This window comes from Chelmon rostratus, chromosome 3 (assembly GCF_017976325.1).
Source record: "Chelmon rostratus isolate fCheRos1 chromosome 3, fCheRos1.pri, whole genome shotgun sequence".
Lineage (NCBI taxonomy): Eukaryota > Metazoa > Chordata > Actinopteri > Chaetodontiformes > Chaetodontidae > Chelmon > Chelmon rostratus.
In genome coordinates, this window is record NC_055660.1 from 22,220,794 (window position 1) to 22,728,739 (window position 507,946).

The 507,946-nt window shown below is 43.0% G+C and overlaps 36 protein-coding genes across 59 annotated transcripts; 17 read left to right on the forward strand and 19 right to left on the reverse strand.

The window, feature by feature from the left end:
* Positions 1-12,815: 12,815 nt before the first annotated feature.
* On the reverse strand, positions 12,816-23,690 carry slc26a11 (solute carrier family 26 member 11). Its single transcript, XM_041933277.1, has 15 exons — positions 23,583-23,690; positions 22,800-22,919; positions 22,458-22,698; positions 21,302-21,494; positions 20,767-20,852; positions 19,886-20,108; positions 19,520-19,698; positions 19,303-19,375; positions 18,631-18,742; positions 18,492-18,547; positions 17,882-18,022; positions 17,663-17,790; positions 16,456-16,555; positions 16,199-16,332; positions 12,816-15,512 (listed from the first exon to the last, which is right to left on the reverse strand). Exons 3-15 carry the CDS (start codon positions 22,665-22,667, stop codon positions 15,393-15,395), a joined length of 1,755 nt encoding a protein of 584 aa, XP_041789211.1. The 5' UTR covers positions 22,668-22,698; positions 22,800-22,919; positions 23,583-23,690; the 3' UTR covers positions 12,816-15,392.
* Positions 23,691-23,786: 96 nt separating this feature from the next.
* On the forward strand, positions 23,787-30,557 carry sgsh (N-sulfoglucosamine sulfohydrolase (sulfamidase)). Its single transcript, XM_041933093.1, has 9 exons — positions 23,787-24,078; positions 25,056-25,216; positions 25,312-25,417; positions 26,441-26,808; positions 27,330-27,411; positions 27,498-27,701; positions 28,231-28,397; positions 28,507-28,724; positions 29,872-30,557. The coding sequence occupies exons 1-9, from the start codon at positions 24,000-24,002 to the stop codon at positions 30,053-30,055; spliced, it is 1,569 nt and encodes a 522-aa protein (XP_041789027.1). The 5' UTR covers positions 23,787-23,999; the 3' UTR covers positions 30,056-30,557.
* Positions 30,558-30,736: 179 nt separating this feature from the next.
* npb (neuropeptide B) lies at positions 30,737-32,850 on the forward strand. Of its 2 annotated transcripts, none has more exons than XM_041933095.1 (2): positions 30,737-31,556; positions 32,307-32,850. In XM_041933095.1, exons 1-2 carry the CDS (start codon positions 31,346-31,348, stop codon positions 32,522-32,524), a joined length of 429 nt encoding a protein of 142 aa, XP_041789029.1. In that variant the 5' UTR covers positions 30,737-31,345; the 3' UTR covers positions 32,525-32,850. The 2 variants fall into 2 exon arrangements, with proteins under 2 accessions (XP_041789029.1, XP_041789030.1); XM_041933096.1 differs by having other exon boundaries at positions 30,737-31,609; positions 32,307-32,520.
* A 141-nt stretch (positions 32,851-32,991) lies between these two features.
* Positions 32,992-59,681, reverse strand: gnav1 (guanine nucleotide binding protein (G protein) alpha v1). Of its 3 annotated transcripts, none has more exons than XM_041964533.1 (9): positions 59,210-59,681; positions 58,750-58,841; positions 51,020-51,112; positions 50,257-50,417; positions 47,693-47,821; positions 39,393-39,522; positions 39,119-39,190; positions 36,847-36,934; positions 32,992-34,416 (listed from the first exon to the last, which is right to left on the reverse strand). In XM_041964533.1, exons 1-9 carry the CDS (start codon positions 59,334-59,336, stop codon positions 34,226-34,228), a joined length of 1,083 nt encoding a protein of 360 aa, XP_041820467.1. In that variant the 5' UTR covers positions 59,337-59,681; the 3' UTR covers positions 32,992-34,225. The 3 variants fall into 3 exon arrangements, with proteins under 3 accessions (XP_041820467.1, XP_041820476.1, XP_041820457.1); XM_041964542.1 differs by having other exon boundaries at positions 50,284-50,417; positions 51,017-51,112; XM_041964523.1 differs by having other exon boundaries at positions 51,017-51,112.
* Positions 59,682-61,061: 1,380 nt separating this feature from the next.
* On the reverse strand, positions 61,062-71,397 carry pcyt2 (phosphate cytidylyltransferase 2, ethanolamine). Its single transcript, XM_041933127.1, has 12 exons — positions 71,115-71,397; positions 68,387-68,475; positions 67,292-67,453; positions 67,005-67,156; positions 66,629-66,670; positions 66,355-66,493; positions 66,166-66,248; positions 65,778-65,855; positions 65,195-65,260; positions 64,367-64,432; positions 62,553-62,641; positions 61,062-62,426 (listed from the first exon to the last, which is right to left on the reverse strand). Exons 1-12 carry the CDS (start codon positions 71,237-71,239, stop codon positions 62,309-62,311), a joined length of 1,209 nt encoding a protein of 402 aa, XP_041789061.1. The 5' UTR covers positions 71,240-71,397; the 3' UTR covers positions 61,062-62,308.
* A 695-nt stretch (positions 71,398-72,092) lies between these two features.
* On the reverse strand, positions 72,093-77,890 carry sirt7 (sirtuin 7). The gene is made up of 10 exons (XM_041933501.1): positions 77,751-77,890; positions 77,471-77,608; positions 76,675-76,779; positions 76,528-76,598; positions 76,350-76,422; positions 76,162-76,260; positions 75,179-75,415; positions 74,812-74,892; positions 74,614-74,720; positions 72,093-73,819 (listed from the first exon to the last, which is right to left on the reverse strand). The coding sequence occupies exons 1-10, from the start codon at positions 77,853-77,855 to the stop codon at positions 73,615-73,617; spliced, it is 1,221 nt and encodes a 406-aa protein (XP_041789435.1). The 5' UTR covers positions 77,856-77,890; the 3' UTR covers positions 72,093-73,614.
* Positions 77,891-78,044: 154 nt separating this feature from the next.
* Positions 78,045-88,612, reverse strand: si:ch73-100l22.3. Of its 2 annotated transcripts, XM_041933380.1 has the most exons (10): positions 88,158-88,612; positions 87,549-87,674; positions 84,651-87,294; positions 84,252-84,379; positions 81,314-81,415; positions 80,692-80,808; positions 80,472-80,573; positions 80,188-80,304; positions 79,620-79,702; positions 78,045-79,135 (listed from the first exon to the last, which is right to left on the reverse strand). In XM_041933380.1, exons 1-10 carry the CDS (start codon positions 88,284-88,286, stop codon positions 78,976-78,978), a joined length of 3,708 nt encoding a protein of 1,235 aa, XP_041789314.1. In that variant the 5' UTR covers positions 88,287-88,612; the 3' UTR covers positions 78,045-78,975. The 2 variants fall into 2 exon arrangements, with proteins under 2 accessions (XP_041789314.1, XP_041789315.1); XM_041933381.1 differs by lacking the exons at positions 78,045-79,135; positions 79,620-79,702; positions 80,188-80,304 and having other exon boundaries at positions 80,692-80,890.
* Positions 88,613-90,047: 1,435 nt separating this feature from the next.
* On the reverse strand, positions 90,048-108,460 carry mafgb (v-maf avian musculoaponeurotic fibrosarcoma oncogene homolog Gb). 3 transcript variants are annotated; one of them, XM_041934150.1, is made up of 3 exons: positions 108,295-108,460; positions 95,766-95,831; positions 90,048-95,677 (listed from the first exon to the last, which is right to left on the reverse strand). In XM_041934150.1, exons 2-3 carry the CDS (start codon positions 95,799-95,801, stop codon positions 95,192-95,194), a joined length of 522 nt encoding a protein of 173 aa, XP_041790084.1. In that variant the 5' UTR covers positions 95,802-95,831; positions 108,295-108,460; the 3' UTR covers positions 90,048-95,191. The 3 variants fall into 3 exon arrangements, with proteins under 3 accessions (XP_041790084.1, XP_041790086.1, XP_041790083.1); XM_041934152.1 differs by lacking the exon at positions 108,295-108,460 and adding an exon at positions 107,615-107,734; XM_041934149.1 differs by lacking the exon at positions 108,295-108,460 and adding an exon at positions 96,002-96,134.
* A 5,459-nt stretch (positions 108,461-113,919) lies between these two features.
* Positions 113,920-121,229, reverse strand: pycr1b (pyrroline-5-carboxylate reductase 1b). Its single transcript, XM_041933334.1, has 9 exons — positions 121,094-121,229; positions 120,268-120,361; positions 119,784-119,854; positions 119,398-119,577; positions 118,948-119,055; positions 118,741-118,854; positions 117,388-117,480; positions 116,259-116,422; positions 113,920-115,922 (listed from the first exon to the last, which is right to left on the reverse strand). Exons 2-9 carry the CDS (start codon positions 120,332-120,334, stop codon positions 115,748-115,750), a joined length of 972 nt encoding a protein of 323 aa, XP_041789268.1. The 5' UTR covers positions 120,335-120,361; positions 121,094-121,229; the 3' UTR covers positions 113,920-115,747.
* Positions 121,230-128,873: 7,644 nt separating this feature from the next.
* LOC121604671 (myeloid-associated differentiation marker-like protein 2) lies at positions 128,874-130,624 on the reverse strand. Its single transcript, XM_041934248.1, has 2 exons — positions 130,344-130,624; positions 128,874-129,525 (listed from the first exon to the last, which is right to left on the reverse strand). Exons 1-2 carry the CDS (start codon positions 130,622-130,624, stop codon positions 128,874-128,876), a joined length of 933 nt encoding a protein of 310 aa, XP_041790182.1.
* Positions 130,625-137,145: 6,521 nt separating this feature from the next.
* On the reverse strand, positions 137,146-156,968 carry aspscr1 (ASPSCR1 tether for SLC2A4, UBX domain containing). The gene is made up of 17 exons (XM_041934217.1): positions 156,868-156,968; positions 156,578-156,633; positions 155,916-156,030; positions 152,818-152,918; positions 151,005-151,062; positions 150,850-150,923; positions 150,156-150,723; positions 149,341-149,400; positions 149,075-149,214; positions 148,153-148,234; positions 147,968-148,034; positions 147,492-147,554; positions 145,899-145,951; positions 141,945-141,996; positions 141,704-141,773; positions 140,985-141,163; positions 137,146-137,480 (listed from the first exon to the last, which is right to left on the reverse strand). Exons 1-17 carry the CDS (start codon positions 156,955-156,957, stop codon positions 137,470-137,472), a joined length of 1,839 nt encoding a protein of 612 aa, XP_041790151.1. The 5' UTR covers positions 156,958-156,968; the 3' UTR covers positions 137,146-137,469.
* A 2,529-nt stretch (positions 156,969-159,497) lies between these two features.
* On the forward strand, positions 159,498-166,187 carry notum1b (notum, palmitoleoyl-protein carboxylesterase b). The gene is made up of 11 exons (XM_041933613.1): positions 159,498-160,209; positions 161,601-161,653; positions 161,777-161,872; positions 162,461-162,521; positions 163,060-163,118; positions 163,796-163,898; positions 164,021-164,212; positions 164,310-164,407; positions 164,527-164,674; positions 164,771-164,818; positions 165,342-166,187. The coding sequence occupies exons 1-11, from the start codon at positions 159,845-159,847 to the stop codon at positions 165,682-165,684; spliced, it is 1,566 nt and encodes a 521-aa protein (XP_041789547.1). The 5' UTR covers positions 159,498-159,844; the 3' UTR covers positions 165,685-166,187.
* Positions 166,188-167,053: 866 nt separating this feature from the next.
* Positions 167,054-182,060, reverse strand: tmc6b (transmembrane channel-like 6b). Of its 3 annotated transcripts, none has more exons than XM_041933891.1 (21): positions 182,042-182,060; positions 177,208-177,395; positions 176,163-176,293; positions 175,634-175,801; positions 174,732-174,887; positions 174,520-174,628; positions 174,336-174,420; positions 172,954-173,211; positions 172,027-172,241; positions 171,761-171,905; positions 171,376-171,531; positions 170,739-170,917; positions 170,539-170,629; positions 170,309-170,406; positions 169,973-170,068; positions 169,812-169,887; positions 169,001-169,134; positions 168,213-168,389; positions 167,987-168,065; positions 167,780-167,866; positions 167,054-167,681 (listed from the first exon to the last, which is right to left on the reverse strand). In XM_041933891.1, exons 2-21 carry the CDS (start codon positions 177,261-177,263, stop codon positions 167,667-167,669), a joined length of 2,511 nt encoding a protein of 836 aa, XP_041789825.1. In that variant the 5' UTR covers positions 177,264-177,395; positions 182,042-182,060; the 3' UTR covers positions 167,054-167,666. The 3 variants fall into 3 exon arrangements, with proteins under 3 accessions (XP_041789825.1, XP_041789823.1, XP_041789824.1); XM_041933889.1 differs by lacking the exon at positions 182,042-182,060 and adding an exon at positions 181,501-181,541; XM_041933890.1 differs by lacking the exon at positions 182,042-182,060 and adding an exon at positions 181,273-181,380.
* Positions 182,061-183,687: 1,627 nt separating this feature from the next.
* tmc8 (transmembrane channel-like 8) lies at positions 183,688-190,065 on the forward strand. Its single transcript, XM_041933392.1, has 16 exons — positions 183,688-183,989; positions 184,402-184,663; positions 184,943-185,091; positions 185,225-185,359; positions 185,456-185,508; positions 185,622-185,761; positions 185,853-186,000; positions 186,625-186,789; positions 186,884-187,035; positions 187,382-187,454; positions 187,591-187,688; positions 187,874-188,060; positions 188,884-189,041; positions 189,257-189,400; positions 189,654-189,732; positions 189,925-190,065. The coding sequence occupies exons 1-16, from the start codon at positions 183,947-183,949 to the stop codon at positions 190,045-190,047; spliced, it is 2,109 nt and encodes a 702-aa protein (XP_041789326.1). The 5' UTR covers positions 183,688-183,946; the 3' UTR covers positions 190,048-190,065.
* A 152-nt stretch (positions 190,066-190,217) lies between these two features.
* Positions 190,218-195,782, forward strand: LOC121604020 (Fc receptor-like protein 5). Of its 3 annotated transcripts, XM_041933395.1 has the most exons (12): positions 190,218-190,351; positions 190,557-190,691; positions 190,789-190,815; positions 191,091-191,366; positions 191,498-191,794; positions 192,063-192,335; positions 192,439-192,771; positions 193,168-193,221; positions 193,312-193,422; positions 193,513-193,537; positions 193,623-193,719; positions 195,573-195,782. In XM_041933395.1, exons 2-12 carry the CDS (start codon positions 190,652-190,654, stop codon positions 195,591-195,593), a joined length of 1,554 nt encoding a protein of 517 aa, XP_041789329.1. In that variant the 5' UTR covers positions 190,218-190,351; positions 190,557-190,651; the 3' UTR covers positions 195,594-195,782. The 3 variants fall into 3 exon arrangements, with proteins under 3 accessions (XP_041789329.1, XP_041789330.1, XP_041789331.1); XM_041933396.1 differs by lacking the exon at positions 190,218-190,351 and having other exon boundaries at positions 190,502-190,691; positions 192,105-192,335; XM_041933397.1 differs by lacking the exons at positions 190,218-190,351; positions 193,168-193,221 and having other exon boundaries at positions 190,502-190,691.
* Positions 195,783-196,074: 292 nt separating this feature from the next.
* si:dkey-93h22.7 (Fc receptor-like protein 5) lies at positions 196,075-200,758 on the forward strand. 3 transcript variants are annotated; one of them, XR_006006722.1, is made up of 13 exons: positions 196,075-196,203; positions 196,288-196,314; positions 196,400-196,526; positions 196,605-196,780; positions 197,271-197,448; positions 197,867-197,973; positions 198,077-198,349; positions 198,454-198,759; positions 198,856-198,957; positions 199,057-199,084; positions 199,670-199,977; positions 200,239-200,287; positions 200,383-200,448. XR_006006722.1 is itself a non-coding variant. In XM_041933393.1 (13 exons), exons 1-13 carry the CDS (start codon positions 196,173-196,175, stop codon positions 200,618-200,620), a joined length of 1,554 nt encoding a protein of 517 aa, XP_041789327.1. In that variant the 5' UTR covers positions 196,075-196,172; the 3' UTR covers positions 200,621-200,758. The 3 variants fall into 3 exon arrangements, 1 of the variants encoding a protein (XP_041789327.1); XR_006006723.1 differs by having other exon boundaries at positions 199,670-199,899; positions 200,383-200,440; XM_041933393.1 differs by lacking the exon at positions 199,670-199,977 and adding an exon at positions 200,537-200,758.
* Positions 200,759-200,828: 70 nt separating this feature from the next.
* Positions 200,829-208,826, forward strand: syngr2b (synaptogyrin 2b). The gene is made up of 4 exons (XM_041933401.1): positions 200,829-201,082; positions 203,735-203,972; positions 205,227-205,363; positions 206,291-208,826. Exons 1-4 carry the CDS (start codon positions 200,972-200,974, stop codon positions 206,549-206,551), a joined length of 747 nt encoding a protein of 248 aa, XP_041789335.1. The 5' UTR covers positions 200,829-200,971; the 3' UTR covers positions 206,552-208,826.
* Positions 208,827-209,077: 251 nt separating this feature from the next.
* On the reverse strand, positions 209,078-212,324 carry tk1 (thymidine kinase 1, soluble). Its single transcript, XM_041933402.1, has 7 exons — positions 212,128-212,324; positions 211,899-211,930; positions 211,338-211,451; positions 210,638-210,731; positions 210,371-210,460; positions 209,984-210,103; positions 209,078-209,638 (listed from the first exon to the last, which is right to left on the reverse strand). The coding sequence occupies exons 1-7, from the start codon at positions 212,191-212,193 to the stop codon at positions 209,459-209,461; spliced, it is 696 nt and encodes a 231-aa protein (XP_041789336.1). The 5' UTR covers positions 212,194-212,324; the 3' UTR covers positions 209,078-209,458.
* Positions 212,325-213,767: 1,443 nt separating this feature from the next.
* On the forward strand, positions 213,768-219,597 carry afmid (arylformamidase). Of its 3 annotated transcripts, none has more exons than XM_041933399.1 (11): positions 213,768-214,164; positions 214,475-214,562; positions 215,308-215,412; positions 215,528-215,576; positions 215,664-215,749; positions 215,866-215,938; positions 216,214-216,311; positions 216,485-216,563; positions 217,604-217,739; positions 218,135-218,239; positions 218,715-219,597. In XM_041933399.1, the coding sequence occupies exons 1-11, from the start codon at positions 214,135-214,137 to the stop codon at positions 218,742-218,744; spliced, it is 879 nt and encodes a 292-aa protein (XP_041789333.1). In that variant the 5' UTR covers positions 213,768-214,134; the 3' UTR covers positions 218,745-219,597. The 3 variants fall into 3 exon arrangements, with proteins under 3 accessions (XP_041789333.1, XP_041789334.1, XP_041789332.1); XM_041933400.1 differs by having other exon boundaries at positions 213,769-214,164; positions 214,435-214,562; XM_041933398.1 differs by having other exon boundaries at positions 213,769-214,164; positions 214,472-214,562.
* A 266-nt stretch (positions 219,598-219,863) lies between these two features.
* On the forward strand, positions 219,864-227,142 carry cant1b (calcium activated nucleotidase 1b). 3 transcript variants are annotated; one of them, XM_041933455.1, is made up of 5 exons: positions 219,864-219,942; positions 223,548-224,147; positions 224,252-224,392; positions 224,614-224,817; positions 225,446-227,142. In XM_041933455.1, exons 1-5 carry the CDS (start codon positions 219,936-219,938, stop codon positions 225,814-225,816), a joined length of 1,323 nt encoding a protein of 440 aa, XP_041789389.1. In that variant the 5' UTR covers positions 219,864-219,935; the 3' UTR covers positions 225,817-227,142. The 3 variants fall into 3 exon arrangements, with proteins under 3 accessions (XP_041789389.1, XP_041789390.1, XP_041789388.1); XM_041933456.1 differs by lacking the exon at positions 219,864-219,942 and adding an exon at positions 221,245-221,293; XM_041933454.1 differs by lacking the exon at positions 219,864-219,942 and adding an exon at positions 221,306-221,421.
* Positions 227,040-233,479, reverse strand: ogal (O-GlcNAcase like). The gene is made up of 17 exons (XM_041933453.1): positions 233,142-233,479; positions 232,890-232,941; positions 232,457-232,554; positions 231,536-231,666; positions 231,237-231,408; positions 230,994-231,092; positions 230,724-230,863; positions 230,474-230,618; positions 229,959-230,057; positions 229,596-229,840; positions 229,332-229,506; positions 229,091-229,176; positions 228,901-228,993; positions 228,727-228,815; positions 228,527-228,647; positions 228,302-228,431; positions 227,040-227,673 (listed from the first exon to the last, which is right to left on the reverse strand). The coding sequence occupies exons 1-17, from the start codon at positions 233,212-233,214 to the stop codon at positions 227,537-227,539; spliced, it is 2,085 nt and encodes a 694-aa protein (XP_041789387.1). The 5' UTR covers positions 233,215-233,479; the 3' UTR covers positions 227,040-227,536.
* A 1,003-nt stretch (positions 233,480-234,482) lies between these two features.
* si:dkey-93h22.8 (uncharacterized protein LOC449943 homolog) lies at positions 234,483-242,225 on the reverse strand. Of its 2 annotated transcripts, none has more exons than XM_041933419.1 (11): positions 242,123-242,225; positions 240,674-240,778; positions 240,316-240,471; positions 238,221-239,961; positions 238,063-238,116; positions 237,068-237,977; positions 236,774-236,983; positions 236,529-236,589; positions 236,312-236,433; positions 236,070-236,221; positions 234,483-235,261 (listed from the first exon to the last, which is right to left on the reverse strand). In XM_041933419.1, the coding sequence occupies exons 1-11, from the start codon at positions 242,216-242,218 to the stop codon at positions 235,161-235,163; spliced, it is 3,708 nt and encodes a 1,235-aa protein (XP_041789353.1). In that variant the 5' UTR covers positions 242,219-242,225; the 3' UTR covers positions 234,483-235,160. The 2 variants fall into 2 exon arrangements, with proteins under 2 accessions (XP_041789353.1, XP_041789352.1); XM_041933418.1 differs by having other exon boundaries at positions 236,529-236,592.
* Positions 242,226-252,104: 9,879 nt separating this feature from the next.
* ldb1b (LIM-domain binding 1b) lies at positions 252,105-271,491 on the forward strand. Of its 6 annotated transcripts, none has more exons than XM_041933187.1 (11): positions 259,000-259,173; positions 265,146-265,248; positions 266,282-266,326; positions 266,614-266,695; positions 266,784-266,886; positions 266,975-267,147; positions 267,717-267,839; positions 267,948-268,031; positions 269,234-269,357; positions 269,445-269,593; positions 270,494-271,491. In XM_041933187.1, exons 1-11 carry the CDS (start codon positions 259,140-259,142, stop codon positions 270,722-270,724), a joined length of 1,251 nt encoding a protein of 416 aa, XP_041789121.1. In that variant the 5' UTR covers positions 259,000-259,139; the 3' UTR covers positions 270,725-271,491. The 6 variants fall into 6 exon arrangements, with proteins under 6 accessions (XP_041789120.1, XP_041789118.1, XP_041789119.1 ...); XM_041933188.1 differs by having other exon boundaries at positions 259,003-259,173; positions 266,620-266,695; XM_041933186.1 differs by lacking the exon at positions 259,000-259,173 and adding an exon at positions 252,105-252,323 and having other exon boundaries at positions 269,234-269,593.
* A 5,611-nt stretch (positions 271,492-277,102) lies between these two features.
* Positions 277,103-300,105, forward strand: armh3 (armadillo like helical domain containing 3). The gene is made up of 26 exons (XM_041933905.1): positions 277,103-277,196; positions 278,591-278,700; positions 278,798-278,854; positions 279,443-279,589; positions 279,862-279,969; positions 280,061-280,153; positions 280,249-280,323; positions 280,438-280,524; positions 281,223-281,279; positions 281,406-281,449; positions 282,001-282,061; positions 282,227-282,273; positions 282,817-282,892; positions 284,131-284,221; positions 285,454-285,555; positions 285,799-285,857; positions 285,936-286,001; positions 286,542-286,611; positions 288,002-288,062; positions 288,158-288,246; positions 289,971-290,053; positions 290,430-290,556; positions 290,914-290,989; positions 293,996-294,074; positions 298,039-298,155; positions 298,992-300,105. Exons 2-26 carry the CDS (start codon positions 278,599-278,601, stop codon positions 299,082-299,084), a joined length of 2,067 nt encoding a protein of 688 aa, XP_041789839.1. The 5' UTR covers positions 277,103-277,196; positions 278,591-278,598; the 3' UTR covers positions 299,085-300,105.
* A 5,347-nt stretch (positions 300,106-305,452) lies between these two features.
* On the forward strand, positions 305,453-315,964 carry LOC121627801 (Kv channel-interacting protein 2-like). The gene is made up of 9 exons (XM_041966867.1): positions 305,453-305,698; positions 313,041-313,139; positions 313,332-313,456; positions 313,618-313,687; positions 314,013-314,083; positions 314,432-314,539; positions 314,643-314,747; positions 315,061-315,123; positions 315,233-315,964. The coding sequence occupies exons 1-9, from the start codon at positions 305,626-305,628 to the stop codon at positions 315,278-315,280; spliced, it is 762 nt and encodes a 253-aa protein (XP_041822801.1). The 5' UTR covers positions 305,453-305,625; the 3' UTR covers positions 315,281-315,964.
* Positions 315,965-317,607: 1,643 nt separating this feature from the next.
* jupa (junction plakoglobin a) lies at positions 317,608-336,813 on the reverse strand. The gene is made up of 16 exons (XM_041966847.1): positions 336,667-336,813; positions 326,396-326,437; positions 325,815-325,982; positions 325,458-325,708; positions 324,867-325,105; positions 324,237-324,438; positions 323,704-323,848; positions 322,725-322,828; positions 322,300-322,638; positions 321,628-321,780; positions 321,363-321,482; positions 321,118-321,268; positions 320,025-320,146; positions 319,705-319,744; positions 318,946-319,083; positions 317,608-318,023 (listed from the first exon to the last, which is right to left on the reverse strand). Exons 2-15 carry the CDS (start codon positions 326,406-326,408, stop codon positions 318,953-318,955), a joined length of 2,178 nt encoding a protein of 725 aa, XP_041822781.1. The 5' UTR covers positions 326,409-326,437; positions 336,667-336,813; the 3' UTR covers positions 317,608-318,023; positions 318,946-318,952.
* hap1 (huntingtin associated protein 1) lies at positions 332,774-371,694 on the forward strand. The gene is made up of 16 exons (XM_041934212.1): positions 332,774-332,907; positions 353,162-353,535; positions 353,849-354,037; positions 362,902-362,978; positions 363,155-363,271; positions 363,679-363,773; positions 364,158-364,266; positions 364,795-364,873; positions 364,960-365,090; positions 365,266-365,340; positions 365,625-365,836; positions 367,614-367,832; positions 368,058-368,389; positions 368,501-368,689; positions 368,924-369,026; positions 369,965-371,694. Exons 1-16 carry the CDS (start codon positions 332,774-332,776, stop codon positions 370,359-370,361), a joined length of 2,832 nt encoding a protein of 943 aa, XP_041790146.1. The 3' UTR covers positions 370,362-371,694.
* Positions 371,695-371,832: 138 nt separating this feature from the next.
* LOC121604683 (cholecystokinin) lies at positions 371,833-372,517 on the reverse strand. Its single transcript, XM_041934257.1, has 3 exons — positions 372,424-372,517; positions 372,102-372,341; positions 371,833-371,946 (listed from the first exon to the last, which is right to left on the reverse strand). The coding sequence occupies exons 2-3, from the start codon at positions 372,337-372,339 to the stop codon at positions 371,870-371,872; spliced, it is 315 nt and encodes a 104-aa protein (XP_041790191.1). The 5' UTR covers positions 372,340-372,341; positions 372,424-372,517; the 3' UTR covers positions 371,833-371,869.
* A 2,539-nt stretch (positions 372,518-375,056) lies between these two features.
* Positions 375,057-379,825, forward strand: LOC121625757 (keratin, type I cytoskeletal 19-like). Its single transcript, XM_041964004.1, has 9 exons — positions 375,057-375,473; positions 376,595-376,723; positions 376,883-376,965; positions 377,172-377,328; positions 377,504-377,665; positions 377,775-377,900; positions 378,772-379,004; positions 379,114-379,142; positions 379,232-379,825. Exons 1-9 carry the CDS (start codon positions 375,072-375,074, stop codon positions 379,336-379,338), a joined length of 1,428 nt encoding a protein of 475 aa, XP_041819938.1. The 5' UTR covers positions 375,057-375,071; the 3' UTR covers positions 379,339-379,825.
* A 5,807-nt stretch (positions 379,826-385,632) lies between these two features.
* On the forward strand, positions 385,633-387,941 carry LOC121625765 (keratin, type I cytoskeletal 13-like). The gene is made up of 7 exons (XM_041964016.1): positions 385,633-386,203; positions 386,457-386,539; positions 386,619-386,775; positions 386,858-387,019; positions 387,134-387,259; positions 387,389-387,606; positions 387,723-387,941. The coding sequence occupies exons 1-7, from the start codon at positions 385,700-385,702 to the stop codon at positions 387,823-387,825; spliced, it is 1,353 nt and encodes a 450-aa protein (XP_041819950.1). The 5' UTR covers positions 385,633-385,699; the 3' UTR covers positions 387,826-387,941.
* Positions 387,942-389,632: 1,691 nt separating this feature from the next.
* krt98 (keratin 98) lies at positions 389,633-392,705 on the reverse strand. Of its 2 annotated transcripts, XM_041964037.1 has the most exons (9): positions 392,303-392,705; positions 391,851-391,933; positions 391,542-391,698; positions 390,747-390,908; positions 390,527-390,652; positions 390,212-390,259; positions 390,039-390,169; positions 389,884-389,894; positions 389,633-389,775 (listed from the first exon to the last, which is right to left on the reverse strand). In XM_041964037.1, exons 1-9 carry the CDS (start codon positions 392,639-392,641, stop codon positions 389,675-389,677), a joined length of 1,158 nt encoding a protein of 385 aa, XP_041819971.1. In that variant the 5' UTR covers positions 392,642-392,705; the 3' UTR covers positions 389,633-389,674. The 2 variants fall into 2 exon arrangements, with proteins under 2 accessions (XP_041819971.1, XP_041819962.1); XM_041964028.1 differs by having other exon boundaries at positions 390,039-390,259.
* Positions 392,706-403,269: 10,564 nt separating this feature from the next.
* On the forward strand, positions 403,270-406,552 carry krt94 (keratin 94). Its single transcript, XM_041933605.1, has 8 exons — positions 403,270-403,780; positions 404,176-404,258; positions 404,376-404,532; positions 404,658-404,819; positions 404,988-405,113; positions 405,768-405,988; positions 406,125-406,138; positions 406,246-406,552. The coding sequence occupies exons 1-8, from the start codon at positions 403,355-403,357 to the stop codon at positions 406,293-406,295; spliced, it is 1,239 nt and encodes a 412-aa protein (XP_041789539.1). The 5' UTR covers positions 403,270-403,354; the 3' UTR covers positions 406,296-406,552.
* Positions 406,553-413,296: 6,744 nt separating this feature from the next.
* LOC121604166 (stromal membrane-associated protein 1-like) lies at positions 413,297-422,689 on the reverse strand. The gene is made up of 10 exons (XM_041933604.1): positions 422,426-422,689; positions 421,828-421,961; positions 420,926-421,011; positions 420,770-420,845; positions 419,857-419,919; positions 419,666-419,741; positions 417,977-418,107; positions 416,597-416,840; positions 414,295-414,632; positions 413,297-413,959 (listed from the first exon to the last, which is right to left on the reverse strand). Exons 1-10 carry the CDS (start codon positions 422,541-422,543, stop codon positions 413,825-413,827), a joined length of 1,401 nt encoding a protein of 466 aa, XP_041789538.1. The 5' UTR covers positions 422,544-422,689; the 3' UTR covers positions 413,297-413,824.
* A 221-nt stretch (positions 422,690-422,910) lies between these two features.
* Positions 422,911-429,418, reverse strand: cenpk (centromere protein K). The gene is made up of 10 exons (XM_041933913.1): positions 429,332-429,418; positions 428,943-429,044; positions 428,785-428,841; positions 427,585-427,648; positions 427,221-427,267; positions 427,029-427,111; positions 426,786-426,884; positions 425,574-425,709; positions 425,410-425,463; positions 422,911-423,624 (listed from the first exon to the last, which is right to left on the reverse strand). Exons 1-10 carry the CDS (start codon positions 429,332-429,334, stop codon positions 423,469-423,471), a joined length of 801 nt encoding a protein of 266 aa, XP_041789847.1. The 5' UTR covers positions 429,335-429,418; the 3' UTR covers positions 422,911-423,468.
* Positions 429,419-435,625: 6,207 nt separating this feature from the next.
* lbx1b (ladybird homeobox 1b) lies at positions 435,626-436,985 on the reverse strand. Its single transcript, XM_041934234.1, has 2 exons — positions 436,658-436,985; positions 435,626-436,113 (listed from the first exon to the last, which is right to left on the reverse strand). Exons 1-2 carry the CDS (start codon positions 436,983-436,985, stop codon positions 435,626-435,628), a joined length of 816 nt encoding a protein of 271 aa, XP_041790168.1.
* A 36,498-nt stretch (positions 436,986-473,483) lies between these two features.
* slc2a15b (solute carrier family 2 member 15b) lies at positions 473,484-489,009 on the forward strand. The gene is made up of 12 exons (XM_041934215.1): positions 473,484-473,528; positions 475,286-475,384; positions 479,779-479,939; positions 480,091-480,215; positions 480,837-480,982; positions 481,669-481,801; positions 481,910-482,097; positions 484,105-484,215; positions 484,730-484,831; positions 485,748-485,823; positions 487,111-487,238; positions 488,788-489,009. The coding sequence occupies exons 1-12, from the start codon at positions 473,484-473,486 to the stop codon at positions 489,007-489,009; spliced, it is 1,536 nt and encodes a 511-aa protein (XP_041790149.1).
* The last annotated feature ends 18,937 nt before the right edge of the window (positions 489,010-507,946 follow it).

Here is a 507,946-nt window from a genome sequence, read left to right on the forward strand (position 1 = left end):
GATGGGCCCTCTGCCCGCTCCAAACTGTAGAGATGTTGGTGCTGACAGGGCTCTGCCACATCCCAGCTGTCTACACACCACCTGAGCATCAACCAGGCCCCAGGAATCATCACACACCGTCCCCCACTGTCCATGGTGGAAGATCTCTACTCTACCAGAGCAGGAGCCGTTTCTTCCATTGGCCAGGCGGACCTGCCCCTCAACTGCTGTGTCATTCACATTTGGTGTGGGGGTGCTGATGACGTGAGCAGTAGTAAGGTCTGGTCTTGGATTAGGTGTGGTTGAAGAAACTGCAGGGTCTGGCTCTGTTTACAATGAAAAACAATGAGGTACTGTGCAAAACAAAACCTCCTACACTGGTTTAAAATAGTTAAATGTTGATTTTTGATTTTTGTTTGTTTTGTTGTGTACGTTTTTTTCAAATGGAACAATACCTGCACAGTATGCAAGGTCACATGCGGAAGGTCCCACTAGTTTGTAGACGTAGTAATTTCCATAGCAGAACTTGACATGGACGGTGTGTGGTTCAAAATAGCAGCAGCTGCCTGACCAGGTATTACAGACAGTGCGATTTACAATTTCATCTGACTGTGTGGGATGAGGCTCTGTCATCCACAGAGGAGCATGGGTTCCACACCTGTGTTCACCCACACACCACTCTGGAATATGAGCACTGGTTTGCCCCAGAACCAGCCGATACCAGCCTTGCCAGTCAATATATTGGTCACAGTGTGAGGTTGGACTCCATGTGGTATTTGTTGAACGCCAGTCATCACTTAGTACAGTGTACTGCTCACAGGGGTCAGCACAGCGGTGAGTCCCATTATTACTGATGCAGTCCATGCCTGAGGGGCAAACAGTATGTCCACAGGCGAACACTACGGACGAGGGGTCTAATTTGGCTGTGGAGGAAGGCTCCAAGCATTCGAAGGAACCTGGGGTGTTCCGGCAAACCTGAGATGGTGCGCAGGGTGAGTCTGGGAGGGAGCACTCGTCAGTATCCGTACAGCCCCTTTCTGGTGACCAGCGATACCCTTGGCTGCAGCAAGAAGAGTCACTGCAGAGTTTTGTATTGTAACAGTTGAGACCATTACCTACAAAACCTTCTTTGCAGACACAATAGAGCTTGTGGTTGATGAAAGAGTCGCCTCTTTCGCGTGACTCCAGGCAGGTGGCTTCATCATGGCATGAATCACAACTGGTGACAAGTGTCTCTGTATAAAGCATAGACGTTTTAATTATAGAAGCTTTTTTAAGTGAAACAGCAACGAGTTATTGTATGTAACTGACATAAATTAACTAAAATTTTCTAATTAAGGATAACTTGTGTTTAGGTATTCCTTTAGTGCAGTTACACAGAAAACTGCTCAAACTTCACTACACAGTGATACCTGCAGGATTGCTTCAAAGGTAAAAGATTGCCATCTTCTACATCGAAATCAGATATCTGCCTTTCCACAATATAACCAGTTTACCACCAGCCACAGCAGCTGCAGCTGTAATAGCACAGTTCACCTTCTGAGTCTCTGTGTGTGTGTATGTGTGTTATAATGGCAAATTGTTTTTCAGCAATTTAACAAGTGTTTATATGTCTGTATGCCTGTCTATGGAAAGATTTAAATGCGCCACAACTGTGCAGGACTTTACAGGTGTGTAGTTGAGTTCAAAATGAAGGCCAAGTTCGGAGATGCGTGTGGTCAGCCCCTTGAGTACTGAGTACTCATGTAATATTTTATATTATTATTATATTAAATTTTATATTTATGTTGTCAGGCATCGTGGCTGGTGGGAGCCCACTGCAAGATGGTATCTAGTTATAGGCTGATATTTATATTATTTTTCTGTGTTTGCCTGGGCATAAAATCACCACTGAATGTGACTTTTTAAGTTGTCTCCTAATTCTGCAACTGTGTCATGGTGGATTATCTTCACCAAGGCATGTTGAGTGGCAAAGCCTTGTTCAGGCTCACAGAACTTTATCTTATTGCCAGGATGTTTTCAAATTCATATCTAAAAATTCTAAAATAATGTAATATTGGTGTTATATTGTAAGTGGGAAATTATGTGCAAGACATACGTAAAGTAAAGATGGTATTGCTTCAATGAATATGCGACACTGATAGTGGCAAATGAAATAAAATCTCAAATCTGCTTGAGGGGAAATTTGAGTCAAGTAGTTCATATTTACAGGGATGTTATCTGTGTGATCCATCCCAGTGGGGCTCAGGAGGTAGTGCTCCTCCACTAATCAGAACGTCTGTGGTTGGATCCCTGGCCCCTGCATGTTGAAGTATATACTGAAGAACCTCAAATTGCTCCCAGTGCTGTGCCATCAGTGTGTGAGTGTGCATGAATGGTTGTCACTCCTGATGAGCAGGTGGCACCTTGCATGGCACCCTCGTACAGCAGGGTTTTTTTTCTGCATTTTCTAAAAAGCAGTCCAGTATTGTTGGTGCCAGCAGATATAATTTGCATGTTAATTTAATTTGAGCTTTTTAGTTGAAACATTGGACACAAATAGAGAGAAATATCTACAAAAAAATCTTGTTTGAATTATATTTTTTCCACAGTTACACAGCAGACATGCGTCATATTGCCTATCCCGAGATGATGGGATATCAGATGCCTTACCTGAAGTGCTTCCTGTCAAAATCTGCAAAATTAGGAGCAACAACAACCCCCCAGACACCTCCATTATCGTCCACATCCACGACACAAACTTCCTGAAGAAGGCAAAAGAGATATCTTAAAATCATATTTTCAAATTATGCTGCCGTGCATGAAATTTGTTGCGTTGCCAGTTTTACCTCAGACAGTCTGTGTGGGAACACAGGAGTTGGTGGAAAAGTCGATAGTAAAAATCTGTGAGAGTGAGAGAGAATTTATAGGTCTGGTTGTGTGTTCAAGGGACCATATGATGCAATCATTGATAAAGGACAATAACAGCGTTGAAACAATTCCATCAAAAGAGTTACTTATTGATCGAAATTAAAATAATAATGAAATTCAAGTTACTGGCACACACACACCCACACACACCCACACCCACACACAAAGACCTGGGTCAATATACAGTATTTTATGGTACCACAATCAATCTCAGGTCAGTGTTGAAACATAATGGCAACCTTGATCTTTGTAAGTTTGCACATTCCAGTGTCACTGTGTGTACCGACCGGTCCATTTATAACTGCAGCAGTGACTGAAATGCCACAGGACACAGTGAGGTTTTGAGCTTGAAAGTTTATTCTGGATGTGGGAAAAAGTAGTTTGGCCAAATAATCTTAACTCAAGGTCGCTGCTTTTTTCAGAGCCTTAGATCACATCTCACAGTTTTCATGTCAGATCTAAGTTTGCCTGAACAAATGCCACCGACATCCATTCCATGACCATGAGTCAAATTTTATTTTGTCAAATAAATGTTCGAAGAAGAAGTACAGAGAAGTTTGACATTTATTTCAAAAGATATCAAATGTTTGATGATCTCAACACTCGTCGCCATCCATTAATTAAAGTGGCACTGGACAACTCATCTAAGCTACAGTTTAGCATGTTGGGTCTCATCTTATGTTTCTGCATTATGGATTCAAATGTTGGGCTTTCAAAAGGTTGGTTTTTGTGCATCAAACAGGTGTCTTAAACTCACTTAAACTACATGGAACAAACAGTGAACCCTGGATGACCTTTCTCATTTCCTCCGTTTGATTCAGTGGGTTATCATCAGACTGGTGTGTAACTTCTTATCTTTACTGCCATCAGGACTTATGTAAGTTTATTTTTATTCATCTATCAGTGTTTTATTTTACTATTTAGTAGGAGTTTATCAACCAGCACTCAGCCTCAATATGCCTTATCAAGAGTGCTTGGGTGCACTGGATGTTTGGTTTGATCAGGCAAAGCTGACATGCTGGCGTTTAGCACGTATAACATTGACCATGGGTGCCAACTCAGTGGCGATGGGTTGGTGCATTAAAGATATCTGACATCACCTTTTTTTCCAGCTGAGCCTCGCCCACTTCAAACCAGTGGCAAAAGCAAGGATAAAAGAAGAAAATGGCAGAAACAATAGGACTAATAGAACAAAGTTGATTTTTCAGCGTCTTTCAGGTGTTTGACTCCTGGTGGCTTGATGCCTCTGTCTAGGTGCTCTTCTGGTGGTCCCTGTTGATTTAGCAGTGCTGGTCCTTTTGGTCTTCAGTCAAAATGGACAAAACTGGTGTAAGTGTCATGTCAGTGCCAGATATCAGGTAGAAAGCTGGGTAGAAACTGTTGGATGGATGATCCCATGGCTGTTCTTTTAGCCCCTTTGTTAAAACTGATTATTATTACTTCACTGAGAGCGATGAAGACGGCAGAATCATTGTTTAGTGGGCTGTATGGGAGACCCTAAAGTGCTCTGGTTTGTCCTGTTGAGTTTAGACAAATTTCCAGATACATTTTCAGTCCTTCATTATGGAGTCATGCTGTGCTGTGAAATGACATAATCTTTGACAACCCTGAGTTGTAATGCTAAGTAATGCTAAAATATATGCCAAATACAGACCACAGTTCAGATTATCACATCTACAATATGTGCTTTTTTAATACTTTATTTTTTCATTTTTTATTAACAACATCAAAAACAAAGAAAAAACAAACAAGAAACAATCTGGGTTGTTCTGTATACAATCTCTTAACAATCTCTTAACAGTCAACATTTCAGTCCTCATTCTGTCGTTGGCCAATAAACAGTGTCCATTTCTTCCATTTCTTCCATTTCTTTTGGCATTGTTGTTCCTGGGAACTTATCCTGTGAGTCAACAGTTCCATGTCATATATTCCTCCAACAATTTTCTGCCATTCATTCTGTGTTGGTGGGTCTGGCTTTGTACCAACCCTTTGTGATGGCTTTTTTACAAGCTGCTAACAAAATTTTCAGAAGGTACCTGTCTTCTCTCAACACATCATTTCCTGTCAAATTGCCAAAATACAGCATTCTACATGACTGAGGTATATTATAGCCCAGAATTCTGATAATAACCAAACGAACACTCAAAACTGAACCATCATAGGACAGAGCCAAAAGACATGTGAGTGATGTACATTCACTGCTCCACATTGCCTCCACCATTGCTGTGTCACAGCCAAATAATTACTCTTGATTTTGGGGGTAACAAAGAATCTTACAAAATTTTTCCAACGGTAGTCTTTCCAAACACGTGATGAAGTTGATGAATGTTGTATTCTGCAGATATGCAACCATTCTTCTTCACTGATATTAATTTCAGTTCTCTTTCCAATTTCTGTTTTATATATAGTGTAGTCTTTCCTCTTCTATTTTATTAGCTGTTGATATGGTGTGACGGCGGGTGCAGAGAGAGACCCAGGAGCGGAAACGGAGAAGGTTAACAAAAGTTTATTTTGCAACAACAGGCAATAACTGAAACAATCGCTGGCAGCGTGAGGTCCAAACAAAACACGAACTCAGAGAGGTCCAGAGAGTGCTGGGCTGTGTGGGCAAGGGAGGCACTGGAACAAAGAGAGAAGAGACAAACAATTAATCAAGAAAGTTCAGCAAGCTATCAAAACGTACTATACCACAGGAGACTGAGACCAACTGATACCACGGTACGTGGAAGTATACTCTGGCGTCGAGGAGTCACTCCGCAGAGGTTAAATAGGCGTCCTAATCTCCTGAAGTGAACTCAGGTGTGCCCAAACACTCCTCGACGCATCGGGGGGGAAGGGAGCCTCAGGAAAACAAAACGTAAAGTTACAGCCCACAAAACAGAACACAGGAAATGGACCTTCAAAATAACAGCACAGACAATACCAACCGCCACAGTACCCCCCCCTCAACGAACGCCTCCAGGCGTTCTACCCGGCTTGTCCGGGTGAGCGGCATAAAAGTCCCGAAGGAGAGAGTCATCCAGAATGAGTCCCCTGGAGACCCAGGAACGCTCCTCTGGACCGTAACCCTCCCAATCCACCAAGAACTGGAAACCACGGCCGCGTGGACGGACATCCAAGATCCGTGACACCGTGTAGGCGGGATGACCATCAATGAGGCGGGGGGGAGGTGGGGCGGCGGCCGGCGGGCTGAGCTCGCTGGAATGCACCGGCTTCAACAGGGAAACATGGAAGGTGGGGTGGACCTTCATAGAGTCTGGTAGCTTGAGCCTGACGGCAGACGGATTAATGATCTTCAACACCTCGAAAGGACCGACAAAACGGGGAGAGAGCTTACGTGACTCGACATCCAACGGAAGATCCCGTGACGACAACCACACCTGCTGACCCGGTCGGTACTCGGGGGCGGAGACGCGGCGAGCGTCGGCCAGCCGTCGGTTCCTCTCCGTGGAGCGGGTGAGAGCAGCTCTGGCAGACTGCCATACCTCCTTAATCCTCCGGAGGTGCTCCTTCACAGAAGGGACGGATACCGCAGTCTCCTGCTCGGGAAACAAGGGAGGTTGATAACCCAAACAGCACTGAAACGGTGACATACCTGTGGCCGAACAGGAGAGGGAGTTGTGGGCATATTCTATCCAAGGCAGGTGTGTACTCCAAGAGACGGGATGATGAGCAGCCACGCAGCGAAGAGCGGACTCCAGATGTTGGTTAGCTCGCTCTGTCTGGCCGTTACTCTGGGGATGGTAACCAGAGGACAGACTTGCCGTGGCCCCCACCGCCTTACAGAACTCCTGCCACACCTGGGAAGCGAACTGTGGACCCCGGTCCGAGACCACGTCGAGGGGAATCCCGTGAAGCTTGAACACATGAGTCACGAGTAGACTAGCAGTCTCGAGGGCAGAAGGCAGTTTAGGCAGGGGAACATAATGCACAGACTTGGAAAAGCGATCAATAATAGTTAAGATGACAGTGTTACCTTCAGATGGAGGAAGACCAGTAACAAAGTCCACGGCGATGTGAGACCATGGGCGGCTTGGGACGGGCAAGGGGTGCAGTAACCCCGCAGGGGGATGATGAGAAGCTTTTCCCCTGGCACAGACAGAGCAAGCGGCAATAAATGCACGGGTGTCGCGGTACATCCTCGGCCACCAGAAGCTCTGACGGAGGAACTGGAGGGTGCGGTGGAAACCAGGGTGACAGGTAAGTCTAGAGGAGTGAGCCCACTGGAGAACTTGCGACCGGACCGAATCCGGGACAAACTTGCGATCGGGGGGACCGGAACCAGGGTCCGGTTGTTGCTTCTGCGCCTGGAGCACGAGGGATTCGATCTCCCATGTAGCCATACCCACGATGCAAGCCGGCGGGAGGATGACATCCTGATGTTCCGAGTCCAGGGGAGGGGCATAGAGACGGGACAGGGCGTCGGGCTTAGTGTTACGGGAGCCGGGGCGATAGGAGAGGGTGAAATTGAACCGGCTCAAAAACAGAGCCCATCTGGCTTGGCGGGGATTAAGCCTCTTCGCGGTGCGTAAGTAGGCGAGGTTTTTGTGATCAGTCCAGATCAAAAAGGGAACCGTAGCGCCCTCCAGCCAGTGCCTCCATTCTTGAAGCGCCCAAACCACAGCCAGCAACTCTCTATTCCCGACGTCGTAATTCCGCTCGGCCTGGGATAAGCGGCGAGAAAAGAAAGCACAGGGATGCAGTTTATGAGTCTGAGGGTCTCTCTGGGAGAGGATGGCACCAGCACCGGAGTCGGAAGCGTCCACCTCGACCACGAACTGACGAGTGGGATCGGGGTGTTTGAGCACCGGGGCAGAGGTAAACAGTGCTTTAAGCTGGGCGAAAGCCTGTTGGGAATCGGGAGACCACTGGAAGGGAATTTTCACAGAAGTAAGTCTAGTGAGGGGAAGAGCTACCTTACTGTAGTCACGGATAAATCTGCGGTAGAAGTTAGCGAAGCCGAGAAACCTCTGCAACTCCTTCCGGGTGGTGGGAACGGGCCAATCCGTGACAGCTTGGATCTTGGCAGGATCGGGTCTTAGCTGACCCTTGGCGATGATATAGCCGAGGAAACCCACTGAGTCAGAGTGAAACTCGCACTTCTCCGCTTTAACAAACAATTTATTCTCAAGAAGTCTCTGAAGCACTAGTCTTACATGCTGTCTATGTTCCTCTAGATCTCGAGAGAAAATCAATATGTCATCTAAATAAACGAAAACAAACCGGTTTAACATGTCTCTGAGGACATCGTTAATGAGAGCCTGGAAGACAGCGGGGGCGTTGGTGAGACCAAAAGGCATGACTAAATATTCGAAATGACCTAACGGTGTGTTGAAAGCTGTCTTCCACTCATCACCCTCCTTTATCCGGACGAGGTGATAAGCGTTACGCAGATCAAGCTTGGAGAAGATGGTGGCGGAGCAGAGTGGTTCGAAGGAGGGGTCGATGAGAGGGAGAGCGTACCTGTTCTTAACGGTGATGTCGTTAAGTCCACGGAAGTCGATGCAGGGGCGAAGGGAGGCGTCCTTCTTCTTAACAAAAAAGAAGCCAGCCCCTAACGGAGAGGATGAGGGGCGGATGAGTCCAGAGGCTAGAGAATCCTGGATGTATGTCTCCATGGCTTCCCTCTCGGGGCGTGACAGGTTATACAGCCGACTAGAAGGGAGAGGAGCACCAGGGAGGAGGTCTATGGAGCAATCGTAGGGGCGATGAGGAGGCAGGGACAGGGCTAACTCTTTACTGAACACAGGGGCTAGGTCATGGTACTCGGGAGGCACGGAGGTAAGGACAGGGGGCGTGGGAGGTGGTGGAGAAACACGGGAAGAAAAGGGGTTGGCCGAACGAAGACAGTGGGCATGACAGAATGGGCTCCAGGTGGAGATACTAGCTGTAGTCCAGTCTATCTGGGGGTTATGTTTAAGCAACCAGGGGAGGCCCAACACCAGGGGAATCTGAGGGGAAGGAATGACGAAGAATTGGATGTCTTCTCTATGATTCCCAGAGATTATGAGCGTGACCGGGACCGTACGTTGAGTGACCTGAGCTATACGTCGGCCGTCTAAGGCGGTTACATTTCTGGGCACCGGGAGGGATTCAAGGGGGAGCTTAAGCTGGGTGGCTAGTTCGGTGTGGATGAAGCTCTCGTCTGCCCCTGAGTCAATCAGAACCCTCATGGGAAGCGACTCACGACCCCAAAGCAGACAGGAGGGCACGGTAATACGGGAGGGAGAGCTGGGATTAGGGGATGTCTGACTCACCAGTGCGCTCTCCGTCACGGGTGAGCCTGCCCTTTTGGCGTCTGAGGGCAGTTAGCGAGAAAATGACCTCCCTGGCCACAGTAGATACAGAGCCGCTGGCTGAAACGTCGCTGCCGCTCGCTGGGGTGGAGACGGGTCCGACCCAACTGCATGGGCTCCGAAGGGTGAGAGGAGGACGTGGAGGGAGCAGCGGAGTGGCCGGAGGATCCGCCACTGGCTGAAGGGGGAGCGAGGGAAGCTGGCTCGTGAACATGAGAGAGGCGAGTCTGGGCTTTCTCTCTCTGTCTTTCTCTCAAGCGGTTATCTATGCGTATGGCGAGGGAGATTAATGACTCTAAGGAATCGGGTTCATCTCTGGAAGCTAATTCGTCCTTTAACTCACTAGAAAGACTCCGTAAGAAAACACCTCGTAGCTCTAACTCCCCCCACCCGCTCTCTGAAGCTGCGATACGGAAGTCAATAGAGTAATCTGCCACTGATCTCGCTCCCTGCGCCAAGGAGAATAGGCGTTTAGCAGTTTCCTGCCCCTGTCGTGAATGATCAAAAATACGACTAAGTTCCCTCGAGAAACTGTCGAAAGACGAGAGAATGGGGGAGTGCTGTTCCCATAACGCTGTAGCCCACTGCGCTGCCCTGCCCCGTAACAAATTAACTGTATAAGCAATCTTAGCTCTATCAGAAGGATAACTAAGGGGTTGTTGATCAAATACTAGTGAACAGCGCAAGATAAACCCCCCAGCATTACCAACTTCACCTGAAAAGGGTTCGGGGGCCGGCACATACGGCTCACGCTGAGAGACAGACAGAGAGGTAGATTGGGCTGCAGCGGTTGCCGGTGGGGGTGGCGCTGGTGTGGGACTTGGGGAGGAAGGAGAGCCACGGGTGTCCGTGCGGCTGAGGTAAGCGGTGAGGTCACGGACTTGGACGCTGAGACCTTGTACTGCCTCCATTACTCCCCGCAGCATGTCCTCGTGCTGGCCGAGACGTAGTCCTTGATGGGCGAGCGCCGCTCGAAAGGGGTCCGAATCCGCTGGGTCCATGTTTGGCCAGAGTATTCTGTGACGGCGGGTGCAGAGAGAGACCCAGGAGCGGAAACGGAGAAGGTTAACAAAAGTTTATTTTGCAACAACAGGCAATAACTGAAACAATCGCTGGCAGCGTGAGGTCCAAACAAAACACGAACTCAGAGAGGTCCAGAGAGTGCTGGGCTGTGTGGGCAAGGGAGGCACTGGAACAAAGAGAGAAGAGACAAACAATTAATCAAGAAAGTTCAGCAAGCTATCAAAACGTACTATACCACAGGAGACTGAGACCAACTGATACCACGGTACGTGGAAGTATACTCTGGCGTCGAGGAGTCACTCCGCAGAGGTTAAATAGGCGTCCTAATCTCCTGAAGTGAACTCAGGTGTGCCCAAACACTCCTCGACGCATCGGGGGGGAAGGGAGCCTCAGGAAAACAAAACGTAAAGTTACAGCCCACAAAACAGAACACAGGAAATGGACCTTCAAAATAACAGCACAGACAATACCAACCGCCACATATGGAGTAGATATTACCCTATATTTCTTTGAATTGTAGGTACCTATTACAGTTCTAATTATTCCATTTTTGTCCAAATTTACTTTATTTTTTACTTTTCTTTCATAAAAATCCCTTAATTGTAAATATCTAAGGAGATCCTGGTAGCTAAGTGTGTATTTCTGCTTCATCTCCTGAAAACTCATATATTCACCATCTTTTATCTTTATACAGTTGATCAAATCCTTTTGTCAAGGTGACACCTAGATATTTAATTTGTGTTGCATTCCAATTTAGATTATATTTTTGTTGTATATTTTTGGACGGGGAGTAATTCAATGTTCAAATCCCAAACTTGTCAAGCTGATCAGTCAACACTGGGAGGCCCTTGTCTGGATCCCTTAAATAGCAGACCACATCGTCTGCAAAAAGCTTGACGACGTGCTCTTCGTTCCCAACCTTTATCCCTTTAAGATCCTCACACTGTCTGATGTCTGTCTTTTTGCAATGATAGAGGTGTAGATTTTATTGTCTATGTTAAGTATTGATATTGGTCTGTAACCTGAGCAAGTTTCATTGATTTTTCCCTTAGGAATCACTGATATAATTGCTTCCCTCCACGATGGTGGTAGTTCACCATATTCAAGTGTGTAATTAAATGATTATAAGTAGTGGTATAAGTTTTTCACTGAATGTTTTGTACCACTCAGATGGTAGTCCATCACTGCCAGGGCACTTGTTAACTTTTAATCCAGTCACTGCTTTCTCTATCTCTATTCTTGTAATGGGTGAGGTCAGGAGGTCATTCTGATTCTTCTCAATTGATGGTACATCAAGTGTTTCTAGAAATGTTCTCATTTGGTCTGTGTTGGCTGCCGGGGATTACATACATCGATACAAGTTCCTGTATTAGTTCATAAAGTTAGTTTCTATCTCCTTGGGTTCGTAAGTTATCTGGTTTGTAGTTATGTCTCGTGTCTTATGGATTGTCCTATCTGCCTGTTGTTTCTTTAGTCTTTTTGCAAGTAACCTAGTTGCCCTTGGTCCATAATAGGCTTGCTTCAAAAATCTTGTGTTCTTTTCAATTTCTGTGTCTAATATTTTGTCTATTTGAACCTTTATTTCTTTTATTTTTGGAATTAATGAGGAATCACATGTGCGCTTATGTTGTTGTTCAATTTCAAACAGTTTCTTATCTTATATGCTTCGTCTTTAGCTTTTTTAATAGCTGCTGTTTTAGCAATAAGCTTTCCTCTTATGACTGCTTTAAGAGCACCCAACAAAATAACAGGATTAACTTCTCCATTGTCATTTTCATTTTGATAAGTTGTAACTTCTTTCCCAATCTCTTCAACAACTGATTTATTATTCAAATTTTCCAATATTCAGTCTGCAGCTTCCTCTTTTCCTGCGGTTTCAAGTGGAGTTTAAGTGAAACTGCACAGTGATCTGAAACATGAGCCGTTTCAATTTCACACTTCCCAACTCGATATAGATCCGTTTTATTCATAAAGAAATAATCAGGCCTTGCATAGCTGTGAATATTGTGTATAGTCCCTCTTGGAAGGGTGTAGTTCTCTCCAAATGTCGATTATACCAAATTCCTTAAATGTTTTCTTAATCAGTCTAGTAACATGGTTGCTATTTTTCTTAGTGTTTGTTGTATCTAGATTACTATTCTTTCAAAATTAAAATCACCGCCACAAATTAGTATTCCATCCATTTTCAGAATTATGTTGTCAAGCAAGGTTTTAAAGAATAATCCGCTATTCTATTTCGTTCTCCAGTTTTCCTTTTACAATGATAAATCTTCCCTCTCTATCACTAATTTTACAATATGTGCTTTTAAAATGTTATTTAAGATGTTATCATACAGTCCTGATAAGAGCCAGAGGTGAATGGGATGTGAAGACATCTTTATTTTTCCACTGATCTCTGATCAGCAACGTTTCTATGTGGCGCAACAGCCTGGTAAATAATTACTAAAACTGTGAAAAGACAATGGATGGATGATGGAATACAGTTTCGGGTGACCCGCGGTTCACACATTTGACCCTTCTGTACGTGACACCACCCGTGGCTGGACTTTTGGCCTTTACAGTTCTCTCTGATAAATGGCCTGGATGACTTGTCCATCAAACACTGGGTGCAGTAAAAGCTTTTATTGTTGCTTTTTCAAAGTAACACGTAACATTTTGAGTGCTTTGAGGTGTTCAATAAATGCCACAGTTTGATAAAGGTAAAAGATTATGGCAGTGCCTATGAAAAGGATTCACCCCCCCTTGAATTTTTAGTTTTACAACATTGAATCAGAGATTTAAGATTAAAAACAAAGTGATCTAATTTTATTACAAATATAATACAAATAGAGCCTGAAAAATCTGCAGAGAACTATTCAGGCCTTGGATTGGTAGATGCTATCAGCTTTATGAACGTCTTGTCATTAGATTTTAAATTACAATCGATGTTACTCACTGTTTATGCATATGAAAAAAACGCCTGTGGATTTACAGTTTGTGATGTGGAAATCACCAAAAACCTCTGCTTACAAGAAAGTCTGTCCTTTTTGACACTCATACTGATCTCTGGCATAGTGTCAACATTTACTGAGAACTTCAAACATTAATGTTATCCCATGCCCAAAGGCTTTCCTTTGAATGTTCAATAGATCTGTCCAGTTTATTTTCCAACTCGCCCCATATTTGCTCAATAGGGTTAAGATCTGGACTTTGAGGGGGCCAGTCCATCATTTTTAATGTTCCAGCAGATTCCTTCTGTCGCAGGTAGCAAGAGTTAGAAGAATGTTTAGGGTCATTGTCCTCTTGAAAAATAAATCCAGGCCCAATAAGATGACTCCCAGATGGTACTCTGTGCCTCACCAGAAGGTTGTGGTATACTTTCTTATCCATGATGGCATCAGTTTTCACTAAGTCACCTGTTCCTGAGGCTGAAATGGTCCCCACACATTAATACTACCCCCTCAGTTTTCAACTGTTGTCATTTTTATATCTCTCCCCCTCCCTCCATCGAGCACACACTCTTCGCTTGTTGCCAAACTGTTTGAACTTGGACTTATCAGTCCACTTTAAACCAGTTTGTCCATTTCTTGTGTTCTTTTGCAAATTTCAGGCATTTCACAGTTTTCTTTCAGTAATGGTTTCTTTGCTGCTGTTCTGTCAACAAGTCCTTCTTCTCCCAGTTTCCAATGCTGTTTGTTCTTGAAGATACTGTTGCACCAGTAGTCATTGTAGTGTTGATCTCGTCACACAGTTCTCGTGAGGTCTTTCTTTGGTCCTTAAGACTGAGAATTTTTGAGATGCTTCACTTGTCTGTCTGAAAGCTTCTTTTTTCTACCTCTCGCCTTTTGGTCCTGGTGTGATTTGGTGGCATAACTGCAGTCTAAAGTGTACTTTGCAGTGCTTGGACTGCATCTCAAGTCCTTGGCTATAGCAGTGGTAACTCCAGCCAGCATCAAAAAAATCCTTCTTCACCTTAGCCATGTTCAAAGAGCAACATTTGCTTCAAGACTACTTCTAGAGGCTTTGAATTTATACCAATTGATGGTTTGGCCTCATTGACAAAACCCTGATGTTACCAATCACTTAATGAGCAGGACTGGCCTTGTACATTCAAAAGAATCACACCGCTTTGTCCTGAGGTTCTTGCATCACCATCAATTTAACCACAATCACACCTGATAATGATTACACAAGTAATTTGGTTTCTTCTGTGAAGGAACATGATTGTGTGGCATTGCCAGTGAAATAGGCTGACCTTGTGTTTCGTAAGGACAATGACGTAAATCTCCTTATGATGGCTGTCTTCTATGGTTTATAGAGCATAATGATGACTTTGTAGATATTTCATTCGTTTTATGAATATTTCAAATGGCCAATTCAACAAAAATAACTGAAACCTCTTAAATATGCCAAGTGTTCTAATAATTTTGGCCACCACTGTATGCATTTTGTATTTGATAACTTGACTAAATTACATTTTGCTATATTTTCTGTACCATGTGTGACTTTACTATAAAACAAACATGTCTGCATGCACAGACACAAACAGTACATATGAAAATGAAAATGTTAACTTTTTATTCAGTCCCAATCCCTGTTTAGATGTGGTGATTCTGATTAATAATTTAATTCAGCGCTGTTGTGAGCAGTCAAATCCTATTAACTGGCAACATTAAAATAAGAGAAATCAATCATTTCCTTTTACATGGATAAATAAAATGTCTCAATGATTGGTGGCATGTGTTAGCTTTGCTCTGTTCTCTTCACCATTCACACACACCTGTCGGCCCTGTTCTTAGTCTGCAAATTCAGATTTGGTCTCTGCGAGCTCACCCATCACCTTCAGGCTAAAACATAGAGGGGGATCTCTATTTGTTGATACATATTTTTCAGTAATATCATCTCTCTCTCATTATCTCCTCAGTCCTACAAAATACATAATGTCCCACAAAAGCATATAAAACATACTATTAGACTTCTGGTCCAACGTTGCTTCGCAACGGTGGTGTAGTGTAATCACAGACCTTCCCCAATCATTTCAAAGGTCAAGGTTAGCAGGTACAACTTTCAGTGCAACACTTTCCTTTCAGGGACATCCCTCGTCCACTGTCCGTGCACCAAACAGCCAGGAGATCAGTTTGGAGGTAGTTCATCACTTTTCAACTTCATAACAGCCCAATAATCACAGATCAGAAATGTCACTGATCAGTCAGAAGGAGCAGTGATTGAGGAGGTTCCCGGCTCCATCTGCAGCGCCGCCTCCACATTGTCTGTGTACCTGAGGCCCTGCAGGTCAGCTGCTAGCAGAACCTCCAGAACAGAGGGCTACAGGTGGGAGGAAGGCAGAGACAGAGTGGGTGAGAAAGAGAGGAGAAAACACAGGGAAGACACAGTGTAAGACATAAATAAAAACAGAATTCAATCATTATAAAACCAACTGTGTTTACCGACAGCAGTTTGAAGTGTTCCTGAGTCCATGTATTAATCTCCTTTATACAATCATGTGTTCACACATGAGTGGTGAACCTCGCTCCATCCTCGCTTGTGAATGAGTGAGCCTTTCCAGGATGCTCCTTTCATACCCAATCATGATACTATCACCTGTTACCAATCAACCTGTTTACCTGTGGAATGATCCAAACAGGTGTTTTTGGAGCATTCCACAACTTTCCCAGTCTTTAGTTGTTCCTGTCCCAACTTGTTTGAAACATGTCGCTGCATTAAGTTCAGAATAAGCAGATATTTGCAAAGAGGTAAAATAGGAGAAGTGGAACATTAATTTTTTTGTCTCTGTACTGTTTTCAATTGAGTATATGTCAAAAAGCATAATTTTTTTGTTTACCATTTTGTTATATTTATGTTTTACACAGTGTCCCAAGTATTTGGGAATCAGGGTTGCAAGAACTGAATTCTGACCTCGAACCTGAAAACATTATTTATTTTAAATTCTCAATGAACAAATGCACCATTCCTGTGGGAAGAGTCTGTGCTGTTGTGAGGGAAAGTCGTACCTGCAATCCAGAAAAGACCAGTTGCACTTCTCGCAGCTTGAACTGCCTCAGCAGGTCCCTGAGCTCGCTGACCACTGAGTAATCTATGATACTGACATGGTGGCAGTCCAGGACCACTGACCGCGGAGGAGACGCTGGCGGAGAGACGTTAAGGGGAGAGTAAATGAGAGGAAAAACTGAGAGAGAGGAGGTGGTTAAACAGATCACCACACACTACTGGTCCATGCACGTCTTAGCAAAAACAGATACGTCTTTACCCTGCAGAGCCTGAGTGTGTATGATGTGGCTGAGATACTCCGTGGCAGGAAAGCTGAGTCCACTTCCCAACTCCATCACCAGCACATCGTGATCAGACACCTGCACACGACAGGCACACATCCTTAACACAAACACAGGCTGCTACTTTTGCACTGTAAGAATGCAGTGATGTTCACAGTTTTCCTCAAACCTCTCATGTTATTCTAAGATAAGAAATTCACTGGTTACAATAGCAAGAATAAAAAGGAGATGTAGAAAAAAGAGCAAGTTCAACAAATAGACAATAAATATACAAAATAAAATCAACTATCGAGACGTAGCTTCTACATCTGATTTTACTTCTTCTTTTTTTTTTTTTTTTACATTAAATATTGTCTTGGAAGTTTCTTAGTGGAAACTGTGAATTCCTGGATTTCACAGAGGAAGAGTAAGGCCGAGTAAGACAATGTCCTGTTGAGTTTACACTGCTCTGGTTTACTGAAACTGCCAGTTTGAGCATTTAGAACAGGCATCTCAAACCGGTTCCATAAAGGGCCGCGTGGCTGCAGGTTTTCATTCCAACCCAGGAGGAGCACATCAGGCCAACCAATCAACATCAAGGGATCACTTAGTTATCAGCTGAAGACTGAGATCAGCTGATTAATTGATTCCAGCCTGGTGTGTTCCTCCTTGGTTGGAATGAAAACTTGCAGCCACGTGGCCCTTTATGGTACCGGTTTGAGATGCCTGATTTAGAAGGAGAATCATATTCGTTTGAACTCTGCCGTGCACTGGAAATAAGTCCATGTGATCATCAACTGAAGGTGGGGCATCTAGATAAAACATCATATCATGGTGTATGTCATTTTATTTGGTGATAAGGTTATTTATGGAAATTCAAGAGGGGAAAAGATTGTTTTGGCTAAGCCAGTAAATTAAATCCATGAAAAATCAACATACCTCATGAATTAAGGCAAATCCAATAAAACATTCAAACATGCCTGTGCATTAATTTGCAACATAGCTCACACAACCATAGATAGTTAAGGGAATATGTGCTAAAACAGTGTATGTCCAGTAATTACGCCACTAACACTGCAACTGACTATTGTGCCTTTACAGAAGACAAGCAACGTTTGTGTGCCGGCATTGATATGTTTCACAGTCCACTCTTCCTTTAAGTGTCAAACTCACTCACACACACTCCTGTACAGAAAATTATGGTACCTTTATCTGTGGTCTTGCTATGCTGTACAGGAGCAGGGCTCCGGATACAGCTACACCTCCTACGATGCCATACTGCACCTGCCAGAAACTCATCAGGAACGTCACAACAAAAGGCAGCAGGTCCAGCTCTGCGGAAGATACACAAGCCTGAGACCACACTCAAGACAACTAATACATGCGAGACACACATGTGAGGAAAAAAACTGAGCAGACACATACTGCGTATCCTCCACATGCTAACCACGACACGGTAATCCACCATGGGAGCGACCGCGCAGATGATAACAGCAGCGAGAGAAGCTTTGGGGATGTAGTAGAAGGCTGGCATGAGGAACGCCAGCGAAAGCAACACGATCACACCTGCAAGAACACACACAGAAGGTGACTTTTAGACATATTCCTCAAATGCACATACTCAGCAGAAAGTCCAGAAAAAGCAGCAGTTAAACAACTGACAAACTGAGATGTTTTATTATTTCTTTAGTTCCTTAGAGGAAGAGTATAGTTGGTGGAGAGTGGGTGACTGTACAAAAAGGCCACAATAATATTAATCTTCTACATTTGTGTTCTGTATTTTTTTAAATAAAAAAAAAAACTAATAAGTTGCTTATGTCTACATTCTGTGCTGCCTCTATTTGTAATCAATGTTGTCATGTTTTTTAAAGTCGTTTTTGGGTGTGTCCTGTCACACTTCTACCTCTGACCTCCACGACAACACTTCTCAACAGAGGAGTGGAGAAATGAAAGTACGAAGGAGAATATGTGATAACACAAACCACCACAAGAGGGCAGAAGAGACAGCGAGAAAGTTGAACTGGTCAGGACTCACCAGTGACGATCCCTCCAGCTGGAGTGCAAACACCAGTCTGACAGTTCACAGCTGTCCTGGATGTGAGGAGAAAACATGACCCCGTAAGTAAGCTATCTCTGTCTCTCACTCCCTCACACACACAGACAAGCACACAAACCTCCCAAAGCTGCCAGTGACAGGGTAGGCTGACACAAAGGAACCCATGATGTTAGTCACACCGATCGCCAGCAGCTCCTGGTTGGCATCAATTCTGTAGTCGTTCTGACTGGCTGAGAAGAAACAGGAAATCAATTAACAGTCTGATGAAACACTCATTTTTTAGCTGCCTTGATTATCTAATGCTGGTATAATGTGACGTGACACATACCAGAAACAGTTTACCTAAAGTCTATATGTGACAAAGGAGCCACGCGAGCAGCTCTGTGAGGCTGCGCTTCAGCACAGTGGTGCTTCCAGCAAAACAATACTTGTCTTGTCATAAAACAATTTGACAAATTACAATTTTGGCCTGATGATGGTGCTAGAGGAAAAGTTAATGGATCACCAAAGTTATCACAATTTGTCCAGAGGGGAACATGAATGTCTGTACCAAATGTGATGGCAATCCATCCACTAGTTGTCAAGACATTTCACAACCGCCAAACCAGCCAGCCTCATGGTGTTGCTTTGGGGATCACCAAAGCAATCAGGATTCATCCTCTGGGGAACATGAATGTCTGCACATGCTTCATGGAAATCCATCCAGTAGCTGCAGGCATATTTCAGTCTGGACCAAAGTGATAGACTGACCAACCTGCACTGATGTGCTAGTGTGGCTAAAAACACTTACCAAAAGCTTTAGCTATAGCAACGCTCTCCAACAGACCCATGAAGGGAATCACAGCAAGCCCTCCTCCAAAGCCCTGCACAAAACACACAGAGAAGAGGACTGACGATCAGCTGCTCCTCCTTCAAGCTGGAAAGATTTGGGGAAGTTAAAGCTGCACCTCCGACATTTAGCAAAAAGAATCGCTGCCGTGTGGCTCCCTCATCTGTCTGTTCCTCACCTCTACAATCTCCCCAAAGGAGACGACGGTGCCGTTGGCTGTGGTGTCTGAGGTGGGTGGGGGCCTGAACGGCGGGAGCCCCTTGGAAGTTTCCCCAGTGATGGTAAACACGTGATGACCGTAAGCATCCCAGGAAAATGCTACCAAGGATGCAGCCACGACCACCAGAGCGTTCCGCACTGACCAAGACAGAGAAGAAGTGAGGAAATTGGAGGAAAGAGGAAGAGTTTAGGAAAGTGGATCTAAAATATAAAGCAGACTGACAGTCTGTAAAATTCAGGTTTATACACTTGGACACTCGTAGTATACATGTATGTGACATATACCCACTCACACACACACAGACACAACCACACAGGTACTGACTGGTAGCAACAGCCCACACGAGCTTCCTGGCAGCTCTGGAGGTGCTGGAGTAGGGAGCGTCGTCAGGGCCCAGACTCGTCTTCATAAATATCAACATGACCAGCAGAGCGAGACAGAGCAGACCCAGTACCACATCACCTATCCTGGCTTCTGGGATCTTGTAGAAGGTGTAGTAAACCTCCAGGAAGAAGCCTTGGGGCACGCCCTGAAGTCCCAGGATATTCTAGAAACAGACACAACAGGACTGTCATCAGCTGAAACCACAGACACGAAGATGATCTGGTCAAATTATGAACATAGTGAATGAGTGGCTGTGATGGTGAAATATCAAAGTGCTGCTCTCAAATCAGATAATTACACATGCAGGGTTACCATCATGTGAATGAGACCTTGCTGTTCTCTAAACTGTACACTATTGAAGAGTCAGACCAAAACTGGCTAACTGACACTGATTTCATATTAATATTTGACAAACAACCTAATAGAGACACTGTTTCTAAATTACCTCAAACATTTGCTATTTCTGTTGGCTTTTCCTTTTCCTTATATGCCAGTGTATTCACGTCAGTCCATAATATTGTCTTCGCTGATGTGAAACTCCAGTATCCAGACAGCTGTTTTCAACAGTATGTGCATTTTATTGCTTTATTTTAATCACTTTTACTGTTGAAGAGTTAAGTTTTCTGTATTAGATGTGAAGAGATAACACTGTGTCTATAAATTCTAACTGTGGAACTGGAGTCACTGTATCATAAGATAAGGTACAGAAACAATGGCTTTGTAGATGCGTGTGTCATTTTTGTCGCTGTGTGTGTGTGTGTTTGTGTGTGTGTGTGTGTGTGTGTGTGTGTGACCATTGTGCGCACGTGGCTAACTCTCACCTTGACCTGGCCGAAGCCAATGGTTACCGCAGCAGCACAAGTGAAGCCTTTTATTACAGGGAAAGAGATGAAGTCCAGCAGGAAACCTGCAGAAGTTGCAAAGTAGTGAATGATTTCTGGAGCCATGAAATGGACCTTGAACCAAAAATAAAAGCATGGTTGAGACCCAAATATTTCATCAAATTTGCGCGTGGTTGAGCAGAGGAAGTCGTAGATTTGGTGGCAGGAAGTGGTTCTCCTGCACTTAGAAGTTAATTTCCTGTTTCCTCACAGTCTCTGCAGTGCAATCTCTAAACCTTTGTAAGTTTGTACATGACTCTTTCTCTCTTTCCTAAAAAATCCCAATCAATGTAACAGTAACATAATATTGCTATCGGGTGAAAATAATGTGTCACATTGTGAGCAAAAACTATTTTTAGCTAAAAGTGCCTTTTGTATGTTCATCCACCGCCACCAACCATCGCGAGTAAATTAAGAAATCCACCAAAACTGGTGTCACAAGGTTTTCACATGACCTCAGCAGCTCTCCTCTCACCCAGTCTCAGTAATGCCATTACAGCCTGGATGAGTCCACAGAGGAGGCTGAGCAGCACGGCTCGGTGCGGCTGCCCCCCCACCACAGAGAAACACAGGAGGGACATGATGGCCGTGGGACCCAGTGTCACGTCCTTAGAGGTCCCCAGGAGGGTGTAGACGAACCCCCCCATGAAGGCAGAGTAGAGTCCGTACTGTGGAGAGAAAAGCTTCGTATCAAATGATGAAGAGAGCTGCAACTAATGATGACTGTCACTACTGGCTGGAACCTCCTCCTCTCAAAAATGTGTGTTTCTTCTTGTTGTGTCACTTGCATGATTTTACTGTGCAGAATGACGTATGTGCAGAGTCTGTTTCACACTCATCTGCTGAGAAAGTTCCTCTACGTACATTAAAAGTACATCGTACCTTATGGTTCAATATGCAGCTCACACAAGTGTGATGTGTAAATCTGAAACCTCCAGGTCACTCTGAGAAGAGACTTTTTAGTGAAGTAGGAGACAGCTTGCATGTAATAGTTAAACTTTTAAATGAAAAGTATTTGCATATTCATTTTTACATGCTTTAAAACATGTCTTTAAGGCATCTTTCATCCATTAAAGATCATTTTCATTTTCTTAATTGATCCATTACTTTTTTGGCCAATAAAATGTCAGAATATAGTGAAAAATTAGCCTTACTAGTTTCCAGAATCAAAGGTCACATTTTCCAGTGTCTTGTTTTATACAACCAACATTTTAAAACCCAAACACATTCAATTTGCAATGATCTTTTTGCGTGAAAAATGCATGAACTGATTAAATCTGGCAATATTTTCGGATTAATATTCTGTCAATTGTTTCAGCTGTAATGATAAGTAATTTAGGATGATCTTTAAGTGAAAGCTAAAGCATGAGTAAAAAACAGAATGACACAGGATGCTGTTGACTGGAGACACCCTGATTTCAACTCTCTGCAGCTGATACGATGTTACAAAAATTAGGAGGAGATGCACGTTAGCAGACTAGCAAACACTTTGTGGAAGCTAATTGTGATTCAAATACAGAATGAAGAAAATGATTTTAACAAGTTGATGGTTAAATGCAGCACAGTAGCGATATCTGGAGAGATTTGAATCTAAAAGAAGAATGTTCACAGACAACCCAGCTGGGATTCACCTGCACAGGAAGGCCGGCGACTTCAGCATAAGCCAGCGACTGCGGTACAGTCGTCATCCCGACGGTGAGGCCCGCGAGAAGGTCCATCTGAAGCCACTGCAGCTTGTACCTGGGCAGCCAGGAGAGGATTGGCAGCCAGGCCTTCAGGGTGCTGTAGGAGCAGCAGCCACGGCTGACGGCTGACGCTCGTCCCAGCAGAGGCTGCTCCATCGCTCAAAGATTAGAGGTGAGGAAAGAGAACCTGGAGGGGAGGATTACAGTGGAAGTGACAAAGAGACTGCAGCAATTGCACAAAGATAAAATGCTTTGCATATTCAAAAGTGAGCGCGAGCACCCGCTTACACAAAGCTTTTAAGTTTCCTCCTCTGCTTTAGATGCCACTCATTGTCCGTGTGTTTCTCCAGACAAATACACAGCATATCAAAGAAAGTGCATGCCATGTCTTCAGATGCATGCTGCGACCTGTGTGTCATGGAAAAGAACAAAAAAGGTTTACCAGTTTGTAAGCTGCCAGGTCACACAGATTAGAGCCACTAACTCCACGTCTGTTTGCACGTTTCTTTAGTTTTTTAACACCTGCAGACAGACAGTTCCTGCATCCTTCTGTCAACCTTGATCTTAACAAGCTTTGGTCTTTTCAGAATCATATGACAATCATATGACAGGTCGGTGCTGTGCAGTGTTTTACAACAGCCAGCACCCTTTCTCCACAATCACCTACAAGTCTGAAAACTCCCTGACAGACAAATATTCACTCAGGTGAGTTACCAGCAGCCTCATCTTACAGCCTTTTTATCTCCCATGTCCTGTAATGAGTTGATGATATGTAGGCTATAATATTCTTCTGAAATTGATGGATAAAACAGAATGAGAGCAGACTAGATCAGAACATAACTAGATCAGAACATAAGAACAAAAGAGACATAATAGAATAATATTATGAACATAATGGAACATAAAAGGACACAACAGAACAGAACAGAAAAAGAAAACAATAGACTAGAATAGAAATACTATACAACGTGATAGAATGGAATGGGAAATAACAAAAAGACACTGTAAATGAGAAGAAACAACAGTATAGAAAATAATAGAAAAGCAACAGAATAAAAGAGAAACTCTTACCCATTTTGATGTCTTCTTCTTTCGCATTATTCGCTGGCTCAGCTGGGATTTCCAGCTTTTTTTCTGTTGTTCCTTTTACTAAAACCACTTCCCAAAATGTCATTTCGCTGACGAAGCGCGAAACCTGAAGTTCCTGTTGTCTCTACTCATGTGACCTCTGTCATGTGACCACGGGTGGGCGGGGCTTAAATTGTTTGCGGAAGACGTTGGATTGTGTCCGGCGCAGTTTCAGCAGCCAACACAGTCCTAGTTATCACTTTATTTCTTCATTTTGACGACTCCATCGATTTTATTTACCTGATGTAATTGTTTTGACTCACATGACATGTTTCAAAGCCAAGCCAGCAGACATTTTGAAAGTTAGCGGGTAACTTTTGGATTTTGGGGTAACAGTGAAGAGAGCTAATCACCATCATCATGCTACTTGAGTTGCTCCTGCTTTTGGCATCATGTTGCATCGGGGAGTCAAAGAGAAGAAACGTCCTTCTAATAATTGGTGGGTGAACTTTTACATTTCTATCCAGTGATAACATCAAGTTTGTCAGTTTGAAAGACTTGGAAAATTGGCTCAGTTGCCAGTTTATCAGGTGCACCTAGTTAAAACTAAAGTAGTCTGCACCAAGTTCCACTGCATTATACAGAGACGAGTTTCTGTTATTCAGCCTAACCGCACTGACATGACTAATAACAAGTATGACAGAAACAACCCTCTGTGTAAACATTACAGTTCAACCGCACCACAAACACCATCCTCCAAAGTGATAATCAAGCAACATCTCTGTAAAACAGTCTCAACAAAAACTGAGCATCCCAGCTGCCATGAAGGTTGCATTTATTACAGGACTGTTTTATTAGACTACATTAGTTTTAGCTGCTGTACCTAATAAACTGGCCAAAAAAGTATATCATGCTATATGTGGTGCTGTTTCATTGCTATGGATATAGATCACGCTGCCATAAATTTCTTGGAAATTCAATTCAGAAGCTGTTTATAGATAAAATAACCAGATGTTAGTGGTGTATTTCTGGCGAAAACCTGACAAATCAAAGGACTTCATCACATTAATGTTAAAAGCATTTTTATTGTATGTATGAGATCGGTTTTTTGGATCTTAAAATATGATTGAACATGGCTCAGCAGAATATCTGTTTGTGGCCATACCTACAGTACATGTTGCCTATCTGATGGTTTTTAGAAACTTTGTGCAGGGGAGACATAACAACAGAAATCAAAACATGTAGACACATGGCATGCATACCCATTGGAAATAATACAAATGAATAAAATGAATAAAATAAAAAATGAGCAGAATTCTTTTAATTTGTAATCATATCATATCAACCTTGTTTTCTAACAAAGTTCAAGCTGTTCGCTGATAATTGTTGTACTAACATGAAGAGTTGATTATCTCTCTACATTTTGATATGCAGTGTAGTGTACGAGCTAAGAAACGTGTCTTTACCCTCTTCCAGCTGATGATGCAGGTTTTGAGACGGAGGTGTATAACAACTCTGTGGTCCACACCCCCCACCTGCGCTCTCTGGCCCAGCGTAGCTTGGTGTTCAACAACGCCTTCACCTCTGTCAGCAGCTGCTCCCCCAGCCGCTCCACCATCCTCACAGGCCTGCCGCAGGTAAAAAAAAAAAAAAGCACACACACACACACACACACACACATATGAACGCCCTCGTATTTGTGCGTGAAGTCACAGTGTGTTTGTGTTTTCAGCACCAGAACGGCATGTACGGGCTTCATCAGGGTGTTCACCACTTCAACTCGTTTGAAGGAGTGCAAAGTCTGCCGCTGCTCCTCAGACAAGCCAACATACACACAGGTACATAACAAAGAGACCAGAGGGGTGGACTATGAAGGCAGATTAATGGGTTAGCGAGGTATGTTGAGCTGAAAACCAGAGTTTCTTTAATGTCACAAAGGTGGCTCTCTTTTAACCTGGCTAGGTCGCCATGGTTATTTACGCTGCACACCTAATCTGCTCTGGAGGAGGTTATGTTCAGAGTTTTGCATTTAAACCAGCTATAAAAAGCGCCCCTTTCCCTATTTCTTTTCCTGATCATATTCTCTATGAGAGATATAGATTCTCAGGTGAAGGAAGACATTATATGTGCAAACTTGCCGAGCAGTATGTTAATAATTACACTGAACAAAGCTGCGTAATTACAGAAGTGCAAACTGTATGTTTGATGCAGAAAATCATTTTTTTTCCATTAGTTTCAGGTGACATTGACACAAACTATACACAGAATATTTTACAAAATGATTGAGGCACTGTGACTGCACACCACTTTGGATTATGTTTTTATGCTTGGTCCTGATTTGCTGCCATGTCCATTTTACACTGCTGGTAGTGCAGCTGATAGAACACTGATGCACACATAGATAATATTCAATCCATATAATTAATTTAACTTTTATTCAGCCAAAGCTGAAGTGATTTCCATGTATCCTTCATTAGGGGTCACCTCTGTCAGACCTAAATGTAATACCTGTGTATAATGTTTAGATATGTTGTATTGAGTTTAAAGTTAAAGCATTGAGAGTGCCCTGAGTGGTAAAATACTTATTAACTTACACGTTTACACAATTAGTGATTGTGCCAGCATTCCTCTCTTGCCATATTTGCAGCATCAGTGTTGCTTTTTGCTGCAATATTTATTTTACATTCGTCATAGCTCTCCATTATAACAACCTGTTCTTCTTGACTGAAGTAGGCAGCAAATGATCTGTCCATTTGCTTTCATAGTACACCCATCAGGTTATTTCAAGTGCACTCTCACACACACTTTTTTTTTATCACTGTTTCTTCCCCTCTGTCTTTGTCACTCTCTCTTTCTCACAGGTATAATCGGGAAGAAGCATGTCGGTCCTGGATCTGTATACCCTTTTGATTTTGCATACACAGAGGAGAACAACTCTGTCCTCCAGGTGGGGAGGAACATCACTCGCATCAAACTCCTGGTCCGCAAGTTTTTCCAGACCCAAAAAGAAGAAGCCTATGAACGAAGGCAAAAGAAAGAAGAGAATAAAGACAGTCTAAAAGATGAAGAGAGGCCGTTTTTACTTTATGTTGCCTTCCACGACACTCACCGCTGTGGACACTCGCAGCCCCAGTACGGAGCGTTCTGTGAGAAGTTTGGGAACGGTGAAATGGGGATGGGCAGAATACCTGACTGGACACCAGAATATTACACACCAGACCAAGTGAAGGTCAGTGGTATAAAGATTTTATGTCACATTCTCAAACAAGGATTATTAGCTGTAAAAAAAAAGAAAAAAAAAAGAAAATTGTTGTAAAATGGCCATTTTCATCTTGGCATCATATAAATGAACATTTAAAAATATTTTCAAATATTTGTATCATAGCATCCCCACTGCAACAAAGTCTTTGCAAAACTTTCAGCCAGTAATAGTAACTACTCTCTGAAATACTTGACTTCAGAAAGTGATAGATTCTTCTCATCCTGTAGAATATCATCATTATTGTTTCATATAAGTAATATTTCCATCAGTGTCATTCCCATGTGTTACTGATGTTTATTTCCACTTCACGGTCATACTTCTACTGCTGCCGTTATACTGATATTAAACTTCATCACATTTGCACTGTAATCACAAATTGTAAGATTTTGCCTTATTGATTATTGTAATGAAAAGTTTGATCTGTGAAACAAAATCACAGAGCTCCTAACTCGTGTTAATCTGACCTGCCCTCATTGTGTCTACTTCAGGTTCCTGCCTTTGTGCCGGACACACCTGCAGCGCGAGCCGACTTGGCAGCACAGTACACCACGGTGAGCAGGCTGGACCAAGGTGGGTAACAACGCCTACACATGCACAAAAATAGGAGGGTGGGGAGAAGCCATTCTTGTAAAATGTGTTGTAAATTTCCTCCGCAGGTATCGGTTTGGTTCTTCAGGAGCTGAGGGACGCTGGTTATGAGAACGACACGCTTGTCATGTACAGCTCCGATAACGGCATCCCCTTCCCGAACGGCAGAACCAACCTGTATCGCTCCGGCACAGCAGAGCCCATGTTGGTGTCCTCTCCAGAGCACAGAGAGCGATGGGGAGACACCAGCCAGGCCTACGTCAGCCTGCTGGGTAAGAGATGGGTGGCAGGAAGAGGCTAGGAGGGCTGTTTATCTGATATGCTCTATTGGCCACAAGAGGGAGACTTATCAATGATGCATCAGCAGCAGAAAAGACAAGCTGAAATTGTCCCCCTGAGGGCGTAAGAATTAAATGCAGCGACGAAAACAAGTTAAACAATAGCAACAACAAATGGTAGAAACAGTTGTGATACACATGTCTGCAGCAGATAATTACAACACATTAAATAAAATGTAACTGTGGCAAGTGTAGGAGTGATGAACATTGAGTGTGTGGGACATTAACAGAGATATGCTGTGTGAAAACCACATATCTCCATAAGGTCAGCTTTGGAGATACATGGTTTTCATTGGACAGTGACATGTAACTATAAAGATGTGCCTCTGTTTATGAACTAATAGAAACGCTGTACTAATTATGAGCATGTGAGCAGTGTTTAAGCGTTACTATAATTATTTCTATATGAATATTAACATTAAATTGAAATAAATCTCTTCCTCTCCCTCTCTTTTCTCGGCAGACATCACTCCCACCATTCTGGACTGGTTTTCTGTTCCCTACCCGTCCTACAGCCTCCCCGGCAGCCCCGCCGCTCTGGTCCGCCTCACCGGCCGCTCCTTACTGCCAGCTCTGGTCACTGAGCCCAGCAGCTGGCACACCGTCTATGCCAGCCAGTCCCTCCACGAGGTCTGTGAGCTTTCAGACAGGACGTCATCGCCACTGACCGTCAGACCCAGACTTTCAGGAAGGAATCAAACGCAATACCCTGACTCCCCTTCTCTCGTTTTGGTTGCAGGTAACCATGTACTACCCAACCCGCTCTGTCCACCAGGGGGCGTACCACCTTCTCCACAACCTACACTACCGCATGCCCTTCCCCATCGACCAGGACCTTTACGTGTCACCCACCTTCCAGGACCTGCTGAACCGCACCAGGCTGAGCGAGCCCACTCACTGGTTCAAAAGCCTGGAGCAGTATTACTACAGAGAGCGCTGGGAGCTGTACGACACCAGGTCTGTTCCAGCTGCTCATGTTGTTCCAGCGTTCAGCTCAGGAGAACAAACTGACGATTCTCGGATGAATATCAGTCAGTTAAAAGGGCATATGATGAATGAGTTTGGAGATCAAAGCCCTGAGCAGAGTGATCACAACAATATTAATATTGTCAATATACTCAGTATTGTCAATTTAAAATATAATGTAAACATTTAATTATATATGTCACTACAAATGCCTGAAATTTGAGTTCCTATCATAAGAATACTACTTAAAATCTCATCAAAATAATATATTTGGTTTTAAACAGTATATGAAAATTTTGACCTTCAGTGGTCTAACTTCTTACCTTGCTGAAGCGATGTACAGGTGTACAGTGACAAAAACCTTTACTATTTATTGATATTTTCTACACTAAATGATGAATTATTTTATTCCAAAAGAACTTGTCCTATTAATTTGTAGTGAAAATAATGATTAACGCTAATCCCGCTTCCTTTGCTTGACTTTGATCTAACACAATGAAGTGCGAACACGAAGAGCTGAGTGCTAAAATGAGTCAGATCTGTGTGACTAGCAATCGGGGTGCTTGCTCACACTTACACTGTTTTTCTGTTCTAAAATACTAACAAATAGATACAAGGGGACTAGAATTGCAGACATTATGTTTAAATCCTAAATTAGCTTTAAAAAACCATATGACTTTTACATGAACCCAGTTTTCGACCACCGTCAGTCATCACAGTCACAGTAAGGCAGAGTTCTTTATCATTCAGGTTTCAAGGCCTGCTTGTGGTTGTCTCTGGACTTTTAAGAGCTGTAGCCACCATTGAGGAGTTTTAGGCTGATTCTAGTATTTTTAGACTCTAGGCCGAAAAAAATATATATATACATATCATATAAATATATAGAATTTAGTTTTTCTTCACCATATTTGTCCTCCTGGCAGCACGGAGAGCACAGCGTTCAGACCTGACGTGTTGAGAATTAAAACAGGTCAGCATTATTTTACTGTCAGTGTCATTTTCTAGAGATTTTCTTGGAAAGAAATTTGGACACCAATCATATGGAACATGGAGACGTCAGTATCTGTATAATCTTGGCTCTGGCACTAAGTTTTTCCTGATTGATGATTAAATTTGAACAAATGCTTCACCAACACAGGGCGGACCCACTGGAAAGCAGGAACCTGGTGCCAGACCCGTCCTACAGCGGCGTGCTGGAGAGCCTGAGGCAGAGTCTGCAGAAGTGGCAGTGGCAGACGGGGGACCCCTGGGTCTGTGGACCTGACTACGTCCTTGAGGACAAACTAGAGCCGCACTGCAGACCCCTCTACAATGGACTCTAATGGTACTTTTACTCATCTTGACTGACATGATGTCTGCATACACAAACACATTCCTCTGATAAAATAAATGACATTTGTATTTTTGTATGTGAGTGCTGCTTTTAGTGCTTAAAAATAAACTTGAATTGCCTTGATACCTAACATTGTTTCCGGTATAGTCTCATTCTTCTTTATGTCAGCAGATAATTTCATCATTCAGGTGAGTGGTCCTTCTTATCTCTTTCTATACATTTAAAAGTACATTTCCCGTCATCCAGACGTCCTCATAAACCTGTCTCATAGAGAGGCAACGTGGTTACACACCGACTGCTCTGTTATTATTTAATTGAAACAAATGTAGAAATGGACCCGTCTTTGTTTTACTCTCCGTCACTGTTGCTCTCCTACTGATCTGCTGTTTACACAGTTCATGACGCGTGACCGGAGAGGTCGACAAATCAGTCGGGAAAAGTTTTATTGATTCCTCAGAGCTCCACTTTGAAGTGACACAGATTCGCAATCAGCCATGTAGAAACCTTTCACCGCAATTTGGAGCAGTCAATTATTCATTCATGTTTATTGATCTGCTTTAATACTTTTCCTTTTTTTTTTTTACTCCTAATCTTTCTATTTTTACTCATGTCGAAGTCTTTTGAAGCCAGGCACGCAGACTCTTATTTGTACACCTGTTGTTGCATGCAGTTAGTCAGCACAGACCCAATTCAATGGCTTTCATGCATTTCATGTGTGATCTTTTTCTGACAAACTGAATCCGAATCTTTTGGTTTTGTCGGCTGACTTTGTGGTGTCAGACTTGGAGTTGTTTGGTGAAGGGACCAGTCTCCCTTTTTTAAGTTGGAGATGTTTTTAGACAGTCAGGATTCTTTTTAATCTAAATGTCACATTAGTGAAATACAGAAGCAGCTCCTGGTGAACTCATAAACTATGTGGACGTCTTTGAGTTTTGACCACTTATGTGTGTCTAATGTGGTCCGCTGATGTTAATCCATTTCACTTTTACCTCAACAAGCGTCAGAGAAGGGCTGACGTCCCTATACATCTCCAACCCCCTCATACTGTATACCACACACACACACACACACACACCATCATCATCATCATCATCATCCACCCACCTCAATTTTGATTTGACGAACGTCCGGGGTCACGATCACGTCGCCCAGTCAGCCTATAAAAGCAGCAGAAAGTTTTCCAAACACCCAGAGAAACGTGAAGTCAGCCTCTCACCAACAACAGACGACAAAACGCGCCGTTTTCATTTGCGTTCAAAGCTCCAAGGCGGTTCCAGACATGGAGAGGTCAGTCCGGTTTGCCGTGGTGTGTGTGGCGGTGTCTCTACTCGTCTCCTGCCATCCAGTCGAAGCCTGGTACAAGCAGTCAACCGGGCCCAGTTACTACTCGGTGGGTCGTGCCTCCGGTTTGCTGTCCGGTATCAGGAGGTCGCCGTACGTCCGGAGGTCCGAGTCCGAAGAGACGCTGATGGACAGCGGGGAGACAGCAGGTAACAACGTGATTCCAGAGACTAACAGGCAGATATCCATCCTCAAAAGCATGGTGAGTACAATTACTTCAAACTTTATTCCTGTTTGAGGGGCTTCTGTTTTTGTTTTTGTTTTTTTTATTATTGCACCGATGACGAAATGAAGAGACGCGCGTAAAAGTTGCTTTCCTTTCAGCACCAGAACAGCGATACTTCAATATTTTAAGTTAGAAATGTTTCAAGGAAACAAACCTTAGTCAGAGATTAGGCAGCAGTTTTGTTTTGCTTTCATCAAGACGACGAAACAAACAACTGAGATCAAAAATGGCAAAAGTTCAACAAATCGTGCGTAAAGGCGCAAACCAGCGAGCGCTGCAGGGCAAAGCGCAGCAGCAGCACTAAAAAGATGACGACAAAGTTAACTGAAGAAAATGTCAACATTTTAATAATTTACAGAAAAAAACCACGAATACAATCAAAAAATATAGAAAGAATTGAAATTATGGGGCTAATATCTAATAAGCGACCCAATATCCTGCTGTTACAACTGCAAAACCAATAGTCCGAATAGTAATAAGTAATAGTAGCCACTAGTAATACTACTAGTAATAGTAGCCACTAGTCTTAAAGATAAATGAAATACAAAGCTATAAAGTCAGTTTGAAGAGGCGTCTGTGTTCCTACAGAAATATGATGGAGGTAGAGAGGATGAACAGGATCACTAAAAGTTCATTTTATGTGATTTTCATCATTTACGTTCACTCCCTGCAGGCCATCTGCGTGAAGGACATCTCTCCCAACCTGAGGAGCTGCGAGCTGCTGCGGGACGGGACGGGCACCTTCCAGTGCAAGGCGGACGTCTTCCTCACCCTGGACTCCCTGGACTGCCTGTCCGCGTGAGTCCCGGTCAGACCGGCAGAGACAGTCCTGGTCCTCCACCGAGCCCCGGGAGCGCTTCTGTGGAGACGAAAAGTGGAGGAAAGGAGTGAGGGATGAATGAGTGTGTGAGGGATGGGGGGAGGGGGCGCGAAGGAAAACCCGATCATTGTCGATGATGGAGCGCTGCAGACTCTGAATGTTCTCTTATTTAATACAACACATTGTTCAGCTGTTGCTTTGGTTGCGTAGACAAGAATATTAAAGAAAAAAAAAATGAGTATGAGAGATGTTAGTTGAAACCATTTTCTTTCCACATGACTTCCCACCTTTACTGTTTTACCCTGACATGTACCCGCCGTTCCCAACGTGTATTAAATGTCCAGAAAGTTGACTGCAGAGCAGATTTCCTGGAAAGTACTTTTTATTTATTTTATCTATTAAAATGAACAAACACTGGTAACCTGTTGTGTGGCTTAAATATGTGTTGCAATACTCAACTAGTCACTCACAATAAGTGATCCAGATACTTTTATGCATTTCCATTAAAAGAAAACTGAAATATGATGCTAAATTAAGGTTGTCAGCCTGTAACATTTATTTTGTATTGCAGTTTCAGTACAATACAAAGCACAAACCATAAAATAACAGTCTGAGAACGTGGTGTATAAGACTTAGAGTAAAGATGCAGTATGAAATACAAAGGATTATTCTGAAAGTGGGGAAAAAAAGAAGGAAAAATACACAAAAAATTCACACACGTACGAAGCATTTAAATTACAAACCAGCGAAAGCACTTCATCAAAAGGCACTTGGGGGTGTTTTTGTCTTTTCTTTCACCTTCAGTATCCATATCAGTCATTGCCATATCTTGTTTATTACTGGAGTCAGAGAGGAGCTGCTGATAACACAGTCAGTTGCTCAGGGGAGCCTTCAAAACAGTCAGACCCCAGCAGAGTTAATGCCACACAAATTACATGTAGGAAGCATCATCCTGGTTGACAAATCAGTGTTTATGAGTGTGTGTCAGATACTGGAGCAATAATCATCATGAGATGAGAGGAAGGAAATTAAACAGAAGTTGGAGGCTTCAGGGATGTTTCTGTAGATACACTTTTCCTCATTTCAAATATTATGTTTTCCCTGCATCATGGCTGATTGTCAGGAGTCAAGGGACTGGGCAAAGGCACAGAATAAAATGAATGGAGTGTGTGTGTGTGTGTGTGTGTGTGTGTGTGTGTGTGTGTGTGTGTGTGTGACAGCTCAGGACGAGTAAACAAAAACTGTGGTGCTTTTACAGCGATCACCGGCTGATCATGAGCGTGTGACGCACAGGATGTGCACAGCCGAGGAGCAGTGATTGATGAGCGGAAAACACGAGATGGTATGCACGAGTGAACCCGGCGCCGAGGAAGTAACGGACAAACAGTAAATCCTCACGCCTTCTGTGTCCTGCCCACGGACACATGCGCAGAGGAAGAGATGGGCAAATAAATGGCATGTGCATATATCAAGTCCTCGAAAAGTAGCATCACCATTCATAGTCTGATTCTGTAGTACAGTACAAAAATAAAAATGCCCATTTCTTTTGAACACAAGGGTTCAAAAGGCAACATTTCAGGGCTCAACCCCGCAACTAAGGAGCAGCCAAGCGGTCCTTCTCCTTCAATGTGTTTTAAAACCATTTGTCCGTTACATGAAATCAAGCATCACGTAGCGTGAGATGCAACAGTGGCAAAGAGCACCAGAGACTGTAGGTGTGGAGCAGAGGGTCTTCAGGACTGTCCGGTGAAGCCCCGGACCTCTGCCGGCAGCTACAGGAGCGACACGGCCTCCAGGTTCTCTTTGATTATCGTGTCCATAACCACCTGGAAGACCACCTGGATGTTGGAGGTGTCGGTCGCTGTGGTGAAGTGGTGGTAGATGAGTTTGCTGGGCGTGCTGTTGAGCGAGACGAAGGTGGCGGCGATGAAGCGGGCGGCCGAGTCCACATCGCAGTCTGCGCCTGGAGGAGAGACGACGGGTATCAGACTCAACAGGTCAACATGTGGCAGCTCCTTCCCACAGATAAAGTGTGTCTACACCAGGGGGTACGTGGAAAGATTGTGAAGTAGCTCTGCTAACTTGAAAAATAGAAATTATGCTTTACATATTTGTATTTAGGAGGAAAATAACTTGTGTTACTAAGCAGTGGTGGAAGACGTTTTGAGATCCTCTTTAACTGCATTCAAAATCTTACTTAAGTACAAGTGCAGAAGTCAAAGTCATCAGTAAAATGTACTTAAAGTATCAAAGTAACTGAATAGCTGATATATTATAATAATAACATGACATTATTAGATTGTTAGTACAGATGCAACAATGTCGAAGTAACATTTTACTGTTACAGCTGGTCGAGGTGGAGCTACTTTTAACTTCTTCATATACAGGGTCACAGGATAAATCTGGAGGGTAGTGAGATGATAAAAATAGGAAAATAGGGAGCTAAAAGTAATGGATATATGGCTCAAACATCCAGCTTCTGGCACTGTGAGTGGCAGTAATGGGAATGCAAACCCAAGCCTAAACACTGACAATCTTAGGATCATCTTTTATTAAAAAAATATTCTAACAACATCCACTTGTATATAATTACTAGTGTTACATAGCCTCCAGCTTATAATGAATACATCTGGACGAAAATGGCCCAGCGCTGTGAAGGGGTAACAGTGGTCAATGAGGTCATTGTCTGCTGGCGGACCCATTCCCAAGACTTTTAGCATTTATATTGACATTTGCATGAGAGCAGAGTGGACACAGCCCCTGTTGAGCCCACTGAGACGTGGGGAGTGAAACGCTGTGCAGAGCGGATACAAAAATCCCTCAAAAATAACACATCACTGTGTGTGTGTGTGTGTGTGTGTGTGTGTGTGTGTGTCCATCTTTGTTGTGTTTAGAACTGTGCACACTCGTCCTTCCTGTTGATATTAATGGGTTTTACAGCTGAAAGTAATTCATTCTTCAAATTCAATAACCCACAAGATATTTTAGCTTAATAGTATTCCTGGATGTTAGAAACAGCCACAAATTTAACTTTTTGCGTGGACGTCTCTGGATTTGTGAGGGGAAATCTTTGTTTTGTCCTTTTTAAAACTTCGCTGCATTTGCCATTTGTGCTTTTGTTACAACTAATAGTAACAATAATAATACATTTTTTTATATAGCACATTTCTTAACAATGTATCAACAACTCAGCAGGCTACCAGTTGCAATTTATTCAGGAAACAGTCATTTTTGAGGAGCACGAGGAGAGAGCAAGTATGGGTGGACAGCACAGTCCCGTTGGGCTTTACGTGAAACACACAAGCCTCCTAGCAATAACCTTGTTGCACAGTGGCTGCTTGTAGCCTGATGCACAGCGGATATAACTCTTATTATTTCAGAGAAAGACTTGAGACTTGACTTAGACCTGAATAAATGACTTGTGAAGATCTCTGGCCCACACACACTGAACAATATGAAAACACAAAGTAACTTGTGGTTTGAGCAGTTCATTTGACTCATTTTTCTTTACTTGAGCATTTTTAATGGGGGTGATTGTACTTTTATTTGACCACTGCTGGTCCTTTTCTGATGAGTTCTTCCAGATGGATTATGAAGAACCTGAGCTATGTTTTAGGATGGAAATCTTTTTGTGTGTCTTTCTCACAAGACAAAGTCTTTTGTTTGCGATATCTGCAGCCACTTTGTGAGGTACACCTCCACATAGTAAATGGTGAATGGGCTGTATTTATACAGTCTGTGGTCTGATGACCACTCAAAGAGCTTTTCCAACACAAGGACTTGAAGTTGGCAGGGACAACTTACCCAATGATACTTTGACACGTAGGCTGCCGAGGCCAGGGATCGAACCACGGACCTTCTGATAAGCAGCCGAGTGCTCTAGACAGCCACAGTCGTATGTCATATGCAATACAATACGGCATCTCTGCCATAAATCCTACATTTAGGAGACTGTAATGTTCAGTTTTAGCTAAAACTTTCCAAGGCCTGTTAAATCATCTTTTCTATTGAGGTCCTTGTTAGTGCTGGTGTTGGACTGGACTGGACATTATACTGAACTGTGTTTCTAACATGGTGAGACATTCGAAACACATCTGAATATAAAACAGCCCAGTTTAACAGCACTCTAAACCACAACCTCAATAACAAATATATAGTTAAATGAATATTTCTCTGACAGTGTCAAAACTGAACATGATCGTCTTTGTGAAAGTACAATTCATGGCTTAACTGTTGAATTGCATTCGACAGGTGTACACATATTAAAGTGGCCGCTGAGAGCAATTTTAATGAAAGGAATCATGTTAATGTCTGACAATTGTTTGACCACACTATTTGTTGTGTCCTGGGGGTCCATGTGAGTGCTGACACAAGTAACTGCCATCGGCCCTACCTTTAAACTGAGGCAGGTATAACCGCAGGTGTCGCCCAGAGTGTAAAATCTTGTCCTGAAAAAGGTCGATCTTGTTCATGAACAAAATCTGCAATACAAACACACGCAGAAAACACAATCAGCCGCGAGCACGAGAAGCACATCGCATGTCAAAAGGCTTCCCCTCCGGCGGGAAAGGAAAATCAATCGGAAAGCAGAAGAAAATGTTGATTTGATTTGGTGACTCCCACCTGCAGCGCTGCAATAACGAACCCAACGATGAAACCAATAAATCAGATTCAAATACTTTAGTCACATTTGGTGTCACTTTCCAGATATTTAGGCAAAACGTGAAAATCGATAGCTGTGTTGATACCAGCAGGGGGGGATGCTGGCGGATCAATGATCTCGCTACAATCATCACCGTGCAATCGATCACTCATGCAGTCTCCAGTGCAGCCGCTCAACAAGCTCAGCTGCCACTTCCATAAATCTCTGTCTTTCTGCTGCTTCGTCTTCCTGCCTCTGCACTCAACTTCTGCTCGGCTAGAACCGCGTTGTGCCTTTAGCTTTGTAGTCAACCAATTAAAACCGCGGCGGAGCTCTCTCCTCTCTGGCCCGTTTGATTGCAAAAACCAAACACAGGAAGAAAAAGCCACTGCTTATAACGAGGGAGGGATGAGGTAGAGCAGGTTTTCAACGAACAGGATGCAGAGCAACACCTTGGTGTGTAATTATCACTGACCAGCCACAGCGAAGAGTTAATTGAGGTGGAGGTTACAAATTTCCCTCCCACGTACAAAAAGGTATCATTAAACACTTTTGTTTAATGAGCCTGTTAGCCGTGTTAACGTGCAGGCCCACACACAACCCTGCACATAAACACGTCACACACGGACATTTAATTGCCCATTTGGCTCTAACGAAGCCTTAAATAACATTTCTTCACGGTTAAAACAAAAGAATCATTTGCTTAAAGAGATACTTCATGTGTAAAACTGTAGTGTCTCCATATTATTAATGACACAAACTGTAGGCCTACTGACCCTCAGGATCTCAATATATCGAAACTGAAACACATATTTTGATTTCACCTTCACAAGTGCTATCATCAGGTCAGAGATTGGAGTTTTCTTTAAATACAGGCTTTGAACAGATGTTAAAACCAGCAGCTGACACTCGCATCAACATGCAGTGACTTATAGTCTAAGTGGGCTTTAAATACTAGTTAAGTGGAATAAATTGAGCAAGCTCGCTACACGCTTGTTTTAATGGGATCATTTACCGGAAACGGGAATGGAATAACACAGAGAGGGGAAAATGTCACCTCGGCAAAGCTCACCCTAATTACAACTTGCTGTTTAATTACCAGTGACAGAGGACTGGGTGACAAAGGACCTGTTTGTGTGTGCATGTGTGTGTGTGGAAACAGCATTTACAAAACACATTAGCGTTATTCTTGTCTCATGGTGTCGTAGAGAACAAATGGAGAGCTACAAAGAGGTTTTGCTTGCGTCTCCTCCACTCATCCATGTGCTCCGTCCTCCGGCTGAACTGTCAGACTGAACTGCAGTTTCCACCCACTTCGGCCGGAGCCTGTTGTCTCCGCCTTTTCTGTGATTTTTAAGTAAAGCTATTGATACTAGCTGGTCGATTAGGGAGAAACAAGACTAAGAGTCGGCTCTGAGGCTTTAATCATACTCAGAGCTGCTCTGAGCTGAATGCACCAGCATGCTGACACTGATGGTGACATGTGGACAGGAGGAGCTGCAGATCAAACCACTGAGCCTTCGATCAACAGCTGTCCCTCTACTAGAGCTGGGAAAGCAGCTTCGGTCAGTCGACCAGGTTGATATATCTCAACAGCTATTAGATCGATTCTAGAGAGATCTTGTATAGACATACATGGTCCACAGAGGATGAAACCCACTAATCTGACTTTTCCTCTAGAGCCACCGTTACGTTGACATATGTGGTTTTGATTGACATGTTCAACAACCACTGAATGGACTGCAATGAAATTTGGTGCAGCCATTCATGTGGCCCCTGACTTCTCATCCAGCGCCACTGTCAGGTCAAAAATGTCGGCTGACCAAATACCTGCAAAACTGACATCCCTATCACTCGCAGCTGTCGTTGGTTCGATCCCTGGTAGCTTCAGTGGTCGTTAAGATTAGAAAAAAGCTCTGTAAAATGAAGTCCATTTATCACTAACCATTACTTTGGGTTTAGCTCTAATTAGCTAGTCTTTCCTCCAGAGGTGGAGGAAGTGGCTGACTGATGAATTTCTCACCATGGATGTGCTGCGGAAGAAAACGTTGTTGCAGATGGCTGAGAAGAGCTTCATGCTCTCCTGAAGACGATTCTGCAGAGAGAAGACAGTAACACCATCAAAGACGGCTGCAGAGGAGCACAGGGAGTGTGTCACATCCTTTGGCACTGTTCAAATTTTATTATTTATGAGGGCAGAACATAATCTGATCGGGTGGGATTTAGCAAGTGGTCTCCGGTTGCTTTGACTGGTGAGCATGAGCATTTGTGAGGGAGGGACTGAGTGGAGGCCGTACCATGGAGGGGTCTTCCACCAGGGTCATGTCGTAACCGCTGAGCGACACCACGAACAGCACCGCCCTGACATCCTCGAAACAACCAATCCACTTCCTCCGCTCGGTTCTCTGGCCTCCAACATCGTACATCCTACACAGAGAGAGGAAAATGATTGGTTTCACATTTCTCGATTTACAAATATACGATTTAGGCTGCCTGGAACAAGCTGTAATCACAACATTGACGCAATGCATTATCACCTGACACAGTTGATACAGCAAACAAGTTTGGGGTTAGGGTTTAGAGTTTGTTTCTTCCTTCTCACCTACAGACGCCTACACATTTTCTAAGAGAGGCACCAGTGTTAAGTAGAGAGAAAAAAACGTTTATTTTAGGCAAAATATGTAAATTATTCATATTTAAAAGGGCCGTACAACAAATTCACCTTACACATCATCAGCCTGATGTCACATGCATGCTCCATCCACACAGGTGTTTTAACATACGTCACTGATGAGCGCTTCCCTCAGGAGTGTGTGCCGTGTACACACCATGCTTGACTGACATCTCCATCACTTATCGGCGCAGATATCACTCTCCTGACTCATTCACTAATCCTCATGCAACAGTTTGTAATAGTTTACTATAGCAGCAGTAAACTGAGACTTCAGCCGTTATGAGTCACTGTCATTTTGTGTCTGACTGCTGCAGAGTTGCACAGCGGTATTATATGAACTACACCAGTGCTTTTCCTGCTGTGGCGAGTCAAAATGCCGACCACGACAAAAGTGGGAGAAGAGAAATATCAACTGGACAAACTAACAAAAAAAACTGTGGCTGAGAAGGAAACCAAAGGCAGGCAGCAACCACGGCTGTATGTGTGTAGAGGAATACCAGAGATCCACACTGTGAGTCTGGGCACAGGTGCTCCTGATTTAGCCAACACGCTCCAATCAGGGATGTTCAAGAGAGTAAACACACACACACTCAGCAGCGACTCTCATATTACAGAGAAAAAGCCGGAGTTGAGGCCATTTTGTCCACACTGTGCTCTTAAATATTACAACTTATGACCTGTGTTTGCTGTTCAGATAACAAAATAATGGAGATCTTTTGTGTCTGATTCGGGAAACGTTAACGTTACATTGGACATAACATTATATATTAGACTTTTCAGTCCAGATCTCTGCCCTCTGCTGTGAAATTGTAAAAGACATCATCCCCTGTGTGATGTTACACGAATAAAGAGGAGAAATCTGTTTATCATTCATCAGACAGTGAAGGCAGTGCTGCATTTATGTTAAAAGTGTGTGTGTGTGTGTGTGTGTGTGTGTGTGTGTGTGTGTGTGTGTGTGTGGTGACATCTGTGACTGACATCCTTTATCCAGATTCAATTTCCAGTAGAAAAGTGTAGGTCTGTGCGTTGTGTGTGTTCATGACCTTGCATACTGATGGTGTTGCCTACTGTAGCACTGAGGGGTGACTCTGATCAATGATTGTATTAGTTTTGGATAAGGTCAGGTATTCCTAAAATATGGGATTTACACTCTCTTTCTCTCTCACACACACACACACATACAAAGAGTGTCCCTGCAGACCAGGCTCCCCCCTTTTTCAATTTTCACCAAGACAATCGCAATATTTTCCCCGAGACAATCACAACACGGCGGCACAAAGAGCGTAAAGGTCAATGTTCTCGAAGTGGACGAGAGAGACAAACACAACAGGAATAAGAGCAGAGAAACAGAGAGGAAGAGGCACAGATCAGGGCGTCCCACTTCACCCATTTTCAAAGCCAGATGTGCCCCCCCCCCCCCCCGCCCCCTTCCATTTGAGCATCCATCGTGTTGATGCAGCTCTTTATTGAGAGGGGAAATGAACGCGTGGAAACACAGACGCACAAAGAGGGAAGCGGACAGTGAAGGCGGTGCAGCGTGAGGATTTACGATGGAAATTTTCCCTGGAAATTGAAGCCCTGCACAGGACATGTCAGCGGAGCTTGTGCTTTATTACTCAAACATACTCACAAGCACACGTGCGCAACAACCATGTTCATAACAGACACTGTGACTGGTGGTGAGCGTGCTGCCAGCAAACGAGCCAGAAAGGCCAGAAATATTCCAAACTGAGCAACAGACTAAAAACACCCAGAGTGAACTGTACAAGTTTTTTAATTCAACCTTTACTGCTGGCACGACTGCAACTGCGACTCCACTTCCCTGCAGATGTTCCAGTCATGTAAAAGATGACTTTTACACGACTGTTGATAAATTCTCAAATTGACCATCATAATGTTATACTGGAAAATGTGACAAATATACAAACAGGGCCGACTATCAATTCACACAAAATTTCAAAGCAACCATTAAATAATTTTTGAGTTATTTCAGACTGGACCAAGGTGACAGACTGGCACACCAACACTGCAGTCCCTCAAGCCCAGCTTGGCTAAAAATGAACTTGCAGTTGGAATTTGGAACTATAATACTACTAATTCTTGTTCACACTTGGACATAATATGCCTCAAAGCTCCGTAGCTTCAAAGCTAGAGAGTGGACCTGGAGTTAAGATGCTCTCTTATTTAATTTGTTGCTCCAATGAGGCTGGGGGGTTTTAGCACTGGTCAGCTGCACATGTTTTAGTCTGTGTTGTACAGTTTTGAAAATGATTCTACATTAAGCATCACATTTAAATTACATTTGCTAAATGGCAGGTTCAGAATTGCAAAACAACGATTCTCTTTAAAAACGCTAAAAAGCTCAAGCTAATGTTTTTTAAATTGTTTTGTTTGTGACACGGTGGACGCAGACAGGGCTGACGAGAGCAACTGTACTCTACACAGACAGCAAACCTCCTCTTCAGTTTACATCACCCCTTCCAGTCTTGCCCCATAATGTTCACCCTCATCTGCGGTGTTGTAATTATAATTATCAGAGCGGCTGATGTTAATGATGCAGGAAAAGACCCAGATCCTTATTACGCCGAGGGGTCAGAGGTCGGACAGGATGTCTGTATGCAAACTAGGCTGTCTGGGTGTGAAGATGTCACACACACGCACGCATGCACGCACACACACACACACACACACACACAAGCACTACCACAGTTCTTATTTTCATGCCAACACACACACACACACAAGCCTGCACACAGAGACGCTGGAAAAATGACGGGTTGATGAAAGACCGTCATCGCTTGCACTGTTGATTAAGTGTTTCAATAAGGAGATGACGACACCTGGAGGGTCGCTCATCTATAGATGATTCTGGGTGTGAGATTTACCCTCTGCGGAGAGCAGAACTGCATTTGTTCCCTTTGTTTATTAATGTGATCCAAACTGACATGAAATCAGATTTTTTTCATGGTGGTAACAGAACAACTTTCCAACAGAGAATGACACATGACGATCAGTCAGACGCACTCAGTCCTGTCTACTTCACCGCCCCACGCAAGGAACACACACATGCACAAAGCACGTGTGACGGCAACGACAAACAGACGCATGGAAAGAAGAAGAGATGCAGGAGGGTAGAAAAGAGAGGTGGATAGATGGAGAGCCATTTTAGTGGTTCCATTACTGACAACAACATTTAGCACAATTTCCCATGTTACATCTACGCCACCTTACAAGAACAGGTCGACATTTTGGGAATTTTATTTATTAAACAAGCTTTATGTAAAAGTTGGATGAGCCGATTTACACCAGTCTCATGTCTACGCGTTCAGTATGTAACCAGAGCCGGCATGCAATTAGCATAGCTTAGCACAAAGACGCCACAACAGACGAGGAGAGGGACAGACAGAAGCCGGTAATGCAACACTTATGGATGGTGACCACCAGAACAGATGAAGAAGATGGGGCAAGGCTGGATGTTCGTGTTCGCTGCGGAAAACATCTCTTATTATTTTCAATCATTGTCCGGTGACAATGTTCTTGTGATGTATTTAATATTCAGCAAGTTTGCGAGACAAGTAACGTTTATTCCTGGTGTACTTGGATAAGAAATGCACATTCCATCTCATCTTGAACTTTCGGTGTATTCAGAAAGCAACTAGCTAATTCCAAGCTAGCTTGACCATTAACCTTGTGAGCCGCAGTAACTAGCGGAGCGATGCTGGATGCGCGTGTTTGAACGTCACTCGACAGAAACCTTTTCACTTCCAGAGAGCGTGGTTGCGACCGCATTTATTCATTTCTCTCTCATCCTCCACATGCTGATCTAAACGCAGGTGACGGAGGCGTGGGCGAAGCTGACAGGCCTCTTTTTATGCAGCAGCATTGAGGCAGACGACGCTCGAGACTGATATCACACCACTGCACTCTGTGGGACCATTATGTTTCCCGTGGAAGCGAATTATGCAAATCGTGAAAATTTGGTCGCATCCATTATTCAGAGTATCTCTGATGCACAGAAGGAACTTAAGTTTGATGTTAAACACTGTGAAGGTTTTTTGCATTGTTAATGTTTTAATGTTGAACAGTTTATTTCTCTGTGACAGATTCCTCAGATTCCTTTGTTTCAGAAATCTGCTTCAAAACCTCACAGACGTTTCTCAGATATGCAGAGAAATGCTTTATAGCACTGTTGCCTGAATTTCTATTAATTTTCTTTCTTTTCTATGAGGTTTTCCTGAAAAGAACTTGGTAATCTGGTGCAAATTGTACAACATGTAGGTCCTCCATGTAAACCCACGTAAATATCCATTCTTATGTTCAATTGCCTGTTTGCCGGTTTCACAATATGCACATTGACTAAATTACTCTCCATGTTACGCTAGCACATAATCTGAATTAACTGGAAGTGTATCATCAGAACACTGTCTTTAGTTACCCCAAAAATTAATTTAATTAATAAAACTGTTATTTTAAGGAAATGTCTCAGAAATAATTTGGAGTTATGTACCTGCAAAATGCAGCATCACCAAATTCAGCTTCACAAAGCTCGAGACGAGGCTTTGCTAATACAGTGTTTTCATTTGAAAACGACTCCACAGTCGATTTGCTGCATGTTTTAAAACAAGATGTATGGTATGTTGCTAAATTAGGCCTATAGGCCTCTGTGTTTAGATTACATGCATGTCATTTTAGCTTTGACGTTGGCAGAAAACAGTCTAAAGAGAGGGGGAACAAGTGAAGAGTGATGGACCCAACAGAGCTTAAGACCTGCATTCTTAAGACAATTTAATTGGTGACTTGAAATGAGCAGATTCAGCAGAGTAAACAAACCAATACTGAAAGAGCGAGAATCATTTAAAAAGAGTCAAGGTCAACATACAGCAGAGTTGTTCAACAACAGAATCCTTCAATGATTAAAGTAGGAGTGCAGGGCGCAGATGCTGCTTCAGATGAGAAACCCTGAGTATCAGCCGACAAGAGCGACAGAGAGTGACTGAAGTGAGGGAGACGCTCTCACACTGTGTTAGCTACGAGTGCAGCCTCTGTATTAACTCAGTGCAAGCTTTCTGAAACCTCTGCTGAATGAACACTGATATTATTCAAATGCTGAAAAGTAAAATTTTAAGACTTTCCGAATACAAAATCCGCTGTCCCTAGTTATAATTAAGGAAATCATTCATTTATTAGTTAGTACAACTACGTACTGCGTATGTCTAAATGGAAAAAACTCACGCTGTATACCTCATCTTTCTTTCTTCCTCTTTCTCACAAACACAAACCACCTACTTCTACAAATCCCTTTAATATCATTTTTGTTGTCAAGCTAGAAATAATTACATGAACTTATGCTAAGCTATTCATGAACCCCAAGGGCTTCATCTCTCCAAGTCACAGCCATGAGCCTACGCGCGCACACGCACACGCACGCGCACGCGCACGCACACGCACGCGCACACACACACACACACACACACACACACACACACACACACACACTCCTGGTGCTGTGTGTCGATTAACTATACCCAATTATTTATCTCCTCAAGAATTCAGGCAGATAAGAGAAAGGGTGTGTGTGTGAGAGTGGGGGCTGGTCTCCGCCCTGCAGCACCACCTGGGACCCTGCTCCCCCGACTCAGATCTGACACCGTCACCTTGTGGTGACGTCACCATCGCAATGTCTGACAAGGAAAAAAAAAAAAAAAGGCAAAAACAACTAGTGAGTGAGTGACTCAGTGACGCAAACAGTAAGACTGCAAGGAAAAAGCAGCATTTATCTTTACGGGACAACAGATACGACCATGATCAAAGCGTTTCTTTGCTAGTGAAACTTTTCCGGATGTAAATACTTCTACTGTCAAATCGAGTCAAATGTGTGTATGGCATTACAAGTGAACACACACACACACACACACACACACACAAGTCAGCAGCATCCAGAGACGCATAAGAAGTATTTAGATGTGACACAAATACCCCAGACTGAAGTCATCTGCTGACAAAGTGAGACGCTCTGCAGTGTTTATATGCTAAACAGAGATCTTATGAAAAGCTGAGGTAATGTGTTTTATTGTTACAATATGACCATATGAGATGTAATGTCGAGCATGGATGAAGGACAGGTTGTTATTGTGGTAGGATAACTGAAGAGGTGCTCCTCAGGTGGACCGTACTGAGAAAGAGGAAGAACGTAATCTGATTTTCTTTATATGATAGATGCACAACATACACACACACGCTTTAAATGAAATGTGTGTAGTGCTGAATGTATCCTTGTTAACCCTGCATGGCCCATTACCTTTCCAATAAAACCAAACTGAGCAAAAGCACCCACAATCCACAAGCTGCCGTTATGAGCCAACACGTGTGATGTGCACTTCTACGGCCCACAAATGTTCAGTGTCCACTGGAAACTCAATAAGAAATGATCGCCCAAGAGGAAAATCTTAATCATTTGTTGTAAAGTGCATGGGGCATGCTGCTGCTTTGCCGAAATGGTGGACTCATCGTTTATTCATTTGTAAAAGAAAACGTCTAACAGGTCTATTTGTCATAAAATACCATTAAGCCAGCTCAGTCCGACCAAGGCTGGGCAATCGCAGATGTCACCTGTTACTGAGGCATACTGTCTACAGACTGAAACATGAGATGAACTGTTTATGAAACTTTGTACACTCATGGTCCCCAGAGGATGACTTTTTCAGTCCACTGACTTTTCCTCCATCCTCAATATTTACGAGATGGACTGGCACATTCCTGAATAGATAAATCATTCCTGGATGTTGAGTCCTAATGACGTTGTTGGTCCCCTCACTTTTCTTCCAGAGCCGCTATGAGGTTCACATTTGTGGTTTTAAGTGAAACATCTATTGGACGGATTGTAATAAAATTTGATACAAACATTCATATTCTCCTCAGGCTGGATTGCAGTACCTTTGTTCATATCTTAACTTTTCATCTAACACCATCATCAGGTCAGATGTTTTCAGTAGTGCGATATTTTGGTTCATGACACCTGCACAACTGACATTCCCATCAGCCTCAACTGTACTTCCTGTTTAGTGCTAATTAGCAAATGTTAGCATGCTAATGTGGCAAATTGGGATGGCGCTTTAACTGAATCAGCCACCTTTAAAAACAGTTTCTCAATTGAATTTTCAGAAAATTTACAACATCACTCGACATATCCAGCTGTTTTCAGTGCTCACACCACAGTTGACATTCCCAGTTTAACCACTTCAGCTGACATTTCATCACACACAAAAATGACCAAAATTCAGAGGGTTTAAACTAAAAACACTTTGAAATGATAAAATGAGCCTTGAGCAACATCAGTAAGGATTACTGTTTTTCTTCTAACATAATTATTGTTTGAGCGTTGGCCTTGTCTTTGATGTTGGTCTGTTCTGCATCAGTCAGCCTGCAGAGAAATCCCATTCATTAATATCTATCGCCCTGTCATGACCGTCGGCTCCTTCAGGAAATGAGTTCAGCCATTCGAGGATGATAAAGAAGTTGGTATTATGTGACAGCGGCTCATTGATCAGAGATGAATATGGTCATCTGACATGAGTCTCCAGGGCTCAGGTACCTGCCCTCTGCTTCTCCACTGATAAGAATGAGCCACTGCTGCTTTTCAATGTGTGTGTGAGCGCAGAGGGTTGATGAGCGCAAAGCCAGCTGATAGACGCCCTATTGACGTATTGAATGAAGCTGCCGATACCCATCTCACGTCTCGGACCTATCACATGGCTGAAGACAGAGATAAGAATGTCGTGGGTTGTGAAGTGAAGTAAGTCGGTATGACATGCGGTCCAGGAGAGGTCCAGTGCAGACTTGATGGTAGCAGCTCTGAGTGAGTCAGTGGTCAAAAGCACATTTATTCCGTAGCATTATGTCTTAATAAAAAAGAAAGGTGTGTACCTGAAAACAAGGTGGTTGACTTTGAACTGGGTCTCTATCACGCCGGTCGTCCTCAGGCGTACTCGCAGAACATCAGTCTCTGTGGGCACGTAATCTGGAGAAGCAATGCGGGTCATGTTCTCAAAGAAACTACAAAATGAGGAAGAGGAGGAGGAAGCGAGGGAAAGAGAGAAAGCAGGGTGCAGAAAGGTGAAATGCAGAGGAGAAATGAGGGGGAAAAGAAAAAGAAGGATTTAATGAGCTGCAGACAAACTGGAGATCAAAAGAGAGTAAAATCAGGTATCAGTTGTGGGTGTGTAGACTTGTACATTGTGTGTGTGTGTGTGTGTATCGTGGCAGTGTCAGCTGCCAGGCAGTGGGTAGGGAGTGCAGCGATAAGACTGGAGCCCCAAGAGGCCCAGAGACTCATCACGATGAATATTCACACCATGGTTTACCATAATAACACACTGAGGCTAAGCCTTTAAAGACAGATTAGCTATTAACACAGTTAGTGTAATCAACTGTATCGTGTGTGTGTGTGTGCACTCAGTGAGATGTGATCTTTTTACACACACACACACACACACACACACACACACACACACACACACACACACACACACACAGTGACGTCTCCAGCTACCTGAACTGGCTGTGACATTCTCAACTAGTCATTTTGAATCAGGTTCTTGGACAGCGACACACATCCTGCTGCTCAAAAACACACACTGCCTGCCGGATGCCGCTCAGTGCAGGCAACATGCGGGTGTGTGTTTTGTCCTTCTGTCTTTGTGAGGACCACTATGGGTTTTAGAGAGAGAGGGGTCATTTTTCCAGTGAGGACGTTCGGACCAGTCCTTTGGGCACATGGGGGCAGTAGAACAAACTGTAAACTGAACATTGACATTATCTCTACATAAAGCTGATACGGCAAACGTGACAGATGCCTGTTTAGTTGGAGTCGTCTTTGTGGCCATCTGAGGAGTTTAAGTCCAACATTCACTCCATTTTAGCTCTGTTTTGGTCTCCACCAACTCCTGAGGAAATATTTGACTGCTGAGATTTTTCTCTGAAAACTGCTGCCTGCTGCACTGTAAACCCAAAACAATGTGCTGAAAGACACTGAAATGCTCCTAAGAGCTGAGGGAAAACGTACAGTCTGGTGATGACTCCCTGTGGGTTCATCACTACGCCCGACACCTTTCACATTACACATAGTCCATCCATTTTTTTAAAGAAAAAAGCTTTAAGGGCTGAGACTTGAGAGTTGTGTGTTTAAAGCGGCTAAAACTGATTTTTTTACAATAACGTGGTAGTATCAAGTGTGAAAGGGATTGCCCACAGTGAACCAACTGTACACTACCTGCTCTGCACATTAGTGACCAGCCGGTGAACACAGTGCAGCATTTAGCAGCTAAAGAGGCAGATATTCACCTCAGCAGTTGATGGAGATGGAGAAAAGAAACACAACTTCAAATGAGTGAATGTGTTGCTCCAGAATTGCTGGATGTGTAAATAAGCAACTGCTGGCTATCGAGTTTGTCTCATCAACTTGAACAGCAGTGATATGTCAATGCTGTGTTCACTGTTTCTGCCACTCCCGAGTGGACAAAAAAAACACCTATTGCAGATTTAAGTTGTAGTTTGGTTTAGTAAGACGACAACAACAAAACGTAATGGGCCAAAGAGGTTTTTAACCTGTTGACGGTTTAGCCAGATTAAATAAGACATTTCATTTAGGTGAGAAACCAAAAATTAGCACACGTAAAATTACACTAAGTAAGGTAAGCAGCTAACTTGGTGAATGCAGTCTGTTAATGATAAAGCTGATATTCTAGCCACACAAAATGAGGTGTACTAAACTGGAAATTCCCTTTAAGGTTAAAGTAAGGGTCTGGAAAATGCATTGTGTCAAAAAGGGTCCTCACAAGTATAGAAGCACAAACATCTGTGTGTGTGTGTGTGTGTGTGTGCGTGTGTGAGTGTGTCTAAGGAGAGCGGAGGGTGATGGTGATGTACGGCGGTTCTCAGTGGGAACCAGGGGGCCTGTCGGTGTAGATAACCCAGAGCCGAGGCCTCTCGCTGGGGTAGAGGATGAGAACAGACGGCCTCCTGGTGGGTCCCAGCTCTGCCTTACTTCTGCATCACACACGCCATCCCCACTACACTTCTTTATGTTCAGTCTTCATCCTCACTTCTTCAATTTCATTATTGCACCTGCACATGTTTGAATTTCATAATGTGCACATTTTTAAACATTCCCTTATTTATTTCTCTGTGTTTGAGCAGTCACGTTGCTTTGCTGTTGTATGCAAACAGTCAAAACCTACACAAAATTAACACACGCATGTACTTTAGAATGTTATATGGATGCATATAACAGCCATGGAGGTACAAACATGGAGCCACGTAGGTAATTACAGTCTACTTGGGTTTGCCTCCCTCCCTCTTTCCCTCCCACTCTCCAGACTTTGATTACCAGTGACAGCTAGCACACGGCCGAGCATCAGCTGCTAAGTCCAGCTAATTGGACCCCTGCATCTCCTCAGCGCAGCGTGAGTGTGTGCTGGTGGAGTACTCACTACAGTGCTGAGTCATTGAGCTCGTACTCGTATCCTCGGGCCGCCGCGGCCCTCACCCCCTGGTCGGCCCACAGACAGGACAGGGCGTGGCTCAGGAAAGGGAACAGCACCTGATCCTCGTCAAAGCACCGCCCACACGACAGGACAGAATGGGCGTGGACCTGCGCGGAGAGACGGAGACAGATATATGGATGGATGGACAGGGAGGAGCGGAGGTCAGATGGAAAAAGGATGTAATGACAGAGAAGTTTAGGAGACTGTCTCTGCTCTCTAGACTTGCTAATCATTACACATGCACAAATGAGTAGATATGCTCACAAACACACCCTGCTGGCATTTAATAGAGGAAATACTTTGGTCATCATTTCCCAGCAGGAAGTGCTGCGTGGGTGGATAGTGTGCAAGCTACATCTTTGACAATAAAGTTCAAATCAAATTGAAGCTCACAATCAAACCACCCACCAACCAACTTTTCTGCCCTGTCACATGAAAACAAACTGTTGCTGAATGTGTGTTTGTTTGTGTGTGTGTGTGTGAGATGCCAGATGCAGCAGCTGTGACTGCAGTGCTGAGATGCTGCTCTCTAGTGGAGATCTGGGTGCAGTGCAGGAGAAGAGGAAGCACAAAGCTCGGGATAAATATGAGAAAAGAGAAAGCTAGAGAAGAAAGAGGCTGATTTGAAGAAAATGTCTGATAGAAATAAAAAACACCAGATAGAAAGACAAGATGGACAGATTGACATACAGACAGGCAGACACACCACCTTGTTCCTGTTGTTGGCCAGGTTGATTCGGAGGACGCCCATGCCGTGGAGGACAAACTTCATGGAGGTCAGGAGGTTATCCAGCACTGCAGGCTGCCAAAGGTCAAAGTTCACAGGTTAAGTTCATGAATAGCTGTGGCAACGGGACAAAACAAAACTTTGCTACATGATACCAAAAAAACTGTGCAAAAACACGGACAAGGACAACTTTTGAAAAGAGTTTTAATGTTTTAAACTTATAATAGTATGGAATAGTTCCACATTTTCCGAAATGTGCTCATTTGTTGTTGTTGTTTTTTTTTTTGGCTGAGGAGAAGAGAAGATGATGATGATGATGATGATGATGATGATGATGATGATGATGATGATGATGAGAAGACCAAAACTACTCTTGTGTCTGCTGGTCGGAAATGAACCTAAAGTCAGCAGACAGTTAGCGTAGCTTAGCATAAAGACTGGAAAAGGGGGAAACAGCTCTCCTGCCCAAAGTTGGAAAAAAAAAACTGTCTCCTCGCACCTCTAAAGCTCACCAATTAACACGTTCTATCTCGTTTGTTTAATCCACACGGAGATGAGAGATGTGAGTGTACAAATGACACATTTGGTTTTACAGGGATTATGTGCCAGACTATCTTGTGACTGGGTGCAGTAACCACAGACTCCGAGGAAGTCTCTGCTTTCAGTTGATTTTAATCCTGCACTGAGGTGAATGGAAGCCAGTGCCTACCCGGAAGTTTTAATGCACGTGTTCATAACGTAAAAAGCTGTGGTCTTTGGATATGATCTGTGGCTGCTGCACTTAAAGCTGCAGCGATTGAAGTTTTGATGAGTGCAGCTTTAAAATGCCCAAAGTGTATCCAAACATGACCCTTTGTAGTTTAAGCTTTCACGGTTGTTGCAATGTGGACATTAATAATTAATTCATTATTCTTAATAATCAAATCTAAACCGGCTGGCCTTGAACACACCACCATGTTGGGTATTTTGTATTTTTGTGTGTTTGTATCCATCACACTCAATGGACCAGCAATAAAGCCTATTAAGAGTGTAAGAGACTGAAAGTACTGAAACTGGTGTGTGTGTGTGTGTGTGTGTGTGTTAGTTGGCAGTCTCTATATAGTCTCTATCAGTCTCCTGCCAGCTGAAGATAAGCTTCACATTCCATCACGATTCTGTCACAGTCTGGTCACTCTTCTCTGTGTGTGTGTTTCAAGTGTCCAGGCTGAGACGTGGTGAAACGTGTGAGGTGAGATAATTCGGGGAGGTGATCTTAAGACGTGAGCGGAGCTTACGACCGCTGACACCGCGGCATTAAGAACAAATGAGTCTCTTTCAGGAGAACCTTTGCTGACAGCGCTGCATTGATTTGAGACAGAAATAAGATGCTTTGCGCATTCGTCTCCTCACCATCAATGCAATCAGCTCACATATGCAATTTCAGAATAATTACTCATTCTTATGGTCTTAAGAGCAATGAACAGGATAATGGATCTTTATGGTGTATGTTTTATGACCATAAACATCATTAAAAATCAAGCAGTGGAGTTTGTCATACTAGGCGGGAGAAGGCAAAAATATTTGTTGTGATGCTGTGAGGCGTCCCTGTTTGTTGTCCACTATGACACACTACATGGGAGAAATCAATCATTGCCACGTCGACACCCATTTTCATGGCCGACGCCATGGGCTATTATTGGGCTGGACCCGGCATAGCAAAGCCTTTAGAGTATGAAAGTTGCAACTGTGTGAGAAGTAAGACGCTGTTGAAGACAGACTGAGAGTCTACGGCCATGGCAGCCATTCAAAGAGGCCATTCAGCAGAACAGTGCTTTGAGCTAAATGCTAATGTCAGCATGCTAACCTGTTCATGTTCACCATCTTGGTTAAGTGTGTTAGCAGGCTTACATCTGCACATTAGCACTAAACATGAAGTAATATATCCAGCGGCTGTTGAGATATTTCACTAAAAGCCAAACATGTTGACCTGCAGGTGGCACAAGAGGAAAAGTCATTCAGATTCTTCCTCTGAGGACCACGAATGTCGGCACAAAGTGTCATGTGGACGCCCCTGATAGCTGTTGAGTTCTTTCAGTCTGGACCAAAGTGGTGGAGTGATGGCCACTCTGCTAGCGTGGCTAAAAACACAACTTTCAGCATGTAAATAACGTCCAAGTAAATTCTTCTTTTTAAAACTTTATTGGTCTCAAATGCGCTCTTATCATAATGTATGGTTTCTAAATGAGTCATTGCCAGTAGTATTTGTTTCAGCTGTGCATGGGCACCAATGAGACAACATGATAGTTTAGTTAGCTATTGAATAGTGTTTTTCAGTTACCCTGGCTGACCTCTAATCAGATTGACAGTGGTTAACTGTGCTTAGAGGAACATTACGCCACAAAACTCTATAAACCAACAAAAGACTGATAAGAAGTAAATTTGTCCTGCCCTAGTGCAATAAAACTGACATGAGGATAAAGGGAATCAGGCATCACAAGTGAAAGCACCAGTGTGTGTGGACTTCAAGTGTGTGGGGGCTTTAAGGATCAGTGCGGTCACACACAAGACATATTTCACTGGGCCTCACGACACAGAGGCTGCACTTCCCTCTGTGTTATAAATGTATTTTTAAGAGGGCATTAGAGCTTTTTATGAGTCTTGTGCAATTTCACAGTGGATTTATCCAGGCCTGTTGCTAAGACCTGAATTTCTTCATTCAAAGTATAGCAACCTCTCAGCTGGATGTTGTTCTTCCGTCTTGAGACTAAGTCCTACCCTTTGTTACCAGGATCCCTCTGGAAGTTCAGTCTTTCAGTCCGATCCCGTTCACTAAGTGAGCCTGCTGCTGGTTTCATGCTATTCCATTTACCGACACTCGGCAGTAACATGTAAACAAATGTAGTAATGTGCCAACAAAGGCAGGAACAGGGGTGAAAATATTCAAGAATCAGCTTTGCCATGTTTCCATGTTTAATAAGGAAGGAAATACACTCAACACACACTCATAAGATCTCAAGGATACACACAATGGTGAGAAGCACTGCATGTAAATACGAGATTACGATTACGAGAAAACTCTACAGGACACCTTTAAAATCAATATAATGTAATACAAGCATTACACAACAGCCCCTAGAATTTTAATTCAAGTTGAATCAACAGGTTTTTTTGTACAAACTCAGCAAAATTAGAGCTTCACAAGCAGCACAAATGCAGCATTTACTGGATTTATTAAACTGCATTCTGCTGTACAGGTGTTGCTGCTAATCTGTCTACCCCCTGGACAAATGAAAGGGCCGCTCCTCTCATGTCTCTGACCCAGTTGCTGTACTCTCTCTGTCTTCAGTTGCTTCATTCTTCCTTCCTTCCCTCCCTCCACCTTTGTCTTCCTTATCAATTGTTCCCAAGTTCCTCCCTGTCTGACTCAAGGCTTACTTTAGTGTTGACAGCAAAGGTCGGAGGCACAGAGGGAGGAGGGAGGCCATGGCTAAACCCCCGACAACATCACACACTTCATGTTTATAGAAGGAAATGAAGCTGTAGCTCTAAATACACATTAATAGCAGCATATTTGGAGCAGCTGACCAACCAGCTTGTTGCAACGAAACCCACTTTCCTCTACATGGCTCCACCACCCCTAATACACAAGCACTGTGTCACACACACACACACACACACACACACACACACACACACACACACACACACACACACACACACACACACACACACACACACACACACACACACACACACACACACGGCCTGGGGCCACAGGTGTGTCATTGTATGGTAATCTGAATCCACCATCAGCTATACGTCATCTCTCCGGAAACTTATAGAGTAAAAAGACACCATGTTTTCACCAATTTGTGTGTGTGTGTGTGTGTGCTGGGGGTTGGGTGTCTGTTTGAAAGGAAGTCCAGCAGACAGAAATGTCAAACACCTTTCTAACCCTTTTTTTCCTGCTGCCTATTAATACTCCACCACTCCACTACCACCATCCCCACCACAGTTAGTGGGGACTGTGATGTCAGTGGAGATATTACAGCTCCCATTACAACAATCTCGAAATCCATCCAGATACACTGAACTATTGTTCTTGTCCAGCTTGCTGTTCTGATCGGCTCCCCAAACACAGAAAACTAACAGCCGTTAGCAGCTAAAAAAAAACTACAACAAAGAATGCGGCTGACCTGGCGGTGGCCTGATGTTTAATCTTTAACCACAGACTGTTCTGCTAATAATGTATAACTTGCATGTGTGTGTGTGTGTGTTTGTAGGTTTGAGGCTCTAAACCAAACCTCACAGCTGTTCCAGGTGAGAAAGCGTCCAGATTCAACGCATTTTTCAAGCTGAGACAAACACCTGAATCAACAAAGAGACTCCAGGTCAAAAAATACAAACGCAGCTCATGAATGTTACCCATTGCCACGCCGAATTGTGCACATACACACACACACACACACACACACACACACACACAAACACACACACACACACACACACACACACACACACACACACACACACACTTACAAAGCATTTCTTTTGTTGACACAGAGTTGTGAGTGTTGGAAGAGAATGAAGGGAAAATCTCAGTCCATCAGCCTGTCCACAGTAAAAACAAGACCACGGCCTCAGGCTGCAAATAAAGGAGGGATGAGACAAAGAGGAGCCCCCTTCCTACCTTTCCTCCCCTTATTCCTCTCGCACAGGCTGTCCTGTCACGGTCCTAATGCAATACAAACCTGACTGGCAGGGCCACAAAAAGCCAGACAGAAAAATAAAGAGATGGAGTTATCTATTTGTGCCTTCAGGGGAAATCTGAGAGGAGGGATAGTAGAGCAGAGGATAACCTGTTCAGTTCAAGGCAGGGTGGAGGTGTTTACTGCTGCACTGGTGGACAAACAGACACTCGTTGAAGATAGCAGGAAGGCCATGAGAGACAGAAAGAAACACATGTGGAGCAACACGCACACAAGCCTGATAAAGAACAATGAGCTCATATATATGAGACAGTGTGTGTGCGTGTGTGTGTGTGTTTGTGTGTGCAGGGGAGGGTGTGTCTGTGTTTGCTGTGGGAGGCCAGGGATGGTCAGGGAAGGGCATGTTCGTGAGTTAGTGTCATTTTTCCACTTGAAAATCAGGGTGTCACCTGAGAACAAAGACAAACCCAACTGACAGGGGAGACAACAAAAGGCATTAAACTGCTGGCATTAAACATGTGTCGATGCGTGTCTGCACGCTTGCACAGGGAAAATATCTTCGTGTGCTGATGACATAATGTGTTGATGCAACATGAGAAGGTTCTGAAATCTGCCGTGTGTAGATAAAGCAGGAAAAACCAGGTTGCTCTCCTGACATTACAATACATATTCATGATGTTTTTTTTTACTTGTTTATATAATTTCTTTTGTTGTGTGTGTGTGTGTGTGTGTGTGTGTAAGTACATTAACGCGATGCAGGAAATACTCTTTGTCACTCTTTGGTGCTTTGTATGCACCTTTCTGAACAATGGAAATGTGTAGTGACTCAAACTTGATATTTGAACTAAAAAGTTCAAATATTTTAACAATATTTGATGGATTACTATGAGAGAGAGAGAGATAAGACTTAATTGATCTCACAGTGGAGAAATTCATGAAACTTTGCAGGTGTTATTGGTCCCCAGAGGATGAATCCTACTGACTGTGTGATCACCTGACTTCCTCCTCTAGTGCCTACTGAGAGTTGGCATTTTTGTTTTTTAGTGAAAAATTTGCTACATTTGAGCATAAACCTGCAAAACTAACAGCATTCCCATCAGCCTCAGCTGTACTTTGTGTTTACTGCTTATTAGCCGATGTTAGCATGCTAACATGCTAGGCCAAGATGGGGAACACGGTTAGCATTATACCTGCTAAACATCAGCATGTTAGCATTGTAATTGTGAGCATGTTAGCATGCTAGCATTAGCATTTAGCTAATTGAGTACAGCCTCACAGAGGCGCAAGCACGGCTGTGGCCCCTCAGTCTCTTTTGATACTAATGGCAATATAGCCTGAGTTTCAATACTGATATCAAAACCTTTTTCGCTAACTTACTTTTTTGTTTTTACCAATTTAATTTAACAAAAAAAAGTCAAAGTTCTCAAATGTTGAATGTTGCCTGATCACAAGCAGTCATACAAGAACTTTTCCTAAATAAAATAAAGTATAAAGTACAAAGTGTATTTAAATTAGGAAGTATCTAATCAAAGACAAAGCTCACACGATTATGATTTAGACCAGACATTCAGCGCTAACTTTTAATACTCAACAATTCTCTACACACATTTCATTCAGCACCAAAGCCGTGTGGAGGTCTGATATCAGCCCTGTTCAGACTGAACTTCTTTCCTCCTGCACAGTCCAATAACAGAAAGTCTGACGCCTGTGTTGACAGGGCTGAACTGCAGATAAGGTGACTGTTAGGAGTCACAAGCAGCAGAGGAGAAGAAGGGAGTGCAGAGTAGGAGAGTGCAGAGAGCTGAGGCGTCTTTAATATCTAGGAATGCATTCAGACATCCCAGCTGCCTGTGCAAACAACTGGGACCTTCATATGTCATATCACTGTGAGTGTATAATCCTGGCCAGTGAGCAACTGCTGAAGTTTTAATGTATTTTGACAGTGGTTTGCATATTTCCAGGACATAGATATTATCTGTTACCCATAAGATGATCACACATACACAAACACCAACGTGCTGTGTAAATATAGCTTTTTTTTAGATAGAGTCATTTTGGGTTCAGTATGAAGTCTAGTTGCTTCATTTGGAGCCTGTTTTCAGGTTTATAGTCTGTTTCACAAACAAAAAAAATGTTTAGGTGAGTTCAAACTGCACCATCTTCATCTGACAGGGCTGTGATTATGGAGCAGGTATCTGAGGCACAGTGAAGACAGAGAATGGCCTTTTCTGTCATCACTTCCTCATTATGTATATGCATCAGAGAAGGAGAGAGAAAAGGTGGAAAAGATTCAGAATAGCAAAGGGGAAAGGGAGGAGAGTAAAAATATGGGAAGAGGTTAAAGGAGGGGGACGTGGACGAAGATATGGCTTCAGTGAAAACAAGCTGATGGGGTGAAACTGATGTGAGTATGTGTGTGTGTGTGTGTGTGTGTGTGTGTGTGTGTGTGTGTGTATGTGTGTTGAACCGTTTCCATTCTCCCCACCCCATCCCAACCCCTAATACAACAGAGGAATTTGGCTTTCAGTCGCTTACAGCACACACACACTCACACACTAACACCGAAGGAAGAGCAGATGCGAGCCAAACCACTACATACCAGCTTGGATCTGACCCCGGGTATCATGAGAAATCTCTGTCCCCCACAGGAACTAAGCATCGCCTCGTTTTCCATCTCATCTCCTGTTCACCTCTATCACCGCTGCCTCATCTTTAATGCCATCTAACTTTCATTTCAGTCATGCCTGCAGCAGACACTGAACTCTTGACTTCCTCTATTCCTCCATTCCAAACCATGATGACAACCTAAACCTAAACAAATGACGTATCGATCAGCTGAAGTCATTTAGAAGCTTTGTACCACTTCCCATTATAGCAGAGGACGCACGTGATTGTTATCCACCTCTCTTCTACTGGAATCCATAACAAAGCTCACAGTATGTTTACAGACTGCTATCTGATAAAAACACCAGGCGTGAACCAGGCTGTGGTCTGATCATGTGTGTGTGTGTGAGTGTTTCCAACCTTGAAGCTGGTGAGCTCTTGCTTGGTGAATCCATTACTGTGGATGATCTTCATCTGTTTGACCAAAGTGCTTTTCCCGCTCTCCGCTGCACCTGGAGGAGGTGTTTGAATGGTGGTTAAAGTGGGTCTTTTAAAAACTGTATTACAGATAAAACATAATAAACATGCGTGTGTTCAGCTGTGGTCAGGTGTTATCACTGAATCTGCAGTGGCTTCAATGAAACAGCGGCTCCTGAGGAGGATTTGTGAGCCTGTGTCAACCAAAGCTGCTGGTAAAGTTTGCAGCCTGCAGGGGGACCTTACTGTGTCATCCACTGGGAAATATTAGTTTATAGACACAAATGCAGTCTATACACCGTCTGGTGCATGTGCACACACCCAGGTAGCAGTCAGCCCCTGTGGACAAACTTCCACCAGGTGAGTTTAAGGTGAGTTCACATCAGTATCATGTCAGTCTCACCTAGTAGGAGTATTTTAACCACATTCATCTCCCGCTTGGCGTACTCGTACAGGTCTCTGTCTATCTTGGCGCTCTGTATCCTCGCCTTCTTCTCTTCTGTGATTTCGGTACCGAGGCACAGCCCCATCCTGAGCACTCATCTCCTCCTCGCCCTGGGCCTGAGAGGAAAAACAAAAGCAGGCAGTCCAGACTGGGATCAGCCCGAGTGTGTCCCTACAGGCTGCATGCTCCGAGCTCCGCTGCTACGCCGCAAATTGCAGGGTTACTGGCCAGAAAAGTCTCTTGAAGAAAAAAAAAAAAAGTTAAGGCCATGTCCGAAACATCCTTCAAACTTATTGTGCGTCAACGCGTCCGGACAGAACTGGTTTTACGCATCGCTCCAAGTGGCAGATTTTAACGGGTGGACACTTTTCAGCGACTGTCCTCCGCCGAGAAAACGCTAAACTATGAAGTCGGTGTGCGCCGCAGCGGTTCAAACTCCGCTCTGCCGCCTTAGCAAAGACCCCACATAATCCTTCTAGCGCCTCCTCCCGCTGCAGCTCCTGCCAGATGGAAACGTTTCTGGACTTCCCTGGGAAGTGACGTGCCGGGGACTGGAGTGCTGAGTGCGTGGATTTCACCTGTGCGCGCTCAGAAATCTAAACACACTGCTTCTGCTTCCATGCTGGCGCGGCAGGAGTGCGAAGTAACGGAGTACATTTACTCCGTTACGCACAGGTTTGTTGATCCTACTCACAAAACACATTCTCAGTTTCTAGAATACGGTGCAGCTATTTGGATTAGAGCTCCTGCAGACCTCCACGGGTTACAGCGGCTGATCTGAGCTGCTCTGGCTGCACTCTGTACAGTATGTGTTACAGTGTGTGATGTCACCAAAACCCACATCCAAACAAGAGTAGTTTGAACTTGTCCTGCAACAAAAGTCACACATTGTGAGACAGAAGGCAGTTAAGCCAGCAGCGTCTGTGCACTCCCACACAGTCCTGACAGGACGCCTGTGGTGGATGTGATTCAACCCGGGCTTATTTCTTCTGGGATTTGACTACTTTGAAGGATTTTTTTTAGAGGCTTTAAGTGTTGACAGTGATTCAAAAGAAAAAAAACAAACAAATCTGACAAGGTAAAAAAAAAAAAATTCTGCAATAGATTTCTTTCTTATCTTTTTAATCCTCTGGTGACTCCTTCAGGGCTCCTATGCTCAGTTTGGGAGCCACTGCTCTAAAGTAATCCTCAACAAATAAAATTTAAATGTCATTCATCACTTTCTGTCTGACATCTGAATGTCCAGTATCCACAGTTGGACAATAAAACAAACACAAAAAGATAAAGTGCTTAAACAGCCATTTCTATCCACTGCAGTGGTTTACAAATGGGTCTCTTCTGGGCCCTTGAGAGGCCCCTAAATGTTTCTCTTCACTATTCATTCCCTAAAAACCAGAGCAGTGTAAAACTGCTGAGAACTGCTTTGACCAAAGGTATGTGGAGAGTGAGATCTTGACATTTTTTAAGTGTTTGTCCAGGCGTCCCTAACAGGAAAAAGACTATGGTCTGTTATGTCCCTCAGCTGAGCGACAGGATCCTGCAGCAGCTCCTCGGGGCGCCCGGCTCGGCGGATTAAAGGCTCTTTGTGTTTGTAATGACGCTGTAATGACGGTTTGCAGTTTTTTGTTCCAATCTGAAAGCAGTGTGAATGAGACAGGACCGCTCGGATTTAGCAGGTTTCAGTGCGGCTGCGGCCTCATTTCAATGAGTCAGTGAACCGTGAATATGTGCTGACCCAACAAAGATCTCTGTCACCGGGCTGCACACATCACGCTGCTGCTGTGAAACAGACATCACATGACACTTTGCCATATTACCAATTTATTTATTAAAAAACGGGAATTTACACATTGCAATTATAGCGATTACAAGGTTGTGAAAATCTCCGGCATCTAATATTTAGAAATGTACTTATCTCTCAGCCTGCCACCATCCCACCTTCCAACCAATAGACACACTTTATAAACACAGTCTTGCATAATTAACAATTAACCTCCAAGTGGTATGCCTCAGTTTGCAGAAGCAGTTTGACAGTTTGAAGGAGAAAAGAGGACATTCTAGTCATCTAAAACGTTTCTCGAAAATAGAGGAGAGGAAAGAAGGACAACTTTACTGACCGATGCAGAAACAAACTGGTAGTTCAGAAATTTTTAGACAATTCACAGCCCTTAGATTAGTAGGTTAGTTACAATATAGCTCTGGGAATGAGGCACTACTTTTTATTTTCATGTACAGTGCAAACACTCACCAACTAACCTCATTCAACTCACTCTTTCTCTCACACACAGACACACGCGCACACACACGCACACACACGGTGCAAATTCAGGTAGTTAAAATCCACAGTTAAATTTTGAAGACTAGTTCACAGATGATTTAACATAGCAATAATGTTTTTTTTCAGGATGGACTAAAACATTAGAGAAATGAAAACAAAATCTACGATTTCTGAGTGTGTTAAAAAACAGATCACATTCAAGTTTACTGATGTCACTGCTAACACCGATCATTTAAAACTAATGTGATTTAAAATCTATAAACAAAAGTGACAATGACGTTAACATTTTGTCAATAAGTTATGGCTCACTAAAATTTAACATGCCTCTTCTACACCTACACAGCAGCATGTAGTGTGTGATTTCATTTGAAAAAACAGTACATGAGAGAAGATAACATTAAAAAGTTCCCTGTGGGGGACGAGGGGTTTAAAGGGACTTTGCAGGTGAAATCTTAGTATGTTACGTGTGTGGATTCTTTGTGTTCTTGTCAAGGCAGATCTATTCTAATCCCATTAGGCTGGAATAGTCTGTAGCTGAAGACAGAGCGGTGCAAACCCAGCAGCGTGTATGACACACTGCTTCACCAGATATTCAAAGCAAGATTCAGTACCCAGTAGTTGATAAGTAAAGACCGACTGGCCCTCTCCCAGATCATTTCACCCAGCCGGCCCCGTTTAGGACAACATGGACGGTGCGTCTGGATCAGGTGAGTCCACCCTCTTAAAGCTGTGTGTACCAGGATGAATAAGTCAGACACAGAACCAGGTCCGGGGTCTCACTAGTGAGCAGCCTGGGCTGCAGCTTCACTCTGGTCCTGCTGCTCTTTCCTCTTCAACGCCTCAATCACCGCGATCTCTTTGGCCTCCTTCTTTTGGTTCCTGGCTTCAAACTGCAGCCTGGGAACACGAAAGTTGACATGAGCAAACTTGAGATTAAAAAAAACAAAACTAAATAAAAAGAGTGAAAGTGATCTGCACAGAGAGTAATGAAACACAGATGAAGATGATCAGGAAGTCCCTGACCTGTTTTCAATGATCCTCTGGACAATGTCGTCAGTGGTGAGATTGTTGCCACTATCGATGGTCCTGAATATCCCCCTCTTCCTTGGCTCCTGAGGGCAGAGCAGAAATAGCTACGTCAATGTAAGGCAAGGCTAAAGTTTCCCTGTCGTCTCCACTGGATGATGAGGTCCACCCTTGAACCAATTAGAGCAATGCTGAAAAGCCAGCATGGAGCAATAAGACACATTTTGACACTACGGTGCCCCTCTGAGGCCGATCAGGATAGTTTTGTAAAACCAGATTGGAGCAATAATGCACACCACCTGATGCACTCTGGCCTCCTCTTTGTCCATAAATTCAGCTTATACCACGGTCAGTCGTCAAAGAAAAAAAAAAGTTTTTCACAAACCATAACTCAGTTTCCATGGTAACACCTGGTGGTTTGACTGATACCTTAAACAATCATTACCATCCCATAGGGTTGTAATGAAATGTATTTACCTCCAGTAAATAGGATGAACCTTAGATACGACTTGGCAACGAGAGATATTTTTAGTCCACTCAGCTCGAGAACCCTTTGACTCAGCTGTGAGCCACAAAGCTATCGTTATGCTCGCAAGATTCAGAGTCAGCAACATTGCGTACGGTTGACAAACAGTAAATATAATTTGGTGGTATGTTTAACATCCATGTCACGGTGTCCAAATCAATATCAAGATTTGTACAAACAAATGACAGGCCACGTGTACTGTCAGCTGCAGCCTGAAGCAGCAAGTTGAAGAGCTAATGGAACGTAAGATGATCGCTTATGTGATAGAAAGTATCAGCAAGTTCAGAGGGGCAGTGCACTGTTTTCAGACTCAGGTGGTGGCTGGTATCTTAACTGTGTTTCCTGTCACTCTCTGTATAGTTTTAAACAGTGCATTACTGGTCTTGGATCTGGTCCGTCATGACATTGAATTCAGTTAAATGACAGTTAATACTGGCCCTCAGATTCCTAAGGCTGGCAGGGCTGTGCTCCCCTCCTGCCATGGTGGATTGGACAGTGCCATAAAACTCCCGCAGGGTCTCATTCAGAGTATCTGTGGTAGTTTTTAAAGTTAGAGTGTAAACACAAGCTTTGACATTCCTGTTGCCGTGGTTACTCATTTTAGATACAGGCTGTGCATTGAATTAGAACAGTGATCAGACAGTTATTATAGTAGTATTCACCCAGACCATGGTGTAAGCGCTTGTGATGAAGATGAATGTGCTTAACAACGGCAGACCACAAGCTCACCAACAATAAAAGGCTTTACAGTTACACTTGTTTACCATCCCATAACCAACCCAAATCATAAATCTAATAAATATTTTACAACCCTGGCTTGTTGAGTGTAGGAGTTGAGGCTGGAGACTCCCATACAATAGTTTTTCAAGCCTTGTAAGCAAGTTTAACTATTTAAAGGCTTACTGATGCTGCAATTCCCAACTAATGTCACTGACTCACTAAAAGAGCAGAATCAATCTAATTTTACAGACAGCAAACTATGTTTGTGTTATTAAGATGGGACAGTTAAACTTATTGAGCTTTGAAAGCCAGGAATTGAAGCCGTTTCCTAACAAGGCTGCCTGCAGATGTGCCTGCAGACATGTTTTGTTTTAATTGGCCTCATGAGCACAGACATCGGAAGATGTCAAAATGCCAGAAAAATGGCCCAATTTATTGATCGATCACTAATGTTGACCTTAATCTCAAATATAAACACATACAACATCAAGTATAAATGCAGTACAACCATGCAGATGTTGCTGCAGTTTGATCAGAGGGGAAAAAAAGAGGACTCTGTACTCACAGCATAGGGGTCTGCACCATCCTTGTCTGGAAACACCTCCGTCTTGCCATGACACACCAGGTCCACCTGCACAGTTACACAACCACACACGGTTAAACCACCCATCATGTACAGAGATATACATGACATTCTTGCAGTATACAAGTTTAATTTAGTAACAGTGGCTGTCACTGAAGAGCGCAGTACTGGCAAATGGCTGCCTCTGTTCTGGCTGTCTCACAGTAACCACAACGGTGCTTATTACTTTGTATAAACTGGTGTGTACTCTTGGTTTGTTAACCATTCTACAGGGTACAGGGTACCAGACAGATCTCAATGTGTTCAAGATGCTTGCTTGCCACAAGGGGGCGCCACATGGTTCAGTATTGGGTCCTTTTTGTAATTTATAACTTACAGAAGTTAAATTAGGGAGATTCCTTCAAATGCAGCAGTCATACATTGATCTACTGTTCTGCCTACACTTTCAAAAGCATCAAAAATGATGGATGCCTCTAAATCCAAGACAGCCCAAAGTGGACCCAGTATGGTAACATGTGAAGTGTGAAGGTTGAAATATCGCCTTCCTGAAATACTTTTACGGTCATACTGTAACTTATTAAAACTGTGTTCTTACTTTAGGAACAAGTCCTCTTTTACATTTGTAGCCACAAAAAGACAAGCAGCTGGTATTTTTGGTATTATATTGTGAAGATGAACTAACGCCTCTGCCAATTTACAGCATATGTTGTACTTTGCTCACAATTGTGCCTTAAAAGTCACATTTCACTGGCTGTAATTTACATAAAAGCAACACATGACCAAAGGTAAAGTCACACAAACGCAACTCACCTTAAAATGATCCAACAGGTCTTTGCCCACTGCATATGGTGCACCAATCACCACCTCTGACACATACTATAGAGACACAGCAGAGGACAGTAAGAAAAAAAAAAAAACAGATTTATAGTGATAAATATATTTTTTCTATTGATTAAACTTGTCATGCCAATGCTTCACATCAGTTTATTTCACCTAAATGTTAAAGTTTAACTGACAAACGTCTTTTGGATATATGACAGCTCAAGGGTGAAGGTGTTTTTACTGTTCACTGCTTAAATTCTGGCTAATTCTGTACTGGATCATCATGCACTGTGTAAAACTGATGGCAGAGCTAAGTCATTTAGTGGTTTTAGGGTCGTGCAACATGTTTGGTTTGTGTAATGCGCTCATAAGTTGATTTAGCTTGAACACAAACACACACTGCAGATGGGGGCACAGAGACTCATTGTTCTAGACTGATAGCTGACCAGCAGGAATGGATGGAATGGAGCCAAGTTCAGCCTGCAGCACCCACTGTGCTGAACATTTAGAGGTCTGTGTGTGTGTGTGTGTGTGTGCGTGCATGCATGCGTGCGTGCATGTGTGAACTCACCCGACAGGCCAGGACACTCAGCGTTCTCTCATGGATGTTCATGATTGGATAGTTCTTCCCCTTGTAGCGATTTACTTCCTGAAGAGAATGAAGAGAACATTTAGTACTTTACATTTTACCTTGTAGATTTTTGGCCAACATACTCGAATGAAAAGGGATAGTCATAGAGTGGAGTACAGCAAGCAAGCAAGTAGCGTGACCACCATGGTTGAAAACAGTTAAAAGGGGCTTCTTTCTTCTCTAACCATAAAAGTCTGAGCTGCTCTTGTTAACTTGTTCCAAATGTTGCTCCTGAAAACCGCTGACACAGCAGGGACGGTTGAATTTCTCACCTTTTTGTGAATTTTTGCTGAGATGTGTGTAAATGGGTGTCTGTAATTAGGTGTACCTGGTCAAAGTGCAGCCCCACGATGACGTAGGGCTTCTCCGCCTGCTTGTAGACCATCTCTAAGAAGTCAACATGGCCAATGTCTGCAAGGAATTTGTGGTCAAGGCAATAACAATAGCGTGTACCACAGAAATGATCTCTTCCAGTGTTCATAACTCGGTTCTGGTTATTTCTGCACGATAAGGATACGGAAGAGGTCGAATGCCCCGGCCACATAGATGATGGTGTCTCCGGGCTGAGGCTCCGTTCCTGAGGCGAACTGGATGATCTTCTGGGACGTCTGGAGGAACTGAGACACTCCTGTCCATGGACTGTGGCCTTTAGGACCCTTGAACACAACAAAAGGCACAAGCATTTCACTGAGAAAATGTAATAAAGAAGAGATGATCCGCTGCTAACAGATAACCTTTAATCAGGATTAATTTATCTGAGGTTTGACTATAATAAAAACTGTGCTACTTACTTTGCCAAAGTTGTCTGTATGCTGCTGGTAATCTGGGTTATCCTGCAAAAATTATTAGAGAGGAAGAGATGAGACCAACACCAAACAAACAAACAAAGCATTGCTCATACACTTAATAATGAGTAACACACAAACAGACACTTTATAGTTGTGTGTTAAGGGGTCAAAGTGTAGCCATGAAGCCTATGCACATAACCACAGTAGCTGACATGCACCACCTTTAAAAAACTGACCACACATCAGGACCAGTTGTGTAAGCAGATGCATAGCCTGCCATCGCTCTGTGGGGAATGTTAATGTTAAATGTCACTGAACAGTGAACAAAAACCCAATGATGTAAACCCTTTGTGTCAAGTACAAACAAAGCTTTACTCACCATGTTGCTGTGATGGGCTTTGGTCATCAGAAGCATTCGTCCCACCAGGTCAGTGGTGGAGACGCCCTGTGTGCGTTTACATTCCCGGTAGCGGCCTGCACGCTTCACCTCCTCATATGTGTCTTTACCATCTACCGTCAGTGTGATGTCATCTGGGAAACAATAACATAAGTCCATCATCACATCTGGAGGCTTGTTCACATCATGTGCATCACTGTGAGAAGGACTCTTCCACAGAAATAATACACAACCAGCAGGATTCAAAAAGCAGCCGTCGACTGGCTCACCTCCGTGCACACAGAAGTCACAGTTGTACTTGTCCAGAGTCTCCAGGGTGGTGACGTAAGGTGCCCCTTCTACTATCTCATCCACCCACTTGATAGCTCTCACCATCTTGTAGCGTTCTTCCTGAGTGAAGACCGGAGGACCCTTGTGCTTGGAAATCTCAGCTTTGAGAGAAATAAGAGGTAATTTTTTTGTTACTTCTTGGCACATCACTAACATCTGTATTTGAACATAGATCCAAAAGCCCAGAGTGCACAATGGAGACTCTTCTGATTAGTTACTCTACTACACACAGTCCACTTTCCCATGGGCTTATTATTGTGTAACAGGGTAATTATTTCAAATTATATTATCAATAAAATACATATTGCATAGCAGGTTAAAAAGATGTGTTTTACTTCATGTTGACTAATAAGCCTCCAGCCAAAAAAAGTGAAAATTATCTGTTTGGTGATTGCTTTTGAGTAAAAGTAAGTAATGAATAATGTCAGTGGTGGTCATCACTCTCAACAGGACTCCTTTTACTTTAAACCATTTGTTCTTACGCAGCTACCTTACAATTATGCAGGTCATCTGGTATACCTTACTGTCATACTCAATATATACCATTACCAGATCCTCTGTCTGGAACAGTAACATCTCACTGACAGGGCATGACAGTTGTTTATTTCATTTCTTTATCCTCTCTTTAGTTTTGTTATTGTAAGTTCCCTTTTTATTTTTCTTTTAACTTCTCTTGCTATTCTTATTTGCTTTGTCTTATTGCCTGATGTTTATGTTTAATGTACTTAAATGAAATCTTTTTGCATTGGGGGAGGACTTTGTATAAGACTCTGAACATATCTAGTGAGCTTTATTTTGTCATGTCTTTTAACATGATGTTTTTATTAGGCCACAGAATGAGGTGTAAAGTGTAAAATCTTCATTTAAAATAAGCAAAATAGGCAGATTGACAATTAATACCAGAATTTTTTTTTCATCACTCTAATCCAAGTTAGCTCAGCTTTTGTCTGCAGTAACCAATGATAAATGTCTTTTTAATAAAGTTGATCAGAAACATCCATATCAGAATGTGTGTACGTGAGTGGCAGTCGTACCGTCTGTATGCACTCCGGCTATGAGGTAATCTCCCATGGCTTTGGCCTGCCGCAGCTGGTTGGAGTGACCGTAGTGCACCATGTCATAACTGAAGAAGAGACAACAATGTCATGAGCATGGAAAACAGATACGGTGAGCGCTCAAACAAAACATTACAGGACTAAATATATATAAACACACACAACAAGGCTTTAACAATGAGAACATCTACTGTTTTTTAAATGTCTTTCAAAGTCATCTTTGCAGGATAGACCTGACTGGCCCATTCTACTTGCTTTATTGTTTAACATTATGTTATCTTTATTCTCTTTTTATGGCGACCTTGCACAGTAGAGCGCAGTGTGTGGCCTTTGCTGTGAAAATGTGCTCTCTAAGTCAAGCAGTTTATATCACAAAACAGGGACTGATCGACATAGTGGGTAAAAATGCTAAAGGTTACTGGGAGAAAGGTCAGCGATGCCATGTGTACAATGTGCCAGTGTTTATTTGCTTTCTGCCATTCAGTAACTTCTACAATTACTGTTTTCTATTGATTTGCCTTTTTAAAACAGAAGTAAATGTGAGTTCTACTCCCTCATTGCACCATATTCAAAGCCTTATTTCAACCACATGAAAAAAGAAAGTAATAAGGGCATTTCTAGTTATATTTAAGAGCATTTTCATCTCTGAGTCCTGTAATTTGAGGATGTCGCACAGTTCCAGTTAAGATGTTTCTGTTTTCATGAGAAAGTGCTTTTGTTCAGCACCCTGCAGCTCCATATTTCTAGTATCAAAGCACTCATATGTCAGAACTGTCGGGTTCAACCACAGACTGAGCAGCTTCACAGGAGCATATAGTAACTCTTCAGTTTTAAAAAATGTTAACACATGTGCTAATTCAAGGTATCTCAAAGAACACTTAACTCACAGAGAACCCACTCACTTTCCTTTGTCCTGACTTCAGATCAGTGTTTGTTTGGCCTTTAACGATTTAGCAGTCCTGAGTAACACCATCATGACAGTTTCAGAGCTCAAAGAGAGAAATACATTAAGAAGTCCTGTGTGACTGTTTTCCTGATGATGTTTTACAGCTCTAAATCTCGAAAATGTAAGAAGAAAATATTAACAAAATGCCTTTTATAGCATTGAAAGGCCCATAAATTCACAAATATTGCATATTTGCCAAAATCAAAATCGAAAATTACCCTTGAACCGCCATCAGCAGTCAATTATTAGATTACTATGATGGGTTACACAGTCTAGACTTCCTCATGACAGAGTTAACTAAGTACAGACACTAAAGTATTTTTTTTCTAAATACATTAGTTGGAAATCCTCTGACTCTGTATTAAGGACCACCACGGCTCTGCTGAACCTGATATCTGGTACAGACAGCTGGGTATTTATTTGGGTTTGTCACATTTATACTTGACTGTGTTTCATATGTGCCCTTTGCCCCTGTCTGCTCCTCTTTCTCTCCCTCATCTTATAATATTTAATCTGTCATTACATATACACTATGCTTGAGGCATAGTGTATATGTAATGACAGATTAAACATGTCCCCTTTCTAACCCAACAAAAAGAGAGAAACGCTGTCAAACATGCCACACTGATCATGTCCACTATGTTAGTTATTTATAACTACCACATGAGATGGGCCATGTCAAACTAGCTATCAGCACTTCCTTGTGCAACAGATGTGCAGCAGTCCAGGAGGTCCAGTTGTCTCCTCATCTGCAGCTAAATCATGTGATCATGGCTTTTCCTCATTGCACAATGGTGTGACAGCAGAGTTAAAATAACAGTAACCAAAATGGTTATAGCGGTAATAGCAACAAAAAGTGGCTGTCTGGCACATGAGTGCCTTGAGTAAATAAACGTCCTTGAGTAATCTTAAGTTAATTTTTAAGTACCAACATTATCCAACCCAACAGGCATTGAACTAAAAACACTGGCATGATGTTACCTTAGACAACCTTGGAGGTATTAACAGCAGGCTTTCACACATAAAAAAGTGTAGTGTGAGGGACTCTGTCTGCAGACAGCAGACAGGGTTTTGGACATTTCCACCAGAGATGCTTTAAAAAGCAGCCTCACAATTCCTCCAGGCTGTAGGAAATCTGATGTCTTTTCAGTTACTGTCACATCTCTAACATCGGTGTAGGCAGCATTACGCTTCACAAGTTTTGGTCTTAAGGTCCTTTCTATCCTTGTACCTGGTTATAGTTACACACACATTTCAAAATATCATTCACTTCCACAACCTTACTATAAGGTTATGAGATTGTCTGAACAGAGAGGACCTTGTCCCTCACCAATGCTATAAAATCTGGTAATAAGTATATGATTACAATCAGAGTACTATGAAGAACGTTATGTAATTTGTTCTAAACTAAAGCTTATCAGTAAAACGCATCAACGTTAATAACTGTGTCACCTTTAAAATCCTTCAATCGTTTGGACTGGGATGCTAACATGAATTAAAAATGAGACTAGTGTTTGTATGAGAAAATAAAAACTATCCTCAGTGATTTTTCTGGATAATGGAATTGTGAACTCCTGTTACTAAGCTACTAATAGCTAATGTGAGTAGCTAGGTCAGCTAGCATTAGCATGCTAAAACCACCATTGGTCCTAGTTTAGTATTTAAGTTAGTACATAATGACCACATATTTGAAAACAAACTATGGAGATAGTTTAATAAATCAGCACCGATATTAAACCAGTGACAGATAGAGAAACTCACCAGCCGTCACACCACAACCGAACGACGCGCTTCCTTTTCTCCGGGCTGCACACGGAACCACCCGGCTTACTACACCCAGCTTCATCCCGCTGGTCGCTGGTGGCGTGGTGACCGTTTTTGATCATATCGACAGGTTCAGGCAAATTACTGAGTGCTAACTCAAATAAAAACAACAGGCTAAAGTGCTTCACTTGACCGAATCCGGTTTCGCTCAAAGATTATTTTAAAGGACGTCTTCTCCGTCTCAGGTTCACCAGAACAGACAGTGACACCGACCAACGCCTCCAAGACTACGTCACATCGAACGAATCCTCTCACGATGACGCGCTGGTTGCATAATCCCGCCTGTCACGTGATCGAATGCAACCTATAAACAAACTGACAGCAGTAGTGGAATGCACAACGCTGCAATTTCGAATTACTTGTTGACTATTTCTATTTCCTGCTACTATACACTCACTCCATTACATTTCAGAGGGATGTTGTTCTTTTTACTCCTCAACAATAATTTCACAGCTCTGCTTAAGTTATTCTGCAGATCAATATCTTGTATGATTGTTTTACAAGATATGGTGGCGAAACATACAGTATATAGCATTATATCTGGAGCAGTGTCTATTGTGCTGCATGACTACTTTTGAATATATTCTGATTGAAATACTTCTTTTTACTCAAGAAGAATTTTTTTTTTGTGATCAAGTTTGGCAGAAGTTAATTCCTAAACACACAGGCACAATACTTAAGTGGATTGTCATATGCTTCAATAATCCTAGATGCGTCTTATGTTTCAGTTGTCTACTCACCTAGTGTATATTACAGACAGAAATTTGGTGCAAATAAAAAACCAATTCCAGATACAACCATTAAAAAATATCAATACAAAGTGTTCTATATTATTACTAACATTAATTCACTATAAAGCAAGGGCCCGTATAATGGAAATGGAGATTATTAAGACACAAAACTTAAAATGAGGAACACTTTATTGTATCACATTGAGTCTTTTTTTGCAAAATACAATGAAAACCAAGGAGTCTTCACATCCAGTTTCACCACTGGTTTGACTTTTAGGAATGCTGAACATTAGCTTATCATGGTTAGTTTGGTCTTTTAAACCTTTTGACACTATATAGCACAGAGTGAGATTATCAATAATACTGCATCTTCCTGAGACAAATTAATAAAGACACATATTTGGTTGCTTCCAATCATTTAAGTAAACAGTAACTTACAGTACTTGACACTAATCAAAATTTAAGCACAAAAAACACCTTTCCTTACTCTGCTGTACACAAAGTAGTGACAGCAGCAGAGTCTGCAGGAAAGTTGAACTAAAAGTGTAAACATAGGCGAATTCAAACAATTCAGTAAACCAAGGTATAGTAGTAGCTGCACTACATAGCCTGCAAACCTGAGGATAAGTGACAGCAGAGTGAAGGTCGACTGTGAGTTCAGGAAATAATTTAAGTAAACCAAAATACCTTTAAAATAAACATCAACACAATTAAGCTACTATATGTTAAAAAGGTACATTCAACAATGCAGGTTTTTAAATGTCTGTTAAAAAAAAACTAGAAAAATAACATTTACTCTGAGCATGACATGTAGAAAATGTTTGACCTGTCTTTAAATCTCTCCTCAGTGAAAGCTGTGGCTGCACAGGAATCGAAAAGTGGTCATTGGCATACTGCTGTTGCTGCTCCTCCTCTGGCCTTTGCCACTTATAAACACCAAGCCACTTGTGTTCCACTGAAAGATACTTCAAATGAGCATATACTGCACAGTAACTTACACCTCAGATACCAGTATTATAGCATTTCCGTCTCCATCTAGGTAATGCTCAGACCAGTGGCATGTTGCACATTAAATTAGTTACTGCTCTGCACCAATTACCAACTTGGTAAAAGTACACGTTTAACAGAGGCTGAAGTGACACACCACCAAAGCTCTTACGTGTGAGGATGATTCACCACCTGAAGGCTTCATACTGTCAAAATGAGTCCTTTACTGAGCAGAGAGAGGGACAGCAGAGATATTGATAATGCTGCAACTTTCACTGGGCCTTTTGATGCCTTTTCATCAAAACCTGCCAGTCCTGGTATTCAGTGACTGATAAAAACTGACAGCATATGTCATCTGTCAACATGAAAATATTTTATCATTTTTTTAAGCCTACAGGGTATGTGGGCGTGTGTGTGTGTGTGTGTTTGAGATACTGAAAATAACCATTTGTTTCTTCATTCATTCAGCCTTTCTCTTGCAGACTTTGCTGGCTCTGCTAGCCGTTCTGGGCTAATATTTAGCTCTACTAACACAGCTTCCTTAGCTGCCGTAAAAGTAGCATAACCAACGCTACTGTTAGGTCTTGCCGTTGCGGAGCACGAAGCACCTGACTGATATCAATGCAGAACAGCACCATAAAGTTGAAAGTCCAACTCATCCTCATCAAGGGACTGGGACTGACACACGCACACTGTACGTGTTAATAAGGTTTCCTTGATTAAGCAGATTTTTTCTTCTTCCTTCCTTTTCCATAGCCTCGTCCAAACCAGCCACCCTGCACAGCTGTGGCTTCCTCTGCCTGCTCCCCAGGGTCACGTAAGGAGTCCTCCTGCTCGTGATAGGGAGCCAATACCTCACGAGTGTGGCTGTCCACCTCCTCTGGCTGCAGAGGTGTGGCTAGACTGAAGATGGGGTCCTTTGCCCTGATGACACAGAATAAAGAAAACTGAGTATGTGCGTGTGCGTATGTAAGAGCATGGTGGGGATATTCACAACCTCAGCACCCATTGGTTACCATCTGATGACAATTTAGTCCTAGGGGGCAAGTCGTCATCAGATGATGTTTCACCTCTGTTGTTCACCACCTCTGTTGTTCTCAACACGGACTGTTTACCTGCATGCTGCCAAAGACTGCCCAATTATGTCAATACTGCTAAGACTACAAGCAGAAACCAGAGCACACCAAATAGCCTATAGATTCTGTATTTGTATGCAGATATCCATTTTAGAGTTTAGGATGTTCCATAATCCAAGTATTGTATTTGACAAAGCATGAATAATGCATTTGAAATTAGTATCAGACCCTTGAAGGTCCAGATGAAACAGCATTTTAAAAGTATCTAGCGTGCTTATTGTGATGTATTTCAGAGTCAAACAGGATAGGCAGACAGGACATAACATTTGATTTGAGCATTGAAAAGTGTTTTTTACAGGAAGAAAACATGATTGGATTTTGATATAAGAATACAAAGAAACTGTTTTTTGGTCTTTTTTTGGTATATATATTATTAAAAACGTGCACTCTATGACCAGGGAAGTGATTAAAAAATAACTCAAAAAATGAATAAGATTCATTTCAAGGATTTTTTACTATTATCTCTAAAAGAAATCGGAGACTTACATGTATGTCTATTTAAATTGCTAATTTTACATCAATAAGGCCTATTTGGGGGGTTTTATGTGTATATTGGGTGTACCTGCTTCATATGGTCCTTACCTGTCATACACAGGAATCTGAATGTTCAGCTCCTCCATTAGGAGGCTCATGACATCATCACACTTGCCATGAATTTTCAGCACAGCCATATCATCTTTTGGTGTCCACTAGAACAAAAGCACAGCCACATAATCAGCTGCAGAGCAGTCAGAACACTATATGAACCTTATTGGCCTAAAATGTCAAATCTAAGTGTACCTGGAGGTTAACAATGTAGAGTTTGGGCCTTTTGCTTGCTGGTCTGTTCATGCACCATAGACAAGCATATTTCTTCAGCACCTAGAAGAGAGACAAACCAAGCCCACGAGAGTGAAGATGAAACAAGCAAATAAGCCATTAAATATGAATCATATAAAATCTATCAATTCACACGCCAATGAAGGTTTTTACATGATATTCATGGTATACATTACAGAATATGACTGTATCTCATCTATTATCAATCCATGTAAACCACAAAATTAATAGGACTTATTTAGAATAAAGTCAACCTAGTCAAACATCAGAATCTATGTTGGTAACCCACATTACTATTAACAGACACACTGTGGTTCACAAAAACTACCTTCAGACTGGAGCCTAAGCAGAGGATAACATCCGCCATCCTGGCAGCCTCTGCAGCTCCTTTCCAGTTGAGAGGTTGCTCCAGGGTCCCACGTTCCCCAAAGTGCACTATGGTATCCTTGAGTTCGGCGCCACAGTGGCTGCACCTGCGGCCTGTCCCGTGTCGGTGCAGCGAGGTCCGCTCTGTCACGTCAAACAAACGCACATACTCCCTGACCGGGGAACAGGATGTACACACCTGGAGATGGGATAAAAAGAACTTACTTTCATTGGGGTTTCCCATAATGTTTACAATCCGAAAACAGATCTGAAATTTTTTATAATTCTCTGGTAGCTGCTGTCCTGTCTGTCGCACTTGTTGCATTAACCGCAGCAGAAATGTGTTGCCACTCACTGCATTTTCTTTTGTTTGCAACTTCACTGCTTTAAACAACCACCAAACAATATTTCTGATCTCCCCCTCACCCACAAGCACTTGAGTTTCTGTGTTAGAGAAATTACATTTCATGGTCTTTCTCTTTAATGTTACCATGATTTACCGTAACAAACCCTAAATCAGCAGGCCGATTCTGTGCATCAGCATTCATGCGGTGCTTTGCATTGGTCATTTATGTTTGAATGTGGCTGTGCAGACAGCGGGATATGAGGCTGGTCCACGTGCACACATTTTCAGGTGGACTGTCATTTATAAAGACAACATTGCCTGCAGGAGTGTGTGAGCATGGGTTTCTTTAAAAAAAAAAAGAAAAAAAGTCACATTTATTTGAAATAATTTTTTTGGTGCACGCCATTTTCAGTTTTTGTGTTAACGTAACGTAACTTGTAGTATGGATCTTATGCACTGTTTAGAAATGAGACCCCTGAACTTGCCGGGATTGTATTCTTTGATTTTAGAGTGATTACAAGAATGGAAGCTGAGGACAACAGCTGTGTATGTGAGTTAGCGAATGAAAACATGAAAGACTGAGCAAGTGTTTGTCTCACCTCAATAAACATGTTTCCATGAAGCTCAGACAGGGCATGTCTGGGTAGACCACTACGCAAGTGAAGTCCATCACAGTTCTGAGAAACAACATGCTTTACCTGTATAGACAAACAAACACACACACACAGAATGTGTCAATATCAGAAGAACATCCACCAGTATAAGTTATTTATCTATTCTCACTTACCAGCTTTTGCTTATGTAGCATCCTAATGCACATGTGCGTGAGGGTTGGCTCAGCTTTACTCAGGTCAGATGAACTGTTTCCAAAGTCAAACAAGAACGATAACAGAAGAGGAGTTTAATTGACTACAAAAGTAAATACAGCTAATATCACATCAGAGATGAAAGACTACATATCTCACCTGACTGTGCGTCCCTTCTGTAGCTGTGTCCATACCCCATTAGGGCCCCTGTAGTCTGGGATAGAGGCTGCCTGAAAGGAAATACATCATCAATCCTGTGACAGTTTCAAAAGGAAAAGGAAACAGAAGGTGCAGAAGTTGGCGTACCGTGCTGATACCGGCTCCAGTGTAAACCACCAGGTGCTTTGCTTGTTTGACTGCCACAGCGAGCTGCCTGACTTTACTTTTCAGCTCATCAGCATCATCAAACACCTGCAGACAGTACAGGAAAAATAAGATGTTTAATGTTTGCAACCACACACTTCTGTTGTATCAAGCAAGCAGCAGGCTCTTGTGGATCAGTGGATATTTTAGTCTAATGGCAGCAAGAGGGGAAATGTCAGGATGTAAAAGTATGTGCTGAAATAATGATGCTTGATGAGCTTGGGAATAAACGGTGAGTTGAGAAATGTCTTTAGCCACTAGGGCCCCACAGTTCATGTTTGTCCCTAGGAGTCCAATCAGGTTAATCAGGCCATGCCTCTAATATACACATATATTGTGTGGTGTGAAAACATTTGGTCAGTGGTAGAAAGTAACTAAGCATATTCACACATGTTACTACCTCATACTTCTACTCCAAATGCAAATACTGTCTGGTTTACTCCACTGTGTTTATCTGTGCTGTAATGTAAGCACTTACACTACATTTCACCTGCTTATGAAACATGATTGCCTGCATATGGCTAATAAGACTTCGTAGTATAATGATTAGTACACGGTTGTTTCATATTATCTTTATATGGCACTCCTATAGACACCACTGACCTTACCTGTTAGGCATTTCTCATTTAATCTAAAACAGTCTTGGCGCTTATACCTTTTTATTATGACCCACTACAGCTGAAATCTCACATAAACAGTTAGCTAAATAGCTAACAATGACCGGGCCTGACAGTCTCACCTCCTCCTGCTTCCTCTTGATCACATTTCTGCGGACTTGTCTCTTGCAGAGCTCCTCCACAGTTTCTCTGTGCAGCAATAACACTGCTGCCTCCTCCTCCGACCGCTCAGCCTGCGGTTTCTTCAGGACCCGTCCAACCTTCAGTTAACAGGAGGAAAGAAACACCTGGTCAGCAAGAAACACTACATACACGGTGAACAATTGCTAGTTTAGCCAGCTAGCTATGTACATCCAGCTAGCTGGAGAAACAGGCTCCACATGTGCTGTCGCCTTGTCTTACCTGTCTAAATATCTTCCTCTCGCTTTCTCGTTGCAGTATTTTGGCCTTTTCCAACGCCTTCCTCTCGGCCCGTGAAGACAGACCGGTACCTGCCTCCTCTGCCATCCTGTTTAAAATCAGCTGAGCAGCAGCTATCTATTCAAAACACTTCTCACACACCAGCGAACAGCCGGGCCGGAAGTTGTTCGTGTAAACATGAGCGCAAACGACCAGCAGCGCCCCCTACTGCGGGGGTCTGGAAATGCCTCAAGTCTCAGCTTTCACAAACTTCAGAGCAAATTAAGCAAATGTGTTTAGAAACATTTATTACCAACCACATACAAATAAATAACACATAAAGCAGGTCCAAAGTAAATATTGTAAAGGTGTTTTGGCTGACATGTGACTGTGTCTAGGAAAAATATTTAAGGCAACACTTTGGAGTTACACACTGTCCAAATCCTAGCAGCACAGTAACACCAAGATCTGCAGCAAGCACACTGTCCTACAGTACTAATATTAACAGTTCAATATGTGCTAATACAGCTGAAGATGGTCTGTTTCAGGTGGTAATGACATAGGCACATAACTTTGATTAAACTGAATAATTAAATGTTGAAGTCTTTCCTAAAAAGTAGCAAGTGAACATTGGAAAAACACTAGCACCCAAAACCAACTGAACTTATTACCTGCTTAATAAGCCCTTTTCACAAGAGATATTTTGACCATACCACAGCACCATAAACACAGGTGTGACAAAAACATGGCTGCATTCCAGTTAGGTGTCTTAGTGTCCGGGTGTTATTCATGACAACTGAGCTTTTCCTTCCATACAAACATATTTCAGGCACAGTGCACAGAGGTTTAAAGGTTCAGGTTGAAAGGATGTCAAAGTGTTTTTTGCCAACATTTTGTCCCACTAACATCTTCAACATCAGTCCACTAAATACTGGAAGCAGAATTTCTGGTACTGACAGAGCAGTTGCAGTGATGTTTCAGTCCCTCCTGAGCATCCACTCAATGTCACTGTCTGACTGACAGTGGACCTGTAAATTACACCCTGGTTGTAGAGTGTAAAAAATGTCACAGCACACTACATGTGAAATACAATGATGTATTCGTCAGCAACAGACATCACTTTGTGTCAAATCTGGATTTGGAAACTCTCAAATGATTAGTCATACAATATTCATGTAATCGCTAGAGGCCTTATTAGGAGTCCTCACTGGGGCCAATTAAAAAAGTGTCATCGGGGTCTAGAGGAGTAAGTGCTCTTGGGGACCCTCTGAGGATTTGCTCCAAACTCTCCTCGTTTGGTTTCTTGCAGCTGCTTGCCAGAGAATCCAGTGTTGTGTCCAGTCGCCGTCACAACTCCCCTGTGCCTTCCTGCAGCCTTTTTCTGGATCCTGGAGGGAAGAGAAGACAGGTCTCAGCCACTGACAAAGGCTTGTGAGTGTGTGTGTGTGTGTGTGTGTGTTGTGTCTTAACCTGTGGTGCAAGATTTTCAATTAATTGAAAAAAGCTTCTTTTTTTTGGGCAGGCTGCGACATTCCTGTAACACTGAAAAATGTGTCATCTAGAGTTTTCATTGCATTATAAAAATATATATGAGGAAAAATCTACTAATAAACCTTGTGTTTTCATATGCTGGGTTAATACTGCATTGTGACAGTGGGATCTGGAGTACACAGTTACATTAAGAGCTTTGAATTAAGTGCAGTGACTAACTTTCATGATAAAGAATTGTCATCAGATCTGAGGCACAGCGCACCCCTTATTCCTTCATCCTGGATTGTGACTGTATTGGTAATTACTGTGTCGCACGCACAGCACAAAAGCAGCTATACAGAGACGTAAAGAAAACAGACAGCAGGACCACTGCAAGCTCACATCATTCCTCTCTTCCTCTCCAGCGATTTCTTTGTTGCAGCTGACAGAGAACTCTTTCCTCTGGGTCGGCCTATGTGCCCTCTCTGAACAAACACAAAACACATGTACAGAGTACATTATTACTCATAACATGTGTATCATGTGTTAATAGAAAGGAAATGTACAGCACAGAATCAATATTTCAGTCCTTTCTGCCTACTTTAAGAAGTTAGATCAACTGCACAGGACAAATAAAGCAGTTATTGCTATTATCCACCAGCCTCATCATGAAGCAGTGTGAAATGTTGGTACCCTGCGAGGTCTGGACAGCACTAAAAGCATAACAGTATTCGGAATTTGAATAATTATAACTGGATCAGAAGTACTGAGTTGTGTCACTTGGCTGTGATGCAAATGTTTCAATATAACAGCTCTAACCGAACCGCTGCAGGACTTCACATACTGTATAATTCTATTAGTGTCTTTGTTGGCATTGTTTGTAATTGCTTCACTATCTCTGGTGAGAAACCAACACTTCTCCAATGTATATGATTTTTTTCAGCTCACATAGAGCTTCTGGAAAGGTTACCTGTCGTCGGCGCTCCCTCTCCTGGGCCAGCTCTCTGTCCCAGCTGATCAGCTGTATCCTTTCTCCGGCTGACAGGCTGAAGAATATGTCGCTGACCTCGTAACGTGCAGCGCGCAGCTGGAGGGGGAAACAATTACAGAGCAGACGATGGCTTGAATGAATGTACGTAATCACACTATCTGTTGTGGTAACTGCTAATGGAGGGAATAAATGCTCAGTGGGCACTGTAGAGGAGACGAGGAGGGAGGTTAACAGATGTTTATGACACGTGTTTCCTTTAATACCTGCAGAGTGACTCTTTCCTGCAACAAAAGGTCCTGTCTGCTACAGAACTCTCCTCTGCCAGGGCTCTGCTGCTGGAGGGCCTGCAGGAACTGCTGTGTGTCCTACACACAAAAAAAACATACACACACACACACACAGCTGTAATCTGTGTACAAACAGTTTCTGGAAATAAGGCAAAGTGCTGCTTGAGACAGACGTAACAGTGTGCCTTCTACTCACCCTGATGGTGCGCACCAGCTGTGCCACTCTCTCAGTCTTGAGGAGCCTGCGAGTCAGAAAACCTTTGACAGCTGCTAACAGCAGGGGGCGGTAGCGCTCTGACAGTGTGCTGAAAGGCTGAGGAAGAGGAGGAAGAGGGGGGGAACGAGTAATGAGAGGGGTGAATAATGAGGGCCAGGGGGGAAGAGAGAGGAGAATGCTAATTCCATCAATGACAACCCATTAATTTCCCACGCAGATTCTCAAGGTCTTTTGGTTGGCATCTGTTTAGCGCATCAACGCAAGTGGACTCACAGCTCATCATTATAATAGGGAATAATAAGCAGAATAATAAGCAGCTGATGTGCTGTCACTCACTTGTTGATTCCAGAGCTGTTGCGTTAAAGGGACGTGTGTGTTCAGCAACTAGAGTCTAACTGAAGCTGAGCTGCCGTACTCGAATACATATTAGAGAGCAATAACTGATGATGGGGATATGGGTTAAGACATCAAGGGGGGAGTATCTGTTTCACCTGAGTTTGTCAGCTAACTGGTGATGAAGAAAAATCTTGTGTTCCTACAAGGAGAAGGGGAACAAGCTTTTCACATCACTGATGTTAGTGAACAAATGTGGTGGTAATACCTGAGAGGGTGTAGAAAAGGTCAACGTGTCCCCAAGATGTGAGCTTGACATGGAGCATGGGAAGGACACACTCTGGAGGAGACGGTAACGCACTGCCAATGCCTGAGAGAGAGACAGACAGAGAGACAGACAGAGAGACAGACAGAGAGACAGACAGACAGACAGGAGAAGGAGACATAAGGGTGGAGGGAAGGGATAAGAGAAGTGCGTGTGTATGCAGGCACGCATGCGTGCATTTGGGAGCAGGCAAGGTTGGAAAATATTGAATTGGAAAGGACAGCAAATGAGGCAGGAGGAAGAAATTAATTGAGGGTAGAGAGGATGAGACAGGAGGGGAGGGATGGGGCACAGAGGCAAGAGGGATGAGATGAAGGGAGGGAGCATAGGAGGAGGAGAGGGATGACGGGGATGATGAGACAGGCGAGACGGAGAAAATTAATACGGCCGGAGAGTAAAAACGACGTTGGAGGAGGCATGAAACAACACAAAGAGAGGGATGCGAGGAGAAGGGGGGAAAAAGAGGAGAAGGAGAAGGGACCATTAGTGGTGGCACTCGGTGGGACGATCTGGCACTTAACCACAGACGCTCATGAATTAAACAAATTATCCTTTCCTTTTCTGTGTCAATTCCCTCGGTCCCCTCCTCCCTCTACCAGAGTCCAGCCAACTCGCTCTCTCATCACACCACAAATGATGGAAGGACAGAGGGGAGTCGAAAAGAAGTCTTTCTTATTAAACAGCTTATGTTAATTATATTGTTGTTAAGGATACATAAATTAAACAGAGACTGAGATTAATAGGGCAAGGACACTGGCCAAGAACAAATACAGACACGAGCTGAAGAAACAAGAACTGGTTGCCAGAGAACAGCAGGCGTCCTTGAAGTCTTGCATGTGTGTGTGTGTATCTGCGTGCACGCGCACACACACGCACGCAGAAACAGGTGACCATGCCAGCCCGCCTCTTAGGGATGTAATGAAACATTTATGGTAGAATCCCTGTGTGTTTTTTTACTGGGGAGAGTCTGAAGGTCTCTTGTAATGAGCAGATGTCTGTAGTCTGCCCACGACCCAGGTCTCCAGAAGCACACTCTAACAGGTAGTGTGACAACATGTGTGTGCATGTGTGTGCGCACATATGGAACAGAGCCAGAGCCTTTCAAAGGGCTGCTTCTAGTTTCAAGATAGCATTAAGGGTCAATGTTATGCTATCACAGCTTTGTGAATTGGTTAGAAACTCTAGGAACCTATTCTCATTTTAAAAAGATGGAAATATTAATCTTAAATTCCCACAGCTGACTTTCAAAAACCTTGGTAGAGTGAATTATGGTTACTGTACAGGACTTGCTTAGTGCTCGATCTGTACAGCGATGTGTGACGCAATTTAATGTAACAAGTGGATCAAGTGAATGGAGTAAATATCAATATTGCAGTTTGAACCATATATATATAAATATTAATATAAAAGTCTGTCAAATGTCCAGTAGTTTTAGTTATTGTTGTTTGGAGGCTGAAGGAAGGCGATACTTCTGCATGATAAGTAAAGGGAAGTTTTAAAGGGTACAGCTGGTTATATATCTAATATCTTTTTCTTACTGTCTACAAATCCCACGGGGCTCCCCTGTATCTTTACAGGGATTAAGACCATGAACCGCAACCTCTGCAGATCAGCTGCGGCTGGGGACATTGTTGTATCTCTCCCTCCCTCATTTACTGTCACCTCTCTCACATAGCCTCCACAGCTGTAAACTTTGTTAATAACAAAGCCTTATTAACTTCCTAAAACAGCGGGGCACCCTAGTTTTAGCAAACATTGCTAAAACAGGAATAAATAGTGTGTTTGTTGGGGACTCTTTTCAAGGTTTTTGCAGTGTTGCTGTATTGATCAAATTGAATTTAAGTGAATCTAACACCAAATACATGGAATTGAATAGCATTTTCATGGTCAGAAAAGTCAAATAATGATAGAAAAAGGACAATAAGGCCTACAATTATTTCTGAAGTTATTAATTCATTGACATCTATATCTTATTTTTATTAGTACTTAGGAGTTATATGTAACAATACTTTCTAGTTATATAATAAACCAATTCAGACGACCTGAACCAAGAAAAGCCAAAATTCATGGACAGATTAGCCAATCAAAAAGTAATTAAGTTAATTTAAGATTATGCTAAAAATCAACACTTGCCCATCATGAGTGAACGAGGTCTTGTTACTTTGGCTGGCACAATCCAGTGTCGCAAAACGACTCACGTTACTGTCAACAGCAAGCAAGAAAAACTATTCAAGACCAGATGAAATTTAAGACTTTTTTTTCCAGACTTTTCAAGATCTGTTGATTTTTGCTCAGATTTGGTGCACTTAAGTATAGTAAGTAAGTATTTTTGGCAGGAAGACTGTGTGTGTGGGATTGACTAGCGTTTGGACACAGTTCAAGGTCAGTGGATTTGGTCCTTTTATGTTATTTTATATAAAATATTGATTGGACTCATTCTTTAACAGTCAAAATTGAAATGCAAGTGAAACTACATTTACAAAATGTTTGATTGGTTCTATAACAGAAGCACATATCTGTATACAGAGACAAAATACATTAACAAAGCCTGTTTATTCTTGTTGCACGTTGGCCTTGTGACAAAAGAGAAAGGGGCGACATGTCTGATGTCAACCAGTTATGTGTCATATTCAAATGTTCTTCTGCAAGACTGTCTTGTGAGCTGTTCTGGGTACAGTACAAAATGTACAAGACTGATTTGCACATAGCCTTAAGAGGTTAGGATTACATTTGTAGTATCACAGGAAAAGCAGCAATAGGCACCTGCCACTGATTTCATGTCACATATTTCAATCGGAATATTTTGTTCATTTTCAGATGTGTCTTATATACATCTAATTATTCACCCAATAATACCAATCATTTATCCCCATTGTCTCACCTGCAGTAGCTCTTCCTGTTGCCTCCTGTGCTCCTCCTGCAGGGCTCTGATCTGAGCAGTGTGGGCCTGTTTCAGTTGTTCCTGCTTGTCTTTTTGACTGCCATGGCCTTCGTATTGCCGCACTGCAGCTAAAGGCAGTAAATATGACAATAGGTGGTCACATGATGTATGAATAAGAACTCTTGGCAAGACAATATCTGGACCAATACAGCAAAGGTACTGCCACTAGGCTTATAACTGTGTGTCACAGAGGGTAAGGAATGTAATCCAAGCCCAATTCTATATGGATTTCTATTTGGTAATAAAAAGTCTGATTCAATTAATTTTCTATTCATTTTCATTTGATTTCTTGCTTGGCTCATATTTGACATCCCTGTCCCACTATGGACCTGGTCTTACCTCTAGGAGTGCTGGAGTTGGGTCTGACCGCAGAGCCTGCCCCTCTGCTGGTATCTGCACTCCTTTCCCGTGTCTCCTCCATTACGTGCATGAGCAGTCTTCGTTTGACCTTGGATACCCCGCCCTGACCGTCACCCTCACTCTCTGGGGTCAGATGTTTCTCCTGAACAAGATGACCTTTTGAGCTCAAATCAGACCCTGATCCTTCGAGGAACCACAGACCAGACGGTGCGTCTACATCATACGACTGGTTGAGCGATGGCAGGTGGGTAAAGTCGTGACCCTCTACAGCTGTCTCATCCTTCCTTTCCACTGGACAGATACTGGTATCTGAAAGCACTGAGACATTGTGCGGAGCTGTGGGTTCAGAAGGAACATTTCTGAATATGTCAGGAATTCGCAGCCGCTGTGTTAACGAGAGGATACATTTAGCTGGGGGCTGCTGCTTTCTACAGCCGCCATGCTGTCCATAACCCTTTGTAAGTCCTTCATTACATGTCGCTTTTTCCTTTGCTCTGTCTGTAGCTATGGTTTTGACTAGCCTGAGCTCGCTTAAGTTAACTGCCTCAGTGCCTTTCACCTGCTCTATGAGAGGAACATCATCCGTGTCATTGATGTCTGGTTCAGCTCTTGTATCTTTATCCATGGTCCTGAAATTGTCAAATGATTGTCTTCTCGGCCACTCTTTGTACCTTTGGTCTTGCTCTGCATCACTGCCACCATCCACCCCATACTCACAATCACTTTGACACAGCTGTGTATGTTGTTCATTTTTAATTTGTTCAGATTGCTTCATGTCTTCCAAACTAAACTCTCTTTGCGTGTTGCTCTCAGTTTGACTGTGATTCCCCAACTTTTCTGCCAGTGTGGACTCCAGATCTGATATCAGTAATTTCAGACCGGACAGGCTGGACTCAAGCTGATCTATGTGCTGTGAACTCTTGGCTGAAACACTTGTTACATCACCTTGACCGATGAGATTCACAGGATGAACTGCTGTGCGAGCGTTTTGACGTTGCAGGTTAACTTCTTCAACCTTGTGGTCTTCATTTAAACCAGTATTGACCAAAACTGTCCTCTTTAAGGTCTCGGCCCTGTCAGCAGTTTCTTCATCTTGCATACTGCCTTTGCTTTTGCAGCGAACAGGACTCCTACAGAATTTAGGGGCAGGAATAGTGTAGTAGTTCCCTACGCTTTTATGAAATGCTATGAGACAGTTGTTCAAGTAAAAAGGTTCCTGAGCAGGTGAGGTTTCTGTCGACATGGCCTGTTGCTGGGGGAAGGCGCTGATTTGTTTAGGCTCCGTTATGACCTCATGTGAAATGTTCAGCTTATTATTTTTCAAGGTTGTTTCTTCCTCGACATTAGTCATTTCCTTACCATTTCCATTTCCTGTTAAATGTGTGTTTTCACATTTAAAATCTGCCTTTTTCCCAAGAAACTCACTTTCAACCATCCTCTCATTTTCCCAGGATTTCTTTGGTGATGTTTCCACTGATGGGATAAAAGTGCCTCTCCTCTCTTTAGTTTTCTTCCCCTCTGTAGTCACGGTGCCCTTGTACGGGAACTCGTTATTCTCCTTATCAGAGAGGCTCTGCTCCTCCGCCCTTTCTCTTAGCTGTTCTTGGGTCCTCTCCTGGATTTTAGTGTTTTTGGCTTGGTTCCTAAGCATCCGCTGGCGCCGCCGATACTCCTGAGATTTCTTCAGCAAGGCCTGGAGGCTCAGACGATAAGGCTCCTCAGGTGGCTCTGCTTCATCTACATGGTTGCCTACTGGTTCTGTTTCTGTGGAGCAGTGCTGAATGTGCAGCTCTGCTGTTGGACAGCAATGGGTGGCCAATATCTGTGGCAACTCTGGATTGCCTGAAATGTGACTGTTTTCTGATGAAGAGACTGAGCCTTCAATTCTGTCCAAACTGTGATCTTTGTCAAGGTTAACTACTGTAGTAACTGGAAGGTTATCTTCACACCCTGTGCTGTCCACATGACTGCTTTTAGATTTCTCTACTGGTAAATGGTCACATATAATTGAGCCCTCTTGGAGTGAAGAGCAACAAATGTCTTTTACAACTATAAAGTCATTATTAAAGGATGATTCCAGTCCACTCCTCTCCAATTCCTCTCCATCTATGGGAGGGTGGCTGATAATATCTGGCATCTTGGCAATTGTGTTTGAGGTGTTGTGAAGGAAAAAGCCACCTGTATTACAAGCTCCTTCTGAGGAGCCAATGTCACGGCTCTCTCTCCCAGCATCAATCCCTCCAGAGACAGTGGTGGTGTTTTCAACATTCTCATAGGTCACGTAACCGGAGGATACTGACTGGTGACTCACACAGTTAAGGAAACTTGGCTGAGACCCCTGTTGGCTGCAATGTTGATCAATAAGGCATCCTTTCTGGTAACTTTGCTGAGGTGTCACATTAGAGGCGAAAAAGGCACTATGTGTGGTTGATGTCAGCAGAGGAAGAGAAACACCATTCTTCTGTTTCCTTTCAAGTGGTGGTGAGAGCAAAAGTCTATCCTTTGTTCCTATGAAATAACTGCTCTGTGACACTGATCCACCATCAGTGTTATGGGAATATGAAGATTTTGTGGTAACATCTGATTCTTGAAGCAACTCCTCCAGTGTTGGCGTCTTCCTCAGCTGCAAATCATAAGAGGAAATGATAACAAATATGAAGAAATCAGGGGAAAAAAGAGTTTGATCAAAACCAAGTGGGGCACGACAAAACTTTACATGAAAGAAAATAATGCCTGACAACGACTCTATTCATTCAAAACAAGTAGTATTATGTTTTTAGCGAAGATAGTCTTAAGCATAACTGCAGTAATGTACAAATACAAATACAGGAAGATAGGACCGCAAATAGGATGGCTGATAAGTCATGATTATATCACCTGAACACTGTGCAGGATAGTTTGCACAAAGGCCATTCTTGGATCACCCTTCAACTTTCTGTGGACAGCAGCTTTCTGCGCTGCATCTCTGTGGCGCTGCATCTCCTCCCTCTGCTCCCCTGAGAGCTGTTATCACCAGAAGGCAGACACGGGATGTTAGGTATGTTGAACAACAAGACTGGTGCTAATGATTAGTTTCATCATCCATTATGCTGTTCTTTATTTTCTGATTAACCCATTACTTGTTTAGATCATAAAATGTCCATTAGAAGTTCCCAAAGCAGGGGATTGGTCGGTTGTTTTGTCAGGCCAACAGTCAAAAACCCAAATAATGCTATACTAAATTTACAATGGTATAGAACAGCGCATGGCAGCAAACCCAACATCTGACATCTGGAAGAATCTGTGATTTTCTTGTTGTTGTTACTTCTGTCGATTGACTAATTGTTCCAGCAGCACCATGACAGCACAGAACAATCTACTCACACAAGAAAGACAGTAAAGTGGTGCATGCCTCCAGTGTTTTAACGCGTCTGCGTCATGCTAGCTAAGGTTAAAACTCTCGATCAAGATGATTTTAACAGAAATATCATCAAACTGAGTTTATACCAGGGGAGGCAGGATGGGCCGTCCATAGAAGCGGATGAGCGAGGATGCAGGTAAGGGTTTATGTTGTTCCTCCTCACTTTTCCTCAGACGGGAGAGACGATGCTGAACAAACTTGTCGTAGTCGTCCATCAAGTTGCATCAGGTGGATATGGTAGGTGGTAATGTCTGGTGGTTTGAGGGCTAACTAACGTTGATATGTTGACGTTATCTGTCTGTGTTGCTAGCTACTGAGCTGTAACGTTAACCCTTGCCTACTAGCCTGCTAGCTAACTGGCTAGCTGTCGCTGGTATGGTTACCGTTCAATAACAAACTCCCGGTAAAGTTAATAACGACTGTTAGAAGACATACGAGTAGAGAAAAGTAGAGCAGCTCTGCAGTATTAGCTGCGTCTGATTAAACAGCAACACAATAAAGTAGAGCAAGCTACCAAACAAAGCCGCTCCATCAGGATGGATCAGTGTTTACATTTTTACCCGCCTCTCCTCCCAGAGCGACAGTGACAGTTGGGAACGCTCCCAAAACCCGGACTGGATTAAAAGCACGAACACGGATTTACTGGAGCAAACAACAAAGATTTCTATTTAAAACGCAGCTCATGACTTTAATTCACAAAGAATAACACTACATTCATTACAATATGAACTCCGCGTCCGATTAGTCAACAATATCACTGCGACGCTCGTATTAATATCGATTACACCGCAGTGACGCTCCATGTTTTCACAGGATCCAGGCCTGTTTGAGAGGAAGGGAGCTGTTGACACCTTCACACTGCCACCTACAGACTGGACTGGCTGGACAGACACATAACAGATGTGCAGTCTTAAAATAACACAGAAGATAAAAATTTATACTACAAATTGTGCGGTCTTGAGTTTTAGTCCATTGGGACCCCACAAATTGAATGTGTCATATGCAACTTTGAATATGAATATGCCATGTTCTTTTCAACAACGATTTCCCCTCACAAATGACTGTTTTGTATTGTTTTTAGGTTTGTGATGACTGACTGGCTCCTGATGCACAGCAACAAAGATTAGCTTTGCTCATCTCTGACTTTCACTTCAAACAAAAGCTTGCAGTGAAGGCTTCAAACATGCGTGTATGTTTGAAATGAGTCAGTACATCCCAAAAGACCCTTTCACAGCAGGTAGAGCACACGCGACACCAGTCACATTAACGATGCCTCTATGTTCCAGCCACTACTGCAGTTCAGTGTAGCAATTAACAATCCCTGCTGTGAAAAACATCTATATGGTGTCTTTCTTCGAAACCGAGACACATATTTACAAGTCATTTTCTTATATAATGTTATATTTAAACATGTCCTGTCGATTCAGTATTCGACCTTTTTTCTTTTAATAGAACAGGAGCAAATAGAACAAACAGAAGATTGCAAAAAAAGATATTTGTGCTATTGTGGCTGTGAAATGCGTGCCAGTGCTAAATGAGTCATTCTTTATATTTTCATGCATAGGAAGGAGGACAGTTTGCTCAATGACTGTCGATTATTTGAATGTGAAAGTCTTATCTGGGGGGTACAGTTGTTTCTTTCATTCAAAGTATGACTGAAGGTATGTTTAGTGAACAGGATACATGTGCAACATCTACACTTAGTGTGTAGATGTTGCACATGTATCTACTGTAGATCTGTAGGGGAGTATATAGAGTAGATCTACTGTATATACTCCCCCATACTGTACAGCAACACTGTATAAAAATAACACAATATGGGTATGATGTCTCTCTCTCTTCAAATAATTAAAATTAATATTCTAGTATTAATATTTAATGTTTGGCAAAAAAAACCCTTACATGTTAAAAACTATTATTCCTATATAATATTAATATATTCTTCAATTGCATGAGACAAAAAACCTGTTCCATTTCAAAACATGTTTATTGGTCATATACAAAATAAAGTAAGCTGTTTATCAACAAACATACAGTATATACATCAATAAATTAAAAGATGCTTCAGACCGATGATGAAACAGTTAATTTCATGATTACCAATACCTTGTCATCATCACTTACGTATCTACAAATTGCAAAAAAAGTACAATAATTTAGTTGAAGATAAATACTTACAAAGACTGTCACGTTTTAAGTATTTTCCCATAGAAAGTACAGTCATAGAATAATTTATTACACCCCATACAGAAATATTACAAAACACAGAATCTTCTAGTACAAGGGCTTTTCTGAATAGGCTATGCCATATTCACACAAACTCACTACTTTTCTATAGCTTTAAACTGACCATTATATACTTTTAGAAACACAACGTTATCCCAGTTCCCATGAGTAACCTGGCCGAACGCTCACCAGCAGACACGTGTGGTTTGATGGGGGGAAAAAATGGTCAAAAAATCGAAATAAGTGTGATGTGATAGCTAAACCTGCGTAAGAATGTTATGTTAGAGGCTGAACAACTGAGAGTCAGAGCGAGCAGCAGAGGGAAGGTAACTTCGGAGGCAAAGCAAACATTGTTATTGACGAAAACATGAAACAAACGATCAAAGCAATCCTTGGTTCATTTACTCTCATCGATCGGGATTGGAGGTGGGTGAAAGGGCTTTTAGAGTGCGGTGGCGTGATTCACTCGACAGGAAAACAACTGAGTGACGACACACGCGGACTGACCGAGCAGCGAGATAAGGAGTTAATGATTTGCATCTTGGAAAAGAGGCGGATGTGATGAAGAAGGGCCTGGAAGCCTGCTGAGCTAACTCGCTGACACATTGTAAAAAGGGGATATGATACGTGGAGTGGGACATGGTTAAGAGTTTTATCAGATGCATCTCCACCACTCCTTCCTGCCTTTGTAAAATATTTATAGCTGTGGTTTAGGAGCAGTTGCTTGTGATGAAATGTCTTTTCATAAGGAGGGCATGACCCTTGTACAGGCAGCGGAAAATAAGGTCAGCGTGTCTTACGAGCTCTTAAACTCTGTTATGAAAAGCCCCTCAGCTGCCCTGTCTGATAACCACTAAAGGTCACTGTTGTCAGCTGATCATGTCTGCTGAGTGAAAGTGTGATGGTTCTGTTTAGGGACTTAACGCCCAGACTCTACTACAACCACAAAATATTCACGAAGTCAGGAGGATAAAAGTCATATTGTTCAGTTCAACAGCAGGCTCTGCGTGACAGCTACAGTATATTTTGCATTCAGTCTTTTTCTCAATTGGAAATGGGTAAAACATATTTGATTTCATGCTTTCACAGTTATTTGTTAAGCGACATTGAAAAAACAGTCTGATTTGAACAAAGACAGACAAACTGGCGCTGGCATTTATAATCAAGTACAAACTGCTGAACACTATGTATATAAGCTCTTAAACGGCGTCACATCACGCTGTACCTGCAATTATAAAACAGACAAGTTGACACAACGGCTACGATAGCATCACCGCTCCTGTGTGGTAGGAGGTCTAAGTTTGCCCTACACACTTTGCATAATTAGAGAGGTCTATTAAGACAGAAGCCACCATGTTAACACGTTTACACACTATGCATCATTTATAAACGAGAGGAGCATCAATACAGACTAGGTGGAGACACATTGTCTGACAGTGGCACATACAGCACGGACATTTTGACAAGCACTGAGAAGCTTCAAATTTTTCTTCAACTTGACGCAACCTCATCTTAGCAGGATTCGTGCGTTTCTTCTCATTTTATTCCACCGTAACCACACACACACACACACACTCACACACACACAACACAGGACTTGCCAGCAGAAAACACCATTCAAAAAGCAAATGTAAAGACAGACGGGAAGCAACACAATGACAGAGGAGAGAATATATATGCAAAAACAAAAAGCAGTGGAAAGTCAGATAATTCTGACCAAACAAAACAGGACATGGTTTTTAAAATATGGAGTATAAATATACTGAGTGTGACACCTAATACTTGCTTGTAGCTGAATACCACGGAGTCTTGTGGTAATGTATCAGACATTTTCATTTGACATTTGTTGCTCTCTGATTTCACAGTTGACTGAATGTGCGAATGGTTATCAGCGTAAAATAGATAATAGAGAAATAATATTTTAAAACCTCAAACCCTTCCAATGCCTTTGCTTTCATGCCTTGCTTGTCCTAATAACTGCATAGCAGTAGGCTCGCTAACCTCCTCGTCTTCACAGTGGAAAAGTAGCGGTTCAGGTGACAGGCTGCATGTATGTACCGTTTATTTTTTTTTTTTATCCTCGTAAATTGTTTCCTTTTCAGGAAATGACTCAATTCAAATCAGATTTTCCTTCCCTAAAAAAAACTGTTTGAGGCAATTGTACATTATAAGGTAAACCTAACTCTGACAGACAAACCATTAAATAGCAAATACGGGTTTTCACTTCTTAAAACACCAAATACATAAACAAATTTGCTTCACTTTCCTGACACTTAAAGGACAGTTCAAAAACAAAACAGGAACAATATCATATATACATAACAATATAAAATGCACACAGCAAAAACAAATACCTTCATTGCACGCTACAAAAATAACATAATAATAAGGAATAGGGGTGGTGCAGCCATGGAGGCCCTTTGTAGCTTTCACATCTCCGTTACCTCGCCTGATGACCTGAACGCCCAATATCATGAAGCTTGTGAGGTTTAACCGTAACACCTCGTCTCATCTGGCATGTTATCTGCAATGATGAGCTTTGAGCGCTTGCGCGGACCAAAACAAAGCCACAGAGGCCTGTTCAGAAATACGGAAAATGGGTCTGCCAAAGAAAGTACAACGTACAAATCATGAGTGCAAATAAGACTGTCTGCAGTGCTGGAGCTGAGTGACGGGGCCGGGAGGACAAAGATTTGATGATTAGAGGAAGAGTGCAGTTACCCACAGTGTCATCACCCGCTTCGGCCTGAAATTAAACAATGATCAAAGTCATATCCATGAAATAGTGAACGTTATAGTTACCTCGTCACATACCTACACAGCACACACCACACGCTAGTTCACGGTTACACACACGTGCCTAGTCACTAGAGAAAAACAAAGCTATTCAGTAGTTAAGCCACTTTTGGTACAATTGCAAAATAGAGAGATACTGTATATCAAACAGACTTTGTTATACCTTTTTTTCCTTTTTTTTTTTTTTTTTTTACATGTCGTTACAAACAATGCAAAGATAATTGTCTTTATAAAATTCCAGACTCTACCATACATAGACAAATATTCTTTGAGTATAGAACACCACATAAGACTACTTTTATGGTAAAACTCATGTGAAATGACATCCCATTTGTGTGACTGGAGGTTCAGAGACATATCGCTGCGAGCTGACTGCGCTGTCAGTAATCACGTCTGCACTCGCACAGTGAGCTTTGTGGTTGGAAGCAAGAGGAAGGGCAAATAAACCACTTTGATTTGGAGACATTTTGCTGTAGGTGTAATAACCTAGATTTCTGAGTCAGTAACCAATCAAATTCTAAAACATGTGAACCAAGGAGTTAACATAAGACAGATATGTGGACATTACCTTTCCAAAAAGCATATTCTGTGCAAAGAAAACTGGGATGAATACAGGCTCCTGTTCTGCAGACTCCTTTTGTTTGTTTTTTTCCTTTAAGTAAAAGAACCGGCAAGTCACATAAATGGGTGTTATTAGTATTATTAATCCTGATGGGCACTACACAGCTCATATAACAATGCACAGCGAGGGTTAAATGCTGCCACAACCTGATTCCTGATTGGTCAGTGTATCCCATTGAGCACAGGTATAAGCAAACACCCGCAATGAATCTCCACAGTTCTTCACGTCCTCTTGACTTCTTCGTGATGCATATCAGTAGGAGACCAAGGCACTTGCCCTTCCAATTATCGTCAATGTATTTTGAGAGGAATTCAAACAGATGACTTTATCTCGTCAGCTCTGCCGTTCATACTACCATTTCCCTGAAAAATCTTACAAACTGAGATAAGGTCAGCGGCTTTCGGTATCTTTACCTTCTTTCCTCTATGGCCTGGTGTGTTTGTTTTTTTGTTTTGTTTTGTATTTTGTTGGGAATTATCAATTGCTGCCCCTCTTTCTATCGGATCCAGGAAGTACTACCTGTGATAACTGGAAACCAGTTGGAATTGAAAAATGGAAGGACACAGAAAGAACAGGTAGAGAGAGAGAGCTGGACATAGAAAGTGAAGAGACCGTAGAAAAAGTACAGCTAACTAAATATAGCAATACCAAAACAAACACGCGCCACAGAATTTCACAGAATTCCTGATATATAACAATCGACACACAGAGAATACACTTTGGACCTCATGTGAATGACAACACAGTACAAAACAGTAGAAATACAGTTACCACCATTGTGTAATATATATTTTCTATAGTACTTTTCTGAAAAAGTTCTTGGCTGGGTGGAGCGAGATGGGACTTCTGTGCAGCTCACAAGAAATCTTGTGTATTCTTTTTGGAACTCAGGGACCCAACACTGTCTGTGTCAATGTAATCCAATGACTTTACCGTACTAATACAGTAATACCATCTTTCTGATTCTAATACATCTTGGTTCAGGCAAGATACCACTTTAAATCTAGTGTGGAAATGTGTGACGGGACTATTATGCACTCACAGATATCTAGAGATCTACCAGCAGCAAAACTCCACACTGAACACCTCACTGATGTAAATGGCAACTGAAAGATATTGCATGATTTTTCCAGAGTGTTTTGGGCATTTCTGTTATGGGGATTTTTTTTCTCCATGGCCTGGGATAAAACTAATCTCAAATTGTTTGTGACCGTAGGAACCCTGTGAATCTCTCCTGTGCTAAATGTTCATGCGCTGACCAAGGGCTACCTTTTTTATGGTCTCAGTGGTTCCTCTGCTTCCATGCTTTCCTACACCTGCACTGGTCTGAGAGACAGGTGACGGGAACACGCTGAGGCGATGCGATCAAGACTGCCCAGCTGTTTGAAGTCAGTGCAGGTGGAGGAGAGGTGGCCGGCAGAGAAGGGGAATTACTCTGCTGCAGCTGAACTCCACCCTCAACTATCTTTCCCTCCCTCAAGACCGTGCATCTGTTTTTGACTTCACTATTGTGATCACGCTCGTCGCTGTTGCCACCTTCCCCGGTATGAGTGGACCAATGACTGACGATGGCACCCCTCCCCCTCCTCCTCCCCCTCCACCCCGAACCCCAACCCCGACATTGGGGCTCCGTGCCACGGTCCTGGCGAACGTCTGTAACGCCTCGTACTTAGACCTCAGAGCATCCAGCTCAACGCGCATCGAAGCATTCTCATTGGCCAGTTTGTCCACCTCCTGCTGCAGCTGGGCCTTCTGCTTCTCCAGCTCCTCCTTCTGGGTAACTCGCTTCACCCGGCAGCTGGCGGCGTAGCCCCGGTTCTTCAAGGTACGCCGCCGTTGCTTCAGCTGCAGGATCTCCTCTTTAGAGAGCCCTCGGAGGTGCTGGTTCAGCTCCCGCACTGACATGGTCACCAGCTCCTCGTCTGTGAGGCTGGTGCCATTCTCCCCCGGCTCGCGCTTCACCTGGATGAAACAGCAGGAGGAAGGATGTGAGGCAGAGACAGAACCTACCAAATACAGAGAATTCAGAGTAAAACGTGCTCTCGCCTACCTTCAAGGCTTTATTTCCTTTGTTTGTCGTCGTCATGCCACAAGAGCCTTGCTCTTCTGAACAGACCTGCGGAGACACAAGAGAGGCATGAGGAAAGACTGATCATAAAAGATGGCCGAAGTTCTGTGGAAAGCCAGTTAACAAAGTAACAGCATTAAAAAAGACCATCATTGTGTTAAGGAACAGTAACGCTTCCCCTTTAGATCAATAAAAACATACTGTGTGTCAATACCCACCTGGGCCAGTGAAGACACACCGAATGCAAATCTACTGCTGGAGCACTGTTGTGTGAGCATGTTCAAGTATTATGCATCTGTGTCACAGTGCATGAGTGAAAGTGACAAACAAACTTTTCTTAGAATTTCCCTGACTTCCTGCTTCCTGGTGGTTACACTGACAGTGCCCACTACCTTTGTGTTGTTAAACTCTTATTGGTTGGGTTCAGGCCAATAGGAATGAAATGAATGTGAAACAAGAGGAAGTGGTAAAAATTTGTGGGAAGGACTCCAGGGGAAAACCAACTGTTAGAGCCCGACCACACACAAACACACACACACAAACACACACCTTACCCCAGGCTGTAGCACAGAGACTGGAGAGAAGTAGAAAAGCAGATAAGGCAAACCAAATCAAATGATGTATAAGCTTTTGTAGCCAAGTGGAATCAAGAGACAAAAGGATGGACACAAAACAGTGTGAATCAGAAGTCAACAAAGAGGGAGCCTGGAAGTGCAAAAGATGAGATCAGCCCTTAGAGCGCACAGCTCCACAGACGAGCATCTCCACAAGCTCTCAATGAGATGCTTTGTATGGTGCGTTGGTCTGGCTCTCATCTCTCAGACCTGTGTGTGTGTCTGTGTGTCTGTATGTGTGTGCGTTCGATAAAGTGCGGCTATTGTTGCTGCTGCTGAGCGATCATCATGAGACCAGTCATGATGACTCAGCAGATTCTCTCTCTCTCTCTCTCTCTCTCTGCCTCGCTCCCTCTCCTGCCGCGCAAATTTCTGCTCACAGTCACTTTTCACGAATCCCCCCACCATCTCTGGTTTTACACACCTTACAACCCTCCAAGTCCTTCTTTGAAAGGTGAGGGTTTGTCCAGAAATCAGCTGCAGTCTAAAGAAAGACTATAGGGGCATACTTTTGTGTGATTGGCTGTCCAATGGACAGTGACATGCAGTTGTCGCCACACCAGATACTCCTGAATCTGAAGTTCAGTCAAACCAACTTGCCGATTAAAGACAGCCTGCTGTCTTCCTGTATGTATTTCTACTCTCCTATATTTCACACCAGAGCCAGTTTAAAAAAGTAAGAAGTAGATTTGGAGGCGAGTTGTATTTCCTCAGTCATTCACAAGTTGTGTAATTTTTAAAGCTCCTTGTTGATGACATTTAAGTGACATGAGGCAACGCGTCTGTTCTCGCTTCATTCTTATTCTTTTCTGTGAAAAGGCCTAGCACTGAGTGTGCCAGTAAGCCTCCCCCACAATGCACCTCTGCCTGTCTGTCTGCGAGGGTGCGCAAGTGTTTGTGCGAGCGCTGCCAAAAAACCTACAGTTAAAAATAGCTGTAGATCAAAGAAAAGCGTACGCTACAAGCACATACACGTAAACGTGCATGCACACGGCGCACATGACACGCACAGCTACTCGGCACTCAAAAATTCAATGAAATGATGAAGAATATGAGAAAAAAAGCAATGATATACTTTGATGGAGCAACAGCTCTGCTTCATTCAGGGGGTTAGGGTCAGTCAATTACAAATTCTCTTTCAATCAGCTGTGTATATTCAGAGCCTCTACTCAAACAAATATCTTTCCTGCGTTTTGTTGGGATGCAGCCTCCCACAGCTGGAGGTGCATCATTGCACAATAGATGAATCAAAGACAAGAAGACTGAGGGCGGCTGTTGGGGGTGGGGGCGGTGAAGAGCGGGGGGAGGAGGGAAAACAGAGAGGGCAAAAAGGAGGCTGTTTTCCTGCCAGGCACTGGTTTATTTCCCCTGTGCCCAAAACCCAAAACCCCTTCCCCCCAACCACATCTACATACAAACAAAAAGCATGCCCACGAGCACATACACTCACACACACACACATTCCCCTGCCGCCATGCCAGTAGGGCACAATAAAACACACATGTAAAACGGTCGACTGCAAGTACACAAGCGGGCCAGTGTAGTTATGTTTCAAGTGCTAAACAATGCTTGATGCATGTGGAAATTGATAATACTGTCCATGCATGGGTCAGAGGTTTTATTCCTTACTTGACAACACTAAATTAAGATGTGAGGGATTTTTTTGTGTCTTAGATAAAAGCAACTGCAAATATTCCCTGTGTAGACATTTTTAGTTTTTGCAGATCTTAGTGCAGGTCTTATTTTCAAATATTTTGGCTTCCTTTGAATGGCATGTCCTTTGCTGTAATACTCATTCATCACTGTCTGTGGTTTGTGCATTTGTTCAGCAAAGATAAGAAATTTGAAGAATCCAAAATGTGCCAGATTTGTCTATAAACAAAAATGAACAGCAACTGATTAATCTGATCAACTAAGTTATACTGATGAAAAAGATATTTTTGCCACGGCTACAACCAATGACTATCTTTATTATCTATTAATCTGCAAATTATCAGGTCCTTGTAGGCGAATGGTTAGGACACATGACCCCAATGTCTATGTTCCAGTTTGGGATGGTTGTTGCCTTTCATACCACTCTCACTATTTCCCCGTTTCTCGTCTGTCTATATACTAGCCCCTGTCCAATAAAGGCAAAAAAGTCTCCCAATAAGTGTTTTAATTAAGCGAATAATTGTATAAAATGGTGTGGTGAATAACATCCAACTCAACTCCCCAGTGGGGTCCCAACTTGCTTGTTTTAAGATATTATTATATAAAAGAATATAAGTTTACTGTAATAGAGGACTTTTCAAATTTATAGCTGGGGTAGTGGTATTAGTGGTGTTAGTAGTGGACACTTGGGGAGCAGGACAGCACATTAAGTTGGGGCCTATTTCATCAAGGTTAGACAACAACAAACTTGACCTGCACCACAGCATTAAACTGTATTAAGCTGGTTTGTGTTTGTGTGTGTGTGTGTGTGTGTGTGTGTGTGTATGTGTTCAGGCCATGTGTAAGTCACCTGGGTTAAAGATCACCTGCTGAGCAAAGGCATCGGCATTCATCTTGGGCGTACGTACCCAGACACACACACAGAAGGTGCCGGAGGTGTCCTTCCCTTAATGCTTGTGGGGTGGTCGCTGCAGTGTGGTCAATGCCACAGTCACTGTTGCTACAACAGACAGCTTTTTTGCTGTGGCAGGCTGTATTTTTATGGAGCAACCAAAAGAACGCTGACAACTCAAGAGCAGAGCTGCTTACGGTTACAGTGGAGAGACAACACACAGACACACACACACGCACACACACACAGAGGACGGGACATGGGGGACAGGGATGGAAGAAGAGGTGAGACGTGGTGGAGCAAAATACAGTTAGAGGAGAAGAAAAGATAAGACAGTGAGGATAAAAGAGGGCGAGGATTTGGTAGGAAAGCAAGGTGAAGACAGACTAGGTAAGAAAAGGTGGAAGGGGGGGGGGGGGGGGGGGGGGTGAAGGAGGGCCAAAAGAATGCTGACGTCTCCAGAGCTGATTAGCGTTACAGCAGAGACATCACACCCACAACCGAGAAAAATGCTGAGTATGGAGGGAGGACGAGGTGGGGGTTGCAAATGACAAGGGAGAAAGAAGAGAGGAAAAAGAGAGAGGCAAGTGAGTGGGGTGGGGGGTGAGCAGAAGTGGGGATGGAGGGAGGAACACCGATGAGGAGGAACAGGACGGGGGGCAGAGAAGGAGGAAAGAAGAGGGGGTGGGAAAGCGTTTGGGTGAAAATGCATCCTCAACACATTTGTAAGAGCTTAGCTGTTGGGTGCGGAGGGGTGGGTGTGGGGGAGAGAGAGAGAGAGAGAGAGAGAGAGAGAGAGAGAGAGAGAGAGAGAGAGAGGAATGGATGGAGGGGGGATTGTGGTAGAAAAAAAACGTGAACTCAGCAACGACCACGACTAAAACCTCCAATTACAAAAGTTCTGAAGCTGATCCAGTGCAATGAAACTATTGCTGACCATCTCTCTCTCCCCAGACCTTCTGCTCTCTGTCTGACACGCACGCACGCACGCACGCACACACACACACACACACACACAGAAAAAAGCCTCTCATCCTGTCTTGTTGACAAATCAAGTCCTGGAGAAAGGATGAAAACGAGAGTAATAGTGTAGCAGAAGGTGAACACAGTGATCATGGGGCTTATAAAGACAGATTAAAGAGTACAAGAAACAGCACAGGACATGCAGCACAACTCTTTTCTCTTCATGTAGTGCAGACAAGCAGGACGATGTATGTTTGTGTGTGTGTGTGTGTGTGTGTGTGTGTGTGTAGCTGGCTTCAGACAGAGCTCTAATTAATCTTGTTTGAGAGAACCTTTTGCTCCAGCCACTACCGCCGCACAGAGAGGAATTTCTTAGAAAGAGACTTCCTACTTAAAAGCTGGTGGCATGCTGCACAGACACACAAACACACAGAGGAAAATAAATAGCCAGATTAAGCGCTTCAAAAACGACCTGGGGGCTGGTGTGTGTGGGTGTACGCGAGCATAAACAAGCTAGCATATAGAGAATGATCAAGAATAGATTGTAAGAGTCACAAGCCGTTTGTGATGCAGTCTGTCTTTATTGAATAATCCCAACATAACAACTGCCTTAACTGCGCCTCCTCCCTCAGGCAACTCTCTGAGCAATAACGGAGAACACAAAGGATGGCGAGTGAGGCAGTGAAGACACACTGTAAGACACAGAGAGGACACGATGGAAAGACATAAAGAGAGCAAAAGTGCAGGGAGCGTGAATTGAAACCTCAGAGCGCCACGAAACTCTCGCCACCTTGCCGTTTTTAAAGAAAGAGGGAGCAGTGCTCGCGCTCATTGATCTAGCGTGGGCCGAGGGTGTTGAGGGAGTTGGTAAATAATTAACGACGAGCACTGTGTGGAGGCTAATTGAGAATTAGGAATCAGATCTGCGATAACGGCAACCTGTGTATAGAGAGGGGGCAGGCTCACAGCGGCGATACAGGGCCGTGGAGACAGGGTGAGGAACTGAAGACAGAGGGGGAGAAAAGACACCGGTTTGAGGCATATGTGTGTGTGTGGAGAAGGAGCAGGAAGCTATTAACTGGGAGGTATGCAGAGCGTGAAATAAGCATGATAACACAGACAGAGAGGGGAGCAGAGGAGGAAAGTGAAGAAGACCTGCACAGGAGCAAGAGTCTGGCCCCTCATATACATATTATAATATATGGAGAGAGAAGGATGATCACTTTCACACTTTTCTGAGAGTTCAAAAAGGCTTTGTGTGTGTGTGTGTGTGTGTGTGTGTGTGTGTGTGTGTGTGTGTGTGTGTGTGTGTGTGTGTGTGTGTGTGTGGGCTGGTTAAGTGTGCGTGAGACAGTGTTTGTGCAAGTGTGTTATTAAAGGCGAGAAAAAGTCCTGGCGTCGACACGTTTTTCCCATTCCAGGTAGTAAGTCGGAGTGTGATGACAAATTTCCCAACACAAGCAAAAAAACTGCACTGTCAGGCAATTGAGCGCTGGCTCCTTCTTTTTTTTCTCATAAGTGCTTCTTTTTTTTCAAGAGGAGAGAAAGCGTGTTCCGTAGGTTAAATTGGTCGAGTCTTTGTGCATGGATAACAAACAGAGGGCTGGGAGGGAGTCGTCGATAAGTTAAACGACATGTTAGACGCTTGTACTAGCAATTCTAACGAGAGACAAAGAGGAAAGTTTCATGCAGCAGCAAAGCGGTGATGCATTCACAGTCACATTTAATGAGAAAAAATCATCAGAAACTTCTTCAAGACCAGATAAGAACACACACACACCTAACCCTAACCCTTACCCTAAACTTGACCAAAGTCTTCACGCTAAAATGTAATGATTTTTATTTATGGAGACCTGTATTTTGTTCCAATAAGAAAGCCGAGTCCTCACAATGTGATTGTGTAAACATATTTATGCCCCCAATGTCCTGCGACTTGGCTGGTGAAGAGCGGCTGGGGCTACCGCCATGACCGCCTACATCTCCGGTGCCGTGAGTAGGCCGATTCTTTCCCCTGGCCATCTTCTTCTCCTGGTTCTCCTTTTCCTGTAGCTCTGTGTCCTGTTTGTCTCCCATACCCCCCCCTCCCCACACACACAGGACAATAGCATGTGAGCATGTCCACAGTCTACTTTAGTAACGTCTCTCTTCCTCCTTACAGTAAGTTTTTTCTCTCCGCCTCATGCCAAACATTAGTTCATCCCCGAGAGGATCACAAAACCAGAAGAAAGAAATGATTAAAACCAGATTAAAACAAGAAGAAAGAAATGTTAAGAACCTAAAGTTTATCCTGATAAAAGGCTTTTTCCTCATCCCCAAGGCTCCCTCGAAGAAACCGGCTGACTTCAGTGTTTCGCATGTGAACAGCCAACTTAGTGTTTGTGCATCATCCAAATGTATTTCTGTTTTTATCTTGATAATATATTGCGCAGTTTCCAAATAGAAATCAAAAGGAAACTCATTTTCTACATCATAAAATCAGGTTTTCCTCATTGGGTTTTAGACAGTTGGTTGGACAAAACAAGATATTTTTCAGTATTTTCTGACACTTCGTAGACAAAAAGACTTATGGGTTAAATAAGAGAATTAGTTGACAGATTAATCAAATGGAATCAATGGATTTTGGAGGGGTATTTTCAACATTATTGGGCAGACTGAGAGTGAAGAGGCAGCCAGTAAATCAGGGAGAGAGACAACAGCTTTGACAACAAAGGTCAAACAGGTGGAGAGGGAGAATAAAAAGGCTCCTGCCATATCTGAGTTGTCAATTTTAGAAAAGTAAAAAGAATCCTCATCCAGAGAAGATCAACAGGCATAGTTCAAAATGGCTGGAAAGTTAAACCTGACTCCATATTATTTTGTTTGAGAACAGCTCTGATGAGGAGTTTCCAAACTAGGCTTCAATGAGAACAGGGAAATTAATCCCCTGTGGAGGACTGTAGCTGCATGGGAATAATTCAGTGCCACAGGTGAAGGCAAAGAGTCGGCGCCACATTTGAGGCACACACATATCTTTGTTCCCTCTCTTTGCTCCTTGGCATTGATCCACACTGTGTTTTTTATTTTATTTTTTTATTTAAGAGGTTCAGAAATTCATACCGTCATACAATTCTGGGATCGTCACACTGCAGTTAGAAAATGCGGCAATTTGGCGCATAGAGATGATGCAACTGGTAGACAACCGCTGGTACGGATACTCTTGTTACCACAGCCTTGCATCTCCACTGCTACATTCTCAATATCTCAACGCTGCATGCAAAACAAAACTACTGCTTTGCAATATGAAGTGTGTGTGTGTGTATGTCTATTTGTGTGTGTGTGTGTGTGTGGGAATGAGTAGCCTCCTTCAACTGGAGCTGTCTGAAAAAGCTCCAAAATAAACCCAGAGGTCCTCAGGAGGGACAATATGAGAACTGGACTCAAAGAGTGCTGATCACAGAGTGATTACTAACACAGAGAATCCGCTTTGTATTGTTGTTTGAACACACCACAACCATTTCAGGACAGGAGGTTTGATCGGTAAGTTCAGCCGCTTCAACTGAATTTTAACTTGCTTTCCATTTCTTATCCTTCTGACTTCTTGTGCGTGTTGCAATGGGATTTATCTTGATTTCATACATTTTTTTGGTTCTCAGGGAGGTTATGTAAATAAGGAGTAAAGACACTTGTGGAGGTCGGGCGCATTTGACACACATACACACAGAAACATACACACAAAGTCAAAAGAACACAAGGACAAGCAGCGCACTCACACGGAAGCAGGAAAAACAGTGGAGCACAGCAATGATTATGCACCAGATCTGCTTACACCATATTTCATCATTACTGTGGAGAAAAAACACTCAACTATTGATCTGCCCCACTGCTTCCCTTTCTCTCTGCTTCTCTCCCTCACCCACTCTCCAATTCCGTCTTTTATTCCTGCTTTTACTTCTCTCGTTTTACTTCTCTCTCACTCGCAGAAATTTGCAAGCATAACAAGACTTTTCTGAAATGGATCCCAGTAGTAAACAAGATCATAAACATGTCGGCGCTACTTTGAAATTATCTCCACAAACACCAAAACTCTCTCTCACATGCATACACAAACAAACACATACACAGGAGGTGGACACAATATTGTGAACACCTGCGCAATCTAGTGCAATCCAGTCCCGTAGCCCTGCAATAAGCCCCCACCTCAATATTACAGACTGGAGTGAACACCTTGCTGACAGTTAAAGCTGGGTAACCAAGTTGGTCCCAACCTCAGTGTGTCCGTAGCACTGTCACGTAGCAGAAGTTGGTTCTGAATTCTATTTATTATTATTATTATATATTATTCTTTAATTAGATATTTCCTAGGTGACTTCCCTTATTTTAGACTGTTTCATTCAGGCAAAGTTCTTGTACGGCTGCTCTGTGCTAAGGCAACACTAATGTATTTTAGATGTTTACGTTGTTTTGTTAACAGGAAAAAGGGAAGGTCTGCAGAAAAAAACACTAGTAGATTACCAGTAAATCACTTTCAGTAAGCTATCAAATAAAAATATTGTTTAGTACTAGTATAGGTATATTATTGGCACTGACGATACTCATCCATACTGGCATCACAAGGGTGACATTTATGACAAGGCTGTGCTATTTTACAACAAGTTTGCACCACTTGTAAACGTCTAATAAAACTAGAGCTGAAACGAAAAGTCGATTAATTGACTGACAGAAAAATAATCCAATGCTCTGATTCCAGCATCTCAGATGAGAGGATTCGCTGCTTTTCTATGTTATATATTATTGTAAACAGGATATTTTTGGACTTTTGGTCAAACAAAGCAAGACATGTGAAGTCATCGCCTTCAGTGATGGACATTTTGGACTGACGTTTCATACAATAAACGATGAATTGAAAAAATAATCAGCAGGTTACTCGATAATGAAAATGATAATCAGTTTGCTTCCAAATTAAATCATAAACCAGACAAAGTTTTTAAAGAAAATACTCATAAATAACATGAGTAGTTGCAACTAATGATTATTTCATTGCATTACTGATTAGCCAAAATGCCAAAAACATAAGTGGAAAATGTCCATCACAATGTCCTAAAGCCATTGCTGACACATTCAAAGCATCTAAAATCCAGAGACATTCAGTTTATTGTCTTAAGAGAGTAAAAAATGAAAATATTCGCATTTGAAAAGCTGGACCAGTGATTTCCTTGCATTTTTGCTATGAAAAAAGTTCTCAAATGTTTTGCGGAATAATTGACTAATCAATTAATCAATCAGTAGTTTCAGATCTCAACATGAGTGCATCTCTTCCTTCCAGAGGACTGGACAGAAGCTCCCGTCCCATCCGTCCTTCTTCACACACCAAGAGGAGGTTTTACACAGTGTTACATCAACTTGACCCCCGTGCACCAAACAGGTTTATATGATCACTGACACACAAGCACATTCCTCAGATGTGGTAAAAGAGAGATGTTACGCTCATTACTCTGGACTTCCTGCCAAAGAGAGAAGCGGCAGGTCAGACATTGTTAAAGGTGGAACGGAACCAACTGACAAGTGCAAAATGTTGTAATGGCCAACTGATAGTAAAAACACTTCCCATTGCTACATCTTCCTGCTACTTCTTGCAAGTGCAGCTAGGAACTCTCACACACATATTCACACTGTTTTTAACCTTGGTGCTCTCACACACACACACACACACGGCCCCTAGAGCGACGAGATCTTAGCATCTTATAGGCTTTTTATTATATCTCCTGCTCTCTTCACACGCTCTCTCACATGCACACACGCGCACATACACACACATGCGCACGACAAGGCAAAGAAACTAGCTGTGGTAAGTAACAAGTGAAAACGCCATCTGTCAAGCGAGAGCGCATTTGCTTCGCCTCAGCATTTTCAGGGGAATGCCTTGAAGACAAAAAGGTCCTTGTTCTCAATCTCTCCGCAAATCCCATCTCTCATTCTTCCTCCCTCTTCCTTCATCCCTCTTGCTCCGCGCGCCTTGCCGCTCCGCCACCATCAGCAAAGTTGCACACATAAGCATTGGTCAGCGTTCAATTACCGTGAACACCAGGGAAGGATGGGGAAAGCACTTGACAGAGAAATGCACTTCAAGCACTGATTAAATACTGATACCAAGTATAAAAAGTTTAGCCCCTTGGTTGTGTGTAAGTGTGTGTGCATGTACATGCAATGAGAAAAGTAAATGGGAAAAGTGTGTGTGTGTGAGAGAGAGAGAGAAAGAGAGAGAGAGAGAGTAAGGGGGGTTAGGGGGGCTCTTCTCTCTAATACTGATACAACTGTTTCATCATTATGACCCTCTATTACAGTACTTGCCAACTTGCTTACTACATACTTTTGATACACTCCGCAGAGTGCTGACTCTAACTAAAGCTGCTGATATGGAGTCATTAGGGGGTGAAGTTTCTGTTTTTCTTGAGCCCACAGAGCCTCCCTATTACTCTTCAGTGTTTAGGAGTTGCAACGCTCATAGGTTGGGACCAGGCAGCAGATAATGGCCCATCTAGAAGAGATCAATCAGAGGATATTCCATTGCAACGCATTACAGTTCACTGAGGTGCTTTCTTTTTTTAGTACAAGTGTCTGTGAGGGTTTATCAGCAATCAATGCTAAACAGTAACTGCCATTAAGATGTGTCCTCTCCTTCTGCTTCAATTTGTTTTTGTCCAAATATATTTCATGATATTTACACATGAGGCTAATGTCGGATTTGTAGCCTTTCAGACAAGCATCTCACAAAAAGAGTGAGGTCACTGCAAGGCATCAAGTATCACTGGTCGACTGCTTGGGACATGGAAAATGCTTTATTCAAGCCATCACCAAAAAGCAAAAAACAGGTTAAGCAACTAAATAATTTACAGAATGATATTAGTCATGTCTGTGTGCACATTCCTCCTATTTGCTTTAAATACACTTTCACTGGATATGTGTTTCAATCTGTTGAATAAACAAGCCTCACTAACAAAATGGATAAATTTAGCACCAACGTCCTTTAAAAACACCTATTCCTCAGCCCACATGAGCTCTAATTATCCCCCAAAAGACGTCAACATCCAATAAAAGACCGAGCCTATTTATTTCAGAGCCAAGCCCCCCATAATGTACCGAGCTCTTCCTTCCCTCGCGCCAGACCTTTGTCCGCCCGCCTGCCGCCGGTGCCATGTTGCCATGGCTCCCTCATGCCTCCGCTCTGCTCGCGCAAACGTTGAGAAATAACAACGTTGTGATGAATCAGCATCTCTGCCGCGAGCCCAGCCGGTGTGCAACCGGGCACGCCGGGAAATAGACCGTTTCTGTCCGTTTAAAACGGGCAGCGCAAGTCACTTAACTGTACAATTTATCAGCCAGTGTTAACACACACATGAGCTGAAGGCCTGTCGGAAGAACAGCGTCTGACACAAAGCAAATGTCAAAACAGTCGCGCCAGCAGAGTCACCGCTGCCCTCTCACTAACAGCTAGGATACACGACTCTCCGGCTAGCCGCTGGACGTTTGACAGTTAAACACACCGCGGTGACAGCTGCGGCTTGTTTATTGTTGTCGCCGCGGCTTTTATCCGTTATGTTCCACTTATGTCAACTGAGCAAGCGGCGAGCGGACAAAATGTTACCTCAAGAGTCAGCGAAAGCGTCGGCAAAAAAACAACAAAATAAAAGCCCGGCACAATTCAGAGCCGAACATCTGACTGGCCATCTTACCTGCGAAGGGGCAACAGACTAGCCGGTTTGTGAAGCGACAGCGGGTGGCTTCCTGTCCGTGTCCGCCGCTGCCGCTTCGGCACCCCGCAGCGAGAGGACGGTCGGGGAAGCTAACGTGGAGGTTAAGTGTTGTTATCGGGTTTTCCGCCGTCCTGAGTTAGTCTACGTTAGTGCTTTTCCCGTAGCTCGCCTTACTTTCTAAATATATAGCTATTTAGTAGTCACAACACAAGGGAATCCCCGTCCATACCAGCGGCACAGAAAGCCGACCTGCTCTCGAACTCCCCGCACGGTCCTCTAATTCCGACACATGGCTTCTTTTTTTAAGCTTGACAGGCGCCCCGTACACCCCCTTTGTCTGCGTTATTATGAAAGAGCCGGTTGGTCGGTCGGGCGACCGAGCCGGTCACGGAACAGCACGTATGAGTCCGGATGACGACTGGATCGTGATGATTCAGCACTACCAGCCTGCTGCCCTTTAAACGGCAGCCGCGTTGCCGTGAGTCCGGCGGAACAGGACAGCGCGGCGGCAGCGCTCGCCGGGACAAGCGTCGACATACGCGCGTCCGCACTGTAGCGGCATGGCAGCGGCGGTCACCGTGCACACTCAGCAAAACAACACCTCTACATTCAGCACTTTTTGAGGAATTTCAGGGTTGATTTCGATAAACCTGACTCACCAGAAGTCAAACCGGCGCCGTTCGCCCACCGCACCTTCTAAGGTTGGGGTTCGCCGATGGTCGGTCGGCCCGGTGTGGAGAGAGACAGTTGGAGAAATGTTTTTTTTTTCCTCTCACGCCTTCTCACGGCTCTCTAGATATATCCACTCCTTCCTCGCTTGTTTTAGTCTTTGGTCGGAGGCGCCAGACGTCAAATGATGTTTGGATCACATGGTTTCATTCATGAAGGATCAACGCAACCCACATTTAAAGAGACATGAGACACTACTACTGTGTGATGGACTGTCGTAACAACAGTGAGCGTGTGACAGGACAGCCCCTCCTCCATGCAAATGTCTAAACTTAGAGCTCACATTTGAAGCACTGATTGGCTCCAACAATAGCACAGAGTGAGGGAATAAAAACATCTGATGCTGTCATTCTTATTGATTACCATCAGCACGTCAGGGAGTTCAGGCATTTTTAAGTTATATATGACAGCAGAGCTGAAGATTTCATGACAAAAACATTACAGTTTTAAATTTGGGCTACATACTATTTGAAAGTGGCAAAACAGAGAAAACAACATTTTTGGAAAAAGTAACACAGAAATAAATACGCTGTACCAAATGTACATGAAATTTTTCTATTTTTCTAATTTTTTTATACGTGGCAGCAGTTTTACATTCAACAGCATGACACCAGGGGATTAATATCTCTTTCATAGGATTAATATCTGTTTTTTGTTGTTCGAATTTTGCAGCCGCCTCCAGTTTTAAATGTCTGCTTGGTTACATGACAACTTTAAAACCCACTTTTCCAATCTGTTTTTAATTCAGAAGTGAAAGAATGAAGAAAACAAAGAGTGCTATAAACCTCTGGAAGCTGATCATGGCCTACAACTATTAAGGCTTGCGTACAGCAGTTTATCAATATCTTATTTCCATTTCTGAGGAGCTAATGATTTTCAATACAAGACAGGAAAGCACTCAACCATTATTAGCAGCCTTGTTCCAGATAATGCTTCACACTGTATAAAAAACAGGCAGTTTAAGTAATAACTCCATTTAGCCCAAATGTAATCATAAAGTCTGTTAAGTCATTGCTAGGTGAGGTTTAAAATTGCGTTTTCAGGATCTTTTAGCAATTTTTCAAAGCATCTCAAAAAGCAATTTTTGCAATTTCTCTACCAAAGGAGCTCCAGACGTTTTATCAGTGAAGACTTGATAAGAGAGGAAGATGACACCCATGTCCACACTGCTGATGAATGAAGCCAGCAGCCCAGCATCACACTTTGACTATTTCCATTATATGCTAATTTATGCTCCACTACATTTCAGAGTGGTTATGGTACTTTTTACATTTATCTGACAGCTGTAGTATTGAGTGACTTTGGAGACTCAGATTATTGATAAAGAATATCATGATGATGAATATTTATAAATTAAGATGCACAATAGTACATAAAGTAGCTATTCCCACCTTCACCTGAAACATGAAAGTGATGCTTAATGCAGAAAAAAACATCATCTACTATTATTTTAATCTGAAATGAATCATTCTGCAAAATCTGCACTTTTACTTGCAGAGCTTTAACTGGTCACAGAGTATTTCTACACTGTGGTTTTACCACATTTACTAATGATTATCTGTCAGACACACAGAGGCAGTGCTGGAAAGCACTCAGTAAGTTTAGCACTGTGTTAAGTACTGCATTAAAATAAGATTATTAGATACTTTTGATGATTTTGAGCTGAGTACTTCCATTTTATGCCACATTTTTACTTCACTACATTTCAAATGACAATATTGTATTTTAACTCAACTACATTAAACATGTTAATTTGTAGAATTTGAGGATAGCTCGAGGATTTTATCCAAACACATTTCTTTTTTTTTTTTTTTTACAAATGAAACTGCCCAACAGCAGTATAAAGAAGTTCACCTCAACTGGAAACAACAGTAAAATGCTGCTTTTATGTTACCGCATCATTAAAAATAATCCAGTAATATAATATTTAATCAATTATACACTTGTGAATAGGCGATTCTGTTAAATGATTACTTTTACTTTTGATAAATCTAATAATAATAATACAATACTTCTTACCACTACTGTTTGCTTTTGATATTTTATTATTATGTATATAATTTTTTACTGCTTGCTATTTCGATATTTTATTATATATAGTTTGTTCTTACAGTCACGGTACACTTTATTTTCACTGCCATTTGCTTTTGATATTCTTATGTTGATTTTCATTTTGCATTTGATATTCTTTTTTGTGCAATACTTTTACTACTGTTTACTATTTGGCTATTTTATTGTTATGTATATAATCTTTTTACTGCTCGCTATTTTTATATTTTATTATGTATAGTTTGTTCTTTATAGTCTTATTTTCACTTATTTCACTGTGTGTAATGCTGCTGCTGCACTGCAATTTCCCAGCTTGGGATAAATAAAGTATATCTATCTATCTATCTATCTATACTTGAATATTGTAAATGATGCTGATGATACGTCTGTACTTTTACTTATGTAACATTCCAAAAGCACTTGTAATGGAGTACCTTTACAAACATGCATTGCAGCCTTTATGTGAGTAGAAGACCTGAATATTTGTTCCACCACTGCACAGGAGACAGATAATATTCAGCCACTCCCACACACCTCTGTGTCTGTCTGATCTCCGGATAAGCATCAGTACACCAAAGGTGCATCATCTCTGCAGGAATTCTCTGCACTCGTACGTTGCAAGTTGGTACGAGGGGGAAGCCCATACTGCAGATTCACTGAGTGTGTGGCAACTGTCACAGCTTCCTCTTTCCACGACCGTTTCACCAGACAGCTGCACCGAGCTGATACTGTATCAGCCCGGAGATCACACTTGTGCACGGGTGTCTCTCTCTCGCTCACACACACACACAGACAACAAACACACACAGTGGCGTACAAACAGTGAAACACGGAAGACTGACTGCCCACATATGCTTCTTTCTTAGCTCATCTGTCTGAGTTTTTAATTATACAGAGGATTTGGTGGATGTTTGTTGGTGGTGATAACGAGAAAGAAAGAAAAAGCTCTTCCATCCACTCACTCGTGTTGCTCCCTGGCACTCCCCCTGGCCTTGATACGATATGCAAACAACCATGTTCCTGCAAAGGTCAGTGATTACATTGATTGAATGGAGATGACAGGTAGCATCTGGCCTACCTGTGGATAGAAATCCCATGCTGGGGTGGAGCAAACACACACACATATACTCCCACACATACACACAGTCCAAACTTTCCACTCAGGATTATCTGCCATTGAACTGCCATCTTAGACCTTCTGCCGGTGTCGAGATGATTGACACAGAGCACATCCTCTTCACCTCAGGTGGAAGAGAGGTGTTCAAAGCTGCCCGACCGACGAAAGGTAACACAAGTCTAATAATGAGAGGCAAATGGAAGTCTGGCTAATCTTAACGGACAGAGGCAGGAGCAAGCAGAGAATAACCTTTTGGTATAAAAGGGGGATTACCAAGACACTTCAGCAGCGGAGGAAAAACCATTGCACGCACAAATAAACAGCCCGAGTGCCCTAAGAGCATACGGGCCTGCAATTTAATCAAGGGACACTGGTGTGTGTATTAGTTTAAGGAAAATAAACTAATCCTACAGCAGCTACAAATTGTTCAATTATAATGAGGACATGTCTCTTCACAAGCCATCACTTTTCTTCCATCGGTTTTACTTCACCATTATGCACCTGTGTATTGCCTGAATAGACCCGCAGGCCTATCTCATTCTGACACAAAGTGGCATCTGTTAATCCAAAATGCAGCAGCCAGGAGTGCAGGAATGGGCCCAAATATCTATAAAGTACTTCAGACTTCAGGTCTGCTGTAGCTACTGCAATCTCACGGCATCCCCAAATGTAACTACGCTGCTGTCCTCTATCACACTAATTCAGAACTCATTGATATTTAGTTTCTAAGCTTGCAGCACCCAGTGGTAGAAAGTAACATTTACTCAAAATACAAGTAAGTACCTCAGTATTGTTCTTCAGTGGAGTATTCTGAGGCACAATATTGAGGTACTTGTATTATACTTGACTTGTTTCTATTTTCTGATACTATATACTTCGACTGAGTTCTACTTATCTGACAGCTGTAGGCACTGGTTACGATTTGGCATAAAAAAAAAAAACCTACTATGATGATACAACACAATGCATGTATGCAAATACTAAACCAGTGGCTCCTAATCTGTCTGGCTTTCACTAAAGCTTGATATCCCATCCAAACTTCTCAGATGGTTTCACTTAATTAACTCTTTGAGGCCCAAAAAGGATACAAATTTGTGTAGAAGAACTTTGTTTTTCCTTTCTGTCCTCTCCCATGAATCATCCCACAGACCCCCAGGTTTATCTTGTGACCATCAGGAGGTCTCTGACCCCTTGTTTGAGACCCACTGGATGACCAAATTGCATACAAACTAGTTTAAATTTCACCTCAACCACCGGAAACAATTAAATGTTACATTTTTTTAACAGACTGTCAAAACAGTATTAACCATCCAATAATGTCATGTACAATCAGGGCTGTCACCAGACTTGCTGGGGCCCAGGGACAAGAGACCATCATAGGGCCCCCCCCAGCACCCCCCTCCCCTCCCTCCTTAAGTGCGCCAGAGCGGGGTCAAACCATTCTCTGCTAAGACGGGGGGGTAGGGGTGTTGTGCAAAAAAAAGGAAAATATATATATTTGAAATATTTAATATGTTGAAGTTTTTAAGTATATGTTGAGTAGAAAACAATATTTAATTCATTGGGCAATGATTTAATTAAAGAAAAATGTGAATGTAAAGTAAAATAAATTTAGGGTCATTCAGGGGCCCCTATGGTCCAGAGGCCCGGGACAACATACCTGGTTGTCCCCCCCTGTCAACGGGCTTGTATACAATTATATCTGTCACAGGGGACACATTGCCGTAGAGTGGGTGCTTTTACTTTTGACACTTTCAGCAGTACTTAACAATAGTTCTGGAGTATTTGGAGTATTTTTACTCTGTGGTATGGGTACTGCTGTAGAGTTAAAGGCTGGATTTGCAGATACATCCATGACCCCACATGTTCACATGTACAGATTCTGGGAGAAGAGGAACCTGACTGGAAAGAGACTCAACAGGCAATGACATACCAGAGGAGACAAAATAAGACATGGGGCGAGTGTTGGATGACAGGTGAGTGACACGTGTAACTGCAGCACTACAGCTAAGGCCATTTACCAACAAGTGAGGTGGTGCAGTTACATCTGATGTTAGTCCAGGGTTCACTTGAAGTCACTCTCAACTGGCAATGGTGTGAAGAGGATAATTTGATCTTCCATGATGTACAAATGGGTCATAGGACGCCATCTGCAGGCCAGGGTGGATGGACCACCCACTGATCGAGTGTGGTCGTCCTTGTCAAAGGGAAATCTCAAACTCTAACCGAACCAAAAACAAGCAAATATGCTACACAGAGCTGCGAAAAAAAGTGGAGCTGAAATAACAGACACAAAACAACTGGTTAAAACCAGTGCAGAGTATTTTCAGTCAAACCGGACTCTTATTCAATTAAGGGACAAACTAGCTATGGAACAAAAGTATTTCATTCTGATCCTTTAATATTGACTTTTTGACTGGCAAAGCAACTCGGCGGTCAATATGCTGAAAAAAACAATACATAACATGTAACATGGGAATAAAAATATATAGAATAGTACAAAATTAGGACGGATTGAAGGCTGATGTAATTCTTTTACATCAATCTACAGGAATATATTCTTGAGTGGGTGTTTCATTGTGTAGATGAATTTGTTGCAGCACTTCCAGGTAACAACGTCACATTGCCTTATGAGAAAAATGTAAAATGTGCCTTTGTGGTGGCAGGCGGTTCAAGATAACAATTTAAGATTTGCGGTTTAAGAAGCATAATGTCCTCAAGCAAAAACAAACACATGAACGGAGGGATCTGAGGAAAATGCTGACAGAGGTGTTTCAAAGCTTGGAATGACCTTTATATGAGAGAAATTATATTTTCTGGGCACAAAAGGCACAATGTTCTCAATGTGCTAGAAACCCCATTATAACACTGATAGAAAGGTATATTATCTGTGAAGACGGTGTTCACTGTAGTGTTCATATACAACAATCAAAACAACCAAAGACAGTTATTAATTTGTTTTGTTCAATCCATACTCAGTCTTTGTTAACAGTATAACACTGTTGGACTAACAAAAATAAGAATTTGCCCAAACAAAGGAGGGTTACATAAAGATTTACATTGTGGCTTCATTTTTTTTTTAAAAAGACATTAAAAGCATACACTAAGAGTTTGATGGTATCCCAGCAGCCATCTGCTGCCTGGTGTGTACCAGGATCCCATGATGGCCCACTGGGTCATTACCATTTAACAGCCTTACATAGTCTAGAGCCCAAACACAGACAGACAACAGATTGTAAATGCACTTTTGCTCTTCGGTGTGTATGTGTAGACAGTAATCCTGCATCACAACATAAGGCTATAACTGTGAGCAATGCACCCAGAATACACCTGTGCTTGTGTGCAATGTGGTGGCGACACCACCGGGTCCACGGTCCACATGTAACTCAAGTATGAATAAATAATCTGGCAATTATGCCAATTTGGATGTGAATTCAGACCAGTCCCGAGTCCATTTCTTGATTGATTGGCTGAACAGCTGCAGAATATGCAAGTGTGTCCACATGTGTACATGTTGGTACACTTAAAAGGTATATTATGCAGCAATTGTCACTTACTGTTTGTAAACACAACATTCAAACTTGGCTCAATGACACCAGAAACACACTTTTTGCATGTGCTGCAAGCTGCTATTGGTTGGAACATTGGAACATTACATTTGTTGTAATGGAAAAGCCGATACTTTAGCAAGCTAACAACCTGGCCAACAGAAAACAGGCCAACTCTGCGTCGCTCTTCCTCCCCATCCTCTACTTCAGTGCTAACCAGCGAGTGAAAGCCAACCCCAGATTCACTCTCGTTTTGGAACAAGCTTTGTCCACTTGGCGTTTTCCCCTCGCTTTACTTGCTTTTTTCCAGCACTGTGTCCGTCAGTTTCATAGCTTCCTCCTGGATACATGCTGCTTATGGCACCTGGTTGCTAAATTTGTATAAAGTCCTGACCTCCCCTATGCTCTGTCATTGGCTAGGGCCTACACACTCTCTGCCCAAAGGTTGGAGCGCAGAAATGTCCTGACGACAGCAAAATAAGAGCATACAGGCAGAGGGCAGGGTCTCTGCTGACACAGACACCACCACACACTCATAAGTGGCTCATAAGTGATGACTGAGAGGGATTACTTTTGTACTTCCGAGTCTACTGTTTTTTTTTAGGAAAATCTTGCATAGTATACCTTTAAACCTGTAATGTGTTTGTGTGTGTGCCTGGCTCCATGCACTCAGTTCTTCTTGATCCCAGGGCTGCGATTGTTAAACAGGTTGAGCCCCGATCTGCCGTTCCCATTAGCCACTCCGCTGACTGTGACTCCGGGCTGCTGGAGCACCTTGTCCAGTGTAGTTTTCTTAATGGCTGCTGGGGAGATGCGCTCCTGGTCTGCCAGAAACTGTAGCTCCCTGTTAGAGGACGGGACAGCCTAGCGTTAGATACACATAACACCTGTAGGTTTGTGTGTGTGTGTGTCATTCAGAAAAAGACTTATCTCAACGTCGAAGTTAGGAACCCAAGTGGGGTCACTTGACATATAAACAGGGTCAAGAGAGAACTGCATGCTTGAAATATTCATATTATTTTTGTATTTATCTTCATATAAAACAACAGGTGTATAATATAGAATCATTTCACTATAATCCACGTGTAGCAGGCCTTCAAAGCGGAATACAGAAATATTCAGATTTGTCTAGGTGATGGTGTAGGTGTGTGATTTGCGTTTACAGGTGCAACTGTCTCACCGTGTCCTAATGCATGAAGCCTCCACTGCATTGATCAGGAGGCTGCGGAAGCCACCACTCTCCAGGACGTGCAGGGCATGGATGGTGGCGCCCCCTGGGGAGCAAACATTGTCCTTCAGCTGGCCTGGGTGTTGCTCCGAGTCCAGCAGCATTTTAGCAGCTCCCTGAAGACGAACAGGAACATGATAATGAACTTAAGAAACAAAGGGAGATAGCTGATTCATATGAAGGACAACATATTGTTTATTCCTACCTAGTCATGGATTGCTGATATAGCATACCATCCTGAGCAGCAGAAATGCTTTTGTCATCAATATAATGCAAGTAGTGCACATATGCATTAGAATTTAGGATTAGTCACAAATACAGATTAAGTTCTTCTAGGAAATGAAATGTAATCTGATGTACAGCCAGTAAAATGTGTAAAAGATCCTCCAGGCAGCTTCCTGACTTACAACAGGCAAACATGACGATGCAACTATAGTGCCTTTGGTGAGTGTTACCCACAGACAAATGTGCAAACAAGAGGAGACACTCAGACCAAGAGTATTTACTGTCTACTACAAATAACAACATCTGAAAAGACTGAAGAAAAAAAAGGCTAAACACAGAACATTGCTCATAAAAATGCAGACAGGAGCTGAACACAGTGAGCGGTGAGCAGGAGACAGAGCTTGAAGCAGCTGCCATGATTAAAAAAACTGTTTCAGTGAATGATTTCCAGTAATCCATTTTGACAAATTGCCAAATTGTGATCAAAACATTAACAAAATCAAGCAATATCTATGTTTATTACTCATGTTGAATACAGCAGCAATTAAACATTCCTGTTCTTGCCTTTCTTCAATCATGCGCGTAGACCGTGCATGTCGAAAAATTTATCTTTTTAATCTTCAGTTTTTAGGCACATCAGAATACCCCACAGGGTTTTATTTTTCCGGAATTTCATCATTTTCTGTGAATTTACGTCAGCAGTTAGAAGTCATGCTTGGTACATTGAAAACAGCTACTCAATTCGACTGTGTTTTCCACCTCCAAACACACGGAGGACCAGTGGATCAAGGAGACTTAATATTGAGAACAGGCGCAGCAAAAGACACAAATAACACACAAACTAAACACAACTGACCAGTAGGGCCTGAGCTCCAAGTCTGACTGCCAGTCTCCTGGGCAGACCCATCTTCACTCCTCCATCTGCGAGAGCATCAAGGGCTGTGAACGCCTGTTTATACACACAGACACAGACACAAACACACACAGACACACACACAAGTTTTCCCTTTAGGGAGCAATGTCATCACATATTCAACAAATGTACAAACATCATATAAACAGTCTGCCTCATGAAGAATTTGAGTCAACAGATTAGTGGTTAGTCCAGCTTCCTTTGCTTCCTCCTTATTATTTAGCCTCCAGTCTGCAGAGTATAAGGCAGAACAGCAAGTTGACTCTTTAACACTGACATCCACTTAATTAAAAGTTACCTTGCTGCCTCTTCACAGTTAGGATGGGCAAAAATGTATTCAGAGACTTCCAAGCCTATATTCAAAAATACCTGCATAGAGCAGATAAAACCCACTGACAATTATTCTTCATTTCCTCAACCACTGCACACCTCTGTCTGCCAAGCAGTGAGTTTGACGTGACCATTTTACAAAGCGGGAATTATTAAGATTTGGAAATACACACATGACAATACAAGCCATTACCACAGCTGGGCACCTTCATATGTTTTCTGCTGGATTCATTCATTTGAAGAACTGACACAGAAAAACCCTGGCACACATTTGATCTCTACTCCCTGCTACAGTTTTCCTGTCTACAAGTCAAGCCTGAAAACATCGCATCAACACACAACCAACTAGACTTGCCGTTTAATCAGCTAAGTCAGTCAACACTCCAAAAATCCCATTTCATAATTCTTCAAGAAGATTTGCTGCTTACAGCTGTGAAGATTTGCTTATTTTTCTCACTTATCTCAGATAACACTCTTCAAGGTATGGTTATTTAAATGTGATTGTTTATGACATTTTAAGACTAAACAATTAATCAACAAACAAGTGTTAGATAATAAAAATAAACATCCTAAGTTTAGGACCTGGCTGTGAAGCCCAACACATGAAGATTCAGTAATAGCAAGAGGTCTTCCAAAAACACAGCACATCAGATCATTCCTACATCAATCCAATAGGTCTCTGAGTGCAAAAGGAGGAGTTTAAAAGAAAAAGGAATAATGATAGCTTTGCTGATACAGAAGTTGCAAGATCGTTGGTACAAAATTCAAATGAATCCTGTGACTGCTGACATAAGGTTTCATCACCATTGATTTTTTTGTTTTTATGATTTTTATTCCTCCCACACCAGACCACACAGCAATGGCGCAAACCTTTCTCTGTGACACCATTTGGTCTGATTCTGGGTGGATCCATCACACTTCACATACACCCCTTTGTGACAAACACACAGCTCTGAAGTCACTTACGTAGGCCGGTCCACTGCCACTCAGCCCAGTGACAGCGTCAATGAGGTCCTCCTCCACCTCAGTGCAGAAACCCACGCTGGCCATCAGCTGCTCCAGCAACTTGCCGTCCTCCACCTGAAAGAAGGAAGACATCGTGCTGGTAATGCTATGGCAAAATTAGTCAAAGAAACACATACTCCATCAACTCTTGCTTCACTTCCACTTTACCTCTGCATGTGTCCCAGTGGCGTACACTGTAGCTCCCTCTCTCACCACCACGGGAGTATTTGTCATACACCTCATGACTTTAGGAGCTGAACGGTACTGAAGCAACTTCTGTGGAATCACAAGAATAGGAACAAAGGATAGGCGTGTGTAGAGGAGGCAGGATGTAAAACAACTCTCTTTCACATGTTTGGAAGCATAACAAAACTTGATTGAACATAACTTAAGATAGGGAGGATAAGAGAGAACAAATAGGATAGAAATGCTTGAGGAGAAGAGGGGAAAGACTAGTGTGGCTGGGTTTCACACAAAACAGCTATGTAAATTCAGAAGAGGACTAAAACAATACCACAAACTGCACACTACAGATGGAGTCATCAAGAGCTTGTGAAACTTCAGCAAATTAACAATTCCGGATTTCAGTGTCAGAGAGAGATAGTGACAGAGGCCGACCTTCTCTATGGAGTTGATGGTGACGCCTGCCGCGCAGGAGACTATGAGATGGCGGTCTTCAATGTCTGGCCCGATCTCATCGAGAACGAAAGGGATGATGTGGGGTTTCACAGCCAGGAAGAGTACATCGCTCTTGTTGACGGCCTCTTTGTTGCTAGTTGTCAGGTTCACCCCCATTTTCTGCAGAAGAAAAAAGGAATTGGAGATGATGAAGAGAGGATGTTAAGAGGTACGGAAAAAACCAGGAAGAAGGCAAACAGGTGTTATTACAGCAACTTGCATCCTGTATGCACCTCTTGGGCAAGCCCACGCTCGCACACATGCAATCTCACACTGACTTTATTTCACTTCCCATCACACAAAAAAACAGAAGCTCATCTTCTCACCCTCAGCCCCGACACAGTGGGCAGGTCTGTGTCTGGGGAGCTGGCTGTAATCCTGTGGGTAGCAATCACACCTGGGGAGGGAGACAGGAGGGCGTGGAAAGTGAGGTATGAGGATGTGCAAGATGGGAAATGACACCCACAAGATAAGACCTTAGAGATCCCCACAAGGAAAACTGACATCATGCTGCTGCAGCTGGTAGGAAACAGATAAAGAACTATCGAACTTGAATAAATACAACAAAAGAAATGCAGGAAAAGCCATTAAAATGTAATAAATGACCAACACTCTGGCCATTAATATGATTTGTGAAAATAGCTCTGTGCACATAGTAATAAGTATAGTTGTGCAACTCTGCAGGCCAGGCAGATATGTGTTCATACAGTATACAGTTATCCTTATTTTACCCAAAATTGGTATGATTGGCATGATTTGACAGTGACTCTGGATTCGGCAAAGCTTACAAAATAAAGAAAGTTGCCTCACCTGCAGCTGTGAACCCTTTCACCAGTGCGTGAGCCAGCTGGCCCGCTCCAATGAATCCAACACTCATCCTGTTAGATGATGTGGCTTCTTTGGCCTAGAAAATCCAGACAGAAAGTGGCAGACTGTCATACATACCAGTGGATCAAATACCCCACACCTGTCTATACAAGATGATTTTCAGTTTTCTTCTGACCTAGGTTGTTGAATTGATAGTTTGTTAATTTTGTGAGGCCTTTCCTTAAAAATGAAAAGTACAGAGAGAGGCTTTGGTAATGATGTAATCTAGAGAAAAGTCCTGGAGCTGGCCCACAGACTGTGAATGATGATGAAACACCTCCTCTGACACTCTGGCAGCACCCATGAGTGATTTTACTGGGATATGGGCACACTTGCTGATTTACAGCTGCGAGCTCTGCATTCAAATCAAATTCAATTGCATGAAACAAAAAAATAACTTTCTGAGCCCACAGACTCAGTCTAGAGTTCAAGGTAAGAGCCATCTGGTGACATCTTCAAGGGTAACTTGATGCTTTGCTTTCCAGCTAAAGTTATAACGTTATTGTTCAAAATCACTGATTTACCACAAAGAAAATTCTTTCACTGTTACATTCGCCTTTTTTAACTCACTGTCTAACGTTTCCTAATCAGCCATTCATTTGTCCAGTGCTTACGTTAACGATGCAGTTGATGCTGATGGATAGCTATAGCATTTCCAAGCTAGTTAGCTGATGGCCACCTGTCCTCGGCTAGCTGCTCTGTTAGCTAGGCTTCACAACCAGAAATGAATGAGAAATACAGGAAATTCATGTAACGAGGAGACAGTTACCTTTCTATACGTTTCAATTGATGTTCCTGACTTGACGGATGTAACTTGACGACGTGACCGTTATTTCCCCGCGGCAGAAAAAAGTGAAAACACCACTTCGTGTCAACGTGGCTTCCTTTTTTTTACTTAACCTCAAAGTGCTCCATTGCTGTAACGGACAGCCACGCTAGCCAATCACGACAGAGACACCCTGAGCTTCTGGCCAATGAGAAACTACATCACAGCGTTTGGGCGGGACTTTTCCCTCCGTCACGCCCAGTTGCATCAGTCCTGTGTGTGGAAGCGCAGTGAAGCTGCCAGGGGAAAATGTAGGTCAAACATATGAACCGTAAGGTCTAAAGTGGGTTATGTTTATATTGGCTAAAGTCAGCACTGACAGTTTCTATTCAAACCGTGTATGATGAATTCTACACAGATAGATGGGACTTTAAGTGTGTGGGTGGAGGGGACAGCTAATCCTACAGTATAGAATCAGAGCATGCTGTACTTAGATTATGTAAATGTGCAGCACTGCCTTCTCTGGAAACTGCCTCTTTCAGTTACTATAGAGGCCCTACCTCACCACCTCAGTATTCAAACATGCATACATATACACACTCAGACCAAAGATCGATTCACGTCACATAGTAGATACATAGATAGATAGAAAGTCTATAACTCCTTTCATCATCTGATTCACATTTGCACAATCTAAAAAATCACACACCACCCAGAGCTGGCTCAAAATAGCCTGTTCCTGTCTGTGCTGTCTCTTTTCTAAAACCACCATCATATAAACTGTGTCTACAGCTGTGACAGATACACAGTCCACGTAATATCACTTGTACACCTCATTCAACCCAGCTGTTAATCCCAGGCCGAGCCCTTCCATCAGCTCCAAGTTCAGTTCAGTCAATCTCAGGAACTTGACCGACATTCCCCATACTGTACATTGACATACACTGTACTCGCTGTATATGTGTATAGGTTTCTGTATGTAGGTATATGTACATAAGTAGCTGTATAGATTGTGAATCATGGCTGTCTGTCTGCTTTTCCCCTGTTGCTAGGAAAAAAAATGGTTGACGCTACATTCCTTCCCTTGTTTTACAATGGTGATCTGTTGTTCATGCACACTTCTGCCCAATGCCTGCATCTGCTGCAGGCAGTGTAACACAGCTCTGAGGTTTGCAAAGCTCTTACTCACCATTGAACTCTATATGCCAGAGTTCAGTGTCCTTCACTGGCTTTGTGCAGAGTCATTCACTGGTACATATTTTTGCATATATCCATCCTTGAACTGCTCCCCTTCATCTTTGTGAGTATGTCTGAATTAAAACTAGTAATTGTTGTTTTAGCTTCAAATAGTACCATCTTACTGTCCTTTTCCCTAAGGTTTGCACTTAAATGGGCAAACAGGCCTTTATGTTCTCTGCCCCTGCAGCCTGGAAACACTTTCAGACGGACCCTGTCATCCAATTAGGGCATTTAAAATATAGTGAAGGGTTTGGTGGTAAATTAATTTGGAACTGCTTCTTTAGTTCGATCATCTTCCTCCTCTCTGTGTCTTTAGGCATATGATTCTCTGAGTTGATACTGTATGCTTTGTTTCTGTGCTTTTAATGTTTGTGTGTCTGTGGTTTGAAACACTGTAGTGCTGCTCTGGATCTCTGCCCCCTTGAAAAAGAGATTTTGTGACGTCAGTGGGATTTACCTGGTAAATAAAGGCTGAATAATGATTAAAAAAAAGCTGGAACCAGACACTATTTGCTATTTTTGCTTGAAAAATGGTTCAAGCCACTTATTAAAATGTGCTGACTCATCAATTGAATAATTATTTCAGCTCAAGTGTCCATACAAAAGTGGTCTTAGTTGTTACGGCACTTATCTGGATCTTAATTTAAAATTGATTTAATGATTTCCATATAAGAATACTCTAAAAAAAAACATGAGATTTCCGTACGGCAGATGCGTTTTTTGTGATACACCAGAAATCAGTGCCTCTTTTTTGAGATTTATTAGTGGAGACAACATGTCACCTTTTCACATGCCAACAGAAAAATCTTCCACCAGAATGATTTGGGCACATGTTCAGTGTTCATTATGTTGAATGCAAATGCGTTGCGATTTGAAGATGACTCACCAAAACACTTGAGGGTACCAGAAGTGGCTTGTGATATTTGAGGGACCTGAATTTGAATGAAGGGTTGTTATTCCAAGAGGAGACCGTGGACCAGTGCTTCTTCCTCTCCCCTTAGATTTGATAGAATCTAAAATAAAGCAGAATTGGATGGTGTGTACACTAATGAGCCACGGCGCTCGAATACAGTTTGGCTGCCTATCCCTTGGTGCTTCATCAATGCATATTCTGAAAATTAGCCATGAACTTGGCCTGTAACTGTCAGTTTGATGCCATACCATGCCATGCCAGACTAAATTTACACTTCACAAGAGGCGCTGTATGTCTCCTTTGAGGGACTTCATTCCATTTATTTTCTCACAGTGCTGTTGCACAGGAATGCAGACTGAGGGATTGTGTATGCTGCTGTCTATATATAAAGAAGAATGCATGGCGCTCCAACAGCACCAGCTGTTAGTATACTTCCTCTTCAGTCGGCTGGGCCGAGTGTCAGAGTGTCACTCTATTCTCTGACTTACAGGTGTTTCAGCCAACGCCTTGAAATAGTCATTTTTGTCAGATGCTCAGGGCCTTTGCTAGAATCTTTAAAATACTGTGAGTATAAGTACAAATATATTTACTGTTCAATCATATGTTCCATCAGTTTATATGGATATATACTGAATGTCTTGATTCTTGATTCTTTTTTGTACGGAATTTCAAATGATTTAATAAACCTAGTTTCATCAAATATCATCAGAAGAAGAGATTTTTCGTCTAGTGTGTGTGTGCTCTTTCTCAGAAGAAAACAGAACCTTTTTAGGGAATTAGGGAACAAAATGACAATTCATTCCCCTCTGATGTTACAAAGTGCATAATAATAACAGATGGAGCAGTGTATGAGGGGGCAGAGCACAGTGTCCCCTTCCCCTTGTTGCATCGGTTTGCAGGATAATTACCCACAAAACTGTTCTCTGAACCTAATCTCAAACAAGCTGAAAATTTCATTGATGTATCCCTGCAACTCTGCCTCTTGGTCACACACACACACGCACACACAACGCAAAGTCAATTTACCACTGCCTGCCTCTGTACTATCTATCACTCAGACTCGGCATGTGCGCTGAGGCGTGACAACACTCATTCGGTCTTTCTGTTTTTTGACAAAACCCCAAGAGATTTATCAAAAATACCACAGTGCACAAATCTCTTTTTTTTCTTTTCTTTTCGACACACAGCAACAAGCAGATCTAGGTGAAGCGTTCACAACAATTTGTTGCTTGCAGTGATTAGGGCCCAGAGCTGTGTGTGTGTGTGTACTTGTACGACTATCTTTATGAGAACCAACTTGAGTTTTAGACCTTGGGAGTGAGGACATTTTGGTCCTCACTTGCGGACAGACCTTAAAAACGGCTGTTTGAGGGTTAAGACTTGGTTTTAAAGGTAAGATTAGGATGAGGTTTAGGTAAGGGTTTGGGTTAGGCATTGAGTTGTGATGGTTAAGGTTGGAGTAAGGGACTAGGGAATACATTTTTGTTAATCAGGGTCCTCACAAGGATAGAAGTACAAATGTGTGTGTGCATGTGTACTTGACAACGTAAGAACAAGAGAACAGGACTGAGAAAATGTGAGAGAGACAGTGAAGCTTTGTAGAGTGAGAGATGTGCATATTTAATATCACAGAGAGAAAATCTTTCCCAAGTGTGCATGCCTCTCCCTCCTGCAGTCTGAGACGAGAATGAGTGACAAGAATGAGCCGGAGACGAGAAGGAATACAAATGAATACAAAAGGAATGACAGTGGAGATGTGAAGGCAGCCAGTGTAATGTCAGCTATCAACTTTATGCAAAACCCCAAAACTAATAAAGGATTTCCCAAAGTACATCACAAAATCTCACGGACAAATCAGAATGAGAATACCAGAGGAACACGAGGAGAACAGAAGCTGTTCAATATGACATGCTGCATTTGGATGTCTAGTCTCAGTTCAGCAGGCATTAGGGTGAGGATGAAATTATCCAGTTAGATAAAAGAGATTTTCTTCTTTGTTCCTGATGGGGTGGAGGTAGACAGAAGGTTGAAGAGGGCAAACTGTGGACAGAAGGTCACAGGAGGATATTTGATGATTGTGCTCTCTTTTGTTGGTTCACTTGTTTCCACCAACACAGTGGTGACACAGTACTAAAAGGTTGCCAGGTTGGTCGTCCCTGTACTTTGACCTTCTGGTGGAAATAAGTGTGTGTGTGTGTGTGGGGGGGGGGGGCTGGGTTTGTCCACTGCAAAAAAAACTTTGGAGGAAGACAATTCACCTTGTCTTCCTCCGTACCTCTATGGATCTGTTTATCAGTGTTTAGGAAAACAAAGTAATACTGACCATAGACTTTCAGTCAACATACAAACAGAGAAAGCCCTCACTTACATCAGAATAATACACACATAAATTATACTGTTTCAGTATATCACAGGATTATAGAAAGGGGTTCAAAGCTTAGCATAATCCAAAGAAAATTGCTTTAATTTTTTGATGATTTTGAGATATTTCTTTGTCAGATGAACCACAAAGTATAAATCCAAGCTTCTCTGCTGCACCAACTGCCTCAACCAGGGAGGTGTGACTGGGAGGTCACCGATTTACCGGTTTTGGTAAAAACTGAAACTCGTTGGATCCTATATTTACTTCATTTTCTGGACCTATATTCTTGTGAAAAATCAAACATTGCGATCAGTGAAACAGGTTGTATCAGATGCAAAAAATATCGGATAACATAACATAAAAATAAATCAACAGCTTGAGAGGAAAAACAATAGCCTGAACAGGTTAGAAATAGATGTCCACATAAGTAAGAGAGCAAGTCTAATAAAAATTGATACCACTAATTACATGTTTATCATATTGCGAGATGTTTCTGTTATTAGAAACCCAAGGTGTCATTCTACACTAGATTCAAACCCACTGGGACCAAAGATTCAGCCTTCAACAATGTTCCACCCAACATTTGGCAAAACAAGAGCCAAGAGCTACGGGGGGAAGCTGACATCAGCAACATGCGCCATCAGAGATTAGTCACGACAGCCAGCCAGCAGTCCCCTGTCCCTCCATGTCCCCCCGGCTGGAGAATCAGGAAGGGACAGTTATGATGGACACCTGTCGCAGCTCATCTCTGTCAGAAGAGTTCATGCACTGTAGGCTGTGTGTGTGTGTGTGTGTGTGTGTGTCTGGAAACACAGCTATGTTTAAGACAGAGGCCCGCAGGGAGTGAGAAGTGAAATGAGTGCCCAACATGGAACAGCTGCTAAATGGGGCTCTGCAGAGGAGCAGGGAGTACACAGGGCTTAATGGAGCTACAGATTGCTCTGTGGCAACACTGCCCGTCACTTTCAGTGGTGGCTTTCTCTGGGCTCTGACGTATCCCACTGATGTTATATTCCACTTCTGAAATATTAGTCAGGATAAGAGTGCAAGTGTACAGAGCGCTGCTTCCAGAGGGCCTCGTGTTAGAAATAATTCTGCAGGATTTATCAGAGGATGAAAATGCTTTCCTCAGCAACAAACACACACACACGGTATAAAAATGTCAGTTCAACAACACAACGGTATTTATTGCTGCAAAAATTACCACCAATTTACATAAACCCCCTTGATATCCACTGTTCATCTGCTCTTTCTGTCATGTTATTTGCTTGTATTTGCTTGCTAATTTGCAAAAATTGGCCCAGTGTCTGAAATAGCAAATCTCCAAGACACACAGTGACGTTTTCTGTGATCTTAGACAGATTTGGATACAAGAGCAGCCAACTGGTGTTGGATTTGCTGCTGAGCACCGAGACAGTTTTGCTTTACGTATGTGGCACAGTGGCTTCTCGAGGACTTAATGTAATACATCCATAGCACTCACAGATGTGACAGGGGAATACACTGAGCCTGGATTAGAGAGATGAGATTCACGAGGTGACCAAAGCAGAGAGGAGTGAAGGATGGCGAGCAGGAGGAGGAGGAGGAGGAGGAGGAGGAGGACGGGGTGACTGGGATGATGCGTGAGAGAGAAATGGAGGGAGGGAGGGTGAAAATCTGGAGAGACAGAGTGAAAAAAATCTTAATCAAGAGAAAAGGAAGGGGACAAGGAGAAACCGGTAAAGCTAAACTGTGGCCGCCAGACGTCCTCTCCTGTTTTATTCTTGTGGAACAAGAAGATAAAAGTGCTGACAGAGAGGACGGCAGCCAGAAAGGCCTCCGTCTCTCCTGCTTCACCCCCGGAGTCTGCAGGGATCACACAATCAAATGACTGAGGACTGGTCAAATACATGTCTGATGAACATCTGTTAGGTTAGGCACTCAGATTTAGATTTAGACATAAAAATTATGTCATGAACCTGTTCAAGTGATAGAGGTGACCAAAAGGAGATGATAATAAATGGAGGAGGGAGGCAAAGACATGACATATTATGTATCTGGCTCTTTAATGGCTAAATGCTGCACTATGTTCACCAGCTATTCGCTAACCTAGTCTGTCAGCTGTTTGGGGCTGAGCAGGTAGCGCTCAGTGGATTTCTCAGAGCTTTGTGGCTATAAAAGCAAACCGCAATGAGCTGCAAACACTCATATTCTCTGTGGGTTCATCCATATGCTCTACACATAATCATTTAACCTATTATGAGTATAAAAATATTGATTAAATCTGCGTTTAAGTCTATGTATAACTATGTACCGGTATCTATTATGAGACTTGCATCTAAAAGTAAGTTTATTTAGTGTCTCAATATGTACAAAACCCATCACATGACAAAGATGATTTGGAACTGCTAGTGTAAATGTAGTAAATGGAGAGTGGGGTTTGTTTTTTTAACATTTGACCTGTTTTTTAAGGTCACACGTTCCATCTTCTGTAAAAATGTGCAAACTCTGCTCGGTCACACTGACCCTGTTCAAATTGCGCAATTGTGTGTTTTCGGCAGATCAAACAGCGGGTCATCTCAGCAGCAGTCAGATGAAACTGGCTCTGCGTTTTCATCATACGCTGAAGGAAGCATTTCATAGAGAGGTTTTAAAGACACCAGCCTCTTATAAATGCCGTCTCACGGCTTCAGTATGAGTGCGGGCAGCTCGTGTTTATTTTTGGCAGCCGGGGTAATGCGCGTTGATCTCTGGTGTGGGGTTTGCAGATGACAGGGATGCCACGGATGCCAATGCCAGATTTACTGTTTATTTTCAAGACTTTTATGTATTATTCGAGCAGAAGTACAAGCGGAGAGCAAGTGTGTGTGTTACGCCGCAGGTCGAGAATAGTGGGAGCGTCTTGGTTTATGAGGATTTGGCAGGACATACCAGTGAGCCCTGGCTGCTTGGGTGAGGCTGGATGCCAAAAGCTCTGAGAGGGCAGGAGGGGTGAGTTAAAGAGATGGGGTGTCACCTCAGCGGGGTGTGGCAGAGGGGTCGTAGTGGTAAAATTTCTTGTTCACATTCCACAGTGCTTTCACGTTGAATTTGGGGTGTCTGGGTGCCTCAGCAGCACCAGCGATGTCCTGGACCTGTGATCTTTGACTTGCATCCACCCCTCCCTCTCAGTACTGTCTGCGTCTTTCAATATCAAATGAATGCACAAACAAAATCAACCACAGTGAATCAGATGCATAAATAACTTAAACCTGTTAAGCCAGCGGTGCAAAATATGCTTTGCTATGCTTCTACACTCTTGAGTTTGTGCGCATATGTGAGGAGACAAATCGCGTCCTCTGGGAGTAGATCAGGTCGGCCACATACAGTCCAAAGTTGACGACGGAGAACACCGCCACCACCACCTTACTGTCCCACGGACACTTCCCCTGAGGGCATGACGACGGCCTCCACGGAGAGCCATATTTTGTGTCAAAGCAGAACACCGGCCACACCACTGATGCACTCAGATAGAGCAGAACTTCCAGGAGGGTGCACACCACCACGAAGCGGTCAAAGGACATGCAGCGCACAGCCTTGGTCCGCCCACACACCGTCATTACGACCACGAGTGCAGTCAGGGCGAAGCAGAAAGCGTAGACAGCCACACAGTAGATTGTGGCAACATAACGAGAATACTCGCTCCTGTTGGCCAGAGCTCCAAAGATGATGCAGGCCACAAAGCCCTGAACCACTTTGAGGAGGCCAGAGACGGTGGCCATATAGCCCACCACCACCTGGCCCGGCCTGGCTCGGCACAGGGCCACTTCAGCCCCGTAAGCCAGAGTAGCCAGGATGGAACAGACAGTCACGGCGATGCGGAAATTTCGGACATCACAGCCGGCGTAGGGACACTCAGCTCGGACAAAGAAGAGCGGGTAGACCACAGATGCTGTCACATACCTGCAGGAGAAGACAGAAAAACATGAGGGCAATTTGATGTCATTAAACCAGGCAAAAAACTGGATAGTGGGGTGAATATAGTCACTCGCTGAAATATCTTGCTTTGTCAGAGCTTTCAACCTTTTAGTCAGTGGGCAACAGTTATACAGGGAGGAAGTCAAAGCTTTTTATAAGATGATCTGGTGCACATGTTGGCGAACAGTTGTGTATTTACACATCCAGCCGTTATGGAACAACATCATAATTTACTTAAGTGTGTGTTTTTGTCCAATTCTCCTTTTAGCTCCGCTGCTGGACACAAAGCTGTGAGAGTGACCCAAAACAGTAAAGCTGTGGTCCATAAAACCAAAACAACCTGCAAGACACCAAAGCGCTATGCAGACCAGATGGAAACTGCAGAATCAGGTGACATTTCTCTCTGGGCTCATCACTACAAGCGACCCCCTTCACCTGACACTTAGTCATTTGATCCATTATTAATGTTAAGATATGAATTATACATAGCAGATCTAAGTATTTTCTGGGTAGAGTACGTCTATAATGAAATTGCCCTCATTTGACAAATTTTGAAAGTAGACATTCAGTACTTTTAGGATGAACAAGTTAATTAAGAGTTGGGTAAGGTCAGTGTCCGGTGCTTAATGAGTCAATGAACCTTTGCAGCTTATTTGAATTGTGAACTGGTGGACACAGATTTGTTATATATGCAGTGATGGAAGTGCTGAGGGGTAAGGTGAAAGTGAACGTGTAACCTTGTTTGAACATAAGCACCACTAACCCAGCTGAGGATCAGAGTCACACCTGAACACGTGACTTACATGAGCGTCGCAAAGGCAGCACAGGTGACCGTGAGGTTGTCCCAGGATATGGGCAGGCAGCTGTAGAGACGAGTGGCGTCCAGGAAAAACACCACAACCGTCATGGCGAAGCAGAAGCACCACGCCGCCATACAGAACACACCGTGTGAACCGCTGAAGCCGGCGCTGTGGGTGACCATGGCAATCACAGCACAGCCCATGGCTAACTGGCAGAGGCGGGCAGCGCCCAGAGGCGAGCAGAGGGCCCTCTTGTTGAGGTACGGACCACCCTGTGAATCCATGACTGGGTGAGTGTAGGAGAGGCCGAGAAATTAATATTCAACAGCGAGATCCTCCAGAGGTAAGGCCTTCAGGACCTCACACAGATTCTGGATGTCCAGTAATTCAAGGCTTTAAATTTTAGCTCCAGTCCAACGAGTCCTGACAAAAACAAGAAATACGGAGCGTCCTGGTGCAAAAGACGTGATAGTGACACCCAGAGAAGTCCAGTCCAGTCTGGAGACTGTGTCTTTCCAGCGTGTTGACGAGGTCTATCAAGGAAAAGCAAAAGGGTTCAAACTCTGCTCTCCTGCTCAAACAGTGGGGAAACCTCCAGCGTCCTTGCTGAACATGGGTGAGGGTGTGCAGATGCTTAAGGTGCTATTGCTACCTTGTGTGGGATGGTATCTAGGTTTCGTGTGCATTATTCCGTCGCCAACCCTACAGGGTCGCACTACCCTGTTTCTGCTGCACTTACAGATTTGGTGGGGGACTTCCTGAAACTCTATTTCTGTGTTGATGAATCAGAGCATTTCACAAAGATAACTTATGACAAGTACTGGGGAAATCTCTCTTTGAGATCTTCTGGAAGACCTGAAGCTGGCCAAGCTGGCACACACACACACACACACTCACCTTTCTGTCTGTCTGTGATCGCTCAGATCACAGTGACTCATCAGTCAATCATGTCCAGTAAAACAGGAAAGATGGGTTGAAGGTCCTGCCTGAGTGTACTGTATGTTTTCATACAGAAAGTTATTTTCTCTGTCATGAGAACCTGTAGATCCTGTAAGTCAAGTTGAGTCTTCCATTAAATAGCTGCTACAGAGCCACAGCAGAACCTGGTCAAGTCCACCCCTCCAGCTGAAATGGTCCGGTCCGGACTCAGAATCTCTTCGGATCAATTATCCAGACACGTCGGTTTTGTTATCTGTTGTTGCACAAGCTCATAGTGTGAATCCACGTGGCCACATGAGTCAAAGACACCTCCAGCTCTCCTCAAATGTCAACTCTCATCTTCCTATGTTCTCTCTGTCACACACTCTTCCTCTCACACTTTCTCCTTCCTCACTGTCCCTCGCTGTGCTGCGAGGAGGGGGTGCTGCCGGTCAGTCAGACCAGAATGGAAGTTATTTAGGGTTGGGCCACCACCACATGAGTGTCGGAGGGATGTGTACATGTGGTTGGGCGTGGAGTTGGGGCACACACATACACACACACACACATTACCAGCCCACTGGAATTAGGTGAGATAACTGACCTATTGATGTTAGGAAATATACAGATCAGGGCCGATATGTGATAGTCAGGTGACACTTATTGAATTATATAGGTGGGAGTGTGGTAATGACATGGCCAGAGAGCGGTAGCATCTGAGCAATGAAAACACTATTTAAGACCCCCTTCAGTGAAAACCATGTTTTCAGCCTTGTTAAGACGTCAGTGAGGTGTTTTATATAGGCTACAAGACACATCATGAGCAATAATCAGCAGTCAACGCCACGGCTCAGCATTTCCACCTTGAACGTACAGCGTATCAATGACAGTGTCGGGTTCATATGGCCTTCATATGTAACATACTTGTGGAACCGATCCCGTCTTGGTGAGTGGAGCTATGGTTAAACGAGGGGTATCAGAGCAGAAGCCAGGTGTAGCCGTGTTTCTGTATTTTGCAAACTAAGTTTCACTTTTTTCAAATGGACGGCAGAGATGTGTTCTGATTTTGAAAGAAAAGTTGCTGACAGGGCATTTGACATGGCTCAGGGATGTTGACAGAGAAAGTTACAGCAGATGTTACTCAAAACAGTTTGTCAGATAGTCAAGCCGCTGAATTAGATGGCGGCGACATTCATTGTGGGAATCTTGACAGAAAACTTCTCCTGACTTTGCAGACGTGCACGAAGAAAGCATGTCATGACAGAGGTCATCCTCATGAGATGCTAGTAAAGCGTTATCAAGATAAAGTTAGGTAATTCAAGTGCGTACGGCAGGTGGGAGAAGTTTTCCTTCAGGGCTTTCTGCCAGGAAGTGCTGTTTGTGTGTTTGATGAGCAGAGTTGAAGGTGAGTAGGTACAGTGGAGCTGCAGGCGGTGGAGGGGTGGGTGGGGATGGAGGCGTATTCATAGATCCACTCATACTAAATGAAGGAAAAGGTGTACAGTTACATTAAAGCCATTTTAAGACACAGAGGGATTTTTTAATGGAAAAAAACCTCTGAATATGTAATTTTGATGAGCAGAGATGAGGTTTTAGATGTGTATTCACTGCCAGGAGAGGAAGGTTCTTAGGTCTGTAAATCACACTTTCCTCTCACCACACTCTTTTTTTCATCACCGCTTTGTGAGTCTTCTTAGGTTTGTCAGTGAGTTGCTGGAGGATATCAGCATCAATCCTGTTACCTTATGCCAAATGAACAGGATACAATTTCGGATGATCACAATGTATGTAACCGACACGACAGCCAATAGTTCATTCACATGCTGGCCTCTCATCTATGGAGCTCCAAAGTGCTCAATATTCCATCAATAAATATTTTATGCGTCATGAAATAAAAATGAACCAATGAATTGTGAAATGAAATTAAAACAGAGTTAAAGAAAATGTCATTTTGATGATAATATAAAAATGAAATCCTGTTTCTACTTTCGGTTATGTGCACATTTTATTCATGTCACTATTTATTTCATAATGTCACAATGTGAATCAGTCACTCTCCTATTCAGCTCTGTTTTGGTCTCCACCAACTCCTGAGACAAATTAGCTGCTATAGTTGCCAGCTGTGTCGGTGTGCGGTTTGCTTCTGGGCAGGTAGCGTCCAGGTTAACAGAGCGTTTTCACCGAAAACAGCTGCCTGCAGCTGGAGACGAGGCTGATGGAAATGAAGTTGATCTAATGATCTGAAATAGACTAAAAGGCTCCACAGAGATGAGGAGAACTGCGAAGCTGTGTGATAATTCTCATTAAAGCTAATCCTAAACTCCACAGACAGTTTAATACATTTTTTAATCTGTCACAGAAATGTCTTTTGTTTTTTTTATAGCAACTGGTGTGGCCTTTGAAATAAAAGCACCAGCTAACCCTGTAAAAACTCACATGTCCAAAATCACAACCTCAGTTATAACTCATTCACTTCACGCATGTGTAACTAATGTACCAGCTGCAGGCTTACAACAGCGGGTCCATGTGTGGAACAATCCTCCCCTCATGATCAGCAGCGGCCTCAGTGAGCGCGCCTCTGCACTCCTTAGGTCTCTGTCTCCACCTGCAGGCGTGCGACGGCCTCGCTGATCCTCCACAGTTAACACTCAAATCTAAAAGCGGACGCAGCTGCTGCATCGAAATCACATCTAAAGGTGACATGTAGTCATGCGACATGGTCCATAATTAAAGTGCAAGGTCTGCACTGTATGTATACACTAATATTTTAATGGAGAAATACATTTATGAATAGATAAATAAATGTGTGGATATACAGACATTAGAGTATATATATATATAATGAGGAAATATGCTGCTGTTTACCATTAAATACACCAGGCACCAGACATGTGCTGGTGTACATCAGTGCAGTAACTCACGGCTGCCAGAAGTGTAAGTGGATTTTAAAAGCATCATCTATCAGCTGCAAGGGATCATAAAGGGCAACTTTTTTCTTTGAAATATCATAAGCAGCCTGATGCATTTTCCATCCAAAGCCACCAGTCTGCACCACTATCAGCTGTCACAAAGACTGAGACTCTAAACACGTGTCAAACTGATCCTGAATCATCGAGCATTATAAACTGTAAAACTATACACAAACAGCCACTAACACACAGTGCGAGCTGTCTATCTTTAAAACAGGTTTCTTCCACAGCAGCTTCTGTGCACAACTATCTCTGATTATAACTGAGGGCTCTGACCAGATCAAACGGCCCTCTGAAGACGCTTTTAGATGAGACTGAATGAACATCTGAAGAAAACCTGAGAGGCTCAGAGCGAAGCAACAGAACAAGACCAGTGGAGGCCCAAAGCAGATAACATCAGTTCAGATCTACGAAGCGCCTGAGAGAGTCAACTTATTGGTTACAAAATGCTTTAAGGATGAACAATATATGCTATAATGATGCTCCGTGAACACTGTAAGAGCTAGAGAAAAAATTAAAACCAACCTTTAATGTCCTCCTGCACAAAAGTCTTCTAACCCACCAATAATATTTCACCTCAAACTCAAACTCAAACTAGGATCTTGTATTCAAAACCTCATTAATGAATCATTATTCCATATGTTCCAACCATGAATTCTTCTTTTCAAACCTTTTTAACTGAACATTCACTGAGTACTACAAATAGACAGAAATTGCAGTGCACTGAATTAATAGAGCAATACACATGAAATACACAACAAATTCTTTAGTGTGCAAAACAATACTGACGGTCATTTACAAACCCACCAAAAACTGCTAATTGTTGGGATGTGTACGCAGGTTGAGGTGACACCTCTTCTTTTCTCTTTTAATGATGATTTTCAACTTGAAGCTATGTATTGCTGTAGAAACAGAGCAGGTTTATTGAAGAATTATTGCCCGTTGCTCCTTCTCTCTGAGCACCAGGCAGCTGTGTTCTTGTCATTGCTACATCTGCCACCAGGGGCCGCTGTCCAGCGGTGCTGCAGCTAATACATAGACCCTATGTGCTGACACCACAGCTTTTCATTACAGCCTTTGAATGTCCAACTTTGTCTGTATAAGAAGAAAAAGAGCAGCTACCAGATAGGAATAATACAAATTTCTTATTTTTCTATAGTAGTTAGTTATTTGGTGTGAAGTAGAATTTGTGAATAAAGCTTCAACTGTGAGTTAAACTTTCCTCACTGACACAGAACCAACACAGACTCCATAAACAGCCTCTCTGCTGTGAGTGCCCATCGCTTTATTTGGCATCAAAGACTCCAGGGGCAGTTGGAAGTAATTAATTTGCAAGAGGGAGACAGAAAGTGCGTCTAGTGTGTGTGTGTGTGTGAGACACAAGCGGATGGAATGCACTCCTCCCTCATACTCCCACAGCACACACATACACACATACACACACCACACAGGGTCCTGCTCCCCCATGTTCGGCCTCTTTTTGAAGTTCCTCCTGCAGCTGAAAGAGTGAATGAGAAGGCAGCAGGGGAGAAGCAGAGGAACGTGCTGCAAGTGTGTGTGTGTGCGTGTGTGTGTGATGGTGAAAAAATGGCTGCATGCTGCTTGTTTACTCTACTATTACCTGTGGACGGTCAGATAAGTGAGGGTTGAGTTTGTGCTATCATGAGGTTCTGATGAAAGCTCCCACAAACACAAACAGATACACGGCGTCTGACACGGCTGTGACGGACAGATGGATCAGCCCACACGAGTCAGGTGTGAAGGCGAGAACCGGCCCTGTGGCCCTCTTGCGTTAGCTGTTTCTGACAGAGTGCAGTATTGATTGCAGAGGCCGGTCGTGAAGCCTGAAGTTTACACGGCTGTTCTTACTGCAGTTCAGTTTTTATGCCTGAGGCGTTTTGTTTTCCGTTGTCTGTGACCTCATAACTCACAAGAGTTTGTACACTAATTTTGACAAAATTTCACACAAATGTCCCATAGAATAAAATGATGAAGTGATGACATTTTATATCCAAAAGGTCAAAGGTCAACTTCATCATAAAGTTCTGTAAACACAATTTTCTGACCATTATTCATCACCACAACTCAGCATCAGAAGGAGAAGGAGAGACTCTGACCATATTTCACATTTGGTCATATATTGAATTATTAATCTTGGGCTCCACTTTGAAACTGTGCAGACTGTAGAGATCTTCTGTGCTGCCGGGTTGAAGTTGTGTGTGAAGCGTCCACGTTTTATAGTTTGTAGCTTCTTTGCAGCAACATATCTAAAGCGTTGTCGCTCATCACAAGCTCACTGGTTTTACTGACACTGAGCTTCAGGTGATTGTCATTGGACCATGTGATGAAGCTATCAGTCCTCTGCAAAAATTATAATAATAAAACGTAATTTTGCCAGAAAAGACACTTAATACTTTTTCTTATATCACTTCAGTCTTCAGTAATGAGAGGCAGTAATTCCAATTAGCTCTGTATTGAAGTTATTGTTTTACATACTGTTATAATACTTTCTGATATGGTAAAAAAAAAAAGATGAAAAAACATCAGATTCCAGTCTCAATTTTAACCAAATATGGAGTTACTGTGAAGGGGGTGAAAAATAGTGTCACACTTTCCATCCAAGGACTACCAGCAAATGATGAGTGCATGTACAAGGAGCCCTGGGAGACCGAGTAATCACAATGTCCTGCTGAAGTGGGAGACACCTTAGCTCCCGTTGCTATGGAGTGCAGGTTATATACAGGAGGAGATCAAAACAAAAACCTTATGGACTTCAGCTTCCTCTAAAGGAAAAGAAAGAGCAATAAAACTCAGTTAGAAACATAACCTTAATATTGGAATTAGTGATATAAACTCCTTTCATATCACCCAAAGAAAAGATTATAATGTGTCAATTAATGGAGAAGACTCATTTTCAGTACAACAACCTTTATTCACTTGGCACTCATTCTCTTCTGGTGAATAAAAACAGCCTCTTCAGCACTCTTTCCTCCAACCGGAATGAAACACATCTTAGTCATGAAATATTCTCGATAACCTTACTCAGTCATTTATCCCGTTATTTGGACCGTTTGAAAACCTAGTCAAGTGCAGGCTTCTTCAACGGTGGATTAAATCAGCTGCGGTCACAACTTGAGCCTTTTATCAAAGGGCAGCAAAGGTTTAAGTGCTCTACTCGGTCTACAAGCAGCTTGTCAGACGTCTGTCCTGGTAAGTCCTCCCATAAACACACCGCAGCCGCTTTATTTCTTACCTGTGAGGGGAAAACAGCAGACAACAGCTCTGTCAGTCAACAAACAACAATTTTAACAGTCACATTTTTTAACACTCCTGCCAAATTTAATGGAATAGGTTGACATTTTAGGAAACACATGTTCAATTCTTTCTGTAGGCCTGGTAAGAAGATCAATACCGCTCTGATGTCTGTCAATTAAATATGCTGTCACTGTGCAAGGCCAACCACAACATACCATTTTTAAACTTTGCTTTTTGTACAGATTAAAACAAGATATATCCTGTTAATTACTGAGCTCTAGAGGTGCTGGTGCATGTTTTTTTAACCTTTGGACAAAGCCAGGCTCGCTATCTTTATGGTGAGCTTAAGCTAAGCTAACTGTCTAATGGCTGAACTTAATACTTTGCATAAATACGTGAGTGTGGTATCCGTCGTCTCATCCAACTTGCCACCAGAGAAGCAAATAAGCGCATTTCCCTAAAAGTCAAACTATTCCATTAAATAGGTCTTCATTTATCAGGGAGGGAAAATATCCATACGATAAAATATATGACTGCAGATGTATTTCAAACACTGACACTGCATATGGTTTGTAAATCAGTTAAAAACAAGCACTATATCATCCATTGATGGCTGTTTCTCAAAAACCCTGCGCAGCATGCGATGTGAAGTAGCTCCTGCCAACACGGCGTCCACACAGTGCTGACTGTCAAGATGCAGGAGGAAGCAGAAAGCTTTTATTCCAAAGATACAGAGCTTTACTGGTGTGCCAGAAGGTCACCAGACGGCTGCAGACTGGAAGTGTGTTGGCTCTGATCTCGATTCCTCCGGGACGCATCACTACACTGTGATGTCATCTCTAATAGGACAGGTTAAACCACAGAACATCTTCAGTGATTTATAAACAGTCTTTGTAAGTGTGTGTGTCTGTGTGTGTGTTTGAGTGTCCTCTGTACTGTAGGGTTCCACACATGGAGTCGATAACTCCCAATTCAGCTCCCCTCCCCTCAGCCTTTTTCTTTTAACTTTGCTCATGAAAGAGAAAGCAGCCACAACTTTTTAAAAAAGACGCACATGGACACACACGGAGATCAGCCAGAAATAAAACACGCACAAAAACACAAACAAGACAGAAAGAGGGAGAAAAGGGAGCATTATTCTAAACAAAAACATCAATACAGTGACCACCAGAAACACCACAATAGAGCAACAGAAAAGCGCCGTGCCTGCACAGACCACAGGGGCTCATGCTGTGTGATGTGGCCCGGCGGCAGGCTCTCTCCCTGGGCTCCGAGTGTCTGTAGTGGTCTCCTGGGCTGGAAGGGGTGACCATCCTGAACTAATTGGTCCATCCTAACATGCATCCTTATCTTCTGAGTCATGAGGAATTCTGCTTTCAAAAGGGGCCATTTCCTATTGACTGTGGTTTTGGGGTTTGTGTGCATATATGTGTGTGTGTGTGTGCGTGCGTGCGTGTGCCTGACACACTGTTCTTTCTCTACAGAAAAAAAGGAAGTGATCTTCAAGGAGGATGGCTTGAGGGGTGAAGTACTTGTTTCTGTGTTGGGTGTGTAAGGTTGCGTTCACATCCAACCTGTCTGGTGTGGTTCACGTGAACTCTGGTGTGTTTGCATGTTCGGTTGGGTTTGTTTGGACGGCTTTCAAAGCTGTCAATGGACCTCCGGTGCAGACGAAACAACTGCACCGAGACCACCTGAGAAGGTGGGTCTTCCACTTGGACCCTGGTGTGGTTTGTTTGTGGTGAAAGTAAAGCAGACCAAGCACGAGATTTTGTGACAGTAGATTGATGTTTGAATTAGCTAATAAAGCAATCGAATAACATTTGAAAAAGTGGCAGTAGCTTTATATTTGAAGACGAAACAATGGCGTATTCACAACGCCAGATCTAGTTTTTTAATAACGAGAGTGTTCTGGTGTAATACCGGCTCCACGGAGAGTGTTGCATTATGGGTTGTTTGCAGCCTAAATTGTTGCTAGGCCAGCAGTTTCTTCAAGTCTTTCTATAATGCATCCGTCACAATTAGTGACCCCTTCAAGTATTCATGAAGCCCAGCTTGATTTAGAGGAGTTTCTGGTGGCTTGTGTAACATTGTTTTGCTGCCATGAAGGAAATAAATTCCTGACAAGGGAAAACATCTCCTGCCTGGAAATGGACCGGGGACCGCATCATCTGCCAAACAGCCAAGTATGACTGGTGTCACAGAATGTCATGATGAAGAGCTCATAAAAGACCAGTCTGACGAACAGCCAGAGAAAATCATACCGTCCCTTCCAAGAGTTTGAGTAACCGACTGACAGACAAGCCGCCTCGTGGTTGTTTGCCTCTGCCGACCAGTCAAGTTGCATTTACATCCATGTCAGTCCAGACTCATATAATATATGTTGTGAAGACTTTTAAGGAATTTAATAAAAAGGTGTTAAGTGTATAAGATTATGATTCCCCGAATCACTTCCAGTCTTCACCTAGAGAATATTTTTTACCTTCTGTTCCTGAGTGGCCAGGAAAGGGTTTTTACTGGACATTATGATGTCACAGTGAAGCTGACCTTTGAGCTTGATATAAAATGTCATCACTTCATTTCATGCTGTGAGACATTTATGTGAAATTTTGTCGTAATTAGCATATGAGCTCTTGAGTTATGGCCAAAAACGTATTTAGTGTGGTCACAGTGATCTTTCACCACCAAGTAATGAGTTCATCCTTGAGTCACAGTGAATGCTTGTCCCAAATTTGAAGAAGTTCCCTGAAGGCCGTCTTGAGATATTGCCTACATGAGAATGGGACTGATGTACAGATACGGTGGACCTATATAATAAGGCAAGATCATTTCATAACCTTTGTTACATGTAGGCGCACATGGACGGGGTCCAACCTCCAACTCTGTGAAAAGTTGGCGACCCACTCTACCCCGAGCCACAGCTGCCTCGTCATATATGGCATATGATGTTAAGTTGCAGCCTGGACTAATATTCTCATAATCCCTTATTTCTTCCGTCCAGACCAGTAAATGTACATAAAGATGGACGACATAACCGTTGTCCCTGGTGGCTGGCTGCAGAAAAAGTCATAAATCCCACCCCCTCCATGAAAGTGGACGGTAAATAAAAAAAATATATAAATATTTGGTTTCTGCCATTTTAGGTAGTTCTGATAAGGTATGTTCAACTGTTTTTATTTGTTATTTGAGGCTATGATAAGGGGGTGTAATGTGATGGCTAACAGATAACCCTAACCTGGGAAGAGTTGAGCAGCTGTTACTGTGGTTCCATGCCCTGATCACTACTGCGCAGGCTCTGGCTTCAAACGACGTCAGGGGCGCAATATGCCACCGCCCGTATGAGGGATATTTTGGCTTCATTTTTGTACAGTGGGAGGAAGTGGAAACTTGTCATCCACCTTTATTTACAGTCATTGGTCTGGACCAAATGAACCCTACTACAGGTGTGGAAGTGAATAAGTGTGTGTTAGTGCGTGTGCTCTACATCCTGTCCCGTCCTCACCTGGAAGCTTGAGCCACTTGGGCACCTTGCCTGCATCAGATCTGGTAGGTTTAGCAGCCTGCGTGTGTGCACACGGGTCTTGCTCGTCCGGTGTGGATCCACTTATGTCCGCCCTCGGCTCTGGGGGACACAGAGGCTCCTCTGAGCTGGCAGGGGGTAAAGGGGACCGGGGCATACAGCTGGGGAGGGATAAGAAAAAAAGCAAAAACAAAAACAAAACGTTGAAATCTTGAACGATGTGTCACCAGGAAAGATGCTTTGGAGAATAGCAGCATGCTGCTTTTGGTTTTCTTGAGAAATTACCATTTGATCTATTTAAACCATGAAGATCTGTGGCACAAGTGAAGAGAAATAACCGAGTGAGAGCAAGATCTAAAACAGAGGCGGAGTGATGACCTTGTTACAGAAGCAAAAGGACAACAGATGGGGGTCACTTTTGGGAAATAGGCTCTATCTTTAGAAGGACTGGAAAATGGTTTGTGTGTGTGTGTATGTTTATGTGTGTGCGTGTGCGTGTGTGGAGGAAATGAGGGCGCATGGGGGCACCTGCTGTTTAGGCAGAACCTCAAAGGGATTCCAATGATGACAGCTTTGTGACAGGAAAATAGGCTGGTTGCCGCGGGATACAAGTGCACATACACACCCAAATGCACGCACGGCAGGACACACATTTAAACACACACACACACACACACACACACACACAGACATACACATACCTTGCAATGGACTCATTTGCTTGCATGGCCGAGACAGAGGATTCAAGCAGGTTGCTCTTTATGTAAAAATCTGTGGCAGAAACACACATATGCACAGATAAACACACACAGACACACACACACACACACACACACACACACACAATGTAAACTATTGTTTTGTTATATTACATTCCTCAGTAATACACCAGTATCTAAATTCAAAATCAGCATATGAAAGAAAAGAACCAAAGACAAAAACCTGTCTTAACGTCAGAGCCAAAGTACACCAGTGCACCAGGAAACAGGTCGGCCTGCAGACAGAGAGAGAGAGAGAAAGACGAGAAGTGAACAGAAGCCATCAAAAATGTTTGGCACACAAGTCAATTTCTGCAAAACATGGAAAAATCTAAACAAAACTGCCTCCAGCTACACGCAAACCAAGTGCTGCCGCCACATCCAAGCCAAAGTCAAGTTCATTTTTGAAGATGATTCATTGCTCGGGGATCTGAACCAGTAACCGTGGTTCTTTGAAGTAGACCACAAAATGAGCTGCAATCAAATGGTTAGCGAAAACACTTTCACCCCCGAAGCACAACACTTCTCTCCGGTAAACGTCTTAATGGTTATAATGGACCGGTGGCAGGGAGATATTATCAACCGTACAATTACGGAGGCAGACAGGCAAAGAGGGTACATGTCTGTGAGTCTAATAGAAAGTACGCAAACAAAGCTAATTTCAGAAAACCCCTCCCCCTCAAAGGATTCTAGTCATGCAAATTCACAGAAACACATGAGCAACACAGGAGAGCATGTAAGCAGAAGAAATGATGTAGTGGTAAACTAACTTTGAGCTGGCGGTCATCATGTGGCCGAAAAACCATCAACAGAGACAAACTTCAACTTTATTCTCAAGGGAAATACCGTGAAGAATTTCTGCTTTTATTCTCTTTCCTCCACTGAATAATATCCTCAAATGCATAACTGCCCTCAGATGAATATGATCACGTGTGTTCTTAATTACATATAAGCTACATGTAAACCAAAAAGATGACTTCATTCTTTATGCTAACCATAGATGTAGAGAGAGCCTCTTACTATAGAGGGTCTCCACAGAAAAGATGACTGCAGTGCATGCTTTGACCACAGAAAGTTGAGGGTGAAAAACACATGAGATGGAATCATTACTGTCACGTAACAGACACAGCTCAATGTGTCGTTCTGTTTTCCTTTATTCTCCGTTTGTGAGGCGTCTGAGCCTAAATCCCTTGCTATTGTGAGCCTTGAACATGTTCTTTACCCCCCCCCCATGTTTTTTTAATAATCTTGTCATGGATTTTTTTATGTATTTAGATTTTATTTTATTTTGTTATCTATGTGATCTCCATTTATCGCCCAACCTATTGATCAGCGTCAGTAAAGGCAGGGAGGTGGACATCATGTATTGTTAAAGATATTTTGAGTGACGGTTCTTTTTGTCTGGAACATCAAGTGAATCCACATTGTGATCTTTCCCCACCAGTTAGTCACCAGCTGCTTCCAGAACGATATTATAAACACTGACAGCCTCTCACCGCAGACATGACACATTTGATCAAGCCTATAATGTGTAATCTTGTACATCTTTTACAATCTTGTCTTCTGATTTTCCCATAATTTGAACTGCATCCAGGTTAACAGCCTTTAAACAGATAAGACAACTAACTTCTGGCTGGTTGAGTGGGTGATGAAATATGTAATACTAACCCCCCTTGTGTGTGGAGTCATTATTGTACAATAATCCGATCTATTGCTACAGTGATTGGTCAAACAACAGATCTACTTGGTAATTAATACCATTTAAATTACTTATAAAGCAAAAATGCCTAACAATCCCTTGTTCCACCATAGTTCTTGCATCTATTATGATTATGGTATCATATCACATTTAAGACCCATTTCACAAGATTCTTGTTTCAAAATGAGTCAATCTAATGTTAGCTAAATTACCTGAATCACTGAGCTACAGGTAACAAAGTCTGCCAGCGTCATTGGTCGTTTCAGCCCGTAAAATCGACAGTCACCGGCTAGAAATGAGAAGCTGTTTGTGTTTAACTCTGTCTGAAATCAAGGACTCCCTATTTAGAAAAGTACTAAGAACTACCAAGACGAATGATTAATCAGTCATGGCTGTAAACCGCAGGTGTGCCATGTTAGAATGAACATTTTGACAGGTGTAGCAACAACAACGGTTGTGAAAATAACTTTTAGCTGCAGTGCTAGTGCCATCAGCGTAAGATTTTCCATGCAGCTCAGCCCTCCACTGTTTCAAACCAACAGTGTAAAAAGAGATGGTAGCATGGATGTCACTGGGATTAGGCAGGTTTACCCTCCACTACAACCCATCTGACACACACTGTCCTTTCTCTCTCTCTGCCCCCTCCCCCTCACTAGCTGGTGGCTAAATTGGGACACACTGGCCTAATTGCTATTATCACAGCCCTGTGAGCAGGAAACAATGTGTTACAGTGGCCATTCCTGCTATCCTGCTCCCTCTGGCAGTGGCACTTCCATTCGGGATGAGACAGGGCAACTGGACAAGACCTGTGTGTGTGTGTGCGCGCGCGTGCATGCACGTGCGCGTGTGTGAGAGAGAGAGAGAGAGAGTAAAAAAACATATAAGAGAGAGGAATGGAGTGAGGGAGAGAGAGGCAGAAAGGATCCTGATGGAAGACAGAGGGAGAGACGGATGAGGGAGGGGACGCCTGGTATCAAAGGGCTTCTGGGTTGGGAAACATTCCTTTCCTGACATGACACAAAGTGATTAAAGTGTACGTGTGTGTGTGTTTGTGTGTGAGAGAGACACACACACACAGAGCATACATATGCATGTGCACTCATGTCTATGTGACATGACAAAAAAGATTAAAGATTCCTTATGTGTGTGTGTGTGTGTGTGTGTGTGTGTGTGTGTGTGTGTGTGCATGCGTGTGAAAGATTGATGTATAGACAGGGAAAAAGAGCCAGACATTGTGTGTGTGTGTGTGTGTGTGTGTGTGTGTGTGTGTATGAGTGCGTGCGACATGATACCAAAGGGATTAAAGATTTTGTTTTTGTGCACTTTAACGCTTTTAAGTCCCTAATGGATAGAGACATGGGGGCGAGGGGAGGAGGGGGGAGGCACAAGAGAGGGTTGGAGAGAGGGACAGTAGTGGTGGTGGTGGTGGTGGTGGTGGTGGAAGTGAATGGGGGGGGGGGTCAATGAGAGGAAAAAAGAGAGAGAACGCTGGCGTTGGGGTACTGGAGAGGGACGTGTAGTGATAAACAGGCAGGGAAAGTTCAGGAAGGGACAAAAGACAAAAAAAAGATAGAGAGACAACGACTTGCATCAGAACATCACATTTGATTCAGAGAGACCATGGCACCAAAAGGATGCACACACACACACACACACACACACACACGCATTTGAGGATCGTTATCTCTTGTATCAGTCCCTTCATCATCACAACAGGATATCACTTCAAACTACTTTCTCTTCCTCCCCTTCGTTCCTCCACTCCTACTTTCTTCTACTTAAGGTCGAGGCGAAGTGTCAAAAGAGAAAACAGGAGGATGAAATAGTGTATCTAAAAATGAAAGAACAAGGAGAGCTGATGACGGCGTCTGGGTGCAGAGTGATCAACCGTTCCAGAGGACAACTTTTTGTTTTTCATTCGTATCTCTTCCCTTTCAACTGTTTCATTATTCAAATAGCTCTGAAGGCAACAAAGCATCAAGGCTGCCATTGCTCTGTGTACGTCTGTGTGTGTGTGTGTGTGTGTGTGTGTGTGTGTGTGTGTGTGTGTGTGTGTGTGTGTGTGTGTGTGTGTCAAGATCAAAGCGAGGCCTGTATTAACCCCATGTGCCAGTCTGGGAAAAATCAAGCCCAGCTGGGGTCAAGGACAGTGGAGAGGGGGGAACAAGTGTGAGAGTGTGTAGGAGCAAGAGAAGAGAGGGAGAACGGGAATGTGGTGGGGCTTTGAAGAGGAGAGAGGGACCAGCCGATGCATTTTACAGTCACTCTCTGTGTGTGTGTGTGTGAGATCGTTTCAAAGATGGGAAGCCAGAGTTTTGGACTTGTTGTTTTCTGGTGTTTGACTGTGATGTGGCCTGTTTGAGCGAAATCATTCTGTTTATTATTGTGGTTTAAAGAAGTGTTGCCTAAAGACTTGAATGGCAGAGTGAGGGCTCTTACCTGAAACAGTGTAGCTGAAGGGTCGCTCAGAATGGTTTTCGGGGGGGTGATGACTGAAAGGAGGTTTTCAACAAAAACAAAAGGGGCAGAAATTAGACAGAGGGGACATCATCCTTACTAAAACCCGTGCTGATTCTGTCAAGTTAAACTGAACAAAGTGAATGTAAAATGGACAGAATGACATCAACATTTGCAGACACTCTGTTTCTTAAAATGCAAGCTTTTCTAATGGAAGATGATCATTCATCTGTGCGGCTATGCAACAATGTTTTGTCCTAATCAACAGATATTGTACATGAAGTCATTTAACTTCTTTTCAGAAATTATGAATAACAGCGAGTCAGCTTTGGAAACACTTAAAGATCTTCATACACAAAAACAAATGAAGTCCTGTGTGGTCCGTTTGGTGAATATGACCACCACTACAATTTGATGTTTGTTGTTTTTGTCATCAAACTGCCTCTACTGCACGAGGCACTGGCTGTAAAATAAACGAAAAATGGACAGCGAGGAAAAACTGACAAATGATTCACCAACGGACCCTTAAAATGAATGCTATTCGATTATTCCAGTTTTTCTATTGGTTATGAGACCTTCAGGCTAGCCAAACGTAGCTGAAAGAGAGAAAGGGCTTTAGATAATCTTGGCTTGTTTATGATTGTCTGACAATTGTTTCTTGCCCTGTTGAACCTCATCATAGTGATGTTGCTGTGTTCCCAGATCTCAGCAGTTACTTTTGATGAGGAGAGCGCAAGATTGATCAATCAACTGATATTAATTTATCACAACTATACTGATATTAGTGTACATATTGGCTGATAAGTAACAACAAATTTCAGAGCAGAAATGCCAAATTATGCTTGAGGTAATTTACATGCATCTCCATTAAGTTTATTTTTCAACTGGAAAATGTCTCATTCAGGACATATTTAAGGGCTCTGGTCAGAAATGTTTTTAACAACCCAGATACCAAAAAAGTTGGGACGCTGTAAAAAACATAAATAAACACAGGATGCAATCATCTGCAAATGAACTGTGTTTATTGACGGTTTTACAAAGTGTTCCTGAGCCCATGTAGTAATATCCTTCATAAAATCATGTGAACCTCGCCTGTTACCAATGAACCTGTTTACCTGTGGAATGTTCTAAACAGGTGTTTTTGGATCATTCCACAACTGTCCCAGTCTTTTGTTGCCCCATCCCAACTTCAGAATAAGCACATATTTACAAAAATCAATGAAGTTGATCAGGTAAAACATTAAATATGTTGTCTTTGTGCTATTTTCAATTGAGTATACGTCAGAAAGGATTATCAAGTTATCACATTCTGTTTTATATGCTACACAAATCCCCAACTTTTTGAAGTACTGGTCAATTTAGAATCAAAGCTGATAGAAATGATAGAAGAATCAACAAGAGTAACACACAACTTCTTAATAAGATGGAATTATTCGAGATATTTTCAGGCCAAGTGCGAAAGCACAGAAATCTGGTTTCGTAACATCATCAAACCTTCAGAAAGGAGCAACGGGGCTGCATTTCTGTGGTTGATGATGTTGTGATTAATTCGGGGGAAGAATAAATGGCACTTACACAGGTAGAAACTGAGCTGAGGATCCTCCAAGTGGCTCCTCACAAAATGCCTCACAGCACCAACTGGACACAAAACAAACACATAACGCCTACATCAGTCACTGTGAGGAGTATCATTCATTTTTCAGATGGAATTTCCCTCAGATTTGTTGATCTGCTGGTTGTCGTGTTGCTGTTGGGGCTGAGGTGGATCTAATCCATGGAATTACAGACCTGTCTCATTCTTGCTGTCTCTGTCACTCTGGTGTGGCTACAGTCATAAATGTGGTGAGGGAGCCGCAAGCAGCTTTAACATTGCAACCATACCTGTGGCTAGCCAGCTGAAATGAACACTCTCCACACACACGCACTCATGTGCACATGTACACACACACACACACACACACACACACACACACACACACACACACACACACACACACACACACACACACACACACACACACACACACACACACACACACACACACACACACCTGTCTCCAGAGGCCTGAAGAAACCTTGTAGAACATGTCTGTCTGGAAACTGGACCCTCAGGACCACCTGGAGACACAGGGTGGCAGCGGGTTATTCAGTGTCTGTACATTTCCTAAAAACACACACACATTTAAAAACTGGATTATGATTAAGATGCGAATACACATCTGTCACTCATGCTCACTTTGGGATATCTTTCCATCTTCTCCTTCATCTGTGCCTCTCTCAGAGATTTAGTCATCAGCGGGGCCTCTTCCAGAACCTTCCTGGAGGAACGACAGTAGAAGGAGACAAGACACGGTTATAATGAAATACAAAGCCGACTGTAGTGTCGGAGTCAACAATGGGAAAGACGAGCAGAAAAAGTTTCTCCCTCTACCCTGACTCGTGTGTGGCCGTGCATGCGTGTGTGCGCGTCAAGAGGCACGAGATGAATTGCTGTGGTCGGCTTAATTCCACCCTTGGTAATTGCAGTCATTGACACGGTAGTAGTGCAGCCACGAGGCAGCCAGCTAAGTCAGTGTAGACAGAGATTAAAGGACGTACGCGGTGTGGTCTCAACCTGACGGTGTTTGGTCGATGGCTGGAAGATAAACGTCTATCCAGAACAGGCTCACTAATTGCTCCCTGGATGCCCTATTTAGAAGCTTTTTGTAGTGTGCGTGGTGTCTTATAAATGAGAACATGTTTACAAACACACACAATGTCTCAGCAGCTGTGGTCTGCTGCGGCCACATCCAGAGAGCGCAGAGTAAACTTGTCCGCATCTGTTTTGAAGAAGCGCTCATAAATAAATAAAAACTTCAAACTCATAATAAATTAAAAAAAAAAAAAAAAAAAAACTTCAAAACGCACGCAGTGATGCCCGGCATTCTCCCTGCCTATGGCCTCTCATCATTGCTATGGTATTCTGCAATTAAGGGTTATACATCGACACAACACCACAGGACCGAATGCCAAACTGACTAATTATCTGTTACAAACAGTGCAGGAACACATCTGATCCAGACGTGTTCCTGCAGCAACAAGGTATTTATACTAAATATCACACGCAGTCCTCTGACCCGAAAGTCACTCAACCGCATCCATTCACTTCCTTCTCCCACCTCTCGCTCTTCAGCTGGGCGAATCGCTTGCGCACATCATCCACCGTCACTTCAAAGAACTCGTCGGGCAGATCACCGTGGTCCTTGGAGGGATGGGACACCGAGTCCAGGTGGTAGATGAGAGGCTCCCTTTCTACTGGCTGCAGGAAGACAGCGAGTGAATGAAAGGATGAAAACAAAAAAAAACTCTGGACAGCTGATAAACTGAAAGGAAGAGGTAACACACTAAAGGTGAGAAACTTCTGACCAGAAACAAATGGGTTTACCTCCAAGAACTCCTCCCCCTGCTCCATGTCCTCGTCTGGCTGACCGGCAGTGGTTTGACACTATGAAAAGTATTGGAAAGGATATTTATACTCAGTTACTTGTGGAGCACAACAGCACAACATTGTGTGAAATTTATAAATTTGCTTTTATCAAACAAAAAGGAAAATCTGCCAATGAGGGAAGCAAAAATGACTTGATGACATTTCTTGAAGCTGGCATTAAAATTGGCCGACTGCCATCAACATTACATGATCTTAAACGCATGATATGGCATATAATATGAGCATCCTGGTAGCCTCATGTGTACGTTATGTACTGACCAAGAAATCCACTATTCTGATGTATCTCTTCTCTGCTTTAGCTGAGAAACGGATTGACAACCATACTTTGACCAACAGTCTGAGGTTAGAAGTTATTCCTGATCTTGGAAACAACAGTTGGAAAAGCAATCTAAACACAAGGTCAATTTAGTTCTGCAGCTTTCAATCATATAAAATGAAGATCATCACTTTTTAAGCCAACTTGGACAAGCAGTTCTAGAAGTGCTGAAAAAATGGAAACGCTAACATCTGCAGTTTCATGACAGCTAAGCAAACTGTAACTGCTGGATGAACCATGCCTCGATTGTTTTCCAAAGACCTAATAATCTGAAAACATCAATTTTGCTTGGAAAGGTAATTCCTTTCTGATAAAAAAGACAATATTAGTAATCCCTGGCTGGGGATTAATAACGTCTATTTTATCTGATACAACAATTCTAAAATAAGATATTTGGACTTTCTTCACTTGCCCTTGTTGTAGTGATGCAGCTCACCTTGGTGCTAAAACCATGGCTGGATTTGGCTTTCTTGGCTTTGGGTGATTCAACTGCAGCAGTCAGAGCTGAGAGAGATGAGGATGATGAAGATGAAGCTAGTGAGCGTCCTGCTGCACCTCCCTGGGGACCCCCGAGGCGCTGACCGCCTCCAGAGAAGGGAATGAAGGCAGCAGAGGGAGCGGCGGAGGAGGAAGACATAGATGGGTGGGAGTTCAGTCCTGATGGCCCTGGTTTCTCCCCATCCTCCTCTGACGTTCCTCTCTCGACAGGAGTAAGCTTTGGCCGAACTGCATCCTGGGAGTTTGGAACCTCTTCCGCTTGAACAGGAAGCGTGCTTTTGGAAGGGGCGGAAGGTGGCACAGGGTCGGTTTCCATTGGCCTATGGGGGTTTGAATTTTTACTCGGTACCTCTGTTATTGACGTCTCCGGGGGCGACGGAGCAGGATTGGGCTGAGATGGCGGGATAAATATGGTTTCCTTGGCAACATTTGTGGTTGGCATAGCAGCTGCTTCAGTGGCTTCCCTGCCATCCTCTCCTTGTGCTTTGCTGTTTTTGAGTAAAAACCTTAAAAAGAAATGGAAACAATAGCTCTACTATGAAGCATACACTAAACTTTCAACTCTAAATCGTCTTCTGACTTTATGCTGTTTGAACACATTATTCAAATCAGCTTGAACACGCGCAGCCTACCTGACAATGGCACTTCCCCCTGTAAGACCCAGAGACTTCAGAGTGGCCTTCTTGAGTGCTTCTTCCCCAGTCACCTACACACACACAGACAGCTTTGTTACCATAAAACTCACTTTCATCTCTTGAAAAAGGGAGAGTCAAAGAACGCTGCATACCTCATCTCTCATGTAAACACACACGGGGGTGGATCCTGACTCAGACAGCTCCGACACACTGTAATGAGGTGGTGACGGCAGGAAAAACAGACATTAAAATTATGGCCGAATGATTTTTATTTGCTTTAACAGTGACAAAACTAAACACAGAAGTGACTTTCCCTTGTTCAAGGAAACCAGCTCTGTGATTTTACAATAAAACCTCATGCGATGCAGTGGCACGCTCTCTGCATGTGCAAACCATGTGTGCACAATCCCGTGTAGAAACTAATTGAACCATAAATGTTTTACTATTGTTCTCCTCAATTCTGAAAATCAAAGCTTCCCCCTCCGCTTCACAACATTCCTAGAGCTTTTACGCCGGTGTGGAGCTAATATTCATTTCATGGAAGCGTAACTTCCCTGGAAAAGGGTCAGGATATGGAGTGATGTCATTTAATGGAGATGAGATGAGGGCTGGACGGACGCACGAGCACCTGGGACCGCACAGCTGGAACTACTGAGTAACAGCTGCATGTGTGTGTGTCTGAGTGAGTGGCGGTAATGTGTGGGAAAGTTTAAACCACAGCAGAGGAGTGATGAGAAGAAGGGAGGTTATCTATCACAGTGTTGGCCGGCATTCATTCCTACACAATGGTCACCCTCGCTTTCTGGCCTGCGGGATAGAAAGGCAGACACACACACACAAACACGTTTGTCGTCCATAGTGTGAGTATCACCTCTAGCGCCTTACTGGGGCTGTTCAAATAAATAAAACAACATGGCAAATGTAGGAAAAAACACATAAAATAATCAAATTTATTTTCAAAGTAATGAACTGTGTTTTAAGAGCTGCTCGATTATGGCAAAAATCATAATCAGGATTATTTTAGTTAATACTGAGATCACGACTATTGAACACAATTACTCACTGACTTTGAATAATCAGTCATTTATTGACTTAACATGCCAGAACTGGCTGAGAGTGGGTTTGGGCTTTCAGTGAGGGGTGAAAGCACACCGCTGTAAAGGAAAGAGGTGCACTGGATTTATAACACAAGATGAAATGAGAGCATCACTGTGAAAAAGAATGTGGTACAACGATCATTTGATCTCAATTGTCTTGTTTTCTTAATGATGGGAAGCAAAAATCACAATTTAAAAAAAAAAATCTGATTAACCGCCTAGCCCTGCCGTGTTCCTCTGCCATCCATGTCCAGTGGAAAACATTGAATAGAGTTGCAAAGACGATATTTTAGCTGCCCCATAAAAGGCTGATTAATTTTCTCCTGATTAATGGACAACGGCAGGTGACTCACAGGAGTACCTCTACGTCTTGGATAAATCCATGAAAAGAGAATTTATTCTACAACATCCAATCACAACTTAAAATTGAGTGACGTGCCTCTGCAACAGTGGGCTGAAGCAAAACATCACAGTATTGAGAAAACTGATGTCATAACCTGCAGGTTAAATAAATTCAATTTTAAATTCAGGTTCAATTTTTGATGAACCCATAAACTACGGTACTGTGGCAACTGCAAGACCAAATTAACAACACCAAAGGGTTTTGACTTCACTACTACTCCAAATGACACCTCTGACTGGACGCTTCTCCACAGCAATGGCAACCGAAGCTCTTGGGTATTGTAGTATTTAAAACCAAGTTTTAACCTTCGAACAGTCCTGTGAAGAAGTGAGAACTGGAAAAAATGTCTTCACTTTCCAAAAATGTCCTCACATTGGTTCTATTTAATCCTCACGATGATAGATGCACAAGGGCACACCCACACAAATAAACTCTGCACATGTGCAAATACTCATACACACACACCTGATCTGGGGGAAATGGGTGAGCAGTTCCCAAAGACTCTGTCCACACGAGAAGGAACCCTGGAGCCGAGAGCCGTCCTCCATCTGCAGTGCAATCCGCACCTGAGCCACATGAAACCACAGTGACACAAAACTACAGTTTGAACATACATCAAAGACCACAAACACACTTCATACGCTAACTAATGTGAGGAAATAATAACACGTCTAAATGATCAACAACAGTCCATGCACACCTCTCGAGCTGGGTGTCTAACCTCATAGTATAAACGGTATGCATGTGCTATAGACAGAGAGGAGATGAGTAGGAAGGCTGGCTATGTGTTTTTTGTGGCAGTTTTTGCATTTATCATAAGAGCTGGTGACAAAGGTTTGACAGACTTGACAAAGGACCCCTCCTGGATTTGATCCAAAATGACATGGTACATGTCTTAGAAACCTTGGCCACAAGGATCACAGACTTTTCTTTATTTTTTACTTTTTTCTTATGAAGTACTGCAAATATGAACATGGAGACCTTATTTGGTTTAAACAAATTTAAAAAAGGTCAATCCCAAACATTAATACTAAACAAGCATATTAAACAACTTTCAAGTGTCCAACTGACTCTTTGCTTTAAACCTTTTCACAATATTGGTCGCCTTTAATTACTATAGAATGCAAATATTAAAAATACATGGATGTAAATTGCTTTTTTTTCCCTAAAAAGCTATCACACTACAGGAATGTGCGATAAAAGTTTACCTTAAATGCAGAAAGGATACTAACTATACCAAGTATCAAAATCTCTCTAGGTGGCCATTTCTACCTCCTTGGCTCTATAGTCTTGAGCCACTTTGCAGAAAGAAAATTCTTGATAATCGAACTTGATTAAGCTGCACATGTGGGCCTACCTCAGTCTGGAAATGAGTAACACCAGGCATCAGTGCAAGTCTATGCTGTTCTTTCTCTCTCTGAGTCATTATAAGAGTTGTTTATGTTTACTGAACAACATGGTTGTTCAGTAAACATAACCCAACCATGTTGTTCTGTAAAGAAAGGATGATGTACGTCGGCACACTGGGAGAGATGAAAAGAGCGCCTTGGCTGTCAACGGCCAAACACAAAACACTCTCACACACCAGTCTGGCTGAGGTAAATGTTGGGAGAGCCTGAATGTGTGTGTGTGGTACAAGAATGTGTGTGTGTGTGTGTGTGTTTGTGAAAGTGAGTGAGTGTATAAATTCTGTGAGGTATCAACAGTCAACCATCCATCAAATGAACAAGAACAACAGATCAAACCCAGCCGTGATTTTACTGCTTAGATTATGATGCCATGATGTCATAGGAAACTACAGCTCAGCTACAACAAAGTGTGTTTTTGGATACAGATCACATCAGAGTGAACGCAGCAACACAGAAGAAGAATTTACGAATTTCCAGGTACTGACAATAAAAACCCACATATACAACTGACAGACATACCAAAATGACACTGATATTGCAACATAAGGCTAAATATCACATTTTTGTATAGGTTTTTTCCAAACATAATTATGGAAGGCCAAATCTTAATATGGTTTCATGTGATATGATACTGATGCTCTGGCACCAGCCTCACTATACTTTGTGTTGCGTTATTGAAGCAGAGGTATTTCCTTTCTTCCCCGCAGATATTTCCTCTTTGAACTGTTATGTCTTTTGCCAATTGAGGGTTGTCTGACACAATCATAGCTCATATGTCTGTGTGGATCAGATTCCCTGCACTTTGTTATAAAGGGATCCATCCCACCTCTGCATGCTTAACTTAGTGGAAGTTAAAGCTCTTCATAATCAAGTTAAGCATAGATTATTTTCTTGCAAATCTGATGTGTTCTAGAGCATACTCTGTATTGTGACAGTGTGACTGTGTGCAAATTAAAAGAAAAAGCCTGAATAAAAAAGTAATCAAATGAATGCAGATGCTTTCATACAAGGCAAGAGGTCACTGACTGAAGAGCATGAAAAAGATCTCAATCTTACTAGGCGCCTATAGGACATTTCCAACATCATGACACCAAATGAGTAAATTTCAGAGACTTGAAGCATCTATGACGAAGAGCACTGAAGCTGTTCTGGTGGCTCTTGGTGAAATAGCACCATACTGAGACACTTTGTTGGTCCATAGTCCAAAGTACATCAAAATTAACTAATACAATATTTTGAACTGAGTGAAATCCTCCAAAGCAAAAACACCAAAACAAAAAAACCCCCACGAACATATGAACAATGAAAGAGTGATTCGAACATATTGTAAAATAGGAAAACCATATCAAAACCATGAACTAGTCATCGAGTTTAACATACAGAATATCTTGAACGTTGTTCAAAGTGTTAAAAAGCATATATATGTGATAAACTGTTTTTACTAAGTCAGACCTGAGAGTCAAGCTTCTATACTACCAGTGATACCAACTGGCAGACAATCACCATATGTACTCTTAAATATTGTGCTTCACATATACACTGATGATTGAATGCATATTTATTATGTGGAGAGCCACCAAAGTTTAACACTGTTATCTCACTCTGCCTGTCTCGGTCTCTCTCTCTCTCTCTGTCTGTCTGTCTCTCTCACACTCACACACAATCATGTTCCCATCGCTTCAGCGGACTTTACATTAATTTCCTGGAGACTTACCCTAACCCTAAGCATAACCACTCCTTGCCTGACCCTAACCTTATCCTAAACTTAGGATAACCTCTTCACCACAAAATTTATCCATCCATCCATCCATCCATCCATTTTCTTCCGCTTATCCGGGGCCGGGTCGCGGGGGCAGCAGTCTAAGCAGGGATGCCCAGACTTCCCTCTCCCCAGACACTTCCTCCAGCTCTTCCGGGGGGACCCCGAGGCGTTCCCAGGCCAGCTGAGTGACATAGTCCCTCCAGCAGGTCCTGGGTCTTCCCCAGGGCCTATTTCTGCTGGGGCATGCTGATTCACAATACGGGGACTTGTGTTTTGTCCCCAAAAAGACAAGGCGAGTCCCCACAACAAAACTGTGTAACTAGATTTATGTCCCCACAAGATGAGTAATATATACATGCATGCAAGCAAGCACGCACTTTGTTTTAACTAACCTGGCTGTCAGCTACAGCCTGTTTCCTTGTACTCGTCACCATTTCTAGTTTAGCGTTGTTGGGCAGGTTGGCAAACCTCCATGGCAGCGTCAGGTCAACAGTAGTTCTCTGAAACCTGTCAACAGTTGATGACAGAGGAGAGGCATGTGAGCATGACGGGACAATCAAATCTTTCCTATATAATATCAAAAAATGAAGAGCACTGTTAAATTTGTCAGAACATCTCTCTTCTAGAGCTGCTGCGTTCTCCTGTTATTATAACTATGACAAGAAGAAAATTATACAATTCCTGAGGGTAATTAAAGTAAGGAACCACAGGCATGTTGATGTGAAGTGAAGGCAACGTTACAGATTTTAAAAAAATCTCACCTGTGTAGCATTTTTTCTGTTTTCTGGTGCTAACCAACCATTGTTAGCCCTGCTGCTTACAATAATATATTTAACTGATTAAATATCAGCAGCCAATTCAATTGTTCACTCCTGTTAACTTCTTAGGCTTTACATCTCAGACACAGCAGACTACAGCCGACTCAGTAACTTACACACACATGGCTTGATTACGTATCGATGCAGGCTCAGGCCACGAATTAAAAGCTAATGTCAACGTTAATTTCGCTTAACTGTCAGTACTGTGACAGCTACATCCGCCAACCGATACTCACTTCAAACCGTGGTCGTCGGGGTTAAATCCATGCTTTTTGCAAACGTCCTCCAGCACCTAAAGATGACAAATACAAGAGGAAACTCACAGATTACGTGTTGCCACTTAATCAGCAAGGTAATTTCATTTCATCCGCACGATAACAGAAACTGAACTGTCACTGGCTAACTACTGTTAGCCAAACAAGCTAACTCAGAGGAGAACAGTTTGCTCCGGTTTTCGAACAAAGGAACGACGTGAAACTAACCGTTCATGTCAAAAAACATGAAATATTCTTCCACCGCCAGTTACCTGCAATAACGGTGTGTTTGGAGACACTTTAACTGTTTGTCTTCTCCCATTTGGAGTGAGAACCGTTACAGCTGTACCACTGGCAGCCATTGTGTGTCGTGACGTCGCGGTGTTTATTTGAATAAACTTTATTGACACGTTACGATCTGGATTTAAAGGGTCAATTCACTCAAATTCTAAGAAGTCATGTCTGTAGTGCAGCATTGAAAGCCACAATTTAAAAAAACACAAACGCGCTGTGTCTCACGTTTTTCCTTTTGTGCCTGAAACAATGTCCCAGGAATTTTGAACAATCCACAGATCTCACTGCCTTTCTAGAAGCGATGGTCTACTGAAAAAACAACCCCATGTGACAACTGACATTTCCTGCAGTATATTAAAAACATCAAATAAATTCCGCATAAATCACAAATGTAAATGTTTATTTCACTTCATGTATCAATGTAGCTTTTAATATTTTACAAACAGAAATGCATGAAGACAATTTACAAATTAAACTTGAATAAATAAGAAGAGAAACATGATGTCATGCTTCCATACCATGATGCCATCAAAACACAGCAGCTCTACGCCGAAAGAGACGTCTCATACTTTTTATTAGTCATCTCTACTTTTTAACTTCCAAATGCAATCCAAATGTTAAAACTTCATTAAAATGTCAATAACCCTCATAAGGTTCAGTCCAAATATTTAGTTCTTTCATTCTTTAGTTTCGCTTTTTCTCAGCACGAATCAGTGTGGATCAAAGCTGGAATCAGACTGGACAGACACCAGGACACGTGGTGCCAACAGCTGGAGAGGTGTGAGGTCAGAGCGTCAGAGAACATGCAACTGACTGACTGACCACTTCAGCAACATTCAGAGTCAGACTCCACCTGGGAAAGAGAGAGAGAGAGACAGAGGTGAATACAGTTCTCAGTTCTGGGGGGAAATTGCCACCGTCTGAATAAACAAACAAACAATCAGTTTCCTTCCTCGCTCAGCAGGCTAGAAACTTCAAAACTGCCTGGACACATGAAGGCATCTGTGCTGGGAGTATGCAACATTTTCGTACAAAACATCTTTAGTCACAGCTAAACGAATGGCAAACAAATGCACTTTTAAACAGGGTTGGCTTTCTACTAAAACCCTGAAGCCTATCAAAGTCAGAAAACAAAAATTAATGGCAGCGTGTTGCTGAATGTCAGCAAAAGGTGGATGCTGGGCTGGTTTGAATACTGATTTAAATTGTTTCAGTAGAAGTGAGCAAAATTTATGAGATATTACATTTAAAATGGATTTTAAAGAAGAGGAAGAAAATGCTTTAGATGGGGATGAGCCAAAGAAATTTTCTGGAAACTTTTTAACAAACAGCTAGCTGTTTTCTTGATCAAGGTGCTTCAGCCAGACAAGGCTGTGGTTCCTACATACTGTCAAGCTGCTGTGTGGAAATACTGTCATATTTCTGAGGGAAAGTTATGTCAAAGTGTCAGGAGTCAGTGCCACCACAGAAAGACAAATGGTGCGGTTTTAAAGTAAGAGTTATGACCAGAAGGGATTATGATCTGTGGACCAGATAAAGTTCAAACCAGAGAAGCCCTTAATTGCTCGCATCAACAGTGAAGATGAGTAAGAAGTGAGGGAGGAGAACAGTGAAGTCAAGGCCAACCATCAAAACCTTTCCGTTTCAAAGCCAGCTGCTCTGAATCCTTGGTGGGCACTGAGAGGAAAATCATGGTGAGACAGACAGAGAGTGTTAAACAGGACCAGAGACAGAACCAGAAAAGGGCTGCATGTGCTCAGCAAACCACGTTTGTGAAGGCTTAAAGGAGGAAGAAGACAGAAAAGTTCTCCAAAAAACATTCATCTGCTAAAAATGTCCTGATATAGATCTGTTCCTTCCTGCTGATGATGAGGAAGGATCCACTGTTGGGGTTGCTCCCCTGAGCAGCTGGCAGACCAAACCTCTCCATATAGCTGGTAGCATGTACAGAGCTGTGATACAAAGATCTGATGCAGCAGCCTTTGTTTGACCCATTCAAAAGATGGTATGAGTTTTAAAGAACAGCTGTTAAATGTGTGTGTGACACCTTCTGTGTGTAACAGCATGAGTGAAACTCATAGAGCTGCATATCTCTGGCTCTATGCATGCCACGGTCATGAGCCAAAGCCTTCCAGTGATCTTATCTCTCCCACAAACTTCCTCAACACGCCACAGGCTTACTAAGTAACTCATCTCTGTCAGATTATCTCCAGCAGCCACTAACAAAAGGAACGAGTGGGGGCCGCAGAGCATGTGAATCACCGGAGACTTGTTTCTGCTGGCGGCATGGTGCGACCCTCTGCGGCCTGTCCGCCTACGATGTTCGCCTCACACACCGTATCCAACCAGAGACACTTCAAAGGCGGCGTGGTCAGATGATGACACAACATCAAAGGGGCCCATTGCATGAGCGAACCGACCGAAGGGGGCGTGCCAGGCATGAGCGCGCTCTTGGTGTGAGACCGACGCCCCGAGAGGAGCATCAGCCAACGATAATACCGATTGGCCCACGAGAGTGCGAAGCACGCGGGGCAGGGGGCAGGAAGGGGGCGGTGGGGGTGGACTTCAAATAAAGTTCCAATTCGTCCGCAGCTTGTGAGGACCTGAACCCAGACCCGACAGGTCTTCAGGGAAGAGGGGCTGAATTCAGGGACTTCTCCGCGCGTAATGACGCCTTTACTGGCTGCTCATGGTTTCAGGACTGGAATGATGTGGGGACTGCGCGTGCTTTTAGGGTGATTTTTGTTTTTAAAGGCAGCCCCCCATCTCTGAATGGACCATGGAGAACCGTAACCTGCGTTCATCCCGCACTTCTTCCACGAGCGATAGTTTCCAAGAGGTCTCCGTGCGTCTTCAAAGAACTTCTCACTTTTCTGGCGACTCTTAGGATATGTTGTGCTTTGCTCGAACCCTTCGCACACACACTTGAGACAGGTTTTCCAGTAACAGTTAGACATGCAGAGCCGTGGTGCGGTGAGAGGCTCGGCCGGTCTGTCGGCGGTGCGCTCCTGCTTGCTGCTGCTCTTCATCCACATGAGCGCACCGGTGGAGGCGAAGAGAGCGCCCGGCGGTCGGGCGCAAGCTCGGCGGGCGCAGCAGCAGCAGCAGCAGCCTGCGGTGAACAGGGAGCGGGTGGACGGAGCAGAGAGCTTCCCATTAGACTTTACAGCCGTGGAGGGCAACATGGACAGCTTCATGGTGCAGATAAAGAACTTGGCGCAGTCGCTGTACCCGTGTTCTGCGCAGAAGCTGGATCAAGACATGAAGCTGCACTTTTTGAAGAATGTATCTGTGACTTGCAATGACGGGTCACCTGCGGGGTAAGTGAACTGCATCTTTACTTTGTCAGTAACTTTTAAGATGCCACTTTAATGACATGCCATCGTTTTGTATGCAGACTAGAGGTTGTTTGGCTGAAGCCACGAGTGCGCACAGGCTCAGTGGCGCTCTGCCTCACCAAACATCCAATTTGTGTTACTCTGGCCATTTAGTAAAGTGCCTTCAGTCCACTGTCAGTCCGGATGTGACCAAAATGGATCCATGGACCAGATCAGAGGGAACGCAGTGCGCGCTACCGCTGAGCACTATACATGAAACAGAGAGAGACAGAGCATGCGCGCACCCGACAGAGAGGCATCTCTTTTTTTTAACCCTGCAGGGTTGAGTTTATTTAAACTGGATGGACCAAAGTTGTTGGGTCTGATATTTACAATATGAAGCTACGGTAATACAACCAGTGCTTGTTCTTAAAGTGCGTCACTTTAACAGTTATTTTTCTCCAGTGGACGAAATAGAAGAATCCTGTGTGAATCATTAGATATCCCCAGTGACTTACATTTAAATATAGATAAAGGCAAAGTCACCTCACTACAGACCCGCAAGCAGGTGTCCAAGTCAGACCGCAGATCTGACTGATATGTGCCTGAATCATTTCATAGGCTGCTCACTCTCAGCACTTGTTGCACAGTAGCAACAGGTGAACCACCTCAAAATACACAGGTTTGTGTCCAGGAGTGACTTCAGCTGCTTCAGCTGTGCCTCCTGCACATCACTGCAAGATCACAGCTTTTTAGCTGAATTTTCCCAGTTTTGTGCCAGTCGCCTCACGTCGGAGCACTCAGGGCCCAGTCAATGGTGCTGTGCTGAGATTCACTGTGATCTTAGAATTTAGTCAACTAAAGATGATTTGCATCTATGTGGAATAAATCTCAGTACGTTTATGATATGGACGAAAAGGATTACAAGCACTATCTCATTCCTCCTTCGTCAGGTGAGGTGGTGCAGCATAAAGGACTTTAAGTAGCAAATATGTGGTAAATATACAAGAATGCAACTGTTAGAGGATTAGGTCACCAATCAAATAAAACACTTTGACTGTGTGAATAAGAGGGAACTTTCCACATGCCACCCATGCTGTTAAGCCTCTGTGTGTGTGAGAGAGAGAGAGCGAGTGTGTGTGCTGCCAACAGCCTGATGAGTTTCCTCTACTCTTGCTTTTTTTTAAAAATTACCATTTCGAGCTCTGAAAGCCTCTAAACAGACTCCTGCAGAGATTTTTAGCTGTGCGATCAGAGCCAAAACTTTCATGTGCAGATCAAAGGTAGCATCCCTCCCGTGGAGCTTGTGTTGTATACATATGCATGTGTGTGTGAGTGTGTGTGTGTGTGTGTGAGACACATTCACAGTGATTTTGTTTGGTGTTCTCACGCAGGTACTACATCAAGGAGTCTAAAGGCAGCAAGAGGTGGCTGCTGTTCTTAGAAGGTGAGGATGCAACCAATACAGAACGGCACACAGATGGAGGCGAAACACAACATGTGACCCGTTAACAAGCGTGTGCATATGTGTGTGTGTGTGTGTGTGTGCGTGCGTGTGTGTGATGTTCAGGTGGATGGTACTGTTTCAACAGGCAGACCTGTGACAGCAGGTACGAGACAATGAGGAGACTGATGAGCTCCACCAAGTGGCCGCGAACCAGAACAGGTAACAAGACGCACATATCACTTCCTGCATTGTGTGCAGCACAGTCAATGCACACTTTCTGTTGTGCACAAACACAGAAACATGCACGAAAGCGCCTGTACAGCATTTGCAAAATCTCTGCACAGCCCCACAGGGCTTTTGCTTTCCTCAGAAGGAAAAAAAAACCCCTCCTGAATGAGCGAGATTCATAGATTCATGTTTGTGTTTGCTCTTTAGCTGAGTTTGCATTCATCTTCAAAAGTCAAACTCTCTGGTTCTTTCCCTCCAGCCATCAGGGGGCTCCTTGTTTGTTTATGGCTCACTCTCTCCACCAGCCTCTCGGTGTATACTTTACACCGGTGGCCGGTGCAGCAGCCAGAGCTCTTCAATGGCTGCATGTAATTGCTGACCAAAGCAGGGAAAGTTAATGACTTATTGACCGCAGGGAAAACACACACACACAGTAAACACATACCTCAGCATACACCAAAACAGACCACTGTACGTCAAGGTTTGTGAATTTTAACAAGCAGCCAAAAAGATTTTAACCTCTCTTACTCTATGATGGGAACATTTGAAGTAAATGTTGTGACTTATTCTGCTTCACAGGAACAGGAATTCTGTCTCCTCAACCAGAGGAAAACCCTCACTGGTGGAACGCCAACATGGTGTAAGAGCTCGTGTCTCTCCTTCTCTTCACAAGTCAATGTTCTTGTGTTTTGCTCTTTCTAATTTTTCATGATTTCTCAACTCACAACCTGGGAAAGTTACACCTTCTAGAAAATAACTGATGAGAATCATATTCTTTTAGTAAAAGCAAAAAAAAATATTATCTCTATATGACTTTTCCCATTTTTGGAACTATAATATTGGATTAATGTTATATTTAATACAAATATTACTTCTATGCATTTACTTACTGATCTTTATTTCAACTTCCATCCCGGTATTGCTACTTTCAGTTACACTAGGTGCACATAAGACATGTAGCGTACTTTTGCTTGCTGCTGTTTTTCTCTCTGTATTTATCGTCCTTTCACACATTTCATAGACAAACAGTGATCACCAGTGGCAGACGGCACTCCCAGTCTGCTCCTGTTCTGTTCTTAACTGTGGCTGTCAGCGAACTGGCTCAAATAAAAGCTGCTCTGATTATAAAGTGTGATTTCTAAGTTGTCAGCGTTGCTCTCTCTCTCCCTCTCCTGCAGCTTCGTCCCGTACTGCTCCAGCGATGTGTGGAGTGGAGCCACGCCGAAGACTGATCACAGTAAGACAGTTAATCAGCCCGTGAGTCTGTGAGCTCGTAGATCTGGCTGAGGATATAAAAAGCAGGAATTATTGATGCACTGGCTATTAAAGGTAGAGGTAAGGAGTGAACAGATAAGAGGCCACAGTTCCAGATGATCTGGGAGCTCGTCATCTGTGCCTTCCTCGTGTCTCATATCAGCCATACATTTTTGAACTTCTTCCTTGACTCTGTCTGACTTATGAAAAACCCTCATTACACGCTGTTGCTTTAAACACTTGGCAGGTTTATATATAACATAACAGACAAGCTGTGCAGGTGCTGTGCAGCCCACTTTATTTCATCCCTTGAATTTCTGAGTGAAATCAGGCTTGATTGTTCCTTTCAAAATGCAAAAGCATATAACAAAAAAGTAGCTGAGTATCGCTAATTGTCAAGCTGAGTGTAATTAAATGAAATCAGTCAGGAGCCATTTGAGTTGAATGTGTTTTTGCATTAATAGCGAACTATAAACTGCAAACTATGCACAGAAAATACACCTAAAATATGATCCTCCTACTTCTATTATTAAATGCATCCTTTTTAAAACTGTGTGCTTTAACTGTGTTTTCAGCAGGTGTATAATATCGATATACAGTTAGTAGTTGTTTTGATAGGTGTGTCATGTGACTATAAATGAAAAACATTTTTGTTCTCAGGTGATTATGCATTCATGGGCTCTCTGATCATTAAGGAGGTGGTGAACGAGCTGCTGACAAAAGGTCTGGACAACGCCAAGGTCCTGCTCCTGGCAGGAAGCAGGTCAGTTCAGGTTGCATGTGTGCGTGTGTGTGTGTGTGGCCACCCTTCTGTACTGTGTGTATGTGTTTTACCAAAGATAATGGCTCAGGCGCACACTCTGACCCCACTCTTCCTGTCAACAGTGCGGGTGGTACAGGTGTCCTCCTGAACGTGGACCTCGTTGCAGAGCAGCTGGAGTCGCAGGGCCACCAAGGGGTGCAGGTCAGGGGTCTGGCTGACTCTGGGTGGTTCCTGGACAACAAACAGTACAAATTCACAGACTGCCTGGATACCATCAGCTGTGCACCCACCGAGGCCATAAAGAGAGGCATCAGGTAGGACAGACGCACAACTGAAAGGACATGTGGATGGAACGATGGTGGACCTAAGAGCACAGATGTTGAAGAATGATGACACTTTGCTGTTGTGCAGGTACTGGGGCGGCTTGGTGCCAGAGAGCTGCAGACAGGCTCATGTGGGAGAGGAGTGGAACTGTTTCTTTGGGTATAAAGTCTACCCCACGTTGAAAAGTGAGTGACCCAGCCACACAACCCACCACCCGAGCTTCTCCGTAAGACTGACGATAAAGAGAGAGGCAGGTGTGTGTCGTCTAAAGTCTGACCTGCAGTGCATCCTCTGTTCCGTCTAGGCCCGGTGTTTGTGGTGCAGTGGCTGTTTGACGAGGCCCAACTGACGGTCGACAACATCCACCTGACCGGACAGCCCGTCCACGAGGGCCAGTGGAGGTACATACAGAACCTGGGACAAGAGCTGAGGAGCACGCTACGAGACGTCCCGTAAGACTGACACACAGGCACACACACACAAGATCCTATAAAGAAAAAACAAACGACTTTTTTGTTGAAGGTGTGATTCTGTGTTCTGACTGGCAGGGCGATGTTTGCTCCGGCCTGTCTGTCACATGAGCTCATCACTAGAACGTAAGTAAATCAAACTTTTTACTACAAGAAACTTCTTGATCTTTAAGCTTTTCTCTGTTGGCAACTCTGCTGTTGACTCAACATGAAACAGTTCACTTTACAATTAAAAAGCAAATTAAAAAAAAATGTTTGTTTGTTGTAGTGTTGTACGAGCATGTGGGACTCAACTAGAATCCTGTGTATAAATAATAAAAGTCAGGGTGGGCGATATGGGTCAAATGTTTTATTATGAGATTAAAACAACACATGGGAAAGTGTTTTGGCAGAATGAAATGCCCAACAAATCAAAGTACTTCCAACACATTGATGAAAACATCCTGTAAATTCAGCATGACCATAATGAAGCTAGAGCGATGACTTGGCTGGACTGATCTGAGCTCAGCACAGATACATCTGTATCAGTATGAATAAATTTAAATACAGAATAAAGAGAAATTAAGACAAAAGATAACACGGTGTAAACCACAAAAATCTGTTCTTTCTCCTCTGACCCTCCACCACTACTGTCCTCCTGCCCCTGCAGCCACTGGATGGACATTCAGGTGAAAGGCACCTCTCTGCCCCGAGCCCTCCACTGCTGGGACCGAAGCCTCCAGGACAGCAACCACATCAACGGCAGCCACAGCAACCACAACCACCAAAAGCACAAGACCCCACCAGCGAGGGGTTGCCCCCGGCATTTGATCGACAGCTGCCCGTGGCCTCACTGCAATCCCTCCTGCCCGACTATTCGCGACCAGCTGACGGGACAGGAGATGAGCGTGATCCAGTTCCTGAAGCACATGGGCTTTGACGTGCAGAAGATGGCCCAGCAGCAGGGGATGGACCCCAGGACACTACTGGGCATGCTCAACAACGGGAACTGAGGTGCTTTTCTTTGAAGTGCAGCAATGTTATTGCCTGTGAGCCGTTCAGCAAATGAATGGAAGACAGCTGGAAGATGAACTCGAAAGAGAAAACTGTCTACTTCCAAACATCGCCTTCCATAAACAACAAACAAGGCTCAGCTTTGAAAAACTGAACGACTCAAAAACTGATGAGTTTTGAGACACTGTTGAGTCAAATACAATCAAACCACAACGTTTGAGCTGTTTAAACACAACATATGGGATCACATGCCCCTTGTTTTAACACATAGACAGATATATACTGTAGATATGCTTTTATTGTGAGGTGTACACAAATACTACGAAAGGTGGGTATAGTGTGTATATATACAGTAAATATGTACCGTTCAGTATGTATGTGAAGTTGAGACTGTCATGGTGGTAAAAAATCTAAAACAAAACCCAGATTTAAAAAAGTTGGGACATTGTGTAAAACCTAAATAAAACCAAATGCAATCATTTGCAAACAAACTGTATTTACTGACAGCAGTTAAGTGTTCCTGAGCCCAATCATGTGTTCTCAAAGTGTTGAACCTCGCCTGTGAGCGACTGAGCCTTTCCAGGATGCTCCTTTCATACCCAATCATGATACTGTCACCTGTTTACCTGTGGAATGATCCAAACAGGTGTTTTTGGACTATTCCAGTCTTATTTGCTCCTGTCCCAATGTGTTTGAAACGTGTTGCTGCATCAAATTCAGAAAAAGAAGATATTTACAAAATCAATGAAGTTGATGAGGTCATCATTAAATATATTGTCTTTGTACTGTTTTCATCTGCGTATATGTCAGAAAGGATTAGCAAATGATCACATTGTTTTATTTGTTTTATTTACACAGCGTCCCAGCGTTTGTGGAATCAAGGTTGCAGTTTTGATGGGAAACACCTCCCTTTTTGTTTTGTGGGGATTTGGTGCTCTCTTCTGTCAACTCTAACTATTACAATCAGAAATCCATCTATGGTGCTGCTGTTTCTACCCTCCACCAAATATGCTGCTTTTTCTCATTTTTTTTGAAAAATAATAATTTAATGGGTAATATTTACTAATAAAAGGTACAAAGATTAAGATTATTACTTTGTTCTTCAGTCTACTTATAAGAGCTTGTACATTTATTTTTCTACTGAAAATATCTTTTTCATGTCTTTCAGTCAGATACAGTTAGCTACTGCAACAGTGCCTCCATACATTTTACTTTTTTATTTGCATGTCTGTGAAAAAAAATGTATGCTAATAGTACAAATTATGTCCGTTTTGTTTTTCAGGCTGTTGAGTTTGTAGCAAATATTTTCTTGTGCTGTCGTAGTGCCTGCAAATGACATAAGCACTAATAAATACAAATACAAACTGCTATGATAAAACATAATTTAATTACAAAAGTATGACAATACAGTATTAGTTTAAACCCTAAAACAAAATAGAAAAACAAACTCATTTCCAGTATCATCATAATCACACCCACAACATCCAAAGTTTATCTACAACATACATACTGATAAAGTTATTTTAAAAATTAAAAGCATTTAAAAACTTTGTAGACTACATAATTGTTTTGCACCAGAAATAAGAATAATAAAAAAACTGTTCACAGTTGATATGAAAAGTGCTTCTACAAGAGATGACTGAAATCTATATAAACTGATAACATCAGCTTTAAGATTTCTCTGGTTATACTGTCCGTCTGTAACATTTGACTTCCTAAAGTTGGAGTTCAGGTATTTCATCTAGAAACGGCACTGCATAAAGCAGACAGCTTTGTTTCGCCTGATACTTCCACACTGTTTCTCTCTACAAAATGCTCCAGCTATTAAAATCTTCCAAACGCCTAACACATCTGAATTTGCTCAAACTGTATGTATAGTTGTCCTTCCCTGGCCATTATTCCAGTTACAGCCACGCTGATTTTAGATTTCTCCAGACCTCAGTGTTCAGAGAATTGAGGAGGCTTATCTACCGGAGACTTCTCAACAGCTGGAGTCCTACAGGAAAAATAAAAACACAGGAGGTCAGTGTATTGCTAGTGTTCAGCTTCAGGTAAAGACAGCTGCTGTAAAGCACCACAGCGGCAAACACCCACCTGACTTGTGAGTCGTCGAGCGGGGGTTCGTTTTTGCTCATGGATCGACTGGAGGCGAGTGATCAGAAACTTCTTATCCTCTCCCTCCTGAGCAGAGAGATTAAAGAGGAAGCTGAACCAGATTCATCAAATTTAGACTGCTCTATGCTCATCTTTATAACGACACAGATTGAGAAACAGAGCTGAATATACAGTACGTAGTCTTACATTTTTTATCTGCTCCTGTAGTAAGCTGATGATCTTCCTTTGACCGTCCACCACCTGACTGTGGAAGTAGATGACTATCCTGATGGAAAGAAAAGACTCTCAATAATAGTACAACATGATGATGCACTGCTGCTTGCTTCATGACAGATTCAGCACATACTGACTCTATAATCTGCCATAACACTGGAGTACAGTGCTGCAGCTGTAGTGCTGTGCGTGTACTCACAGGAAGATGCCTGCTCCCACAAACAGGAAGATAGGGTGTTCCACGAGGTAGGAGTGAGCCCTGGCCAGCAGGGACAGGTTGGGATTATCTCTCTCCAGTTCTTCCACCCAGCGCTTCCCCGCCTGGAACATCGTTTTGAGGCCGCGGAAGGGACCGCACGACGAGGAGGGTGTGATACTGAGGACAGAAGACAGACTGTATGTGTTGAACTGCTCGTAGCACACAGGACTCCTCGTTTATTTCTCCTTGTCTTCAGGCTTGTTTTGTCTTGTTTGAGTGGTCCTCAGACTATATAAATACAGTCCATTTACCACTGACATGGTTTTCACAAGCAGTTTAACCGATTTTAACCAGTGCAAGTATGTTAAATTACAAGTATCCATAGCAACAGTGCCTCTGCTATGTTACAAGTTAGCTCTCACTAAAAATGAGATGACTTGTGGTCATCGTATGTGTGGCTAAACACTCGTAGGTGTCCTAATACACAAAATAACGAACTCATTTCTAGATAGCAGGAAACCTCCTTGTGTATTATTACTTCACTTGAAGTTTACTTGAAAGAAAAATGTTAACACTGACACTGGTTAACTATTTGCTACTTTGTTAATGGGATAGTAGTGTTTGTTTATTAGTATTAAAAGGTGTCATGCAAAGTAACTTGTTTCCAAAATTCAATAAGAAAATTAGTATTTTTGATTGGGATGGATTAACAGTATCGAACTTGATTCAGGGAAATCCACTAAATACATGATTGTTTTGTGTGTGTACGTGTGTGTGTGTGTGCATACCTCCACATAGTGTATGTGACACACACAGAGGCGCCGAGGAAAGAGGGGAAGCAGAGCAGAGTGATGAAGATGGTGGTCATTTGGCTAACTCTGTATGGCCTCCTGGGGGCCTGACAGTTCATCATCACACTGCTCTGTGGGGAGAAAAAAAAACACAGAGGCTGGGGTCAAGGGTCACCGCTTCTGTCGCAACTGGCAGAAGACAGTAAGGTCTGACAAAACTAGGGGTCCACTGGGTTTTCGTTGTCTAACTACTGTTTCCAAGGTTGCAACTTTCATGCTCAAGTGTAAACAACTGTTGCATATAAAGCAGGAAGGTTTGAAAAAATCTGTACAACGTGCTGGACTCTTTACACAACATGACATTCATACAGAAGTTTGTTTTTAGCTAAATATGGGTTGTTGTTAAAATTTAGAACACAAGCAAGTGAGAAGACTGAAACAGACACGGCTCTAATTACTGACTATATGTCTATTCTGTTCCATGAAAGCAATAAAATTACTCATGAGCAGGTTTTGCTCTGGAGGACAGAGATCCGATCTCAATGAGGATAATGAGAAGCCATTAAACACATTTATTATCTGGATAACGTATCCAGACACAATTCCAGGTGTAAATGGGGTGCAGCTGACTGAAATCTGAAGCTGTCTAATGGCAGGGTCTAATGAAGACACACCTTTACAGAGGATAATTTCATAATTAAAACAGAACAGGAAACATTAAAGGATACATGACTAAAAAATATACTGTTTTAGAACTTTCAGTTTGAGTTTTTCCATTGAGCATTTCAATTATTCTCCATTCAAGCACCTTCTTAATGTAGAAGAGCAGCAAGAGTTTGAGAATCTGCACTGCAGGCAGGAGAGGAGTGAAGAGAACGCCCAACCTGAAAAACACAAAGTTGACTGTCGTTACCCAGCAGCACTCTGACTAACATGACTGTGTGTACATCTGAACAGTAAGCGCTGTACCAGGCCAACGTCTGCCCATAGATAAGTTCAAGGACGTTTCTGGCAATATCAAACACCGGCTTCCTCCTCCTCTTCAGCACCCTCTCAGAGAACAACCTGCAGACGATGGAATGATAAATGAGATGATTTAACACAACACAGTCAAAGAACAGAAGGAAAATGACAAATAAAACTAGAATTACCACCTCATAGTGGAATGCCTTTAGTTGCAGTTTTCATCCATGTCTGACTCATTTAGTACAAGTACTAATGATACTAACTATTTTTACAAAGGACGTCAGAGGCGTTCCTGAGATGTCATGTCAAGACAAATGACTTTTTTAATGAATGACCAACCTCCAAAGAAACTCTCCAAACAAGGTGTCAAGTAGAGTGAAGATTAAGTCCATCAGTAGGAAACGATAAAGCTCCTGGCCAACAAAACTCTCCCAGCACTGGATACAATATTTTCGACACAGAGCACAGAGACAGCCACTCAACAATTGCCAGATACAATCAAATAGTCAAGATTATTTACATTCCTCAACACAGCTGTGACAGAAATGACGTCTCATCATTTATGTTACCTTAAGTCCAATAATTTTAGGGTCGGCAGCCACCCGACCCAGCCAGTGGTAGCACAGGACTCCGAGCACGCTTACTTTCAACATCAAGTTTCTAGAAAGGCAGACAGCAGCCAGCATGTCACCAACCAAAACCATCAGCTCTGCACGTTCTTACATTCTGACATGCTTGAATTTGGAACATCCAGTGCCTCTGCTCGTACCTGCCGATGGCGACATATGTGCGTATGGACGGCGACTCATAGTCCTCCATCCAGGCTGCAAGGTTGAAGAGGCCGGGCAGCAGCAGGTTGATCAGGGACACCAAGACGGGGAGAGCCAGCAGGCTGGCCTCGTTCAACAAGGGATCCTGGATGGCACGACGAGTACTTTGCTGAAGGTTCTGTTGGGGAGAGAGAACAAGAACTGGATGATGTGCTCTTTGACGTTACTGCTGGTTGTTCTGCCACCTTCCAGAAATCACTTCTTAAGCTGTTTTTATTTGTCACAGATCTTTGTTATTCTTCTCCTTATTACATGCTGTGAGGCAGCATGTGTCTCTTTTTCATACTACCATATGAGTCACATGAATCACAAATGTTCAAGTCCTTCATATAGGATCTTTAGAATCATGACAGCAGAAACTGAAAGAGATGTAGCAAGCAACCATGCAGTAGATCAGTGGTTTGTTTGATATAGCAGGAGCATACTTTATGTATAAATGGTGGCTTTAATGGCTTCTTTAAGAAACAAAAAGACCAAAGACTGCATAACAAAGGACAACAAACTCTGAGTATACACCAATAAATATTTTGATCCTTAGCGAATGCTGACTTTGGACCCTGAAACCACCTGCCTCACCTGGTGCATGTAATCAGAGAAGTAGTAAATACCAAGCACACAGGCAGTGGTGCTTGCTATGCAGATAGCCCATGCCAGGCCATGAACCATCAGTCTCCACAGCTTCTGGCACACAGTGTTCTTGACATTCTTATGATTCACCTCAGCTAGCAGCTCCTGGAGAGGGTGGATGAAGGAGAGAGAGAGAAATAATTTGAAGGAGGAAAAGGCAGAAAGAGAAGGACAGAGGAGGAGTATTGTGAGGGGAACAGAGGGACAATGAAGCAAAGGAATGTATAAGATCATCACATTCCTGTCTGCCAGTTATTTGACAGAAGGATACAAAAAGAGGGAGGATGTGTATATAAATTAAAGTGTCTGTGGGGGTGTGTGTGCTCACATGTACCTTGAGCTGGGTGCAGATATTCTCAGACATGAGCCTGACAGAGGGTTTCTTTATGACCTTAAAGTCCCAGGAGCAGAAGACCTTCATGGCCAAGATACTGTGAGACTTGTCGATTCGGAAGCTCTGACCAAACGACTTTGACATGCTGTTGGGATATTACACATTGACATGCTTCAGCAGGTATCATTACATTTAAAGCCAGTCATGTTGGTGTTGTTTGGGTTTAGAGGTGCATTTTTATTTTATTTTCAAAATACTCTCTGTACCTGTACACAAGGATGATACACGTGATGAAGAAAGCCCCTCCTATGGTGAAGAAGTATGCAAGGGGCATGTTGTAAGAGTGGTGCTTTGACAAACAGGCCGGCCTGGTTCCATTGGACACAGACACATTCTGCCCTCCAGCATCATCCCTGCAACCCTTATGCAGTGTGTAGTTACCGTAGTATCCATAGTACATCACTGTGTCTGAGAAATAACCCTGAGACAAAAGGAGAGAGAGAGAGACAGGCATTTATGCAAATTAAAACCTACAAAGAGAATACGATTATTTACACTGCTAGTATATTTTTACACTTAAAGATCCCCTCCAGACATGTTTAAACATATCGAAATCTTTTTTCTGCTAAATCAACTGTTTAACAACTCAGAAAAAATAAATCTACTCCCTCTCCCTCGTGGATAAATCTAGAATCTGTAAATATACAAATATCTTTAGTTTCAAAAGTTTAATTGCTGGACACAACATGTCTCCTCCTGAAATGAAAAGTCCACTCTCGGTTTATGTGCACTGGAGGTTCCAGGTTTCCACATCGCACTTGCTTAAATTGCATATTGAACCATAATTGGTTTCCAAAGTAGTTGAGATGTCACAAACTCTTGCTTGTATGAACACGTCTTAAACTCAGATTTGGAGGTGAGCACAGACAAACTTGGTGAAGGTGAAAACAGGCCTGTAGTGTGGAAACACTCTGCACAGTAAAGCTCAAATATGCAAGTGACGAAACAACAAGCAAAACAATTTATCAGTGGAGATGGACTTTATTTCCAGCTGTTTAAAGATGGCTGCCCTAATGGACATTCATCATGCAGGTGAAGAGCTTCTAAACACTCATCCAGGATTTGGTGAGTGTAAAAATGGAGGCCTCACAGTGTGTCAGAGGTGTTGCTTAATACCACAGCACACAGCTTACCGCTCCAGTGAGGAGCTCCAGTCCATAGAAGGAGGCTCTCCCTGCAGGCAGCACTGGAGGGTTCACGGCCTGAGGCAGAACCAGGAATGCACCGGTCACCACGAACAGGAAGAAGTTGAAGAAGAGCAGGGTCTTAAGGAACAGGAAGTAAGAGAGGACGCCAGTGCCAAAACGCCCGCTCACTCTCTTGAGCGCCACTTGCCACAGCTGGAGGGAGTGCAGGAAGGACAGCCAGCTGTACCAACTCTGTCTTGCAGCCTGGGGGGGGCAAAGTGTGGGAAAACAAGGGGAAACACATTGCACAATATATTGTTTGTAAAGAAAAAATGAATAGTGAAACAGAAATGTATCCATGTTGTACTAAAAATGACTCACAATGCTGCAGTACAAGTCCAGGCAAAGAGTGCACATGTGTTTGTTGTTTAGCTTTTGAGAGTCTGAAACATGTGACTCACGCTGTCGGAGCAGTAAATGCTTGCACCACAGAGAGATTACACTAGCCTGATAACAGCACCTACTTCCCATACTATCCACTGACACCCAACTGCAGCCTGAGAGAATAATGTGTCGTTGTCTTCTTGTGTGTTTATGTCCCATTTACCATTTGAGAGAATTGATATCAATTGACATGTATGTAAGAACTCACACCTCTCCTTAACATGAACATTACATGAAGTATGGCTTGAAACAGGAACAACCGTGAGGTCATTATGTCTAGACAGATGATTACATTTAAGACGGTGACCACAAACTGAAACTGTTCCACTGTGTACAAAAGGTGACTACTCAGTCAGCTACCTGTCACTCAATCAAACAAGCACCTTTGTTACTATATTTGCTTCTCAACACCATAATCAGATTTCATTTACTTTAGTGCTGGGAAGCACTAAAGTAAATGGTGACACTAATGAGAACCCAATCACAATTGCAGTATTGCTGGGCTGCAACCCAGTACCATGACAACCTGCTTTACATGTATTGCTGTACTTTCAACTTCTCAAAACATTCAACCTCAACATTAAAGCCAGCGTGGATGAAAAGTCTTTAAAGAGCGCAGAAAAAAAGGATATCTGAACATCTAAGATTCAGTAAGAACTGAGCAACTGAGAACTCTATCTGCTGATGAAGATCATGTGATACAGCTGCTAAATGGACCTTGTGGTGACATTCTTTTGACGTTTACTGTTTCCAAAGTCAAAAATGATCTTTCAGTCTCCACACTGAAGTGTATGTTGCCTGTCTGATGTATGAAGGGGCAACCAACTGGGAATACAAACTGGTTCAGTATCTCCATTCCGTGTCAGCGGTGAAAGAACTCATGTGGGGAAAAAAGGAAGAAAGCAGAGGACAGAAAGATGTTTCTGGTGGTGTAAGTGACTTACAATGATGATGTAATATTTGAGTCGACTGCAACAGGGGAGCTTACTGCCAGAAAGTGAGCGTCTCTCTTTTTGTAGTGCTAACCTCCTGTAGACAGAGAGACATTCAGACTGACACATACAGATCACAACTAATCTAAATAGGAATGACAAGAAGAAAGATCTAAAAAAAAAAAAAAATGTCCACCTGAGTTCACTCTTCTCAGCCACACTGAGAGGCATCGCTCTGAGCATCCTGATTCTGTCGCTCACTGACAGGTTCTGCAGGTTGTTCACCAAGCGCTCCCTCTTACTCACTGTAACGCACAGAGGGGCAGCGTTCCTTACATTAAACACTCAGAAGAGACCACAGATGAGGTTGTATTCTGGAGTCATGTCAGCGCACACCATTCTCCTCACCCTCTGCGTCCGTACTGTCTCCCTCCATGCCGTAGCCTCGTATGCTCGGTCTGGCAGAGCGAGAGAAGTCTCGGATGGAGGGTCTGCTCTGCCTGCGTCTCCGAAGCTGCATGGTCCTGTTATAGTACTGAGAGATGATGGCTCCCCTGTTGCGACCTGACAGAGAAAGAGTGGCTGTTCAGAGATGGGATCAGCAGCATTTACTGCCTCAAAGACGCTCCATCAAGACTGAATTCTCCAACTATTTGTTGCACCCAAAGACAACAGCTTCAGGATTCATCATCTCTACCTATATGCTTTCCATAGTTTAAATGAAATAACTACGTCATGACAAAAAATAGCTAGATTTAAGTGACATTCTGTGGCTGTTTGCAGGAGAGAAGCACTGAAAGATAAACAGTTATGTATGTATTTATGTTTGCCGTGTTGACAGTCAAACCAGCAGATATATCATAAGGCACTGTTCAAGAAATCGGACAACACTTATCAAGCCATCTTCATCAACAAGCTGAAGCGCCTGACCTGCACAGACGCTGACAGGAAGATGACAGACAAACTGCTTCCCCATGAAACTCTGCTCTGCTGACACGTCTCTTATCTGAGACATCACTATCTTTTATATTGGAGCTCAGCATGTGCAGCATGGCACCACTACAGCCAGGTTAAGTGCTCGGGTTCCAGGGGACCAAAACATGCTAACACAGTACCTCACTTCATTAATCAACTAAGGTGCTATAAGGGCACTTTCATCAACAGTTATCATTAATGCACATAGAGTGTTTCTTAGTCCCCAAAATGTACCATCAAATCTCAGGCTGTACTTTTCCCCACTCTATGATTTTCTCTCTGGATGTACTGTCATCTCTGCATCAGTATTTTCACAGGCCTTTGGAAGGACTCACCGATGGTGCGACTGGGCATGGAGGACAGGACCTTCAAGGTGGCTGAGGACCAACGTTCACCTATGAGGGGGTCTATCTGTCTTTCACCATCCTCCCATTCCACATCCCTTTGCCCTGGCCTACTTCCCCTAAACTCATGTCCAGGGTGGGACAGGTAGCCCACATCGTCTGTGAAATTTAAAGAAAAAAAAAACAATACATTAAAAAAAAATAAATAAATTGCTACTTCTAGGAAAGAAAGACAAAATTAAATATGATGACAATTTTTAAATGTGAGGATTTAGTGGCTTGACACAAGAGACTGTTCATTTTACTCAGCTGGAAGAGTCAAATGAGTTCAAAAAGTGCATCACTACATTGTTTCATAGCTTTTAAGACCAGAAAATGACATTTAAGCCATCTCACAATAATACTAATAATCCCAGATATCTAGACTTATATCAGGATATCAAAAACCTACAGTAGCTCTTGTACAAATTCAGCCCTCCACATGCAGACATGCATCTACGCGCTCTGAAACACAGAGTACCTCGACCTTCCTCGTCCAGGTCTCTCTGCAGCTGCTGCAGTTCGAAGGCGTCAGACAGTCCTCCATTCTGACTCTGCTCCGCTATCAGCTGGTTGAACGAGTCATGAACACCTTCCTCGTCCACAGGGCTCCTGACAGAGGTATATGTGGACATGAGAACAGATGCAAAGACAGAAAATAGGGCGATACAGGATCAGAAACGCAGGTGGTTAGTTCCAAAGACACACTTCAGTACAGATCAGGAGTGCTCTGAGGACTGCAGATAAAACACAACGAATTTCTAACTCAGTCACCAGTATTCTCTAGAGGGGAAACTGCGACCAAACAGCCCAGGAAGAGTCTATGACGTCAGTCTCATCTATTTGTGAGCAGTACAGCCCAGACTGCCTCTTCCTGCACTATGGCCTTTTTCTTGCACTATCTAGATGTACTGTAATTCAAAGCCAACTGGACTGTTTTTGTCTTCAGGCAAAAAGGGGAAAAAATACAAGAAAGTATAGGAAGTCCAGTTCCCTTTAACCTCTTACACTGATAACACAAGAGGAGGGCCACACATAGGCCAGTCGCTCCTGTGCTCTTTTCAAATGGAAACATTCACTCTAACAGTGATAGACTGTATGCAAACAAACACACACACACACACACACACACACACACACACACACACACACACACACACACACACACACACACACACATTCAAACATGCTTTCAACAAAACAAATATGCGTCTTTTTCATGAGGACGAGAAGTGGAGGTTAGTAGTTAGTCACATGCCTTACAAACATAAATGAAAACCCTGGGACACACATATCAGTTACATGTTATGGTCTGCCTTCCCGTTTACTGTCTAACAATACATCAAAGAGTACTGCTAATCCTGTCATCTGGGCTGGTTCCTTATTTTCCTCCCCTCCTCACAGCACGGCCGTCGCGTGAACTATCGCTAGTTAAGCTGACAGTCTGGAAGAGCAAACAAAACAGCAAAACCGAGCAAAAAGCAGGAGGAACGTGAAGAGACAGAGAAGACTACTTAAACACTTACTCCAATCCAGCTTCCATGAGAGGGTGGCTCAGGTCAAAGTTAACACTTCGAGCCATTCTTCTTCTCTGACAGTCTCGACCTGTCCGGCTATCTGTCTCTTTGACGATCAATCGCAGAGGGTTTACACCCTCACCTGCTCAGACCTGCACTCCACTCCCACCATGGTGTTTATTCCTCTACCTGAGAGACTACAGGAAAAGGAGGGGGAGGGGTAGGCGGGACAGTGGGAAGTGAGTGAGTTTGAGGTAAGGGAGAAATGCCAGCACACTTGGAATTTAAACGGTCTTGTCATGTTACTGCTTGTCCTGTGCACACTTTTAACTGCACAGAGAGGAAACACAGCTTGAGCACTGTATGCATGTTAACGTACTGTGGCACCTCCAGCCTCAGGTCCCATTTACACCTTGCATTAATATGTGATGTGCATCTGGATAAGGATAAAGTGTAAATGGGGTCTGATATATTATAATTACCTAAGGGCACATGAAAGAAAACTTGAAATATTGTCGTTTCAAATTTGATGCATACATTTTTGCATGCTGTCAACATTCACTGCCCTTTACAATAAGTGCGAGGTGACAATAACTCATGAAGGATTACGTCATTTTGTCCAGATTCATGAGAGCTCCATTGTGACCCTGCTCGTGATCAGGACTGTGGTCAGAGTCAGATGGCGCAGTGTCACCAGAGACATGAATATTCATGGCTGGAGACTGAATGATGCATTGTCAGTGTTTACAGTCACCATGTGTCATAGAGGATGTTTGGAGGAAGCATGTTGGTTCCTGTATGTTTGTGTGTACTTTAAAGGCACTCGCTTCAATCCAAAAATCTGTCCTTAGTTACATGCAACAACTGCATATAAACCTTTATCAAAGACCCAGAGAGGACATGTCCTGTTGTTTTAAAACATGATCACAGAAGTCATAAAACAAAATTAGACAAGTGTTTGGGATTTCAAGGAAATTGAATCCAGATATTCATTAGTGACTAATAAAACCTCTTTAGCAGATTTATTCAAGCCTGCCTTGATAAAGCAGAGCAGAGACTGTGGACAAATAAAACACAGTCAAGAACAATAACTTTTGTCCTATAATTGCTCTTTGAACATCATATTTGGCCATTAAAAAAAAACAAAGAAAAAAAATCCCAGCTGATCTGAAATATATATCCACTCCACAAACCTCACAGTTATGCTTTAGAGGACATAACAGGACATGAAACAGATGGATTTTACCACATTGTTTATAGGGTTGCGGCTCTGTTGTGTTTATGAGGCCATTGTGGGAAATGATGCAAATCAATGAGCAGGACTTTGTACGGAATTTTTTTTTTCAACATTTCAAGGGTTTCAAGGTTCATTCATTAATCATTCGACAACACAGGGTTGTACAATGAAATGCAAATTGCATTGCCTTTATGCTACACACAAAACAAATGTTATATAAATGGATGGATGAACATATAATAAAAATAAACTAATTATTTATGATGAAGTGAGGAGGAATTCTGCATTAATGTGGCAAAATAGTGTTTTTGTAGGGTATTCAAACAGCTGGATTAGTAATAAACAGCCATCCATATCTAATTATTTCATCCATGATCAATTTATCAATTGATTTTCCAGAAAATAAAATACACTATGACAGAATATCTCATCCATATTGCCCAACACTGTTCCCTGTTGGTTCCGACTTAGGAAGGTTGATTGTATCAAATTCACTGTCTTCTCTCACTGCATGCAGTTTGAAAGGACTGGCAATATAGAAAAATAATCTGCATATTAATTATAACTGCAGTATCAATAACAAATGTTAGCGCACTTAATAAATCATTCAAAAAGACATTATAAAAAAGAAAACACTAGAGTAAAATCAGAATGCCACAATATTCAAACCGAAAACATGTTTGCAATTGTTTGTATGTTATTTACATCTGATGTTGTTTGAGTATATAGTTTATCTCAGTTACTGGATGTCTATAGGCTAGCTTAGGTTACATTAAACATCAGATCCACTTCCTGTTTACATGCACCCACAGCAAAAACAGTACTTCCAAATAGAAATGTGCGTGTGATCTGGTATGTTCTTGATAACATCTAACATCAGCTACTTGATCCCACAGACATACAGTCATTAAACTAAACGAGGTTAAGCTCTCCACTCAACAAACCCTTAAACTGCACACTGATCTAAGGGGTAAACAAGAGCCTGTCTCATTTTGGGCAAGTCCTGTTACCAAATTCCCCCTTAAACTGAACCATTGCTTAATCACTACCAAGCTGGGAAGTTCAGTTCCCAGTAAGAGGCTCCTACACCCATAGCGTGGACCGTGCACTCCCTGCAAAATAAAAGCACCACATTTTCCACCACATCACAGATAGAAGTGGTTGCTTGTGTCTGTTGAATGTGAGCGCCCTCTGTAATGTGTCCTGGATGAATGACAACATACAGTGTGTTCATATATCAATAATTCCACTAATGCATCAATGTGTGAGTATTTTAGGTACAGCAACAAAGATCTGGACTTTTCTTAGGGTGGAGGTCTTCCTGGTTCTGGTCTTGAGTGCTTATGATGTCATCTGCATGCATGAAGCAGGGTGCAGCTCTGGATGTAAGCCAACAAGCTGCCTAAATGACTGAATGACTAAAATATGTCCTTCTACCACCATGAACATTGATCCTGCTATTCAGCCTGTTACAGCAATCCACTGCACACATCTGCTCTTTCCTCTTCTCTCAAACATGCTTTTTTCATTACCCAAAGTTTCCAGGATCATGTTACACTTTCCTTAAGAATTGATGTCCTTCAATATATTGGTTTTAGTTGATGTGTTTTTGATTTTGGCAGTTTGTCACTTCTGCAGCGCACAGAAGCAAAGATAAAAGCTTTGTGTGGCTGGTCATTCTCTAACATGTGCGTTTAGCCCCATGGTGACTAACTAGGTCTTGTTTTAATGTGAGTATATGTGATTACGAATATTGGAGCAGTCCTCTGAGACTGTAAAGCCTCAGCAGGATATTGTGGGGGTGGGACAAACCCTCAACACAGCCTGACAGGGGGTCAGAGTTGAGCTGCACTAGTGCCAAATAAAATATGCTGGGAAAACAAAGAAGCGAACAATATACAGATTAGTTCAATGTGAGTTTAAGTTGGTTTACAAGTTAAGAATACATTGTTCTCTGAAAAAAGGAAATAAGGACCAAACAAGGACCAAAAGTGCCCTACAGCTGCAAGACATACAGCAGAGCAACATCATCGAGATACAAGGAGGGCATCCCTGTCCACAAATGAAAACACTGCCTAACATCACATCAGTAGGTCGACTTTTTCCAGCAGATACAACAGAAAACAGAAGGCAGTTATCAACAGAGATGAGGGTGAGGCATGGGGATAAAGAGGAGGGAGGGGTGCAAAGGAATCTGTCCACTCTGAGAGCTTTCAACAACTGCCTGGCAATCAGTTCCCACAGTGCTGAGAAAAACCAACAGCACAGATACTTGTATTTAATACCCTCCTGGTATGAGTTAGGCATCACGGATTGCCTCAGGAAACGGGTGGGGGGTTACAGATGGAGAATGGAGACAATTAAAGGAGCAATGTTCAAAAAAGAAAACAAGAAACGCAGGCTGCTTACAGGGGAGACGAGTGAGGGCAGACAAAAGAGAAAACGTGCAGGCAATTCACAGGACTCTGTTGTTCCTAACACAGTCAGGCATGCATGCACATACACAATTACACTGTTATTGCACTCTGGGGCCCATAATACTGCAAGCCTCTCCGCCTTGATTCAGAAAAAAGGACACTAAATTATAGGTTGAGTGTTGGCTCTATGACAGAAACTGGAAAACTCTGTGCTAAGATACAGATGTGGCAAAAATAAAAAAATCTATGTCTCAATGCTCATATGCTACAACAAACCAGCCAGTCGTTGCACAATAGATGACAAAGGCTCATTCACCCAAAAGTGTGAGTCTGTGACTACGTGTGCCCGCTTTTCTGCTGATCAATCTCAAAGCAACACAGGGTGAAATGAACCAGCTTGTTCCCTTTAAAAACACTGACCTCTCCTGTTCTGTCTGCTGACGTCTAGCTCACAAGTGAACTTCTGAGAGGCGACCAACGGCAGGCAGGCTGCGAGCTTGTCAACCTGTCAGTGAGTTTCATTGAGTTGGCACCATTTTACTTTGGAGGAAGCAACAAATCTGCGGTTTCACAAATCGCGGGGTGGCTAAATGAAACGAAACAACGGCTTATCACACGGACAAAGACTGCCAGAAAGAGCCCACTCACCCGTTCAGCAACCCGACAAACCCGTTGAGTCTGTGTTTGACTGTGTCAGTCAAAATAGTCTGCACGCGCAACCGGACGGTGGAGGAGAAACCATTTTTTCGCGGGGGGTTGTGCGTTCTACTTTTCAACATGAAACAGCAAAGCCGAGAGCTAAAGCTTCAGTAACATAGGGAATATGATTTAAGATGTCTTTTTCCCCAATACACACATAAACTGAAATTATTCTCAGTATGACCCTCAAGTGATAACGAGGTGAGGTACAATTTAACCCGGCAGAGTTGCGAGTCTTGGTTCAGTCCTATTCAGGTTTGAAATCCTCCTACCGGAGTTTGTCAACTCAAACAATGCGAAAGTACACAGGTGGCTAAACATAAGTTATCGAGACGGTCAATGTTTTCAATGACATATAAATGGTTGCGTGACTTACAAATGGCGAGTCTTGCACAGACAGTATATAAAGTTTAGTGGAAGTAGACGAAGACATTGCATAACACGCGATGTAGACAGATGCTGGTAAAGCCTAAAGGGTTAACAGTCATACCTGTGTGAAAAACTGAATGGCCCTTCCTCTTGACTCACATGCACAGTTTCGACGGGCCCCAGGGCATGCCATTAGTAGTTAGGAAGTGCACACACATCGTTTCGTCACATGATGTAACAGTGATTTGATATTGTACAGCAACATACATGTCACCCATCAAACGCAATTGCATATCTGTGTATGACAAAAACACCAAAGAAAATAAGAAATTATTTATTTTATTTTTTTGTTTGTTTTTATAGTTTATGTGGAATAAGCATTTGTCATATACTGCTACTGACTCACAAAAAAAAAAAAAAATAGAAATGATAATGATGACCATGATAGCATATGAGGCAAGTAGCACCACTTCCTGTTTATTTTGAGCTCCTGGCCACAACAAGGCCATCTCTCAAAACCTCTGACAAGACTGCCTCATCTGACATTTTCATGTTACCTCACTGCCATAACTAAACGCGTTTTTTGAGAAGTCATAGAAAAGCCTGTGATAATGTGTGTGACATTTTGCTGCCTGTGTGGATAATTCTCCCCGGCTCCTGGTATTGTGCATGCACCCAGCACAATCTGTCACACTGTCATGACTTACAGGTACACTTGCATAGAACTAAACAATCGTTAACTTTAGCAGCAACTGGTAACTTTAATATGTTGATATTCATGTTTGTCTTACAAAGGGACACTATTTTTTTACATATGAAGGAAACCCTGATGCATCCACTTCTTTTGGGTAATGGCAGTGTAAGATGTGTAAGCAAGGTAGAGTTAAATGTTCTTGAAATCTCTTTAGTTTTACTACAACCAGTTATGAGTTAAAATACTACATACATGACAATGAATCAGTAATAATAATCCAATAATATAACACTAGCAGGGGTCATTCTGCTGCATAATATGTTCTACTTTTGATCATTTCAGTACACTTCGATGCCAATATGTCTGAGTTTTTACTTGTAAGTCTCCGCAGAATTGAAACCAAGCATGTGGAAAAAGCACAGAAGAAACAACACCCCTGCTCATGTTTCTCTGTAAATGGTGCTGACTGGAAATCTCAGACGTCTTTGTGGTGTAGCAATAGTGACGAAAGAGCCTTTTCTGCTGCATTAGGCATCAGTTTCCAAATGATGTAGAACATGTGTAAAACATGTCAAGTCTACTGTCAAGCACATATAGTTTCCATGGATACAGTGGGAAAAATGCAGATGATGATTACTCTGATTATTCAACTGACTTTAAAGGGAAATCACCTTTCAGCCGTGACCTTGCTTTACGCACCTTAAACTGATGTTCAAAATACAAATTTACTGTTTAATTTCAAACCAAATGTCTATTTAGCATTGTTTATTATCAATAGATCATACACGAGCAGGAGAAAATAAACTGATACTGTGAATCTCAACACATCAGACAGTGTTTATCATCATCTACAGTAAAGTGTCCAGCCTATGTCCAAACCTCAACCTTATCGATCAAATTATGGCCTCCAGTATTCTCTCCTTGCTTGTTTTCAGTCCAGTGTGTATGTGTGGGCATTACTTGTTTCGTTGTGAAACTATTTGTCATATTTTCAGCCACGAAAAAAAACATCTGCTTCTGCATCCTGTCATGTGATTTCCTGTGAGCTGTCAAATTTGGTCACAGTCAGTCAACATGAGGACAGATCATACATCTGCTCCACCTGCCAGAAAGTGAGACGCAGCAACAAGATTTGGAGGATCAACACTAACCCCAGATCAGCCGCTCAGCAGCCTTCACTTCTGGGTGGCGTTGACCGTGGGGCACAAAGCAGAGCGTTTTGATGCAGAAGGTGGAGCGTTGGTGGCGATGTTTGCTGACTTGTGTTTTACATGAAGCAAGAAGACTGGTGTTTGGACGTTTGTTACTGAAGAGGAAGTGCAGGGAGAAAAAATGGAGGGGCAGAATAATGTCAACTTCATGAGGCTCCTGTCAGGTAACAGAAAAATAACACCATTGTGATATGAAATACGACATCTTGCTTGTTCAAGACTGAGTCTGTACCTGTCGTATGTGTGGGATTATGCTGAGTGATACACCTACAATACATAATATATATGTGTATACATATGAGCTGACCAGATGATACTCCAGCATGACATGCAACCTTCACACAACCAGTAGCAGGAATCAAGTGTACAACTTTTAATGCTTAAAGGTCTAATTCATCCAAATAAATGTTTTTATTTTCTTATATATCTTCTTGGCACATTAAGGTGTTATTAAAACGAATGCACTTGCATGATTGGTGAATTCTAATACTTTCATTGAGATGTAAAAAGACACTACTGATGCTGCACACAGAGGCAGCCACTGTAATCTCCTTGTATGTGTCGTTCTCACCACAGATGACAGCAGCCACTCCTCCCTGTCGTCAGACTCCTGTGAGTACTATCAGATGGAGATATTTGATCAGCTGCCCAGCATCCAGGCCAGCCGGCCCCAGCAGAACATACGGCGTCTTAGCGAAGCCCCCAGGGCCTACCAGGGTGGCCCTGAGCTGGGGGAGCAGATCAGCCATGACCACCTGTCCAGAGGACCCAAGGAGAAGGCATCTACTCAACCACTCAGGAACCTGGTCATGTGTATTCAGGGCAAGAGAGATGCCAGGTGGGAGATTACGCACTCCCCCCTCATGCTCTCACCCAGCACTAAATCCCCACATTTTTTGTCCCGTAAACTCATAAAATGAAACCTCCCTGTCATCATATTCTGCCTCAAGCACTTGAGTTTCCAGGTTAATCCACTGATTTAGTATTCTGGTACACATTGTGTGTGTGTGGTGTTTTCATTTCAAATATTGTGATAATGGTATTTTTAAAGGTCAGGGTTTAACATGTTAATAAAAAAAGGACCTTTATCAAATATCATATTTACGCTGCTGATTAGGGACAGGAGGAAGATGGAAATCAGCAGTATTGGTTTTTGGGAGTCCTGGAGGCGGAGCCAGAGCATCAACAGGAAGAGGGTTTGGGCACAGATGGGAGGAGCTTTTTCGGGCCTGTTACTATGGCGGCACACTCTCCACGCCATCGAAGGTATGACAGGCCTGAAGTCCATGAGGACCTAATTTGTTGATTTCCAATATATCATGCTATCACCGCGACATGATTTGACCCCAACACAAGTTGTTGCACAATGAAAATCCTAACGCTCAGCGATCTGTTCCAGGCAGGTTTGGAGTAGCCGTGAAGGCTTACTTTGTTTTCCTCAGATATCTGGTTTACTTGAACCTTCTTCACTGCGCCCTTATGTTCGGTTTCATTCTGGGGCCTACAACATTTTATGGCAGGAGCAACAGCAGTGGTGAGTCAGCTGTAATGACAGATCACAGTAAATTAACCACAACCCAAAGTAGACTCCCGCGGAACCATTGTTGTGCTGTTCTCTGTGATTTTACAGAACCTTTGAGGTTTGGAGGCAATGACTCTTTTTTGGATTTCTTCCTGGGTTCGGTAAGGGTTGGTGTGTGTGTGTGTGTGTGCGTGCATGCGTGTGTGTGTGTGTGTGCTGTATGTTTTCTACATGCGTTTTTAACATGGTCTAACTTCTCTCCTCCGTTCTGCAGGGCTACCTGGATCGCTCTCCGGTCTTCTTTGGTTTCTATACTCGCGGTTCCCTGAACTTGCCGTGCTTGAATACACCTCTGCTGTACCTGGCCGGAATCCTCACCATCCTCCTCCTCAGTCTCATCATGGTGGTCCGCAGGTCAGTTAGGATACAACTGCAGCTGCAACAAAAGATTTCAACAGCCATTTTCCTTGTATTAAATCTGCTCATGTGTAATCTCCCCTGACAGAACGATAGTTGGCTACAAGCACACCTGGATGCTCGGGAAGCGCTACAGTATGAATGTGAGCTTTAAGATCTTTTGCGGCTGGGACTTCACCATCCAGGACCCTGCCTCTGCTGCTCTCAAACGCAGCTTCATCAGAAACGACCTGAAGGTGAATGGACGCACACTTGGTACCCGCCGGGCCACCTGCATGGTCACTGGCCAAATGCTGGGCCATTTTGAGAGTACACGGTGAATCTGTCAAACCTATTCCCCACTTGGCTGTTTCACATAGTGTCTAATGTTAGGAGAAAAATTCATAGAAAAACGTCCTGACTCAACACAGCATATTTTTCACATCCTAATGCCCTGTCTGCTCATCTATTCAAGTTTTTCCTTTAATTTGTTGCCTGTATGCTAACTCTCATATCCAGAGCCAAACCTGGGATTTCATGAACAACATCACATTTTACAGATTTGCGCTTTTATTTCCAGAAAAGAGTTTTCTACCTGTTATTTGCATTAACATTAGATTACCAACCACTGTGGATGGGTGACCAAATAGTTCCCCAGCCTGCTTGCAAAACACATTTAAGTATGTACAAATGTCCAAACCTCTCAGTAAAGCAATATTACTATCCTGTTCTTCTAATGAAGAATTTTCTCTGGGCTCCTGCCTTGTGGATGTACCGAATGATTTCTGTTAATGTGTGAGTATGCTGCAGTTCTTATGTTTTGGTTGAGTTAAAACAGCGATGTGTAGATATTATTTCTGTTATTATCTGTTTGTCCTCAGCTGTTCCTGGAGGAGCAGAACTTCTCCCTGCGCGAGTCTCAGAGGACGCTCGGACAGAGGGTGCGTCTCTACCTGCTCAGGTTTGTCCTGAACCTACTCGTTCTGTCTCTGCTGGTTGCAGCTTTCTGCCTCATCTACTTCGCCACGAACACGTCACAGTATGAGGTAAGACTTTGACGCAGACCGTCTGGTTTTGTGACAGTGTGTCGTGGATCTATTGAGTAGGTCTTCACATCTGACACCCTGCTGTGTTTCTTAGAGTGGGCACTACTGGTTGGTCAGTCTGGTCCTCCAGTACCTCCCTCCCATCACCATCACCTTTGTCAACCTGCTCCTCCCTCATGTGTTCCGCAAGATCTCATCTTTTGAAGACTACTCTTTCACCATGCAGGTCAATGCCACGCTTGTGAGGTAACATGCACAGTGAGGGAAACACAGGATAGCCTAAGGTGTACACGCTCAAGCATGCACGCACACAGACACACACACACACACACACACACACACACACACACACACACACACACACATCATGTTTGCATCACTTTTGCCGACACTGCATAGACATTCATTTCCTGGAGACTTACCCTAACCCTAACCATTACTTGCCTAACCCTTACCCAAACCTTAACCCCATGTCTTCACCCTAAAATTTAATGATTTATGATATGGGGACTTGCATTTTGTCCAAATAAGGAAGGCAGAGTCCCCACAATATGACGCACACCTGCATGCACTCACTCTGGCTTTTCCTCAGGAGCATCTTCTTGAAGCTGGCCTCACTGGGGATCTACTTATTTTTCGTCTTCACAACAATAGAACATCAGCAAGTGAGTTGAGAGGGAGATTTATGCTTCAGGGTCCTCCACACCGAGCTTTAATGAGACAGCAAGTGCAAAATAATGCTGTGAAGTGTTTCTTAACAGCCCTTTTCATTTGTGTGCTTCTTTACTGTGTCTTTTTCAGTGCAGGGAGAACAAGTTTGGTAGAGAGATGTACAAGCTGTGCATCTTCAACTTCCTCGCCACTTTCTCCAGCGCCTTTCTCTTGAGCTACCCCAGGAAGTGGGTTTTGTTGAGATCAACAGTCATTTTCTGTCTTAGTCATTGTTGTGTTTTGAATGGAAAGATCAGTCAGTTTCTGATTGTACAACAGTTTGGCTCATCTAAGAAAAGATTGAAGCTCAATTATCCGACATACTGGCGATCCATGAACCCTCTGTGCAAACTGTCTTTCCTCTGTCTGACAGGTTACTGCAGGAGAAGTACCCCTCCTCCTTGCCAGCCCGATTGTCAGGCAAACAGCGCTTTCTGATTCCTTTCAATGTCTTGGACCTGGTGTACAGTCAGACAGTGTGCTGGGTGGGAGTCTACTACTGCCCCCTGCTGCCTCTCATAGGAACTGTCACGCTGATAGCCACGTTCTACATCAACAAGGTTGCCACAACATGAGAGTTACTGACCATCACATGAGCTACTCTGCTCTCTCTCTCTCCCTTTGTGTCTCTTAACGTTTAAGTGCAGTTCAACATCCTGTACTGCCATTAATGTCACAAAATGTCTGATGACAAGGACCTCAAAATCGAACAATAACCTTCATACAATGTTGAAATACTACTTCAATAAATAAAACAAAACCAATCTAACAAAGGCATAATAATAGAAACATTACTGATTGGGAATGTTTTTATGGTATAACAGCTGGTTTGACTCTGTCCAAAGGTGACTGTCTACCTGCACCTCTAAAGCTCACTGATTAACATGTTTTATCCCATTTCTTCAGGTCAAAGTGTGAAAATGGCTTTTTTTTTTTTTTATCTGGGGTCATGCACAGGACTAGGGAAGGTGCAGTGGCTCCTTGGAGTTTTGTGGTCAACATGACGTCACCAGGCATCAAGTCACTGCACCTGAGCAAGAATTAGTCTGTCACATGAGGATGTTTCCACACTGGTTGTATATGGATTAAACACACAAGAAACAATGTGTTAACCAGTGATCTTTAGAGGTGTTTTGTTTTGTGGTCTTTGGACAGTCTGGACAGTGAACAGTAGATAGTTTACGGTCTTCATGCTAAACTAAGCTTAGCTTAGCTTATTTTTTCCTGACTCAAGCTTCATAGTTTGTCTATACAAGAGATCTATATTTCTCTGTCTCTCCCTTTTTGCTTCTGTCTGTGCACATGGTTCTGCAGCGGTAGATGACCAAGAAGTGACCATCGGCTGTTTTTGAACATGTCTCTCTTTTTCTAACATGCCTTCAGTTCGTGGTCCTGCGGTGCTGTGTGGCAGAGCAGAGGATGTTTCGAGCCTCCAGCTCCTCCGTTTTATTCCACTTCATGTTGCTGCTCGGGCTCCTCATGGCTGCAGTCACACTGGGCTACAACTTCTACCAGCAAGAAGTCACACCGGACATAAATATGTACTCATTACTGTCACTTTTACTGTAGCTTTGTACTTACTTGCAGAGAACTGTTGTCATCTACATGCAGCTGTGTTCATTTTCAATGCACCCTATTTGTTTCTTTATTTGGTAATCAAAAAAACTAGTTTTGCACCAGAAAGAAAGATCCGATTCCTATTTTACTTTTCTCTGCTGCTCATTTCTCCCACGTGTTCCTCCTGTTTCCCCTCCAGGTCGTCCTGTGGTCCATTTGGAAATGGAGAAACTGTGTTTAACGTGACAGGAGTGTGTGTAGCCAGCCTCCCAAGCCCGGCACAGACCGCTCTCCGCTACCTGTCCTCTGAGGCCTTCGCCCTGCCGCTCATACTAACAGAAGTGTAAGTATTCAAAGATGCTACAAGTTTATGCAAAGGCTGGAGCTGTATTTCCAGTATGAATGAGAGAAAGTATTACGCACTTCAAGATTGTTTCAACCTTTAGGTCAGAGAGCTAGAAGCAGCATAGGTACAGCTGCATACATGTTGTGTACTGGTAATCGATGAGTACAAGCTATTTTAAAATTGACGTGCAGTACTTTCATGTGATCTGCTGGTCTTTGAATGCGACATGAGACACATTCTGTTTCCTCAGCATCATCTTAACCTCATATGTGTCACGGCGACGAGCCAATCAGAAGGCCATTGAGAGACTGAAAGACATGCTGGTTATGGTAAGTCACATGTCATCCAACTACTTAGACACTTATAAATGAGTCACAGAGAGAAGATGAGGGGATATTTGAGTTACAGCCAGCTGATTTGGTTGTTGCAAGTGAATCCCTCTTACTGGGATCTATTAGGGTGACATGCTGGTCGTCTCTTTGCATGTTGTGCGCATAAATTTGTGTGCCTTTTCCTCACAGAGCAGCTCAGATAAGCGTTTTCTGGTGAAGCAGCACGCCACGTTACTCAGACGTCAGAGAAACACCCCCAGAGTCCGTCCTGCAGCCATACAAGAGGACCCCCCCTGCGCGAATACAAACTGATTCAAGTCCCCACAATGTCAGGACTGTCCATTGAAACACTCCCACTTCAAAAGAAGCCTGGCTTTGGCTAACGGCAGCTGGGTGGGGGCCTGGGGGTGGCTGAAAATAAAATACTGATGAATTCTCACTTTTCCAGTTACTCAGTGTGCACAGATAAGTCGCAAATTTGTGACCTTTTTCTGCAAAGGTCATTATTAACCTTGATATGATGCATTATCTTAATATTAGTCACTTCTGCAGGCTTTTTATGGGCTTGACTTGCATAAATTTGATTATGTTGTGAGTTTGTTAAGCTTAATTCATGGTAAGTGTTTGAATTTTTTTACTTTTTGTCAGTAAACCAATTATTTATTCATTTGAATGTAACCTCACTCAGCATTTCATGGTCATTGTATATAATTCACAAACATCCTGCTCATTAAACCTTTGTTTTTGTGCATTTTGTAAAGCTTTATTTGTGTGATGTGCGATGACATGAAGCCTAATATGTTATCTACTCGCAACACAAGTGTGACACCCCCAGCTTTTACGTACATGGATCCACACATGCACACACTGAACTGAGCTGGAGAAACCATGTGAAAGATAAATACAGAGCACTGTTATGAAGAATCTACAGACTCTACATTTGTTGCCAATTTTGGGTGAGTTAGTTGAACTTTGTTTAAATGGCGACATAAATACATCAACGAAAGGACGAATATTCTTCCTGAAATATGTTGTTGATTCTTTTTTTTTCAGCTCTGGCAAGTTTGTTCGTCGAGATAAGTAAGTAAGAAGTGGGGCTTGAGATATGGAGCTCAGTTTGCTGAGAGATCTTTCGTATGTCGTCACTGGTTCTCAGCTTGTCAGATATTTGATGTGTTATATAGTGGCAGGTGAAGAGTGCTATAAAGTCCTGAGCTTGTATTGTTTGATCTCATAACATTCAGTGAAGTGAAATAAAATAATTTGGTGTCTATGCTGCTCTTACTCTCTTTAAAACTTGCAATGGGTAAATTTCAGCTCCATCCAAACTCTCAGTGTTAAATTTCTTTCTTCAGGCGGGTCCATCTCTCTTCACCCAGTGCTGACTGGTCCTGACAAGGCCTTCCTCGGCTCAAGGGTGGCTTTCCGGTGTATCGCGCCTGACTCTTCTCTGCCAGTTGCCTACGAGCTGATGAGGGACAGTGGTGTCCTGTTCGCCACTGCTCTCGAAAGTGACCAACCTGCACCATTCTTCCTGAAGGTCACTGCAACATCAGAGGGGTCTTACCAATGCAGGGCAACGGCAGGAGGAAGGACAGGAGTCAGCAACAGCGTCAAGCTGAGTGTAGTTAGTGAGTAAAAGGCACAAACACACATAGAAAGCGTTCATCTTTTTAGAGCTTTAAAGTTCACTGGAGACACTCATTTCCAAACCTGATTCCTTCCTCTTGTCCCAAATGATCGACCATTCCCTGACTTCCAGTTCCAGTATCGCACCCCAGAGTGACTTCTGAACCCTTCCCCGCAGTCGTGTACGAGGGGTCACCCTTAGTATTGAGCTGCAACGTGGCAAAGGGATCCCACCTTTCCTACACCTGGTTTTTTAACAAGAAGGAAGTTACAGCTTCAACCTCTCCCTTCCTCCGCCTCAACGGCAACAAGTTAGTGATGGAGAAGGCGACTCCAGAGCATGCTGGGTCCTATTATTGCATGGCTTGGTCCAGTGTGCAGGACATCAAGAGGTTTTCCAGCAGCACAGACTTCCAGGTGACAGTTAAAGGTATGTGTCAACAAATAATACACACTGAAGACTTACCAGAGGGTGGAGGTACTGAATAACTTATGGTTGTTTTTAACCATGCTACCAGTGTTGGCAACGTCGTTCATTGGACCAAAATTACACAATTGTCCACATACTTTTGGCCATGTGCTCCTGATTCATGCACCTACCTGAAATGTTGACTAGATCTGAGTGATGTTTCTCTGCAGCCTAACATGTACTGTGTCATCCGTGTTCCCATCTTCTTGTCCCTTCATTCCTCCTCCAGTCTATGTTTCAAAACCAAGGCTCTCTTTCTCCATCTCCAAAGAGGGAGGCAGTTACTGTGGCAACGTGACCTGCTGGACAACAAGAGGGAGTCCTCCAGTCAACTTCTCTCTTTTACTAGATGACAAAGAAGTGGGATCTGTCACGGCAACTGAATCCCTCGCCGCCTGGTTCCCCGTTGCCATGGTGCCAGGGCTGGACATGGGCGTGGCTCGATGTAGGGTGAATTCTGAGGTGCAGGAGTTGATGAGTGAGCCCGTGACTCTGGTAGTGGGTATGAGTTACACATGTGAAGGAAATGTGTCTTTCCGTGACTGCCTAGCTCTAGTTCCACTCTGATGATCTTCCTCTCATTCTGCTCCCCTCTGTTCGTACAGTCCCAGTGAGAGGTGATGTGGAAGTGGAGGTTGAATATCTCTTCAGAGCTGACTCCAAAATGGCTGCAGCTCGGCTGAGCTGTCAGATCGGCAGAGGAACTTTCCCTCACGTCTCCTGGCTCTTGAACGACTCAGTCCTTCCCTCTGAGACATATGTGGACTCCCACATTCAGCCCGTCCTGTCTCACTATGCCCTGACCGACCATAGAAGAACCCTCTTTCTGACCAAGCTTGGCCCGGAGGAGTCTGGGTATTACCGCTGCCGGGTCAGGGACAGCTACGATGAGTCTGGGCCATGGGTGGAGAGTGCAGCTGTTCTGGTCCGGGTCACAGGTGAGAAGATCAAGACTAAGTGTCAAACAAAAGCTAACAGTTTGACACTTTAGGAAATACTTGCTTGTTTAGAGAGGGTTAGACGATTGGATTGATATCATTGTTGAATCTGTACGGTGAACATTACTTAGCCAGCCAGCAATCAGTTAGCTTAGCATAAAGACTGGAAACAGTGGGAAACAGCGCTCCTGGCTGTAGCTCTCGCTACATATTCACCATGCAGATACCCTGAGTGGTAGCAGACTTTTTTTGGAACTCGGTAAAAACTCAAAGCATATTTAACAGACTTATCTTTACTCTAGACTCATCGTAGCGTTTCACATTGGCCTGTTTATTTGCCTGCTCTGGTGGGTTCTCTGTGCTCTTCTCCACATCACACTTTTCACTCTCGATCAGACAGGACCCTTAACTCCATGCCTCGAGCAACATCTTCCACTGAAACGACACCAAGTAAAAAGCACATACTGAATATTCAAATGCATTACATGCTGCCTCCACAGTATGTAATACTTCACTGGCCCTGTCTCTTCTCCTCCACAGGGGTTCTCACTACCACCACAGAGGTCATTACCATAGCGTTCTGCTGCTTCCTCCTTCTGTCGCTGGCAGTGGGTGTAGGCTGTGTGTACAAGATGTTTGACCGCGAGCGAGGTGTGTGTGTTTTTGTGTGTGTGTATATGTCAGGTAGAAATAGAGGGACTGGAAATGCTTAACTAAATTCATGTCTCATGTTCTTCACAGCTCACGCCCACATTGCTCCAACAAAGTAAGCTTTCTCTTTATGGACCTCACAAAGTTTATTGTTCTGCTCAGCTTAAATCGACCCATTCAACACTGTTTGTGCCTTCCAGTCCCAGTTATGAAGCACTTCCTCTGCCTGGGCCCACACCCGTGTCAGGAGGGAAGCAGGCTGATGCTTCCTCTGCAGACTGCGATGTTCAGAGTCAGGTATACAGGCCTCCAAAACACATGCCGACTCTGCATTTAAACACAAAGATTTTGAATCAGTGGAAAACTACATAGTGTTCAGTGATTCTTTACAGGTCAATTAGTTTCTTATAATTTCTTAGAAAGGAACTGATAGATATGTAGCTGTAAATTCATGTACTGAACCGTATGCTTGCCTGCAGACAAATTTAGTATTTTTGACTTTTTTGCATTTTCACTGGCCAAAAGACTGTCTGGATTAAACTAGCAATTAATCAATGGAAAATGCTTTGTTTGTGTCAGGAAAGTGGGGACTTAGGGGAACTAAGGAGTAGAACCCAAATGCAGACACATGGGGCGTAGATTCAAAATAAATTTATTTAACACAAGACACGAAAACCCAAGACAACTAAAACTCAGGGGAGTAATGACTGACACACAAGGGTAACAGTTCACACAACAACGACGCAACACAGGGAATGACAACACATGAACACAAGACACAACGGAGCTAGGGACAAGACTTATGAATAACTATTAATAAATAACATAACGAACAGAAAACGCTCCCAAAGGAGGAAAACAAAGGCTATGAAAACGGAACTGACCAACTGAAAGAACTGGATATGAAAAACTAACTCAAAATACACTCCTAGAAAACGGAGAAACAAGAATCTAAATAACAAAAGTAATCAAATAGAAAATCACTCTTAACAAGGAGAACAATTCGGCAATGCTATAACTATGAAAGGAAAACAGAAACTAGGTTATTAAAGTTACAAACAAATAGCACTCATGAACGGACAATGGCCTAGAAACTCAACTAAGAAGGGAAACGCAGACAACACTAAGGATGGTGGAACACTAACATAAAACAAGGCATAAACAGGAACAAAGACAAGAACAAGACAAGAAACAAACTTACGGGAACTGTGGCAAACAAAGGACAAAGACAAACCAAGGAGACAATCACATAAATCACAGCACGGACATGAACAAAGAAAACACAACAAAGAACACTCACCTACAGGGCTAGGGCTATGGCTATGGCTATGGCTATGGCTATGGCAAGGGCAAGGGCAAGGGCAAGGGCAAGGGCAAGGGCAAGGGCACATGGACAACAAGGATTCACAGACAACGACCCGACAAAGACTTGGGGGAAGGCACAGACTTATATACACTGGGCAGGAACACTAATGGCACACAGGTGAAACACATCAGACAATCACAAGGGCGGGAAAACACAGGAAGTAAAGTAACCCAAAGACACATAACATGAACCTTCAAAATAAAACAGGATGTGACAAAAAAACAGGCAAAGACAACACACAAGGGGAAACTTAACAAAAAACGGCGTGCAGAGCATGCCGTTGTGTATGAGTGTATTTTCCCTATTATTAGTAAAAATTTTAATAGTTTTCTCCAGGAAGTTTTTGCGTAAATTATTCAGAAATTACAGACCCATCAAAAGTATTAACCAATTATTTTTGACTATAATCTAAAGAGAGTTGAAGTCAGTGCACAGCAGGCCTGCACAATATGCAAACATTTGTCTACAGGCAAGCATTAAAATCCTAAATATATCAACAATTCGTGAATAAACTTTCTGAATGGAGTATTCCTTTCAAGGAAATTCCTCAGAAAATGGATTAGAAACAGTTTGGAAATGCACATACAGAAATTATTAGGAAATTGATTAAATAAAGTCATATCTACGGTTCTTCTTTTTAAGACAAAATCAACTCTTTAACAAAAATTGACCATCTCTATATCCTAAGTGAATGATAATAATAATTCTTATTTATAACAGTCCTATCTGAATCAATGTGAACCGGGTGTAAACACATCATGACTGTTCTCTCTCTCTGTTTTAGACTGTAGAGGTCACAGTATGACACAGGAGGAACCTGCACCTCTCATCAAATTGCTTTATTCTAAATCTGCAGCTGTTTTTTGTTTTTATTACTTTTCCTGAGCTTCCAAGTTGCTTATAAGAAACTGGTGGAACATTAAGTTGAAACAATCAAGCAAAACTGATGTATACTGTCATGTTTTTTTTAAATAAAAATTCTAATTTCAAATGATGTTTTGTTGTTTTTTTCAATTAAACCCATGAAAGAAAATGATACTTGATCACACCTTCATCTCTACTTCGCAATGCGTCTGACTTGATGTTGTTTTGGTATTCATATTTTCAATGTCAGAAGCTCCTGAATGCGTGTGGTGTGACTGTTTTTCCCACCCTGACAGTTGTGGCACAAGTGAATGAATTGATCTTGTGATGTTCCAGAGAGGGAGGGTACGGCAGGGAGGTGTAGTGTGACACTATCAGCTATTTGCACATGTTTCTAAGTGTGTGTGTGTGTGTGTGTGTGTGTGTACACAGTGCCTCAGCCCTCAGTTCCAAACTGTCAGAACTCCTGCATTACACAGCATAGTGTGATTGTATTCAAGGCATCCGTTTTTCTTTAAGAATGTTTGCGTCCATCTTTGTGGTCTTACTGGGTAAGCCATCAAGCCGTGCTGCAGTACGCTTCGTATATTACAACTCCTGCTAAACTATTAACGATATCCTCTCTCTCTCCACAGGGTTGTGCTACTGTAGCAAGGCGAGCAGTAAGTCACTTGTTTGAGTGTGTGTATACTCAATTAATACATTTTGTAGCTTTGATTGATTGTATTTCATTTCATTTTGCGATAGGTCAGTCATTTCTGGGTGTTCCTCGACTATTTGGCCCATCTGAGGCTTTGGTGAAAGATGTTGTAGAGTTTCATTGTCAACTGCTGACCTACCCAAATAATGAATCCATCCTGCTGCAGTTATTCAAGTGAGTATTTGTTTACATTAGATCTGTCTGCTGCATTGAAAAGTGAAATTACTGACAGAAATTATCAACTTTTTCTAGAGAGGGTAACCATGACAAGTTGCTGGGTGAATACACCTCCCTGGCTGGGGAGGTTGCATCCTTCCCCATTATAATCAAACCTTACCACGAGGGGAACCTGGAGTGTGTGGCCAAAGCACAGAACAACTCAAACATAGAGCCGACTGTCAGCAACGTACACTACCTGAAGGTTGTTGGTGAGTCTCTTTATTATCAGGAATATATTACATATATATGGCTTCCATTTAACAGTTAACATCGAAACACATTTCTCAAAGTGCACGTCATTGTCAAGTGTAAGGTGTGCATCTTAGGTAAAGATATTTTTTGGTGACAGTGTGTGACACTTTTGTTAGCCTGGTTAAATAAAGGGAAGAGCAACAGGTTCCCAGAAGCACTGTGGAAATTTAATGCTTGCTTTGGAGATTGAACATAATCAGAATATTTCAGCATTTTCAGAATAAATGACACAGTGTGCAGACAACCATCAAGACTGATAAAATAATAATGTGCCCACCATATTATGTTTAACAGTAACCAACCAGGTATTGTATGTTTCCTTAATGAATCGTGCAATTGGAGCTCAGCTTTAGAAATCAGTGGATCTTTACTCCCCTAACAAGAGTATGTTTCCAAAAAGACTTACTGCTAGTTTGAAATAAGAGTCTGTTGCTGTCTGTCCTGCAGAGCCAGTGAAAGGCCCAGAGATTGATGTCCGCTCTGGTCCAGTGGATTTCTTTGAGGGGGAGACACTGCAGATGCACTGCAAGCTGACTGCTGGAAATCATGTCTCTTACAAGTGGCTGCTGAACGGCCAGCTCGTCTCTTGGGCTCCTCTCACCTATGACCATCTCTTGATCAATAGGTCAGTGGAAGCCGTTGAGATTGTCTCTGGACAGCTGTTACTACGTGGTTGTGAGAAGTTGAGTGTTTTTTTGAGTCATTGTCAGTGAGTGGAGCATTCGTAAAACAAGGTTTGTGCCAGGTGGTTCCCATGTGGTTGGTGGGGTGTTGCTGGGAGGTTGCAGCGGTGATTCTGGGCGGTGGAGCACTGCATGGATGACAGGGCATACTGTGCACACGCAGTCACAGAGGAGTAGTAGCGGCAATAGCATAAACCAGACGCCAACAGCGTATAGCTCCTCAGAAATTAGCTGAATCTATTCAATTTAATCTAATCTAATCAATTTGATGTTTATGTAGCTAGCAGCAGTGATGAATTTGCAGTCAGCATCAGAAAGTAAAATAAAAGGTAGCGAAATGATTTCCTGTGTCACCCTCAGAACTACCTCTAAAGACAGCGGCGCCTACATGTGCATCGCCACCAACCGCTTCAACGAAACAGAGGTCTTCACCGCCAACAGCTCTGAAGTTGTTGTCACGGTCAAAGGTTAGCTGCCGTCTGTTGTGAGTAATCTCTCAGGTTCACATGTTACAGACATGCCCGGGTTTCTCTGAATAAAATATCACGTTCTGACATCCCGTTCCCTCAGACCTGGTGTCAAACCCTGACATCGCCTTCACGGTGTTGAAGGAGGATTCCCACATCTACTCTGCCATGGTCACCTGTCAGTCAACAAAAGGGACTCCGCCTGTCACCTTTTCACTTTACAACGGGACAGAATTGGTTGCCAGCGCAACAACTGAAGAGAGAAATGCCACATTCAAAGTTGCATTGGTCTTGGGCCAGCACTTGGGAAGGCTCCAGTGCCAGGCAAACAATGGAAAGTGGGTCGCACGCAGTCAGTGGATTCCCCTAGAAGTTGGTATGAGCATTGTGTGAAACTGCTGGATTAACACTGTGGTACACACTACTTTTTATCAATGTTTGTCCTCAATGTCTCTTTTTGATCCACAATATCTCCAACAGTCCCGGTTGGTGGGCCTGTGACGATGCATTCAGACTCTGACATTGGGGACAACTATGCTGTGATTGGCCTGAGGTTCTACTGCAAGGCGGCCAAGGGATCTCTCCCACGGTACCAGTGGTTCCTCAACAAAACCCTTCTACATGACCGAGGAAGCTTCTACTATGTGGTCAACCAGCCTCCAGAACAGTCTGTACTGCTGCTGTCTGTAGGGAGGAGCAGCACTGGGATGTACCACTGTGAAGTGTCAGACAGCTTTGACAACACCACCGCCATCAGCAGCAAAAGGCGCTACTTGGATAAAGACGGTATAGCCAACAATCCACTCCTCTTGACTTTAGTAAAACATCCTTGTGACAGGTGACAGGTGGTTTCATGTCTTCTTCATCTTCCTGATCCTCCAGTGCTGAATCGTCTCCCCGTCCTGGTGGTGGCGATTGTCTTCGGATGTTTCACAGTCGTGGTTCTCCTGGTCTCCATCTGTTGTGGGATTGGAGTGGTGTTCAGTGAGTTCGGTGTTTCTGTCATTTCAGAGTCCCGGCTCTTATCTGGTGTGGCTAACTCCTCATTGCTACTGTGAATGATTGTTTTTACTCTTCTTTCAGGGCAAAGGCAGTATGGAGAGAAGTCTCTGTGAGTCCATTTCTCCTCACTCAGTTGTTTCATTATTAAGAAAGAATTACAATGGCCATAATAGTGTGCCGATGTCATGCTTTGGCTCAGGTGTGAAAAGTACATGTGTGTTTGAGGGTGCAGTGGCAGCTACTGAGCAAAACACAAATGTAGTGAAAAACAGCATAAAAGTCTGCGTATGGAGGAGGTCGGGGTGGATGGATGGGTCGGACACAGGACCTTTACAGAGGAGACCACCGTTCATGGCCAGTGTGAAACCAACTGTCACAGTAGACTTAGCTTTAAAAATGTAGGTACTGAATTTAACTCAAATCATGATGAGTCTAATCTGACGTCACACATTTAATTACTTGAGTCACTTTTCATGGTGAGGGAGGGTAAAACATGACACTGACGCAACAGGTCCATGACACACTTCAGCATTGTGTCAGGTTGCAGTTCAAAACAAAAAACGGCAGATGCTTAGTGAAAAGGTGCAGCGGAAATAATACCTGATTAATCTTGTTTGTTTATGGTCACACATGAATTAAAGCAGTAATGACATACATCACACCTTACAACAGGACTTATTCTGCCTTTAAACAGCTTGACTGACAGTAAACATGTGGACGTGTGGAGAGAAGGGGCAAGGCTTTGTGCTGGGGATGTGCTTATGTGGTGGATTGATTGGACCCACTGGACCAACAGGTCATATCTTTAACCTCTATTGGTGACCAAGGAACTGAAGCAACAACTGATCTCCGATGCAGCTCACAGTCACAGTTTTACAACGACAGCAGACGCCCAGCTGGCTCGATCTGGAAATATCTTGCGCCGTACGTTGTTGTCTCACAGCTCTGTCCTCTCAGTGAGCAGTTCAACATGTGAATGTGGAGCAAGAAAAACAGTAAAAAGTGCGTGTAGTTCGGCCTGTGTTTCTTGTGGCCTGTGGCTTTATTTCCCATCTCATTTTACATTCACTTCCTGTCCCTGTTTTTATGTTCACTCTGTGTTTTTTAATGTGAAGCACTTGGTGCATGTGATTTCTTTATTGTAACGCACACTCAGCTGCAATTCTTGTATGAAAGGTACAATATAAGTGAAGTATTATCATTATTAAAACGTTGCAGTCTCCAGACAGCTGGATATGTGACAAGTGGCTTTACTCCTCTCAGGTTGGGCTTGGAGATGGACAGCATGGTGGTTGCGTATGAAGGCGAGCTGGTGAGTCAATCTTTCTGCATCTCCACCATTCAGGGAATGAGCGCTGCATTGCACCATCTCATGACACGGAGCTCTTCAAGTGTTTTATCTTACAGGATTTGTCAGAGTACCATGAGGATGCTGATGTGGTGAAGACAGCCAGAGGTGGCGAATTTGATCAGGTGAGATCAAAAAACTGAGTTAAATCAATCAGCTAGTCACTCGCAAGCAGTCGGACTCTCATGCTGTGCCTGCCTGTTCTGCCCTCAGGCATCTGAAGCCTCTGTGGATGATTGGCCCCAAACTGAGGAAGAGGGGAAGACGTTGGAGGATGAACCAGTTGAGGAGCCCTGAGGGTTCAAACTTTTTGCTCTGTAAACACAGAAATAAACATCTGCTCATGGCGCTCTGTGCTGTCTCTTCAGTATGAATTATTACATCTTCTATCTATACTGGGTGGTAAAATGGTGATAGCAGTCCGACGTGATCCTCTTCCTGAGCTCCTCGGCGGCCAGCTCCGCCCCTGTGACGCGCGGCAGGACAGCGCAGCGCCTCTGGGTGGCTCCCTCGTCTTCGCCAGAAGAAGCGGCGGCAGTGCGGGGGCTGGCGGCTGATAAGGTTTAGTTTGAGTTGGCAGGCTGTCCTGTCCGATCGGCGCAGAGCCACGCGAAGAGCTCCAGAGGAAATCGGCCGAACGGGAGAGACATGGAGGAGACGGACGGCGCGAGTGCGTACGGGGCTTCGCTTGCAGGAGGAGGCTTCGACTTCTCCAAGTTTGTCCGACAACCGCAAACCATCGTGCGCCTGCTCAGCTGGGTGAGTGGAGAGCGAGATTGTGTTGGAGCTTTTCAAAAGAGGCAGAAGTAATATCCAACGTGGTCTGTGAGCAGGTGCGTCTAGGCCGGGAGCCCGTAAACAAACTGCTGTGTGGAGCCGCTCAATGAAGGCCACTATGCGCAGCGTCTGCGCGGGGCGTCATGTTGCACGCAGCTGGTGCATGACAGCAGCGCGGCGACAGCACAGGTCAACACTGCTGTGGCCAGAGGACAAAAGACAGAAAACTGTGAGACTCTTCCACTTTTGGAAGACCAGCTAACTACAGGACGCGCGGTATTCTCAATGTGTAGTCTGTAACAGCAGATCTGTGCTCACCAGACAGCAGCCAGCCACAGGAGGGTTACATACCTGTAACCTCTGAAGCCAGATGATAAGAAATCACCTTCCTCTGCAGCGTCTTGAATTGATAAAAGGTAGTCTTTTAAAAGTTTATATTAAAAGTCAGCAGCAAAAATGGGTTTCACAGAGAAAGGCCATTTGCATAGAAGGAAATTCATGAACCAGGGAAACTTCTGTACGCTGCTGATCACATGTTGCTAGGCAAACCTTAAGGCACAGGCTTGTTTTTGTGGTTTGAACACTGATCTGCAAAGTCCAGAATGAATCTCAACCTGACAGGTTATAGTCACATTAAAGTCTGCAGTTGTTCAAGCCTGGGTGACTGCGAGCACACAGATCCAGCTGTCTTTAATCTGTCCTCGACCACCTTGCTGATATGAAACTGTTAGATTTTGATCCTCATTGAAAGGGGGGTCTGTCATATGGGACCGCTTTCACCTCCTACAGACTCTTGACTATTTGTCAGGCCTGTGTGAGTGTCAGCTGTGAGAAAACACACACTTTCACCTGGATAGTGGAGCATGTCCAGCGCGGCGGATGAAGCCTGAGGACAGAATGTGCCCTCGGTCGCCTCAGCTGCTGTTTGTGTGCATGCGTTTGGGAAACTGTGCGCGAGACAGATTATGTGTGTGTCACTGGTAAACAGGGTCTGATGGGCAGGTAAGGTGATACCTCTCCCCCCGCCAGCCCTCTCTTTTACTCTTGGTGAATGTGTGCCACTGATCCCCCTCTCAAACACACTGAGTGCAGCTGCGCTCAGCTCAGAGTCACGCTGGCTAGATCACCGTGTATCTCTGGCCGTTTTAATCTTACTTCGGGGAGCCAGCGCCTATGGCACAAGACAGGATTGTTCGCTCTGTAACCCGGCCTACAAGTCCCATGATGCACCACAACTGCTCCTGGAACAAGGAAAGGTTGAGTACAGTGACCTTTAGTCATTTAAGCTGCTGAATCACATCACTAAACTTTCTCTGAAATGAATGATAAAAGCCGTATCCTTTAGTGACCCTGCTGCCCTGACTACATACTGCATTGAAACAGTATATTTCCAGTATATGTATGCTAAATTGTGAGCAGTGAGCAACGAAAAGACATACTGCTTGTACATATAGGATATTTGGGAATTTTCTGACATCTGTCGCTCAACACACAAACCAGGAGTTCACAAACTTTTCCCTTAAAGGGCTGAGACTGACATTTCATTGCGGGCCACGGCCCAAAAATGAGCCAGTTCCCCATATTGACTGACTTCCTGTGCCCGTCATGCTCAGATTACGAAACATCAGTAATAATTTAGGATCTTAAATGTTTAAAGAGCACTTTTACCTCACAAAAAAACAGCATAAACTGCGATTTATGTTAAAATAGAATAAAAAGTAATTTTATTTATTTGCTCGCCAGGCGGGCCAACTTTGGCCCATGGGCCCCACTTTGGCCAGCCCTGACACAAACGCTTTTCCATCTGTCCGTTTGTGTACAAATATATCCATCTGCTTCACTAACCGTCCTTCCGTCTCACTTTTGTCTTGTGTTTTGGAACTCCCCACATTCACTTCCCTAACGTCTCTGTCTCCTGTAGTTCTCGGTACTTTTTCTCTCATCGTGATTGTGGTAATTTCTCTATGTGCCCTCTCACCTCATCCTACTTCCCACTTATTTAACAGTCCCTCTCTATCCTCCTCCTCTCATTATGAGCGTTGTTAGGCAGTCGGTGGCATCTCTGGAGTCACATGGCAGGCAGCTGCGCTCAGAAGTAGGTCACATGGTTAGGTGGGTAACCAGAGCAGACAGCAGCCGAGCACGGGACGGTCAGAGACACTGTTAGCACTCTTCACTTCAGACACACAAGAGGAGCACAAGAGCCGGGGCCGCATCTCACGAGTCCGCAATAAGAAAAGAGATGTTAATGATGACACGTAATAATGTCACTGTGTTTCGTGTGATTATGACATGTTTTGGCCAATTTGTAGAAATAATAGAAATGGATGCAGGTTCTTGTGAGTTTTTTTTTGTTATGTGACATCTTTTGAGTCTGGTGAATTCAGCAATCTCTTCTAATGTTTGTTACATTTGTCTCGTGGTAACACAATGACTGTTTTGGTTTCTCTTTCTCCTCTTCAAGAAACTCCTGATAGTTAAAAGTTCTGTTGTGGTTGTTGTTGTTGTTGTAGAAAGCACGCTATGCGAAGTTAATGGGTCAACTCGGAAAGCCAGCGACACGTTCTTTTAGCCACACAGTTCCTCTTGTGTCTTTGCAAACGACTGAAGGCCACCTCCTTCTTTCCTCTGCAGATATTTGCCATGGTGGTGTTTGCCTGCATCACAACAGAGGGATACATCAACACCGTCCACAGCGCCGAGGCGAAGTGCATCTTCAATCAGAATGACTCGGCATGCCACTATGCTGTCGGCATCGGGGTGATCGCCTTCCTGGCGTGTGTGGCCTTCCTGGTGTTGGATGTTTATGTGCCTTTTATGAGCAACGCAAAGGAAAGGAAGTATGCTGTCATGGCAGACCTGGGGTTCTCAGGTGAGCAGGAACATTAAAGGGATTTCTTTGTTTGTTTGTAAGAGCTTTGAAGATTCACTAATCAGTATTTTTTCATATTAACAGTGACTCAAATGACTGTGTTACATCAAAGGTGTTGCTCAAAGCGTGAATTGTGTCTCTTGTTTTAGTGTTACAGCCTATTACTGTTTTGGTTCAGTCTCAGCGCTCTGACCTACCTCCGCTCCAGCTGCAGCAGCCAGCTGTTTTCAGAGAAAAAGCATTAAAACCCCCCCGCACACCACCAACTCAGCACCAAACAGCAGACAGACAAAGTTAGCAACTAGCTGGTGAACTTACCGGAGCGTTTAGCAGCTTAAGAGCCATATATTTCCATCAGGAGTTGGTGGAGGCCAAAAACAGAGCTAAAAGAAGAGTGAATTATTTTAGCTGTGTTTGCTAACATGCTCACCATATCAGTTTTTCAAGCCAGTAATTTGTTGATGTTGTATTTACATCTTGTTCAACTGCCCCCTAGTGCCCAAAAAAACATTAGTTAGTTGTGCTTTAATGTGACCTTGAGAGTTGAATTACATGTCTGAAAATGTGGTTATTTTCGCAAAAATTAGTACCACTGAATGACAGAACAGTGGACGGCTTTGAATGGAGTCCACGTGTCCAGTGAGTGGAGATAGCGGAGACTAAACTCATTTCTCAGGACACTCGCCTTTTGACACTCGCCTACGTGGTTGTCTGAAGATGATAACTGGCAGTAGTGTAGTGACATTTTTAGCACAGCTTTATTAATTGTACCATGAGTGGTTACCTCCTGATCTCAGCGCTCCCCTCTCAGTGTCAGCTTCCTGGTTTTGACTGGAGCCTCTGAGTATCGGCGCAACGGGGGACAGACCGCTGCCTGTCTTCCTGACGTAACGTGTATTATTCAACGTTGCGCACAGTAGGCGATGAGTGAGCAGCGGGCTGAGGACAACGTGAAAGTTTCTGATGAAATGAAACATTTATCAGCTGTACACGATACAGCTCACAGTCAGCCATTACTCAGGGAAACAAAGAAGTGGCGGTTTGAAAAGCAGCTTGTGGTCATTTGAGCAGATGGCAACATGAGAGCTCTTCCATTCTGCTGCTGTTTGTCCTTTTGTGTGTTTTTCACAGGAATTCACTTTTCACATCAGGGGTTTTCAGCTGAGCACTTTTGATTATCTTTTCATGCGACGAAAACAATCATTTATATCTGTGCGTTGTGTTTGTGCATCTGTGTCTCTGTGTGTTTTCCAGGGGTGTGGACCTTCCTGTGGTTTGTGTGTTTCTGCCTGTTGGCCAGTCAGTGGGGTCGCACTCATGAAGTCAGCGGTGTCCCCATGGACGCTGCACGCGCCACCGTGGCCTTCTCATTCTTCTCTATCGCCACCTGGGTGAGCATGACCGCTGTTGTCTTCTCTTCACTAAAAACGCGTAAAAATGTGTCTCTCTTTGCACCCGAGCTCTAGTTTAAGTGAGAAGGTCAATAAGCCACATTCAGATTATTGATTATTGATGCATTTTGCTAATTAAGTTAAGTTTCTAGATATTTTCTATTTTTTTAAAGACTATCATAGCTTTTATTAAAAGCAAGTCTGACATTTTGGGAAAAGTGCTTATCCGCTTTCTCGCCAAGAGTTAGATGAGAAGATCAACGCCACTCTCAAATGTTTGTTAAGTATGACTCTAGCTTCAAATAAAGACCACGTGGGGGATTATGTGCGGGACTATTTCTTGGCTGGGCATCGTGGCTCCATCTACTCCACAACGAGCGGTTTCTAGTGATTGATTTTTGTACACATTAAACAAATGCAATGTAACACATGTTGATGGATTTTGTTACCTGTGGACAGCGGTAGACTAGCTGTTTCCCCTTGTTTCCAAGTCTTACGGTAAAATAAAATAAGATAAGTTAAGTAGCTGCAGGCTGCAGCTTCGTTTTTAACAGAGAGCCACGAGAGTAGTGTTGATCTTCTCACCTAACTCCCAGCATTAAAGCTGTTAAGCATATTTACAAAAATGTCAAACTATTTCTTCCTTTAGGACTGGAAAGCTGCTTAAGACACTGCTTACTTATTGTTTTTCTAGACTTCATTTTTCTGACAGCACTTGTGTTTGCAAAGGTATTTTTTAGTTTGCTTTCAAATCTCATGTGGATCTTCCCGCCACCACTGAATGCACCATTCAGAAGACTTGTTAAGACAACCCTGCATTGAACCACGTCACCACTCATCAGTAATGCAGCAGTAATGTAATGCATTGACAGACCAAAAGACCTAAAGCAACTGTGATAAACTTGACATTTTTATTTCACTGTGCAGGGAATCCTGACCTATTTTGCCCTGGGTCGTTTCCGCCGTGGCGTTCATGAAGTTACTATCCCAACCTACGCAGAGCCGCCACCAGATCACCACACCCCCTACCCTCCGACCTATGCCCCCACCTCCTACAACCCCACTACCTACACCCCTACCACTTACACAGCCTATCCCAGCAGTGTCCCTGACATGCACCAGCAGCCTCCCTTCATCCCAAACCCCCAGCCACCAGGAGACGCCGGCTACCAGCCGCCCAGCTACTGAGACAAAGGGAGTTCATAGACAAAGGGAGGGTGGTGTTCCAGGTCATCTGTTGGTAAACTAATTGTAGTTGCACTGCACAGACAAAGAGCTATATCATATTGATGTGGTTTTACATTTGATTTAACACACTTTCCAAAGTATGGTCAGATTTGAGAACCTGAGCAGTGCAACTGCAAAGTTAGAGATGAGGGCCGCTGCGGTTTACGTCAAACGGTCTGTGGTCAGATCTTAAGACATCAGGCTGACTGTTGAGATAAGCGCTGATGATTGGGTAATCTGACCGTAGACCTGTGTGCAAAGATGCAACTTTTACCTCAGCTGGGCTGATCCTGAAGGAGGGAGGTAGTTGGAATGTACCCAGGAGGTCAATGGTCACAAAATGTGTCATTATAAAGAATACCTGTGACCGCTCCAAGGAGAAGAAGCCAACACGTCACGTGTTTCTCTTTACTCTCTGTTGGAACCTGAGAATGTGCATTTGTACATAGATTTCACTATGCAAAGCTGCCATTTTAATGGTTGTATGTGCCTCATTTTCTTGTTTGGTTTGGTGGATTTTCCCCCTTTGGTGCATTTATCTTGAGGACCTATAAATAGTTTTGGATGTATTAAATTAACAAATAGTTTTGTTTGAGCCGAGTTCAGTGGGAAAAGACCACTGTAAAGCCAAATGTCCTCCTGTGATTGTTTTTTTTTTTTGTAAAATGTGAGCTCTGTGGAAATAATGCAGTTAGGTTTGTTACCATATAACCATAAAATCAGCCTTGGAAAGAGGTTTTGCAGTGCTTTGTGGTACAGTAAAATGGCTCCTGTCCACCTCATCTCAAATAGTTGTTTTTAAGTGCGCTCTAATCAAAATGTATTGTTGATAGTGATTTAAGAAACCATAAAAACTCTCCATTTCTTTAACTCATGGAAAATATAACCAATTTGAAAATGGATCACGTGTGCCAATCTGCAGTTAACATTCAGACAAACAGGAGGGAGGAGCATGTAGATAACGTTGCACTTATTGAACAGGTTTATCCACCAAATGTCCTCATACTGAAGTGTAACTCATTAACTGCCAGCAGTAATGCTTCCTCTTCAGCCTGCGGAGAGAGCGGCCTCACACTTCCTTTACGGTCTTTGTGACATTTTGTTTCAAACCCTGATGTTTATCTCCTGTTTACGGGCTCTTTTTTCTAAACCGCTGAAGGCAGACTGCAGCGGGTTCGTCTTTACCGATGACAGATTAACACCTCAGCCTGCGTCAGTGAGAATCAGACATCTGTCCCTGGAAAAGCTCCTGGTTGACTTTGTTGCTTTGTGCCTGACACTAACACGTTTGTCAGTTTAACACCTCGGCTGCCTTATCTGGATCCAGTTCTGGCTGTTGTATCTCAGCTAAAGTGACACTCAAAAATTGGCTGACGGTCAGATATTGGTCATTTTTGCAGGATGTGAGTGGACTTTAGATCTGTTAGTGACAAAGCAGAAACTGAATGCGGTATATTTATTAACCATGACACTTATGGTGCCACATTGATGACATTTGTGCTATATTTGTCGTTTAGAGGAAAACACATGTGCATAACCTACTGAAGCCAAATGTGTGGAAAAAAAAAAACCCCACCACTGTGGATTTGTCATTTGTGCCTTAAGGCGAGAAATAAAACTTTAAAGGTTTCACTGGGGAAGGAAAGTGATTAAAATGTGCCATAATCAAATACTGATGTTATATTTAGGTTAAACAGCTGTGCCTGAGTGATTTGCTTTTTTTGGTTCATTTTTATGCTCTGGAAAAATCTGCTGAATCTACTCTTCAGTGGATTCAGAATCAATATATGGATCTGATTGTAAAGAGCACATTTTTGCTCAAGTAATTTCTAAATTGCATGCATGTCCCATTCTAGTTACGATAACAAAAGCCTAAATTTTGACATGCTGATTAAATGTACACTAAATCACACACTTTGAATTATTTGCTAAGTGAATTAATCTGATATTTTGTTAAAGATTATTTTGCATTTCATTTAGCTTCATGTTTTTGATGAGGAGGCTGGAATGATTTGTGCAAAATGGTTTGCGATGCCTTCAAATGTTTTAGGAAGATAGGCACAAAACACTGGTCAGACTTTGGTCGGCTTAGCTTGTTTTTCTATTCTGTTTTAGTTAAGTGTTTTTATTTGGCCATTGAGGTGTGAAGTTCCCCCTTTGCTTTTGTCATAATTTCATGTCATGGTGTCAAAAGAATTTGACAACTTTGGTTTATGGAATAAAATAATTCACATGATGTCAGTCTTATTGAGAATATTGTTGCGTTCAAGTACTGCAGTAATACAGGTCTGATACAGTATGGAGGATATACTTCTCCCTTCCAGCCTGCCAGCTTACTGCACAGCCTTGGAGCCTGCCAGGATTTAAACAGGTTATTTTGGTCCTCTGTAGCAAGTGAGGGCATTGGATTACATATCCCACAGTTTGTGTACAGAGTGAAAACACTGACATTCACCAAGTGAGAAAAGGAGAAACCCAAATCAGGTCTTCTGTTTTCAAACCATAAATTTTACTCAACACCACTCCTGACCTGCTGTAGATAGTGAAACATGAGTCTCCATAGTGAATAGTGGCAGACAATCCATTTTCCTCATTAAAAAAATAGTTTAAAACCTAAATATTTGACAAGATAATACAGATGGATAATGCAGTGAAACCTATGGCAGTGAGTTATTAATTGTGTTGTAATTTTCTGGGTTATTAACAAGGACACTGCCATAACTATCAAGTAAAAACTTTTAAAAATAGAATAATACATCACACCTATTGCACACCAAACACAAAGGCTCAACACTGACACCCACACACAAAAGAACTGTTTGCCTTTTGGAATTCTACTCTCTGGTCAACTTTTGCAGCAAGTCTTCTTCAGAGGTGGAGAGAGGCGAAAAGCTTTCTGGGAATCCCAGAGTCCACGAGTTTTCCTGCCGTTGCATGTTGTGGAGTTTCATTCCTCAAAGGAGCACTGTTCTCTTTGTCCATCAGCAGACCTCCATAACACTTTCTACACACCGCCTGATACTTGTCCGCTCCGCCGATCACTTCCACCTGAGGCACAGACGAACAATAGTTGACTGGTTATAAAAATTTGATTAAGGAGACACTCTGCACTTAAGGCTGGGTAATTTGGCCACAATAGCCCAATATATGTCTACATTTTTTTCAGTACAGTTTGATTTTTAGTGAAAGAAATGTACCATATGTTCAAGAATTTAAGACTCAGGCAGAATTTGTCAAATTATCCTGTTATAATACAATTACATATATAAAGAGACAATAATCCATAATGTAGTTTTTTGTCAAACCCACTCACATGTTCATCTTTTCATAGAGGTGTTCTGAAGCACTCTATGGTTAACTTATTCAAGACTTTTCTTAAGTTTGACTCCTCACCTCCTGCTCTGCTCCTATTCTCTTGGTGTAGGCAGCGTCTTTGTAACACTGCATGCACACGGCGTGTAGCTTCACTACACTCTCTGCCAGAGGGACGAGGTTCAGGATGTTTCCAAATGGCTACAAGAATGGAAAGGAAAGCAGTCAGGAGGCATAATCACATTATAGGGACAGAGTAGACACATTATTGTGTGGAGTAATGAGAACATTGAACTCTGTTATAATGCTGCTCATGCAGATTGCTCACAGTCCTCCTTTAAACATATTTCTTGTCTTGCACATTTTGTTGTGTCTACACCCACAGTGGTGCTCTATCTGCCCCTGCCAATATGAACTGAATGTTTGCCAGCAGCATACTGACATGTGGAAACAAACACAGATACTCACCTTTCTCTGGAAGGTTCCATCCAAGGCAGCTACAATGACTGTCTTCCCTAAATTGGCCATCTCCTCACAAAACTCCACTGTGTCTGGAAACTACAACAACACAAAAGAAGCACAGATTTAGTTAGTGAGGAATTCATCCCACTGAATTCCCATCCCTCACTAGTGCAGAATAAGACATTCTGGTCTCTATGCAGGTGAACAGTAACTACTTCAGGGCAAAATAAATGGAAAATATAAAAGTATATATATATATATATATACACTTACAAACTGTCCCTCATCAATTCCAATGACACAGGCTTGCAATGCTAGAGGCCGCACATCTCCCAGACGACTGGCTGGAACAGCTTCCATTGTGTTCCTAAAAGAGGGACAGGGTGGAGGGAAAAATGTAACTTTCAGAAAGGAAATGTGTATTGGGTCGTTACTGTACTTGGTCTGCCCTTTGATGTTCAAAATGTATCAGAGAAATACTTTGAAAATAACTATATTCAGAAATCCTACATTTACCAAGAGCTCTCACCACTAGAGGTCATCTTTTGCATAGGCAAGATAGATGTGGTTTTATTAATGGCATCTCCCTGTGTGCCCTTTTTCAAAAGCTACTAATGCAAGACCTGATTTCATTCTGTTCAAAATAGAGTGCTTAACTGCTGTAGCTGTAGATATCCTTTCAGTGCGTTCACCTCAGCTTTACAATTTGCTTTTGTCATCTCCATTTCACTCTTTGTACTTGAGTGTGTGCAAAAAAATTAAATTCATGTTTCCAGAGACATCTCATCCACCTCATGTTGTATGTTGTAAGAAAATTGTACAAGTAACTGTGAACACATTAAAACTAACAGGCAAGGTTACAAGTGGCTTTCTTTCTCAACTCCATTACACGCCTCAGCACAGAAACAAGTATATTTCTGTAAGTGTGAGCAACTTATCTAAACAAAAAGGTAGATGAAAAGAGGTGACTTACTTGTCATGTGTGGCCATGCCTGTGTCAGAATAACGTGTGTCCTTGGCATATTTGATCACCATGCAGTTGTACTGGGCTACTTGGAAACGGCGGACTCTTCGCATCAGTTCAGTACTGCAAAGTATATGAAAATAATTCAGTTGACATCGGTGAAGCCCATCTGTGCATTTTATACAAGAAAACACAACGTATATTTTCACTTATATGACAGTGCCTCTCTCACACTCATTTCAGACAGCATGCTACAAAACCATAAGCCTGAAGAAATGATTACTATGTAATATTGTTCAGTATAATGTGCCATATCAGTGTCAGGTGGTCCGAAAATGTGTTGATATGCAAAGCATACTGCACAGCAACTGTACTCTTTACAACACATGATACATATAGACGGGAGCTGGGTAAACAATGCAGGGAATTTGGCGGGATGTTGACGTCTGGGCGGACTATGTGGCAGCAATGTTGTTTTAACATTACTTTAAACATTGAAAATAAACAACACAAACTAGCTGCACCTGTAAATAGACCTGTTGTTGTCATGTTCGTGAACGAATAACTCACCTTTTGCCGGAAAACATCGGTCCAAAGATGACCTGCAAACAACAGAGGGGCTGTTAGACTGAGGAAGACAGTGAAGTTAAACATTAAGAGGCCGAAACACAAAACATACACACCTAACATTAGCTAATGTCCCGTTTACCTAAATTAGTTTAAGCTTCGTTAGTCGAAGGTATGGTACGTTAACGATAAGACAAAAACATTAGTTAGCGTACATCAATCAGATACGAACCTGAATCTGTCCCCGTGTTTTCATTGGTGAATTCGGAAGAACTTTTGGAAAATCCACACAGTCCATTTTTAGATAATAACACAATATGCAAAAAGACAACAAAAGCAGTTAAATAGAATAATTTACTAATTTAATCTCTCCGGAAAAGCACTGTGAAACAAAAACTTAAATATGCCGCGCCGGCGGTTGTCGGCTACTTTATCTAGAATTCTACCAATTGGCGTCAAGTCACGTGAACATTTAAACCTATCAGCTTCCACAGAGAAGTGACAACAGAAAGCGCCCGCGCCACGACTGTCCAACCAGAGTACAGGGAGTCACATGTTCTGCTGTGGGCCTTTTGCGTTTTAAAAAAACAGAACAACAATGTACATGTCAGCTGAAAGAAAAGGTTACTTGAATCATGTGGACTGTACAGTACTCAGAATTATTATGTTGCAAAACAGAAAAGTGGAAAAAGTTACAAAGAGAGAGGATAATAGCAAGAAAAACGGCCAGATGAAAATACTATTTATCTCTAACTGACCATCACATAATATCCATGGTAAAATCCTACATTCACATGACGTGACGGTGCACACAAGAAAAGTTCTCAAGATTTGCTTTGACATAAAATTAATAGCTGGGCGATAATTTTCATGTTTTGCCTATTTGCTATGACAAGAGTAAATTACAGTGGGTGAAGTGTGACTGTTAAAAATGGGTTTACTGCATTTCTCAATGATGTTCAAGTTGAGACAAACTATATTGGGCAGTGTAGCCAGCTGGCTGTGTAATGTACTTGTGCTGTCTCATGTACAGTACATGTACTGTGAAAGTTGTTCATTACTTGAAAGTTGTTCATTACTTGAAAGTTGTTCTTTACTTGAAAGTTGTTCTTGTTCTTATTTTGCATACCCTTGTGTTTTCACCCTTTGAGCTGCTGGAACTGCAAATTTCTCTTTGGAGATTAATAAAGTATCTATCTATCTATCTATCTATCTATCTATCTATCTATCTATCTATCTATCTATCTATCTATCTGTGCTATCTTATCTTATCTTATCTTATCTTATCTGCCTCATCAGAATCCCTTTGTCGATATGGATGCTCACACAAATGCAGTATTTCAAGGTGGTGCATTTTAAAAGGATTCTCAGAAACTGAAAATCTTTTTCACAATATGTTCTGTATTACCATTTTTTCCTCCATGCTGGAAGAACACATGATATGTGCAAAACAACAATGTTCATGTGTGTTACACATACAAATAAAACGTAATAAAGGACCCAATTAGAGCCAGACATTTTGACTGGCCACATGAGGAACAGCACAGCTCTTACTAATAACACAAATGATGGCTCTGTTGTATTTAAATGTCCCAGTAAGCCATGACGGGGTGGTAGTGAGGCAGCATGTGCAATACCAGAAGTAATCTGAAACTGAAGTAGCTAAAAGGAATTCAGTCACCATTCATTTTATTATGTATTATTATTATTCTTTTCTGACTGTGATGTTAAAATGTCTTCTCTAAAAATGTCTCATTGTGTCCAGAAGGCTGGAATATTACATTTCATCCAATTCAAAACAAATTAATTAAGGAATATGCACCATATAAGCACAGCATCAAATCTCTTAATATAATAGATAAGATAGACCCACCTTAAATCCTTTACCATGCCAGTCCATATTTTACTTCGGAAGTGTATACTCCCTCACTGACCACTAACTTACATATTGCAGTGAAATTAGTCATTTCCTAGTGCACTACTGTCACTGCTAAGCAGCTGAACTATTAACTAATCAAATCAGATAATTGATTTGTGATTCATGTAGAAGCACTGGCTGCAGTGTGTAACTCTCTTTTGGTCTCAGCTGTGAACGGGTGTGCAGGGCTCCACCTCTATTTGACAAAGCTTTTAGGTGAGTTTACTTTCCAGATTCTGCAGGTGGTGTGAGGCTGAAGTCCAGCAGCGCAGCAGCTTGGATTCATCTGTCGGCGGACTTTCGGTCACTTCAAGAGATAAAATGTCGCACTGGACTGAAATGACCAAAGATGTAAGAGTCTGACTTTGACACTTTGACTGGTAAAGTTAACTGGTGGCTGTGAGTGTTTCATTTTAACGTTTTGAAACAATCTTTCATTGCTGTTCCTGTTGAGCCTACGGAGGAAGAGTGACGCGGAGGGTTACTTCCAGCAGGGGAGGGCGCTGTTTGCCGTGCTGACAGTGTTTCTGTCGCCGGCTCGTGTGCGTGTGTGTGTGTGTGTGTGTGTGTGTGTGTGTGTGTGTGTGTGTGTGTGTGTGTGTGTGTGTGTGTGTGTTTTAGTGTCCGACCGGTTGACAGCAGTGTCTCCGTGTGACAGGAGCTCGAGAGGCAGTATTCGCCCAGCCGGTGGTCGCACAGGATGTCGGCGGACGACGTGATCGAGGCTCACGTGAAGGCTTTGAAGGAAGGTCGGTCTGTTTTTTGAAGCTACATGCTAACAGGCGACAGCACGCAGAAACCTGCTTGAGGCGGACAGGCAGGCCGGCACAGGAGCACAGGTGTCTTGAAAAATGTCGTACAATATTTTTTAAAAAAAGTATTTTGACTGAGAAAATACAGACTGGCAAAAATATGTAACTCCTGTATTTCATACCGCTTGAAACTAAGTATGTGTCTGAGGCTACAGCTTTAATATTGCAGGTCACATATTGGTGACTGCTCCTGCCTGATGAGTTACCTTAAGATTTCTAGAACTTCATCTTTTGAGGGTGCAAACATTATTTAAAGCACCAAAAGATATTCCATACAAACCCACAGAGTTGGACATATGTGGGCCATGTATTGAATTTAGTGAGGAAGGACCTTCAGCCAGAGGGGTTTAGAAGAGAGGGCCTGCCACAACACCTCCCTGTTGTACACAGTTTGGACACAGTTTTATCATTAAATATGTTTTTGCACAAAGAAAAACTAGATTATGAAATATGTTTTAATTTTTATTTGATGCCTTCATTAGTGAGCCTGCAACATATGTCCCCAGTCAGACCTGGGCTCCTATGGCACCCCACGAGAAACTGTTTTTGGGTATAATATAGGTATAGCTAGCAGCATGGCAAAGTCTTTGATGGTAGACACATTTATATTATCTCACTGTATATATATCATCACGCTGTAGCGTCCACTAGAATATCATGCTTTGACAATGGTTGTGTCCAGGTACCGAGCGTGCCCGTGGTCTGGCTCAAACCCTGCTCAACGTGCCATACGGGGAGGGAGATGGAGAGAAACTGGATGTCTACATACCCAACACCAACTCTTTGGGTACGGACACGTGTGACTGCCATGAGGCCCAAACTCCACCCCTTTGTCATGCCTCAAATGTGCAGAAGCATAGATAACGCGTGTGGATTAACAGGCCTGATTCCCTTTGTTTCAGATGTCCACCTTGTTATTTACATACATGGAGGCTACTGGCAGTTTTTCAGGTACAGTCCCATGCTCTCCTGCGCATTGCAGTGCAGATTTAGACAGCTCATTCAGATTTTTCATGCTGACGCTTAATGCTCACACAGCAAGGAGGAGTCGGGATTCATGGCTGTTCCGCTCGTTGATAAAGGTGTAGTGGTGGTTGCCGTTGACTACGACACCGCCCCCAAAGGTAGAATCTTTTCATTTTGGACAACTTGTTTCTGTTCCTGGGGGAAAAAAGAGGTTTTATGAAGATGAACTGGGAATGTCAGCCCTCTGCCTGTGCCCCTTTCACTTCCTTTTCAGGTAACATGGACCTGATGGTGTCTCAAGTACGGAGGAGTGTTGTGTCTGTTGTTCAGCAGTACTCTCACATCAGGTACTCATGTTTGTTTTATTACTATCCCCCTGCTTAAAGGTCTAGTGTGCAGGACTTAGTGGCACCTAGCGGTGAGGTTGCAGAATGCAACTAACTGAATACCCCCCTCGCCTCACCCTCCCCTACAGCAGCTGCTAAAAAGGCAAAATTTCCTTTTGTAGAGCCAAAGTCTTGTTTGTGCAGTTTGGAATTTGTACACTTTCCCGTTCCCAACCTCACAGTGTCATCCACCGTGTCTCTATTGGTTTTTAATGAACTACTGATCCCTCCCACAGTGGTCTGTACCTATGTGGTCACTCTGCTGGGGCTCACCTGGCTGCAATGGTCCTCTCCACTGACTGGTCGCAATACAGCATCACACCCCAGTTCAAAGGTAGGGCCCTTCAAGAGAGACAAGTGATGGATATGGCAGAGCTCGGCCTAATTGAGTGTGACAAACTATTATAGTATAGGACTGAAAAAGATGCACAGAAATACAAGGCTTAGACCCAAATGCTGCATGTCTGACATACTTTTGTCTTTTCATTATTTCTCTCTGTCTTCTAGGTGCTTTCCTTGTCAGTGGCATATATGACCTCCTGCCCATCCTGTCCACCTACGTTAACGAGCCTTTGAAGATGACAGAGTACGTTCCTAATTACTTTAGTGTATTTACATGTATGGTAGTAGTCTGATTGTTCCCCATTTTTAACAGTAATCATACATCAGAAACACTTTGTGGATACAGAACCCATGCAGCATTGATAATAACCACTTGAGGCTGAAGACTACAAGTTAGAAAATGAAAAATATCTGGGTGTGTGGAGTTACATTTACATAAAGTTTACCAGCTCCACCCTCTCCATCTCCGAGTGGGCTAGTGAATCAAGGCTACGTTAGCTGCTACTAGCATAACACATAAATCTCTGGCCGGACTGTTGGTGGTTGAGTCGCATTGTGGATAATATAGGAGGTTTTGCAAGGATGCAGAATGAATCAAATAAAAAAAGAAGATATCTCTGGTGTTGCTGCATCGATTTTGATCTTTTTATTCTTAACTGTCTATCATGAGTCCAACAATGTAATAGGACTGCAATGCTAAATCAGTGGTGTACTCTTGCAAGGGTAGGGTTATAATCTGATTACTGGCCAGATAAACAGGGCTTTACAGTAATCAGAGTTTGTCAACATGTAAACAGATAATTCAGTTTGCTTCCTTAACCTGATTACTCACAGTAATCCAGAGTTTCTCAACCTCGGGACCAATTACTTGATGTACAAGCATGGAGTTACATGATGTAAAAATGTGCTTGTAGTAGACTTCTAAGACTATCAAGTCTTAATGTATCAGTATTTTTTGACATTTGGTGTTTCTTTTGGGCTCCTTTTAATCCAAATGGCAGCCAGAGAAATCTAACTGCTTATTTTTGAAAATGGTCAGATCTAAAAATGAGATCACGATCCAGATAAGGTTAGAAACCCTGCAATAATTAATTTGTTTGTGTGTGCCTGTAAATGAACTGTGTAGAGAGCATTGTGTGTCAGAGGCTAGAGTGTTGTGGTTGTCTTTGTGACGGAGAACTGTGTGTGTTTGTGTGTGTGTTTGTGTCTGCAATTGTCCTCTGCTGGTCCTTGGTGCCAGTCAGTATTTGACTCCTCTGTCCACCGGTTGTCTCCTGTTGACAGGGAGGTGGCGGTGAGGAACAGCCCCAGCAAGCTGGTCCCTCAGCTCAAACTCTCCTCCTCCAGCTGTCACATCATTGTGGCCGTCGGTGAGAACGACTCGCCGGAGTTTCGCAAGCAGTCGGAAGAATATTACAAAGTTAGTGCTGCTGATAAAGTGTGATTAGACTATCAAAGGGATTATTTATTAAAGGTGGCCCGTGGAGTTTTCTAGTTAACAGGCAGCATTCTTCTGCGTCACTGCCTTTGTGTGCGCATTGTTGTTTCTTTGTTTGCTACTGTCGACCAGCACAGTGGTGGCAGGAATGAATGTTGAATTCATGCATTCATTCATGTAACAGTACAAACAAAATGCGAAACCGCTCTTAAAAAGTTTGCACTAGTGGTCCAAAACTCCTCAGGGTACCTTTTGAAATTGAAAATAGTCATTACTGTTTTAATCAATCAATCAGATGATGTTTTTTGTTGATGCTTTATTTCATAAAATGGCAGCAAATAGTGAAAAATGCTCACTTCTTTCTTCTGGCTTTAAAGTCTTTGGAGGCGTCAGGACTTAATGTGACCATGGAGGATGTGGCGAACACAGACCACTTCAGTATCATTGAGCAACTGGTAGATGGGGAGTATCAACTAACAAAGGTACACACGCACAAAACGCAACAAAAAGAAAGGTCATGATGAATGTTGATGCTATTTGCTCTCTCTGTCTCTCTGTTAATATGTTCAATGTTATTATACAATATTAAAGTATAATCTGGAGCTGGAGCTTTCTTTTCCAGCTGCTATTACATGCTGCTGTAATACCCAAATTTCCTGATAACCTGATAACTGATAACTGATAACCAAAAAGTAAACTTAAAGTGATGAGAATGAGCTCTACTTGACGGAACAATAATATAAACCTGCTTGAACTGCTGATTTTCAGAATATTATCCTGGAAACTGTCAGCCAAATTCTATATATTATATTCTATAATATCCAACAATTTTTTTATTAGTTTTCACAATATTCAGCATATATTTATGGACTACAGTACTTATTTTCTTTGTCTTTAAGGTGATATTATTGTTGGCACTTGGAAAAACAGTGTCCTAATTAATTTCTTCCTCTGTAGCTTCTCTTGAAGATGATGGGGAAGAGCTGAGGTGAAGAGCTGAGGTGGTGGTCTTTGATCCATCATCTAATATCAACACGTCTCTGTATCCACATACACCTGTGAACAGAGTCATAGTACCCCAGCGCTGATAAAATATGCCTTATTTCGGGTTTGTTCAATGATGAACATACACTTTCTTTCCATTTTGATTGATCAACAATACAGTGGCATTGATTGTTTTGACCATCCAATCACATTAATCATGTTATGAAAACATTGTATGCCTGAAACCAAGTCATTTCAAGGATGGTGATTGTTGCAAATCATACTACGGCTAAACCTGCTCTTATTCAGTTGTAAACAGATTATTTGACAACCACAGTGCACAGTGTTATTGTCAGGAAATATTGTTCCACTGGCATAAAAAAAAGGTTGTAGAGCTGATGGTTAGTTTTGGCATATTTTCAGTATTTTGTTGAAGGCCTGTCTGCCTCGTGTTTTTTTTTTTTTCTCCTGTGACAATCTGCATCACAACTTAAAGTCTGTGGGTAGGACAAGAATTCTTTCATGAGTACTAACATATCATACAAACTGAATGTAGCTTTTTATTGTAGCTGCCACACTACTGATGTCTCACCCAGGGAACTTTTAATCTGTCGTCCATGCTTGATAAATGATGCTAATCAAAACTCTATATTTGCACGTCTTATCCTAATACAGTAGATGAATAATGGTACTGAAATGCACACACAATGTTTTAAAGAACAGATGGCACTAAATTAGCTGATTGTTACATACTGCCCCCAGTCTAGTGTGTTACCTTGTTTATTTTACTGTTTAAACAAAATGTTCTACTAACCATGACTGTAGATTATAAAGAGAATGATCACAATAAATTATATTTGAGATTTTCTGTGGTGATAGTTTGTGTGTGAGTGCGTGTAGATGAGATTAGATGTAATTTCTTTGTAGCAACTCCTGGTACATTTTAGCATGTGTGTCTGAAAGGTGTTTGTCTCACTAACATTTGTCCACCTCTTTATATCAATATTAAATATAGACCATATAGATGATCAAAGGCCGGGTAAATATATAGTCAACGTGTAGAGTTAAGTTGAGCCTTTATGACGACCGGTTCAGCTGGTTCAGAGTCAGCAAGCAGGAGGAGCTTATCGCCGAGAAGCTGCTAACCAAACAGTCCATCAGACATGGCCAACCAGACGGGCTTGAAGACCGTCAATGAAAGGTAAGTCAAAACTCCCGAAATTATATGTAGATAAACTCGTAATTCAGCGTCAAGTCCGGTAGCTAAGCTTGTCGATAACAGCAACGTTAACCTGGCACAGGCTAATGCTAGCAACATCAAATTGCTAGGTTAGCTGACGCTAGCACCACGGCTAGCATTTTTAAATGAGAACCGGTATGTTACTAATTCTTGTGTAAGCAAGCGTCTAGTTAACTGACAACTTTGTCGTGCCTAAGTACATCGACGTCAAAGCCTCTAACTTTCGTGTGCTTTAAGTAGTTCAGAGTTTTAATGTTGAACGTTTTGTTCACTTCAGTGGCTGCCGGTCAAAGTTTACAAGTGTTGCCGGCTGCCTGACTGACTCGGGGTCTGTGTGCCTTCGTGGCTATCTGCGGACACAGACAGCGCTGTGTGAGAGCTGTGGAAGAACAGCGGTCCTCAACGCAGAAATGTTTCTGCAGCCATGCCTAGTTGGCACTTCATGAGGACAAGGACTAATGCTTGTTTTCTAGTTTTAGTCAGCTCAGCACAGTAGTGATAAGAGGGTCCTCAAGAACTAACAAAGACACGCAAGCATTTACACTGTGATGGTTCTTCCCTGTTTAACCACCCAGTGGATTTAGCTACACCATAAATGTACACTTCTACATCTCTGTCAAAGCTGTATATGTGGTAAGTAACAAACAACAAGTAGATAAATATAAGAAGTCTTGACCTTGGAAACAATAGTTTTGACAAAAAAACCCCTCAACATTAAGGCTCACCTCCTAGATCCTAGTGGCGTCATGGCAACTGAGAAAACTTGAGAGGTGGTTGAAAGCTCCAGAAAAAGCGAAGAGAGGGTTAACTTAGGAAACCATGAAGTTTCTGTTAATTGACAAAGCCTACCAGAGCTCGGAGCACAGTCACAAAAATAACCTTTACACACACACACACAGACATCTGGAAGCTGGTGCTGCCCATGTTGACACCATAATGACACTAAATGGAGTCGTTCATGGGATTAGGGCTTATATATTGTGTAATAATAACCAACCACACTTTAAAAAAACAACAAAAAATATTCAGCCCTCACACATTGGTTTCAAAACTCTGTTCAAGATTCAGTGTCCTCCCACCACTCATCAGTACTTACCACGCCTTATTCTTTCCTCATCCCACTAAAACTCAAACATGGGCCATCTTTACAGGTTTACCCCCCCCCCCCCCCCCCCCCCCCCCCCCCCAACCTGTTCTTCCTGATTGACCTATTTTTCTGTTTAGTTTTAGTGAAGCCAGACTTTCTTTCTTGGCTCCGCGACAAGAGGTAGAAATGTGAGGTAGTGTAATGGAGACGAAAGGAGGAGACTTGGTGAGACAGAGATCAGTTATTCATGTGGGACTGAGGGCTGAAGGGATGTGGAGTGTATTATGGAATGCGTGCCAAGGAGAACAACATGATGGTTACAGCGTGTTCAGGAGAGAAGAGGCGACGGATGGGTGAATAATTGAATACTTCATACAGCGTACAGGGCGCCTGTGTTTGGGTCTGTGCTGTAGAGGGATGGGAAAGAGGAGCCATGCATGTAATGTGACAATAAGGGCATTATTTGGTGGCCAAGAGTTTGCCAATTTAATGTGCGTGTGTGTGTGTTAAAGAGCATGTCAGTTGAGGAGTGTGAACTTGTTCAGAGGGGAAAAGTAATGCTTTGCAGCTTTTCGTGGTCCACTTCAGTCGTACCAAATCGCCTCTTGGCAGATATTTCTGCGCACTGGTTTGTGTTAACACTGATATCTTTGAGAATGTGGTCATTGAATCAGACTGAGCAGTTTCCTTCGGCTGACATCGCACAGACAAACATTTTGTTGACGCTGCTGTGACATTTATTTTGGGTGGCTAAATGGTGATAATTTCTCTGGTTAATTACATAAGTGCTCTCCAGTGTCAGTCCCACGAAGATGTTGCTTCAGCTCCACCATAAATGTGTAATTTACAGTTGCGTTATCCTCCACAGCTCAAGATCCCATTCATTTTGACGCTGTCATTGTTTTCATGCTAACTTTGTGCAATATTATGGCGCAATCATACATTTTAATCTCAAGCTGTCATTTGTAATTACAAGGGAGGTGGTTTATTTTTTCAGGAAATTGCTTTCTGAACTGCAGGACTGAAGGGCCTGTAGTACTGCATGTGCAAGAAAAAGGTCCAGTAGACTATAATGTTAATTTTCTTACACAACCATTAAAGGGAGGTAATGTTTTAAGCACCACGAGAGGCGTGTCAGAGATAAGATAGTGGCCAGTTATAACTATACAATGCTTTTAGCAGGTAAAACCACATTATATGATTTTAGTATGATATGAGTGCAGTGCAGTTCAGGGAGCTCTACTGCAATAATGCTGAAGCTCAAACCTGTCTTTACCAAACCTGTTGGTTGCCCTTGACAAAAGAAAGGTTGAGGGTCACCTTGGCGCTCTTGTTTCCACACACCTCTCGTATTTCAGCGGGCAGGGTGTCTGTTTGCATGCTGTACCAGCTCTGTGCCTCAAATGACTGAAAAGCCCACTTGTTACTCAAATGAAAGTAGACAATGGCTCAACACAACCAACTCTACAGCGATCTGAAGAGAAAAAAACAAAGTTTACTTAGTTAGTAGTTAGTCAGTAAATCCATGTGAGTTCAGTCTGTGAAACCATAATGTTCTGCACATTGTCAACATGGTTTAACATTTGGACGGTTTAACGTTTGGTAAAATCACATGTCAGTGTAGTTGGTACTTGACACCCTATTATATATAAATGTGTTTATTTTAATGATGTTAGTTGGTCTTTTTTTTCATGTGAGTGGCCCACCTGTGCTATAAAACCCAGAATCAAGAACATGAGAATCACTAAAAGAAGTAAAGTGCATTTGTATTGGGGTTTGTGAACCTGTTCACTTCTAATCTGCGCCTGATCACTTAAAGGCACGTCTGATGGCAATCAAGCACAGGGGGAATCTGATGAAGCGCCATGCGAAACATGTAGTTTGCCAGTCATCAATTAAGAAAATCATGTCAATCCCGTTAGTCTGGTGTGCACTGAAACGTTGATTGTTTTTTTTTTTAGTGATGTGCAGTTTCAGTCCACAAACAAATGCCTTTAGGGCTCAAGAAGATGAAATAATTTAGCATTCACATCAGAACAGAGCGAGGTTAATTATAGGTTAATTATGTAACATCCTAGGGAGGTTAATTATATAATGTCCCGAGGAAGCTGGACATGCCTGCTACCTACTCAGTATGCGTATTGGAGGTTTTGCTTGAACAGCAGAACAAAGCCCTGTTGTGAATAAAGAACAATAGGAACAACAGCCTATTTTTCGACATGTTGTTCTCCTCCCCCGTGTTCATTCTTTCATCCTCCCCAGCTATTGTGTTCAGTGTTGTATCATCAAGCTTTCTAAACATTTTTGATGAAATTCACAAGACATAGCAATTACAAATAGTGTTTTGATTCATGTGCTGAAAATAATTGCAGGACTTCTTGTCTTACAGTTTTTGCAATCGCACTTTCCTCTTTTCCTTAGTTTTGTCATAGCACGTCCTACATCATGCCGCTTTGCTAACGTGCCTCTCTGTGCTCAGTCGCAGGCTATAGTGGCCGTCACCCCCAGTCCAAGCCTGACAGTGAGGATGAAGACGATACTCCCATGACCTCCATTGGTGTTGCGGTCCGAGGCCTCCCCCTGGCCTTGGCGTCCATGACACAGGTTGCTACCTCAGACTCACGCTTCCACCCTAAATGGCGAGCGATCACTGTGGCAACCCTGCTGGCTTTAGTGCTCATGCTATACCTGCACCGGACAATCGGGGACAGAGACACTACTACCAGAGGTTACTACCGCAGCAGGGTTCACAGTTTGCAGATACACAGAGAAGGTGAGGAAGACATCTTCAGGGACACTAACAGACAAACTGCACAAAGCTCCCGTCACCAGAAAAGGGAAAAGCCTTACAATGACACATACCCGTTAAGCCCACCAGTGAAGACAAAGCACGGGATCCGTTACCGCATCGGTGTGATCGCAGACCTGGACACGGCGTCTCGTAGCTCTAAGGATCAGACGTGGTTCAGCTACATGAAAAGAGGCTACCTGACTGTTTCAGTTAGTGCAGACAGACTGGAGGTGGAGTGGGATGCTGAGATGGTCACTCTGGAGAGTCATCTGGCTGAGAAAGGACGAGGTAGAGGCATACGGAAACACACACACACACACTGATCTGTTATCCTTCACATATATCCACCATGTTTGTGCTGCCTCAATGTTTGATGACTAACTTTGCTGCAGGTATGGAGCTGTCCGAGCTGGTGGTGTTCAATGGTCACCTGTACAGTGTGGACGACCGTACAGGTGTGGTATACAGGATCGAGGGCAACCAGGCTGTCCCCTGGGTTATATTACCTGACGGTGACGGCTCAGTCTCCAAAGGTCAGTCTGCAGTAGACATCTTAAACAACAAAGAAGTGTAGCCCAAAGACTGCCACTGCAGCCTGTCTTAGAACCACTTTTGTTTCTTGTGCACTATAGCTGGAAGATCAGTCGAAGACATTTAGCAACACAGAACTAACAGCGACTTCGGAGCTTTTGAAAGCACTGCAGTCATTTTGTTTGCATTACTTCTCACAAATCAGGCCTTGTTTTATGTGAAGGATTCAAGGCAGAGTGGCTGGCAGTGAAGGATGAGCACCTGTATGTTGGCGGCCTGGGGAAGGAGTGGACCACGACCTCTGGGGTAGTCGTCAACAACAACCCAGAGTGGGTGAAAGTTGTTGGCTACCATGGTGATGTGGAGCATGAGAACTGGGTTCCATACTATAACGCCCTGCGGAGCGCAACAGGAATCCAACCACCAGGTTCTGACCAATTGATTTCAGTTTCTTCTGTCCACATACAACAATGTCTGGTGTCATATCCAAAAATAAAAATAAATAAAACCCTGAAGTGAATTTCTGCATTTCAATTGCAGGAAAAGTGCTTAAAAGCATATTTAGTTTCAGTGGAAGATGTTGTATTTGCACTGTTACTAAAAAAAAACATTATGATTCGGTGCTTTGTCTCTGATGTTCAAGCATCTTTTTAGAAGAAAATGAACTGGAAGTCAAAAGAGGAGACTGTATTTTTTCAGTTCTGAGTAATGTGCGCAGCTCTTCCTCTCAGGCAACACCAGCCACCAATAATAGTCAGTGGTTTGCATACAGCCTTGGAGGCAAAAGCCAGGGCTGGAAAAGTTTCAGGTTGTAAAGCTTTTACTGTGAGCGCCTTTTTTGTTGACTCAGATGAACAAACATTTTTATGAACTTGGAGCTTCTCTCATCTAGATTTTGGCTGCTGGACAGTTTGAGGGCGCTGTTCAGAGTCAGCCTAAACTATAATAGCAGGGGAAGAACACCCAAGATTGTCATTCACATTTACACACATTCTTCATACTTCCTTACCCTCTTATTCATTTAGTCTCCTTTTATAACTGTCCTTGTTCTACAGGCTACCTTATCCATGAATCGGCAGCGTGGAGCGAGCGTCTCCAGCACTGGTTCTTCCTCCCTCGCCGTGCCAGTCACGAGCACTACGAAGAGACTGCAGACGAGCGTCGTGCCACCAACCTCCTCCTGTCCTGCCCCGCAGATTTCACCTACGTGTCAGTACGGCAAGTGGGACCACTCAACCCAACCCACGGCTTCTCCTCCTTCAAATTTGTTCCAGACACGGACGATCAGATCATTGTGGCCCTGAAGTCCGAGGAGGATGCAGGCAGGATTGCCACCTACATCATTGCATTTACGCTCGATGGTCAGGTACTGATGCCTGAGACAAAGATAGGGGATGTGAAGTATGAAGGGCTGGAGTTTATCTGACAAAGACAGGACAGAAGGTGCACATGTTCCTGATGGCAAAATCTGTAGGGGTCCTTCATGGGTAAAAGATTAAGAAGGAGACTCTATTTATGCAACACTGCTGTTGTTTTGAGTCCTAAGTATTTTATTCCACTCTCAGTCCTACTGTGCAATAATGTCGTTTGACCCAAAGTTATATATTTTATAATTATTTGGTATGATAATTGAGAGGAGGAAGAGAAGGTAAAAGGGCAGGAGAATGTCACACCACCACCAACAAGTACCAGCAGTAGACCAGTTCAGTTTGTGTGTGACTGGTTTGGGAAGTCAGTCTATGACTAGCTAAACTCATCAGTCACCACCCAATAAGAATTTTTAATGTTTTAAAGTCTTAACTTCTCCATATCAGGGCTGGTAGATTGAGATTTTTTTAATCTAAACATTGAGCTAAACATTGTTTGATTACACACTACTGATTTTCCAGAGGAGTTGGGCTAAAAAAAAAAAAAAACTTTTCTAGCTGTCATTATACAGAAGTGTAATGCATTCATAGAGGAAAAACTGTTTCCCCGTTTCATTAAAAAATGAGATTATCTCAGAATTCCGAGAAAAGTTTTTATGGAAAAATCTGCTGTGTTTAGTTTTTCTCAATTAACAAAATATGTCAAAATCCTGCAAGAAGCTCTGACCTGCATGGAGCACAGCTGCTGCTGCTAATCAGCCTGACCCTCCAGCACTGCTATAACAAAGTAATAACAATACCGTCTGTATTCTGTAGCAGGACATTTTTGTTTACGTGAAATCAAGTCTCCTGGGATGTTGAGATATCAATAATTCAGAAAAACGAGCAGAAACTTTTCTCAGAACTCAACAATTTCAGAACAGGGCAAACATTTTTTCCTGAAGTGAATGCGTCATGCTTCTGTGTCAGTCTGTCAGACATCAGGTAATTTGGATCTCTTCTCCTGCAGCCAAACTCTGCTGGTCAGACACTCAGGGGGAACACGGTGAAACAGGATAAAACATAAAAGAAATATAAATGAATGTCCTTAAATTACTTGAAATCTTAAACTTACTCATTGTTTGGTGTTTTATCTGACCTCAACACACTGAATTCTCTGCTTTCAGATTCATATTGATGTAATGGGTGCAGTTGCTTCAAACTGTATGTGACTCAGTCTTTCTGAGCAGGTCCACCTCACACATTGGCTCACATTAATAAACTGAAGATCATTTGCGTCTCGAGCCTGAGATCAAGTGAAACACCAGCTGTTTTATTTAAAGATTACTAATTCATATACTCCTTTTGTATCCTGTCAAAACAAATAATTAAAAGATCTACTCTTGTTTGAATGTTTGTTGTATTACTTTTTAAAATACGTCGGCCACCGACAGTGAAGCGTCTGATATATGCAACAAATCAGAAACTTCAGGTTGTTTATGGACATGTTTTCAACATTTTTATCTTAAAAAATAATCCCTATACAGTTTACATTTTTCATGTCTATAAAATCAGCAGTTCTTACATTACACTTTTTATCGCCATACAACACTTTGTTACACAAATTCATTAAGCATTTCTTTGACTATTGTCATGTGATGGCTGCTAAATTACACGAAGAATGATATAAGCTGGTTAAAAACTAGGTTCCAATTTGACAAGGTGCAAATGTAGCAGTTATTCACACAACAGTTGCATCCCAGGAGCTCAAAACATTTCAAACCTGATGCAAATCCTTGTTCACAGGCTTGTTCCCATGGCAACAATGTTTTGAGGTAGACCAGCCATTTCTATGGGCTTGAAGCAGCCGTGTTTGGCGTACAAGTCGAGCATCCTCCGATCGCTCTGCCTCAACTCACAGAAGGCTCCTCTGGAACCTGGAAAGTTTTGGAAAAGAAAATCAAGATGGTGTTTAAGATTTAACTTAAATTCCCTAAAGTCCTAGTAAAGGATGAGGATCAAGTTTTAAAGTGGAACTGATTGATTTTGGGACGAGGTCATGCAGCCTCAGTGATACAAAGCTCCTAAAAACAGACCCAGCCAGTATCAGATTTAGAACTGTGCTTGTGCCAACTCAAAGTTATGATCGCTGCAGCTGCAGTTTTTTTTTATCTTTTCCACAAAACGAAGCATATTTCTGCTGAAAACTGGTCAGAGGAGAGAGATCACACTGCTCGGGGTGCCATCATATATCCTTCATCCTCCAGGACTGCCCTGCTAATAACTTTGAAAAGGGAAAGAGGGTCTTATCTGCCTGCATTGTTTTTGAAAAAATTAAACTCCACCTGCCAGTCGGCACTAGTATTAATGTACATCTACAGGGACATACTGATGCTGCTGTGAACGTCCCACCTCACTAATAGAAGTAGCTGGCAGGTGTACAGCTGCTGCGACAATTACTGAACAGCTCCTCCTTGTGGACAACATGCAGATTGTTAAATCTCAGTTTATGAATTGGTTCAATGAGGCGAATTATTAAAAGCATTCTGGAAGGTCTTGACCTACCGCTGCTCCTCATGGACGACAACAGATGACCAATCATACGCTTTGCTGGAGAGGGATCAGTGACCCTGGGAAGCACTTGTACTGTGACCAGGGAGGGGAATTCCTTCAACACTGAATCGCTTACTGCCCTCTAAAGGTAGGAGATAGAATAAATTACATATAGTCACACTGTATTTTACCTCCATGACCTGTTGTGGAGAATGATTAGATATCACCCTGGGTCACCTGAATCTTTGCTGCGGCTGGTTTGGCGTCAATTAGTGCCAGAGCGTAACCACACACCCCAATTTCATCCTCCAGGACAAGAGCACACTGAGGGGAAGGGGAGAGCTCACCCGCTGGCAGGCTGCAGAGAGGTGGAGGGAATGTTAACTTTGAGACATGAGAGCATTAATACTGCAGAGGGAAATCTGACTCTTTCTTACCCATCACATATAAGTGGAGGCTGCGTCATCAGGGGGTCTTTGCCCCCTCCTGCACTCTGCATCTCCCCAAATATCCTCTGCACTTCCATCTAGGAGAGAAAACAATACTGTGTAAAATCACTAATGAATGTAAACAAAAATGTATCACACAGAGTCAGGATCGGTCATCCTAACCTTGTCCTCAGGGCAGTACGGCCGTATGCAGTAAACCTCTGTCATGGGAGGGTGCCTGAACAGGTCCCTGTTTCCATGGCAAGGCAGCATCCTCTGCAAGTACAAATGTAACGAAAAATTATTGATGAGATAGCAACACTAAACTGACGATATTTCCGAGTAAAGTTTCACATATGTCTTTAGAAGTTACCTGGAACTCTCCGGAGAGGCCTCCTCTGAAGCCCCAGGGTTCAGGATCATCGTTCATTAGCTGGGCTGAGGGGTGATGCTGCCCTCCTATGGAAAGCAAACACAAAACAACATCTGAGGCTTCAGCATGTCAGGCTTTATCGACTGAAATTTGTTATCCATGTGGGAGGTGCACAACATCCTGCATACTTAACATACTAACCTGTGTGGTTTGATCATCATTAGAAGAATGATTTCCTCACCTAGTGTTTTCACATAGGCTCGGGCCAGACCGACCCCACTCTTGATGTCACAGATGTAGTTGTAGAGGTCGTACAGAATGCTGCGGTTCGGGGCGTTTGACAGACGGTTGAACATCTGCACCACCGCTTCGCACATGTCATCAAACTGCTGCGCTCTTGAGCACCACTGCGCTGTCTGAAAAACACAATAAGCATAAATGTAATGGGTGTAGAACAAAAGTCACATTATATGCTTTTTCAAAAAGTACAAACATGCAACACTACCTCGTCTGATTCTGCAGCGGCAGCCTGACTGTGGTTCTTGAGCCAGTCCAGCTCCTGCAGCATGGTCCTGGCCGTCGGCCCGTGTTCGTACGGCAGGTAGAAGAGGTCCGACAGCAGCTTCAGGTCATTTAGGGTCAGGGCCTCTGCTGTAAACAGCGGGTTCTCATCAGGTCCAGGAACACAGGAGCTCTCTCCAATATCTGTCTGCATGGGCTCCTCATCTGACGACTCCTTCTTGAGACGAGCTGGAGGACAACAAGGGCCAGGAAGGATCAATAGGGCGATGACACACCTTCTTAGAGCAACACCCACCCCATCTCTGCCTTCTGACATCTTTAAAAGTGTTTTTTCATGACTCTCTACCTCCAGGTTGATTGGTGATCAGAAACTCCTGCAGCCAGTCAGTGAGGGCCAGGGTGAGGGCTTTCTGGGGGCTGTAGCAGGGGTCCTGCTCCTCATCACCTGGTGACGGAGGTCAGAAACACAGTGCACAGACTCCTCAATTCCATGTTGTGCAGCCATGCGTTGGGAACAGACCTTCACTTTAAAAATCTGAATCCCAGTGTTTCATTTCAGACAGCTGTAAATGGGCAACCATTTAAACAGTGTTTCACCTTCAAGGAGGCATCAGAATCATAAACATTTTGTGATATTTTTTATTTTTTGCTGTTGCATTTAAGTGCATCGTATCTTGTCTACAAGTCAGTGCTATGCTTGGGACCCTAACCCGAACCATGCCAGAAGGACAGACCCCTGCTCCTCAATTATTGGGAATTATTAAATTGCTGTCTTGCGAAAGCAAAGTCAAATTTCAGCTGGGATATTCTGCATACACACCAAAGCTGATGGAAACAATAATAAATAAACTACATGCTCACCCATTTCCACATCCCTCTGTCCTCCATCAGCTGTTGCTTTGCACCATGTAGCCAAAGTGTGGATGGCCACAAAGTTCGGGTAGAACTCACAGTTGGGGTTGGTAAGCACTCCTCTCAGTTTGGGGATCAGCTCAGTGGGACGGTCCTGACAGGAAGCCATAACGTTCGTTATTCCAGGACACAGCTTCCGGGCCAAACTGGAGCACTTACTGACATCTAAAATGATCATAATGCAGTAATGTCTTTTTACCTTGTAAGGTCCGAGGAAAAGCCTTTGGGGGTCATAGTCGTTTGCGTGGATATTGTCCCAGATGACTGGTGCCCTCTTCAAAACAGAGGACACCTCTTCTATGGACTCCACTGAGATTTTGTGGGACACCACTTTGGGTCCTAAATGACACAAGAGAGAGCAAAAAAAAAAAAAAAAGTGTATGGGGAAACTGTAACTTTGGCTACTTCTGTGGTGTTAAAACACGACCATGCAGGTTCACAGTGAGATCGTGGCTCAGTGCAGCCTCACCAGTCCACAGTATGTCTATCCCAGGCAGCAGCTTCTCTCCCACAGTGTGCAGGTAAGAGGACTGAGACACATTGGGAGTGCAGAATGCAGCACAATAATCTGGAATTACAGGAACAGAACAAGTGTGAATGATGGAAAACATTCAGTAAAGCAGAGGTATCACACAGGCTGTGTTCAATGGGGCTAAGTACTGCGTCGTGCTCATTCTCTGAGTAGCAGTTTTAGGCGACCCCACTGCCTGACCTGTAGGGCAGAAGAGGAAGGTCTCCGGTTCTCCCAGGTGCTGGTACACTGCATTAGTGATGGCCACCTGAGCGTGGGCAAAGGAGCTGAAGGCCTCCTTATCAGCCGGACACATCTCGCTCTCGATGTCATCAAACAGTAAAGAGAAGGACCTGCAGCCAAACTCCTTCACCTGAGGGACAAAGAGGACAGAGTGAGGTTTGGTTTTGCTTCCATTTTACTGCTTTCATATAAAGTAAGAGTCCAAAACAAACCCTCAGAGAGCCATAAAGCCTTGATATCTGCACACACAGTCCTACCTGGTCCAGCTTCCTCTTCAGGGTTGCAACCTCCTTGGGGTTGGAAAAAGTAGCATCCAGGCCGGGAGAGATTGCATAGATGAACTCGACGTCGTGCTGTTTAGCTGCTGATATCAGGGCAATGAGTTGCTCTAGGAAAAAGAATAAGAGTTGAGAAACCAAGTTGTATAAAAACAATCTGTTCTCCCTGTTATAGAAACATCCTCAATAAATGCTGTTTAATGGGAAGTAAATGATGCACAAGTTCCAGCTAGATTGACAGACAATGTTAACCAATCAGCAGCTCTTAACCAGCATGGACATTTGTGGGCAGCCCGCAGGGTTTTCATGTCTACATTCTCAAGTGGTGTCACCATGTCCAGCATCATTAGGCCTGCAATTCATGCAAGTGTACAAATACAACAATGTGACACAGCGCAAGTGCAGGTTTTCACATCCACTTGAAGTCATCAGAGAATAACAGATTAACAGGTCAAACATTGAATCATCACTCCCCTGTGTTATTACATGTTTTATTTTGTATTTTTTGGTTCTGTTTGCGAGCGAAACTTTGCATGAGGAACATGACGCCAACACGCAGTCTATTTGATATTTTTGGTTTATTTTCCAGGAAGATGAGCGACCGCAGCATCTTTCATGTGTGTGGGTCCCCAAAAAAGCATGAAAGATGAATAAGAAGTAACCTAAACTTACTAAACACTGTACAGTTCGTGAAGTAAGTAGTCATTCATTTTTTTTCATAATTTCTTAAACAACTTTCCAATGCAGCTACTTACATGAAAGTGAGACAAGACACTAGTATTAACTCAACAAACCCTTTTGGCTCCTTTGACAGCTAAAGACGTTCATTATCCTGCTCAGAGGTTGACCGTGGTGCACGTTTTGGGATATTGGGAGGATGTGTGAAAGGGTGAGACTCACCTGCCTCCTCAGCAGAGTACAGGTCCCTCCAGTACATCCTGTGTTTGTAGTCATCCTTGGGAGCATACAGGTATGTGTTTAAACCCCACTTCTGTTCCCTGTGAAACACCAGCAATGAACACTCACATCAAGCATTACTGATCAGCTGTTGCATGAGTATGAAATAGAGAAATGATACTGAGTACAATAGATCAGTCTGTATTTTAGACTTTTCCTTTGTTGTATCCCAAGTGAAAATGAAACTGAGCATCAGGAGACATTTGATCATGTTTTGATCATGGCCTCAACCACAGAGACAACCGATAAATTAACAGTTAATAGTTAATTCATTAGTTAACATTATTCCCAACACATGAGTATGAGACAACACCCAACATGAAGCGCATGTCATCTTCAGGTCAGACTGTTTCCAGCTGACTTAGAGGCCACATACCTTTTAAACAGCTCGGTTCTCTGCTCCATAGTCCACGGCCGCCCATAAAAACCTGCAAACAACGCACCAAATTAAATCACCATACCAGAGGTGATCGATATGGAAGCGATCCTTTTAAATCACTTCCATATCGTCTCTGAACTGAATGCAGTTAGCTCGCAGGCTCGTTTGGGTGTTGAGGTCGTGGCTGGAGAGCTGTACTGTGACTGTGCCACCACCGAGACCTGAGCTCCGGTGGTCCACCCTGCTCACCTTCCACTACCCCACTGATGAACGGCCTCGTCCCGGTCTGCGCTGCCCCCTCGGCACTGCCCGGTGTCGACATGGTTCGCTGTTGCTGTTGCTAAGTTTTCAGTTTGCTACAACTCCGACAGAGGCACTAACACAGCGCGACTGTCAGTCATGTCTCTGGATGCCAGCATGTCCTCTCACGCCTGCGCAGACCAGTCAGAGGAAAGCAGCGGCGAACATGACGCTAACATGGCCTCAAGTCTGAAGTTGTAAATACTCTGAGCGACAAGAAAAGCGGCTCTTTTTCGCTGCTGACTAGAGTTCACCTCGGATTCAGGCGCACGCTGACTGGACGTCGGACTACCGGGTGAACGTCTTAAAGGGACAGTGTCCCCGTGTCTTAAAGGGACAGTAGCCCCGTGTCTTAAAGGGACAGTTCAGCTGAAAACACGAAAACTGTTTTTTTCACTGCCAGATGTTCTAAATAACTAACTGTTACAGCTACTGAGGGCAGAGGTGGGATGTAACATTTAGTACATTAGTAGTATAGTATAGTAAGTAAACTTATCCAAGTACTGTATTTAATTTCTTTTGCTTTCCTTGACCATTTATACTTCTATACACCTTCATTTTGGAGAGCAAAAACTGTACTTATTAATACCACATATGAATCAACTAATACCATAACAATTATTATTATAGATAAGCCACCCAGCAGTATATAAAGTAATTCAAATTAGCTCCACCTTTACCAGCTGCAACATTAAAGCGACTGCATCACTAATTACAACCCAGGGTAGGTATATGATTCTGAAATAGACCAGTCTTCATAATTAATAAATTTACATTTGGTGTAATTTGATGCTAATACTTTTGTACTTTTACTTAAGTAAGATTTTGAATGCAGGACCTGTAGTATTGCTACTTTTACTCGAGCAAAAGATCTGAATACTTGGTTGAGGGTGCACTTCTGGAAACAGTTCCTCTTTTTGTCGTTTCCATATGAGTGGCACATTGAGAGTTTTTCCTTTCGTCACATTATTTGGAGGTATTTGTGATTGATATTCACCAGCAATTTAAACAGTGACTGATGTAAAAGGTGCCACACATTATCAAGTCGAATAGGCTGCTGATTAAGATTGTGTCATTTAGAGAAAGCTAATCTAGATTTTAGATGAGATTTTTTTTAAAAGTGCATGAGGTTGAATACACAAATTAGAATCCTGCAGAACAAACTGGCTAGATGCTGATTAGAAAGGACTCCCCCTGTAGCAACTACGACCAAGAGGTCAGGTGAGATTTAGACTGTCGGTCAGGCTCAGAGGACAGTTAAAAATTCATCAGGAAACACAGTAAACAGTTTTTATTTTTTATATACAAATTTATAAAACTTTATCGGTGTTATGGAATGCAACAAAAATCTTCAGTGGGTTTTACTAAAACATGTTGTCAAATTAAGTGCTACAAACTCATACGTATTAACTGTACACATCAAAAACTGCATGCATACTGAAGGACCAGTGTGTAGAATTTAATGACATCTAGTGGTGAGGTTGCACACTGCAACCAACTGAACACCCCCTTGCTTTTTAACAAAACTTTACTTATATATGATTACATTAAGACAAAAAGCACATTAACACAAAATAAAATACAGCCTCACCCTTCCTTTCCAAGCGTGTAGGAGAACCTACAGTGGCTACAAAGAATGTGACAAACTCTCTTTAGCCACTGTTTGGTCTCCGTGGACAGAGGAGGAGCCGCTCCCTCTGTAGCTATATAGGCTTATTCTAAGGTAACGAAAACATGATTCCTATTTCCAGGATTATTCACTAACGAAAACATACTTTTGAATATTATATTCCTTTTATGCCAAGAGATGCACCTACATCTTACACACTGGACCTCAAACTGGAGTCAAAACATGCAAAAAAGACTAACATACAAAAGTTTGCTACATAAATGTGAGCATAAGGCTCTGAGGTTGTTTTCATCTCTGCCACGTCCAGCTCAGTGTTCTGGTCCTCTCACACAGCTCTGCTACCTCTTTAATCCTCTCTGGGCCTGTTTCAGCAGCTGATCAAAGTCAAGGTCCTCAAACCTGCTCTTGGCAGGAGATGGCTCTGCATCTCTGTTTGCATCTGAGGAAGAGAGGAACATTTACAGGCTCACTGTTATGTTCAATGACTTTCTCATTAACTACAATTACCATCGTTGCAGTTTACATGCATGTCTGTCCAGACTCATACATGTAGTGAAGAGTTTGGAGGAATTTAACTTGCGTATGAATGGACATTTGGATAAGCTTGTGCCTCAGGGGGTGTACAACATTATTGATACACAAATAAACACTTTGTGAGGACAAAACCGTCCAGATCCACCGAAAGGACAGAGGTGTTGTTTCAAGTTTTCAGTTCAACTTACCAATCATAATCAGGAGCAGGTGGAGGTGTCAGGAAACATTAGCTTAAGTCAAACTAAAAACTAAAATTCGTCCTGTCTTGTGAGTCACCTCAGCGACTCATGTTTCATGATGCTCGGTTTCAATTGGCACTGTCAGAAAGGTGCTGACTCAACTCTACATTTAGTTGTACGTGTTTTCATCCACCTGTTTTATTTTCAATCGGTGTATAAAAACCTTCTGCAGCGGTTTAAACGCACCTGACTGCACCACCAACCATCTATCTTGGCGTGCTCAACACCTAATATTGACATAACAATAGTGGACGAACAGGTTTCAGCTTTCACTGCATTATGTTTTCCTGATTTTCTGGAAATCCATTCAAAATTTGTGCAGCACTTGGATGGAAACTTGGCTAACGACTGAATCAGTTAACAGGGGCTTTGGCAGGGTATGCCAAGAGAACAACTACGAATACTTGAAGGTAAACAACTATAGCCTTCACTATAGCAACATACTTGACTTTGCTTGCAGGTTTTGAGGCTCACCTAGATCAGCGTAGTTTGAATTACAGAACTGCCTTCTTCCACCAAAGCAGAGGTCAAACGGCAGCTCATCGGGCCTCCGTAGTTTGCTGCCGTTATCGATGGCTGCAAAAGCATCGTTCATGTTGTAGAATGTGACAAAGCCGTAGTGGTCACTATGGAAACCGAAGGTACAGGATTTTAATACTGGTGAACACAGACTGATGGTATAAAAACCACTTAAAGAGCAATGAGAATATACGTACCCTCTTTCTCTAAAGTGAAGCGACACACATTCTACTTCTCCAAATTGAGAGAAGCGTTCCCTCAGTTCATGGTGTGTCATAGACCTGCAGATCCGGCCGACATACACCACCCTGCGCTCATCCTGTACAACAGGAGTTTTAGTATTAATCACCACTCATTAAACAATCAAGAAAAGCAGGTGTGCATGAGCTGACATGTCAGTAATCGTTTACTCACTATGGCTTTAAGTTTCTGAATCCTCATCTCATGCTCTCTCCTGAGCCTGCTGGACTCTCTGCTGCTGTTGGGATGAGGAGTTAGGATGAGAGGAAGACAGAGACTGAGATCACACTCGTAAAGCCAGAAAGAGAATGCAAAAAAATAACATCGAATAAAAAAATAACATTTAAAAAGGATCACTTCCATTTTATTTTCCTTTTATCAAACGACTGCATGGAAAACTGACATCAACATCAACTGACCTGTACACATCTCTCCACTGCCTATGGCAAAACCTCGGGGATGGTGATCGAGATCTGGATGGGGACCTTGAGTGGGACCAGGATCTGGATCTTGACCTGCTGCATCTCGATCTGGAATAAGACCACCTGTTGCGCCGAGGTGGGGAGCGGGAAATGGAGCGAGAGGGGGACGGCGAACATGAACTGCTCTCTGACCGCTTGTGACGGCGCCTGTGAGACGGACAAACTGACGGTTAGGAGCGATGCACAAAGGGGACAGATAGAGACTGAACATCAATCACAGAAGGTGATTACTTTGGTCTTTTTGGAGAGTGAGATGCAGAGCTGGACGACGACGATGAGGAGGAACAAGAGCTGGAGCTGGAGCTGGAGTCAGAACGAGGAGATCTTCTCCCATACCTCCCTTTGTGCCTCCCTCTGATAGGAGGGCTGGGTGGAGGTGTGGGGAGGGTGCACGGCGCCGCCTTGTCTTCAGCTGCACAACCACAGTCTTGCTCTGTGGCAGCGTTGTGTGATGACAGAGCTTTGTCTGATGCCGGGTTTGTCTCTGATCTGGTCCCGGGTTCCTCGGAGAGGTGGTGCGCCACAGAGTTATTAACGGCTCTAATGGGGGGGCTAACTTCAGCAGTGGAGGTCTGTTGGTTGCATTGAGCAGCGGCACTTGAGTCATGGGTGGTCACCTGTAATTCATCAGTGGTTTTAGAAACATCCTTGAGTTTAGAGGCTCTGCTACGCTGAGTAGCACTTGTAAGTGAACGGTCTACAGGTGCGCAGTAGTCGTGATCAGAGGATATAGATGAATACATGTGAGGAGAGGTGAGAGCAGCAGGGAACTCTGGGAAGTTACTGTGTGTCTTCTTGCATGGTAGAGGACGGGGGTCGATTATCTGAATGGCCTTGGATGGAGGATTTTTGCGTCTTGCTGGCACATCTGGTTGAGTGCTGAGGATGATTTCAGTGCCGAGGGGCTCTGGGATGTCCACGCCCTGCGACCTTTGAAACTGAGGTAAGTCCCTGGGGTTTTCGGGGGTCCCAGGTGATTTTGAAGTGCTTAAAGGCTTAAGTGGTTCCACGGGGGGCGTCAGTGGTAACGTGGAGGCTCTTCCTTTTCCTCCAGGTTCGCTTCTGTCCAAGCGTCCATCTGTTTGGAGGTTTGGAGGTGAAGTACCGCTAACGAGTTTGGGCTCCACCTTCTCCTCTTTGGCTGAATGAGGAAGAATAAGGAGAGGTTCATGAGACCGGACATGAACATCCAACAATACAACGTTATCAGTAATCTGATCACTCACCTTGTGTTTCCTCAAACTGCTCCAGCAGGCTGGTCAGATCAGGAGCTTCAATTCCTAAATCAGAGAAAACAGACATGAAAAAATGACTCTGGAGGGTGAAAATGTGGCTTTAGTGCCTGTGTTGTGTCAGATTGAACCGCCATGTCTCAACAGTTTACCTGAGTCGGCTGCTGCACTCTGCACCGTGCAGCCAAATTGAAGAGGAGGAGATGGCTCCTCATGATGGGATGTCCTGGGAGGAACCTCTGGTGATGTCTCCTTCACGGGTATGGGAGCGTCTATGGGAGCAGGTGGCTGACTGAAGTGTGGAGAGGAGGAGGGACACTGCCTCACTGCATCCGGACTTGGTGACAGAGGAGTCTTTGGTTCCAGCTTGGTTTCTTTCGTCGGGTTCGTACTGCATTTGTCTGTTATTATGTTTGAGCACAAAGCTGTAGATCTAGAGGACACACCTGAAGTTATTTTTGTAAACCTCCATTTATTTTCCTGCAAGTGGGTGGTGCAGTCCTGGTTCACCTCGGGCTTTGGCCCTAAAGAGGATGGCTGTTGTTGAAGAGATGTGCCTGAGGATTCATTTTGGATTTCTTGAAAGTGGCTGGTGCTGTTGAGGTTGGAGTCTCTGTTGAGGAACTCCACTTTGGACACTGAAGAGGACGGGTCAGTGGATGGCGATGATGTCTGGCTAACTGGCAGCGGGAGGAGGACGGGATTTGGAGGATCGCTACTGAGCAGCGTTGGTTTCTTCGCTGGACTTTTTTTGCTTTCAGGCACAATCAAGATTGGGTTATCTGTGACGTCTGGCAGCGGACTAGCAGGTGAGATGATTTTGGATTCCGTCCTTGGGCGCTTTAATCCGCTGCGAGGTAGAGGAGTGGATGGTTTCGCCTCTGAGGGGTGAGGCCTGGGCTGAGCAGAAGTGCGATGGGTCTTGTAACCAGGAGTTTGAGATATATGGGGCTGATCAGCACCACTTCTCCTGCCATCTGGACAAGGCTGTGTTGTCTTTGGTCCACAGCTGTTTTGTCTTTGTCCCTGTAAACAGAGGATGGGGGTTAGCTCCTTGGGGGCCTCAGAAACTGAGGGCCACTTGGTGGTGTAGTTCCCCTGTTTCTCCACCAGGGGCTGTCTCCTTTGGCGCAGCTGTCTGTACTGTTGCAGGCTGAGTGACTTGGCCTTTGTCTCACCTTTAGGAGGCAGGACCTCGGCTTTGCTACTATTCACTTGTGAGGACGATGTTTGGGGTTCAAGTGCTGAGCCAGCTGGATTTTCAAGTGCTTTAGTGCTGTTCAGTGGAACCGACACAATTTCACGTGTGAGCCCACCTGTAGGGTTTTTCTCGCTCAATCCCCTTTCCACTGATTCATCAAAGGGAGCCACTTGAACGGGGCCAAAGCTCACCCTTTTCTTCTCTCTGGCTGGTGGATCTCCGGATGAGTTCCTGTTCAGCAACACACTCTTCAAGGGTTTGCCACTGTCACTTTCTTTATCTCCCCCTTCTTTCTTCTTTGTCTCTTTCACAGTCGCCTCGTCATCAGACACAACATTTATCTCTTCATCGCTCCCTTCGGTGGGTGTCTCATACTTCCACACCTCTTCCTGAGAGAATAATGTGTGATTTCTCCTCAGTTTATCTGCCTCCTCTTCCACGTGCAGCTTCAGACAGTAGGGGTGCATGATCTTCACCAGGTTGACGAGAGACGTTGAGGTGAAGACCTCGACTTCAGCCTCTGTTTTCTTACTTTTGGAGTGAAACAGTGTTTGGCTTTGTTGTTTATACTGCTGGGGAGGCCTCTTTCTCTCCATTTTGCTCTCATTGTCCTTTTCTCCATCAATTTTAATTGTGAATGTTATGTTTGGAGATTTGGATCTTGGTCTAAGTCTGTCAGCAAGTGAAAGTTCCTAATAGAGAAGAGACAAAAAAATAAAAAAGAACTTGAGAACAGAAGAAAAAGGTTAATATTAGGACATAACATATTTAATGCAAGTCTCTTTTGTTGGTATTTCACTATTGTGTTCATGCTTGTTCAGTCCAGCTTGTCAAAGCATGTGGCTCATCTTTATCTAAGCTATTATGTAACATCTAAATCTTGATAAAGTGGATTTCTCTCAGGCAAATTCATGTGATCATCATGAGCTACTCATACTCCCGTTGCACTGCATTGGACTGGTTTTGGGTAATGCATTTTACTCTAGTTATTACTTCCATGCAAGTTATTGTAGGCTTGTGTTTCTTATTCCTGAGTGTGCACCCACAACTGAGTTTTCCCTGCACTCCGGGTGGACGAGGAGCTTGGTGTCTGGCAGGGTGTCAAAGGGGGACAGAGTCCCGTCATCATCCCCCACACTGTCCAGCATCTCAGTCAGGGCAGACAGCAGGTTCTCACTCTCTTGCTCCGCTTCCCTCTTATCCTGAAAAGGGGCAGCAGAATCCACACTTATTGATTTATAGCACAGATTCATTTTCTATCGATATGTGGTAAGTGTCAACTGTGGACCCTGATGGACAGTCGACATAAAAAATGCCAGCAACTTCTGAACTTCTATGTACAAAGGCCACAGTCCTGGGCTACTCCCAGAGATGCTCCTTGTGCTGATCTGCTTTAAGTCTCACCTCTGATGTAACAGTGGAGTCTTCAAAAATGGCCAGGATTGAGTGATCCACGCAGGACTGTGTGTCCATCTCCACACCTTCCACATCACGTTGACTCGGGACCAGCTGCAGACACACAGACACAGAACCATTATGCGACAGCCATGCGCTGTGATTTGCACGCACACTAATCTGATCTGCTTCTGCCTCCTGCAATTGTGCAATCCACTCCCTTCCTCTGGGTGTGACCCGAAGATGATCCACAGGACACAACAAGCTCGAAATTAACGTTCTCTGCATAAACAGGAAGAGCTGTCGATTCTGATGATTCCTCAAACACAGCTGTGCAAAAACAGTGAGACAGAGCTGATGCTTGTTCCATGTTTTTTAAGCATTGAGCAAATAAATACACTGATAGAGACACATCTCTATGTAAATTAGAATGGGAAAAAATTAAGAAAAGAAACTATTGGGCCACAGCCAACGATTTTACTAACTACAGACGAGAGACTTTTAATCTATTTATCATGTCTAGAAATGTAAGAATAGAATAATAGAATAGTGAAAAATGTTGACCTCTAAAATCCCATCTTCACATATTCATATACACTCCCAAAATAAAGATATTTAGACTACGATCATCACTTAAACAATTAACTGGTTACAGATTTAAACGTGACTTTCTGCTTAATTGAGTAACCATTTAAACTTAACAAGCTGAATTGAACTCAAACATATGTAACATAAATCTGATTGATGATCAGCAGCTTCATTCATAAACATGGCCAAGAACTTAATGTTTGTACATATGAAAGCATGAGGCAGGCTGTCAAAGAGCAATGCCTCGCTAACAACTGAGGACTAAAGGGTTGGAGTTCAGTAAGGGACAAGAGGCGGCTCACACCACCTCTGGGCAGCTGCAACAGGCGCTCTCAGAGCCTGCCTTTACTGCAACAACGCATTTATACGGCCGTATAGGACAGTGAGCACTTCGCCCCTATGCCTGACAGAAAACAACTTAAAATCAAGCTTCAGGTCTCAAAGTAAGAACGGTAAAGTTTAGAGTATTGCTGCGGGAAAATGAGGGAAAGGGACGCTGGGAGGGTGCAGCCTCGTCTGAACATCTTGTTCTTTTGAGGAAATGAGCCGGTGTCCCCGTCAGCTTTCACTTGAACCAAACATCCTCGACGATGGAGATTCTGTTCAACATCAACGAAGATGTAGCGACGTTAGCTAACACGACATCAAGCCTTTCCCGTAGCTATGTGGCCCAAACAGCAGACAGACGCAGCAGCTATAAGCCAGCTCTCTGGTCACTGTCTCAGTAGTACTACTACCATGTTTCAGCCACGTGTCGCCATGTCCGCATGTGGCCTCGCGCGCCGGCGAAAGGTCTCCAATCGAAACGTCGAAACCCGCTCGCGTGCGGCTATTTTGATGTCAAACTGACTAACATGAGCAAACCGGTACCTCATTGGCAGTGTTGCTGGCCAGAAAGTCGCTGTTGCCGGCATTTAAATTCCCGTCTTTCCCCCTCCACTGCGCCGCCATCTTGCTGCTCCACATGGTCCGCTGGCAGGCCGGACGGAGACACGTGGTGTCCGCATGGGAGCACGCGGAGAGCGCCGACCTGGGATCAGATTGACAGCGCGACTTTCATTAGCGAGGGCAAGGGGATGAGTGGAAATCAGATCCCAGGTCGGCTATGTGTACCGCATATGCATCAATTTATGTACCTTTCTCCTGAAACTAGCCATGTTTTATTTTCCTGCAGATACTCAGGAGTTAATGGGTCAAAGCTAAGTTTGTATTGATGATTTGTTCAATCTGCTATAGAAGAGTAAATATCCTGATTAAGGGAACCGTTTCTCACATATCTGTGTCAACGCATGTAAGTAGTGTTTTAAGCCGCTCGATAGTGTCGATTAAGTCATATAGACCAGAATTATTGCCCGTAGAACATTTGATACAGAGATTTTCATTTTTGATTTGATTTATTTATTGCTCAAGAGCGACATCTAGCGACCACATGACGGCAAGTTCTACTGACAGTGAGCACAGGAGATTCTCAACAAGGTTTTTATGCATGGAATTATACAAATACATGGAGCCCAATTATATCAATTGATAAACTAGATGATAGTGTTAAGAAATATGAAGCACAATGTGGGATAAACCTGTCAGATGCTGCTCTGGCTGCCTCACGTGGTATGAATGATGTGTTTGGATCTGTTTTCCCCTTTATGGCAGGAGGCTTTAATAGAGAGAGCACTAATGGTGTAACTGGGAGTTATCTTGAGCGTGGCGAGAACGCTCTGTAAGGTTGTTGACTTCACCCAAGTGCCCCATTATTCCCCATGTTATAATTGCTGAAGAATATCATGAAAATAGGAGTGTGCTTATTCTAATAAGAAGCCACAACAATACAACCAGTCTTTGGAGAGGTGTTGTATGGCAAAGCAAAGAGTGTATCTGCTTCATGTGGATATTGATGTGTTGACTACCGGGTGTGTGTGTGTGTGTGTGTGTGTCCCTCATGGTTTACTTTTGGAGCCTAACAACAGCCTTGTGTCATTTGAAATGTCACCTACTGAGGTTCACATGTACATCTTTACATTTGTTAAAATGTGGCCTCAGAAAGCACTTGTCCTGTGCATTAGATCATTATGATTGAATGCATCTGAATGCATTTATTGCTTGTGTTCACATGACTGACCGTATTGCCGAGGCTCCCTCATGACTTGTACTTTGCAGTCACATGAATCAGAACCATTGCTGCTTCATAATAAATCCTTCTTTTCTTTTTTTTGTTTCCACTTCACCCCATGCAGCTCCACACTGTGCTACCTGATATATGATGAATAATTATTGTCAAATTCTGAATAATAAACACAGCTGTCTAAGCCAGTATTTTCACCTGTGTTTTGCATTTCTCCCTCCAGTTGATGAAGACCCAGAACAGCACCAAACCTCACGCTCCACCGACAAATCATATGATGGTCTCTGGATGGTTGATTACATTTACATATTCAGTACAGCAGACTAGTGTTTTCCTCTCATCTCCCACCGTAGCACCCATTACGCTACCCTGTTGACAATTGTGCAGGGATGCAGAAGTTGTTCCACTACATAGCGAAAAGCTTCTACAGGAGTCTGGGTGTTTGTCCTTTAAGGATGAACCTTGTCCTACCAGTCCAGCTTGAAAAACTGACATCATGTTTGTGCTTTCCGCCACACCTTAACCAGGTGAGGATGATCAGCAGTGGCTGAAACCTCTGGTTGTGTGACATTAAACATAAAAACAAAAATCCCATTTAACCAAGTGAACACTGGGTCCGCACAACTCTCCTCATAGACCTGATGGTTACTGCCTGTGTTAGCCTGCCTCTGTCCAAACGCATCAATGGCTGGTGGGAGGACGGAAAGAGACAGAGTGTGGCCGGTGTGTTGCATTAGCCTTGCAAGCTAACGCTCAGTGATGACTGAAATAAAATAAAAATCCAGTTTGGTCGGATCTGGCCTGACTCCACTGAGAGATCCTGACTCTTAGTATGTAACATGGGTCAAGCTTAAAGACTTTGGACCCTACATTTCCCATAATGCAACTCACTAACCTCTTTCATGACACTACCCCTGTCTGATAAATGCTGATGTCTCTCAAACTCTCCTCCCTCGGTTTGTAGAAAGTTTCCTGTCATAAATTTTAAATCTCCACGCCCAATCTGAAGTAACCCTAATGACATCGTCGGGGTTATTTTCTCAGACTTGGAGACTTTATGAGACGTAACACATCAACTGTCTTCACTGACTGAGTGGCGACTTCTTGTGACAAGTAAACTCAGCTTTCTGTGTGAATTTGGTGGGACACATAATGTGAGCTATGTGTTCTAATTTAATCTTCTTTTCATTTCCTTTTTTAAAGTGTGCAGAAGTTGCTTTTGCCACAGTGTACTCAGTTGAGTTGCCCCCTCACTGCAGGAAGGTATTTAAAATATGACACTTCTATAGCAACTTTAACAATTAAGAGACACTAACTGATGGCAGGCTCGAATATATTTTGAGGTGAAATCTTCGCTGTACCGCTTCTTTTTGGTAAGTGGAAATATTCTGGCCCGTAAATAATGTAAACAAAGCTGTTGTAATATTTTTCCTCCACTAGATGGTGATATTACACATCTCCCATTAAGTTCTGCTCACACTTGGACTTTCTTTGAGCTCTCTAAAGTTGTGAATGAGTTAATTTCCAGTGAGCTGATTGTTCCATGCAAGCTGCATATCCCCAATGAATGCCAATCAGATACTCATACATGAATGAAATGGATGCATTATGAGTTCAGGTTCCTCACCTCTTGATTTATATGTTGTTACCTTGTGTTATCTGACTGTTTTTCTGGGGACGACCATGAATGTGTCTGGCCCGTTATCTCTTGCATACCAGCGAGGAGCTGACCTTTCTGCTGAATGTCATGGCGGTACACAGAGTCAATGGCTGTATTAGATTAGTTGGGAGGGAAATATGCTCACAGACACACACATTTTAACGAGCTATCACACATTGCCTGGCCATTTATTTTGATCCAGAGGGCTAACTGGCACGTACTTCCCATATAAATCTTACCTACAGCACATCTGCTCTGACCTCTGTCTGTTTTCTTTGTTTTGTTTCCTTTGCTTTATTCTTTAATCCCATATCTTCTTCTATACTGTTGCTACATGTCTCTTCACCCCCACCGCCAGCGCGCACACACACACACACACACACACACACACACACATGCATCACCTCCTGTCTCAACTCCCACAACTCTTGAAACACATTACTGTCTGAAATGGGGCCAAAGCATCCTCCAGTCTCCAGCGGGTGAGGTGCGGGTGTGTTCAGGAGTGTGCAGAGACATGTGTAAGTGTGAGTGTGTGTGCATGTGTGTGTGTGTTCAGGAGGGGGGGAGTTCTGTGTAAGTGGGTCACCTTACAGCAACATCCAGCGCCAAGCTATCATGTCAGTACATGGCCCCACACACTCAGAGACACACGTATATTTAACCCACTCCCCATGCACTGTCCCCTTTTTGGCTGGAAATGTAAAATACTCCCTCAGTCGCTCACTTGTAAGCAGATATTTTCCCTCGTTCCCTAAAGCGCCACATAGTGCCAGACTTTACTCTCATCCTCAGTGGGGAAAAAGGAAAAATTGTGAAAAAAAATAATAACATCTCCCTCCTGTTTTACTTTCATGTCTCTCACTCCTCTCTCTGTCTCTGTCACTCCCCCGCGCCCCTCTGCCTTCCATCCCTTCCTCACTCTTGACCTGCAGGAGGACTCCCACAGTGCTCTTTTGGCATGTTTGAATTTTTAAAGAACCCTTGAGGTCTGGAGTCAGGTTTATGCTCTCCTGCCTCCCGCACACTTGCTGCTGTTGTGTGTGTGTGTGTGAGCGGTTTTCTATATGACTTCCAGTCATCTCAGGTGCTAAGTCATGCAATATTTTGCATGTGCATGTATGCACTTCTATGACCTTTCAGATATTGTGTAACACTGGGAGCAGTGTGTTATAAAAAGGCAAAAGCACTCTGATCTTTAACTTGACACCTTCCCTACAGGGGAAAGCAGGACGCACAGGAGTTACTTTGAGACTGCTGAGTTAGGGAGTCGTACTGCCATCGTCCTCGTTTGATTTCTTTACTTGAAGTAAGTCTTCTTTTTCTTAAGCTTTCATAGCAGAGAGAAGAGGAATGCCCTCCCACATGGAGCAGAGAACATCTGTTACTGCGAAATGAGGGCTTGAGAGAGACAGAGGAGGAGGAGGAGGAGGAAGGGGACTTACATTAATACAAGTGGGAAAAAGAAAGGAGGTGAAGAAAGAACAAGAGGGCATGCAGAGACGCGGAAAGGGAGGGGATGGAGTGACAAAACATCAGCTGGAGAAGACCACCCTCTCTACGGTACAGCAGAGGTGAGAGGCTATTGGGCAAGAGGCAGTGACTTACAGGTGAACACGTTCACGAGCACGTATGCACACAAACACAGTCAGCGTGGTAACACAAGCCTGCATCAATAATGTAGCTGAGAGAAACAGGATGCAGATTCTGCCTTACATAAGAGTTTACAGAGGGCTGGCTGGCTCAGAACAGCCTCTTTCATTCTCTGCTTTGCCCTCAGGCTGGATGTACACAAGATTTCCTGAGCTAATTAACCACCACATTTGCCATCCAAACAACTTTTCAAGATGACTGTGCTGCAACAAAGGCATGAGAGCGATGCTTAAGTCATTTTTAACTTCAGTCCACTGACTTTAGGTGATTTATTTTACTCTGTGGGGCAACATTTTTCAGCAGCGTTTCTCCACAAGTCCTCAATTTGCAGGATCTTACATAATTTAAACTATGTAACACACTTGTTTGTAGTGGGTATAGTTAGTTCAGTGACAAAATGCAAATCCTTCAATATTATTGACCTGGGAACTGAACTTCGTCTCTGATCCTGCCAGGAGTCAAAGCACATTGTTGGTCCAGGTCACAGGGGTTACAGAGACATAATGGGAGTCTAGCAGGGGCTGTTATTTACCTTGGATAGATTAGATGGGATAAATCAAATCAAGTCAGAGTCATCTGAAACACACTTTGACTTACAGTACCACAAATCATTAATTTATCCACGCTAGCAGCTTAGCTCTGTGGACGGCAATGTTGGTTGGTGTCAGCGTGGACCGTGTGTGTGTGGGCTGAAATTGCCTTTATCGGATTCCACTGAAATTTATTACAGGTCATTCATGATAACAGGAGGATGAATCCTACTGACTTTGGTCACTTTCCTCTTGTGCCACCATGAGGTTAGCGTTTGTTGTTGAGATTGACATTTTTGGACATTCAATGGGATATTCATGTGCCCCTCTGGATGGATTGAAACTGATCTCCCGACTTTTCATGTAGCTCCACTATCAGGTAAAAATGTGTGGTCTATGACCAAATAGTTGCTAAAGTAATGACATTGCCGTCAGCCTCAGCTGAACTTGTGTTTATTGCTAAATAGAGAATGTTAGCATGCTAACCTAAGAAGAGAAGTAGCATTATAGTAGCATTTTGCTAAAAGCACAGAGCACAGTACAGCTGCTAGTCTGGCTGTACACTCTCGACTATGGTTTAGCATCATTCAGCATTATTTCCAGCATCAGCAGGCTAATTTAACCCAGTGTAAACTACCTGTCCAGCACCAACAGACAGACACGTGTATTGACCAGCTGGCATTTAGCAGAGATATTTCCTTCTGTTGGTGGAGGCCAAAAACAGAGCGAAAAGAGCAATGATTAGATTTTGACTCCAAATGAATGTCAGTGTCAGCTGGAGGTGTAGTGTTTGCTAACTTGTTACCCTGAACAACAAACTGTTATGCTACCCCCAATCAAGCAAAAAAAAAAAAAAAAAAAAGCTGTTAATTCAGTTTTAATCAGGATGGAAGTAAAAAGACAGAAGGAAAGGGAACATATGCCCTAATCCAACAAAATGTATTTTAGAGATGTAATGTGTAATATACGGGTAACAGCTCTGACTCTGAGATAGCTACTGAAGTTAGCATGCTAACCAACTAGCCCCAGCCCATCCTGTCTCATAATACCACTTTGTACCTCAAGAGGCGATGGTCAAACAGTAGCTCAGGCCTCCCCCTGTGGTTTCAGCTGCGAGATGTATGTTATTCAAAACTTTTCTGAATTCAAGTTTCTCTCATTAAGACAAACTAATTCTTAACTCATCATAAAACAAACTTAACTAAACACATTAAAATTCACTGAAACCATCTTGGTTTGTCTTTCCACTATTCCAACAATCACCAACCGTGGTTTGGTCAAAGTAAACCCTTAATTCATCGGGTTAGATGTGAAAATTATCTGGCTCCACACGCTGCTGGCTCACTTCTCTCACTCCTCTCCCGCTTCATGCCTCTCCTGGTCCCGCCGGCTGTGTCTTCATCGTCCCCGGAGGCAAAATCCTGGTACTGTAATCCTTGTCGTCACACTGGCCTTCAGCCCTAGGAGGCTCTTTCTGGTCCCGTCTGGCAGTGTTCGCTGGGAGACCAGTGTAAACACCAACACTCCCCCGGTGCTCCATGCTCCCAGTCCATCCAGACTCGGTCAGCTAATGGGACCACTAGCTGCACGGCTAACTGAGCTAACTTGCTAACGGCAGCTCGTAGCTACAGCACACAGTATAGTGAGCAGCAGCCGACATTTACTCTGGAGATGCTGCCCCTTATTTGTTTGGAGTGACCTTTGACTGGTGGCCATATCTTACATTGTGCCTTTAAGGCAGCACACCAGAAAACTGTGATAGTTGATTAGCACAAAACAGTCTTCCTGTTCTCCTTTGTGATTTTCTTCTCTGATGCCTTTTGCTCACCTTCTTGTTTTGTGTTTACTGTCTGTCTTTTGTACTTTAGCCTCCACAGCTTTCAGTCTGTTATTTATCTGTGTTATGTGGGATCTGACTATCTGCTATCTGGCAAACTGTTAACGTGTATGTGTGTGTGTGCTTGTATATAAATAATTATGGTAAGGTGTAAGACAGTGTGCTTTGCGCACACGTCGTCTTGAAAGTATGAACTTGTGAAAACTGTCTCCATGAAACTGTTAATGTGGCCAAATATGTGTGTGGATCGCAGTTTTTTGATGTGTGTGTGTGTGTGTGTGTAGAAGCTCATCATGCTTGTGCTATCCTTTTTCTGCCACATTGCCATGGCGACAGTGCCCTCCCGGGGTAATGGGGGACGAGTGCGCCAGAGCTATTTATTCTCTTTCTCCCTCCCTCCCTACCTCTCTCTCTCCATCCATCCATCGCCCTCTCTTTTCCTCCGTTTCTCCCTCTCTCTTCATCTCTGCCCTCTTCCTCCTGCAACCTCTCCGTCTCTCTCCCCTCTCCATCTCCCTCCTTCCTCTGCTCTTTCTTCCCCTCTCTGATTGGCTTAACACTCTCCTCCTCAAAATGAGATACTGCCTAATGAGACAGAGGGTGAGGAAGAGAGGGAGGGAGACAAAGAGCAAGTGTCTTAAAAAAAGCAAGTAGAAATATGTGGGGGAGGCGATCTATGCAGACTTGTGTTCCTTGTTGCATGTAAAGAGAGAACCTCTGTGATGTCATTTTGGAGGGAAACGGCACAGGATGTCTATAGCGTATATATATTACTACATTTAGCTTTCTATCTTAGCTATGTGCATGTGTGTGGACTGTAATGTATATCATATAGTCTCTTGAGGTGTGAGTGAGTTCTGATGGAGCTGTGCGCTCAGTCGGGGTCATGACTTTGAAATGGTTTGACGATTGTGAAAATCCCTGAATGAGCAGTGTGTATGTACGTACACGTGTTGTTTGAAGCAGAGGTTCAAAATGAACGTTGACGTCTACCTGTAACTCCACGTCACAGTTGTCCAACTACCATGTTTAAATACATTTATTTGTGTTTGTGCCCAGAGTTAGATGAGAGGTTTGACGTCTGTTCGTTAAATGTGAAGCTGCAAACAGCGGCTAACTTAGATTAGCATAAAGACCTGGAAACGAGGGGAAAGAGCTGGACTGGCTCTGTCCAAAGGAAACAAAATCAATCTTTAAGACTGAACCTCACAAATTAACAAATTATATGCTGTTTGTTTAATCTGTTAAAAAACAAAAACAAAGTTGAAACACAACATTGTGTGGTTGTACCATTTTTTAGCCAGGTGCAGTAACTTCCTGGATCTTCCTAGGCTAAGCTAATTGTGCGTTGGTGGTAGCTTCATGTTTACATGACATTGGTGTAAATTATCTTACAAATTTTCTCATCAAGACAGCAAATAAGAGTATTCCCCAAAAGGCTGAACTATTCCCTCAGTCATCTCTTGACTCCTCAGATTTATCCTGCTATCTCTTTCAGTTTGGGAACAACTAGTTTAACTGAGTCTCGCAATAATTACTGACTTCCCTACAAAGCAGCTGCTTCCTTGTGAAGACTTAAATCTTTTTAAAAAGTTCGTATCTTTTCTTTAAGGAGCTGAGCACTGTAGCTTGTAGCAAATGTTACTCAAACAGGTGTAAATAGTGCCTTTGTGAGGGGCCGTTTCTCAGAAGTGGATTAATACACATTTGGTGTTACAGTAAGTAATACAGTAATGCAGCAGCTGGTCGATGTGTGTGGGATGGACTCAAGATGAACTACAGTGGTGCAACGGCGTGTTTTTGTTTGTTTAGAACAATAATGTAGTTCTGAAGTTCAGAGGAATTTTAAGAAAAATACATAATCTCACCAGGCTTCCTTTAAGCAATCAGGTGTCATCTTGTATATAACCTGGGCCTTACAATTCTTTCTCTCTCTCTTATACACACACACACACACACACACAAACACTCACTCGTGCATGCAAACTTGTGCATCTAACAGGGAAAGACAAATGACATAGTGATGGAAGAAAGATTAGAGCATGATGGAGACAGTGGGAGGGAAAGGTAGAACGGAAGAAAGGGTAATAAGGAGAGAGCGAGACAGCGAGGGAGGAGGGAGGGAGATGGGGAGGAGGGAGGAGGGCAGCGGAGATAAATGGCCGAGTAGACGGGAAGATGAGTGAAGCGAGGGAGCAACACTGTGTGGCATACTGCAGACAGAAAGGCTAACGGAGCGAGAGAGTGAATGAGCGAGAAAGGGAGACGACAGAGAGCGAGAGAATGGAGGCGAGTCGGTCGCCCCCTCCTCTCTCTTCCTGTCTTTTCCTCCCCCTTTTCCCTCTCCCCTCTGCCCTCCCTGCCATGTAGCAGACTTACGCTGGATGGTAACAAGCCACTCAGACGGCTGCAGCACACACACACACACACTCACATATTTCCTGAAGATCATTTAAACCTTCACGTGTGCACTTCTGTACATGTGTTAATGTGTGTGTGTGTGTGTGTGTGTGTGTGCCATTGTAGCAGCAGCGGTGAAAAACAGCGTCTCCATATTTAAAGGGGAAAAAAGGACCCACATCACATGGTTGTTATTCTCTCAAATCTGCCTCTCAGGTCACTTTGACAGTCCACTCTCTCTCTCTGCCTTCCCCGCTCAAGCACACACACATGCACTCTCTCTCTCTCTCTCTCTCTCTCTCTCTCGAGCACTCAGCCTCTCATTCCCTCCCTTTCTCTTTCTCTCTTTCTCCCTCTCTCCTCCCACCTGAGCTGTAATTTGCAGGGCTGATGAGGGTGAGGGCAGAGCAGAGGCAGGAACAGAATTCTTTTCACTCTATAACACACAGAGACACACACACACACGCGCGCGGTGTGATTCACAGTGTACAGCTACAACTGAGAGAATCCGATCCTTTGTGTGTGTGCTCTTTTTTTAACCTTTTCTTCCACTCTTTCTCTCTTTTCCTCCCTCGTCGTCACTCTCTCCTCCCTCCCTCTCTCCCTCCCTCCCTCCCTTTGCTCCCTGGTGGTGTGTGTGTCTGTGTGTGTCTATCTGTGTGTGTGTTTGTGTCTGTGTGTGTGTGTGTGTGTGTGTGTGTGAACCGTGGGGATAACAGACGCTCATGTGAGCAGCCTCAGTGGCGGCAGCAGTGACTGGTGAGAAAGAGGAGAGAGGAAGAGAGCAGGGATAACAGAAGCACCACCATCATTCTGATCGGATTCACACCAGACATGTGAGAAGATGTCCGTGGGCGGCTGCGCGTGTCCCGGTAAGTAGCTGCCGTGGTGATGGTTGCCGTTAACGACAGCCCCGCTGCTGCTGCTGCTGCTGCTGCTGCTGTCAGCCGCTGACTTTTTCTGGTCGTTGTTGTTGTTGTTGTTGTTGTTGTATTTTGGTTGGTGAGTGCAGCCGCTGCCGTGGCGTGACTGGGGCAGACAGAGGCAGGGAGAGAGGTGCCCCGGGGCCCTGGGGCTCTGTTTGCAAAGGCTCATGGGAGGTCGCCCTCTGCGATGGCTGAGGATGGAGAGCAAAGAACATACTAGAATAGATGGATCAACATGTAGTCTGTTTGATTTCAGTCTGACAACAAAGTGCTTTTTATTGTTTAGCTTGGCGATTCAGGGAAAAAGATCTTTGCCATGGCACCAGCAGTGCTACTTCTTCTTCTTCTCTTCCTCCGCCGGTTTTGTTTCTGTTCTTGCTGCTGCTGATGTCTGACTGATGGCCCGGTTTAACGACAGAGTTCTTTTAAGGTCGGCACAGATGTTACACTCACTTATCCACCGTGGAAGTCTCGTGCCAAACTGACCGGTCTCTCGCGCAGAGTTAGCAGAGAAGAAGAAGAGGGATCGAAGTGTGACATTTAAAGGGCAAAGGTCACTGGCTCGGATCAAAGGCTTGCATGATTGATCCTGCACCTCTTGCCACACAGGAGTTATTAATGAGTGTTTGATGTTTCACAGCTCACACGGGGGCATGTCATTTAGGATGCATAAAGAGCGGCGTGATGAGGGTGATACAGCCAGACACTTGTCGTTCAGTTGTTGTCACTGATGCTGATGAACTCCTACTCTTACTGTTGTATGATGGCCTTGTTGGGGAGTTTCATTTTACCCACAAGTCCTTTCTTCTTGAGTTCACGGAAGGAGGTCAGTGAGTGCATACCTGAGGGGCAGAGATGTACTGATCTTGTCTCACATGTTACAATCACTAGCATCACCAATTGTGCATCACATCTACTTCCCCTTGTGCCTCTGTCTTGTCTTAACCCACCACTGGTTTTTCTTGGTATCAAACAGACAATATGACAACAAAACAACTCCACAAACACTATTTTACTTTGAAATTGGATAAAGTTGAGTGACAGCCACCGGGCTGCTGGGAGCTGAGTCGCCGAGAGCGACCTGCAGGGAGTAATATCCGTCATGCCAGACCACCATATTGAGAGGTGTGCGACTTGTGTCACTGCCGAGGAACTCCCCGCAGTGCCCAAACTGTTGTGTTTGGGTGCTGAGCGCCTGACAGCAAACAGATCATTCTTCTCATCTTATTTGCTTTAATCAGACAGAGGAGAAAAGAAAAAGAGGAATCAAGGTCTGGAAATAAAACCTGCGCCGCTGAGCCTCGGGCAATATATTAAGTGTTACAGAGATTTATGTTGCACTCCTCATAGGATGTGCAGGACATGAAATATAATCCTACATCTGAAAATGTATTCATAGTCATGATAGATGTACTCAGAATGTACTGTCATAGCATATGCAGCAGCAGGAGAGGAGGAAGTAAGTGTGAGAGAGTTGCTGTGTGTGTGTGTGTGTGTGTGTGTGTGTGTGAGTGCGGGGTGCTGTATCACCCTGACGTGGCCTCCTCTCTCTCCTGCCTACCAGGCCACAGTGGAAGCTGTGGTCAGCCCTCAAACAGCCGGGATGTGGATAGAGAAATTTAGCCAACCACGCATCCAGGATCAGATTACACTGGTGCCAGTCTCGACTTTAATCATTAGAAAGATGGAAACACTAACTGGTCCCATGTTTTCGCAGTTTGGAAACTCTTCAGCTGACAGATTTTTATGTCCAAGGCGGAAAGTTTGGGAGGAGCAAATTAAGAGACAATGCCAACTCATCCCGCTCCTCCACGATTGCGGCGTGTGACGGATGTCAGCGGATGATGGAATGACACGCGATCGAAGCAGAAGGATCCAGATATGTGGGAGAAAGAGAGAGATATTGGCACTGTGATCGAAGCAGACAGATTTGGTATCAGCAAGGACAAACCCCTCTAGACACACCAGATGACAATTTGTCTTGAACACACAATGGCACAGAGAAATGTGGTGTACTAGTGTTAAATTTGATGGCATGCACGCAGGAGTTGGTGTGTGCGTGAGTGCGCGTGTGTTTTCAATCTCTGCGCAGCGCCCCGTGCTATGAAGGCAAACGCTGCCACCTCAGCCGTTAAACAAGCCTGCACAGCAGAGGCGGGAGCGTTTGTTTAGAACCGGGCCTTAGCTATCTTGCGGTCAGATTGCATACTTAATCAACGTGGTCATGGAAATTTCCAAAAAGACGCTATGACCGCACTCTTGTGCGCTCCACTTTTGCTCTCGCATTGTTCTCACTGGTGTTCCCCTTTCTTTTCGCCTCGGTTTCTCTGCTTTGTGGAGTCTCCCTTTTTCTGATTTTCTCCAGCTTTCTCAGAGCGCAGCCTTCATTAGCTGGCTTCGTTTTTCAAAACTTGAACTCGAAAAAGGATGACACAAGTCATGTTTAAACTTTACCAAAGAGCAAGTGAAATGTGAGAAACGCCACAGTCGTTCATTTATATTTCATCATGCAAACCTGGAGGCCTGAGACAACGTGTGCCTGCTGTACGACATGACGCAGCTAAAAGCCAATGTAAACACTGCCTCCAAATATGGGACAATCACCTCCATTCATTAAAGCATGTCAACTTCAAATGAACCCACAGTAATGCTGGTTAATTTGCACACTGATGCCAAGTTATCTCCCTCCACTTTCAGTCTGCATTAAACCACTTCGAGAGATGCTGTTCAGTGTAATTACAACAGAAATTAATATAACATGATATTACAGAAGAAACTACAGAATCGGTCTGTCGTCGTTCCCCCTTCTCTTTCTCTCTTTCTCTCCTGTTTACATTCCAGAGCCGTGTTGAACACTGAAGGATCCTCCCCCTTCTTGTGTGGCCTCAAAGTTTGCGCGTGAGTGTGTGTGTGGATGTACACACGCGCAGCATGTGCCCCAACATGTGGATGACATAAACAGTGGAGCAGAGTGTGTGTGGATGTGCTGTACATTCACGAAAAGCAGCGAGGACACAGTGCGCTGTCTGCAGCTTACAGACTCTGCACTGACCTGCCCAGACCTTACATCACACCCCCTCCTCACCGCCCTGCTCCCTCACCTCTGTCGTATCGCCCCCCTCATCCCGCACTGTTTCACTATGCACTGTGTATATACCTTCATCCTTCCTTCCCCATGTCCCCCCGCCCCTCGCTCCCTCTTTCCTTTTGACTCCTGTGATTGCTAGCGTATGTTGCCTGGCTGGCTGGCTGGCTAGATGAGGGGTGGGGGGGGGGGGGGTGAGGGTTAAGGAGGGAGGAGAGGGAGAAAGGGAGAGAGAGAGCGAGAGAGAGGAGAGAAGGGGGAAGGGACTGTGCCCTCTCATGCAGAGAGTCACATGGTGTCCCTGATTGGAGGAAAATGAGTAAAGACTGCAGCCTGGCTGAAATGGCAACAGACAAAAACGCACAAAGGCTGAGCTGTTTAGAAACGGGTTGCACAACAAGAGAGCCTGAAGAGGAGGAGGGTGTGACGGAGGAGAAGAGAGAGGGAGTGAGCCGATTAAGGGAGAGGAAGAGCAGGAGGAGCAGGGAGGGTGGCGAGAAAGAGAGAAAACAGGAGAGAAGGGGGGGGGGCAGAGAGCAGAAGAGCCAAGAACAGAGAGGCAAGTGGGAGATGAGCACTGTAGGAGTGCAGGAGGACCGGGTGGGTGGGAGGGAGAGAGGGTGAGACAGAGTGAGAGAGAGATCAGACTGTGTTTCTATGTTTTCTGCAAGGCTGAGCGCTGACGTGATTGGCTGGGGGGGGGGACCTGACTCTGAGATCAGAGACAGACAAAATGGCTCCCAGAGAACAGAGAACGCAGCATCAGGGCACTGTCATCTCCCCTCACACAGCTGTCAGCTGACACCAGCCGCCGCCACACACACATCTGACACTAACACACACACACACACACTTAAAGGCTGGGCCACCTGCAAAATGTCAGTGTGAGGGGGGAAAAAATCATAGGATGGTGCCTTATAAATCCTGATCTTTAAGTTGCTATAGCTTGTCTACATGTCATGTTTACGGGAACACTTTTTATACAACACAGATGATATATATTAATGACAAACTGGCTCACCACAGAGCTTTTTTTGTATTTAATCCCTTCACCCATTGGCCTGTATACGAACATGTGATGTCCTCTCCGCTGAAGTTCCCTTGTTTCGGTGTGTCTGTGTTCGCCTGCCAGAGAAAATCCTGAGTAGGGAATTCACCCAGTGAGTGAGAGGATACTGTAGGGCAGCATAAAAACAAACACACCTGCTCCCTGCGGCCACAAGAGGGCGCTGCTATCAAAGGACAGCCTCTGATTGTAGGTCAGTCAGAATTTCTGCCCCCGAACTGACGCATGGTGTCCTGACTGTAAATCAAGTGGAAACTGATTGCCTGGTGCAGCATCATTTGCATAGCAGCAACACAACAATGTGAAAATTGTTCATTACAGGCAAAAGTCCTTCATCTAAACTAGTAAAAAATGTGCAAGTATACGAAGTAACAGCACTCATAACTCAAAATGACCCCGATGAGTGTTTTCTTATATATTATTAACCAAGGGTGTGCAATAAGGAGAAACTCACTGCCATTATCATCGTTACATAGTACATTTTCTACAAAATCTGCAATATTTCTTTCAGTTAAGAAACACTTATGTATTGAATAATCACATGGAAATGTGATCAGAGAATTTAATAAATGACAAAACTTATAAATACTGATTTATATGAATGAATTTTTTTTTAAAAATCAAACGTTGCCATAAATTTCATACTGTGAGTATTTAAGCTTAACTTTTAATTGTAATGGATGTTTTGATAAGCAATTACAAAACAAGTCAAACAAGCTGGGACAACAGGTCTTGTTGTGATAATTAAAGCTTGCAGACTGAGGTTACCTGTAGACATCAGGTGGGTTAAGAAGCTATGGGGATCCTGTAGTCTTGATCACTTTGAAATGTTTCATTAAAAAATTCTGTAAAGTTTACTGCACATAAACAAAAACAGAGTTGGGGAGATTTAAGGCACTTCATTTAAGCTGCTAAATAAACTGAATGACAACTGCAATTATGAACATCTAATGCTAAAAACGCAATTATTGATGAATGATCAGAGGAAAGTTTTAATCAGGTAAAAACCTCTAACAGTAACAGACATGACACTGTCTGGACATACTGCCCCACAAAGGCAGACAGCAGTACGTACAGTACAGAAACAAGATGGTAATAAAAGAAAGGGGGAAATCTGGTCAAATGTTAACAAAAATGGATTTCTTATTTGAAAATGTATCAAAATAACTGATTACTTGAATTACAAAACCGGGCTACTTGTTACATAAAAAAGTAATCTGAATACTCTGACCCCCAACACTGGCACTTTAGCAGGTCTAGTTTAGCTGTTTTTAATGGTCATGACTGGATTTAGCTTCTTCCACATTTATGTGGGATAATTAACATTCATCAAAACTGATACAGGCATACACTGAATACAGGAAACAGCTAATGCTGCTTGGCTCTCTCGCTTTAACTGTTTGGTTTTAACATGGTCTCTTTGAAATCCTACATTTCTATGGCATACAATGATTTACATGTTAAAACAAATGTCATCAAGTCAGATGTGGTCTCGACTATTTTCACTAAGCGCGTAGTTACTGCAGTTTGGCTTGGTAGGACGGTACAGGCTGCTCTGCCTGATACGTCGTCATATTGCCTAATGTGCATTTCCATTTTAGTCATATATGTTTTGTTTTTCATCAGTACTGTAGCTGTCAGATCCATGACGTATAAAAGTACAATGCTGCCTGTGAAATGTACTGCAGTACAAGTCTAAAGTAGCACAAAATGGAAGTGCTCAAGTACCACAGCAGAGAGTAAGTGTGGGTGATTCTGACTCACAGACTTCTCCCTCTGAAGCGGGCCAATGTTCTCTGTTAGTGCTCATTCCTCCAAAAAGTGGCAGCTTGTCCTTTGGATCTTTTATCAGAGCTGAATCAGACAGATAGATCTCTGTCCCTCCATCTGATCCAGTGAGAGTTTAAAGAGCTGAGCTGCCAAACGTATCAAATCTGGCAGACAGTGACCACTGCAAAAGCTCCATTTAGCTCTGTATGAGGGAGTGGGACTATCTGTGCTATTGATGTGCTTACAGCACAGTATGTCTGACTTTATTATTAAGGAGTGGTAAAATGCCACGAACCAGCAGATTTGGCGACACTTGAGGGAAGAATGCAATCTATGAAAACAGGAGCGGTTTTGTTTTTATTCCTGTTTGGGAGGAAAATACAGAAAAAACAGCAATTAACTGACGGGACTCTCATTACAAGTTACCTCTCATCTTTAAGATAGAGGATCATTTCAGTCAGGGCTGTTAATACACTCAAGCCAACACAAGGCTGTCCCCAGATCAGTGTTAAGACTGTGCTGAAGGGAGGGCGACTGGGACGGTTGTTATCAGAACGCTGGCAGATGTGTGCGCCGCTCAGTTTCCTGTTGACTAGTGAGTGGAAGTGGCAGGCTGCACACATTTGCACATACACAAGGCGACGTGTGCATGAGAGCACACACACACACACACACACACACACACACACACTGTAGGCATCCTTCTCCCCCCTCCTCGTGCCCCTGAGCCTGGCAGTCTGGACATGGGAGATATCAGAGAGAGGGAGAGGCATGAAAACATAGACCAAGTCTTTGAGTTAGATCAGTATGTAGCTGTGAAAGTGCATCCGTGGGTGACAGAATGGCGATGTCAGAACAGCTAGAAACTGAAGGAGGTAAGTCTCTCTTCCTGACCTTTTCCTTGTTGTCGTTCTTACAGCTGATTCAGCAACAAACCCCCCCTACCCACCCCACCCCGAGGTCAAGCAAATCAAAACAGCTGAAAAAGGTGTTTTTCCCAGTGTATCTCTTGGTTTGTTGGTGTTCAGAGAGATGCGGTGCAAGTCTGGCTCGCTTCCCCTCTTTTCTGTGACTTTGACAAAGGTGAATTAAACAAGTTGCACTTGTAGGTTTAAGTGTAAGCTTAGTGAAAACATCACACCGCGCACTTTAGGGAGTTTATTCAGCCACCGCACGCTCCAGCTTTAATCACTTATTGTACATGGATTTATGGCTTTAGGTGTGAATGTGTGACTGCAAGTTGGAAAATGAGGCCAGCTGGTGAAGTGAAGGTTAGGCGGCAACGTGTGTGTGCGTGCGTGTGTGTGCGCCTCGCCGGTTGGGGTGCTGGCTGAAGATAAGGCCTGCCCTATGCCTGAGAGCGAAAGAGACGGTGTGTGTAAGCCCTTCAAGCCTTATCCTGACACACCTCCCACCCCCACCTCCTCTCCATCACCACACACACACTCACACACACACACTGTGGGGATTAACCCCGTCATGTACCATTTCAATGGGCGAGCTTTGGAGACACACACACATACACACACAGGATTAACCCTTGTGTGTCCATTTCCATGGATGATTCTTCGCCTCGCTCCGGTTGTGACAGCACTGACTGCTCGTGTTGCCATGGCTACAGGGGCCAGCGAATGTAAGATAGGCAAATCCACATAAGTCACCCACAACAGATACTCTAAGCTACTACTGACTACACCTCCCCCTGGTACTAGACACTCAAAGATGCCGCCAAAAGACTGACAGGAGCCTCGTGAGCTGTGAAGTGTTCAAGTCACAAGCTTACCATGGTCAAACTAATATACATAAACTCAGCCCAAGCATGCTTGTTGCTGGTCGGGTGAGAGACGGGCCTCAGAGCGGCTTATCCTCTCTACGTGTCTGGGTCTGGGAGACACTGCACTTCGCCATCCTCAAGATCTGTCCCAGCATGGGAGTGTGCAAAGTGTTTTTATTCTGAAAAAAAAAAAAAGAGTTATGGAGGAGTTATGTTTTAAGATTTCACATCCAGCCACAGAAGATCTGTAAATATGTTAGAGAAAAGTGACACCTTCTGTTATGAGAAAGCAGGAGAGAACAGGTGAAGCGTCACAGGTAGAAAAATAAACACACAATGGTAGATCATCATACCTGGCTTCACTGTCTCAAAAATGTCAGAATATCGGAGACAATGGACAAAATGGTTTGATCATGAGGCCCACAATAGAAGAGCTGAGAGGGGTATTTGTCTGGACAGTTTTTTAACGAATAGACTAAATGATTAAATTCACGACAGATTAAATCAGTGGTCATCCTATTTATCGTATTTACTTTAATACTGCTAATCTATTTACTTGAATTATTTTTGCCTTCATTCTGGTAATACGTTTACATTTTCAGTATGTTCCTTTTCACAAAACTATGAGTGCAACTTTTGTTTTGTTTCTTTATAATAGCAAAATACATAAATATTGTAAGCAATGTCAGAAATAGGAAATTTTATGTGCACCTTTGCAATAAATGAAATTCAAAAATTCCAATATATCATGCCCCAAATATCCAAATCCATCAGCTGCAGCGCCTTGTGGAACTGATCCTTGAGATGCACCCTGGAATGAAACGGATTCTACACATGAATCTGCTCATTTGAAAAAGTTGTTCCTCCCCACAATCACTGTGGAGCACACGTTTCTGAATCAAACATATGTATACACCCCTCATCTGTGGGTCCCCTTAAAACTGTGCCTCTTGAAAATAATTCTGCTTGAACCAAACTAATGCTGAATTGTGGCATAATAATATTACCTATCAGTGCTGGTGTTCAGATGCACAGCAGCCTCTGTGAAAGGCTGTTAACTGTTTCCACAGAGCGGCTCCCAAGAGCAGCTTAATTTGCAAATAAATCATTTATGAAACATTGTGTTTTCACTCCACGTGTACAAGAGTAGTGAATAAATCACAGCCGTATTCATGCTGGTGGCTGCAGTGTCCTTAAATAATCGAGCCGGGAGAAAAAAACTTCAGTGTCTGAAAGAAAAACAATTTTTAACCTTGATAAGAGATCACCTGTCCCAGTCATTTCTTCCTTTAGGGATGAATAATGTATCTCAAATTGGCAAATATTATGACAACCACTTGCATAAACATATGAAAAACTACTGACCTAATACTGCTTGTTCTTTTTATATCCCAACTTTGGCCATATGGGTGAGTCCTCGCTGGCTGTGATCTGAATATCTGATTATAATTTGAGGCGATTTAAGCAGATTTAGAGGCCTATGAGATTCTCCTGTTGGCTTAGTGCTTTGTGTGTGTGTGTGTGTGTGTGTGTGTGTGTGTGTGTGTGTGGAGAGAGACAGAGAGAGAGATTCCCAGTGGTAATGGATTTACTGGCCTACCTTGGAGACAGTTCAGTGTGCAAACTCAAAGACACAATTAATTGTAAACAGGCCAAGTCTGTTATTGTTACATGGAAGCTAATTTGGAAGATCTTAATCTACTTTTGACTGATGAGGCTGCTGCATCTGCTGTTTATGCATCACACTGCATGGACCTGCAGTGTATGATAATGCATATGACCAGGGTCTTGGCTGTCACTGTCTCAGTTAGTTGTTTGTGGCAAGCTGATATGCACTAATTAGGCAAACATGAAAATTGCTTTGCAGTCAGCATGATCTTTATTTCCACACACACACACACACACACACACACACACACTTCCACTTCCACTTGGCTGCATTAGGCCAATTCTCATCTGTGTCAGTTATAAGGAAGGGATGGGATGCAGGGAGGAGGAAGGAAGAAAAAAAATGCTTACCAGACAACCTTTATGTGCAGTTGTGCATTAGTGGGGGGAGGAGGAGTAGAGGGGGGAGAGGGCGGCTGGCGGTGCTGGGCAGAGGAGAGAGGAGCAAATGCATTGCGGAGGGAGAGGAGGAGGAGGAGGAGGGCCTACAGCTATTGTTCATGTCCTCCCGTGAACAAAGGGCTCATCTGGGTCCGTATGTAAACCCACAGCAGGCTTCAGCCCACTGACAAGGCCTCATGCGGGACAAAACATAACCGACCGACTCCCGCAATTTAGGCCGTATTCCCTTCCAGTCTCGCGGTTTGAGGAGATTTTTTCATTGATCCTATTCAGAGGGACGTATTGTGTTGGTACGTTGCGTCCAGCCAACCGCCGTCCAGCGGGCCTATCCGTTTTTACGCACGGAGCGTACACACGGTCTATCATCACGGATCTGTAAACATCAATTTTCTGATTGGACTTCTTTGCAGGTAAAGGGTCGCTTTTCGGAAACACACACTTTACCTGAAATACCTGTCTGTTGTGGTGATTAAGTGTGGTTTACGAGCTCCCGCGGTTGTAATTTCGCGTGTTATTTCGGTGATTTCTCGTTGAAAAGGGATTTAACGCTAAGGCGTTAGCAATACGGCTAACCCTAGCTAACAGGCTACTAACTGTTTTCTGGCTTGCTAGCGTTAGCTTGCCCTGCAGGCCTACGAGGCAGTGTTGTATACAGTCAACGTTTTGGTGGTTAAAGATGTCGAGGTTATTGGTCGTGTTTAGTCTGTATTTACATGGCTGTGTCACTGGTTGATCTCAGTGCTTGGTGGCGTTATGTAGCGAAGTTCACTCGCGTCCTGCAATCACCTGTGTGTAACATTTTAGCCTAGCTAACAGCTAAGTGTTAGCATTATGCGCTTGCTGCCTTTCTAATTGCCTTTGTAACCGGACAACTCCATGTCATATGTGCTTTGACTGTTGATGTTATGAGCTACACAGAGGCTGAGAAAGGTCTATTAGGTGTGACTTTATTAAAAAAAAATAACAACGCAGGTTCATGTCGTTTTTTTGTAGGGAAAGTTAGTTAAAGTAGGTTAATGGTTCAATAAAACCTAGCCTTCGTCAATATTCCGTTTGGATGGGCTACTTGTCCCCCCTTAGCAATAATGGTGGCAGTCTGGAGTGGCAGGAATCCAAAACCACTACAGGTCATTCTTATTTAGAGGGAACTTGGTATGTTAACGCTGCACTGATTTTTGTGTCCGGAGTTCACGTGAAGTCAAATGTTCACGGTGTGTTTGACATCTATGGCCCCCAACATCCGAGATGAGACTCGCTCTGAAGGTTGGCGTCCTATCACTCAGTCAGGAAGATATGAGCATGTATGGTGTGTATATGTTTATAGTGTACTGTAAGAGAGAGGAACACGATTCCCAGTGGAGGAAGTGGAGTCCAGCTGATGTGATTGTGACTGCCTGTCATTAACCGCTAACAGGAGAGGAGAGGAGCTAATGGAGCTCTCAACAACTAATGGACACATAACCATTGATTATTTATTTATTTATCAATCCCATTTGTTTTCCTCTGCTGGTGCATCCAGCCCATAGCATATCAGTGCTGGCTTGTACTGTAAACAACTTGATTTTGCACGAAGTGAAGGCATGGTTTCAAATGGATGGAGGCTGTATGGCTTTTTTGTCAGCGTGTAGAAGATGCAAGTCTTGTTTTGAAGATCTGTGCTTCTCCTCATGGAGACCTTCTCTTGTTAATTTATTATTTATTTACTATTCTGTAATAGCTATGATGAGGCCATGGGGCTACCCTGATCGAACATGAAGAACCTGGAATAGAAACCACAAGGGATGTAACTCCTCTCCTTGGAGAAATGTTGCCAGTATTTAAGAGAAAATTGATATGAAATGGATGTGAACATAGATGAGTGGTTTTAGGAGCACCAGTCTAATGTGTGTCACTGTGACCCCTAAGGTCAGTGTTGGGCTGGATTGTCTATCCTTTGATATATGCATGTTTGTGTCACTGTATAGTCTTCAGGCTAAATACAGCAAGATACCTTTGAAAGTGAGTCCATGATGTGCGAAAACACCTGTTGTTGTTGTTGTTGTTATTGTGTGTTTTTTTTGTTTGTCTTTTTACATCATGTTACATAGGAGAGGCTGTTTTTCTTTGAATTGTCTTACCATATTCTAGAAATGTATTTTTAACATGTTCTCAGATCACATTTTGTTCACAGGACATCCCATTAATACAATTAAAGCTTATTTCTCTGTGTGTCTAGATACACGTATCTCTCATACGTACTCACGCAGCCTCAGATAGACATTTTAATATGCAGAGACAAGACAGAGACATTAATGAGGTGGGGCTTCACCATGGTGACGGCAGGGGTCGTGACCTGGAGGCCGTCACGCCTGGATGGCCTTTATAGGAGAGCTGGGCAATTAGAGTTGAACAAGGATTGGAGCTGTGTGTGTGACGGAGAGATTCATCAATCTTTATTTTTGTTAAGCGGGTGTGAATTTAGTCCATATTGGTCTATTTGGTATTTAGGTGGAGGGCAGTTTCTGTAGCGGGAGCGCATTGTGTACAGGCTGCCTGCGTTGTTTTGGGTCTTTATGAAACAAGATTGGTGTATTGGGGATGACCTGTGAGTGAGTGCAGCCAACTGAAACTGGGCCATGCTGGCCAGTTCAGGCTGCATGTGCCTTCACCCTCACATGATACAGTCATTCTCAGTAAACATTAAATGAATAATAACATTAGCAGTACCACATTTATCCTTGATGGTGTGGCAACCTCAGGTACCATCTTCTATGGTTTCTCATTCATTTGCTTTCTTTGTGGTTTATAATTTATGTATTTGTTACACCAGGACCGACATGGATTAATAATTACAACATTTGCTACCTAATGTGACGTATTGATCATGTTTTGTCTGGTTTCACTGATCAAGATTTTCTTTTGCCATTGCCTGGATGCACTAGTATCACACATTTTAACTCCAGGACCTGTGATATAAGATTGAGCTAACATTGATTTACTTTATTTTTCTCACCTCTTTTCCAGGCTGTTCCTCCAAGTCATTCAAGCTGTACTCCCCCAAGGAGCCCCCTAACGGTAGCACTTTTCCCCCTTTCCACCCCGGCACCATGCTCGACAGAGACGTGGGGTGAGTTTTATGTCTGTGTTTTCTGTGTGTTTTGGAGTCTGCTCTGGGTGAGGACATCTTTGAACATCTTCTACAGGTGTTGAATGGCATACCATGTTTATATAGCTTTGTAAATCCAGGCTGAATGTCACGAGTTTGGTTATTGATTCATCTTGGCACATGATAGTCTGACCAATCAGCAAACTGTAATAGTAGTTTAGATGATAATGAGAACAAGAAGCACTGTATTGTCAGTTTTTTGTTGAGAGTGATATATCTTGAATAGTTAGTCCAAGATCTCAATTTCTCCCGTCAAACATACCAAGAAACTGGTTTGAGTGGATATTTGATGAAATTTGATATTTGCAGAACAGCAGCCTTTTTTTTTTTACCAGTTAGAATTCTGAGGTCACATCCAGGCACAGAGTTATATTTGTCCAGTCAGGTGAACTAACTGGACACTCATACTCACCTCTAACAGCATAACATGAAATCCCAGAATCAGGCGCTAAATATGAAACACTTCACTTACATGAAGTGAAGTGTAACATACAGTATACACACATGCTAGTAGAGCACTTTTTTGAAACTGATTCTAGGAACATCCCGGGGTACAGGAAGGTTTATAGGTGTTATTTTAGCAATCTTCTGTCTTTTGGCGACAGTTTATTCCAATTATTGCCTGCCACCATTAACACCACTCATTATCCTGGCAAAAGCCTGTTGAGTCACGATGACTAAAGTGAAAATTGTAGACCAGCTGTATGAGGTTAATGCGAAATGCTACAATTGATTTGACATGACTTGTGTGGTTCATTAAGGTTAGGGAGTATACCTCTGCAGGATTGTGTGGTGTGCTTCATAGCTTGTCTTTTTGCAGAGAGCAAATCGGCTACAGTTGGTGTGTGTGTGTGTATGTTGTTATTTACTGTCTCCTTGTGTCATCCAATTTGTGCAACGTTTGGCTTGCATCCCAGGGTTGTAAAGACAGAGAGGGAGGGCATATTAGCACTATAGCTGAATGTAATCATCTCTCTGTCTCTTGTTTCTCCAGTCCCACCCCAATGTATCCTCCCACATACCTGGAGCCAGGAATAGGGTAAGGCTGCATTATTTCCCATTATCTCTAGCTGGTGTGAAAACCGCACTAATAACACAAGTAAAGATAAGATCGTGAAAGGTTGTGCTCTTATCTCACTCTTAATAGAGATTTTGCATTTTAGTCTGTGACGAGGCTAAACTTGATAGAAAAACAGCTTTAAAAGTATGGAAGCTGTGAGAGCAGAAAGTTTTTTTACTTATACTTATAGTTTTCATAATACCACAAGCTAGCTGTTCTCTACCTCCGTCCTGCTTTTGCTTTCCTCCATCTGTCTTTCTTTGATGGACCAGGAGGCACACACCATATGGCAACCAGACAGACTACAGAATATTTGAACTCAACAAACGGCTACAGAACTGGACAGAGGTTTGCAGGCATTTACATTGACACACACTCAACAACAATCCAGTAATTGTGTTGGCAACTGATTTTTTTTCCCTTGTACGTCCTGTAGGAGTGCGATAACCTGTGGTGGGATGCATTCACTACAGAGTTCTTTGAGGATGATGCCATGTTGACCATTACTTTCTGTCTGGAGGATGGACCCAAACGCTACAGTAAGAAACAAAGTCACCCCATTTAACCTAAGGACTGCATACTGTAACATTTCTCCCCGTCTGACGTGTGTTCACTCCTCCTCTGAAGCAATTGGCCGGACGTTGATTCCAAGGTACTTCCGGAGTATATTTGAGGGCGGTGCCACTGAGCTCTACTATGTGCTGAAACACCCCAAGGAGTCCTTCCACAACAACTTTGTCTCCCTCGACTGTGATCAGTGCACCATGGTCACCCAGAATGGAAAGCCCATGTTCACACAGGTGAATGTTTGCGTCTAGTTATGATCACTTCCAACCCTTGTTTTAAAATAGGCATGGCTTCTTGTTATTTATTGATAAAGAAAACAACTTAGTACAACACAGATGTTATTGAATGAAAAACTCTTTCAAATTGGTAAGAAATTTTAACTATTTTGCCGACTGCTAAACAGAAGCACTGCACACAGACAACTCCTCATAGCTGCAAAGTCAGGGTGATGAAAAGTTCAAGCTTTCACAGAAACAATGCAATCATTTGATGCGATTTGTGCGCAAAAAAGATGGTTTAAGTTCACTGTATATAGATATTGGCTCTTCCTCCAGATGGTTACGTACCTCCTCAAAGAGTCATTGTGGAGTAAGGCTCAAGTCTAAATGCCTTTCAAAGGTGGGTGCAAGTCACTTCATGGCTGAGAAGTCTTTCTTCAGCAACGTGATCACCGTGACTTACTAGCCCAGTCATAAACATGTAATGTTTGCTTTTACATCTGTGGCCGGAGATGTAGCTTGTAGCCATCTCTGCATAGAGTTCAACATCTGTACACTGACGTCAGTCCTCTGAACTGCTGCAGGTGTGTGTAGAAGGGCGCTTGTACCTGGAGTTCATGTTTGACGACATGATGCGGATAAAGACGTGGCACTTCAGCATCAGACAACACCGTGAACTTATCCCCCGCAGTATACTGGCCATGCACGTGAGTGTATACAGAGGCAGTATGAATGGCTAGATATAGTTCACTGATGTATATAATGATATGTGTGCAAGTGTCATCGTTGTAATCTGTTTCCTGTTGATGTCTCAGGCCCAGGACCCACAGATGCTGGACCAGTTGTCCAAAAACATAACAAGATGTGGCCTGTCGAACTCCACCCTTAACTACCTCCGAGTGAGTGGTTCATACACATTTTTCCTCTTGAATGACGCTGCTCTTAATTATTGTTCTCTTCATTGTGTCTTGATAATAGGCCAGAAACAGTTTGGTTGGAGCGTTTAAGAAACTTTCAAAGTTGATTTTGATGAAGCAGTTTGATATGACTATTTACTTACTGTGTTTAAATTAATTTTAGACTCACCAGTGTAGAGGTTAGCCACAGCATAGGTTTTGATAGTGATGACAATCACAACAGATGACAATTACACAACGTATATGTCACTATTTAAAAAGATATGCTATTCGTTGTGATGATTATCAATGTTTCAGGTCTGTGTTTTTGTTTTAATAATGTTGCCATGGATTGTCTTATTGATGCTTCAAGGCAGTTCATTTTGGACTTTTTGTTGATATTAAAGGGCAATGCTTTGATGATTGGGCCCCTGTGTTCCATGTATCTTTTGTTCTACAAACACATAGAAGGCTAGTCAGGTTGAACTGGAGCTGCAGGCCCAGGGTTCTTGTTTACTAGAAGCCAGTTCATAGGAGTTGGTGCAAAGTCAACAACCTGGCAAATGTGGTACATGTGGTTTTTTGAATTGGGGTCACTGCTACAAAATATGATAACATTCCTCAGTACTACTACAAATTCACCAAGCAATATTGCAGTCCAACACTTGTTGCATCTCAAGTCCCACCAGGCTTGTTGTTTTTGAAGTCAGGCACTAGCTTTGAAGCTGGGTGGCCGGAGGCAGCTGCTGTAAATCTGATTCTGCAATTTGGCTTACACAGTTTGCATATGAAACAAAAATACGTTGAAATGTTGTGTGAGCTTGTAGCGGAGTAGTACTAGCAGTAGTAGCAGTCCAAAAATGCTGTCTGTCTGCATGTGGAGTTCTACACAGTTCAAACGCAGTCAACAGCACCGCCTCAAGCCCATGGGGGATTGATAGGAACATAAACTGCTTGCCTCTGCAGTAGAGATGGAGATGATGTGATGAGGCTGCTCTGTGAGAAACACTTGAGTGGTGTTTATTTGTTTGCTTCCTGTATTTTGTAATCAGGTTATCTGATCTGAGCATTTCAAGCCTACAGATGAAGTCATTTGCAGCGAACCCCAGCTGATAATCATGGTGCTCAATCAATTGGAGCATCTCTAATGATCTTTAGCAATGTGTAATCTCTAACCTGCTGCCTCTCTTTGTTCCCTCCTCCAGCTGTGTGTGATTCTGGAGCCCATGCAGGAGCTGATGTCCAGACACAAGACATACAGTCTCAGCCCCAGAGACTGCCTCAAGACCTGCCTCTTCCAGAAATGGCAGAGGATGGTGGCACCACCAGGTAGGCAAACAACATGCACACACAGCCACGTGAACAACAACACAGCAAATGTATCTGTAACTCTTTCCCTTCATCCCCTCTCTGCAGCTGAGCCATCAAGACAGGCCCCAAACAAACGACGGAAGCGTAAGATGTCAGGTGGCAGCACCATCAGCGGAGGAGGAGGAACTAACAACAACAACAACAACAAAAAGAAGAGCCCAGGCAGTGGTTTCCCTCTGTCCAGCCAAGTTCCAGTGAGTGCATCACTGCTATCTAGTGTCAGTACTCTGCTATTGCACCTCTAACAGAAACATCCCCATGATAAAGCCACTGAAAACAGAACACAGTGGCACAAGACAATGTACAACAAAACAAATCCAGTTGTCACATGATGCTCCGTTGAAATTGTGATCCACTCCAAGTGCAGTTCTTTACTAGAGACCATGTGACTGCATCAGATACAAGAGCAACTCTCTTGTATTTGATGTAACAATGTGTCCTGCTGTGGTGTGTACATAAAGTGCCTGTAACAAGTATTCCCCTCAGGGCTTTTTTTTTATTTAAGGTGAAAGCAAATCTCTACAGATACTAAGATATTACACACATTAAGTGCATAATAATTATGATTGAATCATTGCTTGTGCAGACAGTTATTGAAAGTCATATAAATTGAATGCATTTTAAGATAACCTGACTGTAATCAAAGTGTGACAAGTGATTTAGGGTTAAATAAACCTGATCAAGGAGGTCTAGCAGTAGGTTGGTCATTGCATCGTGAGGACAAAGGCACATTATAAACAAAAATTTGTGACAAACTCAACCAAAAGTGCTAATGAGGGAAATGTTACAAGAAGAGACGCTGAATACGTTGCCTGTTTAAAAAAAACGTACCTACAGCTGATCTGTGGTCTAATGAGACCTCATTGAGCTTTTTGGCTGTTGTATTAAATGCTATGTTTGGTGTAAGCCACATACTGTGCATCAGCAGCAACACTGCAACAAGGCTCATCAGCCCTCATGGAGGGGCTTGTGAAGTGAGCCATAAGGCATTTTCATACACACAACAAGCGATCAGTACACCCCCTCTTTGACACGACCTATTCCCCCCACTAAAGCAACATTAATTTTCCCGCATCTGTTTTGCATCTCTGCAGGATGTGATGGTGGTGGGAGAGCCCACACTGATGGGAGGGGAGTTCGGTGACGAAGACGAGCGTCTGATCACGCGGCTGGAGAACACACAGTTTGACGCGGCCAATGGCATAGATGACGAGGACAGCTTCAACAACTCTCCGGCACTGGGCTCCAACTCGCCCTGGAACAACAAGGCCCCCTCCAGCCAGGAGAGCAAGAGCGACAACCCCACCTCACAGGCCTCGCAGTAGAGCCCAGAGCCCCGCGACTTCAACACAGACCCCTCTCTGTCACTCCTCAAAGCCCCCGCCCCACCCCTACAGCCACGAGTGCAACAGCAACAGTCCATCGCCTGCTCGCCAACCCAGACATCACTGTAGAGCTCAGTCATCACACCCAGCTGGTCCGAGGGAGCTCAGTATGTCGCAGACAATGTCAGGAAGTTTTACAAGTTGTCATCATTGCTGTGACTTCCTCATATTTAGGCACTGTGTCCCATCTCTGTCTCGCCTTTCCTCATCTCACACTCAAAATGTCCCATCTGCTCTTGCTAATTTTCAGTTTGGACAGTAATCCGGGTAGACCTGACCAAGGAGGCGCAGGGATTTGTGCACACTAAACTATCCATACTGAAGTACACATGTAGGAAGTGACGGGGTGGAGGGGATGTTGGCAGCGGGGCTTCGACATGGTGGCGAGTTGCTTAGGGACCACTTGCCCACCCTATCTCGCAACATGGCTCTCAATTCTGGTCTGTGCTCTGTTGACGCACAGGTCACTCGTAATGTTTCTTAATAGTATATGTGTGTGTGCGTGTGTGAGCGTGTGTGAGGAGAGTAAAGAGGCAGTCTGAGCTTATTTGTGGCTTTGCTGAAGCAGACGGACCAGAATTTAGAGTCAGTCTGTAAAACCATTGAAATTCACACATGAGTAGGAGAGCTGAAATGTGGCACTAGGGAAACTACACATACAGACATACACACACACACACACACACACACACACACACACACACACAAACATAATGATTGAAGGATTTTGAGTCCCCTAGTGCCCGAGCCATCTCTGATTAGACTACAATGAATGCAGTCTTTCCAACAGAGAGCATTTACAACACACACGCACATACACACAGTTACACATTTTAAGAGTTTTTATACAGTATATATTTCCCTAGAATGTTTTTTAATTTGTATTAAACGCCTTCATTTCAATTGTTACTTTTTTATTTTCTACCAATACTGAAAAGCTACAGACCAAGGAGCAACACAGGACTTTTATCCCTCCCCCCTCTAAAATATATTGTTTTTATCTTTTATGTTGATAAAAGAGAAATAATTTAGTGTGGATGTTTTTATTTTGTCTTTTTGTTCCTTTTTTTTTGGAGATTTAAATTTTTGTGTATTTGTGCTTGTATATTTAAGGTAGTAGCAAAGTTCTGTCTGACTGTAATAAAATGTATTCTTACTTAGATTTACCTAAAGCCATCCCGATCTAATGTAAAGAAACAAAAATAGGAAAAAGGAGAAAAAACACTCATGAACCTGTCCCCTCTATCTTCCCACCTGCTCTTTCCTCCTCCCTCTTTTTTAAAACTTGTGTAAATTCAATTACAAACCCCCGGGGGTACAACAGCACCATGGAGTGACAGTTTTACTCTTTCAGTTGATTTCTTTTATATTTATTTTGGAAAGTTTAAAAATCCACTCATGTATTTCATCTTTACATGAAGTGATTTTTTTTCACTTAACAGTCATCACAGTTTTGTGTACTGCAGCATTCAGCTTGATGTCAAGTGAATGTGCTCACTGAATTTTGTTAACCAGCGACAGTTTTTTTTTTATTAGTTTTCGTTTCAATCCATTTGCGCAGTGTCACTCATGACCAACAGAATGATACCATCAATCATCCAAACATCTTCTAAAGCCAGCTCAACATTAAGTTCAGTCGGCACATCTGGTAGCAATGCTGAGTCTGTAAAGTCTGATGAACCATCTGAAGCTCTGTTCATTGTTTTGTACATTTCCACTTTGTTACAGTTGATTCCAGCAACAGTTATGATTGAGTTTGACTGGTGACTTGTACCTTCTCCAATCCCTGTAGAAAAATCATGGTTTGATATATATTTTTTTGATTTGGTTAGTTTCTGCCCTTGATAATTAATGTATGGTACCAATAAAAAGATACATTTTCACTTTAAAAGCTTGCGTCTTTGGTGAATTTGTAATTATTGCCATGTTGCTGAGTAAACTAGAGTGGGGGCTGGTCAGTGTTTCTGGGTTTTGAACACTTACGTTTTTCTATGTAGTTATGACACGACAGTTGGGAGCCCAAGACTGAAGACTAAACCACAAAAAACAAAGGACTGCATGTGTAAATTCTCTGGATTTAAGATATGACTTTACTGCTCCTATGCTGAGGAAATTTACTTGTTATAACAACCGGAATAAAAAGGTAGAAAAGTCATAAGGTGGAATAGTCAATAAAATAAATAAATAATGGAGTAGTGCAAACAGTAGGTTTGTGATGTCACCAACACAGTGCTCTGTTAAATGTTGTGCTGGAGTTAAACAGTCTGACAGCTGATGGAATGAAGGACCTTTGGTAGCGTTCCTTCTTACACACTGGATGCAGCAATCTGTTGATGAAGGAGCTGCTTAAGGTCCTCACTGTCCAAATGGATGTCAGCTTGGCTAACATCCTCCTCTCACCTGCCTCCTCAGTGGTGTCCAGAGGGCAGTCCAGGACAGAGCCAGCTGTCCTGACCAGTTTGTTCTCCTTCTGTCCCTCTCAGAGCTTCCACAGCCCCGGCAGACTGCTGTGTAGAATACTGTCTGCCACCACAGAGTCCTAAAATGTTCTTAACAATGATGTATCATCAGAGAACTGGATGTGACAGCTGTCTGTGTTGTGTCTGAAGTCCGATGTGTAGAGGGGGAAGAGAAAAAGGGAGAGCACAGTACCCTGCAGAGCCCCCGGTGCCGCAAACTGCCACATCAGACACACAGTCCCGAAGCCTCACATACTGCGGGCTGTTGGTGAGCTGGTTGATGGTCCATGCAGCCAGGTGACAGTCTGCTAAACAGGCCCTTCGTCTCCAATCCAAGGCCAAGATGACCCTGCAGAGCCGCAGAGGACATGAAACAACTGCTTCTCAGAAGCTGAGTACTACTCATTTGTGAGAGGAAGATGTACAATAAAGAGTAAAGCTTTAGGTGCTTTTCTTCCCATTTCCCACTTCTTTACCGACTGTGCTCCTGTTCTTCTCACCTTGAAACAATCCCCTCGAACCTGCCTCAAGCTGTGCTGCTGGGCATCCAGATTCATCTCAGATCTGGTCTTTAATGCACAGAAGCAGGGTGGGTTTTTTCTGCTACAGGGTGGTTAAATGCTTTCACCTGTTGATCCGGTCCTTGAATAGACAGCTTGAATGGGAACGCCCCAAGGACAGGGTTGCAGACCATTGCTCCAAAGCCCTGCTTGTGAAGCAGATTGTCCGCATTGAAGCTACGTCTAAGGTAAAAGAAGCTTCTCCCTGTCATGCCTGGTGCAGCTCCGGAGTGCCACCAACAGGTCTGTCACTGTCTTTCAGCCAGGTGTGGCCTGGAGTGTGAGCCAATGACAGGGTAAGACTTTTTCATGTGCATGTAAGTAACAGTTTATTAGCAAAAATCCATGATAATAAAACAGTTTTCCAACTTGGATAGTAGATAGATATCTATACCTGTCTGTATGAAAAGCCTTTACCTTCCAAAGTTACAACAGTTGAAGTATTTGGGTGTTTGTGAATGAGAGGCAAACAGCCACAGAGTCTTTAATTCTGGGTCTCCATGTCAAACTCCTGTGGCACATCTGCTGCCTTCCACACCAGCCTGCCACACACACATCCACATACCAATCACACTTTCTCCTCAGGCATTTACTCCACTCCCTGTGTCACACTGTACCCGCAGAGCTGCAAGAGCTGTCAGCGAAGCCTCCAGCCAGCTGAAACACTGAGGGTCTCCTGGGGTTGAGGTGAAGCTGGAGCAACCTGATGAAAACTCTCACCTCCATGGGAGACCAGCCTCACTCTGGCTCTTGTGCCATTTCAGCAATTACCTTGTACCTGACACTGCATAAGCTCCTCTTTTTTTGGGATTCAGAAAGAAGGAGTCCTAAAAAGACGAAGGATATGCACTTCAAAGATTTCAGGGATCAAGTTGCTTTCTTTGCATTTGCAGGACTTTCTTGTTGACTTTGTAGGACTTGTCTCGACATACCAGTGACAACAGTTGAAGTCAATGAAGTTCAATCCAAGCCAGTATCTCTCCACCTGCTGTCATCAGCTGTTGAGGCCATAAAAACACATTAAAACATGCAACACATGCAGCTCTCTGCTACTTTCAAGACCGTCCGTCTATCTAAGCTGACGAAATTGACAAAGATGATTCACAGGCGCCGAGCTACATTTTCTAAAAGATAGCACTCCAGCGAAGGTAAAGACGCAGAAAATGTCTAGGGAGTAAAGTCGTGTTGGAGAAGAGTTATGCGATGTGTTTAATCTTGATGAACTTGTATTGGCGCTCCCACTGGTCTCCATATCTCTGTGTTTGTGTTCTCATAGCACATAAATCACTATGCGCTCTGGCATAAAGAGCTAACACTGATATCTCCACAGTGGCTCATCCTATACCCTCCTTAAGTGTGAACTGTTTCTGTTTCTTCACACAATAAAACATGAGCTAAGAGCTTCAGGCTACCATTAGGAAACTTTTCAAGTAAAGTTAAAAACAACAACTTTGTCTACCTGCTTCTTCTTGTGTGTCAGTTAATGTTCTCTTTCACTCTCAGCTGCTTTTCCTCTACGTCTCTCTCATTACATTCTGATTTTCCTCTCTCTCTCTTGCCTCATCTCTTTCTCTGTCTAATGACACGGGAAAAGCAGAGCTCATCTCATTTATTTCAGAAATTAAGGTGCTCCACGTAGTCGTTACTAGAAATATTGCACCCTTGATGGTTAAGTTAATTTACCAAGGAGGTCAAAACAAACACATCAGCTGACGCTTTAAACTGGAGACAAAGCCATTGTGCAATTTATTATCTAAGTGCAAAGACATGGGTCTAGCATTCAGTTGCAGATGTTATATATGTATCAGTGTGTAAGATCCTCGAGTTTTTGGTGTAAGAGGATTTCACAAAAGAATAAAGCTAAAACTGACCATCAGTTAACTTCTGCAGGTTATGCACCTTGTTGTGTCAACACAAACAACCTCACAAAAGAGCCTTTCAGGCCATCGTGTTGATAGTTTTGGAGTTTGTCAGGATCCAGGATTAATTCCCCAACAAATCCAGTACCAGTGGAGATGATGGTTCGCACTGTGTGAACAAAACACAAGAAGCAGGTGTGCGCCAAAATAAACCACTTACTGTGTTAGTAGCCGGGTTTCATTTCCTGACTGACTGGGCGAGGAGGAAAGTCAGGCCCTGACTCAAAGTGGTCTACAGTGACCACCATCATTACAGATGCATTTTGTGTCTACATCAACATGTAGACACCAAACTTTGTATCATCTGTTGGTGTGTTTGGTTTCTCTGTGCACTCTCTCTCCCCCAACTGTGTTTTCAGTTTCAAATTCCCGACTGTGGTGTAGTCATGAGTATTGCTGAAACAGGTTGTAAAAGAAGCACAGTTATAACAAAAGGTAAATAAATTGCAAACAAATCACTGAAAACTAAAACAGGAAATATAAATGAAGTTAAATATATTTAACAGCATTGTAACATTAAAACAGCCTTGAGCTGCCAGGTGATTCCTCCATCAGCCCCCTTTGTGTTTACTGTCTCAGAGCCTGTAAATGTGGGTTGTAAAGGTTTTCAGGGCTGTAGGAAGTTTGTGTCCATCAGTTGTGTGTAAACACACCAGTAAAACAGGCTGATGTTATATTATGGTTACAGCCATGTTTAGTTTCTAGACAAAAAGGTGATTTTTGATTTATAACTCCCACTTTTACTCGGATATAAATAGACTTGTAATTTATATAGTCATGTGTCACATAAATGCAGCATCAAAATATTCTCTCTCTGTTAAAAAATAGCATAATATTTGATATTCCTGTTAAAAAGGACCTCTTGTGTGATATGTGCAGCATCTTATATAAAGGAGAGGTCATTCCCCCACTCTCCTCTGACAAGGAGGAGGACGATGAAGCTGGAGATTTGGCATCTTTATATTGATTTTCCTTTTCAATAATAGTTCCATTTAATAGTGATGTACAGTACAGCACACCTAACTGAATTGCATTCAGGTAGTACTTAAACCAAAGCACTTTCTCATGTGCCACTCTTTCACCCTACACATACACATCGATGGCAGCAAGATATCTTGCATGTTTTTTCCACAATCTGCTGTAGTTAAAGTTCTTATAATGCAGTAGTTATGTAAGGAGGTGGGCAGCTCAAACAGACATTTTACATATCTTCTACCCCTTTTTGTGCTTCAAATCAGCAACAAGTGACCATAACACAGCCCTTTGTCTACCGTTTGCCATGTAGTGACCATCGTAAGTGTCTGTGGGGTCAACACATATCATGCCAGCTGCAAAAGGAACGGAAGAATATCGGAGTGGTGCTAAGACCCTGAGGTCCAGCAGGAGGTTATTGATAGCAGTATGCTAGCAGAGGCTAGCGTTGTCACAAGGATTCATGAACTACATTTACCACATATATTTGACTTTAATTGAGGTAAGAACAAGCTACACTCATAACTGAGCTGTGCCTACCTAATTAATGCAATACAGTAAGGTTACGAGTAATTGCACTCTGACATTAAACAGCTAGCGCTAAATCGGTGTTACAATTCTTATCTGACAGGTCTTAGCTAGGTAGCGTTAGCATTAGCGTTAGCTGCGAATTTTGGTAGATTTATGTTTGGTGACCTAACTGCTAATAAACTAGGTGGTCACCGACCACCGACTGGGCAACAATACCTGCTTATTAACGTGACCACGTCGTTGTTAGTCGCTAATTAGTAAGTTGAACCCAGTTAGCTAACGATGAGTCAGTTAGCTAATGGTAGCTAATTGGCTAGCAGCCCATCCCAACTTTCCCTTAGATTAGCTAGCGTTAGCTGTTAACATCATGTGCCATCAATTTTAGCAAATGTCACCTGATAATGACTTAGCCAAGTTAATACCACTGTCGCTAATTTGCTTTAGCTAGCTCATTGTTCAGCCTTTGACATACTTATAACGGGTTATTTTACTGACCTAACGTTAACCTAAACGTTTACGTTCACTAGTGAACGTTGCTTAAGTTATGTCACTTCAATTGAACTCTTTCACTTGGCCAGCCGACTATCGACAGTGTTAGTGTGGTAGTTAATAGGACTGTCTCCAAGCACAGGGCTTCTGTCAATCTGAGTAAATACAGTAAAATAGTCATTAACGCTACATACTTATGTCCTCCAACAGTTGACAGGTCTTGATGACCTGTCCAATTATGTCGTGCAGTAAAAGGGAGTTATGACAGGAGTGTCTTTTTGCTGCTGAAAACAGTCGGCAGCAGACAGGTGTGGTGGCCATGAATTATGTGCTTGGTATTCAGTGAAAGCACCATCATTGAATTTATCCTACTAATAAGTATTGTCTGTGTAACCAAAAGCCTTATTAATCCTCTGTGCCATAGACTTGTATGGTTGTCCAAAAGCTATTAAAGATGCTTAATGAGCTACATTGTTGCACTGGCTGATGCATTTCTTTATAATGATGAACAGGGCCACTGTAGTTTATTTTGAGCCAACTCCACATTCACCGTCTTCGTGCCGTGTATAACTTACTTGTGCACCAAATTCTATGGCTGAAAATAGTCCCAGTCAAACATGCTGGGCATGATGAAAGACTGGGCTTGGGGCTGAGAGCTGCATGTTGGAGAAGTCGAAAAGTACTGAGAGACACACTGATCCATTATTTGTTTTGGTCTTTTCACAGGATTTGTTAAATATAACATAAATGTAGAATATTTTCCACCTTATCCTTTAATGAAATCCATAGAATATAGAAATCTTGATGATTCACTCCTTTTTATTTTTACGTCATCTGTGTTCAACCTTACCTATCTCACTGTGTCTCTGTCCTCAGACTTAGTCATGTCTCAGGTGGAGAAGAAGGCAGGGCTGCTGAGGAGGACGTCGTCCTCTAAGAAACCCTTGAAAGAGAAGGTGGTGCTGATGTATGATGAGATTTTTGCAGTGAGTATCACGATGGGGGAATGTCAGTGATGGGAGGTAAAGAGAAATAAAATGGTGCTCAAGTGTAAACAAAGTCCTCTCTTTGTCTGTTATTTAGAAAGAAGACCCAGCCAAAAACAACCCTCGCTTCTGGGATGAGCTGTTTCTTATGAAGGTAAAGTGAAAGAGAAAAATGCTTGACGAAGAGCAACAGCATGTTGACTAGAGATGTGTTCTGCATACAAGAAAACACTCACCGTATTGTTTTTGTTTGTAAAGTGTCAGCAAAGCTAACAGACAATATCAGTGATACCGTTTCAGAAAAAAAAACTTCTGAACTAAGGCTTGAATATTGAATTGGTAAAAAAGTATGTCTGCAACTTCCAGTACATTGAAAAAATAAGACAATGAAACAAAAGAAAGAAAAATGAAATGTATGTAGAGTACTACTTATACCTTAATAGGTTGGTCCTATCAAGAAAAAATGCAGTGAGGTGTTGTTGAACCTGAAAAAATGTAATGCAAAGAGGAATTACAACAGTATCCATTCTCACTTTCAGTCTCATAATCATTATATATTAGTGGCGCACAGATTAGCCCACAGTATAGGACTGTGAAAATTTGTGAAAGGTGGTGCAGTTTTGACAGGAGTGTATTATGAAATTGTCAGTTGAATACTATCTATGCTTGTTCACCACCTGTCCTTTGCAGCCGGAACTTTCCCCTCACTTTTTTAAACATCTGTCCTTCCACCATATTTCAGGTGAACCTGGAGTACCTGGAGTCAAAGTTGGAGAGTGTTGACGGGGAGGAGGTTCAGCGGATCCAGGACAACATCAACTCTCTGTTCCATCACTGTGTTCAGGCTCTAGGAGAGGAGCACCAGATCAAAGTGGTCAATGCCCTGCAGGTAATTAAAGCTCAGGAGGATCGGCTTGGTTCTCACAGAAAGGGTTGCAGTGCACATTTTACTGCCACATCAGAAGCATCTGAAAGATGCTGATGAGACTGTAGCTGTGATCAAATTATCTTAGCTTGTCAGAATCATGGATTCGGTTTTGTGTCACTGCTATGGCGCCAAAAAGACTTGAGACTGGAATATTTTTTTGTGTTTATGTAGAACATTTCACAGTATTCACTCTTTAAGCAATGCCTGTGCTCTCCTCATGCCTCTCTCCCCAGACTCTCTGTGCACTTTTCCGGGGGGTTCACCAGAAGAACAAGTCTGCGTCTGGCTTTGACATCATCAACATGCTCATGGGGTTTGACAAGGCTGAGCAAAGGATGAAGGTGTGCGAAGAATACTTTGAGAGGGGACAAACGGAGTGAAAGAAATCATTGTTTTCATTCATTTTTTGCCTCATGTTTTTGTCTCGTGCAGGACCTGATGGAAAGACTGGACACCCTACTTTGTGGAGATGGTTCAGAGAGTCTGAAGAGTCTTTGCCTCAAACTACTGCTGTGTCTGGTGACGGTGAGACAGATCATTTCAAAATAGCAAGATGAATTGAGAGATGCTTGATGCGCTGTTAAAAACATTACAAATATGTGGAAAAATTGTGTTTACAGGTGACAGACAATATTAGTCAGAACACCATCCTGGAATATGTGATGATCAACAGCATCTTTGAAGCCATTCTGCAGGTAAGTGATTAGTTGAAGGCCGTATGTGCTGTATTTCTGGGATTTTCATGTTATTTTAAAACCTTCGTTCTTTCCACGTTGATCATCTCTGTTCTCCCTCTCCCCCCTCCTCAGATTCTGTCAGATGTGTCCAGTAGAGGGCAGCATGGTTATGATGCTGTAGTCCTCTTGGCCCTGCTGGTCAACTACAGGAAATATGAGGTGTGTACATATACTCAAATGGACCTTTACTTGTTTTGTCAATAGACAAGCCCTTTGAGCACAGGGGTGTGTAGTAACTGTGTAATAAATCATTTGTAGTTGTCACTGAATAGATACCGAAAGTTCATTCAAAAGCTCTAGAGATCAACCAATTTTCCCCGCTGCTTTTCTCTTCTGCCATGACACAGAAACTGTAGAGGCACAAAATAAGCAGCTCCTGAGGTCTGTTATATTACAGGTGTGCCATCTCTAGGAAGACTTTTCAATTCTGAGTTCCACCACACAAGGGAGCATGAGTGTAAGATTTTAATAGGCCGTCTCTACAGTTTCTCACAAAAGAAATGTTGCAGAACAAAACAAAAAATCTGTGTAGTCTGAGGAAAAGGGTTCATCCATGCCAGTGAAAAGCTAAACAAAACATTTCTATTTTGCACCAGATGTACAAAAAAATATTGACTTGTCCTACATTTTGATGACAGAGGAGCAAACATGCTGTCTGAAATTAGTTCCAATTCACTTCCCCCTCCAGTTATTTCCTGTAGTGACAGTAAGGGAGGGGATAAAATGATGGTCATACCTACACAAAGTGGTCAATGACACAAGGAGCTGTGTTTGCATGTACTCAAGTCAAATGTGTATTCCAAAGATTGGCTAAAATATTAAACAGCTTCTAATTTCACTGTTTTTCTGTTTATTAGTCTGTGAATCCATACATTGTGAAGCTCTCCATTGTGGATGACGAGCCAACACTAGATGTAAGTATGTCACTTGCTGTACTGTTTATTCTTAACTGCAGAATGATGGATAGCCAGTGTGATGTTGGCACTGGCCTTCACATCAGGCAGAATATCAGAGGTTTGACTGGGTGCTTTCTTTCCCAGGGAATGGGTGTGGTTGTCCACCAAGCTCTGACAGAATATAACAGGTGAGAACTATAAATGTCCATGTGTCAAAAACATGCTTTTCATGATGCGCTGCGTGGTGTGCAGAGGCCGCTGGCGTCATCAGTTTAGTTTGATGTCTGCCACAGATATTCTATTTCTATTCTCCTGAAAAAAAGCCCTTTATACAGTACTTGTAGTTATTTATATCTGACAGTTTTCCTTGGCAGTCAGTAATAGTTTTTTTTTTTTTGGATGAGGCAAGGTTTGGAAATTAAAATGGTGTTTGTGCAGGAGATCTTGTCTGTCTGCGTGCTGACACATCAAAGTGATGGATGACAGCTCCATACAGTTCATTGTTTTTGTGTATAAACTGAATGCCCCTTGGATAATAAACTGCAGGGAGCAGAATGAGATGTTAGGTAAATGTGTGGTACATTACAAGTGCTGCGCTGGAGTGAAAACATATATTGTGTCTCTGCCTCTGCCTTTGTGTGGCCCTTCATGGATTCAATTTATTTGTCATTCTCTCCACTTTTTCATTACTTCCTACTTCCTGTCGATCTTGTCTTTTCTCTTGTCCTTTTCCTTTCAGGCAGTACAAAGACAAAGAGGAGGAGAACCAGGGTGGCTTCTTCTCTACCCTCACCAGTATGGTAGGATCTTATTCTTACTACATATTTTTGCAACATTTATATTTAAAATAAATTGTTATTTCTTCCATTAAGATACATTAGGTTTTCAGAGAGTTTGATGTGCCGCTCCATAGTGGAGCAACTGCTTTTATCAACACTGATAGCGTGATCCTTCTCCGACCACAGGTGGGCAGCATGTTTATCGCAGATGCTGATGAGAAACTCTCTGTGCAGTAAGTGCAAAGTGATATAAGTTCTTCCCCATCAGTCAAATGTAATTGCATTGCTCTACACTTCAATGAGAGAATCCATTACCTCTGCAGTGATACTGCTTGTCCTCTGTTTTGTCATCGTGTAAAAGGCTCCAAAGTTCAAATGAACGTATTTGTTGCCATAGTGTAGTATTCTGAAAAAAAGGGAAAAAAATTGGGATGACAATTATAAAAATGCAGCCAGTTATTTGTATTTTGTTTTACATCTTTATTGTCAGCTCATTTATCAACATTAAAATTGAATGTCAAGATATTTGGAAAATGATGTATTAGTAGTTACACACATTGTCCAGTGTTACTGGTTAATGACACAGAAAATGAAAAAAATAACGTGCTGACGCATGAAGCGGTTGTTAATAAACTTTAAACACCAGACCCCTCCACTTGTTTCTTGTGCTTGACTGGAGCAACGTCTAAAGCTTTTTCCCACCCAGTCTAATGTTATGTGACGATTTACTTGATAAATGAACGAGCTGACTGACTGCTAATTTCTTTTTTCTCAAGGACAAATGAGGCGATTCTGCTGGCACTCTATGAGGCTGTGCACCTTAACCGCAACTTCATCACTGTATTAGCACAGGTAAGATACTGTGTCTTCTAGCTTGTGCTCACTTGGTTTTCGGATGTTACGAGGTTCAATTGGAGCTAATTTTCCTCTTACACATATTTATTGTGTGAAAGCCCCCAAAAGTGTTTGGTCACCCAAAAGAAAGATTTGTGGGTGTTCCACTATGAGAGCTCTTGCAGACTTGTTCAGGATCGGCGCAGTTTTAACATCACAAGTAATCAGTTACAATACACTATGTCCAAATATGTCCACACAATGTCCAAATATTTATTTATCGTTTATTCTAATTTATTGTTTGTCAATTTTCGAAGCTTCTTTTGTTCTTAAAATCCTTAGTCTTCGTTTCTTCTTCTTCTCTCGTCATGTTGCTATGAAACGCTGATAAAAGGTCATCTGTTCTTTTGCTTTCTAGTCTCCTGTCAGTCATAGCAATTAATCTGCAGTTTATTTTCCCAATTCATCGTTTAGTCTATAGAAGGTCAAAAATTGTGAAAAATGCTCATCACAGTCTAGAACCCAAAGACTCATCATTTGCTATTCTAAATGCCAAACACATTGGAGAAGCGGAAACATGCAAAAATACAGTTTTGCTTGAAAAATGAGTGACGTGATTGTCAAAATAGTTGGCAATTAATTTTCTTTTGATCAATTTAGAATTGATTAATCAACATATCACTGCAGTTCTAGAATAGAGGAGGAGACTGATGTTATCGCTCTTCTGAGTTTTGGATGCATTATTGGATCTGTTGAGATCTAGTGATGTTGTGCTGCTGTTAGTACGTAGCTATAAAGGCGCACTAGATGTGAGAATCCCTTCTCCACCGGTATTCAGTTGACTTTGTTTCTCTTGCTTTATTAGTCTCTGTGGGGACGTTCAAATTCAGCGTTTGAGCCGTCCAGACTCACTAACTGAGTACTGAGGATGGGTCAAATGCAATTAGGATGGCAGCCACTGAACACTGCCTCCGGACTAACGTCTGTTCGGAGGTCCATGAGCCACTGTGCTGCTTTTTGCAATGCTCTGATTAGTTACAAATCTCAAGAAGAATTAGCAGCACTGATTTAAACCATTTTGTGGAAATGTTTTGCACCACCAGAAGTAAACACTTTTCCTCCAGTCTCCACTCAAAGGCATCCTGTTCTCTTCTCTCATGTAAATCTCCTGTGGCAGTTTTCTTTACATTACAGGACACAAGGGATACCAATTCTCTATTAATGACATTTCACACATGCTTTGTGTCTTTCAATAGAGCCACCCTGAGATTGACATTGCAGCCACACCTACCACCCCTACTCCAACCACACCTACACCACTTGGCACAACGCCGCCCTCCCTAGACAGTAAGTCATCAACTTTTTCTTCTTTTTATTTAGGGGGACGTTGACAGATGTCCGTGACATCACCCATTGGCTTCTGAACAGAAGTGTTCAGGTCTCTATCAGGGTATTGTTCTCACTGCCTCCATGTTTTCTGTAGCGGAGAGGAGGACCTGAGGTGGTGCTAGAAAACAGTGACCACATTCAATTGCTGATGATGATTTTACATGTATTATAATCTGGCTCTGGTGCACAGTCCAGAGCTTTTTCAAATATTCAATAGATTTTGAGGGTTATCTGATGGAAGAGAGATGCTCAGATGTAATAAATAATATTTCTAATGTGAGTTTATTCCATTTTAAAAGTACTTATTATCTCTTTAAAAACGGTTTTGGCTGCCACTTTAGGTTTCATGGAAGGTAAATGTTGTAGCGAACACAAAATCAGGTCACTTGGCGCACACACACACACACACACACACACACACACACACACACATACACACACACACACACACACTGTAGCTGTTAAAAGGTGCATCCTTCTCTCTCAGCCCCGATCTTTCCCCGTTGCTTCAAATTCCAGAGTCATTTTCTGTATAAAATATTAACCTGCGGCTTCAAATACAGATGAATGTTTCACATGCAGCACATGCATTATGCCATGTCATGGGAGCTTCAGCACTTAGAGGACCTTCCACTCAGATCAGAAATGATTGTGCACACATGCCTGCAGTCACATGTGAAACAAATTAACTCTTTCCTTCCACAGTAAAGCCTCCTGTGACAATATGTTTTTGTCCAGTATGAAATCTATCTTTGGGTCTACAGTGATCTGAGGAAGAAGGAAACAAATGGTCGGGGGGAAGGGAGATAGAAATGACCGTCTCATCATTTATCCATGAAACAAGCTGCATGTTTGAGCAAGCAGAGATTTTAAAATGGGTGAAGATGCAAGCAAGCTATGGTAGCTATAATAATGGGACATAAATCTTTGTAATGTTGCTATTTGCCTGAATGAGCACTCTTTCTGTTCCTGCTTTTAGACAGTAGACTTTGAGTTCAGGCTGAATAGCTGATTGGCAGCTAACTGCACTGTTCTGTGACTAAAGCTTGATTTATCTGAATTATGATCTTACTTCCAGTTTAGTTCACACATGTCCTCCTCCATAATAGTAATTAGAAAAAATATTGATTAGAATTTTAACTGCAGTGATTATGAGTGATTGATGTTTTGTTTGTACATCTGCTGTGTAGTGATGAACAACCCAGAACTGCCTCTGGATCCCAACCTGCAGACTAGCAACCTTCTCATCACTTTCCTCAAGTATGCCTCCATTGTAATGCAGGACACAAAAGGTAAAGAGAAACCTTCATGCCCTCTTCCTCTTTGTCTCTGTCACACCACATTCCCATAATTCTTCATTCTTTCACTTTTCTTGTCCTCAAGTGTCCTCACGTAGTTGTCGTAGAAATAAATAAATGCTGTTCTCTTCAGTCCCACAGTTGTTTCAGGCTTTAACCTCCTAAAAGACCAGCGGAAAGAAAAACTGTCTGGTGTTCTTTCCACATGTTAAGAGTCTCATTTTTGTGTGTTTCCAGATGAGCATCGACTCAACAGTGCCAGACTGTGCCTAATCATCCTCACGTGCATAGCCGAGGTAGGAAGCTGCCACACTGCTGCAACATTTCTCCACAGATTGTCTTTGTTCTGACTTTATCGACTCTGTGTGTGATAGGACCAGTACGCTGATGCCTTTCTCCATGATGACAACATGAACTTCAGAGTCAATCTCCACAGGATGGTGAGTTCTTGGTTGTGAGTGAAAGTGAGCAGAAACATAGAACAAATTACAGCATTGCATTGTAGTTCAGGTAGTTTTTCTATCCCTATCAGTTAATATCGATATGTATTGAAGGGGTTTGAGTACAAATTCTCCAGCTTTTCAGATATTCTTGTAGTCATTATTTGCTTATACTTACTTGTAAAAAAGCCGATTACCTTCAAATATGGCAGATAAATCAACAGTGTCCAGGATAAAAGTACCTGGAGGAAACAGGTTTCTCAAATCTCCCAACTCGATTGTGGTAATCAGGTTTCTCATCTGCATGGCGTTTAAGAAATCACCTTCCGGGAGGAAGCCAACTGTAACCCGGTTATTTAAGTGCATGTAAACACATCGCATGATGAAGACCATGGTGCATATACAGTATTGCTTATCAAAACTTAAATCAGCCAATACTGGTAGTATGTTGATACACTACACATTTTAGCATCTACAGTACTAAGTATTTATATATATTCACATTCTGATTATATACGGAAATTCTGTATTTTTTTTCAGCCCATGAGGCACAGAAAAAAAGCCATGGACAAGAACATCCCTTCACGGCCGCTGGTGTGTGCTGTTCTAGGTATGACGAACCTTTATAACTGTATACTGTGGACTCAAACTAGCAGTGCCTCTGATGTTTGATATTTCTGAAGGCTGTAACTTGTGATCGAACTTGTGCATCTGTGTAATTTCCCAAGGTAACGGTTACAAACTAGCTGTGTTCTTGGCATCTTACTTTGTTAAACACTTTATTTTAAAGAGGAGGAATGACGACACAATGTAAATTGCCTCAGTTAAGCTATTGCTCTATTACATACTGTGAACGTTCTTTCTGCCTGCTTTCAATCGTGTATACAATGCTGGACAACCGGCAGTGTCAGTGTGCACTCAGTCAACTCATTAGATTCAAGATTCAAGATTCAAGAGATTCAAGAGATTCAAGAGTCTTTATTGTCATTGCGCATGTCAATGAAATTTTCAATGCAACCCCCATGTTAGGAACAGATAGTAAGAAAGATAAGAAGATTAGAAATAATAAAATTAAGATAACTACAATAAAATAAAATAAACCAACATGCAATAAAAATATTCGTAAAAGCAATTAAAAATATACCAGAATGAAAATATACTAAGGCAATAAAATATACTAAACAATAAACAATAAAATATGGAAGTGGAATGTGCAAACAATAAAATATACAAGCAGAATAAAATATACACAGTGAAATGTACCGACAGAATAAAATATACCAGTGGAAACAAAATATACCAGTGGATAATGTGCCAATATACTAAAATGTATACAATTTAGTTAAGTATATGTGTGTACCTAAAAGTTAAGTACACGGAAGGTGCAGGTAGAGGTGAAGGTGTGGGTGTAAAGGAACAGATTACCAAAAATTGGACAGTTGTTGAAGTTTGATGTTGTTTCAAATGACTGGAAAAAAAAGCAAGATGGATTATATAGTTTCTAGATTTCTCCAGTACTTATAGTATATGTTTTTGTCAGTGATTTATGAAATGTGTTGCAGACAATGATGGTCACTGTGAAAGATGCTTTAGTTGTTTCTCTGTTTTCAGACTCTTTCTCTGTTGTAAATGTTTACACTGTACTGACTGTAGGCCCATTGCATCCTGTAATTAAATGCAGGAAACAATAATAAACAGTTAATTCATTCATTTTTAACAAATTCTGGAAATATTTTATGAATTATTTGTCCAGATGTCATTGATTTACATTATAGGTCACATATATATGGACATTTCATACTACTAGTTTTTTCCCAGCACATTTACTGGGTAGCTTTGTTTGTTTTTGCCTTACTTGTTACATTAACATTCCCTTGATGTTACATTATTGTGGCCAAGTACATTTGAGGTAGAGCACTTGTGTAGTTGAACTCTTTCCATTTGTATCCTTTTAACAGTTATTTTTTTTTTGCTCTCTTTGTCTGAATCCCTTTGTCTAGATCTGATGGTGGAGTTTATTGTCACTCATATGATGAAGGATTTCCCCATGGATTTATACTTGTAAGAACACGGGCATGTCACACGTGTACATTTTTCTAGTCTCGTCAACCAACCAGCTCTGACATCACGGTTTTATGTGTTCATTTTCTCTGCAGGCGCTGTGTGCAGATCATCCACAAACTCCTGTGTTACCAGAAGAAGTGCAGAATCAGGTTACACTACACGTGGAGAGAGCTCTGGTCAGGTAAAGACACCAACCTTTCTCTCTAGTTTTATTTTTATCGGAATACTAAGATAAGCAGGAACTTAGCCCAGGGAACCAAGAACCTTTTGAGGAACTCAAAAGCTTAATCTGCAGGAAAGTATCACTATTAGGATGTGAGGTGGACATTTCTCGCTATTTATTAAACAACTAACTCATAGTTTGTTGTTGGCCTTCCGACTTGATTTGAAAAATTCTGAGAGAGAGAGTGCGAACAGGGTGACAACACAGGTGACTGAGAGAAGGAGCAGCGGTGGTCAAGCGAGCTAGAGAGTCACTGAGAGAGAGAGAGGAAGCGACGATGAGAGAACAAGGAACGTGGAGGAACAAAATAAAATATAATTTACTGATAGACTAGTCACTCAAGTTTTAGTTCTTTCCGCTTGTTTCTGAGAAATCATGTTTAGACTGTCATTTTGGAATGGCGGATGACTCTAAATCCTATAATACCCATGATCCTCAGATGCCATTGCTATGGAAAAGGAGCAGTCGCCATCAAATTCAGAACACGTATTCGTCATTGAATATGTTAAGAAAACATGGCTCCATAGTTGCTGAATCCATCCATGTTTTTATGTCTGCAGACTTATACTTTGACTTTTTAACAAAGACCAAGCATTTTCTAATGCAGTCGTCATCTTTTGATTATTTAAATGGGCGATTTTCATGCTGATCCAAGTTGTAAAAGAGCTCCAATTGTGAGTTATGCAACACTTTCTATGAGAACAAAGAATAGGACATTTACTTCAGCAACCAGAGGCACCTGAAAAAGCTCCTCACAACTCTGATTTAACTCAAAGCACAGCTGTGCACTACAGTCTCACATACCTTTATTCAACACACACTGTATATGGTCATTGCAGCTGTACCTTTTATGCTAAAACTAAAAAATTAAAATAAGGGATAATGTTGCCTTTTTTATAGTGTCTGCTGATTTCTGTGGTCTTTGCAAACAAGCTGTTTTAAATAAAACTGTTATGGAAGTTTGATGTGTTTAAGGGTGTATTTATACTTCAAATTCAGCTTCAAGACACCGCATATGCATCATTTTACTTTTTAATATCTACTTTAAGAGTGGAGTAACAAGGTACTGCTTCTCCAAAACAAAGCTAATTTCCCTCTGAAGTCACCAGGCCTGTTGTTTTGGAAATGTATTGCATCACTGAAATTGGATAATGAGTCTCTTAGAGAAAGCACAATCCATCCTGGTGGCCTTGTTTTCAGCCTGGTCAACACACAATGGGATCCCATTTCAGCTTGTAATAGCCCCATCGCATGGTGTCTCATTAGAATACAAATTCCTCTAATCAGACCAATAATCCGCTTAATTCCCTGAATGACACGACCCTCTCCTCCTGGTAGTGATAGTAGCATACCATGAAATAAGACTGGAGAGACAAAATGAGCCAAATTAAAGCGAAAGATGTGTTGATCTGTTTTCAGCGTGTTGTTGTGCCAGCTTGTGTTGGGGCTTGTTAAAAACTTTTTTTTTTTGGGTCCTCTTGTGGGTTTGTTTTCCTCAATAACAGCTTGTGAAAGGACTTGATTTGGTGCTGAAAGGACCCCCCCCCTCCTGTGTTTCCATTATCTACCTTAATAAAGATGCACAGTGAGGAAAGCAGACTGCTGCCACATGCCTCCGCTGGTAGACAACAATCAGCACTCCACATTATTTCATTAATGTGTGCATGTCTCCCTCTGCACAGCTCTCATCAACCTGCTCAAGTTCCTGCTGTCAAATGAGACCACACTGCTGGCCAAGCACAACATCTTTCATCTGGCCTTACTGGTGAGAATCACACACACATACACACACACACTCACAAAACATGCAGACAGGACCTTGATGGAGTACAACCCACAATGGAAATTAGTTTTGCAGGGATATGTGTCTGCTGCCAGATGCTGGATCAGTGGTGCTGCTTGTAGGCCAGCTGTGTGTGTGACTCAGATAACTCACGAGTCTAAACTCCCTTTATTAGCTTGCCAGAGGAGACGGAAGAGGCCAAATAGGCTGCGTATGCAGAATCTGATGCAGTGTAAATTTGATTTCCCTTTAGAAAACCTATATTTGGTTTGTTTTCCTTCTCTCATTTTTCCTGTGGCGTTCCTTTTGTTTGAGAGTGAAGGTGTTTGTCAACTAATATGCATTTTCCATTATCCAGGTAGTGAACCTGTTCAACATGTTCATAACATATGGCGACACATTCCTGCCCACCTCTAACAGCTATGATGAGCTGTACTATGAAATCGTACGAATGCACCAGGTCTTTGACAACCTCTACTGTATGGGTATGTTAGTAGAAACTGCAGTGTTTAATGTCTGTATCAAATAAAAGCTGGGTAAAAAAACAGTGAGGGAGGTGGAATTACCTGTAGCCTACTATAAAAGATTGGTGTTCTTGCCCTTTACTGCTAATTAGTGAATTAGCAATCGGTGAATGAAAGCAATATTTCTGTTTGAGAATAGAGTCACGTGACATGACTCTGTCATGTCTTTTATTATTATTATTATTATGTGACATTTGATAGAATCAGTGATTGATCAGTTAATTGAGAAAAAAGCATCACATTAATTGACATTAAAATTCTCCCCAAAACCGTGTTAAAAACATGACCTGTTTTTATTTGTCATTCTCTGCCTTCCAGTTCTGCGAGTATCAACCAACACGGGCCAGTGGAAGGAGGCAGCCAGCAAAGTTACACATGCCCTTGTCAATGTTCGGTAAAAACACAGACTCAGAGAGACACACACATACTCACGCACGCACACACACACACACACGTGTATACAGTGTACACTGTACCACAAGAAGGAGAAAAGAGTCATTGGATTGAAGGGAAATGCAAATAAGAATAGGATAGAGAAAGGTCAAAATGAAGTGAATGAAGTTTAGTCTTTGGAACTGTAGTTTAGGGTCTCCCTCCCCATCCTGTTCCTTTTTTTTCCTCCTTCCTCCAATTCCTCCCTGAGGCCCCTCTATTGGATAATTTTTAAGCCTTAATCTGCTTCACCCAACCCTGCTCCAGTCCACACACATACTCTACTTGGTCTCTCCTCCACCAATTTCCTCCGTAATCTTTCTTTCCTTCTCCATCTTCTCTGACAAGATGATCCTCTGAGGTCACCCCGGCTTGGAGGCCCCCGAGGGCACCCATATAAGTAGGGTGCTCTCCGAGGATTCGCCCACTAAACTGGGCTCCTAATGGAGCAGACTCCACCACTTTAATGGGCAATCACAAGGGTTGAAGGGAAGCCGGGGAGTAGGAAGATTGAAAGAGTAATATTTGAGAGAATAGATGAATAAATGAATGAAGGCAGAGGGGTATAAAGAACCCACAGAGACTGTGTTGAATTTAACTCAAATGAAGGCACCAATTCCATTTTCTCCCATCAGTTCATTCCTTGCTGCACGGAAATGACAACAGAATTATTACTATGGAAAATTCTCTGCATTTTTTTCACTGTAATTTATTTGATATAAGACAAACTCTGAGATAGTACAAAATAAGCCATTTCATTTCACAGCTGTGTCTTACTGCATTGACTCATATTTGAGCTATAAAGCAGTTTATTTAATCAAAATCTGCACTAATGCGGGAAAAGATCGCCTCTGAATTTACATGTGAAATTCCCTGGTGTGCTCAAACAATATGAAGGAGGCATTGAGAGAGAATTGAACAGGAATGAACTGGAATGTGGTTTGGTGTTAAACAGCCTGTCTGTTGTTGCTTAGAACTTTGCTTGTCAAATATTTTCACAATAATAACTGTAAATCTTCAAAACAAAATGTCCCCACAAATGTCTTTTCCAGAAAGCCACACACACATTAAAATGAGTCAAGGCTGGTTGAAATTTGACATGGCATGACAAAAGTATATGGACACCTGTCACCTCATCAGCTTTGTGTGCTTTAGGTTTGAGGCTGTTTTTTATGCTTTGGGCTTGTACCCTTAGTTCTAATTCTGGGAAATCGTGATGCCACAGCACAGTTTTGTCCACACTAAGCCATCTAATTCTCATTTACAGATCTGTTGCCAGACAGTGAATGAGTGTGAAATAAGGATGTGACTGTGGCTCATGAATTCTACCATCTATCAGCCAGCCATTCCTAGGCTGCTGAGCTGCAGTGCTGATCATTATTTTATGGCTGCGACATTGTCTGACAAATAAAGGCAGGATAATAACAATGGTTGTGCTGTAAAAGTAAGAGGTCACAAAAGTGTGTCTGTTTACTGCAACACACCCACTGGCCATGACTGTGCAGGCTAGCATCATCGCTTTAAACTACCAAGCTGGCATTTTGCTTTTCACCCACTTAGGTCGTTTTGGAAAGCTCAAATTTCATTGTACAACTTGTTTGTCTGTACAACTTGATGTATTTTTATGCCTCTGCCCCGGGGACAACTGTGGCTGAAGGTGGGGATACACTCATCCAATACAGACACAAATGTCTGGATCATGTGTGGGTGGCAATTTTTATCTGCAGGCATGTACGATGTCAAGCATCTGCAGCACCAGCCAGCCTGTTTGACTTTGCTGCAATACAGCAGTCTAAAAAAAAAAAGTAACAGACACTTCACAGATGGTTAAAACTACCTGGAGGCAGTAATACAAGTTTTTTTTCTCTGTTTTGAGCCTGCCTCCCTTTACAAGCTGAATCAACCGATCAGCTTGTTCGGATGCTCAGGTTGATATTGGGAAGGAAGGTTTGTGTGTCGGCTCCTTTGTGAGCCACTGCGACCACGGTTACCAAAAGCTCCTGCGTGCTCCATGAGGAGACTCGTGCGCACATCTGCTGTGTGAGTTGTGTGTGTTTTGGATGGAGGTGGAAATGGAAGTGAGTAGGTCGGGGGTCCCACAGACCAATTAGTCAGTCATTTCGCGTAATGCGCATTTCAGTCATCTGCTATTATGCAGATATTTCAGAGTTTTTTCATTGCAATAAACAGCTGGTGCTGCTAATTTTGCGGTCGGGTGCCATTACATGACTGTGAAGAAGCTCAAACAAGTAGAGCCTCAAATGAAGGAAAACGATGTAGAAAACATGATGGAAATATGGCAGAAACAGTTCTTTTGTTTGTTTCATGTGATCTGGGGTCTCATTTATCCAGACTATTTCAATAGATCATAACTTTTGTGTGGGAAGTGCCTGATACCTCATGTGCTGTTTTGTGCTTACTCAGGGTAATAAATTTGAGCCCAGATTTTTTTTCTGCCGCAGTGTCTCGTCTCAAAGCGTGAACATTTTATTGCCATATTTTGAGTTTTTTCAAATGTAGGGTGTTTCCACACAGGTTTTTCATGTGCAAATTGTAAATGCGCCTGAAACAGGTGTATGGAAAAGGCACTTAGTGATCTCAACCCCATCCAACAACTTTGTGATGGACTGGGATGCTGATTGACAGAGCATTAGTGAGGACATGGCTGTCCTCACTAATGCTCCTAAGGCTGAATGGGAGAAAATCCCTGCAGCCAGGTTCCAAAATCTGATGGCTTCTTCCCAAAAGAAGACTGATATAACAGCAGATTAATGCTCAGGGTTTTAGAATGAGATGCATAGCAATCACATATGCCTGTCATGTTCGGGCCTGCATCTAGTTTTAGCGATACTCTGTGTGTGTGTGTGTGTGTGTGTGTGTGTGTGTGTGTGTGTGTGTGTGTCCTTGTACTTTGAGGAAAATGCCAATTTGGCTTCATTTCAGAAGTGTTTGTGTTCTTGTGTTTAAGGGCCATCATCAACCATTTTAACCCCAAGATTGAGTCGTACGCTGCTGTGAACCACATCTCCCAGCTGTCAGAAGAACAGGTAAACACACTTTTCCTCCTTACACACACTAAAAGTTGCATGTAAATTAAAATGAACTTCAGCAACATCTCGGGGCCATTTGGCCGGAACGCTGCTGAAACATCGCTCTTGTCATTTCAAAAGCAAATCTTGATGAATTTTTCAGTGCATAATGGAAAACACTCAGTACTTTAAAGTGCTGGAAAAGGGGTTTGCTGCATTTTATTTTGAAAGAATGTCTGTTCATCCAGAAGTAGTTAGAGCTGTGTGGCAGAGACGGATGACTCAGACATTGCTTACTGTGATGAGATACCTAGAAGAGCAGTTGTTATCACACATCACTGAGCTTCAAACTCATTGTGGCTGATTGACCACACACAGGTCAGGCAGGTGGGAGACCCTGTTCACAACAAATACAAAGCTTTTTGCATTGCACGTGACAGATGGTGACACATATTTTCATCTCTGTCACTTCTGAACACACTGAGACATACACAGTATTCGCCTCTTACTATTCTTTTAAAGGAAACATCACCCTAATAAGAAAACTTCATGCATTTACAATGAGAGTCCCACAGACACATAAACACAGAGTGAGAACTGAACCATTAAACAACTGGACAACATCTGAAACACTGAGTTATTCCTTCATCATCAGTGGAGAAACTTGAGTCTGGAAGGAGGCTGAACGTCACCGATACGAGTGTTGTGAGCTCCATGTAGGACTTTATCATTTATGTTGAATCAGTGAGGATAGGAAAAAAGAGAGTCCGGAAGAGTCCTCTTTTTTTTTACAAGCTGATAAACAAGTGATGGATTTGGTCATTATCCTCTGCAATTACCTCTGCTTTTATCTGCTAGATTTATTCACAACAAAGAAGGGAGGTAGAAGTTAGCTTCAGCGTCTGTGGGCTGCCAGTGGTTTTATATAATATTCTGCTTGTGATATTAACACCCCTCTCATTAGATAAAGTAACTTTGTCTATTATTATTATTTTGTATTTTAAAAATGTCGGTGTTTTTCATCTTAAATGCGTTTTCAGTTTTTATCATATCATTTGATACATTGTTATTACAAAAGTATTGTTTCAGTCGCTTTAAATCAGATAAATGAATTTTAAGCCATCTTGATAGATTGACAGCAGTGCACAACAGGACTTGACACATTTTCAGTCCTTTGTTTATCATACTAAGGTGAGGCAGTAAATCAATATTGTCTTAAGCCAATTTATCGTTGATTCAACCATCCAACCATCCTCTCCACTTGGAGAAGAAATCTGGTCTGGGACCTTGGTGGGTACCAGTGTTCCACCCAGATTATCTGTTGATGTGAGGGGTTATAAATCCAGTCTTAAACCTCCTGAACTGCTCCTAGACTAATCAGGGCCGCCCCGGTAATTTCCAGCATGTTTAATTTAGGAGTTACAATCTGAATGATGGCGTCAGTACTTTCCGAGTGCGGCCACAATAGCCAATGAGAGAGATAAGTCAACAGTGTTACCAAGCAACGGTAAACATTCTCGCCCTTGAGGCTAACGTTAGCTAGCATACTGCTGTTGACTGATATTAAAACTGACAGTTAAAATAGACAAGCGGTGTTCACCCCAAATATTTTCTCATCCAGTCTGCTAACCGTCAGTGCTGCGATTGAACCGTGAAGCTGCATGAAGACAAACAGGAGCCGGTAGTTAAAATGAAGATATCCACACTGACAGAGTGCTTCAGTGACAAGCTGTCTACATCCTGTCCGAACCATCTGACACAACCTTTTCACACTGACACTCCTCTCTATGCAAATTATTATTGGAGGTCATCAATGGAAAAACTGTGAGGCTATAATCCTGATTTATTCAGCTGTTAAACATCCTATTATGAATGGATTGTCATCTCAAACTGTAGTGTTTACTGTGGTTATAATATGTTGAAAATACATCAAGACAGATGGTCAGTATTATATGACTTCTGTTATGTATCTGTTATGTAAGGACTTTTTAAGGACTGACGCCAGTAATCTTGTTTTGGACAGTGATGTCGCGATGTTTCTATTATATACGATTGATGATAACAGAATTTGTTCCAGTCTTCACACAGCTACAGTACTCTGCACCCCATACCCACCCCCCCCACACACACCTTTTTAATGTTATCTCCTTACTGTTATTTGCTTCAAAAGGACTTTGTTCATTTATCAGACAATGTACTTTGCTAGTCTCAGAATTCGTGAAATGTAGGTCGGACTTTGAAAAAGGGCAGGAGAGAATTGAGTGAGAGCTTTTATGTGAACAAAAGGCAAGTTCCATCTTACCTCAGGCTGAACAAGATCATACTCTCAGCAAACAGACACAAAACTCTTGTGTACATTCAACCAAAAAACCAGCCTGTGGCTGCTTGGATCCCACTGATGAACGTTAATGTAAGCAGAGTAGCTCTCCAGCGGCCGGTGCACAGCTGTAGACTCAGAGCTGTGTCACAGGACAGAACGGAGGCAGAGACTTTGAGAATAGATGAGGTGCTGAACGTTGGTCCCTTGAGGAACGTTCAGATTGTCACTTCTTCAGCTCTTCATGTTTCTCCCTTCTCTCCTCATTTTTTTATGAAATAGGAAACCTTACATTTGCTTCTCTTTGTCTCTTGACACACATGCTCAACACACACACACACACACACACTGCACTCCATCCGCTTGAAGCATCTTCATTTGCTTTAGTGACACGAGAAGATGGATGGCCTCCAGAAACACACAGCATTAAAACAAGCTGCTGTACTCTCTGTCTGACAGACCGTCTGTCTGTCTGTCTCTCTCACACACAATACAATACTGAAGTCAAAACACACTTCAGGACACAAGGCTGCTCTTGGATCGGCTCCTCAAACACGATGACAACTGCCTGCACACAGTCATGTCTGCTCAGTGATGCAGAAAGTTACCCGAGTGTGAGGGGGTAAAGGTTACATCTCCTCTGTCTTTTGACTGCTTCTTTAATTCTCCATTTACTTTTCCTCAATTCTTCATTTTCCCCCCGTCCAACCAGTGTCATAACTCACGCTTTCTCCCCGTTTCCCCCTCCTCCTATCATCTTTTCCGTCCTTTCCATTCGCCACCGGTGAGAAAAAAAACCCCTAAACACACTCTGGTTGAGGCTATCATTCAAACCTACCTTCACATTTGCACAGAGGGAGCAGGGTGATGGAGAGCTGTGAGGGAGAGAGATGTGTGTATGAATTTTTCATCAGTGTACCATCAGAGGTTGAAATAAAAACAACAGCTATTTTTTTTCCCTGAGCAGAGCTGTAGATTTATTAGAAGAAAATAAAAGGAAGAGGAATGTTTTCCTCTGTTAATAAATTTGAACATGATGATTCAGCTGTATAGTAGATGTACTGCCAGGGCTGAAGGAGGATATGTACGTGCTGTGAGTGCATTAACTCAAAGACCTACTTGTAGGTTAACATCTGCATGTTTATCTGGATAAACGCTGAATTTGTTTGAGAGGCGTGTGTGCGTTTGCAGAGCTTCTCTGGGAAGCATGACAAAGTGCGGCTCCTGCGTCTCATTGTGAATGTTTCATGCTGTGTGGAGTGTTGCAGGCACATTAATAAAATAATGGAAAAGGTCTGGTTAGGGGCTATTTCACGGCTGAATGGGAGGATGGCAGGGGTGGAAGTGTGGAGAATCTCTGCATAATTAGCTCTGATTTCAGCTCACCTTCTTATCGCAGCTGAGCTTTACTTCAGGCAAGTGTGTCCTGTGCACACAGTACACACACACACACACACACTATACTGTATTAGCAGGATTGTATTCATAGTGTGACCTTAAAATGAGGAGGAACCAGATGTGATGCTGCCTGCCACATGATCCCTCATGAATATAAATGTAATGAAGTATTAAAGACTAGTTAGTCTTCACTGCACCGTGCATTAACTGCCCTGTTTTATGGAGGCGGGGAGTTAATTTCATGTCGCTCATCTCTCGCCCTGTTAGGTGTTGGAGGTGGTTCGGTCCAACTATGACACACTGACGCTCAAACTGCAAGATGGTTTGGACCAGTTTGAGAGATACTCGGAGCAGCCCAAAGAGGCTGCTTTCTTCAAGGAGCTGGTAAGAGAGAGAGGGCACTGTGTTGTGGGTGTTGAGGGTTTAATGGGGTCTGCTAAGACTCTGGTTCTTTCCCAAACTGAACCCACCCTTCCCTGCAGTGTCACTCCACATAAAGTCACACTCACAGCTCACCGGATGCTCTGTAACTTATAAAGAACCTGTTTTAACCCAGGTTTTATGTCCTGACTATGACCACCTGAAAGTGGTTGTGTGTCCAGCTGCACCATGACTCTGATCACTGCTGCTTGCAGTAAACAAGGTCTTGATGCCACCATAACAGCTGAGGAAATGCTTCCTGTAATAGAAAGTGAACAGAAATTAACTGTAACATGTTCCTAAAATTATATTTTCACCTGGACTTTTGCATTGTTTCTTGTTGTGTATGATTTTAATGCTTTCTTTTCAGAAAGGGCTCAGCTCAGTTATGTGCTGTTTCCCTTTAAATGAACATAAACAAAACATCCCCAAAACACGTGTGACAATAAATGGAATCTTAAAGGAGTATTCCACCAATTTAGTATGTCACTTCCATAAAATCGAGGGACGAAGATTAAAAAAAGGTAAATATTGAAGCAGCACAGGCAGAGGCATTCTGACTTCTAGTCCCTAATATGGGCTGGATCCTAAACCTCCCATAATGCAACTCAGTAGAGTCTTCCCAACAGTCCCTGCCAGGTTAATGACCCATCTTTCAAATTCTACTCTCCCACTTATTAACACAGGCTCTCTGTCTGAAATGTGTATTCGCTGAGGGTGCAGTGACTGCGGTGGGTCTGGATGTGTTGATAGAAACATGAGCTTGTGATAAGTCTGTCTGTCTGTCTGTCTGTCTCCAGGTGCGCTCCATCAGTCTAAATGTGAGGAAGAACGTCTCTCTGAACACGCTGAGTCAGGACATCCTGCTCAAAGAGTTCTCCACCATCTCCTGAGACACACACACACACACACACAGACACACACACACATACACACAGACACACACACATACACACACACATACACACACACACACATACACACACACACACACACACACACACCCAGCCTCCTCCTCCCTTCAGATGGGCATACACAGTACATTTTTGTGCGTGTGGACACATACACATACTTCTACATATACTGTACAATTCAAACACCAAACCAGTACAATCCTCCATTGTTTTTTCCACGAGTCGTCTTAATTCCTCATCCTCTGTCCCTCCTGTGAACTCAGCGATGGAAACAGACTCATTCAGGCTGGATGCACCTTAAAGAAAGACCTGAAAACTCTCCAGACTCGCTCCCTTCATGGTCGTTTGTGAGTGATATCATAAAGGAAGTGCCCATGTTACACTGGTTCTCCGTGTGCAATCTGCAGTATTGGCTGGACTGTTAACTGACACATGAAAGTTTGGATTTGACGTAGTGTATTCAGTTGTTCTTAACCTCGTGACCCTTGAGCCTGTTTAAGTTTGAATCTTCCAGTCAGTCCTCTTTGATTAGAGCATTAAGTCTTTGTGTGCGGCTGCTTGTGTGAACGTTAATTCTCTACGTGTTCGAAACAAGTATTTTCTCTTTACATGTTTGGGATAGGACATGTTGAGCAACATTCACTGCTGTTTGTCGCACAAGTCCTTTTTCCATTCATCGAACAAATAAATCTGAATGTGTTGAGGGGAATGGTTATTTTAGTAGGAAAACAGTTGATGGTGAGACATCATACAGGGGATTATTGCTGGTGATTCTCTGGCGCAGGAGGTCAGTTTTGTGAAGGAAAAAAAAAAGATTCATACATTCAACCTTTTGAACTCATCCAGGCTCTCAGAACGTTTGAAACGATCATTTTTAGACTGGAAGCAGAACTGAATTATGCAATTTCTTCAAGTGTAGGGTCTTGTTTCTTTCATCTCTAACGCCTGTAGGTATATTTATGTTTCTTTTTTAAATAAAGGTTTGTTTCCTACTACTCAACTAGTGCTTCCTCTTTTGACTGTTCAGTCAAGAAACATCAATATCAGGAAAGCTAACTTTCTATCACATCTTTGTACGTAAGCTTTGCAACTACACACACACACACACACACACACACACACACACACACAGTCCTCTGCTGACACATTGGACGTCGGTGGGAGACTTGATTTCTTCTCCCCACACGATGCAGAAGTGAAGGATGACTTTTCATTGGATGACTGTGGTCTTTGATAACAAATGCTTTTGTGTTTTCAGCTGATCGACTGTGTTTTTATGTGAGTCTGCAGAGAGGATGACTGCACACTACGCTGCAGTGAGTTTACTGTATCACCAAGTTTAACTCAAGCGTCAAATGCAGTCTCATGTATACATACACTGTCAGTGATGTCATGTGAAAAGGTGCACATGAGTTTTAATTATCAGTCAACACAAACTCATTTTTTTACCAATAGATGTGTGTAGGGGCAGAGCCAAATGACTGGAGAGACACTTGATAATGTGAGGGTGGCAGTCACAGGAAGGACGAGGTAATTACATCGGATTGCACACACTGATGCACGTCATGATCAAATTCTGAACATGGTGAGCAGTCTGAACACACAAATACCTAATGTGTTTGTGTGTGGTGTGTGCTTAATTCCGGTTCTGAGTTACAAAACCGTGAAGAAGACTTTCAGTGTGAAACACACTCGTCTGTTTACTCGCAGTGCAAAAATGAGAGAGTTCATTGAAGAGAATCAATATTCTGCACGTGCACCTAGACTAAATACTTGAATCAATAAATTCAATATTTATCTGAGATGTGAATAAACAGGAAGCCTCTGGTCATGGCTGCTGAAGCCGGCGATATCGCTCTGTGGGAACAGAGACTCTCCTGCTCTTCTCCTCTTTGTTCTCACTCAGTCTTGCTGTTCCTCCATCTATCCTCTCGCCCCCTCCCGTTGTGAAAGTAATTAGCTGGTACGGTATCCATGGTAAACTTTCTCCTCAAGCTACTTCCTAATGACGTCTGCACCCCGAGGCTCGCACAAATACCACCAGCTGAATGTTGTGTTTGTCAGAAGTTGCTCGGAGGAAGGAGCAGCGGTCAGGATGGACTCGCGGGGGTTTGGATGAATCAGCGCCGGAGGAGCTGGGCTAACAGTGGCACAGCCACATTTTCTTAGCAAATTTGTCCCATTTATGTGGAAGCTAGTTTCACTGTGGGCTGCAAAAGCACAAGTTCGTTCTGCAGCAAACCACACAGGTTTGGACAGGGAGGAAACTTCTGATTGGTGGGTTTCAGCGGTAGATAAACGTGCATCGTCTGCATACTGATAACATCAGAGGCCTTTCAGCACACCTTGAGGAACTGTGCTGATAGTAGTTGTTGAAAGAAGAGTTCACCATCGAGACGGTGCTTTGATTTCATGTTGTATATGTCAACATTTTTCTTTATCAATAGTTAACATAGCAGGGGCTACTTGCCATTAATTGTAAAAGGAAGACATTTTGCCAGAGTTGGTCCAGTTCCATCTGAGTGACAAGTGTCCTGGAGTGAAACGTTCAGCGGTTGACCATCGAGTCCTGAAGCACCTGAAGGCACCAACAAGGAGCCATTTTCTCCTCCTGCCTGCAAGTTGACTGCAAGTTCTACACACACAAAAGCACTCGCTCATTCATCTGCAGTCGATTGGACATGAAAGGCACCTGTCAGCTCCTTTAATGCGTTGGCGGCGGCGGGATCGTAGACATGAATGACAACAGCCTCTTTTTCTCTGCCTTTGCTTTTGTGTTTCTCTGTCTCTCACAGACTTAATTAGAAGTGTGGGACCGAGCGCTGAGGAAAATGACACCGATAAGCCCCTAATGGACACGCAAGCATCGTGTTGGTGCAAAGCTCCATTTCCAGAGACGATAATGTGCTTTTGTATGTGCTGGGAATAATACACGGGACGTGCGCGTGTGCATTGGCTTTGCTGCACGTGAGAGTGGAGGAGAAGAGTGTGTTTGGGGTTTCTGGAGATCACTTTGTGCAATGGCTTTTTGATATGGTGGGTCTCAATCCACTGACATGACTCTATTCCAGATCCTCTAATTTTGTTGGCTATATTGTATATTGGGCAGTATATCAACTGGCTGATATAATCTGTGCTGTGTGTGTGTGTGTGTGTGTGTGCGCGCTGATGACAGCTCAGATGCTCAGACAGAGCCGAGCCCGTGTGTTTTACTGTGACATCCATTAACGCTGCTTTGTATTTATAACGTTTCATTTAAGCATATCAGCTTTCTCATCAAATATTCATTTGAGGGGAGATTGCCTACTTTGCCTCGCCTGAACCCCCTCCCCTGCCCCGTCCCCCTTTCCCCCCATCATCCCTTCATCTCTTTATCTGTGCATCCTCACCTGTATCTGTGTCTGCAGAGAGTGTGGAGAAACTGAATCTGCTCAAACGGTGACTCTCCAAAGGTACACGACAGCACAAAGTGGCGCTATTTCTTTTTTTTAACTGAATATTATCTCCTGTTTCGCCCTGAACATCGCAGCTCACCTGTTTGTGTGCACTTCCAGTGTATCTGTCAGTGTGTGTGTCATTTGTCACCTGTATCATGGCTCCACACCCTGCATAACTTTCAAGCATCAATGAGAGCTCATTATTGGTTATCTGTCAGCTCCACTCTCCAGCCAGCAGCAACGCTAAACTTGGCGGTAAACCCCTGCGGGAGATAAACACCATCAATACCGTGAGATTTAACCGTCCCAAGGCACATTATATATTCAAATATGTCTCCACTGAGTCTCCTCTGTCTTCTGCTTCTCTTTTGAGTTTTTTTCTGTCGCTCTGTCACAGATTTGCCTCTGTGGCCTTTTCAGGTGCACCACTGTCCCGCTCTGATTCTGTTTACTTCACCAGGCCTCTCTCTGTGTCTGCCTTTTCTTTTTCTTTGTGCTGCTCTTCCTGCAGCAGCTGATGGACATTTTCTCTCCTTCCCATGAGTCTTCTGATGGGGGACACAATAATCCCTCACCTGCCTGCCTGTCTTTAAAGAAGCGACACCACGCTGTTTATCCCCAACAAGCATTATTTAGCTCTTCTTGGCAATCGGAGCTCTCTTTCCTCCAATTACATTTTTCTGTGTGATGGTTTGAGGCAGGCAAAGCACATAAGCTCTATGGATGGTAAATCCATCCACCTCCTTGGTCCAGACTGACATATCTCGAAAACTACTGGGTGGATTTCCATGAAATTTTCTACAGACAACAAGAACACATCCAACAACCAACCAAGAAACCAAACAGTCCCTAATCAGTTCAGTGATTATCTTTTTTTCAGGATTCAGGATTCAGTGAGTCATAATGAGCTAAAAAGAGGCCCAAATTTTAATGGCCCACCTTCAGGATAGTGCTGTAACAATATGGCTGTTTGCAACCTAATTCACGTTTGTCCAAAACGACATACTTTAAAAAAAGTTGAAGGAAAAGTAGAAATGCAGACTTTAAAATGTACTCAAATAAAACCTTCAGTATAGATGAAAGAGCCACTCAGTTACACCCTCACCTGGAACCAGGATGATGTCCCTGAAAAGCTCCAACCATTAAAAGTCAGTGTTTAAAATAGAAGTTTCTGATGGGAAACAAATCTGTGGAAATCTTGAAGTTTATCCCGTAAATCAGCCTGCGTCCTCCTCTGTCTCAAGGCAGCTTATGGTGTGTATTTATGGATTTAATATTCAAATGATTTTTGTTATTATAATCTCGACCTTGGTGCTTCCATTGTCTGAAATATGAGTGAGTCATCTGTTAACTCTCCTCGACCAGCTCAAGGACGTGGAGCTGACAGGGTATTGATCCGCAGGTATTACTTCTCCCTACCAAGCCAAAGCTGCTCGAGTCCCGAGCCAAGGTGAGACCATCCATCAGTGAAGCATAGATCAGCAGGTATACACTCCCACGTCCCTCTGTCAGTCCCTCTGTCTGTCTGTCCCTCTGTCTGTCTGTCCCTCTGTCTGTAGCAGTCCTCGTCTTACTTCATCACTACTCTTCCTCTCTCCTCTCAACTGTGATGGTTTGCAGTGGTGAAGGAAGTATTCAGATCATTTACTTAAGTAAAAGTACTAATACCACATTGTAAAAAAATACTCTGTCACAAGTAGAAGTCCTGCATTTGAAATGTTGCTAAAGTAAAAGCACATTAAGTATAATGAGGAAAATGTACTTATTATATTCAAGACAGAAAAATGGTCCCTGTGAATGTTATGCTATTATGTATTATATCATTGCATTATTATTACTCATGCATTAATGTAAAAGCAGGATTTTACTGTTGTAGTTGGTTGAGCTCATTTTGAACTGCAACTAGTTTCAAGTACTTTACTGTCATGTGCACAACAAGTACAGTGAAGCAGTCATTGACAGTAAACTTCCTAATGCTCAGTATGCATAAAAAGGATATCACAGCAAGTAAAAAACAGAATCGCAGACCTAAAACGTATAGAAATAGAAGTATAAAGTGTGTAAAATAAAATGTAACACTGTGGTTGGCAAGTGCACAGTAATGATGACATGAATAAACTGCAATGCAGACAGGTGACGGACAGAAAGGCAGGATTTTACAGACAGCTTGTAGACAGGGAGTACACACATCAGCTATATATATGAACAGAGGTAATAAATACCTATAGATGGAGATGTGAACAGGCAGTCAATAGTGGCATAATCATAATGAATTCATCAGAAAATTCAGTGAAAAATTCTGTCACAGTGACTCAGAGCCCGAAGTGACATATTCACAATGTTTGTTTTGTCCAACCAACAGTCCAAAACCTACAATTATTACAGATGCATTTCAGTTATTATATTTAATTAATAATGGACTAATCATTTCAGCTGTGCTGTATCAGCTGTTGATCAGCAGAACATCATGTTCTATAAGATCTTCATATGTTTTGTGTGTGATGTGTTCAGGAACCTGCCAGACAGATGTGCAATGTTTGCTTCTGAAATACAGCGTGAAGTATAATGAAGTAGAAGTACTGCCTGAGGACAGTAGTTGAGTAAATGTACTTAGTTACATTCCAGCACTGATGGTTTCCGTCGCGCGCTCTGGTCCCTCCTGGACAGAAGCAGACAGACTCTTTGTCATTTTTTGGGATGTTTGGACAATCAGCAAAGTAAAGTCATCAGATTCCTCCAAAGCAGCCACCGTCGATCCACATCACGCCCGAGCCTGAACCCCTCAGAAGCCCCTCAGAGCCACTGATGATCCACGCAGAGTGTGCATGTGAGTGCGGGAGGAGGAGAGAGTTCAGTTTGGATCGAGGCGCGCAGGGACGCAGGCGGGAGCGCTTTTGCACGGACTTTGACGCGCTTTTGCCTCTCATTTCCGAGCAGTCTGCAGCCCTCACCGGCTGATGCGTGCAGGAAAAGTGACATGCAAGCAGGAATGAAGCGGCAGAGGTCGTAGACGAGCTGCGGCTCCGACGCGCACGCAGATCGGGCAGGTTCAGCGCGGCGGTCTGGTAAGAACTGAAACAAACATGAAATCCAGGAGTCAGGAGCAGAGTTTGTCTGACTCCAGAGAGCTGGACAGATCCTACGACCCGCTCACAGGTATCACTTTCTGTCACCTTTTTGTGGGAAACTGAATCATTGTTTGATTTTCTGCTGTTTGCTGACCTGGCTTCCATCTCCAGTCATTGCGCGCTCATCAAAGTTTGCTTTGGCTGGTTCGCTCTGTCGAAAAATACACTCAGTGAGTATTTAATGCTTCACAATCCTGTTTCCTCATCTGCCAGCAGCTGCTGCAAACCAGCCGGGCTTCTGAGTCAGTGTGAGTGTGAGTATGGGCACAGCTGCAGCAGCCTCAGTTACATCTCTTAGGGAGCTGGAGATTTGATTTTACAGACGATTTATTTGGTATTTCACCTCAAGGTGAACTTAAGAACGTTGCTTTATTCTGCTGACTGTTGCAACCCCCCCCCCCCAAAACCAGCCTGGCTGTATCATCCAGAGGTCATCAGCTGCTCCAGCATCATGCAGGTCAGGTCAACAGGAACATGAACACACAGTGTCATGTGTCTGAGTGGGTGCATGAGGAATCACAGCCACAGTGAGCTCACCCTGCAATGACAGCAGGAACAGGATCAGCAGGATCAGAACAGCTTCTGACGAGTTTCTGGATCCAGATTCTAAAACCTGAGGAACTTCTCCCTTTTTTCTTTGTAAATTCTTTGTGTTTTTACCAGCTGGTCGGACCAAACAAGCTAATTTAAGACGCCACTTTGGCCTTCAGGAAAATGATGGATTCATTATTTATGACATTTGATTGGCTAATTAACTGTGATAAATGGTATGATGTATGATTAAATTAAGTTTTTTAATGAAATTTTTAATGGAATGCAGAGCAAAAATGTGAGAGCAACTTCACGTCGTGACAAAAAGTCTCAGAGATGCACATGAACAGTCTCTCGTTGTGGCGTTAACGGATAAACTCACTGAAACGGCCTGAGGCGGTGATGAGAGAGAGCACAACAGAAGAAATCTAAGAAAAAAGGCGCCTCATCTGTTTCCTGTCATGTAAAATTATACCTGTCAGTGTGTGTGTGTGTGTGTGTGTGTGTCTAATTAGATCAGCGAGGCTCCTCTCATTGTCAGACTCTTCACTGTTTTATTTTCCTCGTGAGTGCTTGCAAAGACAAACCTCTTTAGAGCTCAGTAAACATCAGCGGCCGTCTGTCTCTCTAACACACGCACACACACACACACACACACACACACACACACACACACACAGTGCTTTGTAAGGCTGGTCTGACAATCTTGTGACAGCTTCCTGAAATAGCCTAAATAAGTGAAGGCTATAAAAATAACTGCTTTCAGAGCTGTTCCCGTTAAGGATATTTCCAAACGGCGTCTTTAACATGGACTCCTGGTATAAAGGTGAAGGTGTGTTTAATTGCTGATGGTTGGTGCTGGCACAATGGCCGGTGTGATATCCATTCAGCAGCAGGTTGACCAAACAGTGAACAGGTGCACGAACACAGAGGCTTTAGAGGACGTTCAGGAGACACAAACAAGCCTTTTTATTAAAGAGTGAAGCTGCACGGGCAGCCTGAGGCACAAACCTCAGCTTTTACTGTTCAACTTAATATTTAATCCCTCAAATAAGCACACGACACTTCTGTTGGAGTGTTCTGATGAAGGACCGAACAACAGCCGCTTATGTGGAAAGTCTGTTACAAACGCGTATCAAAGATTTATCAGCTCCATGTGAAGCCGTTCAGACTGAGCAGAAAGCGGCCTTCATGCGCAGCTGCCCTGCTGTGAAGCTGCTGAAAACCTTGTGTTGTCGACTCCTGGCTGCGTTCATACATTATAGATACTGCATGTTTTTCAAGTCATCACTTTCTACGCTGCACTTCACATGTCACAGCGACCCCGACTGACTGCCGCCGCGCTGCAGCTGAGCCCTCATGAAGCTACCGTTAGCGTTCAGTTAGCCTAGCTTAGCATAAAGGCTGGAAACAGGGGGAAACTGCTAGCCCGGCTCCTTCCGATGCTAACGAAACCTTCCGATGCTAACAAAACCCACTTAGCAGCATCCCTAAAGCTCGCTAAACATTCTGTATCTCGTTTGTTTTATACGAACAAAAATAAAAGGGCAGCAACTAAACGGTGGTGTTAGAGGTTGTGCCATAGACCTGCTAATTCTTTGATTGCACTTTGATTTTTGTACCGTGGACTTTGTTACCACTTGACACGGCAAGGCTAGCTCTATCCACCTGTTTCCAGTCTTTGCGCTAAGCTAAGCTAACCAGCTGCTGGGTATAGCTTCACATTTACTGTGCAGACATGAGAGTGGTATCAATCATCTCCAGTAACTATTCCTTTCAGATTCTTCAGTTTCTGTGATGATTTGGGGTTTCAACGTTGACCCTCTTGGTTTGGTTAATGGGAGACTGATAGTGCAGCTGCATTCACGACTGAACAAACCTGCTTTTCTGTGTTTGCGTGACAACACTCTGATGACATTTTTGTGGAGCTCTCCAGGGGTTTTTCCCTAATGCACCAAAGACAGTCAACACGATAACATAACCATTCCATTTATATAACATGGTTGCGGGGCTTATTTTAACATAAAACCCCCTCAGAGCCAAATAGATTTCGTGTCGTATGTGCCAAATGGAATTGGCTGTAGTCTGGACTGATGAAGAGTGTTGTATTAAGATCAGTGTTGTGTAACAAATAATCAAAGCTGAGCCTATTCAAAGGATGAGGTGATGTCTCCGTGCGAGGACACACGAGGTGAAACCAATTGAAAGAAACCTGTGTAACAATCACAGGAGCCCATGAAGTCAGTGGAGGAGAACGAGTGTGTGGATTGAAACGTGTTTGTGAGTGTGTGTCCCTCGGTTATATGAGATGGACATCTATAATCTGGACCGTGTCCCTCTGAGGATTACTGTAAACACGGAGGCTGCCGCCCGGCCAGCATTAGCTTACAAACATTCATTTAATGCCGCATGACCCTACTTAAACCGCCACGACCTCTCAAGAAACCACAACGTGCTGCTGGTGAGTGAGGAAAAGATGTTTGGGTTTAGGGTCAGAATTTTTACCGTCTTTATGAGCATTTACCAACTATTTTATGGTTAATAAATCATTTGCTATTTACAGAGTCATAATAATCTTATATTAAGTTATGAGTGCACATGCATAAACAAAGAAAAAATCCTTCTTTGCGTTTTCCAACATATGCTTGTTTTTTGTCTTTTTAGCTCATTTTCAGGAAGGAAAATAAACTTTTGGGAAGAAATGTTTGTCCTTCCCAAAAGCTTATGCTGTCCTCTGGGTTTTCTCTGTGGATTTGGGAGTTTATGAGAGAAATACGTTTGAAAAGGAGGGAATTATTAAAGTATTGTCTACAAGCATATTGTTCTTCTAAGAAAAGGATGCCACTTCGCTGTGAATAATCTCCCATGTCAGTATTTTCAAATGCTCTTTTTCTTGTCATAAACTCACCTGATCCAGCTGATTGACAGCCCATTGATTTGACCCTCTTCAGAAGTTTACCTGCAAATATTCTGACTGATTGTGTCTGCCCTCTGATTTATGCGAGCCTCCTAAACCTGCTAAAGGGGTTCAGGACTTCATGAATAATAAATACAACCCCTTTGGAAGTCTAACTTGTTGCAAAGATGTACCAAAAGAGGTTAAATTCTTTGTTTCTCTCAGAGTCTCTGACTTTCCTCCGTCCACAGTTTTGAGTATTTTCAGCTTGAGTGGATTAAAGAGTCTTAACATGTGTAAACAACAGCAGGGGAGAGTGTATTGATCTGCCTCAGCGGGCTGCATTGGTTCAAATTGATTCATACGATCAAAGTCACCCAGAGGGTTCTCCAGAACTGAGGAGAGGCTGCTGGATGATCTCAGCCCCTGCTGAAATAACTGCTGAGTCAGCGTTATCCATCAGGCGAACATATTGGATTTGTGCTGTGGGGCCCTTAAAAGGTTACGTAATGCAACAAGTTGAAGAGTTTACCCACTGATGTATGTTGCTTATGCTCTTATTGTTACATCACGGACAGCGTGAACAAAACCCTTCATACTGGCCACGCTCAGTCCAGCTAATGTTTCTGATTTTATGTTTTATGTTATTCATACAAGCAGAAAAATATACAGAAAATATATCCTGCACTCTGTCAAGTCTAAAAATATCCACCAGAAAAGAACTAAAACAGCAGGGAAGTTGTTTTGTTGAGTCTGTCTCTCTGCAAAATGATTCTTCAGTTTAGAAAAAAGCATTTCACAGTTATTTTTCTGCATCAAAAAGCTGAGATGTTTGCGTCATCCTCACTGCCTGTGTGTGTGTTTGTGTGTGTGTGTGTGTGTGTAAAGCCTTGTTTGTTTTTCCAAAGCTGTGCAGCTGCTCTATTTGACATATCGCACACAAAGGCAGAAACTGGTTAGTTCTCACAGAATGAAATCACATCCAGAATTCATGCTCAGTTACAGAAGCCGTTTACACACCGTCGGCAGACTCTACAGTAATTTCTTTTTTTCTGTGACATAACATGAAGGAAATGCTTCTGATGTGCTAGAGCGAAACATTGTGTCCCTGAGTTGCAGCTGATCAGAACAGTTGTTTTGTTGTTCTGGACATTTCTCAGGCGTGAGTGTGTCAGCCTGCGCTGCTGCTGCTGCTGCTGCTTCTGTGTGTATAGCTGTGGTGTAAACCTTCTTTGCTTTACAGATGACCATTTTCCAAACACGTCGCTGTTTCTTAGAGTGTGTAAATAAGTTTAATTTGAAGCGTGCCGAACATTGTGTCTCCATAGCAGCTTCCCGTCAGTGTATTTGTTCTCCTCTCTGACTCTGAGGCCTTTAACAGCCGAGTGTTATCTGAATCTAGCTCAACACTGCTCTCTAGTGGCAGGAAGGGCACACGACCGACTGGAGATGAACCTTACAACAGACAAAATAACACTCTTTCACCTAATTTTACATTTGCGTACAACACTGTTTCCAGGATGCATTTAGAGATCATTGAAAAATGATTTTAGTGGTATAAGGTTGTACAACTGAAGCAATAGCTGTTGAAGAGACATCATCACCTTTAGCTGAACGATAAATAAGAGCAGAGAGAGACGTCGACACTAATTGACTCTACTTTTTGTAGGTGTGAAAGCTCACAACGGACTGGAGGAAAGCCACAATTGAAAATGTGAAATCAAAACCTAAAGAAATAGATCAATAATTGGTTTTGTGAGCACATGTCAGCATGGTGTCTGTTGTCCAGCTCCTCACTTCGACTGCATCTCTGTATTCTTGGGTTGTTTTGGGTCAATATAAAGTCTCCGTGTCTGGCTCTGGATGAGAGAGACTACAAAACAAGATGCTCTCAGCAGCCGAAAAGCAATTGAGACCCTCAAACAGAGCACAAAGAGAATTTAGGAGCAGGCGAAGCTTCAGATCAGATGCGGGAAATGAAGGGTGAAGGGCAAGTTTGTCTTTTCCTGTAGCAGGTGTGTCGACCCTGTGCTGCTCCTACAGGACGAGAGGAGGAGGAGGGAGGAGGTGCGGTAAGGGAAATGCAAATGTTTTGTTCAGTAATAAGCTCAATGAAGACGGTTACTGCAGCTATGCACATCTTTGAGAGAGAGTCTGTTTCAAAAAGAGGAGGAAGGGGAAAAAAACAAAAGAAGTCAGCAAACGAGTCTTGGAGCTCAAAGTCACGCAGAAGCTACCTGACAGACAGAGAATGACTGAGCCTCCTCTTTAAAAGAACACAGAGGAAGAAGAAGCTCATCAGATGCACCGAAAACATGATTGAAACCTGATCCCAGAGCCCTGCAGAAGAGCCAGAGCTGAACCTGAAACACAGTCATGGAGCAGAGAGGGAGGCGGCAGGGTCTGCTGGACATGGCCCGACACTTTTACAGCTGGCTGACCGGCACACTGTCCACAGGTACAGGTGGAGGGAGGAGTTTACAGGAAATAGATGCAGAGAAAGTTGTACCATCTGATTCTGTTCAATGCATATGCTGAGATAAGATGTAGATACGGTTTATTTGGTTGATCCACTACTGAGATTATTATGGAAGGATCACAGAGTGAGAGGTGATGCATAATGTATGATATTTAGTGGGTGGAGGTTAGATGAATAATTGAGTGTGAGCAAATTAATTAGTTAATCATTGACAATGAACGAGTCCTGATGTCTACCTGCCGAATATGACATGTTCACTTCAGTAGTATTCAGTCAGTATCAGCTGGTTGGAGGTGCAGGTCCTGGTCCAGTCTATATATTGTTACACCATGTGTGTGTGTGTTCTCATCTCAAAACACTTTAAACCTCACTGAGCTGCTGGTGGATCAGTCGTTAGAAGCTCACGCTGTGAAGCCAAACTCACAGAACTTGAGTTATAGTAGAAAGTTTCCAAAGTTAGCAACAATGTCAGGCTAATTTTTAAAGAAACGTGTCTAAAGTGATGCTCAGTACATCTGTTGTTCATTTGATTGAACGGTGCAGCTGTAAAAAACACGGAGCCCTGTTTAAACATCATATATCCTCAATGATGAGCGGGAAAGAGAGAAAATATCTGAAACTGTGAGTGAGTCTGAATCCGGTTATTTTAACATGGTCAAGTTGCTGAAAGAGGAAATAAGGAGACAGCTTTGTGTTATAGGGGGGCCGATCAGTCGGACCACCACTTTAGTTATTAATGATTTGAACAGCTGTTGGATGGATTGGCCAGAGATTTACCAGAAGAATTCATGGTTCCCAGAGGATTAATCCTGATGACTTTCATCTAGCGCCACCATCAGGTGAACGTTTTTATTTATCTTATTTATGGCCAAATTCCTGAAAAACTGACTTTCCCATCAGCCTCAGCTGTTCTTTGTAATAAGTGCTGATTAGCAGATGTTAGCATGCTAGCACGCTAAACTGAGATGATAAACACTGGAAAAATTAAACCTGCTAAACACCAGCATGCTAGCATTGTTTGTGAGCATGCTAGCATGCTGACATTAGCGTTTAGCTCAAAGCACCATTGAGCCTAAGCACAGCCCCAAAGAGCTTAAAACTTACCAAGATTAATTTAAATCTAAGTTGTCTAGTTTAACTGACACACCCGCATTGAAGGTCTATCTCCTGTTAACCAAAGGATAAACACACATTTCTCTGCGTGACCTCTGCGTCTCCGAGCCCAGTCGTGTGTCCTTTCACTCGGCCCTCACGCGCTGAACGCTCTCCAAACAGCTCTGATCTGACGGGGTCACACTGGTTCAAAGCCAGGTCAGCAAACTCATCCGTGCGCGCCAAGCTGCATGGAAAAGTCATTGAAAGTATTTGAGTGTTGTCTGGCGCGCACTTTATCCGTTTAACATGCTGTTTCCCTATGTGGGCTACTGGGTCTGCCTCTAATCTGCTGTGATTGGTTGTTTCTAGGTAATCCGCCATCCAAACCCAATAAAAAGACCATAAAGCAGCGGTTCCTCAAACTGCTGCCCTGCTATCGCTCTGGCTCCAGCTCTTCGTCTGATCAAAGCAAGTGTGTCAGGACGCACCAGTTCATCATCACTCAGATTCCTCCTCATGCTGTTTAGCCACTGAGAAAATGAGCTCTTCCTCTTCCTCTTCTTCATTTTCACCACTGTTTCTGAGGACAAGGCGTTTCACGTGGACTGTGTGTGTCTCAGGGGAGTGACTCTGTCATGTCTCTCTCATCCCCCCCTGCAGGAAGTCTCTCTGACGAGGCTAAACTGTCGGCGGTGTGTTACAGGCCAGAGGGGCTCGACCATCTCGTCCAGCAGACCAGCTTCAGCAAGAAAGAGCTGCAGGTCCTCTACCGGGGATTCAAGAACGTCAGTCCTAGATGCAAATGTTTGATCACACACATACACATGAACATGGAGTGTTTATACACTATATGCATTTTTAAATTATTTAGAAGCATGGGAAAATGTGTGTGTGTGTGTGTGTGTTTTTCTCACTGACATACATTTATGTTGTTTGATTGCTGCAGGAGTGTCCCAGTGGTGTGGTGAATGAAGAGACTTTCAAAAGCATCTACTCCCAGTTCTTCCCTCAGGGAGGTCTGTCAGATCCTCTTCCTCCAACTCGTGTTTTTAATGCTTAGAAAACATCCATGTTACCAAAATCTGATCAGCAAAGACTCAAGTAGGAGCTGTTATCTTAACCAGTAGGAGCTTATGAAAGGCGAGATCCTGCATCGTCCACCTTCACACCCAGAGACAGGTGATGGTGTGTCATGCATGTTCAGCTCTTAATTCCAGTCAAACGCTGCACCAGATGCTATTCAGGGTTCATTTCAATTTCAGTGTGTGTTTTTGTTGAAGCGCTGGTCACTCAGAGACATCGAGGGGTTTGAATGGTCCCTCTATTTTCTCTTTCTCCCAGATTCGAGCATGTACGCGCATTTCCTGTTTGATGCTTTTGACACCAACAACAACGGATCGGTCAGCTTTGAGGTGACTCCTCCATCCCTTCGCTCTCCGCTGTGCAGCCAGATGCTTTTTCCTCCTCCAGTTCCTCCTCTTCAAAGAATGCTTCTACTTTTACTCTGTTGATTCATCTTAAAGCACCTTTATTATTGTTATGATCTTTCTCACTAATCTAGACTCCCATATGCCCATCCATGTAAAGCACATTAATTCAAATACACAAACACACGAGGTACATTTTTCATTTGGATGTTCTCGGCCTGGATGCACACACAAGGTTGAATTTTAAAAAGTAATTTACTTTTTCAAGACAGGATTCTTCTGATGTTACTGTCACCTTCCTGATCTTGGTCATATTTCTTTGTCTTGCTGTAGGACTTTGTTGTAAGCCTGTCCATCATCTTGAGAGGCTCCATCACCGATAAACTCAACTGGGCTTTTAATCTGTACGATCTCAACAAAGACGGCTGCATCACCAGAGAGGTGCTCCAGCCGTTCTCTACTTCCCTCTGTCTTGTGTTGTTTTGGCAGCTCTGGGTGACTTTTGATTTGTCCTCATGTCTCGTCCTCCCCTCTGTCTGTCCAGGAGATGACAGACATCATGCACTCCATCTATGACATGATGGGGAAGTACACCTACCCCAACATGCAGGACAGTGCTCCCAAGGAGCATGTTGACAACTTCTTCCAGGTGAAATTCACAAATCCTGAAACCGTTGCACACCTCCCAACACCAAACACAAAGCGGGTCAATGAAGTAATGCAATGAATTAAACTTGTTGGTGTTAACGTGCCAAGAAATGTAGCGACGTGCTGACAAAAGGCACCGAACAGAACTGCTAGCTATCAAATATGAATGTAAATAATGCAGGTTAACAAAACTTCTGCAAACAATGCACAAAACTGCATTTGGTGTTAAAACTGAATGTAAACATTAGAAAAGTCCAGAGTGTGTCTTTACTTTACGCTTTGAAACATCTGTGCCTGCCTGCTGCCTTTTCCAGAAAATGGACAGGAACAATGACGGAGTGGTCACCATCGAGGAGTTCTTGGAGACATGCCAAAAGGTCTTCTGCCTCAAATGCTTTTCACCGTTTCAAACGCACATTTAATGGCAAAACCTCTGCTTCCACCTGCAGCTTGCTCAGTGCTTTGTCTCCTTGTTCCTCCCACCAGGATGAAAACATCATGCAGTCCATGCACATGTTCGACAATGTGATCTAAGGCTTTGGTGAGACCTTCCCTCCTGCCTGGAGCTCATCTACAGTCTTCAGCCTCCAGCCGGAGCGGGTGGTGTTTCTGGGCCTGAACAGAGTGGTGCAGGGTCCAAATGACAACCCAAGGATATTTATCCCAAAACCTGTGAACCCTTGTGATTTTTTTTTAATCAAAAGTGCAGAGAAAAGCATTAAAAGGTGGATTTTTGAAGATGTATTATGATTGAATGATCTGTGCAAATGGATTTGAACAAACACATTTAACGCTGTAGAGAAGCAGCTCAATAACAATAAGCATTGATGAGCAAATGGCTCTAAAAGCAACATGTACTGCCTTGGCCTCTTCACTCATACAAAGGATGATTATCATTATATTTTCTATATTGCATGAATGAATGTGCAGACACCTGGAATTAATTGAATTATGCTGAAACTGTTGTAGAGTATCACACACTTTCTGTGCTCACAGTTGTGCTCCAATGAGGGACGCTCTGATAAAGGGATGACGTTTGAATTCAAGCAATAATCTTATAGAAAGATGTTATCAAATCTTCTCTGTCCCCCACTCACATTTAGTGTTGTGCTGTGTACTGTGTCTGCATGACGTGTCTGTTTTGACAGGCTATTGAAAGTGTTAGTATATTTTATATATGGACATGGTGATGATGATGATGATGATGATGAAACTCAATAAAACCACACAGTCGCTATGCAAAAGTGCATAATGGTTTTATTGTTGACCAGCCTGAACCACGCTGACTTCTCCTCGTTGCAGGTTTTCAGCCACAGGCTCAGACGACATCCTCTCCGTTTTAGAGTTTTTGCAAAATATAACGAACGCTCAGGTTTTGGTATGCAGGGACACAGAAACTCTGTTCTCTTAGTTTGTAACAAGGACAAAAATACCTTCCTCTTTAACTGGTTTGTTGATTTTACTAATTCACACTTAATGTTTTTCTTCAGCTTGTATTTTACTGTAATGATTCTCCCTCAGTAGGTGACTGACACTAATGAGAGAGCCTCAAACGCATCAGATCTCTGTCACCTGCCTGCATTGAGCTGGTCTGCTATGAATATATAAGCAATTTGGATGATGACCAGGGACATGTCAGCAACCAGAGAGAGACAGACAAAATAAATGTTTTTCTTATTTAAATCCTCACAAACATCCAGTAGAGCTACAGAGGCAACGCAGGGTACAGAGAGAGAACAGCTGGAGCATAAAGACGCTTTGAACTGAGTTTCTTTTAGAGAAAAAGAATCATTATAAATATGAATAAAAGAAAAAAAATACTCTGACCTGCCCAGAAAATTAGTTAGTGAGAAACAGGAGACAGATGTGACAACTGGAAAAACAGATTAACTGACCCTCAACAAAATCCAAATTTGTGTAAATGTGAAAATGTTCTGTTTGATTCAGAGATCAGAAAATTCAACCTGTTCCAGCTGCTTCAGAGACTCAATATGAACTTGAATGCATCACATCTATGAGATGTTTGAGCTGGTAAGATTTTCTAGAAAAACATTTACATTTGAATGAAACTGATGAATGAATGCAGGGCAGTAAACAAAGGAACTGAAGGACAGTAGGTTCATATTATGGGATGGATGCCAGACATTTTGAGCTTTTAATTACAGGTGTGATTACAGCTTCCAGAATTATTGCAATGGACTGGAGAACTGGTGAAGTCAATAAATGTGGAGTCCATAATATGTTTAATATATCCTTTATTTTTATTAAACAAAATTTCAGTAAAAACTCTTATTAAGTAGAAAGACAAATTTCCCTGTCAGTAGTTTGCTCCAGCTGTAGGGTCGTCCCCGACTACATTATCTCAAGGCTGACTCGTGAGTCAATCTGCTGACACATCTGTAAAACCACGTCGTTGTTCTCCTGCAGGTGATTACAGTCACATACGATCTTTTCTTCAAAATTCAGTTGATAAGGAAAGACATCTTTGTTAATATTCTGCTAATGCCGGATAATGCAAACCTTTCCCAGTGAATAACTTAGAAAAGATGAGAAACTATTCCTAAAAACAAACATTACACTCCAAAAAAGTAATCCACGTGTCAGCCGATCACAGGAGAGCTGGAGGGAGGAGGAGGGGGGGGCAGTCTGTCAGAGACCTCCACATCTCCTCGTTTGTTCACTCCTACTGAATTAGTGCTGCTGACTCCTATGTGTTGATGACAGCGGGAGAAACTTGACAGTATATATAGTGTCAAAACTACAGCATAGACAGCAGTGTCTGTTACGAAGGCGTTAAGAAAGAAACAGAGCGGTGAGCAGGTGCACCGTGCACGTTGAGCCACCTCTGGCAGTGTTTTCAACTATCATCCTCCTTTTTTTTTTGTTTTCTCTCTCAAAAAAAAGGAAGCTACATGATTATCATCACAAAATAAAATCTCTTTGGCATAGAATACCCACCCAAAAGCGCACTCACACACACACACACACACACACACACACACACACACACACATCCTCACGTGCACACACGCACTTTTAAAAGGTTCTCTAACAGAAACCTACAAGCATCGTCGCTGTCACAATTATAATCGGCAAAATTATGCTATAAAACAAAGTTGAGCCCTGTTAAGATGATGAGTCCCGTACTCAGTGATAATTGCATATATTACACCAGGCTGAGAGCAGAGGGAATGATCTCTACTGACGACTATATTCTCTTCTTTGTCCCATTATGTCCCACATCAGCTCCTCCGCTCCCTTTCTTCCTCCTCTGGCTCTGTGAGAAGAGGAAAAAGACGTGATGAGGAAAACAGCTCGCCTCTCAACAGGCAGGTTATCATGCTGCAGAAAAGAAACATCAGACTTTAAAGGCCCTCAACACCTGCTTTGTTAATCAAGCTCATAAATGTGAGCGATGAGCTCCGACGTGAACGCGGCAAAGGCTCCTCTTACTCCTCATTTCTGCCTCTGAGAGGTCTGTGTTTGTGTTTGTGTCGGAGCTCTTCTCACTGGTTTGCAGTGGGCGTGAAAATGGCAATGTCATACTTCACGACACCAATCAGTGAACAGTCACTTCTGCTCTGACAGAAGATGTGTTCCAGATGCACCGTCTTTTCTTATCGATGTAATAAGAAAAGACTCGCGGAGCTAAATTCTACTTAATCTCATAAAGGAATAAATTGGAAATGAGTTTGACTTCCTATTAAAGTCAAAGATGTTCATTGCAAAATTCTACAATGCTCCATAAAAAGTACTCTGGTCTGGTCTTTCTGCTGATGATACATCTATTTTCTTTCACTCGACGGAAATAACTTCGTAAATTCTTACATTTTCATGACCTCTGAAATATTACAGATCACAGTAAAAAGCAAACATGTCATCAATTTACTAATTTTATTGTGAAAAGACAAGCAGAAGTGTTTTTGGTTCCCAACCTTTCCGCCTTTTCCTAATTGGGTGGAGCTCAATTCGTAATGCTCTTACAAATAATAAAAGCTACAGGTCATTAAAGTACTGATCAAACCACACCCACAAAGTGCTAATGATCAGCTGAGGTTGTGTGTGTTAAATGGATGCTCTGTTTTTCAAACTTAAATGGCCTCTTCTTTACTAATCAATATTTAATGTTATTGAGAAAGGGGATTTAAATTTAAACCAGCACATCCTGATTGGCTGAGGTAACGTTTGCATGTACTGACCTGTAGGTCAGTACTCAGGGCACACTTGTCTGTCGTAGACGCTGCCTGGGTAATCGTCTGGCATCATCGGTCCTTCCATGCCGTCCATGGGCATGTCAGCTGCATACCCTCCGTATCCTTGGTAACCTACATCCAGCTCTGCAAGAGATGACCGCATTTGTTTTTTTTTTTTTAACTTGTTATACACTAGACCAACAGATTGTACGTCATTTAACTTCCCTCACGCTTTGTTTATTTACTGCTGCTGGCGTGATACAGAAACAATACAAGCTTGTACAAGCTAGTGGACATCATTTAACATTTGAGGCACATTTTTGGATCACAGTGATCACGGAGAGAGGAGAAGCTAATCCGCTTTCCTCTAGAGTCTCTGCTCTGAGAGGAGACAGAAAATACCAAGGCCATACAAGGAGATAAGTGAAGAGAAGGAAAGGACGGGAATTAAGAGAAAGATTCAAACACAGATAAGGAAAACACCAGGAAGGAGACTGATCGAGGGAAAAGCTTTTAGACTTGGCAATGAGGCAGAGACGTATGAAAGATGCCAAATGTGAGGAAGAACATATGAAAGTAAGAAAGACTGTTGGAAAAAACAATGCAAGCTAGGCCTCGTCTCAGAGCACTGGTTATTTGGGCTGCAGCAGGGAGGCAACCTGTTAGCACATCACAGCATTTTAACACGGTGGCTGCACCATGTGGTGGGGTGAACCGGTGCTGAGGAATGTGCTATATGTGCACATTTCAGCCATAGCTACTCACCATCTGGATAGGGTCCATCCATGGGGATGCTGTTGTGGGCCTGTGGAGAGGTCACGAGAGGGCAAGGGTTAAATAAAGTCAGAGTCGCTTTGAGAGCTTATTAATAGCCCTTTAAGTATTATTAAAATAGATAATATAACAGTTTCTTAAAAACCAAACACCTCTCAGATTGCACTTTGTAACTGCTTTCAGCTTTAAAATAAAGTGCTGAGATGAGTCAGATGTAAACAAAGACAGCTGAAGGCAAAAATAAATAAAATGTGTGCTTTAACGCTGATGTCATGTCCTGTGCTCTGCAGTGGAGGGCGCCAGACACTCACCATCTCCCAGGCAGCGGCGTCGTGCTTGAACAGAGAGTGTGTGAGCTCCACAGACACTCGCTTCTTGTAGTCTGAGTTCTTATCCTCGGAGATGCGGAAGAGCACAGCGGCGGCGTAGGTGGCTGCGGGGGAAAAGCATCAGGACACGTTCAGCAATGTACAATAACCCCCCCTCCCCACTGAATAATAAAGTGTTGGAATGTGGGTGTACTGAAAGGGAAACGGATCAATCCACGTTTTAGTCTGGACTGCACCACAGATTAAAGTTTTGAAGTTAAACCAACATGACAGTTTTAGTGCTAACAACAATAACTGCATGAGTATTGTGTCTTTTATAGAACTTCCTGAGGCGCCAGCAAGTGCGCTAACAGTATCAGTTACAGCTTTAACAGCATGTTGTGTGGAGCTAACATACTGTATATCTCTGTATGTGTGTGTTTGTTAATGAGCCTTGTTTAATTCAGTCATGGCACTTCCACATGTAAATACAACACACATACTTTCAGGTAGCTAAAACTGCTGATTTAAGAAAGAAATGACAAAATATGCTCAAAAGGCAATAAATAACCACCTAAATAGCAAACTGACTTTACTTAAAAGGAGCAGGGTTTTTTTTTGCATGAATAAAGCTAAGCTAACCGGCTGCTGGCTTTAGTTTCACATTCACAGACAAAAGAGTGGTGTCAATCTCCTCATCTTTTTGGAAATAAACTAACAATACTATAACAGAATGATACATCAGTGAGACAAAATAAGTCATAAAAGACGTTTCTCTAAAACAAAACATACTGGCTGCAAATATAAAGTCATATCTGCAGAATGTGGCCTGTTAATTATTATTAATTGTATTAACTTGTACTAATCATTTGAATATTGCATGCAGTCAAAGTCCAACATTGCACCATATTTCATACTTGTATTCTTTAAATACAGGCTGCAACATGCCATTCTGAAGTGTAGTGGACAGTAGTCTGGGAACTGAACTTACAGTAAGCAGCACAGCACTCGAGTAAATTGACTTTGTAGCTTTCCACCTATGACTAAATGCTACATTACGGTAAGCTCATCGCGGTGCATTATCTGGGTGTCCTACCAATGCCCTCGTTGTTGGAGTGCAGCAGCTCCATCAGCGGAGACGACGCTCCCTCGCTGTCGATGAGCTCAGCCGACGGTTTGTCCAGGGCCAGCTCGCACAGGACGCCGGCCGCCACGCGCTTCACGTTGTCCACTGGAGAGTAGAGGAGCTGGAGGGGGGGAAGGGGACGAACAGTTAAACAAAACATAAGGAAGCTAGTTATCCAGACAAGGAAGTGTGATAGCTTCTGTTTCCTCCGTTACCTGAACAAACAGAGGGATGGTCTGCAGGTTGGCGATCTCTGCTCTGTTGATGGGATCTCTTGCCAGGATGTGCAGAGCTCCTGTGCAGCCCTCCACAATCTCCTCCATCCTCACTCCATCCTGAGGGGCAGGATAAGAAGACCACATGTTACTCGAGGACACAGAAACACATAAATAATTCACAGCTGTCGATTAAAAAGCCTTCAAACATGCAGGCAGTTAATCAGCGATCTTAAGCGTCCTTTCAAACTAGCCCCTCATGTACCTGGTATGTCTGCTGGGCGGATGAACCGTGTTTCTGGGCGTCCTGATGGGCTTTGAGCAGCAGGTTGACCAGACGGGGGATCACTCCAGCGTCCCTCAGAGGGGCCTGGTTCTCTGGGCACAGGGCCAGGTTGCGGATCAGGCCAACCACGGCCTTCAGGCAGGGAGGAGAGGATACAGTCATGATATCATTCATTGTTGTTGGTCAAAAAGGTAGAACAGGGCTCACAAACAGCTCCAAGCTTCTCCCTTAGATATACAAAGTGATGATTTAGTCCCCTGAAACGTGTTCTTGTAAAACATGCTGTTCCTGCTGTCATTTCATGCTCGTTCAGGCTGATGGAGACTCTGGCCATATGCCGGATCTGCCATCCCCACGGCCCATCTGTCTGTCTCTCCTCACCCTCTCTTTGGAACAAACCCATTAACTCCTCAGTTTGTTTTTAACCTCTGGTCCCTCAAACCACCTGCTTTCAGTCCACCTCTTCTACTGTCTGGAACAATCATTCACACTCATTTCTTATCTAGAGTAACCTATGAGCTCAAATAAGTAAGAGTTTGAGCTAAGACAATTAATACATGATCATTTCACAAGCTCAAAATCTCATTGACCCATGTTTGAGTCAATACTCTCCCTGCGCCCGCCCGTCCCTCCCTCCCTCCCGCTCTCTACCTTGATGACGGGCCAGTAGTAGGGTTGGTTGAGCAGCTTGACGATGGCGGGGATGCCGTAGTGTTTCCTCACAGCGTTCTGAGCCAGCTCGGCCTGTTGGTGGCGCGAAGTCAGGTGGCGCAGAGCGCAAACAGCGGGCTCGGTCACATCCTCCTTCTCGCCGGCGCGCAATATGGCGTGGATCAGAGACTCCACGCCGTTGCTCTGGGTGACCAGAGTTTTATTGTGGGCATTGTTGCATGTCAGGTTTGACAGGATGCCCGTGGCGCAAGTGAGCATGTTAAGGTCGTCTGAACTGAGCAGGCCCACCAGCACCTGCAGCAGGCTGTCCATACCCTCCTGGAGAGAGAGAGAACGAGTTCAGGAAGGTCCTCGTGTGCTGAATTGTGAGAAATTTTTTAAAATGTGGTTTTGTGGACACAGACCTCCTTGGTGGCAGCATCGGAGAGGTTCCTGAGCGTCCACAAGCAGTTCTGCATCAGACGCTGGCTGGAGCCTGTGAGGTGCTTACCCAGAGCCTGCATCCCACCTGCAGGGAGCAGAGAAGTCAGACCAATCAACTCACAGCGACATCTCACAAACTGTACTGTCATGAACTTCAGCTCGTTCAAAACCCTGCAGCTTGCCCATTAACCAGAACCGAGAGGAGAGAGCGCATTAGTCCAGTTTTAGCTGCTCTGCACTGGCTTCCTGTAACAATCGGAATTGATTTTAAGGTCCTCCTCTTTGTTTACAAAACCTTAATGGACTAGGACCAAGCTACATTGCTAAGTCTTGTTGCCTTTAAGAGCACTGTGATCATTTGCTGCTGGTTTACTGAAGGTTCCCAGCTGAAAGAAAATCAGGTTTGCAGCCTTTGTCAATTACGCCCCAAAGCTCTGGAACACGCAGCCTACAGACACCAGGGAAGCAAAGCTAAAAACTTAAGCTTTTAACTAGCTATGACTTCCTGACAGAGGTCTGAAACTTTAGAGTGCTTCACCTCACACTCATGCACTGCTGCACTTCTTTTAAAACGTGGTATTTTCATTCTGTGTACTCTATTTTTATCTGTGTTTTACTACTACCATCTTATGTTATGCCTTCTCTTTATTCTATTGTCCTACTTATCTTCATCTTATTTTTACTATTATTATCATTTTACATTAATTTTCTATTCCTTTATTCTACATTTTTTTATGTGAAGCATTTGGATGTGATTTCTTTGTTGCAAAGCACTTTGAGCTGCAGTTTACCTATGAAAGCTGCTATACAAAAAAAGTTTTTTATTATAACAAATTATTATGAAGCTATGCGGTTGACAACAAACCACCACCAGCCTCTGTCCAAAAAGCTGACACACCTGTATGACTACCTTGCACACACACGCAGGTGCGTGCTACACAAGAAACATGTCTTACATACCAGCCTCTACAATGGCGGGTTTGTTGCTGGGGCACACAGAGAGGACTTTGAGCACACGGCTCGTTGTCCAAAGCAGCTTCTCATAGTTGTAGTTTCTCATGATGTGAACTAGACCCTCAGGGCCTCTGTTGGCGAGGATGATGAGCTGCGAGAGGGAGAGAGAGAGAGGCTGTGTGAGTATATGTGGTTATACAAAGTGCACATTGAGTGAAAATAACTTTAATTCTTGAACACTCAGGAAGCCTCAGGTTTACAATACACAGCTCTGACAAAGCTGTGACCTGTCCAGGCACATAAACACCAGTTAATCTTCAGTCATTTTACTACTCTCAGCATATAACCACACCCATTCCCCCACTGTGCCAGCACCTGAACAACCCTGTTCACACGCCACACCCAAAACAAAACACATGCACACACAAGCTCGACAACTGGAACAGTCTCAAATTACAATACCGGGCTGGCATGAAGTACAGCAGCCATTGTATCACATGGCCTGACAATTACACGCACGCATTCACACACGCACACACCTTGCTCTCCTGGTTGCCGTAGGACAGCAGCTGCAGACAGTCTGTGGTGATGGCAAGGAACTTGGGGTTGCTCTTATTCAGCAGGGGAACCATCCTCTGCAGGCCGTCGGCCAGACGCACGGCCATCTTTGCTCCTTCCTGGTGCAGCAGCAGGTTGTGGAGCGTGGTGATGGCGTAGAAGAGCACAGACTCCATAGGAGAGCTGAGGGAGAGGGACAGGTAGGTTGAGGAAAACAAAGTGTCTTTAAATCGTTTTTTTATTTTTGTTGGATCCAATTTCATCCAGCTGTCTCATTTACTTGTACTTGAGTCTGCGATCTCCTACAAACTGGTGAGTGAAAAACGTTTGTTTTCTACCTCATCTGACCCCGACTGTAGCTGCACTGTTAAATACTTCACAATGACTTCACATCATCTGTGACACAACAAAATTAGCCTAGAAATGGAAATAACATTGCAAAAAAAACCCCAAAAGGTGGATTTTCCCTTTCATACCTATACTATCAGAAAGAGCACATTTCCCAACATACTTAAGCAACTAAGACAATGATAAGGGCCAAAGTCAAAGGTGACTGAAACTCAAACAAGTTCCTCAGTCCATGATCTCCCTTTGTTTTCTTCATGTGGTACCTGAGCATGCGGACCAAAGCAGGGATGCCTCCAGACTTGAAGATGGAGAGCAGGCCCTCTCTCTGGTGGGACAGGTTGTGGAGGATGCTGGCTGTGGCCCGTGCCGTCTCCATGTCGCTGGTGTTCTGCATCGCCCGCACCACCGCTGCCACCATCTGAGGGGACTGCATCAGCGCGCGGCGTGACGCCTCCTTGCGCGTGAGCTGGTTGACAATCTGTGCTGCCTTGCTGACGACCACCTGATGAGAGAAAGGGGAGAACGAGAGTTGAATTTTTTTTACTGGTGGAAGTAATGTATATACTTGAAAGTGACGGCCTGGTTTCAATGCTACTTTTATAAAAAGTAATGGTAAGCTAAGCCAAACATCTGCTGGCTGTGAATGTTGAAGTATTCTTTTGATTTTTCTGTCGATGGAGTAATACATCAATAAATCAGCACTATATTATAGTACAGTATACTTTATAGACTTTATATACAGGACTTAATGTAGAGAAGATACTGAGTTGCACCCAATGACACCAAATTTTATTAAAATATTGTTCTAATTTCAGACTGTGTGTGTGTGTGTGGGCTTGGCTGTCGTTCCTCACCTGGTCTTCATCGTTGAGCAGTTTGGTGAGCTCCGGCACGGCGCGTGTGGCGAGCTCTGCGTCGTCCTGGTAGTTGATCAGATGGATGATGGCCGTCTTGAGCATCTGGGAGGGCTCGGCCAGCCGCTGGACGTTGGTCATCTGGGACGGGTCTGTCTGGGTGGACAAGATGGTGGTGCCCGCCTCCAGAGTCTCTGGGAACATTGCAGCCCGCACCCGCTGGGCTCTCGTAGTGTACAGGGCTTCCATGTCTATCGTGAAGGGAGACGATGGCGAGGACGTCACTTTATTCAATCATTTACGGCAAAGACAGAGAACATGCAAACTGGCTGGTCTGGCCCTCGCTTGTTGTCTTACCGGGCTCTTCTGTTGTGACAGTGGTGGTCATGGTGTAGTGCTTGGAGGTGGTGTACTCGCTGTCATCGTCTCTGACTGTGGTGGCTCCGGATTGGATGCCCGAGTCTGGGCCATACATCGTCTGCTGCCACTCTGTCACCTTCACCATGCCGCTGTCAGGCTCACCCACTGCCAAGCACAAACAGAACAATTGTGGCAAATCATTTATTAACAAGCTTGATAAACAGGGAGTGAGGATATTTAGTGGGGCCCCCTTTTTTCTGCTCAGGGAACCAGTGTTTTACTTCCACACCACAGGATGGAACTGTTTTACAGAAGTAACCTTTAGTTAACTTTTGCTTTGAGGAAATGACCTCAATATAAATACATGAAAACAATAGCTGGAAGTCAGAAAGGTCATGATCAAAATGTTCAAAAGTCTCCCTTAAATGTACTATAAAGCACAAGCTACATCTAAAATCAACATAAAATCACTGCATTATCAAAATAGAGCTTGCAGACATGTAGGAAGGGGGAATAAGATGTGCCAGTAAAGTACATAAAAACGTTTAAAAGCAGGAGCTTAATTGGGAATCACTTACTCTGCATTGCCATCCTTGCCTCCCACTAACGAAAGAGCAAACCTAAAAAACACAAAGAGAGTCAAAGTCAGGATTCAAACGTTTCTTCTGCCATAGCGATGATGATAAACCTCACTATATGTCATGAATTGATGAATATTTCAGCGAGGTCTCTGCTCCCGTTATTTTATATGCCAGCAGAGTGTGACAGTTCACACGATGACCCCCGCCTCCCCTCCAAGTCATGCACGCCGCCCTGAAAATGACAACACAGAGCAACAGCAGAGGCTCATGGGGTAGCGAGAGTGAAACGGACTGAGAGACAGCTGTAAGTCAGGAATGCTAACCACTCCAGGCGACCTTTCACCCCGGGCCTCCACCCATACAGCCGTGGGAGCAGCCTGCTGCTGACGCATGGCAAACAGGAACCTGCTCGTCAGGTTTCGACTCCACTGAGTGAGTGACTGTGCGTATGGACAGCGATACTCCTCGTCACACACACACACAAGCCTAAACCTCCAAGAAAATGTATGCAACTTCACTTTTTGTCTTATTTCAAGAATTCTCCAGAATCCTTCTTATTTTAATTTACAACCTGCACATAGTGCTGCTGGAGAGAAAGTCACTGCACACATACCAACACATCAACAGCCACAGTTTGAGGACCAGTGGATTTTTTTCCCCCTGTTGTCACTCCTGTGCAGCCCTGAGTTGAAAATCTGATTGCAGATCTGTTTTTCTTATAGCTCACTAACAGAGCTCATATCATTTTAAAAGTGGTATCAAGGACAACCATAATTTCCACTGACTTGATCGTGCATGTTTGTCCTATACCTCCTACATGATCATGTTTAACTAATAAAAATTGTTCAGTGAATCTCAGACTCTTTGAAATTGTTTATGAAGATAAAACAAAAGCATTTACTTCCTGTCAGGACATGGTTTGCATACAAGATCCTAATATTATATTTTAATCTGTAGCCTTAAACTGAAGACTGAAACTATCCTTCTAGACTCGCTTGTTTTAGGCTCCACAGAGCCAAAATAACCTCTCTCAGTCCGAACATGTTCTCCATCTCCATGTTTCTGCAGCCTGAATGTTACCCGCCACATAAATCCTCACTGTCGCAGAAAAAATTCTGCATTCATAATCGTGGCCTGCTGCTGCATGTGACATATGACCGTTACAGTACAATGCATTCTACTGTGCTGTGTTACAAGCGCTGTCAGATGTTTGACTGTTACTGATGGGATTCTTAGCTGAGCACATTGAAGGGGTGCACAGTGTTCTTGTGTGTGTGTGTGTGTGTACTATACATGTAAGAGTGTGTTTGCAGATTTCTGCAGATGCACTGAAGGTACCTGGGGGCTCTACACACAGCCGAAACCAAGGCTTTAACAGACAAAAAAAAACTTCATATGACAGCTGGTTATAAATTACAATATGATTCTTGCTGTAAGCAACTATGCTTATCTTCTGTCTTTACAACTAATAAAACAAGTCAGGGCTAAGTCAAGCTGCTGAGTTGGCACAAAATAAGCAATAAACCCTTCACCTACCACCTCTACCTCTGCTCACATTCAGCTCTTGGAACACTTTCATACTAGCACAACTTAACAATGTAGTGAGCACTGTAATCAGAGCTGATCTCTGGGTTCGGAGGAAAAGAATTTGTACAAAGCAGGACTGCTTTGTCTCGTTGTCTTCCACTCGAGCAGCTCATGATGTATTGGCAAAAGCGCCACTCCCTCATCTTTTTACCCTCTGGCTTTGCATAAGGATGTGTCTTGCTGTGTTTCAGGCCCTTGGTTGACCCAGCCCACTTTTTTCCCCTCCAGGCATCATACTGCGTGTGCATACCGGTGTGCACTTGTGTGTGCGTCACTGCAGCTTCAGCAGGGGGGCTTTGTTTTACAACACAGTTTGTATGAAGAAGAAACTGACAGCAGTGTGTGTGCACCAGCTAAATGTGTGCACAGCATGTTCCTCATTAGTTTGTGTCTGTCCCGAGTTTTCTCTGTGGCATTTTCATGGACTAACAACTCGCTTGCAAGTCCTCACGTGTTTGGGTCTGCATGTGTAATTTGGTGTCGTTGTGCATGCGTCCAAAATGAGTCCACCTGAACCTGATATTATTGTAAGGTCCCAACATGTCCCACTAGGTGACTCTCACTTTCACGTGGAGCAGCAGCTCAGTGGGTTGCAGCTGTAGTCAGTCTGGCATGAGATCCTGCAGGACCAGGCCCCAGAGGACTGTCTGTGCTTGCAGCTACATGCTACCTTACAGATGCAATGAGTCACAAGGGCATACACAGAAACTATGCTCATAATCACAGAGTATTCCTACCTTTCTAAGTAAAGGTGTGGCCTCTTTTTAAATGCAGGCAGGAGGGCTTGTATGTGAGAGTAAGCGACTATTGGCTGCCAAATGATGAATATGGCAATGGGAATAAAGTGTTATAAATTAGACAAACCAAAAGAATTATTGATCCACTACACTAGGCACAGACACAACTGATCAAAAATAAAGCCCACGTGACTTTTTAGTTTCAAGCTGAACTACAGCATGTACACCACATCCACGCAGAACTTTCCTGTTCTCTGCAAATCAGGGACAGTGTTTGTGCAGTCTTTGTTTTCCTGGGCGAGGCAGCGGGTTCAGCCAACTGTTGCAATGCTGCGACACGCCCCGCGAATCGCCTGGGTAACCGAAAGGCACTGTGCTGTGTGGGTTTTATCTGCTGACCCATCTGATGTCTGAAGCTATGCTTACTTGTTTGCTGATAAGTGCTCCTCTATCTTTTCTTCCCTCCACTTCCTCATAATGCTCATAACTGTGGCCAAAGCCAAGAAAATCAAACAAAATCATTCGAAAATCTGATTTAAAAATAATATGCTGCAAGTAAAAACTAGAGATGAGCAACAATTTAGAGAAAAAACAAACATAAAACAACTTTTTGTATATTCTTACAACTAAGGTGAAAGTAAAGAGTATTGGGGCTTAACTTGTGATCCCTCCCACATTGTTCAGTGTTGACTGAAAGCTGTTGCTTGTTGTGTACCTGGACTTGTAACTGTGACTGGACTTCGCCCTCTTCCAGTTAATGAGTGATACATCCTTTCACTCTCACTGTACCTTGCTCTGTCATCATCGTCATCACCGCCACTATCCATCATCCGCCCATGCAACTGCGCAGTAACATGGAAATCACTCCTTTTACTCAGGAAAACGCACACATTTCACACCCATCACCTCCCATTATACGTTAGGCAACAGCCTCTGTGGATGACTTTAGGGGTCTTATTCCAAAAAAAACCAACCCTGCCTGCACAGTACAAGCAGGAATGCGGATCAGTGAGAGCAGCGAGTGAACGAGTTGTAACAGAAAAGCGGAGATGGATACTGTTCAGCAGCCGATGCTGAAACGCTGGTGCGACATTCCACACGAACACAGTGCATTTAGTCCGTCCTGTGTCCATGTGCAAGTCTTGCGCTGAAAAAAAGCGCACACCTTTCCACTCACCTAGCACTAAACTCCTCCTAACTTACTCAGCGACTCACTCACACATTGCTCAAACGAACAGATACTGAGGACACTGCTACTCTGACAACAGATGAGTAACTCTGTTCTCAATCATGAGAACAGGTTTTCTATCCTGCCCCCTCTCTCCACTGGCATGTCAGACAGGGAGTGTCTCCCCAGCAGTGACAGGCTCTCAATAAGGGCGTGGCAGCAGAGTGCACAGATCTATGAGTGAACTGGGCGAGGCTGACTACACCTAATGGCTAGAGGGGCTAAACGGGAGATCAGGCACTTTATTCTCCTCATTATCCTTCTAATAATTAAGAAGCTGCGCAGTTATAAACTCAGTAAGATATGAAAAACATTCCAGTAAGCCAGATTTTGACTTGGCCGGCCTAAGCTGCTCGTTGTGTCACAGCAGGAATGAATCAGGTCAGGGAAGAGGCCCACAGGGCTGGAGACTGGTCGTATTCCAGAGCGGCTTCTAACATACGTTAGAGAGTTTGCAGTGATTTGTTGTTTAACCTCATGCCTGTTTGGCAGGCGGGGGTGTAAATAACATGTCACAAGGCTCAAGGCTGTGTACGTGCCTGCCTGAGAAGATTAACCTAGCGAAATTAGTTTTAAGTGTAAAGGCAAGGAAGTACACTTATCCATCTGCTTGCCAAGAGTCGGATGAGACACCACTCTCATATTTGTCAGTTAAATATGAAGCGAGAGTGAGCAGCCAATTGGCTTATCTTATCTTAGCTTAGCATAAAGAATGGAAACAGGAGGAAACCACTAGTGAGGCTGTGTCGAAACACTAAACATGTTATATCTTGCTTGGTGCATCCGTATGAAAAAACAGGGAGTAAAAACGACAGGAAAAAGCCCTGCACGTAACCCCCTGCACAATGCTAAGCTAAGCCAAGCTAAGCTAACCGTCTCCTGGCTTCATATTCGCTGTGCATGAGAGCGCCATCAATCTTCTTGTGCAACTCTCTGAAAGCAAAATGTGAAGTTATTCCTTTAATTCACATAAATAAACACAGCAAGAGGTTAGCATTTGTTTATGTTAATAACCTTCTCATGGTTGTCAGACCGTTACGGCTTAGTTGTAGAAAACTTAACCTCGTTTGGTCTGTGATTTCTAACAGGCTTGCTGATGTCATGTTTAGGCTGACATGCAAATAAAGCAGATTATGTTACCACACATCTGTAGAGCTTCCTGCACCATCTGCACTATTCGACGTATAAGCTGCCCCAGACCCTCCCCGCCGCGCACACACACACACACACACACACACACACACACACACACACACACACACACACTGTCACATATATGTCCCCTGACATGCAACACACACTCCTCTTCCAATAAACCGTTTCTCTAACACAACACCCTGCACTCACAGGGCCCAATCCTCCTGACACAGTAAATGGCCAGTCCGGCCAGCTGAGCCTCCAGAGCAGACGGGCTGCTCTTCTCCACCGAGCCGGGGGTTCAGCTGTCCCAACGGGACACAGCTTAACATCCCACTAACCTTCCTGGTCCCCAAACCACACATCCCGTTTGCCCCCACTCGTCCAACAATAGCTGTTATGGCACTGTAATGGAGGCAGCAGGGGCTAACTAGATAGCTGTTTGTTATAAATCAATAAGGCAGGATGTGAAGTGGTGCACAGCTAATGGATTTATTGTGGTGGGTGACAGGAAGTGGTGGTCAACATTATCTGACTCACCAACCCTGCTCGGCCGTCCGGTCAAAGAGGGGAAGTTTACTGGGAGAAGCTGGACTTTCCCGTCTGTTTCTACATACTGAAGACGCAACACTGCGGTGACAAACTACTGCAGGCTGTATCACAGTTCAGCAAGAACACAGCTCCGAGTTCACTTTTTGGAAAAAGCGCCCCCTCTTAGTGAGAGAGCATTCGTCAATTGACTGTAACAGGCAGTTGATACAATCCAGACCATAGCAACGCTGCCATGCCAAGAGCCCACAGAGAAAGAACAGACAATGAGATACGGCTGGCGTGCACTTCAGCAACACACAAACTGAATTTGTCTAAACGTGGCAGACGCAGCACAGCGTGCTCCCCTTCCTTGCCTGAGCCGGAAAAATTGCCAACAACACAGTCAACCACAGTCAGGATGCCAATGAATAAAATAAGCAGCAGAATGGATAATGGCCCCAGATCTGTCGGTTGATTTACTGCAGCTAGTTTAATGAGCTGAATTAAGCCAGTGGATGCCGCATTGTGGCTGTAAACTTGTGCAGTTGTTTACTCCCTGTGGGACCTCGCTGTGAATCAAAGGAAATGCGAGCTGTCTCGGAGGAGGTGCTCGAGTGCAGAGCGGGATCGGATTACAAGGAGCTGATAAAGAAGGAGGGAAAGAGTGAAAAGGGGTGTACCCTGTATGGTAATAAACCCTCATTTGGAAAGCAGCAAAGTTCACAGAATGGTCCATCACATACTGGACACTGTGGGAGGAACTGACGACGCCCAGAGATCGATTTCTGTATCAGTAGAATGATACATCATAAAGATAAGGAAATCACATCACTAGATTTCATCTACTTTTTTAAACACTGAATTCAGCATTGGAACATTTCATGGCCCGTTCCTTGGCTTTTGGGTGAGCAGAGTGTTTTTCAGGCCGCAGCAGTGAGTAGGATGTTCCCCTCTCCGTGTTGTTTGGTCGATGATAGGAAGGAAGAGGATGAACTAAGTCTCTGACACAGCACAGAGAGCCTCTGTGCTACTTTGTTTGGGGTAGAGAGGAAAAGAGTAGCGGCATTGTCCCATTGACTGCTGTCAGAGTGAAAAGGAAACCGGGGTCTCAAGTGTCCCCACTGGATGCAACCAAAAAGGCTGAAGCACATCAAGATGGCCCTGCGCGTTCACCGGCCAAGTCTGGTGGTCAACGCTGCATCCAAAGCCCTGTTTAAAAGGCCTGACAGGGAGGTATTTCTTGAGCTGCCGCTGCTACGCATCGGTGTGCGGCTGAGCACTGAGGCGATGTGACAGATGATTAATTTTTCAGGGAGATTAGAGGCACGAGGGAGCGCTGGGGGTGGAGGGGGGGGTGCTTTGGAGAGTGGGGCAAAAGTCTAAAAGAACCCAAAAGAAGCGCTCCTCAGTTCAAGTTCACACTTTGCTCTTACATCTAAAATAAAAGAAGAAATAAACACAAAATCTGAATACCTAAAGAGTGAAAGCGAGCATTACGAAAAAATGGGTCACTCAGTCTGACAACAGTCATGTCATTTGTTTTATAGAGCTCCAAACCTCCGAAATGTCAACTTCTAAAAGGAAGAAAGGAAAAAGGAAGACTCGCAGCCTTGATTGTCTAAAACGCCCATGCATTTTTCAGCTTATCTGGCATCTTGTAAAGTATTCACAGGCCCCAGGGTTGCACAACTTTCTCAACCCATGAGAACATGAAATCCCTCAAAAGCAGTGAAACATCGAACCCAAAACTGAGTTATGAGACTTTCATTTAACGGTGACAATATGCAAAATGAACTCTCCTGTGAGACACTGACGTTCTTCATGCTGTGCATCTAACAAGTCGCGCTTCCCTGGTGACTTGCTTTCCGTTGCAACCACACCCTGGCTGCCCTCACTTTCCTCAATCTCTCATAGAAGTGTAATTAAGGGACAGGGAGGAGGAGGAGGAGAAAAACAGACACCACAGGACTCATCAGAGTCACTATGCTGAGAAGTACAACTCAGCCAAATCATTCGACTGTGAAAACTTTATCTTTTGAGTCAGTGCTGGAATCGAGTTCACTCCCTCCCCGCGTGGATACGCTGTCAGTAATGAAAAAATTATCAATGGTAATGTATTCATGGAGAAAACAGCAGGATTCAGCCATTTCCAGCATGCTGTTAGACTGATGCAGGGCTGTTTTTGGACAGAACTGTGACCGGAGCTGTCTTCAAATGACCAACCTGGCAGACATTCACACAGCTCTTAAGTACAAGTGATGGGAAGAAACAGCCATTAGGCCTTTGACATTTTAAGTAAGGGACATTTTCTTGTCCTCGTTTGAGCCAACCAAGAGAACTGCTGAAGGTGAATAATTCATGTCAGTGACTGTCATGGGTAGGGTTCAGCTGGGCAGTGCCAGCTTCACTTGCTCAGCACTATGCCACTGTGCTCCGCTAGAAGCTTCTGACTTTCTCGTTTGTCGGTGACAGCAGAAATCTTTTACACGAGTGGACGTTTGCGGGTGATCCTGCCAATGTTTAATTACCGTATTCATCCCAAACAAAGACACTCTGAATTCTTTGGCTTGATTTAATTAACCCCTTCCGTGGAGATCTAGAGTTTGGCTGCAGCTGAAGTCATCCGTTTTAAAAGTAAATCAACCAGTGTGATTTCCTGATAGCAGGTCTTTGGTCAAGGATAATAATATAAGAGCACTGGGTGTCTGGGAGGCCGCACAGTTGAATAAATCTGCTTTAGTTTGACGACAACATTGTCTGCTGAAGATTTCCTCCAAAGCCTCGGGAAGTTAACCCCATGGAGACGCTGACGCCGTTGCGCCACCTCTCTTTTGCCTTCAGCCACAAAGACCCGTATCGTAGCTGATGGGAAACTCTATCTCTCTGCGTCCTGTTCTCCATGGGAACAGTGAGACACAGAGGCAGGGCGACACTCAAACACAGAGCAGGTCACACGACGTGTGCGCTGAGTGGCTGCGACTGAGACCCTGGAAAGTGCTCGGTAAGGCACCAGTGAACAAAGAGACGAGGTGAATCCACAGAAAAAGAAATCCTTCAAGCTAAACAAGGGGGGCAGGATATATGCCATACAGTAATCCCCTTTGCAAAGTGTAGACCTATTTATAAACTGAAGGATCTCCTGGCCTCTTGCTCTGCTAATGTAGGACAGTATCACGGAATTAAGCAGGAGGGGGGAGATTATCACCGTGTCACCACAGCTGTAGCTGCGAAATCTACAGTAAGTCCCCCCCTACCCCTCCCCTCTGTCGGCGTCCCACCACCCATCCACGCTCTTCCCCGAGGGCACACATGAACAGCTTTCCAACCAGGGTGCTGTCTGCTGCTGCACTACTTGATGACACGGACCCGGGGCTAGCTTTGTGGAGGCCTGGCTGGCAGAAAGTATTGGCACCCTGTCCTCTTCAACCTGACACACATTCGGCGGCCTCAGCTGGACGCATTGGTCTAGAAACAAGTTGGACTCCACGAACTCGTTTAGCGTTGTTCTTGGTGGTTCTTTGCGATGGCGCCACTTGCTGATAATTCGATCAAGAGAGAAACAGGTAATGTGTTTGGTGTTTAACGGCCCAAGAGACAGACAGAGGCTCGGTTTGAAGAAAAGCTGTTTAACTTCTAATTCCGACGTGACCCATGTCAAATTTGACTCAAACAGATATTAAAGTTGGCTACGGAGGACAAATGACTTGATCGGATAAGAAAAAAGCGGATCAAAGTAATTTAAGATGGATGCTGATTTCAGTGGATTTACTCATGAAATCAAATGAAAGACATTTGTGGTCCAGTGGTCACCAAGCAGGACTGAGAAACTGCTGTCCTGTCAAGTCCCAAGCCAAGGGAATGACATCATGGAGGATTTGGCAACACCTGGACACATCACTGCTGGCATGGACAGCAGTGTGGGAGTGGATGGGAGCTATAGCAACAGCAACACATTTTACACATAAGATCCATTATTCACCGTCATACATTACAGATGTGTGTGAAAAAGAACTTCAGGCACAATTAGCTCATTACATTATTTACTATTATTTGAGCTCACGTAAACTTGGAGCTGCAGCTAACATTTATTTTATTATCAGTCAATCTGCTGAAAAACTCGATTGATCGCTGGTCTGTTAGTGTGGGTGGTGTCTTCAAATTGCTGGGTTTGCTCAACCAACAGTACAAAACTCAAAACTATTCGATTAACAATCACAGTTATTAGTAGTTAGAACACAAGAATTAATTAACAACCTTAACATTTAAGAGATCAGAACCAGTACATTTTTTTGGCACTTTTACTTTAAAAATGACTTAATTGACAAATCCGATTACAAAATAAGTTACCGTTAATTTTCTGTGGCCTGACTAATAATTAATTCAGCTCTATTTAAGTGTAGGCTCCATTTACGAGTTAGCTGGAACAATAAATGCTCTGTCGTTGTCTTGCCAACACGTCATAAAATGTTAGGTGGAGGACTATCACTCCGACACGAATTCTACAAGCTCTTTCTTTTAATAGAAAGATATTGTCTACATTAACAGGATATATGGCATAGCCCTTTTCACCTGCCTCTCTCGCACGCGGACACACACACACGCTCGCGCGCATACTTGAGCGTTACGAACGCCGCTGTGACAAGTTATGTCAAGTTTAATAGTCGATACTGGAGCGATAAACATGGTTACGCTTCATGAGAGAGCTCTTTGACGCCGCGGACAGTAAAAAACGTAAGTTTCATGTTAAAAAAAATAAAAAAACACGGCGAACTTTTGGGGCTGGACAGCTCGCGCTTGACTCCGAAACAGCAGGCATGCGGAAATGACTTCCAAACACAAGGCTGGATTTGCGCACAGGTAAGCAAAAGGTGGGAAATGTAACGAAACGTTACACAAACACGCACACTCCTATGAGGGAGCAGGACAGAAACTACTGTACGCTTAAAGAATGAAAAAATACACATACGTCGGTGAGAAAGACAGTATGAGCAGTTTAAAGACGGCCGGAGAAAGAAAACACAGGCTTCGTCCGGTTACTTTTAGCCTACCTGTCGAAACACACGGAAGCGTTTTAGTTTAGTCCAGGTCAGAGCTGTTTTCCTCGGGACGGGACACTGTCTGTATTCCTCCTCTCTTCACTCTCTCCTCGGCTGCAGCTGGTGGCCGATGGTCCTCCGAACAAAAATGAGTAAAAGGAGCGTCACCTCAGCCCAGACTCCGCCCCCCTCGGGCCGACCCCACCCTACACAGCTCCACACTGGGAGAGGCGGTGCGTTACTGCTCGCCTGGAACTGTAGTCTATAAAAACACAGCAAGATGATGTTTACTTCGTCAAAACTACTCGAGGCAACATCGCCCATTATAATGTCATGATAAACTTTGAACTGATCCTAACAGTGAGACATTACAGAGCCCTGCCATAAGCTGATCTGAGGATATTAATACGTTACAGAGCCCGTACTCGTAATGCCACATATAAAGCCCACATGAACACAACAGCAAAAGTCTGAACCTCGCTGAAGACATTTGAGGGGAAAAGGATCGTCCGACCTATATGGATGTTTCAGCAGATTGTGCAGCACAGATCAAACGTGTAATAACTTTCATGTGGCTCAAACACGTCCGTATTAAAGTTCTGTTGCCGTTTGCATTCGTATTGTTTCTCATTTTAAAGAGGCTACAACGACGCTGTGCGCAGTCATTCCGTGCACCTGTATGACGGTCCGACCACACCTTGATTACAACACGAAACCAGACGGCGGAATGAGTCACTGTGGTCGGGAAACGATACGCTGCCGGAGGGGGGCCCGCTCACGCTTTTTACAGCGAAACGCACACGATCGATGATGTGTGTTTGTGTCATGTGTTTAACACAATCTTCCTTTTTTCTTTCTTGTTTGACAGTAGGGTTGAAAGTGTTGTTGGGGAGGGAAAGAGAGAGAGAGATGTTTTCCCTGCCCTGTTTATTATGATCGTCTAGTTAACAGGTGGCTCGTGCCAATAAAGTTGACAATGAATTGAGATTTTTTTAACATTAGACGGCATTTTACTTGCTTCTGTTAAACTGGAGTGTGAAATCAGTAACATCACAAAAATGAAAGTGATTTTTTCTGCAACTAACATTATTTTCTATATGATCGATTTGCTGATCACTTTGTCCTCTTATTGGTTGATTGTTAGGCCTTTAAAATGTCAGAAAACAATACCCATTGCGGTTTTCCTAAGCCTAAGTAATTTTTTTCAGTTTGCAGGTACAGGAGAGGTGGAGACAGGGAATTATTGCTAAAAAAACGTAATCAGTTAATCTGCTATTAAACTTGTTGTTGATTCAATTTCTGTCGAACTGACTAATCCATTAATTGACAAATCATTTCAGTGAGGTAACCTAAACTTTCCTTTCCTAACATTTAACAATGTGACCGCATGGCTTAATTGTAAGGCTTTTAAAGCGCTTGGTGAAAACACCCCACAGGAATGCCTGTGACACAACCCGTTAGCAAATATTTATAAACATGCATACAGTTAATAAAAGCTTTAAGGACACAGAAACATGCAGAAATGAGGTTTCCACTAAATGCATATACTGGAGGTCCAGTGAGGTCCAACAGCTATAGCTACTATATGTTAATTTCCATGGTTCCAGGGTCACCCACAGTGCTCCTCCCTGCACAGCGAAAAGTAAAAAGAAGAGAAATCCCTCTACCTACAGTGGTTCAGCGAAATGCCACACAGTAGCAGAACCTTGTCTAGCTGCCTATGTAACACGCTCAGACTGGATGACAGGCTCAGATAGGTCAGGCTGTATACTATGTCGTGCCTCGGGGCATATTGTCACAGCTCTGTCCTGTGTGGCCATTGTGACAGTCATCATCTGTGCTTCCTCGATGAAAGAGACAGGGATGGAGGAGGACAAGGCATGCCGGACCACTGCTGGTATAGGCCATTATATTTGGCAGAGTAAATGTGTGGACTGACAGCCCCGCTCTCTTTAAAAAACAGCTTCAGGCCCAAATTACACTCTTAGGTTTTCATGTGTCGCTTGAGGGCTTGATGTTTATTGGACTATGCGTTGAATGCCACAGAGCCTTCATAGTTTTGTCCTCTCAGAACTGTTCCTCTTCCTTGCATTTTGCATGTCTTTGACTTGTTTTGGCTTTCTCAGATGGATAGTGAACACAGGGCCAGCACTGACATGAATGGCGCCATTGTTTTGAACACAGCAGCCTCTTTATTTTGAAAATTAGCCAGGAATTAAAAGAGTGGGATTCATGTGGGACTTTGGCTCATGCTGACTCTGTCAAAGACACCTATCTTTTTGGTTTCAGCACTAATTCAATATGTATTTTTTAATGTCCATTTCTTTTATCAAACAGTCGCTTTTATGTAAAAGCACGTCTCTCTCTTACTTAATTAGAGGCTGCTCGCTTACACTCATGAGCTTATGTATCGGAAATTATCCTGATGTTCTCTTTCTCTTTATCTGCGTCGGTAATATGTCACATCATTGATTTATTTATAAAGCCCAACACCGCTGCAAACAAGTTTTCTGCACATCCTCTTGGCAGGGGTCAATAAGATGTCTGCAGTGGTGTCTGGCAGACTTGGCTCCAGTCTTGCCCTGTAACCTCCCAGCAAACAGACCATGAATCTCACTGTATGATTGAATCTGTCTTTCATTCCAAGGGCAGGACACGCTGATATGATGTCCCTGCTTGACAATACTGGCCTGTTCCCTCCGCTGCCTCGCACCCTACAGGAAATGGTCCCATTGTCCTTGGGAGAGGAAGTGGCCTGGAGCAGACCACTAGCTCACTGGATTGATGGAGACTGCTGTAAATTATTAATCATCACTTACAAATGGAAGACACAGACACTGTAGCGTTGGCTGTCCACTGAGGAATGTTTTGGAACAATGGACCACCTGTACCAGGAGAGAGATACTCTGGTACTCTGTGCATAAAGACATGTTTTATCGGCTGTAGCATTTACTTAGATACCTATAAATTTGATCAGATTTAGTCTAATCAATTGCTACTTCTGGAGCTTTTGATCTTATCACACTCTCAATGTGGAGATTCCTCACTTCTCAAGGAACTGTAGATGTGCAAATTTGACATTTTACGCGCATATACATTATTCTGAAATGTCAGTGCACGTCTTGTTCTGAGCTGAGCTTGGAACCAGCACTCAAGGTCCACTTACATGCTTGATTGTTGCTTTCAATCACAACAGGCAACATCATTTTGTGAAATGCAGAGCAGCATTTAATCCAGTGGTATATACGGCATTTGTTACTTCAAAAGACAAGATCTACCAGCTTGATTGTAAATAGCAGAGTGGTTTTGTATGTGAAATGTGATCTTTTATGGTTTTAATGAGGTTATACACAAAATTTAACACATAATTGAGCGAGAAATCTTTGAACCAGATGACAACGATGACTACAGTCCCTCTGTTCATTCAGATGTTTACCACTAGAGGTAGACAGAGACTCACACAATCAGTCAACACTCTGCACACAATAGTATGTCTGTGCACATTCTCAGACGGGCTGGGTGACTGGCTCTCAGGGTTAAAATAGCTCAGCATTCGGTCCAGTCACATGCTGGTGTCCTTTCCATTTTGAGAAGATTCAGATAAAGCAAGAGAGGCAGCTGAAAATAACTGCAGATGTTCTTTAATTGGCACACAAAACAAGCAGGCCGATGTTAAGCTGGTAAAGGTCCTTGTTTTAAATTAAAAGGGGTCTGACTGAGATATATGAGTACATCATCAACACCTCTGTCTATTCCATACAATGAATCCGCTAAATGATAAGTAATGTTTATTTATTAGCAGTGCAACATTTATAGTGTTTAGGTATTTCAGTTAGCTCTGAGAGTTTGTCAGCTGTCCCACACTCAGGCTTGATTTGTGTCAGATAGGATAACCAGAAATATCAGCAGGGTGTGATCTGATTTCTCTGTCTCAAAATACTTTTCATGTGACCAGTTGCTACTATAGAATCACTTACTGTCCAGGAGTCCATCATCCTCCTATATATTACATGCATTAGAATCATATAAGGGGTAAGTTACAGTGATTACTACAGCCAACATTTTCATGTGAACTTCTGGTTGTATAGGACAGTTTCAGAGGATCAGGTTTGTTAAAAATGGTTTACTTTTTACAGACTCTGACAGAACAATGTATTTCGTTGGGGAACTACATGTCCCATGATGCCTTTCAGGATGACCAAATGGAACGCAGAGCGGACCGGCCGTTGTGACAGCTGAGACCCAGGCTTGCGGAGGGAAACTTCAACGCCGACTACGAACTTGAATACAGACGCATGAAATAAAAAAGTAAGTTGAATCTGTTCCTCTCTCTTTACCTCTTACTGTCAGTTCATGGACAGTTGTGTTGTAGGCCTGTCGCTTTGTTTTTTGTGTCTTGAACTGTCAGCTTGGTGAGGGGAAGTTTCCATTAGCGCTGCAGGGTGGGATAACTCCGGGGGTGGCAGTGTTGGTGTTAAAGTCGTCCCGTTTTCAACTTCTTCTGAACACTTAACCCTTTGACTAACATCTAAACACGACTTTGGTGACACTATGCTTAGATGCGAATAAAGCAGAAGCTCCTAATTGAAAACAAAAACCTCTGTCAAAGACGTATTGTAGCTGGCTACACTCTATACTCTTATGGCTTGACCTCAGGGTATGTTTTTGCTAGTTGTCTATCATGATAGCTAACGTTAGCTAGCGTTAATGCCTGATGGAATTAGATTAAATCAAGAGTCAGTGGCCGTACTTTCTTCACGCTGTATTCCACACAGATTTTTAAAGGACGGCACTGGCATCATTGAGGCAGAATGGGAAACACTTTGAACCCACATACAAACTAAAATGAGGTCTAGGTGTTATATACTGTACGGAGTAAGAAGCTGTAATTACCCTTCAGCCAATGCAGCCAAGGGGAAAGAATAATTAATCCGTCTCTGCTCTTGCTCTGCACTCTGTTGGAGTCTCTCATAACCTTCACTCAACTTTTCACTTGTAGTTGAAAAATATGGACAAAGATTGAAGTATGAAAGAACGCTGTTAACATGACTTAACACATTTTTAAGTGCAGTTATTAATGGAGCTGTGTATTGAACAGTATGTATTAAATACTGTGTCCCCTGCACAGAGTTCAGTGATCAGATCCATGCTCTTTTTTAAATTCAGTTTCCGAGTTTAAATTGTCATTTTTCCAATATTAGACTCTATTCCATTTATCCCTCAAATGAAAGTCAAGTTTTTAGCCTTGTTAACAATTAGAGCAGGAGACATGGGGATCCTTCCCAGACCACTAAGCTGTAGCCTACATCTACTCCCGCACTGATGCACAACAGTGCTTGTGGGAGCAGAGGCTACCTGAGATAAAAGTTCATTGGTAACAGGTGATGACACAGGCCTTCTTCTAGAAATCTAGAATATTGGATTGTAGACCACACAAGATTAGAATGTTCTGGAATAGAATGTTTTCTTTCAGAATGGACCGTTTAAATCTAAAATAATCACTACATTTCATTCTGTTTTTATTTACGTTTTACACAGTGTCTCAGCTCTTTTGGTATGGGGATTGTATATGTATCATGAGCAAAATAATCAGTCAATTCCATGACTAAGCACTTCTGCCTTGGAACTGCAGTGGACCAATGACAGTCTCACAAACAGAGCCTTCATGTATTACCAAAGGATCTCAAAATCTGACAGCCAAACTGTTGCCTTCAGTTGCCTTTTTCTACAGCATTGTTTCTCCGCTGTCCCGTCCATTTATCCAGGGCACACAGCGAGTACGAGCTAGCATGTTGCTTAGTTTATGTTTCTCGTGTTTTATCTGTGGATAATGTCCAAACAAATCCGCAGTTTGTTAGATAATGTTAGCCAGTCTACCAAGTTACATCATGATTCATGTCAAATGCTAACAGGACATTTTACTAGACTTGGGGATATTGATGAAGAAAGTTATGACAAAACTTACTCAATACAATTTAGGGTTACATCTATGCCATGCTGAGACAGGAATTTTTTTTTATTTTTTAATGGAAAATGTTCTTCATATGTAATTCTGACCAACAGATTCTTGATTGCTGTTTGTATTTAAAGATTTTCTCCTGGTCACTAAAAAACAAAACAAATGTGACAACAAAGTCTTCAGGGGAAAACGGGAGAAAATCCAATGTACATTTATTTGCTGCAGAGAGTCTCAAGACCCTCTAATATTCTCATTGGCTGGCAGAAAAACACTATTACCAACATTATGCTCTGTATTTATTTTAACTGTGTCTTCTCTCATGTTGCAGCACATGCTGACGTTTGAGTTTAACCACAGATAGTTGGAATGTTTCAGTTTTTATGGGACAGTCTTGCAGTTTGTCCTTGATCGCATTTGCTTTTCTGTCTTTTTCGTATAGGAGTTGAAAAGCAAAACCATTTCAGCAAGTGATTAGTTTTCTGTCCAATTACCGCATTTTATAGTAAGATGTAATTTACTGTTAATTTTAAATCCCTTTGTGTGTGTGGAGTGTAGAAGTAGTTCCTTCAAAGAACGAAATCAGCTCAAAGCATTCAGCATAGTTGAGAAATTAAAGCTCCTTACTTTTTGAATGACATCTTGTATGATGTAATGAATATTTTTGCTGTTTCCTATGATATCATGGCTGTATCAGGTTACATGTCGGATAATAGAGGGGATTGTAGCCTTGCTGCTATTTTAGAACATCCATAAGAAACTACAATGCCCTTTTTTGGTAAACATGCAGTCCTTTAATAAGACTCACCTAAACTGCAGTATAAACAGACCAGAATGACCTACAGATGTCATTTGTTCAGATTTTGTGATCCTTGTGAAGTCTGTGTTCTTGTTTGTTGTTTGTTATTATGACTGAACCAACACAATGTGATTTTGCCCCCCCCCCCGCTGAGCTGCGAGTTAAACTAGTTACTGCTCATCCCACTGCTGGTGCCCCGTCAGTTAGTGTCAGTTTTTTTATTTCTTTCCCAGGATGTAGTTTTAACTTGCCATCAAGAAACAGCTAATTCCGTCCAAGTCCAGACGTAAGGTCCAAATTATAATAAGGTAAACACTCTGAGGTGCATTTATTGTTAGAGTAAAACAAAAAAAAAAGAAATGCATTAACAGGAAACAGTAATCATGAACTTGATTTGTTAAATGAAGCCTTTGTAACAAAATAGTATTTTTTTTTTTCCGGTTTTAGATGGCTGGTAATTAATCACTGATTGCTATCTGTAAATCAGTGACCAGTAGTGCACTAAAGGCTAAACTATAGGTGGAAATTTAATTTGAATAGTACAGTAGAAACAACAACCAGGAGCTTTATTGTGTTTGGCTGATGCAAATCATTTTGTCCGTAAGGAAGAAGGAACTCCTGACCTGCTGCTGTAGGACAATAAACTAAACAAATGCTGCCCCTGGCTTGCTTTTCTTTTAAACTGTGTCTGTCATGATAAACCAGCACGCCTTTTCTCTGAATGTCCCTCCTCCTCCTCCTTCAGTCCCCCTTCAGCCCCACCTCCACCCTGCCTCACTGTTGCTTTCTCCGTCTCTTTTTCTGACAGGACACACTCAGGACAGAAGCCGGCCGGTAACGCAACACTAGCAGTGGAGAGCATTTAATTTAATGGAAACACCCTAAAGGAGCCAGTACCCCATGTACACCTAAACTACTGCAGCAGCACAGTAAGTCTGTTTCAGTTGTTTTGTTCATTTTGTAGCTTGCTGGCTTGTCCAGTGTCATTAGCATTTAGCATGCTGTCTCTGTTGCTGCACTCAGTCTGTGATGGTTAGCCTTGATGCAGCTGAGAAGCCTTCACCTGTTTGTTTTTCTCCCTTCCTGGTGCTTGTATGTCAACATGACTGAACTAAATAAAATGAAAAAAAGACAATTTCATTTTCACATTAACAGATGTGGCGAAGTTTATTTTAGTTTATTTTTCATTTTTCTCTCTGTTGTTGGTTTGTGTTCACCTGTTTCTTGCCACAACACATAATGTATGTCGTATGATTGGACATAAGGTACTCTCATCCATGGTCGAGGGATGTCATGTTGGCCTGAACAGTCATTACAGCTGACTCAACACTTTGTACACTGAAGTGTTTTATTTTTTTATTTTCTGCTTGTTGAATTTGATCAATGATCAGATGAGTGGGTTAAGAACGGAGAAACAAAGAAATAGATGTGGTGTGAAATGTGTGCGGTGTAAATACATATTTTTTCCAATTTTATTAAGTATGAGTAAATCATCTCGTGTCCATCCCTAAAAGGGTTTGTGAAGTTGAGAATGGCCCCAGAGTGTGTACATAAATGTTTTCTGTCATTCTATAGTGTCTTAGAGACACTTGGTGGTGTACAGTAACCTTTGCCACAATGACTGCAGTACAGCTCAGCTACAGTTTAATGTGGAGTAAAGTTTAGATCGTTAATGTGATGTGTGGTGTGGCCTCTATTGTTCTTTACCTTCATATGCAGCTGCTGGAAGGGCTCAGGGAACTTTTCAGCTGAGGTCAGAAAAAGCTTTTCCTTGAAATTTAAAAGGCAACCTGATGTGATGATTAAAGACAACAGATTGATTGAGCTTGATTCAGAAAGGGCTCTAGATTGCCTTACGTCTACTGACCCCGTCTAAAATAATCTGTTGTTTTAGCAACATAATAGCACTCTTTAAAGTCTGAATCCTGTAAGCTGTCTGACTGGGAACACATAAGGGCTTTTGATAATAGTGATGGAAATTTGCAGTGTTGAATAATTATTTCAACCTCAGCTCCTGATCTGTCAGTTGCATGTTTTAAAGGTTATGGCGGGCAGTAAGTCATCAAGCTGGCTCTCTGTGCAACACTGACCTTATCTAATCTAACCTTAACTCTGAGTCTGAGTCTAAAAGCCCAAATCACTGAGATCTACGTGATGATTACGTTGGAATATGGATCTGGTGTTTTGAATAAAGTTGTGTACAGATGTACACGCTCCTCCTGGAGCAGGTTTAAAGGACCGTGTGCTGAGTGAACAGAGCAGATTGCCCTTTAGAGAGTGAGTTATTGTTGTTTGGGGTTTTGTGGCCACTTTCTTTTCACATGGAACTGACTGTCCAGATATAGCTCCCCCAGTTGTCAGGGTGACATTCCCACTCATGTTAAGGTCCTGTGTACACCGGCCTGTTCTGTGTTTCCCATGCTCCTTTTCTCCAGTTTCTCTGTTTCATCTCTATGTTTGATACTTTCTAGCTTCTAAGCTGTATACTGGTTTCATGGTATAATGGGATATGAAAATTAACAGTTATCATACCATGCTACTGTATTACCTTTATATCAAATACGTCTTTGAGGGTGTAATATTTTTATTCCTTTAAGGGTTGTTCTAACTGATTTGAACTGAATAATAATAATAATCTCATATTAATAATCCTAATGAATAATAATAATTGTGCAGTCCTGTATACAATGATATTGTGAAACTGTGATATTTTCTGAGAAGTCATCATATTGTGTAAATCTCAGAACCGTTGCGGCCCTACCTCCTACTCATCTATGCTACAAACTACTCTTTCCTACGACTATACATAGTCGATTAATCACATACATACGTATGTGACATACAATCACATACACATAATTGATCAATTTATCTCACAAAAATGGCAAACATATCATATTACATATCATATTACTGTAAACAGAATATCTTTTGTTATGCACCGTTGGTTGAACAAAACAAGCAATCTGAAAATGTCACCTTGGGACCTGAGAATTTGCGATGGCCAATTTTCACTGTTTTCTGTGATTCTGTTTACCAGATGATAAATCAGTACATTCAAAACCATGACAGACTAAAATGATAATTAGTTGCAGCCCTACTCATTCCTCCCATTCTCCGCGTTTTCATCTGTTGCCTCACCTGTCGAGCCTTTTCAGCTCTCTTTAATGTGGCAATCGTCAATATTTGTTTTGTATCATGCATCACATCCTGTCTTTTGTCATAAAGTAAGCTTTGTGTGTGAATTGTGTTGACCTAAGTCTGATATTTTTAAAAAGGTGTATTTTTATATATCATTTTACAGCATAGTTAATAAAGTCATCCTTGGCCTTGTGGCAAAATGATATCAGACTGCATATAAGAGTTTGAAATCCGTGTCCAACTCCCATTTCTAAACTGTTACTTTAATCACCTTTAAGATTGATATCTCAGAATGACTAATAAACTTCTCCTTTTATGGAAACTTGCTGTTAATGGTTAACCAAACCGTTCTTGTCATTCATCACTGTCTGGTGCTTCAGAATAACTGACGTTTACAATAACGAGTGTATGATGTCATTCAAGCGACTGTAACCCTCAGTGTGACCAGACGGTGGTTTGTCGTGGTTTGAATGTATTCCAGCTGATACAGGATTTTAAAAGCTGAGATATATTTGAATTTGAGAGCTTGAAAGCTCGGATAATTATTGGATTATTCAAATTTTCTTGACACAACTAATTTCATAAATAGTTCTCTTAAGCAGTCTTTTTTACTACAAAAAGATGGGACAGGACATCTTACAGTTGAAAAATAAATGGGTGGACATAATAGAGAATGGTGACACTTTTTCCAGATGTGTCTCTTGCATTTGTGTTCTTCAGGTTCTTGGTGTTTATTGGCTGATATGTATGACTATGCCAGTATGGCACAAATGAGCCAATGTTGCTGATTTATCAGTTGGGCTGTAGTTGTCACTAAATCGTACTAAATGTAAAGGTTTTTAGGGAATTGAGAAGTGGATGATTTATCACACAGTGTACAACATTATATTCTCAGAAATGTTTGTGGTTATATCCTTATTTGGTCATATAATGTGCGTGTGGTCATCACTACTAAAACGTGACAATATATGCAGTATATAGTCAGTTTGATGACATACAGAGATAATTCAGTAGGGATGGACAAGCGTTATCTGTTAAACATCGCATTGCAGTTTGATTGGTCCATAAATGTCTTGTGATGCAGAGTGCGTGTGCGTGCAACAGTTGCAGGTATTATGAATTGTTTGTGGACTCAGATCGTGAGCTGATGCACGTCCGCTTATCTCTGAACGCACTGCTGGGTCATCTTATCCTCTGAGGCGATTAGGTTCAAATGGTTAATCCAGCCTGAAGTTCGGATCTTTGCATTTTTCACAGACATTTTTGAAGAATTTGCCAAATGAAAGTTTCATGATTTTGCGTTTTACTGGCTTTGTAATGTCATGCAGTAGAGTAAGATGGTTGCCATTTATTATGACATCAGATGTTTTTTCTAGCTTATGCTAAACTGCAGAGTAGAGCAGAATATCTCAAAGCATTTCTGTAATGCAGAGCCTCTTAGCACAGTCTGTAAAACTCTCTAATCATTAAGTGGCTGCAATTAACCAGACCATGTGAGCATTATTCTCTAGTGTCCCAAAAGCCTGTGTAATGTGGTGCATGCAGGAGTTAAGTGACTTTATTTGCACTCCAAGGGTTTAAACTATGTTTAAGCTTAGTACTAGTTACTTTTACTGTTGTCGTACAGATGATCCAGGTTTTTAAGAAGTAAACAAATTCAAAGGCAGTTTAATGTTTTTATTGAATACTAACTCTCCGGTTACATGAATAACCCTAGAGAATGGTGCAGACTGCCCTTTAAGTAATGAAAGCAAGCTTTTGCTGCCTTCTTGTTTAGGTTGAGATGAAACAGAATGTCTTTTTACTTTCCTTTTTGCCTACATGAGCAAATCCAGACCCTTGGGCATGCTGACCGCCAGCTATTCATTTAATTAATGAAAATTCCATTAAAATTGGCTGCTTTTTTGGACCAAAGCTACAGTTAAAGTATTTTTCCTTGTCTGCGTACCTTTTAATTTCAGGCTGGTTTAGGAAGAATGTCAAATTGTAGGACATGTATTTATCAACTTAAAAATCATTTGGCAAACATATCCTGACACGAGTATTTCATTCGGAGTTTCAAGATAATTTGGACTTTTCTGCATGAATGAGTTACTGACAGATTTAGCTGTTTTTTGAGCAGCAGCGAGAGTCCACAGATGTAGACCCCTTCAGCTGGTTGTGGAAAAAAAAAGTTTTAAGTAATTAAGTACCCATGTCTCAAATGCACTCCTCCTTCAACCCCTTCAATGCATCCTCTCTCTCCCTCCCCCTCCTCGCTCTGTCTCTCTTTCAGTACTGTGTGCCTCTGCTCACGTACACACCCTCCTGGAAGGACATTGTTTGCACAGAGCACCAACGTCGAGCTTTTCAAACACTCTTTTTTTGAGTTCAGCTCGGGTCCAGTCCAGACTCCAAGGTCAAAGGCAGGCTTTTCTGCAGTTCAGTTTCAGGTCAGATGTGAATTCAAGGCAGTACTGTAGCATGAAACACCAGCCTTTCTTACTGAAGTACATGTGATTCATTTTGTTATTATTTTAGTAGATTAATGTCACATTGATTCTGGTTACAGTAAACTTTCAAAAGCCTCTGATGGCATTTTAAGTCTGTTTTGGCCAGTTATTATGCTGTTTCTGGACACAGAGGTTGGCGTGCTAATCTACTCCACAGCTCCGTTTTGTTCTATAAAATGATGACCTAGCTGATTACTCATCTAGTAAGTAGTACGTTTTTTTTTCCCTGCTGGCATCCTGCCTAGCACAATAATAAGATGGGAATACAAAGGAGGGCGAGATGGCTAATAACCATGTCCCCTAGTGTCACCCCTAAGTGGCTGACAGGGCCTCGCATGGCTGCACGGTTAACAAACCGTGTGTTTCACTCACTGCTAAATTGGAACTGACAAAAGTGTTAATTTGAAAAGCTTGGCTGTGGCCATTTTTTTTTCTCTCTATGAGTAATTAGCTTTTGTTTTATGTGCAGATGAAATGAAGATATTTTTATACCCCCAAAATGAATCTACGTTCAGTGAATGTTATTCTCTTGTTGGTAAATGAACGTGAAAACCTTTACTCTCCTCACAACACACAGATTACTGCCAAAAATGGCCAGTGTGGTGGGGGTGAATGTAAAAGCTGAAGTGTGTGCAGGTGCTGTGTCTCCTCTGGCATCTATAAGAGAGAGAGAATTGATGGGGAAGTGTTGGCCACAAACCAACACACTCAGCTGATTGGACGGATTATGCAGTGGAGAGCAACGGAGATAGAGGGAAATAAAGGGCTTCTGGTGGTGATAGTGATACTGGTGCTTGGGGGGATGGGGATGGGGGTTATTTCATATGTAAGCAGGTGGGTGTATGTCCACAGCTTCAGCTGTACATATGTGCAGGTGCTCACACTGTACTTACCATGGATAGTCTTGTAGTGGTTGCTTTAACTGGGCGTTACCCTTTGCCCTCTGGCCAGCATGTTTTATTGACTGCAATAACTGGGTCGAGGTATCAAGTGTCCTTTTGTCACCAGTCTGGGTAAAGCATGAGGCCTTTATGTGATCTGAATTAATGAGAGGAGCGTTAGTATAATAATAAAGATGATAATTAAACGGTATTATTTAGCCTACTTTCATTGATATAGATGTGGTGTATCAGACTGTATTAGTTTTAGCTTGGTGTACCAAATAGTAAATTGGCAAGTGTATGTTCCAAAGCAAAGATTTTAAATGTTGCAGCATGCAGGATTTTTCTTTTCCATATGTGTATGCTATTTGGCAATATTTAGAATAGATGGCTTAGTGTAAATGGCTCATTATGTCAGAGACCGTACTGAATTAGTCACAGGGCAGTGCAAATCTTGACTGACATTTTTCTTTATACCAAGGAGACACACTCTTCCTGTGTGCAGCTACTGGTATTAGTGGTTCTGTGTGTAATTCATATAGCATGCGCTGCCTCATGCTGTGTGTGTTTAAAGAAGCGGTACGGTTATGCTGAAGAACTTGATCTGTGTGAAGCTTCGGGCAGTGGTAACTCTATCTTTGTGACCCTAAAACACAGACAAGAGGCCGGGCCCTGCTTTGTTTAGAGTGAACAGGCAAATAAAAGGTTTGATGCTGGGAGAGTTCACATCTCTTGAAACATAAATGAATCTCAATCACTTACATGATTAGATGTTTTAGAAAATGTATCCTAGCCAACAATTGTTGTTCAGATTAATTTCCCTATGTTGGGTTTTAAGTGTCACTTCAATTTGACAGCTGTTTATGAAAAAAATTACCTTAAAGTAGCAATATGTAAGAATTTTAGTTCAAAACACTTTCCAAATTATGTAAAATTATTAACAGAAATTATACTAATATCAGTTCTGACGTTATGTCAAAGACATCAAAGTATAGTGTTGCAGAGATATCTGCAGCCCCTCAGGTCTTGTAATATACCACTTTGCACCTCAAGAGACCATAGCGAGTCACTGTATTGTCCAATCGGCTCTCTCCAACAACACCAAAGGGGGTCTCTTGCCAGGTTGGCTCCTGCCACCCTGGGGCTGACCCTGCTGTAACCCCTGCTTAGGCCTCTGGGAGTGGGCATTGTCTAGTGCAACCATTATTATTAGATCTTTAGTGCTGTACTATGTTCATATACTATCTGCTCTTAATATGTTAATACATTACATACATAAATATATCACATAGGCATATACTATGCCACGTACTTCGTATACCTATAAATCGATTACAGCTGTCAATACTGTGATTTCTGTCCTCTGTCTCTCTGTCCCTCTCTCTCTCTCTCTCTCTCTCTCTCTCTCCTTGACTCTCTCTCTCTCTCCTTGACTCTCTCTCTCTCTGTTTCTCTCCGTCTCTCTCTCTCTCTCTCTCTGTCTCTCTCTCCTTGACTCTCTCTCTCTCTCTCTCTCTCTCTCTCTGTTTCTCTCTGTCTCTCTCCCTCCCTCGCTCTCTCTCTCACCCACCCAACCTGTCGAAGCAGATGACTGCCCACCCAGAGCCTGGTTCTGCTCGAGGTTTCTGCCTCCTAAAAGGAAGTTTTTCCTCACCACTGTTGCCAAGTGCTTGATCATGAGGAAACTGTTGTGTCTCTGTAGATAAAGAGTTTGTTCTGTACCTGCTCTATATGGAAAGTGTCCTGAGACAACTTCGGTTTTGATTTGGCGCTTTATACAGAGAATTGAATTGAATTGAATTGAATAGAATTGTCTGAAGCCCGACCTCCCTCTTGCTCCTCCCCTGCTTCACGCCTCTCCTGTCCCCACTTGAACTCACTATTTCTCCGTCATCTCTGGAGTCCTGGGTGAAGCTGCTGTAAATCACCTCCATACTGTATTCCCTGTTGTCAAACTGGCCACCGTCAGTCTTGGAGGCTGTGTTCATTCCTGGTCTGCGAGGCTGCTGAACCCAGTTCTGTTGCCTGTTTGCCTGGCCTTTGCTCTGGTACCTATTCCAGCGCTGCTCCTTATTAGGTTCCCCCGCCCCAGGCCTGAAAACTTCCTCATCCTGGTGGTCCAAAGCTCCTGTGCTGGAGGTGTAAACACCGACACTCCCCCTAATGCTCTGAGCTCCAAGTCCAGACAGAGTCAGCTGATAGGGCTGTTAGCTGCGCAACTGAACTAACTTGCTAATGGAGTGCTGCCCCCTGTTTGTTTGGAGTATGTAGTTGACAGGAGGGGGCACACAGTCCGTGTGACAGTGGCTCACGTGTGTCTGTAGCAGCTTGTCCTCTAGATTCAAAGTCAAGCATATTTTTTCCACCTGACATTCGCAGTTCTCAGTGCTGTGAAAATGTTGATGGTCATATCAACATCATACTAGCCTGTCACTACAGTTTCAATATCTATAACTGTAGAATATGTCACAGACACCAGGTTAAGAAAATACTTTAATTTTCTCTCTAGCTCTTTCTCTCTCTTTCTCTTTCTGGATGAGGGTACAAACATTAACTAAAATCTCATCATCATTATTGATGGCTATAATCGATGGCGAACTCAATATAGAAAGATAGGGCTGGCAGCAGTGGCACTACAGCAACACTGTGTGTGTGGACACCACCCACATGCGAGACACAGCAGTTCAGCGAGGTAGCCATCGCTCACAGGCAAAGGCAGGCAGTGTGTCCCAGGCATTACATATCGCACCTTTAAAATGTAAACTGAGGAGAGGTGAAAAACCACAACATATTGCAGTGTACATATCATGTGTCACTGAAGTTGCTATTTTTTCATCATAACTGTTTTATTATGGATGTCCAGTATGGAAGAGTAGAGCTACTCAAATATTTGAGAAAATGCTTTACAGTATAGCTCAGAGAGTGAGAGAGAGATCTTTTATGCTTTTGTTTCTGGACCAATTGTAGGTGTATTAAATTGCCCATGGTAAAATAAAGCAATGTGATTAATGGCTGGAAAATCTGAGAGATTGAAAACAAACTGTTTTTGTTTATTGCAGCCGAGGCATGCAGTATTGTATACAACAAAACTGTAACATTTAGCAAATTAACTACAATACAAACAGTATCAACCCTAGCACCCCTATATTAGAGACATTCCTGCACATGCTTCCATTACGATTCTAATGTTTCTACTCTTGTCTTCCCTCTCTACCTCTATGTGTTTTCTTTTTTGTAGTCATTACCTTCTCAGCCAATCCGAGTCCGAGGTGGCTCTGAATCCTGTGTTGTCTCCCCGAACCACCAGGGGGCCTCAGTCCCACAGCGGGAGATCCAGCTCTGAGTTTGCCTTCACCCTGAACCCTCCAGCCCCAGTCAAACTGTCCCACCCTGCCTCTTCTCCCTCCTCTTCGTCTCCTCCTGCCCTTCTTTCTTCTCCCTCCTGGCCCCCACAGGCCCACCTGGACTCCCAGTCAACCTTCTCCCTCCATGAGGGGCAGGGGGAGGTGCCGGGGGCCCCGGATGTGGCCCCGCAGCCTCTTCATCTCGCTTCACCTGGGAACCTCAGGGACCTGGGACAACAACCCTGCCAGGATGTGTCAACATTAACAGGCAAGTCACAAAGAAAACGTCTGTCACTCATCAATCTGTAAATCATTTAAACAGTAAATGTTAATAACAAGCAGTGGTTAATTGTATTTTGAATAGTGTACTCTTGTGAATAAGAGAACAATGTAGGTTCATGAATTTATCTGTAGAGGGCAGTGTGCAATTGTAGGTGGCATGTCAGCCTAGTTGTGGTTGTTAAAGTGCTGCTTCCTTTCTCTTTCTTTGTCTTTACTCATACATAAACCCACACGGTCATGTATCTTTATGCAACCACACAAATGCACCCATGTACAAACAACCTCTCTCACACACTCAGATCTTTGTTCAGACCTGCCCGAGTTGGAGATAGTGAGCCTCCTATCAGAGGGTCAACCCAACTACACTCTTCGAGCGGATGCTGTGTTTGGTTACGACAATGACGACTGGCTGCACACCCCTCTGCTGCCTCCAGAGGTCGCTCTGGGACTCACACACGAGCAGATTGAAGAGACGCTCAAGTACTTCTGTGAGTACTGTTGTGTTTACAGTTGATATATAGTAGTGTGTGTCACACTGGGATTATCAGTGTCAGGCTCTGTGGGCTTTAATGAAATGGAGCTTCACTTCATGTTCCCTTAATGGCCTTTTGATCTTTGAATATTAGAGCACTGGGTGATTTGGGTGTTCTGTTGGTGAGGAATACTATTTCATTTTTTAACTTCATTTTAGGGAATTTGCTTGCAGTGCTGTCGTACATACCTTGTTTTCTTTTTGCTGTATTGTTGCCTTCTACTGGGGTCATGTTCCAAGACATACAGCTGAGCAACAATCACAGTCTCATTGAGTAGATGAATGCGCCCTGGTCATGTTTATCCGTGGAATCTGTTGGGTGTAACCACAGTGAGTGTTAACAGGGAAGTTAATATGAAACTGTTGGGGTTTTCCCAACAGTTCACCACGGCCATTGTTTTCATTTTTAGCTTTCATTTTACTAGTTCAATCTTTCCACAAGTGAAGGTTTGGTAACATGTCACTTTTGATGGTTGGCAGAGAAGTGGACCCTAGCAGCTTTGGATGCTGTTTTTCTTCCTATTTCACCAAAGAGACCAGCTCCTCAACCCTGATTTCAAAAAAGTTGGGACGCTGTGCAAAATAGAAATAAAACGAAGTGTGATAATTTACTAATCCTTTTTGACATGTGCTCATTTGAAAACAGAAGAAAGACAATATATTTAATGTCTTACCTCATCAACTTCAGTGATTTTTTTTATTTTTTGCTCTGAGTTTGATGCCAGCAACACGTTTCAAACAAGTTGAGACAGGAGCTACAAAAGACTGGGAAAGTTGTGGAATGAGGCTCACCACTTTGTGAAGTTCATGGTTTTCTAAAGGATATCAATACATGGGCTCAGGAACAACTAATAAAAAGCAGTTCGTAAACACAGTTTTTATTTTTGGTTTTGCACAGGGTCTCAACTTCTTTGGAATCAGGGTTGTATATTCACAAGTAGACATGTTTTAGGATTCTCGTTAGAGTGTATTTGACGAGGCTGATCTTAAAAGGTAGCCACTGCTAGAGGTGAACCAATTATACCATTAGTCCATATCCTTTAGTGACAACTTCTCAATTTCACAAATTTGCTGTTTTTCTTTATCTTATTCTATAACAAACTGATTATTTTTATGGGTGAACTGTTGTTTAGGGATTACAAGCAAGCTGATGATGACACCTTGGGTGGACATTATTCAATATTTTCTGACATTTAATAGACTAAACAGCTGGTCAATTACTCAAGTAGTTAAATGACAGATCAAGAAAATAATCGCTGGTTACAACTTTAGCCGCTACATTTTTTAACTTGTTTGCTTGATCAGTGGGAAAATTGCGTTTTTCCTTAATTCTCATACTTTGCCCAGAAATGAAAATGAACTTAAGTGTATGTGTGTGTGTGTGTGTGTTATGACCAGAGTGTGTGAAGCCTAATCTTCCTCCACACACCCACATTTGAGTCACAGATGTCAAATGTCACCAAGCTGATTAACCTGCCGCCACTTGGCCTCCTAAGCAGTTTCCGCTGGAGCACTGCAGATGGTATATCTCGGTGGCCACTCTGACATCATGAAGACATTGTTGGCAAGTCAGTTGCTGCAGCAACCCAAAAAGGATTTATAGTTAGTAGCATAGGTTGTCTAGACTCGTGGGACAATGGCAGGTTGTGTGCTGAGCCACCCGTGTGCACGAGTGACAATTTTTCATTCATTCATCATTTTTAGTGGCAAGCCCAAAACTCTGTGACCCTCCCCCAGACTTAAAATGGAGGGTTGGTCAGTGAGTCTTAGAGGTTCCGCTCTGTTGTTCTCAGATATTTAAATTCACATTTTTAGGACCCTTTATAGTAATGGATCATATAGCGAGAGCCTCACTTTGGAACAGTTTGACATTCATGATGCAAAGCCAGCAAAGCAGTGGTTCGGCCATCGACACAGAACATTAAACCCTCAGTGTGAATGTGCAAATATCAGGTGCTGGACGAATAGGAGAAAGCAATGAAAACATGAAAAAGGTCTGCACACTGTAGCTCATACATGCAGTTTAGTGGTACATCCATTAAGTTGCACCACTGCACTTTAGGGAGCTACATTGTGCTGACCTTTTTTGTGTTTTTGCTGTGCAGATATCTGTCATATTTACTTTAAATGATATCTGAAAGGGTAAAGTAACTTTGCTCTGTGGTCATATAATCTTTGTAACAGAAACTTTATTCCAAGGTATCTCTTACTCCTGATGGCCTCACTTAGAGTGATAGGATTTCATGAGATTGTATGGCTGTGTCCTCATAATACTAGATAGGTGATGCCAGGCCACATGTTCCTATCAGGACCAGGACAGACCAACCTGGTCTGCACAGACTGTGCCATGCTGTGCCATGCAGCAGTGTTTGACTCTTTCTGGCAGGTGGCATATGGTGCTGTTTGTGCTCTTTCGTCTAGGTCACAGCTTCCTTCTCTCTACATATATCAGTACCATGCACAATCTGTGGCACACCAGCCAATTGATCACTCATAGTGCTGAACCCACCCCTGACTTGGTCCCCTCAGCTATACAGTGTCTTAACACTTCCATTTGATTGTTTTGGTTTTGCAGCCTACACCTTTACTGTTTTGGGCAGCCGTTTTTAGTTAAAAAAAAATCATAAACGCCATACCAACTTTGTATGTGATTATATGTCAATGTTGTGTCACAGGATGTTTTTTTAATGCTTGGCTGTCCCTTTTTGCCTGTGCAACTAGCTAGACACACCAGTTTTGTTTATTGAAAACATTGGCTGCGTTTTGTTTTCTAAAAATAATTGGTCAAAAAACATATTTTTTTTGTCTCACATAGCATGTGAAACGTAGTTTTAAAACCAAATATAATTGTAGTTATGAAGTGAATAAACCTCAGATCACGTTTCATTGAATGAGGCTTTTGAGAACATTTTAAGCCACACCAAAAATAACATTAATGACATGCAAAAACACTGATATACAACAAAGAGTACGTGAGAAACACTCCTGGATCAACCCAGACGTGCAGTGCAGCAGAGGAAGCTCACTTGTCTGGTTACATTCTAAACACTGTCTGGGGCATGTGTTACTCTTGTTGGCAGACTGCAGGTATATCATGTCTGATCTTTAATAAATAATTATTGTTTATTAGATCAAAAATGTGAGCACAATGTGTTGTATTGCTTGATTTCTGAAGACACTGTGGGCCAAACCAATGTGGCAAATTACCTATCAGGGTGTTTCCTTAGGCAAATATTGGCCAGTGATATCAGATCTCAGTTTGCTGAGATTTGTACTGGTGGTGTGGTGCTTATTATATTCTTGGATTGAGTTACAGAAGTGGGTTGCCCCTCATGCATATGTTAATAGTTAATATGGTTAACCTAGGTTCTTGTCAGTCATCCAGGTGATATGTCTAGAGAAGGTGAATCAAAACACTGGACTGGAGTGTTGATTTTAATACTGGGACGTCACTCACAGACAAAGCCCTTGGCATGTCTTTGCTTGTCATTGTGGGCAAAGTACTTGACACATTACTTCCTTATAACTAATTTTCCCTCACAGTATTTGGTCTGTCGTTGCAAGCATTTGGTCAATAGTACCAAATGCTTGCAAAACCAGAGCACAGGAAGAAGATGGGATCCAACAAATGCTGAAAGTTGTGTCTCCACTGTCTCTTGCGTGCAGCTTTTGACCTGGAAAGTGTTAGTTTGTGTGTGAAAGATTAATGAGGAGATTAATATTTGATTACCAGAAAACTGCTGTGTCTAGAGTAGCAACTGCAAGGGCATGGGATGGACAGAGACAAGACAGTGAATGTGATGACCGGGTGTAGAGTGACTGTGGATCATCACCGCACAATACAGTTTGCTGGAAAATTCACTGGTAATTCCTTGGTTGGTCCTGATTAGATCTTAATTGGAATGAAATGATATAAGGTAAAAAGCTTCCTTTGTGGTTACCCTAATAAGGAAGGAAGACAGAATATTTACTTACTGTCTGCTCTGCTCACAGAAGGAAAATCCTCTGATCCTCAGAACATATTAGAGATAGAATTATTATTATTTTTTTGTTCTAAATAATTCTGTTAATATTAATCATTCTAGCAAGAATTAACTTAAATTCTTTAAGTATTACACAACCATAATTTTACTATAGAGGAATAGGTGGAATAATGATGACAGTATGCTTTCTTGTGGTTCACCCTCAATAATCCCAGTTAAAATACATAAAATATTCACTCTATGGCTGCCATCAGACCCCTGTGAAGTGGGTGTGGCTCTGTCTGCACCAGTGTTACGCAGAGCCCTCTCTCTGCTATTACGTATGTGTGCAGAACAGTCAATGGTGGAACCTACCATCTCCCTGGATTTCACAGGGGTGGGTGGGCTTAATGCAGCATCCTTTTATACTGCGTCAGCTCTCTCATCCTAAATTATTTTCTCAAGTGCAGCCATATGGTGCTTTTCTTTTTGTGCTCGGACAAGGTCAGTGTTATCAAAATCAGCTTCTGTGGCTCGCGGTTTAGAATTTTCTTCCTCCTTCACCCCTCCTCCTCTTCCTCCCCTCTTTTTCTACCCGGTAGTCCAACGTGGCCAGGTGAACGGAGGCAGGCATGACGACAGATGGCCCTTACTGGCTGAGGGATTATATATTAACAGCAAGCAGCTCAGATTCTCTTGCACACACAAACACAGGTGTATACACCCTCTCGCCTAGGCTAGTGGATGCTGTTTTCCCCAACACACCGGCCAGCCAAATGATGGCAGAGACACAACTCGTGTCTCACAGCACAGCGAACGCACAGTAGAGCTGGAAGGACGAGGGATTTAACTGATGGACGGTGAGACGGAGGGCAGTTTTTCTCCGGTCACCATGGAGGTGTGGAGCTCCTCTGCATCTGAAGAGGAAGAAGAGGAGAAGAGCACTTCCAGCCTTGCTGATGATGTAGTGGTGGAGGAGACGAAGTGCCACAATAGCAATAACAATAACAACAAGGACAGCCTTTGCCGGGAGGTGACACAAGGTGAGATAAGGCAGTGTGTGATGAGGCGGAGGATAGGCAGGACACATGCACTAGAGACTGACCAGAGATCTGCACAGGCCCTGCTTGACGAGAGAGTGAAGAAAAATTAGACATAAGGCATGAAATCTCAAGTGTTGTGGTTGTCATCCCTCTGCTGTGCAGATATTGCTCTCGGTGTGTGTTGTTGTACAATCTCTTGATTATCTAAGTGCTTTAATACTTTATAGTGCACTGCATGTACTGCAGGGTGCAGTGATGTCACTGAGGGTACATCTTGCAAATGATAATTCACAAAATGCTTGTTTTTGCAGCTCTTGTCATAAGACTCCTTTAGTTCAACATGAAAGTGATCCGAGCTGTGTGAAGTTTTGTAAATATGTCCAGCTTGAATGTTTCCTCATGGTGTGGTGAAGGTCACTGAGCCTTTGTGTGTGTGCGTGCGTCCACACACGCTGCAGCAGCACATTCGAGCTCTATGTATAGTTGTCATTGATGGCATCCTGAATTTATGTTTTAACTTCTACTTATCTTATTATATGGCGGTGAGAGTATTAGGGAATGGTATTTGAATGCTGCAGTTTCCAATTTCCAATTTTTCTCTTTCCCCCTGACGTAGTTGGACTGTCAAAGTCATTATCTCTGTAAACAGAGATAATTAAATTGCCTAGATGTGATTGAAGGAATGATGTGATTGTTCTTCCTACCAAATGACTGCTGTTGATGTTCCCAAACCCTCTACTTTGTGGTCCATGGTTCAGAACAAAGAATGCAGGTACAGTATATTAACGGTGCTGCTGCCCTAGTTTCAGTCTGGTATTGTTGTCAGGTTTTCCTGTAATGTTCCTGTCAGACTTTTTTTGATGCATTTCACTGAATATGTGCCGAAAATAAGATTTTTATAAAAGATAATTTGCCTGGTTTATAATGTAGAATATTTTGTACTGTTATATTTGAATCTTGTTGCAGTATTTATCAAATAGGTATGTGTTCATACCTAAGACCATGGCCGTACATCTATGGTTTAAAAAAGTGATCTTGTGCTTTAACAGAGCAGCCTGCTCTGTACGGGGCGTTCTTTGTCTAAACGGGCATGAAGCTGGCACCCGCACAAACACTGCGACATGGGCACCCCTCCAGAGAAACATGACACTTTGGGCAAACTTATGGCCTCTCTGTTATGCAATGAGATAAATAAATTGGATTTTTAAGTGCACATGTACTACAGTTGTTTTTTCTTGGACGTGTGGTTGTCTGTGCTGTCTGTTGCATTAATATGTCTATATTACCAGGATCTTTAGGCTAAAATCAATCAGTGATGTTAAAAAAATGTCCAGACAGATTTACAGTAGGAAGCTCTGTGAATTTTTAGCTCCCGCCAATCCTGTCAAGTCTACACTTTCAGGACAATAGAGATCAATAGGGGATCAATACGAATCTTATTCTTGGAGCTCATCCACGTCTGTCTGATCCCCTCAACACAACAGACGTCATAAGTATACCAAAGTGAGCCAGGTTCATCCATAGGTACAGTATTAGACTAGCAGTTCAGGGTTCAGCTGCCTGGATTTAGCTCACCCCAAACCCTAAAACCTCTAGCTGGCACAGCGGCATCGCTTCCCTTGATCTGCTCTATGCTCTGGCAGTTAGGTCAAGAGGAAATAGATCACGTATTTCGGCTTAGAAGTACAGTTTAGGTGCTTATTTCGGACATTGTTGTATTTTGGCTGTCTTATTTGCACTTAAATTAATGCATCCTTCAATAACATGATGCTTCATCAAGAATTACAACAGCATGTTTTTTGTAAATAATAAACAGCAGAAGTACTTTAGTGTAATATTCAAGAGGCAGACTGACATGAACATCTAAATGACTTTGTTGTGAACTGGATTATTTTGGATCTGTACACACACAGTATCTAAAACCCATTGAAAGTCCTGCTGCTGACTTTGCTTTTAGCACAAGTGCTGGAGTCCACTTTAAGTACAACGGGATTTAAGTTGAGCTATTATCTGGTTAACCTTTGTTCATTTATAGAATTCGTTTTGATAATCACAGAGCTAAACCTTTAAACTCAAGCAGACTGGTATATGACTGTAATCATGTGTTATTTAGTCTGTAGGAGGCTGTGTGTGACAAGATCTTGGAGTTTGCACAGTAGTGTTGGAATTGTAGATGTTGTGAGATAGTGTGACACATGATGCCCATTATTGTTTGCTGCTCTGCTCACACTTGTCTTTTAAAAATGGGTTAGAATGTTTTCACTATCACACCTCTGTTCTGTGTTACTCTGTAACCAGCGTATTGAAGAAAGAAGCATCTACCTTACAGTAAATCCCCTCACGGTGCTATAGTCATGATTTAATGTTTTAAAATTCATGGGCAGCTGCAGTATAGTTTACAATGCATTAGTTCAGCCCAGGGTTACGTTCTTTCCATTAGGCTGATTAGACACTGATACAGCAACCCAATCACTGTGTTTCCAGGCCAAATTCAAGGACCTCAATCTAATTACTTTGCTGTATAGCAACTTCCCATCTCTTAAATCCAGCTAAGCTTTCTACCAAAGTAAGATTACACAACAGATTTTGGTTCAGAGGCATGCTGCGTCTTTCAGAATCACACAATGCATCTTAAATCAGTGAGTTCTGCTCCCAAAGCTTGAAACCTACAACAGCAGTATTATGAAAGTGGCACAAAATTAAAATAAAGTATACTTAATGGTTATTATTTATAACTTAATATCCTTAGTCGATGAATAACCTTTGTTTTGTCTTCGTCTGATGAAATTTGGCACATCACAAACAATGCTTATATTTTGGTTTTTGGCTCACACATAGTTCATAAATGTCTACAATTAGTGTGTCAGTACTAGGCCCATCTGAACTGAGAAAATGACTCATTGACCTTCCATGCCTCTTTAGCCTTATTGGCTCTGAAGTGGGCACAAACAAGCTATTCTCCAGGATGTAAACAAAGTTGCAGGTCAATAGCCAGTCACTGTTATCCCCTCCATGGTGTACATGTTGTGCTGTTGTGAATACCTTGTCAGTTCAGCCCTGGCCGTCTCTCCCATCAAGCTATATTGGTGGCCAGGAGAACGAGGTCTTTATTGGCGTCTTATCCGGGCTAAAAAGGCTCAAGCTAAGAGGATCAGTATCTGGCTGACCACATGGAGATGTTGTGGTCTGTAGCTGTGGAAACTTAAAGCAGAAACAGCATCTATTCAAGGCACTCATTCATACAAAGAATACTGTGTGTTGTTACAGGTTAATGTTAAATATTATTTGTGTGACAAGGGTGTGTTTATGAGGGCAACCTCTCCTTTTTCACTCCATAATTAGGGATAATAAGTGATTTTTAAATACTTAGAATCCGTAATCCTTTTTTATCACAGCAGCACATCCAGAAATGAAACCAAAAACCACAAACTATTAGCAGAAACACCAGACAAGTGACTTGATTGGCATGTAAATTCTTGAAAATGCTAAAACTGTGCAGGAACAGCAGGAACACCTTTATAAAAAAAGTCAAAGTTGAAAAACTTTAAGTGGATATCACAAGTATCAAACTTCATTCTTTCTCTTAGAAGTAAATATTGCGCTCCTCTACTTATTTTGCATTGTAGTAATGCTGGCTCGTTTACGAGCTGTTTGAAAATCAGCTCTCCCACTGGATTGTTATTATTGCTCACACCCCCATAATAATCTCATCATAAACAGTCAGCAAGGCTGTGTTGTTTCAGTGCCGTCTGTGTGCATTTTGCAGCTCTGTGTCATCCTCCATTCATTAAATCCCTCTCTGCCTCCTCCCTCAGTGCTGTGCTCAGACAGAGTGGGCCAGGTCACCAAGACGTATCATGACATCAAGGCAGTCACCCACCTGCTGGAGGAGGTAAGAGAGAGACACACTGCAGATGACCGGATTAGAGAGGATTAAACTCATCTGCCTCGCTGACCATTGCTGTTTGTCACTCTTTTCAGCACTCACGTTTCCGCCAGTGAAATCACAAGAAAGTCAATTAAATTGGGTTTTAAAAAAACATAACTGCAACTGTTATCACTCTGCAGAAAGAGCGGGATCTCGAGTTAGCAGCGCGCATCGGCCAGTCCCTCCTGAAGCAGAACCAAGAACTGACGGCACGTAATGAAATACTGGATGAACAGCTTGAAATTGCAAAGGAAGAGGTATGAACAAACCTCTTGATTAGGGCTGCAATGATTGTTTTAATCGCTGATTCATTTGTTGATTGTTTCCTTGATTTACCAATTTGTTGCTTGGTCGGTAAAATGTTAGAAAATGGTGAAAAACGTTGATCAGTGTTTCCCAAAGCCTGAGATGATGTCCTCGAAAAGGTATCCAGTTTAGTGTCACAGAGCAGGGAACATTTAAGAAGCTTGAATCAGAGAATTTTACTTTATTTTCTTGTTGCAGATTAATTTAATAGTTGACAACTAATTGATTAATTGTTGCAGCTCCACTCATGATGCACACTTGCAGTCATACCAAAAGACACGATCTGAGTTGTGTCATCGATGTGATGCTGAGACAGTCTGCTGAGCTCAAGTGATATTATCTTACTGTATTTTTCTAGATTGCTCAACTTCGTCATGAGCTCACGATGCGAGACGACCTCCTTCAGTTCTATGCGAGCACTGAGGAGATCGAGAACGCTGAATCACACTCGCCGTGAGTTTGCACACACATACACACACGTGCTTGTCTCCATCAGTTTTGGTAACATTACATAGACTCACATTCAGTTCCTGGAGATCACTACCTTAACCGTAACCACTGCTTGACTAAGCCTAATCCTTACCCTAACCTTAAAGGTACAGTGTGTAACAAACAGCAGTTAATGATTATCTCGCTATTCATTCCTGTTCTGTTTGAATTCCTTTTCATTAACAATGTTAAAGTACATTTTTTTACCACTCCCTCAGCTCACAAATAACTGTATGAAATAAACAAGTTTGTTTCTGCTTTGATGCGTTCTGCACACTCAGTCTCTCTAAGTGAGACTAACAGAAAGATGATGTCTGATGCAGACAGATGTTTCTTTTCTTGTTGTAGAATAAAAAGGAATGAATCATGCAGTTCTCTCAGCAACTTCGTCCACTATGACTTCCTGCAGCAGAAACTGAAGGGTTTAGAGGACGAGAACCGCAAACTGCGATTAGAGGTATGCAGCGCTGCAAAGTTCTCACACATAAATAATAACACACTTTCCAGCATCATTTTTATGGTCATGTCTGTACAGAATCTAGCCTTTGATACTGTTTTAAGAACTTCTAACTGCATTCAGTTGTAATCCTAAACAATATTTGCAGAAACATTTATTTTCAGAAACAGGTTGAAAATACAGAAAAGTCCAGCAGTCGTATTACACATTGCATGATTTAAATGTACTATATAACATATATCTAACAAGAACACAAGGTGTTCAGTCAGTTTTTGGGGGAGTTACACCTATTATTTAACAGGACTTTTATGTGTTAGCATTAGGATCGGATCAGATGTGCTGTAGATTGAATTAAATAAACTTATTAAACGGGTGTAGTACCTTCAAATCATATTTCATGATTCACAAAATGATTTAATGACATACAAAATGTATTGTACAGTTTAATATAACATGTGGATGATTTCCATTTTTCATTTACTGTAACCTTAAAAGCAGGACATTTTGACACTGATGTTATTTGTGCAGGCCAACGAGCTCACAACAGAGACGACCAACTATGAGGAGCAAGAGCAGGAGCTGATGATGGTGTGCGTGGAAGAACTGTGTAAGTGTCATGGCCTTGTTTAATGGTACGAAAAGAACGCGCTGACATTCACCTATAGGTGTATTTATGGGACTTGTGCGTTTCAGCCTCTGTCAATAAGCAGGTGGTCGACCTGTCAGAGGAGCTAGCGAGGAAAGTGGAGGACTCTCTCCGTCAGCAGGAGGAGATCAGCTCGCTGCTCGCTCAGATCGTGGACCTGCAGGCCCGTTGCAAAGGGGTGAGGGAAAAACACTCACACAAATTCTCCAGTCAAGGTGCCCTCGAGGAGTATGTACAAAACAGTTTCTGACTTTATCAGTTATGTTTGCTGTCAAATGTTTGCATGTTCTCCACAAATGGACTTATGTCACGTCAGAAAAAAAACTCTTCTAATTTTCTCTCTGTCCCTCTAGCTCACCAATGAGAATGAGGAGCTGAACCAAAACCTGAGTGCCTCCCGTGAGAGCCAGCTAAAACTGAAATCAGAGGCAAGACAAAATATACTCGTTTAGAGTTGGCTCAGGATCCTGTCACATTCTTACTTGAGCTCTGTTTTGTTTTCCTTTCCAAATGACTGCAATCAGACTGTGGCCATGTGAAGCATGCTTTTGTGTTTTGCATACAAAACTATTTTCAGCTTTAGAAAAAGATTACACAAAGAGTCTCTTGTCAATCTTATTGAGGCTTGAAGAAAGTAAAGACACAGATGAGGCTTCCACCAGGGTTTATCTGTGCACTGCCATTTTAAAAGCGTGTGTCACCCTGTCTGCAGCTCCAGGACCTGAGGGACAAGTACTCAGAGTGTGAGGACATGCTCCGCGAGGCCCGAGAGGACATCAAGAACTTGCGGAATAAGAGCCTACCCAACAGCACAGTGCAGCGGTACACAGCGCTGGCCTCTGTCCTCCCCATGGACTCACTGGCGGCCGAGATAGAGGGCACCTTCCGCAAAGGCCTGGACACCCCCGCTCCCTCAGAGTACAAGTGAGTCTGTGATTTTGTGTGTGCGCACTCATATGTAGAAGGCTTTGCTCGAAGGTCTCTCCACTCCATTTCTAGCAGGATATGTATGTAATGCGAGTCATCAAGGATTATTTGATGGTTAAGTAGCTTGCAGGCAGTTCTACTCTCCTACCTTTAGCATGCATTAAACTAAGACATGACCCTCCAGAGTCTCATTTATACTCAAAATCTGCCTTTGTAGAGTGTGAACATACACACTCTACAAAGACAGGTTTTGAGTGTTTCACAGGAGGGAATTGGACATCATCACGGATCAAGAAGGAGACAGTGTATCTTGACATATTTTGGTGAAATGTGATTATGCTGAGCATCCTGCAAGACTGGTTTAAGGAGTTTGCGTTGGTGTTTTAATTATTTCTTCTTCCTTCTGTTGTAATCTGCTGCTACTGGAATAAATCCAACCTGACTACAACTACTATTCTCTCCATGAGAGAAGTCACGGGATAAATATTTGACTTGACTTGACTTGACTCGATCCAGACCAACAGACTTTGAGATAATAACGTAGAAAAAGCTGAGGTGGAATACTGTCTGAAATGAGCAACTCGAGTGGAGACAGCAGATCGACCTCTTGTCCAGGACCCAACAGCTGTCCATGTGTTTGAATCTATTAACCAGGACGCCGGCCTCTGGTTGGCCTTCTGTGATGATGGATATGGATGATATTCATGTGGCTTACGATGTTTGGCAGCACGATTGTGCTTCTTCCTCCTAAAGACAGAAATATATACAAGTAGTGTTTAGCTAAAATCTCAGTCCCACACTTACAGTAAATGTATTGTAGCATTTTACATCTGTTGCTGAAGAATACTGTATTGAACAAGTTTATCACAGGAAGTCAGACAGCCTTAGCCATAGACTATAGTATAAAGTATTAGTTCAGTAAAGCTATGCGCTGGGGTCTTTTAAGGCAGGTTTAATAGTTAATAAAGAACTCAGTATTTCTGTTAATGCAAAAGTTACATTTTAAGAGTCGACCAAAGCTGCGGTTGCTATTCTAATCGTTCTGACCTAAACTGACAGACACGTGCACAACTTTGAATTCCTTTCCATTGAGTTTGTTTGCTTGTTCATGAAATGTTTGCTGTATTATCATGTGTCTGTAACATTGTCATGTGTCAGTTTCGATCAGTTCAGCAAAGAAAACACGCATGTCTCCCATGTATGTGTCCCATGTCGCTGAACAAAGACATTGTAGCGCGCTGTAACGAGTTCCAACTAGGTGACTGGAAGAAGACGTGTGTTTTAAATGAAAACAGATGATTTCAGTACCCACTTTGGGTGGTTTATGTTTGCATTTTAATGTTGAGGAAGAGTTCATTCTAAAATTAAGATTTTTGACTTTAGAAACAGCGATAATCTCACCGTGAAGTCTGTTCAGTAGCTCTGCTGGAGCTTTCAAATGATCAATCAAATGATTCTCATCTGCAGGTGGAGTTTGCTCAGTTGTAGAACTTGACTTGTTAGAAACTAAAGTTGGGAAAATGTTGCAAACCTACAGTGTTTTTACTGGGACTGGAATAGAATGTACATACTACACAAAGGTGACCTTTTTCTTCCAGTGCACACCTGGCTGCAGCGCCAATGATCCAAAAAAACTGTCCTCATTTAAAATCACACGAGGAATTGGGAGTACATTGTAATAAATCCCTGGAGGGGGGGTGGACATGAGTGAGATGAGTAATGTAATTTGGGTGTAGCCGTTTCCATCCCAATTATTCCCTGTTTCTGTTCCCAGGAACCACCCATGGCGTGTGTTTGAAACCGTGAAGGTGGTGAACAAGGCCGTGAGGCTGCGCTCTCGATGCCACTCCCCGGGGCTGCCCGGCTCCAGTCCAGTGTCCACTTGCTCCAGTTGTACCAGCACCCCCCGGACCAGCTACTATGGCTCAGATAATGCCAGCCTTACTCTGGAGGACAAGCCCAGCTCCAACAACGCTCAGAAAGAAGACAGCAGGTGTGTTTTTTTTTGTGTGTGTGTGTGTGTGTATATCAAATGTAAAATTGCAGATCTATTTTTAATCATTTTAATCACAGATTTGGTATTTTAAAAAGACTAGAAGTTAAGATGACTTTCTTTGTGTGTAACTGAGCTTGTTTTTGCAACATGAGTTAAGATTAACCCACTTAAAGGTCCATGGGGCTGAGGCAGTTCAAACATTGTCACATGTATTCACCACAGTGGGCCAAAGCGTCTGGGCCAGCCAGGCACGCCAGGGGGCCAGGACCTCGAAGCCGCCTTGCGCAGCCTGTCAGCCCGCCAGAAGAACCACTCTTCGGAGCGACCATTCTTCGATGTGGAGCGTGAGCGTAAACTGCATGCCTTGGCAGCAAACTGCGAAGAGGGCGAGGGCTCCAGTGGCTTCCTGACACCAAATGACAGCCTGGCGTCCAGCCTGGCAGCATCAACAGGCACCAATTACTCCAATGGCAGCTCACGGCACTCCTGCGGCTCCTCAGGAGGATCTAGGTCCTACCTCCCAGACCGCCTGCAGATCGTCAAACCTCTGGAAGGTAAAAACCCAGCAAAACCCACTAAGGATGATAAATTGTATCTATATCAAGCAGTATGAATAACATGTAAGTGCATCGTCTCACAACACCCTCTGACTCGCTCGTCGTCAGGCTCGGTGACTCTGCACCAGTGGCAGCAGCTGGCCAAACCAAACCTGGGAGGCATCCTGCATCCACGTCCGGGCGTCCTGACTAAAGACTTCAGGGAGCTCGAGGTGGACATACAGCACGTCTACAGTCTGAACGACCTGGAGGAGGATGAACCCGACCTGTCGCACCTCCCCGGAGCACACGGCATGGGTAGGACACATGAAAACATGCTGAACACATGCTACACTGTTCCACCAGCTTTGTCATGCCTTTTCATGTCATTAAATACCCTCTACAATCCTCATTATTCAGTCGGTTTTACTTGTGTCCCATTAAATATGTAGCTTAGCTTTACTTTCCAGCTTCATTGGCTCCTGTTTCTCATACATGTAGTTTTCTTTACATGTAGTTTAACATGCCTTCTCTCCTTCCATGACCTCACAGTCTCTCCATCCGGTCCCAACCTCCCTCAGACCTCTCCCACACATACCATCACCACCTGCCAAGTCCTCCAACCCTCCCTCCCCACCCACCCCTTCTCCACTAGGTAAGAATATACATGTTATAAACATGTGATGTACTGTAATAGTGCCTTTGTGTGGGTGTTTTTTTTAAGCTTGTTAAGTTGTGTTAGTCGATTTCTCACAACATAATAACGTTAAATTTGAGCTTGACCTTGATTTTGTATTGTTGTGTTGGACCTGAGTTACTGTAAAGGTCAAAAAAACAAAACAGCTTTCTGTGTTCATTAATCCACAATTTTTTTTTAGTGTCACTTTCATTCATAAGTGTGGATATTCCAGATTTTGTCTCTTTCATTCTGCTCTTTCTCCCTCTTAACCTTTGCTCTCTACGTCCTCATTGGCAGAAAGCGTCTGTCGAGGCTCTTTCTCCAACTCTAAAAGGGGGCTTCGGGGCAAAGTAAGAGCCGAGGGTTATGGACTCAGCACGAATGCTTGATTTCAGTATTAATGACAGACGCAGAGCAGCATGTTTGCCTCATGTTTTGCTTAACCATTCAAGAAGCCGTCTCTGCCTAAGTGTCTTTGTATGAAGTAATAGGCTGAGGTGTAGCACATTTGATGTGACCTAATTGAAATGCTGCTGAACTCTACTTCTGTGAAATACACACCCTTCCCCACCTGCTAACACTTGCAGCTGCTAAGCAATTACATCTGACCTAACTTGTTTGTTCTCCCCACATGCTCTTGGCTTGTTACACTATATGTTAATGTCTCATGACCTTTTCAGGTTTTCATCTCAGCAAACTACCAGATCATGTTGCATCACCGCCGCCGCACTAACATGTTTATTTATCTTACAGCAACAATAGACACTAACAACAACCGAACGAACCGAAGCATCGTCTTGTTTTTCATTATTTGTGTATGAGCTTGCATGTTTGTGCAACAACAAGCCGCTTAGTTTTCTTATCCCCTGTGTTTTATTCTTGTTTTTAATTATTATTTTGTTTCCGGTTGGCAGCCTTCACTCTTTCGACCTGCCATCTTGTCGGAACTGTGAGCTCGTGAGCACTTCATCTCCATCCTACCAGCAGCACTTTGGCCCTGGAGGCCAGACAACCACCACCACAAATGTAACCACTTCATCACTGGGACTCCTGCAGCTGCTGCAAGAGCGTGGCATCTCAGCCTGTCCTTATTCCCACCACAGCCAGCTCTACAGCCAGAGTACAAAACCTTCACACTCCACAGCAAAAGACAAAGGTGGAAGCTCAACGTCGGAGGAGGAGGGAAGGAGGAATATTTTCAGTTTGAACTTGGTGAAGAAGCTTCACAGTCTGGGGTTGCACAGAGTGGTAGCTTGGGGGATGACAGGCCGCAATGAAGCAGAGAGAGAGAAGCAGTCGGACGTCCTCTGAAAGTTTGATGAGGGCTGTTCACCACTTAACTCCTCTCATTGACCGTACTGACTTTGCATCCCGCCATGAATCCTACTGAGCAGGTCAGGGCACCACAGCTCTGAGGTCTTCAAAACAAAAGCCACAGAACGTGCTAGAGCCATACTTTAAGCTGTCTGTAGTGTACAGTAATATTCTTTTCTATGAATGTTTGTACAGTAGTTATTGTGTGTGTGTGTGCGTACGTGTGTGACATTTCATCTCAGGACAATCACCTGATCACCTGACCACCAGTCTGTTCGACTGCACCCTGCTTCTTTTTACACTCACCTTGAAGGAAAACATATTTTTATATTGTGTTTCGTGACATTTTACACACTTTCCCTGCCGTCGGTTTTAAAGAACCTCACCACCTGTCATCTTCTTTTAGTTTCCAAAGTAAAACATCACTTACAGTATGTGTATATAACGACGTTGTCATTAAGGAGGGTTAAAAAAAAAGACTGTGCAGTAAATTATTGTTAGTTGAAACCACAAACCAAACAAATGCTGTCACACTGAAGAACTTTCAATTGCACTAAAATACACTTTGGTTTTCCTGCTTAATAGCTGCTACACTGAGAAAAGCATGTTGTACATAAGATAGTGAATGAAACACTTGAGAAATTGATGAAGAAGCATTGAAATGACATATGCCCCTAAGGGGAACATAAGACACACTGACTGAACTGAAAGATGTCGATGTTTCTGGGGTTTAGCTGTTTGCCTGTTCAGTTCCTCACCTGCTTCCACATAGCACACCTAGTTATGGCTGCATACAGTGCCGATCACCTGTTTGTCTGACCTTGTGGACTTAATCCTGAGCCAAACCTCTCACCAAAACCAAATCAGGTTTGCCATGCTGCATCAAAGACAGTGAAGCAATATGTGTGTTTACTCGACTAAAAAGCCTACTTGTTCAAATCTGCTCTGTTTCATGTCATCGGGACTTTTGAAATTGCTGGAATTTAACTAAAATCAATGTTTTGGCGGCATTCAAAGTGAATTCTCCTGTGACGTTAAGGAGAATCCTTATTTAAAGACAGGTAGAAGAGTGATCATAATTATTTAAACAGCGAAATCTTTCCGAGCAATCAGCTGTAGCATAAAGGCATAGGACACTGTGGATTAAAAAGGGAAGAAATCATCAACACAGGTTGCAATCATTTGTGTTGGGGCTTCAATCAACCAATCAACCAAACCACTGTTTCTCTGCACTACTGTATGTTCTGTTCTGTGTTAGCATCACAGCTCTATATGTCGGTGTGTGTCTAAATTTTACCACCTGTGAATAAAACTTTGCATTTCCATCCGGTACAGTTTTATATGTGTCCCTTATTACCTCATGACAGAGATGAATGAACAAGTCTGACTCCTGTGATAGTTCTGCAAATCAGTTTATTTCTAAAGTTTTAGGGGAGGTGAAACATTGACTTCATATAAAAAAAAAAAAGCCTGCGCTCTCGGGTCGCTGTTGGCCTTGTTGTGGCTCACTTTGCGTCCCGGCGTCCGAAGTCCACCCAGCCCTGGTAGTCCCGATCCGACAGGCACTCCGAGTTCATCATCTCTGTGAACAAACCATTCCTACATGAACCACAGACAAGGGCTCATTAAACACACCTGAGCGTCTTCCTGGATCTCTGCCCACTCACTTTATCTAATTGACACATGCGGAACACATCAACCAGAGGAGAACTTTCACGCCCCGACGCACTGGCATACCTGAAATGGCTTGCATTATTTGTTTGGTCATAATCTCGCGTTCATCCTCCGACAGGTGTGCCCGTCGCTCCGCCCGAGGCGCCGGATCGTGCACGCCGCTCAGGACTCTCACTTTTTCCCTCTTGGCCAGGAGCCGCTGCAGCGCGTCCGTCTCCGCAGCCTCTCCAGGTGAGGAGGCCGCGCTGGGGACCAGCAGCGCGACCAGCAGCGCGCACAACACGGTCACTTTCCCTGACATGTCTGCGCACAAGAAGACAAGAAAGAGTCACACTCACTCCAAATAACAGTTTGAAAATGAATGAGAGACGTTACCTTTTTTTACCTGTATGAAGAGGTGTACGTGCACAGGTAAATCCGGCAAATCTGATGCTTCTGCTGCACGATCGGCTCTTTTATACAGCGAGTTTGGTGCGGAGCAATATGGCCTGAAGTCAAAGTCAGATAACAGTGTTCGCTGATTGATTGGTGGACGGATGCATTGGGAGGATGTGCGTAGGGGAAACGATGGACCACTACATCCACAAACCCATTATTATGCTTTTTTGCACTGCAATAACAATAAAACGAGTCAATGTGTTTACATAAGAAATGCAGTGCTCCTTTAGAGACAGACCCAGAGGATCTGCTGTAACTGTGCAGCCCGTGGCTGGAAGGCCTGGCTTCCTATGGTGCTCTTCAGTGATCAGCCACTTCCTTGAGTCGGAGATCTCCCCTCTAAACAGGTCGCACATGCTGGAAAGACAAATTATTCTGCACTCCTGTCTTCATGTCACCCTGCCTGAGCTGTAGAAAACTGTTTTGCACTTTTCAGTTTCAAGAAAGCACAGCTGGATGATGATGACTGAGAGAAAAGTGGGTATAATTAATGATCGGTTGCAGGTGATTATTGGCTTTGTGTCCGGATGACGTACACTCTAACCTTTTAGTTAAACTACTTCAGAGTGGGCTTGACATTAGCGCTGTTTACTTACTGTATGGATTTGTGGCCCGGCTACTGTGTGTCCAGCTTCCACTGACAGTGCGAGAGGCACATACATGTTTAGAAAAGCAGAAACAGCATGAACGCAGCCTTGAAATATGATCTACTATAAATTTTTCTAAAGCAGCACCTGTCAGCTGGATTTACCTTGTGGCAAAGACCTGTGATTATGTGCTTTGATTTATTTTTGATTTATGCGAGTAGACGTAACAATAGCACAATGGAAAAGGGTGACTGGGCCGGCAGAGCCTAAGCTCTCCTGACTGCCCCGACTGATGAGTTAATCTGAGCAGCCTTACAGCAAACTGAACTCTTGTACCTGAGATGCTCTCGCACCTGAGACATGATCTTGTTGGAATGTTACTTGTCAGCTTTGACTTTAGTCATTAGGTCCTATAATCTTGTGGTGGAAAAACAATTACAGGCCCGAAAATTTGACATTTATGCGACACACACCCATCTGTGACATCTGATAATGTCCCAGACGCCACATCCTGCAGACAGCTCGTTCCTTTCACCTGCTGCTCAGGTCAGAGTCAGACTTTATCAGGGCAGGGCTGCAGCAGATGCTCATCGCTGCTTTTTGTTTATTTTCACAGATGTGTCCTCTCAGCTATGTGTCAACTTAGAGACTTTCTTTTTTTAACCTGTGAGACTGGTGAAAGCTTAAGCTGAGTCTTTTACTCTCTGTATGAGTGAATTTGTGGTTGTGTGCCAGTAAAACCACAATGGCTTCATCATCAGTGCCGCTGTAACTGTTTATCTCCCTGGTCTGACTTTGGTGTCCCGGGATGACAGCCACATGAAAAAAGGGCCTGGAGAAAAGGCAAAGACTGACATTTTATTAATCCTGAGTGGAAAAGGGCAAAGCTTTTGCACACCTGTGGCTCGACTGGCCACGGGTTGACAGAACAGAACAAACTTATTGATAATAACCTGATTAAAAACACACATTGTAAGAAAAATAACTGTTGGGATATGATACTAAAAACCCATTTTAACTCTAGCTTGTATGGGCAATGGAGTACTTTGTCAAAGCGATGGTCTTAAACATGGACCTGAGTGGAGGCGACAGTCACTCTCCAGGGAAGGACGTGGTCCAGAAGATTGAGATGATCTTAACATTCTCGTGTCAATCACTTCAGAATGGTTTAATCTGATCACATGTTAGATAAGATTCTTTTGAAAAGGCGTGACAGTGTGTGTGTGTGTGTGTGTGTGTGTTGGGCGTTGAGTGCCCAGTCATGTTTGGAGACATTTACGAAATGGTTAGATTAGGGTTTGTGTCAACATCTATTAACTCGTTAGCTGACTCCCTCCGCTTCACATGAAAAGAGCTATCTTTATCCATTCAGAGGAAAACAGGAATCAGTTCAAAGAACCAGTCTGTGGTTAAAGATGCCTTTGACATCCACGCATTATGCAAATCAAAATGTGATTGACTTTGTGAAGGCACTCATTATTGTGGTCTGGATGGGTGGCACTGGCAGGCACAGCTGTTGCTGAGGCTGCAGGATATCTGTGGACAGGAGAGCTGCACGCTTACTGCGGCTGCAAAGCAGACAGCAGAGAAACATGCATTCATGCTGTTTCTGTGCTCAAAATCAGTCAGATGACTGGATCCTCATGAGTCCAGCTTTTCATTTGGAAGAGGAAGACTATGTGAGTGACCTTGTGTTGCTTTAGATGAGTCCTCTCTAACGCAGGAGGCTGTGTGGGCTGTGTGCAGTGAGACAAACCTGTGCAGACGTTGAATCAGAGGTATAACTGACACTGAATGGAAAAAACAAAACAAAACAAAACAATTATCATTCTAACTGGCTTCATATCAGCGAGTCAGCCATTAAGCTGCGAAACTAGATGTTCAAGTTGTCCTCCACAGTTCATTGCTACTACTGTACACGCCTATCCGCCTAAAAACATTATCAGCATACCGCGCATTGTTGTGGCATGGGACCAGACGCTGGCTCCCTCTCTCAGGCTTCTATAAAATGCCCACTTGTCTCCGGCACAGTCACTCCTCGGAGACTCTCCACCTGTGCTCGCCACCTGCAGCTCAGCTCCACCTCCAGCCTCTCGCCATGCCTGTCTCTCGCCAAAGCAGCAGCTACAGCGCCCGCAGCATCACCAGCGCCCGCAGCGTCTCCAGCGCCAGCGCCATCAGCATGGGCGGAGGGATGCAGCTGGTCGGGTCCGGGCAGACCCGCATCTCCAGCGGGTCCTTCCAGAAGCGCGCGCCCAGCGTGTACGCGGGCGCGGGAGGCACCGGGACCCGCATCTCCCAGTCGGTCTTCAGCAGTGGGTCAATGTCCTACGGCGAGACCGCGGTGATCAACAACGAGAAGGTGACCATGCAAAACCTCAACGACCGCCTGGCCTCCTACCTGGATAAGGTGAGACATGATGATGATGATGATGATGGACATGTACAAGCTGCTGCACACAGCTCTGCAACGCTCACACGTTCTTGTGCTTTTTTAAAGCCTTGAACACACAAAAACACAAACTTCTGCCAGCGCTGCACAATCCTCTGAGTCTTTTTAAATTAATGTTATTTATAGTTAATGTGTAATTATAGAAAAAAATGTAATAAAAATATATATTTTTAACCTGCATCAAAATAAGTGCAAGCACATTTTAGCAGTGGCTCAATTTACTCCTCATAAAACTGCTGCCTTCACCTGATAAATGCCATCAAATACATGATAACATCTACAGGGACGCGCGCGCGCACGCACACACGCACACACACACACAGATGGCAAACTTTTGTTTGCCCCATTTTTCAAGTCTGTCTTCAAACAAAAGTATGAGCATTAAAAGAGTTTTTCTTCATACGGGTCATTTAAAAATCTTTCAAAATGTATCTCAAAGTTTATCTGAAGTTAATATGAGGCGACAGCAGCCTGACTTAAACACATTACCAACCTCATATCAGCTTAAGATAAACTTTTGAACACACTTTTTACAGATTCTGTCCGCAGCTTTCAGCCACTTTGACGTTTGATCCTTGAAGTACATTTGGTTGTTTCTACATACGTAACTTCTTTCTAAACGTAGTAAAGCATTAACTAAAGGATCTGAATACTTCTTCCATCTATGACAATGAATCAGGTCAGACAGGATGCAGTCAATGGACTTAATTAAAGGAAGCAAACAATAAGGTGGGCGTGTGGGGGTTACAGCAGCCAAAACAATGTCTACAAATGAATACGTGAACGACAGAGCTGACCTACCTACCAGTCACAATAAACATGACCCATTATCTCCTTATCATAACTCTACAGTACCCTCAACCGTCAACATGTGCTTTCTCACAGTGCTTACCAGGGATTTTTAGGATTGGTACAAAAACATTTATGGTTAAAAAAAAAGTGCAAATGGCACAATGAAAAAAGAAAAATAAATTTGCTTCAAAGCCAGGAGTTATGAGGCAGCATTTAAGTGCTTTATGTGGCCGTTTGTCACCTGTGGCTGCTTGATGCCGCCCTCTGCCCTCTGGTTGTGTGTGCAGGTGCGCTCCCTGGAGGCAGCCAACAGGAAGCTGGAGCTGCAGATCAGAGAGTTCTATGACAAGAGAGGTCCCAGCGTCTGCAGAGACTTCACAACCTACTTTGCCACCATCCATGATCTCAGCGCCCAGGTACCGCTCACATTTTACAATGAACAGGAAACAAGCTGAACAGATGTTGTTTCTCAGTTGTGGTGGTGTTCGCTTTGGGGGGCAGTGGTTGTATCAGGCTGGCCAGAGGGGGCCCTTCAGATCAGGTTAATCGAATCTTTTCTTTTTTTCTCCATTTAGATCCAGAGGAAGCGTTCAGAGAATCAGAGTGTCCTCCTGCAGATTGACAATGCTCAACTGGCCACAGAGGACTTCAAAATCAAGTAGGTTTCTGTTCCTCTGTTGCTTCCTGCTAGAATCAACACACACCCTCTAATTATTTTATTTGGCTATACATCAACTAAAACTGAACACAACTGTGTAATATAGAAGTATAAACAAGGTTTATTTTGAGTGATTGGAATAACATTTAGATCCCCTGGAAAAGCACAACGACTGAATCTTGACTACACCTGGCCTCCCACTGTAGGTATGAGACGGAGATGAACATGCGTGTGAATGTGGAGGCCGACGTGACTCGTCTCCGAGGGGTCCGGGACAGCATGACTCTCTGCATCAGTGACCTGGAGATGCAGATAGAAGGTCTGAAGGAGGAGCTGGCATACATCAAGAGCAACCACGAGGAGGTGAGAACCACTCAGCTCCAGAGGAATTGCTCTGTTGTCATGTTGAAAAGAAAAGCTGGAGCAAAAAAGGGGTTTGAAGATAGACAATGGTGTAAAAGCAGGGAGTCTGGTTTCAAGTGAAATGGCGCCACCTGTTGGAAGAGATTGAGAAATGCATCCCTTTTCCACGCTGCAGGAGATGCGCCTGCTGAGGGTCCAGCAGTCCGGCACAGTTAATGTAGAGGTGGACAGCACAGAGTCTGTTGACCTGACGAAGGTCCTGGAGGAGATGAGGGAGCAGTACGAGTCTGTGGTGGTGAAGAACAAGCTGGAGCTGGAGAAGTGGTTCAAAGCGAAGGTGAGGCGGGAAATTTAAAAACAAACGACTGAATGAGAACTGATGAAAAGATTTACAGATGGCAATGCTGCTGGATTTACTGTGTGTGTGTGTGTGTATGTGTGAAAAGGTGGACACTCTCCAGACGCAAATCATCACAAGTTCAACAGAGGTGAAGACGTTCCACTCAGAGCTGTCAGAGCTGAAGAGGACCTACCAGAGTTTGGAGATAAATCGCCAAAGCGTCCTCACAGAGGTAGGCCGCAGACCAAATGACAGAATGCACACTTCCACTGTGCGGGGTCAGCGGGGTGAGGGTTACTATACTTAAAGTGTAGGTTCACATTTCTTCAAGTCTGTCTTCAAACAACACTCACAAGCACTTGTGTACATAGGAGGTGCAGCTGGAATAATAGATTATGTGTTTAAAGGCTTATCAGATGCACAATGTAAAACTCACAGACAGGATTTGACAGCTCTGGAAAGTTACTTTCTCCTCTCTCATGACGGCCGCGGGGTAAACAGTAGAAATATGTTTCAAAGCAGTCAGGAACCAGGAATGTGTGCCTGCTCGTACTTGGTCGGGCAGCGCAGCCCCTTGTGCTGCAGTAAAAGCTGAGCTCGTTGCCCGGCGATGGTCTGGCTCCATTCAAGTCAGTGAGAGGGCCGTGTTTTTTCATGCAGGGTTCAAGTCGCCCTGAACGCAACCTTAATCAAATCAAGTGGATGTCCTCCAAAGCTGCAGTCTTTTTAGTGCAAGTTGGACTGTAAGTTTGGAAGATAAAGACTGGATTTGACTAAATCTGCTAAAGCCTCACATTAACTTCTGATTAAATGTATTTTTGCACAGAACGACGACTGCGGACTTTTGTCCCCTGTCCTTGACACACTTTGAAGCCTGTTTAATGGCCAATATGAGCAGGAGGAATGATCACAGCAAGCGAAAAGTGTTTTAATCTTCATATGAGCACCTGGCTATTGTTTTAAGACAGCCTTTAAAAATCATGAATATGCCCTTTAAATTAGCATTAGATACATCATGAAACTACACCTTTCTAAATTTCCGGTCAGGCCTTTCTTTGATCGCATGCACAGCTTTCCTAACGTCGCTCCCGTCCGCCCCGCAGATCCAGTGCCTGCAGCAAAGTGTGGAGGAAGCCAAGAGTCGGTACAGCGTTCAGCTCAGCCAGCTGCAGGTGACCATCAACACGCTGGAGACAGAGCTGCAGCAGCTGAGAGTCTCCCTGGAGCAGCAGCGAGCCGAGTACAACCTGCTGCTGGACATCAAGATGAGGCTGGAGCTGGAGATCGCCGAGTACAGGAGGCTGCTGGACGGGGAGCTGCACTATGAGCAGAAAAAGTCAGACATCAAGCGTTTCATTTCTTTAGCTATTTAAAGTGAAACTCGTGGGCCAACAGCCAAATCAATGAAACACCTTTTAAAAATGATGTTCTCTCTCTCTCCACAGGGCCGTCGTCATCCAGAAGGTCGTGGAAGGTAAGAATCCCAAATCATTCATTAAAACGACTCTGAATTAGGCCCCCTGCGCTGTAATCATATGATACATCTGCTGTCCACCTTTGCAGAGCACAAGCCCCACATCGAGAGGAGGGTGAAGACCATCGTGGAGGAGATTGTTGATGGGAAGGTGGTGTCCTCCACCGTCGACACCCAGGTGGAGGACGTTCAGTAACACCTCTGCTCGCCTCTGCTGCAACTAAACTTACACTTTTGCATTGATTTGGCCCCCAGATGTTTTTAATTGACTCTTATAATGTCTGCTTAATGAATAATTCACAAGAATCACTGGCTTTTTGAGGGGGTTGTGTGTCTTCTTTTAACGTCAATCAAATAGCGAGGCTGCTAAAAGTGATGATCTTCCCTTTCTCTTTACATTCCCCCTGATAATATGAGACCAAATATGATTAAAAGCCGGTAAGCAAGGATGAAAATGTGTATTCTTATCACAAATGTGTGTTACAATTGGATACATGGATTTTCCATTGCCAAAAGCTAATAATAGCATAATAAAAGCATCACTATCTGGACATACAAATAAAGCAGGGGTTGTAAAGGGTCAGGTTTTTTAAGGTCATACACAGGAAATGATAAAAACTGGATAATGTTCTTGATGAATGTGTATTGAACTCAATTAAAACGATATGCTAAAAAAAGCAAAATGATTGCAAGTGCCGTGGCTTATTTGTGATGTATTTTCACTCGTGGCCACCAGGTGTCACATTGTCTCTCTCTATGAAAGTCTCAGTGCAGCTTTAATGGGTTGTATAACCTTATTTTGCTTACGTGGAAACACATTGTTGCTGCACAAGATACATTTAGAAACACAGTTATTTTAACTGAGTCACAGGACAATAGATAATCGTCTGTAAACAGCTCAACATCAAGGCACAATATCAACACCAGGTTGTGAATGATAGAAAAAATAATCATGTGTGTTTTCACAGAAACATGCAGAGAAGAAAAGAAAGTTTTTTCCTAATAAGGTATACATTTGGTTGGGTGAGGTTTGAATTCACCCTTGAGGCTTCTTGGTTTGGATCAAGTCGAACCAGGTGGAGACTTGAGATCACCGATCATCCAATCATCAGCGGTTCACCTGCACAGTGACTTAATCTGTTGGTCAGAATGACTCACCGGCCTCTCTCTGCTTTTGTGCTGCGCCCTGTGAACACAATGTCGCTATTCATCATCGGTGTTGTTGAGTGTAATTAGCAACTCTGAAACACACTGTTTCAGCAGCTTTGTGCAGCAGAGCAACATCAGGTTTAGGCAAAGAGGACTGGATTCATTTGACTCACTGTCTAGACCTTACGATCTTAATCATTCTGCATGACTAGACAGGACCAAATCAACTGAAAGAGAACAGCCTGCACCCTTGTTGGACCCTTTCAGCTCGCACCTAGCATACACACAGAAAGTGTAATTTTAAGCTGAAATCCTGATGTTGAACTTCATGCCTAAGTGTAAAAGTAAAACTTTGTCACGCAGGAGGGGCAGATTCCCTGCACATGTGCTTTTTGCTGTTGCACTCACGCTGTAGAAACTTGATTCACAGACACAGAAAACACAGAAGGGCATCGTGGTTTTGAGTATCATATGAGGAAGTGTAGCTTTTCCCTCAGTTGACTTCAATTAGCTTTATTATTTGCAAAACTTAAGCAATTAAGTGCTTAATGATTGCACAAGGGCTCTTCATTCAGTTCGGTTAAGTTCACTCACAGTATCACAGAGACACGGAAGCTTTTGATTTAACATATTGCTTACTTTTTATCTCTTGTTAATGACAGAAAAGCTGAGTGCTGCTCCGCTGAGTTCTTCCAGAACTCTCTGTTGTAACTTTCCAGATCTCTCAGTCATACCTGGCAGTGAAGGGTGTGGCCAACACCTGCAGGGCAGAGCAAGACACAACAGAAACCAGCCCGGGCCTGAAATAGAATCAACAAAAATGCACAGGAGCACCGCCAAAAACTACCTGATGCTGCTTTGAGTCATGGCAGCCTTCATTCCCTCCCCTGCGTGAGATAACAGGTGGGATGGCGTTTCACACCGTTCCATGCGAGAGAGCTACACACCTCTAGGTAAACGCGCTGTGAGCTTTTTTCATGTCACAGCGCATTTTGAACATTCTGTTACAGTTTTCACCTCAAGCTGTGGGGTTTTTTTTTTGTTTGTCAGTGCGACACTTCGTACTCAGAGCTGAATTCTGAGAAGTCTTTCCCATCTACGTGATAAGTGGATGGTGTGTGTGACACAGTAAAAGTGACACAAAGATTGATGACAAATACTGATATGGTTTCTGGCAAAGGCCCAACAAGTTGAACTGCAAGTACAGCTCCCACACACGCCACATGCACTGCATAGAGGACTGTCATCCACTAGATACCGAGCATAAATCAGTTAGCCTCACTGAGGTTTGAAAGGGTTCCTACGTTCTGGAGAGCTGAAATTGTGGTTTAGTGAATGGAGAATAAAGGAGTTTCTCAATTAAAAGCATGAATGCCTCATTCATCCTTGCTTCACACATGAAAGCCACAGTCACACCTTGCTCAACACCACACATGCCACACCCATACCATCACCATTAATCACCCCGCTCACATAGAGCACTTCTTTGTTTTTTTTTTTGTTTTTTTGTGAGAGCAGAAGAGTGTGCACATTGTGTTTTTGTTGCAGGAACATCGCAGGAATCGATTTCATTTTGTTTTCAGATGAATGAATATTGACAGAGAGGTGCAGCCTGTAAGGGAATGTGCTACACAGGTAACATCGGCTTAAAGACACTTTCATGTTTTACTTCCAAAATCCTCAAACAAGAAAAGAACATAAATGCAGAGCTGGCGAATGTAACCACTGCCCTGCACCACACTCAGTACTGTACAACCGCAGCCTCACCTGAGGGCTACTGAGCAGCTCCTCAGAGCAGCAAGAGCTCATAAAGTGGGGCTGAGACATGGCAGCTCACACGCAGCCTGCAAAGGCATCAAATCGATCGCTGGAATGCAGACTAGAAGGAGAAACGTGGAGAGCTCTGATATGTCTGACACTGAACTGGAAGAGGAGTTAAATACATTTTCTTTGAGGTCTGATGCACACGATTTAATCATGAACTCTCTGAGTTGCGAGACAGGATAGGGGGCTGTAAATTACAGACTGATGAAGACACAGCACGTAAATCTTTCAGCCTTATCAAGGAGAGGAAAACTCCTGGTCCTGACCGCAGTGGGGGTAACCTCCTGAAATGCTGTGCCAGACGACTAAGTGTCTTTTTTCTGCATATCTTTCAGTCTTTGGGACAGCAGATGGTTTGGAAGGGATCTACTGTAGCTCCAGTGGCTAAAGAGGCATCACTGTGGTCATTCAATGATTATGGCTCTGTGTCTCATATCTCCCTTTTAATGAAAACCTTTGAACTGGTTGTTAAAAACAAGATTTTAGCTACTGACACAGGACAGACTGGACCCCAACCAGATTGCTGATAAGACATAGAAAGGGTTTGAAGACACTATGGCAACCCTGTTAAATCTTATTCTGAGGCTTCTGCAAGGGAACCAAAAACGTGCACCTCATTGATTTCTCCTTAGTTTTGAGGCGGTATGCAACCACACATCCTTGCCTATAGGCTGCCGTCTGCCGTAATTGTTGTTTTGAGAGTTTGACCCTTAAACAGGCTCTCCCTACAGGGCCTGTGTCCTTTCCCTGCTTTTACCTGTCCTACATACAAATGACTGTATGTGGGTGACTCTGTAACAGTCAGCCTTTTGCGCAATGAGGAACAGAGTCATGGCCAAGCGGTGGAGGAATTTGTCAGTTGGTGTGAACAGTCTTTGACACAGCTAAACATGTCCAAGACCAAAGAGACGTTCACAGGAGTCCCACTCCTCTCACTCCTGCCATCATTAAAGGGGAGCCTGTGACAGCAGTCCAGTAGTAAATATTTGGGACTAACCTGGATGACAGCCTTTGATGGCTTGCACTGAGTTTATTCTTAAAAAGGCAAACTCTCCCAGGAGGATTCATCCTCTGGGGACCATAAATGGACTGACTGCCTGACACTGGCATTAAATCTTGACCACATCTCACTAACATGTGAAACATTTCATGCTGAAAGTTAGCATGTTAACAGGAAACTCTAACGCTGGCATGTGCTAATGTTGCATACTGCTGATTTAGTGCACTGTATGATTTAAGCAGATGCATTTTGCCAGTCTCACTGTGTATGTCAGGACCTGAGTGCTGAGCAGATATTGGTTCAATTATTGAAAATTGCTTAAAGTCAATTTTTGATGTTTAATGTTGTTTTAGCAGCATGAATTTAATTCCAGAAAAAGCAAACAGTGTGAGAAACCTCACAGACAGTGTCAGATACTGTTGTTGCCTACTGCCAGAGGAAAAATGTCAGTCAGTTATGTTTTGCATAATCTCTGAACAATTACTATTAAAGTGTATTTCAAAAATGCTCTTTATATTTTCATAGTTTCAGTTTTATTTTTATCATTTAGCAAATGTACAAGTTGCACTAAATCTCATGAAACTTTACCTATTCTTACAACTTCTGTCTATAGAATACAGATGACTCTTATGCACTCGTTCACTGTGAAGTTTTCACAGTGTTGCGTGTCTGAGGTCTCTCACAAATTAACATTTCATTTAAAAGTTGTTCTTTAGGTGCGGGCCCTAACTTTCAGCAGACTAAACATTAACTAACTCAACCAGAGTGTTTTGCGGTTATCTGCGCTGTTTGCTGCACCCTTATTCTATCACAGGAGCGTCTGGCTACACTAATGTGCACAGACTCTGTCGAGTTGCGCTGTATTATGTGAATGCACATTCACAGCCTCACCTGGCTCCGCTAGTAGTGCAAAGTCTACATATTTACTAAGTTAAAGTGGGAGCTAAGTGTCTGAAATGGTTCAAATGTCAAGAGGCAATGGCAGGTCACCTCTTTCTATTGTTCCTGTAAATTTGCTTAGTGATAAACAGAGTTAAAGGACAGGGTGAAACCCTGTATTTTTTTCCCGAGGATGGTGCAACTCTGCTGTGCTGTGACATACTTGCAGGCAAACGTGTGCATGAATGTAACAGGAAAGAGTGCAGGCATCTCCAAATGGGACAGTGAAAGTCTAGTGAAGTGCACCTGAGCGGTACACAGGACAAAAAGTATCTTCACTCAAATGATACTGGGGTTTCAAACCCATCGGTATATTGGACATTACTTATAGCTTCACTTCAGCATTGGCACGTGCATGAGATGAGTCTGGAACCTTAACGTGAAAAGCAACAGTGAAAAGAAACACACAAAGCTGTGGGTTGTGTGTGTACAGTCAGTAAGAATCGTTTCTTAGTTTGAGGTAAAACAACTCTTCACTAGACTTAAACCATAAAATAATAATACAAGAATTATTCTACAATTGTCAGTATTTAAAAATAAATCCAAAACAGCAATTAAAAGAAAAGGTCCTTTTGATTCATGGGAGACAGCAGTGCAAAATCCTCTGGGTTACAGTTAAAGAAATGCTGTGGTAAAATGGAAAGACGCAAACAAGCAAGAGCTTGTTCTTGTTTGCATATGATGCACATGCCAAAGTACACTTTCAAGCAAAATAAAGAACACGCAGGAACATCTGTGGTGAGCTTTCAAACATTCCTGTGCCCACTCTTGAATGAGGCCAGGTATCGGCTGACATCATGCCAGGCTGTAAAAACAGCTTCTAACTGGCAGCCCTGCAGGGTATTGTTGAGCAAAACGCGAGAAAAAGTACAAAAATTTAAATAAAAGATGTGGGAAATTTGCTGAAACTATGAATAACAAAAGAGATCATGCTTCATGCAAGACAATCCGTACGACAAAGACGTGTGTGAGGAGACGTGTGCTGGCAGAGAGTCAAGTGAAAAAAAAAAAAATCATAGTCATAGACTTTTACACTGTTTGCAATGCTTGTTGCCTTGGTGATGTAACAGGTTTGGCCAGCATTTATGACAGCGTTGCTCAAGATGTTATGGCATAAATTCAATAAAGACGCGTCACATGTCAGAATACTGACAAAGTTGAAAGCCTGAGGGATTTGACAGGATAACTAATGCAAAGCAGTACAGTAACGGGTGTGGCTGCTGCACAATTTCCATGATACTTTGTAGGAATAAAAGATAAAAGTTCACATGGATGCCCTGTCTTCATGCACATTAATGTGCAGCATGGGAATAATGGGATAAAGAAGTACAAGTTATGTTTTGTATGAGGTTTGCAGGTAGTCGTGAGGTTTGAATTCAGTAAAGCAACAAGCGAAGGAGGATCAGGTTTAATCCTGCTTTTTCCTTCTGAGAAATGAACCTGAAGAGCGTGTGTGATGGGTGGGGCAGAGCTACCACTTTAGGTAATGCTCCTCCCTTCCGTCTCTCTTCAAGCATGCCCCCACCCACTCCAGGGGCAGCAGCAGCAGCCTTGTACAGGATAAAAAGGAGACAGAAGCAGATCTGTGCATCTCAGTCCGTCTCATTCTCTCCAAGACAGGCAGACCTCCTCAGCAGTCCTCACAATGTCACTGAGAGTCAGCAGCACCTCTACCACTTCTGGACGCTCCTTCGGAGGCAGTGGACTCGTAGGCGGAGGCAGTGGACTCGTAGGCGGAGGCGGTGGACTCGTAGGCGGAGGCTTCAGTTCAGGTGGAGGCTTGATGCAAAGGTCATACGCTAGAAGTGTGTATGGAGGTGCAGGTGGCAGTGGAGCAAAAGTCTCCATTTCCTCCGCTGGTTTTGGCAGTTATGGCGGTGGTGCAGGTGGCGGTTACAGTTTTGGCATGGGAGGAGGTGGCGGCGCCGGCTTCGGTGCCGGTGGATGCATTGACATCGGAGCAAGTGAGAAGGCCACCATGCAGAACCTGAACGACCGCCTGGCCTCCTACCTGGACAAGGTGCGCAGCCTTGAGAAGGCCAACGCTGAGCTGGAGCTCAAGATCCGCCAGTTCTTGGAGAGCAAGACCTCCCCCATCACCCGTGACTACTCAGCTTACGAGGCCACCATTGCTGACCTGCAGGGAAAGGTATGACTGCTGATTCCTGAATGAGATATCAAAGCATGTCGCACTGCAGTTTATCAGACCTTGCAGCAATCAGATGAACATGTTTAAAACGATGCTCTGGAACTTTAACTTAGGCAATGCACATGATTTTGTGGGTAGTGATTGTACAAGATGTGATGTGTACTTGACAGCATACTTTAATGTTTGCAGAGTCTGTTTACTGTTGAAATAATTATACTAATCATGTAAAATGAAACATTGCATCGCCACACAGATCCAGGCCGCCACTGGTGTCAATGGAGGCATCTATCTGGCCATTGACAACGCAAAACTGGCAGCAGACGACTTCAGAACCAAGTAAGTGGCAGGATGAGTGACAGAACAACTACTCTGAAGCAATACATGTGCAAATGTCTGACCTCTTGCTACCTCACAGGTACGAGAATGAGCTAGCCATGCGTCAATCAGTGGAGGCAGATATCGCCGGTCTAAAGAGACTGTTGGATGAGCTGACACTGGCCAGATCGGACCTTGAGATGCAGATAGAAGGCCTCAAGGAGGAGCTGATCTTCCTCAAAAAGAACCACGAGGAGGTGGGTAGCAAACGCTTCACTGCCATCTGAGTGGATTTGCGTCCAAGCGTCCACCTTTTACCAAACTTCTCTTATCCAACAGGAAATGGCAGCCATGAGGAGCCAGATGAGTGGACAGATCAACGTGGAGGTGGACGCAAAACCACAGCAAGACTTGAGCGCCGTTATGGCTGAGATCCGTGAACAGTACGAGAATGTGGCTGCCAAGAACAACAAAGAGCTTCAAGCCTGGTTCCAAACAAAGGTAAGACCGGACTAACCCTGGTGGTGATATCTACTGATTTCTGCTCGCCTATTGACTATTGCTCAAATGTGTATTGATATTCATGACACTGATGTTCTCCCATGTCTACTGCAGACAGAGGAGCTGAACAAGGAGGTGGCAATCAACACAGAAAATCTCCAAACGTCCAAGTCAGAAATCTCTGAGATCCGTCGCACATTGCAGGGCCTGGAGATCGAGCTACAGTCGCAACTTAGCATGGTAAATGATAACGATCTGGGGCAAACCTACACCTTTACATTGCCTACCTATCCCATCCTCAGTGAGATAAAATTGATGAGCGTGTTATTTTTCAGTTTATTCACCCCTTCCCTTCCCTTCCTCCTCCAGAAAGCGTCCCTGGAGGGCACTTTGGCTGACACAGAAGCACGGTATTCCATGCAGCTCCAAGGCCTCCAGATGCAGGTGACAGGCCTGGAGGATCAGCTGTCATGCCTGCGCACCGACATAGAAAACCAGAGCCAAGAGTACAAAATGCTGCTCGACATCAAGACACGACTGGAGATGGAGATCGCAGAATACAGGAGGCTGCTGGACGGAGGTGGCAGGTAATTCGCCTGCACGGAACAATTGTGTCCTTTCATCATAAACTAATATCTAGCTCTCTAAATTGAAGCATTGCACCGATTTTTAATGCAAGCACTGTAATTCTCTCCCTCCACAGTATCAGCAGCAGTTCAGGTCACTCCTCCTCCTCCAAGGTGATAGTGGTCACAGAGGAACTGAGGGATGGCAAGGTGGTGTCCTCTTCTGTCAGCAGCACCTAATAACCTGCCTCGCGCAGCAAACGCAGCGCAAGGGGCAACCTCTGAGGGCTACAAGCACAACATCTGAACCCTATACTTCCTTCACATGCAATAAAAGTCTCTCAGTGTGCTGACTACCTTTTTGTCCTATGTTTTCATTTGTGTCTTGACTCCAGATAATGCATTGTTTTAGCATGAACCAAAGGTCTTATGGAATTACATATGTCATCTTCACCCTGACACGAGTTATTTCAAGTATTTTTTGTGTGTAGAACCTGCACAGAATGAAATCAAAATAGCTTGAGGCGGCAGCAGTGCCAGCCACTTTACTGTATGTCCTCCATTTAAAAAGACAGAGAGGCTAGGCTAGTTCGGGCAGAGTAAGAGTAATAATGCTCTCCCCTCTCCTTAAAAAATTCCTCTGAGATACCAGGGAGTTCAGGACTGAAGCCCTGGAGGCTACACAGTGTTCAGCAATACAGCGCTACACGTGTACATCTCTTAAGCAGAGCATGTATTCATAAACTGAATGCATGCCCAGAGGATTTTTCTCTACTATAGCTAAAGATTCAGAACCAACACAAATTTTGGAGCGCCAGTAAACCTACAATGTGCAGCTGTCCTGGGTTCGAATCTGCTTTCTCCTGCAGTCCACATGCACATATGTGAGCATGAATTTGACTGTCTGGACATTAGCCTGGACTGGCAACTTGTCAAAAGAGTTTGCATTACTCACAACAAATGCGTTCTGGGATAGGTCCCAGTCCCTACGGCCATATTTTTTTCCCCAGGATGGTGAAGTTATGACCTGCCTCACTCTGACTCTGATTGGCTGGTACTTGTTGCCTTTGTTGGATGGGTTGGCTAGGTTTACAAATGTTGAGTGAGAGTGGTTAGGATTTGGGTCAGCCAATAAGAGGCAAAGTAGAGAGAGTCATGCCTTTGCCATCCTGGAAAAAAAAAAAAAAACCCTCCTCATGTCCTTCAGTTGGTTAAAGCTGCATCAGCCAATGTTTGGCCACTAGGGGGCAATAAATTGATACGAGATGCTGCCCAGTGAATGTTTAGCCTTTATAGACTATAATAAAACAAATGCTAAAATTTAGGGGTTTTAAAATTGGATAATATAAAGACCTTATTTGTTCTGAAATGAGTCTTATCAATAGTTTGACCTCTCTTTTATAATGATGTACTCTGGGGAAAATGCTGTGTGAGCCAATGGATATTTTTTTTGGTTGCAGTACTGTGGTTGGCCATGGGACAAATTGGCAGGAAGGCTGACGTGCAGCGCCTTACCAGACTCTGCTAATGTTTCCATGAGGCAGAGGAACTGTAAAATCTGCCAACATACACGTAGTCTTAATACAGGAGTTGTTATTACTGATGTGTTAGCCGATAGGGCCTTTGCATCCAGCAGAAACAGAGCATCATTATAACTCCATTGGAATCCTCTAGCCACCTTATCAATGTAAGTCTACTTTTAATTGGCCTATTAGCTCTAGTTTCTCCACCAACCCTGAAGAAGTGTTTGGGTCTTTAGATTGTAGATGTTGCTGTTTGGTGCTGGGTGAGTGGGTAGTGTAGCTGCAATGGGTTTAACTAGAGCTTGTTTCCTTTTTTGGGTAGTAATTTCTGTGGGTTTGTTGCTATGAGGGACCCCGTCCTTACATTTTTGATTAATGCAATTTTAACAATACGTGGATGAATACGTTCAAGCTACTGGAAACCATATCTGATGTGTGCTATAGAACAACATTCATTATTCACCGGTGAGGGGCTTGAATAGAATCTGTTCATTATGAAATTACAACACAGAAAGAAGTTTAGTTCAACTGCACGATCTTTATTGACTTTTGATAATGCTGCTAATTTATGACTCAATCTCATCCACGTCCACGTCAACAGTCTTGCTGCTCTCGACCACCTTTCCATCCACAACTGTCTGCACCAATGTGATGACCTTTGTGACCACTGAGGAAAAGGAAACAACAATCATGAGCGAATCGCATTTCTTAGATTTGGTTAAAATGTGTCAATTTAATGATAAACTGAAAATTTTATTTATGAAAAATTGCCTACCTTGTTTTGAACTGGCAATGGAGAGAAAGAGAAAGAAGAAAACATTAGTCCAGGACAAATCTACAGGACACTTAAAATGTTAATTTAAATGTTTTTCTCTGTAAACTCTAATCCCCCGGTCCAGTCAGCGTTTCTCTCTCTTCATCAGGTCTCACCTGTCATCCTCCCCGTCCAGCAACCTCCTGTACTCTGCGATCTCCATCTCCAGCCGGGTCTTGAGGTCCAGCAGCATGTCGTACTCCTGCTTGTTGCTGGCGATGTTGGCATGGAGCTGGGACAGCTGAGCCTCCAGGCTTGTGACCATGTTCTGGAGGCTTGCCAGCTGAGCAGAGTAGCGTGCCTGAGTCTCTGCCAGCGTGCCTTCCAAAGACGCTTTCTGTTGTGGTCGGAGAAAGATGTTGTTAGGTGAGTAAGCAGTCAGTGATTAAAATTCAGAGTTGTCACTTCTGCACTACAAATCTGCCGCAAGGCCTGTTGGTGTGAGTGTGTAACTAGCATCAAGTGTGCATTCTGCGTGCTTTGGAAGTACCATAATTTGCATGGCTATCAATCTTCTTCTCATTTACAGTGTTGTCGTATAGTAGCATCACAGTGTCAAATCTAATTTATAATCAGTCTTTATTATGGATATATGTTGACATACCATGCTCAAATGGGACTGCAGTTCAATCTGAAGCCTCTGGAGGGTGCTCTTCAGGTCCTTAATCTCTGTGCGGGTCGTCACCAGAATCTCTGAGTGTGTGATCACATCCTGCTCCACTGCTGCGACCTGAACAGATCATAAAAACAACATTATGCAACAATTATTAGTGACACACTATCAAGATAAATGAGTGCAGCTGAACCCTGAAGGTTGCTCTCACCTTGTTCTGGTACCACGCCTCGAGGTCTTTGCGGTTCTTGGAGATCACGCCCTCGTAGTGTTCCCTGATCTCTGACATAGTCTGGTTCAGGTCTGTAGAGGGAGTAGCGTCCACGGCCACATTGACCTGCCCGCCCATCTGACTCCTCAGCAGAGCCATCTCCTGCAGGGGTAAAAGGACACAACCTCAGTCAGCTGGTGCAACTTAAAAACGTAAAATTTCATAATGTTTTTATCATTTCAACAAGAGTATTCAATGAATTCTGTTTGTACTGTTTTGCACACATGCTTTTGGTTTTTGACCTGCGTTAATTGCGCGTGTGTGTGGGGTTGGCGGGTTCAGTGTGCTTGAGTGTGTGCGAGACAAACAGTAGCGATGAGCTAATGGAGCAAAGAAGAATACTAGGAAGTGTGCAGAGAGAAGGGGTGCAGAAGGCGGTGGACGGTGTGTGAAAACATTAACCTAACATGGAATTTCCTCAGTGTTACTGGAGGTAAGGCAGAGGTCATGTGTGCAAATTCTGACCGGCTTAGGCCACAATACATGGCCATGATAAATGGTGACAACTTTGTCTTGCAGTGAATAGCTGCAGAAAAGATGGATGATAGTGTGCAGTGTTCAGTAGTGATCAGTCACCAGTGTAGTAACATATATGTTCTGAGTGGGTGTTGGTCTGTGTGTATCAGGGGTGTCAACAGATGTAAACACTTTCGTTTTGCTGCTTGTGAAACTGCCATAAGCCAACACTGAATCAAACGGACGGCTGCTCGCTGTCTCTCATCTCCACACTCTCACCTCTTCGTGATTCCTCTTGAGCATCATGAGCTCGTCCTTCAGGGCCTCGTACTGGCTCTCCAGATCCATTCTGGCCAGGTTCATCTCGTCCAGCACCCTCTTCAGTCCGGCGATGTCTGCCTCCACAGCCATCCTCATGGCCAGCTCGTTCTCAAACCTGAGGGGGGACAACGGGTCAGAGAGGTTTCAGTGCTCCGTCAAGATTAGAAGTTGTCAGTTAGGCATGAGTTCACGCTCTGATGCACATGTGAAGTTTCACTTATGTGCCGGGGCAGAGCGGCACGGAGAGCACGCAGAGAACGCACTCACTTCATTTTGAAATCATCGGCGGCCAGCTTTGCGTTGTCAATGTCCAGGACGGTCTTGGCATTGAGTCTGGAGGCAATGCGAATCTGAGGAGGAGAAAAGCAAACAGGCAAACAAGTCAGTTCATTGGTCCTTAAAGAGTGAACAGTACACAAGACACAAAGCTTAAATATCCACATACACATAAACTGAATTATACATGTAACAGTTTTTAAACTTAAAAGAAGGAAATATATGTACAGCAAAACTGCAAAGAATAGATGTACTGTGACACACTGATACCAGATAGCTGAAATATGCAGTCAGACAGGCTCAGCTGTAAACTGTCAGTGCATCCCTTGTAATTCTCACTGTAACACGGCTGGATGTGATGCACAGATGGAATGAATCTGGTATGACAGTCATGATTGTTCCCTCCTCGCTGCTCTCTGCGTTATGAGCTTCCTTCCTCTTACCTTGTCCTTCAGGTCATCAATGATGGCAAAGTAGTGGGTGTAGTCGTGGCAGATGACGGTCCTGCTCTGGTACCACTCTCTGATCTGCTTGTCCAGGCGGTCGTTCTCCTTCTCCAGGGTGCGCACCTTCTCCAGGTAGGAGGCCAGACGGTCGTTCAGGTTCTGCATGGTGGCCTTCTCGTTGGCCCCAACGTGGAGGTCCAGGCCATCAGACAGGTTGAAGCCTCCGGCGGCCGGTGCATAGCTCATCTGAGAGGAGGAGATGCGGGTGCCGCGGCCGCCTGCTCCACCATAGACACTCATGGTCTTCTGACCGTAGGATCTGGTGCTGAACGACATGCTGGGAGGTCTGGATCTGGACGTGGAAGGATTACAGGAGTTGATCTGCAGTGAGCATCACTTTGGTCTCCTAGGTTATATAGCTGTCACAGACGGCAAAGTGGGAAGGGCCAGGAGGGGTAGCTGAAAGAGAGGAATGCGGCTGACAGGCTACCCCCCTACTCCTCTATGCAATCTGTCCATCAGCACGGGTGCGGTGACTGGTGAGGAGGGTTTCATCATTTCAGGTCGAACTTGTGATTCCACATTTTTTACTGTTTTTTTAGCGGAAGGATGTTCTTTGAATACTCCTCAGATCAGAAGAGGAGTCCTGCACCTGCAGCAGTTTGGTCCTTGCCCCTTGTTTGGTGGCTTGAAAGCAGGTTTAGAGACACAAACATACATCGTTTCAAATCATGTGTTCCTGTAGAAGAAACTGCAATGTGTAACTACCTTGTCAAATATTCACTCAAAGCAGTGACAAAAATGGCACATACCAGCGACAGTTTCACCTGAGTGAAAGATGAGGGGTCGAGGGTTGAGGACAAGGCATTTTCTAAACTTACTTTTGACTTACTGTAAGCTATAGTACTAATTCATACCTGCACCGATCTGTGAATAAATCTGTTCTTGCACTTCTGGTTCAATGATAGTTATATTGAATCTAATCTCATCTAAAAACGGACCAAATTATATGTAATCGTGTTCTGTAATCTACATTCATCTTTCAAACAGGAGAAGCTGAACACAAAGATCGAGTTAGAATGAACAGCTGAATATTTCATTGTCGACCTTGTGTTAATCACACAGGTGACACAGGTGACACAGGTGACACAGGTGGGCTGAGACTCCGACTGTCTTCTGACCAGTTTTAAATACAGATAAGATAACTAACGCAACAAGGCAACTTATTTCTACACATCATATACTGGAGTTAAAACAAACTTTGAAAACATCTCTGCATGCTCCCGTGCTCATGGAACGTTTTTTTAAACCATCAAGTCAACAGATTTGTTTTGTTGTCAGTCTATTGGCAGGCATGTTAACTAACCTGCCCCACCATCGCCACATGGCCCGCATCACCACATGCTACAAGTCATATAAAAAAGAAGACTTGGACTAGGATAATGTTTTCAATACATGCACCTCATGCAAGCAACCCGGGAAACCTGTGAACATTCTGCTTAATTATATGTGCTTAGCATTCAAGCACATTGTTGTGTTTTTACTTACATTTAATGTTACAAAAATGTAACTGCCTTAACTGACAGCTTCTGTGGCGTTATTCATATTTGCGATGAATAAATGAAATGATTGAAGTGGACTTCTTTAAATGTGCCGACGGCTTTCAGTGCGGGCCATTTTTAGTCATTCTTTGTTCTTCAGGAACAAAGAAGCAATTCTCTGATCATCTGATAGCCTGCCTGGGTTGCATCATTTACGGTGAAACGCTGAGATTTAATCAGTGCAACAGAAGCTGTATTCGTCTTTAGAGGGTGGGATTCCCTCTCCAGACAAGCCCGACCAGTTCCTGATAAACTCACTTGTTTCACTGGTGAAACTGCACTCACTGCTGTCACATGACTTCCTGTTCCTGTGTGTCCAAATCTGTGTAAATACTTGTAAGAGCCTGACGTCAACTTGTTAACATGTAGATAGTTCTATTGCTTTATAATTATCGTTGAAGCCTGCTCATGACAGAAGCACATCCCTGTGCCGGCGAAAAATGATCGTCATGTTGTTGTTTTTTCTGCTTGTCTCTTTGAAGGACGTAGCCGGGCTGCCTGCCTGCCGTCCTCTGTCATCATCTCACGGCCTCCTCCATCAGCAGCCGCTCACACGCAGGGTGAGGCCTGAAGAAAGAGGATGACTGTCAGTTTGACTGCATCTGCGGAATGTCAGGCACTCTGCGTCTTTAAACTGGTACCATGTGGAAAATGGTGTTAGAGGCACACGACACACATTTCATTCCAGCGACAGATATCAGGTAGTAAAATGATTTATGTAGGACGGTGCCTGTCAAGTCCTTGACTTGACTGTAATGTTAAATTAGAGCCTGACGTGAGCTGCGATGACGAAAAGGCGAGATCATTACCATAATCTATAGGAGCCAAACTGACTATTTTGGTAAACTGGAAAGAGTCAAATCTGACCATCAAATGCTTGTTACTGTTATAAACACACACAGCAGACAGTGGCACCCCATCCAACAACTACCACACCAGTAAGATACAGATTTATAATGGCTCAATGTGTATTTTGGGTGGAAGAGAGCATAGGTGATGAAGGATAATATATTAAAATGAGGGTAGAGGGATGAAGGGATGAGGGTCAAGGGATACAGGGAAAGAGGGATGAAGGTCAAGGAATGAAGGAGTAGAGGAAGCAGGGTGAAATATGCTCCTTAAGGCAGCCAGAGTTGTAGCTACCACTTCACAGTGAGGACACGTCCTTTTTCCTGTGTTCTTTTGTTGTCTACGGAGCTTGACATATACAGTTTGGCTCATTTTAAAGATGCTTTTTGAAATGTGTTAATTTTCTCAGGTGTTTGAGGTTTGGGTCATTTTCTGATTGGCTGTTGCAGTCTGCTTGCTGATGTTGTTGCCAGGTGAGGGTCCAGCATCTAAATGTTGCACCTCTGAAAAAACTAAGTGCTGACAATGTGCAGTGACACAATACATTGGAATTAAAGGAATTAGATACGTGGCAGTGAGGACAGGGCTTCGAAGCAGCATTCAGACTATGATAACGTCTCTAACACCTTTCTGATGCGCTGAGACTTCATGCAAAGTGAATTTTAGAGGTGGTGTGATTGCATATAAAGTAAATCACAAATTTCCTCTTGAGACAGAGATGCATCAGTGTGAAAAACTGAATGTTACCTCCCTGTTCTGGAATAAAAGCATCCTCTCAGAACCGATTCTCTGACCAGAATCATTTTTTTCATAGCTGCATAGCAGCTTCATAGCTCCAACCCAAACCAGCATGTCCCACGGGGTCCCACAGCGTCCACATTCTTTCTCCAAAGCCTTGCGGGCCTAACAGTAATGCAATAAACTGATAGCCATGATTGGCTTGTGGAACAACTTTTACCCAAAACATTTTCCTCACCTCGTGGAAGAAAAGGTCTTTTGTTCTCACAAGAATGTTGCTCTGCCTGCCTCCTCTGTGCCACACCGACAAAGGCTACTGCAAAGGCTTCCTGTAAGATAATCGAGGGTGGTGATATGTTGCATCGGTAAGAAGAATTTCTGGTGTACCGACACTCCTTTATGTGCTCACGCTCCTGCAAACAGTTTCAGCTGCATGTTAGGGCATTTTGTGACATTTTATTCATATTGTTGCTTTTTATACATCGAACAGTTAACACATGAATTTTTACACTGTTGAATAAAAAAGACATGCAATATAAGTCATCACTTTCTATGCAAGACAAATACATACATAGAATGAGTGTATGCAGACAGTGAACGGGCAGTATATTCTACCAGGAGCCTGGACCTGTTGCTCACTGTCCATTGTTGCCCTGTGTTGAACGAGTCTTATCTCATAGCTCAAACAATTTGACGCATAAATGAAAAAATGAACCTCAGTGTGAATCACAATGTTATCAGTCCCGATTTAAAATAATCACAGATAACAAATTGACACAGTCTTTGAGTTATAAACTGCTGTTTGGCTCTGTGATGAAATTAAACAGTGCAGGTTATGCTGTCAGTAAGTTGTCATAGGTGTGTTGCTCCCGTATTTATCTTGCAGTGGTTAAACTGACCTCCACCAGTATTTAGAGATGCATGTGCGATATATAGCTCCAGAGAGTTATCCAATCCGGACCGAGCATGCACTCACCACCTCCCGTCAGCGCTCCACGCCCTCTTTCTTTTTACTGGAACAGCAGGCAGAGGCATCAAAGTGGACACAAAATCATCTGCCACTAAGTACAAGAACAAGTGGAAGAATGGCTGCATTGTGTGTCTTCCTCTTTTTGCTCAGTCCTTCAGTCCTTCAGTGATTCACAGGCACGTTCTGCAGCTGTTTGCTCTCAAATGCTGTTGTGTTGTGTGTGTGTACCGGACAGCCTCACAGTTTGTGTCTGCCTGTGTGTAACAAATGAAATAAAAGCACATAGGAATTATTAGCAAAATGTATTTAAAGTATCAAAATGAAAGTGCTCGTCCTGCTGTTTAACGATTGCATGATTATATCAGATCATTTTTGGATTAATATCTCTGCTGCATTTGTGTGTGTTGAATCTTTCTGCTGTAGATGTTTCAAGTTGAGGTCATTTTAACTGCTTTATGTACTGCTGGGTATTTTAATCTACAGCAGGGCTACAGCATAAAATCAACATGTTATGCTGCTGTCCTGTGAGAACCACGTATCTCTAACAAGTCTTTTCATGAGCTCAGAAAAGCAGCCTGTTTTCAGCTTTGTGACAACGCATTTCCAGCTAATCCAACAGGTTTTTAAATAGCTTACTTTACTAAAGAAGTTGGAAAATTTTCTCTACCCTTAAGGGAACACTTAATCCTTCAGAAACGTTCAAATTTGGAGATACAGTTTTCTCAGGAAGGTTATGAAAACATATGACCTGATAAGTAACTAGCAACTAAAGTGCAGTGGAGTAAAAAGAGAGATGTAGTACAGGTATTTTTGTACTTGAGTAAATGTACGCTCCCTTTATGTGTTTTTTCTACACTGTAACAATCTGATGAGGTCAGATTGTCTTTCAGAAGAATGAAGAGAGTTTGGTGTAGCAGCAGTTTCAGCTCTCACAGCTCTCTTGGGTGTGGCAGGGTGATTCACTGGGGGCTCCTGCACGGAGAACATGCTCGATCTCCACGGTGAGCAGATTTCGCAGTGACTGTCACTAGATGGTGCACTTTGGCTGTGAATCTCACCTCCACAGCTCAGAAATCTGCTGAACAGGAAGGGTGTGGCTGCGTGATCACCCCTCACATTTGTCAAGTCAGCTGAAGACATATAGCAACCCTTATTTATTACATTCTGTTTCTCCGCTTGCCCGACTCACGATCTTTGTGTAGGTTTGCAACATGATGGCTGTCTGTAGCACCGTCGCCAGGCTTGTTTGCTGATGCTTTTTAAAAGTCCGGGGAGCAAATGGTGTATTCTTAAATAACTGTTATTGTTCTTTACATAGTTTATGAGCAGTTTAATGTTCAAATAAAGTGGAACAACAGGAGAGAAGCTCAGGTTACATACTGAGAGCATTTGCTTGAGGAGCTTTTATTTTAAATGTGGTATTTATTTGTGCTGTGTGAAATCCCATAAAAGTGACACCACAGTACGACACCTTTCTCAAGCACATACGCCCTTAATCACCGCCCATCAACACTTGATTTATTGTTTCAGTTTCCAGCCAAAGCAAAAACTTGCTCGTGAAGTAGACAGAAGAAGCTTTCTTCTATTACATCTTTATTAACGGTACTGCTGGAACAAGCAAAGGAAGCTTTACTGACACAGCAAACTTAGAAGCTTTTTGTTCCTGTAAGCTTCAAAGCATCTGTATTTACAACTCATCATTCAATGTACGGTGTGCAGGTGAGTGTTTAACTTTGCCCACAGGAACTTTTCCCACGTAGAGAGAACCAACATCCAACACTGATCTGTCACACCATGACACACACACACACACACACACACGCTCGCACACAGGATGAGATAATGCCTGTGGAGGGGTGTGGTACATTGTGAGGAGGCTCCCAGGAGTGTGTTGCTCTACACGGGCTCACATCTGTGATTCATTGTTGCTAACTCTGCACAGAGCTGCTCTTGTGGAGCACCGTTGTGCACCGGACTTTTCCAAACGTTCCTGCAAACCTTTCAAACGGTTTAATTATTGAGCAGGAAAGAACTGATTAACTTTTCACACAGGGTAGATTTAGCTTTTCGCTGAAAGTCGTGTAACTTTGGAAGTGGTTCACAGAACGCTATCAAGCACTCGTAGAGGCAACGTCTCTTTTATTGGCTCAGACAAATACACAGGGTGACAGAGGTCAGTGTTGGTTAACTACTGAGCCAAGTTTTCCAGAATGTGGTGCAATGGGCTGCTCGGTGGTTACTGAAGAAGTACACTGCTGTTTGTTGTTTGTTTCCCTGAAACAGAGTGAAGAAAAAAGATATCTCTGCATGGGAAATAACAGCCCCACAAGTCCCATAACTTATTTCTTTATTTTATTCGACTTTTAAATTTTATCATCATATTTTATATTATTTTGAGCTTTGAGCATTTGAGCTAACATCAGGATGCTAACGTGCTGATGTTAAGCTGGTATAATGTGATGCTCATGTTCATCATTTTAGTGTAATGTGTTAGCATGCTAACATTTCATAATTAGCACTAAACACAAAGTACTGCTGAGGCGGATACTGAATCAAAATAAGATGAACAAAATGTTCTATCTACATTGCTAAAAACAAACAGGTAATGAAGGCAATGCTGTAGTGTGACAGCTGCATATTGCTGGTGGGGATGTGAGTCGCACAAATGTGCCAGCGGCAGTGACAAACCTCAAGCTGCTAAAACAAAGAACAAAGATGCACTGATGTGTTATCTTCACCTGACGAGATGAAGCAACCAGTTTGTGAAAGACATGGGAACGCCGGCCAACTCTCATTCCCACTGCGCCACTAAACCGACGGCGAGGACGTCTGCGCTCAGGTGCAGGAATCCAGACCATCCTGACCTCAAGACAACAGGCGAGATTCAAGCAGGAGTGGTGACACCCACCTACTCCGCCAGTTGCTACGCGGTAAACAAACAGTGGTTTATTTTGATGTTGTTTTGAGACTATGGTAACTTTAAGGTGGTACGTATGGCCAAGGGGGCGGAGAAAGAACGGTGGACTTCCTGAAGTGTCTCCTCTTTTGTTTTTGCATTGAATAGAAACAATCCCTCTATTCTTTACAGCTGAGAGAAGGAAACTCAGATCAGAACAGATGATCATGCATGAAGTATATAGCTGCTGTTAGTGGAGACTCCATGTTATAGTTCATTGTGAAAATATTTCAGCACCACCCTGTTACAAAAAACCTGTCATTAATCACTGGTTTGCTTCTGATTTATGAGTTCAGAATATATAATTAGTGTTATTCAAACCTACTTTTGACACGTTTATGATTTTCCTCTTTGTTATTTGCTCCTTACCTTGTCGATTACAGCAGAGGGCACTGTAATTAACATTACATTAATAACACATTGCACAAGAATTACTAATTGCACCATCGAAGTTGAGAGCAGCCTCCGTCACTAAAGGCTGAAGCCTGTTTACTGAGGAATCTTATCTCGAGTTTAACTCCATATCTTTCAGTAAGCAGTGGGATTTTCAGTTTATTACTCGTAGAGCATAAAATACACCCACTGAGGACAGGAGGAGAAGCTTTATGATTTGCATCAAGTTAGAAGGAAAGCATTCGAATAAATTCTTGGATTTAACTGTCTAAATCAGTGACTAGATCAAATGCATAAATGATGCATTTATTTTCACTGTGTTCAGTATCACAGAATTTGTTCTCAATCCTGCTCAGATCACCACCAAAAAGTAGCTTAATAAGGGCTTGAAGGTTTCATGCGAAGCTTAAACACACAGTCTTACTCACTCGCCATAGTTACAGCGTAACTGAAAATGGTTGCATTACTGCAAATAAAAGAGCTGAAAAGGAAAAAGTGGTGGAGTTTCTTGTAAGGGTTGTAGAGAAGATTTCAGTCAACTGTGTGCATGAGTCATAAGGTTTGTTTCAGTGAAAACACCCATTTATGGTGTCCAGCCCACGGTGACGTCCACTTCGCTTTGACACAGTGATAATGTGAGTCAGCGTGTTTTACAGCCGCGATCAGCCAGGTACTTCTCAGCACCTGTGATACGACTGGCGCAGATTCAGCTGCAAAACAAAGAAAGTCCGAAGTCTGTGATGAATTTTTTAGTGTGTTGGATACTGGATTGGAGCACTTAAGCTCCTGTTGTGGACGACAAGCTGTAAACATCATATTTAGGTAAAAACTGCACAAGTCTCCTCAGTCTCAGACACCTGGCTGCACCTCCCGGGGCTTTGTGTGTTTTCCCCCTCTGAGCTCCTGGTGGGAGTATTGTCTTGTTCTCAGCGAGGGTCTTAATTTGGAGGAGTCATTTTTCACTCACTGTTTTCATAATGTGGGTGCTGACAGGCCCGCAGAGACCGTACATAACAGCGATGAAGGGCTGCACAAATAAACCGGACTTGTTTTTAACTCCAATCATGACAAGAGCAACCTGGGTCCCACATATTGAACATTTTGGTCTTCGGCCCATGTAATATTCATAAGATATGACTGTTTCAACTCTTCAAATCACAAAAGCCTTCTGTAATTATTTATTTGTTGGAAAAGTTATTTCCCTTAAAAAGACATTTATTGAAGCAGGCTACGTTCAGAAGTCTAAAATAGTCTAGAAAGGAATTAGCTTGGCTGCAGTGCACACGCATACTTTGAGTTGTGTGGCCCGTTTAATGGAAGAGTTGAACGTTTTGGGAAACATGTCATTGCGCTTTCTTAGCACTCTCATGATGGTGTGCTAAACCGGTTAGCTTATCTTCGCATAGCATAGCATAGCAAAAAGACTGGAAGCATTCTTGGTCGGTTGCAGTTCCTACCAAGTTCTCCATTGGTTGCCAGGCAATCTCGCAGTGATGACCAAACTCCAGGACCTTTCAGCAGAGCCAGGCTAGCTCTTTCCTGCTGCTTCCAATTTTAATGCTATGCTAAGCTAAGATAGCCATCTTCTGGCTCAAAGTTCAGGTTGGAGACTCTCAGAGGACCACTATGACTCCCAAGGGGGAAGTCAAGTGACCAACAAAGGCAGCTGAAGGCATCAGTCGGCTAGTTTTCAGTGGCCTTGCTAGCTTCCTTCCAAAGTCTGACATTAAATACATTATGAAAATTCATGCAAACACAATATCTCGCTAATCAGATTTTGAACAACACAATTGAGGAAGTTAAATTTCTGTCATGACAGAATCTTTCCTGATTCTTTGACGTGTGGGTCAGCTCAGAAAACACCGTCCTCCTGCTCTGCTCATGATGTCTGGAGATACATCAGACAGTATCGGATACACAGCTCAGTGTCATTGCAATAAATAGCCTACACAGCAAATGTGTTTTTCAATAATCGTAATGTGTCATATTAAACATTACATTAAACTTAACTGTTACTTAAAAAACTGCAGTAGAGTGATCCAACTGATTAACTGAAGCCAGTATTGTATTCAGAGAGGTTTCTGATTATTATACCATAATATTCAAAGGAAAGGTTGACAGTGTTTCTGTCTTGCAGACAGAATGTTTAAACGTGAAATGTGCTTTAAGTTTACACTTTATATCTTATTAAAGGAAAAAATCCTATAATTTGTCCACATGTGTCTATGATCAAAATCCCCAGTTTTCTTTGGTATGCCTTATGGTATACATTATGTAATGTAGTGAGGTACACACACACACATACATGTGAGAAGCATGATTCACTTCTCCCTTGGACTGAGAGGTGACCTCCATGTACCTCCCTCACCTCCCCCCAACTGACACCAGATGTTACGCTATAAGAGCACGGAAACAGGCCAGAGCCCAGCAATGAGATAAGGACACACACGCAAAACACACACTTGTGCATGCGCACACACACACACACACACACACACTTCATGCACACCCAACCACCCACTCGTTGCTTGTGTATATGAACACAGAAACCACACAAAATCCCCTGAGGCAGTCTGCCTCATCCCTCACACAGGCCGTGACACGGGCCAAAACCAACAAAAAGAACTGCACACACACGCACGCACACGCACACACACACACAGGATACAGGACTGAGGGGGGATGTTATGTGCGATATGGAGAACAATGGGGGCTGACGAATCCTTACATGGGCTCGACCGAAAACATGGAAAACACTGCTGGTTTGTGGCTCAAGGCTACAAAGTCTTCATGCAACTTAATAAATTACAGGCAACAACCCTAACCTTAATGATGCAACAAATAATTATTTCACAAACAAGCAATTCTTGAAACCAGTTTGTCTGTATGTACTGATTAAAATACATAATGACTTTGAAATGAAGTGTTTTGTGTGGATTAAGTCGACATAATGTCATCTTATAATTGTGGGTGATTTCTAACAAAAGAGCGCTGATGAAAGGTGTTATCTGAAAAGTGCTTAATGTGAATGTTGACTAATGGCGGGACACTGAGGCAATGACTGCACGCCTTTTCTGTTTGCATTACGATATCAAATGACTGGTGAGATCAAGACTAGATCTTCAGGTATTTATGAAGGAATCCAGAAATCATGCATGCTGATAGATAAACACACACACACCCACCCACCCACACACATATAAATGCACACGCACACACACAAATTTACCTACACACACACACACACACACACACACACACACACATTCCATAACAGTTTCCTCACAGGAGTGGAAAGAAACCGAACCCTGGTCCTCTAAGGGAAAAAAATGGGGGTTCTGCCAAGCCAGTGGCTGAACTGCAAAGGAAAACTCCCTCCTTCCCTCTCCACCTCCCTCCTCTCAGCCAGGCCCGCCCCAGGTCCAGCACTATATCAAGAGCCTGCCTCCCTCTATCAAACTCCACAGTCCTGCTAGAGTCTACAGCTGTGTAACGGTCCTCTCTCCGCGTGTCCTGTCTTGACCAGCAGACGATCAGCCATCATGTTTTACAGCCAGAGCATCACCAGTGGTCCCGCCATGATCACCAGGCAGAGCCGCAGCTACACATCCAGTGCTGCCCCTCACAAGGCTCACAGCGTGTCAGGATTGACCGTGAGAGGAGGCCCCCGGATCTCCTCTTCCAGCATGCGCACCGTCTCCTCCGGGTTTGGGGGTGGCATGGGGCTCGGCAGCGGTGGGTTCGACCTGTCCAGCGCCCTGGACCAGAGCGCCGTGCACCTGAACGAGAAGGCCACCATGCAGAACCTGAACGACCGTCTGGCATCCTACCTGGAAAAGGTCCGCTCTCTGGAGGCTGCCAACGCCAAGCTGGAGACTCAGATCAGAGAGTACTATGAGCAGAAGGGCCCTGCAGCAGAGAGGGACTACAGCAACTACTGGGCCATTATCAATGACCTGAAGGACAAGGTATAGTGTATGACAGCTTCAACAGTTTACATACCAGACAAGTCAAATGTTTGCTGTGCTGTTAATGATTACCAAGGGAGAGTTTTAAGAGGGCAGAGACATAACTAGAGTCTGATGATCCCTTGTGCTTCTGAATCTTTGGTCTTCTGATGGACAGTTAATGATGTTTGACTTGTAAAAGCTTAAAATAAACAAGAAAAAGTTGTCAAGTGTGAAGGGGAATACTGTGCACGGTAATATGACTTCAAAGGCTGATGCTGCTGATGCAGCTCTGCATGGGAAGCCATGCACTGATAGGTTGCTGTGTAATTCTAGCAACAGATCACAATCAAAACCAGCCTATGCTGTTGCATCCAGCTGCACCACTAACTATTTATTGCTGTTTTTCTCTGAAGATCGCTGCCGCCACCATTGGCAATGCCAACATCCTGCTCCAGATCGACAACTCCAAGCTGGCCGCTGATGACTTCAAAACCAAGTAAGCATGAGTCTTCATCCTTCTGTGGCCCTATCTTCATCTTGCTAATGTCAAACAAGAGGGCTTAAGGGTCACATTTGTCTCATTTCAATCTTCTCTACCCTCCAATCTAATTAGATTTGATCATGAGCTGATGATGCGCCAGTCAGTTGAGGCTGACATCGCCAACCTGCGCCGCCTGCTGGACCAGACCACCCTGACCAAGGCTGACCTGGAGATGCAGATCGAGGGCCTGCAGGATGAGCTGGCCTACCTCAAGAAGAATCACGCAGAGGTGACTGATGCACAGCTAGCTATAGCGAATACTGCTCGCTATGACGAGCGGAGCTTCACCACACCTGTAGAACTGTTTGAAAGTCTGCAAATAGATCTGACTTCTTTTTCCATTTGGATGTGTAGGAGCTGGCAGCAATGCGCGCTCAGCTTACCGGCACAGTCAACGTGGAGGTCGATGCCGCACCCCAGCAAGACCTCAACAAAGTCCTGGAGGAGATCCGCGCCCAGTATGAATCCATCACCGACAAACACCGTCGCGACCAGGAGGTCTGGTTCAATGAGAAGGTGAAAAGGTTTTTCCATAAACAAAGGCACCATATCCCACAGGTTGCAAATGACTGGGTTTACTCCCTCAAGAGTCTAGACTGTAATTAAACATAATTTTCAGTGAAACTAAGATGAGTAATCACCATGACTTGTCCTTCACAACTGTGTCTTTGTTCCTTGTTCTAGTCTGCAGTTCTGACCAAGGAGGTGGCCAGCAGCACAGAGTCGATCCAGACATCCAAGACAGAGATCAGTGACCTGCGGCGCACACTGCAGGGCCTGGAGATAGAGCTGCAGTCTCAGCTCAGCATGGTGAGAGAAATTAAAAAAAAAACCCATCTGTTCACATCTCACTGATCTTGCCTTATATGAGCAAAATTCCCAGATCGGTGTCTTGTCAGGGGGGAATGGAGAAAACAGATACTGGTAGAGGGAGAAGGAAGGGAGGGTAAGAGAGGGAGGTTTTATTGAAAGAATGAAGGGGGGGAGATAAGCGAGCTGGGAGCTGTGGAGAAGGGAGGGAAGGGCTTCTGCTGAAGAAAACATTTCACAGACATCTGCTCAAACTCTGGAAGACATAAAAGAGCTTGAAGAAAGCTGAAGGAATGCAGAGCTGGATGACCCAAAAGCTGTGCTCCAATGGATTATCTGTGCCCAGCTGGAGTAAATCACTTAACACTCGCTGCAAGAACAGCCCACTGCTCCTGTGTAACGATGGTGGAGCAGCTGAAAGACACATGCATTCAAAAACTACGCACCACCTCGCTAATTATTCCTTCATAGACGCTGCTTTTGTGTCTGGGTGTATATAATCCAGGGTGTGACTGGCTGGTTACAGACTATAGCTTTAGATTGTTTGACCCGTCACATTGGATGTAGCACCATAAACTGGTTTCAGCCATGAACAACAAACTGTATGTGTCCCAGGCATGAATTCAGCTCCCCTTCCCTCCCCCTCTCTAACAGAAAGGGGCTCTGGAGAACACACTGGCAGAAACAGAGGCTCGATACAGCGCCATGCTCGCCGGCTACCAGAACACAATCAACATGCTTGAGGCAGAGCTCGCCAACGTGCGCTTGAGCATCGAGCAGCAGGGCCAGGACTACAAGATGCTGCTGGACATCAAGACCAGGCTGGAGCAGGAGATCGCAACCTACAGGAGGCTGCTGGAAACAGAGGAGTCCAGGTAGAGACAATGACACAGAAGCATCGATTTATGAGGCCATTATGAGACCAAAATGCACAAAGGAAAAGAAAATGACGCACATGCCTTCTTCACTGACTCCTTTCTCCATTTTTCTCTTCCTTCTTCCTCATTATAGAACCCTCAGTACAGGTAAGTGACGTCTGTTTTATAAAGACATTACATAACAACAGTGCAGGCAGTGTAATAAAAGCTTGAAGCACGGCAATCATGTTTTTTTTTTTCCGTCTTTTTAACAGGGGGCTCAAAGACCACAGTCACCACCACCACTGTGCGCACTTCCAGCTAGGAGATCCAAACTGGCAGGACAGGCTGTTCTCAGACACACACACACACACACACACACGGTTTGACCAATAAAAGCTGTTACAGGAGAGGAGTGAAACTGTACTGAAAAAAAAAAACCCTGAGAATGAGTAAACTGAGACCGGTGAAAGTGAAGCCTGCGTTAAAAGTTTGTTTTAACATTTGCAATGTGGAACAAGTGCCTGACCTGTGTGTGTTTATGTGTACGACCCGTCTGAAAAATAAAACTGCTGGTGACTACAAGCTGTGTGACTTTACTGGTCTTTCAGAGAAAAAAAAACAAAAACTGAGAGCCTACATCTTTTTCAATAACATCACCCTGTTTACGTGGTCGTTATGGCAACTGCATTACATTCTGGGAGGTGGGATGTGGAGCTGCGGAAATGTGTGTTACGTAACGGGGCTGTTGTCAGGAAAGGGTGAACAATGGTTAACAGCTCCAGTGTGAAAAGCAGTAGGAATTAGAGAAAAGACCACTCAGAAAGCTGCAGTGAACTTGATGTTCTCTGAGCTGAAAGAAAGAAAACTTGAAGAAAAGGGCAAGTTGTTTGACCAAGTACAGTGACTGACCCCGGGGTTTGCCTGAAGAGGTTTTTTTAAACAAGACACACCCAAATGGTTGACTAATCTTTGCCCTGGAGGCTTTCAACACAGTGTTACATGAGGCCTTGTCTGTCTAGCTCCTGTCACCTAGTAACAGAACACACACGGCCCAGGACAGAAAGACTGAGTGAGAATGCAAACACTGACTAAGTGAACAAAGAGGGTCATTGTGGAGACAGGTGCTATCTGTCATGCTCTTTGGCCACTTTTATGAACTCTGACTGATAGCAAATGATGAGCGTGTCATGAAGGGTGGGGCTCCTCGGCTGCTGGTGGCTGTATGTATGTCTGTTTGTGTGGGGTGTGTTTGCTTGTGGAAATTAGGGAGGCAGAGAGGAAGGGAAAGTAGCGCTTGAGTCTTTGCACTCTGTACAGGTCAGCAGTTACAGCCTCTGAAATTACAGTGAAATCCTGTCAAGAGATCATAATTCTTAAACGATGGTGTCATGTTGGTTTTGGAGAGGAGAGAGATTAGAGTGAAGATCAAATTGCAAAATCCAACCCCCTCTGAGGAGCTTCACTCACCCATATTTGGGGCCATTTTGCTGCACATCAGCGTCTCCCCCGCACTGTTGTGATCGTAGTTATAATGATAGCTGGTGACAAAGCCCTTCCAGTTGAGCTCAGTGTTTGACATGAAAATCCAAAGCAAAGATCATAAAAAGTTGCGGTGAACCATTTTTAAGAGATCAGCGTTAAACCCAGAGGGCCTGTCCAGACAAAATGCGCAAAACAGTAACCAAACATCTGATTATGTGCAAACTAATGCCAAGCCACGTGAGACCATCAGTGGTGTCATTTATTGACTTTTTTTGTCTTTTACATATGTTCCCATATTTAAAATGTGCCACAATGCTTCCCTTTTCATTCATGACGGTGCAAAACATGGTCATAGCCGCCGTGACATCACCCACAAGCTCGGTGACTCCGGCCGTGAACATCTTGGCAGTGCCTGACATCACCAAACTCCTGGCTGAGCCAAAAAGAGGTGGAGTGAGGCTGGAGCTGAGGCGAGCCGAATGAAGCCTGGTCGCTGAAATCTAGCAGCTAGCTGTCACTCAAAGCAGCCACACCCACAATTAGGCTAGCGATTTTAACATAATTTGTGTGAGTGAGTGAGTTTTTAAAAATTGTCCCCGTAGAGTTGTCACGAAAATCAGCCATAGAGACCAAAACAGTTTTTGTGAACCAGGGTGTAAACATGTTTACTTCTGCTGTTAAGCTATGCCTTTTAACATGGGGGTCTATGGGGATCGACTCACTTTTTGAGCCAGCCTCAAGTGGCCATTCGCTGAACTGCAGTCACTGGCACTCGCTGAGGACTTCATTTTTCAGTTGCGGAGGCTGCTGCTTGATTTGCTCTAAAAGCCAAGTATGTTGAGTGGTGCAGCAGGAGCTGCAGCTCAGCCTGGACAAAGCAAAGAAGCAAGAGGTGGATGTCAGAAACACCAGGACTGCTTATTTCCTTTTATGGGATCTACAATATGACCGTCTAATTATTTTCAGTTTCATGGTAAACCATCACTGGCAGAGGGAGTGGTTGGGAGATTTGGTGTAATTGCTGTCATCATAAAACTTAAACTATAGGGAAATGCTGGTTAGCGACGCATTTATTAGATGACAGTAAGGGAGTGGCCAACAAGTGCAAGAAAGTTCACACTAAGTAGTTGTCAGGTTATTATTGCAGCATAAATGGGCCAACTGCGTGCACGTGGTCGCACAAAGGAATATGATATGATGGTGCCAAGTTGCCAACGATCATGTCTGTATTTACTCCCTGTCATGGCTGTCTGCCATCGAAGGCTAGCCCGAGGCTAGCAAAGAGTGAGATCAGAGCGGAAAAGACGATGTTACTCATGACACACTTGGCATATTAAGAGTTCATTGCACATCGGTCAATGAGAAGTTCACGGTTTGAACATAAAAGCAGCGGCTGTCTGCCTTGGTATTGATACTGTGGAAGCGGCTGGGACTTTCCCACTTTGCTTTTCCTACAGCTGAATCCCTCGTCTGTAAACGGTGTCACAGTATGTTGACAACTTATTCAGCGCAGTAAGCTTCAGGATTACATGGGAAATAGCAGAATGCTGAAAAAATATTTGGACGTTCTAGGAAACACTCTTATTAGCTTTCTAGATAAGATTGATTCCTCTTTCACGTATGGATGCTAAATATGAAGCTACTTGCAGCTGGATTTATCTTAGCATAAAGACTGGAAACAGAGCTTGTTTTTGCACCTCAGTCTTTGTATGGATTTTAAGCATGAGATATTCAGTGTTAATAAGTACGGTAGGTGGATTTTGATACCTCTGCACAGAGCCAGCTGTCTCGCTGCTTCCCACACATTTAAGCAATTATGCTAAGCTAGGCTAAGCAGCTGCTGACAGTAGCTTCATATTTAGTGTAGAGACATTGGAGTGACATCAATCTTCTAATCTATCTCTGCAAGGAAGTGACTCATATCAGCTATTTCTGCTTTTAAGGCAATTTTTACATTCTTAAATTGAATCTATCAATACTTCTACTCAGAAAAATCCTCTTGAATGTGGACCTGCTGTATTTCAGTGTTAGCATTAAGCTTTCATATCAGTGAAGTGTTCAGTTATTAGTCACGTCTGCAACAGTAAAACCGGAGGCTGATGTCCGTATCTGCAGGAATGTTGATGCCTTGGGGTCAAACAGTCCATTACGGGGCTGCAGAGAGAGGGAACATTCTTCACTCGACTGGCGGACTCTATTCTGGAGCAGTGTTAGGTTTGACACACAAGCTGAGAGGAATGCCGAACCTCTTTGCTAAAGGTCTCAGCCGCTGTATGGCATCAAACCTTACTGTGAAAGTTTTCAAACTGTGCTGGGGCTGCAGCGAGCCGTAGGAGCAGTGAGAGGTAGAGAGTGGAACAAGACCAAACGCACTTCAGGGCCTCTCAAGCCCTGCCGAGCATGAGATGGATGTGATTTTGCCTCCATTTCCGTGGCTGTGAGTTTGGTCCTCCTGTGTAAGCACACTGTCAGTCCATTCCCAGTGTTAAAATGCAGACCGTCATTATGCAGATGACACTGTCATCTATTGTTGGTTACCCTCAATTGTGCTGGCTCTTGAGTTTTTACAATCTGCTTTTAATGTTGTTCAATCTCGATTGCAAAATTTCAAATTAGTTTTAAATGCACAAAAAACTAAACCGATGGTGTTTTCTAGATCTGGTGAATTACCAGGGAACATCCCCTCAATCTTAACTTCATGAGGTGTTCCCATTAAACTTGTTTCTAATTACAAGTACTTGGGTTTTCTTATTGATCAGGAGCTCTCATTTAAAGTGCATATTACAAATTTGGTCACTAAACTCAAGATTAAAATTGGTTTCTAAATCCTGTTTCTCTCTCCTGTTTTCTCTCTCCGAGCTTGCAAGTATCTGCAACTTTTTTACCTTTGCTTGATTATGGTGATGTTCTGTACATGACAGCTTCAGCTAAATGTCTTCAGTCCTTGAACACTGTCTATCACTGTGCGCTGAGATTCGTCACTGGCTGTAGCAGACTCACCCATCACTGTGAACTCTATGCCAAATCTGGATGGATTCACCTGATTGTCCCTCGTGTCAGGACTGAACAGGGGAAAAGAGCCTTCAGATTTGCCGCCCCATCAGCCTGGAATACCCTCTAGTCTGATTTTAAAATGTCAGAGCTCATACCTTTGGAGAACTTTCGCTCTCTACTGACTGATAGTCATTGCGAGACCCTGGAACAGTGCTCATGTTTTTAAAATTGTTACTGTACTTCCACTGCTGCACTTTATATGTTAACTTTTAACCTAGTTATTGCTGCTCTTTCATTTTATTTACTGTCTGTTATTCATTGTGACGTGTGCTGCTGACCTCTTGGCCAGGTCCCCCTTTTACCTGGTTAAATAAAGGTTAAATAAAAAAAAAAACAGACACTGAGGATTATCTCCTGTTCTAATGAGTAAGCATCCGGTTCTGACTGGGCCGTGCAGGATGGCTGAAAGGTGGGGGTTTAACAGGTAGGGCTGGTTTAAGGAACCACACCCTACATATAGTTCCAAGAGCATATAGTCCAGGACCTGCTTGGGCAGGGCATTCAGCGTGGCAGCATTCAGTGTATATACAATCCACATTATCATGAAAGAGTGAGCTCATACAAACAAAAGCTTTAATCCTGTTGCATTTTTCTGAAATGACTGAAAGCGACTTTTCAAACCACGTCCAGCAATAAAGCTTCCCATGGGCTGGGTGGATGTGCACTGGACCATATCCCAGCATGCACTGGGTGGAGAAACCCAAAGCTAGATACAGTACATGTTAAAAGAAACATATTCTGTTGAAATCCCTATCAAGACACCCAGAGCTCAGAGAGCAACAGCCCTGTGAAAGCTCCAGCGCTCGGAGGCACAGTGAGGCACATTTTCCCTGCGAAACTGCTACTGACTGTAAACACGTAGTATGACTCCAGTTTTCCAGATTCTTACAGTTTGTGCGAATGTGCCTCAAAGGCTCACAATTAACTTCAACAAAAGAGCATTCATTGCACCAGCCATAAAAAACAAGGCAGCAGTGATAATAAAACTTGATGTTCCGTATGCAGCACTTTCTAGCTAATGTTAGGAAGGGGAAAAGGCTCAACAAGCAAAATGCACAAGTGAATGAATTTAAATCAATGAGAAATGAAAACTATGCATACAGAATAGACAGCATGTTGAGATGGCCACAGACTCAGCGGGGCAACTCCCTTTATCTTGTAAAAGTTAATGCCATACTGCCATCATGTGCTGGTTTCCTGTACGTGGAATAATGAGCGCATCGTGTGTGTGAACGAGTGTCACATTTTCATAACAGCTGAGACTCATTTTCAAACCCATAGAAAGACATTTGCCGCACCTTGTGAAAACCAGAACCACACAGACATTTGTCACATCTGAAATCATCTCTGTAAGCAGACGCCTTCCAAAATGAACATCATAAATCAGCAGTCTTTCTCAATACTTTGGCTACTCATAAAGACTTTGTTAACGTGCCAGCTTGATGAAAACATCCAGCAAAAATGTTGCCCGACAGGTTCAGGACTGCTGCGTTTAAAACATGTACTTGAGAATCTCTTAAAAGCACAAAAAAGCTGAATCAACTGTGGACTTTCGTGTTAACATCAGCCCCCAGCCTGAATTATGACATGGTACTTAATGTGGCTGTGGCTGTGCGCGTTGCATTGATTTAACAACGATGCCGAGCAAAGACTTTCAGACTGACGTCAGAGGGATGAATGATTTAACATTACTGGCAACAATGATGGTTCACTCCTCAACTGAGAGTGCACAAAGAGGAACAAATAAGCAACTCTGACATCAGTTAGCCTCAAAGAAGCCACTGTTCTCTACAGACAAGCGTGACACTGCAGAAAAACTCACTGCCAACAGCACATCAGTGTCGGGCTGTAGTCTCGGCCCACTAAACCTTTAAAAGAGCAAGTTCTTCAATTCAATTCTGTGTGATCATATTTGTAATCTGAAGCATTTCTGTCCTGATAGGCTTTTCCCATATGAGTATGCTGCCATCTAGAGGGCAGGAGCAGCAGTGGACTGTCTTCAGCCGCGTGGCCCAACAAACCCCAAGCTGCATTTTCTTTCATCCCCATCAACAAAAGCATCAGCATGTTGTTTCAGATGAGGTTCTTCTGATGGTCTACAGAGGCCCTCTGTCACATTTAGTTTGCTTTATGTGTTTTCACTTTCAGGTTGGAGCAAATACATTGTTATCTATAGACCTTGTTCATTAACTAGCATCATGTGTTTTCTGCAATTTTAAACAATATTATGGGAAACTACTTTCCAAAAGAGGATGTTTGGATCTCTTTTGTGCAGGGCAAAGACAAAGAGTTCCTGCCCACTGTTCCTGTTTAACAATGGTTCTGTTATTCAGGTTACCAGTACACAACATGCAGTAGTTAGTCAGCGCCTGAGCAGGAACCTGGATCAGATGACAAAGGAAATAAGAGTGTGTGTCACTGCAGGTCTGTTTCCATCAGTACACCTGTACAAACACACCGCTCTTCCTTCCACAGTGGTTTGAGCTACATTCTCCACCAACACTTGATCTAAACTGCAGCCAGGATTAAGCATTATGATGAAATAAAAAAGACGTGCTATTCATTCCCTCTGTTCAGTTTGTTGCCGTTGACACAAATAACTTTAACTTGATGTTGGAACATAAAATCTGCTGACTGCTAACAAGTGTAAGATGCAAGTTAAAGCCCTTTAATGCCCTTTGAGAAGCTTAACGCCAAACCTCAATCATAAAATTTCATACTGAGTCTTAAAAAGCCGTACCGCACCGCACTTGAATCATAGAAGACGCATCAAAGCAAGTCATTTATTATCACTTTAATTTTACAGGGGAACCACAAGTACTTTAAAAGAAGGTTATACAGCGCTGTACATTTGGGAGCAGTACTGACAGACTTGATAGTCATATCTTCTCCCGTTAAATACTATTCATTTAAATGTTCTATAATCTTATAATGATACAGTGATACAATAAAAGCTTGTGTAACTGGTCCTGCAGCTTTTCTGATATGTCGATATCATTTTTGTTGGGACTGTTATTTCCTTGTAATTTTTTTTCCAAAAAAGGAAAATAAGAGTTATGATCAAAAACCATACGACAGGCAGAAACTGCCAGGCTGTAATCCTGTATGACTCCCAATTCACTCACACAATAGAGAGAAAGAGAGACAGAGAAAGGGAGATGGGGAAAAAAGAGATACAATTTTCATGTTCTGAAGGCTGGTCCGTGATGGAAATGGGCATCAGTTCATAGCGAGGCGCAGAGAAGCACAAGATATATTTTGCACTTTCTGCAACCTCGACTCTTACTCTGCCCGACCATCATCCCGCTCGAAGGCTCACTTCCATAGCTGTGTGCTCAGGGTCTGGCCAGATCCAGCGGCGGCCCACCCTCCCATAGCTGACGGAGGCTGCCCGAAGGCCATCTGGCCACCTGCACCGTTCAGAGTCAGCCCCGACATCTGCTGATTCACCTGAGGATGCCAGAGAGATCTGAATTAACATTAGCACATCATCGAGTGAAACCGGCAATATCATTATAACCTTTACCAGTGCGGCACTAGAAACATTACACAGTATGAGTTTGGGGCACAGTCCTACATGTGCTGCCATCTGGTGGCTGTCGGATGCTCTGTCCGCACCCTGTGTAGTAAAGCCCTTCAGAATGCACTATTGTGCGATGCATCATCACAGCTGGGTGTGAAATAAATCACACATGTGCCACAGACTTGAACAGAACTGTCAACATCACAAACCAAGATGTAGTGTGAAGCTGCTTTTTAAATAACCTCTTACAATGTCAACATACCTGACCCATGTTCCACTGAGCCTGCTGCCCAGGCTGGATGGCGTACATGCCCTGAGCAGGCACCATGCCCGCAGGCATCGCACCGGCCTGCGGCCCCATCATCCTCGGCGCCATGCCCATCACTCCGGTGGCCGGCGCATTCCCCATGAAGCCATTAGGCATCGTCATCCCGACCATCATGCCCGGACTGGGCCCCATCATGGCTGCCCCGCTCTGAGCCATCATGGCACCCATGACGGTTGTGGGTGGCATGGCTGTGCCCATGCCAGGGAAGGCCTGATAACCAGCAGCGGCCTGGACAGGAAACTGCATCTGGGAGGGGCCCATGAACATGCCAGCTGAGGGGAGAGGAGGACAGCGGAAAACATGTCACGTGTACGAATATGTGTGAGGTGTGGATTTCCAAAACGTATGTTTTTAAAGTTAAATACTGTGTTTAAGGAGCCTGTTTGTTAAGCAGTAAGTTAGGAAAGCTCTGTGGGACTGTGTTAGGACATACTAACAAGTATCTACTTGCACTCACAGTGTGAGTTAGCTGTGGGCCACAGCATGAGCTGGGAGTTTTAGCCTACATTTGCACATATTTTGGCAGGCTAGCATAATTAAAAGCAGGGATGTCCTGATGTCAGTATCGGGTCTGATACTGTGCACGTGTACTTGTACTCATAAAATCACTTTGACATCACTTGATGGCAACGCCGCGTTAACCTCCAGTCAGTTGAGCATGTCGGCAGAGGAGGAGCACTGTCAGCAGTTTGGAGATATTTTAGGATAATTGATAATGAGAAAAGTAGAGCAGGCTGCAAACTACGCTCGACAAAATTGTCAAGGGAAAAGTAGCTCCTTTAGCAGAAGCAATTTGACAAAACATCTAAAACACCAACACAAGGCAGAGTTCAAGGAGTTTGCTAATGCTAACTGCAGGACACAGCAACAACCAACTTTGCAGCAAACACTGAAGAAGTGAGAGAAGAGATGTCCAGATCAGTGTTTTCCCTCGGTGAGAGCTTTGGGGTGGCGGCGGATAAGCACTCGTTCTACCACCTGCCACCACACCAAGTTCTGTTCTGAAATTGAACTCTTTAAGGTTTCACTAAATATTCACTAAACACTTATTTAAAAAGAAAATATGTCACTTTTAAAGCTGGTTTGCCTGTTACTCACATTCTTTCCTTCTTCAACAACAGTGGTGAAGAACACGAGGAGCAAACGCCAGGAGTTGAGTTTTCATTCAAACAAAATTATGACTGGTGTGTTAACTGCATGTGAAAGCAACCAGAGCATAAAGTGGCTCATAAGTTACCATATAACCATCTGCTGACAAGCGATGTTGTCTTTAAAAGTGTGGTTTTGCAGTATTCACTCCACATGAAACGCATTATGGGGGCTACATTACATCACTTCCAGTAAACGTCATGGAGAACTATGAAACGGCATTTAAACAGCATCACTGATCTATTTTAATTGAATATTGTCTGGTCTAGCTGAGCTAAAAACACCTAATCCATCAGCACTTTAGCGTGTTGTTCACTACTGAGCCTGTTTGTAATCTATACAGACAATGTTTTTTCATGTTTCTCCTCTGCTCCTGTGGGAGTGTGGAGGGGTTAATCCCCACCCTCAGTGAACCACGAGAGCAGAGGATTCATGATCGTGTGGGACTGATGCCACTGCAGGATGACTGTAGGGGAAAACCCTGTTTGTGGAGCTCTCATGTTAAGAGTTTCACAGGCAGCAACACAAAGGCTGACTCATGTTTCGCAGCAGCGCCACATCGAGGAGATAATTTATGGCTCTAAAAAGGTAATTTTGTTGGCCTGAGTGGGCTCCCTGTCCTCCTGGTGGCAAAAGCAGCAGAAGCTCTGACCCAGTACACTGCCTTTAGTGACCAGCCCTTGTCAGTTGTTGGATTTGAGCATCTTGTCAGTGTACTGGAGCCAAGGTATGAGATTCCCAGCAGTCACCACATCACAGACAGCGAATCACCAAACAGTCTCCCATCCAGCAGCTCTGGAGTTATAAGGAACATCTGTTTTCTATGATTTCTATCCAGATTTATGGACATATATTTGTGATGGACGAAGTGTTTGTTATCAATACTCAATCATCATCGACAACCATCAGGTGCCTAAAGATGGCATTAAATATCTCAGCAGATTAGCAATCTCTCTCACTCATTCTTACTGAACAAAATTAAATGTCATCTTTATGTTTATGTAGATGAGTGACATTACAATCAGAAAATTATTATGTCTCATAAACAAGGCATAACAATGAGGCATTAGACACTCTGCGTCCTCACCGGCGGGAGCCTGTTGGGACATGCTGTTGGTTCCATACAGGGACAGGATGGAGTCCTTGGACAGGGGCTTCTTGGCCATGTCGTCAGTTTTAGTGGTGCTACTGCTGTCACTGAACAAGTCGAGGTCTCCCTGCCCCGACCCCGAGCTGGCTGCTCCTCCTCCTCCTCCCCCTGCTGCTGCTGCTGCTGCTGCTGCTGCTGCTGGAGCTTGTGTGGGAGTACTGGCCATGTTACTGGAGCTCACCTGAGAGGAGGAAACACATCCCCACTTTCTGAAAACTTGGTGATGAAAGAATGAAATAACAATGATTCACTTGTTTAAGACGGATATGAAACACGAGCAGCTCAAACTTTGTGCCGTTTCACTCATGAAAGAAGAAAATAGTCCTCGCACTCAAACTGCTTTGACAATTCAGGGTGGCTCCCTGTGTGCTGCCCTGACATGGCCCAACAAACTGAACCAGCAAATTATCATCAACAAAGCCTCCATGACTAAATATGTGACTCTGAGAGAGCAGGTTTACGATCTGGTTACCACGATGGCAAACAGCCGTCAGCTGTTGTTAGACAGATTTGAAAAAAACGGTTTTCATATTTTATTCATTTATAAATGGAGTGATAATGGCCTGTCCTGCATAATGATGCTGCACATTTCAGGTGTGGCCTGTTGGCAGGCTGTCAGTAGCTGGTACAGCCATGAGGCTTGGTGGTAACTAAATCCCCTCGAACAGCTAGTTATTTTCCCAATGCTATCTGTGGCGTGACACAGCAATAGCAAAGTGTATAACTAGTGGTAGTGGTAGTGAATGCTTCCATTAGGCAGTAGGCATTTAGACTTGCTTGGTAATGTAGCAGCAGTCAAGTTATAGCAGAGACGAAGGGTTACTTCATGCAGAGCCATTTCTGTTGTGCAGATGCAGTAAATACGGAAAAGCTGGACAAGCCTTTTGAGAGCACAGTAAAACAATATTAAAAAGAAAACAATTAGTCAACTAATTAAAAGTCAATTATCAGAGTGTGAATCAATAACACCGTAAAATATCTTTGGGTTTATGGTGGTCGAACAAACCAAACATTAGACATCACTTATGGGTTTTTAAGACCTCGACGACGGACATTTATCACCATTGTATGTTGAACGGTGAATCAAACCAATAACAAATGAATTGCTGCTGACAGTGATCGCAGCCCTATTTAAAATGATTGCCTCATTAGCTGCGTTCATCTTCTTTCTGGTTCGCTCAGTATTGGTGTTGCTGCCTTGTGTACTATTGATGATGATGGTTATCATTTGACTTCATTTCAGTTTTACAAGCCCTCCTTAGCAACACTAAGAAGTCAGAACCGAGCCTGGACGAGGGACTTCTTGCTTGGTTTTACCTGAGAAAACTGAGCTGCGGATGTGGATGCGGGGAGGGGGTTGGACACCATGGGGCCAAATATATCCAGGTCGTTGTTGTTCTGGCTTGTGTTTGTGCTACCATTGTTAGTTGATGCAGCTGCCGGTGCGTCTGTGACAGAAAGGTGAAAAAACGGTTTTAGAGGTGGAAAATATGCTTACGCTGTTAGAAAAAACAAGCCCGTGGGACTACTTCAACAGAGTGCAGCTTAACTCACAGACAAACAGAAGAACATTCTACCTGAATTCACAGAGAACTTCTGAGGGATCATAAATAAAATCCTAATACTATATGTAATCGCGCCATAAAACAAACAGCTTATGTTTGTTAATGAGAGAATATGTGTTGTCTTTATATTCATTTAACTGCAGTGCCCTCCCAGAGCTGCAGATCTGCCCACACAATAAGTGTAACGGTTAGTACAATAAAAAATTAATCAGCTTACCCTTATTAGCTCATTGGCCACAAAACAAAAATAACAATTAATCTAAATAATGCAACGCTGCTCCACGCCCATCACTAGCATAAATGTGTCATTTTCTTTTACGCTGTCAACAAAACTGCAACGAAGAGATAAGACATTATTCCTACGATATTCAGTCATTATGCCAGAGCGCTCTCTCATTGAAAAGATAGATGGACACATACACTAATGCACAGACAAACAATAATAACAGAAGCACAACTGTATGTCAAGACAGGAACATCCGAATAACTGCCACTGCAAGTGATCCAGCAACAGATCCATGAGCAAACCTGGTCCTGAAAGCCAGAACGACCTCAGAGGAATCACTCAATTGTGATCAGATGCCTCCTTCTTTAATGATGCATCACAATGGCCCTTGTCCCACTTCATCTAACCAGTTCACTGCATATTATTTTACGGTTTCTCCCCTGTAATGTTTAACACTGACAGTCCAAAACAAGTAGATTTAAATGTACAAAACAAGAAGTTGCTAGTCAGACACAACCTCGGTAACTGAGTCAGCAGCTTTGGCATTTCCTCCAACTGCCTTACAAAAAAAAACAAAAAACAAAAAAACAAAAAACAAAACTTGCAATGGTCCAATGGTAAGTTTTTAATTATAGAGCAGCTGGACAATTTTATAGTTTGCATGAACAGCAGCTTCAAAGAGCAACAGATTTCATCGCAGACAGCGTAGCAGATCTTTCACACTGACTTTTGAAAAAGGGGAACACGGTAAGCCTTTTAAAGATGACGCTTTATACATCGAGACAGGTTTACAGGGGGGACACAAGCTGAAGACGGGCACAGTCGGAGCCTGCTGTGACGACGCCTTCAAAAAGGTATACAACCACTGCCATGACATGCCATAGCCTCAGCATGCTACACTACATCATGTACACAACAAAAATCCAATATAACGTGGTTCCTAAATGCTATACACATACTAAGTATCAGTGTGAATATCAGTAATCAAGAATTACACGGCACCGTAAGCCCATAACAACTCAAAACCCCTGGCTCAATGAGTTTATAGTCATTCAGTCATTTATTAGATCTGCAGAACTGGCAATAAAAAGAAAACGATTACAAGCTAAAACCTTATTTATCCTGATTCCATTAATATCTCAGTCAGCACATTCATGTGGCGCATTTCAGACGACTTTTATTGCCTAGTCACCCAGGAAGCATTAAGATACTCACCAAGGCCTAGTAGGTTCACAGAGGGTTCTGAAGTCTTAGCAGGGCTGATTTTGGGAACTGGCCTCGACTCTTCACTCTTTAAAAATATATATTTGTTTGTTTAATAAAAACATGACAAAAACAATGCTGGAAAACATGTTTCTACAACTCACAAAGCACTGCTTTGCTAAGCATTTGTGTGAGATACTTACCTTGGTGTAAGATGACACCTTGCTCCCTCTGTCTGGCTCCCTCTCCTTCTTACCATCTTTTGGCTGAAAAAAAAAAAAAAAAAAAAAAAAGAAACTCATGATGACCAACAGAAAAACTGCTGCTAGCTGAGACCACTCCCGGGCTTCCTGGTGCCAGTCAACATGTCCTGCAAGACATCTACGTCAATGACAAATTCGATTAAATATCACATGTGTTTATGTACCCTATTTTTCCATGTTTTTGTGCATTAAGTGACTAAGGGCCGCAACATATTTACAAATTGGTCCGGTATTGAGCGAGAGCACTGCAGCAGGCAGCTGCGAAATGGGCTGCAATGTAGGCCCTCCAGGCGTCTGCACGCCGACAAACTACATCCACTAAAAGTGTTTGTATGAACCACTGACAGGCTCAGATTGTTATTCTGTGTCTGACAACGTTATGGAAAGGATCCCAACAGAGATAAACCGTTGTGTTAAAGAGTAAGATCCTTTCTTTAAACCAGAAACAGCTGCTATAATGCTCTCGTCAAGGCCCCCAGACTCCTTTCACAGAAAGAGTCAATTTATCTTTGTAAACCACAACTTCACCTAAACGTGACAGAAACAAATAAAACTCACCAAAACCTTCTTGGTTAGTCTCTCCACTGTTCCAACAATTACCAACTCTGGTTTGATCAAAATAAACCTTTAATTCATCTACTTAGATGTGAAAATATCGGGAGAGGAGCGAGAGGGAAGGCAGACATCAGAGACGCAGCGGAGGAAAATAGTTTATAGAGCCAGAAAAGAAAGAAACCCAGTAATTACTAAGTAACAGAAATCATGGACCACTCTTCTATAAAAGTGTGTACACTGCTTTTACAGGCATGTACATAAGAGTTACATAGCATAAGAAAAATTAACTGATACATACACTGCTCCCATTGGTCACATTCCTGCTGTAGTATTTCTTCTTCTCATATTTATCCCTGATGAAGAATTCCACAGCTCTTAGGTCAGAGTTAAGGAACAACAACAACCAAAACACACACACACACACACACACACACACACAGATAGTGAAGGATACTGGTCTGTTTGAGGTCTTCTGAAGCTTTCTGGAAGGTTGGCCTCATAAAGCTGCCTGGCCTTGGTGTTACCCATATCCTGTATACTCTGACAAAGGAAAGACAGAGGGGTAAAGAGAAGCTGTCAAGGGGCACTCGACTGAATTTAAACATGGCGATTCCTTCAGTCATCATGGGGAGGACTGCTCGGTCCACTACTGAGTCTGTGAAAACAGAAGTAGATTGTCGCCTGTGGCCTCAGTGAAGCTTACGTTGCATATGAGAAGTGTTAGATGTCATCACGGTTGTCTTGGCTTGGGTTTAGGAGTTCAAACATTTAATAGAAAGCCTGTGTTACAACCTGGGGGTGCGGAGTTTGTGGCAAGATGAGTCTCAAATTTGGGATTAATAACCTTGGATGACAGACCTTGGCAGATATGATGTGAGACATACATATTTGTTTGACTTTTCAGGCACTTTTGCATTAAAAAGTGCCAAGTTTCATGTTGGAGCATTCAGAAAAGTGTTTTCCAGTTGTAATTATGACTTGGATATTTGTGTTAACAGTAATTTCCATGCTGAAGACTGGTAATTACAGTAGCTTCTAAATGACATGAATGCAGCATACTGACAGACACTATCAATTTGCATTATGGGAGGTGTTGGATCCAGCCTGTTTGACACTTGACCCACACCAGGGATGAAAACTTCTCACCCTCTGCTGCAAAGACGGTGAACAGTCTGTGTTTAATCTGCCTTTCACAAGTCTCCAAGTGTGATGTGCAGTGCTAAATTACTGGGAGTAACACTTTAAAGTGGAATTTTGCAATATTTTCACAGTTATGAGGCACAAAATACAAAGGCTGGCTGTAAATAGAGGACAACTAAGTGCAAGTAAAACGAAGATCAAACATGAAAACAGTACCTGGATTTGTTCTGAGGTCCATTGGTCCAGGTTGACAGATTTAACTCTGGATATGTGTACTCCCAGGTTCCTGTGGATGCCAGCACACCGGATGCAGATGAACACTCCCAGATTCCAGGATGCCCATCTTGGACCTGATGAAGCCAAAAAAAAAGAAAGAAAGAAAGAAAGAAACAGACTAATTTGAATGTGGAGAGACGTCTGAAGAAAACCCATAAACATGCACGATCCTGTAGTGACTTTAAGTGCCAAAGGCAAGCTCTGTATTCTTTACCAATGACCTAACATGAAAATAAGATAACTAACACAACTCTAGCAACACCCGGCAGCTGCGCTGAGGGCGGCGGTGAGGGAGAGGCACCGTGGGGAGCTTACATAGATTTACAGAAGTTAGCTTCCTGGTTAGCCTCTTAGTTTAGCTGAAGGGGAAGAGGTGTCAGCTGACTAGCCTTAGCCAGTTCCACACTAGCGAGTTAGCTTTGCTAAGCTAACCAACGCAGATGCTACATCGTTAATTAGCTTTAGCGGCCGATTGTGAGTGAAAATGTTAGTTGTGTGTAGTAGAAATGTGATATTTTCTACAGTGTGAATGTCGCACCTTTCGCCTCGCAGTCGGCGCAGTACTTGTTGTCTTCCTCTCTCAGCATTTTGGACAGGATGGCCTGGTGCTGCTCGTTGAGTTTCTGGGCCTTCTCTCTCTCCGAGCGGGTCGTCATATTCACGGCTTTAGTTGGACTTCCTTAATAAAAACAACTCTACTTTAATCAGTCGTGAGTCGAAAGAAGTTTCTGATAAAAGACCATAATCAGAGAGATGAACGCCTCCGAGTTGGATATGAAAACACCCGGAACCGGAATCCCCTCTCCGCCCACAGGCATTCTAACGCTGACGCGGCGGCCGCACCGGATTGGACGACAGCTCTGACGTACTTTCTTATGAATTAAGTTTAACATTTTCATAAAAAAGTCATTATCTGCAATGAAAGTTTACTAATCACCACCCATAAATAATTTGGACTGGAGAGATGCCTACTACTTGCCTGGAAAACCAATGATCATTGACGACATGCTTTTTTTCTGCAGTTCCAAGGTTTATTAAACATGAACAAGAAAAATATATACAGACAACGAAATAAACAAAATCTACATATTTACAGTACATCATTGGGGTCTGTGATGGCATCAGAAGGTCACCTTGGAAAAATGGGCTAAAGAGCACAGATAAATACAAACATACATCGCTTATTGCTAATTAAACCTCGCCAATGAAAATAGGATCAAGTACAGTTTGCAGTTAAGAGACGACTTCAACTCTGAGAATTAATGACTTTACACAAAATCAATTAAAAATCTAATACATTTGAATACTCTCATGGCTTATTTTTTTATTTTGTTCTCAGACTTTTTAAAGGACCCATGGTTACTCTGTACAAACAAAACAGTTGTTAAACTAAAAAATATGTAAATGTGATAAACGTATGCATATAGTAAATCACTAGCCTAACTGCTTTCCCAGACAGTTAGTCCTCATATGAACATGAACATGAACATAAAAATATATGATAGTACTATACAAGCAGACTTAAACTAGAAATACCAGCAGAGAGGTGGTGCTTGAGATGCTAAATACACCATCGCCGTCTTAATAAAAGGTTTCCAGGCGAATCTTGAAGTTATTCTCTTGGTGCCTCACTGCGATACCATAGCGGAGCAGCATTTCCACGTATGGTGGCCAGAATGTGTTGTCTATCGTTACATAGGGGTCATGTGGTGTGTTCAAGACCTTGTTCATAAGAAGCTGTCGGGGTACAGAAGACAGTGGTAGAATGGGGTTAAGTAGTGTTAAGTAGATGATACAATTTATAAAAGTATGCAGACAAGCATTTACACAGACAGTTCAAAAGATTTTGGTTTGTATTTCTGTCTCTATTTGACAATGCACACTGGAAAGAGATGCAAGGAAAGAGATGATGTGACAAACGTGCTGCCCCGCACTTCAGTTCTGGATGATTTGTGCATGTGGTATGTACCATGGCCACCACAACACTAACATAAAGTATTTTCAAATGTTAGTTTGAGAAGTAATGACAATGATGCTGACTATAACACAGGTGCAACACTGAGAGTAGGCAGAATTGACTGTTGACGCTGACAACCTTACATTATTCCTGTCATGTGACCGCCAATATTCCTGTAATTCATGGGGATGAGAGGGATGGGGACTGTGATATGTAGCTATTCACTCAAATCAAAAATACAATTAGTTAAAGTATAGTCTTGGTTGCTATAACTGTCATTACAGCAATAAGCAACAACAAACGCATGAAGGAGCACCTTCTTTGTCTATACAGTATGTGTAGATGGACACAGTACCTACATCCCTGTAGACCTTTTTCACTGCAGACCTTTTGACTGATTGCAGCAGGAAAAGCACAGGTCTAAATAATCACATTAATGATGATTGCTCTGCTACCAGTGAGCAGAAGGCCCTTCATCTGGCTGACATAAAATTCATGTGGCTGTTATTAATGTTGTTAGTTATAATACTGTATGTCAAAATATCTGCCTGTATCTGTCAAAGGACACGGCCTATGAAGATGCGTCCATGACTGTTCACTGTTTCATGAAGCTTAGGCTTGTTCTAACATGATTTAAAGATATTTGTCTTATTTAAAGTAATAATAATTGAAATTATATTGTATCACAAGGGGAAAAAAGACAGTATCTGAAGTAAAATCTGATTTATCTCAAGTGGCAAGGATGCTGTTGATGGAAAAACACATTGCTGTTGAGTTTTTCAAACAAAGTCTCTGTGGCTCACAAAACCTGAAAAATAAAACTGAACAATCTGCACAACTGGAGATGCACCATCCATTTTTTATTTCTTTTGTGTGTGATTCGGGTGAACTGGGCTGTTGAGCATTTGCTCTAGACCTGACAGAACACAAAGATCTTTAAAGTATCAGTGTGAAAATTTTAATTTCTTGCTTTGCTGTTAATTAACAAAAAAAACAACCAAATTTATTTAGCTGAAGGTTTTGCCCTGGCTTTAACAGTCCCCCGACCTAAAGATCACTAAAAACCTGTGGACAGACCTCAAACGAGCAGTGCATGCAAGATGACCCAAGAATCTCACAGACCTAGAGCCTTTTACAAGGAAGAATGGTTGAACATCCGCCAAACAACAATCGGAAGAATCTTAGCTGGCTAAAAAAAGGCTTTACAAACTGAGACTCTTGGCAAAACGGGTGCTAGTATTGACCATGCAGGGTGCCCAAACTGTAGAAGATGGAAATGTCTTGGAAGTATGTCTTGCTAAAAATTTTAAAGAAATGTGTCGTCTTCAGTTTGGAAATCTTTTACTTGCTTAGTGAAAGTGAGTAAAGTTCATGTACTGTTCACTGTACTTTGTGCATTTTGTATTGTGTATTTGCCACAACACCAAGACAAATCCATTGTATATGAAAAGCTAATTTGCAATGAACCTGCTTCTGAATTTGATTTCTTAAATTGACTAGTTTCACTCAGAGCAAGAAAAATTTATTGGACATCAAAGCCAATTATGTAGTGCATCAAAACCCACCTCAAGAATTTCATTAAGTGAAATCAAGTCTTCATCTAACTCCTGGGTAACGTTCTGAAAATGAAAACAAAGATGGTAAACTGCAGTGGAGTGGTAACAGCACAGATTACTAAACAGGCTGCGAGAGGACAGACGATCATTAAACACAAAACAGGTCAGTGTACCTTCTTCTTCTTGTTTGTGCTGGATGTGTCCTGTGGCAGAGGGATGTGCTTCTCCAGTATGTCCCCAAGAGATTCCATCAACCTTTCCCCGTAGACCTTCATTTTCTGGATTTTCTCCTTGGTGTCCTGCAACACACTGTGGAATGCAGTGCAATGCGCACACACATACACACGCACACCCACAGAGTCGTGTGTCACTTTTGGAGATATTACATAGACTTAGAGTCATTTCCTGGAGGCTTACCTCAACCATAACCACTACTAACCCTAACCTAAACCCAAGTTTTCACCGTAAAAATGTATTGACTTACATCTGGGGTGAGAAACCTCTGGCCTTCAAGGCCATTTCATCTGGCCTGTGAGGCAATTCATAAATGCAAAAAAGCAACTAAGAAATATGTTCAATCTAAAGAGTCATTATAACTACAAGCTATACTGGATGAGCTGCAGGGACAAATGCGCTCGGATAAAGTAAACGCTCTTTGATGAAGTTTGGATGCTCAACAAGAAGCTGTCACAAGACCACATTCTGACAGAGACAGTGTTATACAGGCAAGTTTTGTGGTTAGTGAACTAAAAACAAAGAAGCTGACACCTCATTCAGGAGAATTTGTGAAAGAGTGCCTTGTTGCTGCTGTGGAGCGGCAAGCACCAGACAAAGTGGAACTGTTTGTCTGGATTAATTCACAGAGATGAAGGGAAACCTGATGTAGAAACTGAGCTGAACCTCAAGTTCCAGCAGCTTCTCAGCTCTCTGCTTTCAAATGTGAAATCATTTGAAGTGAAACTAAAGCTGTGGCAACTGAAAAGCGGAAACACTGCATTTTCCTGCTCTGCAAGAACAAAAACCTGCTATGACATCTGAATATGCTGCTGAGTGAAAACTCCTTCAGGCGTGTGGTGAGAGGTTTCAGGACTTGAGAAGTAAACAAAATGAACAGAACATATTTGTTGCCGTTTAATGTGGACCCAGCTGATGTACCTGATAACCTACAATATCAGTGAGCTGCAAAGCAACGACTCCCATGCAGCTCTTTTCAAAACTGACTCTTGCAAAGACTCTCCTAAGGATGGATTAACCCAAACCTGGAAAACCAACTGCAAGTAGTGTCACTATGGTTATAACCATTATGATTTTGCTTTGCTCCAGTGGAGATGTACCTCAAAACTTGAACTAATCTGGTTTTAGTGTGACTTTGACTTCAAACTCACCTGTGCTCCGATAATTTCTCCTTTTCCACTTTAAGCCGTTCAACATGATCACTGGCAGCCATCAGCGCCTGTTTCTTCTCCTCCAGCCACTTCTGTTCACTGAAAAACATCAACTTTCAGAACAACACACAGAGCAAAACAAATGAAAAGTCTCTCGTACACACACTTCGGAAAATAATTTCTATGCCCTCTGGAAGGACAGTCATTTTGGAAAGCCTGCACCACGACTGAAAGGTTACGTACAGTTCTTTAGTTTCTCTCAGTTTGTCTCTCTTTGCTTCATAGCAGGAAACAATCATCTCAAGTTCAGAGCACAGCTTGAGCATCTGCGGAAAACAACGTGGAAAAATGGATTGCATAACTAGAGCAATGCGGTTAAATAAGGAGATTCAATAAGATGCTTTCTTCGGTGCTGTATTTCACACACAGACATACCTCCTCTTTTCCAGCTTGAAGTAAAACTTCTGAATTTGTTGCCAATACTGGATGGGACAAAATAAATAAACAAATTTGTTATTTTTTACTACCAAACATTAGATACAGAAGATATAACAAATTCAGTTTTATTTGAAACCCTGGAATCACAATTTCATATAGTCACAGAATCTGAAATTAAATCTTGATTAAACAGTAATGTTTGTCACACCAGTCTAAATTGTTTCTTTTGAAATGTGGAATGGCATTAAACTGTATCTGTGGCATAAAGCTATGGTGCTGATTTGTGATATTCATACTTCAGTTGTACACACTTGTATTACATTATGGTTCGAGCTTCTATCAGTGTGAATGAAGGACTTACACTGTGGCTCCACTGTCAGCCACTGCTTCAGTTCAGCTTCTGTTGCCATCAGCAGATTTACTGACTATTGGAGACAAATTCTCACAATGTACAGAACAGACAAACACAACATGCTTGTGAAGGATATTTAAGTTATTGAATACTTATTGAATGACGTTATTTACATACACAAATATCACATTTACAAAATGAAAAACAAAGTGCCTGACAACATTTTTGAGAGCAAAATTGCTTTTGTGAATTAATTTCAAATGTTGAAAATTAAAAACGTTGAAATGAAAAATGAACAAATTATTTTTCATGATGATTTTACAACATTTGATCCTAAAAATATCCCAGTGTAATCTTGCTCTTTTAGTTGACTGTAAAGCTATTAATAGATATCAAATTAAAACCTCAGGAGACAGAGCTGTGCTTTAAAAGCATTCACAAAATACCACAAAAACAAATCTCAGAAAGACTTGGTGATATCTTAAATGGAATTTACTCACTCTAACCAACATCAGCGGATGAGGTGAGTCTAGTTTGTGGAAGTTAGTTTGATTGGCTCAAGGACAGCTAAACTCTGGCCAGTGGAGAACCGGTGCGAATCCGAGTGAGGCTGTGTGGTAGTATTTTTTTTGTGTGTGTATGATGTCATATCCAACAGGATGCATTTGCCTGATGAGCAGTGTGTGTAATATAAAACAAACAAAAACAAAACAAAACAAAAAAAACCCTGGATGAACCATCACTGAAATGCTCTGTTGTTAGCAGTTATAACACATTTATGGCCTATAATTGACATTTGACACCACTGTGGGTGCCACTGTAGCTAGGTTTGACAAGCTTTTGATGGCTGTCCAAACTGTTCCTCTGTATTCTGTCCAGTATTCCATCATTTTATTGTGTAATTGATTGTTGATTAGCCAGATAAAGAGGTAGTCTTGCTTGTCTCTGCAAATGCCTGATCTACACTATGCTTATAAAAATGAGATATATTTAAAAGAAAATAAATGAAAGTTTTGAGGATGTCGGGTGTTTACAACTTTGCAACAGAAAAGTGTTGTCTAGGCCATTTATTTGAATCATGTTGTAGAAGTATCATAAAAAAAGAAGTATCTTGTGTTCTTTTGAGACATTCCACTTGTGAGTTTCCAGTGTTATATCTGTAACATTGGGAGGATACTGCACAGAAACATAAAATAATGTTAATCTCACCTGCTCTTGCGGATTCTCACAGAAATCTGGTTCACACAGTATAATCTCATTCTGAAGCTGCAACACACAGTGAGAGAGACACAGTCTGCAGTGTGAACCATCTCTGCACATCCGGTGACTGGTTGGAAAGTACGGCTCGGGTTCAAACATGGCTTTACCTTTTCCAGCTGAGCAAACTGGTCCTCACACAGGTCGAACAGCTCGCTGCGAGCGGCCTCTGACAGCTCAGCTGCATCCTGGCCACTGGGCTTCACCTCCGCCTGAACACGGACACATAAAAGGTCAAAACCGTCGAGTTTGATTTGGATATGTCTTTGAAAACTGAGCACAGCTCAGATAAAGTTGGCACACTGCGTGGGTTAACGCTTGGTCTTAATAGCTGTCAGCTAGTTATTGGCTCGTGACAGAGAAAAGATGAATTGACATTAACTTTAGCTAGCTAGCTAGTTTCCGTTAGCAGGGTCGATATTCTCTGAAAACATCGCACTCTTCATTATTGTGAAGCTATCTGCACCACAAAGTTTAGTCAAAGGACGTGCAGTCTTACCATAACTTGTATTTTTCTCTGTGTTTTCTCCACGACGCGGACCACAACAACAGTCGCTTCGTTTTCAAAATACCGCCAACATTGATGACGTAACGCCGGTGACGGAGGAGTGCCGAGGAGCGCTGATGCTGCGCGAGACTGCGCACGTGCACTCATTGGCGTCTATGAGCTCTGCGCAGGGCAGGTGTTCAGAGCTGTGGCAGCACTCAGGCAGGTTAGGCTGCAGACAACTTGCTTTTATTGTGTCAGGGGAGACTCTGTTGGCTCCCTCTGTTGTGTGGTGATCAGTCTGAAAGCATAAAGCTTCTTTGAAGAGATGCAGAAACTCTGCAGCAATTAAGACGCAATCTTTCAACACTGAAGGGCTTATTATTTTCTCTCTTCAAGCCAAAGACAATCATAATGTTGTTGTTTTGAATAATAAAAGAAAAGCCAAAAAACTACACAAAGTGTACTTAAGTATAATTTTGAGGTACTGGTTGTTTACTGCTTCACTACATTTCAGAGGGAAATATTGAACTTTTTTTTAACTACACTGCTTTTATCCACACTTCATTTATTTGACACCTAGTCACTAAAGGCCTACTTTAAAGCTAAATACTTCACACACAAAAGCATATCATCGTCTATTCAGATATATTGTAACAGAGCTATTTTACCCATCAAATAAAGTACCAAAGTTAAAATGAGCTCATTCTCAGCCAGCTACAGCATTAACATTCTGTTTCCACGTTGATGCATTTGTGACAATAATCCAATATTGTAACACGGTGAGGCATTCTGTAGATGGTAGGTTGGAATTTAATTGAAATATGCGGGTATCAGATGTTTACTATAGCCTGTATTAAGATATAAGGACCAAATTATTACCCACATCCAGCTCAATTACCAAGAATTTAATATATTTCCAGATCAAAAATTCGTTATTTTCTTGGATAAAAAACTGACATGAAAGCAATGAAATCTGTCAGAGCTGTCCAAGTTAGTGAAGTAAGCTATTATTTTTGTCTTGTTGGGTTAGGGTTGTTTTTGTTTTGTTACTGTATATGTGCAAACTACCTTTTGTCTTCATACTTACGTTACATTTCCTTACATTATTACATTGTAAAACCTGCACAACCTAACAAAACAAATAAAGCAAATTTGCAGTGTGATTTAAGAGAGAGAGAGAGAGAGAGAGAGAGAGCAGTATTTGCAGTTTTTATTTTATTTCAATGTATTTCATTTGTCAAAATTGACACACACACCCTAACCCTCCTGACCGTCATATGGAATAATTATACTAATTGGACTTGCCTAACCATAACACCTCACCTTAACTCCCTATAAGGAAGGCAAGTCCCCACAATGTGAATCTGTAAAGATTAATGTCCCCACAATATGAGTAATACACACACTCACACTCACTTACACACACACACACACACACACACACACACCATGGCTGGTTAACTGCTCACTGTAGTGGATGCCACTGTCTCGTGATCACCAGCAGGTGTCTCTGCTTATCTCTCTCCTCAGTGGCCAAGCAGCTGACTGCAGTTTGAAGCTTGTCAACATCTGCACTTCATTTCTTCCTTTTCCAGCTCCTTCCCGTTTCTCTCTTTTATGTACTTCAGAATTTCATGTCACAGTCTGAACATTAACAGTCTGTCATAGCCAATATGTTTTGGTCTGACACATGATCTGAAGGATGGCTCCATCAGCTTTAGATGTGCTTCCAGATGACTACCATCAGGGACTCCTTAGGTTCATTTCGCTTTATTCATCCATTTTTCTGTTTATTTTGGTGTGTTTGCCCTGTGCAACTAATCCCCCATCACTTATACCTAGTAATGTTACCTCATAATTATGACACGTTTGCCTTCTTTATTTCTTCTACACTCTACACCCATATTTATCCAGAATATTTATTTGAAATCAGATTCATGTGCCGATAATGACTTGTAGGATTATATCTGGAGGATTTTCCTTCACATTACATCCCTGCTGAAAAATACTAACTTCATGATGCTGGTGCAATTCTGCCCATATCCAGTGTAGACCTTAACCAGCCAAGCATGATGCTCATCTTAAAAAATAAGCATCATTTAATAACTCATTTATTTGGTAGGCAGAATGGTCTTCACGGTTCATACCTGCAGACTGTGCACCTTCAGCCTGACTTCTCACAGTGCCTAATTGGAAACTGATTTAACATTTCTAAAAAATATTCTTTCACATTATTCTGCTGCTTTACTCTACTATTTATCATCCCTCAAACTCCATCTGTCTGTGATCTGAAGTCTATGATGCCACTAAGGTAGCAGTGAGGCAGATTAGCTTCCACATCAACCAAGAGGCAGTCTGGGATCTTTTTTCCTGAATTTTTTAAATTATCTAATTACGAGTACAAAAATATTTAAAAAAGAACAATCAACCTGCTTTTCTTTCTTCTCTCTTTTTCTGGATCCACAAAACTGGATGAAAAATTTAGTCCAAATGGTCAATTAGACTCTTCCTGGGTGTTTGACTTGAATGCAGTGCTCACGCAGCAGCAGAAGCAGCAGCAGCATTAGAGAATACACACACATGTACATGTTTACTGATATGTTTCCAAGATACATCCCCAAAAATCACATAGCCTGGATTATTTGAATGATCAACTAGAATTTGATTAATATGCAAATTTCTGAACAAACTGTTCCATTTGAGCCTTCAGCGCAGCCTAATTAATCAACACTTAAAGGAAATTAATACATACATCAATTCTGTCAGGAACATGCTTAGTTCAATCGCCCGTAAAATTGAAGTTTGAAGTATTAACTGGCTCCACAGGAAGGCTATGATTAAAACTCTACAATTCAGGCAATCCAGGCAAATATAATTCACTGATCTTCTTTTTATACTTATTCATTAATAATTATAATAATAATGATAATATAATAATAACAATAATACACTGATGGGCCATATTTCTTCTATGTTTGAGAAGACAAACTAGAAGCACTAACCTAATTAATTTATTTTATGGCTTGTCTTAAATGCTGTCACTCCAACAGTGTCTCAAGTATTAGTTTACATTTTGCACCTGAGACTGTTTTCCACAAGGTGCAAATAATAAGACAGAGAGAGAGAGAGAGAGAGAGAGAGAGAGAGAGAGAGAGAGAGAGAGGATAAAATAGGGGAGGGGAAGGGATGAAAAGAGAGAGGGCTGTACTATTGTTTCAGTAGGGACTCATGCATCAAACTTCAATTTTCCGGACGATTGAAGTAGTGATTTTTTTTCCATCTTGAAGTGAAATACTGAAATACACTTAAGACCTCCAGATTAATTACCACGAAGTGGTCCCACAGACTGTAGTATTACTTATCGCCGGGCCCGCCTGACAAGCCCTCATAAAATAAGCAAGTGAAATCCATAAACTTAGCCTGCCTTAACACTCTCTCCCTTCATAAATATGCTTGATTCAGAAGAGGCTGAGGACACACGCGCGCGCACACACACGCGCGCAGTGTCGTGATACACGCCTCAAAACAAAGGACCAGTTTTTTTTAGAAATAAGTTTAAATCGACATTTTCATATTAGCAAAATAACTGAGGTGACTTTCTTTGGAGATACCCTCAAAATCAAGAGGTACCTTCAATTGACATTTTTCACCCCTCGCCTTACTTAGCATTTACCGGCAATATATAAACAGTAATGTGCTGTATAAGCACACTATATGCAGGTTGAAGCAGATATGAGGACGTTTTAAGCGTTTATTGGTGCACAGTATTTGTCAACAATTATAACTTTTCCTATAAAGACATGTTTTCTATTATTATAACTGTATTGTCATTTTGATCAGCAGCACCCACTTAGAGGTGCCCGCAAAGGGAGTTATAGTTGTTGAAAAATACAATCAGAAACACTGAAATCTGCTTTCAAATGCCTTGTATGCTATAAACCATTTATTAGTAATAATATACTGAGTAACAAACTGCTTATAAATGCTAAATGGGGGTTAAAGAAAAGTCTTACCGAATTCCACATTTTACTAGGACAAATTTTCCTGCAGAGACTCAACAACAGCTTCAGCCATATTAAGAGCTTACAGGTCTGTAAACGTATTCAGGTTGTCTTGAATAATAATAATGAAAAAAGTAGAAAATAAAAAAAGGCAACACTATTAAACAAGTCACAGGACGACAGGCCTACTTATCATTTCTTTGAACAAAGAGAGTTAAACGGGAGGAAGCCTTTTGATTTTTCTTCTGGACACTCTCTCTTTCTCACATCACCATGTTTTCAGCTTCATTAAACTTCTTAAAGACAAAAGAAATAAAGAGGCAGAAGAAGAAGTGGGGGAAAAAAAGAGATGAGAAGAAAACAAACAAAGGACTCCCTAACCAGACTTTGGCATAAATGTCACAGTCGAAACTCTTTATGGCTCCCTACTTAACATTAAAAACACTTTCAACAAAATCCATTTCTTGTTTAGAAAACCCTCTTGGACAGAAGTCAAACATATTCTTCCAGGGCTAAAAAGCGGAGAAACACAAGCGGCTCACAAAAAAGGGGCAGTTTCATTGTAATTCATTGACTTGTTCAAAACGCCAGGCGAAGAAAGGGGCTAGACATTAACAGCCGCAGATGCCCTCATGAAGGGAGAGTCTATGTAGGCATTATGGTCTTTGTTCGCGCCCAGTTAAACTGTTTAAAAGGAGGGTTAACTCAATCCATCAAATTGTCTGAAATTGTGAGGAAATTTCAAAAACCATATGGCCTCCAAACGTTTGCGTCCTTTTTGTGCGGTGGGACACACTTGTCTCAGTATTGCTGCCTGCGGGGGACCGGCCCTGCTCCTTTGTGGCTCGTCCCATCAGGGAACGCTGCTCATTTGTCCCCACTTTTCATGCTTTACGCTCAAAATTACGGCCCAGTCCCGCAGAACAAAAAAGGTCTATAAAGGCCCGGAGAAACTGGCCCAAAACTTTGTGTTTTTGTGGCATCCTCGTCTTTTTTCCCCCCGGCACCAGATTTGTGTTTCTCACATAAATTTTTGCCACGAATGGAGAAACACGTCTAAGGGTCAAGAAGCCACGATACGCATTTAGGGTGTGAAAGGAGATGTGAGATTCCGGGCCACAAAATGTTTAGAGCATCCTAATAGAAAAGGACACAAAGGGACAAAATAGTTCAGTATAATAACTCTAAATAGGCCGCTTTTCATCGGCTTATACACGCCCAGATCTGGCAACGAGAGCGTGTTTCTAAAATGATTAAAGTCTTCACTAGAAAAAGAAAAAGAAAAGAAAAAAGCCCAGGCTATTATACCCATAGTAAAAACCTCGATATTAATTCAAGAATTACAACATAAAAGATATATTCAGAAAAGCCATTTTATTCCCATGTAGCCTATATACATTACAGTCTGTGCATTGGTTTTCAAATAATGTCCTGATTTTAGAAAGGCACTTACAGGTGTACAAAACATAACAAATTTATAACTGTAAATCTATTGTATCCAAACAATAAATCTAAAAAGTAGCATATAGCTCGTCAAAATCACCGCAATATTCAGTTCCGTTTGTTGCCATCGTTTTGAGCATTCCCATAAAACGCATAGCTGTGAATGTCCGAGTTTGCCTTTCCGATCATCATCATCATCATCATCATCATCATCATGCACTGCAGCATAGGACGCAGAATATGAGCTGAAGTCAAGGGTCACAGTCATATGAGGAGGAGGAGGAGGAGGAGAGACGGCAGTGACAAAGTGTCGATTTGGCTCACAGAAAACACAAAAAACAATTAAATAAAAAAAAAATAATAAGGTAAAAATAAATAGATAATGATCACAAATCAAATCATGCATCTACATGCAAACAATATGAAAAACTGGAGCACTTTCATAGTGGCGTGTGAGGGTATAGGCCTTATAGGAAAAGCGATGGAACAGGTGTGTGTGTGTGTGTGTGTGTGTGTGTGCGCGCGCGCGCGCGTCGGTGCGTGCGCTTGCGTGTGTGTTGGCCTACTGTGTAAAAAAATAATAAGTTACTCATGTCCTTTTAGACCATATTGCTTTGATTGCAAGAAGTAACAGTTCGCTAATGAATACATTGTAAAATACCACTGCATATTTCTTGTTCTGTGTTCATGCTTCACTATGAATAGGTCTATCTGTGCCGATATAAAAGTCATACATTTTGGTACATGTTCTGAGATATGGTATACAATATAAGCAGTAAGTTACAAGTCCTCGGTAGGATTTTTTTCAGCGTCTTTTTTGTGTGTGTGTTTCTCGACCTTCCAGCCCCACGCTGCGCCATCAGTCATCCACATCAATCTCCACGTCCTCGTCCTCTGAGCACTCTTTACTAGTTGTGTGGTCTGAGAACGGAGACAGCGGCGACGTCCGCAGTTTCTGAGCGAGCTCGTGCTCCTGCTGGCCGCCCCGCGCGGGGGACTCGCCTCGCGGGTGGCCCAGCGTGCCGTTGGCGCATTTCTCCAGGTCCGCCAGCTTGGCGAGCTTGTCCAAGGGGACCTGGCCGATGGCCTTGGCCGACTCCACGTCGGCCTTCATCTCCTCCAGGTCCCGTTTTAGCTTGGCCCTCCGGTTCTGAAACCACGTGATGACCTGTGCGTTCGTCAGGCCCAGCTGCTGCGCGATCTGGTCTCGGTCGGCCGGGGACAGGTACTTCTGGTACAGGAAGCGCTTCTCCAGCTCGTAGATCTGGTGATTGGTGAACGCCGTTCGAGACTTCCGACGCTTTTTCGGGGTGCTTCTCTGACCGAACAGAGTCATCCCGTCCCGGCCTGTGAGGGAGAGAGAGGCTGGGTGAAAATCAGAGACTCATGCAGGTGCGGGGCTTCCTCCGCACCGCAGCAGCGTGCGCGCAAAAAGTCACCCTAACGCAAAAAATAACAATGAAAGTGACACCATATAAGAAACAGTAAAGCCTCCAGCTCGTGTGGGAACAGGTAATTACAAGAATATTACACAGACACCACTGGGAAATATTGAGCACCACACACACGAGACCCTAATATTAAAGAAAAGCGGTGGCGATTTATTTCGTCGAGGAACAGCCCAGAACATTAACACGCCTTTGTTCGATGGGACATTTTTAGAGGAAAAATATGCATTCGCCAACAGAAGAGAATTGTTTTGCCCTGACTGTTAAACATGCACATTTAATGAATGGGTTGCGCGGCAAGGTGCAAAATACAAGGTGCAGCCAAACAGGGGATTTTCTGTCAGGTGCAGGCCACTGAATAAGAAAAAAAAAGCGGAGAAAACGCCCAATGTGAAATTCTGAGAAGGTGTGTTTCAGCTGTATTTCTTGGGGTGTGGATGTACCTTCCGCAGCCTGCAACACGCTGACTTCCAGCCCTTTGAAGGTCTTGCTGGCCAGCTCCTCCAGCGCGCAGAGCGGGGAGGTTTGGGTGAGGAGAGCCCGGCTGGACAGAGGGATGCTGGACGGACGGTGCTTCTCAGAGGACGAAATTAGATGAGCCGTGCCGCAAATTGTGTAACTTCGTTTCACCGACGGCTTGTTGAGGATGTCCTCGATGCTGAAGGGGGTCAGCGGCTTGTTGGAGTTGGCAGGAGGCGGCAAGTGGTCCAGCGGACTTCGCCTCCTGTTTTCCGCCGCATCACATTTGGCCACTTCTTTGGATGTCATCATCGGTCGTGCGCAGAGTTTTATGCAGGACTTCGTTGAAATGCTCAGCGGTTAAAAACGAGGGAGGCTATTGAGGGGTGGGAAAAAACTCACATAACAGTGAGGAGGTGAAAACAAAAACAAAGACACAGAGGAGAGAAGCAAGAAAAGAAAATCTTATTCCAAAATGGGATGTCTTGAAAGTGTCGATCCTCGGGAGCAGCAAGTCCGCAGGAGTGAGATGCCTCTCTGAAAATGGCGAGGTCCAAAGAGTTGACGATTACTAACAAGTTATCATTGATTGGTAGGTAATCAATTATCTCCAGTGGCACTTTCGCCCTCTTCCCTTTCACTCTTTGACTATGTTGCAGTCCAGTGCGGGGCTTTTTGCGACTGGGGGTGTCCCATTAATTAGGACGCATGGCTGGAAGGAGGAGGAGCCCGGCGGAATTATAATGCTTTGTGCTCTTATCATCTTTGGTCTAATTTAGTCGTGTGGTGAGATACCAGAATAGGTATGTGGGGTAAATGAGGGGAAGCAGAGAGAGAGAGAGAGAGAGGGAGAGAGGGAGAAAGAGGGAGATAAGGAGGAGAGAGCTCATAATCCGCAGCCTGTTTAAGCGTTTTTCTGCGTAAAACTTTGGTTTCAGTTCAGCAGGAGTTAGTCTTTTATTTGAGAGTGTTTGGATTATCCGGATGTTGGCAAAAAAGACAAGTCGGCTCAGGTGTTGTGTTAGATGTCAGAAGGATATTTTCCTCGACCCAAAGCGCGGATGATCCTTTGTTTTTGTAAAGGTAATGCAGAGCTGGGCCATATATCAGCTCTGATGATGCCTCCTCTGGGGCGGGAGAGAAGGAGCAGCGTGCGTCCCTCTCAGCAACGCCAAAGCCGGGCCATAACTCAGGCGAAAGGGCTCCTTTTATATCATCCGAGAAATATTTCATCTCCTCTCAAATTTCCCCGCGTCCTCCAGGTTAGACATGATGAGTTTATTTTGGTGCTGGTGGGGAAAAAAAAAAACAAAAAAAAAACGGACTTTTTGCATAGAATTTACGCTAAAATCATTTTAGCAAAATAATAATAATAAAAATGTAAATGCCGACCAAAAGAAAGAAAATAGCGTTTTTTCATTTAATGACAATTCAGCTTTAATTTCGTCTTCACAATAACAGAGTTGACAATAATTTTACTGCGCAAAAGGGACATTTTAAGCCCTAATGTTATTATTATCATTTATTACTATTATCATTATTATTAATATCATTATAAAAAATGTATTTTTGTTGTTGCTGATGCTGATATAATAATGCGGGGGGTTTTTTGTTTGTTTTTTTTACAATATTTTATTTATGTGCCTTAATACTGAATGTCTGTTCAGGATGTTTTAACTCAACAATGTAAAGATTAGCTTCACGTCACTGATGCGCCAGAGTGATGATGATGATGATGATGATGATGATGATGATGGTGATTATGATCATGATGGTGAGAGAGTGAGCGTGTGTGAGAGAGAGAGACCGAGAGAAAGAGGGGGAGTCATGTATTGAAATGTTTCCAAAATTATTCTGTTATTTTATTTTGTTATTTTTGCATTATAGGACTGTATTGATATCACGCTGCTTTGGCCACTCAGCCTTTACATTATATACACAGGTCAGTGTCTTATATGAGACAGAACTGAAAACAACGAGGGAAAAAAGACATTTTATTTCTAGGACAGCCTCCTTATCATATTTCTATTATACAGATGGACACCTGGATTTTACCCAAACGTCCACGTATTTCTTTGTGCTTTAATGTGAAAAAAGCGAAGAAAGATCTTCGGTTGTCAGTTTGCAAAGGGCGTCTGAAGTTATGTGTCCGGCTGAACTTTATTAGGTTATGAAGGGAAAAAAAGCAGGCAGTTTATATTTGCTGCTGGTGGGGGTCAGATCGGATTTCACAGGTAACTGCTCTTCGGGTGTCGTGTTGAAATATGACCAACTTTCGAGCACGTTTCTCTCACATTTAACCAGGAGTCTCTTTCAGCTCCCCAATTATTTTTATAGAAAAAACTATTTTCAAAAGAAGAATTTAAAAATGCACTGGAGAAGACCAGAGGGAGAAACATTACTGAAGTACAGCATTTAATTTAACAAGCTTACACAGAGACTTAAAATTGAGTTTCATAAATGCACACGGTGGCATTTATGGGGGCATACAACATTTATCTAAAAAAAACTGTGAAATAATTGTAAAAAACACTTGTACACTAGTATTTAAATACTTGTATTGTTGCCTACCTAACTGAATACTAATAACCAGATAATATGTTTCATCATTCACTACCAAACATATTTATAACACAGTAAAAAAATACATAAAGAGCATAAACATTATATATAGCACTGCTTCATAATATAGATATTTTAAATAACTAAACTATAAATTGCATTAAATGGCGCACAGGCTGGTCCATGTGATCTAAACCAACATTTTGTTGTGTTTGTTTCCAGCCAGTGGTGCTGAGGTGGATCATGGTGTTTGGTGCTTGTTTATTAAAGACAGATATTTGTAGTGGTGTGTCATCATCTCTGTGTCTCGCTTGCCAAGGTCAACGACACGGCCTGCCTCTCAGCTCTCCTTTAGCCACAGAACTTAATCTCTTAAGCTACTAGACTGTGCAGGGGACGTTCCCTGGCAGGGGACAGTACAGACCACATCCCTGCCTGTCTGGAAAATGACTCTCTGATACACTATTCAATCACATACTAATGCCTTCTGGTGTCTGGCTTGTTTTTTTTGGTTTTCAGTGGACTGGTATTGCATTTATATTCATAATAAACCCCCGAAAAGCTCTGGTTAATCATGATCCACCAGTGTTAGTGTACATTTTTACAACACGCTTGTAATCTGCCACTTAAAGGCATTTGCAGAACACAAGAGCCCCTTTTTTCTCCCCAACCAGGTGTTGATTTAGGCCTTCCACACTGTGGTATCTTAGCTTAAAGTGCCATCCTGCAATATGTGTTGGTGACCTCATGCAGGAGGAGACACAGCGCTCACTGCAGGCTTAGACTGCGATTAGACAGCTGCAGGGGAAACTATCCACATTGTAGCCATTTTGTGAGACCCCAAAGATGGGTGTCATGTCTCCCCTCTCCCAAAGGCCTGCCTGTTATCTCACATGACACCAGATATAGATACAGAGAGAGGGGGGGTGATGTCTCAGATGTGTCTCTCAGTTTAAAACATGTACTGTATAAATCACACGTCATTACCAGAGGTCACTGGCTGAGGTACACCATTGGATGGTTTCGTCGCGGGGGCCAGTCTGGTTGGAGGAGAGTGGATTTATCTAGCTGTTGGATCTCAGGAGAGGCGGCCATATTTTATGTGACTAGAGATGTAATAACAGGCCTCTGACAAATCCCTGACGGCCCGGCTTTTCCTGCCTCCCAGTGCCGGTGCTGCTGGAACAGCAGATCATAAGCAGCACCATTATCACTGTGATGCACGTGGACTGCACTGTGCACCTCAGCAAACTGTGCTGTAACCTTCAGGGTCCGGTTAAAGGGTTAGTCCAACCAGATCCTAAAAACGATTCTCTCGTTTACCTCTGACTGTCCCGCCATTCAGTCATGGTTTTATGTGCCTTCAGATTCAGACCTTTATTCAGTCAAGACCATAAATACATGGTTTGGAATACAAGCAACATGTACTGTAAAATGATGACAAAATAATGGCGCCCAGCAGGAATGAAATGCAACAAAAAATACTTTAAAGCGAGAATATGTCATTTTTGGAAGAAGGAATAACTAATTATTCTTCTTATAAAAGAAAAGCTGAACTCATAAGCAATAAAACACACCTGGACACACAGTCAGAGGTTCTGCAGCTACAGCCGAACCTGGTCTGCTATGACCAGTAGCTCATGGCAGCGAATGTTAGCTGTGATATCACTGGGTCACTTTGCTGACTTTTCTCATCTTCTGCGACTATCACACAACATTTTAGCATTTATTAACATCATCATCTCCATCTCATAATTGTTACTTGCGGCTATTGTGGCCACTGCTCAACAAAAGTTACACAGGATCACTTTAACAGAGGCAAAACATAATGTTAGGGTTAACGGTTTGAACAGTACTTTGGCAAATATTTCTTTATTCTTCTGATAAAACTTTCTACCAAAGAAATAGACACGATAAAAAACTCTTCGATGTGAGTTTAGCGTTGTTGATGTGTTTATTTTTATTCAATATTTTAGGTGTAACTTTTCAAAATTTTGGCAAAATGTGACATTATAAATACCATAATGCAAACAAAAAAAGTCCTGCATTCAATATTTTACTCAACTAAAATAATGCAAATGTTATCAGCAAATTGTACTTAAATTCTTAAAAGTAAAAGTACTGCATTAACATGATCTAGCATTTTCATGTTCTCATTTTAACTTTAACTTTGTTCAATATTTGTTCAATCTTCATTATTATAGAGATACAGATATTCTGTAATCTTATCAATATTTCCCTCTAAATGGTAAAGAAGGATTAAACATTAAAAACTAAAGTACCTCAAAATTATACCGTGCTTAAGTAAGTATTTTTAGCCACTGAAAAATACATGTATTTTTTATTTGGGTCAACCAAGGCTTAAAAAAATGAGCTATCACATGCACTCCACCTGTCAACAAACTGAAAAGAAAACTGTTGTCTTTCATAATGTTTGACTGTTAAAATAAAGGTGGACTCTGCTCATTGCTCTTAAAGCCCCACACAAACTGCAAAATAAATAAAAAGAAAGTCAAACACAACAGCCAGTCATGACATTATCCTCATGCAAGGAGAAGCAAAAACAGGTGCACAGTCTCCAAAGAAACACAAGAAGTGCTGAAGCTACCCCATGGGGAGTGTATAATGCAGAGCTACTCTCTCCTTAAAGAAACCTTTTCATGGGTCTCTGGCTGAAGTAATACAAAACACACTCACTGCTGTGGACTCTATACAGAACCACTCACTCAATAAATAGTTTGACACCGGTGTTTTAATACCGAGAGCGTGGCAACATTGTTTTTTCCCCCCTCATGATGACAATAAAAACTGAACCTGAACCCCATCAGATGTGTTTTCTGTGTCTTACCTGGTGGAGCAGTTGCTCCTCTCGCACTCGCCTGCCCTGCCAGCCAGTAACAGACTGGCTGCACGCCCCTGATCATACTGGTGTGGTTTGGGGCCTGTACACTTGTTGGCGCAGCTTGAACATAAGCATTCCTAATTTACAGAAAGCACACTTTGAAACGGCACATATGTGGCCATCGGATATGAGTCTGTGCCACGCCAATTTTCGGCCGTTCTCAGAAAACACCTCGTTTTTATTCATCCTCTCCCAATCTGTTCTCCTCATTTAAAAAGCCACCAGTTTATCAATTACACAGCAGCTTCAGTGAACAGCTTCCCCTGTGCTCCTCCATGTTCACAGGCTGCTGACGAATCCCTCCGCTGCACTATGAATGCCATGGAGCAGCACTAGATAGTGCTTCATCTGAATGTTCTTCCTTTCTCATCTACACTTCACCACAAAGCACAGTAAGCAGTGATGCTGAAGGATTGTGTTATTTGGGATGGCCAGGGTGGAAAAGATTATTCACCGCCTTCGGTAATAAAAACTGCCAGAGGAGAACTGGGGAGAATTATGACAGCAATCCCTCGGTTTTCGTTTGTGGAGGCTGTTTTTTTTATTTGATGCAAAGACTTGCAAAGGAGGATAAAGAGACCTTGAGGTGAAAAACAACAGAAAATCCAATTTGTCACGTTCAGAAGTGTAAATACCAGCTGCATTTCTGTTGATTACTCGTATGTAGAATTATAGATCAAGCTGAATTTTATTATTTATCACTTACTCTTTATTGCAGGCTGCAATTACCCGCTCAACGTTTTCTGGCCTGTGATCCGTCCGAGATATCAGTTCAAGCTTTAATCATTTCAGAGAGGAGCTTTGTCTGGTGTCTGCTTGTCTCAACCAAACCACAGCTTATAAGATTCAAACATGTATTTAAAATAAGATAAGACCACGAGGCCAGTCTAATTACATGAAGTGGGTTTGGGTTGTGTTAATTCAATGCCCACAGGGGTTTTTCCAATATGGCCGCCTGGGAACAACTGCTGACAGGTCAGCTGTTCTTTCTGCGAGGAGAGGAATGTCTCTCTTTCTCCTCCTCAACCCCTCTTCTTCATTCTCTCCATCCTTTGTCAAGCGTTTTCCCGTCTTTTCCTTTCTCTCTCTCTCTTACTCTTCTTTCTGTCAAGTCTCCCTCCCAACTCACACACACACACACGCACATGCACACAAACATTGTCTTTGAGAGATGGCCTCTGTCTTTCAATTAGCCTGCAATGGCCCTCTTACAAGGCTGGCGTCTGGCGAGTTAGGCCCGCAGCAGATGCTGCTGTGGATTGGCCGTTCATCTGCAGCCTGCAGACTGTATTGAATAGTCATTAGGGTGGAGCTGACTATTCATGACAGAAGAAGTGGCTTTGTGTGGGAGGGGATGCTACTACATCAGGTTATCTTTATTCTCTTGTTCTCTGTGGGGTTTTGCCAGTGTTCAAAGTAGGGGCCTCTGATTAGGAGGAGAAACAGATAACGAATGGTGCCTCTGCTTGACAGTTATCTCAAACGTGATTTCTTTTTTTGTTTTAATTGTTATGGTTTGTTGTATAATTTTGGTCAGAGGTAGAGAGGAGAAAGCACAGACAGACAGAAAGATTGCAAAAGAGGCCGACAGCTACAGAGAACCCCCCGTTGGGCTGGAGAGCCACAAGCCACTCTGTTGCAAATGTGTATGATTTGTCGACTCTCAGTGGGTCAGTTCATGAAGCACCTGGCAACCCTGCACAGAGGAATATGGTGGCTGCCATGACCATACAGCAGCGCACACACAACCATATGCCCCCATTGTCATTCCAATGAGCTCGGACAACATTCACTTTCCCCTCCTTTCAGCAAGCGCTATCAATGCAAACCCCATGTGGAGGGGCCCGGGTCAACAGGATGACTCACTGCAAAGTGGCCGCTGACACACAGAGAGGCACAAGCAGACACACACACATGCATGCATATACACACACACACACCCTGCTGCCTCCCTCTGCTCCTCCTACCCCTCCTCCCCTGAACCCCCGTAGGCTGGACTGAGGAAATGTGAATTAGCTTCATCAATGCAGAGGTTAACATTGCGCAAAGACGATGTTGACCTCTCGTTGTATTCTTGGTTTGATGTCTTTCTTAGGGCCAAATGCTTATGAATAAAAATGGCAAGGGGAGAGGCTGACAAAGGGATTTGCCTGACTAATGCCAATGGAAAACCCCTCAGGGAAAGCCTGGTTAAGCCCAACACCACTGAATCCCCCCTGATGTATTATCAATCATGGAGTGACTCACACAGCGCTGTTATTGTTTTTGCCATAATTGTGTCACAATAGCTTTCATTTGTCTCTAATAAAAAGTGCCTGCATTCATCATGCTAATGCAGTGACAACATAAATATTACACATGGCAACCTATAGCGCCTTCTTCAACATGTACCATTTAAAACATGGAAGAAGCATATGTGCTGCCTGGTTGTGCCTGCATGATAATAAATAATTTCACGTTGATGTGGAAAAATTAAATTACAAAAAAAACACATTTTCTCACTCACAGCTGGTGGCATCAGGCCACGCAGCTAGCTTTGGTTTTATTTGTCCAGGTTTTGAGATATTCTGACATCACTCAATGAAATGAATGGAACTTAAATTGTGATGATCACAGCATTGAAAAATGATGTTTAAAAAATTCAACAACGATGTTCATCTCAAAGAACAGCGTCCCTGTTATTCTGGATAATCAACTACAAGCATAGGGACTATTTCTTTGGTTGAAAATGGTTCCAATAAAAACTGTTCACAATGAGATGCAAAACATCTGAGAAAAAAAATTGCAATTTTTCAGTGTTTGAAGCACCTCTAATAAAATTCCTAACACCTTCATTTTATTGGTGCAGAGGCAGAAGAGAAAAGAGAAAAACCTGGACAGATAAATACACGTGCATGGTGTAATTCCCCTGGAAATAAATGAGAACATATTTGTCTTTTTGTAATTATGGTGAACCGACCCTTTAAAGAATTAATGGGGAAATGTGCTTGTATTCTTTCTGGCGGGAGAAAGAGAATTGATCTGTGAGAAATGGCAGATTAATCCAGCATTTGCCACGACAGATTCAACAGAATCAGCACTAATTTTACAAGCAATTTTCAAAGGATTTGATGGCATCCTCCATAAAAGCCTTGATGGCAACAATCATTGGTAGGAACATAAACAACAGAAAACCTGCGGCAAGAAGGGTGAGGCCGGTTCTCGACCTTTAACCCTGATATAATTGAAAACCGTGTCAGTGTTGGTTGGTTACACAAGAATTCAAAACGGTTGAGCGACACTAAAACATGAAAAAAAAAAGCATACGAACATTCAGAGCTGAGAGCTTGTTCACATTCAAAAATCCCTTTTTTTGTGATTTTTTGTGTGTGTGACTGTGCAGATGCAGGTGCTCATCTTTGAGTCTTTTTGTGTGCAAACAAATTAAAGACTGCGCACTCCCCCACACACACGCATTATATGCTCCACAGGGCCTGGGCTTGTCTTTATGAGTTTATTAAAAGCGTCTTGTTTTGTATCATGCTCTCCCAGCAAAGAACCATATACCCAATATATCACACTGTTATCGTAGGTAATTAAGTCCAAAACTTGGTGTTGCACGGTGCCCGTTGTGCATAAGCAAAATTGACCATTTTAATTGCGAGAGAAATATTTGCTTGCACTTTATCTAGCATGAAAGATAGTATTACTCTTCTTAATATTGAAGGAGGAGGAGGACCCCGAGAAGATAGCACAGGCATTCATTATACTAACAGTCCCCTTTAAAAATGAATGGTAATGAGACACAACAGCTATTTACTTTGCTTTAATGCTGTGGCAAGTAGCTAGAAAGACCCCCCTCCTTCCTGCAAATACGCCCGCTGCTGCCCAAAGCTTTTTAAATCTTCAGACTTGTTACACTGCAAAATACAACACTGCATTAAAAATTTAAGAGATATGAGTTGAGCCCAGACGGGTTCACCTCGCGCTGATTATCCTGCTAATCAGTGCAACACATGCAGCTTTCTGCTGCTGCTGCTGCCTGCCATGCACCCTCACTCGCTTTTTTTTTTCACTATTATGGAGGAAAAATCTCCCTCATCTGTCAGTCATAGCTTTGAACCTCACACTCATCCTCTCTTTCATCTCTCTCTGCTGTTTCGTCTTCTTCTCCGTCTCACCGTGCAGTGTTTTCACGGGCGAGCCCAATAACCTGCTTCTGTCTCTCTCTCTCTCTCTCTCCAACAGATGAGAGTGGCCTGAAGGAAGAGGGCTGCCATTCATCCAGATCTGTGCCTGTTCCTGCCGTTTAAACCCGAGCAGGCTCGACTAATGCCCCTGCCTCACTTCTCCGCCGCACTGCTGCTTTATAGGCTTTGTTCGAGGCAGCTCCTTTATTTCCCTCCCTCTATCTGTCTTTTTCATATTTCTCACCTCCTAATTCTCTCTCTCCTCTTGTGATGTCTTTGTTTCTGCCCTCTCATCACCCACTTCTGCCTCGTTCTCCCCTTCTCTTGTGCTTTCATTTACCTCTTTTACCTTTCACATCCCTCCTTAGCAATTGCTTTCTCCATCCCCTTCTCCCCCTGTGAAAAAAAAAGGGGGGCCTTAGACGAGAAGTCGGTGGCGTTGAGCCGAAGAGGACACACTCCACTTAGATAAATATCCCCATCGCTCTGAGCAGAGCCAGGGAGATTTATTCATCCGCCGAGCTGGCAGAAAATTGACTTGTTTCATGGGGGCAGGCTAGTGACGCATCGCCATGAGAGGCGAAGAGACAGGAGGGAGGGAGGGAGGGAGGGAAGGAGAGATAAAGAATGAGAAAGAGAGAGGGCACATGGAGAGGGAGAGAGAGAAAGGAGGGAAAGGAGCACGGCGGAGAGAAACGAAGGGAAAAATGGGGAGAAAGTAAAGCGATTTAGGGAGTGGGGTGGGAGAAAAACGATAAAGAGAGATGAGAGAGAGTGATGTCCCTCCCCTTGTACCAGAGGATAAAGCCAGTGGGGTGGTGAAACAGTGATGAGGGAAATGGTACAGCTGACATTTATATAAGAGGATATTGATGAAGCAGAGACAATAGCAGACTCAATCCACTCCTCCTCTTCCTCTTTCGCCTCCTTTCTCTTGTTTACTACTTTTCACTCTTCCTCTGCTTGTCTTTTCTCCTCTGTCTCCTTCAACCCTCTCTGTCTTTGGACTGACAAAGCGCCGTTATTGGCCACTACATCCTCATTGAGAGAGAAGGGCCACAACCTTGGGTGACTTAAGACTACAGCCGCCAATGCATCACCGTGATAATCTCTTATTTTCTCCCCGCCACCACCACATACACACTCCGGCCGGCACGCAGCAGCAGCAGCAGCAGCAGCAGCAGCAGCAGCAGCACCGTCCCTCCGTGGAAAAACTACAGTGTGCCCGTGTTTCATATCGCGCCCATGCTAACACAGCAAGTAGAGAGGAGACGAATGCTGCCTCCCCTCGGCTTTTCCGAAGAGGTGTAGTGAATGGAGGTGTGTGTGTGTGTGTGTGTGTGTATTTGTGCGTGCTTGCTTTGTATGTGTGTTTGTGTGTGTCTGCAAGTGCGTATGTGTTCTGGGAGCGATGGGGCGTGGAGGATTTCTGCTTGTATCAGCACCTGGGCTGCACTGAGAGAGAGGTATACAGGGAAGAAAGATGGGGGAACTGGGAGCCTGTGTGTGTGTGTGTGTGAGAGAGAGAGAGAGAGAGAGAGAAGTGGGGTGGGGGTGGCTAACAGGGAGTGGAGTATAATTTAGTCGCACCAAAGCTCAAGGCTCATGTCAACCTTGGATAGGGACCCAGGATGATAATTTGAATTGGGAATTAAGTCACCAATCAATGGTTATACTTATGCTGAATCAGTGGTTTATTAAGGGAAGAGAACTCAATCATCTGATTGTGTGTGGGCGTATTTGTGTGTGTGTGCGCATGTGCAGGTACAGCGATGCAAGTGTGAGAATTTGCAGGCTTCTTTTCTGGTCGGGCACATGCAGATGTTTTACGGCATGTTTGTTTGACCATGGAGTAAACCACTGTTTGCTGACAGCTGAATTTTAACACGGAGGCCCAGGTCCTCACGCAAACGCCAACAAACAAATCCTCCAAATGAATAAATGAGAATATGTTGTTTGTCAGTGCTGCCCGAAATACATATAAGCATTAGAAAAATGATTCCTGTGATGTTTTCTGATCTGCCACCTCTGTGGCCAAGGGTTGGTGAGGTGTAGGCACGGCAAACATCACGGCTAAAAGAGCTACTTAGTTAGGGTAATATCCGGGTTAAAAGAATAAAACGCTGATTGTCGGTGGGAAACAGGAAGCTGTGTTCATCTATCTTTCCACTCTGACCCAGTTCCTACGAGGTGACAATGTCACGTTTCTTCTGCCTTCGCTCCTAACAGACGTCAGTAATAATGATAATAATAAAGTGGTGCTGAGCTGTTCCACTGGTGGCTTTTACTACCACGCTTGTTATCAGCGCCATTATAATGTACAGACTTTTTTCAATACATTACTTTGAAGGATATATGTTTTTTCTGGAAACACTTTGTATTCATCTATCAAAATAAGCTAAGCCACATTTCTAAAATGCTAATAATGCCTAATCAGAAGTACCTATATAACTAAGCATTAGCAAAATTATTTTTTAAGTGAATATTTAAACAAAAACCTGTTTTCAGTATCAAACAGTCACTGTGTGGCCTGATGACGTGACTCTACGAAGCAGTTTATTTGGTTTAGCAGTTAATTTCACTCTGAAAGTCAAAATATCTCCAGAAACGTCTCAAACCATCAAAACAGCGCCCACTTCTCTGTCCATTCGTATGCTCGGTACCTTCCAAACATACATTTCAGCCACAATACGGCTTCATACAGCTTCTTTTGTACTGCTAGTGTGGTTAGCTGTGATCGCGACCGCCGTTAGCAGCCACAGTTCCGGCGTTAGCCACAAACCAAAGCTGTGCGCTGCATTCAAACAGTATCAGCAGAGCGGGAAGAACAGGAAAACCTCCCGTTATTCGGACTTGGGAGAGTTAACACATTACATGTTTACCCAAACTGCTAATGTTGTAGTCACGTAATTTAATGGCATAAATGAGCTTCTTTTGTTGTGCTACATTTGTAGTGGTTGGTTAGACTAGAAGCAGACAAACAGCGCGTGGCTCCTTTGACAGGAGCCGAACGAATTCTCTTCAGTGTTGATGTTGGATTTTATTTAAACGTGGCTGCCAGCAACGGAGGCTTCGCAGCCGTGCTGCCAGCAGTTTGTGAACACTTCTGGGAGATATTATAGCTGTCAAAAACTGACAACGTTTCCGACCCATAATTACAACTCGGAGGCTGACGTGAATGGTTATTCCCACTTGGCTGCTTGTAATTATGATCTGACGTGACATGAACGCGCCATTACCGTTGAATATACTGATTATAGAGACGAACATTAGATTTTGAGAAGTTTCTGAGGAAACTGTGTTTTGTTTTTTTTAATGTGGTTCACCGCGTCTTTGTAAAGCAAGCTACGAAGTTTGCAGAGCTACAAACTGTGAGCGTTGGTGTTAGTGTGCATAATGCATTTTGGGCAGAGTATTTCTTTAACTGATCAAAGAATATGCATACGACAGTACAGATCTATAAATAGTTGTAGATTATAGCTGCTATGGACACATTTTACTCAGTATCCAAAATAATAGCAGTAACTCCCCTCTGATCTAACATGGCACAATTGTAAAACAGCCCTGAACAAACAACCTATGCACACACACACACACACCAGTTTCAAATGACCTCAGGTTTCCTTGAGGGACTATAAGGTGTGTGTGAGTGTAATTTCCACTTACGAGAGTGTTTGTACCTCTGGAGTCTGGGCAAATGTGAGTGGCAGCCGTGTAGGAGAGGCACCGTGACCTTCTCTCTCTGGACTGTAACTCAATCAGAGCTCAAGGCGTGACACCGTAACCCTGCGTGGCAGGAAGCAGCCCGGCTGCAGCACTCTGCTAATGCCTTCACTAACGGCCGTGACCGCACCGCGCTCATATCTCCCCGGAAAACAAAGCCGGCTCCCTACGAACGAGAGATAAGCCTGTTTTTGCGATTCACCGCAAAATGTGTGTTCAGGATGACAAGTTCACAGGTTAACATCTCTCAGGTTACAGGTTCATTAAGGGAATTAATGATGCTTCTGTGGCAGCTGGATTAAGAGAGTATCTGCTTTCCTTCCAGGCATGCTCTCCAAAAAGTCCTTTGGAAACAATGTGTATTAACCATGATTATTTTAAATGGCCTGTAAACGGACAATGGCCTCTTTAAAGCACATGAGCCTGGGTGTTGATTTTTCTCAGGCTATAAGGTGGCATTAGTTTAGGTCAGTAACACTTGTAGATGTTTAGATAAGGGAAGCTGGCTAATCTGATTATGTGGAGTTCATCACTGACTCTCAGAGGCGGAGGCTGGCTGTGTTTCGTCAGCTGCTGAGAGGAACCACACAACTCATTTTGCTCTGTTACAAACACCTGTACACTCACCGAGCAGGTTGTGTGTGTGTGTCGGTGTGTGTTTACGTGTGTGTCTTGCTGCATCAGTAGAGTATCTCAACCTACTTTCTTCATCCTGCTCTTGTGTTTGTGAGCGTTTCATGTTTTTCAGGACACTGAATGAATGTAGATTTATCAGTTCACATGATAAAATGTGTACAACTTTGGAATAAAGCACACTGTTTAAGTTGGGATTAATGATGTTATTAATTATTAATATTAAAAATGCTTTAGTTATCAGTAACTAGCCATTGATGAGAAGAACTTTTGGCTTGTTCTTTGGCTGGGCTTGTGTATGGCAACCAGCATTTAGCATTTAACTCTTTAGCTGATTAGGAAGTCTTGCCCTGGATTGTTTGACCACTGTAGTGCCTCCTGACCAAAATCCCTTTCAACTTAACACCGACAACTTGCTGCATTACTGCTGTCGGACTCCTTATTAAAGCATGAAAGAAAATGCAGGTAATGTTTTTTATTTTTCTGTCAAAAACGAGTGCCAGGAAAAGCCCAACACCAACAATGTGGTCGTCCTTCTCTGGATCCAGCATGTCTGTGGCCCTCAGCCCCAAGTCCAACCATTGCTACTGAAGATGTAAGTCTTTAAAAAATGGGTCACAAATATATAATTGCATTTTTTAAAAGACTAAAAAAAGTCTTAAAACAGCTGGGCACTGTAGTTTTTCACAAAAGACACTCAAACAGGACTAACTGGTGCATTTACTATGGATAAATACACATTTGGTGCTCTGGTGAGTGTGTGGGATCGACTCAAAATAATCTACGGTGCCCGTGTTCATTGTAATGAGGGAACATTTCACCCAGTGCAGCAGTGTTTCTCATTGATGTGTTTTTAATAGTTTTTGGAGAACAATGGAGGAATTAGATATTTCATGTCCTGGATACACGGACAGTACGTGTTAGTGATTAAGTCATTGGTGGTTTTGGTCTTTTCATGGGATCTTATGACAATAAGAAAAACATAATATCACTAGGTGATCACTACCTGCAGACCTGACTGAGACCCTTAATCAATGACTTATTTACTGCCTAATAAACACTTTAAAGAGCCATAGTAGAAGGTGGGGCCATGAAATGAATTATATTAGTGAGTTAATTTCTATTCATTTAATTCTAATCGATTGAAACAGAAACATTTAAGAGATCATCGTCAACCAACATCAGCAGACCAGTAAACTAAATCTTAAGTTTAAAGCTCATTTAATGCTTCATGTAAAAAGAAAAACCCACGCTGCTCTCCAGTTTTGCACTGTTATTCCAATTATGCATAAGTTGCATGTAAAAATAGATAATCAGGCCTTCTCGTTCATACATGTGGTGGAACAGGTGCAGCTTTTCAAACGAACCCATTCTTATCGCTTCTCCCTGCGAGTCAGGAATCGTGAGAGGGGAGAAGGTCACTCCAATGAGACGGACAATCTTGACCCGGCTCGTAAACTCGAAGGTGCGGCGGATTAAAAAAAATGTCAGAAATTCACGTTTGGAAGTGATGGAGAAGTCTGGTGCGCTGTGTGTCGGCATGTGCCATCGGCCCCCGTGTGCTATTTCAGTCCACTGTCAGTTTTTGGTGGATGCACATGCAAAGTTTTGAATCGGATTACACGCAGCAGAACAGAGAACTGAGAAGCTGTGCAGGCATGCACCAGCACATGAACACCCAGCTCCACGGCGATGTGCTCCCCGATACCCATGTTTATTATCTGGCTGGTGTTGGGGAAAGGGCTTAGCGGCGGGTCAGAGGTCACGGCGCTGGGATTTCATGGCTAACGCAGAGATAGGGGCCGCTTGCGAAAGAGCGTGGCCTCGCGGAGGTGCAAAAACAAAGAGAATACAAGATGAACACACAGGGAGGAAGAACAAGGGACAACTTCAGAGAGAAAAGAGAGACTGTTTGTTCTGTCTGTCAGTGAAGAAAAGTCCAAAGCAAGAAATCTCAACAGACTAAACGGAAAAGAGCTGCATCCAGCACAAAGCACACACAAAAAGTAAAAATATTAATATTATTTACTGTCCTTATTTTCCTATCCCCGTGCTCCCCCAGATTTGCATCTGTTTGAGCTCTCCATTTGTCTTTGCTGGTAAACACAATTTAATATTAGAATAAATTACAAATGGAAGAGTGATGCCTGGGATAGATTTTTCTTGCGGGAAGTTCAGACTCCGCCAACATTAATGTCCCTCGCCGCCGTTGGAGGCATAAATCTCTTTTTCCCTCTTTTTGCCTTGAATCATATAGGGATATTGAATTACTCCCCTGCTCCCCACACATAGAGGCATTGTGCATTACATTGACTGATAAGCTGTCACCAGCAGTTTAACTTAGAGACATTCAAAGAGTAATACACCAGTTGAGGATAAACTAACCCCAGTCCCCTTAGAGTAAGCTATGACGCTGTCACAGTGAAAAATACGACGGGGGCATTTCATATAGCATGCAGCATCTGGCATGTGAAAATAGAGGAAAATACCTCAGAACAATGCTTGGTTTATGGCTGTTTTAATACCGGGCGACAGTTTTACCCTTGAACATAAGGGAAAGCTTGGATCAGAGAGCCAAAGCACTATAAAAGGCTGATATACAAGCTTCACTGTAGTCTTCAGACTCTGGAGGAAGGATTACACCGTTTATATAAGAAAATATAAGAAAACTTACAATATTAAATGTGCTTTATTTCATCAACAATCATTATTATTGTATTCTTCCTTGTTACAACATCACCAGTGGTTATATTCTGAGCTCATGTATGTGCAAACCTTCATAACGCCTGAGATGGATCAGTCTTTTTTTTTTTTTTTTTTTTTTTACCTCTTTACCATATTTATGAGAGCAGCTAAAGGGCCTTTTCATGCTACAATCTGGGAACAACCATTAACGCTTGGAGATGGACCAATGGGAGCGAGCCATGTCTCTCTCGTCGTAGTTGGCATGAGAGCGGGCCGATCCATCACGGCAGGTTTGGCGGCGGTGTAACTCGTGGTACTGTCTGTCCCTGCGCTTCAGGGTGGTCTGTCCAATTCAACATCTGCATGAGAGACTCCGGCAGAGCAGCTGTGTACAGGGCGGCTGTGTGTGTGTGTGTGTGTGTGTGTGTGTGTGTGTGTGTGTGTGTCCTGGTTGTTTTGGTGCTGAAGTGCTGCATTGTTGCTGTCTGGCCTTTGAATGGGTAGAGAGCAGGGACAGTTTTACACCACTACTAAAGCATTGCTTAGATTAGCGCAGGAGGACGAGCGAGTGGAGACAGCCATGTCTTGCTTTTTTTTTTCTTCTAGGATCTTTCAATTAATGATGAAGAAAATCAATAATTGCATTAAAGCAAAAGCTGACTGACTACAAGGCGTCTCAAGGGTTCTGGACTGTGACTGTTTACACATCCTGCACTGACAGCTGTGAACATAGACAACATAACCTTGCTGAAAAATGTCAGATTTTCACAAATAAAGAAAAAAAAAGCTTCTTTTTAGCTTGATAACTGCAACGACAGGTGCAAACCTTTAGAAGAGGTTACGTGGATATGAGGCTGCTGCAGCCTCCAGAATGTGTGTGTGTGATTTTATTTGCACAAGCAGGACACCAATCTTGCAGAAAAAAAAACACGAATAAAGAAGAAAATGGCTTATTTTTAGGTTGACAGTCTCGCTTAGGTGTTGAGGGAATCTATAAGCAGACCAGGTTTTTCTTAGAACAGCAGCAATATGTGATGCACATACAGTAGAGGGCTTATCTTTTGAATATTGCTGCAAAGGATTAATTCAGTATCTTTAAATCCAAGGCTCGGCGTGACAAAGAGCCGCTTAAAGGTAAGGCCGTAAAAATGTGATATAGCAAAGGACTGCCACTGACTGAGAGGCTGAGCGAGGACATAAACAAGACGGATGCCCGTCCCCTTTAATATAACATAAAGACTGAGCGGGAGAAAATAAAACACCCCATTGTAATGAAATGCATTTACTGCAGCACAGGCTTGAAATCAGGCAGAAGTGAGCACAAATGTCAAAAGAGCTCTCCTGTTGAGCAGAGCGGCAGAATTAAGAGGCCTGATATCTAATCCATTTCCTGTGAAACCGGCGGTGTAGGGGACATCAAAGAGAGTTAAAGGGGATTCAGTGAGAGCTGTTGGAGTGGCGAGGCAGTGAAATATGGCACATTTGGTTTCTTCTCTCCCCCGGCACTGGGCCTTTGGAATAATTAGAGCCTAATTCTGTCTAATTAACGGACTCAATTACTCCTGAAGAAAGCTCATCAAAAAGATGGCGGGAAAGCAGGGAAGAGAATGGTAGCGTTTTTTCTTTAATTAATGAACTGAGTTGAATAACGGCCATGGAATTAAACATTTCCCCCAATGTGTATGAATTGCAAATTGGAGCATCGTTTTTTTTCCGAGACGGGAGCCCAGGGGCTAACGCTGCTGTCAAGTAGCTTTCTAAAAAGTCAAAGCGCCGATGCAGCACTAACAAATTACTTAAGATTACCATCTTTAGCACATGCGGAGGTCCTAACGAATAGCGATGAATTAATATGCCGTCTGTGTTCCAGCGCTCCCATTGGCTATGAGTTTCACTGATCCTAAAAGAGCCAATAAAGCAGGCACCAGTGTGAACTTTATGGAACACTTTTCTTCCTGTACAATTGGTTGTCTGTCGATTGCATATTTCACATCCTTGAGACGTTGATATAAGTCTTGTTAAATTACTCAGCTGAGATAGAGCTGTGCATACACGAGTGTTTTCAGGGGTTGAAAACTTTTTATGTGCTATCAGGGCCGTGTGTGTGTGTGTGTGTGCGTGCAAAGTGCTGTGCTGCGCTCAGCAGCTTTAAAGGCCCAAGGGTCGGCTAAGCTAACTCACTGCCTCAGCACTCTTTAGCTCAGCTCCTCAACACATTCGCTGAGGCACTGGGAAACAAACTTAAAGGCCCAATATTATCACCCATATGTAGACAAGGAGAGCAACACATCAGCACAGGAGACATTTGTTGTTATCCTTAGTGTAACCGGTGTTTTTCTGCAAACCGACATATCTTTTGCTTCCCAATAGCTTCTCGTACATCGAGCTATGGTTTTCTAGTACAATATTGAACATGTAGGTTTTTTAAATGTCTGTGTATTGCTTTTTTTTTTGTTCCTGTATCCTATAATCTGTCTGCTTTGACGTTGCATTCCAGCTGGCACAAAGTCTGCAGCCTTGAGAAACCAGAGGAGGAGAGTCTGTGAAGCTGGATCGTCCCACAGCACCGTGAACGTAGGTGTCGAGTTCATAAATCCACGCTTTGAGTTTCAAAATACTTTCTCATAGAGGCTGTCAGTGTTGTGTGCAGCACATCCCTTCATCTTTATCTGGCTCAGGCTTTGATTGTTAGCTGTGCTGCTCAAACGTGTGTTCAGGCTGCAAAAACATGAAGAGGAAAATACTAATGAAGGTTCGAGTCTCAGTTGAAAAAAAAAAATCATTTTAGCATCGTCAACATCGTGGTGTTGAAGGTTTCCGGGACAAAATGAGCCACGCTGCTGGTAGTTAACTGATTACAGGGCATTTTCTCCTGTTTTGTCTTTTCTGCCACCAGTGGACGAGTTATATCTTTGTCTTATATAACTGACAGGATGCACCTTCAAGAATGTTTGCCCAGTATTTTTCATTAATCTCCATTTAAAGGGCCACAACGAAATACACAATTTTAAGCCATTGAAATAACTGGCTTTCCATTTCTGTTATTTCTCTGTTATTGTTTCTACATCCATATTTTCAGGAAATTAAAGATTTACACTTCTAGATGTGAAATCAGAGGAATTTAAAAAGATAATGTGTGTAGCCTAAAGCAGCAGTGTAAATACAGCACACAGTAAACTTTAGACAGCTTTTTAACATAGAATATGTGTATATGTATGTATATGTACAAATGAGATGAACCTTTACCACTGAGTGATGGTAACTGTACATTTTCATGACATTTTAAAAATAATTTTGTGACATTATAGAATAAGCAAAAAAGTTCGTTTGAATCTGTAATATGAGAAATCAGCGAGGTCAATCCAACGTGACCACTTAGAGAATAATGTCCGTTTTCTTTCCTCTCCGTAAATCTATGACTGTGTTTTTACACTTTACCTTACATTCTGTTAATATCAATCTTAATAGAACTCAACTCCAATTATTGTTCTTATTATTATTATTATTACTACAACTATAATAATAATGATCTGATTGTCAGTGTATTATTATTGGTATTATTATTATAGGCTATAAAGAACAAAACAGCTTTTGCTGAATCTCATAAATAATTCAGTGCTTCCAAACACTGGCTCACAGTTCTCCAAGTCTTCCCACAAAAGGGAATATTTAAGAAGGAATATTAATGGAATGACAAAAAATATATTTTTTTTAACACAAACAGATCAGTGAACTTTTAGTAATAGTCGATTAATTGTTTATTTATGAAACAAAAGTCATTTGATGAGCAAAAAAAAAAAAATTTGAGAGGATTTACTGCTTTTTTTTCACTACACTGTTAACTGAATGTCTTTGGGTTTTAGGCTATTGGGAGGATGAAACAAGCAATTTGAAGACATCACCTGGGGGAGAGTTGTGATGGTCATTTTTCACATTTTTTTGGCATTTTATGGACTAAATGACAAATCGATAAATGAATAAAATATTCTGCAGGCTAATCAATAATAAAAAATACTCATTGGCTGCAGCCCTGTTCCTGTTTATTCCCCCATCTGGTGTATCCCAAAAGATGCAACTACATCAAAACAGTCAAAGTAGCCGAGTCGCAGGCTGAAGACCTGCACACATGCTAGCTGAGTGGGCCGCGTCCTGCCCCTTGTTCTCTTTCTGCTTTGCCATTTTCCAGACAACAAGACAAAATACATGGATGTGTGTCGCTATAAAAAGACAGGAAACAAAAAAAAAAGAGAGAAAAAGACCAAAAAAGAAATAAGACTGTTAAACTTCTGAGAGGCATTTTCAGAAGCTTTCTTCATTTGGTGTTAGATGTGCCATGACACGCCTTGTTTACATTTGAAATTGGGAAAAAGGACTTTCAGATCATCCAATTAAAGTTGTACCCCTCCAGAGACCCAATGCCCTTCCTCTCCTCAGCTTATTGGGCAGCACCCACTGAGAAAAAGCATTTGACTGCATTAACAGTAAATGAGGCCAACTTCGTTTTGTTCATTAAAGCACCATTCTGAAGATGATAAAACTGATAACAGTCAGCGGCACGTATTTCCAAATTTGCACTCTTAATTCGACATTTTTCATATTTTGGGAGATTGGTGGTGGTAATTGAATACATTTATAAAAACAAAAACAGATATTGCCACGGTTCGACTAGCAATATAAAAAAGATGTATGATAGCCTGCTATTTCTTCTCTGTCTCCAATGATCATCGTTTAGGAGCACCTACTGTGTTTTTAATATCCTGTAAATCTAATTAAGAAGCAATACTGTGGTTTTGGGGTTGTGTGCAAACAAGTCTTAGCCCACGATGCCATCGTGGATGCAGAAATTGAAATTAGAAACAAACGAAAACAAACGAATCTGAGCCCTCATAATTGTTTATGTCGAGACGTTAAAATCAATAACAAGCATGTTTATTAGTTTAATCGCTTTCCGCTCATTTTGTTTGAACTGTGGGGCTCATATCTCTGAGCGCCCCTCGTGTTATTTTAAGGCAGCTGAAGAGGAGTTGGCAGGTAGACTGTTTTGAGTCGGATAGAGCATTTGTCAACCTAAACACACTCAAAAAGCTGGAGTAAAAAAAAAACAAAAAAACAATACAGATGGCTGGGGCGTCCCATCTGTTAAAGAAATGGTGCAATCTCAATCCTGAGGGTTGTTTCACTTTTAGACTGAATAGCATGTGGCAGGACATAAACAGTATCCTAGCTTATAAAAAGCTTCACTGGTTTTACCATTTGTAATTAGCAAAAAATAGACACCAGTAATTCGCCCTCTTGTAATAGCCTGCAAGAAGTCATTAGTTCATCACATTAGTTTGCAAAGTTCAAAGATAATTCTGGACGATGGAGAGCGCCATGCATACCTCTGACTGATAATGAGGCTCCAGCTCGGAGAGCTGAGCTGCTGGTGGAAATGAAATGTTTGTTGGGGAAAAGAATAAAAACTCGCCCCTCCATTTTATCGCGTTCTATGCGCCGCGAAAAGGCAAAGACACACACCGACGAGCTCGCAGATGCACACAACAACGCGCGCACAAAGGGGCAGGTTCCACTGGGGGGCATCCATCTTATGGTAAGCACAGCTGAACCATTAACCTCATTAGTATAATGGTCACACATGAGTGGAATGCAGCTCCATGCTTCATGATGGCAAATTGATGCTGATACACTCCTAATGTTGCTTTGATAAATATAGGCAGGAACAGGGAACTCACACAAAACTGGCATATATCATTGTTAATGAAAAGAAGCGACTGCAGCCATTAAAGTCTCCTGGCTGCTGATGGAGGTCTGTTTACAGACGGGGAACACGGCGAGGTGACAAAGGAAACGAATGAAGCGTCCTGAGCTGCAGAGGAGATCAAACGGGGGGCATCGCGGGCGCTCGTTTGCATGGATTCAGTGAGTTTTTGACCTACCTGTGTGAACAGAACTCACTTGACATTCGTTTTGTACTTCTAACAAGCTCGCAAAACTTCTAAACCGCCTACAAGATGCACCCACGCACACACAGAACGACCTGTAAATCCTCTAAAGCCATAGAGATTCTTCGCTGCATCCGTAGCCTTTTGAAGCCAACTTTGGTCCAGCATATTGAGTCGGAGTAAGGGCCTCAGAAAGACAGTCAGCGCGCCCACGGTGCGGTGCGCAGGCCGTCTGCCATGACGAGGAGCGCATGGCTCAGGCTGCGCCCCAGTGTCCTGCAGGCACCCTGTTAAAAATGTCACTGCAGGGAAGGAAATGGCCGCCCCGGGGCGTCACGGCCCCCTTTTTTCCACGGAGATAGAACACAAATTGCATCCTGGCAGTCACGATGGCTCTCCAAATGTTAGATTTCAGAATCATTTCCTCCGCCCAGTGGCCTCGGAGAAAATAAATAAAGAATATGTTTATAAATATAAATACATTCAGAGGCGGCAAAACGTGTCTGATAGGGCAGTAAATGATAACACAGCGGGGAGCCATGTGGAATGTGTGTTTATCCCTTTGGAAGGCAATGACCTCCATCCCTCCTGACATTTCCCCACCGCCCATCCCCAGTCAACACCAATGGGGGTAGAGTGTGTGTGAGTGTGAGTGTGTGTGTGTCTTACTGCTTTACAAGAAGCTAACACAACCTGCCCCCGAGAGGTACCCTTTTCAGCGCAGGCCATAAAAACCACCGGCTTCAGCAGCCTTTGGAATCATTCAGGATGAAACATCGGCAGTTCGGTATTAAGTGTTTTTGATAAATCACTTTTATGAGAAATGCTTGGAAAACAAACCGGGGATAAACTGCAGTGGGCAACGGCGAGTGAACTGAAGGAGAAAAATGTCTCCGCCGCATTTGGATAGACATGTTCATTAGTCTTGCTTACTAACATATGGCACGAGGATGAAACAGAGCTGCTCGTCCCATGAAGAGTGTAGCTTAAAGATGCTAAAGCGCCCGCATCTTAAAGGAATTCACCGCCGACAAACAAAACAAAGCAAGGAGGGAAGAGTGTGAGGTGATAATATGAGAGAGAGCCGTGGAGGATAGGTACAGGAAGTTGTTGCGCCGCTCCTCCTATTTGGCCTTTCGCCAAGGCTCCAGTTTGGGTTGGATCCCTGAAGCATTAGCATCACACATTCAAGCTGTTCCAACAGCCTGAGCGCTAACGGGCTAATGGGCTAATGGCTAATGGAAAGACTGCATCACAGGCGCCAGCTCCGTCTCACCAAACCTGCACGATAATACAGACACACGACAACATGGCACCAAAAACTGCTCTATCATTAATGAATCTGTGGGAATACCAGAATTAGACCATAAACCTGTTTTGCTAACATCTGCCCGGCTAATTTTAATTATGGTCGACAAAGTCAAAAGAACACTGAAATGTGGCTCAGTTGATTAATTTACTTGTTTACGGTCCCCAGTTAACTTCATTACTGCTGCGCTAGCTGTAAGAACAACATGTAAACACCTGCCGTATGTGTGGAGGTGAGACAGAGGCTAGCCTTTGTGCAGCGTTAATGCTGCTTTGCTAACACTAATACTACACTGGATGGAAAATGGAATGTTTTTAACTGCAATAACTATTACCACTTTCTAATAATACATGGTTATAAGGTAATTTGTTACTAGTATGTCCATTAATGATTGATAAATAATTAACCAATGTTTTATAGATCAGTTCTTAGCCATTAATACCATCAACTTTGGGTTGCCAGGTTGTGAGAACCACCTTTTACAGGTTAGACACTTCGGTTTATTAAGAACTTGCTAACATTTTGTCCAGACTCAAAGCTTGGAAAGCCATGAGTATTTATTAAAGAATTACTAACATTTATAACTGCATTATTACCAAACAGAAAAGATGAACACCTCCAGGGAAATGTTTCACAACACGACAACACAAAGTTTGCAATCATTAATAAGTGTTAATAATCTATAAAGCACTAGTATTTAATTATTGATGTTAACAAAGCCACTAATTTAGACTTCTAAGCCTTATATGAATGGTGGCTTTTTAGAAACTAGTTTCCATCTCCTACCTGTTCCTCCTCCTATTCTGTAATATTAGGAAAGACACTTACAGTTATCATTCAGCACTGCTGGTAACAGCTTCACTAACAAGTTTAATAATGTGGAATCTATGAGCATGATTACGCTTCTCATACCATTAAAGATGATTCAGTTATTATACTTTCATAGTTACTGCAAACATCCAACCACAGCAAATTACTCAAACCTAATTTTACCTCGTTAATTGTTCGATTATGTGATGCTGATGTAATTGAGGAAGATAATGTATAAACCCTAAATACTCTAAAAATCCTTCCATCCATCCATTCATTCATTCATTCAGCGGTTGCTGTGTATTAACTGAGTGGGCTGGTTAAGTTGTCAGTGGTGTAAACTACTGCTATCTAGTGGTGTGAGGATCCATTACACTGCAGGCAGCAGTAGTTCCTCCCACAGATGACCAGAGTCACCAATGCTGGAAACAACAGTGGCAAGAGAATAGTGCGTTTTCTCCCTTAGTGTCTTTTTTTTTTAACTTATAACCGACAGAAAACGACATGAAGGCCTGATCCTGCCTGCTCTCATGCTAGTGTTTCTTTTCCACCCCTCTGACTTCGTTTGGATCTAAATGCTAATATCACGTACAGACAGGGGACGAATAAAAGGGAAAATCTCAATAAGCAGCAATCAAAGTCATTGTTAAGGTCATATTTATTCGGAGTGTATTATATATATATATAAAAAAAGCTAATTTGCTTTATTAGGGCTGTGTGGGTGTGGTTTGATCAGATTTGATTGACAGCAGCCTGCCAACATATTCAAACAACCACACACGCATCGTCATATTTGAACTAAAATGTTGCTCGAGTCTAATTGGTGTATGGAAACACCATCTGAGCTTCACACCAGAGAGAGAAGCAAGGACAAAAACACAAGTACAGAAATCTTTCATCTCTCATCAAAACTGTGTTCATTTGACTTCATGTGACCTGATCAGAGCTGATAGAGAAAGTGGATTTTCAGGGGCCTTCAGCGAATGCAGATGTGCCCACACAGGACAAGAGGGGCCACTGAATGGACCGATGATATCAAAAACATGTGTTTGCAGACACCAGATCACAACCCCATGGAACACCAAGGTGCCCTTAGACTGTGCATCAACAACGATCACATGACTATTTCATGTCACAGAGTACGAAACTGTGCGATATCAGTGTAAGGCCTGCAATGAAAAGATGCACCAGTCATTTCAGTGTCATATTCTGATTGGTTGATATCTAAAAGTGGGCTGCAGCCAGAGTGAGCACGTGGATCCTAAATTTCTGCCGCTGTCAGAATTTTGACCCAGGCTGTCGCTGGTCACCAAGGCTCCAAATGGGCCGTCGCACGGTGACATGGAGGAGCACCGCTCTGCACTGGCGAGCTAAGATTTCACCACTTTCCCCTCATGATTGTCAACTTTTGTCTCAAACGGCCCAAAATCACAGCATGTCGAGGGGCCTTCAGTTGCTCTCTCCTCCTCCACCCTCAAAACACCATATGAGGGGACATCTTTCAGAATCTGACCGACTGAAGCTGGCTCGCTTCTGGTTTTTCAAGACGACGCTCGATCTGTGACCCATCTGTATCCTCTCTCACTATGAACAACTGCTGCTAAATCCCATCTCGCCGTACACATGCTCCCGCTCCGGTTCAAACGATGCTGTAGTATAAAGTGTTGTAGGCTTTATTTGATGAAACATCTGGGACAGGAGCTTAATAATGGAACTGCACTCACTCAAGCTCCTTAATGAAACAACTGATGCCAGCTTTCCTCTGTGGCGGCTCCCTGCGAGGTAAATTACGGACTGGTTAGTTAGATCAGATCATCTTTACAGTGTTTAGAATTCCTGTCAAAACACTTCTGATGCAAACTCTCACCATCTCTGATACCCACACGTCACCCAGCCACCACACCCCCACCCGCGGTGACATCTCCATTGTCCCCCATTGTCCCCCTCCTTTCCTGCCCCCCCCTTTGCTCTCTAACTGAAGTGTGGCGGGAATGAGTGATGAGCCAGTGTTTGGGTTAACGACAGGGACGGGGTGTTAAACCTGAAGTGTTTAATTAACCCCACAATGGGCCTGCCTGTCAGCCCGTGCCCATTCCCTCTTGATGGAGACTTCAGCTCACCCACCGACTCACACACACACACACACACACACACACTCAAACACACATATATCTGCATGCACACACACGCACACAATCAGAGGCAAGTGTGCACAGTCATACAAATTCACATGAACGCACTCAGGCACATAGGCCATTGGAGACACACATAATGGCAGGTGCACACGCACACACACACACACACACACACATACACACACACACACATAAACGCACACACCAGCCCGGGAGGGGAGAGGACGAGGGGAGGGGAGTAAAGTGATAATGCTCCGCCACAAACGCAAGATTGCTTTTTTTTTCTCCCTCTCCTTCTCTAAAGTCCATTTTCTGGGTCACTGCATTGCATTCATTACTGTCTTTGAAGACATTGGGCTGGGAAGGAATAATGCTTCCCTTTCACTCGCACTGAGGGAGAGTGGAGAGTTGTGAGCACCGGAGTCAGGGCCAGAGGCCTGGGAGGGAGGAGAGGAGGGCGGGGACGCGGTAATATGTGACATCTTTATCTGGTTTTAATTTCAGTCATAAATATTGAATGCTTTATTTGCTCATCTGCAGCTGCCTCCACTCAGTCAGTGTTTGTGTCTCTTGTCTTTTTTTTTCTGCTCTGCCAGCACACGCCATGTTTCTTACAATGTAGCTGGGGGCCAAAGCAATAGGATTAGGTAACGATTTTTCCATTTTCAAATGAACTCCAAAATGGACTTTAGCCGATTGAAACACTAAAAATCCAGCCTGTGGATCCACTCCAGATTGAGTGAATATGAATAAAGCATGATTTAAAATACTCTTGTGTTGGATCTACATCTGCAGACAGGGAGGAGAGAGGCTACCGGCCGCTCTCGGAGAGGGTGACACTGACATAGCGAGCATTATGAGAGTCATCTTGTCCCCTGGGTGAATCAATAGGTGCCATATGACAGTGGCTCACCCATCAAGTGGCGCGGTGACTGGGGGTGCTGCTGGAAATTTGCTTAAAGCCTACACCAATTAACTTCAACATGACAGATTCAGGCAGCCAATGAGTGAGCGCTTTGCATTCTGCCGCCTGCCCGACTCTGTGGGTACAGAAGGGAAACCTCAGCTGTTAGACGGATGGTGGGCTGCTTTTGTGTGTGTGTCTTCCTGCGCGCACACGAGCATCAACCCTTGTACATGTGCGTGTGCATGCTCAGATGAGGTGTGTGTGTGCGTGGGAGGGGGGTGGCAGTGGCGGCGGCGAGGTGGGGGGAGTAAATCTGCAGTGATTCAGGCCCTGCTCTCGCTCCTTAATGATGATGTCAATCTGTGAAAATGCACGCACACATTGGAGCTGTCAGGGCCTCATCAATCAGAGAGGGGTTTGTCAAAGGAGCCCAGGCCCAGATTAACGAGGCGGGGACAATGACGGCGGCCCATTTGCATAGAAAATTACCCTCATCTTTAGGAAAGTGATAGAGCCAAGGAACAGAGGCTGACAATGGGGATGTTCGCGGGCGTTGTTGAGGCGGTTATTGAGGGAAGAAAACACTTTGATCTCTGTTTTTGTATTTAACTCGACTGTAGGAGCGTAATTAGAAGATTTGATTGCAATGTATTTAAATGAATTTACCCTTGGATACGAACAACAAACTTCTTCTTACATTTCAGCTGTGATATATGGATTTAATAGCTCACACAGAGGCAAATAAACTGAGGTGTTTTTGCACTTCTCAGTGCCGACTCCACATTTCTGATCTCGCACCACCACAGTGTTCAACCCCCTTCTGTCCATTTGCTTTCCTGCCCAAATGAGACAGTGATGAATCAAGTGGGTTTAAGCTTCGTTTTTATGAACTCCTCCAAGAATACACGCCGAGTCCATCTTTAGCTGTAGCCCCAGCGAGTGCTCCTCCCTCCCAGCTCGCTCCATTGTCAGGCGGAGGAGACAATGTTTAAAGCTACATATTAACTCGGCCTGTTGTTCGCAGCTATTCTGCTCCGCAGCCATCTGGCTGAATTGGCTCCTCTCTCCCTGACACGCAGGACAGTAAGGGTCAGGTCACCTGCAGGGACGGCCAGAGTACATTAAGACATAATGGTTGAGCACCAGTGTGTGAGTGTATTCATGTGTGTGTGTGAAAGACAGAGTCAAAAGGAGAATTGTTTGTGTCGCTAGTGCAGAGAGTTTGTGGTGTGGGAACTGGGATTCAAAGACAGCTTGTGTGAGCGACACAAACTGGTTGTGAAAGTGTGAGTTTGGCGAGTTTATGCACCCATGTACATGTGCACACATTTGCATTTGCACCTGTGCAAGAAAGGAAAGTGACTGTGTGCACCCTCTGTCATTGTGTTCGTCCTTTCACCACCACAAGAGAAAGTGTGTGAGCTCTAGTGTGTGTGTGTGTGTGTGTGTGTGTGGTGGCAGGGGGCCTTCCTCACTGAGCGAGAGCAGGACAGTTAAGGTGTCACCGCCATGATGGAGAGGGTCCTCCTTCACAGGAGGCCAGCAGCTGCCAGGTTTTCAGCAGCTTGTGCAGAGGACTCCACATAAGTTAGTGGTCAGAGGTTTGGGTGGTGAGCAAAGAAAGGGCCCAAAACCACGAGATTTACAGCGGAGGTCGGAGGTCAGAGGTCAAAGTGTGGAAGGTCAGAAGGTGCACTTTCTCTCGCACATATACACACTTCACAGCACTGATGAACGCTGATGTGACACAATGCTCTAATGCGGTTTGTTCACTTTTTGTTATGTGACCTAAAGGGTCAGATCACCCAATCAAATGCATGCATTTCCTCACTTGAGGACGTGACGTCTGTGGATTATCAACAACAACAATAAAACATGAATTTTTATTTTTATTATCCAAGGCCAGGATTTTAGAAATATCTATAACCACCAGCCCCACTGCAAAAATGCGGTTTGTAAAACATTTTTGTTAATTTGATTTTTTTGTATTTTCTGCTGTTTTATTTAATGTATCATTTGCATCTTGAAATTTTTCCTGGAATTGGCTGGTATGTCATAAGAAATAATTAGAAAACTACACAACTGTAAAATATAGTGATCTGTTCTCGGTAGGACAAATATTGAATCCTACATAAATGTGTTTATTTTGTAGGCCTGAAAGTGGCAAAATATAAATATGCTGGCCCAGAAATCAGCTGAAACATGTGCAAGGCTACTAAAATTCCCCACATTTCCAGAGCAAATACAGAAAACAAGTTCTCAGTGGTAGGTACGGCCCAGCTAGCTGCAGAGCTAGATACCAGGAGAAGTAAGGAGATTTATGCATTTATCCTACAGCTTTCATGTATGTGTCCTTTTTCACATTTGACATGTTTTTCACATAAAAACCACGAGAAGATGTTTGAATCCTTTCTACTACATTTCAAGGCTGACCTTTAAATCTACTTAGAGTAAAGTATCTCCACAAACTGTATTTAAGGTCAGTAAATAAATAAATAGCCTCATTAATCACCCCCAGATCAGAGTAGACACTTTAACGCCCTGACAGTCGACTTGGCACCCACCCTTATTACACTGTCATGGACCAATAAACACCCGTGCCAGCGCCACTCCACCAATGAAACATCTGGCATTTGCAGGTCGTTAGGGAGAATGGCGAATCAGATCCCTCGCTCAGGCAGGGGAGGGGAGTCGGCTCCGTGCCCGGACCCTCCTAATCTCACCAATGGGAATGCAGCACTCCTTGTAATCCAATTAAAGGAGCGTAAGCGGTTTGTTAGACACTGTGTGTTAATGTAAGCACTATCCAATATACTCTGGGCTGGTAACAGCATGACTGGGGATACACTTTGGTCCATGGAACATAGGAGTAGTATACAGCTGGAGGGGCTGCTGTGGTAATATCAGGATACCATCTCAAGCGAGGGGAGGGGGGTTAATACTGCTGACCTGTGGTTGTTCCTCTTCAGGCATGATGACGAAGGCAAAAGAGGTCTTATGAGAGGAAGAATAAAAAAGGTCATCCACAAAGTCAATACAATACAGTAACCTGCATTTAGGATGCATGTAGACCCCAGAAAACTGAGGATTCCCAGATTCTCATTGTTATTCAGCCTCGTTCCTTGTGTAAATGTACAGTTGTGCATCTTAATTGCATTTTCTAAGCAGCATTTAATAACTGTGGATTTGTACCATTTGCAGTCGTTGCAGATGTAAGGACGAGTGTTTCTCACACTGGCGCCTCCCATTTCCTCCGATCCGGCAGCTGCAAGTGAACACGCTGCATCTGACACGGAGGAACTTAATCATATCTTCTTTTTTCTCTTTCCCAGATGCACCGAATTGAACTTAATTAGATGCTACATCACCTCAGTGAGGGGCTGCTTGGCAAATCTTATTAAGAAAAAGCAGTGTGTTTCTCCATTGCTCGCTGATTCCTTTACATCTTGGCGTCTGTGGGAGAAAACCCCGCTGAGGCGTATTCTCCAGCCCCTGTAACTAATGACGCCGTTGCCCAGATCTGACAGTGAGCTGTGTCTGTATATTGTGCTTAATATCATAATAATAATGAGAGCAAATTAGAACAATCAATTTCCATGGCTGGTTGTTGATTGGAGGAGGAGGTGGAAGTGACAGGGGGTGATCCATCATCCTCGGCCAGTCACATTAAGGAGAGCGCCGTGGAGCAGGTGGGCTGGGCTGGAGGCCAGCCGCAGCCAATGGGAACGGGCGGGAGTGGAGGAGGGAGATCCATTACACCCAAATCAAGTGCTAATGTAGCTGTGAAGTGGGAAAAATACAGAGGAGGGAAGAGAGGAGAGAGAGGTTGACAGGGTGTCGCCGAGACTTATGGCTGCTTAAAGTGGGCACTTGAGTGTGTGTGTGTGTGTGTGTGTGTATTTTGCCCAAGGATTTGTCTATTTACATGACAGTGTGTCCATGCGCCCTTTAGCCAGAACCACTGAAATTTCACAACATCACCTCACTCAACGCTAAAACAGAGCTAACACAAACATACACAGCATTTTGTCCCTTTTGTCAGTCCAAAATCACAGTCAGGCAGCCATCGTGAACCGCGGCTCGAGTCCCACAAGGGGTCACTAAAATCTCACTTCCCTCAAACCCTCCGGAGCTCTCCGTCTGTCAGATGTTCATCGGCACAATGAAGCAGAATCGTGTGCGATTTGTAACCACGCACTATGAATGCAGAACCCAAAAATGCATGTGAAAATGTTCTGCCTCTGTCTGCTGACCTTACCATTAGCACAAGGAGACGAGAGGGTTGTGGGAACACATAATGAGTGTGGCAGGGAGGCCTGGCTGATGGCAGTCACTCCACTTCATGGTCTCTAAATGCATAAACTGTGATGAGTGACCTCACACACACTGATGACACGCATTTCATTACGCTTACCCACTTTCATCTCGCGCACACACACGCGCGCACACATCAAGAAACACCGGCCATCACTCAACAGTTAATGTCCCAGACTCCTGTTGGAGTTGCTCGACCACAGCCAGAACTCCTCCATTTGAAAAATCAGAGAAAGCAGCATTAAGTACATTTCCACCTTTTATCAGCTCGTGTTGGAGTCTTTCTCTCTAATGCTATTTCTGCCAAACGATGGCATGGGGCGAGTATATTAGATTTCATCAGCAGCCATCAATCATGGCCGCACTTAACACGATCAGCTCCCCAGTTTATTCAGAGCGAACAATGGGGGACAGGCACGTCCCGCCTGCAACAGAGTAAATGAGGAATTTAAATACTGCACAAGAGACTACGGCGGCTCGGAGGGGGCTGACTGATTAAAGGCCACAATATCTGCTTTTCTAGGCAGATGATCTGTCAACGGGATGCGAGAGGAGCTTTATTGAAATAATGGGCTGCTAATGTGAGGTTATACTGTGCTTGGAGCACACACACACAAATGCTTGCGAGGATACTCATTGTGGCAACACGTCTTTGCAGTGAGACGTGTGTGCACACAAAACTGACTCCACAGCAAACACACACGGTCTAATTTTCAGACACATGCACATGCACACGCACACGCCACGTTTCCCGGCACAGCATCCCCCACTGTCTGCTATTGATGGGTAATTTATCAAATGACATCTCGTTCACTGTTGAGAGAAAATTAAATCATGTAGTTCCAGATCCTGATTATGATCATGAGATGTCCCTCTTGTAAATTATGTCAGTGAGACGCTCGTTTCTTTTCACAGCTTTTTATTTGCCAACATGGAGGTCTCTCTCTGGTTTTTCACCTAATCATCGCGTTAATGAGCAGATACGATCAGATACTGAGGAGGTAATCGAGGCAGGAAAGGCTGGAAGAACGTCCTTGTGCTGGAAAGGTCAACACTTTAGATTGCTATACTGTGGGGAAGTTTGGGTGGGGACGAGCGATGAGTTATGTAGTTTTTTTTCTGCTCCAGAGCAGAGAAATGACCACCCACAAACCCTGAAGGCACACGAGCCCTGCTGTGTCCTCAAAGAGAGAGGGGATCCACATCAGTGAAGGAAGGAACGTGTGATAATGTACGCAAAAGAAAAGCCGAATTTAGGGTGACGTTCTTTACAATGCAACCACATGACCAGCAAAAATATCAAATGTTCAAAGCTGCAGTGATCAATATTTATGCATCAGCAATGAGTGAGATGACTGTGTGCAATGTGTAAGATAAGTTGCTTTTGGTGATGAGAGATATCCCCCGGATCCTTCACTCTCCTCCTGAGATCCTTTAGCTCTACAGAGCATTTTAGCCTCTTTCAGCTCATTGCTTTAGTGTTTTCATCCACTCACACCGCTCTCATGAACCTCGTTTCCAGACACAGCAGGCAGCACTACCTGCCCGGCACCAGAAGCAGACAGTATTAGCTAAAACACAATGAATATAGTGGAGCATTTAGCCGGTAAAGAGCCAGACAATTCCCTCAGGAGCTGGTGGAGACCAAAAACAGAGCTAATTAGTGTGACGCCATGTCTGCTGGATGTACAAATAGCCAACGGTTTGCTCAGATGCTCATCACAACCTGGTGCTAATAATATGTCAATATTAAATTACTTTAAGAAGAAAATTGTTTTGTCAAATCATTTTTATCACTTTTTGATATTATAATCGAATGTGAAGTAATTTAATGCTGCATAACAAACCTGTGATCAATTGATTTTATTTGATTAAACTCTGTGGTCATTTTCTAAGTCAAAATAGGTGAAATTATGAAGTTGTTCTGATTTTCATTCCGTTTATTATAAAACCTTTGGTTAGATTAGTGTGTTACAGCTTACTGAATTAACTCAAATGCTGCCATCTCTTGTGAAGCAGCAGGTTTCTCCAGTCCTCCTGTCTTCAGAATAGTTTGTCATTGCACGGAAGTGTTTGTCTACTTTTCTTCCTCTGAGGCATCCGCCTTGTGAGCTGTGTCCCAGTTTGCAGCATAATTGATTTTTGACACACAAGCAGCATGATGTCACAGAGATTTCCCAGTGATAGAAGTCATATGACACAAGCCATTTGACTTGCATGATGGCCTCAACTTGGCTCGCTGGGTTAAAGTTAGGAGTCTGAGGGTTCACTGATTGTGTACTGGATATGCAGTGTCCCGCAGTAAGAGGTAGCAGCAGGGAGAAGTTTGATGGGGGCAGCATCACATAGTGTTGTACTATGAAGAAAGGACTGCCACTGATTTACACAGGTCATGGTCATGTGATGCAATGATCAAATTATATCCCATATTCTAGACCTCCTTACTGAGACCTGGTTTAAACCTGAGGAGTGATCCCCTCTAGTGGAGCTCTGCCCATCCAACGCCCCCAACTCAAAGATGGGTTTTGTCAATAAATTCACAGCATTGCTGCCGTCTTTTGTGCTTTAATTTGATTGGTCCATTATTGTTAGTACACTGACAACCCCTCCGACTCATTTGCCAGATTTTTGTACACGTTTCTAAATCTTTTAAACTTATAAAACATGTCTCTGTGTTTGTGTTATGATCCCACCTCTCTTGGCTCCGACTCTGCATCCGCACACAGGCCCGTACAGAAGTAGCAGCGGGTGTGCCACAAAAAGCCATAGTTATGCACGTGACATTATATGAAGTGCTATTGCTCTTCTGTGCATGCAGGTCAGTTCACACACGAATCTGCGCCACATTAAAGAAGTGGTGCGAACAGGCAAACAAAAAAAAGATCTTATCTGAACAATGAATCCGGACTGAGCGCTGAGGCTTGCCTATAGCCAAAATCAGCCACTCAAGATCAGTGCTGGAAAGACAAATGATTAAGCTCTTACTTGAGGGAGCAGCTTTCAGTACCTGCCTCTCATATAAACTGTGGGTGGCAGCGTCAATGCGTCACTGGCACAAGCAATGATAAATGGTGCAACTCTGAAACCTCTGTCACATCAAAGCAAATGAAAAATGCATGTATATCTATCTTGAGAGCACTTTTCCGCTAAAGGTCATGTGGTTGCATTACAGAGAATGAAAACTAAAACATTTTACCATGAAATCACCACAGAGCTGCAGTGCAGGAGTCATATGTGTAACAGGAGTCACTGTGACAAAAGCCCATTAAGAGGTGACCAAACAGGAACGCATGCAAGACAGTCATGAGTAAGAAGGCGATGAAGAGCATATCAGTATTGTGAATGAATTCAAATCATTCATTCATGCTTTGTAGGCACAAGACAAAACCTGTTCCTATTGAGGGACGGCAAGATCTCGCAAGTCTGGAAGCTTAATCTCACTGCTTGTTCCCACAAGGTTTAAATACATGAATTATTCATAGAGAATGTTTCAAACTAAAGGGCAAAAAAATTGAAACACTCAAGTGCAAACAAAAGGTATCACAGTATCACGATAATGAGAAAAAGCTGCTGGATGAACCTTCAGCTCTCAGTACTGTGATATTTTGGAAAGAAAGGCGAGATGGAATAAATGTATTGGCTGATCAAGAAAACAAGTTGAACCTGAAACCTGTAATTGTTCTTGTCAGTAGTGTATTAGTATGATGTGTGCTGAACAATCTGAGGTTATTATAGATGAAAAGACACATAGAATCAAATAAGATCATAGCTTGATAAGGATCACTTTGGGTGATCATTCTCAAAGGCTTAGCATTTTATTTTTTACACACAGGTCAAATGCATTTTCTGCCCAAATTTGGTTACCTGCTAAATTACACAGTAAGGGCGTGTTTATGAATGAGGAGGAAAGGGTGGAGCTGGTGGAATCTGTGGTTAATTAAATCAGTCATTTTGGAAATAACACTCTTCACTATAAATAAAGCGACAAACAAATTCACTGTAGATCAAATAAAACCTGCACTATGAAATATCCACATTTCTCTATTCTCCTTTAAATCAGGCCCAAATAACATAATTGGATATGTGTAAGTAAAAAGGAAATCATATTTTCAGGAATACAAGTTCATTTGAATTTAACATTTTGCCTGTTTCATTTTGTTACTGAGAGGAAATATTAATTATAGTCTTATGTTATGAAACCATGTGATTTAATTCTGATCTCAAAGTTCATCATCACAAAAATCAGTGGAGAAAAAAAGAAAAAAAGAAAAGCGCTGTAAGTGTTGAGACCCCCCACCTTCTCTCCGGGGTGAAGGTGCCCCTGAAGGTGCCCCTGGGTCTGAGCCAAGCCCCTAATGTTCACTAATCCTGAAAGCGCCTCTGGATACAGTTAGTCATAGGCTATTTAATAGCAACTGCGGGCACTTTTGGACGCAGGATGAAGCGCTTGGCTCATGTGATCGCTGATGGACCGGGGATAACGACGCGCCGGGCCGGGTTGGGCCGGGCCGGGCCTGCTCCGCGATGCGCGCCGGTGATTGGAGATGGGGAGTTTGACAAGCTTGTTAATTCCGCCCATCAACACGACGCGCCTCCTCTCTGTGACAGCAGCGTGGACGGAAGCTACAAATGAGGACGCGGAGACAAGAGTTTGAAAAGTTGAGCAGATGAGCGGTTCCTCGTCTCAGCACACACGGGGAGCAATTATTCATGACTTAAATGGCGGAGGAAGTGCTCCCGGAAAGCGATGCAAAGATGAGCGGGGTGAGTGTTTGAGATTATCTGCAGGGATGATGCGCATGTAGATCAGATGTTTCCCGACTTCAGCAAAGTGTATATCACTTATTATATATCTGGATCCTGTGCGATGCTTCCATTTAAACCACCCAGTGACTCCAGCACTGTCAGTGCAGACAGAACAGATCAGCGTATACAACATGCATGTACTGTGAGTTTGTGCCAACTATCAAAAAATATCCAGATTTAGTTCAGGATCATGCCTCAGGGGGGCCTGACATTTCTGACCATGACACGAGAGATTTTACAGATCACTCAGATAGGCTACTCACATCATTGAGCTTAAGAATCAAAGCATCAAAAAGAGCAAGATAAGCAAAGAAGACTACAGAAAAAGCCTTGAACATAGTTGAGCAGCATGTGAGGAGCTGCACGTCCGACAGATAATCGACTAAATTGAGTGCAGGCCGGGTAGCGTTCTCTGCTGTGAGCTGCTTTCACGTGTAGCTGTCTAACTGTCTCCATCAGGTTGTTACAGGCTAAATTAGGTTTCTTTAAGCGTCTGTACTGTTATTGTTCACTCAGAGCGGGGGGGTTCCCCCTCTGTCCGCTCCTTGTACTGAAGTCCCACATGTTGAGTGGAATTCTTCTGGCTCCCTGATGCATGAGGATGGTGGTCTTTTTGTGAACCTTTATTCCATTCTAATGATGAAAACATGCAGAGTTGATATGGGTGGTGTCATTTGTGCAGCCACCAGCTTCCTCCATGCTCCATGCAAAGGTATGGGCATCCAAAGGCACATTATAATCCCACTGACCATCCACCTTGGAGGTCAGCTCTGCTCTGTGTGCCGGAACCTGGGATGGGAGCTCCAGGCCACTCCTGGTGGCAATACAGTAGGCTGCGCCCGTCCCTTTGAAGACAGAGTGGGGCTCATGTGACTTTGGGGGTTTTGGGCGGTCAACAGAAGCCCCCAGCTCATGTTTTAACATCCAACGTCAAATGCCGCCGTTGCCCTCTAGAAGCTTTAGTTGTCGCCTTTTACCAAACTGAAACAAGTCCAGCTAGAGGTGGAGCTGTGCACGTCTGCGTTTTCGGCAAACTACCGGAGGTTTGTTCATTCAAAACGGCTCTCAGAGCCAGACGTGAGCAGGCTTGTTGGATCTGGCCCGTATCCAGGTGCCTTTCCACTTCTGCCTCAATCACGTGCACTGAGCACAGTGCCTGTTCAGCTCTGCTGTACAGTCCAAAGATCAGATTCCTATGTAACACGGACCCTTATTATTGTAATAATGCTGTGAAATGCTTTGCAGAATGAGCTCATTTCTATACAGGCTGACAAGTCTGGAAAAAAGACACAACACGCAGGCACGATATCTTAAAACTATATAATAATGGGGACTAACTGTAACTAAGATGCCATGAAAACAACCAAAGGGACCATATGTATTGTGAAAATCTAGCTCATGTTTTTTAATATGGGTCTTTTAAACTGTAAGACACAGAAATTTGCTTATATTGACATCTACATTCAATTGCTACCCTTTCTATTTTTCATATTTGAAAATCAACTGGGCAGCTCACAGTTCTATAAAAATCCATAGACAAGCAGGTTAAACTAATACCTAGCTCTGTTAATTACTAATTTCTTTGATCATGCATTAAATTGGACCTGGGGGTGTTCCTCGCACTGCTTTCAATGTTGCTTTCAGGCATGTGGACATTTTGCTGTATAGCTTTTGTTGGTATCTGACTTGTTTTTCTCTCCTCATCTCCTCTTCAGCACCTGACAATGCCTCTGCTGGCGGCAGCTTTTCTGGCCTCGTTCGGTAGCTCCATGCTCTATGGCTACAATTTGGCAGTCGTCAACTCTCCTGCACAGGTGTGTGTCGCTTCCACATCATCGACACGTCACGATAATCGTCATTCTCACTGCAGTCGTCATCATCACGTTAAAATTGTGTTTTCAAGAAAACCCCAGATATTCCCAGAATGATGAAAGTGATGACTTTTAGATGTGAATGGACACAGTAAAGGTCAGCCTGTGTTTCATTGTCATGTGAGGTCCCGTGTGTTAGTGTATTAGAGGCTGCTGTGTGCCCTGTCACTGATGTTCTGCCGTTTTTATCTATCATGTGTTGGATGCTTGATTTGCCGCAGTGCGCTGACTGTGCTGCCCTTGTTGGGCCCTGGACTGCCCCACATTGAAGCATGTGAGCTCCAGCGCCACATCTCACGCTCCTGTAGTGCGCTGCTCTGAGGAGGGAGTTACATGGAAAGAGCTGCAGCTTGGGGCCCACTCAGCACACGATTGGCCACTTTCCAAACTTCGCATTTCCAGCTTCCTCTCCAGTCTTTGCTCAGTGGAGCTCGGCATCTCTTCTTTAAAGCTATTATGCGTAGAGTTTTATGTCTTTCAAATATTTTTGTGCTTTTGCGTGTTAAAACAATGTGAAAGACGAAGGTGTGCTCTGTGTTTTCAGCCCATTCATCTTACTGTCCCCAGGCTGGATGTGGTTCAGACATTAGCATGCATTGCTGTTGGACTCCATTTATACTACAACTGTGGAAACAATCACTGTAACACTTTACATGTAGTGGGTTTTAAGGAATAGACATGCTCATTAACTTTCTTGCTAGTATGGAAAGTGAATACATTCATATCTGAGTACAGAGCTAAAGTGAAGAGATGATTAGCTTAGCTTAGCTTAGCGTAAAGACTGGAAGCAGCAGAAAACCACTAGCCTTGTTCAGTCCAACATTCAAAAATACTCGTACCTACTCTTCTAAAACTCACTAATTAACATATTGTATCTCATTTGCTTAAAATGTCCAAACTCATGAAATGTAGCTCTAATTGCTAAGCTAAGCTAACTGCCTGCAGCTCCACCTTCAGATTTATTGTACAGATAAAAGTGGTATTAGTCTTCTCGACTTCTAAAAAGCGAAAGACTGTGAATTAATTATCATAATGTCAAACTATTATCTTTAAACCTGCAAAAAATGTTTTTTTTTTCTGACCCCAAGGAGCACTGGAATAGAGTTGAGAACAAAACACATATTAGCTGATATAGCACAAACACACGCTTATTTTCACATCCAGCAGTTGCAGAGTAATTTTGTCATCCATTTGAATTCATGTTTCTGTCCACCTGGTGAATTTAAGTCCAATATTCTCTCTCTTTTAGATCTACCAACTCCTGAGGGAAATATCTGGCTCTTTAGCTGCTAAATGTTCACCAGCTAGTCGCTAACTGTGTCTGTCTGCCATTTGCGCTGAGCAGGTAGTGTGCCGGGTTTCAAGAGAAACCGCAATATGAGAGCGGAGAGAGTGAACCAAAACAGCTGCATGTCGGACAGATAAACAATGAGCTGAAACTCGCTATAAAGCTCCAGAAAGCTTCACATTGGGCTTAGAAAATAACTTCCAACTCTTATTTGTAACACGTATATTTAACCAAACTTAATGGCTTTTTCCACCAGAAATAGACTAGCCGCAACCAGCAGACTGAAACAGTTCTGAACTGTGCTGCAATTCAACTGGAGCCAATTGCTTAGTGTCACATATTCCAAATTGCTACTAATGTGGTGATGTGGAACCTTTAACCATGGTGCATGTGACTTCACTGCCCTTTGTAGGAGCCACTGTTGACTTCTTTGTGTCATCTGACATGAGTTACACGTGTGCTCCAAATCAAATTTTAGACGTGGCAAGAGGTTCAGTCAGTGGTGCGATTCGTAAAAATAGTCTACAGAGGTTTTTAGAGGATACCTTAAGAACTGATGACCTGCCTTTGTATGTCAACCAACTTTCTGGACTGTTCATTTTAGGTAGATTGTCATGGCAACAGAGTGATAGCGTTAGTGTTTCGAATAGCAATATGGAAATGTTTTTTTTCAACCCTTTAAATCATTGTGTCCATGAGTCTTAATTGACGTGTTGCTCTTGTGATTTAATTGTGGCTTGAAGCTAGAGGGGAGGAAGCAGGATCTATGTGCGCTGAGGGTAGATAGAGCATATACATAGCTTTGAGTCAAATATGCTTATGTGTCAGTGAGATCTGTAGATTTTCAGTAGGGCTCTGTTTTTGTGCAGGAACATTGCACCAATTGTGGCACTGCACTAGTGAAGTGCCACTTTTCTGAGTTTTTTGTTCCTAGCCTGTGCCTTTTAGGTATTTTGGAATTTGGGATATTTTGGGATAGCTATGTGCCCCCATTGAAAGAGCACCAGCAGCCCAGGGATGCACCAAATTAACATTTTGCTTCCCAATACTGATTTGGATAACTAAACTCAGGTACAGGCAGTGGTACAGGGTATACGCAGGATGCACATCTTTCAGTAGTGTGCTGCAAGCACGCTAGGATGGCGAAGGCGTGACCCGCCCCACTCTGCCTCTGATTGGCTAGTACTCGTTGCCCTCGTTGGTTGGGTTTGGTTAGGTTTAGGCATGAGGAGTGATCACTGGTTGGGGTTAGGGTAAAAATATCAGCGTTAGCCAATCAAAGGCAGACGAGGAATGCAACAAAATGTGGCATTTGGAATATTTAATTAATTAATTAAATAAGGAAGATTAAGGCAACTGCTGAAGCAAAAATAAACTGTGGCATGAATTAAAAGTACACCCACTTCTCGAGCCACCACTCCAGCTCTGCGTACAGGCAGGCATTTCGTGCAATTTAAAATGTGAACCTCACTGCATGAAACTGTTTCAGATTATATATCTTCATGTAAGGTAACAGCAGATTATGACTGCACATTACTTCTCAGTTGTTACAACTTTTATACAGTGACGTTAAGTCACTGCAATAAATGAACAGAGCAGAACAGAAACAGTGGGGTTTCCTGCTGTGAGAGTACAGTTCAAGTGACTAGCTGTCAACTACTAGCAAAAGTAAAGCAATATTATGCACTGAGGATTGCTGTGGCGCTCAAATTTCACCCAGTGTGAGGGAATAAAGGTGGAATCAGTGAATTTTATTACAAGTGTGACTAAGGCACAGTTTTTAACGAGGCTCGTCGATCTTAATACAGATATCCTGCGTGTTGGATCGCTATGTCCATGAATCCAGCAGATCACTGCAACTGCTCTCTCTCTGAAACCTCTTTCATGTATGTTATGTTCATCGTTTTCACTTGATTCATACTTCAACAAGTAAACCCATTTAAATGGACGAAATAAGAAATATTTGACAATAAGGCCGTCAAGGCTGAGTAAAGATCCTTGTCTTACTATTATAAGACTGTCATCCTGTCATGCTGTATGAAGGCTGTCCCTTTTAAACAGCAGGTGTGTGTTCAGTCTGAAGCCTCATTACACACACAAGATCCTCTGGTTGCCTCAATTAATTCTTGCTCAGCCTGCACTTCAAACATTGAAGTTATATGTCAGAACTGTACACACACACACTGCCAGTTTATGCACGTGTTGGAAATGGTTATGGACAAAACTGGACACACACACACACACACACACACTGTTCAGAGCTCCATGACAAACTTACAAATTCCAACGTGTCATCACTGAACTCTCATCCCTTCAAATTATCTCTTTAACCTCACTGTGTAGCAAACAAAACAATTCATTCAGTCCATTGATCAATTAAGTACTGAAAGCAAATTAAAACAAAATCTTTCTGATGTTTCGTCTCTTAGTGTGTGAGGGAATTGTGCCTCTTGAGATAAATAAGGTTTCATGTAATGGATTCCCCAGCTCAGCTTGACCTCAGTGGATTCTACAGATAAACCTGAATGTAATCTGAGGCACATTCTTGAGCCGTACACCATGAGGACAGCATTCGGCCACGTTTTCCCAGCGTGGGGTTTATTATTCCTTTCTCATCAATGATCCGACTTTGACTGTGTGAGCTCGAGGAACTTCCTGCTTAAAGGAAATCACATGCATATGGCTGCTAAGTAAAAGCATCTCTTCATCCCATCCCCCGATGCAGCGGACACTGGACGCATGACTAGTGTTGACGTTTGGGTGTGTGGAACTGAGTGATGATTTTCACCATTTTTAGTGATGAGTCTAATAGATATATTGTTGAGGATATGCCAATTAAATCATGTTCAGCGTTCTTCTACTGCAAAGTGCAGTATTGTGTTCTTACGTGAATTAACACTGTAGAGGTATATTTTTCACCATTCATAAAGGTGAAAAATGATTTATTGGCTGGATATTTGGTAAAGGGGACAGCATCTTGTAATTCCACATGTTCATGTATATTGTAAGGATTTTTCCCCCATGTTGAATTCTTTCTTTCTTCCACCAGTACATAAAAGACTTCTACAATGAGACCCTAATAGAAAGTTACGACTGGGCCCCAGATGAGGAGCTCCTCACCCTCTTGTACTCCCTCACCGTGTCCATCTTTGCTATTGGTGGGATGGCCGGGGCCCTGCTGGTGGGCAGACTTGTTACTAAATATGGAAGGTCAGTGTGTGTGCGTGTGTGTGATGTTTGGGTGTATAACACTCAGCGCATGTTTGTGTTTGTAAAATGCCACCAGCCTTTGCGCCTGATGGCTCTTATTCTTAAAGACAGTTGATAGACACTAATGAGGCATCGCTGTGTGGCCGAACAGGAAAGGGACGCTGGTGCGAGCCACTGTGCTGGTGTTTTTGGGAGGAGCTCTGATGGGCTTCAGCAGACAGTGCAGGATGCCTGCCATGGTCATTATTGGACGCTTCATCACAGGAGTGCACTCAGGTAGGCCTGCCGTTTCCCCAATTCATTACAATAAGTAATGAATAAGTAGCTACTTGTTTTGTGTATTACAGCTTATGCAGAACTGTTTAATGTACTTTTGTGGACTTGTAGTTGTTTCATTAGAATTAGTCATCCTTTATTTGGAAAGTGCTTCTAACGTCTTCTAATGATTTTGTTCATTAGGCCTTTTTGGATTCCATTTCCTCATTTCTTTCTAATATACAGTGAATTTACGTTCACACACATTAAGCTGTTCCTCCTAAGAAACTAAACTATACATAAATGACAGTGGAAATTAAGCCTGTAAAATCCTGAGCCCCCCCATCCCTCATTTTTCCAAAATTCAACATATCAGACTTTGTCAGGGATGGTGCAATAAAGTCATGGACTTATTTATCAGTTTGTAATGTCCGACATAAAGAAAAATGAAACTAAAAACTACAACGTCAAATCTTTTCTTTCTTTTTTTAAGGGAGCAGACAAGCAACAAAATGTATCTTAGAAATAGGAAAACATCAATTCACATCAGCAGCTTGTGCTTAACATTCACTCAAGACAAAGTTAAACATACATAAAGTTAAACATACATTTAAGCCTGTGGTAATTCCCCCCACCCCACAGGTATCTGTCTCAGTGTGGTGCCGATGTATCTCGGTGAGATCGCTCCCAAGAACCTGCGAGGCTTCCTGGGCCTCGTTCCCAGCATTCACATCTGTCTCGGAGTCTTCATCGCTCAGGTCCTGGGACTCCATGAACTGCTGGGAAAGGTACTAGCATCCCGGCGTTCAAGTGCTGCACGGGTGTACTCTGTCACATAGGAGGCAGGGTGACACTTTGAAGAAAATGCTTTGTAAGTTCCACTGTCTCTGGACTGATGCTGCACCAGTGCAAGTGTGAGCGGATTCATCCTTAATCTGTCAAGACAGGACTAGCTGCAGAAGCAGCTGTCTTCTGTCCTCCATCTATCTGGTCCTGATTTTGGAAATCCATATCAGATAATTGGTTTTCTTCTCAGGCCTGAGCTTGAAACTGTGAAGTGCACCAGTATATTTTTTTATAAACTATGCCACATTCACTTATAAACATGAGCATCATGATAAAGTATATGGACATACTGTTGTGCTTGTATTTATATAACATGTCCAGCTGGCCCTCCTCCTTCCATTCATGTTTTTCCTTCTGTTTCTGGTAGAACTGGGTGAGGTGATGCTCTTTCCATCTGCCCAGTCCTGTGTGATACAGTGTGTGTGTGTGTGTGTGTGTGTGTGTGTGGGGCGGGGGGGTTGCTGATGTATGGAACAGCTGCACAGAAAAATGAAGCTACAATATTAATTCTCTTGCCATCCCGTGTTTCCTCTTTCTTTTTGGTTCATCTCATATTTACATCTTTTACTAAATGCTCATTGTTACATTTAGTAAGGTTTTAGTGAGGCCTCGTGCTTTTTCCCCGCAGGAAGAACACTGGCCTCTGCTCCTCTCCCTGGTGGTCTTTCCTACCATGGTCCAGCTGATGCTGTTGCCATGGTTTCCAGAGAGTCCGCGGTACCTGTTGATAGAGAAGGGAAACATTCACGCCACCATCGCAGGTTAGAAAATCTAGTTTAATTATACAGGGTAAAGACTGGTTCTCCTAACAGCCTGTAAGTCTTGTTTCTCTTCTGACCTTCATCGTAGCTTTTCCTTCTGTCCTTTAGCCCTGAAGTGGTACCGCACTAAAGGAAACATCCAGGCGGAGGTGGAGGAGATGCAGGAGGAACAGCGCTCTCTGTCCTCAACCCACACCATCTCTGTTTGCGGCCTGCTCACGGACCGCTGTGTTCGCTGGCAGGTCGTCACCATTGCGGTGGTCAACATCGGCATGCAGCTGTCTGGCATTGATGCAGTAAGTGTGAAAAGCATCGAGGGCCTATTGTCCTGCCTGTTTTTGTATACGTGTGCGATCACATTTTGGATGTGAAGGACTGTGCAGTTATTATGCAAGAGTGAGAGCTCATATTTCTATAGTTCCCAGCTCTGCTCCACCCATCTGCACCTCCTTCTGTCTATACATCACAGTCCCACATACAGCCACTGAGTGACTAAGCAGGGGGCAACAGGACCACGCCTCATTATCTCCTGGTCTTCTCTGTTAGTGTTACCCCGCATAAGACGGTCCACCCATCCACACACAAAATGGAGCACATCTTTCTTGCGTGTGGATGATAGCTCAGTGCATGTTGGCTCATATGCTAATACCACTCCCCAGCAGGGGTGCACCCACTGAGTGCCGCTGACACTCAGACAGGACACTGGAAGGTTTCAAACATCCAGACAAATACATGTGTCGAACTCTGTGTGTGCTGTCCTGAGTTTAGAGTGAACATGCCTGTTGTTCCAAAGATCTTGGGCATTTCTTTTTCATTTATACAAACCACATCCTCATCGTTGGCACAGGAAGTGATGTCTTTCACAGTATGTTTAACACTGACTTTTTGACACTCTATAACTTAGCTCTTCTTTTATTTACAGACAACAATTACTTTTTTACTTTTTGCTTTTGTGAACCTTTTTACTTGTTTGTTATCAGTGTCAGGGGTCACTGTGGAAGCATCGAGGGCTGAGAGATATGCTACAGGCCTTTGATTCCAAAACACTAAAAGCGAGAGGTTGTTGTATTCTCGGCATGAAGTTAAACTTCGTCACACTTCTTATTTTCAACGATAGTTTGTGGAGTTAGGTCAGGTTTAGAGACATTAGAGTGGTACCTCTGCACGTTTGCAGATGATGTCCTCCTGTCGTTTAACGGACTGTGATACAAACCAGAGAAATCTGTGGTGGAAGCGTTGTGATGGTCAAGGTCCTCTCCTTGGGTTATGGCGTCTGGCTAATTTCAAGTGGAAAAAGGGTAGCTAGTGGGAATTGGAAGAGTTCAAATGTTACACTTAAATGCCACCAACTGCCAGGCAGCTTCAGGTAGACCCTACAATAAAAAAAATGGAACCACAAAGCAAGACTCTTGATTTGCAGATCTTCAGTCTGACCATCACCCAGGTCGTGATGATAAGGTGAACTGATTTCAACACAGTGTTACACAGCTCACTCTCAAACAGGGTGAGGAGCTAAACGATCCAGGAGTCCCCTGGAGTTTAGAGGATTCAGATTAGCGGCCTCAGACAGCTGCAGAGAGCTCTTAAGGTGCCTCCCTCTGGCTGTGTAATTGGGAGAAGACCTTGTTGTACACCCAGATATACCAGAGGGACTACATCAGTCAGCTGGTCCAGGAGCAGCCTGGGTTTGGCCTGGAAGAGCTGAACAAAGTCTCAGAGGGAAATATGTTTACCCAGTTTATCTAGAATATGACTCTGGATGGACGGATGAAGAGGACTAATTAAGACAATTCAGTTCAGAACAATTCAAACAATATAACCGGCCCCAATTCTTTAACTTTTTAAATTGTTTGCGTGTGTTTTCTGCTTTGATGTAGGCCGGCGTGTGCACGTGTACTTCAGTCTGCAATGGTGATGAAATAGCGTATGCATGGTTACTAAATCAACAAGACAGCATTTAACTGCTCTGATTGCGATCTTGTCCACACCTCATCAATGATGGATGTTGCATCAGCAAGTGTGATTAATGAGATTGCACAAATTAATTTCAAGGGGAGCACTTGTCAGAAGTCCATGCTGATGAAACTCTGTATCTCAAATGCATGAGTAATGGTCGGCGTGATGATAATGATCACTTTGATGAATCACGTGGAAACGGCAAATAAGCAGAGCGACTTTTTGGCTCCTTACAGAAAAAAAAGACAAACTTTGAGCTTCAAAGCATCTGTCTGTGTGTGGGCGTGTCTGTCTGTGGTCTGACATATTCATCATATTAATAAACCTCATGTCACTGTCAATTTCAGATCTGGTTCTACACAAATGACATATTTAAGAACGCAGGAATCCCAGAGCCTTATATTCAGTATACGACGGTGGGAACTGGTGCCATTGAGGTCATCTCTGGGATGCTGGGGGTGAGTTGAGATTTTTAGCTTTAAACACACTAAAGTGACAATATTTTATCACAACACTGTATTAGGTGTTTAAAAAACCAATTGATTAGTGGATCCCATGTGGAGTTTTGCTGATCTTCTCCATTTGACCTCATCATGATAACATGAAATTGTTTGTTTCAGCCCTGATAATACACTAAGTGTCATTTTAATGTGTAAAGTGGAAACAAAATTAGTTTTATACATTCACATCTTCTATTTCAGTCCTGAACTCCAGCTGAAGCTGTTTTTAGATGATGGGTCAGTCATGAGGGATCTGATACTAAAATCACACAATAATTAATATCAGTGTGATGTAAATGTGCCAGATTTAGCTACTTATTGTTGCCCTTCGTGTCTGTGGTGCACCAGTAAACATGAAATGGGGCTGAAATGAATGATCAGAGGACAAGAAGTCAGTTCGTTCTTGCCTCTTGATGATGTCTCTTGTTGTGAGCCAATCGCTGCAGTTCCTGCCACTTTGTCCGTTTTGCAGTGTTTTACCATCGAGCGACTTGGCAGAAGACCTCTGATGATTGGCGGCTTCCTCTTCATGGGACTCTGCTGTGTTGGGATCACAGTGTCTGACCTCTTCCAGGTACAGTGTCATCTGATGCCCTGCTCATATAGGAATATATTACATCAACTTGCAGACTGTGGTGGAGGACATACAGTATATTGTTAAATGGGCCTCATCAGCATTTCCATAAAATCTAAAATCTGGGTGTAATTTATGGTTGCTTTCCCATTTTAACTGCTTAAAAACAAATAAAAATAGGTGAACAAAGAAACCTGTTTTGCTTGCAGTAATCTTTTTTTTCTTGTTTAAACCAATCAATCCACAGTCTCCTCAGTCTGTGCAAAAATGTAATCAGTTTATCTGAAGCTTATAGAGGCCTCAACCATCAGAGTTAAACAATCAAGTGGATATCCTAAAAATGGCTTTTAGTTTTGAATTCCCTGTTTGTATCTCGCTGTTGAGCCTCAGCAGACAGATAACAATCACGACTTGATTTGGTGAAATCAAACAGATGAAGCCCCATATTACCTTAAGGTAAACTTTTTAATACATTTTTGTGGGGAAGTAGGACTGTGAATTTTGTTCCCCTTCACTTTCATTGAAATCACAGTGACAGGAGGAATGATTACAGCAAGAAAAAAGTGTTTCAATGTTCAAATGTTTAAAAACAGACTTTAAAAAATGTGAAGCCGTGATATGAGAGTAAAATTACAGGAATTTACAATTACAATAATTAATAAGATTATTAGAAAAAAAACAGAACTAACAGAAGTAGTGAACTGAGTGAGGTCTGGAAAACCCCTGTGCACTGTAAACAACAGCACAAATAAGAAAGCAGTTATGGAGCCCCATGTGGTATAAATCATGTCACTAATATGTATAATCAAAATGATTAAGTTAGTCAAATGAATGATTAGGAAAAAACTGTGTAAATTGTCAGTCGTGTTTACAACTCGTGACTTCACACTCATGACTTATGATTGACCAATCACAGGCTCAGCTGTCCTTCATGCGCTACATCAGTGTGGGCTGCGTTGTTGGGATTATTGCCGGCTTCTGCATCGGTCCAGGTAAGCACTGGAGCAAATCTACCCTCGCTGCATGTCACTTGAAACCTCTGTTAAAAAGACTCCAAATGAACAATTGCAGTCCACGCATACTGCTCTGGATTTGGGCTGCCTTGTGTGTAAGATAACACTGCTCCCTGCTGGAAGCTCGCACAACAGCAGGCACCCAATCTAAAAACCAGCAACACTCCCTCCCGACTCCTCCTCTGACTGTGAAGAGATATTGTATTTCATTAGTCTTGTAAATTAGGAAATCATAACTGCCACACTACATCCATTCCCTCAGCCATTTGTACACTGGATGAGTTGAGTGAAGTGAATTAAGAGGCAATAGTTTACAACTTTAGGAGGCACGTTGAGTGGACCTGCGAGGATGATGAATTAGAACAAATCTGGTTTACATGCCGTCATTCGTCAAGCCAGCTAAATCTATACCTCGGCACGCACGCGAGGATTTCTGCTGCTGCAATTAGACTTTTAATGGTTCATTGTTCATAAGCTAGCTGTGATGAATACGGTTTCCTTCAGACGAAAACCTTGCATGCACGATGGACCCCCCCCCCCCCCAACCCCCTGTACATACCACAGATGTTGACAAATTGTGGCATAGTTATTGGTTTGACAATATTAAACCTTCCTCTATGCAATTATCATGCACAGATAATGAGGACATCATTTGGAAGGCTCATCATCAGAGCATATTAATGCATATTTCTCCTTCTTGGCTTTCACTTCTAACAATGAAGAATTATGTGCTTAAAGCAAAGACAACACCTCGAAGATCGTGCATATCAAACTAATGAATTGCTAAAGTCCAGGCTAAGCTATTCTGTTTCTTGTGGTTCGGAGTTGGACTTAGGCCAAGTTGACAAACATCCTTCTCTCTCGTCAATCTATGATCACTGAGTAGTAACGGACACATAATGAAGTGCTCGCAGGAAAAAAGGAGTGTAATATAACAGTACTGGGGCTTGTGGATGTTTATCATTTGTTATTTCATGTTCTGTTTATTTTGAATGACTGCCAAAGAAAAGTCCTGAATGGGAATATTGATAAACTAATTGATGAACGGCGATACTGGTGTTAATTTCACTACACCCAATAGATTTGTACAGCTGCACTGAGTGGTTAAATGTGTTTTGTATTATGACAGCTTGATAGGATGCCTAGTTAGATCAGACCAAGAGATGAGCCGTATGTGGAGCGAACCTTGCCGGATTCAGAGGGTTGCTATTGTCAAATATTCTCTTTAATATAATGTAAATCTGTTCCTTTGTCTCTCGTGTGTAGCCGGCGTTCCTTTCCTGATCACTGCAGAGCTGTTTAAGCAGTCTCACCGACCGGCTGCCTACACTGTGGCCGGTTGCCTCAACTGGTTGTCCAACTTCACCATCGGCTTCGTCTTTCCCTTCCTACAGGTCAGAGCGAACTCAAAATCTCCTCTCAGTCACACCGAGTCCAATTCAGATCATTCTGCTCATTTTGTGTGCATGCTGGCATTTGAATTTGAAATCTGCTTCCTGAAACGACCAAGATGTGCACAAAATGTGCAGCTGAGCTCGTGGGTTTATTGGCTAAAATAGTGTTACGCTCATAGTCAAAGAACATCTTATGTTACAAAGGTTTTATTTTGCATCTTCAGTCTAATTACCATAAAGACTCTTGAGTTCACCTTAACATTGCATCCAGGATCTGTTTTGACTCCACTTCCAGTGTCAGACACATGGCAATTAATACTACTACTACTACTACTACTAGCGCTACAACTGCTACTACTACTGCTACTACTAGGACTGATGATATTAACAATAATAATAGTGTCAGACATATGGAAATTACTTCTACTACTACTAATAATGATGAATACAAGAAACACTTTTAAATAGTTCCTTTCATTCATTAAATGCAGCTCTAAGTGCTTTAACAATGAAACACAATTACGCAAATACACAAATGCATTTGTTCATTAAAATCAAATAAATAACTAAGATATGGACTGTCTGGTCTTGTTTGACTCGAGGCGACTCCCCAAATACCAATAAAATTAACCATTAAAATGGTGATCTTGCCGTCTCTCGTTGTCCTCAGTGCTGTTCTACCCAAACAGGCACAAAGTAAAGAGGACAGCGAGTGGCGAATTTATCGTGAATTCTGTCCACGAATGTTAAAAACACACAAGCTCTCTGTCACATCACGCGGTCCTTATTCTCTCTGTTTGAGAAAACAGAAAAGATGTCAACCTTTTAGCATCATCCAGCTAACTGCCTGCAACTCGCTGTTCATGTTAAGCCTCACCACTCGTTAGCTTCAGCAGGCACCTGTTATTTCTTTAGCAACAAAGCTAACATTGCACACGACGAGCCCAGCGCCAAACGGCAGGCAGACACAGTTACCGGCTAGCTGCTGAAGAGCTACAGCATTTAGCAGCTTAAGAGGCAGATGGTGGAGACACAAACGGAGCAAAAAGGAGAGTCGCTATTGGACTTTCACTCTTCTGCTGGACACAAACACGACTCCTAATGAATGCCTGCTGTGTGTCTGCTGGACGTGTGAATAAGTAACTGCTTGCCAACATGTTTGCTGCAAAAACTTGACAAGTAAATGAAATGTTAATGTTGTGTTTACATCTTTTTGGTGGCCAAATAAGAAGGAAAAAATCAATCATTGCTGCTTTAACAATTTCAGGTCTCTTGTTTTCAAGCTAATCCATGAATATCATCTAAAGTAGTTTGTATAAAACCTCCAGCAGCCACCTCAAATTCATGTTTATCTGCTTTTATTGGCTTCACTGTCTCTGTCCAAAGATCCGACTTTTGCTTATTTCATGTGTCCTTGCAGTAAGCAGCAGTTGTGTTGGTAGAAACTATGACATTATGGCTTCAAATGTGTCTCCTTTTGCCTTCCCTGGACAATTTCCACTTTGTAAAGAAAGTCAGAACGGGATTTGTTCTCTTTGATCCACCACAGGAGGCGACGGGTCCTTACTGTTACCTGATCTTCTGCGTGATCTGTTTGGGAGTGGCCGTCTACACCATCTTCGTCATTCCCGAGACCAGGAACAAAACCTTTATGGAGATCAGCCAGATGTTCGCTGCCAAAAACAACATCCTCAAAGAAGAGCTGACGACCAACGGTCACCTCAAGATGGGTGTGATGAACGGCTACGGAACCCTGAAGAATGAGCACTAGTGAGGAGGTGGACCTGTGTGTGAAGGATGGTTTCCTGGTCTGATATGACTGAAGAAACCTCAGTGGAGGTAAAAGGTAGAACTTCTGCAGCCAAGAGGAGATCTGCTGCTTCATGTGAAAACTGCAAAGACCAAAGCTCACACACAAGCACACACACAAAAGGAAACACGGGTTCGTCTGGTTCGTCATCCATCGTTTCCTTTTTTAACAGCTCATCCCCAGTCCAAGTGCAGCTCTCTACAGTATGTGAGACAGAAGTCACGCGGCCCTGCGTTTCAAATCAGCCATCAGTGACATTTTAATCCATTTCTCTGCATCTTAAAGCATTTTAGCAGGAGCCGCGTTGGTTTAATCTCTGCATTAGCCTCACTTTCTTTGAACACATCCCATGATCACTGGATCGTTGACATTCAGCACTGAAGAAAGCTGCTCCTGTTTTACTCATACAAACACAATATTTTTTGTTTTTACATTACAGCGTTCAGCACGAGGTGAATGTCTTGACCAAGAACTTGAGCTTGTTTGTCTTGTCTTTCTTTTCATCTTTTATTCAGTTGTGTGCCTCTTTTCTCGCGAGAGAGCTGGATATTGTGGCTACTGTAGTAGTTATTCCATACGTCTTGTCAATATATACACATGTATGTAAAGCCTGTTCATGAGATATAATTTATCAACATGTCACATCGAAGTAGCTGTTCAAGTTTGCTCTGTTGTTTTTAAAATGCTGTATGTGTTATGAGCTTTTTGTATAATATATGGTGGAGTCAGTGATAGTGAGAGATACAGGAAAGACTGATGTTTGGACAGAAAAATCTGCCTCTGTCTTCTTTGTTACTAGCTGTAAACTGCAGCTCCTCTGTGCTACCACAATACTTTAGTAGTTTCATATAGTTTCAATAGTTTCTTTTGGGGCCAATTTTTTCCTTCACATTCATTTAGCTGTGGTGATGTCAATAACTGGAAGTATCCTCCATACACAGAAAATGAAACCCCAATTCCAAAAAAGTTTGGACACTGTGTGAAACATAAAATCAGAATGCAGTCATTATTAAACAAACTGTGTTCCTGAGCCCATGTAGTAACATCCTTTCTACAGTCATGTGTTCACAAACCTCGCTCCATCCTCGGTTGTGAGCGACTGAGCCTTTCCAGGATGCTCGTTTCATACCCAATCATGATGCTATCACCTGTTACCAATCTACCTGTTTAACTTTCCCAGTGCTCCCAGGCTGCATCACATTCAGAATAAGTATATATTTACAAGAATCAATGCGGTTGATGAGGTAAAACATTATTTCAATTGAGTAAATGTCAAAAATGATTTGTAAATTATCACATTCTGTTTAATTATTTTTTCACACAGCGTCCCTGCTTTTTGGGAATCAGAATTGGGCAATGAAGAGAAAAAGCATTGTCTGGCATTATTTCCTCTCCCCAAAAACAACCATAAACACAGCAAAATAAAATGTGGGTCTTACAGCCACAACACAAATGATTCCAAACGCTGACAGTGGAAGAACATTGTAGAAGAAACATCAAAAGTCTGACAAAGCTTTTTACTCCAAAGAGAGATATTAGAACTATGAAGTGAAGACTGAAAGGCACTAATAAGGCACCCGTTCACGTGTCATGGGTTAATGAGTTGCAACTAATGGTTAATAAATGGTTTACAAATGAGGTTCAAAGTTCATTCTTGACCTTGGAAACAGCGTTTGAGAAAAAATCTCTCCTGAAGGTCCATTTAGTAGCTGCTCTGGAGCTTTCAGCCATATTATGTGATCGTCATCAGCAGACGAGTAGAGCTGTTTGGAATTGAAGATGGCCCTTCCCAGAAGAATTACAAACTTCACCTGCTGATGAAGCTCATACAATAGAATCAAAACTGTTTTCTCTACATTTGCTTGTGACTTATAGATCAGTTATAAGCCATTAATAAGAACAACTAGCTGTGGAAACCCCATTTGGCCAGTGCTCATCCATTCTATTTGGCAATAATCTGGTTAGAAATGCAAATTAATTAAAATGAACTCATGTTCGTGGGTTTCTCACGTTCCATTATGCCACAAAGTCTGCACTTGTGAATGTCAGTGAGCCGTTAATAAAGATTTTTACAATTCATCATGCTCGCAGTTGTAAATATTAATAATCGATGGTTTTATGATAACACCTGATTAGTGATTAGATTAGTGATTATCACCTGCAGACAGCAGACAGACACTGTGAGTGACTATCTGATGAACAGAGTGGAGCATTTAGCAGCTCAGGAGCCAGATATTTCCCTCAGGAGGTGGACTGACAGAGCAAAAAGAGGAGTGAATATTGGACTTGGACCAGCGGTACTGCTGGAAGTCTTAACATGCAAATGTTTGCTAGCAGTTTAGGTCAGATTTTAGTGCTGGGGTCCTGCAGCTCCTTTGGTAGAAGGTCAGAGGTCAGTTTACTGAGGAATGCTGGTGTAACTTTAGCTTTCTCAACAAAATCACAATTATGTGGCAAAAGAATCTGTTAGTTGTGGGTTGAACTTTGTTTCACCATCGTTGGCCTCGTATAAGTAGCTGCTTATATGTCATTCATCTCAAACTGTGTAGTGTGATCATAGTGTGAAGAATCATAGGCTCTGTTCACACCTGGTCTTGGGTGATCCGATCACAAGTGGATAGTGAAGACGCATTGAAATCTCGTCTCTCAGGCCACATTCAGAGCTGTGCACTGTTAACTGGATCACACCGGCTGCGTGTTAACGCCAGGTGTGAACCGGACCACAGACATGGCCGCACACTCTCGCTGTAAAACCACCATCATCCAGACTACAGTTCTAGCTAAGATTGCAAACTTGCCGTACAGTGTGATGTTGTACAGCAGATTTAGGAGTCATACAGTGTGTTGAAGGATAGGAAGTGGCGCTCCTCTCTCATCTCTTCCCACTGCCTCTAGGCTGGCTGATCCATCTGTCAGCCCCGGCACAAGGGCCCTGCAAACCCCCAGCTGAGGCAGAATGGATAAATGTTGTCACATCCCTGCTTGTCCTGACATTACAGAGGAGAGAGAAAGAAGAGGGTCAGCCGGGCCAACATCAGCACATCACATCTGGACTGTTTTGGATTTAGAGTATGGTAAATCTGAGCGTCACAGCCCTTTCAGACATGGCTTCCCATCGCAGAGGGGAGGGGAAGAAGGTGAGGCAAGCTGGGTGATTGAGAGTTAACCTTTGGAGTTGTTGATTTGCTGCTGAATGACAAATGGACAGTAGAGTTTGAGTCCTGAGAGAGGACAAACAGGGCCAGCGTGGCTGTTCATATGTAACGTCACTGCCAAACAAAGGGCTCCTTGTCACAGAGACTACAGTATATTTCTGTGGATAATGCCACAGCATTGTGCACATGTGAAAACACACTCACACACGCAGGCTCACTCCGCCTCGGGCAGGCAGAGGCTATAAATCAAACAAATAGCATCACAGCCCGGCGAAGGAAGCATTCCAACAGATAAAATGCTCTCCCACACAACAAAGCCACACTCACTGCGTAATTAATTGCAACAAATTACCTCTTCCTCTCCCTGTCGGCCCCCACCTCGCCTCTTTTACGGCACTGACAAGCGCACTACACGCTCCTGCGCGCGCGTCTTCGCGGGTGTGTATGCGCACGCAGCGCACGCTCCGGCGCGCGTCGTGGCACCGGTGCGCACACACAGATGCACACACACACACACACACACACACACACACACACACATACACACACACTCGGCCTGCACCCTTCATAAGTGCTTTAATGTGGCTTATTGCAGTGTGCGGTCCCCTTAGCCGTGGAAATATTCGCTTGACGGATGTGCTTTGTCGCCGGCGCTCCCCGGCGGAGGGCGGCTGTCAGGGAGGAGATGATAACATTAACAGGGAGGCAAGGCGATGACAAATGCCTGTTATCAGCGAACGAGGCCGGTGACAAATCGAACGGCAGAGCCCAGGCAGCCCCGGCGCGGCGTAATAAAAAAGAAGATGGATGGCACACCCAGGCAGGGCCCGCGTTAATGCGATTTCCACTGCTCTCCCTGACTCCCAATTAAGGCTGGGGAGGGAGGGAGGGGAGAGGAGCGGAGAGGAGACAGAGAGTGCGCGGATGAGAGTGTGAGAGGAAGGAGAAGGATGGTGCGAGGAGGGAGGAGTGAGGCGGGAGGAAGGGGAAGGAAGGGTGAGGCAGACGCACTGGCACGTGTGGAGGAGAGATGTCACAGAGGATGAGGCGAGTGACAGGAACAAAGTGGAGGAACCACAACAGAACATGCAGCTTTAATTGTCTGCAGAGCCCATCTGCTCCCCCCGCCCTCTCCTTTACTCACATCTCAATCAGGGCCCTGTCTCAGAGGTATAGGTTGTTATGTGTCTCTGTAGCCAGGTGGAACACCATTAGAGCCTTTCAAACGCAGACAGTAATGAACAACCCCCCCATAACGCCCCTCTCTCTTTACCTTTAGATTGCAAAATGTCAGAGCAAATTCTTGCTTGGACAGGCTGAAGCTCCTCCATCAGCAGTATCAGGCGTGTCAGCACTGGATCGAAATAAAGTCCTGCGCGCTCCTGCGGTTCTCTATTGGCTCAGGATTCAAAGGGCTGCTCCCTAAATCAGCTCTTATAAAAACAGAGCTGACAGGCAGCCTATGGCTTATAGGCAGACGGAGCTATACAGATGAGCTACGACTCTGTCCGGGATGACTGTTCCAACTCATCCTGTCCAAGGACCCAGATGTTATCTCTTTGCTAAAAGGATCAGCGCAGGATATTGAGAAATTGCCGCGGGATGAGGGGGGGCATCTGCGCCCGAATACCCAAGGGCTGCTGTTTTGTCACTCTGACAGTGCTTTATAAAAGGCTGAGGAAGCTCAGAAGGCTGCAGAAGCGCGGGGCCATATATCTCCCGCTATTACATTCAGGCTAGGAAGAGAGGGTTGAAATGACAATGAAATATAGCCCCGGCTCAAAGGGAGAAAAAGAACAGGGTCTAAAGAGGGACGGCCGAGTCTCCTCGGGAGCCTGCAGGGGCTGTGCTCCAAATCGGAGACAGATGCACAGCAGTCCCGGACACTAACCCCGCGCTATACTGCGAGCGCACAGAGGTGAAGAGGAGAAGATATGTGGTTTCAGAGAGGGGAGTCCTGAGAGAGAACAGCCTCTGTGTGCCTTGGCTGATATTAGTCTGAAAGAACAAGGAGAAATTAGAGGCCTGCAGGAGGAAAGGGAGGGAGAGGGGGGGGGGGGGGGGGGGGGGGGGGGGTCCAAACTCGGCAAGGACCTCTGCATCATTAAGTTGTCAAGTGGACGGGAGGCCCCGAAATATGACTTGGAGTTATTGCTGGGGCCGGGGCTGATGATATAAGAATTACAGTACATGGATCACAGCCGGATCGATAGGTAGACAAAGTCATTATGGAGGGGCTAGAGTTCAATGCCTCCCTGGGGCTACGAGCGGGGGACAGAGGGCTTTTATTTATCACCGTGGCAACGTGTAACACACACAACACACAGGTGGGTAGCTGTGCAGTTATGGTTTGCTTGTTGCTCTTATTTCCAAAGCTATCTGTTCCGCCTGTATCGATCGCTTAAGCCATCTGCGCGCGCGCAAATGGAGCCCCGCACGTGTCACTCATTTGTCAACACGTTTGCGCCCCCCGTGAAGGATGTCCGCGCACGTGTGTGCTTACAGGTAAGCTAAATGTTTTGGCGCATGCACATCGCTCAGCTGTGAACATTCGTCCTTCTTTGCTCCCTCCGTCGCTGCAGCAGAGGGATGGGGAGCACGAGCAGGGCAGCATCGATCCTCTCCGTGCCGAGAGAAATTAGGCATGAAATTAAAGCTCCCATCAAAGGCCAGGGCCGGCACTGTCACCTGATCCAGCACTATTTATACTCCCAGGAGATGATGATGATGTCTCCATCACACTGATGATAACAGGACAGAGGGAAGAGAGAGAGACGGAGGTGGAGAAAGAGAGTCTCTCCCCTCCACCCACGGTGCCACTGACCTGCCATCATTTATACTGCCAGGGCCCAAGTGCAAGGTTAGCGCCAGCCTGGGCCCCCATAAATCACGGCTCCGCTGGACGGAGAGAGGCCGGGGGTCGACGCCCCTCGCAGCCGAGCTCTGCTGATGAGAGAGTATTTATAGATCAGGAAGGAGAGAGGGAGGAAGGAGAGGCGGGATGTGTGTCTAAGTGGCTTATGAAGGAGTGCAAATACAGATACGAATGCAGTAAAATCCGCCTGTGCTCGGGTGTCACACATGGCACCATTGCTGTTCTGCGTTCATGTAAAGGCAGCTAGTGCAGAGGCGTCACAGAGGTGTGAGGAGCTCAGCAGACAGTAGGGGGAGCCCATTCACCACGCATCACACCCCGTCCGCCGCGCGAGCCGCTTCCCTCACACACTTTGACTCGAAGGCAGCAGGGTTGCTTCCCATCCTGGCTGCAACACATGACCACAAATAAAGGCGTGGAAACCTCGCAACCTGCAAATCGTCAGAAGTTCAAAACGTCCATATCCTGTGCACAGCTCGAAGCTCACACATATTTTCTGCAGTCACATTGTGTCGCACGCGGCCCCTGCCAAGCACAGTGTTTTGACAACAGGACAGCGGGCCCAGCATGGTGCTGTAATGACCAGTGGCCAAAGATCGTCCAGGCTAAACACTGGTTATGGCTGACCACAAGATGACTGGTTGTCCCTCAGTCTCACTTTTTTCTCTGCAGCCTCCGCATGCTGCGCGGCGTCCACCTCTCCAGCAAAAATAAACGCTGGCCCGGCGCCAGATTTTGAAGAAAGAATTACTTAAAAAGATGGTTTTCAGTATCACGCCGTCAGTGCTCGTGTGCGCCGTGATTCGAGTGTAGACTTTTGGGAAGAGTTTTGGGAATTGGTGAATCACTCTGACGATCTACAAGAATTAGACCAATTGTGAGGGGAGTTTCCTGTGCTGTGTGTGTGAGAGAGAGAGAACAGGGGCAGCAGTAGCCTGGAGGTCAGAAAAGCAGGCTTGTGATTGGTTCAAACCCAAATTGGCTGGGATTGGGAAAAGAGGTGGAGAGGTGGAGTGTAAGCACATTTAGTGAGATACTGAACACTTTAAAAATGTTGCATTATTTTACTGGTGATTTTACTCACTTCATTTGATTCTGAAATACTTTTAGACTTTTACGAGACGACTAGATTTCAGAGGAAGATCTTATATTTGTGACTTGTGCATTTACTGTATTTGACAGCTGCAGGAACTTTGCAGAGAAAAGGCTCGACAAGTCAAACTTCACGTCAGCCCAGTGCGACAACAAGGAACGTGTTGACTGATTATTTCAAGACCCAAAAGCTAAGTTCGCATCATAATATAAAACATCAGTGCTTATTTTGTTTGGATTAATGCTGAAACACACGAGTCAAGTGACTGAAAATTAACTGACAAGCATTTTGATTTTGATTGATTATTCATTTGAATTACTTGTCATTTGAATTTTGACAACAAGCTATATAAAGGTGTCAGTATGAGCTCTGGGAAATGTAATTTTGTATTTATTTTATTATTATTATATTGCTTTTTCTAACGTTTTAGAGGCTGAACCATTAATTGATTAATGGAAAAGTATGAAAAGATTAATTCATAATGAAAATAATCATTGGCTGCATTAGTAGGCTTGATTTTTACTGTTTTAGTCATTAGGTTTGGTTGTGTACAGGATTCAGTTTCCATACAGGGAGCATATGTAAAGCCTCACTACTGTCACTTTTGATACTTATGTACGTTTTATTGTAAATTTTATACTCGTATGCAGAACTTTTTGCTTTTAGTAAAGTGTTGCTACATTATGTTATTGATATTTTTACATTTACTAAGTAACGTTAGTATCATTAATTTTGATCACATCATTGAGAAACCTTCGAATGGATGAGACGCACTCACATAAATACACTGATGGCTAATTTCTGTGCGACTAAACTCTGATATTGTGATGAATTCACTCTCACAATCACAAGACGACAACCCCCACCCGCCCCATGTCTCCATTACAGTCTCCCCACCCAAACAGCCCTCCTCAGGACATGAAGGTCAGAGTGGCAGATAGGAGGGGTGTTTGATCGATAAGCACCACCCACCCCTTGGCTCACTGACAGCTCCTGTCAAGTCTCCAGCAGGGCTCGTATCAAATGGATCAACCCTTTACCCCCCACCGACGCCCGCCCCCCACTTTAAAGGAGAAGTGTCACTAACTGCCACTGTCACATACCAGTCAGGTGCTTTCAACGCACTGATAATGTGGCGAAGAATGTCACCAGGACTGTTATCCCGACTGTAAGGGGCAGCATGTGTGTGTTAGGAGCAGAGCTGTTGAAAGTTGGCCTGCGTTATGTGAGAGAGTGTGTGTCTGTGTGACCTCCCTGACCCGATTTTCTGCTTATCATTTCGGATCAAGCTACAAAAATATAGGATTGCATGTTTTGATTGATTTTGCAGCATTTCATGCATTTTCTGTGGATAGCAGTGCCCAGAGAGTTAAGAGTCTGGACCCGAACCTGCAAGAAATCATCATGTGTGGAAAAAACGGACTAGTTGAGATGAGTTACGAGGCTGGAAACCTATACTGTCAGGCTTTTTTCAAGGACTACTTTTTAAAAGAGACCCGCTACTCTCCGCATTTCACCAGAGGAGAGGCGCTCCTCAGTGACCCACATCACAGATGTTGGAGGTGGATGAGTTCTTTGTGTGAAGTCTGAGAAAACTGTGTTTGTGTGTCCTACACCCGCCATAAGATCCGCATTCTTCGGTGCTTAACACATCGACGGCTGTGTCCTTAAACCGAGACGCAGCAAAGCAGGCTGCGGGGCTCGCGGTGCTGGTGTATGTGTGTTTGTGTGTCTTAGAGGGAGGGGGTGTAAGGGCCGACAAGGAGATAGTGTCGCTGATTGACACGTGAAGAGCGACTAAAAAACGCTCCCCTTTGGAATGCGACAATCTCCCAGCGTCGCATGTTGCTCTGCGGCCGACTGTGAATTGTTAAAAGCATTCCTGGCAGTTGGGGTGAGGGTGAAAAGAGGGTGAAAGGAGACGGTCTGGTGCTAAAAGAGGAGTTTGTTTACCCCTAAAGAGCATGAACCATATCCTAACAGGCCTGTAACATAATAAAACACAAAGGATAAAGATGGAGAACAAGGAAAGGATGAGTTTTATGCTACTTTTTCAGCATTTCATGTCAAAAAAGACAAAAATCTCAGCTTCCGTTGGCTCTCATCTTTTCTCCTTTAAAGCAGGTCAACCCCACATTTGGGATTCTCCTGAGAACAGGGGTTCAAAAGAGGCTTGGTGGTCCCTGAGCTCCTCCGGTCACATACTCCCCCACCCCACCGTCCCAAACCCACCCACTGAGGCAGGCGAGGTGGTGGTGGTCGCGCTGAGTCGAGGTCCTTTTGGAGCGGCAGGTTAAACCGACCACACGACAGTGGCAAAAGGCCCCCGCTTACAAGGTCTAATTGGTTCCACAGGTTGCGGACTACAGAGGAAAGTGGGGAACAGGGAAGAAGGGGAGGGTGGGTGGAGGGGGGGTAACAGCAGGGAGCGAGAGACAGATAAATGGTAGGAGGAGAGAAAGAGGGATAGAGGAGGGTGCAGGAAGGATTGAGCGGAGGCTGCATGGAAAGCCGAGCGAGCCGGGGTGGGGCGGACGTAGAAGACAGAGATAGAAAATGATATCAGATAGATGGAAAAGACAGAGAGAAGACAAAGCAAGACAGGATGGATGAGGAAGAGGGGAAAGATGGAAAAAGGAAGACGGGGAGTGGAGCGAACGGGTCCTGTTTCCATGATGCAACAGTTGGGTTTTACAGTGACTTTTACTGCTGTATTGAGACTGGTTTTGTCAGAGAGAGCTGGATGAAGATGGCAGCTTTCAATCCCAGGTGCATCGCTGAAAGACTGATCACATAATGTAATATTTTAGATAGATAGATAGATAGATAGATAGATAGATAGATAGATAGATAGATAGATAGAGTTTAATGGTCAGGAGGTGAAAAATCAAGCAGGATTTTTCTTTACATCTACAGTACCTACATATTTTGAACAAGGCCAAATGTTATGGTGGCCGATCAGTGTCTAAACAAATTCATCAGGCGTGTTTTAAAGCCGATCCAGGAGATGACACATTCAAATGCAACGTGCACAAAACAAAGGAGGGCTGTTAAAACTTCACGTCCGATTTAGTTAAAACTAAATCTCACCTGAGAGTCATTCTTCATGTGCTTACAGCCTTCCTGCCTTAATGAGTTCTAATGAAAAAGTCTACAGCCATGCTAGCAGCTCTGTGAGGCTGCGCTTTCAGTTTCAGTTTAATTTTTATAACATTTATAACACACATATCACATTAAAACAGTGAGTGTTGAGCTGGAACGATTCTGAGCAGCAGCTCTCAGTAGAAGGTCGTTGCTTTGTAGCTCAGTGGTTTCATGTTGTCGGCTGTCAGGCACATCAGCTGGATCCACATTAAATATGTTCAGGTTCCTTTTGTTTACTTCTCATGTGCTGAAACCTCCCACAAAATCCCCGGAGCAGTGTTCACACTCAGCAGCGTATTTGAGCGCCATAGCAGGCCTTTGTTCTTGCAGAGCAGGAAAACGCAGTGTTTCCTCTTTCCAGTTGCACTCGCCACATCTTTAATTTCACTTCAAATGATTTCACTTTTGAAAGCAGAGAGCTGAGAAGCTGCTGGAGCTTGAGGCTCAGCTCTAAGAGGTGCTTGGTAATGTCCATCTTGAAGGCCAAATCACACAGACACTTCCTGTCCCAACATATGCTTAATATATGTTCATAAGTAATTCCTGAATAACTGTGGGGGACTATATAGCAGGTCTATGATAAGTCACTATAGAACAGACTGGGAAATATATCAATAAAGCAGTAGGTAATGATCAGGTATTTTACTCATACTGCCACCTGCTGTTGCGCAGGGCGAATTAGATTGTGTCATACGTAATGTATGTCTCAAGTAGACGTTAACTTTGTCCAGTCGCGTTTGTCCTCACAGCGGTCCTCCGGTTCAGCATGTTTGTAGCTGTAATGTGATCACTCAGACACACTGACTTGCTTTTTACTTCAACTGAAAAATAACTGTTTGTCCATTTCTCTTGACGTGTCACTCCGCATCTACGTCTCCATGATACATTGATGTGATATCAACTGCTATGGGCGTGTTGCATTCAGGGACCACTTGGAAAGACATGCTAATCATCTATTTTATGTTTATGTCTATTTTCTTTATCGCAGAAAAAAGGTATTTGCTGTCTGAAGAATTTTTCTATTATGTATTTCTGACTTCCAACAGGGGGCCCAATCAAATGGTCTTGCAGGCTGTATGTGGCCCAGAGGCCGGATGTTCCCCACTCCTGGACTAGATATCAAGTTAAGGGAGTTATTTTTTTTTAAAAAGCATTAAAAAAGTAAAACAGACATTTTTTTGTGTTGAGATATCTGAATGTAGTAATTCTGAAGTAATGTACGAGAGGAGATGTTTTTTTCCCAGTATTTTTTTGTTCTTACTAATTTCTTTTTATAAAACACAGTACTTCCAATCTGTGCATTAGTATTGCAGAGATTTGTATGCTGTCAACTTACAATAAGTGAACTGATGAAGTTTTTTGTGCATGTCAGTCCCAAATGGGCAAATTGTTTTTTTTTACTGGCTCCCCTCCACAGGGAGGTCAGAGAGCAGGGGGTCAGAAACAGAGCAGCATCCCTGGAGCTAGCAGCCCCTCAGCGGGTCAACTGCTTGTTAATTCATGAACGCTTGAACGTGGGCCTCTGGACTGAAGGCGACATGAAAATCTATTTTGCCTGACTTGGACTTTTCATATAACGCCTGTGGGGTTCTGTTTGCTCTCAGGGAAGTTTTGATATCAAAATGTGCCAGAAAATAGTCATTACAAATTCCAATATTTTATTCCTAATCCCAGATTCCTATAATTTTTCTTTAATCTGTGTGGCGATGCAAAAGTGTAAGAATAAACAGTCTCAAAACCCCTGTGTGAGTTTGAAATTTATTTGACTGTTATTTGTCATTTTATTGTTGGATGTTTTCTGTTAATCTTCAGTCTATGTGACACTGAACAAGTCAGTTCCATGGCCTGAACACACACAGCACAAAGCCTAAAAGCTGTGATGCCATCGAGAAGTCAAATCTGGAACTGTTCAGCAGATGAAGGAGTGACTTTGTGAGTCCTCGGAGTATTTATTTCTTTTTATACCCCAATGAGCTTTAGTCCGTATTATTGGTAGTTATGGAGCAGAAAATGGTATTCCCAGAAAAATCACCCTGGGTGCTGTCACACCGCAGGAAATCTTACAAGTCATTTAATCTAGTTAGGGCTCTTAAAATATTATTTTTCTTAAAAAGAGGGTTAAAAAAAATCTACCAGTAGGGAGAAGTAATTTATCATACTGAAAATACAAATAGAAAATATAATTTTTTGAAGAGTTTTCTCAAATGAATGCCATCATGATACTACTGGAGCAATCTGCCTTGTTTTACAGAGTATCATTATTTCTTATTTCAGCTAAGATCTGAGACACCCGATACTAAGACGGGAATAAGTGGAATTACCTGATTTTATATTTCACGTGTTTTAAGAAGAGTATGATTTCCTTGTTATGATACACCTTTTTTATTGCCGACACCTCCATCGTCTTGCGTACTTCATTTCTTTTATGGAGCAGGTCCAGTTTTACATCTCCATGACATCTGTCCTGGACTGTCTAGACCATAGTAATAACACGTATAAATTCCAAAAGTGACTGGCATTCCCATTTGATGTAAAGTGATCTGCTGTGTGCTTGCCAGGACTGAGCGAACAAGATCACTGTTCCTGTTATACAATTTATATGAAGGAGTCACTAAGTTTCACCGTTTGAAATCCTCGTGCTTTCGCGGATGATACTGCAGCTGTAAAAATGGAGTGAAAGGTACTTTTGTCATTTAAACTTAAAAGCATCTCTGAAGCTCCTCATTCCCAGCTTTTATCTACTAGAATATACCATCGCCAGACAGCAAATATAAACTTCTCCTCCCTCATTTGTTTTTATTTCTAGAGCTGTTTTCTTAGCATGCACGCCTTCAGCCAAGTTACAGTACAGCTGCAGTCAAGTAATGTCATGAACAAACTATTATGGTCCAGATGTACTGAAAAGTATGTATTACAGATGTGAAATGGGGTATTCATAGATGTGTTATGAATGTGTCAAATGTCTAGTAAATGTGAGCCTTTACCACATCTTTTCAATTAAAAAGAACTTGAAACAATGTCAAGTCTGGTTTCTCAGCTCTGTCAGGACTTTAAACAGGTTATTGAAGTCCGACCTGACACATTTACAGAGGCTGAACCCATCCAGTGATGCAACAAAGTAATGAGAGCAACACCGCAACTAACGAGACTGTGGGCGAACCCCTGTGACCGGGCAAATCAGACTTAAACATTATGTACAAAAAAAAATACTACTTTTGCTGCAACCAGCGGCATGCTAAGCTAAGCTAACTGGCTGCTGTCAGTCTTCTCACTTAATTTCCCAAAATGTCTCTCCTCTTAACATCCACTTTCCTTCTATAGGAGTCTACACTTGAACATGCCGTGACTCTGTTGCTGACCTGTTTCCAGTTCAAATTTGTTGCACCCGCTGGTGAAAAGCAAACTATTCTGCAGGCAGCGAGCGCACGTCCAGCTCAAGAGAGTGATTCATGTTTGCGAAGATGCTTTGGTTGGACAGGAAACGTGTGCGCAGTCATCAGTTGGCTCAGTGTGACACTGTGAGACATTTTATCAATCAAACGTGGATTCCAGAGATGAAAAACGCGCTGAATTAAGAAAAAATTTCATTTGAATGGCATATTTGAAGAAGGCCTCTGTCGTTAGACATGACCAGCCGGACCTTTAAGTTTGATTTTCTCTTGGACGTGAACGTTTGAAGTGTTTCAAGGGTTAAGCCCTCGGCTGGATGGAGGAGATAGAGGCTGGGAGCAGCCCATGAATCCTGCAGTCTCTGCAGGCACAGCATGGTAAAATAATTAAGCTTGCCTTTGAAGGGGACTAAACAAACACAACAGCACTCAACACCAGCCCTGTCCACTCTCTGTACTTTTTTTCCTGCCTGCCTTAAAGTGGACTCTCCTCCTCTGTTTCCTCACTCTGTTACCTGCCATCCTTTGCCCCTCGTGTTAACCAGCTGCCCTCCCGCCCATATTTCTCATCCCTTCATCTTCCTTTCTTGTTCCACGTTTTGCAGCCTCGCTCTCTGCGCAGATCCTCCTGGGGAGGAGGAAGGAGAGGGAGAGAGAGAAGGGCCAGGTGATTCACAGGTCAGTTTTTTACATCTTCTACAGTTGGCTTTAAACTGAGGGGGGAAAGGGAGCTGCTGGAATACTTAACTACTAATCCTTAAGTGTTACGATACTATTAAAATCCCCTCTGTTAAGTGGCCTTTAAAACACTTGACAATAAGGGAATGGAAAACGTGTGATCTGATTCCTCTTGGTATTGCGGGTCCTGCTGATGTTGTTTTAACACGACAGAATGGGAACTTCCCCACCGTCAGCCAGTGTGTTTCTGATATTCCACACATGTAGAAGCTGAAGATTGCTACTGTATATTTAGGCCTTTTCATATATACTGTAGTGTAACTGCAATAGCACATGTCTTCACAGCAGCATGTTTTTTAATGATGCTCAGTTAAATAACCGTCAGCATAGGTACTGGAGTATGTAGAGTCTATAATGGGCTATAACGTATATTGTCACTGAAACATTTTGGAAATACTCATGCTGAGAGTTAAATGAGAAGATACCACTCTCAAGTCTGTACGCGAAATATGAAGCAGCAGCCAGTGGCCGTTAGCTAGCTTAGCATTATAAAAGCATCATTAATTCACATTAGATCTTATTTGTTTAAAATGTAAAAACCTGGTGTGAAAAGCTCTCGCCTTGGTCGTCTTTGTATGGATTAAACAAATGGATAAAATATATTAAAAATATATATTACATGTATAACCATGATAATCATGACGGGACACACGGGCGCGCACACACACACACGTATATACATGTTAGCTTCCAGTCTTGATGCTAAGCTAACCTTTCCTAAGGGAAAACATAAATGGCTCACATATGATATTAATTGGAATAAATCATGTAAAAAAAAACACACATGGCACTTGTTAGCTATAGGAGGTTCGGCACACCAAGGAAAGTCAATTACATCAAATTGAGCGTCTGCGCACTCTAACTCACACACACACACACACACACACACACACACCCTGGCCAAAGATACACATCCTAAAACTTAAGATTGCCATAAGTGCACACTTATGGCAATCTTAAGCAATCATGAACTAAGTCACTACACTGATAGATCCCAGCAAGCATAATGCCGTCCAACACAAACAAATCAGCTAATAGAGACAGTGCACGGTGTGGCTGGTATGTGCAGAGTGGCAACAATAGGATTAGAAAGCCTACAACGAGGCAGTTATAAAACAGAGAAGCTATTTGAGCAGCACCCATGGGGATGGTATGGATTGTCACCAATTGCTCATTTTTTTATGATATCCCACCTCTTGGAGGAGTGTGAGGAATTTTAAAACCAGGACGGTGATCTCACCACAGAGTGGACTGATGGTGATGATGCATGAGGGACATTACGTTCAGCTCCAAAACTCCAGCTCTTCTTTCCTATTTTTCAGAAGCTCAGGCCGAAATGCATTATGCCAGAGATCAGAAATGTGTCCATTAGACTTTGTTTCATGCTGCAAAAATCTCAAATTGATTTATTAAGCAAAAAAAAAAAAAATGTAATTAATACAGTCGATATTACAGCTGCATATGCATTTATATGCTAATTATTTTAGGGCTGTGAATGATTTATCAATGATGACAGTGGAAAATAAAATTATGAAGCTGTTATTTAAACCTGCATTAAGTGATCTTTTTCTTAATGCGGAAATAAAAGAGGAATGTGAAAGGATAACTCATAGGGCCAGCGCTGAGAATTAACACCCAACTCTGCATGTGTATTAGATTTCACGCTCTTTTAGCCCATTGTTTTGGTTTTCTGGCTTTCTATTACATTACATTTATTTTGGCAAACTTTTTGCAACATTCAGTATCCGCATTGGGAGCAATTTGGGGTTCAAAGTTTTCCTTCAAAGAGTACTTCACTCATTTAGCATTGCATCAACATAGATCCAGCAGAAGCACAGATTTCGTTGATTCAACGCATTCCTCTTCCTTCTCAAAAACCTGGCACCTACGTCACCCACCGTGCAACTCCGCCACCAGTAATTTGGCTGGAGATTATGCAACTAGCGATTGATGTAGCCTCGAGCTGCTGTTCTCGAGCAGACATGAGGAGCAGGCTATAGAGGTCTGGTCTCACTTGTTTGTAACTCCACACCCACTGACTTTTCTTGTAGCCTTCAGCCAATGTCACTTGAGGTCGTTTATCACACTTTGTGCAGCTCCCTCTGGAGCCACAAAAGACTTTGTTCAAATGTTTTCCCATATCATTTGTACTATACAAAACCTGAAAACAGACTTTGAAGCGCAAAATAGGTGGAGATCCGTCTTAATGGTGACTTGACAGCCAAGAGTCGACACAAACAGTTAATGGAAAATCGAAGCAAAGGCCACATAAGATCTGTTTGAGTCTCACTCTCACAACCTGTCCAGTTCATGGCTGAACAGGTAGCACACACTGCTGTAAACTAGTGAATCAAGTCAAGCATCTTGCTGTCAGCTAGGAAGCTAAAAGTGCAGACATTTTTCTCAGGAGGTCTTCGAGATCAAAGGTGTTTTCAGAGAGAATGGAAGAACAGAAGGAATCTGCTTCACACAGAAGAAAAAGAGAGAGACTGGAGGAGAATGACAAAATGATCAGGAGTTCCTGGTAAGTTCTGAGGTCAGCACGTCCGCTTCCAGCTAACTTAGTGACAGCAGTAACGCCTGTCCAGTTATAAAATTAGCTGTTGGGGTGAATCACTGCACAAATGGTCAATTTCAGCAGAAATGACGCAAGGTGAGAATTTGTTCTGCTTTCTGTTCTGCAGGAGCGTAAATATTGTATTTGTGAGCTGTCCAGAGACACGATTCCAGCGGGATGATAGTGCTGCTTTGTGTCTGCTGGATGCGTAAGTAGGCAACTGTTTGATAGCTCATTAGCCTAAACAGCTTGATAAGACGATGGTATGTCGTTGCTGTGTTTCTGTGACATTATGAATGTAGTGGACTCGGGGGGGCAGTCTGATAGCCGGCTCGCTTTCATGCTGCAAAATATGTGCTGGTTTGAACCTGTGTGTGACATGAATTAGAACTCACATGCAGTATAACACAGATAAGAATGAATAAGGCTATATATGGTCAATATATAGCACATAAAAACCAAGCAAGCACCCACTTTAATGGAAAATTAGAAAATTTAGCTATGTATCTTCGGTAGGATCACAGAGATGTATTTGGTTGGCTTCTGTAGTGCTTCATAAGTAAACGACGCTGGATTGTCACATCTTTATGCATCCTGTTTATATGTGTTTGCAATTCTGGTATGAAATGCATGTTGAAATAAAGTGATAATGGTAAATACAGCTCCCAAAGCAGCAGCTGCTGGTTAATTGTTTAATTAATTACAATCGCAATGTTTTACCATTTTATTTGTAAGGGGAAAATGCAAAGTGCAGAATGGATTCCATTTTTGAGTATGATGTTGATTAGTAGCTTTAATATCTTTGCCATTGTATTAATAAATCTGTGAAGTGTTTGCTATGTGGATGGAAATCTCACTACAGTCGATCCAGTTAGGATGACAGAAAATAAATCATGAATCTGGGCTCTGCCACACCTATGCTTTTTTTTTTTTTTTTTCGTTTTTGACAGGTTATTATGAGAATATTAAGGTTTAATTTCCTGAATTAAATTTCTCACAGCTGAGTTTGGCCCTGCTCCTGGCCTTCTTTCAGTCCCTCGCTGACCTTCACTGACGCCTTGGATCTCGATTTGTTTTTCGCGCAACTTGATGGTTTAGCAGTGAAAGGAAGCACATGAAACCTGCTGCGGAGGGAGATGCCGTGTAACAGAGATGTGAATCGAAACCTGAGTTGTTTCAAGTTTGAGAGAGACGAGCTGTGACCGCGAGAAAACTTTATGGAGGTAAGTAAGAAAACCGAAGGACGGAGAGGTGGAAGGAGTATCAAAATGGTAACACTTCAAAATGGGAAAACCTTGTAAGATAATGAGCGAGCGAGAGAGAGAGATAAAGAAAAAGAGAGGGCGATGAAGGTAGAGAGAAGGAGCGAGGGAGAAAGAGAGCAAGAGAGAGGCATGAGGAGGTTTGATTCCCAGAGGACCATTGAATTTCCTTTCTTTCTTCTCTGCGTTTTTCATGGTCCTCTCACTCCCAGGTCCACACAGCTGTTTCAGGGCCGGGGGCTTCTTTCTCCAGAGCCCAGATGAAAGAGCCGCCCTAAGCAGCCCTGCAGGTAGGTCTGTTAAAGCCATTGCTCTGGCTGTCCACTGCCCAACGCATGAAATAAAAAAGGCAGAGAGAGAGAAGGAGAGAGAAGGAGAAAGAGGAGGGAGTATAGAAGAGGGTGAGAGGGGGAAAAAGGAGGATATGAAAACAGGGATGAAGAGAAACTCAAAGAAGAGGGAGGGAAGGAACAGAGGACACAGATGACAGACAAGGAGAAAAGACGAAGGCGGAGGAGCGAGGGAGTAACCAGAGTGGGAGGGGAGGATACCTGCCCTCAGCCACCCCAGACCTCCTCCTCCCCCTCCTCGCCTCCGCCTCCTCACCACCCCCTGATACCAGGAATGATGTCTGCTTTTATTGACTTTGTTAAACCATTTTCAATGCTACTTCCTATGTGTTTAC

What these genes read in the sequence shown, in the direction of transcription:
- mafgb (XM_041934149.1), bottom strand. Translation starts at nt 96,061, where the DNA reads ATGCTCACACAACAGTGCTCCAGCAGTAGATTTGCATTCGGTGTGTCT. An exon ending in GTGTGTCTTCACTGGCCCAG is followed by an intron (nt 95,832 to 96,001) that starts GTGGGTATTGAC and finishes GTGTCTCCGCAG; the next exon opens with GTCTGTTCAGAAGAGCAAGG. An exon ending in AAGGAAATAAAGCCTTGAAG is followed by an intron (nt 95,678 to 95,765) that starts GTAGGCGAGAGC and finishes TGTTTCATCCAG; the next exon opens with GTGAAGCGCGAGCCGGGGGA.
- slc26a11 (XM_041933277.1), bottom strand. Translation starts at nt 22,667, where the DNA reads ATGGAGCAGCCTCTGCTGGGACGAGCGTCAGCCGTCAGCCGTGGCTGC. An exon ending in AATGGCATTACTGAGACTGG is followed by an intron (nt 20,853 to 21,301) that starts GTGAGAGGAGAG and finishes CAACTTCTGCAG; the next exon opens with GTTTCCTGCTGGACTTCATC. An exon ending in ACACACTCAGGCTCTGCAGG is followed by an intron (nt 16,333 to 16,455) that starts GTAAAGACGTAT and finishes TCTCTCCGCCAG; the next exon opens with CGTCTCCTCCGCGGTCAGTG.
- pycr1b (XM_041933334.1), bottom strand. Translation starts at nt 120,334, where the DNA reads ATGAGTGTTGGATTCATTGGAGCGGGCCAGCTGGCTCACGCACTGGTG. An exon ending in CCACTGTGTCGGGGCTGAGG is followed by an intron (nt 119,578 to 119,783) that starts GTGAGAAGATGA and finishes TTTCTTCTGCAG; the next exon opens with AAAATGGGGGTGAACCTGAC. An exon ending in CCACTGGGACACATGCAGAG is followed by an intron (nt 118,855 to 118,947) that starts GTAAAGTGGAAG and finishes TCCTTCTTTCAG; the next exon opens with GTGGAGGACGGCAAGTTGCT.
- sgsh (XM_041933093.1), top strand. Translation starts at nt 24,000, where the DNA reads ATGCTACTTGAGTTGCTCCTGCTTTTGGCATCATGTTGCATCGGGGAG. An exon ending in AAACGTCCTTCTAATAATTG is followed by an intron (nt 24,079 to 25,055) that starts GTGGGTGAACTT and finishes ACCCTCTTCCAG; the next exon opens with CTGATGATGCAGGTTTTGAG. An exon ending in CCAGCCAGTCCCTCCACGAG is followed by an intron (nt 28,398 to 28,506) that starts GTCTGTGAGCTT and finishes TTTTGGTTGCAG; the next exon opens with GTAACCATGTACTACCCAAC.
- jupa (XM_041966847.1), bottom strand. An exon ending in ACCCGCCATTGTAGAGGCTG is followed by an intron (nt 322,829 to 323,703) that starts GTATGTAAGACA and finishes TGCTCCCTGCAG; the next exon opens with GTGGGATGCAGGCTCTGGGT. An exon ending in CCGATGCTGCCACCAAGGAG is followed by an intron (nt 322,639 to 322,724) that starts GTCTGTGTCCAC and finishes CTCTCTCTCCAG; the next exon opens with GAGGGTATGGACAGCCTGCT.
- LOC121625757 (XM_041964004.1), top strand. Translation starts at nt 375,072, where the DNA reads ATGCCCACTTGTCTCCGGCACAGTCACTCCTCGGAGACTCTCCACCTG. An exon ending in TCCATGATCTCAGCGCCCAG is followed by an intron (nt 376,724 to 376,882) that starts GTACCGCTCACA and finishes TTCTCCATTTAG; the next exon opens with ATCCAGAGGAAGCGTTCAGA. An exon ending in TCAAGAGCAACCACGAGGAG is followed by an intron (nt 377,329 to 377,503) that starts GTGAGAACCACT and finishes TCCACGCTGCAG; the next exon opens with GAGATGCGCCTGCTGAGGGT.
- LOC121604166 (XM_041933604.1), bottom strand. Translation starts at nt 422,543, where the DNA reads ATGACGACCCGCTCGGAGAGAGAGAAGGCCCAGAAACTCAACGAGCAG. An exon ending in AGAAGACCTCAAACAGACCA is followed by an intron (nt 420,846 to 420,925) that starts GTATCCTTCACT and finishes CTCTGACCTAAG; the next exon opens with AGCTGTGGAATTCTTCATCA. An exon ending in CTCAGTGGAACATGGGTCAG is followed by an intron (nt 413,960 to 414,294) that starts GTATGTTGACAT and finishes TGGCATCCTCAG; the next exon opens with GTGAATCAGCAGATGTCGGG.
- tmc8 (XM_041933392.1), top strand. Translation starts at nt 183,947, where the DNA reads ATGGAGGGGCAGAATAATGTCAACTTCATGAGGCTCCTGTCAG. An exon ending in CCACGTTCTACATCAACAAG is followed by an intron (nt 188,061 to 188,883) that starts GTTGCCACAACA and finishes ACATGCCTTCAG; the next exon opens with TTCGTGGTCCTGCGGTGCTG. An exon ending in TGAAAGACATGCTGGTTATG is followed by an intron (nt 189,733 to 189,924) that starts GTAAGTCACATG and finishes TTTTCCTCACAG; the next exon opens with AGCAGCTCAGATAAGCGTTT.
- krt98 (XM_041964028.1), bottom strand. Translation starts at nt 392,641, where the DNA reads ATGTCGTTCAGCACCAGATCCTACGGTCAGAAGACCATGAGTGTCTAT. An exon ending in TCAAGAGGAATCACGAAGAG is followed by an intron (nt 390,909 to 391,541) that starts GTGAGAGTGTGG and finishes TTACCCCTGCAG; the next exon opens with GAGATGGCTCTGCTGAGGAG. An exon ending in TGCAGTCCCATTTGAGCATG is followed by an intron (nt 390,260 to 390,526) that starts GTATGTCAACAT and finishes CGACCACAACAG; the next exon opens with AAAGCGTCTTTGGAAGGCAC.
- npb (XM_041933095.1), top strand. Translation starts at nt 31,346, where the DNA reads ATGGAGAGGTCAGTCCGGTTTGCCGTGGTGTGTGTGGCGGTGTCTCTA. An exon ending in GGACAGCGGGGAGACAGCAG is followed by an intron (nt 31,557 to 32,306) that starts GTAACAACGTGA and finishes CACTCCCTGCAG; the next exon opens with GCCATCTGCGTGAAGGACAT.
- krt94 (XM_041933605.1), top strand. Translation starts at nt 403,355, where the DNA reads ATGTTTTACAGCCAGAGCATCACCAGTGGTCCCGCCATGATCACCAGG. An exon ending in TCAATGACCTGAAGGACAAG is followed by an intron (nt 403,781 to 404,175) that starts GTATAGTGTATG and finishes TTTTCTCTGAAG; the next exon opens with ATCGCTGCCGCCACCATTGG. An exon ending in GCTGATGACTTCAAAACCAA is followed by an intron (nt 404,259 to 404,375) that starts GTAAGCATGAGT and finishes CAATCTAATTAG; the next exon opens with ATTTGATCATGAGCTGATGA.
- slc2a15b (XM_041934215.1), top strand. Translation starts at nt 473,484, where the DNA reads ATGGCGGAGGAAGTGCTCCCGGAAAGCGATGCAAAGATGAGCGGG. An exon ending in TCCATGAACTGCTGGGAAAG is followed by an intron (nt 480,983 to 481,668) that starts GTACTAGCATCC and finishes TTTTCCCCGCAG; the next exon opens with GAAGAACACTGGCCTCTGCT. An exon ending in CAGTGTCTGACCTCTTCCAG is followed by an intron (nt 484,832 to 485,747) that starts GTACAGTGTCAT and finishes GACCAATCACAG; the next exon opens with GCTCAGCTGTCCTTCATGCG.
- LOC121625765 (XM_041964016.1), top strand. Translation starts at nt 385,700, where the DNA reads ATGTCACTGAGAGTCAGCAGCACCTCTACCACTTCTGGACGCTCCTTC. An exon ending in TTGCTGACCTGCAGGGAAAG is followed by an intron (nt 386,204 to 386,456) that starts GTATGACTGCTG and finishes ATCGCCACACAG; the next exon opens with ATCCAGGCCGCCACTGGTGT. An exon ending in AAGCCTGGTTCCAAACAAAG is followed by an intron (nt 387,020 to 387,133) that starts GTAAGACCGGAC and finishes TGTCTACTGCAG; the next exon opens with ACAGAGGAGCTGAACAAGGA.
- LOC121604683 (XM_041934257.1), bottom strand. Translation starts at nt 372,339, where the DNA reads ATGTCAGGGAAAGTGACCGTGTTGTGCGCGCTGCTGGTCGCGCTGCTG. An exon ending in AATAATGCAAGCCATTTCAG is followed by an intron (nt 371,947 to 372,101) that starts GTATGCCAGTGC and finishes GTTTGTTCACAG; the next exon opens with AGATGATGAACTCGGAGTGC.
- cant1b (XM_041933454.1), top strand. Translation starts at nt 221,358, where the DNA reads ATGCGTGCCAAGGAGAACAACATGATGGTTACAGCGTGTTCAGGAGAG. An exon ending in AGAGAAGAGGCGACGGATGG is followed by an intron (nt 221,422 to 223,547) that starts GTGAATAATTGA and finishes CTCTGTGCTCAG; the next exon opens with TCGCAGGCTATAGTGGCCGT. An exon ending in TCTGGCTGAGAAAGGACGAG is followed by an intron (nt 224,148 to 224,251) that starts GTAGAGGCATAC and finishes ACTTTGCTGCAG; the next exon opens with GTATGGAGCTGTCCGAGCTG.
- ogal (XM_041933453.1), bottom strand. Translation starts at nt 233,214, where the DNA reads ATGTCGACACCGGGCAGTGCCGAGGGGGCAGCGCAGACCGGGACGAGG. An exon ending in AGAACCGAGCTGTTTAAAAG is followed by an intron (nt 232,555 to 232,889) that starts GTATGTGGCCTC and finishes GGTGTTTCACAG; the next exon opens with GGAACAGAAGTGGGGTTTAA. An exon ending in CGTACTGCCCTGAGGACAAG is followed by an intron (nt 228,816 to 228,900) that starts GTTAGGATGACC and finishes TTTCTCTCCTAG; the next exon opens with ATGGAAGTGCAGAGGATATT.
- pcyt2 (XM_041933127.1), bottom strand. Translation starts at nt 71,239, where the DNA reads ATGATCAAAAACGGTCACCACGCCACCAGCGACCAGCGGGATGAAGCT. An exon ending in TGACTTCTGTGTGCACGGAG is followed by an intron (nt 67,157 to 67,291) that starts GTGAGCCAGTCG and finishes ATTGTTTCCCAG; the next exon opens with ATGACATCACACTGACGGTA. An exon ending in TGAGTGTCCTGGCCTGTCGG is followed by an intron (nt 65,261 to 65,777) that starts GTGAGTTCACAC and finishes GTGTCTCTATAG; the next exon opens with TATGTGTCAGAGGTGGTGAT.
- armh3 (XM_041933905.1), top strand. Translation starts at nt 278,599, where the DNA reads ATGTCTCAGGTGGAGAAGAAGGCAGGGCTGCTGAGGAGGACGTCGTCC. An exon ending in ATGACGAGCCAACACTAGAT is followed by an intron (nt 281,280 to 281,405) that starts GTAAGTATGTCA and finishes TTTCTTTCCCAG; the next exon opens with GGAATGGGTGTGGTTGTCCA. An exon ending in TCATCACTGTATTAGCACAG is followed by an intron (nt 282,893 to 284,130) that starts GTAAGATACTGT and finishes GTCTTTCAATAG; the next exon opens with AGCCACCCTGAGATTGACAT.
- si:ch73-100l22.3 (XM_041933380.1), bottom strand. Translation starts at nt 88,286, where the DNA reads ATGGACGACTACGACAAGTTTGTTCAGCATCGTCTCTCCCGTCTGAGG. An exon ending in CAACTCCAGCACTCCTAGAG is followed by an intron (nt 84,380 to 84,650) that starts GTAAGACCAGGT and finishes TACTGCCTTTAG; the next exon opens with CTGCAGTGCGGCAATACGAA. An exon ending in GAGAGGAAGAGAGGAATGAT is followed by an intron (nt 79,136 to 79,619) that starts GTGAGCTTGCAG and finishes TCTTCCCTCCAG; the next exon opens with GATCCAGAAAAAGGCTGCAG.
- gnav1 (XM_041964523.1), bottom strand. Translation starts at nt 59,336, where the DNA reads ATGGGGCTGTGCCTCGGTACCGAAATCACAGAAGAGAAGAAGGCGAGG. An exon ending in CTCAATGACTCAGCACTGTA is followed by an intron (nt 47,822 to 50,256) that starts GTGAGTACTCCA and finishes CTCATTTTGTAG; the next exon opens with TTTCTTTGAGAACATGACCC. An exon ending in TGGTGGAAGACCCCTCCATG is followed by an intron (nt 39,191 to 39,392) that starts GTACGGCCTCCA and finishes TTCTCTCTGCAG; the next exon opens with AATCGTCTTCAGGAGAGCAT.
- LOC121627801 (XM_041966867.1), top strand. Translation starts at nt 305,626, where the DNA reads ATGAAATCCAGGAGTCAGGAGCAGAGTTTGTCTGACTCCAGAGAGCTG. An exon ending in ACGGATCGGTCAGCTTTGAG is followed by an intron (nt 314,084 to 314,431) that starts GTGACTCCTCCA and finishes GTCTTGCTGTAG; the next exon opens with GACTTTGTTGTAAGCCTGTC. An exon ending in TCTTGGAGACATGCCAAAAG is followed by an intron (nt 315,124 to 315,232) that starts GTCTTCTGCCTC and finishes TCCTCCCACCAG; the next exon opens with GATGAAAACATCATGCAGTC.
- afmid (XM_041933398.1), top strand. Translation starts at nt 214,135, where the DNA reads ATGTCGCACTGGACTGAAATGACCAAAGAT. An exon ending in CGTGAAGGCTTTGAAGGAAG is followed by an intron (nt 214,563 to 215,307) that starts GTCGGTCTGTTT and finishes GGTTGTGTCCAG; the next exon opens with GTACCGAGCGTGCCCGTGGT. An exon ending in CTACGACACCGCCCCCAAAG is followed by an intron (nt 215,750 to 215,865) that starts GTAGAATCTTTT and finishes CTTCCTTTTCAG; the next exon opens with GTAACATGGACCTGATGGTG.
- lbx1b (XM_041934234.1), bottom strand. Translation starts at nt 436,985, where the DNA reads ATGATGACATCCAAAGAAGTGGCCAAATGTGATGCGGCGGAAAACAGG. An exon ending in CGTGTTGCAGGCTGCGGAAG is followed by an intron (nt 436,114 to 436,657) that starts GTACATCCACAC and finishes TCTCCCTCACAG; the next exon opens with GCCGGGACGGGATGACTCTG.
- tmc6b (XM_041933891.1), bottom strand. Translation starts at nt 177,263, where the DNA reads ATGGCTCGAAGTGTTAACTTTGACCTGAGCCACCCTCTCATGGAAGCT. An exon ending in CCTGGACGAGGAAGGTCGAG is followed by an intron (nt 175,802 to 176,162) that starts GTACTCTGTGTT and finishes TAAATTTCACAG; the next exon opens with ACGATGTGGGCTACCTGTCC. An exon ending in GCTGAGAAGAGTGAACTCAG is followed by an intron (nt 174,421 to 174,519) that starts GTGGACATTTTT and finishes CTCTGTCTACAG; the next exon opens with GAGGTTAGCACTACAAAAAG.
- aspscr1 (XM_041934217.1), bottom strand. Translation starts at nt 156,957, where the DNA reads ATGGCTGCCAGTGGTACAGCTGTAACGGTTCTCACTCCAAATGGGAGA. An exon ending in CAAACACACCGTTATTGCAG is followed by an intron (nt 156,634 to 156,867) that starts GTAACTGGCGGT and finishes TGTCATCTTTAG; the next exon opens with GTGCTGGAGGACGTTTGCAA. An exon ending in AGGCTGTAGCTGACAGCCAG is followed by an intron (nt 152,919 to 155,915) that starts GTTAGTTAAAAC and finishes CATGTGGCTCAG; the next exon opens with GTGCGGATTGCACTGCAGAT.
- hap1 (XM_041934212.1), top strand. Translation starts at nt 332,774, where the DNA reads ATGGCCCTGCGCGTTCACCGGCCAAGTCTGGTGGTCAACGCTGCATCC. An exon ending in GATCGTCAAACCTCTGGAAG is followed by an intron (nt 368,390 to 368,500) that starts GTAAAAACCCAG and finishes GCTCGTCGTCAG; the next exon opens with GCTCGGTGACTCTGCACCAG. An exon ending in ACCCACCCCTTCTCCACTAG is followed by an intron (nt 369,027 to 369,964) that starts GTAAGAATATAC and finishes TCCGGTTGGCAG; the next exon opens with CCTTCACTCTTTCGACCTGC.
- LOC121604020 (XM_041933395.1), top strand. Translation starts at nt 190,652, where the DNA reads ATGAAGAATCTACAGACTCTACATTTGTTGCCAATTTTGG. An exon ending in TTCCACTGAAACGACACCAA is followed by an intron (nt 193,222 to 193,311) that starts GTAAAAAGCACA and finishes TCTCCTCCACAG; the next exon opens with GGGTTCTCACTACCACCACA. An exon ending in GATGTTTGACCGCGAGCGAG is followed by an intron (nt 193,423 to 193,512) that starts GTGTGTGTGTTT and finishes TGTTCTTCACAG; the next exon opens with CTCACGCCCACATTGCTCCA.
- sirt7 (XM_041933501.1), bottom strand. Translation starts at nt 77,855, where the DNA reads ATGGCAGAGGAGGCAGGTACCGGTCTGTCTTCACGGGCCGAGAGGAAG. An exon ending in AGAGGAAGATATTTAGACAG is followed by an intron (nt 77,609 to 77,750) that starts GTAAGACAAGGC and finishes TGTTAACTGAAG; the next exon opens with GTTGGACGGGTCCTGAAGAA. An exon ending in TCAAGAGGAAGCAGGAGGAG is followed by an intron (nt 76,780 to 77,470) that starts GTGAGACTGTCA and finishes TACTGTCTGCAG; the next exon opens with GTGTTTGATGATGCTGATGA.
- si:dkey-93h22.8 (XM_041933418.1), bottom strand. Translation starts at nt 242,218, where the DNA reads ATGTGGAGCAGCAAGATGGCGGCGCAGTGGAGGGGGAAAGACGGGAAT. An exon ending in GCAGTTTGAGGAAACACAAG is followed by an intron (nt 237,978 to 238,062) that starts GTGAGTGATCAG and finishes TTCCTCATTCAG; the next exon opens with CCAAAGAGGAGAAGGTGGAG. An exon ending in CAGTGGAGAGATGTGTACAG is followed by an intron (nt 236,593 to 236,773) that starts GTCAGTTGATGT and finishes TCATCCCAACAG; the next exon opens with CAGCAGAGAGTCCAGCAGGC.
- ldb1b (XM_041933184.1), top strand. Translation starts at nt 259,140, where the DNA reads ATGGCGATGTCAGAACAGCTAGAAACTGAAGGAG. An exon ending in GGATGGACCCAAACGCTACA is followed by an intron (nt 266,887 to 266,974) that starts GTAAGAAACAAA and finishes CCTCCTCTGAAG; the next exon opens with CAATTGGCCGGACGTTGATT. An exon ending in CCACCCTTAACTACCTCCGA is followed by an intron (nt 268,032 to 269,233) that starts GTGAGTGGTTCA and finishes TCCCTCCTCCAG; the next exon opens with CTGTGTGTGATTCTGGAGCC.
- LOC121604671 (XM_041934248.1), bottom strand. Translation starts at nt 130,624, where the DNA reads ATGGATTCACAGGGTGGTCCGTACCTCAACAAGAGGGCCCTCTGCTCG. An exon ending in GCTGCCTTTGCGACGCTCAT is followed by an intron (nt 129,526 to 130,343) that starts GTAAGTCACGTG and finishes CTTCTCCTGCAG; the next exon opens with GTATGTGACAGCATCTGTGG.
- cenpk (XM_041933913.1), bottom strand. An exon ending in AGTTTGCTCAGCTGGAAAAG is followed by an intron (nt 428,842 to 428,942) that starts GTAAAGCCATGT and finishes TGTGTGTTGCAG; the next exon opens with CTTCAGAATGAGATTATACT. An exon ending in CACTTAATGAAATTCTTGAG is followed by an intron (nt 423,625 to 425,409) that starts GTGGGTTTTGAT and finishes GTACCCCGACAG; the next exon opens with CTTCTTATGAACAAGGTCTT.
- si:dkey-93h22.7 (XM_041933393.1), top strand. Translation starts at nt 196,173, where the DNA reads ATGTTTGCGTCCATCTTTGTGGTCTTACTGG. An exon ending in CATCTTTGTGGTCTTACTGG is followed by an intron (nt 196,204 to 196,287) that starts GTAAGCCATCAA and finishes CTCTCTCCACAG; the next exon opens with GGTTGTGCTACTGTAGCAAG. An exon ending in GACCATCTCTTGATCAATAG is followed by an intron (nt 197,449 to 197,866) that starts GTCAGTGGAAGC and finishes TGTCACCCTCAG; the next exon opens with AACTACCTCTAAAGACAGCG.
- syngr2b (XM_041933401.1), top strand. Translation starts at nt 200,972, where the DNA reads ATGGAGGAGACGGACGGCGCGAGTGCGTACGGGGCTTCGCTTGCAGGA. An exon ending in TCGTGCGCCTGCTCAGCTGG is followed by an intron (nt 201,083 to 203,734) that starts GTGAGTGGAGAG and finishes TTTCCTCTGCAG; the next exon opens with ATATTTGCCATGGTGGTGTT. An exon ending in TCTTCTCTATCGCCACCTGG is followed by an intron (nt 205,364 to 206,290) that starts GTGAGCATGACC and finishes TTCACTGTGCAG; the next exon opens with GGAATCCTGACCTATTTTGC.
- tk1 (XM_041933402.1), bottom strand. Translation starts at nt 212,193, where the DNA reads ATGGACTGTGTGGATTTTCCAAAAGTTCTTCCGAATTCACCAATGAAA. An exon ending in GGCATGGCCACACATGACAA is followed by an intron (nt 210,732 to 211,337) that starts GTAAGTCACCTC and finishes TCCCTCTTTTAG; the next exon opens with GAACACAATGGAAGCTGTTC. An exon ending in GAATTGATGAGGGACAGTTT is followed by an intron (nt 210,461 to 210,637) that starts GTAAGTGTATAT and finishes GTGTTGTTGTAG; the next exon opens with TTTCCAGACACAGTGGAGTT.
- notum1b (XM_041933613.1), top strand. Translation starts at nt 159,845, where the DNA reads ATGCAGAGCCGTGGTGCGGTGAGAGGCTCGGCCGGTCTGTCGGCGGTG. An exon ending in GTGGCTGCTGTTCTTAGAAG is followed by an intron (nt 161,654 to 161,776) that starts GTGAGGATGCAA and finishes TGTGATGTTCAG; the next exon opens with GTGGATGGTACTGTTTCAAC. An exon ending in CATGAGCTCATCACTAGAAC is followed by an intron (nt 164,819 to 165,341) that starts GTAAGTAAATCA and finishes CTGCCCCTGCAG; the next exon opens with CCACTGGATGGACATTCAGG.